This window comes from Parambassis ranga, chromosome 13 (assembly GCF_900634625.1).
Source record: "Parambassis ranga chromosome 13, fParRan2.1, whole genome shotgun sequence".
Classification (NCBI taxonomy): Eukaryota; Metazoa; Chordata; class Actinopteri; family Ambassidae; genus Parambassis; species Parambassis ranga.
The window spans coordinates 1-526,691 of NC_041033.1; the positions used below are offsets into that span (position 1 = coordinate 1).

Genomic DNA, 526,691 nt, shown 5'->3' on the forward strand with positions numbered 1-526,691 from the left:
AGCCTTTGTAGCCAATCAATAACTTTTGTAGCCTGTCTTCTGTAGTTTTTGTCACCTGCTTTGGTGTCAGTCATGGTGTATTTTATGCATGTCTTGCCTTCGTTGTCCATCAAAGACCAAAAACTGAAGGTGCATGTGCCCAGGTAATGGTGGTAACCGCGCCTAACTGTTTGTTAGCCGCGGTTACCATGGTTACCAAACGTCAGAATTCTGGGATCAAAGGCAGGAAGGCACATAAAGTCCTCAATTGTCCAAAGATAGAAAAGCTCACAGCACCTGGTATTCCCAGGCGGTCTCCCATCCAAGTACTAACCAGGCCCGACTCTGCTTAGCTTCCGAGATCAGACGAGATCGGGCGTTTCTAGAGTAGTGTGGCCGTGAGCTGCTTTCGCCTCAGCTATGATGTGCTTTTATGCATGTCATGCTGGCGTAGTCGTGCTGTGACTCTGACATGTCGTTGTTTTGCTGTGATGAGCAGATGTAGAGACGCTCTCTGTCAGCTTTGCCCTGCGAGCTGCCTTCCAACAATGCCCACACTCTCCTGCTCACCCACTAACCCCACCGCCACAACCTGTTCACCCACCCTTAATCACCCCTCCCCGGGCTAAACCAAGCAAAACGCGCCGGGGAAATCCTCGTGCCCCTGGTACCGTAAAGGCCCCGGCGCGTCATCGTGTTGCAGTGAAGAGCAGATGTTTAAAGAAAAAAGGAAAGAAAAAAACGCTCTCTGTCAGCTTTGCTTCTCTTCTTGCACGTGTGTGTGTGTCCAATAAACATCTGTTGTAGCCTTTGTAGCCAATAAACAACCTTTGTAGCTTTTGTAGCCTGTCTTCTGTAGTTTTTGTCACCTGCTTTGGTATCAGCTATGGTGTATTTTATGCACGTCTTGCTTTCTTTGTCCATCAAAGAGCAAAAAGCGGAAGGTGCATGTGCCCAGGTAATTGTGGTAACCGCGCCTAGCTGTTTGTTAGCCGCGGTTACCGTGGTTACCAGACGTCAGAATTCTCAGATCCAAGGCAGGAAGGAACATAAAGTCCTCAATTATGGTGGATTTTATGCACGTCTCGCTTTCTTTGTCCATCAAAGACCAAAAAACGGAAGGTGCATGTGCCCAGGTAATTGTGGTAACCGCGCCTAACTGTTTGCTAGCCGCGGTTGCCGTGGTTACCAGACGTCAGAATTCTCAGATCAAAGGCAGGAAGGAACATAAAGTCCTCAATTGTCCAAAGACAGAAAAGCTCACAGCACCCGGTGCTCCCAGGCGCTCTCCCATCCAAGTACTAACCAACCAGGCCCGACTCTGCTTAGCTTCCGAGATCGGGCGCTTCTGGAGTAGTGTGGCCGTGAGCTGCTTTCTCGTCAGCTGCGGCGTGTCTTGACGCGTGTCATGCTTGCGTAGTCACGCTGTGACTCTGACATGTGGTTGTGTTGCTGTGATGAGCAGATGTAGAGACGCTCTCTGTCAGCTCTGCCCTGCGCGCTGCCGTCCAACAATGCCCACGCTCTCCTGCTCACCCACGCATCCTCCCGCTGACCTTACCGCCACCTTGCGCACCGCTACAACCTGTTCACCCACTCTTAATCACCCCTCCCCGGGCTAAACCAAGCAAACCGCGCCGGGGAAATCCTCGTGCCCCTGGTACCGTAAAGGCGTTGCGCTGCAGTGCTGAGCAGATGTTTAGTGGGCACACACACGTGCAAGAAAAGAAGCAACGCTGACAGAGAGCGTCTTTCCTTTTTGTAAACATCTGTTGTAGCCTTTGTAGCCAATAAATAACTTTTGTAGCCTGTCTTCTGTAGTTTTTGTCACCTGCTTTGGTATCAGTTATGGTGTACTTTATGCATGTCTTGCTTTCTTTGTCCATCAAAGACCAAAAACTGAAGGTGCATGTGCCCAGGTAATGGTGGTAACCGCGGCTAACAAACAGTTAGGCGCGGTTACCACCATTACCTGGGCACATGCATGGTTACCAAACGTCAGAATTCTGGGATCAAAGGCAGGAAGGCACATAAAGTCCTCAATTGTCCAAAGACAGAAAAGCTCACAGCACCTGGTGCTCCCAGGCGCTCTCCCATCCAAGTACTTTTTGTAAACATCTGTTGTAGCCTTTGTAGCCAATAGATAACTTTTGTAGCCTGTCTTCTGTAGTTTTTGTCACCTGCTTTGGTGTCAGTCATGGTGTATTTTATGCATGTCTTGCCTTCGTTGTCCATCAAAGACCAAAAACTGAAGGTGCATGTGCCCAGGTAATGGTGGTAACCGCGCCTTAGCCGCGGTTACCATGGTTACCAAACGTCAGAATTCTGGGATCAAAGGCAGGAAGGCACATAAAGTCCTCAATTGTCCAAAGATAGAAAAGCTCACAGCACCTGGTATTCCCAGGCGGTCTCCCATCCAAGTACGAACCAGGCCCGACTCTGCTTAGCTTCCGAGATCAGACGAGATCGGGCGTTTCTAGAGTAGTGTGGCCGTGAGCTGCTTTTGCCTCAGCTATGATGTGCTTTTATGCATGTCATGCTGGCGTAGTCGTGCTGTGACTCTGACATGTCGTTGTTTTGCTGTGATGAGCAGATGTAGAGACGCTCTCTGTCAGCTTTGCCCTGCGAGCTGCCTTCCAACAATGCCCACACTCTCCTGCTCACCCACTAACCCCACCGCCACAACCTGTTCACCCACCCTTAATCACCCCTCCCCGGGCTAAACCAAGCAAAACGCGCCGGGGAAATCCTCGTGCCCCTGGTACCGTAAAGGCCCCGGCGCGTCATCGTGTTGCAGTGAAGAGCAGATGTTTAAAGAAAAAAGGAAAGAAAAAAAACGCTCTCTGTCAGCTTTGCTTCTCTTCTTGCACGTGTGTGTGTGTCCAATAAACATCTGTTGTAGCCTTTGTAGCCAATAAACAACCTTTGTAGCTTTTGTAGCCTGTCTTCTGTAGTTTTTGTCACCTGCTTTGGTATCAGCTATGGTGTATTTTATGCACGTCTTGCTTTCTTTGTCCATCAAAGAGCAAAAAGCGGAAGGTGCATGTGCCCAGGTAATTGTGGTAACCGCGCCTAGCTGTTTGTTAGCCGCGGTTACCGTGGTTACCAGACGTCAGAATTCTCAGATCGAAGGCAGGAAGGAACATAAAGTCCTCAATTATGGTGGATTTTATGCACGTCTCGCTTTCTTTGTCCATCAAAGACCAAAAAACGGAAGGTGCATGTGCCCAGGTAATTGTGGTAACCGCGCCTAACTGTTTGCTAGCCGCGGTTGCCGTGGTTACCAGACGTCAGAATTCTCAGATCAAAGGCAGGAAGGAACATAAAGTCCTCAATTGTCCAAAGACAGAAAAGCTCACAGCACCCGGTGCTCCCAGGCGCTCTCCCATCCAAGTACTAACCAACCAGGCCCGACTCTGCTTAGCTTCCGAGATCGGGCGCTTCTGGAGTAGTGTGGCCGTGAGCTGCTTTCTCGTCAGCTGCGGCGTGTCTTGACGCGTGTCATGCTTGCGTAGTCACACTGTGACTCTGACATGTGGTTGTGTTGCTGTGATGAGCAGATGTAGAGACGCTCTCTGTCAGCTCTGCCCTGCGCGCTGCCGTCCAACAATGCCCACGCTCTCCTGCTCACCCACGCATCCTCCCGCTGACCTTACCGCCACCTTGCGCACCGCTACAACCTGTTCACCCACTCTTAATCACCCCTCCCCGGGCTAAACCAAGCAAACCGCGCCGGGGAAATCCTCGTGCCCCTGGTACCGTAAAGGCGTTGCGCTGCAGTGCTGAGCAGATGTTTAGTGGGCACACACACGTGCAAGAAAAGAAGCAACGCTGACAGAGAGCGTCTTTCCTTTTTGTAAACATCTGTTGTAGCCTTTGTAGCCAATAAATAACTTTTGTAGCCTGTCTTCTGTAGTTTTTGTCACCTGCTTTGGTATCAGTTATGGTGTACTTTATGCATGTCTTGCTTTCTTTGTCCATCAAAGACCAAAAACTGAAGGTGCATGTGCCCAGGTAATGGTGGTAACCGCGGCTAACAAACAGTTAGGCGCGGTTACCACCATTACCTGGGCACATGCATGGTTACCAAACGTCAGAATTCTGGGATCAAAGGCAGGAAGGCACATAAAGTCCTCAATTGTCCAAAGACAGAAAAGCTCACAGCACCTGGTGCTCCCAGGCGCTCTCCCATCCAAGTACTTTTTGTAAACATCTGTTGTAGCCTTTGTAGCCAATAGATAACTTTTGTAGCCTGTCTTCTGTAGTTTTTGTCACCTGCTTTGGTGTCAGTCATGGTGTATTTTATGCATGTCTTGCCTTCGTTGTCCATCAAAGACCAAAAACTGAAGGTGCATGTGCCCAGGTAATGGTGGTAACCGCGCCTTAGCCGCGGTTACCATGGTTACCAAACGTCAGAATTCTGGGATCAAAGGCAGGAAGGCACATAAAGTCCTCAATTGTCCAAAGATAGAAAAGCTCACAGCACCTGGTATTCCCAGGCGGTCTCCCATCCAAGTACGAACCAGGCCCGACTCTGCTTAGCTTCCGAGATCAGACGAGATCGGGCGTTTCTAGAGTAGTGTGGCCGTGAGCTGCTTTCGCCTCAGCTATGATGTGCTTTTATGCATGTCATGCTGGCGTAGTCGTGCTGTGACTCTGACATGTCGTTGTTTTGCTGTGATGAGCAGATGTAGAGACGCTCTCTGTCAGCTTTGCCCTGCGAGCTGCCTTCCAACAATGCCCACACTCTCCTGCTCACCCACTAACCCCACCGCCACAACCTGTTCACCCACCCTTAATCACCCCTCCCCGGGCTAAACCAAGCAAAACGCGCCGGGGAAATCCTCGTGCCCCTGGTACCGTAAAGGCCCCGGCGCGTCATCGTGTTGCAGTGAAGAGCAGATGTTTAAAGAAAAAAGGAAAGAAAAAAACGCTCTCTGTCAGCTTTGCTTCTCTTCTTGCACGTGTGTGTGTGTCCAATAAACATCTGTTGTAGCCTTTGTAGCCAATAAACAACCTTTGTAGCTTTTGTAGCCTGTCTTCTGTAGTTTTTGTCACCTGCTTTGGTATCAGCTATGGTGTATTTTATGCACGTCTTGCTTTCTTTGTCCATCAAAGAGCAAAAAGCGGAAGGTGCATGTGCCCAGGTAATTGTGGTAACCGCGCCTAGCTGTTTGTTAGCCGCGGTTGCCGTGGTTACCAGACGTCAGAATTCTCAGATCGAAGGCAGGAAGGAACATAAAGTCCTCAATTATGGTGGATTTTATGCACGTCTTGCTTTCTTTGTCCATCAAAGACCAAAAAACGGAAGGTGCATGTGCCCAGGTAATTGTGGTAACCGCGCCTAACTGTTTGCTAGCCGCGGTTGCCGTGGTTACCAGACGTCAGAATTCTCAGATCAAAGGCAGGAAGGAACATAAAGTCCTCAATTGTCCAAAGACAGAAAAGCTCACAGCACCCGGTGCTCCCAGGCGCTCTCCCATCCAAGTACTAACCAACCAGGCCCGACTCTGCTTAGCTTCCGAGATCGGGCGCTTCTGGAGTAGTGTGGCCGTGAGCTGCTTTCCTCGTCAGCTGCGGCGTGTCTTGACGCGTGTCATGCTTGCGTAGTCACGCTGTGACTCTGACATGTGGTTGTGTTGCTGTGATGAGCAGATGTAGAGACGCTCTCTGTCAGCTCTGCCCTGCGCGCTGCCGTCCAACAATGCCCACGCTCTCCTGCTCACCCACGCATCCTCCCGCTGACCTTACCGCCACCTTGCGCACCGCTACAACCTGTTCACCCACTCTTAATCACCCCTCCCCGGGCTAAACCAAGCAAACCGCGCCGGGGAAATCCTCGTGCCCCTGGTACCGTAAAGGCGTTGCGCTGCAGTGCTGAGCAGATGTTTAGTGGGCACACACACGTGCAAGAAAAGAAGCAACGCTGACAGAGAGCGTCTTTCCTTTTTGTAAACATCTGTTGTAGCCTTTGTAGCCAATAAATAACTTTTGTAGCCTGTCTTCTGTAGTTTTTGTCACCTGCTTTGGTATCAGTTATGGTGTACTTTATGCATGTCTTGCTTTCTTTGTCCATCAAAGACCAAAAACTGAAGGTGCATGTGCCCAGGTAATGGTGGTAACCGCGGCTAACAAACAGTTAGGCGCGGTTACCACCATTACCTGGGCACATGCATGGTTACCAAACGTCAGAATTCTGGGATCAAAGGCAGGAAGGCACATAAAGTCCTCAATTGTCCAAAGACAGAAAAGCTCACAGCACCTGGTATTCCCAGGCGGTCTCCCATCCAAGTACTTTTTGTAAACATCTGTTGTAGCCTTTGTAGCCAATAGATAACTTTTGTAGCCTGTCTTCTGTAGTTTTTGTCACCTGCTTTGGTGTCAGTCATGGTGTATTTTATGCATGTCTTGCCTTCGTTGTCCATCAAAGACCAAAAACTGAAGGTGCATGTGCCCAGGTAATGGTGGTAACCGCGCCTTAGCCGCGGTTACCATGGTTACCAAACGTCAGAATTCTGGGATCAAAGGCAGGAAGGCACATAAAGTCCTCAATTGTCCAAAGATAGAAAAGCTCACAGCACCTGGTATTCCCAGGCGGTCTCCCATCCAAGTACTAACCAGGCCCGACTCTGCTTAGCTTCCGAGATCAGACGAGATCGGGCGTTTCTAGAGTAGTGTGGCCGTGAGCTGCTTTCGCCTCAGCTATGATGTGCTTTTATGCATGTCATGCTGGCGTAGTCGTGCTGTGACTCTGACATGTCGTTGTTTTGCTGTGATGAGCAGATGTAGAGACGCTCTCTGTCAGCTTTGCCCTGCGAGCTGCCTTCCAACAATGCCCACACTCTCCTGCTCACCCACTAACCCCACCGCCACAACCTGTTCACCCACCCTTAATCACCCCTCCCCGGGCTAAACCAAGCAAAACGCGCCGGGGAAATCCTCGTGCCCCTGGTACCGTAAAGGCCCCGGCGCGTCATTGTGTTGCAGTGATGAGCAGATGTTTAAAGAAAAATGGAAAGAAAAAAACGCTCTCTGTCAGCTTTGCTTCTTTTCTTGCACGTGTGTGTGTGTCCAATAAACATCTGTTGTAGCCTTTGTAGCCAATAAACAACCTTTGTAGCTTTTGTAGCCTGTCTTCTGTAGTTTTTGTCACCTGCTTTGGTATCAGCTATGGTGTATTTTATGCACGTCTTGCTTTCTTTGTCCATCAAAGAGCAAAAAGCGGAAGGTGCATGTGCCCAGGTAATTGTGGTAACCGCGCCTAGCTGTTTGTTAGCCGCGGTTGCCGTGGTTACCAGACGTCAGAATTCTCAGATCGAAGGCAGGAAGGAACATAAAGTCCTCAATTATGGTGTATTTTATGCACGTCTTGCTTTCTTTGTCCATCAAAGACCAAAAAACGGAAGGTGCATGTGCCCAGGTAATTGTGGTAACCGCGCCTAACTGTTTGCTAGCCGCGGTTGCCGTGGTTACCAGACGTCAGAATTCTCAGATCAAAGGCAGGAAGGAACATAAAGTCCTCAATTGTCCAAAGACAGAAAAGCTCACAGCACCCGGTGCTCCCAGGCGCTCTCCCATCCAAGTACTAACCAACCAGGCCCGACTCTGCTTAGCTTCCGAGATCGGGCGCTTCTGGAGTAGTGTGGCCGTGAGCTGCTTTCTCGTCAGCTTGACGTGTCTTGACGTGTCTTGACGCGTGTCATGCTTGCGTAGTCACGCTGTGACTCTGACATGTGGTTGTGTTGCTGTGATGAGCAGATGTAGAGACGCTCTCTGTCAGCTCTGCCCTGCGCGCTGCCGTCCAACAATGCCCACGCTCTCCTGCTCACCCACGCATCCTCCCGCTGACCTTACCGCCACCTTGCGCACCGCTACAACCTGTTCACCCACTCTTAATCACCCCTCCCCGGGCTAAACCAAGCAAACCGCGCCGGGGAAATCCTCGTGCCCCTGGTACCGTAAAGGCGTTGCGCTGCAGTGCTGAGCAGATGTTTAGTGGGCACACACACGTGCAAGAAAAGAAGCAACGCTGACAGAGAGCGTCTTTCCTTTTTGTAAACATCTGTTGTAGCCTTTGTAGCCAATAAATAACTTTTGTAGCCTGTCTTCTGTAGTTTTTGTCACCTGCTTTGGTATCAGTTATGGTGTATTTTATGCATGTCTTGCTTTCTTTGTCCATCAAAGACCAAAAACTGAAGGTGCATGTGCCCAGGTAATGGTGGTAACCGCGGCTAACAAACAGTTAGGCGCGGTTACCACAATTACCTGGGCACATGCATGGTTACCAAACGTCAGAATTCTGGGATCAAAGGCAGGAAGGCACATAAAGTCCTCAATTGTCCAAAGACAGAAAAGCTCACAGCACCTGGTGCTCCCAGGCGCTCTCCCATCCAAGTACTTTTTGTAAACATCTGTTGTAGCCTTTGTAGCCAATAGATAACTTTTGTAGCCTGTCTTCTGTAGTTTTTGTCACCTGCTTTGGTGTCAGTCATGGTGTATTTTATGCATGTCTTGCCTTCGTTGTCCATCAAAGACCAAAAACTGAAGGTGCATGTGCCCAGGTAATGGTGGTAACCGCGCCTAACTGTTGTAGCCGCGGTTACCATGGTTACCAAACGTCAGAATTCTGGGATCAAAGGCAGGAAGGCACATAAAGTCCTCAATTGTCCAAAGATAGAAAAGCTCACAGCACCTGGTATTCCCAGGCGGTCTCCCATCCAAGTACTAACCAGGCCCGACTCTGCTTAGCTTCCGAGATCAGACGAGATCGGGCGTTTCTAGAGTAGTGTGGCCGTGAGCTGCTTTCGCCTCAGCTATGATGTGCTTTTATGCATGTCATGCTGGCGTAGTCGTGCTGTGACTCTGACATGTCGTTGTTTTGCTGTGATGAGCAGATGTAGAGACGCTCTCTGTCAGCTTTGCCCTGCGAGCTGCCTTCCAACAATGCCCACACTCTCCTGCTCACCCCCTAACCCCACCGCCACAACCTGTTCACCCACCCTTAATCACCCCTCCCCGGGCTAAACCAAGCAAAACGCGCCGGGGAAATCCTCGTGCCCCTGGTACCGTAAAGGCCCCGGCGCGTCATCGTGTTGCAGTGATGAGCAGATGTTTAAAGAAAAATGGAAAGAAAAAAACGCTCTCTGTCAGCTTTGCTTCTTTTCTTGCACGTGTGTGTGTGTCCAATAAACATCTGTTGTAGCCTTTGTAGCCAATAAACAACCTTTGTAGCTTTTGTAGCCTGTCTTCTGTAGTTTTTGTCACCTGCTTTGGTATCAGCTATGGTGTATTTTATGCACGTCTTGCTTTCTTTGTCCATCAAAGAGCAAAAAGCGGAAGGTGCATGTGCCCAGGTAATTGTGGTAACCGCGCCTAGCTGTTTGTTAGCCGCGGTTGCCGTGGTTACCAGACGTCAGAATTCTCAGATCGAAGGCAGGAAGGAACATAAAGTCCTCAATTATGGTGTATTTTATGCACGTCTCGCTTTCTTTGTCCATCAAAGACCAAAAAACGGAAGGTGCATGTGCCCAGGTAATTGTGGTAACCGCGCCTAACTGTTTGCTAGCCGCGGTTGCCGTGGTTACCAGACGTCAGAATTCTCAGATCAAAGGCAGGAAGGAACATAAAGTCCTCAATTGTCCAAAGACAGAAAAGCTCACAGCACCCGGTGCTCCCAGGCGCTCTCCCATCCAAGTACTAACCAACCAGGCCCGACTCTGCTTAGCTTCCGAGATCGGGCGCTTCTGGAGTAGTGTGGCCGTGAGCTGCTTTCTCGTCAGCTGCGGCGTGTCTTGACGCGTGTCATGCTTGCGTAGTCACGCTGTGACTCTGACATGTGGTTGTGTTGCTGTGATGAGCAGATGTAGAGACGCTCTCTGTCAGCTCTGCCCTGCGCGCTGCCGTCCAACAATGCCCACGCTCTCCTGCTCACCCACGCATCCTCCCGCTGACCTTACCGCCACCTTGCGCACCGCTACAACCTGTTCACCCACTCTTAATCACCCCTCCCCGGGCTAAACCAAGCAAACCGCGCCGGGGAAATCCTCGTGCCCCTGGTACCGTAAAGGCGTTGCGCTGCAGTGCTGAGCAGATGTTTAGTGGGCACACACACGTGCAAGAAAAGAAGCAACGCTGACAGAGAGCGTCTTTCCTTTTTGTAAACATCTGTTGTAGCCTTTGTAGCCAATAAATAACTTTTGTAGCCTGTCTTCTGTAGTTTTTGTCACCTGCTTTGGTATCAGTTATGGTGTACTTTATGCATGTCTTGCTTTCTTTGTCCATCAAAGACCAAAAACTGAAGGTGCATGTGCCCAGGTAATGGTGGTAACCGCGCCTAACTGTTTGTTAGGCGCGGTTACCATGGTTACCAAACGTCAGAATTCTGGGATCAAAGGCAGGAAGGCACATAAAGTCCTCAATTGTCCAAAGACAGAAAAGCTCACAGCACCTGGTGCTCCCAGGCGCTCTCCCATCCAAGTACTTTTTGTAAACATCTGTTGTAGCCTTTGTAGCCAATAAATAACTTTTGTAGCCTGTCTTCTGTAGTTTTTGTCACCTGCTTTGGTGTCAGTCATGGTGTATTTTATGCATGTCTTGCCTTCGTTGTCCATCAAAGACCAAAAACTGAAGGTGCATGTGCCCAGGTAATGGTGGTAACCGCGCCTAACTGTTTGTTAGCCGCGGTTACCATGGTTACCAAACGTCAGAATTCTGGGATCAAAGGCAGGAAGGCACATAAAGTCCTCAATTGTCCAAAGATAGAAAAGCTCACAGCACCTGGTATTCCCAGGCGGTCTCCCATCCAAGTACTAACCAGGCCCGACTCTGCTTAGCTTCCGAGATCAGACGAGATCGGGCGTTTCTAGAGTAGTGTGGCCGTGAGCTGCTTTCGCCTCAGCTATGATGTGCTTTTATGCATGTCATGCTGGCGTAGTCGTGCTGTGACTCTGACATGTCGTTGTTTTGCTGTGATGAGCAGATGTAGAGACGCTCTCTGTCAGCTTTGCCCTGCGAGCTGCCTTCCAACAATGCCCACACTCTCCTGCTCACCCACTAACCCCACCGCCACAACCTGTTCACCCACCCTTAATCACCCCTCCCCGGGCTAAACCAAGCAAAACGCGCCGGGGAAATCCTCGTGCCCCTGGTACCGTAAAGGCCCCGGCGCGTCATTGTGTTGCAGTGATGAGCAGATGTTTAAAGAAAAATGGAAAGAAAAAAACGCTCTCTGTCAGCTTTGCTTCTTTTCTTGCACGTGTGTGTGTGTCCAATAAACATCTGTTGTAGCCTTTGTAGCCAATAAACAACCTTTGTAGCTTTTGTAGCCTGTCTTCTGTAGTTTTTGTCACCTGCTTTGGTATCAGCTATGGTGTATTTTATGCACGTCTTGCTTTCTTTGTCCATCAAAGAGCAAAAAGCGGAAGGTGCATGTGCCCAGGTAATTGTGGTAACCGCGCCTAGCTGTTTGTTAGCCGCGGTTGCCGTGGTTACCAGACGTCAGAATTCTCAGATCGAAGGCAGGAAGGAACATAAAGTCCTCAATTATGGTGGATTTTATGCACGTGTCGCTTTCTTTGTCCATCAAAGACAAAAAAACGGAAGGTGCATGTGCCCAGGTAATTGTGGTAACCGCGCCTAACTGTTTGCTAGCCGCGGTTGCCGTGGTTACCAGACGTCAGAATTCTCAGATCAAAGGCAGGAAGGAACATAAAGTCCTCAATTGTCCAAAGACAGAAAAGCTCACAGCACCCGGTGCTCCCAGGCGCTCTCCCATCCAAGTACTAACCAACCAGGCCCGACTCTGCTTAGCTTCCAAGATCGGGCGCTTCTGGAGTAGTGTGGCCGTGAGCTGCTTCCTCGTCAGCTGCGGCGTGTCTTGACGCGTGTCATGCTTGCGTAGTCACGCTGTGACTCTGACATGTGGTTGTGTTGCTGTGATGAGCAGATGTAGAGACGCTCTCTGTCAGCTCTGCCCTGCGCGCTGCCGTCCAACAATGCCCACGCTCTCCTGCTCACCCACGCATCCTCCCGCTGACCTTACCGCCACCTTGCGCACCGCTACAACCTGTTCACCCACTCTTAATCACCCCTCCCCGGGCTAAACCAAGCAAACCGCGCCGGGGAAATCCTCGTGCCCCTGGTACCGTAAAGGCGTTGCGCTGCAGTGCTGAGCAGATGTTTAGTGGGCACACACACGTGCAAGAAAAGAAGCAACGCTGACAGAGAGCGTCTTTCCTTTTTGTAAACATCTGTTGTAGCCTTTGTAGCCAATAAATAACTTTTGTAGCCTGTCTTCTGTAGTTTTTGTCACCTGCTTTGGTATCAGTTATGGTGTACTTTATGCATGTCTTGCTTTCTTTGTCCATCAAAGACCAAAAACTGAAGGTGCATGTGCCCAGGTAATGGTGGTAACCGCGGCTAACAAACAGTTAGGCGCGGTTACCACCATTACCTGGGCACATGCATGGTTACCAAACGTCAGAATTCTGGGATCAAAGGCAGGAAGGCACATAAAGTCCTCAATTGTCCAAAGACAGAAAAGCTCACAGCACCTGGTGCTCCCAGGCGCTCTCCCATCCAAGTACTTTTTGTAAACATCTGTTGTAGCCTTTGTAGCCAATAATAACTTTTGTAGCCTGTCTTCTGTAGTTTTTGTCACCTGCTTTGGTGTCAGTCATGGTGTATTTTATGCATGTCTTGCCTTCGTTGTCCATCAAAGACCAAAAACTGAAGGTGCATGTGCCCAGGTAATGGTGGTAACCGCGCCTAACTGTTTGTTAGCCGCGGTTACCATGGTTACCAAACGTCAGAATTCTGGGATCAAAGGCAGGAAGGCACATAAAGTCCTCAATTGTCCAAAGATAGAAAAGCTCACAGCACCTGGTATTCCCAGGCGGTCTCCCATCCAAGTACTAACCAGGCCCGACTCTGCTTAGCTTCCGAGATCAGACGAGATCGGGCGTTTCTAGAGTAGTGTGGCCGTGAGCTGCTTTCGCCTCAGCTATGATGTGCTTTTATGCATGTCATGCTGGCGTAGTCGTGCTGTGACTCTGACATGTCGTTGTTTTGCTGTGATGAGCAGATGTAGAGACGCTCTCTGTCAGCTTTGCCCTGCGAGCTGCCTTCCAACAATGCCCACACTCTCCTGCTCACCCACTAACCCCACCGCCACAACCTGTTCACCCACCCTTAATCACCCCTCCCCGGGCTAAACCAAGCAAAACGCGCCGGGGAAATCCTCGTGCCCCTGGTACCGTAAAGGCCCCGGCGCGTCATCGTGTTGCAGTGAAGAGCAGATGTTTAAAGAAAAAAGGAAAGAAAAAAAACGCTCTCTGTCAGCTTTGCTTCTCTTCTTGCACGTGTGTGTGTGTCCAATAAACATCTGTTGTAGCCTTTGTAGCCAATAAACAACCTTTGTAGCTTTTGTAGCCTGTCTTCTGTAGTTTTTGTCACCTGCTTTGGTATCAGCTATGGTGTATTTTATGCACGTCTTGCTTTCTTTGTCCATCAAAGAGCAAAAAGCGGAAGGTGCATGTGCCCAGGTAATTGTGGTAACCGCGCCTAGCTGTTTGTTAGCCGCGGTTGCCGTGGTTACCAGACGTCAGAATTCTCAGATCGAAGGCAGGAAGGAACATAAAGTCCTCAATTATGGTGGATTTTATGCACGCCTCGCTTTCTTTGTCCATCAAAGACCAAAAAACGGAAGGTGCATGTGCCCAGGTAATTGTGGTAACCGCGCCTAACTGTTTGCTAGCCGCGGTTGCCGTGGTTACCAGACGTCAGAATTCTCAGATCAAAGGCAGGAAGGAACATAAAGTCCTCAATTGTCCAAAGACAGAAAAGCTCACAGCACCCGGTGCTCCCAGGCGCTCTCCCATCCAAGTACTAACCAACCAGGCCCGACTCTGCTTAGCTTCCGAGATCGGGCGCTTCTGGAGTAGTGTGGCCGTGAGCTGCTTTCTCGTCAGCTGCGGCGTGTCTTGACGCGTGTCATGCTTGCGTAGTCACGCTGTGACTCTGACATGTGGTTGTGTTGCTGTGATGAGCAGATGTAGAGACGCTCTCTGTCAGCTCTGCCCTGCGCGCTGCCGTCCAACAATGCCCACGCTCTCCTGCTCACCCACGCATCCTCCCGCTGACCTTACCGCCACCTTGCGCACCGCTACAACCTGTTCACCCACTCTTAATCACCCCTCCCCGGGCTAAACCAAGCAAACCGCGCCGGGGAAATCCTCGTGCCCCTGGTACCGTAAAGGCGTTGCGCTGCAGTGCTGAGCAGATGTTTAGTGGGCACACACACGTGCAAGAAAAGAAGCAACGCTGACAGAGAGCGTCTTTCCTTTTTGTAAACATCTGTTGTAGCCTTTGTAGCCAATAAATAACTTTTGTAGCCTGTCTTCTGTAGTTTTTGTCACCTGCTTTGGTATCAGTTATGGTGTACTTTATGCATGTCTTGCTTTCTTTGTCCATCAAAGACCAAAAACTGAAGGTGCATGTGCCCAGGTAATGGTGGTAACCGCGCCTAACTGTTTGTTAGGCGCGGTTACCATCGGGTACCATGGTTACCAAACGTCAGAATTCTGGGATCAAAGGCAGGAAGGCACATAAAGTCCTCAATTGTCCAAAGACAGAAAAGCTCACAGCACCTGGTGCTCCCAGGCGCTCTCCCATCCAAGTACTTTTTGTAAACATCTGTTGTAGCCTTTGTAGCCAATAAATAACTTTTGTAGCCTGTCTTCTGTAGTTTTTGTCACCTGCTTTGGTGTCAGTCATGGTGTATTTTATGCATGTCTTGCCTTCGTTGTCCATCAAAGACCAAAAACTGAAGGTGCATGTGCCCAGGTAATGGTGGTAACCGCGCCTAACTGTTTGTTAGCCGCGGTTACCATGGTTACCAAACGTCAGAATTCTGGGATCAAAGGCAGGAAGGCACATAAAGTCCTCAATTGTCCAAAGACAGAAAAGCTCACAGCACCTGGTATTCCCAGGCGGTCTCCCATCCAAGTACTAACCAGGCCCGACTCTGCTTAGCTTCCGAGATCAGACGAGATCGGGCGTTTCTAGAGTAGTGTGGCCGTGAGCTGCTTTCGCCTCAGCTATGATGTGCTTTTATGCATGTCATGCTGGCGTAGTCGTGCTGTGACTCTGACATGTCGTTGTTTTGCTGTGATGAGCAGATGTAGAGACGCTCTCTGTCAGCTTTGCCCTGCGAGCTGCCTTCCAACAATGCCCACACTCTCCTGCTCACCCACTAACCCCACCGCCACAACCTGTTCACCCACCCTTAATCACCCCTCCCCGGGCTAAACCAAGCAAACCGCGCCGGGGAAATCCTCGTGCCCCTGGTACCGTCGAGGTCATTGTGTTGCAGTGATGAGCAGATGTTTAAAGAAAAATGGAAAGAAAAAAACGCTCTCTGTCAGCTTTGCTTCTTTTCTTGCACGTGTGTGTGTGTCCAATAAACATCTGTTGTAGCCTTTGTAGCCAATAAACAACCTTTGTAGCTTTTGTAGCCTGTCTTCTGTAGTTTTTGTCACCTGCTTTGGTATCAGCTATGGTGTATTTTATGCACGTCTTGCTTTCTTTGTCCATCAAAGAGCAAAAAGCGGAAGGTGCATGTGCCCAGGTAATTGTGGTAACCGCGCCTAGCTGTTTGTTAGCCGCGGTTGCCGTGGTTACCAGACGTCAGAATTCTCAGATCGAAGGCAGGAAGGAACATAAAGTCCTCAATTATGGTGTATTTTATGCACGTCTCGCTTTCTTTGTCCATCAAAGACCAAAAAACGGAAGGTGCATGTGCCCAGGTAATTGTGGTAACCGCGCCTAACTGTTTGCTAGCCGCGGTTGCCGTGGTTACCAGACGTCAGAATTCTCAGATCAAAGGCAGGAAGGAACATAAAGTCCTCAATTGTCCAAAGACAGAAAAGCTCACAGCACCCGGTGCTCCCAGGCGCTCTCCCATCCAAGTACTAACCAACCAGGCCCGACTCTGCTTAGCTTCCGAGATCGGGCGCTTCTGGAGTAGTGTGGCCGTGAGCTGCTTTCTCGTCAGCTGCGGCGTGTCTTGACGCGTGTCATGCTTGCGTAGTCACGCTGTGACTCTGACATGTGGTTGTGTTGCTGTGATGAGCAGATGTAGAGACGCTCTCTGTCAGCTCTGCCCTGCGCGCTGCCGTCCAACAATGCCCACGCTCTCCTGCTCACCCACGCATCCTCCCGCTGACCTTACCGCCACCTTGCGCACCGCTACAACCTGTTCACCCACTCTTAATCCCCCCTCCCCGGGCTAAACCAAGCAAACCGCGCCGGGGAAATCCTCGTGCCCCTGGTACCGTAAAGGCGTTGCGCTGCAGTGCTGAGCAGATGTTTAGTGGGCACACACACGTGCAAGAAAAGAAGCAACGCTGACAGAGAGCGTCTTTCCTTTTTGTAAACATCTGTTGTAGCCTTTGTAGCCAATAAATAACTTTTGTAGCCTGTCTTCTGTAGTTTTTGTCACCTGCTTTGGTATCAGTTATGGTGTACTTTATGCATGTCTTGCTTTCTTTGTCCATCAAAGACCAAAAACTGAAGGTGCATGTGCCCAGGTAATGGTGGTAACCGCGGCTAACAAACAGTTAGGCGCGGTTACCATGGTTACCAAACGTCAGAATTCTGGGATCAAAGGCAGGAAGGCACATAAAGTCCTCAATTGTCCAAAGACAGAAAAGCTCACAGCACCTGGTGCTCCCAGGCGCTCTCCCATCCAAGTACTTTTTGTAAACATCTGTTGTAGCCTTTGTAGCCAATAAATAACTTTTGTAGCCTGTCTTCTGTAGTTTTTGTCACCTGCTTTGGTGTCAGTCATGGTGTATTTTATGCATGTCTTGCCTTCGTTGTCCATCAAAGACCAAAAACTGAAGGTGCATGTGCCCAGGTAATGGTGGTAACCGCGCCTTAGCCGCGGTTACCATGGTTACCAAACGTCAGAATTCTGGGATCAAAGGCAGGAAGGCACATAAAGTCCTCAATTGTCCAAAGATAGAAAAGCTCACAGCACCTGGTATTCCCAGGCGGTCTCCCATCCAAGTACTAACCAGGCCCGACTCTGCTTAGCTTCCGAGATCAGACGAGATCGGGCGTTTCTTTTTTTTTATCTTTTATTATCAAAATGTTCATTAAAATATATACATAAAAAATCAACACATCACAAATCACAATAGACACAAAATTATTTCTCTTCTAACTTCTAACTCTTCTTTAACCACAACAACAACAAAGATATTTTCCTAAAAATTAAAATACACCCTACCACCCTCTTCATAAAACAAACTATGCCCATCTAACAGTGCATCTCTCTTTTTCCCCTTTAGCCCCTTCACCATCGTGCTTATGTACATCTGGAAGTTGTGAGTGAAAAACCCTTTTAGTTGCAACCCAGTGTTTCCCTTCCTGCGTGCATTTCTGATGGTGTATATGGTGTGTTTTGCAAAAAGTCCGGCTGTGTTTCTTATTTTTTGTCCCTTGTTATTGACGTTGTCTCCAAACAGTGTGAATAGCTTCCAGTCTTCCTCTGTTCTCCACTTCCCGTGTGCCCTCTCCTCCAGAGTTCGTCTGAGCCAGCCCAGGAAGTTGTTGATGGCGGGGCAGTCGAGGAAAAGGTGTTCCAATGTCTCCGCGGCTGCCCCGCATGTGGCGCAGCCCCTCTCCAACGCCCCGTCAATTTGGTGGAGCACGACACCGGGATGTAGTCTTCGGTGCCGTGCTCTGAAGTCCGTCGTCAGGACGTTTCCCGGGGCCGCGCCACTCCTGAGCGTGGCCCAGATCCTGTCCCCTCGCAGGGCGGGGAAGACCTCCCTCCATGCTCGGTCAGCTGCCGGTGGTCTTCTTCTCCTTTTGATGAACGTCTCATACAGCTGCCGAGTTGTTGTTTCCTGTAAGTCCTCCCCGCCCTGCACAGAGGAGAAGGCACACGTTTCGCCAGCCTCGGCTGGCTGTCTCCTGTTCCCCAGCGCCCTTATCCAGCGCCGGGGAACAGCAGCAGCCAGCTTATCAAACACATCAATGATAACGTTTTTGTTGAATCTTACTTTCCTCTCCCTCAAGCTGGCCAGGGTCCCCGCAGCTTCAAAGCCACCGGTTGGGTCGACAACATCCCCGAGCCGGACTACTCCAGCTCGTTCCAGGGCCGCGCAAACCACCTCTTTCCCTCCCCAGGTAACTTCTGGGTTGTTAAAGAGGGGCTGCGCGATCGCCTGTAGGATGCCGTCGACCCTGGCCTCCAGCAGAGGTCTCACCTCGGCCCACGCCGTCATGATCTCCTCCGCCAGAGGGTCCATTCCCGCTCTACTCTTTGGCAGCCTCCTCTGGCAGAGTGCCCAGATCCCCAGGGGCGGCCCGAGACCCAGATCCTGTGTTATTGCTTGTTTCCATGCTGCATTATTGTTTCTGTCTATTAGTTTTTTGACCAATTTTATTCGTAGTGCTTTTTTTCTTGCGTTGATTGAAACGAGTCTCAGACCGCCCCTTTCCTCGGGCTGGATCATGACGTCGTGGGCCACCTGATTCATAGTGGACCTCCACAGGAAGCCACCGATGGCTCTGTTGATGTTGGATTCCTGCTGCGGGGACAGGGGACAGACAGCCAGTGTGTGATTTAGTGTTGACATGATAAGTGAGTTGATTACTGTTATTTTCCCTCTTATTCCCAATTGCCTTTGTTTCCATAAGTTTATGATTTTTTTGATTTTTTCTGTTAAAACGTTCCAGTTTTTTTCGTTCGCCTTCCCCTCATCCCTCCCGCACCACACCCCTAGCACCTTCAGTTCCCCTTCTGCCTCTTTAAACCCCCACGTGTTGTCCGTGCTCTGTGCATCTCCACACCTCATGATCTGTGATTTATTTAGATTCATTTTTGCACCCGATGCTTTACAATAGTTCCTAATAGTGCCCACCACCTCACTAACGCTATCCCTATCCTTAACTGTGATATTTGTGTCGTCCGCGTACTGCACAATTTTGCAGCACGCGGACTCACCTACGCTAATCCCTCTAATATTTACATTGCGAGCGACCGCTGCCGCCAGGGGCTCCGTCACCAGAGTGAAGAGCATGGCAGACAGCGGACAGCCCTGTCGGATAGACCTGCTCAGCGGAAACGCACCGGTGCATGTGCCATTTATCTTGACACAGCTCGTGGCTCCTTTGTACAGAATCTTTATCCAATTGATGTACCGCTCTCCGAAACCCATTCTTTCCATGACTCGCCACAGAAAGGAGTGTTCCACGCGGTCAAACGCCTTCTCAAAATCCACACTAATTACAAACCCAGTTGTTGTGCACATGTGCTTGATCAGGCATCTGACGGCCAGGATCGAGTCCGCAATGTCTCTACCTGGCACGCCATATGCCTGAGTGTCCCCCACCACCTCTTCTATCACTAATCTAAGTCTATTCGCTAACACCCGTGCTACTATTTTATAATCCGTGTTCAACAAACTAATCGGCCTATAATTCTCTAACCTATCCTTATCTCCCTTCTTTTTATACACCAGTGTGATTACCCCCTTCGCAAACCCCTCTGTGACCTCCTGTTTTTGTTCAATGTATTTGAAAACTTGTCCCAGGATGGGAGCAAGGCAACGGCCGAACACTTGATAGAATTCGGCCGTCAACCCGTCCCACCCTGGGCTTTTCCTTTGGTTTAGCGATGTTATTGCGTCTATGATTTGCTGCGTAGTGAGGTCGGAGTCGCAGAGATCCCTATCCGTTTTATCTAATTTTTTTTCCAGGTATTCCATATGTTTTTCCGTTTCTTCTAAGTTCGTTCCTTCACTTTTATATAGTTTGCCATAAAAAGCTTGCGCTGTTTTTAAAATCCCCTCTAAATGTACTTCCTGCCCTCCCTCACTGTTTATTAACGAATAAATGCATGCCCTCCCCTGCTTTTGTTTTTCTAACCCCAGGAAATAACTCGTTGATTTTTCTCCTTCCACTAGATACCGTGCTTTTGCTCTGATTGCCGCTGCTTTGCACTTTTGAATAGTTATGTTGTGAAGTTTCCCTTGCGCCGCTGCTAAAATCCCCGTCCCCCTCCCTGGATCTTTCCCGATTTTTTCCGTTTCTATTTTAATAATTTCGATTAATTCTCTTTCCTCTTCGTTTTCCTCCCATTTTTTCCTCTTACATTCCCTAATGCACATTTTCTTAATTTTATTTTTGACTCCCTCCCACCATGCTAATAAATTTTCTACTCCCTCCATTTCGTTTTTAACACCCTCTAAATAATTATGCATTTTATTTTTAAAATTATCCCTCTCCAATATTTCGTTGTTTAAAACCCATAACCCCCCGTTTCTGAGTCTGCCTGCCCTCCCCAGAGTTACCCGGAGAAGGGAGTGGTCGCTCCATCCGTTTGGCGTGTACCCGACGGCGTCCACGTCCGTGACCACTCCAGGAGACACCAGAGCCAGATCAATACGAGTTTGTTTTAGTTTTCCCTTTACTAGCTGTCTCCTGGAGTAGTCACGGACTCCCGGGTTGAGGATTCTCCAGATGTCTATTAAATTATTTTTAGCCATTATATCATATAATTCGTTTCTACTTATATCGTTGCGTATATTTCCATGCACTATATCACTATTTGTTAATATTGTATTAAAATCTCCTATTACTATACTATACTCTGTTATCCATTTTACTAATTTATTTTTATAAAAATCCTTTCTCTCCATTTCATTATTACTACTATATATATTAATAATACGAACTACTTTTTTATTTAATTTCAGGTCAATCACCACCAGCCGGCCCTCGTCGCCGGCATGTACGCAGGTCACATTGTGAGGGAGGCCCGGTCTTACCAGGACCGCCGTGCCTGCTGTTAGCTGGGGTCCAGGGGCAAAAAAGAAACCCCCTCCCCATGTTTTTCTTGCATGCTCTTCTTTTTGTTGATTCCACCTTACTTCTTGCAAGCACAGTATGTCCGTTTGAATGGTTTGAAGAATCCCGGTTATTTTCTCTATTGCTCTTGCCCCTGCTATGTTTAATGATGTGATATTAAGCATTGCAAGAAGTAAGGTGGAATCTTCCCCTTATTATCATCTTTTTTTGAAATCTTTTTCCTTTTGTGTTTGCCCCGTTTTATTTCTTGCGCTTTTCCTTCTCTGCAATTTTTTCCCCGCTTCTCTTTCCAGGTCAGAGTCAGAGGTAAGATCTTTCCGACCCAGAAAAGCAGAGACAGGGGCAGCCTCCCTTTCTCTGGCTTTTTCAGCCAGCAGGAAGGCGCTGGAGCGACAGGTGGGTTCGACAGACATTGGAGAGGCTTCTATCTGGGAGCCGGTGTCGACGTCTGCGTCATCCAGACTCGAGCCGAGCACCAGCTCCTGCCGTCTCCGCGACAGCCTCCGGGCAGGGAACTTCGCCCCCCCATCCACAGCTGCCGCCGCACTGATCTCTGCACTACCTGGCTCAGGCGTGCACATTATTTCATTTTCCTCGAGATCCAAGGCAGAACCCTTTTTTTGAGCTCCCCTCGCCCTCTCCGGAGCAGAGCCCGCCCTCAGAGCTCCCTCCCTCACAGGGAGTGCCTCTGTCTCTCCACCTGCCTCGCTCACAGCTGGCTCTTCTGTCAGGGCCATTGGCTCCGCCCCAGTCTCCGCTTCCTGGTCCTCGTCCTCCTCTGTGTTAGACTCATCATTCCTTTCATCCATTTCATTTTCTTCCTCGCTTCCCTCCACACATATACACCTTTCCATCCTGTTATAACATACCCTGCATTTTTCAATCTTTTTTGTACATTCCCTCGCATAATGCCCCTGGACCCCACACTTATTGCACAGGAATTCCGGGCAGTCCCTCACAATGTGACCCGGCTGGATACAAATCCGGCAGACTCGGACCTGCCGGTCATGTATTACTCGAAAAAACTCAGCTCCCCCTGCCGTATTAAATTTGGCTGAATATGGCAAAGACTGCACATCCTCGTTAAACCTAACTTTCACGAACCGAGTCCCATCAGCCACCCTTGTCCCCGGCCACATACGGCGCTTTATGGGGGACACCGCCGATACACGCCACGTCTCCAACTTCTCCAGGATCTCCTCGTCAGAAATATACACAGGCAGACCCAGAAACGACACCACCAGTTCATTATTATTTATCTCCTTTCCCTCCACCACTGTGTTTCCTATTTTAAAGCCATCAACCAATTTTGATTTTCCTGCATGACTTCCCATCGTGATTTCGTACTTGTCTTTCCCCGTGCTTCTACATGCACATATATTTCCACACATCAGTCTCACCACTCTGATCAATTCTATTGGCGAGACTATTTCTTCCCCTTTTAGTTCTACTTGTACGGTTAGATCCTTTTCATAGCTAATTATTTTATCCTTCTCTCCCTCTCTCTGCGACTCCGACCCCGTGGCTTTGTGGCTGTCTGCCCCCCTCCCGGCCATTTCTCCCTCTCTTCCATTCATTCTTTCGTTCACCTGTCTTGTGTCTTTTTCAGTACCTACCTGCTCATTCGTTTTTTCCTTCTCTTTCTGTCCGTTTTCCGTTCGGTTTGCCATTCTTCCAGTCCTGTTTTCGTTAACCATGCTGTCCATCCTGCTTTGTCGGGTGATTTTCCTCCCGTCCAAAGCGATGCAAAAATAAAAACGTTTTTAAACACAAAACTACTCCCCAACAGTCAGTTTGACTGCGGGGAGCGAGAAAAACAAATGTCCTTTAACGAAAAAAGTTCAAACAAGAACGAAAAAAACCAAAATAAAGCACAAGAAAATTAATAAGGTTTCCCTCCAAAACTGCGCTCCGCTCCGCCTGCGACCTCCTCCTCTGGGCGTTTCTAGAGTAGTGTGGCCGTGAGCTGCTTTCGCCTCAGCTATGATGTGCTTTTATGCATGTCATGCTGGCGTAGTCGTGCTGTGACTCTGACATGTCGTTGTTTTGCTGTGATGAGCAGATGTAGAGACGCTCTCTGTCAGCTTTGCCCTGCGAGCTGCCTTCCAACAATGCCCACACTCTCCTGCTCACCCACTAACCCCACCGCCACAACCTGTTCACCCACCCTTAATCACCCCTCCCCGGGCTAAACCAAGCAAAACGCGCCGGGGAAATCCTCGTGCCCCTGGTACCGTAAAGGCCCCGGCGCGTCATCGTGTTGCAGTGAAGAGCAGATGTTTAAAGAAAAAAGGAAAGAAAAAAAACGCTCTCTGTCAGCTTTGCTTCTCTTCTTGCACGTGTGTGTGTGTCCAATAAACATCTGTTGTAGCCTTTGTAGCCAATAAACAACCTTTGTAGCTTTTGTAGCCTGTCTTCTGTAGTTTTTGTCACCTGCTTTGGTATCAGCTATGGTGTATTTTATGCACGTCTTGCTTTCTTTGTCCATCAAAGAGCAAAAAGCGGAAGGTGCATGTGCCCAGGTAATTGTGGTAACCGCGCCTAGCTGTTTGTTAGCCGCGGTTGCCGTGGTTACCAGACGTCAGAATTCTCAGATCGAAGGCAGGAAGGAACATAAAGTCCTCAATTATGGTGGATTTTATGCACGTGTCGCTTTCTTTGTCCATCAAAGACCAAAAAACGGAAGGTGCATGTGCCCAGGTAATTGTGGTAACCGCGCCTAACTGTTTGCTAGCCGCGGTTGCCGTGGTTACCAGACGTCAGAATTCTCAGATCAAAGGCAGGAAGGAACATAAAGTCCTCAATTGTCCAAAGACAGAAAAGCTCACAGCACCCGGTGCTCCCAGGCGCTCTCCCATCCAAGTACTAACCAACCAGGCCCGACTCTGCTTAGCTTCCGAGATCGGGCGCTTCTGGAGTAGTGTGGCCGTGAGCTGCTTTCTCGTCAGCTGCGGCGTGTCTTGACGCGTGTCATGCTTGCGTAGTCACGCTGTGACTCTGACATGTGGTTGTGTTGCTGTGATGAGCAGATGTAGAGACGCTCTCTGTCAGCTCTGCCCTGCGCGCTGCCGTCCAACAATGCCCACGCTCTCCTGCTCACCCACGCATCCTCCCGCTGACCTTACCGCCACCTTGCGCACCGCTACAACCTGTTCACCCACTCTTAATCACCCCTCCCCGGGCTAAACCAAGCAAACCGCGCCGGGGAAATCCTCGTGCCCCTGGTACCGTAAAGGCGTTGCGCTGCAGTGCTGAGCAGATGTTTAGTGGGCACACACACGTGCAAGAAAAGAAGCAACGCTGACAGAGAGCGTCTTTCCTTTTTGTAAACATCTGTTGTAGCCTTTGTAGCCAATAAATAACTTTTGTAGCCTGTCTTCTGTAGTTTTTGTCACCTGCTTTGGTGTCAGTCATGGTGTACTTTATGCATGTCTTGCTTTCTTTGTCCATCAAAGACCAAAAACTGAAGGTGCATGTGCCCAGGTAATGGTGGTAACCGCGCCTAACTGTTTGTTAGGCGCGGTTACCATGGTTACCAAACGTCAGAATTCTGGGATCAAAGGCAGGAAGGCACATAAAGTCCTCAATTGTCCAAAGATAGAAAAGCTCACAGCACCTGGTGCTCCCAGGCGCTCTCCCATCCAAGTACTTTTTGTAAACATCTGTTGTAGCCTTTGTAGCCAATAAATAACTTTTGTAGCCTGTCTTCTGTAGTTTTTGTCACCTGCTTTGGTGTCAGTCATGGTGTATTTTATGCATGTCTTGCCTTCGTTGTCCATCAAAGACCAAAAACTGAAGGTGCATGTGCCCAGGTAATGGTGGTAACCGCGCCTAACTGTTTGTTAGCCGCGGTTACCATGGTTACCAAACGTCAGAATTCTGGGATCAAAGGCAGGAAGGCACATAAAGTCCTCAATTGTCCAAAGATAGAAAAGCTCACAGCACCTGGTATTCCCAGGCGGTCTCCCATCCAAGTACTAACCAGGCCCGACTCTGCTTAGCTTCCGAGATCAGACGAGATCGGGCGTTTCTAGAGTAGTGTGGCCGTGAGCTGCTTTCGCCTCAGCTATGATGTGCTTTTATGCATGTCATGCTGGCGTAGTCGTGCTGTGACTCTGACATGTCGTTGTTTTGCTGTGATGAGCAGATGTAGAGACGCTCTCTGTCAGCTTTGCCCTGCGAGCTGCCTTCCAACAATGCCCACACTCTCCTGCTCACCCCCTAACCCCACCGCCACAACCTGTTCACCCACCCTTAATCACCCCTCCCCGGGCTAAACCAAGCAAAACGCGCCGGGGAAATCCTCGTGCCCCTGGTACCGTAAAGGCCCCGGCGCGTCATTGTGTTGCAGTGATGAGCAGATGTTTAAAGAAAAATGGAAAGAAAAAAAACGCTCTCTGTCAGCTTTGCTTCTTTTCTTGCACGTGTGTGTGTGTCCAATAAACATCTGTTGTAGCCTTTGTAGCCAATAAACAACCTTTGTAGCTTTTGTAGCCTGTCTTCTGTAGTTTTTGTCACCTGCTTTGGTATCAGCTATGGTGTATTTTATGCACGTCTTGCTTTCTTTGTCCATCAAAGAGCAAAAAGCGGAAGGTGCATGTGCCCAGGTAATTGTGGTAACCGCGCCTAGCTGTTTGTTAGCCGCGGTTGCCGTGGTTACCAGACGTCAGAATTCTCAGATCGAAGGCAGGAAGGAACATAAAGTCCTCAATTATGGTGGATTTTATGCACGTCTCGCTTTCTTTGTCCATCAAAGACCAAAAAACGGAAGGTGCATGTGCCCAGGTAATTGTGGTAACCGCGCCTAACTGTTTGCTAGCCGCGGTTGCCGTGGTTACCAGACGTCAGAATTCTCAGATCAAAGGCAGGAAGGAACATAAAGTCCTCAATTGTCCAAAGACAGAAAAGCTCACAGCACCCGGTGCTCCCAGGCGCTCTCCCATCCAAGTACTAACCAACCAGGCCCGACTCTGCTTAGCTTCCGAGATCGGGCGCTTCTGGAGTAGTGTGGCCGTGAGCTGCTTTCTCGTCAGCTGCGGCGTGTCTTGACGCGTGTCATGCTTGCGTAGTCACGCTGTGACTCTGACATGTGGTTGTGTTGCTGTGATGAGCAGATGTAGAGACGCTCTCTGTCAGCTCTGCCCTGCGCGCTGCCGTCCAACAATGCCCACGCTCTCCTGCTCACCCACGCATCCTCCCGCTGACCTTACCGCCACCTTGCGCACCGCTACAACCTGTTCACCCACTCTTAATCACCCCTCCCCGGGCTAAACCAAGCAAACCGCGCCGGGGAAATCCTCGTGCCCCTGGTACCGTAAAGGCGTTGCGCTGCAGTGCTGAGCAGATGTTTAGTGGGCACACACACGTGCAAGAAAAGAAGCAACGCTGACAGAGAGCGTCTTTCCTTTTTGTAAACATCTGTTGTAGCCTTTGTAGCCAATAAATAACTTTTGTAGCCTGTCTTCTGTAGTTTTTGTCACCTGCTTTGGTATCAGTTATGGTGTACTTTATGCATGTCTTGCTTCGTTGTCCATCAAAGACCAAAAACTGAAGGTGCATGTGCCCAGGTAATGGTGGTAACCGCGCCTAACTGTTTGTTAGCCGCGGTTACCATGGTTACCAAACGTCAGAATTCTGGGATCAAAGGCAGGAAGGCACATAAAGTCCTCAATTGTCCAAAGATAGAAAAGCTCACAGCACCTGGTATTCCCAGGCGGTCTCCCATCCAAGTACTAACCAGGCCCGACTCTGCTTAGCTTCCGAGATCAGACGAGATCGGGCGTTTCTTTTTTTATCTTTTATTATCAAAATGTTCATTAAAATATATACATAAAAAATCAACACATCACAAATCACAATAGACACAAAATTATTTCTCTTCTAACTTCTAACTCTTCTTTAACCACAACAACAACAACAAACATATTTTCCTAAAAATTAAAATACACCCTACCACCCTCTTCATAAAACAAACTATGCCCATCTAACAGTGCATCTCTCTTTTTCCCCTTTAGCCCCTTCACCATCGTGCTTATGTACATCTGGAAGTTGTGAGTGAAAAACCCTTTTAGTTGCAACCCAGTGTTTCCCTTCCTGCGTGCATTTCTTATGGTGTATATGGTGTGTTTTGCAAAGAGTCCGGCTGTGTTTCTTATTTTTTGTCCCTTGTTATTGACGTTGTCTCCAAACAGTGTGAATAGCTTCCAGTCTTCCTCTGTTCTCCACTTCCCGTGTGCCCTCTCCTCCAGAGTTCGTCTGAGCCAGCCCAGGAAGTTGTTGATGGCGGGGCAGTCGAGGAAAAGGTGTTCCAATGTCTCCGCGGCTGCCCCGCATGTGGCGCAGCCCCTCTCCAACGCCCCGTCAATTTGGTGGAGCACGACACCGGGATGTAGTCTTCGGTGCCGTGCTCTGAAGTCCGTCGTCAGGACGTTTCCCGGGGCCGCGCCACTCCTGAGCGTGGCCCAGATCCTGTCCCCTCGCAGGGCGGGGAAGACCTCCCTCCATGCTCGGTCAGCTGCCGGTGGTCTTCTTCTCCTTTTGATGAACGTCTCATACAGCTGCCGAGTTGTTGTTTCCTGTAAGTCCTCCCCGCCCTGCACAGAGGAGAAGGCACACGTTTCGCCAGCCTCGGCTGGCTGTCTCCTGTTCCCCAGCGCCCTTATCCAGCGCCGGGGAACAGCAGCAGCCAGCTTATCAAACACATCAATGATAACGTTTTTGTTGAATCTTACTTTCCTCTCCCTCAAGCTGGCCAGGGTCCCCGCAGCTTCAAAGCCACCGGTTGGGTCGACAACATCCCCGAGCCGGACTACTCCAGCTCGTTCCAGGGCCGCGCAAACCACCTCTTTCCCTCCCCAGGTAACTTCTGGGTTGTTAAAGAGGGGCTGCGCGATCGCCTGTAGGATGCCGTCGACCCTGGCCTCCAGCAGAGGTCTCACCTCGGCCCACGCCGTCATGATCTCCTCCGCCAGAGGGTCCATTCCCGCTCTACTCTTTGGCAGCCTCCTCTGGCAGAGTGCCCAGATCCCCAGGGGCGGCCCGAGACCCAGATCCTGTGTTATTGCTTGTTTCCATGCTGCATTATTGTTTCTGTCTATTAGTTTTTTGACCAATTTTATTCGTAGTGCTTTTTTTCTTGCGTTGATTGAAACGAGTCTCAGACCGCCCCTTTCCTCGGGCTGGATCATGACGTCGTGGGCCACCTGATTCATAGTGGACCTCCACAGGAAGCCACCGATGGCTCTGTTGATGTTGGATTCCTGCTGCGGGGACAGGGGACAGACAGCCAGTGTGTGATTTAGTGTTGACATGATAAGTGAGTTGATTACTGTTATTTTCCCTCTTATTCCCAATTGCCTTTGTTTCCATAAGTTTATGATTTTTTTGATTTTTTCTGTTAAAACGTTCCAGTTTTTTTCGTTCGCCTTCCCCTCATCCCTCCCGCACCACACCCCTAGCACCTTCAGTTCCCCTTCTGCCTCTTTAAACCCCCACGTGTTGTCCGTGCTCTGTGCATCTCCACACCTCATGATCTGTGATTTATTTAGATTCATTTTTGCACCCGATGCTTTACAATAGTTCCTAATAGTGCCCACCACCTCACTAACGCTATCCCTATCCTTAACTGTGATATTTGTGTCGTCCGCGTACTGCACAATTTTGCAGCACGCGGACTCACCTACGCTAATCCCTCTAATATTTACATTGCGAGCGACCGCTGCCGCCAGGGGCTCCGTCACCAGAGTGAAGAGCATGGCAGACAGCGGACAGCCCTGTCGGATAGACCTGCTCAGCGGAAACGCACCGGTGCATGTGCCATTTATCTTGACACAGCTCGTGGCTCCTTTGTACAGAATCTTTATCCAATTGATGTACCGCTCTCCGAAACCCATTCTTTCCATGACTCGCCACAGAAAGGAGTGTTCCACGCGGTCAAACGCCTTCTCAAAATCCACACTAATTACAAACCCAGTTGTTGTGCACATGTGCTTGATCAGGCATCTGACGGCCAGGATCGAGTCCGCAATGTCTCTACCTGGCACGCCATATGCCTGAGTGTCCCCCACCACCTCTTCTATCACTAATCTAAGTCTATTCGCTAACACCCGTGCTACTATTTTATAATCCGTGTTCAACAAACTAATCGGCCTATAATTCTCTAACCTATCCTTATCTCCCTTCTTTTTATACACCAGTGTGATTACCCCCTTCGCAAACCCCCCCTGTGACCTCCTGTTTTTGTTCAATGTATTTGAAAACTTGTCCCAGGATGGGAGCAAGGCAACGGCCGAACACTTGATAGAATTCGGCCGTCAACCCGTCCCACCCTGGGCTTTTCCTTTGGTTTAGCGATGTTATTGCGTCTATGATTTGCTGCGTAGTGAGGTCGGAGTCGCAGAGATCCCTATCCGTTTTATCTAATTTTTTTTCCAGGTATTCCATATGTTTTTCCGTTTCTTCTAAGTTCGTTCCTTCACTTTTATATAGTTTGCCATAAAAAGCTTGCGCTGTTTTTAAAATCCCCTCTAAATGTACTTCCTGCCCTCCCTCACTGTTTATTAACGAATAAATGCATGCCCTCCCCTGCTTTTGTTTTTCTAACCCCAGGAAATAACTCGTTGATTTTTCTCCTTCCACTAGATACCGTGCTTTTGCTCTGATTGCCGCTGCTTTGCACTTTTGAATAGTTATGTTGTGAAGTTTCCCTTGCGCCGCTGCTAAAATCCCCGTCCCCCTCCCTGGATCTTTCCCGATTTTTTCCGTTTCTATTTTAATAATTTCGATTAATTCTCTTTCCTCTTCGTTTTCCTCCCATTTTTTCCTCTTACATTCCCTAATGCACATTTTCTTAATTTTATTTTTGACTCCCTCCCACCATGCTAATAAATTTTCTACTCCCTCCATTTCGTTTTTAACACCCTCTAAATAATTATGCATTTTATTTTTAAAATTATCCCTCTCCAATATTTCGTTGTTTAAAACCCATAACCCCCCGTTTCTGAGTCTGCCTGCCCTCCCCAGAGTTACCCGGAGAAGGGAGTGGTCGCTCCATCCGTTTGGCGTGTACCCGACGGCGTCCACGTCCGTGACCACTCCAGGAGACACCAGAGCCAGATCAATACGAGTTTGTTTTAGTTTTCCCTTTACTAGCTGTCTCCTGGAGTAGTCACGGACTCCCGGGTTGAGGATTCTCCAGATGTCTATTAAATTATTTTTAGCCATTATATCATATAATTCGTTTCTACTTATATCGTTGCGTATATTTCCATGCACTATATCACTATTTGTTAATATTGTATTAAAATCTCCTATTACTATACTATACTCTGTTATCCATTTTACTAATTTATTTTTATAAAAATCCTTTCTCTCCATTTCATTATTACTACTATATATATTAATAATACGAACTACTTTTTTATTTAATTTCAGGTCAATCACCACCAGCCGGCCCTCGTCGCCGGCATGTACGCAGGTCACATTGTGAGGGAGGCCCGGTCTTACCAGGACCGCCGTGCCTGCTGTTAGCTGGGGTCCAGGGGCAAAAAAGAAACCCCCTCCCCATGTTTTTCTTGCATGCTCTTCTTTTTGTTGATTCCACCTTACTTCTTGCAAGCACAGTATGTCCGTTTGAATGGTTTGAAGAATCCCGGTTATTTTCTCTATTGCTCTTGCCCCTGCTATGTTTAATGATGTGATATTAAGCATTGCAAGAAGTAAGGTGGAATCTTCCCCTTATTATCATCTTTTTTTGAAATCTTTTTCCTTTTGTGTTTGCCCCGTTTTATTTCTTGCGCTTTTCCTTCTCTGCAATTTTTTCCCCGCTTCTCTTTCCAGGTCAGAGTCAGAGGTAAGATCTTTCCGACCCAGAAAAGCAGAGACAGGGGCAGCCTCCCTTTCTCTGGCTTTTTCAGCCAGCAGGAAGGCACTGGAGCGACAGGTGGGTTCGACAGACATTGGAGAGGCTTCTATCTGGGAGCCGGTGTCGACGTCTGCGTCATCCAGACTCGAGCCGAGCACCAGCTCCTGCCGTCTCCGCGACAGCCTCCGGGCAGGGAACTTCGCCCCCCCATCCACAGCTGCCGCCGCACTGATCTCTGCACTACCTGGCTCAGGCGTGCACATTATTTCATTTTCCTCGAGATCCAAGGCAGAACCCTTTTTTTGAGCTCCCCTCGCCCTCTCCGGAGCAGAGCCCGCCCTCAGAGCTCCCTCCCTCACAGGGAGTGCCTCTGTCTCTCCACCTGCCTCGCTCACAGCTGGCTCTTCTGTCAGGGCCATTGGCTCCGCCCCAGTCTCCGCTTCCTGGTCCTCGTCCTCCTCTGTGTTAGACTCATCATTCCTTTCATCCATTTCATTTTCTTCCTCGCTTCCCTCCACACATATACACCTTTCCATCCTGTTATAACATACCCTGCATTTTTCAATCTTTTTTGTACATTCCCTCGCATAATGCCCCTGGACCCCACACTTATTGCACAGGAATTCCGGGCAGTCCCTCACAATGTGACCCGGCTGGATACAAATCCGGCAGACTCGGACCTGCCGGTCATGTATTACTCGAAAAAACTCAGCTCCCCCTGCCGTATTAAATTTGGCTGAATATGGCAAAGACTGCACATCCTCGTTAAACCTAACTTTCACGAACCGAGTCCCATCAGCCACCCTTGTCCCCGGCCACATACGGCGCTTTATGGGGGACACCGCCGATACACGCCACGTCTCCAACTTCTCCAGGATCTCCTCGTCAGAAATATACACAGGCAGACCCAGAAACGACACCACCAGTTCATTATTATTTATCTCCTTTCCCTCCACCACTGTGTTTCCTATTTTAAAGCCATCAACCAATTTTGATTTTCCTGCATGACTTCCCATCGTGATTTCGTACTTGTCTTTCCCCGTGCTTCTACATGCACATATATTTCCACACATCAGTCTCACCACTCTGATCAATTCTATTGGCGAGACTATTTCTTCCCCTTTTAGTTCTACTTGTACGGTTAGATCCTTTTCATAGCTAATTATTTTATCCTTCTCTCCCTCTCTCTGCGACTCCGACCCCGTGGCTTTGTGGCTGTCTGCCCCCCTCCCGGCCATTTCTCCCTCTCTTCCATTCATTCTTTCGTTCACCTGTCTTGTGTCTTTTTCAGTACCTACCTGCTCATTCGTTTTTTCCTTCTCTTTCTGTCCGTTTTCCGTTCGGTTTGCCATTCTTCCAGTCCTGTTTTCGTTAACCATGCTGTCCATCCTGCTTTGTCGGGTGATTTTCCTCCCGTCCAAAGCGATGCAAAAATAAAAACGTTTTTAAACACAAAACTACTCCCCAACAGTCAGTTTGACTGCGGGGAGCGAGAAAAACAAATGTCCTTTAACGAAAAAAGTTCAAACAAGAACGAAAAAAACCAAAATAAAGCACAAGAAAATTAATAAGGTTTCCCTCCAAAACTGCGCTCCGCTCCGCCTGCGACCTCCTCCTCTGGGCGTTTCTAGAGTAGTGTGGCCGTGAGCTGCTTTCGCCTCAGCTATGATGTGCTTTTATGCATGTCATGCTGGCGTAGTCGTGCTGTGACTCTGACATGTCGTTGTTTTGCTGTGATGAGCAGATGTAGAGACGCTCTCTGTCAGCTTTGCCCTGCGAGCTGCCTTCCAACAATGCCCACACTCTCCTGCTCACCCACTAACCCCACCGCCACAACCTGTTCACCCACCCTTAATCACCCCTCCCCGGGCTAAACCAAGCAAAACGCGCCGGGGAAATCCTCGTGCCCCTGGTACCGTAAAGGCCCCGGCGCGTCATCGTGTTGCAGTGAAGAGCAGATGTTTAAAGAAAAAAGGAAAGAAAAAAAACGCTCTCTGTCAGCTTTGCTTCTTTTCTTGCACGTGTGTGTGTGTCCAATAAACATCTGTTGTAGCCTTTGTAGCCAATAAACAACCTTTGTAGCTTTTGTAGCCTGTCTTCTGTAGTTTTTGTCACCTGCTTTGGTATCAGCTATGGTGTATTTTATGCACGTCTTGCTTTCTTTGTCCATCAAAGAGCAAAAAGCGGAAGGTGCATGTGCCCAGGTAATTGTGGTAACCGCGCCTAGCTGTTTGTTAGCCGCGGTTACCGTGGTTACCAGACGTCAGAATTCTCAGATCGAAGGCAGGAAGGAACATAAAGTCCTCAATTATGGTGGATTTTATGCACGTCTCGCTTTCTTTGTCCATCAAAGACCAAAAAACGGAAGGTGCATGTGCCCAGGTAATTGTGGTAACCGCGCCTAACTGTTTGCTAGCCGCGGTTGCCGTGGTTACCAGACGTCAGAATTCTCAGATCAAAGGCAGGAAGGAACATAAAGTCCTCAATTGTCCAAAGACAGAAAAGCTCACAGCACCCGGTGCTCCCAGGCGCTCTCCCATCCAAGTACTAACCAACCAGGCCCGACTCTGCTTAGCTTCCGAGATCGGGCGCTTCTGGAGTAGTGTGGCCGTGAGCTGCTTTCTCGTCAGCTGCGGCGTGTCTTGACGCGTGTCATGCTTGCGTAGTCACGCTGTGACTCTGACATGTGGTTGTGTTGCTGTGATGAGCAGATGCAGAGACGCTCTCTGTCAGCTCTGCCCTGCGCGCTGCCGTCCAACAATGCCCACGCTCTCCTGCTCACCCACGCATCCTCCCGCTGACCTTACCGCCACCTTGCGCACCGCTACAACCTGTTCACCCACTCTTAATCACCCCTCCCCGGGCTAAACCAAGCAAACCGCGCCGGGGAAATCCTCGTGCCCCTGGTACCGTAAAGGCGTTGCGCTGCAGTGCTGAGCAGATGTTTAGTGGGCACACACACGTGCAAGAAAAGAAGCAACGCTGACAGAGAGCGTCTTTCCTTTTTGTAAACATCTGTTGTAGCCTTTGTAGCCAATAAATAACTTTTGTAGCCTGTCTTCTGTAGTTTTTGTCACCTGCTTTGGTATCAGTTATGGTGTACTTTATGCATGTCTTGCTTTCTTTGTCCATCAAAGACCAAAAACTGAAGGTGCATGTGCCCAGGTAATGGTGGTAACCGCGCCTAACTGTTTGTTAGGCGCGGTTACCATGGTTACCAAACGTCAGAATTCTGGGATCAAAGGCAGGAAGGCACATAAAGTCCTCAATTGTCCAAAGACAGAAAAGCTCACAGCACCTGGTGCTCCCAGGCGCTCTCCCATCCAAGTACTTTTTGTAAACATCTGTTGTAGCCTTTGTAGCCAATAAATAACTTTTGTAGCCTGTCTTCTGTAGTTTTTGTCACCTGCTTTGGTGTCAGTCATGGTGTATTTTATGCATGTCTTGCCTTCGTTGTCCATCAAAGACCAAAAACTGAAGGTGCATGTGCCCAGGTAATGGTGGTAACCGCGCCTAACTGTTTGTTAGCCGCGGTTACCATGGTTACCAAACGTCAGAATTCTGGGATCAAAGGCAGGAAGGCACATAAAGTCCTCAATTGTCCAAAGATAGAAAAGCTCACAGCACCTGGTATTCCCAGGCGGTCTCCCATCCAAGTACTAACCAGGCCCGACTCTGCTTAGCTTCCGAGATCAGACGAGATCGGGCGTTTCTAGAGTAGTGTGGCCGTGAGCTGCTTTCGCCTCAGCTATGATGTGCTTTTATGCATGTCATGCTGGCGTAGTCGTGCTGTGACTCTGACATGTCGTTGTTTTGCTGTGATGAGCAGATGTAGAGACGCTCTCTGTCAGCTTTGCCCTGCGAGCTGCCTTCCAACAATGCCCACACTCTCCTGCTCACCCACTAACCCCACCGCCACAACCTGTTCACCCACCCTTAATCACCCCTCCCCGGGCTAAACCAAGCAAAACGCGCCGGGGAAATCCTCGTGCCCCTGGTACCGTAAAGGCGTTGCGCTGCAGTGCTGAGCAGATGTTTAGTGGGCACACACACGTGCAAGAAAAGAAGCAACGCTGACAGAGAGCGTCTTTCCTTTTTGTAAACATCTGTTGTAGCCTTTGTAGCCAATAAATAACTTTTGTAGCCTGTCTTCTGTAGTTTTTGTCACCTGCTTTGGTGTCAGTCATGGTGTATTTTATGCATGTCTTGCCTTCGTTGTCCATCAAAGACCAAAAACTGAAGGTGCATGTGCCCAGGTAATGGTGGTAACCGCGCCTAACTGTTTGTTAGCCGCGGTTACCATGGTTACCAAACGTCAGAATTCTGGGATCAAAGGCAGGAAGGCACATAAAGTCCTCAATTGTCCAAAGATAGAAAAGCTCACAGCACCTGGTATTCCCAGGCGGTCTCCCATCCAAGTACTAACCAGGCCCGACTCTGCTTAGCTTCCGAGATCAGACGAGATCGGGCGTTTCTAGAGTAGTGTGGCCGTGAGCTGCTTTCGCCTCAGCTATGATGTGCTTTTATGCATGTCATGCTGGCGTAGTCGTGCTGTGACTCTGACATGTCGTTGTTTTGCTGTGATGAGCAGATGTAGAGACGCTCTCTGTCAGCTTTGCCCTGCGAGCTGCCTTCCAACAATGCCCACACTCTCCTGCTCACCCACTAACCCCACCGCCACAACCTGTTCACCCACCCTTAATCACCCCTCCCCGGGCTAAACCAAGCAAAACGCGCCGGGGAAATCCTCGTGCCCCTGGTACCGTAAAGGCCCCGGCGCGTCATCGTGTTGCAGTGAAGAGCAGATGTTTAAAGAAAAAAGGAAAGAAAAAAACGCTCTCTGTCAGCTTTGCTTCTCTTCTTGCACGTGTGTGTGTGTCCAATAAACATCTGTTGTAGCCTTTGTAGCCAATAAACAACCTTTGTAGCTTTTGTAGCCTGTCTTCTGTAGTTTTTGTCACCTGCTTTGGTATCAGCTATGGTGTATTTTATGCACGTCTTGCTTTCTTTGTCCATCAAAGAGCAAAAAGCGGAAGGTGCATGTGCCCAGGTAATTGTGGTAACCGCGCCTAGCTGTTTGTTAGCCGCGGTTGCCGTGGTTACCAGACGTCAGAATTCTCAGATCGAAGGCAGGAAGGAACATAAAGTCCTCAATTATGGTGTATTTTATGCACGTCTCGCTTTCTTTGTCCATCAAAGACCAAAAAACGGAAGGTGCATGTGCCCAGGTAATTGTGGTAACCGCGCCTAACTGTTTGCTAGCCGCGGTTGCCGTGGTTACCAGACGTCAGAATTCTCAGATCAAAGGCAGGAAGGAACATAAAGTCCTCAATTGTCCAAAGACAGAAAAGCTCACAGCACCCGGTGCTCCCAGGCGCTCTCCCATCCAAGTACTAACCAACCAGGCCCGACTCTGCTTAGCTTCCGAGATCGGGCGCTTCTGGAGTAGTGTGGCCGTGAGCTGCTTTCTCGTCAGCTGCGGCGTGTCTTGACGCGTGTCATGCTTGCGTAGTCACGCTGTGACTCTGACATGTGGTTGTGTTGCTGTGATGAGCAGATGCAGAGACGCTCTCTGTCAGCTCTGCCCTGCGCGCTGCCGTCCAACAATGCCCACGCTCTCCTGCTCACCCACGCATCCTCCCGCTGACCTTACCGCCACCTTGCGCACCGCTACAACCTGTTCACCCACTCTTAATCCCCCCTCCCCGGGCTAAACCAAGCAAACCGCGCCGGGAAAGTCCTCGTGCCCCTGGTGCCGTGAAGGCGCTGCGCTGCAGTGCTGAGCAGATGTTTAGTGGGCACACACACGTGCAAGAAAAGAAGCAACGCTGACAGAGAGCGTCTTTCCTTTTTGTAAACATCTGTTGTAGCCTTTGTAGCCAATAAATAACTTTTGTAGCCTGTCTTCTGTAGTTTTTGTCACCTGCTTTGGTATCAGTTATGGTGTACTTTATGCATGTCTTGCTTTCTTTGTCCATCAAAGACCAAAAACTGAAGGTGCATGTGCCCAGGTAATGGTGGTAACCGCGCCTAACTGTTTGTTAGCCGCGGTTACCATGGTTACCAAACGTCAGAATTCTGGGATCAAAGGCAGGAAGGCACATAAAGTCCTCAATTGTCCAAAGATAGAAAAGCTCACAGCACCTGGTGCTCCCAGGCGCTCTCCCATCCAAGTACTTTTTGTAAACATCTGTTGTAGCCTTTGTAGCCAATAAATAACTTTTGTAGCCTGTCTTCTGTAGTTTTTGTCACCTGCTTTGGTGTCAGTCATGGTGTATTTTATGCATGTCTTGCCTTCGTTGTCCATCAAAGACCAAAAACTGAAGGTGCATGTGCCCAGGTAATGGTGGTAACCGCGCCTAACTGTTTGTTAGCCGCGGTTACCATGGTTACCAAACGTCAGAATTCTGGGATCAAAGGCAGGAAGGCACATAAAGTCCTCAATTGTCCAAAGATAGAAAAGCTCACAGCACCTGGTATTCCCAGGCGGTCTCCCATCCAAGTACTAACCAGGCCCGACTCTGCTTAGCTTCCGAGATCAGACGAGATCGGGCGTTTCTAGAGTAGTGTGGCCGTGAGCTGCTTTCGCCTCAGCTATGATGTGCTTTTATGCATGTCATGCTGGCGTAGTCGTGCTGTGACTCTGACATGTCGTTGTTTTGCTGTGATGAGCAGATGTAGAGACGCTCTCTGTCAGCTTTGCCCTGCGAGCTGCCTTCCAACAATGCCCACACTCTCCTGCTCACCCACTAACCCCACCGCCACAACCTGTTCACCCACCCTTAATCACCCCTCCCCGGGCTAAACCAAGCAAAACGCGCCGGGGAAATCCTCGTGCCCCTGGTACCGTAAAGGCCCCGGCGCGTCATTGTGTTGCAGTGAAGAGCAGATGTTTAAAGAAAAAAGGAAAGAAAAAAAACGCTCTCTGTCAGCTTTGCTTCTTTTCTTGCACGTGTGTGTGTGTCCAATAAACATCTGTTGTAGCCTTTGTAGCCAATAAACAACCTTTGTAGCTTTTGTAGCCTGTCTTCTGTAGTTTTTGTCACCTGCTTTGGTATCAGCTATGGTGTATTTTATGCACGTCTTGCTTTCTTTGTCCATCAAAGAGCAAAAAGCGGAAGGTGCATGTGCCCAGGTAATTGTGGTAACCGCGCCTAGCTGTTTGTTAGCCGCGGTTACCGTGGTTACCAGACGTCAGAATTCTCAGATCGAAGGCAGGAAGGAACATAAAGTCCTCAATTATGGTGGATTTTATGCACGTCTCGCTTTCTTTGTCCATCAAAGACCAAAAAACGGAAGGTGCATGTGCCCAGGTAATTGTGGTAACCGCGCCTAACTGTTTGCTAGCCGCGGTTGCCGTGGTTACCAGACGTCAGAATTCTCAGATCAAAGGCAGGAAGGAACATAAAGTCCTCAATTGTCCAAAGACAGAAAAGCTCACAGCACCCGGTGCTCCCAGGCGCTCTCCCATCCAAGTACTAACCAACCAGGCCCGACTCTGCTTAGCTTCCGAGATCGGGCGCTTCTGGAGTAGTGTGGCCGTGAGCTGCTTTCTCGTCAGCTGCGGCGTGTCTTGACGCGTGTCATGCTTGCGTAGTCACGCTGTGACTCTGACATGTGGTTGTGTTGCTGTGATGAGCAGATGCAGAGACGCTCTCTGTCAGCTCTGCCCTGCGCGCTGCCGTCCAACAATGCCCACGCTCTCCTGCTCACCCACGCATCCTCCCGCTGACCTTACCGCCACCTTGCGCACCGCTACAACCTGTTCACCCACTCTTAATCACCCCTCCCCGGGCTAAACCAAGCAAACCGCGCCGGGGAAATCCTCGTGCCCCTGGTACCGTAAAGGCGTTGCGCTGCAGTGCTGAGCAGATGTTTAGTGGGCACACACACGTGCAAGAAAAGAAGCAACGCTGACAGAGAGCGTCTTTCCTTTTTGTAAACATCTGTTGTAGCCTTTGTAGCCAATAAATAACTTTTGTAGCCTGTCTTCTGTAGTTTTTGTCACCTGCTTTGGTATCAGTTATGGTGTACTTTATGCATGTCTTGCTTTCTTTGTCCATCAAAGACCAAAAACTGAAGGTGCATGTGCCCAGGTAATGGTGGTAACCGCGCCTAACTGTTTGTTAGGCGCGGTTACCATGGTTACCAAACGTCAGAATTCTGGGATCAAAGGCAGGAAGGCACATAAAGTCCTCAATTGTCCAAAGACAGAAAAGCTCACAGCACCTGGTGCTCCCAGGCGCTCTCCCATCCAAGTACTTTTTGTAAACATCTGTTGTAGCCTTTGTAGCCAATAAATAACTTTTGTAGCCTGTCTTCTGTAGTTTTTGTCACCTGCTTTGGTGTCAGTCATGGTGTATTTTATGCATGTCTTGCCTTCGTTGTCCATCAAAGACCAAAAACTGAAGGTGCATGTGCCCAGGTAATGGTGGTAACCGCGCCTAACTGTTTGTTAGCCGCGGTTACCATGGTTACCAAACGTCAGAATTCTGGGATCAAAGGCAGGAAGGCACATAAAGTCCTCAATTGTCCAAAGATAGAAAAGCTCACAGCACCTGGTATTCCCAGGCGGTCTCCCATCCAAGTACTAACCAGGCCCGACTCTGCTTAGCTTCCGAGATCAGACGAGATCGGGCGTTTCTAGAGTAGTGTGGCCGTGAGCTGCTTTCCCCTCAGCTATGATGTGCTTTCATGCATGTCATGCTGGCGTAGTCGTGCTGTGACTCTGACATGTCGTTGTTTTGCTGTGATGAGCAGATGTAGAGACGCTCTCTGTCAGCTTTGCCCTGCGAGCTGCCTTCCAACAATGCCCACACTCTCCTGCTCACCCACTAACCCCCCCGCCACAACCTGTTCACCCACCCTTAATCACCCCTCCCCGGGCTAAACCAAGCAAAACGCGCCGGGGAAATCCTCGTGCCCCTGGTACCGTAAAGGCCCCGGCGCGTCATCGTGTTGCAGTGAAGAGCAGATGTTTAAAGAAAAAAGGAAAGAAAAAAAACGCTCTCTGTCAGCTTTGCTTCTTTTCTTGCACGTGTGTGTGTGTCCAATAAACATCTGTTGTAGCCTTTGTAGCCAATAAACAACCTTTGTAGCTTTTGTAGCCTGTCTTCTGTAGTTTTTGTCACCTGCTTTGGTATCAGCTATGGTGTATTTTATGCACGTCTTGCTTTCTTTGTCCATCAAAGAGCAAAAAGCGGAAGGTGCATGTGCCCAGGTAATTGTGGTAACCGCGCCTAGCTGTTTGTTAGCCGCGGTTGCCGTGGTTACCAGACGTCAGAATTCTCAGATCGAAGGCAGGAAGGAACATAAAGTCCTCAATTATGGTGGATTTTATGCACGTCTCGCTTTCTTTGTCCATCAAAGACCAAAAAACGGAAGGTGCATGTGCCCAGGTAATTGTGGTAACCGCGCCTAACTGTTTGCTAGCCGCGGTTGCCGTGGTTACCAGACGTCAGAATTCTCAGATCAAAGGCAGGAAGGAACATAAAGTCCTCAATTGTCCAAAGACAGAAAAGCTCACAGCACCCGGTGCTCCCAGGCGCTCTCCCATCCAAGTACTAACCAACCAGGCCCGACTCTGCTTAGCTTCCGAGATCGGGCGCTTCTGGAGTAGTGTGGCCGTGAGCTGCTTTCTCGTCAGCTGCGGCGTGTCTTGACGCGTGTCATGCTTGCGTAGTCACGCTGTGACTCTGACATGTGGTTGTGTTGCTGTGATGAGCAGATGCAGAGACGCTCTCTGTCAGCTCTGCCCTGCGCGCTGCCGTCCAACAATGCCCACGCTCTCCTGCTCACCCACGCATCCTCCCGCTGACCTTACCGCCACCTTGCGCACCGCTACAACCTGTTCACCCACTCTTAATCCCCCCTCCCCGGGCTAAACCAAGCAAACCGCGCCGGGGAAATCCTCGTGCCCCTGGTACCGTAAAGGCGTTGCGCTGCAGTGCTGAGCAGATGTTTAGTGGGCACACACACGTGCAAGAAAAGAAGCAACGCTGACAGAGAGCGTCTTTCCTTTTTGTAAACATCTGTTGTAGCCTTTGTAGCCAATAAATAACTTTTGTAGCCTGTCTTCTGTAGTTTTTGTCACCTGCTTTGGTATCAGTTATGGTGTACTTTATGCATGTCTTGCTTTCTTTGTCCATCAAAGACCAAAAACTGAAGGTGCATGTGCCCAGGTAATGGTGGTAACCGCGCCTAACTGTTTGTTAGGCGCGGTTACCATGGTTACCAAACGTCAGAATTCTGGGATCAAAGGCAGGAAGGCACATAAAGTCCTCAATTGTCCAAAGACAGAAAAGCTCACAGCACCTGGTGCTCCCAGGCGCTCTCCCATCCAAGTACTTTTTGTAAACATCTGTTGTAGCCTTTGTAGCCAATAAATAACTTTTGTAGCCTGTCTTCTGTAGTTTTTGTCACCTGCTTTGGTGTCAGTCATGGTGTATTTTATGCATGTCTTGCCTTCGTTGTCCATCAAAGACCAAAAACTGAAGGTGCATGTGCCCAGGTAATGGTGGTAACCGCGGCTAACTGTTTGTTAGCCGCGGTTACCATGGTTACCAAACGTCAGAATTCTGGGATCAAAGGCAGGAAGGCACATAAAGTCCTCAATTGTCCAAAGATAGAAAAGCTCACAGCACCTGGTATTCCCAGGCGGTCTCCCATCCAAGTACTAACCAGGCCCGACTCTGCTTAGCTTCCGAGATCAGACGAGATCGGGCGTTTCTAGAGCAGTGTGGCCGTGAGCTGCTTTCGCCTCAGCTATGATGTGCTTTTATGCATGTCATGCTGGCGTAGTCGTGCTGTGACTCTGACATGTCGTTGTTTTGCTGTGATGAGCAGATGTAGAGACGCTCTCTGTCAGCTTTGCCCTGCGAGCTGCCTTCCAACAATGCCCACACTCTCCTGCTCACCCACTAACCCCACCGCCACAACCTGTTCACCCACCCTTAATCACCCCTCCCCGGGCTAAACCAAGCAAAACGCGCCGGGGAAATCCTCGTGCCCCTGGTACCGTAAAGGCCCCGGCGCGTCATCGTGTTGCAGTGAAGAGCAGATGTTTAAAGAAAAAAGGAAAGAAAAAAAACGCTCTCTGTCAGCTTTGCTTCTCTTCTTGCACGTGTGTGTGTGTCCAATAAACATCTGTTGTAGCCTTTGTAGCCAATAAACAACCTTTGTAGCTTTTGTAGCCTGTCTTCTGTAGTTTTTGTCACCTGCTTTGGTATCAGCTATGGTGTATTTTATGCACGTCTTGCTTTCTTTGTCCATCAAAGAGCAAAAAGCGGAAGGTGCATGTGCCCAGGTAATTGTGGTAACCGCGCCTAGCTGTTTGTTAGCCGCGGTTGCCGTGGTTACCAGACGTCAGAATTCTCAGATCGAAGGCAGGAAGGAACATAAAGTCCTCAATTATGGTGGATTTTATGCACGTCTCGCTTTCTTTGTCCATCAAAGACCAAAAAACGGAAGGTGCATGTGCCCAGGTAATTGTGGTAACCGCGCCTAACTGTTTGCTAGCCGCGGTTGCCGTGGTTACCAGACGTCAGAATTCTCAGATCAAAGGCAGGAAGGAACATAAAGTCCTCAATTGTCCAAAGACAGAAAAGCTCACAGCACCCGGTGCTCCCAGGCGCTCTCCCATCCAAGTACTAACCAACCAGGCCCGACTCTGCTTAGCTTCCGAGATCGGGCGCTTCTGGAGTAGTGTGGCCGTGAGCTGCTTTCTCGTCAGCTGCGGCGTGTCTTGACGCGTGTCATGCTTGCGTAGTCACGCTGTGACTCTGACATGTGGTTGTGTTGCTGTGATGAGCAGATGCAGAGACGCTCTCTGTCAGCTCTGCCCTGCGCGCTGCCGTCCAACAATGCCCACGCTCTCCTGCTCACCCACGCATCCTCCCGCTGACCTTACCGCCACCTTGCGCACCGCTACAACCTGTTCACCCACTCTTAATCCCCCCTCCCCGGGCTAAACCAAGCAAACCGCGCCGGGGAAATCCTCGTGCCCCTGGTACCGTAAAGGCGTTGCGCTGCAGTGCTGAGCAGATGTTTAGTGGGCACACACACGTGCAAGAAAAGAAGCAACGCTGACAGAGAGCGTCTTTCCTTTTTGTAAACATCTGTTGTAGCCTTTGTAGCCAATAAATAACTTTTGTAGCCTGTCTTCTGTAGTTTTTGTCACCTGCTTTGGTATCAGTTATGGTGTACTTTATGCATGTCTTGCTTTCTTTGTCCATCAAAGACCAAAAACTGAAGGTGCATGTGCCCAGGTAATGGTGGTAACCGCGCCTAACTGTTTGTTAGGCGCGGTTACCATGGTTACCAAACGTCAGAATTCTGGGATCAAAGGCAGGAAGGCACATAAAGTCCTCAATTGTCCAAAGACAGAAAAGCTCACAGCACCTGGTGCTCCCAGGCGCTCTCCCATCCAAGTACTTTTTGTAAACATCTGTTGTAGCCTTTGTAGCCAATAAATAACTTTTGTAGCCTGTCTTCTGTAGTTTTTGTCACCTGCTTTGGTGTCAGTCATGGTGTATTTTATGCATGTCTTGCCTTCGTTGTCCATCAAAGACCAAAAACTGAAGGTGCATGTGCCCAGGTAATGGTGGTAACCGCGCCTAACTGTTTGTTAGCCGCGGTTACCATGGTTACCAAACGTCAGAATTCTGGGATCAAAGGCAGGAAGGCACATAAAGTCCTCAATTGTCCAAAGATAGAAAAGCTCACAGCACCTGGTATTCCCAGGCGCTCTCCCATCCAAGTACTAACCAGGCCCGACTCTGCTTAGCTTCCGAGATCAGACGAGATCGGGCGTTTCTAGAGTAGTGTGGCCGTGAGCTGCTTTCGCCTCAGCTATGATGTGCTTTTATGCATGTCATGCTGGCGTAGTCGTGCTGTGACTCTGACATGTCGTTGTTTTGCTGTGATGAGCAGATGTAGAGACGCTCTCTGTCAGCTTTGCCCTGCGAGCTGCCTTCCAACAATGCCCACACTCTCCTGCTCACCCACTAACCCCACCGCCACAACCTGTTCACCCACCCTTAATCACCCCTCCCCGGGCTAAACCAAGCAAACCGTGCCGGGGAAATCCTCGTGCCCCTGGTACCGTAAAGGCCCCGGCGCGTCATCGTGTTGCAGTGAAGAGCAGATGTTTAAAGAAAAAAGGAAAGAAAAAAAACGCTCTCTGTCAGCTTTGCTTCTCTTCTTGCACGTGTGTGTGTGTCCAATAAACATCTGTTGTAGCCTTTGTAGCCAATAAACAACCTTTGTAGCTTTTGTAGCCTGTCTTCTGTAGTTTTTGTCACCTGCTTTGGTATCAGCTATGGTGTATTTTATGCACGTCTTGCTTTCTTTGTCCATCAAAGAGCAAAAAGCGGAAGGTGCATGTGCCCAGGTAATTGTGGTAACCGCGCCTAGCTGTTTGTTAGCCGCGGTTACCGTGGTTACCAGACGTCAGAATTCTCAGATCGAAGGCAGGAAGGAACATAAAGTCCTCAATTATGGTGGATTTTATGCACGTCTCGCTTTCTTTGTCCATCAAAGACCAAAAAACGGAAGGTGCATGTGCCCAGGTAATTGTGGTAACCGCGCCTAACTGTTTGCTAGCCGCGGTTGCCGTGGTTACCAGACGTCAGAATTCTCAGATCAAAGGCAGGAAGGAACATAAAGTCCTCAATTGTCCAAAGACAGAAAAGCTCACAGCACCCGGTGCTCCCAGGCGCTCTCCCATCCAAGTACTAACCAACCAGGCCCGACTCTGCTTAGCTTCCGAGATCGGGCGCTTCTGGAGTAGTGTGGCCGTGAGCTGCTTTCTCGTCAGCTGCGGCGTGTCTTGACGCGTGTCATGCTTGCGTAGTCACGCTGTGACTCTGACATGTGGTTGTGTTGCTGTGATGAGCAGATGCAGAGACGCTCTCTGTCAGCTCTGCCCTGCGCGCTGCCGTCCAACAATGCCCACGCTCTCCTGCTCACCCACGCATCCTCCCGCTGACCTTACCGCCACCTTGCGCACCGCTACAACCTGTTCACCCACTCTTAATCCCCCCTCCCCGGGCTAAACCAAGCAAACCGCGCCGGGGAAATCCTCGTGCCCCTGGTACCGTAAAGGCGTTGCGCTGCAGTGCTGAGCAGATGTTTAGTGGGCACACACACGTGCAAGAAAAGAAGCAACGCTGACAGAGAGCGTCTTTCCTTTTTGTAAACATCTGTTGTAGCCTTTGTAGCCAATAAATAACTTTTGTAGCCTGTCTTCTGTAGTTTTTGTCACCTGCTTTGGTATCAGTTATGGTGTACTTTATGCATGTCTTGCTTTCTTTGTCCATCAAAGACCAAAAACTGAAGGTGCATGTGCCCAGGTAATGGTGGTAACCGCGCCTAACTGTTTGTTAGGCGCGGTTACCATGGTTACCAAACGTCAGAATTCTGGGATCAAAGGCAGGAAGGCACATAAAGTCCTCAATTGTCCAAAGATAGAAAAGCTCACAGCACCTGGTGCTCCCAGGCGCTCTCCCATCCAAGTACTTTTTGTAAACATCTGTTGTAGCCTTTGTAGCCAATAAATAACTTTTGTAGCCTGTCTTCTGTAGTTTTTGTCACCTGCTTTGGTGTCAGTCATGGTGTATTTTATGCATGTCTTGCCTTCGTTGTCCATCAAAGACCAAAAACTGAAGGTGCATGTGCCCAGGTAATGGTGGTAACCGCGCCTAACTGTTTGTTAGCCGCGGTTACCATGGTTACCAAACGTCAGAATTCTGGGATCAAAGGCAGGAAGGCACATAAAGTCCTCAATTGTCCAAAGACAGAAAAGCTCACAGCACCTGGTATTCCCAGGCGGTCTCCCATCCAAGTACTAACCAGGCCCGACTCTGCTTAGCTTCCGAGATCAGACGAGATCGGGCGTTTCTAGAGTAGTGTGGCCGTGAGCTGCTTTCGCCTCAGCTATGATGTGCTTTTATGCATGTCATGCTGGCGTAGTCGTGCTGTGACTCTGACATGTCGTTGTTTTGCTGTGATGAGCAGATGTAGAGACGCTCTCTGTCAGCTTTGCCCTGCGAGCTGCCTTCCAACAATGCCCACACTCTCCTGCTCACCCACTAACCCCACCGCCACAACCTGTTCACCCACCCTTAATCACCCCTCCCCGGGCTAAACCAAGCAAAACGCGCCGGGGAAATCCTCGTGCCCCTGGTACCGTAAAGGCCCCGGCGCGTCATCGTGTTGCAGTGAAGAGCAGATGTTTAAAGAAAAATGGAAAGAAAAAAAACGCTCTCTGTCAGCTTTGCTTCTTTTCTTGCACGTGTGTGTGTGTCCAATAAACATCTGTTGTAGCCTTTGTAGCCAATAAACAACCTTTGTAGCTTTTGTAGCCTGTCTTCTGTAGTTTTTGTCACCTGCTTTGGTATCAGCTATGGTGTATTTTATGCACGTCTTGCTTTCTTTGTCCATCAAAGAGCAAAAAGCGGAAGGTGCATGTGCCCAGGTAATTGTGGTAACCGCGCCTAGCTGTTTGTTAGCCGCGGTTACCGTGGTTACCAGACGTCAGAATTCTCAGATCGAAGGCAGGAAGGAACATAAAGTCCTCAATTATGGTGGATTTTATGCACGTCTCGCTTTCTTTGTCCATCAAAGACCAAAAAGCGGAAGGTGCATGTGCCCAGGTAATTGTGGTAACCGCGCCTAACTGTTTGCTAGCCGCGGTTGCCGTGGTTACCAGACGTCAGAATTCTCAGATCAAAGGCAGGAAGGAACATAAAGTCCTCAATTGTCCAAAGACAGAAAAGCTCACAGCACCCGGTGCTCCCAGGCGCTCTCCCATCCAAGTACTAACCAACCAGGCCCGACTCTGCTTAGCTTCCGAGATCGGGCGCTTCTGGAGTAGTGTGGCCGTGAGCTGCTTTCTCGTCAGCTGCGGCGTGTCTTGACGCGTGTCATGCTTGCGTAGTCACACTGTGACTCTGACATGTGGTTGTGTTGCTGTGATGAGCAGATGCAGAGACGCTCTCTGTCAGCTCTGCCCTGCGCGCTGCCGTCCAACAATGCCCACGCTCTCCTGCTCACCCACGCATCCTCCCGCTGACCTTACCGCCACCTTGCGCACCGCTACAACCTGTTCACCCACTCTTAATCACCCCTCCCCGGGCTAAACCAAGCAAACCGCGCCGGGGAAATCCTCGTGCCCCTGGTACCGTAAAGGCGTTGCGCTGCAGTGCTGAGCAGATGTTTAGTGGGCACACACACGTGCAAGAAAAGAAGCAACGCTGACAGAGAGCGTCTTTCCTTTTTGTAAACATCTGTTGTAGCCTTTGTAGCCAATAAATAACTTTTGTAGCCTGTCTTCTGTAGTTTTTGTCACCTGCTTTGGTATCAGTTATGGTGTACTTTATGCATGTCTTGCTTTCTTTGTCCATCAAAGACCAAAAACTGAAGGTGCATGTGCCCAGGTAATGGTGGTAACCGCGCCTAACTGTTTGTTAGGCGCGGTTACCATGGTTACCAAACGTCAGAATTCTGGGATCAAAGGCAGGAAGGCACATAAAGTCCTCAATTGTCCAAAGACAGAAAAGCTCACAGCACCTGGTGCTCCCAGGCGCTCTCCCATCCAAGTACTTTTTGTAAACATCTGTTGTAGCCTTTGTAGCCAATAAATAACTTTTGTAGCCTGTCTTCTGTAGTTTTTGTCACCTGCTTTGGTGTCAGTCATGGTGTATTTTATGCATGTCTTGCCTTCGTTGTCCATCAAAGACCAAAAACTGAAGGTGCATGTGCCCAGGTAATGGTGGTAACCGCGCCTAACTGTTTGTTAGCCGCGGTTACCATGGTTACCAAACGTCAGAATTCTGGGATCAAAGGCAGGAAGGCACATAAAGTCCTCAATTGTCCAAAGATAGAAAAGCTCACAGCACCTGGTATTCCCAGGCGGTCTCCCATCCAAGTACTAACCAGGCCCGACTCTGCTTAGCTTCCGAGATCAGACGAGATCGGGCGTTTCTTTTTTTTTTTATCTTTTATTATCAAAAATTTCCTTAAAATATTTACAGAAAAGTCAAACCATGATATACCATTATTTCAATTTAACAAAAAGAAACATTCAAAATATACTAAACAGAAAACTCTTATTCTTTTATCTCAAGTTCAAAAATTAAACTAAAACAGGAAATAGAAAAAACAAAATCTTCAAAAATTAAAGTATACTACACCCTCTTCCAAATGAAATAAACTATGCCCCTCCAAGAGTGCTTCCTTCACCTTTCCCTTGTCCCACATCACCATGGTGCGTATATACAATTGAAAAGTGCTTTTGAACACCCCCCATGGTGCGACTGGGTTGTTAGATTTCCTGTGTGTGTTTCTGGATGTGTATATTGCATGCCTTGCAAAAAGTCCTGCCGTGTTTCTTATTGTTTGTCCTTTCTTGTTTTTGTTTTTTTCCCCGAACAGCAAGAACAGTCTCCATTCCTCCTCCTGCTCCCAGTAGCCGTTCGCCCTGGCCTCCAGTAGGTCTCTGAGCCTCCTCAGGGTGGCGCCGATGGCGGGGCAGTCAAGGAAGAGGTGTTCCAAAGTCTCCTCGGCTGCCCCGCAGACGGCGCAGCCCCTGCTGAATGCTTCTTTGTTTATTTGGTGTAGCACTATTCCCGGGTGTATCTTTCTGTGCCTTAGTCTGAAATCCATTGTGAGGACATTCCCAGGGGCCACGCCGCCCCTGAGTGTGGCCCAGATCCTGTCCCCCCGGAGGCCAGGGAAAACTCTCCTCCACGCCTGGTCAGCCGCTGGTGGTCTCCTCTTGTTCCGTGTGAAGATGTTGTATAGCCCTTTTGTGGTGATGTCTTGTAGACTTTTCTGGTCCTGTCGAGTATAAAACTCACAAGAGAGTCGGTTAGTTGTTCCTGGCTGCCTCCCCCCCCTCAGCAACCGTAACCAGCGCCGAGGGACAGAGGCAGCCAGTTTATCACACACATCCAGAATTTTTCCTTTTCTAAAAACTATTTTCTCCCTCCTTAGGATGGCCAGGATCCCCGCAGCTTCTATGCCACCGGCCGGGTCGACAATGTCCCCAAGCCGGACTAAACCAGCTCGTTCCATGGCGGCGCAGACCACCTCCCTCCCTCCCCAGGTAACATCTGGGTTGTCAAAGAGGGGCTGCGCCGCTGCCTGGAGGACACCGTCGACCCTTGCTTCCAGCAGAGGCCTCAGCTCAGCCCACGCCGTCATGATCTCCTCCGCCAGAGGGTCCACCACTCCTACACTCCTTGGTGAACGCCTCTGGCAGAGTGCCCACAGGTCCAAGGGCGGTCCGAGACACAGATCCTTTGCAATATAATTTTTCCAGATGAGGTTATTGTTTTCTAAGAGTTTTTTGATTATTTTGATCCTTAAAGCTTTTTTCCTGGATCCGATGTCTATTAGTCTCAGACCGCCCCTGTCCTCGGGCTGGATCATGACGTCATGGGCGACCTGGTTCATGTTAGACCTCCACAGGAAGCTGCCGATGGCTTTGTTAATGTTGCTCTCCTGCTGCGGGGACAGAGGACAGACAGCCAGGACATGGTTTACAGTGGACATCATTAGTGAATTTATTACAGTTATTTTTCCTTTTATCCCCAGCTGTCTCTGCTTCCACAGGTTAATTATGTTCTTGATTTTCCCTGTTAAAATGTCCCAATTTTTTTGATTTGCTCTCCCTTCATCTTTCCCCACCCACACCCCCAATATCTTTATTTCCTCTCCCGCATTTTGAAACCCCCATGTGTTGTGTATGCTTTGTGCTCCCCCACACATCATTATTTGTGTTTTATTAATATTCATTTTTGCACCCGATGCTTTACAAAACGAATCTATCGTGCCCATCACCTCATTAACACTATCTTTATCTACCACCGTGATATTTGTGTCGTCTGCGTACTGCACAATCTTGCAGCACGCAGACTCTCCCACTCTAATCCCTCTAATATTTACATTCCGTCTGACCGCTTCCGCCAGAGGCTCTGTCACCAGGGTGAAGAGCATGGCAGACAGCGGACAGCCCTGTCTGATCGATCTGCTCAGCGGAAACGCACTTGTGCACGTGCCGTTTATTTTGACGCAGCTGGTGGCTCCGCTGTACAGTGTTTTGATCCAGTTAATGTACCGCTCTCCAAAGCCCAGCCTCTCTAGGACTCGCCATAGAAAGGTGTGCTCCACACGGTCAAAAGCTTTTTCAAAATCTACACTCAATAAAAAACCCCCCGTTGTGCACATGTGTTTGACCAGGCATCTGACGGCCAGGACAGAGTCAGAAATGTCTCTGCCCGGCACGCCATATGCCTGTGTCTCACCCACCACCTCCTCAATAACCCTTTTCAGCCTGTTTGCTAAGATTTTCGCAATTATTTTAAAATCCGTATTTAAAAGACTTATTGGTCTGTAGTTTTCTAGTTTGTTTTTATCCCCTTTCTTTTTATACACTAATGTTATTATCCCTTTTGCAAAATTCCCCGTTGTTGTTTTCCTTCTTTCTATTTCGTTGAAAACGCGGCCCAGGATGGGGGCCAAGTTTGGACTGAAAGCTTGGTAAAATTCAGCTGTCAGTCCGTCCCATCCTGGGCTTTTCCCCGTATTTAATGATTTTATGGCTGTTGTGATTTGTTGTATTGTCAGGTCGGAGTCACAGAAGGCCCTGTCTGCTTCGTCTAACTTTTTCTCCAGGTAATTTATGTTTTTTTCCCTTTCGTCCTGATCTGTTTCTTCAGTTTGAAATAATTTGCCATAGAAATTCTGCGCCGTTTCTAAAATCCCTCCCAGATCCGTTATTATTTCTCCCTCACTGTTTACTACCGATTTTATGAAAGAGTTTTCCTGTTTTCGTTTTTCCAACCCCAGAAAGTAACTTGTTGATTTTTCTCCTTCCACTAGATATTTTGCTTTTGCTCTTATTGCTGCTGCTTTGCATTTGTTAGCCGTTAAATTGTGCAATTTTGCCTGCGCTGTTGCAAGTATGATTGTGTTTCGATCCGGATTTTCTTCTATTTTTTTCGTTTCAATTTTTATTATTTCTAATAATTCGTTCTCTTCCTGTTTTTCCTGCCACTTTCTCTTTTTACTTTCGTTTATGCAGAGTTTTTTTATCCTATTTTTTACCCCCTCCCACCATTTCAATAAATCTTCGGTTTCCGTTATTTCATATTTTATTTCGTTTAGAAAAGAATTAATCTTTATTTTAAAATTTTCATTTTCTAAGATTTTATTGTTTAAAACCCACAGACCTCCGTTTCTGGGCCTGCCCGCTCCTCTCATGCGAACCTGAAGCAGGGAATGATCGCTCCACCTATTAGGCATGTAATCAACGGTGTCCACCTCTGTGACTACTCCAGGAGACGCCAGTACCAAATCTATTCGGGATTGTCTCAGCTTCCCCCTCACCAGCTGTCTCCTGGAGTAGTCACGACCTCTCGGGTTTAGCACTCTCCATAAATCTATTAAGTTATATTCCGACATTAATTTTAGTAATTCTTGTCTGCTCATGTCACTCTTTAATTTGTTATTATTTATATTTACCGTATCCTCTGTTGCCATTATTATATTAAAATCCCCAATTATGATGCAATTCCTCAATACCCATTTGCTTAGTTTTTCCCTTATTAAATCTTTCCTTCCCTTTTCATCATTGTTTCCATATATATTAATTAATCTTAAACCCTTACTGCCCTCTTTCAGGTCCACCACGACCAACCGGCCCCCGCCGTCGGTGTGCACGCAGGCCACATCGTGAGGGAGGCCCGGTTTGATCAGCACAGCAGCGCCCGCTGCCAGAGAGGGTCCAGGGGCATAAAATATTTCTCCTCTCCACATTTTCTTTACTTCCTTTAATAGGTCTGCGCTCCACCTTACTTCCTGCATACAGAGAATATCCGTGTGTATGTTGTTTGTTATGTCCTGTATTTTTTCTATTGTCCTTGCTCCAGAAATGTTTAAAGATGTGATAGTGATCATGGCTAGAAGTAAGATGGAGTCAGACCTTAATGTAACAGTATTACTTCTTTTTCCTAGCGTGCCTATTCTGCTTTGCTTCCTGCATCTTTTTCTTATATAATTTTTGCCCTGCCTCTCTCTCCAGGTCAGAGTCGGAGGAGATCACCCTATGTCCCAGAAAGGTGGGCACAGAGACGGCTTCTCTTGCCCTGGCTTTTTCAGCCAGCAGAGACTTACTGGAGCGAAGGGTGGGCTTCACAAAACCATCTTTTATGGTGCTTTGCTCAAGCTCCTGGGAGCCGGCATATAGAGAAACGTCATCCAGGCTGGATCCTAGTGACAGAGCCTCTTCACCACCTGGCAGCCTCCGGGCAGGGCTCTTCGCCTCCCCCCCCATCCACGGCTGCCAACGCACTGATCCCTGCGCCACCCCTTCCGGGCGCGCTCATTTTCCCAAATGCTACAGGATCCAGGGCAGGGCCTGCTTCACTTGCCCCCCCCGCCCTCTCAGGAGCAGAGCCCGTTTTTTGAGCTCCCTCCCTTGCCGGGAGCGCATGTGTGAGCCCACCCGCTTCTTGCTCCGTCGGCCGTGCTGGTAGACAGCCTTGGCCCTTCTCTGTCTCCGCCATACAGGCTGCAGCCTCCTCTGCCCCATCCTCCTGGGCCTCGTCCTCCTCCATACAAGACTCATCATCCCTTTCTATATAAATGTTTATTTCTTCCTCACTGCTATTTTCAGCGCATATGCAACTGTCCATTTTATTAAAACAAATTTGACATTTTTCCAGTCTTTTGGTGCATTCCCTGGCATAATGCCCCTGGACCCCACATTTATTGCAAAAAAATTCTGGGCAATCCCTCACGATGTGGCCGGGCTGTATGCAGATCCTACATACGCGGACCTGCCGGTCGTGAATGACCCGAAAAAATTCCGGCCCTGCTGCTGTACTGAACCTTGCAGAATAAGGTAGTGACTGCACTGTTTCATTGAATTTTACCTTAACAAACCTCGTCCCATCCGCCACCCTCGTCCCCGGCCACATACGACGCTTTATGGGCGACACCGCTGACACACGCCATGATTCTAGTTTTTCTAAAATCTCTTCATCTGGTACATAAGCGGGCAGACCCAGAAAAGACACAACCAATTCGTCGTTGCTTATTTCCTTCCCTTCTACTGTTGTGTTTCCAATCTTAAACCCGTCGATCAATTTATTTTTACCCGCCTGGCTCCCCATTGTTATTTCATACTTATTTGCCGCGGTGCCTCGGCAGGCACAAATATTCCCACACATAAGTCTGATGCACCGTATTAGTTCCACCGGCGAAACAATCTCTTCTCCCTTTAATTCGACCTGAACTGTTAGATCTTTCTCATAACTAATTTCTTTTTCTTTTTTCCCCTCCTTCTGTGACTCCGACCTCTTTTTTTCCTGGCCGTCTGCCCTCTTCCCGACCATCCTTCCTTCATCATTTTCTGTTCTTTCTCTTACCTTATCCTCCTTTGATTGTCCATCCTTTCCTTCTTTTCTCGACATTGTTGCTCTTCTGTTTTGTCCATTATCCAAGGGTTTATCGGGGGCTCCTTTCCGTGGTCCTATTTCCGTGTTGTCCATCATTCCAGTCTTTTTCCCTCCAAATTATGGAGGGCAGAAAAATAAAACGAAAAACGAACAAAAAACTACTCCCCGACAGTCCGCCGACTGCGGGGAGCGAAGGAAAACACTGTTCCTAACGAAAACTTTAATTAGTCCAACGAAAAAACGAAAAAGAGGCACAGATTATCCTCATTCAAACAACGCTCTTTCCCTCCAAAACTCCCTCACTCCGCTCCGCCTGCGACCTCCTCCTCTGGGCGTTTCTAGAGTAGTGTGGCCGTGAGCTGCTTTCGCCTCAGCTATGATGTGCTTTTATGCATGTCATGCTGGCGTAGTCGTGCTGTGACTCTGACATGTCGTTGTTTTGCTGTGATGAGCAGATGTAGAGACGCTCTCTGTCAGCTTTGCCCTGCGAGCTGCCTTCCAACAATGCCCACACTCTCCTGCTCACCCACTAACCCCACCGCCACAACCTGTTCACCCACCCTTAATCACCCCTCCCCGGGCTAAACCAAGCAAAACGCGCCGGGGAAATCCTCGTGCCCCTGGTACCGTAAAGGCCCCGGCGCGTCATTGTGTTGCAGTGATGAGCAGATGTTTAAAGAAAAATGGAAAGAAAAAAAACGCTCTCTGTCAGCTTTGCTTCTTTTCTTGCACGTGTGTGTGTGTCCAATAAACATCTGTTGTAGCCTTTGTAGCCAATAAACAACCTTTGTAGCTTTTGTAGCCTGTCTTCTGTAGTTTTTGTCACCTGCTTTGGTATCAGCTATGGTGTATTTTATGCACGTCTTGCTTTCTTTGTCCATCAAAGAGCAAAAAGCGGAAGGTGCATGTGCCCAGGTAATTGTGGTAACCGCGCCTAGCTGTTTGTTAGCCGCGGTTACCGTGGTTACCAGACGTCAGAATTCTCAGATCGAAGGCAGGAAGGAACATAAAGTCCTCAATTATGGTGGATTTTATGCACGTCTCGCTTTCTTTGTCCATCAAAGACCAAAAAACGGAAGGTGCATGTGCCCAGGTAATTGTGGTAACCGCGCCTAACTGTTTGCTAGCCGCGGTTGCCGTGGTTACCAGACGTCAGAATTCTCAGATCAAAGGCAGGAAGGAACATAAAGTCCTCAATTGTCCAAAGACAGAAAAGCTCACAGCACCCGGTGCTCCCAGGCGCTCTCCCATCCAAGTACTAACCAACCAGGCCCGACTCTGCTTAGCTTCCGAGATCGGGCGCTTCTGGAGTAGTGTGGCCGTGAGCTGCTTTCTCGTCAGCTGCGGCGTGTCTTGACGCGTGTCATGCTTGCGTAGTCACGCTGTGACTCTGACATGTGGTTGTGTTGCTGTGATGAGCAGATGCAGAGACGCTCTCTGTCAGCTCTGCCCTGCGCGCTGCCGTCCAACAATGCCCACGCTCTCCTGCTCACCCACGCATCCTCCCGCTGACCTTACCGCCACCTTGCGCACCGCTACAACCTGTTCACCCACTCTTAATCCCCCCTCCCCGGGCTAAACCAAGCAAACCGCGCCGGGGAAATCCTCGTGCCCCTGGTACCGTAAAGGCGTTGCGCTGCAGTGCTGAGCAGATGTTTAGTGGGCACACACACGTGCAAGAAAAGAAGCAACGCTGACAGAGAGCGTCTTTCCTTTTTGTAAACATCTGTTGTAGCCTTTGTAGCCAATAAATAACTTTTGTAGCCTGTCTTCTGTAGTTTTTGTCACCTGCTTTGGTATCAGTTATGGTGTACTTTATGCATGTCTTGCTTTCTTTGTCCATCAAAGACCAAAAACTGAAGGTGCATGTGCCCAGGTAATGGTGGTAACCGCGCCTAACTGTTTGTTAGGCGCGGTTACCATGGTTACCAAACGTCAGAATTCTGGGATCAAAGGCAGGAAGGCACATAAAGTCCTCAATTGTCCAAAGATAGAAAAGCTCACAGCACCTGGTGCTCCCAGGCGCTCTCCCATCCAAGTACTTTTTGTAAACATCTGTTGTAGCCTTTGTAGCCAATAAATAACTTTTGTAGCCTGTCTTCTGTAGTTTTTGTCACCTGCTTTGGTGTCAGTCATGGTGTATTTTATGCATGTCTTGCCTTCGTTGTCCATCAAAGACCAAAAACTGAAGGTGCATGTGCCCAGGTAATGGTGGTAACCGCGCCTAACTGTTTGTTAGCCGCGGTTACCATGGTTACCAAACGTCAGAATTCTGGGATCAAAGGCAGGAAGGCACATAAAGTCCTCAATTGTCCAAAGATAGAAAAGCTCACAGCACCTGGTATTCCCAGGCGGTCTCCCATCCAAGTACTAACCAGGCCCGACTCTGCTTAGCTTCCGAGATCAGACGAGATCGGGCGTTTCTAGAGTAGTGTGGCCGTGAGCTGCTTTCGCCTCAGCTATGATGTGCTTTTATGCATGTCATGCTGGCGTAGTCGTGCTGTGACTCTGACATGTCGTTGTTTTGCTGTGATGAGCAGATGTAGAGACGCTCTCTGTCAGCTTTGCCCTGCGAGCTGCCTTCCAACAATGCCCACACTCTCCTGCTCACCCACTAACCCCACCGCCACAACCTGTTCACCCACCCTTAATCACCCCTCCCCGGGCTAAACCAAGCAAAACGCGCCGGGGAAATCCTCGTGCCCCTGGTACCGTAAAGGCCCCGGCGCGTCATCGTGTTGCAGTGAAGAGCAGATGTTTAAAGAAAAATGGAAAGAAAAAAAACGCTCTCTGTCAGCTTTGCTTCTTTTCTTGCACGTGTGTGTGTGTCCAATAAACATCTGTTGTAGCCTTTGTAGCCAATAAACAACCTTTGTAGCTTTTGTAGCCTGTCTTCTGTAGTTTTTGTCACCTGCTTTGGTATCAGCTATGGTGTATTTTATGCACGTCTTGCTTTCTTTGTCCATCAAAGAGCAAAAAGCGGAAGGTGCATGTGCCCAGGTAATTGTGGTAACCGCGCCTAGCTGTTTGTTAGCCGCGGTTGCCGTGGTTACCAGACGTCAGAATTCTCAGATCGAAGGCAGGAAGGAACATAAAGTCCTCAATTATGGTGGATTTTATGCACGTCTCGCTTTCTTTGTCCATCAAAGACCAAAAAACGGAAGGTGCATGTGCCCAGGTAATTGTGGTAACCGCGCCTAACTGTTTGCTAGCCGCGGTTGCCGTGGTTACCAGACGTCAGAATTCTCAGATCGAAGGCAGGAAGGAACATAAAGTCCTCAATTGTCCAAAGACAGAAAAGCTCACAGCACCCGGTGCTCCCAGGCGCTCTCCCATCCAAGTACTAACCAACCAGGCCCGACTCTGCTTAGCTTCCGAGATCGGGCGCTTCTGGAGTAGTGTGGCCGTGAGCTGCTTTCTCGTCAGCTGCGGCGTGTCTTGACGCGTGTCATGCTTGCGTAGTCACGCTGTGACTCTGACATGTGGTTGTGTTGCTGTGATGAGCAGATGCAGAGACGCTCTCTGTCAGCTCTGCCCTGCGCGCTGCCGTCCAACAATGCCCACGCTCTCCTGCTCACCCACGCATCCTCCCGCTGACCTTACCGCCACCTTGCGCACCGCTACAACCTGTTCACCCACTCTTAATCCCCCCTCCCCGGGCTAAACCAAGCAAACCGCGCCGGGGAAATCCTCGTGCCCCTGGTACCGTAAAGGCGTTGCGCTGCAGTGCTGAGCAGATGTTTAGTGGGCACACACACGTGCAAGAAAAGAAGCAACGCTGACAGAGAGCGTCTTTCCTTTTTGTAAACATCTGTTGTAGCCTTTGTAGCCAATAAATAACTTTTGTAGCCTGTCTTCTGTAGTTTTTGTCACCTGCTTTGGTATCAGTTATGGTGTACTTTATGCATGTCTTGCTTTCTTTGTCCATCAAAGACCAAAAACTGAAGGTGCATGTGCCCAGGTAATGGTGGTAACCGCGCCTAACTGTTTGTTAGCCGCGGTTACCATGGTTACCAAACGTCAGAATTCTGGGATCAAAGGCAGGAAGGCACATAAAGTCCTCAATTGTCCAAAGATAGAAAAGCTCACAGCACCTGGTGCTCCCAGGCGCTCTCCCATCCAAGTACTTTTTGTAAACATCTGTTGTAGCCTTTGTAGCCAATAAATAACTTTTGTAGCCTGTCTTCTGTAGTTTTTGTCACCTGCTTTGGTGTCAGTCATGGTGTATTTTATGCATGTCTTGCCTTCGTTGTCCATCAAAGACCAAAAACTGAAGGTGCATGTGCCCAGGTAATGGTGGTAACCGCGCCTAACTGTTTGTTAGCCGCGGTTACCATGGTTACCAAACGTCAGAATTCTGGGATCAAAGGCAGGAAGGCACATAAAGTCCTCAATTGTCCAAAGATAGAAAAGCTCACAGCACCTGGTATTCCCAGGCGGTCTCCCATCCAAGTACTAACCAGGCCCGACTCTGCTTAGCTTCCGAGATCAGACGAGATCGGGCGTTTCTAGAGTAGTGTGGCCGTGAGCTGCTTTCCCCTCAGCTATGATGTGCTTTCATGCATGTCATGCTGGCGTAGTCGTGCTGTGACTCTGACATGTCGTTGTTTTGCTGTGATGAGCAGATGTAGAGACGCTCTCTGTCAGCTTTGCCCTGCGAGCTGCCTTCCAACAATGCCCACACTCTCCTGCTCACCCACTAACCCCACCGCCACAACCTGTTCACCCACCCTTAATCACCCCTCCCCGGGCTAAACCAAGCAAAACGCGCCGGGGAAATCCTCGTGCCCCTGGTACCGTAAAGGCCCCGGCGCGTCATCGTGTTGCAGTGAAGAGCAGATGTTTAAAGAAAAATGGAAAGAAAAAAAACGCTCTCTGTCAGCTTTGCTTCTCTTCTTGCACGTGTGTGTGTGTCCAATAAACATCTGTTGTAGCCTTTGTAGCCAATAAACAACCTTTGTAGCTTTTGTAGCCTGTCTTCTGTAGTTTTTGTCACCTGCTTTGGTATCAGCTATGGTGTATTTTATGCACGTCTTGCTTTCTTTGTCCATCAAAGAGCAAAAAGCGGAAGGTGCATGTGCCCAGGTAATTGTGGTAACCGCGCCTAGCTGTTTGTTAGCCGCGGTTACCGTGGTTACCAGACGTCAGAATTCTCAGATCGAAGGCAGGAAGGAACATAAAGTCCTCAATTATGGTGGATTTTATGCACGTCTCGCTTTCTTTGTCCATCAAAGACCAAAAAACGGAAGGTGCATGTGCCCAGGTAATTGTGGTAACCGCGCCTAACTGTTTGCTAGCCGCGGTTGCCGTGGTTACCAGACGTCAGAATTCTCAGATCAAAGGCAGGAAGGAACATAAAGTCCTCAATTGTCCAAAGACAGAAAAGCTCACAGCACCCGGTGCTCCCAGGCGCTCTCCCATCCAAGTACTAACCAACCAGGCCCGACTCTGCTTAGCTTCCGAGATCGGGCGCTTCTGGAGTAGTGTGGCCGTGAGCTGCTTTCTCGTCAGCTGCGGCGTGTCTTGACGCGTGTCATGCTTGCGTAGTCACGCTGTGACTCTGACATGTGGTTGTGTTGCTGTGATGAGCAGATGCAGAGACGCTCTCTGTCAGCTCTGCCCTGCGCGCTGCCGTCCAACAATGCCCACGCTCTCCTGCTCACCCACGCATCCTCCCGCTGACCTTACCGCCACCTTGCGCACCGCTACAACCTGTTCACCCACTCTTAATCACCCCTCCCCGGGCTAAACCAAGCAAACCGCGCCGGGGAAATCCTCGTGCCCCTGGTACCGTAAAGGCGTTGCGCTGCAGTGCTGAGCAGATGTTTAGTGGGCACACACACGTGCAAGAAAAGAAGCAACGCTGACAGAGAGCGTCTTTCCTTTTTGTAAACATCTGTTGTAGCCTTTGTAGCCAATAAATAACTTTTGTAGCCTGTCTTCTGTAGTTTTTGTCACCTGCTTTGGTATCAGTTATGGTGTATTTTATGCATGTCTTGCTTTCTTTGTCCATCAAAGACCAAAAACTGAAGGTGCATGTGCCCAGGTAATGGTGGTAACCGCGCCTAACTGTTTGTTAGGCGCGGTTACCATGGTTACCAAACGTCAGAATTCTGGGATCAAAGGCAGGAAGGCACATAAAGTCCTCAATTGTCCAAAGACAGAAAAGCTCACAGCACCTGGTGCTCCCAGGCGCTCTCCCATCCAAGTACTTTTTGTAAACATCTGTTGTAGCCTTTGTAGCCAATAAATAACTTTTGTAGCCTGTCTTCTGTAGTTTTTGTCACCTGCTTTGGTGTCAGTCATGGTGTATTTTATGCATGTCTTGCCTTCGTTGTCCATCAAAGACCAAAAACTGAAGGTGCATGTGCCCAGGTAATGGTGGTAACCGCGCCTAACTGTTTGTTAGCCGCGGTTACCATGGTTACCAAACGTCAGAATTCTGGGATCAAAGGCAGGAAGGCACATAAAGTCCTCAATTGTCCAAAGATAGAAAAGCTCACAGCACCTGGTATTCCCAGGCGGTCTCCCATCCAAGTACTAACCAGGCCCGACTCTGCTTAGCTTCCGAGATCAGACGAGATCGGGCGTTTCTTTTTTTTTTTTATCTTTTATTATCAAAAATTTCCTTAAAATATTTACAGAAAAGTCAAACCATGATATACCATTATTTCAATTTAACAAAAAGAAACATTCAAAATATACTAAACAGAAAACTCTTATTCTTTTATCTCAAGTTCAAAAATTAAACTAAACAGGAAATAGAAAAACAAAATCTTCAAAAATTAAAGTATACTACACCCTCTTCCAAATGAAATAAACTATGCCCCTCCAAGAGTGCTTCCTTCACCTTTCCCTTGTCCCACATCACCATGGTGCGTATATACAATTGAAAAGTGCTTTTGAACACCCCCCATGGTGCGACTGGGTTGTTAGATTTCCTGTGTGTGTTTCTGGATGTGTATATTGCATGCCTTGCAAAAAGTCCTGCCGTGTTTCTTATTGTTTGTCCTTTCTTGTTTTTGTTTTTTTCCCCGAACAGCAAGAACAGTCTCCATTCCTCCTCCTGCTCCCAGTAGCCGTTCGCCCTGGCCTCCAGTAGGTCTCTGAGCCTCCTCAGGGTGGCGCCGATGGCGGGGCAGTCAAGGAAGAGGTGTTCCAAAGTCTCCTCGGCTGCCCCGCAGACGGCGCAGCCCCTGCTGAATGCTTCTTTGTTTATTTGGTGTAGCACTATTCCCGGGTGTATCTTTCTGTGCCTTAGTCTGAAATCCATTGTGAGGACATTCCCAGGGGCCACGCCGCCCCTGAGTGTGGCCCAGATCCTGTCCCCCCGGAGGCCAGGGAAAACTCTCCTCCACGCCTGGTCAGCCGCTGGTGGTCTCCTCTTGTTCCGTGTGAAGATGTTGTATAGCCCTTTTGTGGTGATGTCTTGTAGACTTTTCTGGTCCTGTCGAGTATAAAACTCACAAGAGAGTCGGTTAGTTGTTCCTGGCTGCCTCCCCCCCCTCAGCAACCGTAACCAGCGCCGAGGGACAGAGGCAGCCAGTTTATCACACACATCCAGAATTTTTCCTTTTCTAAAAACTATTTTCTCCCTCCTTAGGATGGCCAGGATCCCCGCAGCTTCTATGCCACCGGCCGGGTCGACAATGTCCCCAAGCCGGACTAAACCAGCTCGTTCCATGGCGGCGCAGACCACCTCCCTCCCTCCCCAGGTAACATCTGGGTTGTCAAAGAGGGGCTGCGCCGCTGCCTGGAGGACACCGTCGACCCTTGCTTCCAGCAGAGGCCTCAGCTCAGCCCACGCCGTCATGATCTCCTCCGCCAGAGGGTCCACCACTCCTACACTCCTTGGTGAACGCCTCTGGCAGAGTGCCCACAGGTCCAAGGGCGGTCCGAGACACAGATCCTTTGCAATATAATTTTTCCAGATGAGGTTATTGTTTTCTAAGAGTTTTTTGATTATTTTGATCCTTAAAGCTTTTTTCCTGGATCCGATGTCTATTAGTCTCAGACCGCCCCTGTCCTCGGGCTGGATCATGACGTCATGGGCGACCTGGTTCATGTTAGACCTCCACAGGAAGCTGCCGATGGCTTTGTTAATGTTGCTCTCCTGCTGCGGGGACAGAGGACAGACAGCCAGGACATGGTTTACAGTGGACATCATTAGTGAATTTATTACAGTTATTTTTCCTTTTATCCCCAGCTGTCTCTGCTTCCACAGGTTAATTATGTTCTTGATTTTCCCTGTTAAAATGTCCCAATTTTTTTGATTTGCTCTCCCTTCATCTTTCCCCACCCACACCCCCAATATCTTTATTTCCTCTCCCGCATTTTGAAACCCCCATGTGTTGTGTATGCTTTGTGCTCCCCCACACATCATTATTTGTGTTTTATTAATATTCATTTTTGCACCCGATGCTTTACAAAACGAATCTATCGTGCCCATCACCTCATTAACACTATCTTTATCTACCACCGTGATATTTGTGTCGTCTGCGTACTGCACAATCTTGCAGCACGCAGACTCTCCCACTCTAATCCCTCTAATATTTACATTCCGTCTGACCGCTTCCGCCAGAGGCTCTGTCACCAGGGTGAAGAGCATGGCAGACAGCGGACAGCCCTGTCTGATCGATCTGCTCAGCGGAAACGCACTTGTGCACGTGCCGTTTATTTTGACGCAGCTGGTGGCTCCGCTGTACAGTGTTTTGATCCAGTTAATGTACCGCTCTCCAAAGCCCAGCCTCTCTAGGACTCGCCATAGAAAGGTGTGCTCCACACGGTCAAAAGCTTTTTCAAAATCTACACTCAATAAAAAACCCCCCGTTGTGCACATGTGTTTGACCAGGCATCTGACGGCCAGGACAGAGTCAGAAATGTCTCTGCCCGGCACGCCATATGCCTGTGTCTCACCCACCACCTCCTCAATAACCCTTTTCAGCCTGTTTGCTAAGATTTTCGCAATTATTTTAAAATCCGTATTTAAAAGACTTATTGGTCTGTAGTTTTCTAGTTTGTTTTTATCCCCTTTCTTTTTATACACTAATGTTATTATCCCTTTTGCAAAATTCCCCGTTGTTGTTTTCCTTCTTTCTATTTCGTTGAAAACGCGGCCCAGGATGGGGGCCAAGTTTGGACTGAAAGCTTGGTAAAATTCAGCTGTCAGTCCGTCCCATCCTGGGCTTTTCCCCGTATTTAATGATTTTATGGCTGTTGTGATTTGTTGTATTGTCAGGTCGGAGTCACAGAAGGCCCTGTCTGCTTCGTCTAACTTTTTCTCCAGGTAATTTATGTTTTTTTCCCTTTCGTCCTGATCTGTTTCTTCAGTTTGAAATAATTTGCCATAGAAATTCTGCGCCGTTTCTAAAATCCCTCCCAGATCCGTTATTATTTCTCCCTCACTGTTTACTACCGATTTTATGAAAGAGTTTTCCTGTTTTCGTTTTTCCAACCCCAGAAAGTAACTTGTTGATTTTTCTCCTTCCACTAGATATTTTGCTTTTGCTCTTATTGCTGCTGCTTTGCATTTGTTAGCCGTTAAATTGTGCAATTTTGCCTGCGCTGTTGCAAGTATGATTGTGTTTCGATCCGGATTTTCTTCTATTTTTTTCGTTTCAATTTTTATTATTTCTAATAATTCGTTCTCTTCCTGTTTTTCCTGCCACTTTCTCTTTTTACTTTCGTTTATGCAGAGTTTTTTTATCCTATTTTTACCCCCTCCCACCATTTCAATAAATCTTCGGTTTCCGTTATTTCATATTTTATTTCGTTTAGAAAAGAATTAATCTTTATTTTAAAATTTTCATTTTCTAAGATTTTATTGTTTAAAACCCACAGACCTCCGTTTCTGGGCCTGCCCGCTCCTCTCATGCGAACCTGAAGCAGGGAATGATCGCTCCACCTATTAGGCATGTAATCAACGGTGTCCACCTCTGTGACTACTCCAGGAGACGCCAGTACCAAATCTATTCGGGATTGTCTCAGCTTCCCCCTCACCAGCTGTCTCCTGGAGTAGTCACGACCTCTCGGGTTTAGCACTCTCCATAAATCTATTAAGTTATATTCCGACATTAATTTTAGTAATTCTTGTCTGCTCATGTCACTCTTTAATTTGTTATTATTTATATTTACCGTATCCTCTGTTGCCATTATTATATTAAAATCCCCAATTATGATGCAATTCCTCAATACCCATTTGCTTAGTTTTTCCCTTATTAAATCTTTCCTTCCCTTTTCATCATTGTTTCCATATATATTAATTAATCTTAAACCCTTACTGCCCTCTTTCAGGTCCACCACGACCAACCGGCCCCCGCCGTCGGTGTGCACGCAGGCCACATCGTGAGGGAGGCCCGGTTTGATCAGCACAGCAGCGCCCCGCTGCCAGAGAGGGTCCAGGGGCATAAAATATTTCTCCTCTCCACATTTTCTTTACTTCCTTTAATAGGTCTGCGCTCCACCTTACTTCCTGCATACAGAGAATATCCGTGTGTATGTTGTTTGTTATGTCCTGTATTTTTTCTATTGTCCTTGCTCCAGAAATGTTTAAAGATGTGATAGTGATCATGGCTAGAAGTAAGATGGAGTCAGACCTTAATGTAACAGTATTACTTCTTTTTCCTAGCGTGCCTATTCTGCTTTGCTTCCTGCATCTTTTTCTTATATAATTTTTGCCCTGCCTCTCTCTCCAGGTCAGAGTCGGAGGAGATCACCCTATGTCCCAGAAAGGTGGGCACAGAGACGGCTTCTCTTGCCCTGGCTTTTTCAGCCAGCAGAGACTTACTGGAGCGAAGGGTGGGCTTCACAAAACCATCTTTTATGGTGCTTTGCTCAAGCTCCTGGGAGCCGGCATATAGAGAAACGTCATCCAGGCTGGATCCTAGTGACAGAGCCTCTTCACCACCTGGCAGCCTCCGGGCAGGGCTCTTCGCCTCCCCCCCATCCACGGCTGCCAACGCACTGATCCCTGCGCCACCCCTTCCGGGCGCGCTCATTTTCCCAAATGCTACAGGATCCAGGGCAGGGCCTGCTTCACTTGCCCCCCCCGCCCTCTCAGGAGCAGAGCCCGTTTTTTGAGCTCCCTCCCTTGCCGGGAGCGCATGTGTGAGCCCACCCGCTTCTTGCTCCGTCGGCCGTGCTGGTAGACAGCCTTGGCCCTTCTCTGTCTCCGCCATACAGGCTGCAGCCTCCTCTGCCCCATCCTCCTGGGCCTCGTCCTCCTCCATACAAGACTCATCATCCCTTTCTATATAAATGTTTATTTCTTCCTCACTGCTATTTTCAGCGCATATGCAACTGTCCATTTTATTAAAACAAATTTGACATTTTTCCAGTCTTTTGGTGCATTCCCTGGCATAATGCCCCTGGACCCCACATTTATTGCAAAAAAATTCTGGGCAATCCCTCACGATGTGGCCGGGCTGTATGCAGATCCTACATACGCGGACCTGCCGGTCGTGAATGACCCGAAAAAATTCCGGCCCTGCTGCTGTACTGAACCTTGCAGAATAAGGTAGTGACTGCACTGTTTCATTGAATTTTACCTTAACAAACCTCGTCCCATCCGCCACCCTCGTCCCCGGCCACATACGACGCTTTATGGGCGACACCGCTGACACACGCCATGATTCTAGTTTTTCTAAAATCTCTTCATCTGGTACATAAGCGGGCAGACCCAGAAAAGACACAACCAATTCGTCGTTGCTTATTTCCTTCCCTTCTACTGTTGTGTTTCCAATCTTAAACCCGTCGATCAATTTATTTTTACCCGCCTGGCTCCCCATTGTTATTTCATACTTATTTGCCGCGGTGCCTCGGCAGGCACAAATATTCCCACACATAAGTCTGATGCACCGTATTAGTTCCACCGGCGAAACAATCTCTTCTCCCTTTAATTCGACCTGAACTGTTAGATCTTTCTCATAACTAATTTCTTTTTCTTTTTTCCCCTCCTTCTGTGACTCCGACCTCTTTTTTTCCTGGCCGTCTGCCCTCTTCCCGACCATCCTTCCTTCATCATTTTCTGTTCTTTCTCTTACCTTATCCTCCTTTGATTGTCCATCCTTTCCTTCTTTTCTCGACATTGTTGCTCTTCTGTTTTGTCCATTATCCAAGGGTTTATCGGGGGCTCCTTTCCGTGGTCCTATTTCCGTGTTGTCCATCATTCCAGTCTTTTTCCCTCCAAATTATGGAGGGCAGAAAATAAAACGAAAAACGAACAAAAAACTACTCCCCGACAGTCCGCCGACTGCGGGGAGCGAAGGAAAACACTGTTCCTAACGAAAACTTTAATTAGTCCAACGAAAAAAACGAAAAAGAGGCACAGATTATCCTCATTCAAACAACGCTCTTTCCCTCCAAAACTCCCTCACTCCGCTCCGCCTGCGACCTCCTCCTCTGGGCGTTTCTAGAGTAGTGTGGCCGTGAGCTGCTTTCGCCTCAGCTATGATGTGCTTTTATGCATGTCATGCTGGCGTAGTCGTGCTGTGACTCTGACATGTCGTTGTTTTGCTGTGATGAGCAGATGTAGAGACGCTCTCTGTCAGCTTTGCCCTGCGAGCTGCCTTCCAACAATGCCCACACTCTCCTGCTCACCCACTAACCCCACCGCCACAACCTGTTCACCCACCCTTAATCACCCCTCCCCGGGCTAAACCAAGCAAAACGCGCCGGGGAAATCCTCGTGCCCCTGGTACCGTAAAGGCCCTGGCGCGTCATCGTGTTGCAGTGAAGAGCAGATGTTTAAAGAAAAAAGGAAAGAAAAAAAACGCTCTCTGTCAGCTTTGCTTCTCTTCTTGCACGTGTGTGTGTGTCCAATAAACATCTGTTGTAGCCTTTGTAGCCAATAAACAACCTTTGTAGCTTTTGTAGCCTGTCTTCTGTAGTTTTTGTCACCTGCTTTGGTATCAGCTATGGTGTATTTTATGCACGTCTTGCTTTCTTTGTCCATCAAAGAGCAAAAAGCGGAAGGTGCATGTGCCCAGGTAATTGTGGTAACCGCGCCTAGCTGTTTGTTAGCCGCGGTTACCGTGGTTACCAGACGTCAGAATTCTCAGATCGAAGGCAGGAAGGAACATAAAGTCCTCAATTATGGTGGATTTTATGCACGTCTCGCTTTCTTTGTCCATCAAAGACCAAAAAACGGAAGGTGCATGTGCCCAGGTAATTGTGGTAACCGCGCCTAACTGTTTGCTAGCCGCGGTTGCCGTGGTTACCAGACGTCAGAATTCTCAGATCAAAGGCAGGAAGGAACATAAAGTCCTCAATTGTCCAAAGACAGAAAAGCTCACAGCACCCGGTGCTCCCAGGCGCTCTCCCATCCAAGTACTAACCAACCAGGCCCGACTCTGCTTAGCTTCCGAGATCGGGCGCTTCTGGAGTAGTGTGGCCGTGAGCTGCTTTCTCGTCAGCTGCGGCGTGTCTTGACGCGTGTCATGCTTGCGTAGTCACGCTGTGACTCTGACATGTGGTTGTGTTGCTGTGATGAGCAGATGCAGAGACGCTCTCTGTCAGCTCTGCCCTGCGCGCTGCCGTCCAACAATGCCCACGCTCTCCTGCTCACCCACGCATCCTCCCGCTGACCTTACCGCCACCTTGCGCACCGCTACAACCTGTTCACCCACTCTTAATCACCCCTCCCCGGGCTAAACCAAGCAAACCGCGCCGGGGAAATCCTCGTGCCCCTGGTACCGTAAAGGCGTTGCGCTGCAGTGCTGAGCAGATGTTTAGTGGGCACACACACGTGCAAGAAAAGAAGCAACGCTGACAGAGAGCGTCTTTCCTTTTTGTAAACATCTGTTGTAGCCTTTGTAGCCAATAAATAACTTTTGTAGCCTGTCTTCTGTAGTTTTTGTCACCTGCTTTGGTGTCAGTCATGGTGTATTTTATGCATGTCTTGCCTTCGTTGTCCATCAAAGACCAAAAACTGAAGGTGCATGTGCCCAGGTAATGGTGGTAACCGCGCCTAACTGTTTGTTAGCCGCGGTTACCATGGTTACCAAACGTCAGAATTCTGGGATCAAAGGCAGGAAGGCACATAAAGTCCTCAATTGTCCAAAGATAGAAAAGCTCACAGCACCTGGTATTCCCAGGCGGTCTCCCATCCAAGTACTAACCAGGCCCGACTCTGCTTAGCTTCCGAGATCAGACGAGATCGGGCGTTTCTTTTTTTATCTTTTATTATCAAAATGTTCATTAAAATATATACATAAAAAATCAACACATCACAAATCACAATAGACACAAAATTATTTCTCTTCTAACTTCTAACTCTTCTTTAACCACAACAACAACAACAAACATATTTTCCTAAAAATTAAAATACACCCTACCACCCTCTTCATAAAACAAACTATGCCCATCTAACAGTGCATCTCTCTTTTTCCCCTTTAGCCCCTTCACCATCGTGCTTATGTACATCTGGAAGTTGTGAGTGAAAAACCCTTTTAGTTGCAACCCAGTGTTTCCCTTCCTGCGTGCATTTCTGATGGTGTATATGGTGTGTTTTGCAAAAAGTCCGGCTGTGTTTCTTATTTTTTGTCCTTTGTTATTGACGTTGTCTCCAAACAGTGTGAATAGCTTCCAGTCTTCCTCTGTTCTCCACTTCCCGTGTGCCCTCTCCTCCAGAGTTCGTCTGAGCCAGCCCAGGAAGTTGTTGATGGCGGGGCAGTCGAGGAAAAGGTGTTCCAATGTCTCCGCGGCTGCCCCGCATGTGGCGCAGCCCCTCTCCAACGCCCCGTCAATTTGGTGGAGCACGACACCGGGATGTAGTCTTCGGTGCCGTGCTCTGAAGTCCGTCGTCAGGACGTTTCCCGGGGCCGCGCCACTCCTGAGCGTGGCCCAGATCCTGTCCCCTCGCAGGGCGGGGAAGACCTCCCTCCATGCTCGGTCAGCTGCCGGTGGTCTTCTTCTCCTTTTGATGAACGTCTCATACAGCTGCCGAGTTGTTGTTTCCTGTAAGTCCTCCCCGCCCTGCACAGAGGAGAAGGCACACGTTTCGCCAGCCTCGGCTGGCTGTCTCCTGTTCCCCAGCGCCCTTATCCAGCGCCGGGGAACAGCAGCAGCCAGCTTATCAAACACATCAATGATAACGTTTTTGTTGAATCTTACTTTCCTCTCCCTCAAGCTGGCCAGGGTCCCCGCAGCTTCAAAGCCACCGGTTGGGTCGACAACATCCCCGAGCCGGACTACTCCAGCTCGTTCCAGGGCCGCGCAAACCACCTCTTTCCCTCCCCAGGTAACTTCTGGGTTGTTAAAGAGGGGCTGCGCGATCGCCTGTAGGATGCCGTCGACCCTGGCCTCCAGCAGAGGTCTCACCTCGGCCCACGCCGTCATGATCTCCTCCGCCAGAGGGTCCATTCCCGCTCTACTCTTTGGCAGCCTCCTCTGGCAGAGTGCCCAGATCCCCAGGGGCGGCCCGAGACCCAGATCCTGTGTTATTGCTTGTTTCCATGCTGCATTATTGTTTCTGTCTATTAGTTTTTTGACCAATTTTATTCGTAGTGCTTTTTTTCTTGCGTTGATTGAAACGAGTCTCAGACCGCCCCTTTCCTCGGGCTGGATCATGACGTCGTGGGCCACCTGATTCATAGTGGACCTCCACAGGAAGCCACCGATGGCTCTGTTGATGTTGGATTCCTGCTGCGGGGACAGGGGACAGACAGCCAGTGTGTGATTTAGTGTTGACATGATAAGTGAGTTGATTACTGTTATTTTCCCTCTTATTCCCAATTGCCTTTGTTTCCATAAGTTTATGATTTTTTTTGATTTTTTCTGTTAAAACGTTCCAGTTTTTTTCGTTCGCCTTCCCCTCATCCCTCCCGCACCACACCCCTAGCACCTTCAGTTCCCCTTCTGCCTCTTTAAACCCCCACGTGTTGTCCGTGCTCTGTGCATCTCCACACCTCATGATCTGTGATTTATTTAGATTCATTTTTGCACCCGATGCTTTACAATAGTTCCTAATAGTGCCCACCACCTCACTAACGCTATCCCTATCCTTAACTGTGATATTTGTGTCGTCCGCGTACTGCACAATTTTGCAGCACGCGGACTCACCTACGCTAATCCCTCTAATATTTACATTGCGAGCGACCGCTGCCGCCAGGGGCTCCGTCACCAGAGTGAAGAGCATGGCAGACAGCGGACAGCCCTGTCGGATAGACCTGCTCAGCGGAAACGCACCGGTGCATGTGCCATTTATCTTGACACAGCTCGTGGCTCCTTTGTACAGAATCTTTATCCAATTGATGTACCGCTCTCCGAAACCCATTCTTTCCATGACTCGCCACAGAAAGGAGTGTTCCACGCGGTCAAACGCCTTCTCAAAATCCACACTAATTACAAACCCAGTTGTTGTGCACATGTGCTTGATCAGGCATCTGACGGCCAGGATCGAGTCCGCAATGTCTCTACCTGGCACGCCATATGCCTGAGTGTCCCCCACCACCTCTTCTATCACTAATCTAAGTCTATTCGCTAACACCCGTGCTACTATTTTATAATCCGTGTTCAACAAACTAATCGGCCTATAATTCTCTAACCTATCCTTATCTCCCTTCTTTTTATACACCAGTGTGATTACCCCCTTCGCAAACCCCCTGTGACCTCCTGTTTTTGTTCAATGTATTTGAAAACTTGTCCCAGGATGGGAGCAAGGCAACGGCCGAACACTTGATAGAATTCGGCCGTCAACCCGTCCCACCCTGGGCTTTTCCTTTGGTTTAGCGATGTTATTGCGTCTATGATTTGCTGCGTAGTGAGGTCGGAGTCGCAGAGATCCCTATCCGTTTTATCTAATTTTTTTTCCAGGTATTCCATATGTTTTTCCGTTTCTTCTAAGTTCGTTCCTTCACTTTTATATAGTTTGCCATAAAAAGCTTGCGCTGTTTTTAAAATCCCTTCTAAATGTACTTCCTGTCCTCCCTCACTGTTTATTAACGAATAAATGCATGCCCTCCCCTGCTTTTGTTTTTCTAACCCCAGGAAATAACTCGTTGATTTTTCTCCTTCCACTAGATACCGTGCTTTTGCTCTGATTGCCGCTGCTTTGCACTTTTGAATAGTTATGTTGTGAAGTTTCCCTTGCGCCGCTGCTAAAATCCCCGTCCCCCTCCCTGGATCTTTCCCGATTTTTTCCGTTTCTATTTTAATAATTTCGATTAATTCTCTTTCCTCTTCGTTTTCCTCCCATTTTTTCCTCTTACATTCCCTGATGCACATTTTCTTAATTTTATTTTTGACTCCCTCCCACCATGCTAATAAATTTTCTACTCCCTCCATTTCGTTTTTAACACCCTCGAAATAATTATGCATTTTATTTTTAAAATTATCCCTCTCCAATATTTCGTTGTTTAAAACCCATAACCCCCCGTTTCTGAGTCTGCCTGCCCTCCCCAGAGTTACCCGGAGAAGGGAGTGGTCGCTCCATCCGTTTGGCGTGTACACGACGGCGTCCACGTCCGTGACCACTCCAGGAGACACCAGAGCCAGATCAATACGAGTTTGTTTTAGTTTTCCCTTTACTAGCTGTCTCCTGGAGTAGTCACGGACTCCCGGGTTGAGGATTCTCCAGATGTCTATTAAATTATTTTTAGCCATTATATCATATAATTCGTTTCTACTTATATCGTTGCGTATATTTCCATGCACTATATCACTATTTGTTAATATTGTATTAAAATCTCCTATTACTATACTATACTCTGTTATCCATTTTACTAATTTATTTTTATAAAAATCCTTTCTCTCCATTTCATTATTACTACTATATATATTAATAATACGAACTACTTTTTTATTTAATTTCAGGTCAATCACCACCAGCCGGCCCTCGTCGCCGGCATGTACGCAGGTCACATTGTGAGGGAGGCCCGGTCTTACCAGGACCGCCGTGCCTGCTGTTAGCTGGGGTCCAGGGGCAAAAAAGAAACCCCCTCCCCATGTTTTTCTTGCATGCTCTTCTTTTTGTTGATTCCACCTTACTTCTTGCAAGCACAGTATGTCCGTTTGAATGGTTTGAAGAATCCCGGTTATTTTCTCTATTGCTCTTGCCCCTGCTATGTTTAATGATGTGATATTAAGCATTGCAAGAAGTAAGGTGGAATCTTCCCCTTATTATCATCTTTTTTTGAAATCTTTTTCCTTTTGTGTTTGCCCCGTTTTATTTCTTGCGCTTTTCCTTCTCTGCAATTTTTTCCCCGCTTCTCTTTCCAGGTCAGAGTCAGGGTCAGAGGTAAGATCTTTCCGACCCAGAAAAGCAGAGACAGGGGCAGCCTCCCTTTCTCTGGCTTTTTCAGCCAGCAGGAAGGCGCTGGAGCGACAGGTGGGTTCGACAGACATTGGAGAGGCTTCTATCTGGGAGCCGGTGTCGACGTCTGCGTCATCCAGACTCGAGCCGAGCACCAGCTCCTGCCGTCTCCGCGACAGCCTCCGGGCAGGGAACTTCGCCCCCCCATCCACAGCTGCCGCCGCACTGATCTCTGCACTACCTGGCTCAGGCGTGCACATTATTTCATTTTCCTCGAGATCCAAGGCAGAGCCCTTTTTTTGAGCTCCCCTCGCCCTCTCAGGAGCAGAGCCCGCCCTCAGAGCTCCCTCCCTCACAGGGAGTGCCTCTGCTCCTCCACCTGCCTCGCTCACAGCTGGCTCTTCTGTCAGAGCCATTGGCTCCACCCCAGTCTCCGCTTCCTGGTCCTCGTCCTCCTCTGTATTGGACTCATCATTCCTTTCATCCATTTCATTTTCTTCCTCACTTCCCTCCACACATATACACCTTTCCATCCTGTTATAACATACCCTGCATTTTTCAATCTTTTTTGTACATTCCCTCGCATAGTGCCCCTGGACCCCGCACTTATTGCACAGGAATTCCGGGCAGTCCCTCACAATGTGACCCGGCTGGATACAAATCCGGCAGACTCGGACCTGCCGGTGGATTACGCGGAAAAACTCAGCTCCTCCTGCCGTATTGAATTTGGCTGAATATGGCAAAGACTGCACATCCTCGTTAAACCTAACTTTCACGAACCGAGTCCCATCAGCCACCCTTGTCCCCGGCCACATACGGCGCTTTATGGGGGACACCGCCGATACACGCCACGTCTCCAACTTCTCCAGGATCTCCTCGTCAGAGATATACACAGGCAGACCCAGAAACGACACCACCAGTTCATTATTATTTATCTCCTTTCCCTCCACCACTGTGTTTCCTATTTTAAAGCCATCAACCAATTTTGATTTCCCTGCATGACTTCCCATCGTGATTTCGTACTTGTCTTTCCCCGTGCTTCTACATGCACATATATTTCCACACATCAGTCTCACCACTCTGATCAATTCTATTGGCGAGACTATTTCTTCCCCTTTTAGTTCTACTTGAACGGTTAGATCCTTTTCATAGTTAATTATTTTATCCTTCTCTCCCTCTCTCTGCGACTCCGACCCCGTGGCTTTGTGGCTGTCTGCCCCCCTCCCGGCCATTTCTCCCTCTCTTCCATTCATTCTTTCGTTCACTTGTCTTGTGTCTTTTTCAGTACCTACCTGCTCATTCGTTTTTTCCTTCTCTTTCTGTCCGTTTTCCGTTCGGTTTGCCATTCTTCCAGTCCTGTTTTCTTTATCCGTGTTATCCATCCTGCTTTGTTGGGTGATTTCCCTCCCGTCCAAAGCGATACAAAATAAAAATGTTTTTAAACAAAAAACTACTCCCCAACAGTCAGTTTGACTGCGGGGAGCGAGAAAAACAAATGTCCTTTAACGAAAAAAGTTCAAACAAGAACGAAAAAATCCAAAATAAAGCACAAGAAATTTAATAAGTTTTCCCTCCAAAACTCCCTCACTCCGCTCCGCCTGCGACCTCCTCCTCTGGGCGTCTCCAGAGCAGTATGGCCGTGAGCTGCTTTCGCCTCAGCTATGATGTGCTTTTATGCATGTCATGCTGGCGTAGTCGTGCTGTGACTCTGACATGTCGTTGTTTTGCTGTGATGAGCAGATGTAGAGACGCTCTCTGTCAGCTTTGCCCTGCGAGCTGCCTTCCAACAATGCCCACACTCTCCTGCTCACCCACTAACCCCACCGCCACAACCTGTTCACCCACCCTTAATCACCCCTCCCCGGGCTAAACCAAGCAAAACGCGCCGGGGAAATCCTCGTGCCCCTGGTACCGTAAAGGCCCCGGCGCGTCATCGTGTTGCAGTGAAGAGCAGATGTTTAAAGAAAAAAGGAAAGAAAAAAACGCTCTCTGTCAGCTTTGCTTCTCTTCTTGCACGTGTGTGTGTGTCCAATAAACATCTGTTGTAGCCTTTGTAGCCAATAAACAACCTTTGTAGCTTTTGTAGCCTGTCTTCTGTAGTTTTTGTCACCTGCTTTGGTATCAGCTATGGTGTATTTTATGCACGTCTTCCTTTCTTTGTCCATCAAAGAGCAAAAAGCGGAAGGTGCATGTGCCCAGGTAATTGTGGTAACCGCACCTAGCTGTTTGTTAGCCGCGGTTACCGTGGTTACCAGACGTCAGAATTCTCAGATCGAAGGCAGGAAGGAACATAAAGTCCTCAATTATGGTGGATTTTATGCACGTCTCGCTTTCTTTGTCCATCAAAGACCAAATAACGGAAGGTGCATGTGCCCAGGTAATTGTGGTAACCGCGCCTAACTGTTTGCTAGCCGCGGTTGCCATGGTTACCAGACGTCAGAATTCTCAGATCAAAGGCAGGAAGGAACATAAAGTCCTCAATTGTCCAAAGACAGAAAAGCTCACAGCACCCGGTGCTCCCAGGCGCTCTCCCATCCAAGTACTAACCAACCAGGCCCGACTCTGCTTAGCTTCCGAGATCGGGCGCTTCTGGAGTAGTGTGGCCGTGAGCTGCTTTCTCGTCAGCTGCGGCGTGTCTTGACGCGTGTCATGCTTGCGTAGTCACACTGTGACTCTGACATGTGGTTGTGTTGCTGTGATGAGCAGATGTAGAGACGCTCTCTGTCAGCTCTGCCCTGCGCGCTGCCGTCCAACAATGCCCACGCTCTCCTGCTCACCCACGCATCCTCCCGCTGACCTTACCACCACCTTGCGCACCGCTACAACCTGTTCACCCACTCTTAATCACCCCTCCCCGGGCTAAACCAAGCAAACCGCGCCGGGGAAATCCTCGTGCCCCTGGTACCGTAAAGGCGTTGCGCTGCAGTGCTGAGCAGATGTTTAGTGGGCACACACACGTGCAAGAAAAGAAGCAACGCTGACAGAGAGCGTCTTTCCTTTTTGTAAACATCTGTTGTAGCCTTTGTAGCCAATAAATAACTTTTGTAGCCTGTCTTCTGTAGTTTTTGTCACCTGCTTTGGTATCAGTCATGGTGTACTTTATGCACGTCTCGCTTTCTTTGTCCATCAAAGACCAAAAACTGAAGGTGCATGTGCCCAGGTAATGGTGGTAACCGCGCCTAACTGTTTGTTAGCCGCGGTTACCATGGTTACCAAATGTCAGAATTCTGGGATCAAAGGCAGGAAGGCACATAAAGTCCTCAATTGTCCAAAGACAGAAAAGCTCACAGCACCTGGTGCTCCCAGGCGGTCTCCCATCCAAGTACTAACCAGGCCCGACTCTGCTTAGCTTCCGAGATCAGACGAGATCGGGCGTTTCTTTTTTTTTTTTATCTTTTATTATCAAAATGTTCATTAAAATATATACATAAAAAATCAACACATCACAAATCACAATAGACACAAAATTATCTCTCTCCTAACTTCTAACTCTTCTTTAACCACAACAACAACAAAAATATTTTCCTAAAAATTAAAATTAAAATACACCCTACCACCCTCTTCATAAAACAAACTATGCCCATCTAACAGTGCATCTCTCTTTTTCCCCTTTAGCCCCTTCACCATCGTGCTTATGTACATCTGGAAGTTGTGAGTGAAAAACCCTTTTAGTTCCAACCCAGTGTTTCCCTTCCTGCGTGCATTTCTGATGGTGTATATGGTGTGTTTTGCAAAAAGTCCGGCTGTGTTTCTTATTTTTTGTCCTTTGTTATTGACGTTGTCTCCAAACAGTGTGAATAGCTTCCAGTCTTCCTCTGTTCTCCACTTCCCGTGTGCCCTCTCCTCCAGAGTTCGTCTGAGCCAGCCCAGGAAGTTGTTGATGGCGGGGCAGTCGAGGAAAAGGTGTTCCAATGTCTCCGCGGCTGCCTCGCATGTGGCGCAGCCCCTCTCCAACGCCCCGTCTATTTGGTGGAGCACGACACCGGGATGTAGTCTTCGGTGCCGTGCTCTGAAGTCCGTCGTCAGGACGTTTCCCGGGGCCGCGCCACTCCTGAGCGTGGCCCAGATCCTGTCCCCTCGCAGGGCGGGGAAGACCTCCCTCCATGCTCGGTCAGCTGCCGGTGGTCTTCTTCTCCTTTTGATGAACGTCTCATACAGCTGCCGAGTTGTTGTTTCCTGTAGGTCCTCCCCGCCCTGCACAGAGGAGAAGGCACACGTTTCGCCAGCCTCGGCTGGCTGTCTCCTGTTCCCCAGCGCCCTTATCCAGCGCCGGGGAACAGCAGCAGCCAGCTTATCAAACACATCAATGATAACATTTTTGTTGAATCTTACTTTCCTCTCCCTCAAGCTGGCCAGGGTCCCCGCAGCTTCAAAGCCACCGGTTGGGTCGACAACATCCCCGAGCCGGACTACTCCAGCTCGTTCCAGGGCCGCGCAAACCACCTCTTTCCCTCCCCAGGTAACTTCTGGGTTGTTAAAGAGGGGCTGCGCGATCGCCTGTAGGATGCCGTCGACCCTGGCCTCCAGCAGAGGTCTCACCTCGGCCCACGCCGTCATGATCTCCTCCGCCAGAGGGTCCATTCCCGCTCTACTCTTTGGCAGCCTCCTCTGGCAGAGTGCCCAGATCCCCAGGGGCGGCCCGAGACCCAGATCCTGTGTTATTGCTTGTTTCCATGCTGCATTATTGTTTCTGTCTATTAGTTTTTTGACCAATTTTATTCGTAGTGCTTTTTTTCTTGCGTTAATTGAAACGAGTCTCAGACCGCCCCTTTCCTCGGGCTGGATCATGACGTCGTGGGCCACCTGATTCATAGTGGACCTCCACAGGAAGCCACCGATGGCTCTGTTGATGTTGGATTCCTGCTGCGGGGACAGGGGACAGACAGCCAGTGTGTGATTTAGTGTTGACATGATAAGTGAGTTGATTACTGTTATTTTTCCTCTTATTCCCAGTTGCCTTTGTTTCCATGTGTTGATGATGTTTTTTATTTTTTCTGTTAAAATTTTCCAGCTTTTTTCGTTGGCCCTCACCTCATCTTTTCCACACCACACCCCTAACACCTTCAGTTCCCCCTCTGCTTCTTTAAACCCCCACGTGTTACTCGTGCTCTGTGCCTCCCCACACATCATAATCTGTGACTTATTTACATTCATTTTTGCACCCGATGCTTTACAATACTTTCTAATCGTTCCCACCACCTCACTAACGCTATCCCTATCCTTAACTATGATGTTTGTGTCATCCGCGTACTGCACAATTTTGCAGCACGCGGACTCACCTATACTAATCCCTCTAATATTTACATTACGAGCGACCGCTGCCGCCAGGGGCTCAGTCACTAGAGTGAAGAGCATGGCAGACAGCGGACAGCCCTGTCGGATAGACCTGCTCAACGGAAGCGCACCAGTGCATGTGCCATTTATCTTGACACAGCTCGTGGCTCCTTTGTACAGAATCTTTATCCAGTTTATGTACCGCTCTCCGAAACCCATTCTTTCCATGACTTGCCACAGAAAGGAGTGTTCCACGCGGTCAAACGCCTTTTCAAAATCGACACTAATTACATACCCGGTGGTTGTGCTCATGTGCTTAATCAGGCATCTGACGGCCAGGATCGAGTCAGCTATGTCTCTACCTGGCACGCCATACGCCTGAGTGTCCCCCACCACCTCTTCTATCACTAATCTAAGTCTATTCGCTAACACCCGTGCTACTATTTTATAATCCGTGTTCAACAAACTAATCGGCCTATAATTCTCTAACCTATCCTTATCTCCCTTCTTTTTATACACCAGTGTGATTACCCCCTTCGCAAACCCCCCTGTGACCTCCTGTTTTTGTTCAATGTATTTGAAAACTTGTCCCAGGATGGGAGCAAGGCAACGGCCGAACACTTGATAGAATTCGGCCGTCAACCCGTCCCACCCTGGGCTTTTCCTTTGGTTTAGCGATGTTATTGCGTCTATGATTTGCTGCGTAGTGAGGTCGGAGTCGCAGAGATCCCTATCCGTTTTATCTAATTTTTTTCCAGGTATTCCATATGTTTTTCCGTTTCTTCTAAGTTCGTTCCTTCACTTTTATATAGTTTGCCATAAAAAGCTTGCGCTGTTTTTAAAATCCCCTCTCGGTGTATTTCCTGCCCTCCCTCACTGTTTATTAACGAATGGATGTATGCCCTCCCCTGTTTTTGTTTTTCTAGCCCCAGGAAATAACTCGTTGATTTTTCCCCTTCTACTAAATACTTTGTTTTAGCTCTGATTGCCGCTGCTTTGCACTTTTGAATGGTTATATTGTGAAGTTTTCCTTGCGCCGCTGCTAAAATCCCCGTCCCCCTCCCTGAATCTTTTGTAATTTTTTCCGTTTCTGTTTTAATAATTTCTATCAATTCTCTTTTTTCTTCGTTTTCCTCCCATTTTTTTCTTTTACATTCCCTGATGCACATTTTTTTTATTTGACTTTTAACTCCCTCCCACCATTCTAATAGATTTTCCGTCCCCTCCATTTCGTTTTTAACTCCCTCTAAATAATTATGCATTTTATCTTTAAAATTTTCCCTCTCCAATATTTCGTTGTTTAAAACCCATACCCCCCCGTTTCTGAGTCTGCCTGCCCTCCCCAGAGTCACCCGGAGAAGAGAGTGGTCGCTCCATCCGTTTGGCGTGTACCCGACGGCGTCCACGTCCGTGACCACTCCAGGAGACACCAGAGCCAGATCAATACGAGTTTGTTTTAGTTTTCCCTTTACTAGCTGTCTCCTGGAGTAGTCACGGACTCCCGGGTTGAGGATTCTCCAGATGTCTATTAAATTGTTTTTAGCCATTATATCATATAATTCGTTTCTACTTATATCGTTGCGTATGTTTCCATGCGCTATATCATTATTTGTTAATATTGTGTTAAAGTCTCCTATTACTATACTGTACTCTGTTATCCATTTTACTAATTTATTTTTATAAAGATTTTTCCTCTCCATTTCATTATTACTACTATATATATTAATAATACGAATTATTTTTTTATTTAATTCCAAATCAATCACCACCAGCCGGCCCTCGTCGCCGGCATGTACGCAGGTCACATTGTGAGGGAGGCCCGGTCTATGGCAAGCCGCCCATATCACATTTACGCCATACTTTAAACGGCGTTTTTTACGCCGTACGCCGCAGAAAACGCCGTTTTCACGTCATACGCCGTATGGCGTTTTCACAGTTTAACGTCGTACGCCGTACGGCGTTTACCAAACGGCCACTCATAACACCGTACGGCGTTTTCTAATATTCTAATGATCTCCGCCCCATAACTTGCTCAGCCACTGCAGTTTACTCTTTATCAGCCTATCGACAGAGAAGAAGATCAGTCCACACTAATCCATCACCGATCTCCTGTGCCAAAAACGATCGCTTCGGTCTGGATCATAGAAGACTGTATATAAGCCTGGATACTGCACAGCCATCATGTTTCAGGAAAGAAATAAACTGAATTTTGTTTACAATAGCATCTGTTCACCTTTCTCTTACTTCTTCTTCTTGTCTTACACACTTAAACCACAGAGAAAAAAACGTCTATTTACTGACTTTTTAAATCAGATTGGATTGATTTCCATGTTATTTGACACACTATCCTGAAGGACACACACCACGTTTTGCTTTATCTTCGTTCTGATCATAAACGTTGACAATCTTAGTGTCTCAAATGATAAACCATTTAAAATGTCGACGAATAAAGAAACCGTGCTGTTCTCAGATATGGCCAGCAGATGGCACAATACACTAAGAAACCGCTATACAATACAAGGCCGCTGATTGACAGGTGAACAAGGAAGGAATTTACATGAATTATTTGTTCAGAATCAGAAATACCTTCCAGAGGAAAATTGTTTACATTCCAAGTGTTCCATGCATGACCAGAAATATTAACAGAGAAGACATTTAAAATAATGCTAGGTAAATCATAATAAAAAGTAAGTATTGATAAAATAAATACAATTAAGATTAATATTAACAAAATCTTTATTTGTCCCACAAGGGGGAAAATAATTTTTTGCAACGGCAAAAATAGGCTACAGAAGCAAAAAATAAGATCATCTATATACATAGTAAAATGAAAATATTTGTGTCACGTGGGCATAGGTGTTGACAGCTGGAATTTATAAAACGGGCACTCACTCACCTACACGGGGGTTAGGAGGAGCGAAGGAAGCTGGGTGGCCACAGTTTTTGTTGACCACCTTTTCACGTTTCATCCCCGGTCTCATTCTCTCGGTTTACATGTTTTCTCCGAAATGCAGTATTTACTCTCATATAAGCTATGTAAAACATCTTCAAGCCGAAGATCGACTGCGTCTTTTCTACCAGTCACAGCGCGTCAGACAAATAGGCAGGGCCCATATCCTTCTGTTCTAGCGACTTTTTGAGGAAGTCGCAATAATTGTTTTTCTATAGTTTTAAATATATACTAAGTAAAGATAAGACAACATAAAACACACCTATACAGCTGAACAATGTCAATCCACAACCTATAGCCTAACAAACTACTGAGTGCAAATATAACCGAGCACGTCTGCATACAAAAACCAATGATTGAAGACAATACACACATAATTCCATTCACATGTGTTCTGTATTTCTATAGTATCCTTACACAGATATCTGCAAATAATTGTACCCTTTACCCTTTACTATACATCAGTACAGTAGATAACATAGATCATTGATGATATAATACAAAGTCAAAAATGTATTTGTAGTCTTCCAATTAATTCCGATTAAATATTCCCAAATCATCATTTAGAAAAAATAACATTTTTTCTTTAAAAATAAAAAAATGATATAAAAACATTTATGTAAATCTTTAAGTTGGATGAATGAATAAATATATAAAGCATATATAAAATGGTACACTACTTTTATCTTAAATAGATACTAGTCTAAATAAACATAAGAAATTGTTTCTTTAGAAAGCACAAATTTATTATTAGAGATTATTAAAACAAACACTAGGTGGCTGACTGACTCCCTGGCTCCCCTAAATCACTTCCGGAATAATACATTGCAAGCTAGCTAAGAAACACTCAGGGTTTGAAAGGGTTAAAAGAAATCTGGGATGTAGCTAAATTCTATACATTATCTTGTATTAAATATTTTTTCACTTTGCATATAAACTATTAAATACACTCCGAATTATACAGTTTTTCACAAAAAAAGAACACAAAAAAGGACTTTTGAAAAATGTGCGCGTCTTCCTCCCGCGAAAATTTGAATTTTCACTACGTATATGTAGCCTATAGGCCAAGACCTTCCGTGGTTTTTGGAAAGGAGTACCGGTGTCATGGATGAGCGAACGGCAAGATTCCGAAGACGAATTAGCAACTTGCGAGACAGAATAAATGACCAAATAAGTAGGATTTTGACCGAAGAAGACGGTAATTCTATTATTGAAAGGTGGGTTTTTTGTAGATATTTTATATACATTGTCTGTAATTACATATAAGTCTTCAACAATTGATATATTGATATATTTATAGCTATACTAATAACTTAATACCAGATTCCAGATGTTCAGACAGGAGAGCCAGGCAGGGCCTGTGAGACAGCAGAGGCGAGGCACAGCAAGGCCTCGCCAAATCTCATTCAGAGTATCTGTACTGAGGAGCTCTATAATTACTCGCTACACCTCTCACAGGGGTAATCTGCTGTCTCATTTTTCTATATAAAAAATATGTTTTGTAAAATTCATTTATTAACTTGTAATTAGTAATAATTCATCTATCTTAATGGCAAAAATACAAGTAATGTTTCTCTGTTTACCCCTTCACAGATGGAACTCCTGCCTGTCGAGTGGTTGTAGGAGTAGACCTAGATGCAGAGAGTTTTCTGAGAGCACTTAAGGACAATGTCCCTGAGTGCCCAGAACAATTCGAACTGTGTCGGGTCAATGGTCAGCGGGACATAATACCGCAAGGGGGGCATTACTTACTAATGCAGCTGCAGACAGCCTTCTGAGGGAATTAGGGGAATACATTCAAGAGGTCAGACTGTATTGCCAGCCTAGACGAGGTAGGTGCATATAACACATTTGAACATTTGCATTGTGGATAGCTCATACAGAAAATGAAGAGCTTTCTGTGAGCATACATAATTTCCTACACGGGCGATTAATTTATGTTAGAAAGCCCACTGTGACTGTTATTACCTTATTTACAGAGTTTCTTTCAGTATTAGTTTGTTTCCTTGTAAGTTTAAGTTTTACATGTCCGACGTCCATGAACGCACCATAGCATCTCTGACGCTAGTGAACGCATCACACCTATGTCGGGAGAAAAGTCTGTGTTCTGAGTGTTTCTTCAGTGGATGATTATAAGTTCCTAATCACCATGTATCTCCCTGGTTTATTGCTGTGCGTAGATGCCAGAAGGTCAGATAAATGACGTTATAAACGGCCGTTTTGTGCTATTATTGTGTAGTTTTAGTTATGCATTAGTTAATGCTATCTTGTGTTGTTATGTTGGTAAGCTAACTAATAGCTAACAAGCTAATATGAGCAGTACGTGTGAGAGGATTTGTTTACGTTTCATGATTGACGTCTGTGTTACACATTTGAGTGCTTACTTGCAATTTAGTTTATTGAATTATGTTTTTCCTTTGTTGTTATTACAGACCACAGTAAAATAAATCAGCCTTTAACAGGACATGTGCATCCTAGTTCTTTAACTGGAACTCACCTTGCCACTCTAAACCACCACACTCATGGAGACAACCAAATACTCTCCTTTTTAATTTAATTAAATTGATTTGTGAAAAACGTGATGCATTTTAATGCATTCTAATTTGTTTATCTTGTGTATTATTTGTTAATTCATGATTTTTTTGTTCATTTTAGTCTCAGACTTTATACACGCCTATAAACACACAAAGTAGGAAAAGTGTTTTAAATTGAATTGTTTATTTTAAATATGTAAAACAAGCAAATATACAAGTAAACAAATGGAAATAAATATGCAACAAGTTATATATAATTGTCTGATATACATATACGAAAAAGAGTCAATAAACTTTAGTTACTTAGTTTAGTTATTAGTTTTTCTTTTAATTTGAGTTTGTTGCGTATGGGGGTTAAAGTGTATCAGAATGTACACAATGGTAAATAACAAAAGATCTGAAGATCAAGTAAAGCTAGTCCTCATAAACAAAGCATATACGTCACTGTATAAAATATACTTCAAGATCATGTGAACAAGATTTTTGCAATTATAACATGAACTAGAAAATTTCACAAGAAATTTTGAGTGGGCCAATGCGCGCTCGCCCACACTCTGCTGCCGGTCCATCCATCCCACTTGCCAAAACCATAACATTTTGATTCAATAAGATAAAGTTCAACTACTTCTGAGTTGTCTAAAGTTGAAATGGATATTCTGTGTAGAGGCATGCCAGACTGATAGGCTTCCAAAGTTGTCAGGGATCTCACCAGTTTCCCATTATTTCCTATGAGGAGTGTTAGGTCAGCTTAAGCGGCTTGTCTGTGAAAAAGGTAAGTGGCACGGACATGAGGACTCAATATGTCAGAGATCTAATGTTTGTGTGTTTTACTTTCTCTCACCAGATGGAATTCTGCTGTCTTCCCTGCAGTCATGTGACCTCCCTGTTCCCTGGATTTTCTGCCTGGTCCACAGTGTCCCTCATCCTTTTCATCCACTGTTTAAAGAAAGACATAAAAAGCTGTCAGATGTAGATTCAGATTTGAAACTGAGTGTCCACAATAACAAAGCAGTCATAATATCCACAGCAGTGTGCATGTGAGAAAATGTCTGTTTGAACATGGATTGTAACTGGATTTATGTCTTATTGTAATAAAGATTCTGCATGAAGGTATGCCAGACTGCCTTTATTTTCACCAAAGCATTGTTTCCTATGAGGGTTATTGTTTAGGATTAAACTGTGTGTGTGTGTACCTGTGACCTCTGACTGTGCTGGCTGAGCCTCCTGTCTGCTTCTGTGTGCTGCTGCCAAAGAATCCTTCCCAGGGAGACCACCATCTTGCCATGAATCCACTGATGCTGCTTCATGATCTTCCCATGTCTCAGACAGGATTTGCAGGGAACACCAACTGGAGATCTTCTGGGCATCTTCAGCACTGTGTCCCCTCAACAGGCTTCAGTACATTTTTTCATCATTTTGAGGAACTCACCACTTAGACTGACTAAACACGATATTAAAAACCTATGAATAGCTGCTGTGATGTTCAAACCACACACAACATGTCCATTTGTCATGTGTCACCAGGCTTAAGTTGAATGGACATTCCCCTTTAAAGTTAATGGAGTACTGGATGATCACTGGGGGATACAGTCTTAGAAAGTCTATAAAAGGCCAAACAAATATTAACAAACCTATTAAAGGCTACTGTGTTTATGCTAATGTATAACATATGCTTCCAAACACACAAGATGTAACCTGCACCTGATAAATGTCCATTTTTCATGTGTCACCATAATTTGAATGGAGATTCTTTAAACTTCTTAGAATACTGGATGATCAGTGAGAGATAAGGTTTCTGACCAACATCTTACCAAATATATAACTTTATGTTTTAAACCACAACATGTTATGATTACTGGAGACCAAACATTTCCCTGAAACACACACAGACAAGTTCAAAGGTCTAAATCAATTTTATTTCTACACTAAATAGAACTATGATTACAATTGAACTTTAAACATGAGGTCAGTGCTCTTCAGGTTTTTCTAGAAAGACACAAAAAAGACAAATTATCAACCACAATATTATAGCATCACTCCCTTGAACATTTGTCAGAACTGCCAAGACAGTCTGCAAACTTACTGGCTGTTTGTGAGCAACAGCTGCTGATGAGGTCTCCGAGGTGTGGATCATCTTCGTGGACTCCTCCTGAATAAAACATCAAAACTGGAATGAAGTTGACAGGTACAAGGAACGTCATTGTCTGATAACACACAAACATAAAATATCTTCACATTTACCTCACTTTCTTCCCTCATTGTTTCCTTCTCCCCGGAACTGCAGCAACACCCAGAAACCTAAAACATCTGGAACATTCTGAAAACTGGGTTAGTGCTGCACATAAAATACATAAGAACACATTTTAACATATGGAACACAGCAATGAACAAAAACAATTAGCCCCAGACCTGAACACAGCAGGTGTCGACGGGAGAAAAGCCTGATCTGTCGGACCTCATTCAACCGGTCGTGCCCCGTTTATGCAGGCTCCAACCAGCTGTCTAAGGCCAGACCGGGGTTCTCCCGCTCTACCTCGGTGTTTTCTGTGTCCACCTACAATGTTTTGAACATTCTAAAACCTGGTCATGAGGCTACTACATATAACAAATACAGTAAATAAACAGAGCGCAGCCCCAGACCTAAAAAAGAAGTGCAGACTGACGGCAAAACGGGCGTCTGCAGGAGAATAGCCAGATCTGTCGGACCTCATCCAACCGGTCGTGCCCCGTTGATGCAGACTCCAACCGGTGTCAAAGGCCAGACCGGAGTTCCCCTGTTCTACCTCGGCGTTTTGAACGTCCACTTGTTGGAGACCGTTTGAAAAAATGAACCAGAATGGTTGCACTGATTGATGGCAAAACGGGTGTCTGCAGGAGAATAGCCAGATCTGTCGGACCTCATCCAACTGGTTGTGCCCCGTTTATGCAGACTCCAACCAGTGTCAAAGGCCAGACCGGAGTTCCCCTGTTCTTCCTCGGCGTTTTGTATGTCCACTTGTTTGACGTTATTTCAATAATTAAAGGGAAACGGTAGCGCTACTTGACGGCAAAACGGGTGTCTGCAGGAGAATGGCCAGATCTGTCGGACCTCATCCAACCGGTTGTGCCCCGTTGATGCAGACTCCAACCAGTGTCAAAGGCCAGACCGGAGTTCCCCTGTTGTTCCTCGGCGTTTTGAACGTCCACCTGTTGGAGGTTGTTTGAAGATTAACAGCAAACGGTAGCGCTGACTGACGGCAAAACGGGCGTCTGCAGGAGAATGGCCAGATCTGTCGGACCTCATCCAACCGGTTGTGCCCCGTTTATGCAGACTCCAACCAGTGTCAAAGGCCAGACCGGAGTTCACCTGCTCTTCCTCGGCGTTTTGAACGTCCACCTGTTAGAGATGCCTTGAAAATGAACTGAAAACTGAAGCGCTGACTGACGGCAAAACGGGTGTCTGCAGGAGAATGGCCAGATCTGTCGGACCTCATCCAACCGGTTGTGCCCCGTTGATGCAGACTCCAACCGGTGTCCAAGGCCAGACCGGAGTTCCCCTGTTCTTCCTCGGCGTTTTGAACGTCCACTTCCTGGGGATGGCTTGGAAATGACCCGAAAACTGAAGTGCTGACTGACGGCAAAACGGGCGTCTGCAGGAGAATGGCCAGATCTGTAGGACCTCATCCAACCGGTTGTGCCCCGTTGATGCAGACTCCAACCGATGTCCGAGGCCAGACCGGAGTTCCCCCGCTCTTCCTCGGCGTTTTGAACGTCCACCTGTTTGTTTGAAGATAAACTGCAAATGGTAGCGCTTATTGACGGCAAAACGGGCGTCTGCAGGAGAATGGCCAGATCTGTCGGACCTCATCCAACCGGTTGTGCCCCGTTGACCAGTGTCCGAGGCCAGACCGGAGTTCACCTGCTCTACCTCGGCGCTTTGAACGTCCAGTTTTTTGTTTGGAAAATGAAACGAGCCTCAGCCAAGTCTGCCACGTTTACCTTAGTACACAGTACACTGAACTGTGGTAACTATGGTAGCTTTGCAGCACACCAGATTGAAGGCAGACTTGTGGCCGGGAAATATAAATGTGGTCCAGTAATGTGCGCTTGTCGGTAGTCGCAGCCGTTATGAGCTGAGTGTAGCCTTTGGACTTAAACAGCTCCTGGATGACTTTCTTGCCTTCACTAAGAAGGTCTTCGTTGAAGTCCCCACACACGACGACGGTCTCATGGCCCGTGGCGTCTAAGGAGTCGAGCAGTCTCCGCATGTTTGGAAGAAATTTCTCCAAAGCGTAACTCGGTGGTCTGTAAACAGCTGCGATCAACGCAACGAGCGGCTGTTCGACCTTGACGAGTACAAATTCCAGGTCAGCGACGTTCTGCACAAAGTGCCTGACCTCGGCTTGAAGACCGCTTCGACAGTACACCGCAACTCCACCTCCGTCTTTTTCCGCCATGTCGGAATAAGTCGCGTACGACGCGTGCCTGTGGCGCCAGAACACGTCATAGCCGTCTAACTGGAAGCGTGGAGGAACCGAGGAGCCCGACAAATGCGTTTCCGTAACGCACAAGATGTCGGCAAGTCTGAGTTCATGATGGCATTTCATGTCCTCCATGTGTGTCGGCAAACCTTGCGCGTTGTGGTGGATAACGGTCAGTGTCTCGGGGGCTCTGTCTGCTGACATCGCGTAACGTAGCAGCGGTGTTGTGTCGGCGAACGACGCGTGCCTCATGGTTTTGAGCGCGGCCGTGATTTTCGGGTCGGCGTATATTTTCTTCTCGTCAAACTCAACGACGTGGAGACCTTGAAGCGAGGTGGTTCGGCTGAGCGCAACGTACGCCATTCCTGGCTCGAAAATACGCTTCAAACTTACCACTGCCGACTGCATGGTCATGCCTTGCACTTTGTGACAAGTGCAGGCAAAGGCCAGCTTGATGGGGAACTGCCTGCGGACCACCCCCTTCCTGAGAATTTCCTCATTCTGGTCCACGTAGACGAGGTTGTCCGATCGGCCCGAATCTTGCGACGGAACTTCTGTCCAGCTGTCGGGTTGTCCAGTTTGAGGCCAAGGAGCCTGATCTGCGTCGGTCCCAGTCGGGTGCTCTCGACGATGTTTGCGATGGTCCCAAACGTCCCGTTGACAAGCCCGTCCTCCACATCCAGGTTTCTGATGACCATGACGCGTGCTCCGAGAGCAACCTGCAACACGTCGGGTAGATCTCTCTTCTTCCCTTTCTGTTCTTTAGTGCAGAAGGTCATCTCACCTGTACGAAGGTCCTTTCTGTAGTCCTCTGCGTGAATGGTTACGACGTCAGACACCAGGGAAGCTACCGCTCGAGCGTTGTACTCATCGACCTCCTTGTTTGTAGCGTAAATGTGCAGGGCTTCGGCTGGACAGTCTTTGATGTCACGGCAGGCCTTCGCGAGCAAGGCTTTGTCGTCGTCTCTCAGGGAGTCCGTCTTTTCCCTCACTCTTATGCGATTTAAGAGCTCGGCGAAGGGGCGATCGTCCTTCTGGCGCATGATTTCAGTGAGCTCGATCATTTGAAAGTAATCTTTCCACAGATCGAGCTCGCCTTCCTCATAAACGCACAGCGGCTTGGCTCTACCAGCGGGCGGTAGCTGGTAAAAGTCGCCGACGGCAAGGATGGACAGTCCTCCAAATGGCTTCTTGTTTCCCTTGATCTGCTGAAACCGCCAGTGGATGTAGGAAAACAACTCCTTTGAAACCATGGATATCTCGTCGATGATGAGGATCTCCGCGTAGGACAAAGCCGCTCGCATTTCGTCCAGAGCGTTACCGAGTCCTTGGTAAGGGGGCCGCAAATTTCTTGGCAGTTTAAGAAGGCAGTGCAGCGTTTTCCCAGAAATGTTGAACGCTGCAGTGCCAGTGAACGCGGAAAGAAGAACCGCGGGCTGGGACATGTCTGCCTGGTCACGAAACCTGGGGAGCTGTCGCAAAACTGTGGTCGCCTCTTCATAAATGCATTTGATGACGTGCGACTTGCCACAGCCAGCTCCTCCAGAGACAAAGTAAAAGAATTGCTCAGGATTCTGTCCCCACAAACGCCTGAAGCACCATTGACGGACAGCGTAGAAAATGCAAGCCTGCGTTTCGTTTAGGCTACGGTACATTTTCCTCACAAAGTCGGGGCTTAACTTTGGCGCTGCCACCGTCGGAAGGAGGACGCTGACGTCGAAAACTTGGAAGTCAGGAATGTCATCGTGCTCCCCAGCATCGATGGGCTCCCTTTCGTCGAGACATTCCAAGCGATCTACCTCAACCTCGGGCGCGAAGCAGTTCAACGCGTTGAGAGCGGGGCCTTCCCTCCGGACGCGCTCCAGCGCTTCGTCGATCTGCTCGCTGTGACGCTCAAACAATTTCTTGTTTCGATCGACGACCGCGCGAACTTCGTAGCCCCACTTACGACCGCTTTTGTAGAACTGCTCGTAGGTCGGGCATTCTTCTGTCTTCAGGTCCTCGTCGGTCCGGTAGGGGAAATAGAGCTTTACCAACCGGCCGTAAAACTTTTCCGGTTGCTTCTTCTCCGAGAACCGCGCGTACCTAACGACAGCGGGTTTGCCCCTCGTCCTCTTCTGGATGAACCCTTTGTCGTTTAAGAGCGCGATAACGTTCTTCCCTTCCGTCTGGAGACCGTACACGACCCTGTACTCGGACGCAAATCGGGCAAAGCACAGTCCCTCAAATTCGCGCGTTTCAGGGTCGGTTGACGTATTTCTCGGGCAGCCCTGACATCCAAACGTCTTCTTCGTCTGGGTTCATGTTCTGCAGTCTGCTCATCGGGAGACTCATCTTCATGCCTTCGTCGTCTGTCTGGAGGAACAGCACGTCACGCGAACACTTCTTGAGGGGCAGGCTGCAGGTCCTTGCCACGGCCTCTTGCGCGCTGACCTCCCTGTGCTTGACGTACGCTTGCATGATCTGCTTCATCTCATCCTTGGCGTTGACGTCAGTCTTCTTGACTTCGCGAATGACGCCGTCCAGCAACTCCGTCATCTCGTGCTCCGGCTTGGACACGTAGGACATCATGTACATGATGCAGCTGTAGTCGTCCATTACGTACTGGATGTCCATGTTCGCGTTCCATGCTCGGAGCAAGTCTGCGTTGTAGTTGTTGACCCAGCAGTCGTTGGGATGACGCTTCAACAAAATCTGGTGTCCGCCGCTCAGGTCGAAGACGCTGCGCAGATACTGTTGGTAAGTCAACTTACAACGTCGGAGTAGGTCAGCCAAGTCTTTGAATGATGCGTTGGCATCATTGAGCAAAAGTCGGACTGGCTCGAGCTTTGCTTGAGCGTCGCGTTGTTTGCTCCCGAGGGTTTTCTCGATCCGTTTCGGTTTCGCGTGGCCGATGATCAAGTGTTTCCTCTTCTCTTTCTTCTTCTCCTTCTCCTGCTCGTCCTCGGGGTCGCCGTCCGAGCTTGGGAAGGTGATCATGGTGATGTCCACGGGCAACTTGGGAAATCCAAACCTGCAAGAGACGTTGCCTTTCCTGCAGGATTTCGAATGTTTCCTGCTGTGGACTTGAACCTCAGACACAATTTTGTGGAGCTCAGGGTCTGCCTCCGGATCGGGCATCCGGCACGTCACATATTTGTCTATAAATGCGTAGATGCGGTCTTCGATGTCCACACCTAATTTGGGCGCATTTTTGATCCAAACCAGCATGTGTATGTGCGGGCTGCCTCTGGCTTGGAACTCGACGCGGTAGAAGAAATCCTCTACTTCCCCGATGGGCTGCGCAGGCGACAAGATCAAATGAGTCATCAGCGCGTCGACTCTTTTCTCGAACATGCGCATGACGGTGACTGGATTGCTCCGGAGAACGTCGCACTTTGCATTCCAGTCAAGCGCGGAAAAGTCCACCTCTTCGCCTTGTTGCGCTTTGATGGCCTCGACGACCTCAGGCCACCTCATTTCAGCAGCAGAGAAAGTCAAGAAAATGGTTGGCTTTCCCAGCTGCCTCACCATCGCGTGGAGGTCTTTCAGCGCTGCCTCCCAATAGGCCGGCGTGCCTCTAAGAGGTTTCATAAAACGCACCGCCTCTCTATTAGTTATCAGCTGCTCTAGCTCGTTCTTATCTTGCAGCATTTTGTTGCAGACTGGGCGGCCATCTTTGGTTACCGGTTTACCTTTACGCATTTGAATTGACATGCTATTGGTAGCCGTGTGCGTTTCTGTGACGAATTGCGCAAAGAACAAATAGCTTTGATCCACGGCAAAACGGGTGTCGACGGAGAAAAGTCTAACATTGAAATACATGCTAGGTGAAACGCTGATCTGTCGGACCTCATCCAAAGTGTTGTGCCCCGTTGGGAACTGCACAGGAAAAGCCATAGCTTCCAGCTTTGGAATGGCGAAGAAACCAACGGGCTGGTTTCCTTGGGCGGGGGCGACGCTAAATATTCCCTGCCCGTATGACAAAATTTCCTGTGCGATGTCTGCAGGCTGCATGCAGGTGTCTAAGGCCAGACCAGGGTTCTCCTGTCCTTCCTCGGCATTTTCCGTGTCCGCTTCTTCCGGTTTACTTGCGACGTTTGATGGCCCAGCCTGCTCGGCTACTTCGGCGTTGTTCGGCTGTTCGTTTTCAAATGTGTCGTCATCGAAGACGCTGTCAAAATTAGCATCTTCAAGGATGAATACGTCGCTGTATTCCGAGTGCATCTCTTTTAGTTTTGAAAGCGCCGCAAGAACGTTGGTCATGTTTACCGTGTAGAAGTGTTGGTGTCCTTTATATGTTAGGCGACGTTTAAGTTTGACCTGTAGCAATTGCGCTTCGTGACTCGGCCTCGGTAGCGAATTTACTGTTGTCTCCACCTCTGATGGTACGCAGACAACTCCGCCATGTACCGCTCTTTGTTGTCCTTTTGGCAACGTGACTATTTTTGCGAAAGGCAAGACTTTTGCAATCAATTGCCTTTCGAGTACATTCAAATCGCGCAGTTCAGGGGGGATTGGGGTTACGTTTAAACGATTTGCCACTGCGACGGATGGCATATTTCCTCGGTAGAGGTGCCTGTCACAAGTGTGGCAGATCCACTCCAACATTCTATGTTGTGGAGTGCTACAAGGGGCCGAACAGTCACCACCACATGCATGAACATATGTTCCAGTCAAGCAAGCCTCTACCACGCGAAGGTTTTTGACATATTTAGATCTGTTACATGGCTTGACTTGATTTGGAAACAGAGTTCTGTGGCACACGGTACAAACATGCGTGGGTCCATTCTGAATGGCTTCCCGGAACGCTGAAATCGCAGCTTGCATGACCTTGTTGACCACAACCTGGCGCGGGACTTCAGGTTGTGGAGTTTGCCATCGACGGATTGTGGCCTGCCTGTATTTACGTGTAATTCGTAATGCGCACCGAATTTTATGATACACGCGCAGCGTGGGCTGTGACACAAATTTTAGTTTTTTGTTTTGTGTGCACTGTTGTATGTGGTGGCGTCGAAAATGTTCGTCGGTGTGATACTTGGTGCGTAACGTAGGTTTCTTTCTTTCGCTGTAGGTCTTGTCCTGTGCATATTTAGTGGTACAGTATGTTTTTTTATTTTGTCTAAAAAGAAGCTGCTTGTATTTTTGTACCATGCATTGCTTGTGTCTATTCTGAAAATCTGGATCAGACTTGTATTTGTGTACAATGTATTTTTTCTGTCTCGTTTGAAAATCAGAGTCTGTGCTGTATCGCCTGACAATGTACTGTCTCTTTTTGTTTCGTAAACAGACATCAGTGTGATACCTATTGATTTTGTGTGCTCTTATTTTGGTTTGAGCATTAGGATCAGCATAAAAACGTTTTACTGATGCCTGCTTTTGTTTACGGTACGCGTCGTCTTTGGTGTATTTTGTTTTAACAGCCAGCACCTTTTTCATCTGAAACACAGAACAGCTGGCGTATCGCCGTTTTTCATGCTGTGATTTATATTTACGCCTGACTCCACATTTGTCTTTTGGATATATGTTCTTTTGACAATCACGTACTTGGCGCATCATTTTTTTGCGTCGCTCCTTATTTACTTTGAGTACTTTTGCTTTGGTTATGGCGCTAGCAGTTACACTCTCTGGTGGTGCTTCATCCTGAAATGAAATGGCCTGCGTTTGGATGGTGTCCACCTGTGAGATGCTGAGTTTCTCCATGTTGCTGAGAATAACTGCTGGTTCGGCACTTTGTTCACACAATAGTGCAGTTGGAGCGCTTTGGGGTTGAGTTGCCACATTAACAGTTTCAAAAGAAATGGGCACAAACTCATACCCAGCATAAGCACCACGACCTTCAAATAGTTTGTGCGCAAAAGTCAACATAACAGCAGTTCCTCCTGGTTGGGGAAAGCCTGCTGCACTTCTGGAGTGTGGATCGAACACTCCATAGCGTCCCGATCTTTCTCTAAATACCGCAACAAATTCGGGGGACACGACCAGCAAAGCATGGCTGACATCTTGCGACAGACACTGAAGACGCGCGGCAAGCGGCAAATACCAATTCTCACTTCGAGTGCTGTGGGGGTCTCCCTTCAGGTTTCCCAACCTGATCTCAGCCATGCGGATGTTGTAATGATTGGTGTCCGTCTGCACCTGCTGGGGCAACTCCTCTACGGCGAGGTGATCGCTCCGAAACTTACCCTGTGTCAGAAGGTTTGTTTTGACTTCAACGTAGACAGAGTCACCGCGCGCAAGGACTCTGTCAAGGTTCGCTGTGTTGAAGTCCAAACCTTCACTGTGGTAGGCCAGGAACAAAAGGGCATTACAGGCACACTGATGGTTTCGGGAAAACGAACTGTACCTGTAATCTCCCTGACTGTGAGTCGCTCTCACAGAACAAATTTTACCTGGGCCTGTCACAGTCTGTGGTGGCGTGTGTGATTCCTCATGCAGCTTTTGGAAAAAAATGAGGAACTCTCATTACTACTACTGTATGCAAGTTAACGGGTTGATTCAAAAACATTAAATCTAAGTTGAAGGTCCACTTAGAGAATAATGTATAAATTAATACATATGTATGGCCCTACTTGCAGCAGTAATATAGTGGACCTGTGAGGAAAAATGTACATACCTGATGAGATGAGGAATGGGAAGTCACCTTCTTCTGCAGCCAGTAGGTTCTCGACTGTGGCGGTGTCTGCACTTTCGGAACCTGGTGAAACAAAGTTTATATAGTTGTATTTGTAGTTTTTTTCCCCTCAATCACCAAATCATGCCAACTACAGTCAATGCTTCATGTCCTCTTTAATAAAACTCCATTAAAAAGTTCACGTTTCATGTTGTTTTAGGTAGGTTTTCCAGGTGCACTTATTCTTTGTGATAAATATAACTCAATACTGTATACCACACAATATAAAGTAAATGGTGCAAGCTTGCACAATGTTAAGCACAGTTAAGAGCCTACCTTGTAAGCTGGAGAATGTGCTGGGGATGTCCAAAACGGTATGGTGGGTGGAGGTGTTTCAGGCATCTGATAGCAAATAAGACACATCTAACTTTAACTCCTGTGTTGCATATTGTATACATGTAAATAACCAAAAACATGAATTAATGTCTGATAACATAGAAACAATGCAAGCTAAATAAACAATGACTTTAATTGTGGCGTACATGTTCTCTGATTTACTTCAGTCTACTTCAGTCTTCAGTGAATGAGACAAAATGTACTAAGATCTATTAAACTAAAGAGAATTTAATGAATGTAATTGAGTATTTGAAGATGCAAAATACATACATCTGCAGTTGGAGAACGGGAGCAGGAGGGTGCAGCATCCATTCTCTGCAACTGTGCTGGTGGTGGAGGTGTGGGGGCCATCTGAGAACAGAGCATTTCTACTTTATAGTACTGAAAGACCACCTGATAAGCCAAACTTTTGACATAAAAAACAACATATAATCAAAGCAAATGCTGACATATCACTTGTCTGCAACATTACAACAGAAGAAGCATTCATTACTTCTTGACTTTAAATAGGGACACTGACATAAGAACATTTACCTGTGCAGCAGGAGACTCACTGGCTGCGACCTCTCGTGGTCCAGGATCTGCCAGGTCCAGCCGTCTCCAGCGCACCTTTTGGGCCTGGGACCTCTTCCCCTTCCGCGGCATTGTCCTGTAAAAAAAAAATGTGCCTACCTAGACAAAAGTGTGTGTGTGTGTGAGAGAGTGTGTGTGTGTGTGTGAGAGTGTATATATGAGTTTGATGTGTATGTACACTGTGTGTTATTATATAGAATTTGTATGTGTATAGATGGTGTGTCCTGTGTCGATGTCTTCAATGAAAGAGTTTTCCAAAGAGCTGAAAGGGGGAAAAAAAAAAAAAAAAAAAAATCTGTCAAGGTACGGTTACATTTCTACTCCAACAACAATATAAACACTATAATTTTTATTACACTGGAAGGTTTACAAACTATGTACAGAATCACTGTATCACTTAACATACAACAGAACAGTTGTGGCTGTGTTAGTAACTTACTTTGTAGATGACTGGCTCAGAAAATACTGGGGTATCAACACACAGTATCTGCGAAGAGGACACAGAAAATCATCAACACATGCATTGTTTACTGTCACTTCTTGTATATGCTGCTAACACAACCCAATGACTCCATGGGTATTAATAAAGTTAATGTGAATGCACAACACTTTGGTTTGTCATTTGAAACTGAGCAATTTATCAAACAGGCTCTCACACACAAGGAGTTCAGCAGCTCTGGTGCTAAACACATCTTCATTAAACAAACAGCCTGACACAGCCATGATCCAGATACTAGGCCTCTCAGCATAACAGTAAGGATTTAACCTAATCAAATGAACTCGAAATTCATCAGTAAATCCATTAGTAATCCTGTACTCCTGTTAACCTCTCATTGTGATCAACAACCATTACATAATGCAATTAGCAGAAAGTGTCAATATCTTCATTCCAAAGGGCCAGATAATATCTACAGATCTCCTTCAGATATTTGTTAGTGACAACACCCACTGATTTAACAGACAAAATGGCTGACGTGGAAGGACAAGACACTGTACAGTCACACAGCTCAACAACTACATCATTCAACCAGAAAAATCCACACATTGACAGACAAGAACACCAGCAAAGACAATCAAGACACATTTAGATCTTTAACAGTGCAGCCACACTGGAAGGACATGATAAAATGGAGGGCACCAGACTGTGACTGACAGAAGTCAGTCATTGGAACTCTGGACAAACTCAGTTTAATTACCAAAAGTACCAGACAGCAGAAATAAATGACCTTTGAAACTGCTACAAAACACAGCAATAATCATTCAAGTTGACTTAACTAATGACCTGTCTTACAGTGTTGTCAAATCAAACAGCGTAGCACACATTAGCATCACAAATATCCAAGCAGGAGCAACACAGCAAACCACAGACATCCTTTCCCACAATGCAGTCACACAGATCAACAACCACCATATTTCAATGAGCAAAAAACAGACTCACAAGGTGAAGGTGTGCTTTTACAGAGCCTGACCGTTATCCATCATACAGCACACATCAAGTATGATCTGTCTTTATCATATTTTTATCCAGCACAACTCACTGTAACCAAATGTCAAACTCCACAACCATTTAAAACAGATGCTTATATCACACCATCAATACTACCAATATGCAGATACATCTGGTCACCTATAGAACTCTACAGCATGTGTTGTCAGCAACAATACACTGTACTTTACCACAGAGGCAAAATGGCTGACATGGAAATACAAGGCAAAATGGCAGGCAGCAGTCAGTGACTGACAAACGTCAAGGATCATTGGTGGGCAGCATCACAGCTCCATAATTTAGGAGAAAAGCAGAGAAGATGACTAATATTGACCAGGTTGCTTCACATACTATTAAATCACATCAATCAACTGGTGCAGCTGTAGTTGTAATGACAGGATGTGACACAGTAGCTTCATCATGTCATTGAGGGAGAGACAAAGCACATGATACACACAGCCTTACAGAAATGAAGGCTCTCTGTTGCATTGACACTGTTTCATTAAGGTTAATTACAACATAATAATGAAACAGCCATGATCCACACACTGTCACTCAGCCAATTATCAGCCTCAACACCTAACACAGAGACAAAATGGCTGCCATGGAAGAACACAAAATGGATGCCAAGACTAGTCACTAGACTAGACTGACACTGTTAGCCTTTCACATGCAGCAAAATACACTAACTACTTTAATAATTAATTATTTAAATTAATATAATTAATATTAGCAACATGCAGAGAGAAGACAGCATGAAGCTTCAGCAATATTAAGCAATGCTTATATTCTCAGTTCACTGTTAAAATGAATGAGCCCTGCTCCATTTAGCACCTGCTGATTAACATAAGCCACAGTACTTTTCCATTAGCAGGCTAACAGCCCCAGGCTAACAGCCCCAGGCTAACAGCCCCAGGCTAACAGCCCCAGGCTAACAGCCTGTCTGTACAAACCAGCACGACACAGACCGTTTGTAAAACACACCATAACCTCCAAAAAGCAGCCAGCACCATGAGAAGAGCTTTAAGAGACATTTGTTCCAGAACATTCCACCAACAGAGCTCAGCACATGTTCAACAGGCCAACCATTAGACTCACAGCAGAGCAGGTTATTGGACAAATACACACAGCACATCCACATTATCTCCACACTGCACAATAACACCACTGTATGAAACGTTTTTAAACATGTAGCAACATTATCAGCATGAATATGTTAAGCTAGGAAGCTAACAACGAGCAGGAGGAGCAAACCGCGTTTTACCTCTCGTAAGCTGATGAAGGAGGGTCTGACCGTCAATCGCGCCACACGGTTTTTATATCAGGGCCAAGGGTCCAATCAGATGTCCCCTTCAGTGCCCGTGGACCTGGCTGTCATAGGACGGACTGTCTGTCAGTCAGGCAAATGTCGGCCATGTTGGGCTGTGTGCAGCTCACGTAGCAGGTGTAGATACACACACACACACACACAGAGTGCCGACGTTAAATTAAGCTAGCGACGAATAGTAATAATATCATAATATATATAATATGAACCGATCAGTTCTCAGCAGGTTAGACCAAAACGACGGCGGGGGGGAGGGGGGGTGCGCGAGTAGATCACGAACTATTCAGACGATGTTTCCTGACGGAGCTCCAAAGATCTTCAGTAACAGGATGTCCCACTCTGTCCTGGTGGCTCTGTCACTGTGTGTGCATGTAGCAGCAGGAAAGACAGAAGGAGTGAGAGGTCTTACTGTTAGTAGGAGGCCATTAAAACACGCGTGGAATGACGTCAGTTCACGGTCCTGATGCAGGTGGAGAGGAAGGTGCACTCCTCTTCCTCAGTGATGAAGGTGAGCTGTCTGCTTAGTTTCTCTGATGTGGATTAGCCTGCTAGCTACTGTCTGCTAACATAAGTCCATCCATCACAGAGCAGCAGTAAAATAAAGCAGGAGCACTTTGTTGTTATGACGTTAAATACACTGTAAAAATGGAGGGTTATGTTTACTACATTTATCATCATCCATTTAATATTCTCTGTCCTCACTTGGTGCCCACAGCCTGAGCCATGACACAGACAGGACTAGTGTCCATAAGAGCTCATGGAGACATGTGGAAGATGTTTGTACTGTAAAGTTAATGTAACCACACATTGTCATGTTTTCTTGCTGCTTTCTCTCTGGATGATTTCAGCTGTTCATGCACCATGTTCCATTATATAGACACAGCTGCTGTGTGTGTGTAACAGTTAGAGCAGGTGGATCATTCTGACCTGGTTCTCTTTCATAGCATTCGTTTCGTGTCTCACTATGGGAGAACGCCCCCTGCGTGATCCCGACAGAAGCTTTAATTACACTACACCAGCCCTTGGGGCTGGTATCAGTGACGTCTATGTCAGGAGGGACCGCCCTCCTCCTATATAATAGGCTGACATAGCTTCAGTCGCCATTCAAACACCTCTTCTCGCTTCTCACAGAAGCCTGATGACAACTGTGTTACTGGGTGCCTAGCTAAACTGCCCACTGATTCGAGTGAAAAACTCGGTCACCGGGCGCTTGGTCCCACACGACACGGTTGCTTCACAGCTGAAGAATAGTAGAAATACTATTCCACGCTATCGGTGAAAGTAGAAATACTCTTGCCTCAAGTAGCAATACTTGTCACAGCCGAAGTAGCGATACTTCTGCTAACAGCGGGTGCGTTAGCATCGTCTGTAGGTAGCAATACCACTATACAGCTCACGCTAATAATACCCACAGCAGGTAGCGATACCTCATCACACGCTAGCCAGGAAAATAGCCATATTTCCCTGAACACAACCAGTAGCTGCACAAGCTAACGCTAGCGCCCTTGAACCCTATGCTAGTCATGGCCACGGCTAACAACCCCGCTGAAGTCGGGAAAAGCCCAAAGCTTTGCCCCTGCGGCAATAAAATGTCTAGCTGGGACACTCACCCCGTGTGTGCAGCATGTCTGGGCGTACCTCACGCGCAGGCGGCTATGTCCTCCACGGACGATTGTATCCACTGCGCTGCTTTCCCACGCAAGTTGCTCCGCCGACGGCTAGCTCGCCAGGCTAGTTTGTCCGGCGGTGACCCACTGCTGTCGGAGACAGCCTCGCCGCAAGGCGGGGTGGATATGTCGGGTGGGGCGGCTGAAGCGCTGCCGCCCGGGCTGAGTTGGGCAGACGCAGTTCCCCAGACTGCAGACTCCTGTTTCCCGTCAGAGGAGGGATGGGAGAGCCTTATCCATGTCGACCCGAGACGAGACGCTGATGATGAGGAGGGAGAGTCTGCCGACTCCGAGCTCCTGTTATCAGACGGTGACGAAGAAGAAACTAACTTCAGCGTCACCGGCGGGGCTGCAAAGCCGGGCGTCGCGATGGGAGAAATCCCTTCGGCGCTTTCTCCCCTGGATCTCGACATGCAGGACATGTGCAAACGTGCCGCTGTAAGGCTCAACATCCCGTGGCCCACGGTTCAAGCCGAAGAAGTCAGGTCTCGCTTTGATGGCAAGAAGCTGCCCAAAGCAAAGAAGACGGGGAAACAAGTGCTGCCAACTTTCCCAGAGCTGCTTGATGAGATAGCGGCTACGTGGAAAGCTAAACCATACAGCGAGAAACACCCCATCTCGGGGAGCTCCCTGTTGGATTGCGAGGGGATGGAGGCTAACGGCATCCGCCAAATACCTCCCATTGAGCCGCTGGTAGCGACACACCTTCACCCGAAGACGTCCCTGTCCTCCTCGGTTTCATCTTTTCCCTCCAAGACAGACCGCTTTCAGTCCAGCCTCACTGACAAGTGTTATAAGGCGGCGGCTCTGTCGACCAGGGCTCTCAACGCCTCCTCTATCCTGACGGCCTACCAGGCGGAATTAGAGGAGGACATGACGGCTAAACCAGATAACTCCCTGTGGGAAGAAATCTGCGTCATTACGGACCACGTCCTTCGCCTCCACAAGGTGGCTATCCAAGCCACGGGAAGAGCCATGGGTCTTATGGTCCTGCAAGAGAGAGCGCGCTGGCTGGGGCTCACCAACCTCACGACTAAGGAGAAAGAGGAGCTCCTCGACACTCCGGTCGTCCCTCATGGGCTCTTCGGCTCGGCTGTTGCCTCCATGCAGAAGAGATGTGAGGAGAAAAAGAGAGATGATGAGGCGCTGAAACTTTGCCTGCCGAGGAGGGCTCCACCTGTTACTCCCGGCACTTCGCGTCAGTCATATGCTCAGGCTGTCTCTCACCCGGCTCCTGCTTATCGGATCCCCAAGGTGTCCAAGACGCAGGCAGCCCCTCCAGCCCCTAAAAGCGCCGGCAACCCATGGGCTAGGAAGCAGTCTCCCCATGCTCGGCAAGCCGCTCCACCACCTCAACCCGCTACCGCGACGGTGAGGAAGAAGAAGCGGCAGGCCTGACCGCTTCTCCCCAGGTGGAGGGCCGACCCAGGCTGCCCCCCCAACGGGTCGCCCTGCCCTTCTCCAGCTCAGTTCCAGAGCGGGTTCTGCGGGACGTTGCCCGCACAGAGTGCAGCACTTGGGCCGGTGTTCATGTTCGAGTGCCCAACAAACACAGACAGCATTCTCAGTGTTGCACAAGCACTTCTGTCTTGCACTCTGTAATAAAACAGTCCAATGCGCATCCAGGCAGAGAGCCGAGGGCGCTGTTGACTATGACTATGAAAAAAATGCAGAAAAAAGATATGTTAAGACACACAACTATCTTCTCTGCTATAACACAGCCCGCGGGGACCAACATCCCCGCGGCTGTGACGCGGTCCGCCCGGGCACCTCCATGCAGCAGGCAGGAGTCACCGGGGCGGATGGGCGTTGGGTGTTACGCACCTCGACCTCAAGAGGGCGCCAACGTACCACATATGACAGAGTTGCCGGTCAGCCCGCTTTCTCTGCACACAGAGAATTGGGCGGCCTGCACACGGTCAGAATGGGTGTTGAGAACCGTTCTGAAGGGTTACAGACTTCAATTCAGAGCCGTTCCACCTCATTTCAAAGGGATGATTTTTTCTCATGCTCAGGGAGAATCCGCAAACATTCTCCTAGAGGAAATTTCCACTCTGAGGGAGAAAGGAGCAATAAGAGTTGTCCCGCCCGAGGAGGCCCACAGCGGGTTCTACTCGAGGTATTTCCTGGTTCCAAAAAAGGGGGGGCAGGGGATGAGGGCCATCCTGGACCTCAGAGCCCTGAACCACTATTTAAGGAAATACAAATTCAGGATGCTGACACACGCCTCTCTGCTGCGTTTCGTGCGGGCAGGCGATTGGTTCACATCTGTCGACCTGAGGGATGCATATTTCCACATTCCAGTGTATCCTCCACACTGGAAGTTTCTCAGGTTTGCCTTCCGAGGGACAGCATACGAGTTCATGGTGCTGCCGTTCGGCCTGTCATTGAGTCCCAGAGTGTTTGTGAAATGCACAGAGGCAGCTGTAGCCCCACTCAGGGAGAGAGGCATCCGCGTGGCCACTTACATAGACGACTGGCTTGTCGCAGCCTCTACACCCCGAGAGGCGGCCCACCATACAGATGTTCTCAGGGAACATCTGGTGAGTTTGGGGTTTCGCCTGAATATGGAAAAAAGCATGTTGACACCTTCTCAGTGCATCACCTTCATAGGCCTGACTTTGGACTCTCTCCAAGGCAGAGTTTTCCTGTCTCAGGACAGGGTGGTGGCAATGAAAGGATGCCTTGCACTGTTTCACAGGGGCAACACAGTCACACTCAGACAGTGTCAGAGGCTGTTAGGCCTGATGGCCTCGTCTGTGGTGGTGATACCCCTGGGACGCCTGTACATGAGAGAGCCTCAGCGTTGGGTAGCCTCCCTTGGCCTAGATCCTCTCCGAGATGGTCATCGACGGGTGAGGGTTTCTGTGGACTGCTCACTGGCTCTGCGCCAGTGGAAGAGCCCAGGGTTTCTGACCCAGGGGGCTACCATGGGAACTGTTTCGGCCAGGAAGGTGATCTCTACAGATGCCTCTCTCACAGGCTGGGGTGCTACACACGAAGGGAGGACAGTGAACGGGAAGTGGGGCCCTCACATGCGCTTCACCCACATAAACTGTCTGGAGCTGATTGCTGTTCATTTGGCTCTAAAACATTTCCTCCCCTGGCTGCGGGGACACCATGTCCTAGTGAGGACAGACAACTCCACCGTGGTAGCCTACATCAACAGGCAGGGAGGCTTGAGATCTCTGCGGTTGCATGCGCTGGCACACAGACTGATAGTCTGGAGCAATGTGCACTTTCAGTCACTGAGAGCGACTCATGTTCCAGGCGTACTGAATTGCGGGGCGGACCTACTCTCCAGGGGGATCCCTCTATATGCAGACTGGAGACTTCACCCAGAAGTGGTGAAGCAGATTTGGATGCGGTATGGACGGGCGGCAGTGGACCTTTACGCGTCAGCGGAGAATGCCCAGTGTCCGCTGTTCTTCTCCCTGCACGACCGAGTGGCTCCGCTGGGGATCGATGCACTGGCACACGAGTGGCCACGTGCTCTCCTGTATGCTTTTTCCCCAGTGGCTCTCATCCCTCCAACTCTGGCCAGAGTGAGGGAGAAGGGGCTGGTCGTAATCCTGGTGGCTCCGCACTGGCCAGCGAAACACTGGATGGCGGAGATTTACCAGCTTCTGGCGGGCACGCCTTGGCAGCTGCCATTACGCAGGGACCTGCTATCCCAGGCACGAGGGGAAATATTTCACCCTCACCCAGAGAGGCTGGCTCTGTGGGCCTGGCCCGTGAGTGGTTTAACCTGAACTCAACAGGACTCCCAAACAGTGTCATTGAGACTATTCAATGTGTTAGGGCCTCATCGACTAGGAAGTTGTATGGGCTTAAGTGGCAAGTGTTTGAGAGCTGGTGCTCGGAGTCCCAGGCCATTCCTTTTCAGTGTTCTGTGGGGGTGATTTTATCCTTTCTGCAGGACCTCATTGAGAAGGAAAAATCTTTTTCAACCATCAAGGTGTACCTGGCGGCAATCTCTGCTTGCCATGTTGGTTTTGATGGTAAATCTGTGGGTCGACACCCTCTGGTGTGTCAGTTCATGAAAGGTGCACGACGTAAATTGCCGGTATCTAGGTCTCTTACGCCGTCATGGGACCTGCCCACGGTGCTGGATGCTCTTTCTGGTCCACCTTTTGAACCACTGGATCAGGTGGACTTGAAGGTGGTATCTCTTAAGACAGCGCTGCTCCTGGCCTTGGCCTCGGCTAAGCGCGTCGGTGAGGTTCATGCCCTGTCTGTGCACGAGGCTTGTACCCATTTTTCACCAGGGGGCGAGAGGGTCAGTATGCAGCCTAACCCAGCCTTTATCCCAAAGGTGGTTGGGTCTCTCTCCCCAATAGAGCTGGTTGCTTTTTATCCACCGCCTTACTCCTCTGAGGAGCATCGGCGTCTGCATACGCTGTGTCCGGTCCGTGCACTAAGGACCTATCTGGACAGGACTCAGGGTGTTAGGCAGAGTGACCAGTTGTTTGTGTCCTGGGCTAAGCCATGTGTGGGCAAGCCAGTCTCAAAACAGCGGCTTTCCCACTGGATTGTGGAGGCTATTGCTCTGGCTTACACGACCAAAGGTCTTCCGCCTCCTGCTGGTCTGCGTGCGCACTCAACTAGGGGCCTTGCTGCTTCCTGGGCTCTCTTTAAGGGGGTTTCAGCCCAGGAAATTTGTGCAGCTGCAAGTTGGGCTTCACCCCACACTTTTGCTAGGTTTTACAAGTTGGATGTTACGGTTCCAACCCTGGCACATTCAGTTCTTGGGGTAGGGTTTTCACGGGGTACAACCCACTCTTCGTGAGGCCCCTCTGGGACAGTTGTCATTTTTACAGGCATGTCTGGCAATCCGGGAGTCAGTATTTCTCCCATAGTGAGACACGAAATGAATGCTATGAAAGAGAACTGGAGGTTACGGCTATAACCATGGTTCTCTGATTAGCATGAGTGAGTGTCTCACCAGACCACCCTCCTTGCTATGGAAGCGAGGAAGAGGTGAGCTTGTTTGAATGGCGACTGAAGCTATGTCAGCCTATTATATAGGAGGAGGGCGGTCCCTCCTGACATAGACGTCACTGATACCAGCCCCAAGGGCTGGTGTAGTGTAATTAAAGCTTCTGTCGGGATCACGCAGGGGGCGTTCTCCCATAGTGAGACACTCACTCATGCTAATCAGAGAACCATGGTTATAGCCATAACCTCCAGTTATTAAACAGTAGACAGAAAGCAGCTGTAGAGCCATAACAGTGTGGACACTGACATCAACACAATGACACATGTGATGAAGCCGGAGCAGCACCAGCTGTGTACAGGTGGAGTTAATATGTTGTGTGAAGGCCTGTGACACTGGGAGGCCTGCTGGCTGAGTTTACTGCTTCTACAGCCTCACAGTAGGAGTGTATACATCTGTAAAGTCATAACCACACTGACATGAGGACCACACAGACATAGTGTTGGATTATTTATTCACTGACACAGATATGATGTAGAAATGCTGGACAGCTGGATGAAAGCTGAATGTTTACAGCCTCATTCAGTGATGATACTTCCAGAAGCCGCCTCCTCCTCTGAGGAGCAGAGCTGGACGCTGCAGCTGCTGCAGAGCATGTAGCTGTAGCCTGTGGAACATTAGTGATGTTCTGACCCTTTTAGAGCACCTCACTGATGTCACACACAGCACAGATGATACAGTCCACTCTGATGATTGTCCAGGTGTGATAATAATCCATCCATCTTCAACCCACTTATCCAGGGCCAGGTTGTGGAGCAGCAGTCTAAGCAGAGACACCCAGACCTCCCTCTCAGCAGACACTTCTTCCAGCTCTTCTGGGGGACTCCACAGCTGTTCCCTGACCAGCCGGGAAACACAGTCTGTCCACTGCATCCTGTGTCTGCTCCAGGGTCTGCTCCTAGTGGGACATGCCTGGAACACCTACCCAGGGTAAATACAACAAAAGTTACACACAGGATTGACACATGAGTAAAAATCCAAACATTCCAGAGGTCAAACACTACTGTCTGACCTCTGGAACAGTATAGACAACAGCAGCCATTGGTAATGTTAGTGTGGCTTTAAAGAGAATGAAAGACATTTGTAGTTTTGTTGTTGTGTGATTAAATGTGCTGTAATATTGTGACAGTGACAGTGAAAGCAATTGGAAATCTCTGTGTCTGCCACTTCCTGTTATTGTGTAGGGATTTCCTATTGCTTCCTATGAGCACCTTCAGCTGCCATCAGGTCAAGAAAGGTCACAGAGATGAACATGGTGATTCAATGTGACACAGTACAAGTCCTTATGAGATGTTTACACCTGTAATGATTATGTATAAAGGCCTGTCAGACTGCCTGACCTTTGACCATGTCACCACTGTTTCCTATGAGGGTTCATGTGTAGTAATGAACATGGTGAAACACGCCAACATGAAGACTCCATATAAAAACAGCACAAAGCCTGTATTTGAAACATAGACCAACTTTATACCTGACTGCATGTCTGACCAACATCCAGCCTCTGAGCTGCCTGAGCCATCCCTGTGTTTCTGAGCTGCTACCAAATAAACCACATCCTGTAATGTAATCTATACCTGATGTATGCCAGGTGTGTAGCAGACATGTTACCTCAGGTCTCGCTGTCATGCTGCCTCTCAGCTGACTCTGCAGTGGTTCACTGGCTCCTTCAGTGTGGTCTTGCTGTCAGACAGATTGAATTATTATCAGTCATCCAGGTCATTTTCATTCAAAAGGCTGAAGTGAGACAACTGGACTTGTAGAGTTTCCTTAAAGATGTGTTGCTGCTCCTCCAAGCAGCTTCATCACTTCCTGAGCTGCAGTCTGTACATGCAGCTGCCTCACTTCAGCCTTTGGAACATTAGTGATGTTCTGACCCTTTTAGAGGGCCTCAGTGATGTCACACACAGCACAGATGATACAGTCCACTCTGATGATTGTCCAGGTGTCATAATAATCCATCCATCTTCAACCCACTTATCCAGGGCCAGGTTGTGGAGCAGCAGTCTAAGCAGAGACACCCAGACCTCCCTCTCAGCAGACACTTCTTCCAGCTCTTCTGGGGGACTCCACAGCTGTTCCCTGACCAGCCGGGAAACACAGTCTGTCCACTGCATCCTGTGTCTCCTCCAGGGTCTGCTCCTAGTGGGACATGCCTGGAACACCTACCCAGGGTAAATACAACAAAAGTTACACACAGGATTCACAGGTTAGTAAAAATCCAAACATGTAACAGTATAGACAACAGATTAGATTAGACAATAGACTTCCTATGAGCAGGGTTAAGTGGCTTGCCTGTCAAAATGGCAAGTGGCACAGACATGGTGCCTCAACATGTCAGAGGTCTAATGTTTATCTACATTTTACATTTTGAATGAAGGTTCTGTGTGAAAGCATGCCCAAACACCATGCCTTCAAAGTTTTGACAGTGATTTGATGCCTGTGGGGAGGGTTGATCGCAGTTTTTCGGGATTTGTTCAAACACCGTTTGTCCGATCGCTACCAAACCTCAGAGGGTAGTAGTCCCGACCGAGCTGGTCGATTTGATGTATAATTTGTGGGGGTGGCTAGCGCTAGTTAGCTGTGTAATGAATTTGGGGCTTTTATTTTGAAAATCAGTGTGTGTCTGTGTAAGTGTGTGTGTGTGTGTGGGGGTGGGTTGGGGACACTCCCTAATGCATGTTAAAACATGTTTAAGTGTTTTATGTTGAAAATCTGAATGTCAGCCTTTTCCTGTTATTGTGCAGGGTCTTTTATTTTGAAAATCCCTGTTTGTGTGTCTGTGTGTTGGCAGCTGTGTATAGTGTGTGTCTGCATATTTCTGGGTGGCTTGTGTGTAGTTTACCAGGCCTAGCAGGGCTCTAGAGTGCGACCATTTTGGGCGCACATGCGACCTAATTCTTCAAAGGTGCAACTAAAAAATATCAGAGGTCGCACCGGTACGACCAGCTGTAAGAGGGAGATACATTCTCCGCGACTCTCAAAAGTCTCCAGCAACAGACACACATCGGGCCCATATCGTGGTCTCAACCAATCAGAGACGGTGAAGGGCGGGACCTCCGTGTGTGTATCTTTGAAAACGTGTTTGCTGCGGTCAGCAGAGACCGAAAATTCAGAAGAAGAACGCGGACATATGCTGCGCAGAGCTGATGCTGTGTGATAAAGCTTGTTCCATACTGCACGAGAACAGAGATATGTTCGTGTTCCCGAGGTGACGAGAACAAAGTCCGTTTCGGCCCGGACTTTTTAAAACGTGTGTGCAGAACTCATACGGCCCTCTCACTGCACCACGCAGCGCGCACACACACAGACAGGGTTTAAAGACGTTTCGCTGCTGAACAGCAGAAACCGCAGTTTAAGTGAACATGTGTGGAGGAGGAAGAGTTGTTGCTACTATGCGGGTTTTGCTAATTTGCTGTTGACCTGAATGAGTGACGATAACGAGCCGGTAATGAAGGGGCGTGACGTGCTCGTAGCATTGTAACAGACTGAACAACAGGTCTGACGGACAGTATCATCTGACCTGCGTGGTTCCATCCATGAAGGCTGAGTCACTCTGACTGACAGCAGTCAGCTGGTTTTAAGGAGTAGTAGTACATGGTTACATGACGAACGCCCATTTAAAAAGTATTGTTATTATCCTGCTACAGTGGAGCATTGTCTGCCAGTATGATATCTGCATACAGCTAAACTGTAACAGACAGAATGAAGAGTTTGTCAGCTGGAGCTCAGCTTTAGAAAGAGAGGAAGAGAGGTGAGGAAGATGAGAGAAGAGATACTGTAGCTGCATTAGAAAAGTGTTGAAGAAAACAAATATATATCTCAATCACAACTATTAAATAAATAAAGATGTATATAATTTAAATAATTTTTAATTCCCATTGCCAGATAGATAAGTGAGGAGTGACTGCCAGAAAATACAGAGAGAAAGCAAACAGGGAAATGAAGAGTGCTGAAACTTTAAATCTTCATTATGGATTTCTGACAGGCAGACTTGTTGGCTAGTGTGTCCATAATTTGAATGAGTACTATCGGTACATGTATTTAGTATTTTTATTTACCTGTGTTCATTAAACAAGGTCCAAAGTCAGTTTAGGATGATATGTGATTATTAAGCCCGTTCATATTTCCTAGACATCAATTTTTGGACCTCAGTATTTCTAAAACTTTGGCTACAGCCCTGCGAGGCCCGTCAGGTTTAACAGTAGATGTAGCTGCAGATGATGAGAGAAGATGAAAAGAACTTCTGCGTTAGGATAGGTGTCGAGTTAAGGCCTGATCCATAAAATATATGGACAGCATTTAAAAAACAAACTGCTGTGTGATGTGTGATGTGTGATGCGGTGCACCTAACTTTTGTGCCGGTGCACCCAAGAAAAAACGTTTAGGCGCACCGGTGCAACTAGTGCAAAAAGTTAGTCTAGAGCCCTGCCTAGTAAAGCCTGTAATTATTTGGAGGCTTTTATTTTGAAAATCAGTGTGTGTGTGTGTGTCTGTGTGCATGTGTGAGTGTAGTTGTGTATGTTCCTGTATGGTTGTGTATGTATGTGTGTGTCTGCCTCTGTATGGATCAATGCAATGTAGCTACATTGGTTTGAATGAGCCCAATGCATTGTTAATGGGAGCGGCCATCTTTGGTGATGTCATCAGAGAAGCCTCCAAGTCAGTTATAGCATCTGTGTAGGTTACCATGGAAACTGCTGCCTCAACCCCCCCCCCCCCCTTCTGTTGCAGAGGTGTGTGTGTCTGTCTCTGTATGGATCAATACAGTCTAGTTACATTGGTTTGAATGAGCCCAATGCATTGTCAATGGGAGCGGCAGAGCAGAGACTCTGTAGTTGCTTCTGAGAAAACTCAGAGGCAGCTAGAAACAGCCTCCCAAACAACTTCTTTTTATTGGACAACGAAAAAATTCTTTCACCGTGAGCGCCAGACACTTGTCTACTAATGCCATTTTCAAATTCATGTGTTTTGATCGACGTATGTGATTTTTCTGGCAGGTTAGAAATGCCTTGCCCATCAGGATTTTCATCTGAAATCTTGGCCAAGTTTAACATGGGAGCGGATGGGAGGAGGGAGTGGCGCTCCCTTCGCTTGAGGGTCACCTGACCAAAAACCGTGGGTCACATGACAAAAAGGGGCACACCAGCTTGACCGGGACAAAAATTTTTTTTCTGTTTTGGAAAAAACAGGGAAAGTTAGAGTGCGTGACATCATCCCACTCTAGCGGAGAGAGAGAAAAATGTTCCAAAACCACGTCAAAACGTAAACTGCCAAAGCTCCTAAACTAAGCAAAATTCAAGCACATATGAATATAGGAAAGATGTAGGTCTACTTGTGCTGATTCGTTTAATCTGAAAATCATGTCTGTAGGTGACAGTATGCCGGAGCTATGTGGACTCAAAGAGACCCCGATTTTGGGATTTTTTGCCTTTTTTTCTCGCTCTCCCCATTCACCGTCTATGTCGTTCGCCCACTGGTTTTTTGCGAATAACGCGAAAACCGTACATCGGAACGGAAAGAAAAGTCATAGCACACTATTCCCGATATATGGCCGGACGTTCTGTGAAAGTTTCAGGTCGCTGGCGCAAAAGCTGTGGGACTAGTTACGGGACGAAATTTTGTCCGGAAGAAGGAGAATAATAAGCGGAATAAGTATTTACAATAGTAATAGTGGAACAATGCCCTAGGGCAGAGCCCACTAACTAGAAAATTTCACAAGAAATTTTGAGTGGGCCAATGCGCGCTCGCCCACACTCTGCTGCCGGTCCATCCATCCCACTTGCCAAAACCATAACATTTTGATTCAATAAGATAAAGTCCAACTACTACTGAGTTGTACCTGTTGTTTGTTGTACCAGTACCTGTTGTTTGATTCACACCACCCACTGGAACACAAACTTGGAGTCATCAGGACCCTGCAGCACAGAGCACAAACTGTACCCACCAGCTCAGAGGGGAAGAAGAAGGAGCAACACCACATCAGGACATCAAACATGTGGCTACCCGAAGTGGGCACTCATCAACGCCACAAAAACAAGACCCCCCAACAACAAGAAGAAGGACAACACCAGGCGGAGAAAGAACATCTCCATTCCATATGCGTCAGGAGTATCAGAGAAACTCCGCAGGATCTTCAACAACCATGACATCCCGGTCCATTTCAAACCTATGACAACACTGAGACAGAGACTGGTTCACCCGAAGGATAAGATTCCCAGGGAGAAACACAGCAATGTGATATATGCAGTCCAGTGCAGTGAGGAATGCTCTGATCTGTACATTGGAGAAACTAAACAACCACTCCACAGAAGAATGGCTCAGCACAGGAGAGCCACCTCCTCAGGACAAGACTCAGCTGTTCACCTCCACCTCAAAGACAAAGGACACTCCTTTGAGGACAACAACGTTCACATTTTAGACAGGGAGGAAAGGTGGTATGAAAGAGGAGTCAAGGAAGCCATCTATGTTAAGCTGGAAAAACCTTCCCTTAACAGAGGTGGTGGCCTCAGACATCATCTTTCTACCACATACAATGCAGTGATTCCATCCATTCCCAGGAAGTTTACACATACAGTAAGAACAAAGGGCTGTCAACCAGTCCCCCTCCGGCAGTTTCATAGTCGTTAGCCAGCCGTTAGACACACCTGGCCCAGTCAGCCAGAACATCACAGGTAAGTATGGAAACATTTAGTGCTATTGTTTGTAAGTTTTTTAAAGTTTTACCCAGACCCACCCACACAGGTCTGTAACCACATATAAACCATGTTTCCCCACCAAACAGTTAGAACTGATGAAGCTGCTTGGATGAGCAGCGAAACGTCTTCTAGAAAACTCTACAAGTCCAGACGCCTTGCTTCAATCTTCTCTACCCTCGAGTAGAAAGAATTTCAGGTATTCAGCACAAGGTAAAAGCAGGGTTAGAGATTTCTATGGTCAGCCTTTTCACACAGATGGAACACTACAGGAAATAAACCAAAAACTGTATAGTTTTACCTCTTTTACTGCAACACAAAGACAAAGTGTGGTGTGGTAATGAGGGATTAATTATTCACAATGTAAAGAAAGAAAAGGAAAAAACAGCGCAGTGCATGAAATCATTAGTCATTTAACTAATTTGTGCACCAACAAAATTAGAAGCAGAAGTGTCAAACTTAATATAAATCAACCAAAAAAGCCCATCAGCAACATGGAAATCTCTCAATATGTCACAGTATACAAGGGCTTTAACTTGTGTTTGGTAACACTGGTGAAGAGAAAAACACAACGAAAAGTTCAAGAAAAGTTTCTGATCCTCAAAATGAAGAAGTTGTTTAGAGAAAGGAGCAATATATATATATATATATAGGAGGAGCACAATATATATATATATATATATATATATATATATATGTATAAAAAAGAATAGACAGTGAGGAGAAATAACTCCACTACCTCTGAAAAATCTCAGGCTTAAGCTGCAGGGATGATACATACACTCTTGTTGTCTCTTACACACAATATACTTTTGTCAATCACATTTGCTTTCAGGTAAAGACATCTGGCACATGAAACAGCACTCAGAATGTCAGAATGTAATTTCAAAGACGGTTTAATTATTTTATTTTTTTGGCATATTTTTTCTGGTCAACACGTGAAAATAGAATAGACAGGAATATAAGATTTTATAAAAATGTAAAGATACCTGTGTGATAATGAACTGCCATTGTGTTTTTATAACACCGCCTGTATATTGGCAAACAAGTTATTCTGACTAATTAAGCTTTAAAATAACCTGCACTACAATTGATTTTTGATTTTTTTTTTTCCAGCTGCATGTGCTTTGTGTGTCGTTTCACTGAAGTAATTAGTTTTGTTTCGATGTTTACTGTTTTGATTCGAGCCTGTTTATGTTTTGAATTTCTACAAGCTGGGATTTAATGACGGAAGTTAAATTTCTTCTTTACATGATGAACTTCGCACTTATTACAGAGAATGTTCCCCAAAACACCCATAACACTTGATAATTAGAATGTATAGCTATAAAAAGCCAACAAGACGCCCATAGATTGTTCCCAGGAGAGCCAGTACAAGGTGCAGGTTTTATGAATGTTGCTGTTTACTAATAATAAATTATGTCCTGAAGATGTCCTGAAGTCTGCAGCTTTTCATAAATTGCATAAAGGTCTGTGAATTGTAAACGACAGAGGAGGACTCTGACATATTTTATGATACTCTTAAAAAAATACAAATAAAAAACCTGTCCATTATATTTACGAGCATTCACTTATTTATTAATTTAGTCATAGCTCACCACTGGTAGCACTTGGCTGCTTTTTTCTAAAGAGCATGATAGCATACATATAGGTTCAGATTATCTCCGGAGAATATGCACAGTGAGGCTTTACAGCAAAGAAGGTGGTGTGGTGACATGCCATCACAGTTTGCTTTTTAATAAAGCATGGAGCTTAGAAGAAGAAGCACCTCTTGAATGCCTCTGGCTTCTCTATATGTGACACTCCGGCTGATGATCTGTTTCATTTGTTTTGTAGGTGATTCTCATGTTGACAAAGTACTACGACTTCAACTCTGGCAGAGTGACAGAGAGTTCTTTATGGAGGTAAACTCTCCTGTCTGATATCATATCATCTGTATACGGAATATTTCAGCATATGATTAATCCATGTATTCACACCAGATTAATTGATGACCCCGGTAACAGTTGACAGGACAGATTTACAGTTTCAGACTAATCAACATCGTCACAAATCAGTTCCAGGTAGAAAGCAACTTATCCTACACAGAGGAGCAGCAAATAACAGGGTGTTGTTGTACAGTAAATTACATGAACTGCAAAAAAGATGAATAAGGCTGGTGCTTTTAAAACACACAGTGAATAATCCATTGGCCAACGGATTCATTAGCTTCTTGGCTCATCTCACAGTGGCAGGTTTAAAAAAAACGTAAAAAGAAATACCAATGATTGTCACATCTCCCCACTGGTGTCTAGGGGCTGGGGGGGGGGGGATGTGGACAATCAACCTGTTTGCGTTAGGTATGAAAGGAAGCCAGTGGTTTGCGGTACGGTTCTTTACTTGGGTTAAACAAGAAAATTACAAAACAAGAGCGGGGGACAAAAGGTCCAGCCACGCCACAGAACAAACAAAAAAAGACAATTTCAATGCGGGTTTGACACACGGAGGTTAACTGGTCATTTTAAAACAAACACAAATCTACTCGTTATGAGCGGAGGCACGGCAAGGCAGTGCTAACAAGGAAAACTCAGAAAAAAACCCCCCTTCTAGTCAAGCGGACTAACAAATGCTGGCAAACACTCACAGGCCAGTAGGGGTTGTTTTAAAAGGGCAGGAACACAGTAACATAAATCTACTCGTCCGTACGAGCGAGGACAATCCATTCAAAAAGAAACACAGCACAAGTCACTTACTGAGAGCGGCAGCACAAAGTTACACAAACAATCTCAACGTTAAAGCACACGTCGTAACGACCATAGTCAGCGCAACAGACACCTCTGTTGCGCTGGGGAGAAAAACACACGCGCGGCAACCCTCTCTTTAGCAGTCTCCGCCGAGATGTAGTGCTTCGAGGCTTTGTAGCGGCCGCCCAGATTGCAGAACGAACATTGGTGGAGGAGTCTCGTAGCCAGCCAATCGTGAAGAAGAAGAAGAAGATCCAGTTTGCATGGGCCCCGCCTACATTCACTCCCATTCATTGACTCGGGGCCCCACCTCCAACTCTCTCTCTCACACACACACACACACACACACACACACGTCACTCTCATCCAAACGGACTAGGGGTCCGTAACAATGATAAAGGACAGGTGAGATCAGCACAGGTGCCACGATGAAGCCATGAACTGCATTAACCTCTGGGAGATGCATATTTCCCAAATTCTTCTTTGTCATAAATGTAAAACAAAAAAAACTAATTCCACACTTTTTAATCATGCTGTTTTTTTTTAAATAATATGTCGCCAGGCAACTGAGACCAATATCTACTGTATTCTGCAATAACTGACTTCCAAATTAAATCTGCAAAGTGGCATCATTTTATGACCAATGGAATGTATCATCATGCTGTATGTATGGATACAGAAATGTCCTCCAGAATCATAAAATATTAAAGTGTCAATAATAACAGTAATGTTAATAATATCTTATCCTCTAGCTGTGCACGTATTTTCTTGTTTATTTTCATAATTAAAAAAATCTCCATTCATCTAGCAAATTGCTTCATGACTTCTGCTGTTGCAATTTTCTGCTTTGCTGATATGCTTAATGATACCATCAGCATCTTAAGTAGTAGGTGTTGCCCCAATCTCTTTTTACCAAAACCTATTTACTTTATCCTATAATTGAATTTTAGGTCAACTGATTATGGGACCACGTATGAAAAGCTTAATGAGAAAGTCGGAATGAAAACCATACTGAGTTACCTGTACGTGAGTCCGAACAACAAAAGGAAGGTAGGTTTAAGACGTCTTGCCTGTATGTAGAATAAATAAACATATCAGCCATTATCTGTGCAGCAGAGTCGTTTTCACTACACAGTAGCTCAACATGCATTTATTCCAAGCAGCGTGCTGTACAAGCACACTTAAGCCCTGTGGAATGGCTGCTAGTAAGGTGGCCTGCTGAACCCCCCCCCCCTTATCTGTTTTATTTTCATCCCAGATCATGTTACTGACCAACCCAGAGGTGGAGAGCAGCCTGCTCATTAGTCTTGACGAGGGGGCGTCCTATCAGAAACACAGCTTAGCCTTTGATATCCTCAGCCTGCTTTTCCACCCCGAGCAGGAGGACTGGATTCTGGCTTACAGCCACGACCAAAAGGTAATGTGCTGCTGCCACACAGCATGAAGTAAGAACTGAAGATGTGATAGAAAAACAGCTCGGTGTGAGATAAATCTCTGTTGTGTACAGCTTACATACGCTTTTGTTTACTCGGTTTGAGTGTTTTGCTAGATTGTTGCACCTGATTGTTGTATAAAATGGTTTAAAAAATAGGTTGGAAAGCATTCATTTTGATAATAGCTAGCTTTCAGGACCTGCTTTTCATCAGTACAGACGTCTGCCCCTTAGAGTCAAGGCTGAAGTCGCCAAAGCTGATCACCTGCGTGCCTAAGTCATCAGGCCTGGCTGCAGACAGATTTGAATGGATGTGTCCTAGACAGCGCTGTGGAAAGTTAACAAGGGAGACACACCCACACAATCCACAAGCTCTTTCTCACACACACACACACAACACACGCTCACATAGACACCTCCCATTACTCTGTGTGAGAACCCTGCTGTCTGCTTTACTCACCACTACAGACATCAAACTTGGCCTCCCCAGCCTGCTATTGGAAGACTTTATTTTCAGAGAGAAAAACAGTCAAGGTCTGAGAAGTGAGATAAATGGTGCAGGGAGCAAGATGAAAGCTTAGTTGAGAGCCATCGACGGGTCAGAATAAAGATGCTCCAGTGAAGTTTCCCTTTAGGTCATTCTGTATGTTTTTGTGAAGCTGAATTTCTGTAGTTTTTTCCTTTATTTTTTTTATTGCTGCTAGAGTTTAATGAATCTCAGCTCAGATCATTTTTACATTTATTGATTGTCTGTCATGTCTTTTGAAAGTTGTAAGTTGTTAGATGAGTCAAAATGATGCTGCTGTGTGTGTAAAGCTGAGCGCCTGAGATGTAAGACCACCGACTGAACAAGTGAAAAATGGCCTAATTGAAAAAAAAATTACTGAGTGATTTCATAACGTCAGATTAAAATCCTGCAGAGATTCTAAGCATGATAAAATCTGATTAAAACCTAGGTGGGTCCTTTGATCCAATCAAAACAAAACATTAACTATATAACTTAAACAGTTACAGTATCAGCCCACTGCTGCTTAGACTTATATTAAACACAAGTAGCTGCATTTAGTTACAGTTCCAATTTAAATAGATGCAGACAAATATATTGGCTGTAATATAGAGATATAAGGTGCTAAGTAAATACAAATAGAGACCAGTGGAGGGAATGACAGTGGTACATGACATGATGACATGACAGGCTCCTCTCTCTACAGAAAGTTATACAGTCGACCACCTGTGGCATTGTGTGCTGCCATAAACAAAGGCTACAACACAGCAATAAAATACAAATTATTTAGAAAAAAAATCACACAACTTTACACAATAAGACCCTAAAAAGTATTTGTTATTAGGAAAATTACCTGACAGCTTATGCAAATGATCACTTCATCAGGATTTAGTTTATCTGCAGCTATTTTCATAATCATCTGGAGAACCTGTGACAGAATTACTATCTATTTTCACATTTTCATAAACCAAGCAACATAACAGTTTGTTTCCTATACGCAACATCAATACTTTCTCCACCAATGACTGCATGTTTGACTACTTTCTGCCTTACTGCAGACTGTTTTAAATGGGAGATGTAGTTCCTAATGTTTGTACCAAACGTCAACAGATGCTCTCTCCTTCCATATCACAAACAAGCACTATAGTTTACTGTATATGTTGCCATGTGCTTCAGCATCACCAAATGATGCCTTTACCTTAGCAACACAGGGGTATCCATGCAAAGTTAAAAACAAAGGATCTCTCAGTGTTTACAGTTTGAATAAATGTGCTAAATAAAGACTACGGTGTCTGAATTTTTGGCATCATCCTCAAGTGGGAGTGTTACAAAGGGATCAATCAAGTACCACATTTTTTGATGTTCAAATATGTAAACACTTCCTTTTGTCTTCATGGAAATACACAAAAAATACTTTCCTCACAACACCACAGATTCACAATGAAAGACTTACTTTCATCACATCCTGCTCTGCACAACTAATCTAAATAAAAATCTGTCAGACATGGCTCACATAAACATGCTAACAAGGCACCCTGCTTTTGCAGCAGTATGTGTTAGTTCTATAGGCGAACACAGTGTAACATTGCAGGGGTTTATTTAAGAGCAAGGGCTGCTGTTCACTGATAGAATTGGATGAAGTATTTGACAGAAAGTCCATTAAAAGAGATGGAGCTGTGAAGCAATTACAGAGTGCTGAGGGAAGCAGGGTGGGGGGGCCTTTTATATTATAGTTCAGACACAGTATGGAAAATGAGAAGAAACCCATCTTCTGTCACAACAGCCACTATAAATACAACAAGTGGTCACTCCTGTCTTCTCTGCACTTTACAGCTACAGTGAAGAATCTCTGGTCAAAGTGAAATGGCTAAGTACACCTTACACATAATGAGCACCAGGTCAGGCGTCCTTCAGGCCAGTGTTTAGAGACAAGGTCGCTGCATTGCATAGACTGTATGAATATAACCCTGCAAGCTCCAGCTGCACTCAAAAGTTCTAAACTATAATACAAATTTTACCTACAATAGAAATAATGTAAATGGTTTAAGGAATCGCTTGAATAGCAGGGTCCTTTCCTGAGTCCTTATTATTATTATTAGGACCTTAGTGACACTAACCAGCTAAATACAGTGTGGAAAAATTTATTTATTAAACATAGTGAATATGAATTATGATAATCCATGTGAAATACGATGAAATATGCACCATAGATAGTGTTACTGTTACTTTCTGTGGACCCTTGCAGGTCTGATTTTCAAATACTAGTATATTTTATTTTTTTATTTATTTTTTATTTTAGATACTGTATTAATCCCAGAGGGAAATTCGTTACGGCTGCTGCACAAGCAGTGTCATACAATGACTAGCAAGGCGCGCCACAGGCTAGGGTGAAGTGTCTTGCCCAAGAACACACAACACAACTAGGGAGGAGTTGGGATTGAACCACCAACCTTCCGGTTATTGGACAACCCTGCTATCCCACTGCGCCACTGTTGCCCCCAATAGCATAAAGAGAAGATATATGTACACCTACACTTGACCTAGTCGACGCAATAACGTATGCAATTGATGGGATGAAGGCAGGACGGATCTCAAAATGGCGCTCATCTTCTGTAGGTCACCAATATAATCTTCCAGTTGAACGCAAAGGATTAATAATCTAATATTTAAATTTCTACTATTGGTTAACATTCAAAGAATTGACTGATTTTATTTACATTTAAGACATTAAAGATCATAAATGAGAAAATTAGAGAAAAGTTGTTGAAAAGAAAAGATTAGGCATGGCAGCCAGGAAAAACCAAGAGTTGGATAATAATATAGAACATCTGTCTTACTGGTTGTTGATTTGCTTGCTTGTAGATCAGCCTAAAAACAAAACAAAAAAAAAGTTTTTAATATCTACAGAAACATGAAGCACCACAGAAAATCTGGTTTAAGTTAATACAAATCAGAACAAGTAGCCCCAGTTTTCAAAATCAGTGTGTGACACAGCTGCCCCCTTTTACTGTCAGCTCTGCATGTTTGCATAAACCAAACAAGTGTGCTGTTTGAACTGACTGAACATTAGGCTTTTATATTATAAAGCAGGATTTAATCAAATTCTGACATTTCTATAGGTGCAATTATAAAATTAGTGTTAAAAACTCCTTCGTTTGTACAACTTCTGTAATATTTACACATATTAAAGTTAACTGGTGTTTTCACTTGTATTTATCATTTGTTAAGATCATGTTTCACAAATATTTTTTGTCATTTTAACTAAATGCAGGGCCCATCACACTTGGGTGCGACAGGTTAATTTTGCCTTACTCTTTAACATTAAACTTCAAACATTCCAGGGAAAGCACACTTTTATGGGGCTAAGTGAAGAGGAAATCAATACCAAAAATAAACATAGCATTGAAACAGCTGTATTGGAAACAGACTGGCATTGAATCAAGCATTAGCACTGAAAAGTAATTCAAAAACCAGGTGTTTTAATCCTAATTAAATAAATACACAGATGTGGTTTTAAATTAATAAATAAATATGCCATTATAATATAAAACTGGCATGAAATAAATTAATGCTTATTTGTATTATTTATTCATGTATTTATTTGTTTAATTGGGGCTAAATAAGGCTGACAGGTGATGAGCCTCTGAAGAACCAATTCAAAACATTTCAACAAGTTTAGATTCATACCATTATGTGAGTAAATAGAGTATTTAACTAAAATGTTTACACACAAGATCTACAAAAAAATTCAAATCAAACTTCAAAATAAGTAACTAGTTGTCTACCCTGCTCCCTGTGTATATAGTCTACGTCCTCCCTGCACTCGGTGCCAGTTTGTCTCGTCTCCTTGGGTAATGTGGGTGCACATTACCAGCCTTGGCCTCGCAATCCTCTGATTACCTTGCCCTGTCTAGTTGTGTCTTTTGCACTCTCGTTTTGAGTTCCGTTTTGCCTTTTTGCATTTTTGCCACCTGGAGTGTGATTTTGAGTTCGGACTGTTCGCCCTCCTGGCGTTTAAATAAAGACTCAGCTCGAGTACTGCACTGCATACTGCGCCTGTGTCCTCTTTTAAGCTGAGCCTGACACATATATACATATACAATAAAATAAGTAAAATATAAGCCTTAACTTGTTCTATTTTTTGACTCACTTTCGGTCAGACAAGACAGTGGTTCGCCTGTGAGGTATCGTCAGGTCACTTCTGGTTGCATCCACATTGTCCTTTGTGGATTAATATTGCATTTAATAAAATCCTTCAATAAAGGAGGTGCAAAAAAATGTAGTACCTTTTATATCAATCCAATAAAGTCCAAGAGTCTGTACTTTTTTTAAGATGTGACTTTTGGAGCCAGTCCCTATGTATATCTATACAGATGGTCATGTAATTAGAATGTCATGAAAAGGTTGATTTATTTCAGTTATTTCATTCAAAAAGTGAAACTTGTATAATGTATACAATTATTCCACACGGACTGATATTTCAATTGTCTTTTAATTTTGAAACCTGGTACCACACTCTAATCGGCTAATTAACTCAAACTACATGCAAAGGCCGGTAAATGGTCTCTCAGACGTAGAAGAACAAGAGTTTGGTTGCTGGGCAACCAAACTAATAATAATAATAAAGAAAAGAAGAACAAGAGCAACCAAACTCTTGTTCTTCTTTTCTTTATTATGAAATAGGTTGGTGTGTCCAAAAGTGCATTGTCTCAGCGAGAGAAGCTCAATTTGTGCATATGAGCTGAATACAGGTCAGAACACTAAAAAATCAGCAGCAACTGAGTGAATGTACACTAAATATGATGAAAATAGCTCAATTCAGTCTAAATATGATGAAAACAGCTGTTCTTGTTGTAAAAAGACACTTTCTGGTAAAATAAAGGTTAAAATAAATAACGTGATATAACCACATAATTCCATTAATAACATAAATAATATGATTAGATATATGGAACTACTAAAGGCACAACAAGGCAGCCAACTCATAAATAAAACAGCTTTTGGTGTTATGTTCCCAGTTCCCAAGAAGCCAAGGATCACTGGTCTTAATGACTACAGACCTGTGGCACTGATGTCTGTAGTCATGAAGTCCTTTGAGCGCTGGTACTGTCCTACCTCAAGACTATCACAGCCCCCCTCCTGGACCCCCTGCAGTTGGCCTACAGAGCTAACAGATCTGTGGACGATGCTGTCAACCTGGCCCTTCACTACATCCTGCAGCATCTGAACTCCCCGGGAACCTATGCTAGGATCCTGTTTGTGGACTTCAGCTCTGCTTTCAACACAATCTGCCCAGCTCTCCTCCAAGACAAGCTGTCCCTGCTGCATGTTCCAGACTCCATCTGCCGGTGGATCACTGACTTCCTGACAGACAGGAGACAGCATGTGAGGCTGGGGATGAATGTCTCGGAAACAAGGAACCCCCCCAAGGCTGTGTACTTTCCCCTCTGCTGTACACCAACTGCTGCACTTCCAGCCACCAGTCTGTCAAGCTGATTAAGTTTGCTGACGACACCACCCTCATTGGACTCATCTCAGACGGGGATGAGTCTGCCTACAGGAGGGACGTGGACCGTCTGGTGTCCTGGTGTGCTGACAACAACCTGGAGCTGAATGCCCAGAAGACAGTGGAGATGACTGTTGACTTTCGGAAAGAGCCAGCTCCATCACCCCCCCTCACCCTGAGCTCACCATCAGCTCCCTCATCAAAAAGGCCCAGCAGAGGATGTACTTCCTGCGGCAGCTGAGGAAACTCAAGGTGCCAGCCAGGATGATGGTTCAGTTCTACACGGCCATCATTGAGTCCATCCTCACCTCCTCCATCACAGTGTGGTACGCTGGGGCCACTGCCAGGGACAAGCACAGCGTGTTGTGCACTCTGCTAAGAAGGTGATCGGCTGCAGCCTGCCATCTATCCTAGACCTGTACGTCTCCAGGACTCTGAGGCGTGCAGGTCGGATCACAGCTGACCCTTCTCACCCTGGACACGGACTCTTTGAGCCACTCCCCTCAGGCAGGAGGTTACGGTCCATTCAGACCAGAACCTCACGCCACAAGAACAGCTTATTCCCCTCTGCTGTTGGACTGTTAAACTGCACTGCACTGCTCTGCACTGTCACTTCACAAGGTCACTTTAGTATAGTCACTGCACAATGATGACTATTTGCACTGTTTACTTCCATCTTGCACTACTTGCACACTAGTACCACCTCACCGACCCATGTCGGCTACATTATTACACTGTTCCATTCGTTCATATAAGGGTCTATGTTTAACATTACATCCACCATTCATTTTATGTTCTGTTCATTGTATGTCTGTTATGCCATGTCTGTTATGCCATGTCAATTTAGCCTTACTTTAGTTTATTTACTTAATTTTATCTTAGTTTTATCTAATTTCATGTTAATTGTTATATGTTCTTTGTATGCACCAATCACTAAGGCAAATTCCTAGTAATGTGAACCCCCTTCACTTACATGGCAATCAACACGATTCTGATTCTGATTCTGATGTGACATGGGCATATACCATAGTTTATCTCATCAGTAACTGCGTTTTACCTTAAGTCGCCTTGCTGATTTACAAGCTGTGTCTATGCTGATAGGGTGCGCGATGTTCCATTATCAATAACGCTGACCGCCGTTTTGGGTTTTCTTTCAACAGTTTATAGGCGTCAGGCTTTACCTATGGAGAGAAGGAGCGGGCGTATCACCTGTGTGTGTGTGAATGAGAACGGGGGAGAGAGAGAGTTGCGTGGAGTTGAATGAACAGAAGGATAGCTGTATTATAAAATTGCGTTGGCGAAAACAAAACACGGAATCAATTTGTGGGTGGGTATTCATTATGTGGTGGCCCGCCACGAATAAATCTATGTGTGGGAAAACCCTGCATGTCCGTATAACGGGCATGCTGTGTTGAAATACACACAGCAAGTTAACTCACTCAGTTAATATTTAGTTAATATTCTTATAAACGTTTTGTATCTTAAAACAGTTTACTGCAGCCTCTTTAACGTTGGCCTTTCCAATGTCAATTTTAGGACAGGCTCCTTTTTACCGCTCCAGATGCTAGCTAAGCACTTGCTAGCTTAACAGCACAGTTTAAGCCACTGCAATCTGCAATGCAGATTTCCAAAGCAGGTGCCGTGCACACGTCAAGTTAAAAACGATAACTTGGCCTAATATTTAATAAGTTTTACTTACCTTTACTGCGAACAAGAGTGCTGAGGTTTCAGGGCAGCGTGGAAATGCAGGAGAAAATAGCCGAATGTCAAGAAGCAACAGAGCAGTAACTCTTTTTTTTTGTCCTGGAGCCCCTCCCCCCACAGGATTCGATTTTTTTTTTATTTTAGCTGATGCAACATGACTTTTTTTCTTTATTCTTAACATAATTTAAACATGCTGAATTTAAATCACTCGAAATCCCTTTGACACAATTTTTTCTTCTCTTACACTTAAATCACAGAGAAAAGAATGTATGTTTACTGACTTTTTAAATCAGATTGGATTGATTTCCATGTTCTTTGGCACAATATCCTGAAGGACACACACCACGTTTTGCTTCATCTGACAATCTTGTGGCTCAAATGATAAACAATTAAAATGTCGAGGAATAAAGAAACCGCGCTGTGCTCATATGTGGCCAGCAGATGGCACAAGACACTAAGAAACCGCTTATACTGTACTATACCACTTGAGGTCCTGGGTGATGGTGGTACCCAGGAAGCGGAAAGAGTCCACTATGGAGATGGGGGTGTCTGTAAGGGTGAGTCTGGAACATGCAGCAGGGACAGCTTGTCTTGGAGGAGAGCTGGGCAGATTGTGTTAAAAGCAGAGCTGAAGTCCACAAACAGGATCCTAGCATAGGTTCCAGGGGAGTCCAGATGCTGCAGGATGTAGTGAGGGCCAGGTTGACAGCATCGTCCACAGATCTGTTAGCTCTGTAGGCCAACTGCAGGGGGTCCAGGAGGGGGGCTGTGATGGTCTTGAGGTAGGACAGTACCAGTGCTCAAAGGACTTCATGACTACAGACGTCAGTGCCACAGGTCTGTACTCATTAAGACCAGTGATCCTTGGCTTCTTGGGAACTGGAACTATGGTGGAGGATTTGAAGCAGGCTGGCACATGGTATGACTCCAGATGTCTGTGAACACTGGAGTCAGCTTGTCTGCACAGTGTCTTAGGGAGGAGGGGGACACACCATCAGGTCCAGGAGCCTTGCACCCTGGTGCGTGTTGGCACAATACTGTCCTCACAGTACTGAATATATGACGTCACAGTGTCTGTATACATCAAGACTATCAGTGGCAGCCCTGAACACCTCCCAGTCCGTTGTCTCAAAACAGGAGCAAAGCTCCTCCACAGCCTGGCTGGTCCACTTTTTAGATGTCCTCACCACAGGTTTGGAGAGCTTCAGCCTCTGTCTGTATGCAGGAATCAGATGGACCATCACGTGGTCAGATAGTCCAAGAGCAGCACGGGCCACTGCGCGCGATATGCCTCGCTTATTGTGGTGTAACAGTGATCCAGTGTGTTCTCCTCTCTGGTCGGGCATTTGATCAGCTGTTTGTATTTCAGGAGTTCTTTGCTCAGGTTTCCTTTATTAAAGTCACCAAGGACAATAATTAAGGAGTCCGGGACGTCACTAGGGTTGACAGATAGGGGGGGGGCTAATCACCCGGGAGGGGGGGGGGGGGGGGGGGGGGCTTTTGCGACTCGGACTTTAAGTATAACAAAATACATATTTACACATTATGATTACTTCATTGTCATTATATATATATTATTTTTCAGATGGTTCCAGATGCTCCAGGTAATTTCCCACAGATTTGTCCCACAATGGGCAAATTGCGTTTTTGCAACAGTTACAGCAAGCAAAAGATAAGAAAAGCTATATACATAATAAAATAAACTACCGATATTATGCAATACAATCAAAAAAGAGTTTACAGATTACCAATTACTGCACAGATGAGTGGAGGTAGAAGTGGTTTGTAGAAAACTGTACATAGTGCATCAAAAGAAAAAATAAGTAATTTATTGTATAGTGTGGTGTTTATATATTGCACCTATCAACCACCAATCCAGCTGTTTATCTGTGGAAAAGTCTTCTGTCAGTGACTCTGAAACAGCATCTCAGTCTATAATCTTTTCTTATTCTTTCAGAAATAGTCGCGCTGTAAATGTCTCTTTTGTCCCTACAATAGTTGTGTGGCAAAAGTTGAAAAATGAAGCTGCGCTACATGAAAGAAGCGCTGTTTACTGTTTGCTCCAAACAGGATCTGATCCGCGAGTGCACGCTGCACGTCCCCATACACATCCCACCCAACGACTGAGCAATAAGTCTGTACACAGACAGACTGTACTTTTAAACATTAATATGTTACAATACATTCATACTGGTCACTTTTTTACTGCTTTTATTCTTTATTCTATTTTATATTTATTTAGATATACTTTGCCTTTTTTCATTCCATGTGTCTACCTGTGTGCCTTAAGCCAAGAGCTGCTAAACAAAATTTCATTGTGCCTTGCATAATGACAATTAGATTAGAGATTCTTGATTCTTGATATTGAATTGGAAAATGTATTTAATGCTGCTAGTAATAATTACAGTTTTTGTGTGCACACTAATTGAAACCCTGGCCCAGTGTCATCCAGACCAGGTTTTGATGGCGAGCTACTGATAAGGCCTAGAGAGCCTGAACTCAATTAATTCATCTCAACTCAAGATGGGAAAAGACTTTTTCCACCTCAAGCCTGAAGAGTCCCCTTTCCAATAGCCCCCCCCCCCCAATGTTGAAATTGATAACTACCTGAAATGGCCATTCGGATTCTTTGTTTCAAGTCTATGTTGTTTGTTGTTTGTCTGCAAAGTCCATAATATAAGGCACCATCAAAACAGAAATCTCTGTCTCCGTCTCCCTCCAGTAGACAGTTTCCTAACTTCTGATACTAGCCTGGGCTATCAATAATAACTAGCATATTTGCTACACACCAAAAGTCCATGATAAAATATATTTCTTTTCTATTTTAAGAAATAATATTGATTGATGTATTGATTAATACAAATGTGATGATATTACACATTCAGTAGCATGTATTACACACAGTGCAGCCTATACGATAATGAAGCATCTGATGCTGAGGTGAAATTTTGATTAGGGTCCCATAAAGGCTTGGGCCAGCCCTGCGCTTATGCCTTGGGCCAGGCCTGCCAAAGAGTGCAGGAGTGGTGGACCCTCTGGCAGAGGAGATTATGACGGCATGGGCAGAGCTGAGGCCTCTGCTGGAGGCTAGGGATGACCGTGGCCTCCAGGCAGTGGCACAGCCCCTCTTTAACAACCCAGATGTTATCTGGGGAGGGAGAGAGGTGGTCTGCGCTGCTATGGAGCCGGCCTTGTCCGGGGCAGGAGGAGACGTCCAGCGGCCGACCAGGCATGGAGGAGGATTTTCCCTGGCCTCCCGGGGGACAGGATCTGGGCCACACTCAACAACTCACACAACTTGCCATAGTAATACATGTGCATAAAACATTTATTTGCACAGTCAATAACTGTTATGTCCATTGTCCATATCTAAATAAGACATATAACTGTGCATCTAAACAGTTTATTATTCATTTGCTTACAATTTATAAACAATCTTATCAACCACTTACAACTCCTAAATAGCAGGTTTGAAAGTGATGTCATATGATTAGAAATGATAAACAAATCATTAATTATATTACAATTAATAGACACAATAATATATGACACATGATTATATATATATATATATATATATATATATTGTCAGGGCCCCCACCTGGATCCGGCTCCCTTGCCTGGGCCTCTCGGATCTCCCTGGTTATGCTCCATGAGAGGGCACCCAGGACACAGGAGGGGGGCAAGATGGTCGCCGGTTCCTGAGGGTTCTCAGTGGGCTCATACATGCGTGACAGGGCATCAGGCTTAGTATTCTTGGAGCCAGGGCGGTAGGAAATAACAAACTGAAACCGGTCAAAAAACAAGGCCCACCGCGCCTGCCTGGAGTTCAGCCGCTTCGCGGTCCGGATGTAAGACAGGTTCTTATGGTCTGTCCAGACCACGAAGGGCTGCTCCGCCCCCTCCAACCAGTGACGCCACTCCTCGAGTGCCAGCTTAATTGCTAGGAGCTCTTTGTTTCCCACATCATAATTTCTCTCTGCCGGAGTAAGCCGGCGAGAGAAGAAGGCGCAAGGATGCACCTTGTTATCCTGGCTTGACCTCTGTGACAAGACCGCCCCCACCCCATAATCTGACGTGTCAACTTCCACGATAAACTGGTTGGAGGGGTCCGGGTGGGTCAGGACAGGCGCGGAGGCCGCCACCGAACTGTAACCCCTAATGAACCTCCGCAGGAAGTTCGCGAAGCCCAGGAACTTTTGGAGCTGTTTTCGGCTGGTCGGGGTCGGCCACTCCAGCACTGTTTTGACCTTCCCCGGGTCGGGTCTCACCTCTCCCTCTGCCACAACAAAACCTAGAAACGAAACAGAAGGTGAGTGAAACTCGCACTTGCCAGCCTTGACAAACAGCCTGTTCTCCAATAACCTGGAGCACCAACCGAACATGCTGCCTGTGTTCGGTGAAAACACCAGAATGTCATCCAAATAAACAAAAGCAAAACGATACAAAAAATCACGAAGAATGTCATTGATCAGGTTCTGGAAGACAGCTGGTGCATTGGTCAAACCAAAAGGCATAACTAAATACTCAAAATGACCAACATGAGTATTAAAGGCCGTCTTCCATTCGTCCCCCTCCTTGATACGCACCAGGTGGTACGCACGGCGGAGATCCAGCTTGGTGAAGACGCGGGCCTGCTGTAGGGACTCAAAGGCAGAGTTCATTAAAGGCAGAGGGTAAGAGTTCCGGACGGTAATGTGATTCAACTCTCTGAAGTCTATACAGGGTCTCAGTGTTCCGTCCTTCTTACCCACGAAGAAAAACCCCGCCCCCACAGGTGATGAAGATGGACGAATAATGCCAGCTGCTAGTGACTCAGAAATGTACTGCTCCATTGACTCCCTCTCTGGCCTGGCCAGGCTATACAGCCGGGCCTTGGCCAAAGTGGCCCCAGGCAGGAGCTCGATGGAGCAGTCATAAGGACGGTGGGGTGGTAGGGAGAGGGCCCTGTCCTCACAGAATACTGCAGCCAGGTCGTGATATTCAGGAGGCACGGGAGACAGGTCAGGGGAGGGCGGCGTCTCCACTGGGCCAGGGGGGTCGCGAGTCAGGTGGCGGGCTGAGCGGAGACAGGAGGCGTGACAATGATCACTCCAGCCAGTAAGCCGGCTGGTGGGCCAATCTATTACAGGGTTGTGCAAGACCATCCAAGGGTGCCCCAGAACAACAGGATTTTGTGGTGAAGAAAAAACATAAAACCGAATGAGTTCATGGTGGTTTCCTGAAACAATAATGTGAACCGGGTCAGAAATGAATTTAACTGTAGAAACTAAACGACCATTGAGGGAGGTGACAGAAACTGGGCGATCTAGGGGTTCAAGGTGGACTCCCACCCGTCTGGCCAGCTCAATATCAATTAGATTCTGCTCGGAACCAGAATCTACTAACGAAAGGATGGGGATCGATCCCCCTTTAAACAACAATGAAGCTTTGAGGAGACAAGAGCGAGTGCTAGTGGGCCGATTCTCCCCGCTCATCAGGCTGCCCACAGTTACGGATGAGCGGGGGCGTTTGGGAGCTGTGGACATAATGCGACCATGTGACCCCCCTGACCGCAGTAGAAACACTCACCCGACCGTCTCCGGCGCTCCCGTTCTGCCGGGGTAAGCCGGCTACGACCCAGCTGCATGGGCTCCTCTCCCCGAGCAGCAGCCGGTGGTTGACCTGTGGAGGCAGGAGAGGAATGGGTTAAAGGAGTGGGTGAGGGTTTTCCCCCGCTCTTACAGCAGCGCTGAAGTTGATTGATCCTGTCGGGGTTGGTCACGAAGTGGAATGTCTATCCGAGTAACAAGGTTAATTAGTTCATCGAGAGTGTCAGGTAGCTCTAAAGCTAAAATTCTGTCATTCAGTTTATTACTCAAACCATTTAGAAAGGCTCCAATCAGAGCTGTCTGATCCCAGCCGCTGTCCGCGGCTAAAGACCTGAATTCAATTGCATAATCCATGGCGCTCCTTCCTCCTTGTTGGATCCTAAAGAGTGCCCTGGTTGCCTCCCTGCCCGGACGGGCACGCTGAAAGGCCTGGGTGAGAGCTGCGGTAAAGGCCGCGTAGGTGGCGCAGGCGGGTGTGCCACGGCGCCACTCCGTGGTGGCCCACTCGTGGGCTCTTCCCGACAGGCAGGAGATGAGGTAGGAAATCTTGACGTGGTCAGAGGTGAAGTTGGAGGGCTGGAGCTCAAAGAGAAGGCTGCACTGGGTGAGGAAGGGGCGGCAGTCTCCGGATTCGCCAGAGAAGTGTGCGGGCGTAGGCACGGGAATCTGGAACAGAGAGGCTGGCGCAGGAACGGGTGCGGGCGCGGCTGCCTCGGCATGACCAGCGGGGTTGGCAGCAGGAGCTAGTGAGGAGAGGAGCAGCTGAACCTGGTTACTGAGGCGATCGAGTTGCCCCCCCATGTCGGCGAGTTGGCCCCCCATGTCGGCGACTTGTCGCTGGGTGCCACCCGAAACCTCCACGAGGGACTGGTGGAGGCGATCCAGCTGTTCCTCCTGCTGCCGCAACCTTCTGTCCTGGCTAGTCAAAGCCGAGCGGACCGCCTCTGCTTCTGCTGTGTCCATATTGGGCTAGTTCGTACTGTCAGGGTTGCGTGTCAGTGCGGACACAGATGCAGAGAGCAGAGCAGGTATAGCAAAAGCGTCTTTTATTTTACGCCCGCAGGGCAAAAAAACCAAAATCAACAACAAACTAAGGGTCACACTAAGCGTGGCAAAAACGAAGTTCTAGCACAGATTCATAACAGTCAAAAAACCAAAGCAAGGCTTAGTCACCGGGAGATCACTGGAGTCAAGGCTGGCAAGGCACAGGCACAATCCCAAAGCGACGAGACGAACTAGCACTGAGTGCAGGGAGGACAGAGACTAAATACAAAAGGATCAGGGTGGACAATTGGACACAGGTGGGACACATGAGGGAGGAGCAGGTAATCACCGGGAGGAGGAGGGAGAACACAAGGAGGGGGAAGTCAAGACGCCTGCAACGAGAGGAGAGTCAGTGAACAACAAAACAGGAAATGCCAAAATAAAACAGGAAATAACACAAGCAAAACCAAAACACAAAACAAGCCCTGGCTCAAACCTGAAACCCTGACATATATAAAACATACATATATATATATGTTTAAATTATTATTAAATTATGGATAAAGCATTTAATACTACCTGTATAATCTGCTTTCTAGTGGCTAATAATGTAGGAGTGATGCTTTTTAGATGATGAATTTTACATTCATACTGGTATATTCATTTCACTCTCTTTACTATGTAAAGGTTTTTATACAGTAGTAAATATATTCTTTTTAGATACAACTCAGGGATTTTAAGTTAGCCATGTCTGGTCCGTATTCCTCCACACTTGCCCATTTTCTGCCTCCTCTCACAACATCTATTGCGTTTCCACTGTGAGCAAGATGCTTGCGCTGGAGCCAGCGGAGGTGTCGGTTGTTGAAGTAGTCTACAGTGCCATAGCTCATTGGCGTGTGCAAGATAAAAACTCTCAAAAGCTTCTGTTCATGTTAAGTTAGTTAAGTAGCTCATGGCTGTATTTGTGCTTCCTAATGAACAAACACAAGAAAGTATAAAACATAGAGAAGACATAGATTGATATTATAAACAGTACTTTAATATCTTATATATATAAGATTGATAATGAATTCACAATTAAGTAGTAATTGCTATAAAAGATATTTGCAAATCTGTACAAGTCATTTAACAATGCAAATAAAAAACATGTCAATCTGATGTTTATAGTTTTACATTGTTTACAAAGAGATTTTTAATTTATTTAGCACTGAAATGCTTTTATAGGTTTACAGGCAACAGCTTGTTTTTTTTAAAGTGAAGCTCCCAACCTACCCTATATCTATTTATCTATGTGTTTCTCTGTACAAGTGGTCACAGCTGGAATCATGTTGTAACCACTGTAATGCCACGTTGACTCTTGTCCCCTGTTAAATACATAATATAATTGCACATCCAGAAACCTAACCTGCAGGATTTATACAATATATAAACTGATGTCCATCTAAAATCCTTCCTGCCAGTGACCATCAGACTGTATAACTCTTCCTCTTTCTGTAGGGAGAAGAGCTAGATGATCATGTCATGTATCATTGTCATTCCCTCCACTGGTCTCTATTTGTATACATGCAACATATATTGTGCTCATACCGCTTACTGTACTTTTGATTTGGATTTTAGTGATCTTATCTTATCTTAAATAATAGTTGGTTTTAAAGTATTGTTTGTTAGGCTTGGTGTGTTCAAAATGCCATGCCATCATAAGAGTTAATAACAGTGTGGTTTTTGTTTTTTGGTTTGTTATTGTCTTTTTCAGTGTGGCCAGAAGAGTGGGTCAGAAAAGACCAGACCAAAGGGGTCTGATTGATACAGATGCTTTGTGCTAGCTAAAGCCATTTCTACATAGGCAGCATGACATTAAAGATGAATCTTCCTCCTCATGCAGGTCTCTTGCTTCATGCTGTGCCGTCTCCCTTCACTTGATGTAGCCATCCGCTATGGGGTTAGGGTTTGTGTATAAAAATTAGCATTTCTGTCTCATCTGTAGTAGAGTAAAGACAATGTGTCTCCTTTATTATTTAAGTTGTAGTGTTGTTAAAAGTGAAGAGACAGCCCACTGTAGGTTAGTGACCAAGGTAGAGAAGCACACTTTTAAATAAATGTCACTGGCCTAGAACTTGTATTCTGGTGGCTCTTCTTGGGGAACCAGATGCTACACATATTTTCTATAAATGAATTAGGTTGTTTCTTTAAGGTTAGCCCAAAAACACCAAAAATGCTTCTGTTGGGAGTGTAATTCATGACTCACCACTCTGCAGTACAGTATATCAAAATAAAATCAACATGAAAAAATGATTTATACACCTTCAGCACTTATTTTGTATGACACATCACATTGTTCTCACAAGACCATTGATTCAGGCAAGGGAGATGTCATTGTATGGTAATTAATCAACATCTGACATCATATTTTTCTCTTGATGTACATGACTGATTCAATGCTTTATTTCACTGCTGTCCTCTCTTTGATTTGTCCAAGCATTAGAAAAGTTAAACTTTTGGTGTACGCCTTCCTGTCCTTAAACCAGACCTGGATCCAGTTGCTTGGCCAACTCCACCTTCCTGAGTCTGCTGAATCCTAAAGATCTCTCTCAGGTTCTGAGCTCGGATCTCCTTGCTTTGGATTTCTTCTACTATTCGACTAGGGAACCATCCCCTCTCGCCATCATGGAGCCTCTCACCCATCATCCAACCTAGAATACAACAGACTTTTGTTAACATAAAAATAGAAAAAGGAGATTACAGTTCAGAATATTCTATTGGCAGTTTGCAATCTTTTAAAAACAACTGTATTTTTTTTAACAACATACCATCATCTGTTCTTTCTAGAAGGTTCAAAACATCAGCCATCTCAGTGGAAAGTTCATCTGGCTCCTGAGAAGTGTATGACTGAATACACTGCACCTGTGGAGAGTCTGATAAACAACAAAGATGATTTAAGTTTACCTGTCCATTGACTAAGGGTTCATTGTATCTGTGACATTGTATCTCACCTATCTGGTGGGCACCAGTTGACAAAAACCGTGTGCGACGGTTAGGGGTGAGTGCATATATCCATCGAAGCTTCTCACTCCTGTGCACAAGATGCCACTGATGAGTTACCACTTCAGCATTATTAATATGGTGTTAATTTTCAATTGTACTTTTTCATATAAGACTGTAACAAAGTCATCTCAAAGACTTTAGGTTTTTAAAGTGAAGACAATTTAGTGCTATAACTACTCTCTCTAGAAGTGGGGACCCAGCCAAGTTGACACCAAAGACACAATGCACAGTGAGGTAAAAAAAGTAAAAGCTAAAGACTTAAAGAAATCACTGGAACAGGTTAACTCTCTCTTATCTCTTTTTATGAATCTACTATATGCAAAAACTGAATGGGCATGGTGTCCATGGCAGGAGACCACAAGGAAGCAATGGCTTTAAAAAAAATGCAGTGCATGCCTGAAGTGTCCACTCTACAAGGAAGCAAAGGGCCAGAGCAGAAATGGAAAGTAAATTGGTAGGTAGCTCTATGGGTAATAATAATGGGTAGCTCTGATGCATTTTACCAAAAAAATTAAAGCAATGTTTAGTTTTTATTTTCCCCTGACTGAAAACATTTCCTCTTGCAGATTAGTGTTCTGTGGCTTAGAAAACCTAATAATGATTAGATAATAATTAGATAACAATTTGGCTTCATGTTAACCTGCTATATGAATCTGTAGATAGCTTGCATGGGAGTTAGCACCCTGGGGCAGCAGACACGAACAGGCTCAACAAACTCATCAGAAGGGCCAGTGATGTTGTGGGGTGGAGCCGAAGATGCTGCAGCCCAGTTCCTCGGACTACAGACCCGTTGCACTGTTGTCATGCATCATGAAGACCCTGGAGAGACTCATTCTGGAACAGCTCCGGCCTACTGTTAGGCCTCACCTGGACCCTCTCCAGTTCGCCTACTAGCCCCAGCTGGAAGTTGAAGATTCCATCATTTACCTACTTTACTGTGTCTACACCTATCTGGACAAGCAGCAAACACTGTGAGGGTCATGTTTTTTGACTTCTCCAGTGCCTTCAACACAATTAAGCCGGCTCCTCTAGGTGAGAAACTAACAGCGATGCCTGTCCGTTTGTCTCATGGATTGTGGACTATCTGGTAGACCACAGTATGTGTGTCTGTAGCAGTGTGTTTTAGACACCGTAGTCAGCAACACCGGGGCCCCATAAAGGGACATTGGACAATGGACATTGTGGAGGATTATAAATACCTTGGAGTGGTTTTGGACAATAAACTTGACTAGACTAAGAACACTGGCATCTATTTTCTGAGGAGGCTCTGGTCTTTTAACATCTGTCAGACCATGCAGAGGATTATGTGTGTGGTTGCCAGTGCCATTTTGTTTGCTGTCATGTGCTAAAGCAGCAGACTGAAAGCAGTGGACACAAACAGACTCAATGTTGATGTTGTGGGGGTGGAGCTGGACTCCTTGACAGCAGCTTTAGACAGAAGGATGCTGTCTAAGCTGCAGGGGATCCTGGAGAACAGCTTCCATTCTCTCTACAACAGGCTGCTGAGGTGCAGGAGTACTTTCAGTGCCAAACTGATCCCTCCTAAATGCACCACTGAGTGCCGCAGGAGGCCATTCCATCTGATCTAACACATTCCCTTATTAATTACTATATCCATATTGGATGTTATTTTTAATGTTGTTATATTTTACTTGCCGTATTCAAGTTCTATATGACTACCAGTTTGTTAACAAGATGTTTTACTATTTAGAATTGTATTTTATTTTACTTACTTGCTATTGTTTAATTTATATTTTATCTGTTACATAATTCTGATAATGCATGGAGCACCTGGAATAAGAGATAAGTAGATCTAGTTCTACTCTGGATACTCACATACTGGAGGTCTTGAGCATGTAGCTGACCTGACGCTCTTCTTGATTTTCCAGCAGTTTAAGATTAAAGACACTGGCCAGTAGCTGGCCCTGGTCGTCAAGATCTTCTGTCCTCAACATGGCCCTTGCACATGAGTCCATGACCTGAAACTTTTCCCCACTGATAAAAAGTGGACAGAATTATTAAATCATATCATCAGCAGAACAAATACATAATGTGTTTGATAATGTTATGATAGACTTTCATTCTTGTTTATCTGGTACATCTGTTAAATGTTAATGACAGTCTAGCAGTAATTATTACTTTTTAAAGCTAATAATTTAAGTGTATATTGATTTATTCTGTACATTTTGCCCTGTAAGGCAATAGATAGTTACTTTTATCTATGGAGGTTATGATAAAAATCTTTTTGTTGTTGAACCTATATTCTAACAAAAACTTACAAACACTTAATCGTGACCTAACATGTCTTATTTTCATCAATAAACAACTAAACCAACAACATGGCAACTGCTTTTTCAGTAACCCTTGCCGTTTATTAAATTAAACACTGCCAGCACTAGAAAGAGTATCTACTTCTCTGTCTACTGGATGGTTCTACTTCTGTTAATTTCAGATATTAATGAATATGTAAATAAATATTAGGGATGCACGGAATTTTCGGCCGAAAACCGATAATGCACTTTTGGGCCATTTTCGGCCGAAAATTTTCAATCTCGAAACACTTTTTTCAACAACTCGGCCGAAACAGAACGTTGTGATGACGCAACCAGCATGTCTGCGGTGTCTTTTCCTGCTCCATTTGAGCAGCTAACTCCTTATTCCTTTAAACGCAGCACTAAAGCGTCTTTTAAGCAACGAGGTTGAGACGGACCGCGGTGTGAAAACATTAGTACACTCGTAGTCCGTCAGCACGCGATTCACTGAGATCTACTCTCTGCATTTCATCGCGACGGTATTGATCCGCGTTATAAAGATCATACTTGTAGGAATCAAGCAGCATGCACGAAAAAATGATCCAGAAATGATCCAGGCCACGTGGATGCGTAGAAGCGTTTGGAGACGGGGAAGCGCACAGCGTGCCCTCGCTGTCTGATGTGTTCAGTGAAATCCTGCAAGAGAGTGCCTCAAAAATCATAGACAGGCTATTCTGTTCTGATTTATTATATATGTGACATCAGATTTATTTTTCTGCTGGACATTTTTACAAAAAAAAAATAAATAAGATGTACACATAATGTAAGTTTTTATATTGTGCATTGTTTGAATGTGCTAAATAAATATTTTCATAATTTTGTAATTGCTTTATTCTTTGAAACATTAATATTAAGTTTTGCATTTGCAATGCCTTGATTTTAGTGAGGTTAGTACAAAGTTATAGCTACAAATGCAATGGTACTAATAATTGGCATAATACGTTTTTTAAAGCTAGATTACCATCAAGTGAAAGAAATATTTTTGATGAACAAAATGGCTTATTCCTCATCAACATTGTTTACCCAATGAATGAATAAATAAATAAATTATTTCATAAAGGTATTGTTTTTTACTGAATTACTTTACAAATGCTTACCTCCGCTTGGTGACCAGCAATAGATTGTTAAAGAGAAACAGGTACACTGGTTGGTGGAGCTTACGACTCCGCATTGTCCTTGTAGTCTTAGGTCCAGCCATTAGCTGCACTTCACCCTTTTTTAGCAACCAGCGTGAGTGTGAAATGATTGGCACAGACTACATGGGTTAGAAAGATCAAATATTAGCTATATAATAAAAGCATTTTAAAAACAAAATAGGAATATATTCATTTTGCATATTAAAAAAAACAGTTTTTGAGGTTACATTAAAAGTTAATATGTATTTTACTTGTTGTATTGAGAGTCTATAGTCGACTGTGGATGTAATGTGTTAATAGCCCCCTCTAGTGGTAGCTAATTGGAATTTCACCAAACAGAGGTATATGCCCTGCCAAGCAGTCAGTCCTTCTATGATCTACGTTTCCATTCCTCCTTCTTCTACTACGGTCTAGTCCCCGCCAAGCAGTCTAATAATTTAAAAATGACCTGAATGGAAAGATCAGGAATGAAAAATTGCGCTGTTATCTTATTTGACATTTCTTGTAAATGTAATGAAAATCAGGTCACAAAACAAAAAACAGGAAAAAAAGTCAATTTCCGTTTTTTGTTTTTTTACTTCAAAAAAGAAAAAAAAATGCTGTGACGAAATCCCAACCTAGTGAACAAGTACACCATGGTACAAACCTGTACCATGGTTAGGGGATTCCTAAGCCAGGGAAGGAAGGTAACACTGGAGGCTCATCCGGGATTTCTGTCTGCAAGGGACCCGAGCAAGGGCAGAGTGGGTAATTGGGAGAGTCGGGAGGATTCCCGGTGGGTCGCTTGATTTGTGGGCTGGTCGGCAATTAGGAATAGTAGTAATCATGTTAGAATATGAATGAATCTTTTCAGTGCTTAATTGACCTGTCTCTGAGACAGAGGGGAGTTTGGGAGCTACCATTTTGCACTGTTGGTTTAGTCTACTAAAAGTCGAGATGACAGAGAAGTGGGCCAGGAGGCTGAGAAGCGGGTAAAAACGGAAAGGAAGAGACCGGGTGGGGCTGAAAAAGCCAGGGGCTTGGCAGCATTGATTGAGGATGCTGCCAAATGTGCAAAGCTCACTGACATATTTTCAAGAAGACAGAAAGAAGAGGCAAATGGTAAGGGTCATATATCCTTAAGCCTAATTCAGCCATTCTTCTGTGGAATGGTTAGTTTCTCAAATGTATAGATCAGAGCATTCCTAACTGCACTGGACTGTATATATCACATTGCTGTGTTCCTCCCTGGGAATCTTATCCTCCGGGTGAACCAGTTTCTGCCTCAGTGTTGTCATCGGTTTGAAATGGACTGGGATGTCATGGTTGGAAGAATGGCTCAGCACAGGAGAGCCACCTCCTCAGGACAAGACTTAGCTGTTCACCTCCACCTCAAAGAGAAAGGACACTCCTTAGAGCAGCGGTCCCCAACCTTTTTTGCACCACGGACCGGTATTATGTAAAACAATACTTTCACGGACCGGCACAGAAAAAAAAGTGCATAAAGAGACAACTTACTCTTATGCTTAATTAGTGGGAGCCTTTGAGCTTTCTCAGCAATGAGGCGGTCCCATCTGGGGATAATGGGAGACATGACACCCGAAGTGTGTTTCTTATGTCCAGTCCACTCCGTAATTTTGTTTTGGCCGTCATTAATTGCTTCAGTCGTTCTTGTTCATGTTTTCTTCCATGGCTTGTCTTTTAATGCAGGGTGCTCGGTCTCGCAGTTTTGAAGGCTTCGTTGCCTCATTTGTGAGTCTGTCGCCACATCACTCAGAGCGGACTTGGTGTGTGAGAATCACCTGTTGCAATAAATCCGTATTTTAAATAGGACTCCTGATATAGTCTTTTAAATGCGGGTTTCTTTTTCTTTGAAGGGGTAGGCTCCTCTTCTTCTGTCTCCTCGTTAGGCCTTTTCCCCTTTCCGAAGAAGCTCTCCAAAGACGTTTGTTTTTTTATTCATTTTTGCTGTTTGTGGGCTTAATTTTGGGGTGCCGTATCCCGAGACCAGCATCTGGGCAGGTGCTTAAAGGCACAGGCGGATGAATCTGATCGATTTATAAATGAAACAGCTTTCAGACTCAGATAATGAAAAATATATGTTTTGCTCAGTCTTTCTGTGCGGCCCGGTACCAAATGACCCACGGACCGGTACCGGTCCCCGGCCTGGTGGTTGGGGACCACTGCCTTAGAGGACAACAATGTTCACATCTTAAAGAGGAAAGGTGGTTTGAAACGAGGAGTCAAGGAAGCCATATATGTTAAGCTGGAAAAACCTTCCCTTAGCAGATGGTGGCCTCAGACATCATCTTTCTACCACATACAATGCAGTGATTCCATCCATTCCCAGGAAGTTTGCACATACTCACAGCAAGAACAAAGGGCTGTCAACCAGTCCCCCTCCGGCAGTCTCATAGTTGTTAGCCAGTCGTTAGACACACCTGGCCCAGGCAGCTAGCTCATCACTAACTAGTGATTTATGGAAACAGTGCCATTAGACTCCTGGGCTGAAAAGTTGTCCTACTTTCCCGCCTGTGAAACCGAGTTATTACGCAGGGCAATGATAAACTAAGGCAGCACCATGGTAATGACCATGTCTATTTTAGGAGACACTTCAAGGTAACGGAACACAGTCTGAGCACAAACCTGCTTTGGTCAGACATGACAGAGACTGCTTGATTGAATCTGAATTTAGCTAATAGACCTATTGTTCCTCACAGGAATATATCCAACTTGTTTTTGACTAGCATGGAACTAATGCTAGTTAGTTGCTGTCTGCAGCAACCCAGACAGCCATAATCAGGTGTAGGCTAACTTTTTGGAGACAAGTTTTTGGAGTAGTTTGAGAATGTTGGAAGAATTCTGGAAATAACCTAACCTGTGTCAGCAGGATGGCCTACTGGACTTTGTGGAGACAGTCTATCCATATGTCTTACTATGGAAATATATGTGATGTTACACCTATGATCTCATACATATGTTACTGTCATATATGATTATGCTTGTGCCTATTCTAAGATGTGTGTATTCTGAGAAGCTGTCTGTTAGATAACAGAGGGTATAAGAAGGGGGTTGCTCTGAAAAGACCTTGAGCACTCCTACAGAGGCTACTGTCTGTGTATGTGACTGCTCCTTCCTGCAGGAATAAAAGCACTTGAGTGATTTACAGCTGATATTTTGGGTTTTAATACAGAAGGTCATTCTTTCCTGTGGCCATCAAACTGTACAACTGCTCCCTCTGAGATCAAAGAATCTGATCTAACACATTGACTTGGTAATTATATGCATATTGGATGTAATTATAGTATTGTTATATTTTACTGCTTACAGTATTCCAGTTGTATTATATATGACTACCAGTGACTTAAATCGAATTTAACTTGAATGCTTATTATTGTCTATAATTTATTTATATAGAATTTTATTTTATTTTACTACTTGTTATTTTATCTTAGTTTCTATTTCTAACCTGTTCTGAGTATGCATGGAGCACCTGGAATGTAAGCAATTTCCCACTGGGAATAATCAAGTATTTCAGATTCTGATTTGTGGTTAAAAATGCTTTAACGGGATGTGTTTTCAGCATATGAAATGTTGGGTAGGTTTAGATAGCAGCATAATTAGCTTGCCACTTCAATGGCCAAAGCAGGGTGATAGCAGAGGCACATTGGTCAGTGTTGCTGGTTTTCCAGTAGTTGAATTAAATCTTTCCCTGGTGTAATAATGGCAAGTGAGCTATCATACTGGACATGGACAAGACATCTAATCTAGGAATTTATGTCAGCAGGCCCGGCCCAAGGCATAAGCGAACTATGTGGCGGCTTAGGGCCCCCGGTCGCTTATAGGGCCTCAAAGAGCGCCTGTAACCTGGGTAAAAATCAGTAATCTCTCTCCTCTGCTGTATTGCTCATGAAAAATCACTTTCGCTGTATTAAGTACTCTCGCTAGTATAGTATTGTATGTCATGTGGCTGCACTGGGCCAATTACAACATAGTCACGTGACCACGTCAAGCCAATTGACAAGCAATATTAGTCAAACCACCACCGGTAGCCTGGGCTTTTAAGCTTTGTTTCTCAAATAATGCAAACTTAAATGAAGTGTCCATAACTCCAATAATGTTTTGTTAGTCTTTGAATGTTTGCATACAGCTTGACCGAAACTTTATCAATGCAAGTTGATTGAATTTGTTGTTACTATTATTATTGTTATATTAGCACTGAGCATTAGAGTATTGTTTTAGTGCCTTTTGTACAATAATATAGTTCAATATTATAGAATATACATATTATATCAATACATTGATGCATGCTAACAGTTTTGTTAATGTATATTGATTAATATTTTATGTGATTTATTTTGACATTATATATCATATTTATTGATGTACATTGATGGATGTTATATTGATATTGAATTGGAAAATGTATTTAATGCAGCTAGTAATAATTACTGTTATTTGTCTGCACATCAACTGAAACCCTGGCCCTGTGTCTGGCCTAGAGCCTGAACTCAATTAATTTATCTCAACTCAAGATGGGAAAAACTTTTCCACCTCAAGCCTGAGGAGTCCCTTTTCCAAGCTACGCTGGTAGCCTACACAAACTTTTGCCCCCCTGCATTACTTCTGCCACATCCCTCTCCACACAGACAATTTCCACACTGCCCCTTTTGGGCCGCTGTGTGGACATTGGAGAGTTTGGGAAGTTGAATGAATAACATTTAATGCACAATCACATTGATTGTAAGTAATGTTGAAATTACTTGAAATGGCCATTCGGATTCTTTGTTTCATGTCTATGTTTTTTGTTGTTTGTCTGCAAAGTCCATAATATAAGGTAACATCAAAACACAAGTCTTCTGTCTCTGTGTCTCCCTCCATTAGGTTTCCTAACTTCTGATACTAGCCTGGGCTATCAATAATAACATATATTTGCTACACACCAAAAGTCCATGATAAAATATATTTAAATATATATATATCTATTTTAAAAAATAACATTAATACAAATGAGATGATATTACACATTCATATATTACACACAGTGCAGCCTATGAGATAATGAAGCATCTGATGCTGAGGTGGTTGTATGAAATCTTGCTTAGAGCCCCATAAAGGCTTGGGTAAGCCATGTATGTCAGGCAGGCATGCCTTACCCCAACATTGGAACGATCTAATTTGCTGTCAGGGAACTTGAATGCAACATTAACACACCATTCTTGCCCCTTCGTATTTCAAAATAGAGTGATCCAGACTCCTTTTATGCCCCTGCAGTTTGGTACATGTGTCTCGGTTCAGGGCATGTGTTTTGTTCAGTTCAGGACATGCACATCAAGTAATGCAGAAATGCCTTTTAACCACAGCATGGAGACAAGTGTCACCTACTTGGGGACACCCTCGCCAAATTTGGTGGTTTTCCAAATTTTATTTTGTCAGAAGCAACTATTGTGACTTTTCGTTTTGCAGTTTCTCAATAAGCAGTGTAACCATGAGCTCTTCCCCTGCCCCCCAGCACTCACAGGTGGTCAGTCTCACAGTAGCATCACACAGCAGTTTCAAGTGCTGTCAGAGAGGAGATCCACCCCACTCTGTGTCCAATCGTGCGCAAAGCTGCTGCTGGTCCAGCCATAGCTTACGGAGCAGGATGTACGGTAAATAGCATACTTCAATGGCAAAATTAAAAAAAAAAGGTGGCATCAGTACCGTTTGCCATTTATTTAAAGAGAGAGGGAGAGAGTCGTGTGCATTTACGCACATGACAAGTGTGTGTCACTACAACTGCGCTTACTCCGCAATTGCATCATTCATGCATACGTCTAACAGTCATGAACATCTATTACAGTCAAACACAATCTTTAACTTCCCACACCCATATCAGGAAATAAAGTTTTCTACTGGAAAATCCTACACCTCCCACTTGGCTAAATTTAACATCACTTGGTTAGTGATGTTAAATTTCACCCCATGCTTATGCACTCATATTTATATGGAGGTACTACATATTAACAGAACTATCTAAGAAATCAAAGTGGTTTTAACATCCTTTAACAACCCAAATTGTTCTTCTGGACATTCTGGGATCCTTTGCCGATGACTCCACCAGCCTCAAAGATGTCCGGCAGGGGGTCTTGATCCAAAACCGGAACACAACCTGGTGGGGAAGTCTTTTCTTACTCCTCCACTGGTAGCAAAACCACCAGCCTCCTAACATCCCTGTGAAGGATGGTGGAAGGGCAACTCTCGACGTCCTGGCTTCTCCTGGACTGTCCACTGGAAACCGGACAGCTTTGGCATGTCCTCACCTTCACATCTCGTACCACCCCTTTTATGTCGGGGAAGGCTTCCACAACTCGACCCAGCCTGAACTGACCCCTCCGTGCGTTCTGGTCAGCTAACCATACTAGGTCCCCCGCCGTGACGTTCCGGTCGGGTGCATGCCATTTTTGACAGATGAAGAGGCCTGGACCTGCTAGCTGACTCCACCACTTCCAGAATTTATCAACCTCGATCTGGATCGCTCTCAGTCGTAGGTTAGGGTAAGTTGGATACTCAAACCCTTTAGTATCCCCACTAGGCCCTGCACGGCCAAGCAGAAGGGAGTTAGGGGTGATGACTTCCACGGTTTCATCTTGTACTTGGGCCCTGGCACCAATTGGTCTCTCATTTGACAGGTTAGCAGCCAAGTACAGGAGGGTCTGGAACTCCAACACTGTTAGGTTATTTTCTCCACCAACACTGCTCACCGCCCTCTTAAATACACGGACAGCTGCTTCAGCCGCCCCATTTCAGTGGGGAGAGTCCGCTGGATGAAATACCCACGTCCAATCAGTTCCTGTAGCTGCTGCCTTCTTCTGAATCTGATCCCTGTTAATGTCCGTTAGAAACTCATACAGTTCTTGTAACATCGGTCTGGCACCCACAAAGTTGGTGCCCCTATCTGACCAGAGCCTCCGTGGGTGGCCCCTGAGGGCTGTGAAGCGCTGATACGTTTTTCGGAATCCTTCTGTGGACAGATCTTCCACTGTCGGTACTACCTCCCACTTTGACGGTACGGAGGCTCTCCCAATACAGGCCAACCACTTCTTCACAGCTCTGCGGACATAACTTACTACTAAACAAAGTTTAACTAGAGAACTGTACCTCGATGGGTCCACTTGATCTACAAGACCAGCTCCCCACAGCGTCTCTATCTTTTTTATTCTAGCTGAGATTTTTCCATTTCCTGAAATCTCAGAAGCTCCGTTACCACTATCCTTAACTGCCGTAGCCTTGCCACCAGGATCCCAGGTGTCTTTAGTAAGCTTGCCTGCTTCCTGGAAAGCTCTCCTGATGAGAATCACCCCTTTCTGCTTCACGGGTGTGGCAAGACCGAGTGGGTCGTACAGCCCTGCGATTTGGCTCAGTAGGACCCGACGTATCAGGGGATTTGGTGTCTTTACCTCCACCTCTTCTTCGGTAAGATCAATCTCCGTCCTCATTTTTTTCTTCCTTCTGGAGAAATTAATGGATACCATCACAAAGAGTTTATCCTCTTGCACCAGGTAACCAACCCCAAGGGCTTTGTTGTCTTCTTCCTTTATTTGGTTAGGCAACAGCATAGTCACCGGTTTGAATTCAGTCCCATCCTGCCTCCCACTTTGATCAGATCAGACCCAGGGTTTGAGGTAGAAGCCTCCTGTTTTCAGTATGTCCTCCACTCCCTCTAGGATCTTATCAAGGCACAGCAGGTCATTGTGGGACGTGAGGAGGTCATCGACGTAAGGGTCTTCTTCAATGACCCTCCTTTCTTCCTTCATGTGGGAGAACTGGGGTAATTTTGCAGTCTCACACATGGCTACCTGTGCAATGCATCCCGCCGGTTTGTCACCCATGTTCACTCCACAAGAATCGATGCACATGGACCTCTTGCTCCTCCAACCATACCGAGTTATACATTTTTGTCATCCCCAATGGCTGCGTGCACACCCTCGCGGAATCTTAAAAGCACTGCCCTGATGGGATTAAGGATGTCTGGGCCTTTAAGTAAAATGCCGTTCATGCTAACCGCTCCAAACTCCTGACTGCTGTTCCATACGAGACGTACTGGCGTAGTCACTGAGTGTGGATTAGGTGCAATTAGATGGCTCACGCAGGCCCTTTTCAACTATCCATCACGTCCTTGGTGAGCTTAATGGCAGCTCCTCTCGCCACCATCTCGTGGACTTGTCTCTTGTAGGCCTCTTTCCACAGGGGGTCTTTCATGAGCCATTTCTCTGTCCTCAGAAACGTCGCTTCCACAGCCTTCCAGTTGTTGGGAAGAGAAGCTGGGTCTTCCTTCCAAGAATACTTAGCATCCCAGTGAGGTTGGTCGCTGTGGGCTCTCTTTGAAGGTCAGGCCCACCCTTATTATCTCCAGCTCCTTCTCATCAGCTAGGGACCAGTGTTAATTTTGTTGACGACCTTTTTTTGCTGATAAAAATGAGACGATAACTAAATAAAAACTAACACACGGTGCCAAAAACGAAGACGAAATGTATTGACACTTTCGTCAACGAATAAAAACGAGACGAAATTATTGATTGAGACGAGATCCAATCAGAGCAAATTTTGTTTGTGGAAGGGAGGGACGAATCAGGAGACGGCGGCAGAGAGCCAATCAGAAGTGATCTCTCTGCATAAGGACGTTACCCCGCGATGCTGGAAGAAGGCGTACTCATGCATGGTAACACAACACAGGAGAAGAACACACACACGGACACGTTTGATGTCAAGACAAACAAGGCGGTTTGCAAACCGTGCGGGGCGACTATCAGCGGTAAAAACACAACAAACCTGAAGCGACATTTGCAGACGAGTCATCTTAACTTCCGTTCAAAGATACACGTGACAAAATCTATAAATGAAGACACCGCTGCTGATGGTTTTACAGCATGTGCACTGTTTCTAAGTTGTCACTGAAGTATTTTGCTGTAGTTATGGAGTATTCATGAAGAAGGTCATGACTGAACAGTGTATTCAGGGAGAGCAGCTCACTGTTCACTGTTCTTTTGTGAAAAGGTAATAGCAATTAAATAAAGAGGTGTTTGTTTCAAATAACGTTAAAGCTGTGCCTGTTTTATTGCACAATCAAACCTTAAATATTTCATGAAAAAATATATATCATAGAATTTTAGTCGACTAAATCCACAGCAGATTTAGTCGACTAAAATTCTTTGATATTTAGTCGACTAAAACTAGACTAAAAGTTAAAAAATGTTGATGACTAAAATGTGACTAAAATCAAATGACATTTTAGTCACAAGACTAAAATAAAAACTAAATCAGAAATTGCTGCCAAAATTAACACTGCTAGGGACATCTTTCCTCCTGGTGGGCATTTTCCACAACGACATCGATTGGATTGATGGAATGATGGGATCACAGGCAGCTCCGATGCTGTCCCATTTTAACCACTCAAGGACCTCCTTATTGCACGCCGCGGTTCTGCGAACCTCCACTGAGTCTCCTTGCTCCAAGTGGTTTCCCATTTTTCCCACACAGTGTTCCTCCACTTTGACAGCGACTGCCCTCATGGAGTGTGCGAAGTGCGTCTTCGAGCGTTGTGTGGTCACCTCCACTCCTTCAAAGAGGTCAGGATGCGCACCACTCACAGTCTTGCCAAGAGGACCATCCCACAGCACCAGGTCAAGCTTTGTGGAGCTAGGCGGCCTTCTCTTGCACTGATTAGTAGATCAATCTTCTCTGGGCGAGCTAGTTCCCCAGGCTTAACTTCAGGGAAAAACTGCTCCAGTTGTCCAGAGGTCACCACATGATCCACTTTAGCAATGTCTTCCAACCCATAGCAGATCATCCCGTGGAACTTTAAGGTTCTTCGTGGGGTCCACACGTTTATCGTCACAAGATATCTTTTTGTTTTAACCTGCACCTTCATTTTGCCCACACCATACAAAACAAGTGCGATTGTCTCGCCAACCAGTCCGAGCCTTTCTGCAGCATGATGTGTGATATAATTGGTATCAGAGGCGAGATCAACCAAAGCTTTGACGTTGCCTTGTTTGTACAGGCTCTTCGGACAGTTCCAACTGGTGGGGAGTCAGTCCTAACTCAGCAAACACTGCCTCTTGTTCCTCTGTTGGACCACGAGGTCCTCCCTTTTCCTCTATTTTGGTTTCCCTCTCAGTGGTCTCCTTCCTTTTCGATGCTTTAGGACAGAGGAAATAGTGGTGATCTGCCAGAGTGTCACCTGTGTTGCACCGGCAGAGAAACTTGGGAGTGCAGATGTCGTCGCTCTTGTGAACATTCAGGCACCTTACACAAGCTTTTGCCCTTTCCACGTGTGACCTTTTCTCTGACAGATTGGCCTTCCTGAAGGTTTTGCGGTGAAACAGTTTTCCTCCATGTTCCTTATCACCACATACAGAACATGGCACCAGCTTAGGGTTTCTCTTGGTTTCACGTGCTGTTGTCTTAGTGAACGACTTCTTGACTTTCTTTCGTTCATCTAGCTTCTCCCGGTAACTTGGTCTCTCAGGAGCGTTGGTAGACCATGGCTTGCTGGGTAGTAACTGCTCCAGCCTCAACAACTTTTGGTCCCTTAAGAACAGCAAAAGCCTGTTGAAATGGTTCCCTGGGTGAACCTGGTTAACAGGGTTTCCTGCATACATGAGCCACTCTCTTTTCATGGTGTCAGGAAGCTTACTTTCCAAAGAACGAATCACTAAGATCTGCGAGGTCCAGTACTGCCCACTCCACTGCTAGGATTAACTCTAGCGTCTCTCGTGGCTGGTGATTCTTTACAGCCGGGCGGGACTGTAACTCCAACATGATCTCTTCAGCTGTTTGCACTCTGTCACCATAACGGTCTTCCAGCTCTCTGAATATCTCATTTGCATCTCCACAACGCAACAGTCTAAGTTCGTTTTTTACTTCGTCACCCACGCTGTCTAGCAAATGAAGCTTCTTACATTCCACTGACCCTTTAGGTTCTGCTTGTGCCTGGATACTCTCCCACTCAGCTTTCCAACGCCAATAGTCCCTCCTATCCCCGGAGAACTTTGGTAAACTTATAGGTGTTAACCTTATTTTAGGCCGAACCAACTGATAGCTGTTGTCTACCCCAGTGTGTACCCCCGAGCCACTATGAGGAAAGCTACTCCCTTGTCCCATGCTGAAATCGACAGGTGGAGCAGTGTGAACACTCGGGAGTTGTGGCGTGCTAGTGCGGGCTGGAGGCTGGGCTAAACCATTGTTAGGCCCACGGCCAGGCTGCTGCGTCTGCGCGGTGGGTTGTGGGGTCTGTTGTGGGAGACTAAACACGGCAGCTGCAAACCCACCTGGAGGTTGACCGCCAGGGGGCAGGGTTGCAACCATTGACAGTAAAAACTATGGACAGAGCTTCCGTGACGTCACCCGTTTGTTTCTGAAGAGCGGTTTTGAGTCTCAGTGGGAGGTTCCGGGACGTGATGACCGCCGCCATGTTGGCAGCGTCACGTCAACTAAAATTCCGAATATGGACAAAGAGGGGGAGCACGAGCGGGGTTTAGGGGGGGCGGGCGATCGTGGAAGCCGGAAACTCACGCTGTGATACGTCAACTGTCTGTCACTCAAGCGGCAACGCCCATAATTAGGCGTAATTTTAAGTCCGAATACAATTGAAACGAGTGAGTTGTAAAAAAATTCACCCCCCCTACAATTGACACTAGAAGAGAACCTATCATCTGAGACCACAGCGATTTTTTGTACCAGGCTGTAAACATGTTCTTTTCTGCTGTGAAGTCGGCCATTTTAACATGGGAGTCTATGGGAAATTACTCGCTTTTGGAGCCAACCCCCAGCTGTTGCAGCGTGAATTACAAGTTTTGACACTTCCGCATGGGCTTCCACTTTGAGCCCCGAAGGTTGCCGCTTGGTTGCAACAGTAGGACAGGTGGAAATGGGTGGTGTAGTAGTAGCAGGGACTACTGGTTGGGTGAAGGCGGTGTTACCAGCAACTGTGATACTGTCGTTAGCTGGCGCGGCATGCCCACTGGCTACACTGGCACTACTGTTGTCTTCATCATCCCACCGGTCTAACCACTCATCCGTCAGTTGCTCCTTTTCCTCTTTCAAAGATAAAAAGAGTGTCCATTTGTTCCTCCCATGCGGTCGATAATCTTTCCATGTATACACAGCGCTCTTAAGCTCCTGGAGTTTCCTATTCAGTTTATGAACTTCTAGACCTTGCTTCTTCCACGAGACACTCTGATCTCTCCTGAGTGCCTCAGCCCGATCAAAAGCTACCTTGTACTGCGTCACAAGAGCATCTATGTCTGGCTCTGCATACTTAGACCACAGGATTTCCAAGACTGAGCTCTCGGTTTCTGTAAACTTTTGCTCATTGGCATCTCTCGTCGCCAGGGCATCTTGTGACTCACTGTTGTCATCTGCTGGGTCTATTTGCCCCTGTGCTTCAATGTACTCATTACTAGCATCAAGGAGTTTCTCATATTCGTCTCTCAGTTTTGTTAATTCACCTGACAAATCAGCTTCACTTAAATGGCCAGCACTGACGCTGAGGCGGTTTATTTGTCTTGTAAAGCTCCGTTGTGCATTAGCATGCTCTTGCCTTAAGCTCTCTAAATCAGGCGCGTTATCCATCATTTTTCCTCCAGACTACTGACTTGTAGCTGAATGGTCTCACTGTTACTTAGTCCACAGCTTCGTTGTGGGCTGATATCCTTTTGCAGAGTGGAATCACTATGTCACAGTTTATTTTCTGATTAGCTACAGCTCAATAGCAGCCCTTCAGTCTAGCTATCGCCACGTTATGAGCTCCGTAGCTTCCAGTAATCAACACAGCTTTACTCACTACTATGATGGTTACTCCGCCTTCCAACGGTCCCGTTAGCTCTTGCCTTCAGCTCTCCTGTTGTAAGACATAATAGTAGTTTCCTTCCGGGTCTTCGGTCCTGTCTGGTAATGCCCGTCTGTCGCTCTCTGCTCGGGGCTCGTGTCCTCTCTTGCACGGCTCCAACAGCGGTTTACAACTGTCCAGATTTACTCTTCATTAGTCTCCCCTCTGGATGGGTTGTCGGAACAAGCACGGCGGATACAACTCGTAGTTTCCACACTCTTTATTTCACACACACACATACTACATGAACTGTGAGCTGGACGAACTTCCAGCTGAACATTTAGTGACTCTTAGGACCATTAGGAATGTTCAGTGGTCTATTATGAACTTTCAGGAACTTTCAGTAACGTTCCGAAACCTTTAGCTGAACTATTAGGAACTTTCAGGTGAATCATTAGTGGTGTTAGATCTATTAGGTTGTAAACCTGCAATAAACACACAAACAAACTGTTACTAACGGCTAACATTTTGACTGTAACATTTCAAAACTAAAAATGCCCACTCACCGACGCTTCGTGCCGAACCGTTGCTACAGCTGCACTTCAAAGCAACAAGCATTGCTATGGCTACACTACAAACATCATTGCCATAGCTGCACTACAACTGCGCTTACTCCGCAATTGCGTCATTCATGCATACGTCTAACAGTCATGAACACAGTATCTTTAACTTCCCACACCCATATCAGGAAATAAAGTTTTCTACTGGAAACTACATAGGTGTTTGCAGGAAATGGCATCTAGTAAATTAAACATTTTTTGGGGGAGGACCCCAGACCCCCACTCTTCCCATTATAATAATAATAATAATTAGATGCCCCCCTACACACACATTTTTAATGCTTCTGCACTGTCAAACGGCAATCGCCTGTCACTCAATGCATAATTGTAAGTCTGAATACAATTAAAATGAGTTATAAAAAATTTCACCTTATGTTATTTATTTCTGCTGTATTTTAGTTTGCGCTGACCTTAGGTGGCTTAACTCGTTGAATTATATTTTATAGCTATAATCTGCTGCTATGTGTATGTGTAAGAGATTTTTTCCTGTATATATTGTGTTAATTGTTCTTTGATAAATGCTGCTACTACAACTTAATAAAGTAAATCTTAATCTTAATATACAGTATATGACTCCTGACAGACTGTGCCACAGGAGAAACAGACAACAGAAACACATATGAAAATGTTAGACAATAATTTACCTTGGATTTAAACTCCAGTGTTTTCTCAATGCTGATCAGTTCCTCAGTGCGACTCATTTTCCGCACCCCTTCGTTACACTCTCTCACAATCTGAGGAAAACACAATCATAGACCATCGCTTCATTACTTTATAATACATTTTCCTATCCATCTAACCAAGCATCTATCTATTAAACAGGTATACCCACTGACGGATGAAAGATTTTATTTTGTTATGGTGTTATTATGTAGTGTGGGTCCCTAGTGTGTCCCTAACATGAAGTAAACATTTGTGTTTATTACTCAATACATACTATTGTAATGTGTGTTTAATGTGTAATGAGTGTTTATGTGTTAGTAAGTTTTATAGAAGATCAAAATAAGCCAGGTACACTGAAGTATTGAGAAGTGTGGAATTTCCTTCTTCTCATAGACTTTGTAATTCAATCCCTCTGTCAGTTGTTTTCTGCTCTTTAAAGAGACAGATCTGGTTGATATCAAGCAAAGGTTGTAAATTGAGATCTTGACAGAAATAATGTGTTCATCTCCCAGACCCCACTTTACGATGCGCCCCTCCCATGAGTTTCTCTTCCTGGTCACTTTAGATCTGACCCACATTGGTGAATAAAGCGAACCAATAAAAAAAATAGGGTAAGACTTTAGTGCACAAAGGTTTATAATATATATATATATATATATATATATATATGAACATAATATGAGGTACTCTGCCCATATTGAAAGATATGTTTGTCCATACTGATGTGATTTTGCTGAGATCATCCTTACAACAGTCTCCCTGCATGTCTGAAACTAGGCCCAGTCCACTGGTTCTCACCTGCTCCAGTTGCTGATGTGCCTTTATGGCATTTGCTTCCCTCTCTGTATTTTCGTCTGCTTTTTTCAGTACATTCTGTGCAGAGAAAGAATGCTATTAAAATAAAAGAAATGGCTGGAGACCATACTCTCTCTCTCTCACCATACTCACAACTCTTTGTGTTTTGTTGTTTTAGCTCATTTTAGCTTAGTCACCTGTACAAGCAGCTTGAGCCTTGTGATCCTCTGGAATGGAAGGATGAGGAAAGATGTGAACGACAGGCCCTTGACACATGGATGCTTCTCCAGTATAGCCATGGCCTCCCGAAATGCCTGGTTTCCCTCTCTAGACAGAGTGAGAAAACAAAACGTTTGTCTTCAGCCCAGTTGCATTTTATTCTCCACATGCTTTGAAGAAGTTTATTGATCATCCATGTGCTTTCAATGAATGTTGTAAAAGATATTAAGAAAAAATGTTCATATTTTACTTCTTGTCTCATCAGTTTAGAACAGGTCCAGATAAAGAGGAAATTTGCAAGGGTTTAAAATGTAAATACATACTAAATTGTATTGCTTGTTACTAATATTATTCCACATTATCAGGATTTCCAAATAATTCTGTAAAAAGTCATTTATTGAAATTACTGCAGTGAAAGAACTCGTTAATATAGGTTAGCAAAGAAGATCAGATTTGTCATATTCTGATCTATGTTCTCTGGTGGAACCTGCATCTAGTTTGGGTTCAGGAGCCCAAAACTACTTTTGAAGTTGTGCGTGGCCACCTTGTTTGAAAAAACAAATTATCCTTGCGCCCTGTATACTTTGTGACCACATTAAAGCAGTTTAATTAAAACAACCACCACAAACAAGAAAAATACGGTAGGTACCATTAGCCAAAACAGAAGCCTGTATAACTGTGCTAAACTGCTGAACTTGCTTAAAAGGAAAAGCTGCACGTCATCTGAAACTTAATTGTAAAGAAAACACAGTGTGGCCAGATGTCCAACTCTCCACTTTGCTGCTTATGGTACTGCGTGGATGTAGCACACTGATGTGTTCTGCACCTGGTCACTGTGGAGCTTGGTGAGAACCCCAAAGGAAGTGAACATCTCTTTTTTTTCTTTTAGTAAAATAGTAAAATAGTCAACTACTCTTAAATCCCTTTATAAGGATCTTTCCCGAATGTTTTTAGCACTTAAAAATAACACAGGCTTACCTATACCTTGGGTCACTGCTAATCTTAGCCTGGCCCTCCACCAGCTAAAAGCCTGGTTCTGTGCTAGCTTCAGCCTGGTCCTCCACTAACTTAGCCTGGATCTTTGCTAGCCTCAGCCTGGACCTCCATCAGCTGAGTGTGGATAGCTGTTAACTTTGGCCTGGCCTTTCACCAGCTACAGTCTGGATTTCTGCTACCCTCATCATAGCTATCCACCAGCTACAGCCTGGATCTCTCCTAGCCTCAGCCTGGCCTTCCATCAGCTACAGCCTGGATCTCTCCTAGCCTCAGCCTGGCCTCCCACCAGCTACAGCATGGATCTCTCCTAGCCTCAGCCTGGCTTTCCACCAGCTACAGCCTGGATCTCTCTGAGCCTTGGCCTGGCCTTCCACCAGCTACAGCCTGGATCTCTCCTAGCCTCAGCCTGGCCTCCTGTCTACCATCTGTACATTTGCTGCAAATTGGGCCCCTGCTAACGAGCTGGATGGTGCTGCTACCTCAACATTATCTAGTGCCATCCTGCAGGTGACTTTACATCTCTCTCTCAATTGACAATGTTTTTAACAATTGCACTGTCTCTGGTTTTCTTGCTTCTCCCTGGACTACAATTGTTCTCTACAATTGTGGTGATGTACCCAACCAAGTGCCCCACCAACCTTTGAGACTGCCAAATACAATAACAATTACCTGGTCCTCAGAATCTACCAAATTATCAGTGCTGTTACTGATGTCGTCCTGTGGTACAGTTTTAAATAACTTCATCCAACTTCGTTCATGGTGTATATTTGTCTTAAAAAGATGTTTTACTTTTACTGAAATCACACTCACTGATACTGTGAAGCCATTCAATGCTGTTATTGCTTCATCTCATAATTTTAAACGGAGAATTTTAATCCTGCTTTAAATTCTCCTATCAGGAAATGTACAACCTAATCCAGGCCCTGCTTTACATAACATTAGTACTACTGATGAATTCAGAGCCAGGGAAGAACTACGACTATGGTCACTAAACTCCGGGTGAAGCTTGGGTTCTTTTTTTAGAAACAAAAGCTGCTTCTCTCTCAGGGTCAGAAGGAAAATAATCACAACAACATTCTCTCCCATCCTGGATTTTGGGGATGTGCTCTATTCAAATGAGTCAACCAAATGTCTCCAGTGCTTGGACACTGTTTTTCATTCGGCGCTGAGATTCGTCACTGGCTGCAGTCGTCTCACTCATCACTGTGAACTGTATATGAAATCAAACATGCCGTCGTTGAGTTCACGCAGATATGTACATTGGCTGACCCTAATTTATAAAACTCTTTTAGGCTTGAGTCCCCCTTAATTGCATACTCTATTGCAGAAAGCTAGCAGCTGCTGTGCCTTGCGTTCTTGTAATACACTTGTTTTATCTGTTCCACAAGTAAGGACTGAATTTGGTAAAAAAAAGCTTTCAGCTTTGCTGCCCCCGCAGCATGGAACAATTTACAGACTAAACTGAAACTCTCTGGAGATTATACCACTTGGAGTCTTCCGTTCTATTCTCAGGGACAGACAGCAAAACACCATTTAAGCGACACTATTGTTCTTGTAACTGTTCTTTTTGACATGTGCTGCTGACCTCTTTGCCAGGTCACCCTTGTAAAAGAGATCCTGATCTCAATGGGTTTTATCTGGTTAAAATAAAGGTTGAAAAAAAAATCTCTTCTTAAAGCTTCTCTTCAGGTGTGGTGGCACCAGCACCGCATATGCCTCGGGCACTTTGTAAAGTAATCTGTGGCCAGGCTCCAATAATGTTAAACCCAAGGAGGGAGGCCCAAACCCATTATTCCCCCTCCTGTGTCATAGGTAGAGTAACCTTGCAGGTAGAGTAACCCCTAACCCCCCCCACACACACACACATTTTAGCAAGAAAAAAATAGATGTAATGGACCACCAGGACACAGTGGTGCATTATATTAACAGGGAAACACTAATGTAGTAGATAAGAAAGTGTTTCCCAACCATTATTGAGCGACAGCACATATTTTACATGTAAAGAAGCCCACAGCATGTACACACACACACTGGGGTGAGGTAGCAGTCGGCTGTCATCCTGCATCATTATAGGCTACAGTAAACACATCCAAAAGGTTTATTGTGAATTAATTAGTTTTATGAGCAAGTAATTATCTGCATTAAGCAGAGTTTGGTTCATGGTCCAACAACTTTTTTAAATTCCGATGATGAGAAGACCACTGTGTTCAAACAAAATATGTTGTCGTTATTTCATTGATGATATTGCATTTACATGCACATCAAGCAATGCAGGGATTTTTACCACAGCACAGAGATGAGTGTTGCCAACTTGGTGACTCTCGATAAATTTGGCGACTTTTCAAACCTTTTTGCAAACCTCTGACCTGGTACTTTATTTACTTTACTTTATACTTTGTACTATTGTCATTGTCATAATAAATAATGAAATCATCAGAGCATCAAACACGTTTTGTATGGTGTAACAGTGCAAAAGTGGTGCATATGTGGTGGGAGAGGTAATTATGTTAGTACTCACAAAATACGTCTGTAGTTCTTTTCTTGATACACTTGGTTAATGACATATTTGATAAAGACGCTGAAGTGTTCCACTGCGTGGTAGTACACAATGTCACAAACATCAGAAATCAATATAGATTTCTCAATTCGATGTTCAAGATCCATCAGGAATCTGAAAAAAATATATATATATTTGATAAAGCAAATGCTAAAGCATCACAGTTCAGATGTAGACTTAAATTATAGAGTTGTACTGACAATGATGCTGTCCTACCTTTCACTGGCTTTCATGACTTCCTCAATGTTAGAGAACAGAAAATGCATATCAGATTGACTGAGAGTGTTGATTAAAACAGGGTTATGTAGGAAGTGTGTCTCTAAAATTTCCAAACTCTTGTAGTAGGATGCTTCTGATGTAACAAGCTCGAACATGGCCTAGAGAGAAACACAATACTGCATGTTACATTAACAGTGACATGGTTCAATTCAGTTGCTTTTTATTAGGACCTGAGCACGAAAAGTGCAAGAGCCCTATTTTAATGCAAGGAATTATTATTATTTTTCTCCACAAACATACAGCTTTTGACCTCCTAGATGACCTCAAAAAGTAACCAAACTGTACCCAAAGTTGTCCCCCGGCGAAAATTTAAAGTTGACACAGTCACTTTCTATGAGTGGGCATTGCCAAATGGCTCTGCAGGGCCCCCTAGAATGTGAAAATATTCACCGTAACGCCTATGAACATGAAATTCTATCTCCTCGCTCTTGGAGCAAAATTACACGACATACGGAAAATCCGCCATTCTGGAAAAACTGCGCCATTTTGCATTTCGCACTCCTCGCATTTTAACGCCTAGGGAAATTTGTCAGATCGGGCTGAACATTGGTGCACTTACTCTTAAGCCCATAAGGACCAAAAGTTATCAAAAACACTATTAAAGCACTTTGGCATGCGGTCTGGCTGTGGAGCCACCTCCAAGTTGGCCCTTCGCCAACAAACAGGAAATGGATGTATTTGTGGCTGTATCTCCCCCATCCTTCATCCAATGTGGATGAAACTTTACAGTCATGAAGAACATCTGACTCTGCAAAGACTGACGGTGCCACCTACTGGAAGGAGGACCTATCTTTTGTCCATGTCTATTTTTGTGCCCAGTAGACCACAGCTCAGGGGGAGAAAAAACACGTGAGGCTAGAGGTGGTGACGGCTGGGAGTCCACAAGGGCCCACCAATCACTACTTGCAGCTTAAATTTGGTTTTTGTTTTTGCTCCGTTTTTCTTCTTTATCGTTCCCTTTCTCTCTGTCCTTTGTGTGTATGTGCATGAGTGTGTGTAGCTCTAACCCCGGATTTATACCGGTTGCGAAAGCGCAGCATAACTGCAGCTCAGCGTAACTGCAGCGCAGCGCAACTGCAGCAGAAGCGTCCCAAAAGCGTTGCTGCGCGCTGCTTCTCCCTCCTCCACTCCTCCTCCCTGGCTGATTACACACACACACCTGCCTTTAATCAGCCCATCAAGCAGAGTATAAGAGGCCCAGCTTTCCTGCCCTTTCTCACCAGTTTGCTTTGTCATTTCCTGTCATGTCTTGACATGTGCTTTTTCTTGCTTCTACTTTATTTGGTTACACAGTCCTTGATCTCATTCATTTGCTTCTCTGGCTGTGGGTGGTTTGGGTAATGAGATGAAGATTTGAAAAAAAAGTAACAGAGTAATGTCAGACAATGGGGTCAAGTTGCTCACAGAGAGAGGTTTGCATTTCTCCAGAAGAGTGGTAATGTATTAGATGTGTGGTGGCGGGGAGCAAAGCAGCTGCAGCCATATTGGACAAACAGGCGGATGGGACAGTGAGGTTGATGGAGGAAGACCTGAGGGGATGGGATGGTATATTAATGTGTAAGAGCTCAGAAAGGTATAAAAGGGTGAAGTTATGGATGGCCTTAAAGGTCTGTAACAGAATTTTGACTATTCGTCTATATGGTACTTGACCAAGGTGTTAATAAGGATGGAGGTGCTGTTGGGTGTGAGGAACGGACAGAGGCAATTAATATTACACAAATAGAAATATATATGAATAATGCAGATAATGCAATAAATATGCAGACTGAGTGGCAAAAAATGTTTTGACATTTTTGAATTTAGCACAAATAGAAAACTAAGAAATCACATTTACATAAGTATTCACAGCCTTTGCTTAATACTTTGTTGATCTACCTTTGGCAGCAATTACAGCCTCAAGTCTTGAATATGATACCACAAGCTTAGAACACCTATCTTTAGGTAGTTTTGCCCATTCTTCTTTGCAGACGTCTGTGCACAGCCATTTTCAGGTCTCTCCAGAGATGTTCAATCGGATTCAAGTCTGGACTCTGGCTGGGCCACTGCAGGACATTCACAGAGTGGTTCTGAAGCCAATCCTTTGAGATATTGGCTGTGTGCTTCGGGTCATTTTCCTCCTGAAAAAAGAACCTTCACCCCAGGCTGAGGTGAAGAGTGCTCTGGAGCAGGTTTTCATGCAGGATATCTGTGTATATTGCTGAATTCATTTTTCCTTCTATCCTGTCTGCCAGTTCCTGCTGCTGAAAAACATCCCCTTAGCATGATGCTGCCACCACCATGCTTCACTGTAGTGATGGTATTGGCCTGGTGATGAGCGGTGCCTGGTTTCCTCCAGACATGACGCCTGGCATTCACACCAAAGAGTTTAGTATTTGTCTCATCAGACCAGAGAATTTTGTTTCTCATGGTCTGAGAGTCATTCAGGTGACTTTTGGCAAATTCCACATGGGCTGCCATGTTTGTTTTACTAAGGAGTGGCTTTCGTGCCACTCTACCATACAGGCCTGATTGATGGATTGCTGCAGAGATGGTTGTCCTTCTGGAAGGCTGTCCTCTCTCCACAGAAGAACGCTGGAGCTCTGACAGTGACCATCGGGTTCTTGGTCACCGCCCTAACTAAGGCCCTTCTCCCCTGTTCGCTCAGTTTAAATGGCTCTCTTTCATCTTCTTTGTCCTGTCTATGTCTCCTCTTTCACTCAGCCAACTATCAGCAGGAAGGTTCTCCCTATGAGCCTCCCTTCTCCCTTGCCACTGTCTGCTTGCTATGGGGTTCAGGCTCTGGGTTTCTATAAAGCACTTAGAGACAATTTCCCCATTGTGGGACTAATAAAGGTTTCAAATTTAATTTTAATTTAATTGTAAAAAGTGCAAAAAGTGTAAAATAATATTGTATTGAATTGAATTAAAAAGACAGAAAAGAGTTTACAGAAAGCCTTGCTTCACAGCCACATATTCTGGAGCCTTTCTGTATTTTGCTAAATGCTAGCTTCATGCACTTAGCTATATCTTAGCTATGTGCTGACTAAAAAGACTGAATAAAAAGACTAAATAACTATACAAAATGTATAACCTAGCCTCATCACACACAAATAGGCACAAGCCCTGAAATAAAATAACATAGCTTGGTAGATTTTTGTTCTTCGTGAAGCTGCCATTATCTTAAAAAGCATGTAAACTAACAGTTCCTTTGTATGTGGTCAGACAACTGACATCAAGATGTATGGGTCAAAAGAAGGTTTTTTAACATGCCTGTGGTACATGTCACAGAAACAGTGCAACAAAAAGTTGAGATTAAGGGTGTGCGTTTCAGTGCTGATTAGGTGCGCCCTAATAAGAATAGTTTCAGTGACCTGTGTAAAAGCAAAAGAGATTGTTTGCTTAAGGACAGTCCCTGGTTGGTAGAATGCAGGAGTGGAAGAGAGTTAAGATTGTAGATAATAATATGAAGCTTTTCATTTATTAAGAAATGCAATGATGGGGTTGTCAGGTCGATTGGAGCTTTTGAGTAAGGGTAAACCTCAGCTTGTATTGCGAATAAATCTGTTCGCAAGTGAGCCCAATGCTAACATTGAAGATTCAGGATTCAGAAAGTTTATTGTCAAATGCACAGCAGAGGTTACACTGAGCAATTAAATTCTAACTTTGAGCAACAGAGAGAAATCCTCTGGTGGTAGGAAGAGTACACTATACCTGATATCGGATGAGAGGTACCATAACAAGATGGCAGATTGTATACTGTACTATAAGTACTTCCAAAAAAACACCAACGGTTCTCAGCTCATAACTCTTAAAGTGCTCAGACAGACAATAAACTTCTAATGCCTATGCCTTGCCAACAATCCTTAAAAAGTCATACTGTGGATCTGGAAAGCAGAGGGACTCTTCTGCCACAATCCCCATTCATCAGATCCAGCTATTACATTGCACCTGCCCAACAATTCAACAGAAGTCAACAGACACTTCAAAGGAAATGTCTGTCTCAAATGTTCACCAGAATCTTTAACACCTCACCAGAGACATGCCATGTGTCAACCTGTTTATGACCTCTACTATCATCCTTATCCCCAAAAACCAAGTACCACAGGACAGAATGACATCAGACTAAACTAGAACACTTTTCTGAAATTGAAATTGTCCTGATGGACTTAAGACTCATCATCCTGTCAACCTGCAACTGGAAATATGTATTTTGTGTGTGTTCAGCCACAAGTGCATGCACAAGTATATGAGTGGCAGGCTTCATAGTGCTCTGCCTTTTTTGTGCTGAGCGTATCTAAGTGGAAATCTGTCCAGATTTACTCCCGTCTGGATGGGTTGTCGGAACAAGCACGGCGGATACAACTCCTAGTTTCCACATGCAACAAAGGTTGCTATAGCTGCACTACAACATCAGGGCCTGTAAATTAATACTCAATTGGTGCATCTCAATTTCTTTTACCACAGTAACAAATGAAACTGTTTATTCTCTCTTGCAAAAGTGCTTACCTCTTGCATCATGATTTCTTTTTGTTGTAACTGGGAGAGCAGGCCACTAGCCTGCACAGCTTCCAGGTTTTGCCACAAACTCAGTGAATGAGCACTATTCCTCAGTTGTAGATCCAAGACTGGTGGAGACACTACACCCAATCCATCCAACGAAACCCGAGCTTCAAGACCAGGGATAAGGTTCTCTTGCAGCCGCCGATGCTCTATCTCCTGTTGCTTAGATGTGTCTCGATATTCTTGGTACAAGAAAGCTAAAGAGTAAAAGGACAATTAATAGGCATCCATCCATCAATCCATTTATCCAAATTCTTAATCTTAACGTTGTGTATTGCTCGAAGTCCTAATAAGTTAAATTTGGAGTTGAAGAAGTTGGGCTAAAAAAAACTTTTACCACAGCACTTTTCAGAGAGCTGTGAGAAAACAGGAGACATTAACAAGGAGTTACCAAAGAAAGAACTGTACAGATTAAGACAGTGGCATGACAGCTGCCAGACACACAATTCTGTGTGTCAACCCTGTTAAATATTGAATTATAGAAGTTGACTTGTTTTGTGTATACATTTTTGGGTGCAGTCTCTGTATATCTGTATATGTTTTTGCCACTATATATAGTTAGCTTACCTTCCATTTCAGCCAACAATAACATCAGTGTCAATTACCCATGGTGACACAGTAATATTTAGATGTTTGATCTTTAGTACAATCCAAATCCCAGCTATATATTAATTTGTTACACAATCAATTTTCGTAACATATCTGACAGAAATACACTACTTTGCTAATTTTTAATAGTTAAAAGATGTTTGGATTTATTTAAGCAACATGTAAGCAAGCAAAAAGAAGCAAAAAATGATCAACAAAGTTGAAATCAGGAGTACTTGACGGAGTCATCTTGGGTAAGATTTGACCAATTGCATCACATAACCAGACTGCCAACACAACTATTACTATTGTTACTATTAGCCTAAACAGGGACTAAAGCTTGATGAAGAAGCCAGAGAGCTGGAGTTAATTTGATGCATGAAATGCATAATTGTTGTTTAAATACATTATTGTATACTAGTTATCTTAATACAGTATACATTAGGCCTATATACAATATATATGATGTTCAGCAAGTGGATGAAATATATGAAACAATCCCACACCAGCTCACCAATGTTCTTGACAATTTTAAGGCGTTGGGAGAATATCTGGGGATTTTCTTCATTGTTTGGCAAGCTGAAAAAAGGAAAAATAGAGTTAAATGTTTTGTATATTCACGTTTCACAGTGTGCAAATGCAATAATGAATTCTCATGCATCAAACTGGACATAGTTAATAGGTTCGTGTATGTCGTGGCCATTCGATTTCCACTTTGAAGTCAAAAAAAGAAAAACGGAAATGGAATCATTTTAAAACGGAAAACGGACATTGACTCGTTACCTGATTTTTGTTTTAATATTAGAAAACGTGAAATGGCAATTAAGATAACAGTCCATTTTTTATTCCTGATCCTTCTGTAGGTCATTTTAAATGATTAGACTGCTTGGCGGGGGCTCGGCCGTAGAAGAAGAAGGAATGGAAACGTAGACCGCAGAGGAAGAAGGAATCGTGAAGTCACGCTTACCTTCTGAGCCATGGGAGACAGAGATATTTTTTTTTCAGAGGTCCAAAGAGTCTGGCAGTCAGGGAGGACGGCATGAGTGTCGCTAAAATAAGAATTTTCCAAATGCCGTTTTTCTCAATATATTATAGTTTTGTACACAAGCAAGTTCATGCTAGGTTTAGCAGATGGACTGATTTCAGTCAGCCAGCCACGTCATTTAGAGTCTATAGTAGGCTGTAGCTGTTATGTGTTAATAGCCTCCTCTAGTGGCAGCTAATTGGAATTTCACCAAACAGTGTGCCAAGCAGTCAGTCATCCTTCCTATTACTTCTTCTTCTACGGTCTATGTTTCCATTCCTTCTTCTTCTACGGCCGAGCCCCCGCCAAGCAGTCTAATCATTTAAAAATGACCTACAGAAAGATCAGGAATGAAAAATGGACTGTTATCTTAATTGCCATTTCACAACAATTAAAACAAAAATCAGGTAACGAGTCAATGTAACAATGGTCGCAAAATACACGGACCTTAATACTAGGATAATTCATTATTTGTAGGAAAGATCAACCCTCTTCCTCTCTTGTCATTAGTAAATCATAGTAGTATTTTTTCTATTCCACATTTTAATACTGCCCATTAAAATTCAAAAAAAAAATCAACAACAAACCAATGTGGGTTAACAAAAAAGATCTCTATGCTTTACACCTCCGTATTTCAGGTCATTTAGGCTTACCTGGAGTTATTTTTATCCTTGTCTACTCCATCACTGTTGTGCTGGTTTAAGTACATGGTTCTCCCTCCAATACTCTGTACAGTGCAAGCTGCAGCAGTTTGCTCAGAAAGCTTATTTATGGTGTCTCTAGGAAAGCAGTGCGTCCGATATGTGATCGTGTTGGCTGCAAAATTCCTGTGTTGATTGTTCGATGCATCAGATATATCCACACTCCTCCCTCCTCCCACTCCTTCTCTTCTGTTCTCCACAGAATCCTTGGTATACAGAGCATGTCTGCTGTCGGCCTTACTATTGCTTGGCAACACAGCTCTGAAATAATCAAACATTGGTGAACACTGAGATTTGGAAGTAAAAAGGATCTTTGAAACTCACATATGCTTCAGGTATCTAATCTTTGAAAAAACAATGTATTTGTGTTGTCAAGTTGTAAGGTTTCCCTGAAAACCTTACAGCAGTGACATGCATAAATGTAAAAACTTCAAATATTAGGCTAAAAAAATACATCAGAATCAGAATCAGAAATTTCATGAGTTTCTTCACCAATAAATTCACTAATATTAGAAAACAGATCAACCATGATCTCTCTGTGGCCACCGAGGATACACAGCTACTTCTAGAAACAGATCCTAATCTAACTCTGGCTTCGTGCCCATAGACCTCCCTGAGCTGACCACCAGCATCAGTAAGTCTACTACATGTCTTTTAGACCCCATCCCATTGCAGCTCCTCAAGAATGTTATTCTTAGGAGACTCCATATTAGGCCAGATCAACCTCTCTTTTGCAACAGGATATTGTAACATGAAACATGTAACATTGCAATATGCAGGGTTTTGACCTCCTAGATGACCTTCAAAAAGTCATCAATCTTTCCCCAAAATTGTCCCCTATAAAAAATTTAAAGTTGACACTATCACCATGAGCGGGCATGGCCAAATGGTTCTGCAGCACCCCCTAGAATGTGAAAATATTCACCGTAACACTGACACAACATAAAAATCCGCCATTTTGCATTTTGCAATCCCTGCATTTGGACTCCTCCCAGGTGAATCCGATCGGGCTGAACATTGGTGCACTTAAGCCTATAAGGACCAAAAGTTATCAAAAACACAGCACTTTGCATGTGGTATGGCTGTGGCGCCAACACGAATTTGACCCTTCGCCAATGCACAGGAAATTGATGTATTTGTGGCTGTATCTCCCAGATACTTCATTCTATGTGGATGAAACTTTACAGTCATGCAGAACGTCCGATTCTGCACTGTGCCACCTGCTGGAGAGAGGACCGATCTTTTGTCTATGTGTATTTTTGAATTGAAACATTTTTACAGAAACAGAAACATTTTTATGTGCATTTAAACAAAAATAGGCACGTGCATACATTTGGGCACCCCAAAAAAATAATTCCATTAATATTTAGTTTTGCTGCAATAACAGCCTGTAGACACCTCCTATAGCCACAGACAGTTCCTAAAGTCCGGCAGGTGGTATTTTGGCCCATTCCTAAAACACCTCCAGTTCAGGCAGGTTTCTTGGCTTCTCTGCCTAGACATCCTGTTTCAAATCAATCCGTACATTTCCATTTCATGATGTTGAGGTCTGGGGACTGGGATGGCCATTCCAGAACATTGTACTTGTGCTTCTGCATGAATTTCTTGGTGGATTTTGGACAGTGCTTAGGATCATTGTCCTGCTGAAAATCCAACCTCGGCATAGGTAGAGAAGATTGAAGCAAGGCGTCTGGACTTGTAGAGTTTTCTAGAAGCCAGCCGGAAAAAGACGTGTTGGCCAAAGGACTCAACTTTGCCATCTCGCCAGAGCAGATTCCAGTGGTGGACCTCATCACAGCCACAGAGTCAGGCATCAAGAACAACAACCTGACAGACACAGAAGCTGAGCAACTCCGCTTGAAGGTCACAGCCACACTCTCCACTGCTAAAGCACCGCCATCCAACCTCTCCAGTGATGAAAGGAAGGCCCTGATTGCACTACAAATGGACCGGGACATCACCATCTTATCAGCAGACAAAGGAAGATGCACAGTGGTGCTCAACACACAGGACTACCACGCCAAAGTGACAGACCTCCTCAGTGACACAGCCACATATGAGACACTGAAGAGGGACCCCACCGGAAACTACAAGAAGAAACTAGTCAGCTACCTACAAAAACTGGAGAAGGACCAAATCATCAACCGCAAGCTCTACTTTCGACTGTATCCTGGGGAAGCCACTCCACGCCTGTATGGACTCCCCAAGATACACAAGGAAGGAGTCCCCCTCAGACCCATCATCAGCAGCACAAACTCAGTCACATACAACGTGGCTAAGCACTTGGCTGAACTCCTGACACCACTGGTAGGTGACACACCACATCACATCCACAACACTCAGGACTTTGTGAACAAGGTGGAGAAGATCCAAATGGACCCAGATAACACCATGGTCTCATTTGATGTCACCTCCTTGTTCACCTGCATCCCTACATCAGAAGCCACAGAGATGGTAAGGACGTGCCTCACACAAGACAGCACACTCAAGGAGAGAACCAACCTAACGCCAGACCACATCTGTGACCTGCTGGACCTCTGCCTGACCACCACTTATTTCCAGTACAATGGGAACTTTTACAGACAGAAGCACGGCTGTGCGATGGGATCACCTGTGTCTCCTATTGTGGCCAACATCTACATGGAAGAAGTGGAGAGGAGAGCCCTGAGTTCCTATCCTGGAACTACCCCCACCCACTGGTTTAGATATGTGGATGACATCTGGGTCAAAATCAAGACCAACGAAGTGGAACGGTTCACAGAACACATCAACGCAGTGGATAACAACATCAAGTTCACTCGCGAGGACACCAAGGACAACAATCTGGCCTTCTTGGACTGCACAGTACATATTGAGGAGGACAGGAGCCTCAATGTGTCCACCGGACCAGTACCTGTTGTTTGATTCACACCACCCACTGGAACACAAACTGGGAGTCATCAGGACCCTGTAGCACAGAGCACAAACTGTACCCACCAGCTCAGAGGGGAAGAAGAAGGAGCAACACCACATCAGGAAGGCCCTGCAAACATGTGGCTACCCGAAGTGGGCACTCATCAAAGCCACAAAAACAAGACCCCCCAACAACAAAAAGAAGGACAACACCAGGCGGAGAAAGAACATCTCCATTCCATATGTGTCAGGAGTATCAGAGAAACTCCGCAGGATCTTCAACAACCATGACATCCTGGTCCATTTCAAACCTATGACAACACTGAGACAGAGACTGGTTCACCCGAAGGATAAGATTCCCAGGGAGAAACACAGCAATGTGATATATGCAGTCCAGTGCAGTGAGGAATGCTCTGATCTGTACATTGGAGAAACTAAACAACCACTCCACAGAAGAATGGCTCAGCACAGGAGAGCCACCTCCTCAGCACAAGACTCAGCTGTTCACCTCCACCTCAAAGACAAAGGACACTCCTTTGAGGACAACAATGTTCACATTTTAGACAGGGAGGAAAGGTGGTATGAAAGAGGAGTCAAGGAAGCCATCTATGTTAAGCTGGAAAAACCTTCCCTTAACAGAGGTGGTGGCCTCAGACATCATCTTTCTACCACATACAATGCAGTGATTCCATCCATTCCCAGGAAGTTTGCACATACTCACAGTAAGAACAAAGGGCTGTCAACCAGTCCCCCTCCGGCAGTTTCATAGTCGTTAGCCAGTCGTTAGACACACCTGGCCCAGTCAGCCCGAACATCACAGGTAAGTATGGAAACATTTAGTGCTATTGTTTGTAAGTTTTTTAAGTTTTACCCAGACCCACCCACATAGGTCTGTAACCACATATAAACCATGTTTCCCCACCAAACAGTTAGAACTGATGAAGCTGCTTGGATGAGCAGCGAAACGTCTTCTAGAAAACTCTACAAGTCCAGACGCCTTGCTTCAATCTTCTCTACATATGATGACCTGGATGACTGAGAATCTTCATCAACATACAATGTTTGTAGTTACAAATACATTATTAATACAGTTGTGTTAATACAACTGTGCTGGATTGATGTGAGGTCAGACTCTGCATGGAGGTAGTGTCATGCTGCCAGCTGTGTTTCTATAATGAGCCTCAATCATGATGCCGGTGCTCTGACTCAGTTAGCTAACTAGTTAGCTACTGTCTGCTAACACAAATCCATCTATTAATGTCTGGTTAACATTAATCATAACATTAATCTACAGAAGGAATACTTACACAGTAAAAGTGGTGAATGCCTGCTTTTTATTAGCAGCCTCTCTGTTCACTTGATGCCCACAGCCTGCCTCATGAAACACAGACCTGTCCATAGCTGCTACTGTACTGAAAATGTAAATTAACTACACATTGTCCATTTAAATTTTAAGAAGATTTCTTTGATTATTTTAACCTGTTCAGATATCCTTTGCAATGGAAATCAATAATATATTTGGCGCGTTTTAATACCTTAAGTACATTTAAAAGTAAGTACTTTGTTGATTGTTGATGTAGCACTTCTACTTTTACTTGAGTACTGATATATTTTGCTGGTAATTTGTACTTCTACTTAAGTACCAAGCTTCAGTACTTCCTCCACCAATAGGCAGGTACCTTCCCAACACAGGATACAGCTGGAATCCACAGCAGTCAAATAATGCTCAAAAAATAAAGGGTACACTAAAATAACACATCTTAGATCTACATGAATGAAATATTCCAGTTGAAAATCTTCATTCATTACGTAGTGGAATACGTTTAGAACAGAATAACAACAAAAATTATCAATGTAACTCAAAATTATTAACCCATGGAGGTCTGGATTTGGAACTATACTCAAAATGAAAGTGGAAAATCACATTACAGGCTGGTCCAACCTGAGTGCAAATTTCTCAAGACAAGTCAAAATTAGGCTCAGCAGTGTGTGTGGCCTCCACGTGCCTGTATGACCTCCCTACAACACCTGGGCATGCTCCTGATGAGGTGGTGGATGTTGTCCTGAGGGATCTCCTCCCAGACCTGGATTAAAGCATCAGTTAACTCCTGGAGAGTCTGTGGTGCAGCGTGGCGTTGGTGGATGGAACAAGCCATGATGTCCCAAAAGGAACCCAGGGCCTACTGCACCAGCATATGGTCTCACAATGGGTCTGAGGATCTCATCCCAGTACCTAATGGCAGGGTACCACTGGCTAGCACAACGGCCCTCCAAAGAAATGCCTCCCCAGACCCACAACCAAACCGGTTATGCTAGAGGATGTTGAAGGCAGCAGAACTCCAGACTCTGTCACGTCTGTCACGTGCTAAGTGTGAACCTGCTCCCATCCATGAAGAGCACAGGGCGCTAATGGTGAATCTGCCAATCTTGGTGTTCCCTGGCAAATGCCAATCACCCTGCACGGTGTTGGGCTGTAAAAAAAAGCTCCACTTGTGGACATCGGGCCCTCATACCACCCTTATGGAGTCTGTTTCTGACAGTTTGAGCAGAAACATGCATATTAGTGGCCTGCTGGAGGTCATGTTGCAGAGCTCTGGCAGCGCTCCTCCTGTTCCTCCTTGCACAAAGGAGGACGTAGCGGCCCTGCTGCTGGGTTGTTGCCCGCTTACGGCCCCCTCCACGTCTCCTGGTGTCCTGGCATCTCCTCCATGCTCTGGACACTGTGCTGACAGACACAGCAAACCATTTTGCCACAGCTTGCATTAATGTGCCATCCTGGATGTGCCATCCTGGATGAGCTGAACTACCTGAGCAACTTCTTCATCCAGAAAGGATGAGAGCAGAGAAATGGCCTGTGGCCAGCACCTGCAGAACCTCTCCTTTATAGGGGTCTTGATAATTGCCTCTCATTTCCACCTGTTGTCTGTTCCATTTGCACAACAGCAGCTAACACAACACAATCAGTGTTGCTTCCTAACTGGACAGGCTGATTTCACAGAAGTGTGATTGACTTAGAGGTACATTGTGTTCTTTAAATGTTCCCTTTATTTTTTGAGCAGTGCACAACCTGAATCCAAAGTTAGCTAGTCAGGCTAATTTTACCCAGCTGCTAATCTGCTCAACATACGTATCTAAGACAATGGTTGCTAACTCATACTAAAAGTTGGAACACCAAGCACTTCGGGTGAATCAACAACAACACTGCACTGTGTTTAAGACAAGCCCTGTAGCTGGAGAGAATATAAATCAAGTTTGCTGCATTCAGTTAGCTTTAGTTGGTCTGACAAATCATGTAGTCTTTGATCCTTCATTAGGAGCAGTTGTTAAGTGTGAGGCCCATCATCATATCAACAACTGTCTGTTAGTGTGTACTCTTAATCTTTTCAAAATAGCATCTACATCTACCTTCAAGTATGTCATATGATTTTGTTTACAATATTAACCTTTGCAGAACACAAGGACACATGTCAAAGGCAGTCAGGATGAAATGAAACAGACCTATTTCAACAAAAGAATGGTTGAATGATGATGTGGTGATAAGTGGTGCAGGAGCCCCACAGGGCACTGTGCTTTCTCCATTCCTGTTCACCTTATACACCTCAGACTTTCAGTACAGCAGCATTGCAAGAGGAGGACACTGAACAAACTGTTATCTATCATGGATAACCCAGATCACTCCCTTTCCCCCTGTAGACCCCGTTCACACTGGGGAAATCAATCCAGCTAGAGCGGGATTTGGGTCGTATATATCCTGATTTTTTCTGAGTGTGAATACTGAGAATCTGGCTATATCCAGCTGGATTTCAATCCACCTCATGGAGGTGGATCTAGCCAGATTGGCTCAAATGTGGCTCAGGTTTGAACGCAAATGCAGATAACGAATCTAGCTAGCGCCGTCATTGTCATACAGATTGTTACAGGAAATATTTCCTGCCTCGTGCTGACTGTATATTACCTCATCTCTGTGTCATAGATAACACTGACTGAATACCACCTGAATCACAGCCAGTTGAAACACCCATTTGTTTTAACAAAGTGGAACATTGTAACCTTCATGAAGGTAGGAATTTATGTTAATGGGGTCTAAAAAGGTCATTAACAAAACAGCCCAAGCTTATACCTCTGATAATATGGATGTCTGTTCATGTATACTCACATTCTGGCCCTCGGCAGAATTGGTGATTTGTGGGGCAATGGTGAATTTGAAGAGACACCTGCTCTGTTGGATGGACTGTGGTCCAAGACAGAGGTGCTTAAATCTGTAGAGATTAAGTAAAGAGACAGTTATCATACAATAAAACATAAACATATAATAATAGTACAATTCCCAAGTTAAATTAATATGTAACTCATGAGTAATAGCTTATACAGTACACCACACATACATGCATATAAACATATACAGCTAAACATACTCCCTCTTGTGCAGTTGCAATGCAAAATAGTTACATTTCTCATATTTCCTATGTGGCTTATCATTGTTAATAACAATAACTCATCTCATAATCTCATCACAAACCTTTTTAAAGGAACACACCACCATTTTATTCACCATCTCCCTCAGAATAAATAAGTGAGCAAGCTTTTTTGTGTCAGTGCATGTATTATCTTGGTCTTGCAGTGCCACCACCCACTAGCTGTTTACCAGCATCTAGTAATGTATTGATTATTTATTATTATTGATATTTTCATATGATATTGTCTCACTTCATTTCTATGCTTGCTGGTGTTCTGCTTGCTTGTCTCTTTTGAAAAGCAGGCTAGTGTGTTGTTATATGCCATTTTAGTAGAACTGCATTACCCAGAATGCTGAGCAGGCTCAGAAGAAGGTCTAGAATTTGATGTTCAGGTGAATAAGGCAAGTAAAACAGCTGTTGAGAAAACCACCCAGACTGTGTGAGTGTGTCATATAATATGCTACATAACAGCTAGTTACAGTACATAGTATAATACACCAAAAGCCAGACATAGTGTTAAATTCGGCATTGGCCTAAAGACAGTCTAACAACAGCCTCTTTGCAAGACCAGTAAGATTGTCATTCTTTATTAATAAAGGAAAATAAGCACATTTCACCACTGTAGCTAGGCCATGTACTACAGGTCTACAAGAAGTGATAGTTTGAGTTCCTAGATCAATAAATTGTATATAGCTGTTAGAAAGAAAAGAGAAGATAAGATACAACTTTATTTATCCCAGAGGAAATTCTTTCTCCAGACATTACAGGTTAGGTTACACATTAAAATATAAGAGTGTAAATATCAAATTTCAAAATCTAAAATCAAGGCACAATGAGTGGTAAGCAACCATCAGGGCTGAAAAATGAGGCTAATGCAGAAAATGCTGGGGCTGGTTCCTCCCCTGCATGTGCCTGCATGTGTTTTACTTCCCCTGTGTTCCTGCCTTTTGTGATTGTTTGCCCCACCCTTATGTGTTTCACCCTTGTCTTGTTACCTTGTCTATTTATGTCCTGTGCTCCCCTTTGTCTATACCGGATTATCTTGTTATTTTATTATTTTATGTGAGTTACCATGTGTGTTCCTGCCATTTAGTATGTTTTAAGTTTTTCTATGTTTTGAGTTGTGTGTTTGCTCCTGTGTCTGTCCTCATCCATTCTGGGGTCAATGAAAGTTTCTGGGACCCTCACAAAACAGCTCCTGGTGCAGCTCTATCCACTGCCTGAACTTAGAGTTACAGATGGCTCAGATGGCCGCCTTCTCTGGCAGGTCACACACAGTTGTCCTCCCATCATTCTACACATGTTGGGTAACCACTCCCAAATGATCTTTCTTATTAATGACTCAGTTTAACTAGTAATTAGTAAGTAATTCTTGATTATCGTGGCAATGCAAACATGAATTAAAGCAGCGATGACGGGCCCTCGCACTCGTTGCGGTCTGAGAGAATCGTAGCCGTCAGCCCCCCTATTGTCTTGCGGAGTACACCGAAATACATATATGCAATGGACAGGTCCTCCGGCCAGTAGGTGGCGCAGTGACTGTAGCATATCAGCATATCAATCTGTGCAGAGGCATGACTGTAAAGTGTCATCCACATTGGATGAAGTATAAAGGGAGATACAGCCACAAAAACATGTATTTCCTGTGCGTTGGTGAAGGGTGAAGTTCATTGCGGTGCCACGGGCAGAGCATGTAATAAAGCGCAGCAGTTTTGCAAAGTTGTGGTGCTTAAGGGCTTAAGAGTGTGCTCACAAATTTCCAGCCTGATGGGAAAAGTCCTCGAAGTGGAGTTCAGAAAATTATGGCAGGTGCGAAACACAAAATGGCGCAGGGTTTTCAAAATGGCGGACTTCCGGTACGTTATAGAGGGCACCTCCTTAAGGGCAAGTCCACCAATCTTCAGCCATATCAAGCAATTCTACTAGGACGAGTTCGCAAAAGTGCAGGGTGAGTTAAATTGGAACATGGCGTGGTTTTTTTCAAAATGGCGGACTTCCTGTAAGTCGTGGGATTTTTCATCCAAGAGGCTTTTTTTCTTATCACGAGACGATACATCAGTGTACCAAGTTTCAGGTCTGTAGCACTTGCGGTGAATATTTTCACACTTTAGGGGGCGCTCTCTCGCACGTTTTGTGCTCGGGCCCTAATAATAATAATAATAAAAGCTTGCATTTCAATAGGGCTCTCGCACGTTTCGTGCTCGGGCCTAATTATAGACTGACTGGGCAACCGGTCGGGTTACATGCCATGCCACATTTCTATGTTCCCCTCCCTCCTCTGCCTCCTCCCAGACTGATAAGAGTACCAAGGGCTTCTCCAATTTGTAACCTGGCAGGGAGCTTGATCTGTCAGGGTTTCAGCTACTTTTTGGCCATTGCTTGTATTCTTGACCTTGCCTTAGCTCGAGCCCTTTTTGTACCTCAGCCTTGTGTTTTTTGTGTGTGACCCCAGTGTTTCCGACCATTCTTCTGTCTAGCCCTTTTGCACTGTTGCCGAATGTTTGCCTACCCATGTACCGACCACTGCTTGTATTAAAGGACTTGGTTTGGAACTCTACACCTGCCTCTTGTTGCTTTTGCTGATGTCTACAGACACTTCATCAGAAACAATAGCTAGCAAGCAGGCCTGGATAGACAGATATGTGGGTGCCACCTGTGTTTATCTTCTTCATCGCACCTTTTTTTTTACATTATCACATTAGGAAAACATACATTTATTTAAAACTGCATATCCACCTTAAAGACAATTGGGAACCATTTGTGAAAACCAAATAACTCCTGAAGTCATGCACATAGCCGAACAGGTTATTTTTGTGCCATTGGATTCAGAACACTGGCTACAGTTAGGAGGTGTTAGCTTGCTGCAACTAAAAACAGCAACAATAGGATAAAAATGTAAAAGCCTTCTTAGAATTCAAAAAGACCACATTGAAAAAAATCAATCCGGCTAGAGCGGGATTCAGGCCGTATCTGGATATATCCAGGATAGTTTTTTCTGAACAATGCGAATCCTGTATCTGGATTGATTTCAATTCACCTCTCAGAGGTGGATCTAGCCGGATTGGCTTACATTTGGCTCAGGTCAGAACGCAAATGTGGCTAGCGAATTCGGCTAGCGACATGATACTTCTGGGTACATGGGGATACAGTGTCCAGGTTGCGTACAAAAGTTGTGTGTAAACAACCAGCAAACTACAACAGCTTTGCCCTAAGGTTTATTTTCAACAGGGCTACAAAGGAATAAAATTAAGAACGAACAACACGGGGCGCATGCATGCACACGGTACTAAGACGGTACTCTATGTCATGGTTTCAGCCAGGTCTTTTATTTTGTAGTTCATTTTCTGTTTGTATTAGTTCTAGTTTTACTAGTCACTTCCTGTTTTATTTTGAAACTCGATCTTCCCCCTGTGTTTCAGTTCTGTTTTCCTCATGTGTGCTCCCTTTCCCCACCTGTGATTACCTGCTCCGCCCTAATGTGCTTCACCTGTGTCCAATTGTCTTCCCGCCCTCCTGTGTATAAAGCCTGTGTGTTTCCTGCCCCTTGTTGCCAGTTCGTTTTGTGAGTCTTCCATGCGACACAGCCGTCCAAGTAGCCTTTCTGCTCTTGTGATTTTTCCCTACGTGTTCTCGAGTATGTTTTGGATTCTTGTGTTTTTTCCCTACGTGTTTTCGAGTGAGTTTTGGATTCTCTTGTGTGTGACTTGTTTTTTGGATTTGACTACTGCTTTTTTGCCTTTGCCTTTTGGATACCTCTGCCACGTTGACTGATCACCTGTGTACCGAACCCTGGCCTATATTAAAGGAACTGAGTTTGTTTTCACCTCCGGCTAAGTCTGCATTTGTGTCCCCCTGACATTACGAACTGGCCAGTAAAGGACGCAGCAGACATGCAAGAGGTCGGAGCGGCTGTTAAAAGCCGAAGCCTTCAGTGGGCACCGTTTAAAATGGTGTGCCTCTGGAGCCAGGTTTACCGGCTTAGGGAAACTGTCCAGGCCGAGTTAAACCTGTTGCACAACCTGCCCTCACCGCCCACAGAAGAGAAGGAGATGTGGCAGATGGTTAACCGCAGGGTTGTCCTGCTTCAGCAACTGGGGACATTATGGAACTGGAAAGAGCTATTGAAAGCTGGCATGGACCAAGCACTGAACACAGAGCCTTGGCTCCACGTCCATTATATAGGGCCGTTCCAGGAAATGGAGGAGTTCCCAGCGCCTGTGGCCTCCTTTCTGCCCTCCTGGTTTCCCAGTCTCCAGTTGACGCCGTTCTCCCCAGTGCCGCCTGAGGGCGGGCTCCCGATGACGTCGCCACTTCCGGTTCCGCCCGGACGCGGGCTCCCGACGACGTCGCCACTTCCGGTTCCGCCCGGAGGCGGGCTCCAGACGGCGTCGCTAATCCCGTCTCGGCCAGAGGGCGGGCTCCAGACGGCGTCACTCCTCCCGTCTCGGCCAGAGGGCGGGCTCCAGACATCGCCACCTGCCCCTGAAACCTCCAGTGCCCCCCGCAGAGGACTTCCTGCCAAGACTGGAGCGGCAGAGACACTGGAGGCCACCTGTCTGGATGCAGGGGGTGCATCCAGCCTTGATCTTGGAGGGCCATCTGTTCTGGGTCCACGCCCTGACCCAGAGGGACCCTCAGCCCCAGCGACTGATTCTGTCACTGGGGAACCCCCAACTCCAGTTTCTATTCCAAGTCCTGGTGGGGTTCCGTCCCCAAGTTCCAGCCCTCAGCCTGGTGGGGTTCCGTCCCCGGCTTCCTGTCCTGACCTTAGTGGTCCACCGCTCCCGAGTCCCTGTTCCGACCCCGGTGGTCCACCGCTCCCGAGTCCCTGTTCCGACCCCGGTGGTCCACCGTTCCGACCCCGGTGGTCCACCGCTCCCGAGTCCCTGTTCCGACCCCGGTGGTCCACCGCTCCCGAGTCCCTGTTCCGACCCCGGTGGTCCACCGCTCCCGAGTCCCTGTTCCGACCCCGGTGGTCCACCGCTCCCGAGCCCCAGTCCCGACGCCGATGGTCCTTCGCCTCTGGTCTTCAGTCCCGACGCCGGTGGTCCTCCCTCGGCTCTGGTTTCCTGTCCGGACCCCAGAGGGTCCTTGGCTCTGGTTTCCTGTCCGGACCCCGGAGGGTCCTTGGCTCTGGTTTCCTGTCCGGACCCCGGAGGGTTCCCTGCTCTGGTTTCCTGTCGGGACCCTGGTGGGCCCCCTGCTCTGGTTTCCTGTCGGGACCCCGGAGGGTCTTTTGCCTCGTCTTCGGCTCTGGCTTCCAGTCTGGACCCCGGAGGGTCTTCTGCCTCGTCTTCGGTTCTGGCTTCCAGTCTGGACCCCGGAGGGTCTTCTGCCTCGTCTTCGGTTCTGGCTTCCAGTCTGGACCCTGGAGGGTCTTCTGCTCCAGCGCCGGTCTCCAGTCCGGACCCTGGAGAGTCTTCTGTCTCGTCCTCGCCGGCGTTCTGCCCGGACCCTGGAGGGTCCGCAGCCTCGTCTCCGCCGACCTTCTGCCCTGACCCTGGTGGGTCAGCCTCATCGTCTCCGCCGACCTTCTGCCCTGACCCTGGTGGGTCAGCCTCATTGTCTCCGCTGACCGTCTGCCCTGAACCTGGTGGGTCAGCCCCATCGTCTTCGCCGGTCTTCTGCCCGGACCCAGGAGGGTCCGTCTCGCCTTCCTCGCCGGTCTTCTGCCCGGACCCAGGAGGGTCCGTCTCGCCTTCCTCGCCGGTCTTCAGCCCGGACCCAGGAGGGTCCGTCGTCTCATCCTCGCTGGTCTTCAGCCCGAACCCAGGAGGGGCTGTGTCTCTATCTCTGTTGTTCTTCCGCCCAGACCCTGGAGGGTCTGCAACCTCGTCTCTGGTGTTCCCTTGCCGTTTCTCTCGACCCTGGGAAATCTCGGCCTTCTCAGCCTCTGGCCTTGCTCTCTGAGCCCCCCCAGACTTTGTCATGCTGGGTCTCTACCCAGTTTTCTGAGTTTTTGTTTTCTGGACTCTTATTAGACTGATTTTTTTTTTTTGCTCCCTGTATTTTTGTTCAGACTGGTGGTTTCTAGTGGAACGTCTGGGAGCCGTTCCTTGAGGGGGGGGTACTGTCATGGTTTCAGCCAGGTCTTTTATTTTGTAGTTCATTTTCTGTTTGTATTAGTTCTAGTTTTACTAGTCACTTCCTGTTTTATTTTGAAACTCGATCTTCCCCCTGTGTTTCAGTTCTGTTTTCCTCATGTGTGCTCCCTTCCCCCACCTGTGATTACCTGCTCCGCCCTAATGTGCTTCACCTGTGTCCAATTGTCTTCCCGCCCTCCTGTGTATAAAGCCTGTGTGTTTCCTGCCCCTTGTTGCCAGTTCGTTTTGTGAGTCTTCCATGCGACACAGCCGTCCAAGTAGCCTTTCTGCTCTTGTGATTTTTCCCTACGTGTTCTCGAGTAAGTTTTGGATTCTTGTGTTTTTTCCCTACGTGTTTTCGAGTGAGTTTTGGATTCTCTTGTGTGTGACTTGTTTTTTGGATTTGACTACTGCTTTTTTGCCTTTGCCTTTTGGATACCTCTGCCACGTTGACTGATCACCTGTGTACCGAACCCTGGCCTATATTAAAGGAACTGAGTTTGTTTTCACCTCCGGCTAAGTCTGCATTTGTGTCCGCCATCTCACAACCCCTGACACTCTATATATTACGAGGCGCCACCTAGCGGTTTGGAGGACAACAAACAAGCCGGGTTAAGCTGGATTGAGAATGGACACGCGTGTGTGAGATTTGAAAATAGGTCTGAACGTATCCAGCTTAAAGGCTATCCAGATTCAAACCTACTCTAGCTGGATTGACTTTCTCCAGTGTGAATGGGGCCAAAGTATGTAGCAGTGTACAGAGAACACTCATCTAAATAAGACACAATTCAAACATTCTACAAACACAAATTCCATGTCAAAGCTAATCACTCAGTAAAACTCAGTGAATCAGCAAGACAACAAAAAACAACCTACTTTGTACTCCCATAACTATTCAGTGCCTTAACAGATCTATTTTTATTAGTAGTTCTGTAAGAGAGCAGATACAAAAAAAAATGCGCAAACTTCAAATGAAGCATGAGTACTGCATGGAAGCCTCAATTAAGTAGTTTAAGAGACACAAATCTGCATTTGGTAATTTTAGCTTTGTACGCTTGATGAGGACTGAAATACACAACCTGATGCAGGAAACAAAAGTTCTACTATCACCTGATAAGCCTACCAAAGAACAGACCTAAAACACAGGGCTAACACACTGGTGTAAAAGGTAAGTGACAAACAGATGAGAGACAGAAGAATGATGAGGTTGGTACACCAAATCACAAAAATTTGGGAGAGAACAAAAACAGTATGAGGACTCAGGGCTGTATCTGAGAATGTCAAATGATCAAGCACATTATTCTCGTGAACCTGTCAACTGTATTGTTGCACACTTGAAAAGAAATTTTGAAATCTGTTTGTATTAGTGAGATACAGCTTCTTGGATGTTTCTAGTCAATAGGTGCTGTTGTGTGTCACAGTATTTTGACCCCTTATGCACTCACACACTCAAGTGTTTTGGTTACTCACACAGATAAAGTGAGTGATAAGGGTTTATTATTAAGAGATGGGCTCAAAACTCAAAAATCCAACTGTGAGCCATTTTTTAATGTTGTGATGTTTTGTGTTGTGTTGTGTTGTGTTCTTAGCCAAGTCTCATATTACAGGGACCACCATGTTCTGTACTTATTTATTGAAATAAGCAACACTAAAAAAGGTCTTTCTGTGCAAGGAAGAGCAAGAGTAACCTCCAGGGCAGAGACATGAAACCAATACAAAAACTGCGGACTTGGAACTGGATTCCAATGTACAACTTTACAGTAGAAAAAAACAAACAAAAAAACAATTCTGGTCTCCATTGATAAGTCCCATTTCAGTGTCACTTTAGAGCAGGGGTGCCCAAATGTTTTGGCTCAGGGACCACGTTGACATAAAAAAAATGGTCATACAGGCGATCAAAGGATTGCTTTTTTCCTTTTATTTTCCTTTTTTACTATGCTGTCTGCAGGTAGATCTAAAAACAGTCTGACTTGAATAAATGATGTTTAAAAAAAACTAAACTCGAATGCAAATAAATTATTTTATGAAATTGTATTTATTTCTTGTTTTACTCACCAGAATCAACACATAACATGTTTGCATTACAGTGGTCTCTGCTACAATGCGGTTCACCTTTTGTGACCTGCGCAAAATCGCAAATTTTGTTTAAGTGCAATTTTGCATTGTTTGACAGTGCATTGTGTTCTGTGTCTGTATAGTCCATAGACCATTGTCAATTGTTCTCCTCCGTGCCATGTCTCCTGTACAGTGCAGAATGTGTACTGAAAACAGGTTTGATCTTTGGTTTCATTGTATAATACTAGACTTATTTTTTATGAAGGTTTGAACTTAGAGAGTGTTTAAACAAGAGAGAAACGTGTGAGGATGTTATTGCCTGTCTGAGAAAAGTGTATAAAGTGTGTAGGAGGGGTTAACAGCCTTATTTGTTTTTTAGAAAGTAACCCTTGATTGATTAATTAATTAATATATTAAATTTACACATAATAATGGATGTGAGTTAGAGATTCCTGCTTTCGCGACTGCCTGCCCACCTAAGTTCCTATTATACTCCACCTCTTTGTCTGTACTTACATACATGCAAATATTTGCTTAATATTTGAGTGCACGGTCCGCGGGCCGCATTAAAGATGCAAGCAGGCCGGGTCTGGCCCGGGGGCCGTACTTTGCCCAGGTCTGTTCTAAGTATTCAGAGCCTTTGCTGTGACACTCATACCGTAAAACTTCAAATAATAGCCGAGTCCCGAACTAACGCCGGTCCTTTTTACAGGCCCGGTCCGATTATGGATTTGGACATATGAAGGCCAGCCTCAATTATAAGCCGGGTCTGATTTTCTCATAAAGTAAGGAGCAAATATATAACATAAATATAACAAAATAACATAAAAAACAACAACAATTTATGCCAAAGTGTGACATTGTCCAGAAGACACCTGCCTTTGTTTACCGGTACTCTTCACGTGTTCTCAGAGGGCAAGGGCCACCATAGCGACAAAGAGAAAGAAGTACCATATTAAATTTAAACTATCAGTTGTCAAATATGCAGAAGAAAATTCAGGAGAAGCAGCGGCAAGACGTTTTTGATTGATCCAAAGAAAGTGAGAGAATGGAGAAAAATGAAGGCTGAACTTCAAGGTCTGTCTGATGAAGACAGTAAGAGGGCCAGACTGCGTGGTGGAGGGAGAAAAAAGGTTAGGGAAGACCTGGAGGTGAAAATAAGCGAATAGATCCATGGCATGGGTGAAACATCTTTGAGTCACTCTAAAGATGATAAGGATTAAGGCTAAAGAAATGTACGATGACATTAATTGTGGACAACTTTTCAGCTAACTTTTCAGCTATTTTTGGATTGCTTTTTCACCAGAATAATTAAAGGCCTGCCCCAAAGGGCAGGGACAATTTTGCGATTTAGGCAAATAAAGGCCCAGGCTAATATCTGAAGTTTACGGTATATTGAACTCAGGTGTTTGATGATACTAATTGGGCTTGATTAGGAAAGCCACACACCTGTCCATATAAGTCCTTACAGCTCACAATGCATGTTAGAGCAAATGAGAATCATGAGGTCAGAGACAGAATTGTGGCAAGACACACATCTGGCCAAGGTTACAAAAAAATTCTGCTGCACTTAAAGTTCCTAAGAGCACAGTGGCCTCCATAATCTTTAAATGGAATATGTTTGGGATGATCAGAACCCTTCCTAGAGCTGGCCGTCTGGCCAAACTGAGCTATCGGGGGAGAAGAGCCTTGGTGAGAGCTGTAAAGAAGAACCCAAAGATCACTGTGGCTGAGCTCCAGAGATGCAGTCCGGAGATGGAAGAAAGTTGTAGAAAGTCAACTATTACTGCAGCCCTCCACCGGAGGAAAGCCTTAAAGCCTGCATGGAGTTTGCTAAAAAAAACACCTGAAGGACTCCAAGATGGTGAGAAATAAGATTCTCTGGTCTGATGAGACCCAGATAGAATTTTTGACCTTAAGCAAAAGCAGTATGTGTGGAGATAACCAGGCACTGCTCATGACCTGTCCAATACAGTCTCAACAGTGCAGCATGGTGGTGGCAGCATCACGCTGTGGGGGTGTTTTTCAGCTGCAGGGACAGGATGACTGGTTGCGATCGAGGAAAAGATGAATGTGGCCATGTACAGGGATATCCTGGACCAAAACCTTCTCCAGAGTGCCAGGACTTCAGACTGGGCCGAAGGTTTACCTTCCAACAAGACAATGATCCTAAGGACACAGCTAAAATAACGAAGGAGAATATCTGTGGATGCTCTCATTCATCCAGGTCATAGACATTTCCAAGTGTTTAAATCGAGGCAACTGGACTCAAGGATTGTTTTTTGAAGACGTTTCGCCACTCTCCCAAGTGGCTTCTTCAGTTCTGCTGAAATTCGAAGGAGTATGGGATTAGAATCCTGCCATAATCTGAACCCCAAAAAAAAGGTTTTGAAACCTTGAAATTCAATGTTTTAAATTTAAACATTTTTTAACTTAAATTTAAAGCCTGAAAACATTTTTTCTGAAATGTCTGAAAATAAGTTTTGAAACCTTGAATATTTTTTTGAAAGGTTGAAAAAAAGTTTTGAATCTCTGCAAACATAATTTTGTATTTGAATTTTAGTGCAACATGCTTATTACAGAGTATCATCATCACAGCTGCAGAGATTCGAACCTCTCGTTGCGCCCTTCCTGTTTTTTGAATATATACATTTTCAGAGTTTCAAATTTGGCATTGTTCTCCCACCACATTTAGTTTGCAAAAAGTTTTGAAACGTTGCAATATGAGATTTGAAAACTACTGTGCGCATGCTTGCAAAAAAGGTTTGAAACCTTGAAACTTGAGTTTTGCATGTTTTAAATCTCTGCAAACATCATTTTGTATGTGGATTTTGAGTTTAATGTTCAGAGTTTCAAACCTCTCATTGCGCCCGTGCTGTTTTTCACCCTCACATTTTCAGAGTTTCAGATGTGTCGCTGTTCTCCCTTTCCATTACATGTGCAATTCAGGTGCTGAATGCTTGAAACTTGAGGGTTGAAAGGGTGGCATTTTGAAGTCTGGGCGGATGTAATTTTGCGCTGCTGTTTCAGAGCTAACTTTGCAACACTCGCTTTTCAGAGTTTTCAAACATTAAATTTCAAATTTCAAAACCTTTTTTTTGGGCTCAGATTATGGCAGGATTCTAATCCCATAAAGGAGTGGTTTCACAACAACTCCATGACTGTTCTTGAATGGCCAGCCAGAGCCCTGACAAACCCAGTTGATCATCTCTGGAGAGACCTAAAAAAGGCTGTCCACCACTGTTTACCATCCAACCTGACAGAACTGGAGAGAAACTGCAAGCAGGAATGGCAGAGGATCCCCAAATTGTACTGTATTAGATCAAAAGGGTGCTTCTACTAAATACTGAACAAAGGGTCTGAATACTTAGGACAATGTGATATTTCAGTTTTTCTTTTTTAATAAATCTGTAAAAATGTCAACAATTCTGTGTTTTTCTGTCAATATGGGGTGCTGTGTGTACATTAAGATAGATGCATTAGTTGGGGAAAGCCAATATTCTCTTTATGCAGATGTTATGGCCCTTATCTATGCTTATGGAAGAGACTGGTGTGACTTTATTATTGTTTTCATCAGTCTATGATCTATAATTACAGTACAGTTTGACAAGTAAAATGTTTACTGAATGTGGCACGTGGTTGTTGAGTCTGGTATTACAACATAGAAAGTGTATTGTGAGGTCGGAGGTTGACCTGTGAAAAGTAGAGGAATCACTCAGAATGATGTGCTATTCAAACAAACCAGTTTCTCAGGTTATATGTGTGTAGATTTATATGGAAGCACAGCACTACTTAGCCATTGTTCTGTATTAACTGCAGCAAATGTCAACAGGACATGAATGAAATGGTGCAATGTGCAATGTCTACAATGACAGCTGTACCAAGGCACAATCACACCTGAAACCAATCATGTTTCCCTGGAGAGATGTTTCCAAAAATAAAATAAATACATTTGAAATGCAAATGGATTTCACTTGGGGCAGCAGTGGCTCAGTGGTATAGCAGCGTTGTCCAGTAACCAGAAGGTTAATGGTTCAATCCCAACTCCTCCTAGTCACTGTTGTGTGTCTTTGGGCAAGGCACTTTACCTGCATAGCCTCCAGTGTACTCACTGGTGTATGGCACTCTTTGCTGGGCTGCCTTAAGGAATTTCCCCATTGTGGGACTAATAAAGGTTTCTTAATAAATCCTTTACAATTGGAACAATCAACCCAAAATTAACTACACAAAAAATTTATTATTAGTGCATATAAATTGAAAGTAAAGTGGCACAATATTTTCTTACTTTCAGTCTGCTCAGCCTGAACCAGCCTCTTCTTCCTCATGGACCGGTAAAAGCGTGAATTTCTGCGAATAGGTTCCCGACTGAAACCAATGTTGGAGTCATCCTCATCTTCATTCTCCTGACAGCTTGGCTGAACCACAGCTGCTAGATGCTTGTCTGGGGCTTCCTGTGACTTCTGTCCCCATTTGCCACGGAATAGGGCGGTCACAGACATCTTATTAAGCCAGGAAAAAAATGGTTTGTTATATTAGCCAAAATCTAAAAGCAATTCCATGCCTGAGAATAAGAAATAAATCCCAGTAAAATCACAATTGCGTTCTTAGTTGTTCCTGTCAGTATAATGGTGTAGTGACACAAGCCTGTGGAACCAGTAGAGTGTGTAGCTGATTTGTGCCTAAGCTGTAATTATTGCATTTATAACTCTCTCTGCTTTGTCCCTCCTCTGTTTGGTTTACTCCCAGTGTGCCTGTGTTTGCACCACCCTTTTACACGCTGACATTCCTGAGCCCAATCTGGCCTTACCAGCTTTCCTCTCTCTCTGCTCTAAAACTCTGTTGTGGAACCAGAATAGCCACCTGCCAGTGTTTCTCAGAACCTCCGCAATAGCATTTCTGTGTTTTTCTGTTTTGTATTCTTGCTTAAGAAATGTTCAATTAGAAATTAGAAATTTGCAGGTGCAAAGGTGAATTTTATTTCCTTGTACAGACCTGTGATGTGTTTATGGCTCACTGAGCAAGGGCCATATTACCTTTATCTCTAGTCAGCTGACAAGGAGAGTTTAAAGTTCACTTTTTTCTGCACAGCAATAAGACTGCTTACTTTGCCTTCAAACAATGCCTGAAACCAATGTAACAAACAACATTTTGACAAAATAACTTTTTTATTAAAAAGCGTCCTCATTTCCTGTACCAAATCTAACTCCATCATCAACAACAGAAAATGTCATATTGTTGAGATGGCATCAATGCAGATTATTGCAAAGATTAGTCAAAATACAGTTACAAATCAATTAACTTTTTGGAATAGAATAGAATAGAATAGAATAGAATAGAATAGAATAGAATAGAATAGAATAGAATAGAATAGAATTTACATAGCACCTTTTACAATCAACTTTGTTTCTGGGTGCTTATAGTTGCTTTACAGAAACACAGAGCCTGAACCCCAAAGCAAGCAGACAGTGCCAAGAAAAGCTCCCTTTTAACAGAGGGAAACTTTGAAGGACTCGGATCATGAGGAGAACCTTCCAACTGAAGAGAAAGAGAGACATGCAATAACCATCAGGGATGTGCAGAGACCTTTGGACAGGCAGGTGCTCAAAGTGAAAATAAGGCACATGGAGCATGAATTTGAAACAATATTTAGGACGTATAAAGATAATGTGTTAAGTTGAATGAAATATGTAAAAATATTGGGAGGGGGCACCCCCGGGGGAGTGGGGTCTGGGGGTCCTCCCCCCAAAATTTTTAATGACGTAGAAGCCATTTCCTGCATTCTGGTGTATTTCAACACCTATTTTAAAGGCTTAACTCAATAACTATTATGGAGAGAGTCAATAATAACTCAATTCAATTCAGTTTTATTTATATAGCGCATTTTACAATCAGAAATTTACAGAAACAGAAACCCAGATCGTGAAACCCAGAGCCTGAACCCCCTTAAGAGCACTGTGGCAAGGAAAAACTCCCTTTAAGAGAAAGAAACCTTGAGCAGGACCCGTCAACTTAAGGAAGAACCTTCCTGCTGCCAGTCGGCCGGGTAGAGGAGGAGAAGAAGAGGGAGACAGGACAGAGACGATGAAGGAGAGAGAGAGAGAGAGAGAGAGGAGCAAACATGCAGCAAATATGATACAGTACAGAGCAAACATGACAGCAAGATGAAACAGTGATTATATTATAATGGATAACTATATATATCGTCAGTCCATAAGTAGGAATAGTAATTTGATAGTAATCAAAACAAAGATGAGTAGCAGGGGCTGATGAAGTCAATGAGCCTGAGACCTGCAAAGTGAGAGAGAGAGAGAGAGAGAGAGCGAGGCACAAAACTACAAGGAAGACAGTAAACACAGATTATGAGACGATATTACCTATATGAGCCAGACTAAGGAGAGTAGAGGAGAGGTCAGAGGGTGAGAGGGAAACTGCTCATGGATCATGTTTGTGCCCCAGACAACGTAGGCCTAGAGCAGCATAGCTGTGCTAAAAGTTAAGATTTTATCGGCCCTATGATACCGTTATACCTGTGGCTGAGGCGACTATAACTATACCTACCAGCCCTATACACTATGTGTACACACTACACACTAACTATACGCCTTACTAAACAGAAAGGTTTTAAGTCTGGTCTTAAAGGTGGAGGCAGTGTCTGCCTCTCTGACCCAGATTGGTAACTGGTTCCATAATAGCGGTGCCTGATAGCTGAAAGCTCGTCCTCCCATTCTACTTTTATGAATCCTAGGAACTACAAGTAAACCTGCACTCAGAGATCTGAGTGTCCTATTAGGAACATATGGTACAATCAGGTCCTGCAGATATAATGGAGCTAGTCCATGTAGAGACTTAAATGTAAGAGGGACACTTGCCTGTGGTCTGTCCAACGGCTCTGTTAGTTCAGCCTTCATGGATAAATACAGCTGGGTATCATCAGTATAGCAATAAAAGTTTATGCCGTGCTTCTGAATGATATTTCCCAAGGGGATGCTGACTCAGACAGCAATGAGATATTTACCATCGAAGGCTTAACATTGAAGAAGGATTTGAGAAGAAGGATTACAAAAAAAGGATACTGCACAGTGACAGTTATTGACAAGAATCTCAGGAGCAAAGCCAATGTTATTTCATTGGACACATACAAAGATATTGGTGTTTGTAGATATACATCACTGATTCTGTGCTACGAGTTGTATGTTAAGGTCGGCTGCTAAGAAAAATGTTTGGCAAACTACAATGATGGACTGGTTATTATAAGTAGAATCCACAGTTTGTTTGTGACTACTAACATTGTCGGCGGTGATTATTAAAACATAATATTGCAATTCTACAGATTTTGTAATAGCCTAACAATGAAATCATTTGTTTTTAGGGACTGCTCGCCTTGTGCTCACACCAAGTTTTCACATATGTTATAAGATAAGCAGTGTTACTTTTGTTGACGAATCATTTTCGTCATAGTTTTCGTTAACGACCGTTTTTGCTGATAAAAATGAGACGATAACTAAATAAAAACTAACGCACGGTGCCAAAAACGAAGACGAAATGTATTGACACTTTCGTCAACGAATAAAAACGAGACGAAATTATTGATGGAGACCAGATCCAATCAGAGCAAATCTTGTTTGTGGAAGGGAGGGACGAATCAGGAGACGGCGGCAGAGAGCCAATCAGAAGTGATCTCTCTGCGTAAGGACGTTACCCCGTGATGCTGGAAGAAGGCGTCCTCATGCATGGTCACACAAAACAGGAGAAGAACAGACACACGGACACATTTGATGTCAAGACAAACAAGACGGTTTGCAAACCGTGTGGAGCGACTATCAGCGGTAAAAACACAACAAACCTGAAGCGACGTTTGCAGACGAGTCATCTTAACTTCCGTTCAAAGATACACGTGACAAAATCTATAAATGAAGACACCGCTGCTGATGGTTTTACAGCATGTGACTGTTTCTAAGTTGTCACAAAAGTGTTTTGCTGTAGTTATGGAGGATTCATGAAGAAAGTCATGACTGAACAGTGTATTCAGGGAGAGCAGCTCACTGTTCACTGGTTCTTTTATGAAAAGGTCATAGTAATTAAATAAAGAGGTGTTTGATTCAAATAACACAAGTTAAAGCTGTGCCTGTTTTTATTGCACAATCAAACCTTAATTATTTCATGAAAAAATATATATCATAGAATTTTAGTCGACTAAATCCACGGCAGATTTTGTCGACTAAAATTCTTTGATATTTAGTCGACTAAAACTAGACTAAAAGTTAAAAAATGTTGATGACTAAAATGTGACTAAAATCAAATGACATTTTAGTCACAAGACTAAAATAAAAACTAAATCAGAAATTGCTGCCAAAATTAACACTGGCAGTTACCTCTGTCTCTGGTTCGTGTTTGGGGATCTCTCTCTGTTTACTCTGGGGAGTGCAGTTTTTATATGTTTGAGCAAATTAGTTGAGTTGCCACTGCTTTCCTGAACATATCACAAGTAGCAGTTTCTTTTCGTCGTCTGTCGCTGTGAAACAACCTCAAACAGCGCTCTTTCTCCTCTCTGCTGTCCTCTAGGACGCTAGCTGCAGTTTAATAAGGTGCTCGAGTGGAGAAGGAGGGGGAGGGGCGAAGTGTGCCTGAGCTCAGAGAGTATCGAGTAAACACTGATCCCAACTGGTATTGATATTTAAATCGATTCGCCCACCCCTATGATTAATCCAATGTCTCTCAATTTTTTTTTACAACACGCTAAATTACATCCTTTCCAGCTTCTAAAGCCCTGATACCCAGACTATCAAATTACTTATTTTGGTTGGTGCGGTTGGTAAACAACTTAAAGGTGCAGCACCGCCATCTACTTCACTGGAGTGTGTATGAAGCATATTCATACGGTAAAAACATTAATTTAGCTAATAAAAAATAAACAATTAAATAAAAAAAAAAAATAACTGAAATGACGGCAAGCATGACCAAAATGGGACAGTATGAACAATCCCTGTATTAGCCAAGTTTTTATTTTAGCTGTTCACACATCCCGTTCGATAGGTGGCGGTAATGGGCCCGTAAGCTTATTGCAAATCGCCAAGAAGAAAAGCAGCCGGCTCTGGGCTGCAGTTCTACCACCACCAGATTGCATTCACTTCCCCTAGCAATATTCATAGCAATAGTAAGCCTTCAGTTGCTTACACCAAAGACCATGGCTGGCAGCAGGCTGGAGAGATTTGGAACTGTATTCACTCGGTAAGAGAACACCATTTATTTTTGTACGCGTTTGGTAAGTTCGGAACTGACATAACCTTAAGCCATGTCCCTGACAAAAGGGGGCAACGCGTTAACCACGAAGGTTGTTCTAGCGCATCAAAAGCCAGTTTAAATTGCGTTATGTCTCATCGAAATGGTGAAGCTTATCGTGGTGCTGTGTCTCTTGGTCACATTGGGGCAATCACGTAACTTTAGCTAAATAGAAAATATTAGCATGGGTAGTTAGCATTCAGCTGGTCGGAAGAGCCATTTTACTTTTATGGAGTCGTCCCTCTTCTTGTCCGTGGCATAATGCAATACATAGAGAGGGCGCTCGTGATAGTCTTTGTGCATGTGAGTGGAAAAAAGTTTTAAAATTACTTGCAGTTGCCTTGAGATTTTTATCAGATTTTTTTATCAATTATCAATTCAACACGATGCATCTTGAATCAATGCATCTCAAAACTATTTTTAGCCTCACTGAGTTACCACCAATTGCTGGCACTTTCACTGGCTATTTTTCAATTGTGCATTTGTAATTAGGAACAACAATAATGAACAAACAACAGTAATGTAAAAAATGTACACATAGTAGACAAAACTAAAATATTTCACTGTATCAAAATGGGTCAGTAGTTTATAGAAATAATATATAATAGAATGGAAATCAGATTTCAGAAAACAACATGAAAAACGGGTACTTAACAAAAAAACGTGTTTGCAGAACTCACACGGCCCTCCCACTGCAGCGTGCACACACACACAGGTTTTGAAGAAGTTTCACTGCTAAACCTGTGTGGTTCGCATTCATCAAGTTTGATTAACTCTGACAGCAGTCAGGTAGTTTTAAGAGTTCAAATATTTGGTATGACATACGCCCATTTTTAAAGTATTGTTATTATTCTGCTATAACGGAGCATTGTCTGCTAGTATGATATTTTCATACAGCTAAAACTGTAAAAACTGTCTGTCCTCACTGTCTGACAGAATGAAAATGTTCTGTCAGCTGAAGTTCAGCTTTAGAAACAGAGGAGAGAGAGGAGACACAGGAGAAACTGAGGCAAAGAGGAAGAGAGGCGAGGAAGATGAGAGAATAGGCTACATTAAAAATGTGTTGAGCCAAACAAGTGGTAGTGTGGACTTCAGATTCTAACTCTTCCACATTGGCTTCATCTCTCAGCCACGCTTAGTTTTCAATAATGCATGAACATGAATCCAGCAACACAATCTGAAAAATGATGGAGCTTAGATTAAAAAAATAAATAAAATAAAAATAATAATAGTTACCTTTTTTTCGTTCAGAACATAATTTTAATATGAGAATGTTAAATAATTTCCACCAGTAAACCTGACAACAAAATGTCAATTGTGAGAATGCCATTGAGCATCATCAGCTTTGATGTGTAGTTTTAACAATTAGTAGTACTCTGTTTCTGAAATTCCTTTTTACATGTTGATATTTACTTTAATCCTTGTGTGATGGCATTTATTGACAGGGTTCGAGATCTGATGCACTCTGGAGTCATAAGGCCACAAAAGAAACCCATCTGGTATGATGTATACAGTTCTTTCCCCCCCAAGGAGGATCCACTTTATGTGAAGCCACATTGCAGACCTTGTACCAAACAACTGGACACTGTGCTGGAAATCTTCTACAAAGAGGATGAAGTTAGAGCGTAAGTCATTGACTCATCTTGAGGACTATAACATCTACATGCTTATGTGTAAATATTTGATAACATCACATTGATTAAAAATGTATGGTTTATTGGGCATCTTTTTTAACACTGCTGGAAAGCAGATTGATCCCTGTTCTTTTAAAGGTCAAGGCTTTTGTGCACACAAAGATGGTCTTATAAAATCACAAAGCAGACATTTTCAACCAAACAAGAACAGTGTAAGGTTGTCCCTGTATATGCCTTCACATGGCATGCCAACATAAAATTGGAGATCCCAGAGATCATCCCAATGGCATCTGTGCCATGTCCCATTATACCGGTGCCCGCGGTCGGATTTTCTATGGCCCGCGGCTTCTATCTTAAAATGTGTTATTTTTGGCCCGCCAGCCAAACAGAGTAAATCAAACAAAATCAACAGGCAATTCTTATTTTTGTTTTTAACTCATTGTGTAATGTTTGCATCATGATTCTCTGAGCAGAACATTATCCCTCTCTCTCCGCATCGTGGTGCGTCAGGCGGGGCTGCAGGGCTTGGTTGTTGGTTCCAGCTACGCTACGCAGCTAGGGCTCCGAAGGTGCAAAACACCAGTTCAGCACTTCGACACAATTCACTACGAGACTAAACATGCTTCTGCATACAACCTGCTATCAGAGAGCGTCTGTACAAGTCCTCCAAAACTACGGAGCCCCTCTGTGACATGGTAAAAGAAATAAATTGTGGCCACGAATAACGTGCGCACTAAATATTATTATTATTAGTTGTAGTATAGTAGCCCTATTAGAATTCATGGACGGGGCGCATGGGAGCGGGCTGCCCGGCCAGAGAGCAGCCTCCCCGTGCAGCAATGAGCGTCCCTCTCTGGGGAACGTGCCGGAGTACTGGGGGGCTCCAGGAGCGCAGGGGAGAGGAGCGGAGCGTCCCTCTGTCCATCGTGACCCAGGTGTCATCCACATATCTAAACCAGTGGGTGGGGGTGGTTCCCGGAAAGGAACTTAGGGCTCTTCTCTCCACTTCTTCCATGTAGAGGTTGGCCACAATAGGAGACACTCCTTTGAGGACAACAACGTTCACATTTTAGACAGGGAGAAAAGGTGGTATGAAAGAGGAGTCAAGGAAGCCATCTATGTTAAGCTGGAAAAACCTTCCCTTAACAGAGGTGGTGGCCTCAGACATCATCTTTCTACCACATACAATGCAGTGATTCCATCCATTCCCAGGAAGTTTGCACATACTCACAGTAAGAACAAAGGGCTGTCAACCAGTCCCCCTCCGGCAGTTTCATAGTCGTTAGCCAGTCGTTAGACACACCTGGCCCAGTCAGCCAGAACATCACAGGTAAGTATGGAAACATTTAGTGCTATTGTTTTTAAGTTTTTTTTTTTTTTTAAAGTTTTACCCAGACCCACCCACATAGGTCTGTAACCACATATAAACCATGTTTCCCCACCAAACGGTTAGAACTGATGAAGCTACTTGGATGAGCAGCGAAACATCTTCTAGAAAACTCTACAAGTCCAGACGCCTTGCTTCAATCTTCTCTACGTATGATGACCTGGATGACTGAGAATGTTCAAGTTAGCTTAAAACCTGGTGTAGGATGAAGAGGAGAGGACCACAGACATGCTGGAGCGTCCAGACAAACCTGTGTTGCGTCCTCACAACATCCTGTTTTGGCCGAGTTGTTTAGGTGAAAAAAAGTTTCAGTGGCCGAAAATTCGGTGCATCACTAGTCTTAACAGGTCTAACTGCTGCTATAGCTATGTTAGTCAAGGAATTACTTAATGACATGACCTTCATGTCATGTTGTGACCCTCTTGTTGGCAAACTGGGTTTGCCCTTACATACTGTTACATTCTAGCATGAGGCTGCAGTGCTTATTATTATAATAGTTTCTTTAGCACAAAGTCATCCACACAGCTTTGTAAAATACTAAATAGAAAAACACACAACAAAACAAAGTGGTATTATTCATCATTGATCCGCAATTGCACGAAACACAGCACAACACAACAAAACTGAAATGGTGTTAGTAAGCATACATACAATAGAAACATGGCCATAAAATGCATATGCATTGGAATGTACAATTTGCCAATTGTGACAAAATTGAATGCAAATGTCTGTGACATATGAAAGTCTGTACAGATGTAGATATAAACTGTACAAGGTAGATTATGTTATGAGGCTATCCATATTGCTTTGTTCATTTTAAATTAAAAATGTATGTTGTTATAAAGTCAGCTGTAAATCTAATAATATTCCTGTCTGTTTTTTTAGGAGATTCTATGAACAGTTTATGACACATCGGCCCTTTGACCTCTCCAAATCAAACTTTGTTTCTACAAGTCAAAGGTAAAGGTTTTTTCCTTTATCTTATTTATCTTGGAAATGAACCATATTATTCTCCATAATAGAAATGTTGCATGACATGTGATACTCTGTAAACCAAATCCTCGTGGTATGGATCTGTCACTCTTGGGGAAGGACAAAAGGCGAGACAACATACACTGAGGTCTGAGGGGTCAGCAGCAGACCATAAAAGCCAATATTGTGACACCCTGAATTAGATACAGCATCCTAAACCAACAAAGATATTGAATTCACCAGTGACAGAATGCTCACTGCACATGTAAGACATCGCACAGTTCTACAGTTTGCTGCCAATCCCTCAATGTTTTCTCTCTACTTTTTTCTCTGTGAAATACGTACAAAGTCAATGGAAAGTGACAGGTGGTTTTCCCACACCAGTGTGTTGGGTTAAATGTGGTCTGAAATAATTTGTTACTTTGATTGCAGGTTTGTGGACAAGTACACAGAGTTAAAGAGCCACAGCAAGCTGGGTGACTCTGCCCTCTTTGAGGAAACTGGGAAAATTTTACTCACAGAGGGTATAACCCTAAGAAGGAGAGGAAGACCTGCTGTAAGTCTAAAACTAAGTTCTAATTATTGCCACCTAGATGTTTAAAATTCTTGTCTTACTCCACCAATCCTCCAGGATTTTGTTGTGACCCCAGAATGTGCTCCATGACAGAATGCAAGATCCATTTTAAATGGTGTAATAGTTCTTAATGCAATACTATCCCTTATAAATACCGTATTTTCCGGACTATAGGTCGCACCAGAGTATAAGTCGCACCAGCCAAAAAATGCGTAATGAAGGAGAAAAAAAACATATATAAGTCGCACCGGACTATTAGTCACACCAGCGGGCCTATGCTCGGAATGCAAAGTGTGGACAAGCTGGAGGTGGAAGAGAACCGTCAGGAGAGGGACAGAACAGCTACTATTATATTTGTAATGGGACGTCAGGCAAGGCTAACTAATTGTATATTTTTTCATATATAAGTTGCACCTGAGTATAGGTCACATACCCAGATGTAAAACAGTGTGACTTATAGTCCGGAAAATACAGTATACAGTTTTTACATTTTCATCATTGTGAGTTATTTGCTCTGTCTTACTCCTCTCCCAGCCCTGTGCACATCCATATCTATTTCAGCTGCACGTGTGTATGTTGAAGCATCCCCGCAGACACAGTGCAGAGGGGACACAAATGATGCGAAGATCATTCTAATGATGGCAACAAGTGAAAACTTAGTTTTTTTTTTCAAAAAGAACCAAATGAAAATTGTAAATGAAAATTTAAAAATGAAATGTAAAAGCAGCCAGCAGGGAAACAAGTTGGCTGCAATCACAATGGAATACACTGTGGAGTGCCTGCACAGTACTATTTCAGTGTAGTCCCCAAAATGTGGACAACGCGATCTCTCAACTCGATAGCATTACCACTGTTCAGCAGCAGGGGAGAGGCAAGGAGGGAGCGTCACTACAGGACAAAATCTTTACTAGTGAATGCATTTAGGTTTAACAGGTAGTAGTAGTGCAGGATCCACTATATCTACAATATCTACTATATCTATATCTACAATATCTACTAGTTGGACAATTAACCGAGTGGATGGGCAAGAACCTTGAACCGGGGTTCCTTCAGCAACCAACCCCCATTCTGACAAAAATGAACTCTATAAATCCCAGTATGCTTTCATGAAACACCAGCTCCTTGCTTGATTAACAGTGAAACAAATGAACTAAATAGGCCTATATCAGACATCTGTACCTCTGTAGGCCCCTGACTGCTATAAATATGGATTATCTTGACTATTGCCAATGCAATAAAGTTTTTACATGAATACTTTTATACAAAACATCATCTTAATTGTGCTTCTGTTCTGCAGGTGATGGCAGACTCCAGAGATCCAGTCCAAGAGCTGAAACTAACAGACATGTTGGCAAAGCAGCAGCTGTAGTAAAATGGCTTTATTTTATTTTTCCTTAGTACCCAAGTTGTATCCATGTTTGCAATGAACTTTGTTCAGTTCACTATGTAAGAAGATTGAACCTAAATAAATTGTGTATTGACTAAATGTCGATGAAGATTCTCAGTCATCCAGGTCATCATACGTAGAGAAGATTGAAGCAAGGCGTCTGGACTTGTAGAGTTTTCTTAAAGATGTTTCGCTGCTCACCCAAGCAGCTTCATCAGTTCTGTTTGGTGGGGAAACATGGTTTATATGTGCTTGCAGACCTCAGTGGGTGGGTCTGGGTAAAACTTAAAAAACAATAGCACTAAATGTTTCCATAATTACCTGTGAGCAACACCACATCAGGAAGGTCCTGCAAACCTGTGGCTACCCCAAGTGGGCACTCATCAAAGCCACAAAAACAAGACCCCCAACAACAAGAAGAAGGACAACAACTGGCGGAGAAAGAACATCTCCATTACATATGTGTCAGGAGTATCAGAGAAACTCTGCAGGATCTTCAACAACCATGACATCCCGGTCCATTTCAAACCAATGACAACACTGAGACAGAAACTGGTCCACCTGAAGGACAAAACTCACAGGGAGGAACACAGCAATGTGACATATGCAGTCCAGTGCAGTGAAGAATGCTCTGATCTGTACATTGGAGAAACTAAACAACCACTCCACAGAAGAATGGATCAGCACAGGAGAGCCACCTCCTCAGGACAAGACTGAGCTGTTCACCTCCACCTCAGAGACAAAGGACACTCCTTTGAGGACAACAATGTTCACATCTTAGACAGAGAGGAAAGGTGGTTTGAAAGAGGAGTCAAGGAAGCCATCTATGTTAAGCTGGAAAAATCTTCCCTTAACAAAGGTGGTGGCCTCAGACATCATCTTTCTACCACATACAATGCAGTGATTCCATCCATACTCACAGCAAGAACCAAGGGCTGTCAACCAGTCCACCTCCGGCAGTCTCATAGTCTTTAGCCAGTCGTTAGACACACCTGGCCCAGCCAGAGCATCACAGGTAATTATGGAAACATTTAGTGCTATTGTTTTTTAAGTTTTACCCAGACCCAACCACATGAGATCTGCAACCACATATAAACCATGTTTCCCCACCAAACAGAACTGATGAAGCTGCTTGGATGAGCAGCGAAACGTCTTTAAGAAAACTCTAAAAGACACATCTCTCAAAGCCATCAGTTTAAAGCATGCGCGCAGCTGTTAATCCAGGTCTTCAATCTCTTCAATGTAGGTAAATCAGCAGTCAAGGAGCTTGTCCCATTCTTTATTAGTGTGAAAATGACTGGGCCACATTAAAGGAAGTGTGAAGTAACATTATGTCCTCTGTCTAAACATTTAGCTTCACGTGTACATACATTTAATTGTAAAATAAATAAGATAATATGGAGAAAATGATGTTCATTATGATCCTATCAAGGTCTAAATACAAATCCTTACCCAGACAGGTGATCTGTCACACAGACCCCTGCAGCTGCACATATTGCACACATATCCATAACTTGATTAGTAAGCACTCACCATAATTTCATTGGTATGTTTTTATTTTACCATTATTTTTTGTTCTGTTAGTAAAATACCTGGTCTTAAGTACACTCCAGATTTTAGTCCAGTTTAACTCATAGCTTCACGCAGGCCAGACAACATTCACTTTCCTCTCCTGGAGGTAGTTCTTCACTGGAAGAGCCACACACTTCAGGTTGTCATATTGGAAGAGAAAACAACAAACAAGACCTAGTTTTACTGCTGACTGTCCGGGGTTACACCGCATGTGAAAGCGAGTGATACGTGGCAGTCCTATTTTGGAGTTAGTTTCTGTTTGTGTGAAGAAAATCCCTTACTCTGCACAAATTAATTAAGGTTGTGGCATGCAGAAGGGCATACAAGTTAGAGTATGATAATAGGTTTGGGCTAATGAAACTTCTAACAATGCCATCCTGGGTGTAGCACACAGGTTTGTTACACTCAGGAAGCAAGGTTCCTATCCATCAGTATCATCATCATTAATCAAGAAAAATATCTAAGAGAGTTACAATTTTAAACTGTTTTTCTTAGCTAACAGCTAACCAGTGGGAAGGTAATTTAGAGGGAAAAGATAAGGCCCTCCTAGCTTCACTAAGATTAATTTGGGAAGGAGGTGCTCTTTATTAATCATCTGACTAGAGTCGGAGTAGGAGGGAGGAGACTGAGGCAGGGGGAGACACGAGAAAAGAAAATAATTAAAATCAAGTCCTTTTTTACCTCATATTGACAGAAAACCACAGATTTGTTGACATTTTTGCAGATGTATTAAAAAAGGATGAGGAATCATGAGGTCAAAGAAACTGCCTAAAGAGCTCAGAGACAGAATTGTTGCAAGGCAGAGATTTCGCCAAGGTTACAAAACATTCTGCTGCACTTAAGGTTCCATAAGAGCACAGTGGCCTCCATAATTCTGGAATGGAAGACATTTGGGACGACCAGAGCCCTTCCTAGAGTTGGCCGTCCGGCCAAACTGAGCTGTTGGGGAGAAGAGTGTTTGTGAGAGAGGTAAAGAATAACCCAAAGATCACTGTGACTAGCTTTCAGTGGTGTTCTTCTTAATTCCTTTCACAAAAGCTCTGATACAGGTGTGGTATTTTAATGGTTCATAATTAAATACCACACCTGGGAATATTGGGATCTCTCTCTTTAATAGGGCTTAAAGGCATTGCTGCTGTACCAGCAGTGTTATTTCATTTTGTTTTCTGATGGTACAGAACATGATTTTTGGTTTCTAAATCCATTGATGTATTTGTATTGAATTCATGTTGTTCATATGGATACTGTGTATCACCTGGGTCCATACGACTTGTATGTACTGTATATTTTCCATGACCGGTGTGTATTTGATCGTTTTGCTGGATGTCTCTCACCATGATTATTTGTTTCATTCTGTTCAGGTGCTGATGGAATAAATCTGCATTGACACCAAGTGGTTGGTTAGATCTTCTTGCTAAATAAGAGTTTATTCTATCCGAACCCTTTGATGTCCCCTTTCCACCTACTGTATGTTCTGAGAATTTCAAGCTTTGCCATTTCTCCAGCAATTTCAGCATCCAGTTGAAATTGCTGGAGAAACTCGTTCCTCCTCTTCTTCCAGTGCATGTTTTTCCTCCACTGTATTATTTTATGGCTTAAGCTGCCAACTCAGCTTTGGCCTTTAAACGTGCAGAGGAAGTTGAAGAGCAATATGACTGGGATGTTTTGTTGCTTCCGACATTTGAGATACTGTCACATGGATTGACATCATTCTCTCATCATTTCATTTGTAAATTCAATTATTTGATTTAATTTCGCTGAGCAAGGTGCATTCACTTTTGATGAATCCCGTAGCTTCTGTTCTGTAATACATCCTTGTTTTCTTCAGTCTCACTAATTCATTGTTCAGTTTTCTTTTAAAATGTGCTGCTGTTATGCTTGTAAACCATTCTTTTTGTTTAACCATTTCATCTGGAATTAAAGACAACAGTCTGTCATGTATTTGTTCTGGAGTGTTTTGTCAGGTGGTGTGGGGAGAATCACCTGCAGCTGAACGTGGCCAAGACGAAGGAGATGGTGATAGACTACATCAGGGGTAAGCCCCCTGCCCTCCCCAGTCTGTGTCAGTGGGAAAGATGTGGGCATAGTCTCATCTTATAAGTTCCTGGGTGTCCAACTGGACAATAAACTGGAATAGTCAAACACTGAGGTTGTCTACAAGAAAGGCCTGAGCAGACTGTCCTTTCTGAGGAGACTCAGGTCTGTCAATGTTTGCAGCAGGATTCTCCACATGTTTTATCAGTCTGTCATGGCGAGCACCATCTTCTTCACTGTGGTTTGCTGGGAAGCAGGCTGTTGTTGGTTTTAAGCTTGCCAACCTGGAGGAGGTGGCAAGGGACAGGATGCTGGCTAAACTGTAAACAATCCTAAACAATCTCTTCCCCCCTTTCCAGAGCACTGGGGACAGACTGAGAAGCAGCTTTAGCAACAGACTCCTGCTGCCCTGCTGCTCTAAGGAACGGTACAGGAAGTCATTCCTGCCGTCCGCTATCAGACTCAATAACTCATCTGTGACTGTCAGAGCTGTGCTCACAAACTTGGACTAAAGCATCATCACAGGTGCATTTCAAACTCCTCAGTTACATTAACTGTCTTCATTTTGATCTGCTTCTATGTGTGTGTATGTACAGTATATATTCTACTAGGTGTGTGTATGTGTATTTAAGAGTGTTTGCTTGTGTATATTGTGTGTATTGTTCTTTGACATGCTGCTACTACAACTTAATTTCCCCACAGGGATTACTAAAGTAAAATCTTAATTTTAATGATTGACCCGAAATGTAAATTTTCTGAGGCATTTGTCATTGAACCCAGTCTAACTGAATATAAAGAAGGTGCCATATTAGATGTGGCAAATTTACCACTAAACTAATACAATGAAATGGACAATGAAGCATACAGTCTACAAAGTGTTTAAGCTAATGTCTGTCATTGATCCATTCACACACAAACGGTAATATATTTAGAAATCAAACAAGCACCAAAGACAACATTGTTACAACATTTGTTATTTTATGTAATATGATCGTTTTTATATTGTTTTTATATTGACATTGATGAACATTTACGAACATATGAACACACACACACGTACATGTGTTATTTATAAACATACACACAGACACACACCAGGAGTTCGCTCCACTTTTTGCCACATGCAAGATGGCGGCGGCGTTGACGCGAGATTTATCGCTCAATGCGGCGTCTAATGTATATGGATACACACCCTCCAGTCAGCGGCTGTGTCTCATTTCAGGGTCTGCATCCTTCGGAGTGCGCATTTTAAGGCCGCTTACGTCACAAAGCTGCGCGAAGGCTGTCCCAATTCGCCAAAAGTCGAAGGGTCCTTCAAATGCGTCCTCCAAATGCGTCCTCCTTTTGCCTGAATTTGGAGGACGCATCGCTACCATCCTTCGTGGCCTTAAATATCCCACAATGCTTTGCGGACCTACTTTTTGTCCAATAGTACAATGACGGACCAAGCGAGCGGCAGCGGCAGGAGTGCCGAATTCACATTTAAATGTAAGTACAGAGCAGTAGTTCGAGAGTTTTAAAATGCTAGTAGTGACAGTGGCATTAAAAAAATGAGTTTTATATTTACAAACATGACGTCCTGTTGATACGAGGCGCTGTGAAGTAAACGCTTTGATTGAATGTTTCTGGACTGTTTACTGTAGTATAGTATAAAGTATAGTTCACGTGAGGAGCAATATTATCGTTATTATATCAAACGGTCATTCTGCCTGTTGGCATTTTGTTGAAGGAGGAGCAGAGAGAAACAGAAGAAAACCTGACAATTGATAACGGAGGAGATGAGACTGGAGAGAGAGGGAGGGAGAGAGAGAGAGAGAGGGAGAGAGAGAGGAGAGAGGGAGAGAGAGGGAGAGAGGGGGAGAGAGATAGAGAGAGGGAGAGAGAGAGAGAGGGGGAGAGCAGAGAAAGAACGGACAGACCTCAGCTCATTGAGAGGATGTTGGACAGCAGTGATTTTATGTTCTGTGTTATTTAAATGTTACTTATTAAATTAAAGGATGATATTAAATCGTTCTTGTCTCTGTGTTCTTAAACTCTTCTAACCTTGTTACATTATGTGTTTCATCACCTATTTATAATTTAAGTAAACTTTTGAACAACTTCTCAGTGACCACAGTAAATCATTTATTGTGTGTGTGTTGTGTTATGTACAATATTTACAAAGACGCAGTTTGAACATTTCTAACTATTTACCAGTGGGCATTATGAAAATGTACAGTTTATTATTTATAAAGATCAGCAGAAAATACTATTCACAAAGAACATATATATAAATGTTTGGCTGAGCAGGAGTCCTTGGTGCTGCTGGACTGGATGATGCCACGGTGAAGACCTTGGAGTCCTCTGGCTGTGAGTGGGACATCATCTGGGGGAGGGAGTGCCTGTCTCCTCTGTCCACCACATCGTCCATCAGGGTTTGCAGAGCTGACGATCGGCGGCTGCAATGTTACTAAAGATGTTTTTAAAAAGGGCAAAAATAAAAATAATAACTTCAACAGAGCGGCTTCCAACGCAGCTTAAAATATGAAAAGCTATAAAATCTGTATCCTCACCCTCCAAAGGTGATGATGGTCAGTACACCTCCTCCAGGACAGACAGCTGGTCCTGCAGGGAGCCCCACTCTTCTCCACCCAGCAGTAATTCTCTGGTGCAGTGACAGACCTGATGCTTAATGACACATTAAAGCAGTGGTTTCAGGGTTATTTGCAGGGTTCTTACACATTTAGCTATTTATTTAAAGTATTAAAATTACAAACAGACCCTGTATCAAGTCTTACGATTGAATCAAATATAAATTACATTTAATCATATTTGTCTATCTACTGGTTATATATCTAGCGTTTGCTCAGTAACCGGTATATTAATTATGATCAATAATATGGTTAAACAGCAGCTTACCGTCACCTCCCCACTGCACTCTCCCAGCCTGAAGAAAATGAGCCGTCACCGGTTTTGCTGCCGCTGGAGCCGCCTCTCCTCTTCCTCCAACAACAAATAAATATATTAAAATATTCCAAATGTCTAAATCCACACTGTTGTCCCGTTTGTTGTCTAGTCCGTGTTGTGTCGCTGTCGCTGCTTTTGTTTTTCCCGGGGCAAAATTTATGACGTCGCGCCACAATCAGGAAGTGATTTGAAGGCCAGACCGTCCCATTTACCAACGGTGGAGGATCCTCCGGAGGATCCTCAGGAGGACGCGGCCTCCTGAGACCGCGTAGGCTGCGTCCTCCGAAGGATGCAGACCCTGAAATGGGACACAGCCAGCAACAGGCAGCAGGTCTCCATTAAATACAAGAAGAAGAAAACACTGACAACATCCGGTGTCTGCATATGAAAAAAACCTATGAAAGAAAACGGTCGGTTCTCGTCTTTTGTATTTTATTTTTTTGTATTTTATTACGCTAAGTAGAGAACGAAAGTCAAAGTAATTTTTAAATTTCGGGAACTCCCTTTAGACCCACAAAAAACGTAAAATGCCTTGTATTTCCATTTTGATTTTTGTATTTTAAAACGAATATCAAATAACAGTTGTTTTTTTTAATAACAGCTTTTAAAGAATAAAAATCTAAATTCTAATGAGCTAATTTCATATCCAATTGTTCAACTCGAATATGAAATATATTTCACACACTTGCAAAAACACACACATGTAAACATGTAAATACTGATATGTGTGCTCAATTTAATTTTTGAAAGTCAGGACAGAAAATTTTAATATTTCAAAAGTCCAAAAATATTCATTGTATCTGGTCCAGCCCGAGGGAAACAGGAAGTTGTAGATGCCATGTTTAGTTGCTTTGTTGTAGACTCGTTTCCTGCCAATTTTAGCCCCTGTTGCAATGGAACCGAGCTGGAGTACATTTTTATTCCAAGTAAGTGCCACAGTACTATAATTAAATAAACGTTAATGTTTTTCATTCAGGGTAAGGAGTTAAAGACAGATAGGTTTTATGAATAAATAAAACGACTTATACTCGCTAGCAAAACTAACGTATTAGCGATAGCCTGCTTGGTAGCTCCGTTGTCTGGATTCTCGTAGCAAATAGCTAATGTGCTGTACCCAGATTCTTCTGACAATGTCTGCTTAACGAAAGATGCAAAGCCACATTCTTGGTATCGGTTATATTCGTCAAACAGCGGATTACATCATATTGTGTCGTTTATCTCTGTTAGCGTAAACAGTGAAACTAATTTGTTTTAACACTATTGATTATTTTCATCCTATTGCTCCCGCAAATTAGCTAGTTAGTCGTCTGTTACACTGCTAATAATTTACGTACGTAAAGCTAATTGGCTAACGGCTTAGCTAACCGCACACATATTTGTTAGTACCACAGCAATTAGTGCCTATGTACGTACAAGTGTGGTTCATTGCGAACACCAAAGCAGCAGGTAGTTCTTCTGCCAGCCCAGTTAACGTGAAGTTGGGTATCATGAGTAGTGAATAGGTTACTTTTCATGAGCACACCCAGGACTCCACATTGTCCGTTTTACCCCAGATTTGGAATTTGAAGTTCAGTCAATTTGAACCCCTCTCTTCTTTGCGTTATACACTGTGAAGCTTAATGGGTCTTTTATAACACGTAAATAAATCAAAGAAAAGGGAAACGAGTTTTATTTTAAAATATATGCCCCTAACAGATGCTGTGCAAAGGCTGTGTTCAGAATTCCGTTAACAGAAAGGACTATTTATTTAATAAAATACCTTGTACTGCTAATGAGATGTAAAATGAGGTTGCATTTTCAAAATAGAGCACATCTTTATGTTTAGGTCATAATTCTTTTTGGGACATTGATTGACATATGGGTTTATATGGTTGAACCAAGTTAGATCTGCTAGGCTGAGGACTCCACTAACGATGGCATCATAGACATGATGTAGTGGCAGCTATGTGTAGATTGCACCAGAAATTTGATGGTAATGTCTTGGGATGAATGATTTGTGGAAAATATCTGATTGCGGCCTTTGTAATATTGTGGTTGCAATAGTCGAGTTTAGTTGTCACTCACATGACTTGACTGACATGAAGTGCTGGTACGGGGTAAGGGTTGACTGATATGGGTTTTAGGGCTACCAGTATCAGTTATTACTGCGCTAGGAGACTGATAACTGATATTTGAAACCAATATTTGTCTAGTAAAAAGTGGAATTTGGAATTGGACAAACCCTTTGCAGGGCTCTTAACCAGGGGTGCCCACAATTTTTCGGCTCGCGAGCTACTTTTTACAATGACCAAGTCAAAGTGATCTACGTACTCTTATCCACGTATATACACGTGTGTATATAATTGATTTCCATTTTACGATATATGAACAGTATATATAAACAGGTTATAATAATCAACACAGAAATAATAAAATTACACATCTTTATCAAATCAAAAATAACAATGAGTAGTTAAATTACATTTTTCAGTACAAACATATTATAAAAGTGCCCAGTCAACTCTGTGTGTCATGGGGCAGGCTGTGGGCACTAAGTGAAGAGAGAGGCTGCTAAATAGAGGATAATAAAAGGCAAGAAAAAATAACAATCCCTATTTTTACCGTGTTTAAAATTATAAAACTAGCTGACAGCAAGCAAAGTCTTCCTACTTTATTCAATTTCATTTCAATTCAGTTCAGTTTTATTTATATAGCGCATTTTACAATCAGAAGTTGTCTAAAGCGCTTGATCCATCCATCCATCCATTTTCAATCGCTGTTCCTACTTTAGTCTAATGTTAATCAGCCCGTCATTGACGGACAGATTTATGTTAGCAGACGCTAGCTAACAAGTTAGCTAACTAATGAGCCAGAGCACCGGCATCATGATTGAAGAACATTATAAAAACACAGCGCGCAGCATCCAGTCTGAACTGGCATCAGGCTACCGTCCTCTGTCTCTCCGCCTGCAGCACTCAACTGTCTGTCCGGTTTGTTAACCAAAAACCTACCCCAAAGGTCTTGTATTAACGGTAAGAGCTCTCACTCCGGCACACGATCGACCCGCACTAGTGTTGGGAGGTTCAACTCTTTGTATTGACTCAATTCAGTTACTCTCGAACTCTAACGTGAACAAATCTTTGAGTCATTTCGTTCATTTTTACAGCCGGTGGCGCCGTGTCCCTCTGTAGTATAGTGCCGCGCATTGATGTAGGTCAAGCGGCGACGTTCATTAGGTGTGAAGCGTTGTGTGTTGCTATGGTGACTGGAAGTCTTGCCGGGACGTGATTAGAAAGAACTGAACAAGCCGTGGCTGCGGTTCTCAAACACTAAATACTGAAGACAACATGGTTTGCTTCAGCTGACAAAGTATAATACACAACTACCACAAGCTATTCAAAGCATGTGAAAACATAAGAGAGCAAATACACACTGCAATAAAGTGACTTCTGTCCTGCATCCTCCCTGCCAGTGTTGTTTAACAGCGCCACAGAGACTAGGTAGCTGTCAAATGACAATGAACGAGAGTGTACTGCTTCCCACGCATGAGCTGTGAACGTGACAAATGTACGATGTCCGAGAACGGGAACGATGAACAAATCTGTGCAGCCAGAGCAGCCTATCACGTGACAAGTGAACGACAAACAAGAAGGAGAACTGCTTTTTACACACTGGTAAACTTAAAAAATATTTATCATTAAATAAACACAATTATGTGCAGCAGAGTGGATGAAGTACAGGAACTATTAAAGTTTAACATGATTAAAATAATATGATTCAAATTTAAAAGGTTAAAAGAAACAATGATTAAATATGATTTCATGACTGGATAATGTATTATATTTATATTATTTAATGGCGTATAACACAAAAACATACCATTTTCAAAAGCGTTTTACATTATATACACAATAACACTACACATCAACAAGAACCAAAGACCACTAATTAATTATGATTTCAGGGATAAATAACGTGTGCGGAGTGTCACTTGACAAATGAAGGAGTGTCAGATATCAGACATTCATTTCCTTGTTTGTTTTGATTGTTTGCTGCTGGTCAGTTGCCACACAGCCTGAGTGGCCTGGCTGTCACTTGACAAAAGAACGAAGATCCGGGGACGACTCGTGAACGAATCATACCCGTTTCCTGTCCTGCCAACTGAGTTTATGCGGCTGCCTGCCATGTGGCAAGAGAACGAATCACTCACTGAGGGAACTTGTTACTCCTGATTCATATAAAAGATTCGTTCATATCGAACAAATCGGTCGCGAGCAACACATCACTAACCCGCATCCCCTCCGATCGACCGGTCGATTGCGATCGACGTAGTGGGCACCCCTGCTCTAGACTAACTTTTTGCACTGGTGCGCCTAACTTTTTTTCTTAGGTGCACCGGCACAAAAGTTAGGTGCACCGCATCACAGTTTTTAGATCAGACAGATTTTTAATCACTGTCCATATATTTTTGCACAGATCAGGCCTTAACTTGACTTCTGTCTTAACTCGGAAGTTCTTTTCACATTCTCTCATCATGTGCAGCCACATCTACTGTTTACCTGATGGGCCTAGCAGGGCTGTAGCCAAAGTTTTAGAAATACTGAGGTCAAAAAAATCGATCTCCAGGAAATATGAACCGACTTAGTGATCACATATCTTGCTAAACTGAATTTGGACCTTGTATAATGAACACAGTTAAATAAAAAATATTTTAAACGTACTGATAGTACTCATTCATATTATGGACAAACTAGGCAACAAGTCTGCCTGTCAGAAATCCATAATGAAGATTTAAAGATAATACAGCATTCCTTATTTCCCTGTTTGCTTTCTCTCTGTATTTTCTGGCTGTCACACCTCACTTATCTGTCTGCCAGTGTGACTTAAAAATGATTTAAATTTTATATATATATATATATATATATAACACTACAGTATTCTCTTCTCTCATCTTCCTCACCTCTCTGCCTCAGTTTCTCCTGAGTCTCCTCTCTCTCTAAAGCTGAGCTCCAGCTGACAGACTTTTCATTCTATCTGTTACAGGAGGAACACTTTAGCTGTATGCAGATATCATACTGGCAGACAATGCTCCGCTCTAGCAGGATAATAACAATACTTATAAATGGGCGTTCTTCATTTAACCATGTAGAGCAGGGGTCACCAAATGGTGGACCACAGTCCAGGTCTGGACCCAGAAGCCATCCCATACGGACCCGAACTTATAGTCCAAACTGCAAGAATAGCTCTTGCACCATTCGGTGCTCGGGCCCTAATAATCATTCATTAATTGTTGTTGAGCAAATGCTTCAAGTAATTGTGATATTGAGTTTAACTGATATCACCCAGCCCAAGTATGATCTTTATAATGCGGATCAAGTACCGTCGCAATGAAGTGCAGAGAATCTGAGTACATCTCAGCGAAACGCTTGCAAACAGACTCTAGGGGTGTACTTTTCAATGTTTTCACTCAGAGGTCCGTTAAAAGAAGAACGTCTGCTGCAGATACATCAAAGTAGCTGACCTCTTTAGTTAGCTGCTCAAATGGGGCAAGAAAAGACACCGCAGACTACGGATGCACCAAAATGAAAATTCTTGGCCAAAACCGAAAATGAGGAATGCAAGGCCAAAAACCGAAACACTGAAAAAAGACTTATGCCAATTATTAGTACCATTGCATTTATGGCTATAACTGTGTACTAACCTCACTAAAATCAAGGCATTGCAAATGCACAACTTAATATTAATGTTTCAAAGAATAAAGTAATTACAAAATTCTGAAAATATTTATTTAGCACATTCAAACAATGCACAATATAAAATAAAATAACTTAGCTTGACCCCACTCATGTGTACATTATGTGCACATTTTATTTAAATAGGGCCAGTGCATAAATAAACATTCTGTAAAATTAAAAAAAATCATGACATGCTGTTTTGGCTGAGTGTTTTTGGTGGCCAAATATTTGGTGCATCCATAGCGTTAGGCTAACAGTTCTCTGTCTTTCAACCCGCAGCACTCAACTGTCTGTGCAGTTTGTTGTCATGGGCCAAAAATGTTCATGTTGTTTAAAGATTTTGTATTAACGGTACAAGCTCTCACTCCTTCGATTATTCACGCTACTGCATACACACACAGTGACGCTGGTGATCAGGAGAGAGTGGGACATGTGTGTGTGGGCAAAGATCTTTGCAGCACTGTGATGATCGATAATAGAAAGTTTTGAAAGGCACACTTGCTTCTGGCCCTGATGCCGCAAAACTGAACCACTTCCAAACTGCCTTTTTTAGGGGTGAGCTCTTCTCTGCTGGCTGCCATGTTGTTGGATACAGGCGGAGGAGGGCTGAGCCCACTTTGAACTACGAGAGCACAGCAGGGTGAGTCTGTGGTGAAAGTTAAAATCAAAATCAAAATGAATCCATAAAAAACGATTTATCACCCAGCCCTAGGGTTGGGCGATATTGGCAAAAAAAATTAATCACGGTTAATTGTGGCATTTAGCCGATAACGATTAATTTGACGATTAATTGATGACAATTGCACTTACATGTTTTTGACTCTAAATTGGCACAGTGTTCTAGCATGATACGGACAAATCATCAGTCAAGTTAACTACTTCATTCTAACAGGCTAAGCTGGTGATTAGTGACCAGCACCAACCAGCCATGGAAATATGTATTGATAATATTGAGGCACAAACTGCTTCAAAATAATAATGAAGCAAACATTTAAAGTAACTTTGTCCTTCAAATGTTTTTATCTTAAGGTCACAAAGCATGTCAACATTAAAATTAAACAGACAAATAGACAAATAAGTTCAGAAAAGTCACATCAGTGATTATTTCAAGTTAAAAAATGTGTCTGCGCAAATGAACCTGTGACTGGTCACAGACTAGTGCATGTTTTCACTCAGACTGTAGAACAGCAGCAGAAAAAACAAACAAATAAACAAACCAGACAATTTCACATTTAAATGTGTGTCTGTGCAAATCAACCTATGTTACGTTCTTCCAGTGCTTAGTTTGGTCGTAAGCAGCACAATAACTAAACATATCGCGGATTCTCGGCTGAGTGGAATTCTTTCCAATATCTGCTGGAGGAGACTTCGCTGTTGTAATGTTTCCTATCTTGCTGTGGAGTCCGTAAATAAAGATCGGAGTTTATTCATTTGATACGAGCAAAAATTCAGTTACTATGGCAACAACCAATGCTCCACGCTTCACCTAATGCATGTCACGGCACTATATACCGCTGTAGCCAGCGTTGTGTCCTCGTTGCGCTTTCTTCGGCTTTCTTCGTGCTCCGGCTTATGGTGACAGACGTTGAATTTATGTTAGGAACGTGCTGCTCCGCATCATCTAACTGATTACCACTGCCTTCCACCATTATTGTTATTGTGGGCTCACATGTGCGCGGGTGATGGTGAGAGTACGCCGCACACAAAAATGTGTCATCATGACGAGGCACTAATCGCCGGCAAATAAAGTGGCAAATATTAATCGATGACAGTTTTTCTGACGATTAATTGCACACGATACGATTTTGCACAAGCCTACCCAGCCCTCAAAAAAATATTGAGATATACTGTGTATCATGACATGGCCTAAAAATATTGAGATATTAGTAAAAGGCCATATCGCCCAGCCTTTGTTGTTTCGCTGACCAAAACTTTTCGGTGGCCAAAAATTCAGTGCATCCCTACTTTAAACACATCCCAGTCTGTAGCAGTAAAACAGTCCTGTAGTGTGCCCTCAGTCTCAGGTGTCCAGGGCTGAACCTGTTTGGTGATTTTATTGTTTAAGTCATTGTCTGTAGGCCATGGTTGCCTTTCTACAACTTTCTACAACTTTCTCCCATCTCCTGACTGCATCTCTCTTCTTTACCTCTCTCACAAAGGCCCTTCTCCCCCCTCCCCCGATAGCTCAGTTCGGCCAGACAGGGTTCTGGTCATCCCAAATGTCTTCCATTTAAGGATTATGGAGGCCACTGAGCTTTTAGAAACCTTAAGTGCAGCAGAAATGTTTTTGTAACCTTGGCCAGATCTGTGCCACAATTCTGTCTCTGACCTCATGATCCTCATATGCTCTAACATGCATTGTGAGCTGTAAGGTCTTATATAGACAGGTGTGTGGCTTTCCTCATCAAGACCAATCGGTATCATCAAATGCAGCTGGACTCAAATGAAGGTGTAGAACCATCTCAAGGGTGATCAGAAGAAATGGACAGCAACTGAGTTCAGTATATGAGTGTCACAGCAAAGGCTCTGAATACTTAGGACCATGTAATATTTCAGTTTTTCTTTTGTAATACATTTTTGTTTTGACATGTATTGTAAGAATGTTATTACAATTTTAAATAGCTCCATTGTTTTCTTTACAGCAGGCCAATGAGGCTTTGCATCACCAGCACCAAGTAGCTGGAAACAGCCTCTTGCCTTTGCTCAACTGTGGGACAGAACCACCTGATCAGAAACCAGTGCTGCCCATCCCTTTGGACCAGAAACCACCTGTCAGTGCTGCAGAAATTCTTAAAGACAATTTGGCCAGTGGGCCTGTGGGAAGAGGGGGAGGTCCTCCAGCTGCTGTGGTCAAGAAGGAACCTAAATCAAAGACACCATTTATCTGCTGCTACTGCAACAAGGCGTTCCGGGACAGCTACCACCTGCGACGGCATGAGTCTTGCCACACTGGCATTAAGATGGTTTCACGGCCCAAGAAGACACAAACTGCTCCTACCATGGTGCCTCTTATATCCACTGTACAACGTGAGAATAGTGGAAATCCCTCATATATTACTACTATTGCTAGTATTCTGACCACAGCCACTACATCAACAGCTACAAGTGCTAGTGTTATGACACCAATGCAACACCAACAGCAGCAAAGCATTCTTAAGAAGCCCCCCAAGCCAGTAAAAAAAAATCATGGCTGTGACATGTGTGGTAAGGCCTTTAGGGATGTGTACCACCTCAACCGCCACAAACTGTCTCATTCTGACGAGAAGCCATTTGAGTGTCCAATCTGTCATCAGAGGTTTAAGAGGAAGGATCGCATGGCATACCATGTCCGCTCTCATGATGGTGGAGTTCACAAGCCTTACATCTGTTCCGTCTGTGGGAAGGGATTCTCCAGGTATGTGGACATTATTACTGATTACCTAGATTTGTGCGGTCTATATCTTCTCAACATTTCACAGAGGTGCACAATTTGTCATCATTCTCTTCATTAACTATAGCCCTTTCAGCCCCCGTTGAAACAGTGCTACTGAAAAAGGGTTTTGGGTTAGTATTCACTCACACGCTGTAGTTGTCCCTTAGAAGAACACAACTTCTGTGGTTTAGAGGACAAGCCAGAGCTGAGATGGTGTTTAGTTTCTAAATGTTGCCTAAGGTGTCCTGAGTGGACACAATGAATTTCGGATAAATTGGATGTTATAAAAGGTTTTGTAGGAGGGTCACAAATTGCCAAAAATGACCTCTAGTTTTGTAGGATCTAGGATCAGACAGCAGGAAGTCTACAATCTTGAATTTTGTAGTCATTTTTGATGATTTCTGACCGTCAAAAATTTCATCCCATACTTCATCCAATTGATCTGGCCTCGACATGCTCAAAAACTCACCAAAGTTTGTTCGCGTGTTTGTTCACGCGAAATATTTTGTAATTTGCCGGGGGTTTTTTTGTTTTGTTGTTGTTTTGAAAAAATCCCTCCATAGCGCCCTCTAAAGCATAGCCTCTCTGACTGGATTGGCATAGGATTATTTTTATCGGTACGCTTGTCGCCCCTAATGTTGACAAGGCCAGGCTACTGACATACACTTGATCATTGAGTACCTCTTCTTCACATACATAAAAGCGTGAGTATAGAGACATAGCTACCAGTCTGTATCTTGACTGAAACCTGTCATAACTTTTTTTTCTGCAGAATTTACCTCAGTCCTAAACTGCTTTGTCTCTTATTTCACTCTGCAGACCTGATCATCTAAGCTGTCATGTAAAACATGTCCATTCCTCAGAGAGACCATTTAAGTGCCAAGTAACGGTAAGTGTTACATCTGTCTCCTCTGCATCTTGTTTTGTTTTTTATTCTAAATATAGGCTTTGTAATGGTCTAAAAACTAAAACTAAGGACTATATTTCAACACTCTGAATATTTAATAGGTTACATATAAGTGTTACCTTTAGCACTAGAATTGTCAGAATAGCGAGATGCAAATAAGCTGTGTTACAGCTGCTGGTGGAATTCCTAAACCCAGTGTATAGATAAAACATAGGCATGTCTCTTCAAGACCCATTTGTTTGAGAACCAGGAAATTAACATCAGGATTTCTTCTTCCACAAAATTCAGTTTTTAATTGTTCTGTCGGTTTATTCATTTCAGATACAAACACTATATCCTGTTGATTTCTGATTCAACCTGTTTGTAAGAGTAAATAGTATAGTGCTGACATTATCCAATAAACGTAGGCTGTTAGATCAATTCCACAGTTAATTTGTGATAGCCTAACATCCACAAAAGCCTTGTGTGGCTTCTGTGTGGCAATGACAGACAGAAACAGCAATATTAATAAAATAACTTCCAAGATGGGGTTAAGAAACAGACACAATCACTGCAGGACTGTTTTACACAATCAATATATAAACTACCTGACATCTGGAAAATTCTAAATTATGCACTTTATTGATCTGTTTTCAAACCCCCAGTGTTTTAAGTTGTGATCATGTTTTTTTTTTCTTTTCTGCAATTTGGTCTCACAATAAATTAATTTCCCACACAAAAAAGGATGTTTGATGTGCTGTTGCATTTTGGTCAACATCGATGTCACATTTGTAACTCCTGAAACGATTAAAAATGGAATTTTATGAGGGGACAGGGATCTGCTCAGCGGATAAGTTAAGAGTTTATCGGCCCTATTCTGGCTGTAGCTATATCAACAATTGACTGTATCAATACCTAAATTCTCTACACACTACGCCTTGCTAAACGGAAAGGTTTAAGCCTGTTCTCTTAAACCCAAATTGGAAGCTGGTTCTATAGTGGATGTTCTTCTGATACATAGAACAAAGTGTGAGTGTTGGTCAGGTGAGCCACCAGGGCCATGAGGGTCAGAGAGGTGGTGCAGCAGAAAGTCTTTGTTAAAGGCAGAGAGAAGTGGTTGTGGAGAATCTCGAGAAATGTAACACTAGACAATTTTACATTATGTCAGAACTTTGTAGCTGAGTACAGTTATTAAAACTTCCAGGTTTGGTAGTATCCTGTGCTTCCTGAAGTCCATCACCAGTTCTTTTTTTATGACATTGAGCTGCAGGTGGTTTTGTCCACACCACTCCACAAAGCTATCCACCACACTCATATACTCCGCCTCCAAAGCTCTGCTAGTACAGCCTACCATGGCAGAGTCATCTGAGATTCCTTGGAGAGCCATATCTGTGAAATAAAAGAGTCTGGTTCATCAATAAACTAGAAACCATGAAATCCATAAAATTCACATTTCAACTATTCAAAAAAAAAAAGATTGATTCAAAGATATTGTTTCTGCAGGTGTTCCATTTAAACCAACACTTGTACTTGTTAACTTTCTCAGGCTTGCACATCTGCCTTTGCTACCAAAGACCGTCTGCGCTCCCACATGGTCAGGCATGAAGGCAAAGTGACCTGCAACATTTGTGGCAAAATGCTAAGTGCAGCCTACATCACAAGTCACCTCAAGACACATGGCCAGGCCAGCTTCAGCAACCAATGTAACAATAAAGGTAAGCCCCACATCTCTTTGTCATGTCTTCGTACAAGTCTGCTCACTATTTCCCCCTAAAAGCAAAAGTTTGAAAAATTAATTATTGAAAAATAATAATCAAAATGATTTTTGATCAACATTGAGGTCATAGCCATTGATTTTTATTGAGTTTAGTTATTAAAAATACAGTGGAAAGAAAACTTATGTAAACCACTTAAATTACCTAGTTTTCTGAAGACCAGAAATTATTTACTTGTTTGGTACTTGCTGGTACAGTGGGCCAAGATCCCTTTTAGGCTCCGTTTAGGATTGAGCCCTCCTCCAAACCACTAGGTGGCGCCTCGTAATATACAGAGTCCATTCACGCTGCGGTAGGACCGTGTGTGCGCATGCGTCGTGCGTTTTTTTGTCCCGTGTCGCGCCCCGTGAACCGGAAGTAGCACATTGCTAACCGGAAGTAGCATGTTGCTAGCCGGATTCGCTCGCCACATTTGCGTTCACACCTGAGCCACATTTGAGCCAATCATACTTACAGTATGATTGAAATCAAACTGGATACAGCCAGATTCGAGGTGTTCACACTCGGAAAAAAACACATCTGGATTGATCTGGATGCGGCCGAATCCTGCTTAAGGCTTAACCACTAGGCGCCACCTAGTGGTTTGGAGAACAGCAAACACGCTGGATGAAGCCGGATTGAGTGCGGACACAACTGTGTGCTAGCCAGATTTGAAAATAGGTCTGAACGCATCCAGCTTAAAGGCTGTCTGGGCTCAATCCTACTCGCTCTAGCTGGAATGACTTTCTCCAGAACGGGGCCTTAGTGATTCCTGTCAGAACTCTAGCTGCTGCATTCTGGATCAGCTGCAGGCTGTTAATAGAGTAATGTGGTCATCCTGACAATAGTGAGTTGCAGTAGTTCAGTCAGTAACAAGTAACAAAAGCATGGATGAGTTTTTCAGCATCACTCTTGAGCGAGGATGCTCCTGATCTTTGCAATATTACAGAGGTGAAAGAAGGGGGTCTTTAAAGACCTGTTTAGTATGAGTAATTAACGTCATATGGAGGCCAAAGTAATGCCATCCAGAGAGAGAATGTTATCAGATAATATAGTTCTGAGATGTTTTGGGCCAAAAACGATGACCTCAATTTTGTCCAACTTCAACAGATCAATAATATCATAGATGCAGAAAGAAATCCAAAAGTCCTTTATTCAACCTTTAAGGTACAAAACCTGGATGAAAACGCTCTTCACACACTCCTTTTTGAGATTGAAGTCATCATCAATATCTATCCAATCACCAAGGCCTCCATGGATCTATGATCTGGAAGTATTCACACCCACTCCCTGAGCATTATCGGCTCATTAGGCTAGGTAACCACGACTGCGCACATAATTTGCAATACAATTGCATTGTCAACCTTTTGTGTGTGACGTGCACTGCAGTGGGGGGGCTGTATGAGTAGTCCTGCACACACGCTTCTCGGGGAGTGTGAAAACTCTGTGCTGAAACGAACGTTGTTGTTGTTCTTGCCACCTTATGAGCGAGAAGAAAGTTCTTTGTTTTCGTGGAGTGTGGAACAAGCTTTAGCTTCCTCTAACATTTCACACAATAAATGGTCAAATATGCACCGTTAAAAGCATTTTTTTTACCTTAATGACTAAGTCTATCAAACTGTTTATAAATAGTAATACATTTTATTGCATTCTCCAATGATTTTGAGTGCACAGTTGGACGTCCAACGTCTGATGCTCTTATTTTGAATGCAGTAAGACCATGTGTTGAATGGATAAATGCAGAAAATCGTAATTTCCTCAAACGCTGAGCATCTCTGAAGGTGAATGGAAAGTGGGCTTACCGGGGGCAAGACGCTAGGCTTCTACATGATGATTGGTGGAACTTTGAAAAAATGGCAAACAAGCACTGGAATCAGAGAAAAGTAGAATTCAGTCGCTAGCGGATTTCCCAGAGTGAAGTCGTGAGACAACGTATTGTCCCTCAGGCCTGTTCGTTTTCCACACATTGCACATATTACAGCCTGAATAAAACATACTAAGCACTATAAAGTTGTTGAGTTTTGTTGTGTATGTTTTGTTAATAATTTAAACTAAATAATTTAGTTCAAATTAGTAGGGGTGGAACGGTTCGGTTCGTATCATGGTTCTGAGGTCACAGTTTTCAGTTCGGTTTGGTTCACATTGTTGAGGACTTTTAACACTCTGGAAATACCATAGATGAGCACAAAATCACAAGCCATTTAAAATAACCTTTCCCATAGAACAGGTCTACACCTTGTTCTTTTATTAAACAAACTGAACAGCTCATGTTATTTATTTTATTCGCACGGCAGCATGTCATTTCTGTCTGCATGGTTGTGCTTTACAATTCAGCGCTGCTGATCTGTCTGATCAATACTGGGATTAGTTTTTATCGCCACCTTTTGGACAGACACTCTCCTCTGTGCGCCATGTTTCTCCTTCCAGGAGCTGTTTGTCAGCTGCTCATCTGTGCTTCCTCCTTCTGTCAGTGTGTTCTGCATCTGAAGACTCTTGCGCTTCTCCACGTTCATCACGGCCACAATAAATTCCGACCAATCACAGCATGGTTAGATCGGGCGGTCCGAGATAAAAAAAAAAAATGACGTCATTTTGTGGGCGTAACGTCTGCAGGGGGGAGGGAGTTCTCTGTTCTCGCGGAGTATGGATCCAGCTTAAGCCATGACGGGACCTGTGGCAGCTGACAGACTGACCGTCTGTGAGTGCGTTGAGGCGGGGGAGCAGCTCACGGTCGCCGCTTGTCGAGGAGAGTAGCCTGACTGCAGAATATGTGCTTTCACGTCAGTCACCAGAGAGAGTCACTAGTTGCTTTTGACCAAAAAAGAAGGTTTCGAAAGCCGCCAAATGTAACGAGAGAGACGCCAAGTTGTCGACACTTGTCTCCATGCCGTGGTAAAAATGCCTCCCTGCATTACTTGATGCGCATGTCCAGAACCGAAAAGAACACTCGACCCAACCGAAACACGTGTACCGAACGGTTCGGATGTTTTTCCTGAACCGTCCTACCCCTAGTATGTAGTAGCGTGAATGATCAAAGGAGTGAGAGCTCTTACCGGAAATACAAGACCTTTGGGGCAAATTTTACGGGCCCTGTCAACAAACAAAGGCAGAGAGACAGAGGACCCTGATGCCAGTTGAGACTGGATGCTGCGCGCTGTGTTTTAATGTTCTTCGATCATGATGCCTGTGCTCTGGCTCGTTAGTTAGCTAACTTGTTAGCTAGCATCTGCTAACATAAGTCCGTCCGTCAATGACAGGCTGATTAACAATAACCTAAAGTAGGAACAGTGGTTGAAAATGGATGAAGTAGGAAGACTTTGCTTGCTGTCAGCTAGTTTTAAAACACAGTAAAAATAGGGATTGTAATTGTTTTATTGCCTTTATTTATCATCCATTTAGCAGCCTCTCTCTTCACTTATGCCCACAGCCTGCCCCATGACACACAGAGCTGACTGGGTCTTTTATGATGTTTGTACTGAAAAATGTAATTTAACTACACATTTTCATTTTTAATTTGGTCATTGTAAAAAGTAGCTCGCAAGCCGAAAAAGTGTGGCCACCCCTGGGTTAATGAATGAAAATAATGCATTGCATTTGTTGGCACCTTTCTGGACACTTAAGTTCACCTTACATAATTATTCAGTTGAGGCCCAGAGCCTCAGATGAGCCAGATGACACAAAAGAGGTGAAAAACTTAAGCAGACACTCGGCTAGCTTTATGCTTAATTTTCAGCTTTGGCAAATTTGATCATAAACTTTTTTTTACTCTTTATGTATGTCCACATGTTACAAAGGTGAGTCAACTTAAACGTTACCACCATTTCCAAAAGGCACATGACTCTGAGAAGCCCTCAGCCTTCATTGTCATGCTGTCACTCATGTTTCCACAACCCTATCACTTGATATATGGCCCTACGATAGATCAGGGCCAAAAGTCTGACTCAATATGTCTAGATCATTTTTTTATGTCAAACTCAGTTTTCAATTATGGCAAAATCAACTGCAATGAAAACTACTACTGATGTTACATATAAATGTAAGGATTATATCTGTGTTTATGGTATTTTGTTATATAATATGGTATAATATAGGTGTCATCTTTCTTCTGTATTTTTTCTCTTCTATATCCATCTGGTGTGGTAGTAAACATTGAATGAAATGACAACCAAAATCTTACAAACAAAAAATGTGAAAAGTTCCACTACATAGTAGTTGCGTAAGTGTTATTTGGCAAAAATATTCAAAGCAATGAGGAATATGATGATAGCACTGCTACTCCCTGTATAACCACATGTGTCTGTATTTCTAACTAGGCGTAAGTGACTGGCAGTGGAACCGATCAGGGCCACAAAAAGGTAATTAGTAGTTGTCAGTAGTAGCAGAAGCCCAATCATACCCCATGCAAATCTTCAAAACAAAAAAAGTGGCCAGTATTTTCTCACATTATTCCTGTCTTTCTAGTACAGAACCGTTTTCCCTCTTAGGACTCCCTGCAAGGTACCTCAGTTGTGAAGAGTTTTGCTGATTAGGTTAATTTCATGAAGCAGGATCAGTAGATCATTTAAATGTCAAAAAACTTCAAACTGGAGCATGATACTTTAGCTTGATGCACACTACCCATCGTTCACCACAGGTCATCTTGTATTACACTACTGTTATTTCTGGTTTCACTTTGACCAAATTTATTAGGTGTATGTCAAGCTGCTCACTCTTCATAATACCAGTTAAATTTTTTTTTTGTTTTTTGTTTTTTTTGTTTATTTTTACCAGCTTTAGCACAACAAAACATTAACAAACTCTTCAGAATTTTTCAAATTGGAAGTGCTGCACGGTAGTGTGCGTCCATCTTAAGGCATACACAGAAAAAAAAGTGTTTTGTTACTGTGTTACTAATAAAATGAAAGTAGAACAATTAAACTAGCTAGTCTATTGATCCTGCTTTTTGAATTTACCCCTCAGGTGAGTTGACGGTAGGAGAGATTTTAAATAACTCCTTCCAAGTCCTTATTGACTACTCTCACAAAGGTAGGTTTCTTCAACAATATTACCACAGTTGACATCATGTATTAATGATACATTGAACTTTCAGTTACCCAACTAAACGGCCACGGAGGTCAGAGGGCTGTTGGCTCTCCTTGTTTTGGACGGGTAGTATATTTCTACATTTTGACCAGCACTAAATTTGTCTTTCTGTCTTTTTTCTCTCTTCTCTTTTAATACAGATGCCAACAACGCGCACAACAACACCACCACTACAACGCCAGTTACTGAGTCTGCAGCGATTACTTCAGCCTTAAGTTGTGGTAGTAATACCAGCAACCCTGTCACCATTGCCGCTCAAATGAACATTGCCACTAGCACAGTCAACGTTTCATCACCTGTTAACTTACAGCACCCTGTCACCATCACTGGCCCTGTGAACCTGGCCTCTGTCAACATCCCTACAACATCACACATGAATATTGCCCACCCAGTAGCTATTACCACTCCGATGCCCATGAATATAACTGGCCCACTTAATATTCCCATGAGACCTATGGAGAGTATGCCTTTTCTAACACAGGTCCTGCCATCTTCCCCTCCTTGGTAGAGATTGTTTTTGCTCATGTTAGAGCCAATAATGTATAACTGCCTAATAAGAGACATAGCCCTTAAATCCTCATACAAGGCTCTCTATTACATACAAATCACAATAGTATCCATTTGTTGTTATTTTGCAGTACAAGCAGTGAAATTGTTGCCCTAAATCATGATCAGAAATGACTTTCAGAGTCAGTTTGCTCGATTGTACTACTGCCAGTATTGAAGATTGCTTCTATTATTGTATAGTTTTTATAGTAGGATTTTAGGTATTTAGGTATTCTTAGAAAATATATAATTTTATCTTGAACAAGACATTTCATCACATTGATGTCAAAAAGCAATGTCCTTGCTGTTTTAATATAATATTAGTTTTTTTAAGCTAGGTTTGGTCTGGTTTATTCATTCACCTTCATACTCTATGTAAACATTTCTTTATTAATCAGGTAGAGGTTTGCCAAGTCATAGCTGTCACTGGGGTACAATATCTCTTAAGCAGATAATTCCTGCTTACTATTTCATTTTTAGATACCTCGACCTGCTGGTGTGGGGTGGAAATAATAATGATCAAATCAAGCCAAAGAGTTCCTCCCTAAACTGCAATTAACGGTTTAAAAAGTTTCTTTAGAAAGCTGGAGTGATAAAATTGGGTGCCCGGATACATCCTACAGTTGATTTTTATACGTCCTGCAGTCATGGGTAGATTGGTATAATAACTATACTTTTGCAGCATTATAATTTGTGATCATGTGCAATAGTATGTATTAATGTTAATTTACTTACACATAAACAAGATTTTGTTTTCTTTCCCTTGTTAGCTGTTATGGTATTAACCTATTGGGGAGTTATTACATTTCTAGCTGCTACATGTTACACATACATTGTGTGTATGCTTTTCCCCTTAGTAGAAGTATATGCTGCTGGGAGGTGAACCTTTTTTTTCTTAACAAATTTTTGTATGGAAGGACTCTGCAGGTCAAAGTAACAGGTTGAAATTGTTTTCTGTTGACTAAGAATCTGACTTAAACATGGTGGCATGTCAAACCTTATAGTTTAGGCATTTGTGTAAATGGCAGTATGTAGCCAGAGTTGTTTTTAAATACTTACTTAGGGTAAATTGTGTTTGTTCTTTTTGCCTTTTGTTACCTACAGTGGACTAGCAATATTTAACAGTTGATATGTAAAGTAAAAGGGAAGCTTAGATTTTTGGACGAAGGTGAGTTATACTTTAGATGTTACTGATGTTTCATCAGCTATCAACTACACAATGTTGAAATTTTGAAGTTGCTGGATATCAGTCACTTTTTACTGCAAGACATTTTATACAGGTTTTAATACTGTTTGGCATTTTGTTTTTATTTTATTTTTATTTTATTATTTTTGTATTTTTTATTAGGCTGGCCAGTAATTCTTTTTCTATTTTATGCAAGGCCACTGGTCTCTGTGGATTTGATTATGATTTCCAGGGGGCAGTACCAACAGATACAGAATAAACTCCCCCTGATGCATTTAGATAGACAAAGAGAAATGAAGCAAGCAACAAAGGCATCAAAACATAACCAAAACAGTGTGCATTGTAGTAGGTACGCCTGTGAATGACTCTTTTTAGAGAAAACTGTAGAAAAATAATAAAACTAATAAAAATTAGCAATTCTGCAAATATTATTTTACATGCACAGTTATGGTTGGTGCAATAGGGTTTGTACCAAGTGGAACAGACCAATTTCATGGAGAACATTTTTGTAGAGTAAATGGTAACCAGGCTATTGTGGCATGATAGTTGATAATAAAGAAGAGAAAAATGTCATTGGCTGTAAAATGACAGTATTATAATAGATTTAACACTTTTTTTAACTGTAGGTTTTCCGAGGGGATGGAGTGGCTGACTAGAGTCTGCTACAATTAGATTGTTTAAAGGAGAGAGGATCTCATCACTGTCAGTGAAACTCAGAAAGGTTGCGAAGAATTGTCCTTGACAACATTTGTTGTTTAACCATATTTGACCATATTTTAAAGTATGAAACACTGTTACCTGTGGGGCAGGGAACTTTGTCCTGCCAGTTGCAGGCCACCAATGCAAAAACTACAGATGGGTGACAGATTAAAGGCAAAAAACAACATGGCATGTCATCAGCCATTCAGGGTTCTTGTATGCAATGCAGTCAGTATTGCATCTTATCCAGTTTTACTACACTTAGCAACTGTATTATTTGTTATGGTCAGCTGCGTGTTGTACAAAAAACAACTAATGCTTTGCAAGCTCAAGAGAAACAACCTTCCAGTGACTGGGGTTTGTCATCTGGTATATGAAATTATATAAAGTGATACCTCCCTCAAAGCATATAAGATGATTCATACCATGGCATATTGGGCAATAACTAACCAAATTAGTAAAAATTTAAACTCACGTCATCCACATGATAAAACTCAGCAGTCTGAACAATACTATATGTAAGAACTTCTCATGTTGTGATGTATTCTGTCAGTGCTATCACTGTGCCACAGAGTGTATTCTTTCTGTGATACAGTGATAGCAATAATAATTGTAGTTGTCTTTTTTTTGTTTTTTTTGGCTGAACTTTTGCTGTAGGTAAGGTAAAGAGTATTTTCATTGTTTTTTTTATCCTTATTTATTCTTATTGGACTGAGATTAGAAATATAAATGTCATTTTCCCACTCACCACCTGAAAGCAAGAGGTAAACCTACCATTACAGATGTTGCTTAACTACAAAAGATCTAACAAGTGTTTTACCAAAACATTAAAGTTGAGTACAGCATTAAATCCATGTACCTCTGTATATAGGTATTTGCATACATTTTACTGTATAATGAACCCCCTTAAGATCAACAGTGGCAAGAAAAACTCCCTTTTAACAGGAAGAAACTTTGAGCAGTTGCCAGCTCATAAGGGAGAACCTTCCTTATAGCCAGCCAGATAGAGGAGAAGAGGTAACTTGTGGGGGCTGTGACGTTACCACAGCGATGCAAATGTTGCCCCGTTGCATCTTGCTTGCTGACACGCAGATGTTGGTCTTAGTTATTTAACTGAATTATGCCAGCATGGTCCATCAAGCTAGTGTGAAAGGGCATAATTACTTGAAAAATATTATTTACCCTTTTTAGGTGATATAACCTGACTAGAGTAGGGTTAGTTTCAACCAGTAAAGGTTAGAAACTTCTCTTAAAACACTAAAAAATGGATGAAAAAAGTATGTGATGCCATTTGTCATAGTTTTGTAAAAAATAAGCAAGTGTGCCTGCAACACTTTGCAAGACTATTCCACACATTGATGGTTCCCTCTTCTAGATGTGTCATGTGATGGAAGAGTTTTGTGAAGGAAGCTGTTAGATGGGCTACAGGCCCTAAAGGTCTGGCAACCAAATTTTACTGGCTTTGTTTTTTAAAGCTAATGATTATGTTTATTTTTTTATTTTTACTTTTAATTTTTACTTATGAGGCAACCTTGAAAAAGAAATAGTTTTCTTTGTGTTCATGTAAATGTATTCATGACATGTGACCATGATTTGCCTCTGACTTAATGTGAAAAACACCTCAGTGATGATTTGAAAGAGTTATCATTTTTACTTTTTGTGACCTTGGTATGATAGATTTGGCAGATGTGAAGGCAAATGAATGTATATCTTTGTACAAACCATTTAGTTCAGGACATGTTAGCAATTAAAGACACATGCGAGAAGAATAATCTCTTTTGTATTAGAATATTAACAATGGTAATTTTTGTATATACAAATGTTAGGCTTTCTGACAAACAGAAAGGTAAAACATTCCTACATTTTTTGAATGTATGTCCATTGAAAATACTTATGTATTACTTTATATGCCTTTTATTTGGATTTGTCTAAATAAAAGAAAATAACACCTGGGCTGTCTGTGCCAGATGCCGTGGAGAAAAATCTGTAATCTCCATTTCAGCTGAAACTCTATCTCCCTGCATGGGAAACACTTCCATAGGTCTGGAGAAATGTATTCCTTTCTGATTTTAGTTTCTGGAAAGCTGAGAGTTACTGAAGCCCCTGATCTGTGCGGATATGTCCTTGGTGTCCTTTACTGGCTTTCTGGCAGTCAGTGTAAGTGCCTCAATGTCTTTGCTTATAAAGGTAGACTGTGGGGGATGTTTGTGCCAAATCATAGTCTGCATGTGACAACAAAACATTTTATTGTTTTGTTTTGTTTTGTTTTTTCATATTTTGAACATTAAACTTGAAAACTGTGACAGGCTGCATGACAGTGTGTTTGTTAAAATTCTGTATCAAAAGCACATTGTTTCACAGGTCCAAAGTCAAGGCAAGGTCTAGTAGTGTCAGGATTACTTAAGGTTTGAACTCAAAATGCAGATCAGATTTGTGGTGCAAAAACGAAGATTTAATGTACAGGTTATCAGTCCAGAAGGGCAAAGGTGCAAAGGAGTGTTGTGTTGGGTTCAGTCCAAAAGCAAGATCAATTAAAGCTGCAAGCAGTAATGAATAGGCTCTTGCACTCTGCGCAACCCACGGAAGTCGCAGCTGGCCCAAGCTGTGATGATGCAGCCAAGGAAGGGAAAAAGCGTCAAAAACATAAGCAGAGCGATGTCTGTATATAACATCTGTGAATATATGAACAAAATGTGAGAAAGCAGTAACTTCCTGTTTCCAGTAGGTTGTGCTGTCCAGAGAACTGTAAGGATGCACACATGTTCAGGGTTGGGTCTGTATAACGTGGAAAGAAAATGACAATTTTTGGAGCATTCATGATGGAGTTATCTGTGCGTCCACTAGGTGGAGTCAGTTAAAACACGGTGAAAACAGGGATTGTTATTTTTTAATAGCCTTTTATTATCATCCATTTAGCAGTGTCTTCACTTAATGCCCATAGCCTGCCCCATGATACACAGACTTGACTGGGTACGTTTATAATTTGTTTGTACATATTGTTATTTTTTTTTTAAGATGTGTAATTTTAAGATTTCTTCCTTGATTATTTTAACTTGTTTAATATCCTGTTCATATATCCTAAAATGGAAATCAATTATACACATTTTTTTGGATTAGAGTAGGTAGATCATTTTGACTTGGTCATTGTAAAAAGTACCCTCCGAGCAAAAAAAGTGTGGGCCCCGCTGGTGTAGAATTTCTTTTCTTTCAACTTTTTTTTGCCATTCAGGGAACTTCAGGGAAGAATTGATAAGGAATTGGATTGCTAAGAAGAATTGACAATGCCATTGATATTGATAAAAACGTATCAATTCCCACCCCTAGTCAGGGTGTCCACATTACTCCATCAACAGTCAGCTGATCCAGAACGCAGCAGCTAAAGTTCTGACAGGAATCAGCCAAAGGGATCACATCTCTCCTGTTCTAGCGTCTCTTCACTGGCTCCCAGTGAGCTCAAAAATACACTTCAAGATCCTTCTTCTAACCTACAAGGCTCTACGTGGACTAGCTCCATTGTATCTGCAGGACCTGATACCATATGTTCTAATAGGACACTCAGATCTCTGAGTGCAGGTTTACTTGTAGTCCCTAGGATTCATAAAAGTAGAATGGGAGGACGAGCTTTCAGCTATCAGGCATCGCTACTATGGAACCAGTTACCAATCTGGGTCAGAGAGGCAGACACCGCCTCCACCTTTAAGACTAGACTTAAAACTTTTCTGTTTAGTAAAGCATATAGTTTAAACATAGTGTGTAGGGCTGATAGGTACAGTTACAGTACAGTCACTTGTTGACATAGACTCAGCCACAGGTAGAACAGGTATCATAGGGCAGATAAAACTTAACTTTTAGCACAGCTATGCTGCTATAGCCTACGGTGTCAGGGGACACAAACATATTCCACTGAGCAGTTTCCCTCAAACCCTCTGACCTCTCCCTTCTCATTAGTCTGGTTCATACTAGTGATTTATGTCATAACCTGTGTTTGCTGTCTTCCTCGTAGTTTTGGGCCTCTCTCTCTCTCTCTCTCTCTCTCTTTGCAGGTCTCCAGACCTATATTGCTGACCTGCAGTCCGGCCCCTGAATATTCCAGTGCTCATTGACTACACCAGTTCTGTTCAAGGTTTCTTCCTGTTAAAAGGGAGTTTTTCTTGCCACTGTTGCTCTAAAGGGGGTTCAGGCTCTGGGTCTATGTGAAGCACTTTGAGACAATTTCTGATTGTAAAATAATATATAAATAAAAATATAAATATATATAAATAAAACTGAATTGAATTGAATTAAATAAGCAACTGTGGACAAAACAAGGTCAAAAATAGACACACAAGCACACTGGGCACCAAAAAATGTTTAAAGTTACAACAAAATGCCAGGAGTTGTCATAGCTGCCATCTGAGACAGCATCATCTGGGATGAAATACCGTTGCTCCACTCAAAACCAGATCATCTAATTCACTCATACTCCACCCAGGTTCACTACCACACTTTGACAATTAAAAGATTTTAGAGGAACACTGACCTCACTGTGCACAAAGACGTGTATTCAAACCACATTCTCTATTACAAAGACTATATTTAAAAAAACAAATCCACATATTAATCTGATATAATTAGTTTACATGGACGTAACCCCTAAGGCCTTCTCCCTGCTTTCAAACATCACCAAATCCTTAGATTCACTTCCTCCTCCCCTGTACTCCTCTGACTTCTGTAACACTATGGTATTTTTCACATCAAAAATCAAACCTATCTAGCAGCAACGTTTTTTTGCTTTATTCCCACCCAAGATGGCACCGAGTTCGGATGCCCTGGTAAACACCAGGTGTGCTCTGTTTTGTTTGTTTTTGTGCGTGAACTGTGCATCTGCATTACACAAGGAAAGAGCTTCTAAACATCAGATATACCACACCTTGTGGACTTATGTCCAGTTTTTTTAGCATCTGCTGCCGATATACTGCAAGTTTTAGTTAAAAACCTGGGATTTTTCTCTCTAATGTACGCTCACTTAGCAACAAAATGGATGAGCTGACACTGTTGATGAGAAGGAACAGGGACTTCTCTTCATCTTGTGTTTTGTGCTTCACGGAGACCTGGCTTTGTGGACAGATACCGGTGCACTGCAGCTGGAGGGATTCCAACTCCTCCAAGCGGACTGTCACAAGGTTGTAGTCACAGTACAGTTGTAGTGCTCTAGTTTACATGCCTTCTATTAGTTTAATTTAAAAAAATATATAGAAAATGGGGAATTTATTTTTCTACCATTTATCATATTATCCATTTTGCAACCTGTCATGTTTGTTTTCTCTCTCTCCTTCATCCTCTCTGTCCTGTCTCCCTCTTCTTCTCCTCCTCTACCCGGCCGACTGGCAGCAGGAAGGTTCTCCTTATGAGTCATTTACCTTGTTTACTTGACCTTATTTCATCTTATTTATCTTATTGTTATCTTAGTTTTAGCTTATTTTACGTTAATTATTATACGAGCAGCTCCACCCCACTCCCCCTGCTCAGTATTTCTGACAAAGGTTTTTTTCTTGCCACTGTTTATATTTACAAGGGCTTGATTTGGGGTCAGGCCCTGTGTTTTTGTATCATGAAAAATTAAATTAAATTATATCAGCCTGTTGGTGTCTGCGATGGTCACAGTGAGGAGTGATTGTGGTGGGGCACTGATGTCCTCAAGTAGGCTTTTAGGCACTTCAAGGACTTCAGGCAATGAGTTGGAACTATGGGAAGTTCTCTGTGTTTTAGAAACTGTTTTCAAACATGAGTCTCAGACCAGAATTTGTTGTTTGTTAGTATTATGTTGCCTACTAGTGAGTGATGAATTATTGTTGAATGAATACTTTTTTTTCTGTCACAGCTTTACAATTTGAGTGTTGTTATTCTTCTGCACAGCTAGAGGCTAAGAATGGACACAAGAATATGTGTATGTCTGAATGATAGTAATGGGTTAGAGCATCACATGGGACTGTGCAAATATATATATATATATATATAAAATATTACTAACAACCCATTAATATCAGACTTGCTGAAAAATGTTGAGCAACAACTGTTTTATTTGGAGAACTGAAGAAAAAACAAACAAAAAGTTTAAAAAAAAACACTTACTTTATACACTAAGCAGATTGGGACAGAGTTATAAACATTAGAAAGTCAAAACATTCCGGATGAAGGACACAGTTGAAGTTAGACGTAGTAGACGTAGTAGAAGACATAGAAGTCTCCATTATCATAAAAAACATTTTAACAAATCCAAAAAAAACATCTCCTTTTCCATTTAATACTGTGCGAACTGTATCTAGAATATTGAAATGGGATTTGTGTGGAATTAAAAAGCATTGCTCAAAACAGTCAATGGTATGGAAATTGCAATATATTCACATTCATGAAGGCCAAAACAAAATAAACGAAAAATTGGTCAGTTCAGGTTTGCAATTCCATACATTACACTGCAATTCCAATATGATACAAAATCTGCATTTTAACAACCTGGCTATATACACTGTACAAAGATATAAACACAAAAGTCATTTACAGAAGAAAAAGAACTTGCTAGGGTATCAGGCAGAGTATTATAATATCATTAAGCTATTATGAATCTGATTGTGGTTTAAACTTTGTCTGCAGATGTTGTGAAGATACTACAAAGTAACAGGAAACACTGCAATGTGATGTCTGTAAAATGAGTCTGCTCCACATGGCTTTTGGAAATTATGAGACAATATTGGATCAATAATTGGCATCGGGCCTACAATACAATGTAGCTGGGATTACCAAAAGTTGTGTATGCAGTGACACTTATTAACAGAATAAAACTAAATAACTAACTAACATAACCTTGTAGAGATTTAAAATATATAGGACAATTTCATCAATGGCAAGTGAAAGATAAGCTCACTAGTGCAATAAAAATCATTAAAAAACTTTACAAGATAAATGCTGAACAGATGGCAAAAGGCTACACTGTAGGATTTTTGTCTTATTTCATTTTGTAGCTTACGTCACATTGAGTTTTTATATTGTTATTTATTATGATACAATCTGATGCTGATAACTATTTCCTTGTATGGCTTCATTCAGACAAAGCAGTGATGTCACAGTAGCAATAATTGGTGGGAATAAGCTACTTTATTCATGCTTCATTACTCTTGTCTATCAGCTTGCTTGACTTACATGGTTGACCTAATTTGACCTTGACCAAAGTCTGGACCTAAACAGGTCAGATGTATAGCTGTGGCTGTATCATACCTGACACAGTCAGCTATTTAGGTCATGCATATCTGTGTGATATGCATGACCTTCATGTGACTTTCATTTCAATAAATACCTTTAGTATCACAGAAAAAATTCTGCTTGCCATTTTCATGCAAAATGTACTTTTACAAATAATAAACTTTAGTATGACACTTAGTATGAGATTTGCAAAAATCACAGATGCAGGACAGTGTTGTACTCACTGAAACGAAAAAAAACAAACACCTCAAAACAGAACCCTGGTGTTAGTGTCAAAAATGTCTAGATAAAATATATTTATAATTAAATATTTAATTTTCAATATGTTCCTTTAATAGGTGAACATAAATCATAAATAATTTGAGACATTGCATTTTCGGGAATGAAATTCATGGTCAATACTTATTTTCTTGTGTGTGGGCCTGTGTGTGTGTGATTTAAACAAAGTTTAAAAGTCTTAATATTGTTTATAGCTCATAGTCTGTTTTGCATTTAATTCAACAACATCTGAAGTATCAGTCACTTCTACATTAATCCTTAATTTTCACATTCTCCCCCCTATTCTTTTCACATTGTGTATATTCATCCTTTATTAGTCCCCCACAGGAGAAATTCAGAGTGTTACAGCAGGTAACACTGAATTTCTCCTCTTCTCATCTTATATTATCTAAGTACTTCCCTTGTAGAAGAACTCTTCTGTTTGTGCATCTTCAATCTTCACCTATGCTTACTCTGTACTATGCTTCATCGGGCCCTTATACAACTCCACAGCATTCATACATTTGTAAATAATCACACCTCAGTCTGTTGTTGTGAATCAGTGATGATGGTCACCCCTCGGCGAAGCTCATCCATACTATTAAAGTCAATGCTGTGTTCAGAATCATCCAGCCCACATTGGCCTGACATGTCCAAGGGGGATGATGCAACAGACAATCGCATATTTAATGACACAGAGTCAGTGGTGCCCTGGGATGCCTCTCCGACAGGTGGCTGGTGGGGAGGCAAATACTGGCTGGGGTGAAAGTGTGGCCTGTGTGACCCATGTTGATGACTGTTGTTGCCATAGTTTGGCGTGCTCTCCTTGCAGACACGCAGATTAATAGGCATTGGTGTGTAGGGTTCAGGATAGTCTTCACCTGTTGGCAATGGTGGTGGGAGCTGGCCTTGGCTCAAGAACTCTTCCTTGTGAGAGGTGGGATAGTCGCTGTCTATGTCATATCCCCCTAAGAAGTAGTCTGACTCCAATTCAGTGCTGCTTCCTCCAAGACCATGGGCTACACTTGTTACATCACTGCCAGGGCCTGGCACATAGTCTGACACTTCTTCAGTGTTTGACAGCCTAGTGTTTGGCATCCAATCTGATGTGTCCCAGTGATATGCTGGAGAGTAGAATGGAAAGTTGTTTAATAAAAACAGGTATTCACAATGTGGATTTGTGCAGTAGACATTTAGTTAGCACAAGGGACAAAGGGAATTAGCAGCAGCATAAATTCACAAAAATGATAAACTTCAAATACATGACAAGGCACAACCTGTACAGAAAACAGTCTTTGGGAGTGACATGCACAATAGGAATCTTCAGAGGCAGGTGTCACAACTGCAACAGCATGCAGAGTTTAATTAGCAACACTCAAGCAAATTTGAAGGGCTCATAAACACAGCAACAATGAATTCAGTTTACTTTGTGGGACATATAAATCTTTCTATTTTATGTATCAGCATTGAAGAGTGATAAAACCCTCTATTCTAGTTATCAGGAAAAGTAAGTACACACATTTAACTGGACATTTCAGTGCCCATATCACAAATGACATACTTTATTCATAAAAAATATATTTAAATTAATGAGTCATATGCAAATGTAGGTACACATTTACCACTCTTTCAGTCAAAAAATCTCCCCAAATAATTTGTGAGCAGAGCATTCCTAGAAACTGTAGTTTATGTTGAAACAGTGAAATAGCGCACCAATGTTCTCATGTCAAAAAGTTACAGCCATCTTCACGGCTACTGTATAGATAGATAGATAGATAGATAGATAGATAGATAGATAGATAGATAGATAGATAGATAGATAGATAGATAGATAGATAGATAGGCTGTAGTTAGTGTTTATGGAAACTTAGCTTAATGTGCAAGAGTTCAGAGAGGTATGGAGGCGTGAGATTATGGATGGCCTTAAAAGGGAGAATTTTGAAATCTATATGATATTTGACCAGTAACCAATAAAGGTGCTCAAGAACAGGTGTGTTGTGATAAAAGGAAGGGCATGATGCAGTTTATGCAGGAAAGAGAAGTGAAATTACAATAGTCTATACAGGATGTGGATGTGGTGCTGTTGGGTGGGCAGTGGCAATTAGTATTGCATAAGTGGAGATATGCAGACCAAGTGACATTATTGATGTGAGGTTGGAGTAATCAATATCAACTGAAAAGCTGTTAACCTTTGTTAATGTAGATTTGGTGCCAATCTGTGTGCCTGAGAAGCAAGAGATTTTTTAAGAATCTTATATAGAAAGGTAAGGTTAGAAATGGACTGAAGGTTATTGAAGTTACTCAGGTCACTAGGTCTTGTTGGTGTGGGGGTTATTATGGCTGGTTTGAATGGTGAGGGAACAACACCAGAGGTGAAAGAAAAATGTGTTTCAGTATTTATGGAGGACAGAAGGTAGGCATGCTTTAACTAGGACAGTAGCTAGTGGTTCCAGCTGACAGGTAGATGTCTTGGATTTCTGAATAATGTTTGTTTTTTCAGCTACAGAAGGAAGATTAAAGCTTGGGAAAGAACAGGTAATGGGGCAGACAGAACTAGAAAAGTCAGACATTGAAAATTGCTTTACATACAGTCAGTGATTTGATCAATACAGTAACACAGAGAGTCAACAGCTCCATATTCACTTGCTGTAAGTGATATGTATATTTGTGTGTGATCTGGACAACTATGGTAGGATACTTTCAGTTTTGGAATATTTGGCCTATAGAAACAACTGAGCTAATCATGCCGTTTCTTACTATGTTTCACCTCCCATAACATTTTATGCTCTTTCTAGGGTGCCACTGTACAACAGGCCTACAGGACAACAGATGAAAACTAGCCTTTGGCTAATTCTGGCATGTTACAGATGTTCTGTTTTTAATATGCACTGTCCTGCTAAATAAATAAATCAAATAAATCAAAAATCAAATCAAGATAGGACCTGAACCACTTAAGGGTTATTCCAGAGATTCCAACCCCAATTCTTTAGTCTTTGTAAGAGGATTGTGTAGTGCACTGTTAAGAGCAGCACTGAGCTGCTTTCCTGAAACAAAGACTTTGCCTGAGTTGTTCACTAAAATGTCATTGGTCACCTTGATGACTGCTGTCTCAGTGTTGTGTTGTGAAAAGAGGGTCGAAATCATGACTGAAAATTGTCAAAGCAGTTGTTCAGTGTTTAAAAGTTGCTTGGCTGTTGGTGAACAACTTTTTAAATGACTCTACCTAAGAATGGCAGATTTGATATTGGCCGATGGTTGTTCAGGACTGTAGCATTAAGACTGCTCATCTTTAGGAGAGTCTTGATGAGAGCAGTTTTCAAGGCCTTTGGAAACATTTTATATTGTAGGGAGCAGTGGTGGAATGTAACTAAGTATTACTACTACTACTATAGAACTTCGTTACTGTACTTAAGTAAATTTTTATGTATTTATACTTTAAAGTAAAAAGTAATTTTTTTTTTTTAAGTAAAAATAATAGTACATACTTTATACTTTCACTCCATTACATTATTATATTATATTATCTGTACATTCTACTCCACTACAAATTTTAAATACATTTATGAATAAGGACCGTACTGCTGGACTGATGTGAGGTTAGACATGAAGATCGTGTCATGCTGCAAGCCTCAATCGTGATGCTGGTGCACTGGCTTGATTATAACTAGTTAGCTACTGTCTGCTAACACAAATCCATCCATTAATGTCTGATTAACATGAATCATAACATTAATCTAAAGCAGGAATACTTACACAGTAAAAATAAGAATGCTTATTTTTTTATAACCAGCCTCTCTTTTCACTTGATGCCCACAGCCTGCCTCATGACACACAGACCTGTCCATAGCTACATTTCAAAGATTTCTGTACTGAAAATGTAAATTAACTACACATTGTCAATTTTAATTTTAAAGGTAGTGTAGGAGATTTCAATCTGATGCACATTTTGTTAAATTAGTGTAACTTCGCTTTACAATCCAATAGCAACCCATTACTTCGGCAGTTAAAACATTAAAACGAAGAATATGAATCATCTGTGGAAGCTATAAAATGCTAAAAACATCAGCCAATCCTCCGGGTGGACCCTGCATGGTTGTCACTCTGTTCCTGCTCTGGGCTCACCAGAGAGGTACGTGCATGATGGCAAAAGTCAAAGACCGCAGCTCGTCTTCAGGTAATGCGCATCCATGTGATTGGGAGGCGTGGCTTCGGGGTGAGCTCCAAGAGAACTTACTTTCGAAATCTGGCTGACCCTCACTCAGTTTTCAAACCCTCAAAGTTTCCTACCCTACCTTTAAAATTATTTCTTTGATTATTAAACCTGTTCAGAGCCTTTGCAATGGAAATCAATAATATATATTCGATGCGTGAGTACTTTTACTTTTAATACTTTAAGTACATTTAAAAGTAAGTACTTAAGACTTTTACTTAAGTAGGATTGTTGATTTAGCACTTCTACTTTTACTTAAGTATATTTTTTGCTGGGTATTTGTACTTTTACCTAAGTGCCAAGCCTCAGTATTTACTCCACCGCTGGTAGGGAGTTATGGACTATTTGAGTGAGTTGTGTTGTGACAGGCTGCTCAGGAATTATTTTAAAATTGAACTTAATAAAACATAAAAATAACAAGTGGATAAATTCAAACTGGAAACAATCTCTTCTAGTGATTTGTCATGTGTCATAACTAAGAAGTGCAGAGGTTACTGTCCTAATGTAGAAGAAATACCAACTGCTGTACAAGGGTGTGATAAATATGTATCTAGCTTTTTTTTCCACATCTAATGGGTGTAGTCTATTTTCAGATGACCATACAGTTTTAGTAACTGTACTAACAAATTAATTAATCCAAGCAAATCAGCATTAGATTTCTTGGGTTCTTAACCCACTGAAACACATACTGCCTTTATTGCAGTGGGAATCTAAAATCCGATCTGCTAAAGTGTTAACCATTTAGTGGTCAGCATGAAGGCTAATGATCATTTTCAAAGATTATGGGAACAAACACACTAAGATTTCTTTGACTAAAGCTAGATTTCATTCTAGACAGTAGGTTACATGAAAACAAAAGGAATGGCACAACAAAAATATTTCCATGCAGTAAAGCAGAAAACAAGTCAGGAAAAACTGAGGCTACAAATATTTTGTCACGCAAAAACTGGCAGCGTATGTGGTGGTAGATGCCCTGGACTGCTAAATCAGCACAGCACAAAACAAGTTGTGGAATAACAGAGAATAATAATGAGGAAAGTAATTAAGCAGTGACACAGTATGGGGTATTACAGTACATGAAATCACACAAGGGTAGCGAGTTACAGCGGGTAGACAAAATAACTTCAGTCAAAACAGACTATCTTGGGGATAATGTGCCAACTATAGGCCTCTCAGTTGGTAAAATCCTTATGGCCATTTTATAAAATAAAAATAATTTCTTTCGTGCAGAAAGATGTTAAAGTAGGTGCTTGTTTCCACCAACAGACCAATGGATCATCTGCATATACATACATTTTTATTTATACATGCAGAATAACAGCAGAATACTGGGGCCACAACTCGAAATTTTCTTGTAAATAAGATAATTCAGGTTTTAAATTCGTAATTAATTTCTAAAAAAAATGCAATAAAAAAGTTTTCTTTCTTTTTTTTAAATCACATACATATATTTGGAAGGGGACAAAGATTTTTTTTTCTTGATGACTGTTATTCGGCCTACTCGCTGCGTACAGATTCATAAAAGATGAGTGGGGTGGGGGCTGGTAGTCACCTCTGTTGTAGCTTTGACCTTGGTCCATAACTGACACTGTCAGATGGAAGAACAACAAAACACAGAAGTCTTATTGGACTATTCATGAGCCTACCCTTTTGAATTTTTAATCGATTTATCTTTTTTTAAGCAATATGATTTCAAGTTCTTGATGTCTTTGTTTGGTGTCCTAAAAAAGACCAAACTTCAAACAGACACATTTTTTCACCCAAGTTAAATCTATTACTGGCCTGTACTCATGTACATGTACACGTACTCATCTGTCCAACCCTATTCCTGGTTCGGTCTGCTCCATTAGCAAATCTCAGCATACAGCTGGATATAAAATTATCAGGCCGCAGATTTTCCTCTACCCTGGAAGCTAACAGAAAAAGCCTAACCTGGAATTGGGTTAGACTTAGAATGTGTAAGGTAACTGAACTGCGAACTGTGTGAGAGCTGACTTACTAAGAGATGGTATTTAACACACATATTCAGCTCCCAGACACAGCAGATAACTTTGCTTTTAGTAAAGATACTGCAAAGACAAGGCTGAGGTGAGGAAGGAATGAAAAAGTGAGAGTACAGACACATAGGGGAGGAGACATGGTACCTTCATTTTCGATTGTGTCGACTGCATCATTGACCAGTCGTATGACAGTCACTATGGAGGCTTGGAGGGGGAAAAAGGAGCAGATAAGTTTTGAAATACAGGCATAAATATGAAAAATGTTCATCGTGGTGATGGGCAGGGGTGTACGTTGACACCCATGGCATTGCTATTGGATGCCCGCTACTGCCAGTGCTGCCTGCAAACTGGGTACTACAATAAAAGGAGCAAAAAAAAAAACAAACAAAAAACAAACACTGCTGGACAATGAAAACTGAATATTACAAATGCCTAAAAGCATGCGGAAACAAAGCACTGTAAAGCAAAAACAGCAAAAACTATTACATTTCGACAGATGAATGACATTTTAATGTCATGTGGTCAGCTTCAACAAGGGCAACAGAAGTAATAGACTGAAATAAAATGAATTAAAATTCACAGAAACATTTGTGACTAATCTGTAAAGTAAAACAAATAATTTGCAATTTCATTGCAATGAAAATAAGACACCAAACCAAATATAAAACACCTGCTTAAGAACCATAACCACCAAAACACTGGGAAATCTGCAAATTGTTTTATGAGTCTGTGGTTGCCAGTGCCATTTTGTTTGCTGTTGTGTGCTGGGGCAGCAGACAGAAAGCAGCGGACACAAACAGACTCAATAAACTCATCAGAAGGGCCAGTGATGTTGTGGGGGTGCAGCTGGACTCCTTGACAGAAGTGTCAGACAGAAAGAAGCTGTCCAAGCTGCGGGGGATCCTGGAGAACAGCTTCCATCCTCTCCACAACATGCTGCTGAGGTGCAGGAGTACTTTCAGTGCTAGTGATCCCTCCTAAATGCACCACTGAGCACCACAGGAGGTCATTCCTTCCTGTGGCCATCAAACTGTACAACTCCTCCCTCTGAGATCACACAAGTCTGATCTACTGTTCACAGTATTCCAGTTGTATTATATATGACTACCAATTGTGACTTGGATTTCTGAGTTAATTTTTATTATTGTTTAGAATTTTATTTTATTGTATTTACTTGTTATAGGTTTTTTAAACTACAATTCTACAGTTGTAAATTTATTACACGTATGATAGACTTAGAACTCGACAATCACAGAAGAACCATTTAAAAAAAAATCACAGCTATGGACATTTGCCGTACATTGGTGCTTGTCTTCTAGGAACAATGAATATCTGCACTAAGGTTTATAAGGATTATTGACGTTTAAATCAGCTTTCATGTTTTACATTAAAAAATGGTGGAGAGTGGGGAAAAGTTGTAGGTAGCTGACCTGAACTTATCCTGTGTACATTTGTCATAAAGAGGAAATTTAGCAATTTACAGCTACATGGGCTGGAGGTCCATGAGGACTCAGCACAATGTAATTAATTCACATTGTAAATAATGGACACAAGGTAAACCAGTTTTGGCAGGTCCAAACTCCACATTCCTTGAACGACAAATGCCTGATGAAATTATTTTCAGCTAATCATAAAGCTGTGATGGATGTTTTCTTACCATTGTCATCACAGGAGCCAGACTGGAAGGAGCTAAGGGACTGGACCTCTGAGTTACTGCTTTTGTTGCTCCCCGAGAAACATGTCACTTCTTCTGCCGTGTCAATCATCTTACCTGTGAGTAAGATGATTGATGTACAGGTCAGTGGGTCAAACATAAAAAAATAAAATGTATTTACAGAATAACCACATAGACCGCATGACTACTTTTTTCTTTTACAGCAATTTTTTTCAGATTCTTACTTCACAATACTCGAACTATAGAGGTCACCCTAGGCTCAAATCATCCTAATCATGAAGCCAGGAAAATCCTTTGCCATCCTTGTGTGTGTGTGTTATTCTAGCTGGCACTGCAAGCAATCTTTTGCCATGCGTTTGTGGAGTAGTGTACATTACTGAGTGTGTTGTCCTTGGGGTGGAGGAGTTTCTTAATTTTGTAATACAGTCATATCATTGTGATACTGGGCTTCATTTTTGGAAATTACAAACCTCGTGTCTGAGTCTGTTGTCTTCTACCAAGCTTGAGAACCTGACAGGGAACTCACACAACTGATTGGGGAGTTTGTGATCTCCGCAATCCAGGTGGTGTGCAAGAAATGTAAATGTTTTAGGTGCATGCAAATCTAGTGGTAGCCTGACCAGTTTATCAATAGAGGTATGAACAATGTTCTCTCCTTCCATGCAGTCTGATTTCAGAGCTTTCTGTTCATTATATTACAAGTTCATTACAGTAAAGATGTGGTGGTGTTAAGGACTGCTGTGGTACAATGGACTGCTATGGTACAATGCAGTCCTTGTTGCACTTTTTTGCCATGGATGTTTTAATTTCATAGGTTAATACCAAAATCAGACTCTTATATTCAATGCTTAACTTTAGAATACACTCACCCTCATCATTGTGCCCTGGGCTTTTGTGTATGGAGTCACAGTCTGAACGACAGGGAGACACTGATGGCAGATTGGGTGCTACGCTGCACACCACTACCCCCCTCCTGGTGGTCCCTGATAGAATCCTGGGAGACTCTGGATGAAAGGTGCTCATCTCGGTATGTTCTACACCATGTCCATCCGCCATCTTTTCCAGTGTGGACCGAGGGTCTCCCTGGAAACAGGGCGTATATGCCATCGGCCTCACAGGGACCTGAGGAGGTCCCATCATCTCTCCCCCTCCCATTATGGCACGCCCCATTCCTGGCTCAGAATAAAGGTTAAGAGGATCACCTGGTGTGCAATGTAAAGTCTTAAACTGAACACCATTGGCCTTGTTAAGGAGGGCAGCAGTGGCTGGATCCTGGACCAGAGACAAGTTGTTCCGTGAGTAGTTCTTCTGGAAAACTTTCTTGCGGAAGGCGATGAACAGGATAATGAGGGTGATAATGACAAAAAGCACTACAGCAATGCCAATTAGCTCCTCCTTTCCGACCACTGCATGGCCGGCTTGCATGTCAGGGACAACAACAGGCCGCTGGCTGCAGCGCTGGCCAACAAATCCTGCGGTGCAGTTACAGTAGAAGGAGCCATGCGTGTTGACACAGGTACCACCATTCTCACACTCACCCTCTGGATTGCTGTGGTCACATTCATTCACATCTTCTTCACAACTACAAGATGGTGGGAAGAGGAGAGGAAACTGCTGTGAGATTTTCCAGTGTTCTCAAAGACCTTATTCTGGTAAATGCTGTTAGTTGTTATTATGACTCAGTCTGTTTCCAAGCATTACGTTGAAAACAAATACTGCTATTACTACAGTGGTGTGAAAAAGCGTTTGCTCTCTTCATGATTTCTTATTAAAGAAAAATGTTTCAGATCATCAAATAATTTTGAATTTTAGACAAAAATAACACAGGTAAACACAAAATGATGGTGTTTATTATTAAGGGGAAAAATCCAAACCTGTATGGCCCTGTGTAAAAAGTGATTGTTCCCCTGTTAAACGTAAAGGTGTATCACATCTTTGGAAAGCTGAGCTTAATTTCTCAATCAAGTGTTCTAAATCAAGAGATCACTTAAACAGCACCTGCCTGACAAAGCAGAGCAGACCAAAAGATCCTCAAAACCAGACATCATGCTGCAAAAATATGGCGGTGGTAGTAGGAAGACTTGCTGTGGTAAATGGAAGCATATATTCTGCTGTCTACCAAAACATCCTGAAGGAGAACACCCATGATCTCAAGCTGAAGCACACTTGGATTCTGCAGCAGGACAATGATCCGAAACACACTAACAAGTCCACCTCTTGGCTTAAGAATGGCTTAAGAAAAACAAAATGAAGACTTTTAACTTCCCAACCTGAATCTGATTAAGCTGCTGTGGCATGACCTTAAAAAGGCGACTCATGCTTGTAAAGCCTCCAATGTGGCTGAATTACAACAATTCTGCAAAGATGAGTGGGCCACAGTTCTTCCACAGTGCTGTAAGACTGTTATCACAAATGCTTGATTGCAGTTGTCGCTGCTAGAGTGGTCCAACCAGTTATTAGGTTTAGGGGGCAATCACCTTTTCACACAGGGCCATGTTTGGAGTTTTTTACTTTGACAAAGTTAAAAGTCTTCATTTAAAACTGCATTTTGTGTTTACCTGTGTTATTTTTGTCTAATAAGCTGGGATAGGCTCCAGCCCCCCGTGACTCTGCACTGAAGGACAAAGCGGGTTCAGTAATGGATGGATTTTTGTCTAATATTTAACTTTGTTTGATCTGAAACATTTAAGTGTGACAAACACACACAAAAAATAAACTGTAGAGGCTTTTTCACACCACTAATACACTGATATTAAGTCCCTTAAAAGGGGTTTGGCTGAAGTAAACAAAATAAATAGCAGCATTGAAGTAAATAAATAACTGAACTGCATGAGTAATCCATGCACATAAAAAGCTTTACAATTTTCCTTCTTTCAAATTTTCTCTAATATTTTCTCTAATATGAAATCGTTTTCATTGTGGTATTACAAGTATTTTAACTTGGCTTGCACAGTACTTTATGGAAATATGCTGCTAAAGGTAGACCAGATGGTATTTTCAGAGGGACCAGTACACAATATTATCAGCAAGACAGTGGTGATAAGCCTTAAAATAAAATAACAATATTGGCTTGACATTGTAAGTGGCGTCAAGAACCGATAGCAAAGTCAATGTTTGGTCTTTATAGGTCAGAATTGGTTCTGTGAGGCCAAGACCACATTTGGACAGAGCAAATACTTAACAACTTCAATATGTTAGTATGATCAATTGATGGTATCAGCATCAAAAATCAGCCAAAGGAGATTGAACGTGAATGTCACTGAAACAAACTGAAAAATTAGGTATCATGCATCTATGCATGCAACTTGGACTGGAACTTACATCAAGCCCCTGAAGCCTCTCCTGCAGCTGCATAGGAATGCGTTGCCAATTGGCTTACACACTCCACCGTTTTGACAAGGGTTTGGAACACATGCTGTTTTTTCCATCTCACAGCGGCCTCCAGTGTACTGAGGGTTACAACTGCATAAGAATCCTGGCAAACAAAAGAAAAGTAGCATGAGTAGAACTCTCTCAACCCCTAATCCAAAGTCTTAGCAATGACTGCCTAGCATCAGGTTGATCAGTCACACCTGCAACTCAAAGTCTTCTCTTCATTTGAAACTGAGACTTGCTTACTATTACCATTAAGCCGTTGACTGTCAGAAACTTGTCTCCTGATTCTGTTGTGGCTTTGTGTCTGCCAGACCTGTTCCTGTCAGAGTTTGCCCCAGTTTCTGAGTGTCTTTTAATGGTGACTACCAAGACTACTGTAATGCAGACACAGAAGTTTGTAAGTAACGGAGAAAAGTTTAAACACCTGTAGCACAAACTTTCAAGGCTTGATCAACCTCTATTTCTACAGAACAGCTTTAAGTTGCTGACCAATTTCCTGTTCCCTGAAAAAGGCCTTCTGCAATGTACATCACCTTTTCTCAAGCATTCCACCACTGTGTACCATTTCACGCTATATATTGGACTTGACCTGCTTGAATTTTAATAAAAAGCTGGAATCACTGTTGTAAAATTTTTGACCTGTAGTCTATATCATGCAACTGTGGCTCATTACAATCAGTGCACTGTGAGCCTGTAACAAGCCATGACTTGCTTTGTGTAAATAATTGGGTGAATTAACCACCTGTCATGTCTAGATGAAAGTCTGGATTTTATATAGTATGGTATTGGATTTACCTCATATGACATTTTTGAACTCATATACCATGTGGTAACATGAGGAAGACATCTTTGTGCAATGGCTGTGCCATTTGTTTTTTGGTTTTTCTTACCACCAGAGGGCAGACTGGTGCAGGTGGCTCCATTGAGGCATGGCTGATGAAGGCAAGCATTGGGGTAGAGGAAGCAGCCTAGCTTCAGCTCTGTTAGTCCCACCACCTCTGCATAGTGCGAGCGCTTGTTCTGCAGCGGCAGCTCATTGTTGTTTAGCATGACAGAATCCAGGCACCCTTGGAAACCGTCCTGCACTTGCAGGTCCTTCTGGGAGTCCATGAGACTGCGAGAGTTAGGGGGCTGCACCTGACAAAAAAGGGTGAGGGTGAGTTGATGCATGATGTGAATACAAGATATGAAACATGATTTCAATCTGTTGGTTATATGCAGCAAAACTTAGTATCATTATAAATTATTATTAAATATATGGAAAATTGAATATTTTTAGCCAACTAATATACACTGCTCAAAAAATAAAGGGAACACATAAACAGCACATCCTAGATCTCAATGAATGGAATATTCCAGGAAAATATTCATTCATTACATAGTTGAGAACAAAACAATATAAAATGATTAATGTTAATCAAAATTATTAACACATTGAGGTCTGGATTTGGAACATACTTAAAATAAAAGTGGAAAATCACATTACAGGCTGATCCAACTTGATTGGAAATGCCTCAAGACAAGTCCAAATGAGGCTCAGTAGTGCGTGTGGCCTCCACGTGCCTGTATGACCTCCCTACAACACCTGGGCATGCTCCTGATGAGGCGGTGAATGTTGTCCTGAGGGATCTCCTACCGGACCTGGATTAAAGCATTAGTCAACTCCTGTACAGTTTGTGGTGCAACGTTGGTGGGTGGAATGAGACATGAATCTGCCAATCTTGGTGTTTTCTGGCAAATGCCAATCACCCTGCATGGTGTTGGGCTAAGCACAAGCCCCAATTGTGGACGTCAGGCCCTCATACCACCCTCATGAAGTCTATTTCTGATACTTTGAACAGAAACGTGCATATTAGTGGCCTGCTGGAGGTCATTTTGCAGGGCTCTGGCAGTGCTCCTCTTTCTGTTTTTTTTCACTATGTTTACTTTCTTTCTCCAAATTTCTCTTGTATATACTTTTTTAAGGGTAAATCACTGTACCTCTGTAGGTTTATTTTATCAGGACAACATTCAAACTATCTAGCACAAAGCAGCCCGCATGTGCTTTGTCTACAGTAGGGAACAGCTGGTTGCGCAGCGCTTTAGTGTTCACCAAGGACAGGCACTAAGTCCCGGTTCACACTGGGGAAATCAATCCAGCTAGAGCGGGATTTGGGCCGTATCTGGATATATCCTGATAGTTTTCCTATCTATCCTGATAGATAGAGTGTGAACACTGTGAATCCGGCTATATCCAGCTTGATTTCAATACACCTCATGGAGGTGGATCTAGCCGGATTGGCTCAAATGTGGCTCAGGTCTGAACGCAAATGCAGATAGCAAATCCGGCTAGCGACATGATACTTCCGCAAACAAGCTGGATTGAGTGTGTGAATTGAAAATAGGTCTGAACGTATCCAGCTTAAAGACTATCCAGATACAATCCTACTCTAGCTGGAATTACTTTCTCCAGTGTGAACGGGGCCTAAATCACCCTGGAGCTGCTTTGGAAGACCTGTGGTGTGTTACAGGGTTCCCCCCCTTCAGCGTTACACTAATGGTACAATCCAGAGATACCGGATATACACTGTATTGCTGCTACAAGGCATGTCTTTAATACATTAATGCATTAGTTTGACAAGGGTCTGCTGTGTCTTCATTTACTATAACTGTTGCACCACAAGACTGCACAGACATTTCTTCCTTTCTTTTCTTCTTTTAGGTCAAGTGCATTTTTCAATACAATTGGTCTGCCCCTTAGTGGTGAAACTGAACCCCGAAACGACAGAGTACCAACCCAAGAGAACAAACCATTCACACAGATGTCGCTGTAGGCTCTGCAACACATATTTTTCATATATATATAGTTGTAGGATTACGCCCATGCGATACAAAACTTTTGCAGTTACACCCATTTTCGTCTTTATGTGGACAGGGCCTAAATCTACACTTCAATAGGTTTGATGAAGCACCCACTCCTCCCCCATGCAGCCACACCTCCACTCCACTCTGACAGTTGGCTTTTGTCCCACTCCCACAGCCCCTCACAACTTTGACTCACCAAACCATACAATCTCTTCACACCTACACATATACACTCGTCCTCCACAACCACCACTGTCCCTTACAGCAGCCCAGGTGAGAACAGAACTCAGGAGGACAAAGACAAGGGAAGCAGCTGGACATGACAGTATTAGCTCCAGGCTTCTTAAGTCCTGTGCAGACAAACTGTGTGGAGTTATGGAGCATGTCTTCAGTCTGAGCCTCAAGCTGGGGGTGGTACTGCAGCTCTGAAAGACCTCCTGTGTGGGACCAGTGCCTAAAATACCGCACCATAAAGACCTCAGCAGCTACAGACTGGTGGCATTGACATCCCACCTGATGAAGACTCTGGAGAGACTGGTTCTGAGACCTCCCCTCCACAGTGGGCTCCATGGACCCGCTACACTTTGACTACAGGCTTAATGTTGGAGTAGAGGATGCTGTCATCTTCCTGCTCTTTCTCACCTGGAGAGGCCAATACTGTGAGAATCATGTTCTATGATTTTTCAACGCTTTCAACACCATCCAGCCGGCGATCCTGAAGAACAAACTGGAGAACACATGGGTGGACAACCAGCTGTCAGAGTGGATCCGGGACTACCTTGCAAATCGACCCCAGGTTGACAGCCTGAAACTGTGTGTCTGACCTGCTCACCAGCAGTATGGGTGCCCCTCAAAAGACTGTCCTGGCCCCTGAGCATCACTAAAGCATCTAGTCTGATGAACAAAAAGCTTGTTTTGGTCTCCCTTCTTCTAGCTAACAATAGATCAGGAAAACATCCAAGGTGGTGAATGCTTGAAGTAGAAGTATAGCTTGAATTTGGGTTAGATGTGTTAATGTGTGTAAGTGAAATGGCTGCTCATGGACTAACCAGTGCTCCAAAATAAATATCTCTGTCCAGACCCAGTGGTTGGATATATAATGGTCCTCTGCGGCGTTCCACATAGCTGTCATCTACTGCCAGGCTGCTGAAGTTGCGATTGAGCTCCAGTACCACAGTGTGCCAGCTGCCATCATCGATACGGCGTCCAGAGATGCCCAACATGTCAGTACTTTTACCACCTCCATTGAGGCCACAGGCCAGCAGAAACCACAGCTTCCCTTCTTCCATCTGCTCAAACAAACACACACTTGAATGTTTCATCAAATTAGGAAAGATGTTTATTGCATTGCTGCTATCAAACACACTGAAACTGTTGGTTGCCTGCTGATTACTTTATCCAAGATGCTAATGTTTCAAAACAATATTCTATAAAAACAACAATCAAATCAATATGTTTTAATAGTTTTTCTGGTTTAGAACTCGTTGTGTGACTTATCATGACAACTTAAACATAAACATGACACATTGTTTTAGTGTTCCACTATCTAGGAACATCCACTAGTGATTTTGTATGGACTCAGTACACACCCCCTACATTTATTTAACCATATAATCATGGACAACTGACCCATTGTTGTTTTATGTTTATGTGTACACATATATTTATGCACACATGCACACACAGTAGGGGCATGCACCTGTATATGTTTGTGTTCATGCATGCATGTGCAAGTGTATATGTTACCTTTAGCATTATGCAGGGCTCAGTGTGTGTGTACATGATGATTCCTCGGCTCTGGAGTGTTCTAATTCTTAAGCTGAGTTTTAGCTCCATCTGCAGCCAGTCAGACACTCTGTACTTGATGTAGCTGTTACCTGAGAAACTCAGAGACGAATGGCCTGTACCCACAACATTGCACAGTGTTATACATTACAGTATGTAATCAGCTGTTATTAAATATGCTGATACAGTTCAGTTCAGCTGTGATGGAATCAAAGTTTTAAGAAGCAATGTTCCCAAAGCAGTCTTGCTTGATTTTTTTAAATAAACATACCTGCACACACTCCTAGTTTGCCTGGTGGACACTGGCATGCATATCGCCCTCTAGTGGTCTCCACTGTAACACACTGCATGTCTGCTGGACATGGGTGGTCTTCACACTGTTCTGTCAGTACAGCACAGCTTGCATCTGTACACACACACACACACACACACACACATTTCATGTTTGCTGGGCATGAATATTTGTTTCAGTTTTTCCACTGATTTGTCCTGAGTAAAGTGGATGCCTTGTAAATTATAACATTATTTAAAAGAAGTAAAATAATATTTGAAAAACACTTTGTGTTCAAATTTTATAATAGTCGAACATTACTACATTATATTTTAATAGACTTAGTCTGTTTAATTATATTAAGACGTACAAATTTCACCTAAATATGCACATTACACATCGCTGTGACTCTCTGTCCCTCAGCTTCACCTGCACCCCACCCCTTTGCTTGCATTTGGATTAACTTGAAGTTTAGTTGGACTATGATGCTGCCACCATGGTATCAGGTGGCTCTTTTGAAATCTAGGTAGTGATAAAGATGGTTCGTCACAGACGGTTTCATCATATCTCATCATATGATACTTTATGTGTTAGTTTTGCACTCCACGGTTGTATCATTTCCCCTATTTGGAAGAAAACGCCATTGACCAAAGAGCCATTCTGTGGGCTTCAATCTGGCAAATCAAGTGTCATCAATCCATTAATAATGTACAGTCTAATAGAAAGAGTAGGAACATTCACCAGATTCTCTCACTTACCATTACATGTACAGCGTGAGGTCCGGTGGAAGCGGGGTGATACAAAGCTCACCCGTGGAGTGCTGTATGTAGCCAAATTGTGTGAATCCAGAGTAATGCTCTGTTCACACTGCACTCCACGACACTCCAGCCCAGAGCAGTTCTTATCCAAGATAGCAGACACTTTAAGGACCTCCTCCAGCTGCCGCCGTGATGCACTGAGTTTCTGGGTGAGATAAGCTGCCTTGTAGTACCCACCATCTGAAGTTTCCATGGTGATAAGCATGTCCAATTGTTGCGTCCCCCCAACTGGCTGTAGACTGAGCATGTGCAGCATGTCCTGCTGTTGTGATGCAGCGGCCTGCTGCAGCAACTGCAGCATGCTCTTCAGGTGCAATGCCACAAAGTCTTGTGGTGCCACACTCTCAAAGCGTACCGTCACAACCTCACGCAACATCTCCGGTGTTGCTTGCTTTACATGCACGCTTACAGGCAATGGCACACTGAAGCGGCCATCACTAACGCTGGCATTGAGAGAGTACCTGCCTGCATCCAGCCCACCTAGGGCGATGATCTTACCATCATGCGGACTGATTTTAAATAGACTGCGCTGGGCTGGGGGGGAATGGCCAAAGGTAAGCACATCATAAGGGTCAGCATCTGTGGCATGCAACTGACCAATCACACCACCAGGAAACTCGTCCTCCATAGTAACAATATGAATTTCTAATGGCAGAGCCACTGGGCGATGGAGGCTCTCCTCAATCACCCTGATGGTGAGCATAGAGGAGGAAGACAGACGAGGTTTGCCTGAGTCTGTCACCTGGGGAGAGAAGAAGATTGACAAAAAGACAAATGAGGAAAATTAAAAAAAAAACAGTTCACAGCAGATTCAGCACTCACTGATATGGGTAATTATAGGTTAAATGTACTGTTTAAAAAAATACTTTTTAGCTTTCTGTGGTGCTTCAATGGCATTTGAAATGTCATTTTTATTTCAAAATATGTATTCAATTTGACTCTTGACTCTTTTTTTTAAAGACTGAGGAGCATACTGTAATTATTAACAGCAGCCGTAAAGGTTTCTAGTTGTCAGGAGCAACATGTGGGAGCCTGTGATACAAACAGGAAGTCCTCCATAAACCATAATATTTCATTCTCATGCTCTACAAAGGACTGCTTTCATAGGCTTCTCTAAAGGACAAACCTCCTGGAAGTGACACTGTTAATTAGAGTGACTGACAGTACTGTTTTGAAGTTCTGCAGGTGTGAACAAACATTTGCAGGTGTGAACAAACGTTTGATTTTACCTGTATCTGAATATTATATTCCGTGGTCAGGTCTCGTCTAAACACTTGATTGGCTACCAGTGTTCCATCTTTTTCAAGCACAAACTCCCCACCTTCATTTCCTGAGAGGACACGGAATTCAAAGGGTGGGCCATTGTGGGAGGAGTCCTGATCATGGACTGACAGTTGCAGGATGCGGGTGCCAATTGGCTTGTTTTCCTGTAGAAAGGAGATGATTCAGAATTTTGAACCTGGCAATAAACTGGTCAAAATAATCCTAGTCAATTAAGACTTAGAGATTGCAATAGTTTGGCATTAGCAGCGCTCTCCTGCTCACAGCCATGTGACTTATCTGAAAAGGACCTCATCAGCTGAACAAATTCAGATGCAGATATGGCTTCCGGTCTAGAATATTCACTGGCACAACACAGTCAATAGTAGATTGGAGTAACAGGAGAAACTCACTGAAAGTAATAGTGGGAAAGGGCTTTGAAATGGTATGTTGTAGTCTGTGTAGTTTTGCAATTATTAGGGCCTGAGAACCGAATGGTGCGAGGTGGATGTCACCTGCTGGTCAAAAGTTGTCAAAGCATTTTCTCTGAGCCTCTGTGGCTCGCCAAAGTCTGTCGATGAGTTGTGATTTCACCATGAAATTTCAAACGGCTCTCACGCCTGCATACTTTATCCAAATGTTTCAAACTTATGAGGATGATGGGGGCTCTGCCCTGAACGCCTCCATATGTCGAAATTATGTTTTGGGTTTGTTTTGGGACCACACAGGAACTCGGCCATTTTTATTTTGGCAGTCAAATTTTGGCGATTTCCACCTTTGGTATGCGGACGCACTCCTCCTAGGGATTTCGCCCGATTGGCTTCATATCTGGTGGATGTCACCAGACGTGCTGAGGACCACAAGGAGTGGGAGTGCCTGCCATCGCTGCATGCAGGTTTAATTGTTATTATTATTATTATTATTTGGCAGCCTGTTTCAAAGTCAGAGAAACATTGTTTCTGCCACAATGCTTCCTGTTTTCCCCAAGGGCCATCATTACAGAATGTGCTTGCACTCATCGAAATTAGAAAGAAACAACAAGAAACAAAAATGTCACCGTTAAGTTAGTTATTTCTATAGATCTGACCTGCTATTAAAAAGCTTACCTGTATGACACTAGTGAGGTTGGCAGGGGAGAAGGTAGGGGGATTATCATTGATATCGGCGATGTCTATGTTCACCATCACAGTTGAGGACATGGGTGGGGAACCACCATCCAGGGCTCTGATGGCCAGTGAATACGTGGAAACCTGAAAGGACAGACACAAAAGAACTCAAAACCATGAGCAAAAACACCAAATGATATATATACTCTTTTTTGTTAGAAAGCAGCAACACTGAATGACAACATCAATGCAATACTCTAAAGGGTATTATGTATAACAATTTTAATTGATGTTTAATTGGTTTTTTTAAGCATTTTATTTTTTAACGTTTTCTGATAACATAAGGCACAAAACAAACCACACACAACACTTGATTTGCACTTGTCACAGGTACTTGAGAAAGAGGGGAAGATCTTATTAAGTTTAGTTTTAGAATAACATAAGCAATGGATTATTTTATAATGGATAAGCTGAAGTCTAGCATTGATAGAACATGTTTTAACTCTTTTTAGCCCCATTGTCCACAGCTCTTCTGAAATCTCCTCAAAATGATTGTTTATATAGAGATCAAAGTCAAGTTTAAGCTTTTTAAGTTGGTTTGAAGACAGGTTCGATTCAGAGAACAGGACAGCAGGTAAGGATTCCTCAGTTAGTGATGTTGCCTTATAAGATTCTATCACAGGCCAGCTGGGGTGGAGATTACACTCTTGTGTCATCAGTTGCAGCATGCCAGAAAACCCATGCTCTGGCATTACAAGCCCAGTAATAATGGCGCAGAATGGAGAGTCCAAGGCCACCGTCAGTTCTGGGTTTCTGTAGATGTACCTTATTTATGCGGGGGGGCTTATTGGCCCAAATAAAGAGCATGATGATAGAGTTTACTGTCTTAGAAAAAGAGGACGTAAGAAAGATAGGTACATTGTGAAACAGGTATATAAATTTGGGCAGCACAATCATTTTTAATGATATTAACGTGCCCTATTATTATTAAAAGAAGAAGTTTCCATTTTTCTATCATAGCTCTGAGTTTGACTGTAAATTCTTTAAAATTACGTTTAAAAAGGAGTTTGGGATTTCTGGTGATGTTAATCCCCAGGTATTTACCTAGCATGCTCAAAAAGCTCATAGACTCATAGAGGTACAGCTCACATCTGCGTTATTTGTATAGTGGATATGTTCGTCAAATGTAAGGGCCCGCAGGCTAAATCTTTCCAAAACCTATATAACATTAATAATCCTGTCACGTCCGTAACGTTTTCCATTTTTCATATATATTAGAACTACCCACATCATTCAAGTGAATAACTTCAACTGGAAAAAATGATTTGTGCAGAAAAATACTTGTTGTTGATTAGAGAGCATAGCCCTGAGCTTTATTTGTTGTATGTGTTAGGACTCTGTCCCACGAGTACAGACTGGAAGTGGAAGGAGCGTATGATTTTGTGCATGTTTGTTCCTCTCACTCTCCTTCATCCTCTCTGTCCTGTCTACTTCTTCTTCTCCTCCTCTACCCGGCCGACTGTCTGCAGGAAGATTCTCCTTATGAGTCGGGTCCTGTTCAAGGTTTCTTACCGTTACAGGGAGTTTTTCTTGCCACTGTTGCTCTTAAGAGGGTTCAGGCCCTGGGTCTCTGTAAAGAGCTTTGAGACAATTCTTATTGTAAAATACGCTATATTAGGGCTGGGCAATAAAAATGATAACGATAATTATCGCAATATAACTTTTTTCAATAAAAATATGACAAAAGTTTGATAATGCTTAATAAATGTGTACACGTTGTGTGATGCTGCGCATGCGCATTGCATGCCGGGCTCTCAAGTGCTACATGAGGAGCTGTACCGTCACTGTAAGGAGCTGTGACTTGGTTGGAGGAGTGGTGAGAGAAAAAAGAACGGACAGAAGTAATGAAGAAAATGCTGCGGCAGCGACCCAGAGAAGGGCACAGACATCATGGAGAAGAAAGGCCTGGATCGCTGATCACCTGACAGACAGGCCACAGTTCATCCGGCTGGGTGGTGTCCTGTCTGATACGGTGATGAGTGGTGTAGGAGCCCCACAGGGCACTGTGCTTTCTCCATTCCTGTTCACCTTATACACCTCAGACTTTCAGTACCACTCAGACTCATGTCACTTACAGAAGTTTTCTGATGACTCTGCAGTTGTGGGGTGTATAAGTGGTGGACGGGAGGAGGAGTACAGGAGGCTGGTGGACAGATTTGTGGAGTGGGCCTGAGGGAATCACCTGCTGCATAATGTAGACAAGACCAGAGAGATGGTGATTGACTTCAGAAAGAAGGGAACAGCATCGCAGCTCCTTTTCATCCTGGGTAAGGATGTGGAGATGGTAGAGGAGTACAAGTACCTGGGAGTGACCATCGACAGCAGACTGAGCTGGAGGACCAACAGCACAGCTGTGTACAAGAAGCAGTGGTGGAGAGGAGAACCCTGAACAAACTGCTATCCATCATGGATAACCCCGACCACCCTCTCCTCCCTGTACTGGACAGACAACGGAGCACCTTTTCCAAAAGGCTCAGACAGCTTCGTTGTCACACAGAATGCTACAGGAAATCTTTCCTGCCTCATGCTGTAAGACTGTACAACACCTCATCTCTGTGCCAGAGATAACTAAATTGCACAATCTGTTTCAGACTTATATTTATACCTGCATTACAAATTGCACATTTTTGCTTCTGCACCTGTGTTTATATTTATCTTGCTGTAAATAATGTTTATACTGTTTAATTTTTACCGTTTACCATTATTATTTTGGTATGCTTGAGTGACTGTATTTGGCTGCTGCAACAGTGAAATTTCCCAGCTTGGGATGAATAAAGTATTTCTATTCTATTCTATTCTATTCTCCTCCCTTACACAAACATAAAGCAGCTCTGCTTAGTTGTGTTGCCACAGTGGCAGGTCGCTTTCCTGCACACCTCACAAGTAGCAGTTGCTTCTTCTCGTCTGTCGCTGTGAAATAACTCCAAACAGCACTCTTCTTCTCTCTGCTGTCTCAGAGCAGAGAGACAGCCAATCAGGAGCTCCGTCTGCTCTGGCAGAGTGGAGAAGGAGGGGGAGAGGCGGAGTGTGCCTGCGCACTGAGCAGAGGAGCGCTGTTTGCATCGCGAGTAAATACGAGTAAACTTGCTGAAGGTATAGAAGAGAAACTTCCACAGAAATATCGATCTCATCACGCTAGTATCGAGTAATTACTGATCCTAACGTTGGTATCGATACTATCGATATTTAGATCGATTCTCCTACCCCTAGCACGTACCTCTCTGGTGCGTGCAGAGCAGGAAGAGAGTGACAACCAGCCAATACTCTGCGCAGGGTCCAGGGATTGGCTGAAGTTTTTAGCGTTTTATAGCTTCCACAGATGTGTAGTTAATTTTCATTTAATTTTCAGTACAGAAATCTTTGAAATGTACCCAGAACCAGCTATAGACAGGTCTGTGTGTCATGAGGCAGGCTGTGGGCATCAAGTGAACAGAGAGGTTGGTAATAAAAAACAGGCATTCAAATGTGTAAGTATTCCTGCTTTAGATTAATGTTATGATTAATGGATGGATCTGTGTTAGCAGACAGTAGCTAACTAGTTAGCTAACTGAGCCAGTGCACCGGCATCATGATTAAGGCACATTATAGAAACACAGCTCGCAGCATGACACCATCTTCATGTCTGACCTCACATCAGTCCAGCAGTACAGTCCAGCACAGCTGTATGAACACAACTGTATTCATAAATGTACTTCTAACTACAGACATTTTAAAATACGTAGTGGAGTAGAAAGTACATACATACATAACAGCTGCAAAATATAATGGAGTAAAAGTGAAAGTTTGCACTATTATTTTTACTTAAGTACAAATACTTAGTTACATTCCACCACTGAGAATTGGTCATGTCATATTTTGACAAATAAAGAGAAGCTTAAGACCACAATTAACTGTCTGGTTTCTACAAACTGTACTCCGCTAAATGTGAAATATATATTTTACATATCGTGTTAATTATCGATATCGACTGATATGGAAAGAAATTATCGTGATACATTTTTTGGCCATATCACCCAGCCCTACCCTATATAAATTAAATTGAATTGAATTAATAGAGAGAAAGATCTCTTTACAGTGGTCAGTGAAAGGCACACCACTTTGTCAGTGACCCACTGAATAGGCAGCACTGATTTGCTTGCGTAATTATTGTCCTGGTTTGCGTTTCACATATTTGGTGAAGGAAGCAGTCTCTGCTTATTCCTGTATGTTGATGTGTTGGTAATAAGTGGCTGCTTGCTTACACATGTCCCAGTCTGTTTTATATCAAAGCAATCCTGGAGTGCTGCCACAGCTCCCTCACACACAGACTTGCTGTTTAGTGACTTTCACTCTGGGTCTGTATACCACCATTGATTTCCTCTACTACAATGAGAAACCCAACTAGATGACTACCAATGGAATTTCCATCATGCTTTCCCCCAGCAGGTACAAGGTCGGGCACTTCTACCTGCCTTCCTAACTCACCTAGAGAAAACAGTAAGTTCAGATCTTGGCATTTTATATTGTCCAGGGAGCATACATTGGCCATTACTAACCTTATTAACTGTGTCAACCTTACTATGTGATTGATGTTCTCTAAAAGCATACTTCTTTATAATCACTTCTAAACTTAACTATTTGAATTTTATCTTACTGTTTCACGGTCCAGTTGCTTATTGACTTTGATGACCCCATTGAGTGGGTCAATGAAGAACTGGTTGTCTCGGTCTCCACTGACAATGGAGTAGAGGATGGCTCCATTTTGGTGACTGTCCACATCCTCTGCTACCAGCTGTATATGTGCACACATACACACAAACACACACATAATTCAGACGTGATTGACATAATATACATATTAAATGCTATAACTAAGGACTATGAAATTATTTTCTAAATAAAATACAGCAAATAAGATGCGCACATAGACATACATAGTAGGTAATTCTAGCTGCAGGGGCACAGATTTGTTCCTGTCCTCAAACTTAAGAAAACACTCCAAATAAGCTGTCCATTATGTCCTGTGCTACATAGTTTTTTAACCTACCTGGACAACAGTCTCTCCAACAGTGGCATCTTCTGACACCATTGCAGAGTATAGGTCACTGCTAAACATTGGTGTGTTGTCATTGACATCTGTTAGGTTTATGTTCACTTTAGTAATGGCACTCAGAGTTGGCGTTCCTCCATCACGAGCCTCCACTATCAGGAAGTAGTCCTTGCACGTTTCATAGTCCAGAGGCTGGGCCACTAAAATGGCACCTGATAAAGGAAGGAAAGAGAAAGTAGAATTTCAAAACAGGCTGTCAAATGAAGCTCAGGTGATCAATTGTTTTTTATTACACTCAACACAGATGCAAACCAACAGTGAATTATATGCATGAACTAAAGTGTTATGTTATTATAACAATAGCAAAGCAAGAACAAGTCCGATTTAGTTTTGGTTATAGGACAAAGATTTATCCAGAGGTAAGAAAAATATTTAAAAAAAATAAATAATAATAAATAAGTGAATAGAGCTGCAAATGGAGCTGGACTTGTTCCTTGTTTGATGCCACATTTGACATTTGTCTGCATTTGGCTCCTTTCTACATAAACATAATATCACTGAACTCTCATCTGATGAACTGATGACGCTGCTTAAAATCTGCTTCTACAAGTCCAGTTTTTCTGCTTCAAGCTAGTCATTGAAAAATGATCTGGATGACTGAGAATCTTAACGAATTGGCTTCAGATTTGCATTTAGCTAAAAACTGTGAGGTGGGCCCAGTTGTACTGGATGCCAGAGATAGCATACAAGTGTCATGTAAATACACTGCCTGCCTGTAATGCTTTTTGTTGTATTGTATTGTATGTGTAAATAAAAACTGAGGATGTGTACATGGTTTGCTCACTTACCAGTTAGTGGGTGGATGTGGAATTTTCCATGCTCATTGCCGGATCGGATACTATAAGTGATCTCAGCATTGGTCCCAATGTCCTTGCTGGCAGCATAAACTCTCAGAACCTCAGTGCCCACACCCACATCCTCCGGTACAGTGGCCAGATGATCGCGGCGCTCAAACACAGGCGGGTTATCATTTATATCTAGCACAGTGACTGTGACATTGACCAATGAGTACAGAGGTTGTGGCGAACCCTGATCAGATGCACGGACAGTGATCTGGAAAGCTGGTTGTATTTCACGATCCAATGTACGCTCTAGGACCACAATGCCTGAGGATTTATCAATGGAGAAAACCCCTCCTGCAGAGTCATCCAGGGAAAAGACTATAAAACGACCTGGACCTGTTGCAGAGAAAAAGTGGAGCTAGTTCAAAGGCCTCATTATACCTGACTGACTGTCTAAAAAAATAAATGTGTTATTTGAAAAACAACTTCTTGTAGCAGTAAGACGCAGTAGTGGTTGTGTCACCTTCATCTGGGTCTATGGCTTGGATGCGGGTCAGCAGGGCTTTTGTAGTTGTATCTTCATAGACGCTGATGATGTACTGTGACAGAGTGAAAACTGGTGGGCTGTCATTCACATCAATGACTGACAGGTGTACCTCAGCACGGCACCACCGTCCACCACCATCAGTTGCTTGGGCAATTAGACGGTAATTAGGTTTGAACTCATGGTCCAAAATCACAGATGATTTGATTTCACCTGTACAGTGGGATAGATGGTAGTGAAAGTGAGTCAAAAATAAGCTGCATGTTGCTTTAAACTAGGTAACTAGAATTGTAATTTATGTCATTTATAGGCTGCACTATGATCATACCAGTGTCTGGGTCCATGCTGAAGTCCTGGGATCCAGGACCATTTAAGGAGTACTGGATCCACGCATTTATGTCCACATCTGCATCTGTAGCTCCAACTTTTAGTAGTACACTATTTACTGGGAGGTCCTCTGCAATGTAGGCGGTGTACAAAGCCTGCAGAATGAAAGAGACACCATAAAATACTGGTGGCACCGTTCCCTGCCTCTTCGGTGTTGCATCTGTCATTTAAAGGGAGCATCACATACCTGGTCACAGATTGGACTATTGTCATTGGTGTCTGTCACAGTAACCTCCACCATAGCCTGGGACACAAAGAGTCCATCACTAGCAGTGATGTTGATGACGTAGTGGTTGCGTTCCTCCCTGTCCAGCGGCCCCTTCACATACATCTTCCATTCACCCTGAACTAGGCCCAGGGCAAATACACCACGATAGTTCCCACCTGGACAACAAGAGACAATGTAACTGTGTAAAAACAGATTGTGTAAGAGCACATGCATGATCAGAAATAATAACAGGTTATAAATGATAAATAAGGTAGGCAAAATAGCATGAAGTAAATAAATATAAAATAGAATCATTTAAATCAATTTTACCGTACTTGCTTGTAGTCTTTTTTGACTTGATGTTAAGTGAAAAAAGTGGTATATACAATGTAACTTATAATACTGCAAGCAAGTAAAATATAACAACATTAAATATAACATCGAATATTGATATAATTAATAAGACAGTGTGTCAGATCAGACACAGCCTGATCTCAGAGGGAGAAGTTGTAAAGTTTTATGGCCCAGGAGGGAATAGTCTCCTGTGGCACTCAGCAGTGGTGCATTTAGGAGGGATCACTAGCACTGAAAGTACTCCTGCACTTTAGCAGCATGTTGCGGAGAGGATGGAAGCTGTTCTCCAGGATCCCCCCCCCCCCCCCCCCCCCCCCCCCCCCCCCCCCGCAGTTTAGACAGCATTCTTCTGTCTGACACTGCTGTCAAGGAGTCCAGCTCCACCCCCACAACATCACTGGCCCTTCTGACGAGTTTGTTGAGCCTGTCACAAGTCCACTGCTCTCAGACTGCTGCCCCAGCATACACAGGCTTTTTCACAGGCATGTGCTGTCTTGTCATAAACTGCACTATGGGTAATATCAAATGTTTCATCAAATGCTCAGTACAGTAGAGCTATGTTACTTCAATGCAATGTAACAAAAATACTACCGGGTCACAACTGCCATTTTAGTCCAGTTACCTGACTGATACTCATTACACATTCTCTTCATGATGAACATTTTTCATTCCATTTACATCTTCTCTGTGATTGTGGTCCTAAATCTTATTCTCCACGCAGTTCCAATTTTATTACATTCTTGTTGGTCAGTTGTGTAAGAGCAGAACATTAGAATTTGTACAGAGACTAATGTAGAAGCGCACATATTTATAGTCACTGACCTGTGATGTGATAGCCGACTTGCCGGTTAACAGCAGAGCTGTCATCGTCTTTTGTGTTCAGCACAGCCACAACCTCACCTGGGGGGACACTCTCCTGAACAGTACTGAAGTGGTGGCTTTCCATGAATTTGGGTGGGTTATCGTTGATGTCTGACACTGCCACTGTCACAGTGGTGGTACTGGAAAGAGACAGGGTCTCTCCGAGGTCCGAAGCCACCACTGTGAATATGTAGGATGGATTGGTCTCATGGTCAAGGTCTTTGCGGGTAGAGATCCAGCCTGTGTTACTGTCAATGTTAAAGGTGCCAACTAATGCGTCTTTATCTCCTTCTGCCTGGATTAATGTCCCAAGTCTGTATGTTACTTGGCCATTGGCCCCAGAGTCTGGGTCTAGTGCTTGGACTTGAATGATTTTAGTTCCAGCTGCCATCCCTTCCATAACAGTGGTATCATATGAGTTGGCATCAAAGCCTGGTTTGTTGTCATTAAGATCCAAAACTTTGACTTCAACATCAACAGAAGACACAGAGTCTAACCTAGCTTGTTTTGCTGTGGCAGTCACTTTGAAGTGGTATCCTTTGATCACCTCATGATCCAGAGGCTTATCAAGTTTTATTACTCCTGTATCCTTTTCAATCACAAAAACACCATCTTGGTTGTTTTCACCAGTCTCTCCATTGACCAGAGAAAATGTAGCAGAGAATGACACATATCCAAGAGGAGTTTCGAGGTGCACAGCTCCTAAAGTTGAACCTATGGAGGTGTTCTCTGGAATGCTAAATAAATAATAATGCTGACTGAACAAAGGAATAAAGGCTTCTGGAGAAAGAACATAGATGTAGACAGACACTAGAGAGTGCCGGACTGGATTTCCTCTATCAACAGCTTTTACAAAAAAAGATAATACAGAGTTCTTCAAGTGGCTGAAGCTTCCTTTTGTCACCATCCAGCCATTGTCTGGGTCTATCTCCAAAATGTCTACTACAGGTACATGTGCCTCACTATACAGTGAATATGTTACTTTAGCATTAGAGCCATCATCAGGATCATGAGCCTGAATTTGTGTCACCAAGTAACCTTTAGTCACATCGGATTTGACTGAAGCTCGGTATTCTGTGGCACAGAAGAGTGGTGCATTGTCATTATCATCCAAGAGAGTAACTCGTACTGTACAGTAAGAGACGTGTCCACCAGAATCCCTTGCTGCCACTGTGAGAACAATGTCCTTATTGGCAGGGTCCTCACGATCAAGCTTTTCAACAGTGCTGATCTGGCCACTTGCATCAATCTTAAATTGATCCTTACCCACATCATTTACAAAAGAATAAGTGATGTGACCAAACAGTCCAGGGTCTGCATCCATTGCCTTGACCTGGATTTAAAAGTATCTTATTTAGTCAACAAAGACAAATATTTAATGAAAAAAAAACTTTTATGAAGGAAGCACTTACCTGTATAACTTTTGTTCCCACAGCAGCGTTCTCTCTTAACTCAGCCTCATAGATGTTCTGCTGAAACACTGGACTATGCAGGTTGGCTCTCAACACCTTAACATGAACCTGTGCAGTGCTGGTGAACACCCCATCAGAAACTGAGACATTAAGGCTGTAGAGGGGTTCCATTCTTTGCTTGCGGTGGGTGGACAATATGACAATTCCTGTCTTTTTGTCCATTTCAAAATTCATTCTTTCATTTCCTGACAAAATGCTGTACTCCAATTTGTCATAATCTGAGCTGTCAGCATCTGAGGCCTGGACACAGGTTATAAAGTGATCCCTAGGTGCCAACTCACTTACATATGCTTCATAGAGTAGCTGGTTAAAAACTGGAGGATTGTCATTCATATCTTTTAACACAACAGTCACTGATACTTCACTACTCAGTGATGGGAAACCATTATCCGTTGCTCTCACAATAAATTTATACTTATTAATTGTTTCGTGGTCAAGCATACGTGCCGTCAAGATTAATCCACTGCTACTGTCAATGTGAAAATAGTCTGTGCTGTTATGCTCATCTGAGAAGATCTGGTACCGGACAACATTGTTTTTTTCTGAGTCTTTGTCTGTAGCAATAACTTGAAGAGCTGGAGTCCCAATCATGGCTGTTTCTGACAAAGCTACCCTATAGGCCATTTTCTGGAAGATCGGTGGATTATCATTTATATCCTGGACAAACACATCCACATCAACCTCAGCACGGGCTCCAGTGAGGTAGTCTGTAGCTCTCACGGTCAGGCGGTAAGATGATGCTGTTTCATAGTCCAGAGAATGAATTACACTTATGACTCCAGTATCAAAACCTATATCAAACTGAAGAGATGGATCTCCATCAACAATGGTGTATATTATGTTCTGACCTTCAGGACTAGTGGCATTTAAGCCGAGGATAGGTGTGTGCACAGCCACATCCTCACTCACAGACACAGAATAAAAAGACTTGTCAAAGACAGGCATAGCTTTGTTGACTACAATGATAGGAAACTCTATGGTAGATGAGAGTTGTGGATAACCATGATCTCTGGCATATATCACTATGTGGTACTCCATATTGGACAAATCAGACCCAAAAGACTTTTTTAGGATGATACTACCTGTTTGCTCATTGATCTCAAAGTGACCCTGGTCATTCTTGAGATAGTAAGACACTTCTCCATTAATTCCTTTGTCACCATCTACTGCCATCACCCTAAAGATAGGTAAACCTGGGTCAGCCTCTACTTGAACAGCTGCATAATAAGGAAGTCCAACAAATATTGGGGCATTATCATTAATATCCTCAATTTGGACTGTAACCATAACTCTGGCCACATGCAGACGGTCATGTTCTCTTCTTGCTTCAACAACTAGTTCATAGAACTCTTGCTCTTCACGGTCAAAAGCTACACCTGTGGTTTGAATAACACCAGATGTTGGACGAATTCTGAACTGGGAACCGGCATTCAGCAGGGTGTACTTCAATGGTTCATTGAGACGGTTTCCCACAGCATTGACCACAGCCACTTTGGTAATATTTGATAGATTCTCTTTAATAGATGAGAAGTAAATGTTTTGGGAGAAGCTTAGCCCAGAGTCCAGAGCTTCTCGGACAAGTATAGTCACCAAAGCTGTGCTGGAGAATTTTCCATCTGAAACTTTGATGCTAAAACGGAAACGTTCTTTAGAGAAGTTGTTGTTTTTCACTATAATAATTCCACTGGTTGGATGGATGGCAAAGTGCTCTAGCACTCCATCAGTCAGAGAGTATGTGAGTTCTGTTGGGACTTTTGTATCAGGGTCTACAGCTGAAACTTGCAAAGCCTCTACTCCAACATAGGTGGGGACTAGCAGGACTGTTTCATAGGCATTCTGAGTAAAACGAGGTGGTGAATCATTTGTGTCAATAACTTGTATTGTGACTTCAGTTGGACTGTCTGCTGTCAGTTGTGGCCTACCATTGTCCTTCACTTGAACATGGAAGTGGAAGGTGGAAAATGCTTCATGGTCTAGACTAGCAATAGTACGAATGGAGCCAGTCCCTGCGTCCACTGTAAAAAACATTTTTGCAGTGTCCTCAACAATATCATAGACCAAAAGAGCATTTTGGTTGCGGTCAGCATCAGTGGCCCTGATTACTAGAGGTGAGTAGTCTGAGTTTAAGACCACACTGTTGACTGGCGCAACCTCACTGATGCTGCCATAATAGTGAAGCATCTGGAATACGGGTGGGTTGTCATTTTCATCAACTATCTGGATTAGTAGAGTAGCATTGGAAGACATGCCTGCCATGTTTGTAGCCTGGACTATTAGGGTGTAAGATGTTGTAGTCTCATAATCAAGAGGCTTTTGAGTAGTGATCACACCACTATATTGATTTATCTGAAAAATATGATCATTGTTGCCCTGCTTTATGTCATACATGAGGGTGGACTGGCTAACTGCAATAACTGTGCTGACAGATGTCCCAATCATTGCATTCTCTGTGATCTCAGTTTGGTACTCAGGCTGGGGGAACTTGGGACTTGAATTGTCAGAGAGAGTGACAGCAATACGCACTACTGTTGTAGTGGACAGTGGGGGGGTGCCACTGTCAGTGACTCTGACAGTGAGGACATAGTGGCCTAGGTTGGAGATGTCCAGGTCACATGCAACAGTGATGATACCCAAAACTGGTTCAATATGGAAAGCATTTCCAGTGTTTCCTGTTGGAGAATTATAAAAAAATATAAAATATTAGTGATATTGTGTATAAACATTAAAAAATAGTAGAGAAAGTATACTGCAGTTTGTCTACCTGCTTCAATGAAGTAGTGCAGCTCTGCGTTCTCGCCTTTGTCCTTGTCCAGGGCAGTAACCTGTACTACAGCTGATCCCACTGTTGCTGACTCATAGACTGACCCTTCATACAGAGCACTTGTAAAAATTGGCACATGGTCATTTATGTCTTCCACTTCTATAAGGACACGAGCCAAATTCTTTCTATATGGAAATTCCTGGTCCTTTACCTGTGGAACAAGAAAACAAATAAAATAGGTCAGTCTGCATGTATATGACCACAAACATCAGCCATTTTTGACACAACCCCATTAAACAAATGAAACAGAAACATTTCACTGTTATTTATCAATTTAGGAAAATGAATCATTACTTGTGAGAGTATATGAACCTCAAGGATAAGGAGTTTATTTAATCTATTTGTTCCGAGGTGTCCATATCCATTTGTTTCAATAAATGAAAATGTCACTGTTGTTTGAATAAACAACAGCAACAAAGTAAAGGATATTTCTAAGGACCTTAAGGAAAGAGAATTGTACAAAAAGAGACAATTTGAGTCAATTGTTACACTCACAAGGAGTGATGTATCAAGTCTCCAAAAAAAGGCAACAAGAAAACCCAGGGTAACCTCTGAGCAGCTAAAGGCTTTTCTCACATTGGTTGATGTTAATGTTGATGAATTCACCATCAGAAAAACACTTAACTGCAGAGCAGCAAGGAGAAAGTCACTGCTCTCCAAAAAGAACACTGCTGTCTGTCTGTGATCATTATCAAGATCATTATGGACAAACCAGAGGGCTGCTGGGTAAATATTTTGTGAAAAGAGGAGACCTAAATACAATTATGTGGTTTAAATTAAAAGTCATTGGCAGAGTAATGATATAGATTTTCAAGACCAAAGATATCTTACAAGCACAGTTAGAATGTGCTGGGCACAAGCCTCGTGGTCCAGCCTCTGAGTGGTGTAGATGGTGCCCAGGGTTGGATGGATGCCAAAGAGATGCATACTGTTGGGGTCTATAGAGCTCTGTAGAGAGAAGGTTAATCTGTGATGCACATCACGGTCAGATGCCAGAATCTGGACCACCTCAGTATCAGGAGGAGTGTCTTCAGAAACAGTAACATCATAGGCTGGTTGAGAGAAGATAGGAACGTTGTCATTGTTGTCCATGACAGCGATGTGAACCTATACCAACACAAGAGAGGGCAAGGATGAATAAAATGCGTGAGGTGTTTTATTAGTGAATATATGAATATCTTGGCAATATGTTAAACATGAGGTTGACAATCTACATTTTTTAATAATGTTAAAACAAAACATTGTTTTCACAGCATCACATTACATATACATCTGTATCAGTTGTGTGAAGAGATATTGGGGCTTTTTTTTGTTCACTCAATAAAAAAAACGAATGAACTGTTCAACTGAAATTGTGGGCAGGATTTCCATCCAATGTGTATGTGTAGTCCAACTCTTAAAAATAATATACTCATTTAGAATTTATATGAAAAGGAAAATAATGGTGCCACCTTCTGGTTGAGATGATTTCACTTTTAATGAAATTTTTTAACATTAACTGCCTCTGTTCCTCCTTTACACCCCTATACCACTGCAATACTTGCCCATAGCCTCATCACCTCCTGTCTTGATTACTGTAATTCCCTCTTTTTTGGCCTTACTCACAAATGTCTTAAAAGCTTCAACTGGTTTATAATTCTGCAGCTCGGATCATCACAAAAACCCTCTCCACTTACCACATTATTCCTGTGTTGATGTAGCTTCAATGGCAGTTAAGGTTTACATCATCTACAAAATATTACTGTACACATTTAAGGCAATCCATAACCTCACCCCTCCATACCTATTCAAGCTTAGCTACATTGCCACCCATTCAGTTTTTATTCTGGCCCACATACCGCATGGAATAACACTCGCATAAGCCACATCTGAGCCAGGAGCAGACAAAACTGTAGCCACATGTCGACCAAAAATGAATGAAATAAACCTCAACCATTTATTTTTATTCTTGTCCATATCTGGCCCACACAAAGCTCCTTCATCTAGCCCAAATACTGTGTAGAATGATGGCACCTGAGTGGTCTACTTATGTTTGACAAACATACGCCAAATTTAGGTCAGACCATAGCCAAATCTTAACCAAGAAAAAACAAAAACCCCAGTGTTGGCCCAGATCTGAACCACAGTAACTTTTTCATCTGGCCCATACTCCACATCTGCTTCTGGCCCAATACTGCATGGAATCATGGCACAACTGTTTTTCCTGTCTGGTCAGGTAAGTAATTTATAATTGTTAAGTCATTATCTTGTCTGGACAAGAAAATGTTAACTGTAAGTAAATTCAAGATCAGCAATACGTAACATACATTGAAATTCAACATCTACAATCACTAAAAAAGAAAGACACATTGGGAAAAATGCATCTAAAGACCCTAGAACAATTGCTAAGATAATAGTGAATGATTAAGCCAAGACTGGAATTGAAGTCTTAGTGAATAGTCCTGCATAGGAATGAACTGTGATGAGAAAGATTACACATACTAGAAGTGTCTCATTTGGTCTAATAAAACAAAACTAGAGCTTTGGTCAAAGTTATGTTGCCTTCATTTGCAATTAAGAAATACACAAAGCCCTGACTGTTCTGCCTGAAAATCTGTGGATCTGACATCAAATGTAAAATGTCAGATGTCAGATCCTCCTCATCATAAACGTTTTTAAATTACCCTGTGATTTGTGAGAAAAAAGATCTTTGTTTCAGTTAATTTTATAAAACTACTATCCTCCTATCTAATGGTTTTCCCAGCTCATATTGTTAAGATGTTTTTGTATGGCTTCTACAAAGGAGCACTCATTTTGAATGTAATCCACACCTCAGCTCAGGTGTTAGTATGTTTGCAAATCTACCGAACTGCTCTCTTGCTGATTGTCCCAGTTGTGACAGATATCAGTATTTTGCATTGTTCCAAAATCAACTGAAATGTTACAAATTGTGGACCAAAAAAAACATAAAGGCTTAGTAAAATAAAGAAAGGGGTACCTGTGTGTATGCAGTGTTGCTTCCATCTGTGACTTGCACTGTCAGGTTGTAGAATGAGCACTGTTCAGCATCCAAAGGCTTGGCAATGATGATGGTGCCCACAGCCTTCTCTACATCAAACACACTGTCGCTGTTCCCACCTGATCCACAGGATGAGGAAGGGAGTGTTAATTGAACAGACAAACTCTGAATGTGCAATGTTATGATGAATATGCTGATACACAAACACATAAACCAGACAATTTGTTTTCAGTGATATGCTTAAATGAGCTGGCATTACAATCCATGTTTTGAATATAGGCTGTACCGTCTCCTTTTGCTGCCTACCATGATCAGGATCTATAATAGAAGTGATAATCTATCTTAATGAATACTGACTGAATAATGAGCCCTGTATTTATCAGTCAGGGGAGGACATATGGTGAAGATCACTGTTGCACACATACTGTTCATTGATCTGCTTTACAGAGTTTGACGGTGAGGAGGAAGGGATAGCTGCAGGCAGGGTTAAATATGCACATGGGTGCGCACACACACACAGTGAGTGACAAATTGCTGAAAAAGCTGAAGTGTGAGCTTAATTTGTGGATAAGGTTGAAGAATTGTTAAAATTCTAACAGAATGCTGTTGTTGATGTTGTATCATAATCTAAAAAAAGTTGAATAATTAATTATAATATTTTCTTGTTAAAATGTTGACAAAAATTAATATTTGGAAAATATGAAGACTGAATGAAGATTGGCAGCCTCCACCGCCTCACCCTTAAACAGCACACAGGCCCGCCCATGACGCTGATCATCACAATCAGTGATGCTGACTCAAAAACCTCAAACAGTGTGCCCATAACTGAGTCTGGGTCAGTCACCAGCGCTGGAGGGAAAGCTTAAGTAAAAAACACACATGGGACTTGTTTTGAAAGTCCATGTTACTGTGTTGTCAGTATGTCCAGTAAATAATTTAGACTTGTCTATTAAATCACAGCAATCGCTTTGACTCAACAGTTTGCCTGCCAGATCAATTTTGTAGAGATCCCTTAAAGTATCAGATCGGGACACGGTATCGGCAGATGCTCAAAGTTTAAATGTTTAAATGTTCAAAGCGTTTGTCTGCTTAAAAGTAGAGGGGTTCTTTTAGTATTTCCTATGACCAAGTAATGATTCAGATTCAGAAAACCTTATTTGATTCCAAGGGGCAATTTAAGGCACAAGTGAGCAGCTTTACAAATAAAATACAATAAAATAGAAAATAGATACAAATAAAATATAAAATATTAAGTATGTACAGGTTATCATGTCATAAATGTTATATTCTATTAAACTAAACTATTCAAATGTCCATGAACAATGTAAACCGATTGTATAGTGGCTGAACTGCTGTAGAGCAGCCACCACCATTATCCTCGGAGAGCCAGTGGAGCTCAGGTCACGTCCCTCTGTTTTTTGGAATAAGTCACGACTAGCTCCTTGGTCTTACTGACATTCAGTTCCAAGTGTGAGCTGTCACACCATTCAATGAACTCCTAAAGAGCTGGACCATGGTGATGTGAGGGTCCTGACAGAAGAGACAGGAGAACGGTGTCATCAGCATTCTGATCAGATGACAGTTGGGCTGTGTGCATCTACAGTCATCAGTGTATAGGATGAAGAGTGAGGTGATAGCACACAGCCCTGGGGAGAGCCGGTCGAGGTAGAACGGATGTCTGAGAAGGTGTTGTTGGGACCTGTTAGTGAGAAAGTCCAGTATCCACAGAATTAACTGGTCATCTAGGTGGAAGCGGAAGGAGAGTTTAGTGGCCAGGATATGGGACTGCAGGGTGTTGAATGCTGAGGAGAAATCAGCAAACAATAGTCTGGCAGAGGAGTCAGGATGCTCCAGGTGTTTGTGGATGCTGTCTATATTGAATGTCTTTGCATCATCGACGCCTCTGCATGCACAATATGCAAACTGAAATAGGTCAATCATGGAGTCCGTTGCTCTGCTGATGTAGTGTTTAATGATCTTCTCCATGGCTTTTTTCACTAAGGATGTGAGAGCTATGGGTCAAAGGTCATTTAGAGTTTTTGTTTTAATTTTTAGTGGAATGGGAATGACAGTGGAGTGTTTCCAAGTATGGGGGATGGTGCTACTGTCTATGGAGCTCTGGAATAGGGTCCGGAACACATCCCCTAGTTGCTGAGTCAATTCTAACTGGTTGGAAAACAAGTTTTATATGTGGTAGAGGACGTCAGTGAGTGGATCATTGTGAAACTCACATGACTATGGCTGTATGGCCCATTACTTAACCATGTTGGTTATTCTGGCTGTCTGTTAGAGTTCAGGTTTGTCTGGCTAATGACTGTGAGACTGCAGGGAAGCTGTTGTGGTGAACCATGTTTTTACTGGACAAGTGTGACTTAACTTCCTCAGAATGGCTGGATGCTGCATTCTACTGTATGCGGTAGAAAGATGATGTTTGAGTCCTCCACCACTGTTAATTAAGGTAAGGTTTTTCCAGCTTAACATAGATGGCTTCATTGACTGCTCTTTCAAACCACCTGTCATCTTTCCAATGTGCCTACACACCAACAGCACAGATGCCAAGACAATGGATTTGTATAAAAGAAGAAAAGAAACAAAAGAAAAGCAAAGAGTGGTAGTGGAAGATGCAAGTGAGATACCTTCTGAGGAACAGTTCTTGCCACAAGCACTTTGCAGAATATAGAACATCTCACGGAAAGACCTGGGACCTTCCAGGTATGAAGCATTGAAGAAAGAGAGGAAAGAGATGGTGAGGCAGGAAGCACATGTTCAAGGTAACAGCACAGGAGAGAGGAAAATAAAGTGTTGAGACAGGGCAGAAAGCAACTGCTTCAAATGCAAGTATGTACAGGTAGAAATATTTAAATAAATGTTAAAATTTAAAATTTGTTTAGCATAGCTATGCTGACGGGTGAGTTTCAACTGTAATGATATAAAATGAATGAAATATTTATGGAAAACCCCAACCAGATATCAAAAATATTTCTCAAGTTCTATATACTGTTCTGTTTTTTTTGCCCTATGTTTCTTATTGACGAGAATGTAAAGTGGCAGTCTTTCAAAGAAGTTACTTATTTTTGTACTTATTTACTGCCCTGACTTTCCTAGTAGTGGGTTTTATTGAGAGAAAGCATTTAGTCTTCACACAAGCAGCAGTCCAAAAAGAAAAGAATTACATGTAAAACTGTTTTTAGAAAACTTGGCCTTTATACTTAAAATTCCTGAATTACTAAAATTAAAATCTGTTGTGTTGGTTCTGTGATGTTATTCATATAGCTGTTTCTCATGCACCACAAGGAGTATGATATCTTTAACTGAAAATACAAACTAATTAGGCACTCCTAATACATTGTATTTGTTTGTATATATCAGATACAGTACTAGATTTACATTATACTGTAAATGACATGTAAAAACTGCCTAGAATCTTCTACTAAATGTGCTTATTGTTACAAAGATTATTTCAGAAAATGACTCTAGAAAGAAAAGCTGTATTCACACTAAAATATAATGAAGTGAAAAAAAAATGTACACAGAGAGAGCAAGAGAGAGGGAGAGAAAAGAGTATGGACAATTATGGGTAGCCAGAAGCATGAGCCAAAAGGTATCTCCAGCTGGTTACAGAGTAAATAAAACTAACTACTTAGGCAGATGAATGGTTAATCCTGGTACCATGGTCATCATGTTTGCGCTTTGGGGCTGATAGCAGCCCCAGCGTATGCCTCAAAGCTGGGGGACTGTCAGGATGCATATACTGTAGTACTGAGTGAAGTAAATAAAACTAATAGAATTAGAATCCTGAAAACAGAGTATTAAAATGTCAAATTACTTTTACCACACCAGAAACATCACCATACAAGATGTGTAAAAATTTAAATCCCTTTGACTGGTCAACTGGATTTAAGTCTGCCATGTTAGGCATCATCCAACTACAGGGGAACTTAATACTGGCTCTGTAGGACTAACACTAATTCTCTCAAAGGGACAGTCCACTTGTTTACTGAGCTTATAATAAATACATGGAGATATTCATTTAGGTTACATCCTTAATTTAAGCAATATCAGTACACTACAGCCAACTTTGCACCTGGAGGAGCAGAGAATAACATAAAGTGTGCCACACTTTCTTAAGTTATGCCTTATAAACACCAGGGGCCGTAATTACAAAGATTCTTAGCGCTAGGAGTTTCCCTTAGTGGTGAAATTCTAAGAAAATTCTTTGAATTATGACGTTTTCTAAGAATGTCCCCTTATTCTTAAGACTAAATCCTAGTAAAGATAAAAGAGGTCTTAAGGTAAAAAAAACTGTTAAGAGTGAAGAGGATGACTTTTAAGAAGCTTAATCGTTCATTGAACAGGGAGAACATGACGGAGTGACAGAGAGGAGAATCCTTCTCCAAACTATGAATGACGCTGAACTCATAAAATGCTACAGATTAGAACGAGCGGGAATAATGTTTGTGGTTATATGAAGACTACAAATCTTAGTAAGGACTCTTTTCTTAAAAGTGATTTAAAAACATTCACAGAGCGACGAGGATGGAGCAGGTAGATCTTAGTGAGGAGGCGTTTGACCCCATTGCTAAGTGTGACGCATTGTTTAGGAGATGTGGTTGGTTGACAGAACAACATGAGAACGCGTTCCTAACAATATACATTCCTATATTCCTAACAGTATAGAATGGACGGTGACATGAAGTCTTGTAGTCTCAGATGATGATGTGATCATAAACACAAATTTTTTGGATGGAATTCAGCCTGTAGGATATCAATGCAGGACGACTTGCTCAGCTGTCACCAACTTTCTGTGATTGTGCGTTACATGTGAGGCGCTTGTTGGCACAGATTTACCTGCAAACAAAATGGAAACAGGTGAAAGAATGCAGAGACCAAACTGGGTAGAGGAGCAAAGCTCAGTCTGAGCACAGTCAGTTGACGAGAGAGAAAAAAAGACACGAGGTGCGAGAGGACAGAGCACACATCAATGATTCCTTTTGCGCACGGTGTTGTGAGGAAAAGTGGTGGTATGTCTGCAATGTAAGACGAGGGGAGATCGCTCCACATAAATGTGGATCTGCTCATACAGGTGATGTTTGTATGCACATAATTTGAACAAATTTTACATGAAGCATTAACGACATAGTCCATAAAGCCTAATGGATTATTTTCAGGAGGTGCGCCACCCCCTAAACAGCTGTCCCAAATGGCAGAGACAGTTTAATGTCCTTGAGCAGTCTGCATTAAGCATATAGGTCAATGGTACATGTTTTCTATATAAACATATTACTGATGTTGTATAATGTAAATAAACAAAGAACTACAAAAAGTCACAATGCATCTGTAGTGTTTTAATTTCTCACTCATTCTTAGTTTGGAGAAGGTTTCTCCTCTCTGTCCTCTCTGTTTACAGAACTCTTAAGCCTAAAAGTCCTCCTCTCTACTCCTAATAGTTTCTCACCTTCAGACCTCATTGAAGGGCTTGTGAATCCCTTTTATCTTTACTAAGATTTAGGCTTAAATATAAGAGTAAATTCTTAGAAATGTCATAATTCTAAGAATGTTCTTAGAATTTCACTCCTAACGGAAATAAATAATCTTTGTGCATACGGCCCCTGTCACTGTCCAATCATGCTGCTTATATATTAGGAACGTATTCTCATGTTGTTCTGTCAACCAATCACATCTCATAAAACAATGTGCCATGCTTAGCAATGGGGTCAAACACGTCTCCTCACTAAGATCATACTTTTAGTCTGCTCCTTTCTCACTTTTAGAATATTCTTAATATAAGAGGGAATTCTAAAAATCTTTGTGAACTGAGCCTTGGAGTGCCCTAACTCGCACACCAATAAAGTTTCACTGTCTGAAAGCATCCTGCTCACCTACAAGAAGATTTTACCTGTGATGTCGAACCACAATGGGGTGGAGCTCTGCTGCAAGGACACAACACCCACAATCTCAGCCACCTTGTCATTTTCCATGACAGTAAAATTGTAGAATGGCTCATCAAACAGTAGTGGGAGAGTTGAGGGAGGTGGGCGTCGGATCCATTCAATGTGCAGGCGGGCTGTGGAGGACTTCTGAGGACGACCATTGTCTGTTGCTTTTATCTAAAAATAAAAGCATAAAGGTACATCTGGCAAGTCAGAATAAAATATTGTCTAAATCATCAGAGCAGTTTTTTACATGTTCTCTGTCTCTGAGTCTTAGCTGAACATTTGTTGTTCTTAAGGGAACCTGTAATATTGTTGCCTAATGGAATGACAATGACTACCCTTCCCCTTGAAAAATTAATAGAGTGCGTACAGTCAGTATGTCGTAGCTTCCTGCAGTAAAAGCTTTGCGTGATGATACCACTGCTGTCTTGGGGTCAATGAAGAACTTTCCGTCCTCATTGCCATCAACAATGCTGTAGGAAAGGTCACTGTTGGGTCCATCATCATGGTCGTAGGCAAACACCCGATAGATGGGCTCCCCCTTCTTTCTACGCTCTCTCTCTGGAAGTTTGACCTGGAAGACCTTCTCAGGAAATGTCGGCTTGTTGTCATTTTCATCCAGGACCTGGACCATCACCCACACTGTACTTTGCCTGGGACTAGACCCACCATCTGACACCAGTACCTGCAGGAGAAAAATAGATTAGAACAGATACATAGATATGTGTGTGCATGTATATGTGTGTGAGTATTCAACTTAATACCCCTGGATTAGAACATAAGTGTGTGTCAAATTATCTAACATTACAGGGACCAGCTAATAACTAAGACCATAACCTTAATAAATAAAATAATAATTAAATGATGCATTTACTCTGAAGTGTTACAACATTAAAACAGAAAGCTTGGTGGTATTACTTTTATTCTTACATCCAGCAGCCAGCTGTCTGTGTTTTCTCTATTGTCACTGTCAATCTCTTCAAAATAAAAAAGAGAGAAAACTTACAGACACACAGAGAAAGAATGTGTGATAAGACAACCACTCTTTCCAAGATGGGCATTTTACGTTTTGAAGACTAAATCCTCTCATGTATAAATGTTTGCATGATTTAAGTTTTGATTGTTTGTAAAGTAAATACGGGTAAACTTGACCATCGATTACATTTAAAAATGACCACTTTATGGTAAAAATGAAGTGTAATCTTCTGGACTTCTGGTTATCGAGAGCAGCTGTCGCAGTAAACTTGGCTCTAGGCTAGCTTTCTAACAAACAAACAACATCTGATGCCTCGTCTGACTCCTTCTTTATGTTTGGAGAAAAAACCTGGGCAACAACATTCACTTCCACATACTTTGCTGATGACCTGCAGGTTTTTTTGCCACATAACCAATGTTAATAACACCTTTTTTTGTTCTTTATGTGTGCTTTGTTTTAGGGAATGCATGAGGGGTTCTTGGGATGTTGTTGTATACACCTTTATTAGGGCCCGAGCACGAAACGTACGAGAGCCCTATTGAAATGCAAGTGTTTTTTATTATTAGGGCCCGAGCACAAAACGTGTGAAACTGTCGCCGCAACAGTGACTGTCCAAATGGCTCTTCAGTGCCCCCTAGAATTTGAAAATATTCAGCGTAGTAGCTACGGCCATGAAAATTGGTACACTGACGTATCGCCTTATGCCAGGAAAAATGCCTTTGGAAAAAAAAATTCCACCCCTACAGGGCGTCGGCCATCTTGGAAAAACTTTGCCATGTTCCAATTTGCTCACCCCGCACTTTGCAAACTCCTTCTAGGGGAATTGCTTGATACGGCTAAAAATTGGTGCCCTTGCCCTTGAGGGGTTAGGGACCAAAAGTTATCAAAAATGCAGCACTTTGTCATATGGTCTGGCTGTGGCGCCACCACGAAGTTGACCCTTCGCCAACGCACAGGAAATGGATGTATTTGTGGCTGTATCTCCCACATGTGGATGAAAATAATCAGGAATGCTGAGCCTGTCAACAGATTGATATGCTAATGTGGAAAGGAGGGGAGTCGCGCTCTTTGTCAACAACAGGTGGTGCAGCCCTGGACACACTACTGTAAAGGAGAGTGCAGCAACTGTTAAATATCTTACTGTGTCATCTATCACCTGTTGCTATGCTAATTGTCTGGAAACTGGATCACAAACAATAACCTGTCATCGTTGTGGGAAGGACATGTGGAGCTAAGATATTTTTTTTTATCTAAACTAAACATCAACTAAACTAAACTACTAAACTATTAAACTAAACTACTAAAGAACTAAACTAAACTAAACTAAACATCAACTAAACATATGAACTGCTTTTCCACATATTCCATGTTAACTGTTTCTGCTTTAACTTCCTGACAGTACAGAGGAGCCATGCACAGCTGCAGGGCAAAGGGTGAATAGGTGAACAGCAGAAGTTCAGTGCAGACTCTCGTTCTTTTTATTTATGCACTGTACATTTAATTCCTGCCGCTATCAAACAACTTGCCACTACGACCTTGCTCACTCAGTCTCATACACACACACACTGTCGTACACTTATGCACGCTCACCCCCTCACAGGTATGCGCACACACTTACTCACTGCCCAGTTACTTAAAGGAGACATGCCACTCTTATAACATCTGTTTATATGCAATTTGTGTAGGTTTTGTCTAGTGTACAGTAATGGATGGGAAAGCAATTGTGTTAAGGTCAGGCTAACCTAAATATATGTAAAGCCTAACCGTAATAATTTGAAACTCAATTGAATTAGACCTCACAACTATAATGCAATCTATAGCCTAATGACATGACAAGACATGCAATCTATTTTCCTTTTCATTTCTGTTCTTTTATTTCAAATGCACAGTACAAACCTGAAATGAAGTGGACTGAACTTCTTCTTCTTATCATGCTATCTGTTCTGACCCTCCAGCTCCCTCAGTTACATGAAATTCACCAGCTATTTTCTTTCTAAAACTAATTTTAATGGCATTCCCCACTCAAAGAAAACACTGTATCGAACCAAATGTTTGCAGTTACCTCAGAGAAAAGAAAAAAAAAACACATGTAGACGTAGTCCACAGAAGAGGTTACCGGTTCCTCACCCTTGTCTTGGAAAAAAAACAACAGCACACACGAAGAGTGATGATATCCCAAGGTTATTCGATGTGGCCAGAGGAACTCCTAGGGATTTCGCCCGATTGACTTCATATTAGGTGGAGGTCACCTAGAGACTGAGCTGATCAAAGTTATCAAAGGCTTTTCTCTAAGTTAAAGACAGTGGCCGCTGCGGTGCCACTTCACCATACATACACGAACAGCTCTCTCTCCTACATACTTGCTCCAAACGGCTTCAAACTTTCTGCACGTCATCAGAGACCCGCCCTGAACGTCTCTATGTCATCATGATCTGTGTCACTCATGGCACTCCCTTGTGGTGGAGACAGGAAGTACCATGTTCTACACTTATCTCTCACTGTTTAATCCTTGCCTGTCATTACACAGCCAAATGAGGATCATAGACTTGAAGTCCCACAGAGACACTGGCTCCACATAGACACATAGGGTACTACAGCTGGTATAACTCCACCATGGATAATCCTAAAATCCTCAAATTTATTACATGTAAAAAACCCTGACCATGTGTGGACATCTGTGGACAGCACCACCTGTAAACAGGAGGTTACTGCATACTAACTATGTTTACATATATTGCCAGATTTGTAGCACTGACATGTCTCTGCTTCTGTCTGCCGCATATTTTCCCACCGCTGCCAAAATCGCCACAGCTCGTGGGAGGAGTGGGGGAGAGAAGGGAAGGGCCCGATCATTGCTCCTCGCAGGTTTAATATTTACTTATTATTTAAGGCATTCCTTTACTTTATGAACTTTGGCCATTGTACATATTTTAATCATGTGTCTAACAAACCTTTTTTTAAAACATCTATTTATTATTAGGGCCCGAGCCCCCCCCCCCTTTGATTGCATTTTTGGAGGCCTTAACATGCCCCAAAACTCACCAAACTTGGTAGAAAAATTCATTCGCCCGAAAGTTGCTGACTTTTGAAACGCACATGGGAAAATGGCTCTATAGCGCCCCCTAACATGTAGCCCCTCTGGCCGGTTTGACACAGGATCATGAAAATTGACACACAAATGTATCAATTTTGTATGACGCAAAAAAAGTCTCTTGGACCCCCCCCCCCCCCCCAAACCCAACAGGAAGGCCGCCATTTTGAAATTTCTGTTCATTTTTGGCGATTTGTGACCCTCCTACAAAACTTTTCACGCCTCGCATACTTCATCCAATTGAGCTGAAACACCATAGGGAATAGACGCATTCCAAAACTCTTACAAAAGTCTTACGGTGTGGCTGGGGCGTGGCCTCAAAGTTGACCATTCGCCATTACAAAGGAACTCCCTGTATCTCGCAACGCGTGCGAGGGCCCGCAATGCTGCTTGCAGCTTTAATTTATTTATCTATTATTAAGGAACAATGTTATTAATTGTAATACTTTTTTACTGTAATATGTCTACAGGACAAAGCAGGTTCAGAAGATAGATGGATGGATGTTACTTTTGTAATGCGTTACTGCCAATCCTGTTGGCACACATGTTCACAGGACACTTTTTTTAACAACCAAAACTTGCAGCCATAACTTTTGCAGGCATAAGAAAAATATGAGGGGCAAAAGTGCCTACTAAAGGGTACATTTGTGAGCAGCTTAGGGTTAAAGTGTGAACATCTTCGAAATTTAACCTTAAAGTCAGACCATGCAATGCTCAGAGAAACACAGAAATTGCATTTCAGCAGAAACACCCTACACCAGCAGCCACAGGAACTGGACACCTTGCAGTCATTGACTGTGGACCATGAACCTTACACATGTTTGAACTTGCTAGGCAAGCAAGCCCTTTTGATCATAGAAGGACCAATACTTCAACATAATTATCCTTACCTCTAAAACATGCTCTGCTTGTTGTTCGCGGTCCAGTTTCCGGGAGGTAGTAGTGATCAGACCTGAGACAGCAACAGAGAAAACAATTAAACTAGAAGGAACACACACAAATGCAATTGCTGTATACTAAATGACTTGCTCTGAATTACAGAAAAAGCTGAAACCTTGCTGCATTTGCTGAAAAACGCTGAAGAAATTGAGTAAGTGCAGAACTTGCACTTGAGGGAACAATGAGGAAAGGGACCAGAAAAAGGTTCAACAAATGAAAATGACTTGGATGACTAAGAATCTTCATCAACATATGACAAGAGGAACCCCAGTGAGACTAGCTCACTTGCACATTATACACACATACATAACCACAGGCTAATTACTTTACCTAACCTAATTCTATGGAATTAGTCCATGGGCCTTAGAGAGGATGGACAGCATGGGATGACCCAATCCAAAAATTACTAATCAGATATTGTAAAATAAAAGTAAAACAGTAAATAGGTAATTAAATTTTCAGTGACATCCCAAAGAACAAGGTGGTTGTGAGCAGGTTGCAACATTTGTATTTATATATAATTATTGTCATTAGGTGTCATTAGGTATAACTAATAATTATTATCATATTATTATATAAATATTATTTATTATGTAGGCAGTTTAACCAAATGCATCTATACAAATGTGTTGTCAACACTTCCTTAAGAGAGGAGAAAAGATTTGACTGAAGGTTGTGGTATCAGATATGAAAAATTGGTATCAAGCTATCCATAGTGTTTTTGTCTACACTAAAGATTTCTGAATGTTATACTGATCTGCTTTTAATATACATCTAATAATTTTTGGTACTTTTATCACTGCCTTAGTTTTTAGCAGTGACCTGTAACCATTAACCTGCTGTGCACTCAATAAACTAGTAAAAATACAGTCTTTATGATTAGTAAAGGCTCTGTCCTACGCCTGTTGCAGCAGCTCCCGTCGTGTTATTTTATTAAATTCAGTTTTATTACTTTTCTAGCTCTTGTTCTTAAAGCTTTTTTTAAACTATCAACAGCACAAACAGAGCAGCTATGGTTTTTGTGAAAACCGAGTTCTTTCTTTCACTTTTACTATTACTTTTGTTACTTTTCATAACCGAGAGTAACGCACACGGCGGCAGGCCCATTGTTTATTCTCATGAACAGCTGTTAGCGCTGAGTAAGCCTGTACTGCTGCTGGCATGATATCCCGAAGGAACTACGGAGGAGACGCCGGGGATGCAGGGCTGTAGTAAAGGTGAAGGCAAAGAAGAGGAGATACAAGCCTGTCGTTGCATCAATCATCATAGGTATTGTACGCTCTCTGGCAAACAAGACGGACGAGCTAATGATGCTGATCAACACACAGAGGGAGTTCCGTGAGTGCAGCTTATTGTGTTTTCCAGAGACCTGAGCCTCAGCCCGGAGAGGGTGCCACTCCTCTGGAAGGCCTCCTGCCTGGTTCCTGTACCTAAGAAGTATTCTCCATCTGGCCTCAGTGATTACCGCCCAGTTGCTCCTCACATCTCATGTGATGAAGGTGCTGGAGAGGTTGGTGTTGGCTAACCTTAGGCTGCAGGTGAGATCTTCTCTGGACCCTCTGCAGTTTGCCTACCAGCCGCGTCTGGGGGTGGATGATGCCGTCATCTATCTGCTGCAGTGAGCTCACTCACACCTGGATGGTGGATGGCATCACAGCCCCTTTGCATCCTGGGTAAGGATGTGGAGATGGTAGAGGAATACAAGTACCTGGGAGTGACCATCGACAGCAGACTGAGCTGGAGGACCAACAGCACAGCTGTGTATAAGAAGGCCTGCAGCAGACTCTACTTCCTGAGGAAGCTGAGGTCCTTTGAAGCAGTGGTGGAGGACACTTAACAAACTGTTATCCATCATGGATAACCCTGACCACCCTCTCCTCCCTGTACTGGACAGACAAAGGAGCGCCTTTTCCAAAAGACTCAGACAGCTTCGTTGTCACAGAAAGCTACAGGAAGATGGTACAACACCTCATCTCTGTGCCAGAGATAACACACACTCACTGCTGTAAGGGACAGATTTTGCACAAGGTTTTGGTTTTTAAATTTCAAATTGCTTATATATCATATCATTTTATATCTTCATACCAAATTGCACAATCCGATTTAGACTTATATACATATACCTGCATTACAAATTGCTAATTTTTGCTTCTGCACTTATGTTTATACTGTTCAAATTTTTACCATTAGAGGTATATTTTTTGAGTATGCTTGAGTGCCTATGTTTTGCTGCTGCAATAGTGAAATTTCCCAGCTTGGGATGAATATGAATGAATAAGTATTTTCTATTCTATTTATATTTAAAAGGTTTTGAATTATTTGCTTGCCTTTGTTGACACCATTAGCTGCTCTGGACAATCACACTACTGTCTGTCCACACCTGATGACTTGCTGTTTACATTTAGTTTTTTTTCTTTCTGACTTAAACATTATGGGTACTCACCAGTGTGGGTGTTGATGGTGAAGAAATTCTGTGGGTTTCCACTGATAATGCGATAGCTAAGTCTGTCAGCAGAGTTGGCGTCAGGGTCCTGGACCTGGACTTGAATTACTGACACATCACGTGGAGAATTTTCAGGCACTGAGGGCCGGTACAGTGGCTCTGAGGTCAATGGGGCGTTGTCATTTACATCCTCCACCTGGACAAATACTTCAATGGTGGTGAACTGAGGAACCACTCCATGGTCACTGGCATACACTGTCAGCCAATAGGACTCCTTTGTTTCCCGGTCCAACATATCAGTTGTGTAGATCAACCCTGGTGCAGGCCAGAAAAAAAGAAGAAAATGCTTACTATTTTATACCATTACTTAATATTATCAGCAAGGATAAAAAAGATTAGACTCTTTTTCCCTTTCTTATATAGAAATATCCAATATAAGGGGTGGAAAAAGTGGACAGATTGGTACACAAATCAAGTAAAAACACAGTCCTACTAAGGGCATGGCCTCTGTGGCTCGCCAAAATCTGTCGGTCATTCATGATTTTGCCATGAATTTTCGAACGCCCGTATACTTTATCCAAACGTCTTCAAACATTATGAGCATGAGGAGGGCTCTGCCCTGAACGCCTTCATATGTCGAAATCCTGTCTTACTCGTGGCGCCCCCTGCTGGTAACTTTTTACTCTGATGTGTATTGCTCCTACATAGTTGACAGCATCAACTTTGTTTCTGCTCTATAGCCTTTCCAACTAGGGTGTGAAGCTACGCAATGTTGGCTGTGAAGCTACAGGCAATGGCGTCTGTATGGTGGTGCTGCGACTGTCAATCTCTCGCCGTGACAATAAGTTTAGGTTTTTAATAACCTTATCAACCTTCTATCATCATAAAAATTCATACACACATTCACAGGAATGTGTCCTAGCAGCTGATGGGGTTTTTGCAAGTAGGCGGGGCAAAATAGCTCAAGGGTGCCCCCTTGAATTATTTAAATACCCCTCTCCATAGGGGTTTTTTTGAAGTAGGAAGATAAAAATTGGCACACATACAGAACACGTCCAGACGCCTGTATCAGGCTGCCCATGGTGGTGGCGACTGTCGAGTCTTTGCCAGGAAACTTCGTCGTCCTCATTTTTTTTTCATGTCATAACGGTCCGTCCCCGGACACATCTGCGTGCTCATGAGTTACCTGCACAGCGCCAACTACTGGTAACAGTAAAAGATGCATATTTACTGCTCATTAAATATATAATAATTGCACAGATCTTTAGTGCGCTATATATATTTTTTTGTATTTAAAATAACCTGTCGTGTTTCTGACAGGACTCCAGACATGCAGCATGCTTACCTGCATCTGGCCATCTGACAAATCCAGTGTCTGTCAACACTTGCCTATGTCGTTCATATATGTAGTGCTAGTATAATTAACTTTAACAACATATCAGCTAAAAACCAAATACAACATATAGTTTTTCCAGCATTCCAATTAAAATAACCTGTCATGTTTGTCCTTGTAATGTATTAAGTTTATTATATGTAAAGTTTATATTAAATAAACTTTAAAGAAAAAAAATAAACCTAACCTGCAAGATCTGAAAAACTATAAAAATTGGAAACACAAATGTATTTGTTTTCGGAAAATTAAGCTCTATGCCTTGTGACCCATTTAAACTTCAAATAATGTTTCTGTGTAAAGTACGGCACAGCTAGAGGGCTCTCTCTCTCTCTCCTCATACAAAGCTTATGTCATTTTAGCACACTATTCCTGATATGGGAGCATGCTTGGTAAAAGCTTTGTGACATTCACATCAAAGATGTGGGACAAACTAATGGACAGAAAAGCATCAACAAACGGCATAGTAAGCCAATGCATCACATTGGCCCACTAATACCATTTTGCCTTAACACTTATTGGGGAAGCTGAAAGAAATAAATTTAGACTTGATAAAAAGGATTGAATGACATAATGAATGAAACAAGCCGTTGCTTTATTGCAGGGACCTAAACAATAACTGATGGCCGTAACCACACAATAATACAACAAAACAGCAAAAATGAACTAACTGTTCCTAACTCAGGCTCCACTCTCCTCATCCGTGCTCTCTCCCCCTTACCCAGACACACGCACATACACACACAGGGCTCCCCACTCTCACACAGTCACTTGGCCCCCTTCTCAGCCAATTGTATGCCTGAACTGAACAGACAGTAATCACATAACTACAGCATCATCTACAGTAACCATTACAACCTTGCCTGAGGATGGACTGTTTTGAAAACACTAATTGGGACTTGTTTACACAGGATATAGTGGAACCTATGGCTATATGACCTAGTGGAATACACAGAGACAGTTTTACAACTGTGCATCTGTGCTGCACAGAGAATGTTTTCCGACCAGAAAGCCTGAATGATAGGAGAGGTACGCATACTCCTAAACAATAACTGTAAAAAACACTCTATTCTGGCCACACTTGACGCTGATTCAGGTAGAGAATAGTTTTGGTGAACAGGAAGCCACGGTTAGATGGCTGGTACAAAGGAGACGCTTGCTTGTAAGGTGATGAAAATTTAATCGGAAGGTTTACCTATTTGCCGCAACAAGAGGAAAATAAAATCACACACAAAAAATAAAAACTAGTCCCACTTGTCCACAAAATTACATCTAATATTAAATCTCTCTGTATTAATTAAACACTCAAATGTATCCAAAATAACCATTATAAACAACTGAAACAAATTCCATTATCTTTCTACACACAACTTAAACATAAACATGTGGCTACTTAATATGCAGAATGTGCATAATCTTCATCATCATGTCATCATCATCGGGACAGTTGATCCAGTCCTGTTGTTCAGTCATGCACATTGGGTAATTTTGTGTGCACCTAGTTCAGCATTTAATACAAAAATCTCACACATTCTGGTTGGCAAACTACTGGATTTAGGTCTACCACCGTCTATGTGCAGTCTCTGTACACACATGACTGCACACAGGCTCACTCGTCCAATACCATCATCAAATTTGCAGATGACACAACCATCATCGGGCTCAACTCAGAGGGAGATGAGTCAGCACACAGGGACGAGGTATAGAGAGTCGAAGTGACACTCTGTACACCAAGACAAAAGAGATTATTCTGGAGGATCCATGGATTCTGCATAAATGATGTCTGTGGGGAAAGACTCAAAACCTTCAAATTTCTATGTCTATCTAAGGACCTCTTATGGTCACCTAACACAACAGAAACTGTAAAAAGAGCACAGCAAAAAACATCATGGACAGGAAGCTGCTGGCATTCTGTTGGGTGACTATTCAAAGTCCTCACCTACTGCATTACGATGTGGTTTTCGGGCTATTCAAAGTCACTGGCTGCCCTCTGCCCTCCCTGGAAGAACTGGCAACATTGCACTACCTCAGCAGAACTAAGAACATCACTAAGGACTCATCTTACATGGGCTACCACCTTTTTGAACTTTTGCCCACAGGCAGACGACAGAGCTGCTAAAATACACACCGCCAGAGTCAAACGGCAGTCGGCTGTTTTTATCCTACAGCCAAACACATACTCTAATGTTTACATCTTCACAAACATTGCAACAATCAAAGAATACTTCATACTTTTGTAGGGGGAAGAGAGAGAAAGTGGGGCACAGCAGGGAGAGTTCAGCTTTCCCACAGCCTGGTGGATGAAGCTATCCCTCAGTCTAACCCGGAGGCTACACAGTCTCTTTCCTGATGCAGTGTGAAGGGTTAATGAGGTCTCCTGTGATGCTCCACAGCAGCACCGTCGATGGTCAGAGGTGTGTGCTGACTGTGTGCTCTCCTGAAATCCATAACATTTCCTTCATCTTCGTTCAGGGAGAGGTTGTGGTCTCTGCACCATGTGGCCAGAAGGTGCACCTCATTTCTGTAGTTTGTTACATCTCCACATCTCCCACCACAGTTGTGTCGTTCGCAAACTTCACAAAGTCATGGGTCAGCAGTGTGAAGAGGAGGGGGCTCAGCACACATCCTTGGGGAGCCCATTGTGATGGTGCTGGATGTGTTTCTGCCGACCCGCACTGTCTGAGGTCTCCCGGTGAGGAAGTCCAGCAGCCAGTTGCACAGCAAGGTGTTCAGCCCTAGCTGGTCCAGTTTGTTGATGAGCTGCTGTGGGATGATGGTGTTGAATGCTGAGCTGAAGTCTATGAACAGCATTTGAACGTATGAGTATAAGAAGGCCCTTCGTAAAGCCAGGACAGCCTACTATTCATCACTAATAGAAGAAAACAAGAACAACCCGCGCTTTCTCTTTAACGCCGTGGCCAGGCTGACAAAGAGCCACAGCTCTGTGGAGCCTCGCATTCCTGCAGCTCTTAGTAGTGAAGACTTCATGAGCTTCTTCACTGATAAAATCACCACTATTAGAGGACAAATCAACCACAATCTCTCTGTGACCGCTGAGGATACACCGCCACTTCTGGAAATGGATCCTGATCTAACTCTGGACTGCTTCGCGCCCATCGGCCTCCCTGAGCTGACCACCAGCATCAGCAAGTCTAAACCTACTACCTGTCTTCTGGATCCGATCCCTTCACAGCTCCTCAAGGATGCTATTCCTCTGATCGGAGACTCTATATTAGGACAGATCAACTTGTCTCTGGAAACAGGATATGTACCACAGGCTTTTAAAACTGCTGTGATCATTCCGATACTTAAAAAACCTTCACTGGACCCGGACGTCCTAGGAAACTACAGACCGATCTCCAACCTCACCTTTATCTCCAAACTACTCGAAAGAGCTGTTGTAAGTCAGCTAAACGACCACCTGTGTAGAAACAGTCTGTTTGATGCTTTCCAGTCTGGTTTCAGAGCCCATCACAGCACAGAAACAGCACTGCTTAAAGTCACCAATGACCTCCTCATGGCATCGGACCGGGGTCTCGTCTCTGTACTCGTTCTACTGGATCTCAGTGCTGCCTTCGACACCGTAGACCATCGCATCCTGCTACACAGATTGGAACACGAGATCAGGATTACAGGAACAGCACTGCGCTGGTTTAAATCATATTTATCTGACAGATTTCATTTTGTTCACACTAACGATGTGTCTTCCACAGGTACAAGGGTTAACCACGGTGTTCCACAGGGTTCTGTGCTCGGACCGATCCTGTTCACCCTCTACATGCTCCCTCTAGGATACATCATCCAGAAGCACGGCATAAACTTTCATTGTTATGCTGATGATACCCAGCTGTATTTATCCATGAAGCCTGAAGAAACGGAGCCGCTAGTCAGACTACAGGCGTGTCTAAAGGACATAAAGGACTGGATGTCCTCCAACTTTTTACTATTAAACTCGGACAAGACTGAGGTCATTGTTTTTGGACCGAAACATCTCAGAACTAGTTTATCAGATAATACTTTCTCCCTGGATGGAATTACTCTGGCCTCCAGTACGACTGTGAGGAACCTTGGAGTTATCTTTGATCAAGACATGTCGTTTGTCTCTCATATTAAGCAGGTCTCCAGGACCGCTTTCTTTCACCTGCGTAATATTACTAAGATCAGGAGCATCCTCTCTCAGAGTGATGCTGAAAAGCTCATCCATGCTTTTGTCACTTCAAGACTGGACTACTGCAACTCTTTATTGTCAGGATGTCCACATTACTCCATCAACAGTCTGCAGCTGATCCAGAACGCAGCAGCTAGAGTTCTGACAGGAAGCAGCCAAAGGGATCATATCTCTCCTGTCCTAGCGTCTCTTCACTGGCTCCCAGTGGACTCAAGAATACACTTCAAGATCCTTCTTCTAACCTACAAGGCTCTTCATGGACTTGCTCCATTGTATCTGCAGGACCTGATTGTACCATATGTTCCTAATAGGACACTCAGATCTCTGAGTGCAGGTTTACTAGTAGTTCCTAGGATTCATAGAAGTAGAATGGGAGGACGAGCTTTCAGCTATCAGGCACCGCTATTATGGAACCAGTTACCAATCTGGGTCCGAGAGGCAGACACTGCCTCCACCTTTAAGACTAGACTTAAAACTTTTCTGTTTAGTAAGGCGTACAGTTAGCCTTAGACCTAGTGTGTAGCACAGCTATGCTGCTCTAGGCCTACGTTGTCGGGGGGCACAAACATGATCCACTGAGCAGTTTCCCTCTCACCCTCTAACCTCTCCTTTTCTCTCCTTAGTCTGGCTCACACTGGTCTCAAGACCTGGATGATGACCTGCAGTCCGGCCCGTGAAGTCTCTCTTGCTCTACGTTGTCGGGGGGCACAAACACGATCCTCTGAACACCCTCTGACCTCTCCTCCACTCTCCTTAGTCTGGATCATACTGGGTAATATCGTCTCATAATCTGTGTTAACTGTCTTCCTTGTAGTTCTGTGCCTCGCTCTCGCTCTCTCTCTTTGCAGGTCTCAAGACCTGCATACTGACCTGCAGTCTCTCCTGTGCTCATCGACTTCACTAGCCCCTGCTGCTCATCTTTACTATCAAATTACTATTCCTACTTATGGACCGACGATATATATAGATATCTATTACAATATAATCACTGTTTCATCTTGCTGTCATGTTTGCTCTGTACTGTATCATGTTTGTATCATGTTTGCTCCTCTCTCCCTCTCTCTCTTTCTCCTTCATCCTCTCTCTCTCTCTCTCTCTCTCTCTCTCCCTCATCCTCTCTGACTAGCAGCAGGACTGGTTCCCCCTTAAGCTGACGGGTCCTGCTCAAGGTTTCTTCCTCTTAAAGGGAGTTTTTCCTTGCCACAGTGCTCTTAGGGGGGTTCCTGTGAAGCGCTTTGAGACAATGTCTGATTGTAATATGCGCTATATAAATAAAACTGAATTGAATTGAATTGAATTGAGTCTTTATTTTCCAGGTGGGTGAGAGCTGTGTGGAGTGCTGTAGAAACTGCATCATCGGTTGACCTGTTGGGCCGATATGCAAACTGGAATGGGTGCAGGGAGGGAGGGAGGGCCGTCTTGATGTATTTCATGACTAACCGTTCAAAGCACTGCATGATGATGGGTCTGAGTGCTACTGGACGGTAGTCATTGAAGCAGGTTGGGGTGGACTTCTTTGGCACGGGGATGATCATGGTGGCTTTGAAGCCGGTTGGGACAACAGCCTGGCTTAGTGAGATGTCTGAACAACTCAGCGAGCTCCTCAGCACAGTCTCTGAGCACACGGCCAGGTATGTTGTCAGGACCAGGAGCTTTGCGTGCATTGATCTGGCTGAGAGATGTCTTCACGCTGGCTCGGGACAGGGAAAATACCTGGTCAGTGGGAGAGGATGTGATCTTTTGTGTTGTGGGTTGCAGCCTGCTTAAAAACACATCCCAGTCTGTTGTGTCAGTCCTGTAGAGCTCCTGTGGCTCCCTCCGGCCACACTGTCACTTCTTTTCGGACCGGTTTGGCAGCTTTTACCAGTGGTCTGTATGCTGGCAGGGGGAGGGGGAGGGCTTTGTATGCGCCTCTGGGTGGTGTAAACATTGTCCAGTGTGTTGTTGCCACAAGTTGGAAAGTCTATGTGTTTGTGAAGTTTTGGAAACGCAGTCTTGGGGTCTGCATGGGTGAAATCACCTGCCAGGATGAGAAAAGCATCCGGGTGGGCTGTCTGCTGCTCACTGACCTGCAGGTAGACCTCATGCAACGCGTTACTCCTGGTGTTGTTGTTGGAGCACGGTAGGATGTATGCAGCTACAATCAGTATAGCTGTAAACTCCCGTGGCAGGTAAAACGGCCGGCACTTTATAATCATAAGCTCCACAAGTGGTGAGCAGTGTTTGGAGACCTCTACAGCGTCCTGCCACCAAGAGTCATTGATGTAAACACAGAGCCCGCCGCCGCGGGTCTTATCTCCTTCAACCAAGGCTCTGTCCGCTCTGAAACACGCTAGCCGGTTGAGCTGAATGGTGGAGTCCGGGATGCTGTCATTAAGCCATGTTTCCGTGAACACAAACACACAACACTCCCTTACAGTCATCTTTGTAGCGCGAAGTAGCAAGTATTATACATGCACAACACTGACTGCAAATATGCACCTACTGTTTTTATCTATTTTATGGTATTTTAAATTATTGTGTTATGTCTTAAACATTTTTTTTGCTACAGGTGATGCATCACTGGCAAAAGAGCTCATTTGGAGGTCTTGGTCTAGTTGTTTTGGTCCAAGTGGGATTATTGTATTAACACTAGACAAAACAAATTATATAACGTCCACTAACATCTCTCTTCTATTTTTCTTTTACTGTGAACCTGATTTTATTCCTAGTTGAAATAAATCACAAAGTGCACCACCAGCACAGAAACAGAAATTATTTTTAGGATACTCTCTTTCGATATTTACCATGCCCACCACATCATTATTTCACACTGGAAGAAACACCTACACCCACCTACACACACAAACTGCTTAATGATTGTAGCTTTTTCAGCTAAATCAGCTGGTGCTACAAGAAAGCATCAATGTTGTTACCTGATGCTTACCTTAGTCAGTTTATACCAGTCACATATAAGCTGCTAATAAGTTAAACCATTCCCTGGACTGTTTACATTATGTCACTATTACATCTTTTGCACTCTCACGGCATTGTGCCTTCATTTTGTGCCTTGTATTTTGTGTGTGCCTCATTGTAGGTACATTTTTTACACTATATTTATCTTAAGTTCTTAGTTATATGTTGTGGAGTTGAGAGTAATGCAATTTCGATTCTCTGTATTTCCAGCACATTATAGCAGATTTGACAACAAAGCTGACTTTGACTTTGATTTTCATGCTGCACATCATTGTGAAGTTGAAGGACACAGTGGGCATTTATATCCATCCATCCATCATCTTATCCCACTTTGTCCTGCAATGCAGTCAGGGGGGCTGGAGCCTATCCCAGCTATCTACAGATGTGAAGCGGGGTACACCCTGGACAGGTCACCAGTCCATCACAGGGCAATATACAGACAAACAACCATTCACACACACACCTACGGGCACTTTAGAGTCACCAATTGACCACCAAGCACATCTTTAGAATGTGGGAGGAGGATTTTTACTTAAATTCTATTTTATTTGTATAGCGTCTTTTACAAACAAAATTGTCTCTAGGTGCTTTGCAGAGACCCTGAGCCTGACCTCGAACAATCACTGGAAGGCAAAGAGTGGCAAGAAAACCCCCTTTTAACAGGAAGAAACCTTGAGAAAGACTCAGAGGACAAGAACACATAGAAAGGAAAGAGAGGGTGAAAAAGAGAGAGGGGAGAAGAAACATGCAGCATATCCTGAACTCATCTTTTAACTTTCTCCCCCAAGGTTATAAGCTAGTCACACCACTTTAAAACTTGTCTATTGCCATAAAATCTTCCTTCAAGACACCAGAGATGCACCAATGAATGGACACCAGACTGTCAGGCTCATGCATTTTCGATCTCATTCTGTTTTACATATGTGCCAAAACTTTCACGCATGCAGCATTGTTTTTGCCTTGTATTCTGCCAAGCCCCAACTGTGCTGTCTGAGAGTAAAAATAATTCATCTATATATAGGTGTGTATATAAATTAATTATTTTTACTCTGTTCCCAAACTCAATAAACCCCTTTTGTTTTAACAAATAAGCATTTGTTGTTTAAATACTATAAAACACTGCATTAGTCACATAAGCATGTCAAACAAACGTGTAATTCTGAACTATTTTGACTATATTCATTCCAATTACCAAGTTAAGTTTACTTGTGTTTTAAAGGAAGCAAATGGACTTCACTTTACACACAAATTAAGTGGACTAATGTTTTTAACTGTTATCCTTTATCTTAATGTAGCGATGCGCTTTGCTGCAGTGAAGGTGGGTCTGTTTTGTTGCTCTGGCGGCTTATCCAATTAGCATCTGGGGAGTATAAATAAAAGGAGGCCTGTTTCCTCTGTTGGCCTCTCACTTCCTGGCATGAAGGCCCGCTTCCTGGTGGCTGCATCTAATTTCCCTTCTGAGTGCAGGTAGGCGCATGGTAGCATTGTGGCATTTTTATGTTTTGTAAAGAAAAACTAATCCTGTTATCTGTCAGCTCGGCTCCATTGATTAGAGCTGGCTCCCTCGCTCATCTGGAAAAAGAGCATTACTCGTTCTGGTTGTCAGACACCTGGCCTGAGGTGATGCAGATATGTGATGAGCTGTGTGTATGTGTAAGGAGGTAATATCTCCTTTATTTATTTTTGATCCCACATGCCAGCGAGTTATTATTTTTCATATACTATATTGGTTGTATAGTTTTTCCACGGGACGTGGTTTTGGCACCCTCTAGAGAGCCCCTGCAGACTTGGCAAACAATACCCCACCCTTGTCACCAGTCTCGGCAGAGTCTAATAAGCTCTGCCAAAATTAGTAACTTACATTGTTTTTCTGTGAAAAGTCCACATTCTGATTGATAGATGTTATTAGGAATAATAACGATAAGTTTCTTTTTAATTTAGGGCTGTTAAGCTTTGTAAATCGAGTGCTCCATCTTGCAAGCTGCTAGCTTAAATGCAGTAGCAGAGCTGCCCCATAGTGCTGTGCTACATGCTAATTTTAGTTTTATTTTTCAGTGTGCTTTTCACTGTGGAGCTTGTTAGCACTCTGGATAAAAGACGTTGTCTTCCTGTACATAATAACTTGTTAATGTGGGATACCCCACCCTTCTCACCAGTCTTGTATGTGCTGTCCATGTGTGGGCTTTTCACTGTGGAGCTTGTTAACACTTTGGATGTGAGACATCTTCCTGTGTTCCAGTGTTCCAGCCTGACACTAATAAATGATGTATTGAACCAAGAAAGAAGTTGTCTTTGATGGGTCTATATCACAATGCAATTGAAGACCAAAAGTGCATCACTGAGTAGGGCTACGAGTCTTCCGGTTAGCAATTTACAATGGCGGAGAGCAATAGATTTTGTTGTCTCTCCAAAACCTTCCTGAAGTCACCTACGAGGATGTGGTTCGTAAACACTCGCAAGTAAAAACTTTGAAACTGAGGAAGGGATGTAAGTTCTTCTGGGAAAAATGTGTTTTTAATTACAGAGGTAAGTGTTTGAATTCCGTTGACATGGTTTTGCTAATGCTAATTAGATTAAATGTGTTGGAAAAGTGTAAAATGTCAGTCAGATAAAACATCCTTTTTATTTAAGCAAAAAGGGTCAGATTTAGTTAATATAGGGCGAACTGCTATTGTTCAATGAGGAAAAACGAGGAGCCTAAAACCCTGCAGGTTACAGTTCTATGGAGTCTGAAATCATGCCCTATCCATGCACAACAACACGCTTAACTCACTATTTTACATCAATTGGGACTGTTACACTTACCTTTCTGACCACATTAACCAGACAGCCCCCCCCCCACCCCCCACCCCACTCCTCACCGGGGAGCATCCAGGAAATGGACATTGAGCAGGTGGGCTCTTACAAATACCTGGGTGTTCACCTCAACAACAAACTGGACTGGACTCACAACACAGGGGCACTGTACATGATGGGCCAGAGCAGGCTCCACCTGCTGAGGAGTCTGCGGTCTTTTGAAGTGAAAGGGGCACTCCTGAAGACCTTTTATGACTCTGTGGTGGCATCAGTTATCCTGTACGGTGTGGTCTGCTGGAACAGCAGCATCACTGAGAGGGAAAGGAAGAAGCTGGACAGAGTCATCAGGAAGTCCAGCTCTGTCCTGGGCTGCTCTCTGGACTCAGTGCAGGAGGTGGGTGACAGGAGGGTCCTGACAAAACTGACATCCATACTGGACAATGAGTCCCACCCTCTGCAGGACGCCCTGTCAGCACTGCAGAGCAGCTTCAGTGGGAGACTGCTCCACCCTCGGTGTGTGAAGGAGAGATACATTAGGTCTTTCCTTCCTGCTGCTGTCAGACTGTAGAATAAACACTTCTGGTAGGTGCAATATTCACACACCACAGTGTACAATAAATTATTTATTTAGTTTTTGATGCAATCTGTACAGTTTCCTTACAGACCACTTCTACCTCCACTCACCTGTGCAATAACTGTTAATATGTATACTGTTTTTTTGATTCTGTTCTATATTTTATTGGTAGTTTATTTTATCATGTATATATCTTTTTTAACTTATCGTTTGCTGTCTGTATCTGCTGTTGCAAAAACACAATTTCCCCATTGTGGGACTAATAAAGGTATTCTTAATCTTAATCAAGTTTAAAACTGAGGGGCCAAATCATGTCTTCATTTATGTTGATGAAGCCAGCTTCAAGGGCTGCCAACAAAACCATGTGTGCTGCCATCTCCAATGATGGTGTCCTATGCCATAGCCCCACTATTTGCCAATACAACTCTGAACACCTCATAACATCCCTGAATCCACTTCATGAGAGGCTGATCCTACCTGAGGAAAGAAGGCTGTTGAGGGAGGTAAAAGGGGGGGGGGGGTAAAAGTCTCTAATGTGAGGCCATGGTAAGCCATGGGGAACCACTACATAAAAAAAAAGTTTGGAACAACCACCCTACTAGAAGAATTCAAGTATGCTAAAGAAACTCAATTTATCACAAATATGATTTTTTTTGCACAAATATATACACACACAATACATACGACAAGGTTTTAATGAAAACTAACCTGTCTCTTCGTCTATGGCAAATAGTCCAAGCCCAGTCCCGTCACGAATGGAATACTGGATATCTCCATCTCTACCAGAATCGTCATCATGAGCAGTCACTTGTAGTACAGTAGTTCCAATGCGGGCATTCTCTTTAACTACTCCAGTCAAAGCAAAGTGGGAGAAGTATGGAGCATAGAGATTTTCGTTTACATCCACCACCTCCACTTCCACAGAGGTGACAGAGAGAAGAGAAACAGGCCTTCCCTTGTCTTTGGCCTTGACTGTCAGGTTGTAAAACTGCTGGGTCTCATAATCCAGTTCCCTTGTGAGACGAATAGCTCCACTGATTTTGTCTACCTCAAACCATCCATTGTAGTCATTGGCAAGCGAGTACCGCACCTGACCTCCCAACCCCACATCTGGGTCCTGGGTTTCTAACCATGCTACAACGGTTCCAACTGGAAGATCCTCCAGAACCCTGGCTTTGTACACACTGGGAATAAATAGTGGGGGACAGTCATTTACATCCTCCAATGTGACTTTTAAAGTGGTCACAGAAAACTTCTGGTTCCCTTTCTCTGCTTTGTCCCGAGCCTCAATCTTTAGGTTAAAAGTTGAAACAAACTCTCTGTCTAGTTGGCCGGCAATGTACACTATTCCATTTGTGGAATTTATACCAAACTGGGTGGTGCTTGTTAAAAGAGAGTACACAACCTCCCCATTGGGACCAAGATCTTTGTCAGTGGCCTCGACCTGGATAATATCTGTACCTATGGCCATGTTTTCAGGAATAACAATTCTGTAGCCTCCTTCTTGCAAAAACTGAGGTGCATTATCATTTGCATCCTCTATGTAGACAGTAAGTAATCGCCAGTTATTTTTTTGAGGGAGGCCAAGGTCATAGACAGTCAGGTTAAGGAGGTAGCGGTCTCTCCTTTCTCTGTCAATAGGCAGGAAGACACAAATAAGGCCAGTCTGCATGTCTATAGTAAAACAGTTGTCACTGTTTCCATCTGAAATAGAGTATAGAATCTGACCATTGAAACCTGTGTCCCCATCATAGGCATTCACCTTGAAAACACTGGAGCCAACTTTTAAGTCTTCCTGCACAACGATGTCTGTGGGAAACACTTTATCAAACTGGGGTGTTTGTCGATTGACAGAGAAAAGGTCTATGAAAGCTCCCTCAATTTTAGGTTTTATGCTAGCTTTGGACTTTTTCAGCAACTTTTCAGCCAATTTTTGGGCCACCCCTGTTTCTTTACAGGTGAAATATTTGGCAATAGATTTCCCATTTACAACTGAGATGTTAACAAACATAGCGTCAGAAAAGTTCTCACCATCTGTGGCAGTTATTTTCAAACTAAAAACACTATTATTTACATTGGCTATGGGAAGAGACTGTCGCAGTGCAAGGACCCCTGAATCTGGGTTGAGGTCAAAGTACCCCTGCTCGTTCCCTGAAATAATCTTATATTTCACTAGATCTAACTCATCTATATCGATTGCAGACAATGTGGTAATCACATCATTTACTGGAAAATCCCCAGAAATCACACCCTGACATGCTACTTTCTCAAACAATGGCTGGTTATCATTTACATTTTTCAAGTGAATTGTTACATTGACTTCACTCTCTCGCCTGTAAGGAGATCCCCAGTCAGATGCTCTGACAACAAACACAAAGCTCTCTGGTGATGATTCAAAGTCCAACTCTTTACTGTTGCTGATAGCACCAGAAAACTGATTGATTTCAAAAGGTAGTAGCTGAAGGCTGGAAATACTGTAGGTTATGTATCCATTTTCACCTTTATCTTTGTCTACTGCAGAAATTGTTAATACAGTGGTCCGAACTGGTATACTTTCATTGACAAAAACCTCATAAGAGGACTGGGCAAATGTTGGGGCATTATCATTGGCATCTTCAATTGTTACCTGCACTTTTACTTTTAGATCACTGTCTATTTCCATTACCTCAAGATTAAAGACATCCTGGGACATTTGAGTGAACCACTGTGTGGTGGATATAACACCTGTTAGAGTATTCATTTTAAAAAAAGCTGAATCTGCAGAAGGCACCAGAATATATTCTGAATCATCAGGCTCTGGCTTGATTTTAACAGCCTCTACAATTGTGCCTGGGGGTGAAATTTCATTCAGAATAACATCATAGAACTCCCTCTCAAACTTAGCTTCTGTAGTTTGTTGCTTATTGATGACAATGTGGGCAACCCTTACAGCAGAAAACTTCTGGGGGCTCCCCCTGTCCTTAGCCTGCAAAGTGAGGTTACAGCCATAAGGGTAACTTTGCCAATTTAGATTTTCAGATGATTTTATGGCAAACTCAGCCTCCTCAGTTCTTTCTAAATAAAAATGCCCTGAGGGGTCGCCGCCTACAATGACCACTGAATCTATTTCTCCATTTAAGCCTTCATCTAGGTCCACCACAGTGACCATGGCAAATACTGGATTTTTATCCAGCCATGTGGGGCTGTGGGTAACCACATATATAACTGGAACGTGCTCATTTACACGCTCTACATGGACAAAAAGCTTGGCTGTGCTACTGACCCCATTATTTCCATAGAGTTTCATCCCACGGTCTACTGCCAGAATTTCTAAGTCATATCGGTTCTGCTCATCAACATTAAGTTTTCCACTGAGAGAAACCACCCCGCTGGTGGGGTGTACTGCAAACACTTCCATTTTATCCTTAAAAAAATAGTAAAACTCCCCGTTAGAACCAACATCTGCATCTGTGGCAGTAACTTGTGCTATGCTAGTCCTGAGAGGAGTGCTCTCAGCAATGGTAAGAGAATATGTGGTGGGGGAGAACAAGGGACGGAGATCATTCATATCTAAGACCTTAATGCTGACTTTAGTCCAGGTCTCAAGGAGGGAATCTCCTTTGACAGAAGCTTTGACAGTCAATACATAATTGTCCTGAATCTCTCGGTTCAAGATGGCTGCATTACCACCCTTAGTCCTTATGCGCAAGAAGCAAAAATCACCCAGCACATACTCCTCTGCCTTGAAAAACCCTTCATCATCACCCAAGGTGATTCTGTAGCGGATATCCCAGGAGTGCTGGGTCAAGTGGATGCCCATTTTAATTTGACTGTTGGCATAGGTCCGTGCTGGTGAGTTTTCATAAACGGTGGCATGATAGACAGACTGGGTGAAAGTGAAGTGTAATCCATCCTGAGGTGCCCAATGGGTGTTCTGTCCATAGCAGGGCAGTGGCTTTAAAAACAGCAACGGCAACAGCAGGGGCAGGCTGAAAAGGAAGGCCCGCATACATGCCCACTGGCCCATATTTACATCCATTCCATCATAACTGCATCCTGAAACACAAAAAAGAGAAAAGGATGAGAGATGTTAGAAAGAGGGTTTTTATAGCAGCAAGATATCCCATATCTACAATTGATGTTTCAGGCAACAATATGTCACAGTTATTCATTGGAAGAAGAGTAGGGCTGTAATCTCCCAGTCGACTGGTTGATTTATTAGTCGATACATTCTGGCGTGACCAAAATTCTGATTGGTCGACTTTTTGTAGCACATAGTTTTATCAGGAGGAATGTAGTAATGTAAGTAAAGTGCTAATGTGGGTGTTTCACAGGTAACAGTCTATCTTTGAACACCCCCCTTGTTTTCAATACTTTGGTTTAGCCCGACTCACTAGAGACAGATGGAGTGAAGCGTACCAGGCCAGAATTTAGTTTTGACCATCAGTAGTAATCATTAATTAATAAATTGTTTTATAACTGTAGGCGCACCCGCTCGCAACGGCGGCAGCATCTTTCATGTATACCCAGACCACGCTGGATGTTAAAGCCCGTCATCCAAAAGTCACTCCGTGAAGCTGAGCTCCTATGTTCAGTGTTGCTCTGTGCGTAGGACATGTGCAGAGTGAAATGATGATGTCTGTAAATATTATAACATGACAAAACAATTGACAAAATTGTATTCCTTAACAGGTTTTGTGATGATATCACTAGATGAGGGTGTATGTTTTGGAAATCCAGAGCTGTGATATTGCGCAGATGCACGTGATGCAAAACGCTGTGAGAGCCGACAGACTCTAGTGTATAATTAATTTCAGCTCAAAGTAATCAGGTCAAAACGATGTAATGATAATAAGCAAATAAAACTTATAATTACTTATAATTTGTTAACCTTTCCTGCTTCACCCTCCCTACCGTAGTCAGGAAGCACAGAGGAGCGATACAGCTCCAGGGACGAGCAGCTTTATTCTCTTATTCTTTGTGCTGTACATAAACTTCTTGTTAATAAATCACTTCTCACCAGCTAACAACTTTGTCTTTGTCTCCCACTCCTACACACATACACACACCGTCACAGTTACGTGCACACACGTACACACGCATGTCTCTTAATGAGAGATATGCTACTGTCCACCCAACCCCTTGTGGGAGAAGGACAGTCAATTGCAGAAAAATTAAAGATGGTTTAAGAAGGAACTAAATAATTGTATGGTCGGAAAGAAGAGTATAACATCACCAGCGCAAACACTGAGAGAAAATAACTGCAGAGGACAAAATGATGGGGTGCTACACCATGACCCTATTTTAACCGTTTTCCTTAAATGAAAACTACTGCCTAGTATTTCAAAACCATGTAATATCTCTAAAATCAAGCCAGATACGGTTTCAACACCACAACCCCAAGAATAGCCTCTCTTTCTCTCTGTCTGTCTGTCTCTCTGTTTTTTCATGTATTCTGAAGGAAGCAGCCACAAATATGTGTCAATTTGGACTACGGGAATAAAGGCTGGTCTTGGAAATCTTGTGGCCATAGAGTGCCACAGTGGTGTGCATTATGATAACTCTGCACTTTTCAGCCACATATTATACACAAACAATTATGATCACGCCTGACGAAGGACAAACGAAAACCTTCCAGAGCCCGAAGGATGCCATTGCATACATCAAGAAAAAACTGAGTCATGGAAGATGCCTATGGACTGGTTTGATTTTGGCTAAGTTGCAATACATAAATGTTTACATTGCAGAAAGGGGAGAATTATTATAGGCAGGATAATTAGAGGGCAGACTTTGTTTAACTGGGAATGATTTTATATAATACCCATTTCTATAGGACTTACTGCAGCCCTCCCTCATATTATTGTTTTTGTTATATTTAAGGTATACTCCCTTACCGATTCTGTTATCACACATTTGATGAACAAGGACGACCTCAAGCTCTGCAGAGGGTGATTTAATCAGATCTATCATTCAAATTTTAATAGTTAGAGTCGGGGGTGGCCATTCTTATACACAGGAATGTGCAATTTATAGAATCAACTACTATAAAAGATAAACATGGTCGGTACATCATTGTCATAGGAAATGTAATTTAATATGCCAGTAGTGTTGGCAAATGTATATGCATGCACCCAATTGGGACAATGTTAAATTCTTTAAGGATCTATTTATATTATTGCCTAATCTAGACACATAATTTAATCCTTGGAGGTAGGGGTGGGCGATATGGCAAAAATTTTATATCACGATTCTTTAATGATAAAATCACGATCTTGATTTTATCACGATTTGTTTTTACTTTGACACTAATTTGCATGTTTCTGTGTAAATGACGTCAGGTAGCCTACTCTGTCACCTCTCAAAAACTGTCAGTAGATTTTAAAGGCAAACAACAACTCATAACGTGCACTCAGTATTAGTTTTCAATAAACATGAAAATTTAAATAACAATTACAGAACAAAATAAAGTTTTATTTCAAATAGGTTAAAAAGACTAATGTAGTTCTGTAAAGTATTATTCAACAGTCATTTAAACAGACTGAAGTGTGCCTCCTAAGGTTAAACAATAAATACAGTATTGAGACTTAAGTAACTCCTAAAGTTCAATGTGATTTAGAACAAATGATCAAACTTTAATGGGAATCATGTCTAAGGACAAACGGAGCTGCTGCTGTCACCTCTGTCCACCGTTTACTAGAGTCCTCATATGGAGCCTCGTCATCAAATGCCTGCGTTACTGTTTTGGTGACGTCATTAGCTGTTGCCTCTGTCTGCATCTGATGTACACACGCGGCCCTCCCACTACACACACACACACTCACAGGTGTAGAAGAGCTGCTGACGGCACAACAGCAGCGAACCTGAATATAACGAGCTGGTAATGTTCAGAGAGGTGGGCGCGTACGCGCTCGTGGCATTATAATGCATTCGTATACACTGCGACACACATCGCGCGCACACACACAGGCTTAGAAGACGCGCCGCTGCTGCCGGCAGAAACGGCACCGAACATAAAGGTGGAGTACGTTTTTAGGGTCCAGTTCTCTTTTTCCGTTCTCTTTTCGTTTTCAGCCGTAGCTTCCTAACAGGGAGGCTGCCATTGGTTGGTCGTGTTCACGTTAAGCGCACTGAGAGTTGGACGAGTGAAAAAAAACTCATGCTTTTGCACGAACATAGAACTGCAATTAATAGAACGATAAAACGATCTCTCCGTTCTGGTAGATCGCCGATACGTTCAAATCCTTCATGATCATTTATCGTCAAAATCGCACAGCCCTACTTGGAGGAGACTTTAACTGTGTAGTGGATTCAGCTTTGGATCGCTCTAGCTCAGTATCAGGTTTATTGAGTAAATCAGCGCAGTGCATGAATTCTTTTTGCAAAACATGTGGTATATTTGATCCATGGAGATTTATGTACCCGACCTCCAGGCAATATTCTTTTTACTCCCCGCCGCATCAGTCATATACTAGAATTGACTACTTTTTATTAGATAAAAAATTGATCCCTACAGTAACTGACAGAATACTCTGGTATAGTAATATCTGAACAAAGGCCATATTGAAGCTACACTTTCCTGAAAATTTGGCATCACAGCGAATGTGGCGTCTAACTACCAGGCTATCAGTGGATGGTAATTTTATACATTTTGTAAATTCTCAAATAGACTTTGTCTTAGAGCTCAATGATACTCCCGGGATAAGTAGTGGCATCTTGTGGGAATCCCTAAAAGCTTATATTCGAGGACAAATAATTTCATATAATGCTGGGTAAAGGAAACGAACAATGAAACGTACCACAGAATAATAATAAAGGCAATAAAGGAAGTAGATATGGCACACTCCATGACTCCCTCTGAGGAGCTGCATAAAAAAACGGATTTCGCTCCAAACAGAATATGACGTTTTGAGGAGTCGACGTGAGGAGGCGCTCTATCTTAGGCTGAAACAGGATTTTTATGAACATGGTGAACACGCAGCTCCTGAGCCATCAGCTGAAACAGTTAGCAGTTACAGGTATGATAACAGAGATAGAGGATAATGAGGGAAGCAAAATTATAGATCAGAAGGGCATTAATAATCAATTTAAATCTTTTTATAGGGACCATTATACTTTAGAAATACATGACAGGGAGCGAGTTGAGACAGTTTTCAAAAATCTAGTAATGCCATCGTTGGAGGGGACAGATAGAGAGATGGAGAATGCGATTCAGAAGATGCAGTCAGGTAAAGCACCAGGCCCTGGTGGGTTCCCCAGTGAGTTTTAGAAAACATTTGCTCCCAAATTAGTACCCCTGCTCTGCAGAATATTTGAGAAGGTCTTTAATAAAAAAGTTTTGCCTCAAACAATGTCAGAGGCTATGATCTCTGTACTTCTTCAGAAAAACAAAGATCCACTTAAATGTGAATCATACCGCCCAGTGAGCTTATTTGGCTGTGATAAGATACTGACCTAAGTATTGGCTGTTAGGATCGAACCTATTTTAACTAAGATAATACATCCTGATCAGACAGGGTTTGTTGCTGGTAGACAACTCTCAGGTAACCTTCGTCGTCTATTCAACGTCATGTATAATGCTGAGGATAATGAGCCTGAACTTGTGATCTCCCTGGATGTCCACAAAGCCTTTGTTAGAATAGAGTATTTCTATCTGTTCACTGCCCTTGAGAAATTTGGATTTGTTTCTAAATTTTGTTCGTGGATTAAGATAATCTATGAGTGCCCCCAGGTTATGGTAAAGACAAACAATATATATGTGGGCAGCAGTGGCTCAGTGGTATAGCAGGGTTGTCCAATAACTCCTCCCTAGTCACTGTTGTGTGTCCTGGGGCAAGGCACTTTACCTGCATAGCCTCCAGTGTACTCACTGGTGTATGGTGCTCTTTGCTGGGCTGCCTTAAGCAATTTCCCCATTGTGGGACTAAAAGTTTTTTTAATGACTTAATAATATCTAAGGGTTTTCCCCTGTTTCGGGGAACGAGGCAAGGATGCTCTCTGTCACCCATGCTCTTTGATATCGCCATCGAGCCCCTTGCTATAACGCTGAGGAATGCTGCTGGATTGAGGGGGATACATAGAGGGGCACACAACCATAAGCTTTCTTTATATGCTGATGACCTCCTTTTCGTGTCAAATCCTGTCATGAGCATCCCGGTGACCCTTGATATTATTGATGTTTTTGGGAGAGTGTCTGGGTATAAATCAACCTGGAGAAAAGTGTTCTTTTCCCAATTAATAAGCAGGCGAGGAAATGTTCATTCCAGGCTTACCCTTTTACAATATGTAAATTCACCTATTTGGGGGTTAATGTAACAAGTAGGTATAAAGACCTATTTACTCATGACTCCAAAGAAACGTTAGATAAGGCAAAAGTGGATTTAGGAAGTTGGTTTTCTCTCCCTCTATCGTTGGCTGGGAGGATAAATTCTGTTAAAATGACTATAATGCCACAGTTCCTCTTTTTGTTTCAGACAATACCAATTTTTATTCCTAAATCATTCTTTAAAGAATTAAACAAATGTACATCCACCTTTATCTGGAATAAAACAGTGCCCCGGATAAGAAGGGAATTCCTGGAGAGACAGGAAGGGGAAGGAGGCTTGGCCTTACCAATTTTTTTGCATTATTGGGCTGCAAAAATACATGAACTGTTGTTATTGGATGGATATGGGTACATATGGAAATATATGCAATATATGCATCTCTGGTCTGTGCCCCTCTACCCTTAAGCAAACAACCCTGTTGTGCAACACTATCAAAATCTAGGTCCAATTTAGAACACATTTTAGAAATAGAGATGCTCTCCTATCTGCTCCTGTTTATGGCAATCACCTGTTTTCCCCAACCCTTGGAGTAGCATTTAGGGACTGGTTTAGAGCTGGGGTTGCATGTGTGAAAAATCTTTTTAAAGATAGGATATTCATGATCCCTCCACTCTAAGTCGCTCTTAGTTAATGATTTAATTATTGATCATCACACTGACATATTTTGTCTCACTGAGACTTGGTTACAGGATGAAGAATATGTTGCTTTAAATGAATCAACTCCATCTTGTTATATTAACTGTCATGTTCCTAGAGTTACAGGTCACGGAGGAGGAGTGGCAGTACCGCTCCAGTCTTCAGATGAATCCTAAACCTAAGTCTACTCATACTTCTTTTGAGAGTCTCACTCTCAGCCTATCTCACAGAAGCTGGAAGAAGTCAGAATTTGTTTTACTCGTCGTTGTGTATCGTCCACCTGCTGCTGCTTATTCAGAGTTCCTGCTGGAGTTTTCAGACTTCTTATCAAGTTTAGTGCTTAGCACAGATAAAGTCATTAAAGTGGGTGACTAACATTCATATGGACGTCGACTGCAACAGTCTGAAGACTGCCTTCAACTCACTCTTGGATTCAGTTGGGTTCTCTCAGTTAGTAAATGAACCCACACACTGTCACAGTCACACCCTCGAACTGGTTCTCACCTACGGCCTGGAAGCTGAGAACCTGCTAGTGTGGTCTCAAAATCCTGTTCTCTCAGATCACTCATTAATAACCTTTGACTTCTCTCTTTCAGACCTACCAGCACCTGAGGAAAAGGTCTACTACAGCAGATGTCTGTCTGAAGACGGCGTAAAGCAGTTTAGGACAGCAATCCTACCAGTACTCCCCACAGTCCCAAGTACTGATGGGGGTACCAACTTAAATATTAGTCCTGCAGAACTGGACTGCTTTGTCAACAACACTGCAGACACACTACACTCAGTCTTAAACAGGATTGCTCCACTGAAGAAGAAGAAAACTACAAATCAGAAGAGACTAGCTCCGTGGTACAACTCAAATATCCGATCACTGAAACGGACTACACGAAGGATGGAGAGGAAGTGGCAGTCCTCTAAATCAGATGACTCCCAGAGGGCCTGGAGAGACAGCTTGCTGATGTATAAGAAGGCCCTTCGCAAAGCTAGGACAGCCTACTATTCATCACTAATAGAAGAAAACAAGAACAACCCGCACTTTGTCTTCAACGCTGTAGCCAGCCTGACAAAAAGCCACAGCTCTGTGGAGCCTCGCATTCCTGCAGCTCTTAGTAGTGAAGACTTCATGAGCTTCTTCACCGATAAAATCACCACTATTAGAGGACAAATCAACCACAATCTCTCTGTGACCGCTGAGGATACACCGTCACTTCTGGAAACGGATCCTGATCTAACTCTGGACTGCTTCGTGCCCATCGGCCTCCCTGAGCTGACCACCAGCATCAGCAAGTCTACTACCTGTCTTGGATCCGATCCCATCACGGCTCCTCAAGGATGCTATTCCTCTGATCGCAGACTCTATATTAGGACAGATCAACCTGTCTCAGGATATGTACCGCAGGCTTTTAAAACTGCTGTGATCATTCCGATTAAAAAACCTTCACTGGACCCGGACGTCTTAGGAAACTACAGACCAATCTCCAACCTCACCTTCATTTCTAAAATACTTGAAAGAGCTGTTGTAAGTCAGCTAAATGACCACCTGCATAGGAACAGTCTGCTGATGCTTTCCAGTCTGGATTCAGAGCCCATCACAGCACAGAAACAGCACTGCTCAAAGTCACTAATGACCTCCTCGTGGCATCGGACCGTGGACTCGTCTCTGTACTCGTTCTACTGGATCTCAGTGCTGCCTTAGACACAGTAGATCATCGCATCCTGCTACACAGATTAGAACACGAGATCAGGATTACAGGAACAGCACTGCGCTGGTTTAAATGCTAACGATGTTTCTTCCACAGGTACAAGGGTTAATCACGGTGTTCCACAGGGTTCTGTGCTCGGACCGATCCTGTTCACCCTCTACATGCTCCCTCTAGGAAAAACATTCAGAAGCAAGGCATAAACTTTCATTGTTATGCTGATGATACCCAGCTGTATTTATCCATGAAGCCTGAAGAAACGGAGCCGCTAGTGAGACTACAGGTGTGTCTAAAGGACATAAGGGACTGGATGTCCTCCAACCTTTTACAATTAAAAACTCGGACAAGACTGAGGTCATTGCTTTTGGACCTAAACATCTCAGAACTACTTTATCAGATAATACTTTCTCTCTGGATGGAATCACTCTGGCCTCCAGTACGACTGTGAGGAACCTTGGAGTCATTTTTGATCAAGACATGTCGTTTGTCTCTCATATTAAGCAGGTCTCCAAGACCGCTTTCTTTCACCTGCGTAATATTACTAAGATCAGGAGCATCCTCTCTCAGAGTGATGCTGAAAAGCTCATCCATGCTTTTGTCACTTCAAGACTGGACTACTGCAACTCTTTATTGTCAGGATGTCCACATTACTCCATCAACAGTCTGCAGCTGATCCAGAATGTAGCAACTAGAGTTCTGACAGAAAGCAGCAAAAGGGATAATATCTCTCCTGTTCTAGCGTCTCTTCACTCTCCACGCTCAAAAATACACTTCAAGATCCTTCTTCTAACCTACAAGGCTCTTCATGGACTAGCTCCATTGTATCTGCAGGACCTGATTGTACCATATGTTTCTAATAGGACACTCAGATCTCTGAGTGCAGGTTTACTTGTAGTTCCTAGGATTTATAAAAGTAGAATGGGAGGACGAGCTTTCAGCTATCAGGCACCACTACTATGGAACCAGTTACTAATCTGGGTCCGAGAGGCAGACACTGCCTCCACCTTTAAGACTAGACTTAAAAATTTTCTGTTTAGTAAGGCGTACAGTTAGCCTTAGACCTAGTGTGTAGCACAGCTATGCTGCTCTAGGCCTACATTGTCGGGGGGCACAAACATGATCCACTGAGCAGCTTCCCTCTCACCCTCTGACCTCTCCTTTACTCTCCTTAGTCTGGCTCACACTGGTCTCAAGACCTGCATGCTGACCTGTAGTCCGGCCCGTGAAGTCTGTCTTGCCCTATGTTGTCGGGGGGCACAAACATGATCCTCTGAGCAGTTTCCCCCTCACCCTCTGACCTCTACTCTCCTTAGTCTGGCTCATACTGGGCAATATCGTCTCATACTCTGTGTTTACTGTCTTCCTCGTAGTTTTGTGCCTCGCGCTCGCTCTCTCTCTTTGCAGGTCCCAAGACCTGCATACTGACCTGCAGTCCGGTTGAATGTTGAATGTTTGCGGCTCAGCTGGAGGAGTATGGAATTTCCTCAAAGCTCAGTTATTTCAGATATTTCCAGGTGCGAGATTTTGTAAAAAAGACATTCTCCCCATCTCTTCTACTGGGTGGTTAGATGAGCTGCTGGACATAGATCCATCTCTTAAAGGGACAGTTTCTTTGCTATATGGGAATATCAGGAGGTTGGCTTCCCCATCTCTTGATTGTATAAAAAGGAAATGGGGGGAGGATTTTGCCTAAGGAAGTGCAATCTGTACTTATGGTTATCTAGGAACTGAATTAACAGCTCACATTCACCCAGGTGAGATCCATATATCACCAGCATCTGAGGGTCTGGCTTAATCATAAATGTTCAAGCCTGTGCTACTGTATGTGTGATGATTTTGTTGCAAAACACTGACTGCGACTCAGAATTACTTCAGTGGTAGGAAACACAGCAAAAGCTGATGGACAGTCTCAGAGTGTGTGTTGCATTTGCATGTTTGCATATAGGCGCACATGAAAGCCCTGCATCCCCTAACATGATAGGAAACTGAGTCAAATCCATTGGGCCAATGTTAGAACCTCTCAAACTACACTCAACAAAAATATAAACGCAACACTTTTGTTTTTGCTCCCATGTTTCATGAGATGGACTTGAAGATCTAAACTTCATTCCAGATACACAATATTACCATTCCTCTCAAACATTGTTCACAAATCTGTCTAAATGTGTGATAGTGAGCACTTCTGCTTTGCTGAGATAATCCATCCCACCTCACAGGTGTGCCACATCAAGATGCTGATCTGACATCATGATTAGTGCACAGGTGTACCTCAAACTGCCCACAATAAAAGGCCACCCTGAAATGTGCAGTTTTGTCTCACAGCAAAATGCCACAGATGCCACAAGCATTGAGGGAGTGTGCAATTGGCATGCTGACAGCAGGAATGTCAACCAGATCTGTTGCTCGTGCATTGAATGTTCATTTCTCCACCATAAGCCGTCTCCAAAGGCGTTTCAGAGAATATGGCAGTACATCCAACCGGCCTCACAACCGCAGACCACGAGTAACCACACCAGCCCAGGACCTCCACATCCAGCAGGTTCACCTCCGAGATCGTCTGAGACCAGCCACTCAGACAGCTGCTGAAACAATTGGTTTGCATAACCAAACAATTTCTGCACAAACTGTCAGAAACCGTCTCAGGGAAGCTCAACTGCATGCTCGTCGTCCTCATCGGGGTCTTAACCTGACTCCAGATCGTCGCCGTAACAGACTTGAGTGGGCAAATGCTCACATTCGATGGCGTCTAGCACGTTGGAGAGGTGTTCTCTTCACGGATGAATCTCGGTTTACATTGTTCAGGGCAGATGGCAGACAGCATGTGTGGCGTCATGTGGGTGAGCGCTTTGCTGATGTCAATGTTGTGGATCGAGTGGCCCATGGTGGTGGTGGGGTCATGGTATGGGCAGGCATCTGTTATGGACGAAGAACACAGGTGCATTTTATTGATGGCATTTTGAATGCACAGAGATACCGTGATGAGATCCTGAGGCCCATTGTTGTGCCATACATCCATGAACATCACCTCATGTTTCAGCAAGATAATGCACGGCCCCATGTTGCAAGGATCTGTACACAATTCTTGGAAGCTGAAAATGTCCCAGTTCTTGCATGGCCAGCATACTCACCGGACATGTCACCCATTGAACATGTTTAGGATGTGCTTGACCGGCGTATACGACAGCGTGCACCAGTTCCCACTAATATCCAGCAACTTCGCACAGCCATTGAAGAGGAGTGGACCAACATTCCACAGGCCACAATAGACAATCTGATAAACTCTATGCGAAGAAGATGTGTTGCACTGCATGAGGCAAATGGTGGTCACACCAGATACTGACTGGTTCTGAGTCCCCAGACCGCCAATAAAGCAGAAACAAAATGCACATTTCAGGGTGGCCTTTTATTGTGGGCAGTTTGAGGTACACCTGTGCACTAATCATGATGTCAGATCAGCATCTTGATGTGGCACACCTGTGAGGTGGGATGGATTATCTCAGCAAAGCAGAAGTGCTCACTATCACACATTTAGACAGATTTGTGAACAATGTTTGAGAGGAATGGTAATATTGTGTATCTGGAATGAAGTTTAGATCTTCAAGTCCATCTCATGAAACATGGGAGCAAAAACAAAAGTGTTGCGTTTATATTTTTGTTGAGTGTATAAGCATAAGAGGTCCAGCCTTATCCAGGCCATTCCTTGCCTCTGCTTCTGTCCCTATCTGGCCCATTAGTTCTGCTCTGAAAGTCATGATCCATTTAAGGGCTTACATGGCTTACGTGTGTGTGTGTGTGTGTGTGTGTATGTGGCAGTTGCTGCTCATTCTCTAGTTTTGGCCTTCCCATGTAACGCACCATATTCCACTAAGCATCCCTATGGGGCTCCAGTGAGTTAAGTGTTTGTCAGCATGTTTACTCAGAACAAAAGTATTCATTAAGATATCACAAATGTGGGCTGACAAGCAATTTCCCCATTGTGGGACTAATAAAGTTTTCTTAATTTAATTCAATGTTGAGATTCCAAAGTTCATGACTCCAAAAGTTGAAGAAATGTGAAGTTTGGAGCCAATATCCAAAAGTGATGTGACTAGTAACAAAACTAAGTGATAAACAATCAGTGTTTGTTTTCTAAAGTGATATAATTAGTGGCCAGCAGCTGGAATACTACATCTGATCTGAAGGACATGCAGCAACAAACAACAATGGCACACAAAGGCCTTCTTTCACCTCTGTAATATTGCTAATATCAGGAGTATTGTCCCTCAGAGTGTTTTCGGACTTTCTTCGTGGTCTTCATGGCTTTTGGAGCACTTTTATCATGCCGCGTCTCAGCCGTGGCGGAAACACGCCAGGGCTCCGTTGATTACACCAGGGATCAGCTGATGAATCTCCAGCACAGCGGGATGTATGGCCAGCGACACGAAATCCCCAAAGAGCTAAGAAGGAAACAATGTGGAAGCAGAGGGGGCAAAAGAAGACAGCTGAGGAAAAGAAGACACAAGCCCTATCTTCCTTCTATTGTCATGGGTAATGTTAGATCACTGGGTAATAAGATGGAAGAGTTTACATCTCTCACAAAGAGCGAGTGTGTGTTTCGTGAGGCATCTTTAATGTGCTTTACAGAGACGTGGCTGCACGAAAACATACCAGACTCTACCGTGAGTTTAGCCGGCTTTCAGTTGGTACGGGCGGACAGGAACTGCACCGAGAGCGGCAGGAAGAAAGGAGGGGGACTTGCACTCTACGTGAACAACCGGTGGTGCAGCCCTGGACACATTACGGTAAAGGAGCGTGTGCAGCCCGGACATTGAACTGCTAGCGGTAAGTCTACGTCCGTATTATTTGCCCAGAGAGTTCTCTCACGCCATTGTACTCGTTGTTTACATTGCTCCCTCGACTGAGGCGTCACGGGCTACTGACGTCATCAGCTCTGTGACCGCGAGGCTTCAGACCCAGCACACTAATGCCTTCATAGTGATCTCTGGCGATTTTAACCATGTTAATCTGAAATCAACTCTGCCCACTTTCAAGCAGTTTGTGGACTGTAAAACAAGAGAAAATACAACTCTAGATTTACTGTATGCTAATGTTAAAGAGGCATACAGCTCCATAGCTCTCCCTCCCTTGGGCAGATCAGACCATAACCTAGTCCACCTCAAACCCCAGTATATACCGGCAGTACAGCGGCAGCCGGTGACCACCAAAACTGTACGGAGGTGGACACCGGAAGCCCTGGTGACCCTGCAGGGATGTTTTGAGGTGACTGACTGGGATGTGTTCTGTGACACTCACGGTGAGGATGTAGACACACAGACTGTATCACAGAATATGTTCATTTTTGTACAGATTCTCTAATCCCCACCAGGTCAATCTGCTGCTTTCCAAACAATAAACCATGAGTGACAAAGGACATCAAGGGATCACTCAACAGAAAGAAGACAGCCTTCATGAGTGGAGACAGAGGAGATGAGAAGGGCCGAGGCAGAGGTGAAGGAGAAGATTGGAGAGGGCAAGGAGAGCTACAGGAGGAAGCTGGAGAGCCAACATGCCCGGAACAACTTGAGGGAGGTATGGAGTGGCATGCGAACCATCACCGGCCACAATAGGATCTCTGACCATGGTCTGCCAGACCATGCTGCAGATGTTTTACCACTCGGTGGTCTCCAGCATCATCTTCTACGCTGTAGTGTGCTGGGGCAGCAGGATAAAGACGGCCGACACCAACAGACTCAACAAGCTCATTAGGAAGGCTGGCTCGGTACTGGGAGTGGAGCTGGAGTCTGTGGTGGAGGTGACGGAGAGGAGGAACTCCTCACAACACGTCTCACCCCCTGCATGACACACTGCCCTACAGGAGCACATTCAGCGGTAGACTGAAGCTGGATCCATACTCCGCGAGACAAAGACATTTTCCCCCCCTGCAGACGTTACGCCCACAAAATGACGTCATTTTTTGTCTCTGACCGCCCGCTGATCCGCACTCCTGTGCACAGGGTCCGGGCCGAACTTTGTCTTTCAAGGCTGTGCGGCAACCATGCTGTGATTGGTCGGAATTTATTGTGGGCGTGATGAAAGTGGAGAAGCGCAAGAGCCTCTCCAGGTATATAGGTAGGTGTATAAACAGCACTGATTCAACAGATTTAGATAAGACCATACCGGTTTGCATGATGAGCAATAAAAGAAAGAAAGAAAGGCAAGTCAGGGTGATTTGTCACCAATAACTCCAGACAGCCATTCACACATACCAGATGGTGACTGTTATTACCATTCTATATACTCCTACATACCTGGGCATAATAGGCTCGTTAACAATGTCTGTATATCTTTGCTATTGTTACTTTTAATGTCGCATCTTCACAGCTCATCACCGGACAGTTTGAAGTATTGCAGGCACATTGGAACACAGTAGATGTGCAAATGTGGTCATAAAGGCTAGCACAAACACTGAATCTTTGCTATTGTTACTTTTAATGTCGCATTTTCATCTCACACGCACACACGCGTCTCGCGGAGTATGGTACCTCAGTGCGGAAAAGACCTTTTTTTTGTATCTCTTACCACCCGTGGAGTGCGTTCTCCGCTCTTTGTCTCGCGGAGTATGGAACAGCCTTCAGACTACCAAGGAGCAGCACAGAACGCCACAGGAGGTCCTTCCTGCCAGTGGCCATCAGACTGTATAACTCCTCCCCTTTCTGTAGGGAGAGGAGCTAGATAATCATGTCAGGCATCACTGTCATTCCCTCCACTGGTCTATATTTATGTTTACTTAGCACCTTATATCTCCATATTTGTATCCATGTATCATATATTGTGCTCATACTGCGTACTGTACTCCTATTATAGTGATTATAGTGATTATAGTGACACTTATACTCTGTACTTAACTGCATTTAATGTAACTTGATACCTCTGGCACAAGAATTTCCTTTGGGATTAATAAAGTTTTATCTTATCTTATCTTATCTTATCTTATCTTATCTTATCTTATCTTATCTTATCTTCACTGGCTTCCAGTAAAACCAAGAGAACCAATAGAATCTCTATTCTACTCCTTACTTACAAGGTTCTTATTGGGCTAGCTCCACTATATCTGCAGGACCCAATAGTCTCATATTCAGATATCAGATCCCAGAGTGCAGGGTTACTTGTAGTTCCTAGAACCATCCAAATGTGAGTGTGCTCACTGCATCAGATAAATAACGACATCATCCACACCCAGACACTGATAGGCAAACTGTAGGAGGTCCAGAGAAGATCTCACCTGCGGCCTCAGGTGGGCCAACACCGACACCAAGCATAGCATTGCATAGCTATGCTGTTGGAGTCTTAAAACCTGGTCTTATTAGAAGAGACTGCATTCATCCCACCTATGGTGGTGCAGCTCATATTTCTAGCAACATAGCTAAATTTATTAGACAAACAACCGCCTGACAACCCAGGATCGAGGCCAGGAGGCAGTCACTGTCCTACGCACCTCTCTGCTGCTGGAGGACTGCCGCCCTCCATTAAAAACCCATTAAATATAAATGTAAATACACACAGTAACATTAAGCTTTGTAAGCTCATGGAAATATCAAGCTCAAAAGTGAACATATGCTAATCAAAATAACCTTATAAAAAAAGCTGCATATTAGCATATCAGTCTGTTCAGACTCTGATCCATGTCAGTACTGTAAGATTTTGTCCACATTACATGAAGGCGTTTTCTGCCTTTGTGTCATGACTGCGTGGTTGGGTAATGTATTGCGTCACTTCCTGTTTCGACACTGTCCTGATTGTTTGTTCACTTGGTGTGCACTGTTGGTGCTTTCTGCAGACTTTCTGCATTAGACATAATTGTGTTTGCTTTTATTGTGGTAATACACGAGCACCTTAGTGTTAGAGTTAAGTGCACCAGTCTCTGGGGTCCCTTCTCGTTTACCACTGTAGCGAAGCTTACCGTGACTTAGCGATTAGCATTAGCAATTAGCGTGGCTTCTTCCACTCGCTCTCGCTCTGCATCTCCCTCTCCTGCCCACTGCACGGTGTGTGACATGTTTAGCTATTCCTCTGCCTCCTTTAGTGAGCGTGAGGTGTGCACAAAGTGTAGCTTATTCACAGTCTTGGAGGCGAGGCTAAGCGAGTTAGAGGGTCGGCTCCGCACGTTAGATAATAGACCTGTAGCCGCAGCAGCTAGCCAGCAACAGTTAGCCTGTGCGGACCGGCCTGCCTTAGCTGATGTTAGCCGCCCCCCGGCAGCCCCCGAGCAGCCGGAAAGTCAGAGAGGTTGGGTGGCGGTTCGAAGGAAGCATAGCCCGAAACAAAGGCCCGTGGTTCACCACCAGCCGCTTGATATCGAACCATTTTTCCCCACTCAGCAACACACCCGCTGAGAAGCCGACCCTGGTTATTGGCGACTCTGTTTTGCGGCATGTAAAGCCGACACCAGCGGCTATAGTTAAGTGCATCCCGGGGGCCAGAGCGGGCGACATAGAGGGTAGCCTGAAGCTGCTGGCGATAGATAAGCATAAATACAGTAGGATTATAATTCACATCCGTAGCGTTCTCTGGTCCCCTCCCGAATCTGACCAGTGATGACATGTTTAGCCGCATGTCCTCGCTCCGTCGCTGGCTGTCATGGTGGTGTCCAGAAAACAACGTGGCCTTTATAGATAACTGGGAAACTTTCTGGGGGAAACCTGGCCTTATTAGGAGAGACGGCATCCATCCCACCCAGGGTGGTGCAGCTCTGATTTCTAGCAACATAGCCAAGTTTATTAGACCAACCTGACAACCCAGGGTGGAGGCCAGGAGGCAGAGTCGCTGTCCTACACACACACTACACACACAGAACACTCAGGTGTGGATTGTTTAACATACGATCCCTCCACTCTAAGTCGCTCTTAGTTAATGATTTAATTATTGATCATCACACTGACATATTTTGTCTCACAGACTTGGTTACAGGATGAAGAATATGTTGCTTTAAATGAATCAACTCCATCTTGTTATATTAACTGTCATGTTCCTAGAGTTACAGGTCGCGGAGGAGGAGTGGCAGCAATCTACCGCTCAGGTCTTCAGATGAATCCTAAACCTAAGTCTACTCATACTTCTTTTGAGAGTCTCACTCTCAGCCTGTCTCACGGAAGCTGGAAGAAGTCAGAATTTGTTTTACTCGTAGTGTATCGTCCACCTGCTGCTGCTTATTCAGAGTTCCTGCTGGAGTTTTCAGACTTCTTATCAAGTTTAGTGCTCAGCACAGATAAAGTCATTATAGTGGGTGACTTTAACATTCATATGGACGTCGACTCCAACGTCTGAGGACTGCCTTCAACTCACTCTTGGATTCAGTTGGGTTCTCTCAGTTAGTAAATGAACCCACACACTGTCACAGTCACACCCTCGAACTGGTTCTCACCTACGGCCTGGAAGCTGAGAACCTGCTAGTGTGGTCTCAAAATCCTGTTCTTTCAGATCACTCAATAACCTTTGACTTCTCTCTTTCAGACCTACCAGCACCTGAGGAAAAGGTCTACTACAGCAGATGTCTGTCTGGAGACGGCATAAAGCAGTTTAGGACAGCAATCCTACCAGTACTCCCCACAGTCCCAAGTACTGATGGGGGTACCAACTTAAATATTAGTCCTGCAGAACTGGACTGCTTTGTCAACAACACTGCAGACACACTACACTCACAGGATTGCTCCACTGAAGAAGAAGAAAGGCAGAAGAGGCTAGCTCCATGGTACAACTCAAATATCCGCTCACTGAAACGGACTACACGAAGGATGGAGAGGAAGTGCCAGTCTTCTAAATCAGATGACTCCCAGAGGGCCTGGAGAGACAGCTTGCTGACGTATAAGAAGGCCCCTTTGCAAAGCTAGGACAGCCTACTATTCATCACTAATAGAAGACCACAATCTCTCTGTGACCGCTGAGGATACACCGCCACTTCTGGAAACGGATCCTGATCTAACTCTGGACTGCTTCGTGCCCACCGGCCTCCCTGAGCTGACCACCAGCATCAGCAAGTCTAAACCTACTACCTGTCTTTTGGATCCGATCCCATTACGGCTCCTCAAGGATGCTATTCCTCTGATCGGAGACTCTATATTAGGACAGATCAACCTGTCTCTGGAAACAGGATATGTACCGCAAGCTAAAACTGCTGTGATCATTCCGATACTATATTCTGATAAAAAACCTTCACTGGACCCGGACGTCTTAGGAAACTACAAACCAATCTCCTACCTCACCTTTATCTCCAAAATACTCGAAAGAGCTGTTGTAAGTCAGCTAAATGACCACCTGCATAGGAACAGTCTGCTCGATGCTTTCCAGTCTGGATTCAGAGCCCATCACAGCACAGAAACAGCACTGCTCAAAGTCACTAATGACCTCCTCGTGGCATCGGACCTTGGACTCGTCTCTGTACTCGTTCTACTGTATCTCAGTGCTGCCTTCGACACAGTAGATCATCGCATCCTGCTACACAGATTAGAACACGAGATCAGGATTACAGGAACAGCACTGCGCTGGTTTAAATCATATTTATCTGACAGATTTCACTTTGTTCATGCTAACGATGTTTCTTCCACAGGTACAAGGGTTAATCACGGTGTTCCACAGGGTTCTGTGCTCGGACCGATCCTGTTCACCCTCTACATGCTCCCTCTAGGAAAAATCATTCAGAAGCAAGGCATAAACTTTCATTGTTATGCTGATGATACCCAGCTGTATTTATCCATGAAGCCTGAAGAAACGGAGCCGCTAGTGAGACTACAGGTGTGTCTAAAGGACATAAGGGACTGGATGTCCTCCAACTTTTTACAATTAAAAACTCGGACAAGACTGAGGTCATTGCTTTTGGACTTAAACATCTCAGAACTACTTTATCAGATAATACTTTCTCTCTGGATGGAATCACTCTGGCCTCCAGTACGACTGTGAGGAACCTTGGAGTCATCTTTGACCAAGACTCTCCTTTACTCTCCTTAGTCTGGATCATACTGGGTAATATCGTCTCATAATCTGTGTTTACTGTCTTCCTCGTAGTTTTGTGCCTCGCTCTCACTCTCTCTCTTTGCAGGTCTCAAGACCTGCATACTGACCTGCAGTCCGGCCCCTGATCTCTCCTGTGCTCATCGACTTCACTAGCCCCTGCTGCTCATCTTTGCTTTGATTACTATCAAATTACTATTACTTATGGACTGACGATATATATAGATATCCATTACAATATAATCACTGTTTCATCTTGCTGCATGTTTGCTCTGTACTGTATCATGTTTGTATCATGTTTGCTCCTCTCTCTCTCTCTCTCTCTCCTTCATCCTCTCTGTCAAAGAGAGACTTTTTTGTCGAACACTGAATATTGTGTTATAGATGTGTTTAAAGTCAGTCAATACTGTACATGTAAATACATATAAATGGGAACTGCCCTGAGAGGGAGAAAAAGAAGTTTACCACAGTCTTTCCAAGACTAATTACACAAACAGGCAGGCAGGCAGCTGTTACCATGGTGACAGACTGACACACAAAGGCATGCAGAGGAGCCATATTCTGTGTATTTATCAGACTTTAAATAGCTCTCATTCTGATCATCATTCAGCTGTGTATTACTTTTCCACATTAAAATCATACAGCCTGTCCTTATAAGCTTAAGATATGATTCCAGCCTCACACCTTTCTTATGGTGACTAACACCTTAAGAAGAGAAAAGGGCTGCAGTTAGGGGAAGCTGGGTATTCAAAACACATGTATGTGTTGCCACACATGCATGCTTTCATATGGTATATTTCCAGTCTATTCTTAAAGGTCAATGACTTCATATCATTCTTTTCTTAAGCAGTTACTGTTTCATATATCTTCCTAATATTCAAGTATTCAAAGTAAAAGAGATTCATCTTTTTAGACTCTTAACAATGTTTCAACAAATTAAATTCAGATTGCAGATTCTCCAGCAATTCAGAGCAATCCTTCACATCAGCGTTCAAAGCAGCTGCAGCAATCAAAAATCGCGACTTGACACTGTTGCCATTGCTGGGCGTGGCCGCATGGCTCTGCAGCGCCCCCTAAAGTGTGAAAATATTTACCTATTTAACTGCTACAGACTTGACACTCGCTACACTGATGTATCGCCTCGTGACAAGAAAAAAAAAGCCTCTTGGATGAAAATACGATGTACAGGAAGTCTGCCATTTTGAAAACACCACGCCATCTTCCATTTTACACTCCCTGCACTTTTGCGAACTTCTAGGGGAACTTGCCCATAAAGGGTTAGGGACCAAAAGTTATCAAAAACACAGCACGTCGTCATACGGTCTGGCTGTGGCACCGCCATGAAGTTGACCCTTCGCCAACACACAGGAAATTGATGCAGTTGTGGCTGTATCTCCCACATGCTTCATCCATGGTGAGCCTGTCATTCTGAACAGATTGATATGCTAAAGAGCTGATACACTCATAGCGCCACTTACTAGCGGTATGAATTGTGTTCAGGCTGATTTCCATGTTCCACACCTCATATTTGAACAAACTCCCCTTAAGGAAATACTCTGATAGACCATAGATTTTGTCACATGGTTCTGAAGACATAGATCAGTAAAAGTTATCAAAAACGCAGCTCAATATTACACCGCAGCACTTCGTCACACGGTCTGGCTATGGGGCCGCCACAAAGTTGACCCTTCGCCAACGCACTGGCAATAGATTTTTTTGGGGCTGTATCTCCCACATACTTTATCCTATGTAGATGAAACTTTACAGTCATGCTGAACATCTGACTCTGCACACATTGATATGCTCATAAGCTACAGTCACTGCGCCACCTACTGGCTGGAGGACCTGTCTTTTGTATATGTGTGTTTTGGTTTACTCTTCTGGCCTGCAGACCACAGCTCTTGCCAGTAGCGGGGGAGAGAGGACGTGGGATGGTAGGGGAGGTGGCTGCTGCTGAAAATGTCACCGTGACAGTGCCATGCAAAATGGCTCTACAGCGCCCCCTAGAAATTGAAAATATTCAGCGTAACAGCTACGGCCATGATCATTTGTACGCAGATGTATCACCTCACTACAGGAAACAAGCCATCTTGGAAAAACTTCCAAACCAAAAACCAAACTTGGTGGAAAAATTCATTTGGATCATTGAATTCATTCAGGATCATGAAAATGGAGAAGAGAGAGCGAGAGCGAGGCACAAAACTACGAGGAAGACAGTAAACACAGATTATGAGACGATATTACCAGTATGAGCCAGACTAAGGAGAGTAGAGGAGAGGTCAGAGGGTGAGAGGGAAACTGCTCAGAGGATCATGTTTATGCCCTCCGACAACGTAGGGCAAGAGAGACTTCACGGGCCGGACTGCAGGTCAGCATGTAGGTCTTGAGACCAGTGTGAGCCAGACTAAGGAGAGTAAAGGAGAGGTCAGAGGAGAGAGAACAGGAGAGACGCACAACAAGTCTCTTGGACCGCCCCTCCAAACCCAACAGGAAGTCAACCATTTTGCGGCCATTTTTGGCGATTTCTGACCTTCCTACACAATTTTTCACTCCTTGCATACATCATCCAATTAAGCTGAAATTCACTGTGTCCACTCAGGACACCATAGGGAATAGACGCATTCCAAAACTCTTTCAAAAGTCTTACGGTGTGCCCGGAAAATGTTTGGCAATTTCACAGACAACAGGAAGTCGCTATAACTTCTGTGTTTACTGTCACATGTATGATCAGAGTCTGACCCTGAACACATCTATACACCAATATTGACATAGCGCCACCTACTGGCTACACAAAATGTTGTGTTTTCATAGGTTTTCTGCCTGCCCCCCTGGCCTGTTTTGAGTAGGATCATGAAACTTGGCACACATGTATCACCACAAGATGCACAAAAAGTCACTCAGGACACCATATATGCTAATAGGATGATACGGTCATAGTGCCACCTACTGGTAGCAGAAAAGTTCTGTTGTAAACATGTGTTTGTTGTACATCTCTGGAAATGAGAGGAGAGGAGAGCATAGGAGAGGGGACAGTGATGGCTCTGCGGTTCGCAAGGTGTGCGAGGGCCTGCAATGCTGCTTGCAGCTTTATTTAACATGTATTTTTTTATTGATTCAACAATAAAAATATAATAATAAAGCCAAAAATTTAGAAAAATTAAGCCTCCCATGATTCAGTAGCAAAAAGGTCTTGTAATTGCTTTCTGTATGTCTTAGAGTCTCTCCAAAATAGTCTCATACCATTATCTGAAATAGTCACACCATTTCCCTAAGTGCATATGACACACATCATTGTAGTCACTGTGACCAATCTTTTGCACACTCACTCATGTTTCAACATGATTAAAACCAATAAGCGTCTGTTACTGCCACAGTGCATAGAGTGTAATCCTTTTTAGTCAAGCTTGTGCTGGCTCTTCAGGGGGCCCCATCAGGTGGAAATGTTGCTTGTGCTATGTCTATGGTGATCCTGTGTGAATGTTTGCAACCAAACCTAGCACTGGCCTGACATTCCTCCACTGATCTGTTCTGTAGTGCAGTCACACCAGTTGCTATACACCAACACCACTGTGTGTTTTGCCTTTCACTTTAGGGTGGTCACATCGCAATAGCCCAGGCTTCAGCTCAGGCTTAGGTCTAAAATTTTAGTGGTGTCTCAAAATCTGTTACAATGACAGGCAAATAGATAAATGGTCTTTTTTTGGCTAAAAGATATGTCTTTGTTATGTAATGCTGCCACACATACTAGCACACACTTCCTGAGGACACACCTGTGTGTGCCTCTGTGCAAGTGTGGGAAGGAGTACAAACTGGCAGTTATTGTACCTATGTCTCCATCAGCTGTTCAGCTTGTCAGTTAGCCTTTTGTTTGTTCTTTCTTTCTTTTCTTCAGTCACTTGCTATAAATGGAGGCCTAGTGGTTGGGCCAGGAAAGGATGGATGGATGGGGGGGTTACTGGGGTAGTCATGGCACCAGATGCCAAGGCCTCTTCTGTCCAACGTCCACATACTAGCCCTCTTGCAAACTGCATTAACAGTCAGTAACAGACACAGGCTGAGAGAATTTTCCCAGTTTATGGTTTGGCAATTACATCATCAGTGAAATTGAAAATTAGAAAAAAACAAGTGTATTGAAATTTTGACCACAGTTTTATACTGGGTGGTCCAGTTAGGTAGCATGAAAGTAGAGCTTTCTAGCCAGGCTAGGCTGCAAAATAATCTTATATAAACTTGCTGTTTGTTGCTGATCACCTTGGCTGTATCATCATAGTGAGAGGCAATAGCAAAAATCTAAAATACCACCACAATATAACAACTATAGTAACTACCCATCAAAATGACTCCAACCTCGGTATTGCACTTACTTAGGCCTCTTTAAGTAGCAGATCTATTATGTAGGGAAATTGTTTATGGAGACATGTATTCAAAGCACATCTCGCTACACATTTCACTGAACCTATGGGTAGTTTACAAGGACAACTGTTTGTGTTTTTGAGTGCTGACAAGACTAGACTAATATGCACTGCTTATGTAACTTTGCTGTTGCAACCCTGCATGCTATGTTGTCTGTTCTAATGCTGCTAGTGGAAAAATGAATTCCTACCTTTCAGTGTGACAGAAAATATTCACTCAATTTAACTGGGAATTTAAAACAATCTATTTCTACAAACACTACTGGCCATCGCCGGCTAAATCGCAGGCCTCCTGTCTATACAGGAGCACATAACAGCCACATTATTACCAGGTACTTATATATTTTGTAGAAAAAAACAGTGAACCGTTTTGTTCTGTAAACACCACTACTAACTGTAGCCTGCCAGGTTGTGAAGAAAAGCTGACCTATGCTTGGAACTTGGCAGACAGCAGTGGATGATAAAGGTGAATTGGGATAAAGAGCTGTTCTCTGCTCATGGTTAGTATGCACATCCACACTCCTGACTGTGGCAGCTGAGTGTTGATTTAGATCTAAGCTCACTGTTAAAGCTTAATTCAGTCACTCACAACTATACAACTGCCATCATAATTTGTCTCTGGTGAAAGAAGAACACTTCTTCAGTTTCAGTCCATTGTCTGCAGTGATGTGAACCTAAAGCCACATTTTTTTAGTTTTTGCTGTTGGCATGCTGTAAGTTAAGAAGTTAATTAGTGGTTATGTGGATACATCCTACATCCTTGACTTCAGTCTGAAAGACAGAAAAAAGCTGCATTTAATGTAAAACTGAGGATTATTCCATCGAGAAACAATCGAGAAACTAAAACCAGACAAAGTGTTTTTTACAAGTTTACAGCAAATCAACCAGATCTATCCAATTTATCTGTATTGAATCATGATAATTGTCCTTGGCACATTATGGAATAACAGAGCCTGACCCCCAAGCAAGCTGTTAACACAATTTAGTGTTGCAGGTATTTATATTACAGATGGAACGGCATTAGTTAAGTGACTCATTCCAGCAGCTTCTTTGACGTATTTTAATCACGTCATGTAGTCTTATTCCATATGCACAGACATATGGAACATGCTGGTTAGGCGTCTTGCAATATGGTGTGTTAACATAATAACTTTTTTTGGAAATGAAAAGTTGGTCCTGTGCAGTACTTCACCTCATAGGACTCATCCCATACAGCCTACACTAATTTAACTTTTTTAACAGAACTGAGGGGGAGGGCAGCTGGATTTATCAGATTTATCCGTATAACCAGCTGAAAATACTTGAGTCTGCAAGTCATATTGTATTAAAGAAACAAAGGATAACAAAGGCTCTATCTGAGTTCCATGGACATTTCTCACTGATCTCTAAAGCACAGATCTTGATAGCATTATATTTGTGAGTTAATTAAACAAAACAAATGTCCCTATTTGGAAGATTCTAGGTCATCCAGGTCATTTTCATTCAAGAGGTTGAAGTAAGGCATCTCTACAAGTCCAGGTGCCTCGCTTCAACCTATTGTTAAACTATTGTAGATCTCTCACTGGCAGTTTCAAAAGTACTGCACATAAAAACAAAATGCAATATTCTTTTACATTTTCTTCCTTCTATAGAAACTATAATCATATAGAAGTGTTTCTGCCAGTCTCAATAAAGCCTCACCACATGTAAATTATAAGTGGTGAGGCTTTTACTACAGCAAGCCAGTTCAATAATTGTTGCTTTTTATTCTGCCGAGCTCAGTAAACCACTGTGACTTGGTGCAGGATATGAGGATGACTGAGTGTGGATCGTTCACTACAGAAGCCTACAGAAACCTCTGACTGTGGATGGTTCATGCTAAAATAAGAATAAGACACTGAAACCTCAGCCCTTGCATCACACTGCCTTGCATCATGAGCCAGGCAATACTTTGCTTGAAAGCAGAGTCCCCAACTTAGAAAAAAAATCCCTTTTCCCAAAGCCACTTGGCCTCAGTGTCTAATCTGCATAATTCATGACCCTGATTCTTATACATTCAAGTTTGGTAGCTTTGTAGAGCTTTGTGGAGACTCTCAGTTGCCAAGAGGCTTTTTTGACATCATTGACAAGCTAAAAGCTGGGACACTGCAGGACCATTTACGATGTGATGAAACATAAAAGCATTGCAATGGGATGCCTGAACTCTGGGCTGCATGCACATTCATATTCAGCAGAGTAACAATGCACTTACAATTTTTTAAACTTTATTTTCTTTAAATGCATATAGCTAGAGCCCTAGTAAGACAGGCCTATGTCTAATATATGGAGGGGCCTGAGGTGGTGGGCACTTATCACTGCCACTGGTGCTTCTTTTGCCACACCATGAGCCTCCATTATTGATGGAATGGAAATTGTTTCTATTAGGTTAGTTAAGGGCCCACAGTAGCTTCATGCTAGAATTTGCAGACATTTTTTATGTTTTTTTAAATATCTCCTTTGCATGCTCAGCCATACTGACTCAAGCTGCCCCTATATTTCACCAACAGCCAGGGAGCCACAAGTTTTGTTCTCTTAGTCATCATCCTCCTACTGGCCAGTTAGACTTGATTTTCCCTGTGCACTCTCTCTGCTGACAGTTCTATAGGATAGCAAGGCATCACACCAGGCATGCACAATAACAGAATGAGGAGAGTCTAAAGGATGGAAGGAGTGTTAGGGAGACTGCCCGAGGGAGTGGAATTGGGTGCTAATATGAGAGGCAGAGGTCAAAAGCAGGGTTTTCTCCTGCCTATAAAGCATAAGTGTTTATTTTTAAGTTCTAAACATACTAAGCAAAAGTAGCAACAGTTAAAATTATAAGAAGAAGAAGAGAAGATCAAACTGATCTATACTTACATTACAGAACAAGCTACAGCCACAGAAATACGTACTGACTACAGATATCAATGATCTTTTGGGAACCACTGGACGTTTTATTTTGTCTGGATTTGTTGCAAGCCAGACTTCAGTCCAGCACCAAATTCATGCAAGATGCCCATGCAACATTGTCATGAGGACACATGAATAATCGCATGCACATGCACACACAAGCACACACATACACAGCTGTAATTGTCTGGGCCTGTCATAAAAATAATGTGGCATTAAAAAGAACAGTGTCACTTTCCCAATTAACTGTATTGCCTCGAAGTAAAATGGCATCATCTCCAGTCGGGTGTGTGGGGGTTACTGAATTCTGTACTGAATTCCATCAGCATTGCCAGCGACTGACATTAAACCAGTGGCGTAGGAAGCATTAAAAATGTGGGGGGGACACCTTCTGTGGGTGGGTGGTGAAAAAAAGTACATCAGTATATTATGAAATATAATATAATAATATGAAGTAGTTGCGATTTCCTGTGGATTTTAACAGGTTGTTATACTATACTAAGTAAACACTTAATGACTATTTCAGAGACAGATTCAACAAAAACTCGGTGACAAACAGAAACTAATTTCAAGTGAAACAACAGTTTTGTCAAACATACTGGTGCTACTACACTAACAGCCTCCATATCTGAGGCCTTCTCTCATTTACAGAGACAAAAAACTGGCAAATCCCATAGAAAAATGAACCAAACTGCTTAATGCAGATAATACTGAAACACTAAAAATACTAACTTACAAAAAGATGCATGTCTTTATTTTTATTTGCTTATAAAACTGCTCAATTCACAACAAACCTTGTGGATGTGTTTATAATGATGTGCTGCCTCATCTGCTACATCAGTGTGTCCCTGTTCATATAATGCTCCACTGTGTCCTGACGGTCCATCACATGTGTTTTATTCTTGCTGATAAGAATAGGAGCAGGTGGCTGTGTGCACTGGCTAGGCGAGGCTGAAGCTAGCAGGCTAACAGGGGCTAACCTGGCCTCATTACAATATGGGTTAATGCTGAAAACAACTCTAACTCTCTGTGTCTTTGTTAGGAATCTCCTTATGTCCATTGTGTGTGGGGAGGCAGCAGAAAAGGCAAAGTCGTCAGACAAATAAAACCGTCTACTGTAACTGAAAGTAAACAGCAGCTTCCTCCCAACTTTTCTAAGTTGATTTAACATCAACCTAATGTCACCTGGGGCCATGTAACAAAGCAGTAAGGCTTCAGCATGAGCTGGACTTTGTGGGATGACACTGACGTTACCTCCTCCAGCTTCGAGCAGCACTGACGGTTCTCTTTACAGTGTTTTACACTCGCTCGCAAAAAAGCCACTGGCTTTGTTAGGACCGTTACTATAGTAACGGTATTGCAGCGCTGTGGTAACCAGGAAAACATGGGGTGGATTTCAGCGGTGAGGTTATTCTCTTATGAACCAAGTGGAACGGAGTTTTTCACGAGCAATCGAAACAGCGTTAGGTGGAGTTTCCTACTCACTAAATGTGGGGGGGGGTCCAAACGGGCCGTTTTAAAATGTGGGGGGGACACGTCCCCCTCTGATATAATGGTAGCGACGCCTATGCATTAAACCAAAAACATTGGTAAATTTCAGTAACTGAGAGTAGTTCTGGGTGAGAGAGTAAGAAAGATAGAAAAAGATTCCTCATTCACAAACTGAATGAAACATCTGTGCTTAAACTCTGCCTTCGCTCGACACACAAACCAAAGATTCATCAATTTTTTTACCAGAATTTGTTCTTACTCTGCGACCACATTTAGAACTGCCTCAGACCATGGATACGCACAAATGACGAAGGCCGAACAACTAAAACTAAACTAAAAACAACTAGACTAAAAATGCAAACATACATTTACTAATACATTAGCTAAGGAATAGATTGGTTAGGAATAAAACCACTCAGGTGCTTTTATTCTTGCAAGGAGAAGCAGTTACATACACAGTAGGGCTGTGTTTCGATTTAATTTCGATTTCGGCTTCCCACAATTCTGAAAACAAGATAATTGACATAAAACAATCATTGTGTCATACGCCTTGTTCACGTATTGCTCTCATTCTGTTCTGTGACATAAACGTAGCAGCGTACACTAGCTTAACGGCGGTATCAGTTTAGCTGTAATTAAACATTAGTCATTGTGTGAAAAACAAAAACCTGTTTTAAGTTCAATAAAATCTAATTCTCCTTGTGGAGCTGTTACTTCTGAAAACTGTGAAATTTACTACTGAAATGCCACATCACTGTGGATGTAATGCTCATACGATACAAAACTTGCTAGTCTTCGTATAGAGGGGCCTACTTCTCTCCTCGTGTAACTGCTTCCTTCATACATGAATCAAATCTAGGCAAGCGGCTTCCTTAGATGGAGAAATGTGTGTGAGTATGTGTATGCTAATCACAAATTGTGAGCACGCGTCTGTCAATGTAGAATGGTTCAGATTCACACACATGCGCAAGGTGGTGAGACCAAACTTGGCTGGTGCATTAAAGTTTCATGAATCCCACAGTGGTTGTGCACAAATCAACAACATTTTCATGCACATATTAGTAAATGAGGCCCATTGTCACTGGTGTTTTCCTGTGTGCAGGCTTTTCAGTACCTCAAATGTGGCTGTGTCACCAAAATTGACTGCCCATTTTGGAGTGGTGATGCCCTGGTCTCTTTTCTGCTTTTAGTGCCTTCCTTTTCTTAACAGTGGTGCTTTGGCACTGACACCTTGAGGCTATGTTTGGTCTGGAGGTGGCAACTTCTCCTCCCTATGTCTTAAGCTAGGTGTGTTATGTAATCAGCAAGTTTCTTCTGATAATCGCTTACCAATAAATAAAAAATGACTTAGATTAGACCTGGGTGGACCATGCACACAATATTAAACAAAGGCAGCAAAACGGCATTACCGGTAACATCTTACCAACCCTCCTTGTCTCTTCCACGCTGCTGTACTGCGTCATCCCATCTACTCTCTGGAGAGACACGGTCGCGCTGTCTACACTTTAAAAATGCTGCGCGACTATGCTGAAATGTACGGTAAAGCACACAGAAACTCTATGGCACATTCAGATGTTACCGCGGTGCTGCAGCCGACATATTTCATCATCATCTGCCCTTAAAAAGCACAGATCTTGCCCGACTTTCAGAACTCTGGGATTTGCTTTAACTTTGACTTTAACTCTAATGGTTTTCTTCTGTAAAAATATCTTCACATCATCTGTGCTGCTCTGCACTGTGTGTGTGTTTCAACATACAACCAGCACACACTCTGAGTAGACATGGACACACACACACAGAGGACAGAGGAGTAACAGGTAAATGACAGCAAAAGATTCTTACGATGAAAATGTAACAGGAGCATATTTATAAAGGTAGATACTGTGCCAGTGATCTCTGATTTATAGTATTATTTATGAAAAATGTGCTTTTCTTATGGAAGTCCAAGTGGCCCTCGCAAAAAAATAATTGCCCACCCCTGACTTAGATGATTAAGAATCTTCATCAACATATTACTAAATACTTTTGGATGAACACCCTATGATTGGTGATGTACATATAGTCTGCCTTTCATGGGGTCAGGTAGGGCTGAACGATCTATCGTTTTAGACCGAAAATCGCGATCTCAGATGATGCGATTTTGAGATCGTCAAAGCCGCGATTTTTTGCACTGCTCCTAACTGAATCAGGTTTTGTTTTGTCAAATGCTACGGCTGAAAACAAAAAGAAAACGGAGGAACTGGTCCCTAAAACGAACTCCACCTTTATGTTCGGTGCTGTTTCTGCCGGCAGCAGCGGTGCGTCTTCTAAGCCTGTGTCTGTGTGCGCGCGCGACGTGAGTCGCAGTGGAAGGGCCGCGTGTAAATGCTACGAGCACGTACGCGCCCACCTCTCTGAACATTACCAGCTCCTTATATTCAGGTTCGCTGCTGTTGTGCCGTCAGCAGCTCTTCTACACCTGTGTGTGTGTGTGTCGCGCGTGTGTGTGTAGTGTGTGTCGTGTGTGTGTGTGTGTGTCGCATGGGTGTGTGTCGCGTGTGTGTGTGTCTGTGTCGCGTGTGTGTCTGTGTCGCATATGTGTGTGTGTACATCAGATGCAGACAGAGGCAGCAGCTAATGACGTCACCAAAACAATAACGCAGGCATTTGATGACGAGGCTCCATATGAGGACTCTAGTAAACGGTGGACAGAGGTGACAGCAGCAGCTCCGTTTGTCCTTAGACATGATTCCCATTAAAGTTTGATCATTTGTTCTAAATCACATTGAACTTTAGGAGTTACTTAAGTCTCAATACTGTATTTATTGTTTAACCTTAGGAGGCACACTTCAGTCTGTTTAAATGACTGTTGAATAATACTTTACAGAACTACATTAGTCTTCTTTTTAACCTATTTGAAATAAAACTTTATTTTGTTCTGTAATTGTTATTTAAATTTTCATGTTTATTAAAACTAATACTGAGTGCACGTTATCAGAGTTTACTTTTAGATCTACTGATAGTTTTTGAGAAGTGACAGAGTAGCCACAGAAACATGTTTGACATGATTTGAAAAAAATCGTGGATGAAATCGAAATCGCAATATTTGCCAGAAAAAATCGCAATTCAATTTATTCTTAAAATCGTTCAGCCCTAGGGTCAGGGGTTGCTGTGACAGATGCATTATGCTTCCAAAATGTAGGGAGGGCCTGAGAGCAATTTTCCCATTATACTCTATTGTTCTGCAATAATCACTACTGTACATTACTGCAAAGCTAGCTCACACAGACTCTATACTGATGCCTGCTGAAACTGCTGAATAATCCATCCAGAGATCATTTGCTTATTATTTGGGGTGAGGACAGTAGGGATGGTGGAGTACTGCATGGCACATTTTATACTGCCAGAAGTTGCCGTGGTAACATACACCTAAGGCAGGTCTTGAGATTATTTGATAGCAAATACATGCACAAACATAAATGAATCTGAAGGTTTTCTGAAACAACTGAATGCAGGGTTTCTGGTAGGCTTGGGTACTGCGGTTCAAATTATAAGGCAATAGGAATTCTCTTATTTTTCTATAGGCAGGATGTAGCTTAGTCAGTTTTTTAAATTGTTTCCCTCCAGTGCCACATTTTGGCAATTCTGCTGTTAGGAAAGAGAAACCTGCTTGTTTGCGTAGTTTTTATGTGCATAGCTATTTATTTTTGTGTAGTTTATTTCATAGCTAACTTTCTCAATTACACTCCCGTCAATTGTCACAAAATGTTTAAAACTACTATCATCATGTGACCATAGACACCAGAGCAGACAACACACAAGCAAATTTGAGGCTGCTGCAAAAACAAAAACAAAACAAACAACAAATTGAACCTTTTCGCAATATTCTAACATTTTTAAGATACTGAATTGAGGTTTTCATTACATTACATTAAGCTATAATAATCAGCTGTAAGGCCAGTCATAATAGTACTGTAGCCACTTTTCAGTTGAAGATTTCATAAATTCCTTTACCAGTAAAATGATTAATATCAGAGAAAACAAACAATCGAACAAGCTCTCTCTCTAAATGAATGTTGAGGCAGCTTTTGAAACTTCTCCTGGTCCTGATTTACCATTGCAAAGCTTGTCTTCTATAGATTCTCTCTTAAGTGACCTTAACTTTAGCTAAATCTAAACCATTCTCATCTTTTCTTGATGAATGCTGCATGTTTGTTCTCCTTCTCTTTCTCTCTATTTCATCCCCTCTGTCCTATCTATCACCTCCTCTTCTACTCCATTAGAGTATGTGACTGGTGAGAAAAAAAGACATTACATTACACGCAGGTATGTCCTACTTATATTTTTATATTTTCCTAAAAGAATTACAGTTATTCACTTGTAATGATTTGTGTCAGCTATCAGCTATCACTGCTGGCAACGGAATCTTTAATTTATGTTTTCTGCACACACTGACAAAAACTTTGTCTCTCCTTCTATTCATGTGGACTCCTGGTCCTGTCAGCAAAATCTGACAAGGTAAATAAAAAGCAGTGGATTTTGATTTAGCAATTAACAATATAACTAAATGCTCTCTGTGAATTGTTCTGCAGGCTGATTAGATAGCAGCCACAGACCACTGGCTTCTTTGGCCACACTGTGATTCATGAGAACCTATTTGATTCAGAGCTTCATTTTAGGTTAGACGGGAGACATACTAATGACTGTCTACATCTCTAGTTGGGAATGAGCAAAAATGTTTCACATTTTCAACCTCCACTGAAAAGCCAAGGAACAATGAACAATTTACAGCAGGGGGACAATGCTATGACCCAAGAAATAAATGTAAATCCTGTATATTTTTCAGTCTTGACCAAACCATGGGTAGTATGCATCCCAAAAGACACACAAAAGTGTTTTGGATGCATACCCACATTTTGAATCAACTGTGAAATTTTGCTGCCATTTTAGCCCGTTTCCAAACATCGTACATTACAACCTGTGAACCATGACTCATCTGACCTACTTTAAATCAGGCAACTTTTAAGACCTTGAAGTTAAAGGGTATCTAATCCTTTTGGATCTGTCAAATGGCATGGTTTTTGTGAATGTCTCACTGCACTGTAAAAAGCCCTTCAATGAAGTTGTCTATAGGACTTTATTTTATAAAGTATATTTCTTCCAGTAAATTATTCCCTTTTCTTTCTGAATTTATTTAAGTTGCACATAAGTAAAACGTGTGAATGTTTTGGAAACTTAATATTATCTATCATAAAATTGATTTGACTGAATTGCTTCTACAGAACTCAATTTAATTGTCTATATCCAAAGTAAAAGGTCACGACCCGCCCACACGCAGCAGCAGAACAACTACACCGTTCCTCACTGTCACCTACACCGGAGCAGCGCCATGTGTTCGGGTCTGTGTGGAGTGTTTGAGGGCTACATACAACACGCAATGTAAGTAACTGTTTACCTGGCTTCAAGTTAGGATTCATCTAGTAACGGTAAGGACTAAAAACAACAACAGACGTCGTCCTCTTGTTGGTCTGAAGAGTCCGACGTTAATTAATCAGCTGTTGTTGCTGTGTCGGTTATAGCTGCACTTTGAAGGCAGAGTAATGTCAAAGTAGAGCTAACAGAACATTTACACTGACCGTGGAAGCAGAGATGTTCGGGCTGCTGGAACTCCTTTGAAATGTTAGCCTCTGTCCAGCTAGCAGACGCTAGCAGCGCAGCCGCTCGTCCTGGTTCACATGTCGGTTAAAAGTGACGCTAACTGCTGGGCTTGTAGTCACCGTCGTCCCTGCATGTTCGCAAAAGATGAGGACATCATATATTTCAGCGTGTCTCTCGCTGTGCAGCGTGGTGTCATAAAAATGCGAAACATGTTAGGGCTACGTGTGTGTGTGTGTGTGTGTGTGAACATTGTTCTCTGTTGCTGGTTATTTTTCTGTTTGTCACACAGGGAAAAATGGAGACCAGTGTCTAGGAGGAAAATGCAGGTCTGTCTGTGGAGAGCACCGGCACTGATCATGGATCTGTTGTATGTACTATATGGAAACTTTTAGTAAATACAGTAATAAACTTTGGAAACTATTACCTCTCTTTCCTCTTTTGTTAAAGTTATAGCCATGCTAACTAATGTTTTGAATTGGATTGCAAAAAATAATTTCTCTAAATTAATGGGAGTACATGAATTACCCTAATTCAAGCAGCGCAGAGAGAAATGACATGCTGCCGTGCAAATAAGATAAATAACATGAGCTGTTCAGTTTGGTTAATAAAGGAACAAGGTGTAGACCTGTTCTATAGGAAAGGTTATCTTAAATGGCTTCTGTTATGATCTGGTGCTATATAGAAATTAAAAAGAAATTAAATTGACTTGACCTGATATAATAATGGGGAAACACTGAACTGATTTGAACTGACTTAAATATGTTGAATGTTGGATAATTAGGATATATTTTGTGCTCATCTGGTATTTCCAGAGTGTTAACAGTAGGAAAAATCCTCAACAATGTGAACCGAACGAAAACTGTGACCTCAGAACCATGATACGAACCGAACCGTAGTTTTAGTGAACCGTTCCCCCCCAAGAAAATTACATATCATCTTAATATGAATTTGCACCTTGTATAATGAAAACAGTTAAAATAAAAAGTATTTTAAATACTGATAAAGTACTGATAGTACTCATTCAAATTATGGACAAACTAGCTAACCAGTCTGCATGTCAGAAATCTATAATGAAGATTCAAAGTTAGTACAGCACTCTTCATATTCCTGTTTGCTTTCTCTCTGTATTTTCTGGCTGTTGCTCCTCACTTACACCATTATTTATTTAATAGTTGTGATTGAGATATATATTTTGTTTTCTTTAACACGTTTCTAATGTAGCTACAGTATTCTCTTCTCTCATCTTCCTCACCTCTCTTCCTCAGTTTCTCCTGTGTCTCCTCTCTTTCTAAAGCTGAGCTCCAGCTGACAGACTTTTGAGAGAGTCCGTACTCAGAGCAGCCCTGAGGAAGTGTGACATCCACCACAGTGACTCTCAGTTATGGTTTTACCCCGACCTGTCTGTGGAGGTCCTGCGGAAGCGCCAAGAGTTCGCCGCCGCGGGGAAAGAGCTGGCCCGTCACAACATGTACCGTGGCTTCGCCTATTCAGCTCGCCTGCGGTGTCTTCATGAAGGGCGAATTCGCCTTTTTGATACTCCTGAGTCTGCTGCTGCTTTCTTGGACACTCTTAAATGAGATAAACTTCCCATCTCTACTGTATCTAGTGGAGGAAGAAAGACTTAATGCACACTGAGCCCCCATCGAACTTTGTTGTTATTTACAGCTGTATTTACTCATTTATCTTTTTCCATTTGCTACTCCTTATTTTGGGGTGACTCGGTTTGTGGTTGTGTTCCGAGCATCTTAGTTGTTGCTGTGATCTGTGATCTAACTGTTATACCTGTATGTGTCTTTGCTTGAAATGTTCCGTGACTTCTTCTGGGGTGATCTTTTCCTGTCAGTTGGGGACAGGATTGGGGAGGGCGATCCCTTCCCTAACACGCTTTTTTGTAGTTTTTATGTCTGGGTCACTTAAACTCACTACCTGGAACGTTCAGGGGTTGGGCCATGTAATTAAGAGGAAAAAGATTTTAACGTATCTGAAAAAACAAAAATGTGATATAGTGCTTCTTCAGGAAACTAGGCTCTCTGTTATAGAGCACTTAAAACTTAAGAAGGATTGGGTGGGCAAGGTTTACTTCTCTTCCTATTCACAAAACACTAGAGGCACAGCCATTCTTATAAAAAAGAATATCCCATTCATCCTGGATTATGAAGAAAAGGACCCAGAGGGAAGATTTATCCTAATCAAGGGTTCAATCTCTGAACGTAAAATTACTATTCTCAATGTTTATGCCCTGAATTCCGATTCACCCCAATTCTTCCCAGATGATTTTTAACCAACATTGCAATGGCTTGGGCTTCCTAGCTGGTGATTTTAATTGTATTATGAATGCCTCTCTGGACAAATCCTCCTCTGCAAACATATCTAACCCAAGATCATCCACAATCCTTAAACATCTATGCACTGACACAGGATTGATAGATGTATAGCGTCATCTAAATCCCAAAGTGAGGGATTATTCATTCTATTCACACCCTCATGATTCATACTCCAGGTTTATCCCCAAAACCTGTTTACACTCTGTCCATGATTGCCGTATAGACTCTATTGTCTTATCAGATCATGCCCCGGCACACCTGCATATTAATCCAGACTTTAACATTTCAAGAACCCCTATTTCGAGACTTAACTCATCACTTTTGAATAGTGATTCTTTCTGCTCCATTATCTGGACCAGTTTATCACAATTTTGGCTTGATAACAAACATTCCCCCGTATCTTCTGCTATTATTTGGGATGCTGCTAAAGCCACTCTTCGTGGACATCTAATTTCATACAGCAACTACATACAGCAACTACCCACATCGGCTAACTTAAAGGCACAAGTGGCTGCCAGGACCAAACTCAACATGGACTATACGCATCATGTTCAAAAATTGTTGCTCTATAGCAAACAGAAATATTATGAATTTGGCAATAAATCTAGTTGCCTGCTTGCTTATCAGTTGAAAAACCAAAATAATGATTGATCTATTACTATGATAAGGACAGAGACTGGGAATGTTACTTGTGATCCAGTGGTTGTTAATAATATATTTAGGGATTTTTACATGTCACTATATGGGGTGGAGAAGACAGATGCCGATATCACCTCATCTTTAACCAATATTCCTTTACCCACCATTGCAGAGGAGGATCACCTTAGCTTAGACGGTACACTGACACCGGAGGAGTAATTGTGGCAAAAGTACTGGCTTGGAGGCTTGAAAACATCCTTCCCAAAATCATCAGCCCAGATCAGGCAGGATTTGTGAAATCTAGATATGGCTCAGATAATGTACGCCGTGCATTGAATGTTGTTCAGCATCTTAATACTCATAAGAAACCAGCTATTATACTCTCCCTAGATGCTGAAAAGGCCTTTGACTGAGTGGATTGGTCCTTTTTGTTTCTGGTATTAAAGAAATTCGGTCTAGGCCCTAACTTTACTAATATAATTAAAACTTTATACTCCGACTCTTTGGCTATGGTTAGTACAAATGGTCTGATCTCTGACGCTTTTCCAGTATGCAGGGGCTGTAGACAGGGGTGTCCCCTGTCACCCCTGCTATTCATACTGTTTATTGAACCTCTCGCTGAAGCCATTAGAACTAATCCTGATATATCTGGAATTGTAAATGAGGTAAACCATGTTATTTCCCTATTCGCAGATGATGTTCTTTTATATTTGACGGACCCACAGAAATCAGTCCCAGCAGTTCTGTCCTCTACAGCAGCATTTAGCGCTCTGTCGGGTTACAAGATTAATTTGGAGAAACCAGTTGCCACACCCTTTAATATGCCTCAAGATATGTCGTCACAATCCTTTTTTCAACTATCTAAGAAAGGTTTCAAATACGTAGGTATATTTGTTCCCCCTAACTTAAATGATGTTTGAATCTAATTACTCCCCTTTAGTCAGAAAAATTAAGAATGATTTATTAAAATGGGCTGCTCTGCAAACTTCTTTCCTTGGAAGAATCAACTCTATAAAAATGAATATCTTACCTTGACTAAACTATCTATTTCAAAACCTCCCTTGCTATTTGACCACTGCATTCTTCAAGTCATTGAATTCACATATATCTCGTTACATTTGGAATAACAAACACCAAAGGGTTAAGCTTTCTAGACTTTTAAACCTAGAGATCTGGGAAGGTTTTATCCTTGCCTAACCTACAATTATATTGGTCAGCACAAATTAAAATAATGTCAAATTGGTTCATGAATAGGAAAGATTCTGTATGGCTTCCTTATAGTGCTACCCAAGAAGGCTTAACTCCTTGCCTTTTATAAATAACATAGACCAGCTAACTCATCTAAAAAACAATACACTTGTCCACAATACATTATTGGCCTGGAGAGATGTTAAGAGATATTTAAATATTCCCCCGTTTATTTCGATTCGATCCCCTCTGGCCCTGAATCCAGATCTACTGACACAATTTAGGAATATTGGCTTATTGGATTGGACCTCTAAGGGTCTGTCAGTCTTTGCGGACTTGATGGTCTTAGGCTCTCTTAAATCATTTGAGCAGATTAGGGCTGATTTCAGCATTCCCCATGCTGACTTCTTTAAATATCTCCAAATACACTGTTTCACCAGGTCTCTCCTGGGGACTGACAGGTTTCATTTGAACCTGTCAGAGCTGGAAAACTTTGTGGTCTCTGCCAAATCTTAAAGGACTGATTTCTAAGTTGATTGTCTAGCGTGATCTGGAGGTGACTTTCAGCCCGGCTGACTGGAACAAGATTTGTAAAAAGGTTTTCATCTCTATCTCTATGCATGAACAAAACTTTAAATTATTATTATTATTATTATAAATTATTTAAATTTTTACCGGATTTATTACACACCTGTCCACCTCCAGAGAATGTTCCCCAACAGTTCTGTCTGTTTAAGTGTAAACTTCACAAAGGTACATTTATCCATTTGTTTTGGTCATGTGATCTTGTTCAGACCTTCTGGAGAGGGATCCATTCTGTGTTACAGGAGGTCACTGGTACAGTTTTCACTGACTCCTTCACTGTGTCTCCTAAATCATGCGTCAGATAACCTCTTTGATTCTGATACCAAATATCTGCTAACATGTGATGGTCTACTCCCCATGGCCCTACAGTTAATATGTGGTTATCACAAATATCTGCTATTATTCCTCGAGAAGCTGACCTATGAGCTTAATCACAAATCTGATATATTTTGGAGGATTTGGGAAACATTGCACTCCTCCCTGCAGAGGCATTAATCCTTGGCTCATCCATATAAAATGATGGCATTCCTCTCCTTTATTTGTATTTGGTTTGTGTTCTTTTGCTTTAAAGGTGCTGTTTATTATTTCTCCATGTACGTAACTTTATTTGTGTATGTGCACATATATATTGTATGTGTATATATATATAATCTGGTACTACATCTCTTTTTTTGTATTTTTTCTTCTGTTTTTTTTTTATGATTTTTTTATGAATTACATGTAGGGTTGGGCGGTATTAAGGTATACTGGCGGGGCACACAGGTAGGTAGTTTCTTAATGGTGTAGGCACAAGCCAACAGTTTGTTGCCGTCTGAGCCTACGTTTATAATTTTAATTGTTTCCATTAGAAAAACTTGGCAGTGGAAAACATGACTAGCAGGTTTTCAGTTTACCGGACGAGTGATTTATTACCATGCGTAACTTCTAACATAAATACTGCACAAGGCTCTTAACATGATAAAATTACAAAAACAAATTGAAATTAAGAAAAAAAAGTCAGTTCGCTATATGCGTTTTTAAATAGCCTCAATAAAAACTATATTAACTGAAAAAGATCACTTGACATGTGTCAGGCAGTTTATAATGCACTTTACCTTGCTGTGAATTGTAGGCTACAGCAGCTGAATTAAAATTAAACTAGCGCGGTGTCTCTGCAACTTGCAATGCGTATATGCACTGTTTGATGGGGATCTGCACACCCTTCTCTCTCTCTCTGCAGGCAATTAAAGATGGCACCACGCAACCTGTCTTCGCCTGTAATGTATTTGACCGTCGGGGTAAAATGTGGATCAAAATTTGGATACCGCCCAACCCTAATTACATGCAGATTTCATATTCTCAAAGAGTTCAAAGCAACCGTTCAAATAAGCATCCAAAGCAATGCTTCAGCTGCTGCAATCAAACTTGCATTTTCTACAGGAAATGCTTTTTCTAGTTTGAGTGGTTCTTGCCATAATATAGATTTGAACAGTAGTTGAATAGAGCTATTCACTACAGCAACAACCCTGACGGTGTCAAAAACATCAAGAAGGCAAGAAATTCCACAGATTAACCAAGGACAAAGCACACCTTATTTATGAAAAAAAAATCATTTGAGATGACCAAATCAGGGCTCTAGAGTGCAACCATTTTGGTCACAAATGCGACCTAATTTCTCAATGGTCCAACCAAAAAGTATCAGAGGTCGGTGCAACCAGCTGTTAGAGGGAGATACATTCTCCGCGACTCTTAAGCTCAGCCGAGACCATCTGGCGAAAATCCAGAAGAGGAAGAACACAGACATGTGCTGCGCAGAGCTGATGCTGTGTGCTAAAGTTTGTTCCATACTTCCCGAGGTGACAGGAACAACAACAAAGTTTGTCTCGTCCTGGACGAGTGCCAGGTGCACCGATGGACAACCTTGTGCTCGAACATGGTGTTCGTTATGGACAAACCATGCCCAGCACAGAAGTCCAATAACAAAACACCACTCGGGTTCAGATCGGGGAGGCCGTTCCTCCCAATCACGCCTCACCAGGTGTTACCGTCACTGCCCACGTGGGCGTTGAAGTCTCCCAGCAAGATGACAGAGTCCCCGGTTGGGGTGCCATCCAGCACCCCTCCCAGAGACTGTAAGAAGGTCAAGTACTCTACACTGCTGTTCGGCGCATACGCCGAAACCACAGTGAGAGACCTCTCCCCAACCCGAAGGCGCAGGGAGGCGACCCTCTCACATACTGGGGAAAACTCCAACACATGGCAGCTAAGCTGTGGGGCTATAAGCAAGCCCACACCAGCCCGCCGCCTCTCACCATGGGCAACTCCAGAATAGAAGAGAGTCCAACCCCTCTCAAGGAGTTGGGTTCCAGAACCCGAGCTGTGCGTGGAGGCGAGCCCGACTATATCTAGTCGGTACCGCTCGGCCTCCCGCACAAGCTCAGGCTCCTTCCCCCCCAGCGAGGTGACATTCCATGTCCCCAGAGCCAGTTTCTGTGTCCAGTGATCAGGTCGCCGAGGCCCCCGCCTTCGACTGCCACCCAAGGACGGAACGCTGGACCAGCTCTATACCCTCCGCAGGGTGCTGGAGGGTTCATGGGAGTTCGCCCAACCAGTCCACATGTGTTTTGTGGACTTGGAGAAGGCGTTCGACCGTGTCCCTCGCGGCATCTTGTGGGAGGTGCTCTGGGAGTATGGGGTCCGTGGCCCTCTGCTGAGGGCTGTTAGGTCCCTGTATGGCCGGAGCAGGAGTTTGGTTCGCATTGCCGGCAGTAAGTCAGACCTGTTCCCAGTGCATGTTGGACTCCGGCAGGGCTGCCCTTTGTCACCGGTTCTGTTCATAATTTTTATGGACAGAATTTCTAGGCGCAGCGAGGGACCGGAGGGGATCTGGTTCGGGAACCATAGGATTTCATCTCTGCTTTTTGCAGATGATGTTGTCCTGTTGGCTTCATCGAGCCGGGACCTCCAGTGTGCACTGGGACGGTTTGCAGCCGAGTGTGAAGCGGCTGGGATGAGAATCAGCACCTCCAAGTCTGAGGCCATGGTTCTCGACCGGAAAAAGGTAGTTTGTCCTCTCTGGGTGGGAGGAGAGCTCCTGCCCCAAGTGGAGGAGTTTGTGTATCTCGGGGTCTCGTTCACGAGTGAGGGAAAAATGGAGCGGGAGATTGACAGACGGATCGGTGCATCCGGTTCGGATGCCTCCTGGACGCCTCCCTGGGGAGGTGTTCCGGGCATGTCCCACTGGGAGGAGGCCCCGGGGAAGACCCAGGACGCGGTGGAGAGACTATGTCTCTCGGCTGGCCTGGGAACGCCTCGGGATTCCCCCAGAGGAGCTGGAGGAAGTGTCTGGTGAGAGGGAAGTCTGGGTGTCCCTGCTTAGACTGCTGCCCCCGCGACCCGGCCCCGGATAAGCGGTGGAAGATGGATGGATGGATGGATAATTGTAATCATTTTTAATTCCCATTGGCAGATAGACAAGTGAGGAGCAACAGCCAGAAAATACAGAGAGAAAGCAAACAGGGAACTGAAGAGTGCTGTACTAACTTTAAACCTTCATTATGGATTCCTGACATGCAGACTTGTTAGCTAGTTTGTCCATAATTTGAATGAGTACTATCAGTACTTTATCAGTATTTAAACTACTTTTTATTTAACTGTGTTCATTATACAAGGTCCAAATTCATATTAAGATGATATGTGATTATTAAGCCCATTCATACGTACAAAATGTACTGATGAGTACAAAAATATATGGATTAAGTGTGATGTGGTGCACCTAATTTTTGTGCCGATGCACCTAAGAAAAAAAGTTAGGCGCACCAGTGCAACCAGTGCAAAAGGTTAGTCTAGAGCCCTGCAAATGCCAGCAAGCATGCAAAGCTATAATCTAAGTAAATCTAAAATATAAGACAATCTGGTTTATGTGACAATTTAAATAATATTATTATTTTTCTATCGAAGAACTGTTTTAAGATGGTTGAAGGCAGAGAGATAAGTGCAGATGAGGGAGCAGATTTTACTTTGTTTTAGCATGATTTTGATCCTGCCGGATTTAAAAATAACCAACTGATGAAAAAACTATAACCCTTTAAACCCTATTTGGTAGAAAAAAAAAAACATTTACATTACAACATGACATGGGAGGGGAAATATCCCTGGCTTAGGTATTCAGTATATTCAGACTTGTACATTTCAAACATGTTTTTAATTTAATTGTGTACATGGTCCAAATTTATTGTAAGATGATGTGTGATTGTTTTAGCCAGTTCATATTTCTTGTAATGGAGATCTATTTTTTTACCTCAGTATTTCTAAAATTCTGCCTACAGTCCTGGTTGTACAAATAATTCTGCCCTGATGCTGGACAATGCAGTATGGAGGCCATTGCGAAGGTCATATCCAAGCTAATGTCTTTCCGCCACGCATGCAGCCAGTGTGTGTTCACTCACAGCAATGAGCAGAAACAGGATGATACTAAAACCAGACAGTTGCAAACATTAGAACAATAATTGGACCATACCCTGATGAAAAGCAGACAGAGCTGGGCATCTGGGCTGACAACTACTATTCAACAGCATTCCAGCAGTAGCTGAGAACAATAGCTAGCTTTTTACACACATTGCCAATTGCACAAACAGAGAAGATGAAGGCAAACCCCCAGCACAGCCATGATGAAGAAGGGTGTCTAAAGAAATCCCCCAACTCTCTTCCTCCCTCTCTTTCTCTCATACACAAAGCAAGAGAGTGTAGGAGGGAGGGGCCTGCAGAGTTCTGGCATTTGGCATGAACAGACGCACACAAAGCCCTCAGGACTCCATACTGGTGGTGGTGGAGGTGGTTGGGGGGGGGTGTTCTGGGGCTCAGGGAACAGAACTAAATGCCACCCCGCCCTCCCCCTCCATGTGGAGGTCAGTGTGCTCAGCAGGGAGGTCAGTAGAGGAGCAGCTACTCAAAATCTCATGCACTGCTATGTGCAATGATGCAGGCAGGGGCCCATATACAGTTTGGCACTGCAGAAAGTCTGCGAAAAAAGCTGCAAAACAGACACATCTATCAGAGTACATCTAGCTTCTTCAACAGCGGGTGCTTACCAAGCCAGATAAGAAGAAAACATGTTAGCCTTATATCAATACTAGACTACACAAACTCAGCATTGAAATCAACTCCAAACAACTCTTTTAATTAAAAGATTTCCGTTCTTTATTAGCCTGAGGTGATGAAGATCTAGCACAAGCAAAGATGCATTTCCTGTGACATTTCCAATAAAGATATAAGCTCTGCAGCCACCTTGCCTCTTGGGTGATGCTTCTACTCTTCAACTGAAAATCCTTATGTAACCACTTCGAGTTACAACCAGCAAGCTTACATGAACCTGAATCCCTTGCTGCTAAATTTGGTGGGAAGCAGTATACCATTTGTTCGTTGGGTGGACTTTCAATTATGGTATTCAGATATCTAATATATATCTAATATATCTAATATTTTTCTCTAGTTTTATATATTTCAGCTACAAAGAGCAGTATTTCATATTGATTACACTGATACAGCAACAGTACATTTTAACTACAGACAAGTACACTTCTACACATCAGCTGTGCATGTCGTAACCAGTACGGTATCCTCCTTATCCTTATCCCCTGCCTGGCCAACAAAACATATTCTGTATGCCATACTGGGCAGCCATAGTGCTAGGAGATAAAGATGTATGATGAACTCTGACAGAGGTGTGTTATTTTGTGTTTCTTGTGTGTAATGGACACACACACATTAGACACATCTATATCACATTATGCATACTCCTTCATCAGAAGACAAATCTCAGTTATTGCTCAATCTGTCCGCAGCAACACTGATACGCACGCCTGCACGTCAGTGAGCCCGCACACACACATTGTCTGCTTTGCCACCACAGCTCACTGTCACAAAAAAGATCCAAATGCGTCCAGGCCGCTGGGCGTTTAATGAAGATTTCTTGATTGCAGTGCGAGGCCCGACATGCTCTGTAGGCTGCAGAAGTACAGGCACGGAAAGGCCTGAGCTGTGGGGTTTTCCTTTATTAGCGGATACTCAAGTTGCTGTATCTAATCCATAATTAATATGCACCTGCCCCCGCATTAAACCTATGACTCGGACAAAGCAAATTGTTCTCTAATGCAGGACTAAACGGGCTGAAGAGTCATCCGTAAGACTGGTTCAAATGCAAGGAGAGAGCAATGACACCTAGGAAAAGGCTGCAGTAGTATTTCCATGAAGCCAAATGTGCAGCCAGACAGCCAGCTTATCATCAGCGGTGCCCGCTCAACTGTGTCCCCCCACACTGCTACACTATGTGGAACCGCGGCAGCACCGCGCACACGGTAGTCCAAAAGCAGATGTTACGTGGTTCATGGTCACACTTTCATATTTCCACACGGAGTTGCAGATAAAGACAATGAAAAGGGAAAAGAAAACGCAACCCATCGTCGCAGTCCCACTGTACGTTTGTCTGTACTCATCTCATTTTACCGTCGTGTCGCAGCTGCTTCTGCGGCTGTGAGCGAAACTTACCCGGTCATACTGCCGAATACCCCGGTGAAAAAGTCCGACAAATTCAGAACCATCCACACGACTTGTGCTGTTCAGAGACCAGTAGCTGACTGAACATCCGCGCCACCGCGGGTTCTCTGCCTTGGCTTTGCTGCGCGCTCACGGCGGGCCAGGCATGCGCGACTGCAGCACAGCCTGTCGGTTTCCTGGCGGATTCTTCTCCTGCCCTGCATTTGTAAGTACCATAATTAAATGAAATACTATTCTTTCACAGATTCTAACAAAATAAAACCGACACGAAATATACCCAGAGCCCTTAAACACAGAAAAATACATTTCTAAATTTGATGGTTATTGTGAATCTTCTCTCCTGTTTAGCTTCTTTCTATTGGCTCTCGGTAAAATCAAGAATGCTCCATTATACCATCAGGATTCCATACAATTCAGAGTCATGTCACAGAGGTTTTCTGATGACTGCAGTTGTTGGGTGTACAGGAGGAGGAGTACAGGAGGCTGGTGGACATATATGTGGAGTGGGCTGGAGGGAATCACCTGCTACTTAATGTGGACAAGACCAAGGAGGAAGGGAACAGCATCGCAGCCCCTTTGCATCCTGGGTAAGGATGTGGAGGTGGTGGAGTACAAGTACCTGGGAGTGACCATCGACAGCAGACTGAGCTGGAGGACCAACAGCACAGCTGTGTACAAGAAGGCCTGCAGCAGACTGGACTTCCTGAGGAAGCTGAGGTCCTTCAACGTGTGTAGCAAGATGCTGGAGATCTTTTACCAGTCTGTTGTGGCCTGCACTCTGTTCAGCATTGCAGCCAGTGACACCAACAGACTGAACAAACTGATCAGGAAGGCTGGCTCTGTCATTGGCTGCAAACAGGAGACATTTGAAGCTGTGGTGGAGAGGAGGAAGCTGCTATCTATCATGGATAACCCCGATCACCCTTTCCAACCTGTACTGGACAACGGAGCGCCTTTTCCAAAAGCCTCAGACAGCTTGATTGTCATACAGATTGTTACAGGAAATATTTCCTGCCTCATGCCATAAGACCTCATCTCTGTGCCATAGATAACACTGACTGCTGTAACAGACAGATTTTGCACAACTCCTGTTAGGGCCCGAGCACTGAGTGGTACAATATATATATATATATATATATATATATATATATATATATATATATATATATATATATATATATATATATTAGATTTAAAACCTTTCTGTTTAGTAATGTATAGCTAGTCTAATGTGGGTTAATAGTAGTTATAGTCACTTGTTATTTTGGCTCCACTTGTGGACGTCAGGCCCTCATACCACCCTCATGGAGTCTGTTTCTGAGAGTTTGAGCAGAAACCTGCATATTAGTGTCCTGCTGGAGGTCATGTTGCAGGGCTTTGGCAGTGCTCCTCCTGCTCCTCCTTGCACAAAGGAGGAGGTAGCGGCCCTGCTGCTGGGTTGTTGCCCTCCTACGGCCCCCTCCACATCTCCCGGTGTACTGGCCTGTCTCCTGGTATCTCCTCCATGCTCTGGACACTGTGCTGACAGACACAGCAAACCTTCTTGACACAGCTCTCATTGATGTGCCATCCTGGATGAGCTGGACTACCTGAGCAACTTGTGTGGGTTGTAGACACCGCCTCATGCTACCTCTAGGGGTGAGAGCACTGACAAAATGCAAAAGTGATTAAACATCAGGCAGAAAGGATGAGAACAGAGAAATGGTCTGTGGTCAGCACCTGCAGAGCCTCTCCTTTATAGGCTTGTCTTGATAATTTCCTCTCATTTCCACCTGTTGTCTGTTCCATTTGCACAACAGCAGCTGAAACTGATTCACAGTCAGTGTTGATCCTGGAACTGGATAGGTTGATTTCACATAAGCATGATTGACTTGGAGTTACATTTTGTGTTGTTTAAGTGTTCCCTTTATTTCATTGAGCAGCGTACTTTGTATGCACATTAATGCAAGCTGTGCACATGCAGAGGCATCTAATCCCCCTCTGTTGCTGCTTCAGCAGCACCGAGTCTGTAGGCATTTCACCATCATCATCAGGATGCACAAGCTATGACCCAGTATATTAACATCAACATGATGTTAATATACATTTATGCTACATTTATGCTGTTTTGCTATTCCTGTAACACAAGTGTTGACACTCTGAAAGATGACATGTTTCCTTTATTTGATTTAATTTAAAAGTATTTATATCTATTTTATCTATCTTGAGATCTGCCAGCTATCACTATGCGCCCACCATTAACAATGTATGTATTACACGTGAATTATTATGAGCTGTGCATTTTTAATCCAACTCCAAATTGCTGTTTAATTTTACCCACACCTGTTTGCCAAATGATTGATTAGTAGCACACCTTCCATTGTGAAAAAACAAAAAATCCTGTTTTTCGTTTTCTGATTTAAAACGGAAAACAGACACTGATTTTTATTTTATTTTCAAAAAATGAGTTGAGTTTGACAGATAAATATATGAAATGCTGCAACACAGGACCATGAAATAATTAATGAAAGTAACCAAAACCTCTCCCTCAATGTGAAAAAGTGGATCGTCATGTTTATTCTGTTCCCTCATTTGTTGTTATGATTTTCTGTTATTAGTCTTCCTCCTCCTCTGATCCTTCTTTCCTCCCTCTTGTCCTATTCTGTAGTCCTGTCTTCCCTGTATGTCTCCCTGCCAGTTTTTACGTCCTCCCAGTTCCCTCCTCCTGATTACCAGCTCCTCCCTAATTGTGTTCACCTGTGCTGTCTCTTCTTTATTTAAGCCCTGTGCTTCCCCTTTGTCCCCTTTGTCTGTTCTTACCATGTGAATCCCGTGTGAATCCCTGCTCGTCTCCCCTTGTGATTACCTGCCTTCCACCGTCTCGTCGTCCTCCTTTTTCCCTCCATGTTTTCCTGTCCTCCTCAGGTTTGGTTTGGTTTTTGACCTCCTTTCTTTTGTGTTTATTTGTACTTTTGTCTTTTGAATTTTTGACCTGCACTGTTTTTCAGTAGCCCTCCTTTGTTCTCCCACTCCTCTGGTCATTGTTGTAGTTTAGCTTTAAATAAAGCTCCCTTTTGTTGAACTTTATTTTTGTCTGCACCTGGGTCCTGTTAAAAACCTACACCTCACATAACAAAAAGACGAAGAATGAACGATTGTTTTGGACTTCAGGAGAGCACACAATCAGCACACCCCTCTGACTATTGACAGTGCTGCTGTGGAGCAGGTGAGCAGCACCAAATTCCTGTGTGTGCACATCACTGAGGACCTTTCCTGGAGTAACAACACTGCATCCTTGACAAAAAAGGCACAGCAGTCCACCTTCTACAGCTGTTGAGATCCTGTCCAGCTGCATCACTGTGTGGTTCAGAGCCTGCACCACCACCTGGAAGACGCTTCATCGCATAGTGAGAGCAGCTGAGAGGATCGTTGGTGTCCCCTCCCTCCAAGACCTCTACACCCGAAAGGCCATCCGCATTGCTGAAGACCCCACTCACCTGTAGTGGAAAATACTGAATCACTAATTTTTGTATCCATTGTTGTCCATGTATAACCTGGGTTGTGCTTAGAAATGTATGTGACAGAGGAACTGCATCTGCATTGTATTTATAGAAGGACACCTACTGTAGCCAAAATGATGCAGTGTTTGCTTTACAAATTTGAAGGTTTGCTAGCAGAGACCAAGGTTAAATTTCTCTTCTGGAAAGGTTTTAAAAGATGTAACCTCCTGCTAGGCGAAGAACCACAGTAAACTGTCAAACCTGTTCTTTGTACTTCTGCCCATGCATGTAATAAAACATAACATTTCAATAAACATTTCAGAATCTCCTCAGAATCTTTAATTGCCACGACAGACTTGGTGTCAGAAGTGGGATTCCAGGCTGGTTGTCGCCTGCCTCACCCTGATAGATGGATGAAGAGGGCTGCCTGGTGGATGACAGCTATCACCTCAGAATCCAACAAATGAGTACAATGAGTAGTCTTGCCAATGTGAAGGCATTAAAAAAATATGGTGTTGATTGTCTGAAATAAATGAAAGAATGAAATGCAAAAATAGCTTTTGCCAGACAAAGAACAAAACTGGTACACAAGTTAAGGAGCAGCATGAGAGTTACTAAACTAGGTAGAATATCCAGCGCCTAAGTAGTGTCATGCTCTCTCAACCAGCTGGAAGCCATGCCCAGCACTCCTGAACAAAGAAACGCCTCCAAAACGAGGGAGGTAGAAGAAAACAAAACGCAAGCATTCCCAAACCAAACTACCCCATAACATAACAGGACCAATTGATAAAAGAATCTAAACTAATATAGTAAGTTAAAGTATTAAAAATAAAAGTACTTACGCACTGAATATGTTAGGTTTTTGAGAATGAGGAGATCCAAACGCAGGCTCAAAAAGATAATTTATTTTACAAAAGTAAAAGAAAAAAAAACGAAGGAGAAAAAACTATTGAGGAGCAGGTGCTCTGGAGGGCGCAGGCTGAGCTGGACGGGACCAGGCAGAACAGCATCTAAAAAATGAACAGGTTTTAGTACGACGAGGAATCAAAAGGTAAGTTAGAGAGCATGGTGTTGTTACCATGAGGCAAGCTGAAGAACTGACGACAAGGAGTGGTGAGGCAGGTCCTTAAGAAGGCAGCAGGCAGCCAGCACTGCCACCTCACCAGGCACCTGAAAAGAAAAGAGAGAGCGAGAACCAGGACAAGCGAGGAAAACAAACCAAAACAAGTGGCCAACAGATGGCGATGATACGGCTCACCACAAAATATATAATATTGTTGATGAAGATTCTCAGTCATCCAGGTCATAATAATACGTAGAGAAGATTGAAGCAAGGCATCTGGACGTTTTCTTGAAGACGTTTCGCTGCTCATCCAAGCAGCTTCATCAGTTCAAACTGGTGGGGACACATGGTTTATATGTGGTTGCAGACCTCAGTGGGTGGGTCTGGGTAAAACCTAGCTCTAAATGTGTCCATACTTACCTTGGCTGACCGGGTAAAAAAGACGCTGAGTACGTCTTCATCTTGATGATGTTTTATATAGATGAACATGAAATTAAGCACTGCATTGCGGAAATGAAAACTTGTAAACCAAAAGAATGAGACTGGGGATGAACGTGCAAAGGTGTATGGTGTGCGATGTATGCTACGCTACGTTATGGTCAACAAAAACTGTGGCCACCCAGCTTCCTTCTCTCCTCCTAACCTGCCCGTTTCATAAATTCTAGTGGTCACCACCTACGCCCACGCGGAGCAAATATTCCCATCACTCCACAACCAGACTAACAAAACGACTCACTAGTACACGATCACATATGGCTCCTACAAGCCGAAATATAATAGGAGTAATGAGTCTATTTTTAAAATGTAAGTAGTAGAAAATACAGATAATTGCGTGAAAATGTAAGTAGAAGTAAAAAGAGTAGAAGTAAAAAGTCAGCTGAAAAATAATTACTCCAGTAAAGTATAGATACCCAAAATTTCTACTTAAGTAAGGTAACGAAGTATTTGTACTTTGTTACTTGACAACTCTGATTGATGCACATTATAGAAACACAGCCCGCAGAGTGACACCACCTCCATGCAGAGTCTGACCTCACATCAGTACAGCACTGTAACTACAAACATTGTAGCAATGTAGTGGAGTAAAAAGTACAGAAAATAGCTGCAAAATGTAATAGAGTAAAAGTATAAAGTATGCACTATTATTTTTACTTAAGTAAAGTAGAAATACATAAAAAATTGCTTTACTACAGTAACAAAGTACAAATACTTAGTTACTTTCCACCACTGATCACCAGTGGCAGGGACCATTCTAGTAGCTGCTGACAACCTGCACCGCAGTAAAGGTTGATGAGGCTGCTAGTATACTACTAGTTAGGGCCCGAGCACCGAAAGGTGCAAGAGCCCTATTGAAATGCAAGTGCATATTTGTTATTTTTCTTTCGCGTCATTCGATGCCAATTTGACCCCCTGAACATGCGAAAAATGGCGATCTGAAACTGTCGCCGCAACAGTGAGGCTGTGCAGCGCCCCCTAGAACTTGAAAATATTCAGTGTAACAGCTACGACCATGAAAATTGGATCGCTGATGTATCGCCTTATGCCAGGAAACATGCCTTAAAAAAAAAAATTCCACCCCATACAGGACGTTGGCCATCTTGGAATAACCTCGCCATGTTCCAATTTGCTCACCCCACACATTCGTGAATTCCTCCAGGGACAATTGCTGCATCGGGCTGAAAATTGGTGCACTTGCCCTTAAGGGGTTAGGTTTGGTAATGGTTAAACCTAAGAGTCAGGAGAAAAACAGGAAGGAAATAGCAGGGGGTCCTACTCTGTTGATAATAAGCTTAAGTTGAACATAATTTCCCCCACAGGAATGATCACTTTCCCATAGTCCTCAAATCTCATAAGCTGTGGGTCAGATCTAAAGTGACCCGGAAGAGAAACTCACGGGAGGGGAATAAATACATGATCTAATGTTTATTTATGTATGTATGTGGCATGAGGATCACTGCGATTTGGGGAATCTGCTTTGGGTCTGAAGTGTGAAAAGAATATGCGGATTGACAGAGGAGCTACGGCCCGCGATGGCCCGTGAGGGGAACTGTGTCCATCCTCAGCAATACCCAACTAAGGGACATACGAGGTGGAGGGCACTGTCCTGGACTGACAAGATAAGAAGCTCAGACTGTGCCAGGGGATAGCGCAATGGTTAGCATGGTAGGCTACTATGGGGTAAGCCCGGGTTCGATTCCTCATCAAGATGGTCAGGAACTGGTCAGCTTGATCTTTTTGGTTTCCTTTTTCATTCATTTTTATGGTATACCAGTGAGTGAGCGATCACTCTTTTTGTTGCATTTTTACCTATTTTGTGGATTATATGTTTTGGGTTGACCGGCGAGGGACCCAAACTAACAAACTGAATTAAGACTGCACAGACAGTATTCTTTTCTTTGGACAATATATCGGGGTGGTGGTTGTTGTACAGAATTGTAAATATGTGTGGTGGTAATTTGTGTTAATATATGGAATTCATGAAGCTCATTGTGGCTGTGTTTTGTATTTGAATTAAGTGATAGAGCAATAGAAAAACCCCCTTGGTAATTAACATCAGCTAGTAGCCCTAGCCGATCATTACAACTTTTGAAATAGTTACGTACTGTTCACCTGAAACATCCCTTGTGGCCTCCTCAAAGAGGCTTCTATCATTTGGCTTACCTGTGACCATTCTTCCTCAGTCAAGCACAATGTGTGTGTTCATACAGTCTTTCTAGCATATAGAAGACTGAATTCCATCTTGTCTCTACTGCTTGGATTAGCCTGTGTTTGGGCAACTGCAGCTGACATGTATTTCTTTCAGCTTGTCAGATGCTTTTGTGCTTTGGTGGAAGAACTTAACAATTGCATCACATTTCTCCAGGATAGCATCCAGACCTGTGTCAGCCTTATTGGCATCCTTAACAACCAAGTTGAGGGTGTGTGAAAAACACGGAATATGCTTCCAGTGGCTTTTCCTCACAGCTGAGACCATATTGGCTCCATTATCTGTAACAACAGCATGGATCTTGGCAATGTCCCAGTCATCAGACAATTTTGTGAGAAGTTCAGATATATTATCTGCTATGTGCTGTACAGCCACATGAGTTATCTCCAGATTGCAAGCCTGCGTCTGTTTTGATCAATGAAATGTCGTGGCACAGTCAAATATGCTTCAATTTTTCTTCATGTCCATATATCTGTGTTTAAAACCACACTGTTGGCAGAGTCTAAAGAGTCTTTCAGAGCTGTTTTGACTTGTTTGTATAGCTTGGGAATTTCACCCATCCTCAAGGCTTTCTACCAGGAATGTGGTATCTGGCAGGGTTGTCCAATAACCAAAAGGTTGGTGGTTCAATCCCAACTCCTCCCTAGTCATTGTTGTGTGTCCTTGGGCAAGGCACTTCACCTGCATTGCCTCCAGTGCACTCTGGTGTGTGACTCTCCTCTTCTTGGGTCCAATCCGCTGACTCAGCGCAGCCAGTGCATGGTGAGGCCTCTTAGCAGGGCTGGGTGAAAAAGCTAAGAGTCAAGATAAATTTTTTGGCTAATACAGCAGCGGTGGACAATGACTCAGCTTTTTGCTCATTGATAAACTTTTTGAACTCCTCTAGCAACAATAGCTCTCTCTAAGAACCAAAATTAAAAACCTTGCATGCAGCAGGCCATTTATTGAAAAGAATGAAAGAATGTTGGAACTAAAGCAATATTTTTACTTACAGCGAAAGAAAGTAGGAGCCATAGTTGGTGTGACATCGGACAGGCCGGCTGCTGTTTGAGCCTCAAGCTCCAGCTGGCGCAGTCTTACAGCCTTGTCAGTCTCAATCTCCAGTTGCTTAATTTCCAACTGCAGTTGTAGCTGCCTTTTCTCTGCTTTCTCATGCGCTTCTATCTGTAGATGAGTGAGGCGGACTTTTAGTTGGGCCTCCTTAATAGGACTAGAGAAGATTGAAGCAAGGCGTCAGGACTTGTAGAGTTTTCTTGAAGACGTTTCGCTGCTCATCCAAGCAGCTTCATCAGTTCTAACTGTTTGGTGGGGAAACAGTATATGTGGTTACAGACCTATGTGGGTGGGTCTGGGTAAAAAAAACTTAAAAAACAATAGCACTAAATGTTTCCATACTTACCTGTGATGTTCTGGCTGACTGGGCCAGGTGTGTCTAACGACTGGCTAACGGCTATGAAACTGCCGGAGGTGGACTGGTTGACAGCCCTTTGTTCTTGCTGTGAGTATGTGCAAACTTCCTGGGAATGGATGGAATCACTGCATTGTATGTGGTAGAAAGATGATGTCTGAGGCCACCACCTCTGTTAAGGGAAGGTTTTTCCAGCTTAACATAGATGGCTTCCTTGACTCCTCTTTCAAACCACCTTTCCTCCCTGTCTAAAATGTGAACGTTGTTGTCCTCAAAGGAGTGTCCTTTGTCTTTGAGGTGGAGGTGAACAGCTGAGTCTTGTCCTGAGGAGTCTTCTGTGGAGTGGTTGTTTAGTTTCTCCAATGTACAGATCAGAGCATTCTTCACTGCACTGGACTGCATATATCACATTGCTGTGTTTCTCCCTGGGAATCTTGTCCTTTGGGTGAACCAGTCTCTGTCTCAGTGTTGTCATAGGTTTGAAATGGACCGGGATGTCATGGTTGTTGAAGATCCTGCAGAGTTTCTCTGATACTCCTGACACATATGGAATGGAGATGTTCTTTCTCCACCGGTTGTTGTCCTTCTTCTTGTTGTTGGGGGGTCTTGTTTTTGTGGCTTTGATGAGTGCCCACTTCGGGTAGCCACAGGTTTGCAGGGCCTTCCTGATGTGGTGTTGCTCCTTCTTCTTCCCCTCTGAGCTGGCTGGTACAGTTTGTGCTCTGTGCTGCAGGGTCCTGATGACTCCCAGTTTGTGTTCCAGTGGGTGGTGTGAATCAAACAACAGGTACTGGTCCGTGTGTGTTATAAACCTTTTCTCTGTAACAATGAGCCCGTTCGGCTGGGGCAGATAGCAAGTGAAACACATGAGCTGCCCCGAGCTAAGTCAGCATCCACTAACCCCTTTTGCTAATGCTATTGGGGCCAGTTATAGTTTCCATGGAAGTGTACTGAACAGCAGCCCCTGTTCTGATGTGTATAATCATGAATCCTGCCCAATCATTAAACTACCAATACACAACTGTTGCAACCCCCCCTCCCCCATTCCAACCCTTTTTTCTCAATGGCAACGTCCATATGAGAGAACCACTCAAAGAGAGGTTATGTTAAGTCCCACCAAGGGCTTTGTGTTGAAAAACACAAATTGCTGGTTGCCCCGATAGTAGTGAACGCTCAGCCTCTAAAGGACTGTGCCTCTCCGCATCTTTAACCCAGGTAACGCTACTGTAACAATCAAGGAAGAAGCCGGTAGCAGGGAGCCCCTTGACTGTCCCCCAGCACCTGACAGAGCTTTACATTTAAAGCTCTGTGGGGCTTGGGGAAGAGGATTGGCGCCAGCTAGCATAATTACAGCACACCTATGGCAGCGTGTTCTCCACTGGGCCCAATGACCTTGGCTACACTAAACTGCTGCAACATGACATTATCACCAGGCCAGGTGCCCCAGTGAAACAACCACCATGCTGGATGGTAGCGGAGAAGCAGCACAGCGCTGACCAACAGGTGCAACAGAAATTGAAAGTTGGACTGGCCTGCAGAAGCCACAGCAGCTAGGCATCACTAATAGTCATAGTACGCCAAAAGGAAAGGGGGCATTCGCCTTTTTATCAACTATAGAGCACTAAATGACTGCAAGACAAAATACCTGCTGCCCCGGATTCACGACACACTTGACACCCTCTCTACTGCCAAGTGGTTCAACAAGTTGAACCGACTTGGAAATGGGCTGTTTGAATGGAATGTCATGCCGTTTGGGCTGTGCAATGCTCTGAACTACCTGAATGTAAACTCTAAATCAATACACATCTGATATCATAACACATCAAGTAAGGGCTCTCACAAATAATATCTTAACAGCCCCACTCGGTCTTAGCAAAACAATAACAAATGTAATGTTTTCCCCTTTACCCAATTAATCTGAGCACACCTTTTGTGTACTTTTATGTGCCAAACAAGCACTGTGCAAATGAGTCAGTTTTAGCTACTGGCTGGTATTGCCATCACATCAGCAACCATTTTCTCAGTAGGACAGTACTCCAGAATACCTTTCCATTATTCATTATTTCTCTTATAATGTGATATTTAATGTCAGTGTGTTTGCACCTTTGCCCTGCTTACAGGGTTTTTGGCGGTGGAATGCTACATTGGTTGTCCTCATACACTTTTGTCTGTGCATAATGACATTTGTCTAAACCTGCAAGTAACTGCACCAAATAAATACATTCCTGCATAGCTGATGCTAAGGATATGTATTCTGCCTCACAAGTAGATAGTCTATACCGTTGGTTGTTTTCTTGTCTTCCATGAGATCAGGGAGCTTCTCTCACTTAGATTGACACAATAACCTGTTGTACTACATCTGTCTGTTACATCTGATGCCCAATCAACATCACTGTACACTTTTAAGCCTATAGTTCTCCTGTGTTGTCTTTATTGAAGTGTAAACCTTTTCTATTGTTTCCTTTAGGTATCCATGTTCCAATGTTCTTCTGTTCAGTGAAATGCTGAGACAGCTTACTGACTACAAAACGTATATCTGGTCTCATATCTGATTTTATTTTTTTTTTTTTAACCACGCACATTAAGATGCAGAAAAGGCAGCAGAACATTGACACCCTTTTCAAGACATTACTTGTAAGTGATTTCTTAATGTTTTGTAGGTGGGCATTAATTAAGGCTAATTTTGAGGCTCAAAAAGAAGTCTTATTCTTAACCAATGCACCCTGCTTTTGTAGGATAGGATAGTGCCTCAGACCTCTGTTGTTTCAGAGACTGAAGAAGGTTCACAAGGTGAGAAATGAATACATTTAGGTTTAAAATGCCTCACTGTTTTTGTGGAGTTACAGTTTTTGAAAGAGATTTGTTTTGGAATAGAGGCAAAATATGTGTTTGAACATATTTTTGGTGAATGGAAATAAACAATTTCACTTTAAATATTTTAATAGGGTGAAATTGAGACAAAAATGATGAAAAAGCAAAAGGCAGAGGTGAGGGGAGGACAAAGCAGCTATGAAGAATGCAGACATTCTGTAAAAAATGCTTTAAACATTAAACTTCATCCATTTATTGTTTAAATACAAATATTTAGTCATATTTACACAAGAGTTTCAATTTGTAGCTGGCCTTTTTCTTCTGAAAACTTAATACAGATAATTTATTTCTTTAATTTAAGAATCAGGGGTGTGCTGAAAAAAGATGGTAAATTGTATGAGTGGCATATAATGGCTCTTTTAGTGTTGTAGTGTTTAGGGTTGGAAATGTAGATAATGCAATGCAATTTACAAACACTAAGCTAATAGTCTAACTGTGTTGCGCTGATAATGATAGCAAGGAGAATGCTGGATATCCTGGTTGAATTGGTGCATAAATAAGAGGTGTGTAAAACACATTTAGTGGCGTTCAGCTTCGGTCTTGCTCAGACACCCCCACCCCAGACAAACAAGTCAGACCTGATACACACTCTACAGCAGCTGTAAGCGTCCCCCGTTTCTTCCTCTTCTTCTTCTTCTAATTTCCGGCAGACTAGATGCCTTGGAGCATATTGCTGCCTCTCACAGGTCAGGCTCGATAGTGACTTGAAGTATGCGCATCCATTCCAAAGAGAGAGAACTCCTGTTACCGTGATAAAATCCGGGACTGCTTTCACAGCCTGTGGCAGGTTTCCAGGTGGATGACTCACTTTCGGAGCCCACCCCTAGCGGCTGCGGTGTGAGCTGCAAGGTTTAACACTTCCGCACTGGCTTCAAGTCTGAGCCCCGGATGTTACCGCTTAGTTTTTAACCATGTACTGGATACCGCCATTACTTCGTGACGTCATTTCTCCCTAAAGTCCGTGAACGCCACCTCACTTGGGTGTCTTTTCTTTCCTCGTAGGTCAGGAAATCTCCTACGTTCTGCGGCACAGTGGGAAATATGAAGATAAAACACACTAATGAATAAAAGTAAATTCACGTCTATGAACGCGGCAGACTGAAGGACATAAGTGGTATGTAAAGGTTTTTATTTCATGTCATTGCGTTTCTCGTGCATAGCTGACTTACAGTCACACATCTATTTACAGCTCCTGGCAGCTGTTTCTCTATTACTTAAACGATCGCCCGTGCTTTATTTGAAGAAGGTCACGAAAAGCTAAGAACGAGTCGTTACAAACCTCCGGACTCAGCTCCGTTTTCTATCAAGATAAGAGACAAGATAAGATAAAACTTCATTCATCGCCAGAGGTTCCAAGTTACATTAAATACAATTAGTATTACAGTACAGTACAGTACAGTAGTTTAAGTGTCAATATAAATCCAAATCAGAAGTACAGTATCACTGAGCACAATATATGCTGCATCGCTGTAATATAGAGATGAAAGGTGCTAAATAAATACAAATGGAGACTAGTCAGCAGTGCAGGGAAGACCACTGATACATGACATGATCGTCTGGCTCCTCTCCCTACAGAAAGGGGAGGAGTTATACACATAGGTTCAATTCAATTGTTGGTGGGTGTTTCTGTTTCATCTGCCAAAAAGCATAAACGTAGAGATACAAGACTAATATGTTAATTAGTTGAGTTCAATAAGGGGTTCATTCCCACATGAGATGGAAGACCTCACAAGAATGCTTAACGTTTTGATTTGATTTGAAGAGAGAGAGGGAGGAACAAACCTGCAGCAAACATACAGAGAACAAACATGACAGGTTGTTGATGTTGTCAAGCTGAAGCTATGGTGTTTATATTATAGTGGAGGAATATATATATCATCATTTAATAAATAATAATAATTAAAACAAGGATGAACAACAGAGACTGATCATTCCAAGCATTGGAATGATCAGGGTCCGGACTGCAGGTCAGCGTGCAGGTGGAGGCAGAGAGAGAGAGAGAGAGAGAGAGAGAGGCACAAAACTACAAGGAAGACAGCAAACACAGTTTATGACATGAATCACTAGTATGAACCAGACTAATGAGAATAGAGGAGAGATAAGAGGGGGGAGGGTTTGAGGGAAACTGCTCAGTGGATCATGTTTGTGCCCCCGACAGCGTAGGCCTATAGCAGCATAGCTGTGCTAAAAGTTAACTAAAAGTTTTATCTGCCCTTTGACACCTGTTCTACCTGTGTTATACCTGTGTCACTTGTTGACATGGCCTCAGTGGCCAAGTGACTGTAACTATACCTATCAGCCCTACACACTATGTTTAAACTATATGCTTTACTAAACAGAAAAGTTTTAAGTCTAGTCTTAAAGGTGGAGGCAGTGTCTGCCTCTCTGACCCAGATTGGTAACTGGTTCCATAGTAGCGGTGCCTGATAGCTGAAAGCTCGTCCTCCCATTCTACTTTTATAAATTCTAGGAACTACAAGTAAACCTGCACTCAGAGATCTGAGTGTCCTATTAGGAACATACGGTACTATCAGGTCCTGCAGATACAATGGAGCAAGTCCATGTAGAGCCTTGTAGGTTAGAAGAAGGATCTTGAAGTGTATTCTTGAGTCCACTGGGAGCCAGTGAAGAGACGCTAGAACAGGAGAGACAGATTAGTGTAGTGTAGCTACATTGCAGCTGCTGTGTCATTGTAAATTGCAAAAAAACCTAAAAACTGCTGAGTAAATAACATTGAATCATCCTCTGTGTATGGGTAGTAAATTACTTGTTTGCAAATTACTTACTAAGCTAATGTTATTTGCATTAAATAACGGCAAACCTACAGAGTGTAGCTACATTACAAGTAAGCAAAGCTTGCTAATATTTGCAAAACTAATTGCCAAATCCAATTGGATATGATAGTTGGCTAGCTTGCCATACAAACCATATAAACTGAATTATTGCATATTAGATTTTACTTTAAGTTATGTAACTTACAACACAATTTGCCAATCCGTTTACCAGATCAACTGAATTGCCATTAGAGTGCAACATACAATAGGGAAAGTGCAAGTGTGAGGTAAAATCAGGATCCTGTTATAATATTGTCCACAGCCCAATCAGTGGTCGAAAACCTCACATGGTATCCTTAAGTTCCTTTATACATGAGTTAACTTTCTGTTATCACTGTTCACAGAACACTCCATGGAACAAAGAAGCAGCTGAACAGAGGGATGACTTTATTACATAGGTTAGTGACTAATGCATCTGTTATCTCCTGTGTGTCTTGAACCATACTTTTTTAAAAGCAGCACATCAACCATTTTGTGAATGTGGGCAGACATTTTCAGCTCTGATTAATCTCATTTGGGTTTTTAAAAATAAACATTGGCACTGAAATACAAAATTTGCACTGAGGAAAGAAACACTGGGATTGAGAAATGTATATTACAAACATTATATTTGCTCTGAAACAAAATCATTGAAAAATAAAACACAGGCATCAACTATAATCTTATAATCTTGATTTTATTTAGATGTTTTATTGCATAATAATGTATTTTTCAGTCACAAGCTTCACATTTTTTTTCTTTATATCTGTCTCTTCTCAGTGACAGTTTGTTTTAACAATGTCTGTATTTTTTGATGTGACTGCTTTTCAGTTTTAACTTCCTGTCACTGTTTTAGCACAGATGGGAAGTGGCAAACAGAGAGGGGGAGGAGGGTACTGAGGTTAAAAATTACACTTATAAATCAGAATTCACTGTTCCATCAATGTTGGCAAGTCATCCTGGTCCTGTCGTCTGCACACATTTCATTTCACTGTTTTTGAGATATGAGGGAAAGTTTTAAAACAAACCATAATGTTGCAGTTTAAAATCCAAAAGCAGACAGCTTACAGTGACAGCGTTCATCCGACTAGATGTCCTTTCCCTAAAGCACTTTCACCTATGCACTAAAACAGTGGCAGAAAAACAAAATTAAATACCACAATGTAAAAATATAGACTTAAATAAATGTGACAGAAGACACACAAAAAGAAGATTTTCTTTAAAAATTGCATAATGCAAAAAACATGTGACTAACATTTTTTTAACACATAGTACCAAAGTTTCCTTTTTCAGTAGAAATGTTTGTTTTCAATGCCAATGTTTATTTTCATTACCGTTAGAGGTGTTTAGTATGCTGAGTACCTGTATATTGTATATATTAGCAATAATAAAGTATTTCTATTCTATTCTATTCTCAACTCTACTGTCACTGTTTTAGCCCTGTATTACTCCAGCTGCTCTGTATGCAATACTGCTGAGCAGTGATTCACTCTGGGTTAGTTTGTCAAATGGCTTCGTATTTCACCACACTCATTCCCAGTAGTTCTCAGCAGCTTTCCAGAGAAGCTGAGTTAAGAACTGCTTTTTTGTGTAAATATCATTGCCTTGGAGGTATGTTAGTATACCTGCTATAACCTGCAAAGAGCCTAATAGCAACTCCTCTCAGTATGTTAATCCTTAAAGTAAGGCAGGTCCTACCTGTTTACACAAAGAACAAAGTGAGTTGATGACTGTGAACTGAGTAGAAACGTGAACCAATCAATGTTATGCATGTTTTTCAGACAACCAAGTCAGCTGCTTGCAGTATGGAGGCTAAAGAGGAGGGTGGAGGATCTTCTGTGCCCAGCCACTGGCTGTCAATCCAGGAGGTCCTGCTCCACCCTTTCAGAACAAGGTGCACAATAGTTTGAGATTGGTCCTTTACACAGGACCTCTTCATGCTGTTTCACTAAGCCAAAGTTTTCTCCTCACTCTTGATCAATGACCAGAAAATGCATGTTAAGAGACAGGAACTGAGAACTGTGTTTTAACTGCAATAAGGAAACACAGCAGACATGGAAATAGAGTAATAATAATAATAATGTTAAAAAATAATGCTTAGAAGAATACAGTTAAAAAGATTAACATAAATTAATGTTCCGTTAATGTTTCAATTACTTGCAATGATGGCTGAATGCTGTTTTCTGTTCAGCAGACCCCATAGAGATCCACAAGAGGAAGCTGTTCTTGTGGTTCAGCCACCTTCCTCAGGAAGAGAAACAGTTTGGAGGCTACTTTAGTCCAGAGTCCATGCACGTGGATCCACTGATTCTGGAAAGAAAGGCAGAGGAGAGAACAGGAATGCTCAGCTCCCTTCAGCAAATCCAGACCCTCTCTTGCCCCTCTCTGACTATAGAGCAGCTGTTTGACCCCACTGACTCCTGGACTGATGGTCGTGGGCTCAATGTGCTGCTGTACGGAGCTGTTGGAACAGGGAAAAGCACAGTAGTCCGGAAGCTGGTGCTGGATTGGTGTAGCGGGACCACTCTGACCCAGTTTAAGCTTCTGGTTCCTTTCTCCTGTGAGGACCTCGGCCACCTGTCAAGGCAAAATGTTTACCTCCTACCAAAGGCACATTTTGTTTGGAAACATGTGTTATATTAACCATATATTATCCAAACAGCAAAACCTGAATTATTAGCTTAGGTTTTGTGGCTCAAGTTTTATTTTATGTAGCTGATTTTATACCAGTAATATATATAATATATAATATATAAGTTTAAATATATCTGTGTGTTCTACTAGTACTAAAGTTACACCTCTCATGCAGGGTGTCTTCCTTAAGAGACCTTGTGAGCAGAAAGTACCTTCACCTGAGAAAACACCCCCTTCTAAGTGGGGAAGGAAACCAGGCAAAGGATGTGCTCTTTCTCTTTAATGGGATAGAGAAGATGAAACTGGACTTCAGCATAGGATCCACAGAGCTTTGCAGTGATCCTAATGAGGCACTGTCCCCAGGTATATTGGTGGTGAACCTGCTGCGGAAATATCTCCTGCCTGAGGTAAGGGGCACTGCCATCCATGCAGTGTTTTATCCTATAGCTCTTTTTATTGTGGTTTGAACTGCTTTGTTAGGTTAAATGCAAAATGTAGTCACCAAAGATCTTAAGTAGATATTGTGCTTATAAAGAGCATGGCAAGACATGAACATTTCTTTTTTTGCCAGTCTCTGGATATTTAATATTACACCATCATCATCTGAATCAAGCCTAGAAACTTTCAGTGGCACAGATAAAGAAATAATGTTATCCACATGCACACAATTTAAAAATAACATGCTTATTTTAATGCAAATTGTTGCTCTTGTAACAGAAAATGTAAAAAGAGCAAATTAAGAATAAAGAATGTTTATGGAATTCTCTGTTGTGTGTTTCCCAGGCCAGTATCATGGTTACTACCAGACTGTCAGCCCTGGACCGTATCCCTCAGAAGTACGTGAGTCGTTACGCACAGATTTGTGGCTTCAATGACCCTGACCGGCAGCGGGCATATTTCGCCAGCCGCCTGCTGCAGCAGAATGGGGAGGCTCCTTTTATCCAGGAAGCCCAGGCTCTCATAGAACTACTTTACCTCAACCTCCAGAGAGAAAGTCAGCTGGCTGCAGCCTGCTTTCTCCCCTCGTACTGCTGGCTCACATGTGCTACCTTACACTTCCTCCATTTAACAGATGCCAAGGCTCCCATCCGCACTTTGACTGGTATATACACCAGTTTCCTCAGGCTCAACTTTGGGGGTGAGGTGCTGAGCACAGGAGCAGGGTCGACTGTTCAGGAGCACAACAATTCTCTGATGTTGTATGTTGTCCGTACAGTGGGTAAGCTTGCATTTGATGGTGTGAGATACAAGCGCACCTCTTTCTCAGAAACAGAACTGGAGCAGTGGATAGGAGGGAAGACCAAGACCGACGAGGAGTTACATCAGCTTGCCATGTTCCGGACTGATGTGGTAGACTTCTTTTTGGCCCCATGTGTAGAAAGTGGTAAGCATGTACAACAACTTGGGGAGAATGATGAGAGACGATATGTGTTTGCAGTTCCAGCCATGCAAGAGTACCTGGCAGCTCTTTACGTCGTTCTAGGAGAGAACAAATCAGCCCTAGAAAAGCTGACCAAACAGGTGTCTGCAGTTATCGGACCGGCAAGTGAGGATGTTAGTGCCCTTTTCAACATTATTTCTAAGTTCATCCCAATCCGAATCTTTGCTGTATTCAACCTCCTCAAGCTCTTTCCAAAGTTCTACGAGAAGATCAGCAGTCTCAACAAAAGCAGTATTGCCAAAACCATGGCAGCAGAGATGTTCCGCACTGAGGACAGCCACAATGAGGATGTCCTGGATCAGGTGGAGCAAAGCCTTCTGGGAGTCCACGGCCCACAGCCAAAGCAGTACAGTGATGGCCAGCCTTTTGAACTGTACCCCATCTTTATGGGAGGGCTGTTGCATTATAGTAACCGCATGCTTCTCCATCAACTGGGCTGCAGTATTCAGAGCACCACTGTGGCCCAGATCACAAGTGCTCTAAGGAAGTACCTTGTCAGAGGTATGTGTTGCTTCCACTATTTATCATTCAGTGTACTTTGAATTCATGTTTGAATATATTTCATATATATTTCACATTTAATGTGATCCATTCATGTGACTTGTTTTGCCATCAAGTTATCAGCACACCTGTTCATGTGTGGCCCAAACCTTGCTGTAAAAGGTTTGCTGCTAAGTTGGTAGCCACTCTGCTAGCAAAAATAAGTTTTTTAGGCCAGTTCTTTTTTTAAAAAAACAGGTGCAGTGCCTTTTTTGCCTGAGCAACCTCAATGCAACACTACTACATTCTGCTTTGTGTCCTCTCATACATGGCATTTTTGTATAATATCCTGCAGTTTCTGCAAAAAAGAATCAGCCCATACACACCCAAAAGCATTGAGCTACTAATCAATGACCACTTGATTAGTCAGGATGTTAGAATTAGGACTTTGTCAGGATGTTAAAATTGATTAGCAAGCTTCTTTTCTGAGCCCTTTTCTGAGCTGAGGCATCTTCTCTCTTATGTGATGCTAGAGCTCAGCAAACCCCAGCCACCAGAGGAGCTAATGGATCTGCTGGTCCTTCTGTATGAATTTCAAAACCCCAGACTGGCTGCAGAGGTTCTGGCTTCAATCAGAACCATCCGTCTCACCAACATTCGTATGACATCACTCAAATGCTTTGTGCTGAGCTTTGTGCTTTCCTGCACCCCTGCAAGGTAAACTGAGCTTAAATCATGGTTCAAGCTTCAGTTCCTAACAAAGCTGGTGTGGCCTTTAGAGGTCAGCTCATTGACAGCAGTAAGGGATAGGAACATTTTACAGATTGTCTTAACTATGGTTACAGCAGTGTTCTAGTGCTGTAGAAAGGTAATGGAAGTACTGGCATGCTGAAAGATTATCTGTTTATGTCAGTCCCAGAATGTAATGTAATGAAAATTGTGTTGCAGTTATCACCTTGAAGAGCTAGACCTCTCTTCCTGTCTCCTTACTGATGGGATGCTTCAGATGCTACGGCCTGCTTTCAGACACACACACAAACTCAAGTGAGACAGCTGTTCCTGTTGTGGTTTACACAATAACAAGCAAGTTCAAAAAAGATCTAGTGTTGTTTGTTTTGTGGTTTAAAACATTTTGTTGGTTATGTTACAACTTTATCACTGCACCAGTGTGTGCATAGTGAAGCAGGCTAGACCTTAGAACACAATCGGTTGTGACACAAAGGTCCTACAGCCCGCATATCCTTGTTTCATCTTACTTTGTGCCCTTGAAAAGGTTAGACAAAATTAAAGGAAATGGTCAAAAACACAGTACAATACAAACAACATCCTCCAAAATGACCACAGAGTTAACCACCTGCATTAGTTTAAGCAGCACATGCTACCATGCACCTCGTTCACTCATTCACAATTTCGAATAAATTGAACAAAATTGTGAAAGACATTGTTGTTCAAAAATAATGCACAGGATGTTTGAATAGTGTTTTTTTATTGACTGAATGACCCTATGCATGTCCAGCATGCGCATGCTGAGTGTATTTTGTTTGTTGTAGGGTTGGGTGATATGTCAAATTTTGTATAATTTGATTTTATATAATTTATATTATTTTTATAATTTTGCAGTCTGTCAGTTTACAATTACAGAAATGTTTCTGCATGCTGACTAAAGACTCCTTTTGCATAGGAAAGATTACACTATTTAAAAAAACTTGAAAAATGTAAAAAGTATAAATAATAAAGGTGCACAACATCACTGTTTTAGTGTACCTATTCAGGTCAATTTATGAAAGCTTTTCAGGATCAATCAATTAAACAGTTACCACTGAAAACAGCCCAATTGTCATAAATCGGCTATGCTGTCCCATCACCCAGCCCTGGATTGTTGTGTTTGCCTGTTTGTTTTCAGTCTGCAGTTTAACAGCCTGGGTCCTGATTCCTGCATTCTGCTAAGAGATCTGCTGCTTGACACCAAGATTTCTATTAGATCGCTACAGTAAGAACACTCTTTAATTCCTTTTTATTGCTATTACGATTTATTGCTATTGGCCATCAGTGCTAGGCTCTTTTATCACCTGTACCTTGTCTTGTGTTCTTATTAGAAGACAAGAAATGTCTCAGTATGTCCATGTGTCCTCCAGATTGTGTGACAACCCTCTGCTGGAATCTGGAGCCTGCAGTCTGCTGGAAGCCCTTCCAGAGAACCAGTCTCTTACACACCTGTCCCTGATGCACACTGGGTTGGGGGACAAGGGAGCCATGAAGCTGGCTGAGAGGATCAAGCAGCACACAGGCCTTCAGGAGCTCAATGTGGCCTATAACAACATCGGAGACAATGCTGCCCTGGCTCTGGTAGATGCCTGCAGAGAGCATCCCAGCATTCACACTGTGCAGTAAGCAGCTTCTTCTACATTCAGATTCTTTACAGATAATGTAATTCAGTTTCTCTTAAACAGTGGTTTATTCCTTCTAACATTGTAATTTTATTGTATGCACTTCTACATTAAGTTATTACAATGTAACACTTTTGCAATTCATAAATGATTCATCATTGATTTCTACCTTCTAGCTGTTACACATGCAATCCAAAGAAGTCAGTGTGTTTACAACTGTGGCTTTGTGTAGCTTGTATCTGAACCCTCTCAGTGACGTGGGAAAGCAGTCTCTGTATGCTCGAGGCGTTCCCCGGAGCGACGGTGGCAGTGGCCGTCGGGTAAGGGTCCTGGCCTCTGTCACTGAGGGATCCGACATTTCTGAAGACTGGCATCCCATCCTGAGCGTGATAAGAGATAATGCCTCATCCTGGGAAAGGGAGCGTGTAAAGCAGCAGTTACAGGTAGAAACTTAGCTCTGTGGTTTTCTTTTGTTTAAATTGAATCTGTAGATCTACTGAAATATTAAATGGGTAATACACTCCTGAAGTCTTAGGACCAGGGAACAATTCCAAGTACTCAAATTTTGCTCTGGTGGATGGGATGAGGAGACCAAATATGCAGCAGATATCAAACATTGCAAGCAAGCAAACTCAAAACTATGTATTTATTTGTTTTTTAGCTGATGTGTCGTTAAAGATAGTTATACTAGCACTACATAGACAAATGACATAGGCAGTAGACACTGGATTTGTCAGAGGGCTGGATGCAAGTCAGTATGCTGATCTGGAGGGAGATAGACCTGCAGAAAGATACAGAGAGATTATGTAAATTAATTAAGAATCTGTGTACATACATTGAAATTTAATAAAGTGGTGAGAAGTCTGTAAGCAGAAACCTAACAGAAGAATACAAAAAAGCTTTAATTTGAAGTCCTCTGTCAGTCATCATGTCCTCTGTTACTCTGTTCAGGTCTTTCTCAAGGACCTGGAGTGGGGGCGGCAGCAGCAGCAGAACTTATGGAAGAGGCTGCACTACCGCAGGGTAGAGAAAGGAGTCCGGCAGACTCTACGGTTGCTGGAGAAGGACACTTCAGCATAACTCAAATCTGCAACCAGTCTGGAAGTGTCAGTGGTAGGCTAGTGGTAAAAGACAAACTTGAAATAGAAATGTTATATATATGTTCAAATGTTTAAAATAATTATTCATAAAAAATGTTTGACTTTTTCTCAGACTGCAGAACCTTACATGAGATTATAGAACTTTTATTATTTCACAGGGCTACTGGTTTGATCCAGTGCTTTTGTATTATGTAATGACCACCCATGCTGCCTTTAAGTGATGAGTCATTTGTCATGAGGAGAAAATTAAACTGTTTAAAAGATAAACTATAAAGTCAGAGGCACTTTTGACTGCAGCTAGTCTTTCTGTGACTGTCAGCCTGCATGTCTTTATGAGCAGAACTACTCAGTCATTACCGGCTTGTTTGCCTTGCAGGTAGTCTAAAAGTTATATTCTCTCCAGCAGGCGATGCTGCCACAATAAAGACTGGAATATTTTTTATTAGGGTTGAGTGCCTTTCATGTACTGCCCCACAGATGCCTGCACTTTGATCCACAGACTTTTCCATTGTTAGTCAAACTAAGTAGTTGATAGGGGAACAGGCAGTTACTAACCTTTGTAAGTAACCTTCACCACCACTGACTGGGTTTAATTATGTGCAATTAGGCAGTGCCTTTGCTATTTTGTTTATTTACATTTATTGGGGATTGCTTATCTAAAGAGGAAAAGTGGTGGAAGAAGTACTCATGGGAAAAATAGTATTTATGTGGGATCTGTATTGATAGTATCTGAAATGCTATCAGTGTTGTCTGATAACATGGCAGTGTGATATCAGTTTGCTATCAGACCAACATGCAGTGACATCTATGTAAAGTTAATTTTTAACCAGCCATATTATCTCTAATACCATGCAGCTGCCATGTTGTTGTTTATGTTTGTTTATGTTTTCAGCCGTAATGCTGTTTCTGAACCACGCCCTGTGAATCCATTTGGTAGGTTAGACTGTAACCTACCAAAACATTAAAACAGAGTTTTATGTATTTATTTTTGTTCAAAGTTTCGAATTAAAAGAAAGAAACATATTCTTTATTATTAAGAATAAAATGATAAAAAAATTGATAGCCATTATGACTGGCTGGTGATGGAATGTTATCTGACCATTTGAACACCAACAAATGAAAATGAAGTAAGGAGTATAAAATTAAGTATAAAAATATTGGGGGCAACAGTGGCGCAGTGGTATAGCAGGGTTGCAGGTTGGTGGTTCAATCCCAACTCCTCCCTAGTCACTGTTGTGTGTTCTTGGGCAAGACACTTCACCCTAGCCTGTGGCGCGCCTTGCTAGTCATTGTATGACACTGCTTGGCAGCAGCTGTAAAGAATTTCCCTCTGGGATTAATACAGTATCTAAAATAAAATAAAAAAAAAAAATAAAATATATAATATATATAAAATATAAATATTTCTCCCCATAGAGAATATGAGTACAGAATGCATTGTATTGCATTGCATTAATCACGATAATAATCACATTGCTGTCCCATGGCGTTAAATGTAAAAGTCTTATTCTGTTTCAAAGAAAAGTTTCTCTCAGACGCGGAGGCTATTAGCATTGTGGTGATGACCCACGTCCTGAGGTCCTGAGCACTCTGGAGAAGGTTTTCAGGATATCAAGAACCATCTTTCCCTCGATTGCAACCAGTCGTCCTGTCCCTGCAGCTGAAAAACACCCCCACAGCATGATGCTGCCACCACCATGCTTCACTGTTGGGACTGTATTGGACAGGTGATAGCAGTGCCTGTTTTTCTCCACACATACTGCTTAGAATTAAGGCCAAAAGTTCTCTTGGTCTCATCAGACCACCAGAGAATCTCATTTCTCACCATCCTTCCTTCAGGTGTTTTTTTAGCAAACTCTTTCATGTGTCTTGCACTGAGAAGAGGCTTCTGTCGAGCCATGATAAAGCCCTGACTGGTGGAGGGCTGCAGTGATGGTTGACTTCCTACAACTTTCTCCAATCTCATGACTGCATCTCTGGAGCTCAGCCACAGTGATCTTTGGGTTCTTCTTTACCTCTCTCACCAAGGCTCTTCTCCCTCGATAACTCAGTTGGGCCTGATGGCCAGCTCTAGGAAGGGTTCTGGTTGCACCAAACGTCTTCCATTTAAGGATTATGGAGGCCACTGTGCTCTTAGGAACCTTAAGTGCAGCAGAGATGTTTTTGTAACCTTGGCCAGATCTGTGCCACAATTCTGTCTCTGACCTCATGATCCTCATATGCTCTAACATGCATTGTGAGCTGTAAGGTCTTGTATAGACAGGTGTGTGGCTTTCCTCATCAAGTCCAATCAGTATCATCAAAGACAGCTGGACTCAAATGAAGGTGTAGAACCATCTCAAGGGTGATCAGAAGAAATGGACGCACCTGAGTTCAATATATGAGTCACAGCAAAGGCTCTGAATACTTAGGACCATGTGATATATGAACTACATCAATGCAGTGTGGCATGGAGGCAATCAGCCTGTAGCACTGGAGAGGAGATATAGAAACCCATGTTGCTTTGGTAGTGGACTTCAGCTCATCTGTGTTTTGTGGCTGGTGTCTCTCATTTTCCTCTCAATACCCTAAAGATTCTTTATACAGTTTAGATACAGTAATAATAATAATAATTGAAACCTTTATTAGTCCCACAATGGGGAAATTGCTTAAGGCAGCCCAGCAAAGAGCGCCATACACCAGTGAGTACACTGGAGGCTATGCAGGTAAAGTGTCTTTCCCAAGGACACACAACAGTGACTAGGGAGGAATTCCGGTTACGGGACAACCCTGCTATACCACTGCGCCACTGCTGCCCACAATAATAATACACTACAGTAACACAATACAGTAATATTGTATAAGTATATAATTAGATTGTATATAACGGACTGATAGGAAAGGTGAGCTTTTATTAACAAAAAGCCAAAGACCAAAACTGAAAACCAAGTCCAAAAAGGACTACTGCAACTCACTATTATCAGGATGTCCACATTACTCCATCAACAGCCTGCAGCTGAACGCAGCAGCTAGAGTTCTGACAGGAAGCAGCCAAAGGGATCATATCTCTCCTGTTCTAGCGTCTCTTCACTGGCTCCCAGTGGACTCAAGAATACACTTCAAGATCCTTCTTCTAACCTACAAGGCTCTTCACGGACTTGCTCCATTGTATCTGCAGGACCTGATTGTACCATATGTTCCTAATAGGACACTCAGATCTCTGAGTGCAGGTTTACTTGTAGTTCCTAGGATTCATAAAAGTAGAATGGGAGGACGAGCTTTCAGCTATCAGGCACCACTACTATGGAACCAGTTACCAATCTGGGTCTGAGAGGCAGACACCGCCTCCACCTTTAAGACTAGACTTAAAACTTTTCTGTTTAGTAAGGTGTACAGTTAGCCTTAAACATAGTGTGTAGGGCTGATAGGTATAGTTACAGTCACTTGTTGACATGGCCTCAGCCACAGGTAGAACAGGTGTCATAGGGCAGATAAAACATTTAGTTAACTTTTAGCACAGCTATGCTGCTATAGGCCTACGGTGTCGGGGGCACAAACATGATCCACTGAGCAGTTTCCCTCAAACCCTCCCCATCTTACCTTTCCTCTAATCTCATTATTCTGGTTCTGGCAGCTTGGGCTGTGTGCCTCTTCTCTCTTCCTCTAGACAATTTCCTGACCGTTTACGAGAGTGTAAATACTTATTTTGTACTTGGCAGTCTTAGAAAGAAGCATTGTGCCAGAGAGTTCCCCCTTGCAACTTCTGCAGGTATAACTAAGTAATCATGAGCAGGTTTAGCGAGCTTTACAGATTAATTTTCACCTACCCATTTGAGAAATGAGTTGTTTTTGTGTCTACTTTGGGATAAATAAAATCTTCCTGTTGAGCATACACTCTCAGCTTCCGCACAAAAATGTGACATATTAGCATAACAACACTGTAAACTGTTGCTATGTGCTTTGAAGCTTTGAGGTGTTTTGTCTTGATCAAGCTATAAACAGACTAATGTAAATTTACAAAATATATGAATATGAACAAATAGAGCTAACGACTGCCCTTTGTTGTAAAGCCCATTAGATGGTTATGTGGCAGTTATAACATTATATTTGAATGTGAATCTGTGAAAGAAGTTGTTTCAAAGCACACCGGCTTCTTTATGTGACACAGCTCTTAAAATTACAATAACCACATGTCCAATCTAAAATTGTTCAAACCCTGCACATTATACAGGTTTATATATTATTTTTTTCATCATATTCCAGCACCAGATTAAGTTGTGCCAAAAACTCTAGCTTTTTATGCGACAGATAAATGTGCATCTTTATTAAAATACACTCAACAAAAATATAAACGCAACACTTTTGTTTTTGCTCCCATGTTTCATGAGATGGACTTGAAGATCTAAACTTCATTCCAGATACACAATATTACCATTCCTCTCAAACATTGTTCACAAATCTGTCTAAATGTGTGATAGTGAGCACTTCTGCTTTGCTGAGATAATCCATCCCACCTCACAGGTGTGCCACATCAAGATGCTGATCTGACATCACTGCCCACAATAAAAGGCCACCCTGAAATGTGCAGTTTTGTCTCACAGCAAAATGCCACAGATGCCACAAGCATTGAGGGAGCGTGCAATTGGCATGCTGACAGCAGGAATGTCAACCACATCTGTTGCTCGTGCATTGAATGTTCATTTCTCCACCATAAGCCGTCTCCAAAGGCGTTTCAGAGAATATGGCAGTACATCCAACCGGCCTCACAACCGCAGACCACGAGTAACCACACCAGCCCAGGACCTCCACATCCAGCAGGTTCACCTCCGAGATCGTCTGAGACCAGCCACTCAGACAGCTGCTGAAACAATTGGTTTGCATAACCAAACAATTTCTGCACAAACTGTCAGAAACCGTCTCAGGGAAGCTCAACTGCATGCTCGTCGTCCTCATCGGGGTCTTAACCTGACTCCAGATCGTCGCCGTAACAGACTTGAGTGGGCAAATGCTCACATTCGATGGCGTCTAGCACGTTGGAGAGGTGTTCTCTTCACGGATGAATCTCGGTTTACATTGTTCAGGGCAGATGGCAGACAGCGTGTGTGGATCGAGTGGCCCATGGTGGTGGTGGGGTCATGGTATGGGCAGGCATCTGTTATGGACGAAGAACACAGGTGCATTTTATTGATGGCATTTTGAATGCACAGAGATACCGTGATGAGATCCTGAGGCCCATTGTTGTGCCATACATCCATGAACATCACCTCATGTTTCAGCAAGATAATGCACGGCCCCATGTTGCAAGGATCTGTACACAATTCTTGGAAGCTGAAAATGTCCCAGTTCTTGCATGGCCAGCATACTCACCGGACATGTCACCCATTGAACATGTTTGGGATGTGCTTGACCGGCGTATACGACAGCGTGCACCAGTTCCCACTAATATCCAGCAACTTCGCACAGCCATTGAAGAGGAGTGGACCAACATTCCACAGGCCACAATAGACAATCTGATAAACTCTATGCGAAGAAGATGTGTTGCACTGCATGAGGCAAATGGTGGTCACACCAGATACTGACTGGTTCTGAGTCCCCAGACCGCCAATAAAGCAGAAACAAAATGCACATTTCAGGGTGGCCTTTTATTGTGGGCAGTTTAAGGTACACCTGTGCACTAATCATGATGTCAGATCAGCATCTTGATGTGGCACACCTGTGAGGTGGGATGGATTATCTCAGCAAAGCAGAAGTGCTCACTATCACACATTTAGACAGATTTGTGAACAATGTTTGAGAGGAATGGTTATATTGTGTATCTGGAATGAAGTTTAGATCTTCAAGTCCATCTCATGAAACATGGGAGCAAAAACAAAAGTGTTGCGTTTATATTTTTGTTGAGTGTATATTTATTTAGAATAAAATAAATCTTTTTTTTTGTTTCTGAGTTTATGTCTGACAGTATGACCTCAACCCTTGCATTTGACTTGGATTGTCCACTCAGCCAGCTGTCAGAGCAGTTCGAATGTGTCCACAGGGGGCTTAATACTGAAAATTGGGATGACTTGAACATTTATGCCTGAAGAAACACCCCCCAAGGTATGCCTCACACCTTTTTGCCTGCTGACAGTATTAGCATTGACTTCCTGAGATGTTAATTTACACCTGGAATGTCCTGCAGGGTTTTCCGGGCGGGAGGTTTTGAGAGACAAAAGGTTCTGGTATCTTGGTGTCTCAGGAAGTTGAACAAAAAGAGGCTGAAATACACAAATAGACTAGTCAGAGAGGTCACACAGGAAAAACATTGTGTCTGGAGAAGAAGTCTATCTGCACCCTAAAGACAAAATGTATTGGACAGTGGGGACAGGGGACAGAGGAAGGCTGAGACATCAGCTCACCTGTCTTGGCATCTCCTCCTAGAAGACTTCCTTCCCATTCACATGCTGATAACAGTAGGTTATTATCTAGTACTAGTTCCACACATTGCATGGCCCTGTTGCAGTTTTGGGTCATTAGCTGCCTTAGTAGGTTTCACTAGATATCTACCCACAGAGGTCAGCAGAACTGAGGAAGCCACTCAGGGGAGTGGCAAAACATCTTCAGCTGCCTCCATTTAGACATAACATGACCTGAATTAATTAATAAGCTGTGAATTGGATGGTACTTTAGTTAGGGTTAGGTGCTTAGTGAAAGAGCAGCACCTTTTATGACCAATTTAAGCTGAAACTCACAATCTGCTCCTGTCCAAGTTAGCAGCGTAAGAAGTGGTAACTCACTGATGTGTTTTATTATAGTTTGGTTACAAAATGTAGGTATTTCGTTCTTTTTGACATTTTACTTGCTGACCTAGCTGTTTATCAACATTTTAGAAGCTACATTGTAACTGTTATCTGTTCCATCCAAATGTGTGACACAGCACAAAGTGAAGTCTCACAGTGAGTAAATGTTTAACCTGCACAACTAGAGAGAAAGGAGTGTCCATCTCTACAGACGGATTTTTACTGCCTGTTCACCTTGCCTGCTGACAGTGTCAGGACACCATGAGGTCCTCTACAGGTAGGTTGATCTGTTTCTGCTTCTCAAACACATTACCTGACAGGATTTGACTATCAAAATGTAAGTCCTATGCTGCTGAGTGTTCACCTATGATGTCTGAGAATTCTCCTATGATCCTCTAGCTGTGGTAGTAGGTCAGCATTACCTCTGCACCATATTTTAAGGTTAAGTCAGTGTACCTGCTTGATCATCTAGCCCTACTGGTGAATGTTTTAATCATACAGAGTATTTGTTCCATTGCTGAATTTATCCATGGTCAGCGTTTGAGCATGAGTTGTTTTCTTCCTGGTTAAACATTGGCCATTAACAGCCTTTTTTACAAATTGATCATTATCCACCAAGAGCTAAAGTAGGTTTGTCTGGCCTGCTGCTTCATAGCCCTGTCCTCCTTCTTACCCTCTTTCTCTCTCTTTATCACATGCAGATGCAAATGCACACCTCAGTGTTCCCCAGTGTTGCTTGTGAGGTTATTGTGCAAACACGTGAGCTGTACCAAGACACTACATTAATAGACCAGGGGTTACAGTAGTTAGCACACTAAATATTCAGATCCAGAAACATCTGTTTCTTTCTCCTTTTTGTGCATGTTTAGTGGAATACTGATGTATTGTCATCTGTTATCTGTAGGAAAACATCAGTATTACTACATAAGTGTTGGACTGATAATGTGTCAGGACCTGCCTGAAACCAAACCTGACTGACTGGCAGCTGTTAAAGCCAGTGGTGGAAAATAATGCCTTGTAGTTAGGATAATAGCTTCATTGATTGTGTTGCAGTGAGAATAGGATTGGTCCTCAGAGATTTCAAATCCTTTTTCTGGGTATGAGAAGAACCCTGCTGTCCAACTCTTCTGCTGAAATTCTGTGCTGTGTATTTTTTCAGGGTTTGTACAGGTTGGTTTGTTGACTTCAAATGTGTCTTTTCCACAGCCCAACAAGATGCAACGGATTTTCCAAGGTAATTTCTGCTTTAACATGCACATTTTAACCCTTACTACTTCAGAAGGGTTGAAAAATATGCGCATTTGGGAAGACAAATAATGACAGAGATTGGGCTCTAATAAAAGCCCTGGCTCAATGCTGAAACCCTTACAGTAACCATGGGTTAGTGCAACACAATGCAATGCAAGTACAGTCATGGACCGATGGTGTGTGTGTTTAAACCTAGACAGAATACAGCCTCGTGCCTCTATGTTTATATTCTTCAGACTACTTCTGCAGTTTACACAGGTTATTTAGCAAGAATAAAGAGGGTTCCCTTTTCCCTTGCAAAGTCCTGAAAGTCTGGGTCGGGGCCTTTCTGTGATTCCTAAATCTTTGACGATACGCTTCGGGCACCAGCTCAAATGCTCTCAAAACAGCAGCTTTCACAGTGGCATAATCTAGACTATCCCCCACGGGAAGAGCGGAAACCGCCTCCTGAGCCTTGCCATGAAGTTTACACTGCAGTAGTAGTGGCCAGAAATCACAGGGCCACCGTAGAGCAGAAGCAACACGTTCAAATTCACAAAAGTATGAATCAACTTCTGCCTCACGAAATGCATGGACTAAAGCAATGTTTTTACTTATGTCAAAAGTACGGGGTGAAGATCCAGTGTGATTATACATACTCACATTCAGAGAAACATTAAGGGTACTAGCTGCTCTCTGAGCCTCCAGCTCAAGCTGGCTCAGTCGCACAGCCGTGTTGGCTTTAACCTCCAGCCGTCTCATTTCCAGCTGGAACTGCCGGTTCTCCACCCTCTCCTGAGCTGAGATGACCTACAGGTGGATCCATAACTCTCTGAAATTACTGTCTGGATTTTTGAAATGGTGCTGATTCAGCTGAAAATTAAGCAGAATCTGAGTGCTTAAATGACTATCACTATGTGATAAATACTCCTGAGAGGAAACGCAAAAGGCAAGTATGTCATGTAAATATGCTGAAGCATTACTATTCCCGTGACGAAGCGACACTGAAGAGAGTTGTCCTTGCTGCTACCTCTGTGGTGAACAGCTCTGCATTGATTACGTTAGGCAGTTTTATAGCGTCTCTAGAGGCTGACAGGCTCTCAAATTCTGAGATGCTGAAACTGTTGCCATCTGAGCTTGATCATCTGACTGAAGAACAGAGAAGTCAGCTTGTCGAGCTAGTCTAAGAGTTGATGGTGATGTTCCGAGTTGTACTACTGTGTTGAAACATGATATTGATGTCAAACAGCATGCATGTAGAGCTAACCCTGTGAAACTTCAGTTTTCGAGAAAAGAGACTGAATATTTGCTGCAACATGGTCTGGCAGTTCCCAGCTATAGTCCATGGAGCTTGCCATGCCTGCTGGAGGTGAAATGCGATCCAATGGAACAACCTCGATTTGTTACAGACTACTGCTAAGTAAATGCTGTTACTGTGATTGACTCCTATTTGTTTCCTCAAATGGAGGATTGTGTAGATAGCATTGGTGCTGCTAAAGTCATGACTAAGCTAGACCTACTGAAGGGCTACTGGCAGGTGCCCCTCACTGACCGTGCCTCTGATATTTCTGCCTTTGTTACCCAGGACCAATTCTTGCAGTATAAGGCTATGGCTTTTGGCATGTGCAATGCACCAGCTACGTTCCAGAGGCTGGTGAATCTAGTGTTGGCTCACCTACCCAACTGCAGTGCATATCTAGATGACCTGGTAGTTTACACAGCTAGTTGGGAAGAACACTTAGATGTGCTGAGACAGGGGTTCACTTGGCTAGCAGAGGCTTCTCTCACCCTCAATTTGGCCAAATGTGAGTTTGGGAAGGCCACGGTCACGTACCTGGGAAAGCGGGAGGGACAGGGACAGGTGCAGCCGATAGAGGCAAAAGTCTCTGCCATTCTGAATTCCCCTATGCCTGCCACTAGGAGAGCCCTCCATAGGTTCATAGGAATGGCGGGTTACTACAGGGGATTCTGTAGAAATGTCAACACTGTTGTGCACCCGCTGACCAGTCTCCTTAGTCTCGCAGCAGAGTTCTGGTGGAGTCAAGACTGTCAGCTTGCCTTTGAAAAAGTCAAGTCTCTCCTTTGCCACTCCCCAGTACTAGCCGCCCCTGACTTGCGGAGGCCATTCAAGTTGGAGGTGGAGTAGTCCAGTGGGTGCTTGCGTGGTGCGTGCTGGCATGGTCCTATTGCAGGATGATGAGAATGGCATCGATCACCCTGTGTGTTATTTCTCCAAGAAATTAGAAATTATCAGCTCTCATACTCAATGGTCGAAAAGGAAGCTTTAGCTCTGCTGTTAGCCCTCCAGCACTTGTTCAGGTGTATTTAAGGTCTAGCCTGTCACCTGTACTGGTTTACACTGATCATAATCCGCTCATGTAGAGAATGCGAAATCGTAACCAGTGTCTCGTGCAATGGGCGCTACTTGTACAAGATTACAACCTCAAAATACAACACAAGAAAGGGTCTGATAATGTGTTGACAGACACTTTGTCTCGTATGCACTGTTTTTAAACAAATCTGATGTGTGACTTGCTGAACACCACTGCTGGCATTTTAAGGCAGGGGGTGTTACGGCCCGTGGCCTTTGTGTGTTTCCTCCCTGCTTTGCTCCTCTCTCTTTCTCACTCACTCAGTGCCGCTGCGAACCCAGCATCACAGCACTGGAGCGTCACAATGAACGGGATTGTTGTGACCAATTGGCAGGAGGCGTGGATATTTTAAAAGAGGAGCTTGGTGGTGTTGGTGTGCTGTCCGTCAATGCTTTAGACTGTTTTCTAACTGTGGTTTAGAGTCCTGCTGTTTGTTTTCAGTGTAATTTGTGCTAGTCCGAGTGGACTGTGATTGTGACCTTTTTGTTTAATTTATTTTATTACTCTCAATTGGTGGGGCAAGTGTTGCCCTGCAGTGTTTTATGACTTGCTTGCAGCAAACCGGGGAGCTGCATGTTTTAAGTTTGGGTACCCGGCTTCATTTATTTGTTTGGGTACTCGGCACTGGTGCTAGGTTTTGGCCCTAGTCGTTTATGTGCATTTTACTCCAGGAAACTGTGTGCCCTGAGGTTATTTTTTTCCTTCCTTGTTTTTTTTTTTACTTCTAAACAAGTAAATAACTTACGTTTTACCAATTCTATCTGGTTGTGTTACTTCCCCTTTCCCTTGTCGAGTCAGTCAATACATTTCTTTCCACGAGGAAACACAACTAGGGGTTGTTTTTCCACTACAACAGGGATCCAGCTCACAAGCAGATGATGTTGATATCAGACTGTTCTGCTAAAAGTGCTTAGTGATTAAGGGTTATAGAAAGGTATATAGATTTGTATGGACTGGATTTTTCTATCTCTATCCACTCCACTATGTTACAGTTAGCAAAAGTTAGGGAACAATATCATTGAAGATTCTCTGGCATCCATGCTCAGGTTTACAAAGACTTGCTTACATTCTTGGTGTTATGCCAGTAATATATAAATTACAGTAACCATTATTTGGGTGTTACATACAGTAAAGCATGAATGTCATCACTGATAATAGTTGTATCAGTTTACTAAAAAAAATGTTGTTCAATTATCCAGAACAAAATAATTTAAATATATGCATAAACCATTTCTCTTACAGTGATATGATTAATAATGTTCTGTGCTGTTGTGTCACAGGCCCACACTTATTCATTTATCCTTCCTGCAGTTTCACCTTTAATCCAAAGCAAGGGATTGATAATCCTGCTCTGGTCATCAGTGATGATCCAGGTGAGCTCTTGGTACACACACACTATTACAGCACCAATATCTTAGCAAAACCACCCAAATCGTGATGATTTCTGCTAAATCTATGTGCAGAACCTAATCCAGTAGTGGTGCCCAGACTGTTACAGCTGAAGCGTTTAGAGGGAGAGAGCTTTGGCTTTTACTTGTGTATGGACCAGCGCAGCCATGGCTTTGAAATCGGAGGTGTGGAGCCATGGAGTCCTGCAGATCACAGCGGCCTCAGGAAAGGAGATCGGGTGCTGGAGGTGAATGAGCAGTACGTGGACAACATGAACTTCAACAGGGTCAGTGTCCAGACAGAATGTCTATGGAGCACAGATTTATATGTATAGTGATATTGTGTTACTTTTGGTGAACTTGATGTTTGCTTTGGGCTTTATTGTCTGTTATGTGTTTTTAAAACTGCTGTGCACTATACTTAAAAAACCTTCACTGGACCCAGACATCTTGGGAAACTACAGACGTATCTCACCTTTATTTCTAAGATACTTGAACACGTGGTTGTAAGTCAGTGAAATGACCACCTGCATAGGAACAGTCTGTTTGATGTGTTCCAGTCTGGAACATTCAGAGCCCATCACAGCACAGAAACAGCACTGGTTAAAGTTACTAATGACCTCCCCATGGCATCAGACCATGGACTGGTCTTTGTACTCATTCTGCCTTTGAAACTGTAGATCACTGCAGATTAAAACATGAGATTAGGATTACAGGAACAGCACTGCGCTGGTTTAAATCATATTTATCCAACAGATTCCACTTTGTTTATGATAACAATGTCTCATCCTCATGTACAAGGGTTAATCACGGTGTTCTACAGGGTTCTGTGCTTGGACCGATCCTGTTCACCCTCTACATGCTCCCTCTAGGAAATATTATTCAGAAGCACGGCATAAACTTTCACTGTTATGCTGATGATACCCAGCTGTATTTATCCATGAAGCCTGAAGAAACAGAGCCGTTTCCATGACTACAGGCATGTCTAAAGGACATAAAGAATTGGATTACCTCCAATTTTTTACTGTTAAACTCAGACAAAACTGAGGTAATTGTTTTTGGCCCCAAACATCTCAGAACTAGCTTCACTAATAACATTATCTCTCTGGATGGCATTACTTTGGCCTCCAGTACTGTGAGGAACCTCGGAGTTTGGCTCCCCTCTCTGCGTTTAACAGTAACAACACCAACATTGTCATTGTGTCATTTGATAGAGACTGAATCAGAACCTAGCTCCTGGTGCAGTTTTCAGGCACTGTGTCTTTCCAGTCAGTGCTTTCAGGTCACTGGTTGCAGGACAAAGACAACATTCATTCATCATTGGGCCAAATTTAACTCAGCCTGAATACCTAAGTGAATTGTTTTTCTGTTATCACCTGACAGGTTGTAAGGAAGATCCAGTGGTGTGGCTTACACCTGTTTCTGCTGGTGTTAAGGAAAGAAGAGTATGAACAGGTACTGTATGAGGATCAGAAATCCTGTCATCTAAAACCAATGATGATGCAAATCAATTACATTTACAGAGCAGAACATAATGAATGTAACAAAAGCTAAACTAATACTGTTTTGATTTTTATTTATTTTATGTTTTTACGTAACCTTTATTTACCAGATAAAAATCCATTGAGATCAGGATCTCTTTCACAAGGGCGACCTGGCCAAGAGGTCAGCAGCACATGTCAACAGAACAGTTATATAGAAGTGACATTGTAGATTAAAATATACAATTTTACAAGTGTTAATGGTGCCACGCTGTCTGTCCCTCAGGATAGAAGAGAAGGCTCCAAGTAGAATAACTTTAGAGAGTTTCAGTTTAGTCTGTAGAGTATTCCATGGTGAGGGGGGCAGCAAAGCCAAAAGCTCTTTTTCCAAATTCAGTCCTTACCTGAGAAACAGATAGTGTAGTGCAAGACTGCAAGGCACAGCAGCTGATTGTTGTCTGCAATAAATGTACAAAAAAGGAGGACTCAAGCCCCCCCCCCCCCAAAAAAAAAAAGAAAAGAAAAAAGAAAAAAAAAAGCGGAGGTCATTAAATAAGGGGGAAGGCAGAAATTCAATTCAGTTTTATTAATATAGCGCGTTTTACAATCAGAAATTGTCTCAAAGCGCTTCACAGAGACCCAGAGCCTGAACCCCCTTAAGAGCCACAGTGTCAGGAAAACCTTGAGCAGGATCCGGCTCATAAGGAAGAACCTTCCTGCTGACAGTCGGCCAGGATGAAGGAGAGAGAGGAGAAGAAGAGGGAGACAGGACAGAGTGGATGAAGGAGAGAGAGGAGAAGAAGAGGGAGACAGAACAGAGAGGATGAAGGAGAGAGAGGAGAAGAAGAGGGAGACAGGACAGAGAGGATGAAGGAGAGAGAGGAGAAGAAGAGGGAGACAGGACAGAGAGGATGAAGGAGAGAGAGAGGAACAAACATGCACAAACATTACAGAAAACAAACATGACGGGTTGCAAAATGGATAATATGATGATAAATGGTATGAAAAATAAAATCCCCATTGTCTATATTTTTTTAATTAAACTAACATAAGGCATGTAAACTAGAGCACTACAACTGGACTGGATCAAACATATGTCCTTGATTATTCAGACAAAACAAAATGTTTCATTTTATACAGAAATATAATTCTTTGTTAGCAATGATAGTGCTTTCAGATTTAATAAGCAGCATAAAGGTTGTAATGTGTAACAGTTTGGGCAACTAGTGATTTTGATACCTGGTCCAGGCTATCAGGACAGAGTGAGACCTCCCTCCTTCACTCCCTGTCGTTCTGCTTGGAGACCCAGAGGTGAGCTGTCCCGCGCCCCCTCCCCTCCTCTCACAGCTTCTGTACGGCAGCTTCTCAGCAAGCAGGGGCGCCTGCAGCTGCAGGGGGCGCTAATTTGCCAATTCTCCACACAGTGATCTATAATATACATAGAAAACCGCCGCACAGATGATATTTCTGCTCGTGCCGCCCCCTGTGTGACGCCGCCCCGGGCGACCGCCCGAATCTGCCCGTGCCCAAAACCGCCACTGGTTACAGATGATGATGCAGTAACCTCAGTCAGTGACCTTCAAGCTTTGTGCAGCACTGGAGGGTTCACTTTAACAAAGTGGATGAGCAACAGCAGAAAGGTGTTACTGTCAATCCCAGAAGAGCACAGAGCCAGTGAAGTGAAAGACCTGGATTTACAACATGACACTGCCAGTAGAGAGGACACTTGGTGTACAGTGGGACACAGAAACTGATACTTTCACTTACAGTATGAAGCTGCAAGACAACCCAAATGTGGCGACACGCTGGTGGGATGACCAGCTTAATTACATGTAAAACTACCAACAACGCCACGTCGGGAGAGTGCCCGAGGACACACCAGTAATGATTATATGGTCTCAAAGAAGGCACTCATGTTCGGTACCCAGGGAGGCAAGACACAAGGTTCCAAGGCAAAGAATACAATTTTATTATAAACAATAAGCAGTAAAATCAATAGACTGAACAGGCTAAAAGTTTCTCCACTTAAAAAGACTAAGAGCAGTTGGGGGCTTTCTGGCTGCGGGTTGAAGTGGTGAAAGGGGGGACGGAAAGAGTCCAATTACAGCAAAGATAAATAAATGAATTTAAAATTGAAAATTGAAAATGCCACTCACTCCAAAGTAATGTGCAAAACCTTAAGCCCAAATCAAACAGCACACCAAGAGGACACCACCGCCCAGGACACTACTGCCACCACTGTCGGCTGCCAACACTATTAAAACAAAGGAAGACAGAGAGCCAACCATCAGGAGGGTCAGGAAGAACACAAAAAACAAAAGAAAACAACAAATTATCAATAAGGAAAATGTAAAAAACAAGAAAGCAAAATAATAAACCAAAATCAACTCATAAGCTCCTGTTAGCAGCGACACCAACGGCAAACCTGCCGCTAACCAAATTATGATTGATTAAAAATCAAATCAACTGAAATAAAAATACTGAAATAGCAACAAAATAAGAAAACACAGCAAAGTTGCCACCTTGATCTTGAGAGATATACATCAAAGAACAGGCCATTGTGGACGCAACTATGTGTTGGTGCAACTGAGATGCAGATATTGGATTCCACAAGCCAATTCTACAATCAGAAAGATCATCAATAGGTGCACAGTGTGCCGTAGGATGTCAGGAAAGGTTGGTGAGCAAAAAATGGCAAGTGTACCTGAAGATCACCTCCTCCCAGACCAACCTCCTTTGACAAGCGGTGTTGATTTCTTTGGCCCGTTTGAGGTTAAACGGGGCCGGGGTACCATTAAACGATATGGGGTAATGTTCACTTGCCTCACTCTCCGAGCTGTGCACATTGAAGTGGCCAACAGCCTTGATACGGACTCCTGCATCAACGCAATTCGCGCTTTATATGTAGGAGAGGTCAGGTCACCATCATGAGGTCTGACAGTGGTACAAATTTTGTGGCAGCTGAAAGAGAGTTAACAGTTGGACAATGACAAGATTGAAAGAGCTTTGCAGCCAAAGGGAATAACATGGATAATCAACATAACTCTTAACCCTTAACTCCCAACCACCTATTGCTTCTGAGATCCCAGCCAATCATGCCCCCAGGCATCTTCTGCAAGGATAACATATACGCAAGAAGAGGATGGAAGCAAGTCTTGCAGATTTATTCTCGACTAGATGGACGCGAGAATATCTTTCACTTCTTCAGGAGTGTCAGAAATGGCTGAAACCCAGAAAAAACTTCATGACAGGAGATGTGGTACTGTTAGTGGAATTTTTTGAAGAGAAGATTCGGTTCGCGTTTCTTCAAAATACTGGTTGTTAAGAAGCTGCAAAAGTGGTACAGAAAGGTTTGCACAGGAGTGCCACTACAGAGGTCATCCAGTCCCTTATGTCCTTTAGACATGCCTGTAGTCTGACTAACGGTTCTGTTTCTTCAGGCTTCATGGATAAATACAGCTGGGTTCATCATCAGCATAACAATAAAGGTTTATTCCATGCTTCTGGATGATGTTTTCTAGAGGGAGCATGTAGTGGGTGAACAGGATCGGTCCGAGTACTGAACCCTGTGGAACACCGTGATTAACCCTTGTACGCAAGGAGGAAACATCGTTAACATGAATGAAATCAAATCTGTCTGGTAATATGATTTAAACCAGCACAGTGCTGTCCCAGTTATCCTAATCTTGTGTTCTAATCTGTGTAGTAGGATGCGGTGATCCCGTGTCGTAGGCTGCACTGAGATCCAGTACAGCGTTTTCAGTGTTTTACGTCGTACAGCGTTTTCCAGACGACAACTCATAACACCGTATGGCGTTTTCTAATATTCTATTGATCTCCGCCCCAGAACTTGCTGAGCCACTATAGTCTTTATCAACCTATCAGCAGAGAAGAAAAACAGACCGCACATTATTACCGATCATTGGAAGGCCAGGCTAAGGCTAGCAGAGATCCAGGCTGTGGCTTGTGGAAGTTGATTTTAAATCGATAAAAGCATTTGAGAAAGATCCTTATGAAAGGATTTGAGAGAAGCCTTCCTTAGTCTACAATTTAATTACAAAAATGAGTAAAATAGATGTGAATTCAGAGCACACTGACAAGCAGACAAACAAAGAGTGCTGGCAGCCATCTTGGATTTGAGGTGTGTTGTCTGTGTTTTCTGAGGTGCTACTGTCACTGGATGCAGTAATTATTCCTAACCTTCTTTAAGCAGTATCAATGGTTATATTTGTCCCGCAGGCCAGAGTCATCACAGTCATTAAGTTAAATCTAAAGGGCTAATGCTGTGTACCAGCTTACAATTATGGTAGGCACTTAGCATTAGCATAAGCTACTTTACAGTACATGACATTTTAGTACTTTAGTACTTTTTAGGCACACTATAATATGTAACTGAGCTACTTCATATTACACAAAACAATCCTTGAGTCCAGTTGCCTCGATTTAAACTCTTGGAAATGACTATGACCTGGATGAATGAGAGCATCCACAGATATATTACAGAAAATGTTTTGCTAAAATTAAAGTTAATTAAGAAGGCTTTTGAGTAGAGACTGACATTCTGCTGATATTATCAGTCAATATCATCCTCTCAGTATACTGATACTGATTCTTCAGCCAGTGTTTTTAATAAACAATGCATGAAAGGTTTGTGTAGGTTTTTGTCACTCCACTGTTTCTAACCCTCTCAGCACTGTTTGCAGCAAATGAAGCAGTGTTAGCAGATGGTTGTGCAGTCACATTATATCCTCATGGTAAGATGCTTGTAGTAGTTAAATATTTGTGGTTAGTTAAACAATTGCCCACACAGTGGGTGTCTTTTTCTTTTTTGTCTCCGATAGGTCTGTCCCTGACACATACCGAGCAAGGTAGCCAGCCAGCTACTCTTTGTCAGTTTTGTGCACATATACACTGTACATTTAGTAAGATTACTGGATGATATTTATGTTTTGATCATTTTTTACCTTAATATTAGTATTAGTTACAGAGGTCTAATATCAGTCAGGCTCTTTTATAGAACCAAAGTAACTGGAAACAGCTGTGTGAGTGGTACAATTGTAACAATTGTTGGTGCTTACTGTGCTGTGCATTCATTAAGTTCATCAGTCAGTTGAATACTTAAGGTATGTGTGGCTAAAGACAGCTGTTTTTAATGTGTCCTGCAGGCAGTGCATATGGGTGTAGACCTGCAGACTTTGGTCAAAGTCAGCAAGAGGGATTGCTGGTCCAGACCCAGATTGTGTCACATCAGCAGACACCCGGAGCAAGGCATAGGGATGACTGTCACATCACTGAAGGGTATGTTCCACACCTGTCTTTATTTGCCACAGTGCTATTTGCTGTACTTGTATATCTTAAAGGGTGGCACCGCTCTGAGTTATCACCCAGTGGTTGTCACTCAGTCAATACAGCGTGTCATCCTACGTGTCATCATTTTCTTCAACATGGATATGTTCTATGGCATGGTCAGTTTTTGTGCTTCAACTGAGCGAGTTAGTTACGGAATTGTAAAATGCTTTGTTTACACTAATTTACCAGACAAGCCCCAGTGGGGCTTTCTTGGCACTGTGACTACACAACATCCTTCCCAGCTTGAATTAAGGACGATTTAGTAGTGTAGAACAGGCAGAGGGAGGGGTACTGTGTCAGCTGATACACTTACATTAGCCTGCTTAGCTAGCTGTGGATAGCGATGGTAGTATATGGCCACAGCTAATACTGCAGACAACAAAAGAGAAGGGCAAAAAAAAATGCAGACACAAAAGCAAATGTTCAACTTAAGGTGAGCTTTTATTAATAAAAGCCAAAGTTCAAACAAAACTACAAAATAAAGACAAAGGGAGTAAACAACAAACCTAACTCAACAAAGGAGAGCCAAAGGAAGGACGGGAACACACGGGAGGAACATGGAGGAACACGGAGGTAAAACAGACGAACTGACAAGAACAAAGGGGAGCACAGGACTTAAATGAGCAAGGGTAACAAGACACAGGTGAGACACAATAGGGCAGGGCATGCAATCCTAAAGGGGGTGTAAAATATTGTGTTCAGAAGCACCAGTGTCTGTATCTGCGCCTGCTGTAACTACCTAACGCCATGATGTAGCTGTCACATAGCTGGTACGAATGTGCATTTCAGCTCAACACATGTCTGATTCATGCGAGCGATACATTACAGGGGGAAAACACAAGGAAGTAAAACACAGGAGAATACAAAGGGCTTTCAAAATAAAACAGGAAACACAAGACTACGAACACCTGAGGGAGGTCAGGAGACAACAACAAACAAACAAGGGAGGACAGGGCAGGAAGGAAACCTAACACTGAGAACCACGATGTCAAAATAAACAGAGAACAAGAAAAACAGAATACTAGATAACAAGCCACAACAGACAGCCTTTACAGTTTTCAATCTTGGATCATGTATTTTTTTGGCTGTGGTTTCTGAGCTGTGGGGGAGAGCAGTCACTTACCAAATCATTGTGCTGCTTTCGCATCCATAGCATTGAGCACAGACTGTGACAGCTGCCTTCCCTCTCACTTCTTCTCTGCTTTTTGTCGTGTTAGCTTGAAAGCAGACCACACTGATGATGCCATCTAGCATTACTAAGTGAGATTACACCAGGGCGCCACTGCTAGTTGTTTAATAGCAGTTTTCTCAGAATATCTGAAACACAATGCAACTTCTTTGACAGAATGTTAATGGTATCTACAGTAATGGCAATGTTTAATTTTTATGTTAGTGAATTAGATTTTTCTAAGTATTAACATTCAAATGACACCTGCACCTTCTGGTTGGCCTACCTACACATATTCTACATTTTCACATACACGTGTTAGGGTCAGCTCCTGGAAATGTTAAACTACTACTTTGGGTAGCTGAACAGCAGAATCATTAGCTACATCCCATCAGCTTAGAACAGTTTGATTTGATACCACACTGTTAACTCTAATAACATGTCTCATCAGGTCAGATGGGCCAGTACACGGTAAGCACATTGGCTGACGGACCTGCAGAGAAAGCTGGTGTCCACACAGGGGACAAACTGATCTGGATCAATGGGGTCACGGTGTCTATGCTCACACAGTCCACTCTGAAGAGAACTGTATGCAGCCACTCTCATGTCACATTTAGCTCTTTTACAGACTTGTGTGATGGTGTGCTGTCTTTGCTCCTCAGTTAAAGAAGAGCAGGGATTCTGTTACGGTGTTAGTGATTGACAGAGACAGTGAGTCCTGCTATGTCAGAAGAAAGGCACCCATCCTGCCTGCAATAGCAGAAAACTGCAACCTCCCCCACACTGCCAAGACCATGCACCTGGTGAAAGGTCCCGACGGGTACGGCTTCCTGCTGAGGCAAGAGAAGCTGGCAGGCTCACAACGGATAGGTGAGAGACAAACTCCCTTATTAGGGAAAATCTGCGTGGACTTTTGCTGAAAAAGAACTTTGGGGAAGAATTTTTTATGTTATCATTAGATCCCATGAACCATTGTCAGGGATTTCTCATAATGAATCTATACATTTTTCAGTTGAACATTGAGTTATGTCCACAGTGACCTTTGACCGCCATATACTCATTAGCTCATTCACAAAAGAACCTCATTTTCAGAGTGCTTATTATTGCTAGGTTACAACAAGTCAAAACTCATTGAATGTGTCAGGTCAAGTACAACAAAGTGGTCTAAATCCTACACTTAGCAACAGTGTGTATTAAAGTCTGCCCAAAACCTTGGGCCAACCAACTGCCAATGATTAAAAGTAAACTGTTCTTTCCTATCCAAGTCCATGTGTTTAGGGAGGTGGATGATGGGAGCCCAGCTTTGGGTGTAGGAATGAAGGATGGAGACCTGCTGCTGGCTGTCAATGGGGAACCTGTTGAGTCCATGGAACATGATGATATTGTCAAGAGGATTAGACGTAGTGGTGATGAAGTCAGCCTCACTTCAATATCCATAACTGGAAGAGACTACTACAGACAGGCACATATCGTCACATTGCATGTAATCTCAGCTTCGCTCTGTATGAGGATGTTAATTGTCATCTGTTCTCCTGCAGTTAAGCATCTCTCCCCTGCTGTTCCATGAGGATTGCTCACTACAATGCACAGATACCCAGAGGGAAACTACACTGAGTAAGAGCACCATATACAAAGAAAAAAAACACTCTGCTTTCAACTCGCACAGTGTCCCAGGAACATTCACCACACAGGTAGGATCCTGTCACATGTATCCTATTGTGGTCCTAACACGAAAACTGTGCCTATAAAACATGTTTTATAGGCACAGTTTTCCTGTTGGTTAGACTAGACAAGAACAGAATAAAACTGAATATGATATCTTTCTTTATCACTCACACACTCACAGGTGTGCAGTGCAAAAAATTGTGCACCATGTACCAGTGATCAAGGTCAAATGTTAATCCTGCAGTGAGCTTTATCGCACCAGATTTTGCACCTCTGCTCTGTAGTCTGTTTAATCAATGTTGGAAATCAGTCCAGTCTCTTGTGTCATCTGTAAATTTTATGATGATGTCGGCAGTAAAAGTAGGCACACAGCTGTAGGCGAAGCGGGCCCGGCCACTTAGGGCACTTAGGATCCAGTTGGTGTACTTACGTATTTACGTGGTGGCGGTTTTTGGATGAGCTGGGCAGAGCTGCGGCCAACAAATAGCTTCCTTATATGTGCTGTGTCCCTTCAAATTGAATAGATTGGTGTAATCTCAAAGTGGCACCCAAACCTAACCCTACAGGCCTTAAATATAAAAATATGTGATAATGTTATGGACATGTCAGAAACTGTAATGTTCTTTATTTCATGTGGTTATTATGTGGTTTATTATATGTAAACTGCATTTGCTACTTGTTTTACAGCTGTCAGAAAGAAGAGAGAGTATAAGTGAAGCTTTCCTGTGATGGAGATGAACACAGTGACCACAGCTGTCAGTGAGCTCAGCCAGTGATGACTTCACAGAAAGACCATACTTCATGTGTTAGTCACTCTTTGCTAATAAAATTATTTACCAGAATCATAACTGTGGAAAGATCTTCTGGGTCTCACCATGTATTCATACTGGACAGTCCCTACCACATGACCTAATCACCTGTACATTGTGATTGTTAATTTTGTCACTTCTAAACAGTGGCTATAATCGTGAAAAGGAGCTCACCTGATACATCACTCTGCCAAGATTATCCGGTGATATCAACCAATCTGAATGACATTCTCATGTGGGGACTAATCATCGTTTTTCTCACTATGCCAATCTGTTGCTATTGTCATCCTATGATCACTCAGTATTGGTGTATATTGTCCTACTGAACATAATAGAAAACATGCTATAGGTATGCATCATCGCTAACACTTTATACTTTCCTGTATGTACACAATATATACAGAAGATCGAAGCTGTATTCGTCCCAGTGGAGGAATTCAGTTTCTGTTAGCTTAAGGTATCAACAAAAAAAAATGTACAAATTAGCTATATTGGTTTAGCTCTAGAGTGAAATTCATGTAATATACAGTATGATGTAAGCTGTAAAAGCACAAAAATACTGAGTTGTAATGTAACATGGTAACACTTCATACATTCAACATAAATAAAACATCTGTCTTTGTGTTTTCTTACACAGTTTTGGTGGTAATGGGGAGTGTTTGTGGTGTTGGTGTTTTCCAACTTCTGATTTTTTAAAGGTCAAAGGGATGGCGAGATTTGCACTCATTAAGTCTGGTAAAAATACCCCCCAAAAAGACATACAGACTCTTAATGCACCCACATTAGTTTCTCTTACACTGCTTTGTCTGACTACACATTTTTATCTTGACAAATGTTTGTAAACAGGTATTTCTACTGAGGATGAGATTATCTCAGCCTATTCTAGGTTTTGGAGCTTCTTATTCATCTACATGTTTTTACCAGACAGGACAGGCATCCAGACCTGCATCAACATTTGTATCAGCCAGGACAAAATGCATAAAACAATCAGAAGCATCCCATTTATAAATGTAATCTAAGTTTGCGATATTAGAAAGTGCTGCAGATGTGGTCATGTGTGTTATGTCTTTTAGAGAGCATTAAGAGATATGGACAACATGGTGTGGCATTTTAAACATCACATTTAATGTTTTTTATCATTATTTTCCAGATGGAACCTTCCTGGCAAACCTCACACTTTTCAAAAAGACAACCCAGAGCTAGCCGTTAACGTTGACATACAGTGCCTGAACGCAGAGTTTAATAGATACATCTATGTACTGTATATACTGCAGGTCTTATTCAAATTAAAATGCATCTAATTAAAACAATATACAAACATCATTTAGGACATCAAATTATATGTATTTAAACAGTCCAGTAGTTACTGAGTCCTGGTCAGTCTCACAAAATATTCGTCAGATTACTCTACAATTTTTCCAAAATGAGCAATGTTTGATTCAAGTACTATATTCCAACACAAAGAAGAAATAGGAAAATAAAAGTAAGAAAATATTCTATATCTATAATTCATACAGAATGGGGAGGGAGAGTGACCACTTGTACCACTGCCACCACACATAACATCTGGTTATGTATGACCATGTGATATGCTAGAGTGAAACTCCTGTGAATTTTACATTCACCACTATAAAAAATACCAACCAGTGTGAAGTTGCATTAGTGGCAACTTACTGTATCCATCCAGGTGAAAGACATTTCAGGGGGACATTAACACCTGATGACACACCAGTGCTAAGCAGAGGTAGAAGAAGAGTAAAAATACCAATGAAAAATGTTAGTTTACAGGTACTGTAGATGTGGCTAAAATAACAGTACTGGTTTGGTCCCTCTGACTGATATCATTACATTGACAGTGCAGGACAGGCCTGTTTTGGTTCTACTTAATGATGAGTTTACACCACATGTGGAGTGGGAAGTAACAGTAGAGTATTTAGAGTAAGGACAAGTACTTTATAACTTGGTAACTGGCTGCAACTCTAAATTGCTCACAAGTGCTTTGAGTACCTTTAGGGAGGAAAAAAGTACTATATAAATATACAACTTAACCAACTAAATGTCTTCAGATTACAGATTCATCTGCATAAGAAATGAGTGTGGTAAATGTGTCTTTTTGGTGTGACTGTGTTGCTGCAATGCTCAATAATACATCTTCTACCTTTGGCTCAAACTGGCGCTCATTAACTCAGGGCAGATCTGTGCATCAATGTAAATGCCGCATATTGGTGTTTAGTGTCCCCTTGAATCTTCAAATGTGTTTATTCACAGCAGTTTTTATGAGCCACTGATGGAACATTTCTAACCAATGCATTCACACAGGTGAAGACACAGCTCAAGTGTCATTGTGCTCGTCTTTTATGCCTAATTTGTTCTAAGGTGTGTGTTGTCCCCTAAACACAGAACTTAGCCTAAATACCAGTCAATTTAAATATCTCTAAATAGTGAGTGCAAATAAAGATTTCAATGGTTTTGTTACACAAGTCGGACAGTCACCCATGTTGGAGTTGTCATATGGACAGTATTTTTTAAACATTAACTCTACGAGATCTGTTTTGTTACCCAATATATGGCTTAAATAATAATAATAATAACTCTCAGTAGCCTGAAAATGAGTCAAGGGAAGAGAGTTTGTTAAGTAAATCGTCTTTGTATCATATCAAGTCCTTTAAGAAGTGACTTTCCCTCCCCATAAGTTTAGAATGATGATTGACTAACAGTCTGGGAACCCTTGGCTTTTGGTTACACAACCCAAGAACAGCTGTGCTGATAATTATATTTTCCATGCCATTATCTCAAGATTGTGAGTTAATTATTCCATTATTACACAAGAAACTAAGCTTTGATATCTTGAGACAATCATAAACTGTTATCAAAACAAACAAACCTCATGGCAATGGGATAAATCATACTGTTATCACAAGACTTTACACTTCGTTTTCTCATGTTAGCAAGATTAACATAAGCAATGTAGGATAGTCATCATGAGGAAATGAATGCTGTTATTTATTAATATTCTAAATGACATTAAAACTACTTGTAATTATTGTTATTGAATAACAAGATACATTTTTTTGTTTTCATGAAGAAAGGAGCTTTGTTATGTAATAATGAGGCAACGCCGTTATTACAAGAAAATCACATTGGCAAATGTTGTTTCTAATGTATTGCAATAATTGACTTTAGATCTCAGGGTAATGCATGAAATAAATAATTGCCAGGCTTCTGTAATAGTTTGGGCTTTTTCATACAAACATCTGATGGACTGAAAAATTTCGATGAATGCTCTGCACTTGGTGCAGGAAGCTGCAGGGAAGTGCACAGGGACTTCATTATCTCTGTATAAAAGCTTGAATAGACATTCAAGTGTTCTGAATTCATCCCCACAGGAATCAGAAATGTGTGGAGGTAAACAAAGCCTGGTTATTGAGATCAAGAGGTAGAGACCAACACGGTGAATCCTTTATATACACATATTCACACTGTGTTGTTGTGATGAAATAATTAACAACAATAACAAAAAGGCTTCTCCTTAGAAATATCTACAACTCTGCTGTACACACAAGTTACAGTTAACATGACTGTGCATTTTGTGAGTCGTTACAAGATCTGTCATCCTCTACACATCCTAGCTGCAGGGTAAAAATCAAGGAAATATATACATTTGTATGCAAGTTTTTAAAAATAAAATAAAACTTAACAGCCTTCAAAATGTGCAGGCTAATACAATTTCTATACAGTGGTTTGTTTTACGTTGGTGTGTAGATTAGCCTCTCTATTTAACATATGTACATAAATCACTCATTACTTTGAGGTGTGATAAGAATGCATGCCATAGGACATAAGAACAGGAATAGAAAACAATTCTAAAAATATATTAAATAATTTACTTCAAAGCTCTTTTTGTGGAGACAGTGTTCATGTATGAGGAGGAGTAGGGGCGTTTAAAGTGGATGAGACCATGCTATCATTCAAATGCTACTTGTTTTCCTTCCATGGCGAGCTGCTGAATGCATTCCATGAAGAAAGAGTTGGTCTATAGTACATATGTGGTGATATATTCAAGTAGACAAAAGAAAGAATTAATATTGCTGGTTTGACTGCTTCTTCGCCTTGTTTGTGTTTTGATGGTTTGGTTTCAGACTTATACTGGAGTACAACAGACCTGCAGGTTTTGCAGAGGCAGGCTCTGAGGGAAGACAGAAAACTACCACAGCCACTCTTTACAATCTGGGTCTGGAACTGATGACAACCTATATCATGTACTAAAATCATTGCTTCAGAATGTATGTATTACTGTTGCTGATATGCTCTAGTATGCATCTATTAAAGATTAGATATATGCCGTACAAGAAAACCCTGACTTTACACTGTGAACCAGTCTGGCAGCATTAATGGCCATTTCCAATCAGGAGGTGTAAATGCAGGTCATTATGCTAATGCTCAATTCACTTTTTTGAAACATTTTTCCTTCTATAAGCTCTCACTCCTTACAATAGATCATCTTCTAGGACATTTTCAGTAACATAAAGCTGGATCCATACTCCGCGAGACAAAGAGCGGAGAACGCGCTCCACGGGTGGTAAGAGATACAAAAAAAGGTCTTTTCCGCACTGAGGTACCATACTCCGCGAGACGCGTGTGTGCAGAACTCCTCATACGGCCCGCCCACTAAACTATAAGGAAAGACTTTACTGAGTTTTTTAACACACCACAAGGACGTGTGCCATGGCAAGAGGGCATTATACAGAGAGGGTTCCTGCAACAGCGTGAGATGTCCGGCGATGAGTTGTGAAAATGCGACATTAAAAGTAACAATAGCAAAGATTCAGTGTTTGTGCCTTTATGACCACATTTGCACATCTACTGTGTTCCAATGTGCCTGCGATACTTCAAACTGTCCGGTGATGAGCTGTGAAGATGCGACGTTAAAAGTAACAATAGCAAAGATATACAGACATTGTTAACGAGCCTATTATGCCCGGGTATGTAGGAGTATATAGAATGGTAATAACATCTGGTATGTGTGAATGGCTGTCTGGAGTTATTGGTGACAAATCACCCTGACTTGCCTTTCTTTCTTTCTTTTATTGCTCATCATGCAAACCAGTATGGTCTTATCTAAATCTGTTGAATCAGCGCTGTTTATACACCTACCTATATACCTGGAGAGGCTCTTGCGCTTCTCCACTTTCATCACGCCCACAATAAATTCCGACCAATCACAGCATGGTTGCCGCACAGCCTTGAAAGACAAAGTTCGGCCCGGGCCCTGTGCACAGGAGTGCGGATCAGCGGGCGGTCAGAGACAAAAAATGACGTCATTTTGTGGGCGTAACGTCTGCAGGGGGGGAAAATGTCTTTGTCTCGCGGAGTATGGATCCAGCTTAATGCTGGAGAAACCAGTCCGGGAAGATGAGGAAAAAACCAAACAAAAAACAGGTTTTGTATTACCCATTAGAACCCTGTGTTACTTTTGTTTTTTTAAATATGTGAGAAAAAATACATCCAATTACACAGCAATTAATGTATATAATGTTAATTTAAACAAACTAACTAGATTTGTTTAGCAGACTGGGTGTTTTCCTCCTGGCAGTAGTCAGTTCTACATTCTTCAGAAACGGCTGACAAGGACCAATCAGAATTCAGTATTCAACGCAGCAGTTATACATTTATTTAGTATTTGTGTTCTTGTAGGAGAGTCAAAAATAGAAAGGCCTGACGTAAATCACTGCTAAATCCACTTAACCGTGAAACCAATGCAAGGGTTCCAATACAGAGGTCAAAGAATGGGGATACCTGTAGCAGTCTAAGCTGATGCCAATTCATTTAACTGTAGAGTTGTAGGAAGAGATGCATGACTTGGTGCTCTGTGTAACTTAAAGCAGATGCCACTGAGAGTAAAATGTCCTCATTATATAGGAACAATAGCTGCCTGAATAAAACTAAGACCCAGATTGTGAAGAAGGGAGAACACCAAGAGGCTGTAAAGATGGTCATTCAGCTCCATTTCTGGGTTATTAACAGAGAGGAATACTGGAAAGCTGACATGTCTCAGCTCAGTGCAGCTGCGTTTCAGGAGTCTGTCTCTTCATACTCTTTGGGGTGATTTGGGCTAAATTTGCTGGCTGAGTGTTACCTTACCATCCAAGCAAGGAGGCACACAAATAGACAACACACATTCCTTCATAAAAACAATGAGGCTGACAGTGCTTTCATTAGTATGTGAGCTGCAGCCGATTTTTCCCTTCATTTTCCATTCACATAGCATGCAAGGAAGTATTTCAACCTTCGAATGATCTCAACACCAAAACACTATTCATCTAAAAAAAAACCAAGCAGTTTCAACACTGTTCTAACCTACTGAAGACTGAGGGTAGAGGTAATGCAGACCACACAGGCTGAGGGCAGGCTTGTCTTCATTGCTGTTAGAAAGGACTTTAGTTTGTCACTTTGCCCGCTTGCTCGGGGTCGGGCTCTGGGTTTCTGTTGAGCACCTTGAAATAAATCTGATTGTAAAAGACGCTATACAAATAACTTGAATTTGGAAACATTAGAGTCATTATAAAGGGGGCGTTTATAAGGAAAAAACTACTTAGATTTATGAAAAACAAACTAATATAGAATAACAAATTTCCAAGTAAGAACAGACCATATTCCTAGCCCTGGTTCCAAAAATGGGCTACAGCTGGACAGGTTTCAGGTCTATCATCATCACCTTCAACTTCAACATCAACTTGGAATTAGTGACAGGTCTGTCAGCTAACAGAGAGGCATTCACACAGTCACACTCACACCTATGCCAAATTTAGAGCTAATCAATTGGTTCACCTGCATCTTGCAAAATGAGATGAAGTAAGAAACTGGATTTTATCATCTCATGGAATTATTAGATTATCCCTTTATTAGATTTTTTTCTTATAAATTGCCAAGTTGAATTTTAGTGTTTTTTCTACCTCCCCTCCCCCCATTTTTTAATATATTCTTGATATGTTGTCACTGGTGGTGAATGTGTCCATTTTGCCCTTTATTAGCAGTAGGGGTATTTGGAATACTTACAGTATTAAGTGTGGCTCGGTCAGGAAGATGGCCAATAATAATAATAATGTCCAGAAAGGATTTGTTTCTGGACATTATTTTTGGAACTAGTTGGTTACAAAGAAAAACTGACAAAAGTATAAATGCTGCTTGGATTGATTGGGCATGTAGAGTAGATAAAAACTGTAAAAGAAATCAAGCACCTCTTCACCTGATCAAAATATTTAGTACCGTAATTCATTTCAAAAATGTATATGCATAATTTATACATGAGGCTCTTGATCTTTGGGTTCTTTCATGTGGCGCCTTCCTGCACGCTTCCACTAAATAGATCTTAAGGACAGTTGCAGAGTGCATTTGCAGTGAAGGTGGGCATAATAATGCAGGGAGGCCTGATTGGATATATTAACCAGTTGTAACTGGAGAAATTTTAAAATACACATATTTTAAAAAATGTTTTCATATATACATGTAAAGTGAAACAAATGTACTTCATTCGATATTTTTCCTGCTAGTCGGGTTTGTTTGACACGGTTACACTTGGTCAACAGATGTGTCTCATCTGTTTGCATACCAAACCCTCTAATACTCCCACAAAGCAATTATCAGTGGATTTCTCTTCATTTGTTCAGCATAAACACAGCTGACCTGTGAGTCCGCCTCTCCAGTGAAATGCTACACAGACGACAGAAGACATTGAGACGCTCTCTTGTTCCCAGTTTAGCAGCTTCTTAGTTGGGAAGGATGATGATGACACACCGCACCATCTATTCCCACACCAGCGGAGATGGAGGCATTTCAGAGGGCTGAGCCACTGTGGAGCTGTGTGCACAGTAGGGTATGTTAGCAGTGTCATATCTACAAACATCACTTTATTTTACGATGTCACTACTACCTAATTAGTGCTTTTATAATACTTTGCAAAAATGCTAAATTCTTCTAAGGAAGCAATGGGCTGAACTAAGACCCAAGGCACCCTCATGCTGGAGTTGGTATATCGATGCTCGGGTTGCAGAGCTCAAGGGGAAATATCATCACTTTGGTATACAAACCATGCTTAGCTCCAGTCCAAAATCAAGAAAAAAAACAAAGTAAAGTTTTACCCAGATGTCATACTTTCATTGGAATAAGTACAAGTAATACATAGTAACCCTAACCCTAACCCAGTTTTAAATAGAGTTGTCGACTCATTCATCTCAACGCTGCCTGTTAAAAGTGCCTTTTCTGTGCCTGTGTATAATGGTACCAACTGCTGTATGATAGGGCAAGTCAGCACATCTCACACCATGGGGGCTTTATGTGGGCTTAAATTTCAAAATTCATGGATGAGATAAAGGTAATCAACATTACTCAACATTAACCCTCAAAACCCCCAAAGTTCACCAAACAGGCTTTGAGCTTTCCAATGCTACTTAAATATACCAGGGAATCGATTATTTTTTTGATGTCTAAAAATATTTTTTATTTATTTATAGTATTTATGTCTTTATAACTGTGTTGTACTGTAAAGAACATCTATCAGTTCTCTTTACTTATGGCCATGATTGTACTGTTTTCATAGAGGTGCAAGACATTAGTATGCAATTAAAGGCTGTTCCATACTCCACGAGAACAGAGAACTCGCTCCTTGCTCCACGGGTGGTAAGAGTTTCCGCACGGAGGTACCATACTCCGTGAGACGTGTGTGTGCCCAAACACACAAAAGGTTGACAATGCAATTTCTTTGATTATTTTAACCTGTTCAGATCCTTTGCAATGGAAATCAATAATAGATATTGTACTTTTAAATTTTTAATACTTTAAGTACATTTAAAAGTACTTTTACTTAAGTAGGACTGTTGATGTAGCACTTCTACTTTTACTTGTGTATATATTTTGCTGGGTAATTGTACTTTTACTTAAGTACCAAGCTTCAGTACTTCCTCCACCACTGCTTAGCTCTATCTCATTGTTAGCCGCCAGCCGATTCCACCTTCAAGCGACTACTGTATAGTAATTTAAGCCTGACATAGGCTGTGACAGTTCCTGTGTAGTAGGGCTGCTCGATTATGGCAAAAATCACAATTATTATGATTCAAAGTTAAATCACGATTATTCAAAACGATTATTCATAGATTTGAGAATTTGCTTTGCTCGTCCATGCACCAACACCCGAGCAAGGCGTATGGCACAATGATCGTTTTATGTGTATGTCTTGTTTTCATAATCGTAGGCAGCCAAAATCAAAATTGAAAACGAATTTCAATTAATCGCCCAGCCCTACTGTGTAGTTCCCCGTTTGTTCCTATACCAAACACAGTTACAGCACTTCGGTCCTGCTCAGACTATTGAGGACTATTCACACAGTTATGAATTGATAAGATGAAATACCTTTGTTAGTATTATTTTAGAAAAAAAAAGAAACAGTATCATTTCACATTTCCTGCTGCTGTGAAGTTAAGAGCCTCCTACCTGATAAAGCTTTTGAAAGCAGCTGATTGTGGGTTAATGCAGAGCGGTACTCGACTACTCTTTTGCTGTTCCAAAATGAACTGATGGATGATCTCTGTGGGGAAAAAAACACTGCAGCATTTCATGCTAAGCCTATGTATTGATGTAAAATGTCTTTCCATCCTGCCAACAGAGACAGACATACCTTTAACCTGTCTCACAGAGCTTAGGTTCTTCTCAAAGCCATCATCAAACTTGGGATTAGTGACAGGCTCGAAGTCGCTGGTGTAAACACGGCCAGAGGATGTGGTGTAGCAGCATTTGCACATGCATGTGTGGTAGCGTAGTCGACCCTCATCCAGGTAAGGGTGAGCCAGTGCGTCCTTAGCTGAAATCCTCTTTGACTGGAGACCACAGAAATGTGTAGAACAACATTACATAATTCACCTTAGCCATCCATTTATTGGAGGCTTTTCATTACACTGTACATCTAATTGTTACTGTGATGCCAGTTACATTATATGTCAAGAAGCCAATGCCAGGTGTGGCTATACTGTGTAACTATGTTACAGCTAGCTGGGTAAGCGAAGCTAAGTTTTTTTTCACATAGTTTTCATTAACAAAAACGTGCTCTTGCTTGTCATTTGCACATTGCTCTATCAACGACAATTGCAATTGCAAAACTCAAGGGCCTTGTTGTTGTAGTCCTTCACAACATGTACTGCTGGGAAGAATCCAGACTTTGTTACTGCTAACATTAGCAAGTAAACTGTGACGTAGTTACGGCACAATGATTTGCCAGTGATTATAATAACCAAATTATTTGCAAGCTGCAAGTTAGATGAATCACAGTCACTGAGTGAGCTAAGCTCAGCTCAACCAGCTAGCAGTAACTGACCAAAGTAAGTTTGGTCTGTACAAACGTAAACTGTGAGTACACTGTGGCCAAACCAGTTTGAACTTTGTATGTCTTTTAATTCAGTTGTTGCTGACCTACCCATAAAAAGGTTTCCTTCATTAACAGACATAAAACAATGTAGAGTCACTCACTGGATCAAACACCAGCATCCTGCAGAGGAGGTGAACAGCTTCATGGGTTGCTTGGCTAGACAGTGTATACAGAACAGGAAGGGATGGCTGCAGACAAAACAAATATCACATGAATGACCATGCATTCCTTTCAGCATCTCTTTCATTTTCTGTAACTTAACATTTATTATCTTGATAATGTAAATTCACACTGTATTGTTGAAACAGATGTACTAAAAGTTTAGTATGTTTGTGAAGTGCAGGTATTACCAAAGTAAGCCGTCAGAGTGAAACCGAAAATGAAAAAGATTATTCTCACATAAGGCTTAATGTGGATTTTTCTTATTAAAAAATACACACACCCACTTTCATGCTAGGAAGGTTTAAATTTGCTGTTTGGCTGATGCTTTGTTGAGCCAGCTCACACTAGCAATGCCTTTCTCTCTAACTTGTAGTAAAGCCCTCTGATTTTACATGGCAGGTGTTGTGGACAGGAGTTGGGGTGTCACAGGAAATACAACACAAAGAGATGGGAGGAGGTCAGAATACACAAAGAAAACGAAATTACCATTACACAGGTTCTATACACAGTTAACAACATATTTAAAATGTCAGGCACGAAGTCATCCACAGGTAAACAAGCAAGCTTATAGTCATAGTGCCAGACACTGGCAACAGGAAGTCAGACTAATGTCTTAAAAAGTGTGGGCTTTGTAGTTGTTGTTGTCATTGTTGTGGTTTTGGTACAGAATCTTGTTTAGGAGAGTTTTTAACTGAGGCATGTTGAATGAAGTTGCTTTTGACTCAGACTCATTTGTTTCAGTGGTGGTGTAATTCAAACTCACTTGTAGGTTAAGAGGGTTAATATCATACGATACTTTGGCCCTATTCAAAATACTATACAACTATGTATTGGTTTACCCAGTGTGTCATACATAAAAATCAAAAGATGGATTTGTGTTCCAGCTAGCAGCAGTCCACAGAGTTGTTGTAATAACTTCTGACTTGCAGCAGATCATTTCATACTTTTGTCTAAAACGTGTGTGGTTCTTGTCAGGAGTTGTGGTGGATGAGGACACAGATGCAGAGGCACAGAGCGGTGTAAAATCAAAAGGCGGTCCTTTATTCAAGGCCAGGAGGGCAAAAATACAAAAATACAAACAAAGGAAAATACGTAGCGTGGAAAAAACTCAGAGGAGCAAAACGAGGTTCTTAGCATAGACTCTATAGTTCAAGGCTCAAAACATGACGAAGCATAATCACCAAGAGATTCACGAGGTCAAGGCTGGCGAGGCACAAACACATTCCCACAAGGACGAGACACACTAACTCCACGAATGACAAAACGAACTAGCACCAAGTGCAGGGAGGACAAAGACTATATACACAAGACGAGACACAGGTGGCACACATTAGGGCAGGGCAGGTAATCACACAAGGAGGGAAAACACAGGAAGCAAAACTCAAGACAATACACAAGGAGGACAGGACTACCAAAGTAAACCTTAACATAAATAAACACCAGGTCGTGACAGTTCTTGTTTTACAAATATAAAAAACAGACCGATTACCTGTTTATGAGGTCCTCTGAGAATGTGTGCACGGGCTCCTTCACACGCTGTCCTCATGGCCTCCATAGATGGAGTCCCCAACAGGTCAGTAATTAAATCCAGCTACACACAAGCACACACAGACTCAAAGGACTGTCTTTAAGGCATTTATTTTACTTCTGGTAGTCTACTACATCCTCTTTCATGGATATGTATCAACATTTACAAAATGTGTATATAAATATAGAGCCCAGTTGCCTGGATTTAAACTGTTGGAACACTATAGTGCAGTGTATAAATTTCCCTGTATGTATGTAATGTGATATTCTAACTTGTCACCATATGTAAATAGAGTTGGAGTAGGAGTTACCTGCTGAATTGGGCTCTGGGCTTGGAAGAGGATGCGTCGGCCCAGAAGCTCAGCAAAGATGCAGCCCACAGACCAGATATCAATGGAGTTGGAGTAGTGGCGGCTTCCCATGAGGATCTCTGGAGCCCGATAGTACTGTGTCACTACTTCTTGAGTCATGTGCCGTGACTCATCGGACTCCTCCACTCGGGCCAGACCAAAATCACAGATCTGGAAGACAATAATTCACAGATTACTGCAGCCATTTTGTCTTTTTTTGTCCCTGCAGCTCTCTCCTCAAATAAACCCATCTATCCATTGTGTAGTATGCTGGCACATGTTATGCACTTAAAGAAATGAATATTTGTCTACTGAAAAACATACACAGGCAAAGAAAATGTTGATTTTGTATTAAGAGTGTATGTATGTCATTTTGACAAGCTGATGTAGTATCAGCTACACACAGAGACACTATAATCAATCTTGTATCATTTCTTATCTTATTTTTTTTTCATCTTAACCTGTACAGTACTTGATGAAGTTTGTTTAATTTAAAGTGTACAGATATATATTTATCCTTTATAAGGATAACTCCTTTAAGAAGACTACAACATTTTAAGATTAAAGGACCATTATGCCTACTTTACCAATGTTTCTGTATTAGTGGCAAGTTGGATGTGGTTTTTGATTATTTTTCTGACGAAATAAACCAGCTGATCCCACACACCTTAAGTACACAGTTGCTGTTGACCAGGAGGTTGCCAGGTTTGATGTCTCGGTGGAGGATCCCAGCAGAATGAAGGTATTTTAGTCCTAGTGGAGCGAGGACACAACAGGATGGAATTTACAGGAGTCGTAGTATTACTTAAGTAAACAACACAGGAGCACCAACAGTTGTCTGATAGCCATCTATATTGTATTGTATTGTGAGTGTACTTCACTGCCAGGCAGTTAGTGCACAGAACATTTATCACCACTACATTCATGTCATTTTACCACATGTGTGAGCCTGATGGTCAAGATATTTCAGCATGGCTCATTATGCAGGACTATTAATGTGATGAGGGATTTAAAAATGCATTTGTCCTTTTAATGCTGTGTAAAACCTATGAACCACTCTGAAAAAGGGGCCTGCGGTGTAACTACTTTCTATCAAACTACACCTAAGACTGATCTCCAAATTATCCTGAGTAACCAATTAGGATCCATCTGCTGCGGGGTTCTTAAACTGTTGTGTTGTCAATTGTTTGAGCTCCATGTGTTGAGTGCCATGTAGTCAACTCAAACAAAAGCTAACAACACTAACACCACAAAAATGTACATTAATGAGTCTAGATGACACAGAAGGGTTGAGACCACCATTAGGTGACTGTGGTTGGTCCTGCCACAGCCCAAAGCACAACCAGTATGTAGTGAACACCTGTCACTACAGCTGGGCTCGGCATGGCTCAGCTAATGCAGGCTGGGCTGTAGTATTGGAAGAACCCTGCATCTAAAAGCACACAATGTGGCTGTCATTTCTCTTCTGTTTTTGTTCTGTCTTACTTTACCAAGAGTTGCAATGGGCTGCTGTACTAAGACATATCTGCCTGCTTCATCTATAAACCAGAATGAATGGAAGAATAAAGAGAAGAACTCACCTCGTAGAATCTGATAAAGAAAAACTTTGGCGTGGTCTGAGCTCAGAGGCTGTGGTGATACAATGATCTTATGGAGGTCACTTTGCATTAGTTCAGTAACCACATAGCTGAGCAATAAAATTAAGGATAAAAGGCTGAGAAACACTGGAGGAGCGAGCTGTTTATTGAAGCAAATCCCAGAGAATTAGCTTTATTTTTCCCTCATGTAATTGTGTGTCTGATTGGTTGTGCTTCAGCACAAGTAAATCAACTAGACTTCCTAGTTGTGTTAAGAAGTGCAACATTTTTTGTTTTTTTACACAATATCATAATCTTGTAAGGCACTGATGACATGTTCTGATCCTGTATGAACAAACACCCTTTGCTTTAAGACTCTCACTGTTGTGATTTACCAAGCACACAGCTAGGGATTGTAATCATGTCAATATGCTGAAGCTTTCACCTGCAGATGCATGAAATAGTCTGCCCTGCAGACCTCAAATCTGCCTACTGTGGGACATCACTCCTTGTATGAATAATAAAGCAAACCAATAAAACTAATTGGAAGATAATATTTTAAAGGGTCTTAATGGACACAGAAAGCCCTCTCAGCAGAATATTTTGGCTGGAAGGGTGGACTAATGGTCTAGAGAGATTAATATAGCTACAGCTAAAAACTGAAGCCTACGTGGCATATCAACAAGCTGCTTAATGTGCTCCACAAACTACTGTTGGCATTCAACCATACTTTGTGAGGTGCACAGAGCTCTAATCTGTCCAATCAGAGTGGATGGCATGCATATATAGTTCTGACATTCTCTCATTTGACATTCTCCTCAACAGTTAGAACTTATCAGCCCTATAGTTTTCAACCTATTACAATATATATATGCCTAAGTGTTGAGAAAGTTTAGGTATGTATGCTATATAAATAGATCCAAGTTGTTTACTGACCTGTTAACATGTTGAGAAGAACACTTCTTTATAGTCACATGCTTGTCTTTGTGTGGAAGTCTGTAGCGTGTTTACCTAGAGCTCAAGGCTCAAAGCCTAAAAGAGGATCTTACCAGCCAGAGAGCAAGCAGGATTTCACTACGAGTAGTGAGGCTGCTTCCATGTCATCAGTATATATATATATATATATATATATATATATATATATATATATATATATATATATATATATATATATATATATATATATTAGATTGTTTTTTGTATTACATGTTAATACATGTTATAATGTCAATGTAACTAATGCATAGAGACACAATCATAGTAAAAATCTGAATATGAATATATTGAATATAATTTTCAGTATTTTATTAGTTCCATGATACTCACACTTCAATTTGGTAGACCTTATTTGTCACATGCAATTACACACTGTTTGATTTTAGGTCTTCCGAAGGCCCAAAAGTAAAATACCAGAGGTTTTTGTACCGTAAACAACAGCTTCTACCGGACTCCCTGAACCAGTCAGTGGTAAAGGATACATTTCCTCAAAGTAGTCAATGTGTGGAGGTTGTAGTATGTCCAGAGCAGAAAGCACCTGAAGAAAAAGCAAAGTATTTAGTCACCTTGTGAAGTAGGCCAATGTTGCTGGAATGGAGTAAAGCCTAACTGATGTATTGGCCTGTCACAGTTGTATCAGCATACTCTATACGTTGGCAGATATTTCATGAAAAAACCATAACGCAAAGAAGGTGCTTTGAATATTGAGATTTGATTAATGATATTTAATTTTTGCCGTTATCAGTATGTTCAAAGATTCTATAGATACAAAAACTACTAGCCTCTATTTATGCTTCTGCATTGAATCAACACCATAGTTACATGGTAGCTCAGCACACAGCTACACAGAACCTAAACTTGAGCATTACTAGCACTTGCTCTGTTATAGTTGTATAGTTGGTGTCAGTCCATTTATTCTCCCTTTTCACCACACAACCACAGAAACCACTTGTGTGTTTGTATCTGAAGATGATACACTGTAATATTAACATGCACTTAACTTACATTTTCATGTTTGAAAAAGCACAGCATCTTCAGCTCCCGAAAAACCCTCTTGCAAGAAACAAGATTTTGGAAGACATTGGGCATCTTTTTAAGAGCAACTCGCTTTCCGTCTCTGGGGTCTGTCACTGACCTGGGGAGAATAACAAACATAAGATTTAGCAGGTCTCATGTGAAGTTAGTAGTTTTACAATGTTCATGTTTGTCTGAAATAATAAATCATACCAACAGATTTAGACAGTAAAGTAACATTTTTTTGTCACACAGAATAGGTGCACAATAGGCACATTTTAGACAGAGAAGACTGTATGATACGGTTACTGAGTGAAGAACGAGGAAAAGAAAAGCGTCACTATCCTTCAGTGTTTGTTGGCTGAGTGCCTTTCTTAGTGATTAGTCAAAGAAGCCAGAGATCAGAGCCTCGTGAGCAACACAGCAGGTGTAAGATCATTCCAGCCTTACAAACTGCAGCCTTCGCCACTGCAACCTTCACTGAACCTTTTAAAATAGGATCAATCAAAGCAAACAGATGGTAGAGGACTAAAATCCCCGGTTTCCCCAAGACCATACTCCGAACATAACTAATGAGTTCACAGTACCAATCCACACTGCTGTGGAATAGTAATGGCTACTGTACAGTAGGTGTATTGTGTATATCTGAGTGACACCTGTTTATTTTTACTGCTTTATATCTTTATCATGATAAAATGGTGCTGTTGGAGTCTTGGGGATAATGAACCAGAAAAAATAACCCTGAAATACTTTATTTATTCGGGAAAATTATCCAAAAACAACAGCATTAAATCCATTTTTACCCTCCAGTATCAGGAGTGGTCTATCAACAAAGATTACTCCAAAACAAATCATGTACCTGTCCTGATGAATCCACCATCAAGAGAACACTGAATAACCACAGCATGCATGACAGAGCTGCAAGAAAAGTCTGCTCTCCAAAAAGAAAACTGCTGTCTGTCTGCAGTTTGATTAAGATCACATGGACAAACCAGAGGGCTGCTGGGTAAATATTTAGAGGACAGATCAGAGCAGAATAGAATTATCTGGCTTCAGTGAGATGCCTTATGTGGGAAAAAAGAATGACACAGCAGTCCAGTATATTAGACCTAACAACTACACTGCTCAAAAAATAAAGGGAACACTTAAAGAACACAATGTAACTCCAAGTCAATCACACTTGTCCAGTTAGGATCAACACTGATTGTGAATCAGTTTCAGCTGCTGTTGTGCAAATGGAACAGACAACAGGTGGAAATGAGAGGCAGTGATCAAGACAAGCCCTATAAAGGAGAGGCTCTGTAGGTGTTGACCTCTGTTCTCATCCTTTCTGCCTGATGTTTGATCACTTTTGCATTTTGTCAGTGCTCTCACCCCTAGAGGTAGCATGAGGCGTGTCTACAACCCACACAAGCTGCTCAGGTAGTCCAGCTCATCCAGGATGGCACATCAATGAGAGCTGTGGCATGAAGGTTTGCTGTGTCTGTCAGCACAGTGTCCAGAGCATGGAGGAGATACCAGGAGACAGGCCAGTACACCAGGAGATGTGGAGGGGGCCGTAGGAGGGCAACAACCCAGCAGCAGGACTGCTACCTCCTCCTTTGTGCAAGGAGGAACAGGAGGAGCACTGCCAGAGCCCTGCAACATGACCTCCAGCAGGACACTAATATGCATGTTTACTGCTCAAAACTGTCAGAAACAGACTCCAAGGGGGTGGTATGAGGGCCCAACATTCACAAGTGGGGCTTGTTCTTACAGCCCAACACCTTGCAGGGTGACTGGCATTTGCCAGAGAACACAAGATTGGCAGATTCACTATTGCCGCCCTGTGCTCTTCATGGATGGGAGCAGGTTCAGACAGAGCACACGGTGCAACATCCTCCAGCATGACCGGTTTGGTGGTGGGTCAGTAATGGTGTGGGGAAGCATTTCTTTAAAGAGCCGCACAGCTCTCCATGTGCAGGCCAAAGGTGCCTTGACTGCCACTAGGTACCAGCATGAGATCCTCAAGACCCACTCAACCTAAACTCTTAGAAACAAAGACAACCCATTTAGTTTTTAGGTGATTTCTAAAAGTAGCTGCTAACTCACTTAGATTTGAACAGATGTTACTCACAAAGGAAGAAACAGTACCTTTTGTTATTTTCATTAAGGAATAATCCACATTTGGTGCTCGAGTAATTATGTGGGACAACATCAGTGTGTGGCCATTCATGTAGTACTACATCAGGCCATGATATGTACACTAGACTTGAATTTCTAGAAGACTCCTCTGATCAGGCTGGCTTCTTTGGAGCGGGAAACATATTCAATAATTCCTGTTGTAAAGGTTTGTGTGCTATACGCTTTAGAATTTTCTATATTTCTGCATGAATATGAATAACAGCAAATTTTCATACAATTGCTAAAAGTGGCAAGAGAACCAAATCAAACAATTAAAACAGAAATATTTCATTTGTCGTAAATGAGAATCCTAATGTTGGGAGAATGTCTAGGCTGTCCTAATTCGCCAAAATTCAAAGGGTCCTCCAAATGCGTCCTCCTTTTGCCTGAATTCGGAGGATGCATCGCTACCATCATCGCTACCTTCGTGGCCTTACATATCCCAAGATGCTTTGCGGGCCTATTTTTTTCAACAGTAAAATGATGGACCAAGCGAGCGGCAGCGGCAGTAGAGCCAAATTCACATTTAAATGTAAGTAGAGGGCAGTAATTCGAGGGATTTTTAAAATGCTAGTAGTGACAGCGGCATTAAAAAATGAGTTTTATATTTAAAAACATGACGTCCTGTTGATACGAGGCGCTGTAAACAAAACGTTTTGATTGAATGTTGTTTCTTGACTGTTTACTGTAGTATAGTATAAAGTATAGTTCACTTGGGGAGCAATATTATCGTTATTATATCAAACGGTCATTCTGCCTGTTGTCATTTTGTTGTAGGAGGAGCAGAGAGAGACAGAAGAAACCTGACAATTGATAACGGAGGAGATGAGACTGGAGAGAGAGGGAGAGGGAGAGAGAGAGAGAGAGAGGGAGAGAGAGAGGAGAGAGGGAGAGAGAGGGAGAGAGGGAGGGAGAGAGAGAGGAGAGAGGGAGAGAGAGAGGAGAGAGGGAGAGAGAGGGAGAGAGGGAGGGAGAGAGAGAGGGAGAGGGAGAGAGAGAGGAGAGAGAGAGGGAGAGAGGGAGGGAGAGAGAGAGGGAGAGGGAGAGAGAGAGGAGGAGAGAGGGAGGGAGAGAGAGAGAGGAGAGGGAGAGAGAGAGGAGAGAGGGAGGGAGAGAGAGAGAGGAGAGAGGAGAGAGGAGAGAGGGGAGAGAGAGAGAGGGAGAGAGGAGAGAGAGAGAGAGGGAGAGAGAGAGAGGAGAGAGAGAGAGGAGAGAGAGGGAGAACGGACAGACTTCAGCTCATTGAGAGGATGGTGGACAGCAGTGATTTTTCTTTGATGTTCTGTGTTGTTATTTAAATGGTTACTTATTATTGTCATTACCTATTTATAATTGAAGTAAACTTTTGAACAACTTCTCAGTGACACAGTAAATCATTTATTGTTCTGTTATGTACAATATTTACAAAGACACAGTTTGAACATTTCTAACTATTTACCAGTGGACATTATGAAAATGTACAGTTTATTATTTATAAAGATCAGCAGAAAATACTATTCACAAAGAACATATATATAAATGTTTGGCTGAGCAGGAGTCCTTGGTGCTGCTGGACTGGATGATGCCACGGTGAAGACCTTGGAGTCCTCTGGCTGTGAGTGGGACATCATCTGGGGGAGGGGGGTGTCTGTCTCCTCTGTCCACCACATCGTCCATCAGGGTTTGCAGAGCTGACGATCGGCGGCTGCCATGTTACTAAAGATGTTTTTAAAAAGGGCAAAAATAATAAGAATTACTTAATTACTTAAAATATGAATAGCTATAAAATATGTATACTCAAAGGTGATGATGGTCAGTACACCTCCTCCAGGACAGACAGCTGGTCCTGCAGGGAGCCCCACTCTCCTCCACCCAGCAGTAATTCTCTGGTGCAGTGACAGACCTGATGCTTAATGACACATTAAAGCAGTGCTTTCAGGGTTATTTGCAGGGTTCTTACACATGTAGCTATTTAATTTAAAGTATTAAAATTACAAACAGACCCTGTATCAAGTCTTACAATTGAATAAAATATAAATTACATTTAATCATATTTGTCTATCTACTGGTTATATATCTAGCGTTTGCTCAGTAACTGGTATATTAATTATGATCAATAATATGGTTAAACAGCAGCTTACCGTCACCTCCCCACTGCGCTCTCCCAGCCTGAAGAAAATGAGCCGTCGCCAGTTTTGCCAGTTTTGGTCTCCTCTGTGTCGTTTGTGGTGTAGTCCTTTTGTTTTTTCCCGGGCTTGGGGGGCCAAAGTTATGACGTCGCGCCACAATCAGGAAGTGCTTTGAAGGCTAGACCGTCCCATTTACCAACGGTTGAGGATCCTCAGGAGGACGCGGCCTCCTAAGACCGCGTAGGCTGCGTCCTCCGAAGGATGCAGACCCTGAATTTGAACACAGCTTATAACTCATCTGTGACTGTCAGAGCTGTGCTCACAAACTTGGACTAAAGCATCACCACAGGTGCATTTCAAACTTATCAGTTACATTAACTGTGTTTTTATCTTTTTATCTTTTCTTTGATCTGCTTTGTGTGTATGTACATTTTCTTCTTTTTTTGTTGCTGCCATGTGCGTGTATGTGTATGTAAGAGTTTTTTGCTTGTGTTTATTGTATTTATTGTTTTTTTGATATGCTGCTGCTGCTACAACTTAATTTCCCCACAGGGATTAATGAAGTAAATCTAATCTAATCTAATCTAATCTAATATGACCCTAACCCATTTGTTAAAGATGGGGGTGGTAGTATCATGGTTTGGGCCTTTTTGCTGTTCCTGAGCCAGAACAACTTGTCCGCATTGATGGAACGATGGATGCTGAATTATACCTGTAATAATGACAAGGAAAGGTCAGACATCTGCCTGTGAGCTCAACACACCAATACACCACGAATACAGCAACAAGCACACAAGTCCTTTTACAAAAGACTGACATGTTGTGAAGCACTAGAAACAAGCAGTTCTTGAGTCAACTCAGATTGAAGCTCTTCTGTACTGAACAATGGACTAAACTCCTCTAAGCTCTAAGCCATTGTGGATGTCTGATCAGTATTTAAGGAAACCTTTAGTTGTTATTGTTGGACAAGGAGTTCACAGATGATACTATAGGCAAAGGTTTTATATACATGCTTTTGCCACTCGCATATGTAATATTGGATCATTTTCTTAAATAAATAAATGAGTAAGTGAAATATTTCTGTATGATTTGTTTGATTACGTTCTCCTGTTTGTCAAAATCAGCTGATTTATGCAGGAATATAGAACATTCTACAGGGTTCACAAGCTTTCAAGCAGCACCGGACATATACCTGGTGATTGTCAGGGGGACTTGTTAGTATGATACATTCAGTTGGCATTTATGTAACTGCATTATGGGGTGGCCAACTAGTCTAAAAAGAGAGACACATACAGCCAGATACTGAGAGTGAGCAACAGAGAGAAAGTAGGAGTGAAAGTGAGACTGGATTCAAAATTCTTCTCTTTATATTTTTGTATGTAATTCCCCGAGTGTGATGAGGGTGTGACTAGAGCTCCATTTATGAGTGTATGTACGAATATCTGTTCATGACCTGCTTCAAGCCAGAGGTCAATCTGGCTGGAGATACCACTGAGCAGTGGAAAGAGCACTTCAAACCTTTTGGACTAGAGGTGGTGGCTGCTGGTCACCACTGTTAAAAAAAAACTGCGGACTAGACATCCCAGCATTGCTGACCCCCAGAAATGTACAACACAAGGCCCAGAATTAAGTTTTTACCCAAATGGCCGACCTACAGGGAAAAATGCAAGCCATACCTTTTTATTGGCCTATATGTAAAAATGCATTTTCTGTCACATATTATGTGGTTTATGTACATTTCAATAGTATGATGAGGTGCTTTGTTGGATGCAAACTTAAAGAATAGAGCAGAGCATGGTTTGACACCGACACACTAGGGCTGAACGATCTATCGTTTTAGACCGAGAATTGCGATCTCAGACAACGTTTTGGAGATTGTCAAAGCCACGTTTTTTTGCACTGCTCCTAACTGAATCAGGTTTTGTTTTGTCAAATGCTACGGCTGAAAACGAAAAGAAAACGGAGGAACTGGTCCCTAAAACTAACTCTACCTTTATGTTCGTTTTTGCCGGCAGCAGCGGCGTGTCTTCTAAGCCTGTGTGTGTGTGTGTGCGCGACGTGTGTCGCAGTGGAAGGCCCGCGTGTATACAAATGTATTAAATGCTACGAGCACGTACGCGCCCACGTCTCTGAACATTACCAGCTTGCTATATTAAGGTTCGCTGCTGTTGTGCCGTCAGCAGCAGTGTTAATTTTGTTGACGAATCATTTTCGTCATAGTTTTCGTTAACAACCTTTTTTTGCTGATAAAAACGAGACGATAACTAAATAAAAACTAACGCACGGTGCCAAAAACGAAGACGAAATGTATTGACACTTTCGTCAACGAATAAAAACGAGACGAAATTATTGATGGAGACGAGATCCAATCAGAGCAAATTTTGCTTGTGGAAGGGAGGGACGAATCAGGAGACGGCGGCAGAGAGCCAATCAGAAGTGATCTCTCTGCGTAAGGACGTTACCCCGCGATGCTGGAAGAAGGCGTCCTCATGCATGGTAACACAACACAGGAGAAGAACAGACACACGGACACGTTTGATGTCAAGACAAACAAGACGGTTCAAACCGTGTGGAGCGACTATCAGCGGTAAAAACACAACAAACCTGAAGCGACGTTTGCAGACGAGTCATCTTAACTTCCGTTCAAAGATACACGTGACAAAATCTATAAATGAAGACACCGCTGCTGATGGTTTTACAGCATGCGCACTGTTTCTAAGTTGTCACAAAAGTGTTTTGCTGTAGTTATGGAGGATTCATGAAGAAGGTCATGACTGAACAGTGTGTTCAGGGAGAGCAGCTCACTGGTTCACTGGTTCTTTTATGAAAAGGTCATAGCAATTAAATAAAGAGATGTTTGATTCAAATAACACAAGTTAAAGCTGTGCCTGTTTTTATTGCACAATCAAACCTTAATTATTTCATTAAAAATATATATCATAGAATTTTAGTCGACTAAATCCACGGCAGATTTTGTCGACTAAAATTCTTTGATATTTAGTCGAGTAAAACTTAAAAAATGTTGATGACTAAAATGTGACTAAAATCAAATGACATTTTAGTCACAAGACTAAAATAAAAACTAAATCAGAAATTGCTGCCAAAATTAACACTGGTCAGCAGCTCTTCTACACCTGTGTGTGTGTGTGTGTGTGTGTGTGTGTGTGTGTGTGTGTTTGTGTGTGTACATCAGATGCAGACAGAGGTAACAGCTAATGACATCACGTCTCAATACTGTATTTATTGTTTAACCTTAGGAGGCACACTTCAGTCTGTTTAAATGACTGTTGAATAATACTTTACAGAATTACATTAGTCTACTTTTTAACCTATTTGAAATAAAACTTTCCTTTGTTCTGTAATTGTTATTTAAATTTTCAGGTTTATTGAAAACGAATACTGAGTGCACGTTATCAGATTTTACTTTTAGATCTACTGATTTTTTTTTTTGAGAAGTGACAGAGTAGGCTACCTGAAGTCATTTACACAGAAACATGCAAAATCGTGATTTTATTATTAAAGAATCGTGATATAAAATTTTTGCCATATTGCCCACCCCTAGGTATGATGTAAGTTTCTGTGATCTTTGCAAATTCTCATGTGCACTAAAACTTGATTTGAAAAAAATCGTGGATGAAATCGAAATCGCAATATTTGCCAGAAAAATCGCAATTTATTCTTAAAATCGTTCAGCCCTACGACACACCTATCTGTCCATTTTTCTTTCCTTCTTCTCGAGTTAAACATTCACTCCACCTGGTCAGGTTGCTGTCTGTATGACTAAATGAGAGGATACAGATCAACATGACATCTAAAAGCCATGCAGAACATCAGCATAGTTTTTCTTATTTAGTCAAAACCTTGTTGACACTGCACCTTATGGTGCTAAATAAACTTAAACCCCCTCCTCATTCTGTCACAGTCAGCCTGTTCCTCACAGTCAATGCTTAGCAGAGTACAGGTGCTTTTGTCAAACTCAGAGTCATGGCTCTCATCTCCCCTCTCACACTCAGCACCTGCTCACCCCAAGGCTGTGTGCTGGATCTACTCCTTTACGCCGCACGTATGATTGTGCCTCCACCCACCCCACAAAAACAATCATAAAGTTCTTGGATTACACAGTGATTGGACTCAGGAGGGAACACGCAGAAACAAGGTGCAGCATCTCACAGCTTGGTGTTTAGCAGATTATCTTCTGCTAAACACCATAAAACCAAGAAACAGGGTGGACCATGCCCCCTCTACATAAATAGAGACTGTATAGAGGGGACTTAATTCAAGTTCCTTGGTGTACACATTTCTGCGAATCTTTCCTGGACCACAAACACCACAGCACTGATAAATAAGGCCCAGCAGCATCTTCAGGAAAAACAGACTGAAGCAATGAGTTCACCTACTCCATCACAGTGTGGTATGCTGGGATCTCAGCTGGAGATAACAAGTCACTACAGGGGTCATTACCACAGCCCAAAAGATCGTCGGCTGTCCTGTGCACCTCCCTAGAGATCTCCAGCTCCTGGTGCCTCAGGAGGATTCCTACCACCCAGTCCATCACCTATTTATTCTGCTTTCCTCAGAAAGGTGCTATAGATTAATAAAGACATGAGACTCCAGAGTCAAGGATAGTTTCTTCCCATGGGTCATAAGAACACTAAATATATAACTATGGTCATATTGCTACTTTACTCTTTACCTAATATTTTAATATTGATCTTTAATCAAAATCATGCCATTTTATTTTATATTCACATGCTGCTTTTTAATTATTGTTTTAATGTCATACTGCACCAACAGGAGCCGCACCGTTTGCATTGTATTCTATTACAAGGACAATAAAGCTTTCCATTTCTAAGACAGCAGAAAGAGAAACACCTTTTCCATATGAACATGTGCCCTCCAATGTGGTGTGCAGACTTTCAAAAATCTACCTGCATTTAGTGCTTGGTAAAGGTAAACTGGCACATAGGCAGCTCACAGAAAGAACCTGGAAACAACACCTCAGAGTGAAACCACCTGCTACTTTACAACACAAAAATCTGAGAGGGGCAAGTGACTGTTAGATTTCAACTCAACATACTGATTAGGGATCAGTTGGTTTTAGAATTACAGCTATGCGGTTGTGTGGTGAGTCATATGATGTCTTTATGGTATAGTTGCTTCTAGTAGGTTGTGACATACACTGCTGGAAAGTTAATAAATCAGAACCTACATATTTTCAACATAATTCTATTATAACACTTGTCCCTGAAAATGACATAGCAAGGAAGCTAGATACCTATATTTTGTCACAACGCTGTACAGATATATCAAAAATCAATTATCTGCATATTTTTCTACCAAACATATTGGTCACACATTTGCTTGGACTCCAATTTATATTTACTTTCTACACATATTTCTTATTATAGCTACCAGCTTTACTACATGACAATGTCAGTGCTCATTAACTTTATTCGTTCATATACCATATTTTCCGGACTATAAGTCACACTTTTTTTCACCCTTTGGCTGGGTATGTGACTTATACTCAGGTGCGACTTATATATGAAAAAATATACAATTAGTTAGCCTTGTGTCCTGATGTACCATTACAGATATAATGGCTGCTGTTCTGTCCCTCTCCTGACGGTTCTCTTCCACCTCCAGCTTGTCCACACAGCATTCCAAGCATAGGTGATGCACACATTAATGGAACATGTGCTTGCAGCTGAGCTGATTCCAGACAGCTATATGAGCGCACAGTAGCCTGCCTTTTACTCATTTACAGGATATTTATAGGAATTTCTGTGCGGTGAAGCTAATCATTTCTCTGCGTGAGGACTTGTTGAAATGCGTGTGTTCAATGCCCTGCAGCCGCACCACTTCAGTTAAGAGGAATTCAAGAGGCAACGTTCCACTAAAAACGTAGTGATTTACGCTGGCCCACTGGTGCGACTAGATGCTAAAATCACAGCATACATGCATGATCTCTGACAAATGATAGAATAATTCCTAATGAACAGGCCTGTCACAATAACAAATTTTGGTGGGCGATTAATTGCCAAGAGAAATTATTGCGATAAGCGATAATATTGTCGTTTTGAGACCATGTTCAACTAATATAATGATAACCACATATAATGCAAGTACACCCTTTCAAAGAACATTTAACTCTGGAAAGGCCCCCAATCATCAACATTATTATTATTATTATTAATATTAATTGATATTAATATTATTATTATGAGTAGTAGTGGTAGGCCTATTAACATAGCTTATCTGAGCATAGTCAATGGAGTTAAGTCAAACCAACTATAGCACGTCATGAGCAACAGAGAGCCAAACAACACGCACTCTGGTGGGAGTGGGCTCGCCTGTATGTGCGCACATGTGTCTGCGCATCGGGCCGCTGTGCACAGACAGCTGCAGTGAATTTTAAAGAGAACTAATGGGTGGTGCTGCCGCGAGTGCCGCCAGTAGAAAGACAGAGAACTTCACTTGTACAACCTGGACTCTCTCTGATAGCACGTTGTACATGTAAGCATGTGTAGTCTCGCGGTGAATTGTGTCAAAGTGCTGACGGTGCTGTGCACCTTCAGAGCCCTCAGCGTTGCTGTAACCAGCCTCCAAGCCCTACAACACTGTGACACACTGGCGACACAGACAGCAAGCTGACAGTCTGCTCAGAACATCACGTAAACGTTTCACAATGAGTTGAAACAAAAAGTCTCAAAGTCTCAGTGGGGGCTAATATCATGTGGGTTCATCACTAGCACAACACCAAATTCCTGCCATCATACAATTATATCAAGAGTGCTCCCCATTTATTTACTGGCCTCCTTCATTTCCATCTTTGCTTCTCTGCCTCTATTCTCCCTTTGTGGCAAATGTCTGTTCCCTTCCCATTCCACATTTCACAGAGCCACACACCAAAGTCCAATGCCAGGTTCCCCAGTAGATGTTGAGAACAACAAGCAGAAACCATGGAGAACAGATGTACGAATACAGTTTAAAACCATTGACAGTAAAAACTATGGACTAGGCTTCTGTAACATCACCCGTCTGCCAAAACTCCACAGATGGACAAAGAGGGGGGCACGAGCCGAGTTTAGGGGGCGGGGAAACTCATGCAGTGGTACGCAACAGTCTGTTACCCATAATTATGCGTAATTTTAAGTTAATAAAATTAGGAGTTAGTTATTTAAAAAAAGAAATGACTTGCTTCTGGAGCCAGCCCCCAGCGGTTGTGGCGTGAACTACAAGTTCTGACACTTCCGCATGGGCTTCCAGTCTGAGCCCCGGAGATTGCCGCTTGTTTAAAACACACTCACAATACTACACAACCCATAATGCAACTGGGTAGCACCCTTTAATTGATCAAGCTACAAAGTTGTTGTCAAATTACTTAAATAATGTGAGCTGTTATGGGTAGTGTTTGTATCACTGTTACTTTACACACTGGTGCACGTCTTCAAACGTTTCTTTAAGATTATTTGTACATACAGCTGATGTCTGCGAGCAACAGGCTATACGCAAATGTGTAAACAAATGCTTAACGCACAGCAACACACACTAAGAGACAAAACTATTTGCACAGTTTTCTTGTATTGCACTTGATTTGAGGTTTCACAGTGAATGCATAAAGTCACATTGGTAAAGACATTTCATCAATGCCAGAACCCCAAAGCCTCTTGGTGCCTTAGAGTCTACTAATGACCAAGATTTGCTGTTGTTATAGGTGCAGAACTATCATAATACAGTGAACACCATACCAAACTGACACCAGAAACGCTTTTGGGTCACAGAGTTTTTGCTGAGATTTTGCTCAGATTCCAAAAAAAGATTTAAAAGTTGAGTTTTAAAAATAAAAGTAATCAAAGAACACAACTTCTTTTATATTATTTTACCACACAAAAACACTCACAGGTTCATCTAAGTTCATGTTCCTATTTTACTAAACCACTACACAGCATCATAGGATTTGTGTACTAACCAGACAACCCCAAACGCTCCATAGCCGATGGGCCTGTCAGGCTCTATGTCCAGCTGCTGCTGCAGGTGATGCGTGTGTTGCTGCTGATGCTGCTGATGGTGGTGGTGGTGATGGTGGTGAGCTTTGACAGCAGCGGCGGCAGCGGCTTGCACCTGTGCGGGAGCCGCTGCCGCCGCTGGACCAGGAGCTTGTCCGGGAGCCGGAGAAGGGAAGTAGGGCTGCTGCTGGCCGGGGTTGAGCATCACCGCCGCAGCGGCAGCCGTGGATGTGTGTTGCTGGACTGTGTGCACGGCGGCGGCGGAGCCCGGGTGCTGCAAGTGATGCTGGCCCGCGTGGTGGTGGTGGTGCTGCATATGGGGTGGAGGGAGGTGTTGGAGCTGGTGGTGGTGATGTGGGTGATGGGTAGCCACTGCTGAGGAGCCACCGTTGTAAGCAGCCATCATTTTTGTAACATTTGTAGCAGTTGTGCCGCAAAGAGCCATTCAACGGTGCAGAATCTAATGCTAAGGACTACCAATCTGAAACTCTAACGGAACTCATTGAAAACATACAGAAACAGAGTTGAACTGGTCCAACGGCAGTTACTTATCCACGAGGACAGAAATCATCCTGATGTGCCTCTTCATCCTCACGTCTTTACATTCATTTGCACGCCATTAAGTATCTACCGTTTCCTTGGAATAATGACAGAAAACATATGATCAGCATTAGACCACCTAAGTCCAAAATCTCTCCCACAGTGCTAAATCAAGAGGCTCCAATAGAAAAGAAACCGCTCCCCCCTCAATAAATAAAGTGGTGGCGCTAGAAGTCCCTCATGACGGAGGTGGCGCCCCCTCTCTCCTGCTGCAATTCAGCTTGATGGAACAGTGTGATCTAAAGCATGTCACATGGGAAGCATGGCGTTTATCTTTTAAAAGTGTCCAAGTTTGCCACACGCTCTGGTCCAGCGCCACCGGGGCTCCGCACGGCTTGGAGAAATCGCATCTATTATTCCTCCTTTAGATGTGTGCGCAATCCAGGGCTACTCCGTAAACAGGGGTAATCTCTGAGTCGTAATTAACGCTGCTGATCCGGTGCAGAGGAAGTGTTTCCCAGCCCAGGCCACAATACAACAGCGCAGACAGGCAGGCCCAGGCCTCGGCCCTCCGCTACGCTCACATATTACACGGATCCACCGAGCTGCGCGCCTGAAGAGAAACCCCCATCATTTTGACAGAGTGACGAAGCTCCGACCACGACTCAAAACACAAGTCCTCACAGGCGGCTGCCAGCCAACTTAATTCCCCCATCGACAGCTTCCGTTCAATGTACTCTGCTGCTAAAGCTCATAAACACACGTCCAGAGTCCAAATAACAAGGCGAAGGAGCGTTTAATCCTTTTAGGGAAATCAAACCTCCTGGAAAGAAAACAGTAGTACGATGTTCAACCTGACAGTTCGGAGCTAGCTGAGAGGTTCCCGTGTCTCCACATCAAAACAGTCGTCCTTCCGCCCGTGTAGATGGGCTGTGCAGCTGTCAGCTGAAGGGGGAAAGCCGCCCGGTTGAACGTCTACACTCTGGGCTCACGACGCTTCCATGTCACGGACATGATAAAAGTGCTGCTTATAAGGCAACTGAAATGAGCAGTTGATCCAACATGGTGAACAAAATCTTAGCTGCTCGGCGGTGAGATTATGCAGGACAGCCGGCCAATGGCCTGCGGCATCACAGTGACGTCATGTAATCTCCTTGATTGTCACCGAGCGCAGCCAGTAGGGTGTGCAGGCGGCGGTGACAGCAGCTCTGGGGTCCAATGATGTGCACACTGAATAACAGACTGAAAATCTGTCCACAGCGGAGATCAGAACAAGTGCAAAGCAACACATACACCCTAATACAAGAAAGTACGGTAACAATGAGTTTTGATTTAATACTGCTGGCCTTGTATTTCTTTAAGCAGCTATGACTAAGGAAATAACCACATCCAAGCAGCCATAAGCAAACGGCATAACATCAAATAATTTCATATGAAATTATTAACATATGAAATTATGAAATTATTAACATCAAATAATTTCATATGAAATTATTTGATGTTATGCCGTTTGCTTATGGCTGCTTGGATGTGGTTATTTCTATATATATATATATATATGAAGTGTGTTTCACAGCTTGGTTAGAAAAGTGCTGTTTTGCCTCTCAGAGGTGGTTTTGTAGCCATACCCCTATTTCACACAATTACTTTGTTTGGATTGCTTGTCTTTAATGTTTGCAGCAGACAATTATTTGTGTTCAGTTATTACATATTACATTGAATATGTGTTGTTTTCAAAAGGCAAATGAAACACTGGCTGTGTGCCAGAAACAAAATCCAAGTGCATAGACTTTAGAGTTTAGTTTTATTATGTTGACATTATATGTTCAGCTGTGTCAGACAAGGGCAGAAATGTTGACCTGACAAAATGTAGTTTTTCTAATTATAATATTGTAATTAAAGGTATGATTTTTTTAGTTTCTTACCTCAGTTAAAGATGTTCCACTTAGTGGAGGTCTTGATAAACAAGACAGTAGCAGTGGTGCCACAAAACTGGTGCAGTGATAGTGTCATGTATTGGCCCAACTACAAAATGATGAAATGGTAGAAGAGCTGTCCTAGCTGACTTTGGCTTTTACCAGGATTACCAAGAGGGGTTTGTAGTCAGTAATAAGAGTAAACTTCCTTTCATTGAGATATTTGTGAAACTTTTTCACTCAAAAAATTGACAGAGCTTCCTTCTATTTGTGCATATTTGCTTTCTGCCTCGGTTAATGTACGGATGCAAATGCTATGGGCTTTTGTTCGCCATTCTCCATCACTTGTGAGATGCCAGCACTGACACCATAAGGCGAAGCATCACAGGCTATTTTCAATGGCTTTCTAGTGTCATAACGAAATACACCGGTGCTCTGTAGTAGTTGCTCTTTTACACTTATGAACACAACCTCACACTCGGATGTCCACCTCCAAACACTGTCCTGTTTCAGTAACTCATGCAAAGGTTGCAACTGCATGGACAGATTTTTATAAACCTGCCATAATACGTCAGTAGTCCCAGAAAGGAACGTAACTCTTTGACAGTGGTGGGACTCGGTGTGTTTACAATAGCTTTCACTTTCTCTTCTGTGGGAAATTCCAGATATTCCACAGCGTCTGTCATTATCATACATTTTGATTGCTTGACTGTCACATCGTATTTTTCCAGACGACTCAACACTTACACAGAAGTTCTTTTCTTGAACTTGCTTGAACTTCCTGTACAGATTTGTGTTCGTTTATTTAGACGACATTCTGGTGTTTTCCAAGGACTTACAAGAGCACAGAGTGCATGTCAGAGCGGTGTTACAACAACTTCTAGAGAACAAACTGTTCGTTAAAGCTGAGAATGAATGAGTTTCACTCCGACTTCACGTCCTTCCTAGGGTCTGTGATTTCTGGGGCTTGCCAATTTTCTTTCGCAGGTTCATTCGTAACTTTAGCTCGTTGGCCCTTTCTCTCACTAAACTTACCTCTCCTTTGGTTCCTTTCAATTGGTCCCCTGCAGCAGAGAAGGCCTACTCGGAACTTAAGTGCCGCTTCACCGCGGCCCCGGTTCTAGCCCAGCCTGATCCAGCTACAGTTCATAGTGGAGGTGGATGCTTCTGATTCCGGTGTTGGGGCCGTGCTATCACAAAGGTCTGGCAAACCCGAGAGACTTTGTCCGTGCGCCTTTTTCTCTCGGCGATTAACTCCAGCAGAACACAATTATGACATCGGTAATCATGAGTTATTGGCGATTAAACTGGCGCTGGAGGAGTGGCAACATTGGCTAGAAGGGGCAGAGCATCCCTTCACACTGTGGACTGACCATAAGACCTTAGCATACATTCAGTCAGCTAAGAGGTTTAAGACAGGCCCGGTAGGCGCTGTTTTTTGGGCGCTTCAATTTTGTGATTTCATAACGGCCTGGCTCTAAGAATGCTAAACCTGATGCTCTGTCCCGGCAGTTTGAGGACGAATTGGTTCAGAAGGAGCCGGTTCCGATTTTACCTCCAGGATGTGTGGTTGGCAGGCTAGTTTTGCAGGTCGAGGCAGATGTTAGAGCAGCTCAGCCTTTGGAGCCAGACCCGGGAGGGGGGCCTCCTAAACGTTTGTTTGTACCCCAGCCCACCTGCCCCCAGGTTTTGCAGTGGGCATACTCCTCTCGTCTCACCTGTCATCCCGGAGTAGGCAGGACAGTCTCCTTTCTTCAGCGGAGGTCTTGGTGGCCTTCCATGATAGCTGATGTTCGGGAGTTCGTGGCTGCGTGTCTGGTGTGCTCCTGCAATAAGACTGGCAATCAACCCGCTGCTGGGCTACTGCAACCCCTGCCTGTTCCCAGTCATTACTTCATCACCGGGTTGCCTCCATCCAAGGGTTCGCTTCTCTAAGGCTGCACACTTTATTGCTCTGAAAAAATTGCCATTTGCAGCCGAGACAGCTCAGCTGATCATTGCTCATGTGTTCCGTTTGCATGGCATTCCGGTGGATATGGAGTCGGATCAAGGCCCGCAATTCATCTCGCAGGTGTGGCGGGCATTCTGCAAGGCGTTTGGGTCTGTTGCCAGTTTGTCGTCTGGCTTCCACCCTCAATCTAATGGTCAGACTGAGGGCGAATCAGGACCTGGAAGCTGCACTACGCTGCATCTGCTCACGCAACCAGTCCTCCTGGAGTACGGAGCTGCCCTGGGTGGAATACGCTCACACACAATTCCTCTTACCTCCTTGGCGTCTGGGCTGTCCCCGTTTGAGGTCTCCCTGGGCTACCAACCTCCCCTTCTTCCTGCTGAGGAACGCAAAGTGGGAGTCCCTTCGGTGCAACATCAGTGTTGCCGCTGCTGTCGCATCTGGCAGGAGGCCCGAGCTGCCCTGCTGCGGCCGACCGTCATCGTACTCCTGCACCCCGGTACACTGTGGGTGAGCGGGTCTACCTCTCCACCGCTAATATCAACCTACGAAAGGAGTCTAAGAAGCTGACACCCAGATTCATCGGCCCATTCGAGATCTCCAGAATCATTAACCCGGCGGCATTGAGACTACACCTTCCTCATACTCTTCCTCGTATTCACCCGGTATTTCACGTCTTACAGATCAACTTCCAGCCCCCTGCAACCCCCTCCCACTCCTCCTCTTCTACCTCGGGTCATCAATGGACAGCCAGCCTTCTCAGTCCAGCGCCTGATGGACGTCAGGAGGTACAGCCGGGGTCTTCAATTCTTGCCAATTTCTACCCAGTAGCACTGGCTGGTCACCCTTCACGATATTCAGTTCAGAAAAAAACTGAACAAAATAAATCCCAAACCAAAAAATAAAAAAACTTAGGAACAATCCAAATAACTTACAAAAACCTAGAGGAGAATGGAAGGTAACAAGTACAAAAAAGAGAATAAACTCACAACAACAAGAGTTTAGTACAGACCAACGGGAACACAACTTAAATAGACAAAGGAAAAAGACACAGGTGAAAGGGCCAGGGATTAGAGCTGGGCGGTATGACCAAAATTCTATATCAGAGTATTTTTATATTATTATAACGGTTTCCGGTATTTGACGGGTTTTTTCCTCTCATGCATGACGTGTTAACTGCACTGATTGTGAGAAGAATTACTGCAGTATAGAGTGGTTACTCTATTCCAGGTCATGAGAATTGTACAAAAAAAATCCACATTAGTGTTACATGTAATACAGCAGGGCTGTGGGTTATTACTTAATATCCAGTAGTATCTTGATTACTTGAGGCTTTTTCCTCAATTACGATTAAAGAACGATCATTTTTATTGTTTTAAAAATAATTACAAATAATTTGGGGGGGTTACACTCGGCTTCACGCGTGGCTTCGAGTGATTGCAGACTAGATGAAGGAGGCGGAGTGAAGCAGAGATATTTGGGAAAACAGGCAAAGCTGTGCAATACCAAACAGTAGCAGCGTCTCTGTGTAACCGCGATGTGCGCTGAGAGCCGTGTGAAGAGTTTTACACACGTTCCTGCTTCAGAACGTCCCCTGTCCATTCTCACCAACAACTCCACTAATACCTGTGCTCTGCTCCATGCGTGAGCAGCGGTGCAGCAATGAAAAACGTCCCCCGTGAAACAATTTACTACTGCGCTGAGTTCCGGACATTTTAGGTCATTTAAAATTCACATCATAACACAAATTCATATAATTCATTGCAGGCCGCCATACATTTTTCTGCGGGCCTCCATTGGCCCGCGGGCCGCACATTGAGAACCTATGCTCTAGAATGCCGGCTTTTTTACTTTTTTGTGTGTTTTTTGTTTTTACTACACTGCACAGATGCCATGCAGTGTTTACATATAAACAGACAGGCATTACTGGACGTCGCAAAACTGCACAGTTTCGAGTTTAGTGGATTTATACCACCGGATCTACAACTCATTGTGTAGCTAATGTGCGGTCTCTGGATAACAAACTGGAAGAACTTAGAGTCAGAATAACAACACAGCGGGAAATAAGAGAATGCTGTGCTCTGGGTTTCACAGAAAACCTGGCTCTCAGAGAACGTCCCAGATTCCGTTGTTCAGCTACAGACACACTCCATCCAACAACACGTGGTGTGAAGATGTACAGACTGTTCATAAGCACTGCCTGATGTGGAGTTTTTAATACTGAAGTGCCATGGGCTAGACTAAGAGCGATTCACTTGGTTTGTAACTGTACTGTTTGGCACAATTTATTTTATTATTCTAATATTGTACCTGGTCATTTGCTTGTTTATTTGTACTTTTTTTGTTACTTTGTAATTGTTTTCTTTAACAGTTTCCCTAGTCATTTTTGTTATTTCTCTTTTGTTTTTTGTTTTTTTTCATGATTAATTTTTCATGTCTTCCATGGCAAATTTGGTCCTAGGTGACGAGCTAGACTAAGAGCGATTCAAACTAGCCCTATGGACATGATCATTTTAATTCACATGTTCTCATTGATTGACAGGCCAAATCTTTTTGTAAGTCCATGTTCCCTTTTTGTAGAATCCAAGACTGCATGGTGAGGGTGGAGGGCCTAAGTGAGTCACATGTTCCTCATTCTTTCATGCTGTTTCTCCTCTGTGTGTGTGTGTGTTAGCTCCTCCTCCTGTTTCCTCCTCACCTGGGTGAGTGGACACACCTGCTCCTCCTCAGTTCATCAGCAGCATAAATCAAGTGTTTTCTTCAATTCAGGTTTTCTTCAGGCTCTCTACATGTTCACATTAAAGTGCCCGTTTGATGCTTCCTTTGATTTTTTTTTACTATTTAGTGCACAATGTCTTTTAGAGTTGTGTAAACATTAAAGTCAAAAACTGACAGACTGAATATTAGTCTGTAATAATATACTGTATTGCTCACTGATCTTTACTTTTTAAATGTGATTTTAACTTTTAAAATACAATCTGATGCTCTATGGGATATTTCAATATTGTCCGTCTGACCCTTAGGCTATATGAAAACATAGATTTTCTATCAGTGTCTCACTGATGGCTGGTTGCTGTAGACAGTGCTGTTTAAAAGTTTAGGATCACTTGGACATTTCTTTGTTTTCCATTAAAACATGTGAAATGAGCCTGAATAGAAATGCATCAATTGAACAGCACATTGTCACATAGTGATGCTGCTGAACAGAAAGCTCTTTATGGCGCCTCTGTAGAAGCACATGATAGAGGGAGGGGCTCTGTTCTGTGCTGCAGAGGAAGTAGAGGTGCTGCTGCGTCTTCTTGGTCAGTGATGCAGTATGGCTCCAAGAGAGGTCCTTGGTGACATCTGTGGCTTCATTTTCCTTGCAGCTCTGTTATGCACAACAGTGTTCTTCTGATGGTGTTTTCATCCACATTAACATTTCCTCTCATTTCCTCCTCTGTGACCTTTCCTTATTTTTGGAGTAGTCTTTGTTGATAGAGCACTGCTGGGGAGCTTAATGATGGACTTAAATTCCCTCCAGTTGTACACAGTCTGTCTGTCTGTGGATTTGTGGAGTGCAGCTTCTTTAGAGATGGTTGTGTAACCTTTTCCAGCCTGATGAGCAGCAACAACTGTTTGTATGAGGTCCTCAGAAATGTCTTTTGATTATGTCATTATCAGTGGTGGAGGAAGTTCTGAAGCTTGGTACTTAAGTAAAAGTACAATTACCAAGCACAATATTCACTCAAATAAAAGTAGAAGGGCTACATCAACAATCCTACTTCAGTAAAAGTCTGAAGTACTTAAAGTATTGAAAGTAAAAGTACCCACTCACCAAATATATATTATTGATTTCCATTGCAAAGCATATATAACCTGGTTAAAATAATCAAAGAAATCATCTTAAAATTAAAATTGACAATGTGGAGTTAATTTACATTTTCAGTAAAGAAATCTCTGAACTGTACCCAGAAATATGGACATGTCTGTTAGTGTTGGTAAGTTCGACTCTTTTTACTGACTCAGTTCAGTTACTCTCAAACCCTAAGTTGAACGAATCTTTTTGTGAGTCATTTCGTTCATTTTTACAGCCAGTGATGCTGTGTCCCTCTGTAGTATAGTGCCACGCATTGATATAGGTCAAGCGGCGACATGCATTAGGTGTGAAGCGCTGAAACTGAAGAAGCCTTGGCCGTGGTTCTCAAACACTAAATACTAAAGACAACATGGTTTGCTTCAGCTGACAAAGTATAATACACAACTACCACAAGCAATTCAAACCATTTAAAACCTAGGAGAGCAAATACACACAGCAATAAAGTGACTTCTGTCCTGCATCCTCCCTGCCATTGTTGTCAGCTGTCACGTGAAAAATGATCGAGAGAGTGTACTGCTCCCCACGCAGCCTGATCTGTGAACGAGAATGAATCTGCAGTCTGTGGAGCCTGTCATGTGACAAATGAACGAGACTGTATTGCTCCCCACACAGCCTGAGCTGTGAATGAGAACGATGAACGAATCTGTGCAGCCTGTCACGTGACATTTCCTTGTTTGTTTCCCAGTTCACAGCCCCGTAGCTGAGCTACAGCTGTCACGTGAAAAATGAACGAAAGAACGATCTGTGAACGAACTGTAGTGTTTGCTGCTCGCCAGTCGCAACACCCGCCTGAGTGGCCTGGCCACCACGTGACAAAAGAACGAAGACCCGGGGGCGAACGACTCATAAACAAATCATTTCTCTTTCCTGTCCTGCCAAACAAAGCCTGTAAAAGTACAGATAATAGCTGCAAACTCTAATGGAGTAAAAGTATTTGTATGCACATTATTTTTACTTAAGTAAAGTAGAAATACATAAAAAAATAGTACAAATACTTCGTTACTTTCCACCACCGGTCATTCTTCCACAAACACGTGTTGTGAAGATCAGACTTTGATAGATCACTGGTGTTGAAGTCAAACAGGGCACTCACTGACATCTTCTATTGATTGAAACACCTCAGAACACAGATGGATTCTAATGTGGCCCTCAAATGAACTGATCATCTTTGAGCTTCACATAATATAAGGTGCAGTGGTCATACAGAGTAATGTACTGCATTGAATCAGGTGACAACAAGTGACATTGATGACTGATTAGCTCGAACACAAGTGGGAATGACCTGGAAAACGTTTGTGGTCAGAAGTCACAGCACTGCGGTTCAACGTGAATGAAATGTCAGAAAAGTCCAGGAGAAATAAGGAGCTTTTATTTGCAACATTATTCCAATGTGTGCTTGTACACCAAGCTAACTTTGCTAGAGGCTAGCTGGAAGTAGCTACCATGAAAAAAAAATGGCGGACTAGAAGGAAACAGATGAACAAACTGTTCAAAAATTGACTTATTCCTGGGAGGTAGTATGGGAGGACGCCATGTTGAACTAGAAGAGGCCTTTCCTGAAGAAAATGCAAGTTTGATTGCTGCAGCTGAAGCATTGCTTTGAACGCTGATGTGAAGGATTGCTCTGAATTGCTGGAGAATCAGAGCAATTACCATTTATGCTGCTGTGCAAGTTTGTAGATAATTCCTTTACTTTTACTGCACTATATTACATTACCATCTATGCTGTTGTGCAATGTTTGTAAATAATTCCTCGTATCTTTTATTTTTTACTGTACTATGTTCTATTTTATTCTAACTCTGACTGTCGGTGTTGTATTGCTGCTGGTACCCAAATTTCCCTGAGGGACCTTCCCAAAGGGATTAATAAAGTATATTCTATTCTAATCTATTCTATTCTATTCAGAGCTTTGTATGCCTCTGTGTATGCCTCTGTGTGTCAGCCTGTCACTATGGTAACAGCAGAGACCTCAAAAACCACTCCAACTTTGAGAACCGTGCGGTGGCGTGCGGAAACGATTCGGAATTAGAAAATTCTGAATACAAGTTTGATAGAGCAGCATCTAATGAACGTTTTAAGACTAAAAAGGAGTCTGTAGCGTGAAATTTGTAGGAGGAGATACATTTGGCAGATGACCCTCGTTGAAGGGCTCTCTCATAGACTCCCATGTTAAAAATGACACCGAAATTGCTTTATATTTGAATTTGAATAACTTAAAATGGGCTTGGTAAGTTTTTCGGCCATGATAAATTACATTTGCATGCTTGTTTGTTTTCCTCTCTCTCTCTCTCTCCCCCCCTCTATGCCGACTGGATTACAAAAGGCGTCAATCCGGTGCGTCATAGCGTATAGATGTGCAAAGTCCGGCCGTAGGATTTTATACAACAAGTAGTTGTTATATTTTAACTCATTGTGTAACGTTTACGTGATGTTCTGAGCAGACCACTGTCAGCTCACTGTCTGCGTCGTCATGGATGCTGGTTACAGTAACTCAGAGGGCTCTGAAGGTGCACAACGCCAATTCAGCACTTCGACACAATTCACCTTATGTTGTTATCATTATATTATTTGAAAATGGAAATAACGCTTGTAATGACTTGATTTACCTTAACCCAACAACAAAAAATAAATCAGAGTCACTGCGTGCTGTTGTGCCAGTGGTTTCTTTCTGATGCGTCTCCTGTCCAGCGTGTCATAAATTATAGTCCAAACTTCCACATTATTAAAGGTAGGATAGGAGATTTTGAAAACTCAGTGAGAGTCAGCCAGATTTCGAAAGTAAACACACGCTCACCCGGAAGCCACGCCTCCCAATAACATGGACCTACCTGAAGATGATCTGTGACTTCGGCCATCATGCACGTGCCTCTCTGGTGCTGCAGAGCAGGAAGAGAGTGACAACCAGCCAATACTCTGCGCAGGGGCGCCTCGTAGGATTGGCTGATGTTTTTAGTGTTTTATAGTTACACAGATGATTAATATTCTTCATTTTAATGCGAAACTGCCAATCTAATGGGTTGCTATTGGATTGTAAAGAGAAGTTACACTAATTTAACAAAAAGTGCATCCGAATGAAATCTCTTACCCTACCTTTAATAAGTGTATTTTTACTCTGACACTGTCATGTCCACTCAAGATATTTAATCATTGATCCACATATAATTAACAAGAACAACTGGTCAACTTACAAGTTGAATAAAATCAAATTCATCATGACACGCTACCTGACGGTCAAAAAACTGTGTGCTTCCTTCAGCCAACAACCCTGAAGTGATTACTTCCTGCCCACTTTATACCTCCACAACACCACATGCCAAACCACCTTCTGGTCAAAGAGGAAATTGACACATGTCAACCCAGAGAGAGGTCATCCACAGTGGCCGTAAACAAAGGCAGGTTGTAGCTGACACAAGTGTGTTTATGTCTCCATGACAATGTCACACATTGGCATAATTAGTTTGATTGCCATTGCTAGGCAATCAAACTCTTGTTATTCACCCTCTTTCTTTCTTTCTTTCTTTCTTTCTTTCTTCATCTTTCTTATTCTTTCATATGTTTTTTGGTGCAGTGTATCTTCAGCATACATTGACCGATTTCAGCCATTCAACTATCAAAATACGGAGGACATTCCGGGTCAACTTCACGTTTTTTTCAAAAAATTATAGTTTTTCAAATATTAAGCAATTTCAGTGTCATTTTTAACATGGGAGTCTATGAGAGAGCCCTTCAACGAGGGTCATCTGCCAAATGTATCTCCTCCTACAAATTTCAAGCTACAGACTCCAGTTTAGTCTTAGCATTCAAAGCAATGCTTCAGCTGCAGCAAACAAACTTGCATTTTCTTCAGGAAATGCCCTTCCAACCTTTATATGTCCAAATCCATAATCAGACCAGGCCTGTAAACGGGACGGGCATCAGTTCGGGACTCGGCTATTATTTAAAGTTTTTATTGATCGGTTTATTGATCATTTTTATGTTATTTTGTTTTGAACATATTCCACTATATAATGAGATAAGATTTTCAACTGGAATATTTCATTCATTAAGAACACCGGAGGTGTTATTTTAGTGTTCCCTTTTTTTTGTCCCTGTTTTTTTGAGCAGTGTATTTTGTCTCACTGAGACTTGGTTACAGAATGAAGAATATGTTGCTTTAAATAAATCAACTCTGTCTTGTTATATTAACTATCATGTTCCTGGAGGCACAGGCCAAGGAGGAGGAGTGGCAGCAATCTACCGCTCCAGTCCTTCGATGAATCCTAAACCTAAATCTACTCATAGTTCTTTTGAGAGTGTCCAGCCTGTCTCACCAAAGCTGGAAGTCAGAAAAGCCAGTTTTACTCATTGTAGTGTATCGTCCACCTGCTGCTGCTTATTCAGAGTTCCTGCTGGAGTTTTCAGACTTCTTATCAAGTTTAGTGCTCAGCACAGATAAAGTCATTATAATGGGAGGCTTTAACATTCAACTCACTCTTGGATTCAGTTGGGTTCTATCACTAAATGAACTCACACATTTTCACAATCACACCCTCGACCTGGTTCTCACCTATGGCCTGGAAACTGAGAACCTGCCAGTGTGGTCTCAAAATCCTGTTCTTTCAGATCACTCATTTATAACGTTCAACTTCATTGATGAGGAAAAAAAAACGAATTTGCTTTGGGATTAATAAAGTTCTATCTTATCTTATCTTCTCTTATAAATCAGAAGAGGCTAGCTCTGTGGTACAACTTGAATATCTGATCATTGAAACAGACTACACAAAGGATGGAGAGGAAGTGGCAGTCCTCTGAATCAGATGAATCCCAGAGGGTCTGGAGAGACAGCTTGCTGACGTATAAGAAGGCCCTTCGTAAAGCCAGGACAGCTTACTATAGTAAGCTATAGTAAGCTGTGATGAGTATGTTATTACTATTACATATAATTACCATTACCATATGTTATTACTATTACATATAATTACTATTACATATAATTACACCCTATTAATGATGATACTCATCATCACTTAGTGAATTAGTGATGATACTCATCACTAATAGAAGAAAACAAGAACAAAGAGCCACAGCTCTGTGGAGCCTTGTATTCCTGCAGCTCTTAGTAGTGAAGACTTGAGCTTCTTCATCGCTAAAATCACCACTATTAGAGGAAAAATCAACCACGATCTCTCTGTGACCGCTGAGGATACACCGCCACTTCTAGAAACAGATCCTAATCTAACTCTGGACTGCTTCGTGCCCATAGACCTCCCTGAGCTGACCACCAGCATCAGCAAGTCTAAACCAACTACATGTCTGTTGTTCCTCTGATCGGAGAATTAGGACAGATCAATCTGTCCCTGGCAACAGGATATGTACCACAGGCTTTTAAAACTGCTGTGATCATTCCTATACCTAAAAAACTATGGAACCAGTTACCAATCTGGGTCAGAGAGGCAGACTTAAAACAATAACTAATCTAAACTATAGTGTGTAGAGAAGTTAGGTATAGATACAGTCACATGTTGATATGACCTCCACAGGTATCCTAGGGCCGATAAAACTTTTATCACAGCTATGCTATAGGTCTACGCTGTCAGGGGACACAACATGATCACTGTCATGTTTGTTCTCTGTAATGTATGATGATTGTGCATGTTTGTTCCTCTCTCTCTCTCTCTCTCTCCTTCATCCTCTCTGTCCTGTCTCTTCTTCTCCTCCTCTACCCGGCCGACTGTCAGCAGGAAGGTTCTGCTTATGAGTCGGGTCCTGTTCAAGGTTTCTTCCTGTTAAAGGGAGTTTTTCTTGCCACTGTTGCTCTTAAGGGGGTTCAGGCTCTGGGTTTCGACGAACGAAGCGCTTTAAGAAAATTCTGATTGTAAAATGTGCTATATAAATACATGTGGAATTCTTGAACAAAATTGAATTGAATTTAATTTCATTGAAAGTCTATCATAAGAGTGTTTATACGCGTAACACTTATGTTTTAAATTTCCTCACGGGTTCAACGCAGCCTTCATTTGATATTTTATTTTGGAGGCTAAAGCCGGAAGTGGCCATGTTTCGCTGCGTGTTACTGTGACAGCAGTGTTCCACGCGCTTTCCACAAACTGCCACGTCGAGCGCCGTGAAGACTTGGAGGTGTGCAACTATTATCACTGTAATTTGTGTTGTAACAAAGCTAACGACTCTGGCAGAAACATTGGAGGAGCGGCCCAACAGAAATTGTCCCAAGTCAACCTGTAAGATCACTTCTGAATTCAGCTGAACAGTCAGCAGTGTTAGTGTCGCGTTAGAGCTCAGCTCTTCTGAAGTTAGTTCATGCGCTCTAGCACTATTTATAGACACTGAATACGGGACCGTAATGCTCACCAACTTCTTTAAGAGCGTATTTTAATTCACGGAATAGTAAAAATGAGCAGACGTGTGGCTAACAGACTAACTTTACACCGACTGCGTCATAGTATGTAGCTAGCTAACCCGCACCTCTCCTGGGCGCTGGGAACAGCTCTACCTGTGTGTTCTGACTAATGTTAGGCCACGCTGGTCTTCACGAACTATTTTATGACTCAGAATTGGGTATTTCGTACACATGTAATGTGTAATTCTGGTATCACAAGTGAGGAACCGATATACACTTTTATGCTGGAATAATTTAACTACCAATATTCAGCTCGCGGATAGTTAGAGGTGTGTTCCTGCCCCTCATGTTGCTACTCTTTCCCATTTATGGTTAGTTAAACACATTTAAAACTCAATATGTGATTGTTGGTGCAGTACGGATCTAGTTAAGGGTCTGGAAAGAATGAATACTGCAATTATTGTACTTTGAACATATCTTCTCGTGTTCTCAGATTTGTTCAGTATGTTTGGTACTTTTTACTCACACTCATCAGGTTTAAGAAACAATCACATTAACTCATATAAAGGAAAGTGTGGTGTGCAACAACGTGCAGCATGCTTGTATGTAGTCCTAGTGTGTATTCCAGTCTCAGTCCAGACAGAGCATCCATCAGCACACCAAGTGTCCAATGAGATTGCCTGGTCTATGGAGGACTTCATGTTTAAAGCAGCTGTTTGTGTTTATGAGACCACTAGATGGTGTTTTAACACCACCATTTATTTCGCTGATATCAGATTCAGCTTTGCTTTGCTGGGCATAATAGTGCTTTGCTTTCTGTAAACTGCCTACCAGTGTCTAAATATTTGCTATTTTACTCTCACAATAATTTCCTTGGCCCTTTATCTTGTGTATCTTCAGAATCAGAATCAGAATTAATTTATTTATCCCCGAGGGGAAATTCTTGTTTGTTACAGACAAATAGAAGTCAAACATAAATTGAAATATGAAATAGAAATATATAATAAATATCTAAATACCTGGATAGCATTAAAATCCCTGAGTTGTTTCTAAAGAAGGGTTAGGGTCCAGGTCCTCTCCCACAACATGGCCGCCTTCCTGATGATTCTGTTGAGTCTGTTAATGTCCCTCACCCTCAGACTGCTGCCCCAGCAGACAACAGCATACATGATGGCACTGGCCACCACAGACTCATAGAACATCCTCAGCATCGTCCTGCAGATGTTGAAGGACCTCAGCTGCCTCAGAAAGTCCCTTCTTGTGTCTATTAACAGCTCTACAGGTGTGAATACACCTAGACATTGACATTGACATAAAACCATATCTTAGACCCTAGATCAGCAGTGAGCAGCATAGGTGTTTAAATCAGGGTTAATTAGATTTGATAGGCTTTTAAAGAGCTGTTTAAATTCTTTTAGAGTTTGTAAATCAACCTTTGTAAATCTGAAAAAGTGCATGTTTGATCCTTCATGCCTGTATAAAGACCAAATTCAATTGCAGTTTTCTGTTTATTGTATAGCCTATAGTGTGTTTAGTTACACGTTTGGTTTTTAGCAAACCTCTGCTACAAAACTGTCCCAAGTGACACCAATCACACAGTAGTTCTTAGTGCTAAATATTCTGTTGACTACCACAGAATGTTCTATTCTATCTATTTTACTATCTGTCCTACTAAAACAAGACTTTCCTGATGAATGAAGCAAAAAATACATTTGTGTATTTTTGTTGTATTTACTCTTATTTGCTTGCCAGTTGTACAAAATGTGAATTAATGGGACTTTATTTTGACATAAAGACGAAATGCATAACAAAAAGCTATTTTTTTAACGAGAAACATGCAGCACTCCTGAACTTTAAATTATACATAGGTACTACGTAAATCCACACAGCATACACACCCAGTACATAAACATGTAATATTTAATTATTACAGCATTCTCAGATTGAATTTAATGCTAAAAATCTTTGGGGCAAACTGTAAGAGCAGTAAGGGTTTAGTAGAAGAATGCATACATGTTCTTTCAATGAACTCTGATGTTTATTTAAAGTCTGTTGACTAATGTTTTTCTTCTGTCAGGTTCCTGTGAGCACTGCACAGAAGGAGAGCAAGTGGCCTCTGAGACATCATGAGACAGCTCAAAGGCAAACCCAAGAAAGAAACATCTAAGGACAAGAAGGAGCGGAAGCAGGCCATGCAGGAAGCACGGCAGCAGGTGGCCACTGTAGTGCTGCCTACACTGGCTCTTGTGGTGCTGCTTATTGTTGTCTTTGTCTATGTTGCCACCAGGCCCGGAGCTCTTGAGTAGATATACTACTTGAAACTCTCAAACTGACTGGAGTCTTAACAGACCGACAGTGGCTATATCCAAAGGATTACCCCATCATGAGACAGCAGTCTCTTCTATAGGGCAAAGACTGCTCTACTCATTGTTAAGGAAAGTCTGTACCCATTTACCTCTCGCTACACAAGTAAGCCTTTGCCACATGGTGCCTTTAATGGGATGGTGACAACATCCATCTAGTCCTCTAGTCATTTTAGAGCAGCAGATGGGATTCATGTTGATGTCTTACAAAATGATGCAATAGCTTGTATGCCAAAGGACTCCACTGCCAAGCTTGATCAGAGGTGTTGAAAATGTCAAATCTGTTTTCTGATTTAGTGTGCTACAGTTGGAGGCCACATGATACAGGTCACATACCCATCACACTGCAGTATATGTACAATATATATGAAGAATGCGTTAGGTTGCTTCTGCTGTGTGTGAAGAGCTGGAAAGTAATGAATGTAACTGTAGATGTGTTATAGAAGAGCGGACACACATTTCCTCATCTTCAATGTGAATGTTTGATGCAATTAAGTTATTACAATTATACTGTAGTGTCATTAGGGATATATGTGCACTTGTAAAAAGGTGCCTTAACATTTGTATTATTTCTGATCAATAAATCTTTTTAGGTACCTTTGTGTTTGCTCAGAAATTTAGAATCTTAAATAATGCACTCATATGTCTCATATGGTTTTTGTGTCAGCTGACCTTTGAGCTGGTTCTAGTGGCCCACATTTAGTCACCTTTCACCCCAGAGTTTTACATACAGCTCATGTGGTTTTATTTTTAAAAAATGTCCTTACTGCTGTATAAAACAGATGGACTGTCAAGAACTACGTTCAGTGGCAGGTTAGCCATAAGTTGGTGCACCACTGTATTGTTCCCTCTTTTATACATTTGACAATCATAGAGTCCTTTTATCAGTGTTATTGAAGACTTGCTAAAAGCAGGCACTACAGACAGCAACAAACAGATGTTCCAGATGTTTTCCATCCTGATTTTCTTTTACTAAATTCCAGTAATGTAGAGTTTTTGTAATGTTTTCAGTGTGGTTTTCTCATAAATAATATAGATTTTGCTTTTAAAAATTCAACATTGTGATAATACTTTAAATTAATATTTCTTTTCAGCAATTTCTTTCACTTTATTTATTGGAACAGGTTTAGGTCCATGTTTCATATTTAATTCAGTTCAATAATTAAAAAAAAAAAAAAACAGAATTGCCTCCAGGCACTTTACAAAATCCCAAGGCCTGAACCCAAAGCACATGAAGGCAAACCGTGACAAGCAAAACTTCCCTTCCCTGCTCAAGGTTTCAAGGGGACCCTCCTGCTGATGGCCTGCCTGTAGTGGAGAGGAGAGATGACAGAGAGAGAGAGAAACATGCAGTAAACACCATATAATACATGGCAGGATTAACATGGCAGGTTTTTGTTGTCACAAGGCAAGCTGAAAAAGTATATGTATATATATATATATACATATGTATATGTATGTATATATTTGTATTACAGCTGTTATATTGTTAAGTATACTAAAGATGACCAACATGGGCAGGTATAGAAAATAATCATTGTGTGGGTTACAGGGACCAGACAGACAATATTATAATATTATCAGCTAATATCATTTTGAGAAGTTTGAAAGCCAAAAAATGACCTCGAACAATAAAATCTATAGTAAACACCGAAAACATTTTTTGATAGGCCTGACCGCACTCCACGCATGCGCTCCACACCAGCTGTAATTCTACCCGTTTTCGACTTTGAAAGCGGAAGTAAGTAAAATCATATTTCAAAATAAAATAAAATAAAATAATGTCACATTAAAAACCTCTACAGGTATTCGTCCATATGATCTAAACACAAATTTGCGGTATCCAGCTGTTTTGTTTTGTTTTGTTTAAATCATTATTCAGTGGGGACTAAACGTCACAAAAATATTTTCTTTATGTGGTTATGTTTTATTTATTATTTTTAAGTTTTTACATTTTCTTTCCACATCTCAAGGTTGAGAAACTGTTTTAAAATGGCATATTCCTGTAGAGATGATTGTGGTTATTGTATAGCCCCAGAATAAACTAAATAAAAGGCTAGAGGCAAAACAGATCCTTAAAAAACGGCACATCTGATGTATATTTACATTTTATCGCGGCATTTATATAAACATTATATTTATTTGAAAACAAATGTGGCCAAATGTGTTATTTCAGTTGGTGTACCTGGAAGTGGTCTTCTTCATCCCCGCTAACTTGACGCATGTCTCCACCACCTCCCATCAATTTCTCTGAAGAAGACTTCCGGTGGTGTGTCATGGCGGTGGCATGGTGAATCCTACAGAAAGGGAAAAATACTCGCCCTTTTCGTCCTTTCCCATCGATTCAGGGCATATTTTAATGTATAAATAAGCCTGTCAGCTTCGGCCTCAAACCTTGGATTTAGCAGCTCAGCGTTGCGGTGTCCCTCCGCCCGGCCATGGCGGCTCACAAACCAGTGGAATGGGTCCAGGCCGTGATTACTAGATTTGATGAGCAGGTAAGATGGGCTGATTCAGGGGATGGGTGTAGCAGTTTTTCATAAACTTAAAGCTTCGATTCTCGGTGTAACGTTATATGTAGAAGCGCGGTTTGAGGAGCGTTTTACGCCAGGCAGAGTTTCTCGGGTGAAATGGGTTGTGTGCTGCTTAAATCAGCTGTAAAACACTAAAGATAAGGTCTTTACTGCTAGCGCCGTCTCCAAGATCAATTAGCATATTTATGCGACATTTGACCCGGGCCTTGTTCACACTTACCCACTTAACTACCCAATAAACTACAATATACAAATTTGTCCGAGATAGTTGAACTTACGCATCTTTTCCCTCAAACAATGTTTGCCTATCGGGTCCTTTCATGCCAGCTAAGTAGCTAACGTTAGCAGGCCTGGCTATCTAATGTAAACAAATAAGATGTGAGCAGGTTAGCACGCTGCGCCTCAGCCGAGATAAGAAAACGTCAGTATAACCCTGCGCTCACTGCTTGCTACATTTCTACACTGTCGGGTTGTGTACTTCCTAAGACAACAAGAGTAAAGGTGCACCTTATTATTAACATGAATCTATGCAAGTGTGTTCTTGTGATTTGCATTTCTCTCATTAAACTAATATGAGCGAGCTTTGCATCCTCTGTTGTTAAAGGAAACATCGCCTCAGACACTTTGCACAGTGATGTAAAGCAGATTGATTGAGATTACTGAAAAAGTTACTTTTTCTTAATGTAAGCTGTCTAATTAAGTGGAAACGTGCTGAAAACAGAGTTTGTCATTTAAAAGTGATTCAGTAAGGGTTAAGCTGCCAGGAGGTGTTAGCTGCCACAGATCGTGGCTTGGAGCTGAGGTTTAGCAGCTCAGCTTGGATTACCATGGGAAGAAAATGGCTTTAGCTTTTAGATCTGCTACTTTGTTATTGCTACCCTAAACCCCAAATGAAACCTTCCACACAGTTCAGTTTGGTTTATCTTTCTATAAACCAGAATTGTAATCATTGTAAAGTTTTAACACAGTCTATGACTTTTCAATGTGTAGCTGCTGGGGACATGCCATCAAAAATGCATCATCTGTTTATAGAAGCCTCTGTAGAGCTACTTTATTTGTCTGCCAAATGCCAATATTACTTGCTTATCACAAATATAACAGCAGGATCAGCAATTATAATTATGTTTTGAAAACATTATTTTTGTAGAAGATGCTTGGGGTCATTTAATGATATCTGTGGTGTGGAGGCTTTTAAAGTGTCACAAATGGCTAGAATGGTTGCTTTTTGCTTGTGATAGCTCTGCATTGACATTTATTCTCTACTGCAAGTTTAATTACCTAATTTAAGACGTTAAATTTTCCATAGAAATGACTTGATGTTCTCTACAAATAAATAAAAAACTTGAATGTACAGGTATCGGCATTATATATCATTTTGAATGTGATATCCACAATTAGTTTAAATAAAATTAGGGCAGATAAAGATAGAACCTGGAAAGGGTTGGGCGGTATTAAGGCATACCGGCGGGGCATACAGGTAGCGACGGTATCATTTTTAATACCGTCAATAAAAAAAAATGCAATCCGCTTATATAGAAGATAAGGATAAGACATTAAACAGAGAGAGAGAGAGAGAGAGATGCTGCCAGCATGTCCTTTTAGGAACCAACATCTCCATATACATTATTGTGCAAAGAAGTATGAACTTTCTAGAAAAGGTCCATCAAGGTTGAAACTGTTTCAGATGTTGCCCATTGCCACACATCCAGGTCAAGTAGAATTTGGCTGCAGGAGCAAAATATCCAGGTCTTACAGTGGCAATCTCAACTCCTGGACATGAGGCCAATTGAAAATCTGTAGTGGATTATCTGCACCCCATGTTTAATCATCCTCTCTGTCTTTTCTTCCAGCTCCCCATTAAAGTTTTACACCAAAACACCCACACCAAAATCAGCACAGAGCATAACAAGGAGTGTCTGATCAACATCTCCAAGTACAAGTTCTCCCTTGTCATCAGTGGCCTCACCAACATCCTCAAAAATGTCAACAACATGGTGAGTGGGCTTGTCTACTTTTCACTTTCAGGAGATGGCAGTGGACAGACTTTGCAACTCTGTTGGTTGCTGTGGTTGCTTGTGCATTTGTAGTAGTAGTAGTATAAAGCGGTTCAATACCATCGCGATCAAGTGCAGAGAATCCGAGCAGATCTCAGTGAGACCGTTGTGTTCAAAGACTGTATGCTGAGAATCCAAAACCAGATAAAAAAATATCATACCACTGCTTAGCATGTCGCTGAAATGGAGCAGCCATAGACTTTGCAACTCTGTTGGTTGCTGTGGTTGCTTGTGCAGTATTTGACATGTTTTGACCACCAGATGATCCAGAGGGTGGTTGAACAGGAGAGGGCCCTGTCACAGGTACTGAGAGAAAATAGAAAAACCAGACACCTGGTACCCAGACAGGATACAGATGTCTTGGAATCTATAAGCAAGACCCTTGGCCCACTCCTGGAATTTACAGAAACGCTGTTTGGAGAAAAGTATATAGTAGTCATTGTATCGTACATCAAACCTTTAAACACTGTTCTTGCTGCAGCTGACGATGACACGGAGCTGACCAAGTAAATGGGAAAAAAAACATGTATAGCAGCTGGTGACTGCCAGGTATTCACCAAACCAGAGTGGTAGCTCCACTGATGGAGGTGCCAGCTGCAACAGTTACAGAGCCACACACAAACACTGAAGCTGCAGCAGCAGCTAAAGTAGCTGAGAAAAGCCAAGAAGGTGAAACAGACAAACCTGGAAGGGGCTGCATCAACCTAAATTTACAAGGGTGGCAAACAACCTTTAGGGCCTAAGAGATGACAGACCAATGGTGTAAACACAAAATCTCAGTGTTTGCTTAATTTTTAAGATCCGTTGCTGTTTACTTTTTAACCGAGAAGACAGCAGTTCTGTTCTTTGCATCTTTTATGAGATAATTAAGATTGAACTGAATCAATTAAAAATGCTGCTTGTAGCTTTAAAATTGTCATTAGATAAGCGTACAGGTGTATATTTAACCTGTGTAAACCCCTATGACCGACTCCACCAACCAATGTGACAGCGGAACCAAGATGTCACCACAAATTGCTAACTAAGTATTTATTTGTTTATTTTTACCTAATTTTTTTTTTTACCTAATTTGGGCTCCCAGCTCATAAAACCCACGAAAACAGGAATTCAAAAAAATTAGACTACTTTAAGGAAATCACCATTTACTTCTCGGTTTTTGCACAAATAAAAAGAAGAAAGAAATTAGGATCAAATCAATCAAAATATGGTACTGTCTAAGTGATATGTCAATACTTGGTTGGGAATCCCTTTGCCTTAATCACTGCCTTGATGCGCCGAGGCATTGAGGCAATGAGCTTCCGCGTTGTGTGGGCGTTATGGAAGCCCAAATGTCGTTAATGCTTGCTGTTAGCTGCTCTTTGTTTTTGGGTCTGGTGTCCCTCATTTTCCTCTTGAGAACACCCCAGAGATTTTCAATGGGGTTTAGGTCTGGCAAGTTGGCTAGCCAGTCAAGCACTGTGATGGCATGGTCATTAAACCAGGTTTTGGTGCTCCTGGCAGTATGGGCAGGGGCCAGGTCCTGCTGGAAGATGAAATCTGCATCTCCATACAGATCCTCAGCAGAAGGAATCATGAAGTCCTCCAAAACATTCCGGGAGACTTGATTAGTGTGTGACTTTCAGTTTAAAACATTCATGGCCTGCATAATTTGGGCTGATTTCTTCACAGTATTCTAATTTATTGAATTCCTGTTTTCGTGGGCTGGGAGCCCAAATTATGTAAAAATAAACAAGTAAATACTACTACTAAAAATAAATAATATATATATATATATATATATATATATATATATATATATATATATATATATATATATATATATTTTTTATGTGTGTGTGTGTGTATGTATATGTATATATAACAGGAAGGATTTCCTGTTATGATCAGTATGACAAATCGGCCATTTTACACTTGGCTGCGCATTGTCCCAGTGCACACTGGAGATCTCGATGAAACCAACAGGACAACATCCAGAGATGAAATCATGTGTTTCCCAAACCAGACCCCTTCTGCCCCTTGCTGCACCTAGAAATTCTAAAGATTGTGAACAGAACCAGTGACAAAGGGTAGCCCTGCCAGAGTCCAACATGCACTGGGAAAAGGTCTGACTAATTGACAGGAATGCGAACCAATCTCCTGCTTCAATGGACTGGACAGCCCCTAACAGAGGGCCTCGGACCCCATATTCGGCAACTTCAGCCCAGGTGATAAATGAGTCCACCACTGAGTCCCCCTGATTGCAGCCTTTTCCCACACTTTCTTGAAAGACTAGCCTCTATTGGATTCATCAACGCATTAAATCTTATGTCTCTGGAACAGCAACTCTTCAAGCTTCCCATTGGTCATGTGAGGAAGAGCCAAAGTGTATTCTTATAATTATGCAACTTTAATTATGTATCTTATATGTCACCTGGAGTCAGGTGAACCATCTCCAGCTTAACACCTCAAACACTAAAGGCTGTTCCATACTCCGCGAGACAAAGAGCGGAGAACGCGCTCCACGGGTGGTAAGAGATACAAAAAAAAGGTCTTTTCCGCACTGAGGTACCATACTCCGCGAGACGCGTGTGTGCAGAACTCCTCATACGGCCCGCCCACTAAACTATAAGGAAAGACTTTACTGAGTTTTTTAACACACCACAAGGACGTGTGCCATGGCAAGAGGGCATTATACAGAGAGGGTGCCTGCAACAGCGTGAGATGTCCGGCGATGAGCTGTGAAAATGCGACATTAAAAGTAACAATAGCAAAGATTCAGTGTTTGTGCCTTTATGACCACATCTGCACATCTACTGTGTTCCAATGTGCCTGCGATACTTCAAACTGTCCGGTGATGAGCTGTGAAGATGCGACATTAAAAGTAACAATAGCAAAGATATACAGACATTGTTAACGAGCCTGTTATGCCCGGGTATGTAGGAGTATATAGAATGGTAATAACAGTCACCATCTGGTATGTGTGAATGGCTGTCTGGAGTTATTGGTGACAAATCACCCTGACTTGCCTTTCTTTCTTTCTTTTATTGCTCATCATGCAAAACCGGTATGGTCTTATCTAAATCTGCTGAATCAGTGCTGTTTATACACCTACCTATATACCTGGAGAGGCTCTTGCGCTTCTCCACTTTCATCACGCCCACAATAAATTCCGACCAATCACAGCATGGTTGCCGCACAGCCTTGAAAGACAAAGTTCGGCCCGGACCCTGTGCACAAAAGTGCGGATCAGCGGGCGGTCAGAGACAAAAAATGACGTCATTTTGTGGGCGTAACGTCTGCAGGGGGGAAAAATGTCTTTGTCTCGCGGAGTATGGATCCAGCTTTAGGAGCTGGTCATTGACTTCAGGAAGTCCAGCCCACAGCCACGTCCAATGACCATCAGGGACGACAAGGTGGAGTTTGTAACTACAAGTACCTCGGGTTGTGGCGTTACAACAACTGGACATGCTGTACAGATCACCTGTACAAGAAGGGCCAGAGCCGTCTGTACTTCCTGAAGACTGGGAGCCTTCAACATCTGCAGGAGCTCCTGTGGATGTTCTACCAGTCTGTGGTGGCCAGTACACTTTTTATGCTGTTGTCTGCTGGGGGGGTAACATAAACAAGCCAACAGGCTGGACAGACTTATCAGGCGGGCCGGCTCTGTGGTCGGCATGAAGCTGGACTCCCTGGTGACAGTGGCAGAGAGGAGAACACTAAGAGAACTTCTGGCTATTGTGGACGATGCCAGTCATCCTCTGCACAGTCATCAGCACTCAGAGGAGCCTGAACAGTCACAGGCTGCTCCTCCCCAAGAGCAGGACCAACAGACTCAGAGACTCCTTTGTCCCCCCCATCCAATAGATTGAAGAGTACCCGGCCCTGTGGTTTGCTGAATATTTATATAGTTTTGACCGTGTCATTTAAGTCAGTCCTCCTCTATCACGTCAGAGACAACTGCAGGGTGGCAGCGTTTCATGAAAATAGACAACAGAAAAAAGTTTGCATCCTGAATTTCCCCTCGCAGATCAATAAAGTGTCTGTCTGTCACAGCTCGACTACGTCATTCAGCAAAGCAGTGCTCCTATGTTCAGTGTCGCTCTGTGCGCACTGCGCACAGAGCGACATGTGCAGAGCGAATTGATAGTGGACATGTGCAGAGCGAATTGATAGTGTCTGTAAATATTGTAACATGACAAAACTGGTAAACTTTCCTGATACAACCACCCCACTGTAGTCAGGAGGAAGCACAGAGGAGTGATGCAGCTCCAGGGACGAGCAGCTTTATTCTCTTATTCCTCGCGCTGTACATAAACTTAATAAATTATTAAATCACTCCTCTCTTAAGCCAACAGCTTTCTCTTCTTCTTCTCTCACTCTACACACATAGCTACACATGTCTCTTAATGAGACATATGCCACTCTCACAATACCCCCCAGCTCAGTTGATTTTTAGTCGAAATTTTAAGGGGTTTCAGTCGACCAAGACTTTCTTTGGTTGATTATAGCCCTAGAGAGTTGAAAATAGTTTAAGATCCAGTGTGACAGTCATGTTTTTAATCTGAATGTCTTTACAGCGGATATTCGGAGAAGTTTCTGAGAAGAACCTCTACCTCTCCCAGCTCATCATCCTGGACACATTGGAGAAGTGCCTGGCTGGGGTGAGTCTGACTATTTAATCCACAAAGTAGTTTTAAATCAGTGACCCACACCTTTATATCAAGCCATGAATGGAAACTCCCAACGAGATGGAGTCAGTGCGGCTGTTTAACTGCTTTAGACTTTCTTTCAAGATATCCAGATAAACTTTTGTCACTACTCTTTTCACCCTGACAATCACAATTCCAGGCTCCAGAGCCATTTTTTGTTTTATCTGACCAAATGACACACTTGCAGTATGTGCAAACGTTCTCAATATTGTCTTTGGCATACTTCAGTCTGGCTTAGAGATGTCTTAAGGGGTTTTCTGGGTCTGCAAACTGGTAATCCATTCCTGTGCAGGACTGTCCTCTCTGATACTTTTCCAGAATTGGTTAAATCCTTCACTATTGTCTTGTCAGTTGTTCTCGGCTCTTTATAAACATCTCTCACTAGTCTTTTTTTTTTCAGAGCCTTTTAAAAGTTTTTACTTCTTACCTCTGCCAGTCTTGTTCTGCAGTGTGTGACTCTCTATGAACTTTTTGTCAACAACTTTCATGCCAGTTCTTAAAACTGAAAAACATTTAGATAAACTGCTTTGTAGACATTTACATGTTTTCACAAGTGTTAAGGCATGTTACTACCAAGATACCAATTCTTTCTTTTTTAAGTGGAAATCAAAAGCTTACAGGGCTTCTCAGTTAAGGCATAGACTGCATAGTATTATTGTATAACAGTGGGTTATACAATTGGTAAAGTGATTATTTTCATGGCAGCTAATATTATTATATATTATATAAAATATAATATTGAACGTGGTGGTTCAATCTGTTACTCAGTTAATGCAGGCTTTTTTATTATAGCATATGACCAATGATTAGTCTCACATTATAAAGTATTTTTTGTTTTTTGCAAAAAAATAAAATTATGTGAATTCTTGTCTAATTTGAGTAATAAAAATCTGATTGGACTCTCTAGATTTGAAGCCCTGTAGCCAAGATCTTTTGAGATAGTTGTCATCATGATGACTTGTTTAATTGTGTGTTAATCAATTGCCCTTTCTCAGGTTCAACATGGCAAGTAAATGCAAAATGAAACCATCCATTTTGCTGAAAGTCTCTGCTCTTCTTCCATAGCAATCCAAAGACTGCTTGCGTCTGGATGAAACCATGCTGGTCAAACAACTGCTGCCGGAGATCTGTCATTTCATCCACACCTACCGCGAGGGCCACCAGCATGCTGCTGAGCTCCGGGCCTCGGCCTCAGCTGTGCTCTTCTCATTGAGTTGCAACAATTTCAATGCCGTCTTCAGTCGCATTTCCACCAGGTAGCTTATTTTATCAGAGTAAAGGCTGCTGCTACATGTCGGGTCCACAATTCTGATCTGATCATCTAAATAGAATAGTATGAATAGAATAGTAAAAATATAAACTTACTTTTTCCCCAGGCTGCAGGAGCTGACTGTGTGCTCAGAGGACAATGTGGATGTTCACGACATAGAGCTGATGCAGTACATCAATGTAGACTGTTCCAAGCTGAAGAGGCTGCTACAAGGTGAACTTCTAGTGTTCCTAAACGCACCCATGACCGCTTCATATTCTGATTTCATTTCAACCACTTAATTACACAAATTTAAATTAGAAGTTTCAGCAATTTTGGTATGGCTAAGCAAATGTTTGCCTGAAATGTTAACATATATTCTGTCTCAATTAAAAAACCAATATAGAGTAATATAAATAACAAAAAAAGTACCCACTTCTCGGCTCTTTATAAACATCTCTCACTAGTCTTTTTTTTTCAGAGCCTTTTAAAAGTTTTTACTTCTTACCTCTGCCAGTCTTGTTCTGCAGTGTGTGACTCTCTATGAACTTTTTGTCAACAACTTTCATGCCAGTTCTTAAAACTGAAAAACATTGTTACAAGTGTTACAAATGTTAACATATATTCTGTCTCAATTAAAAAACCAATATAGAGTAATATAAATAACAAAAAAGCTTACAGAGCAATGCTTGGTTCTAGATGGTTATGTTTTAGAAATAATGAAACGGAATGAAAGACTGAACAGATTTTGATGTCTGTGTTAAATGTTTTCTGTCCTTTCAGAGACTGTGCTGAAGTTCAGAGCTCTGAAGAAGCCTGCTCAGCTGGCAGTCATCAACAGCTTAGAGAAGGTACTTCTGTCCCAAATGAACATTTCATTTCATTTGAAAATAAAAACCCCAATGCCTTTGTTACAACCCAGCTCTGCTAAGGACGGGGGAAGTAACATAACACCAGGTGGATTTGGGTAAGCAAGGTGTTTAATGGGAAAAAGTAGAGCAATTAATCACAGAACAACAAAATTAACCTAATACTAATAAGAATGAATCGGAGCTGGAAAATAAACAAATGAAACAAAAGATAAAACAGCTCCAACCATTATCAAAACAAAAAGGGTGCATGGGGTTAACAGAAACCAAAATGAGTGCCTCAGCTAGCACTAAGCTAAACAATATCGAGAGGCAGAAACACAAAATAAACGAAGCCTCAGCATAAGGCTAGCCCACACACAAATCTGACTGCTTACACAAACGAAGCACAAGGCACACAAAAAAAAAGTAAACAGATGGCAAAAAACGAGATGCCCTCGGGCGAACTGCATACACCAATACAGCCGCCTGGAAGGAACGCCGGTGTCTTCCTTAAAAGGTCCCGTGGATTGGTCCAGTAATCTTTAGTGTAGGTGTTGTTCAGTCAGTCAGCGGGCACTGGGGATGCTCGTCATCATGAAGGGGGACGGGTTCACACAAACAACAGAGGGGTGAAAACCAAACCAAACCCTCAAAAATAACTAAAAGGCCTTAACAGCCTTGGTATACTGTCACCAGTAAGTGGCTAAAATGTTGCTGTTTTCTCTTTACAGGCATTTTGGAACTGGGTGGAGAATTACCCAGATGAGTTCACTATGCTGTACCAACGACCGCAGGCAGATATGGCAGGTATGAGACACATTGACTGACTTTTGCTATTTAGTTTTTTGTTTCAGTATGAAGTCATATTCGAGATGAGAGCCCAGTTTGCCTAGTTGGGCAAATTCTGAAAAAGCATGAGCACACATGAAAACAAATGGCAACAAATCGAAGGCCCTAGGCCATCATACTGCAGATAGGGCACATGTGCAGGTGTCCCTAGTATACTACTAAAGTCAGTTCATGTTTCATACATGCACTGTGGAAAGTATAAATTTGGTGTCTAAACTAACGCCTCTTGTCTGTTGCATATCTGTGGAAGTATTCATTATGGTGAGGTGGCTCAAAATCATATAAAACTATGTGACCTGTCCTCTCCTAAAATGTCAGCTGCTCATCTGTGTGACAAAGTACTGGCAAAAAAGAAATTGAATAAATTGTGCCCATTAGCATTCATAAGTCCAATTGGCCGGCCAAACTAATTGTAAAAATGTGTTTATTGCCAGGTTCTATTAGCATAACTAACTCATATATACACATCAGCTATAATATAAACACATTAGTTTCAGATTGCTTGACAGCAACAACAACCTGTCATGTTTCTCCTCTCCGATGGGCATATTTGTTCTCTCTGTCTTTCATCCCCTCTGCTCAATGTGTCTTCCTGTTAAAATGGAGTTTTTCTTGCCACTCTCTGCTCCTATATGCTAGCTCAGGGTGGGTTCAGACTCTGGGTTTCTGTAAAGCGCCTTGAGACAATTCTGATTGTAGAATGTAGATGCTATACAAATGCAATTTCTTCAATTGAATTGAAAGAGCACAACCAGGACTTTCTAATAATGGCTGTTGCATATTACATGTTCTCACGTTATGATGATTGATCAAATTTTAGAAAGAAATGTAAATATATACAGTCCACTGTTCCTTTTAGATAATACTAACTTATTTAATAAGCATTCTAACATGCAGTTATTTTAACAAAAACCTAGTCTTTCCATGTCTACTATATTTACTATGTAAAATGTACATGTCAAACGTAAGGCCCCAGGACCAAATTCGGTTTGCTGCCCAGTTATGCCTGGCCCACACCCTGATGTCCAAAAATACACTGCTCAAAAAATAAAGGGAACACCTAAACAACACAATGACTGATGCTTTAATCCAGGTCTGGGAGGAGATCCCTCAGGACAACATCCAACGCCTCAACAGGAGCATGCCCAGGTGTTGTAGGGAGGTCATACAGGCAGTAGGAATTTGGATCAGTCTGTGATTTTCCATTTTTATGTTGAGTATGGTTCCAAATCCAGACCTCTATGGGATAATCATTTTGATTTACATTGATCATTTTTATGGTTTTTGTTCTCAGCATATTCCACTATGTAATGAAGGAATTAATTTTCTACTGGAATATTTCATTTATGATTTATTTACTGATTGGGAAGACAGCAACTGGTCCCAACAAATGGGGAAACAACCAGCAAATGGTTTGGGAACGGAACATGACTGCGCAGCAGTGCACAAAGCAAGTCCATAAAGACATGGCTGAGTGAGTTAGATGTGGATGAACTTGACTGGCCTGCACAGAGTCCTGACCTCAACCCGACAGGACACACTTGGGATGAATAAGAGTGTAGGTTGCGAACCAGGTTCAATCAGCTGAATTAAACCACTTTCGAACTAACAAAAGTAATTCATTTTTGGGCGGTAGATATGCAGACAAAGGTCAAAGGTAGGCGCTCATACTCAGGCCTTTGTTGGTAAGAGGGCACAGCTCTGCGCTTTATTTGTTGTATGGCTGTGAACAATAAAGGTGTTTTAAGCCAAGTCCAGACACTGTTGTTAAATATGGACAGAGCAGTTTAAGGAGTTTGGTGGAATCAGGCAGTGATGTCAAAGGAAAAGTCACCGCCCTAAAGGAAAATAATCTCAAGCATGATTACTCAAACAGAGAACCGAAGGGTCAGAGAGACGAGAGGAAAAACCAGGCACACAGCTACAGAGAAGGCTAATAGCTCAGTGAAGTGTTTTCAATATAGCCAACAAGATGCTGATGCAGCAGTTGAAGATTTGTGGGGAGTTAATCTCAAAACATGACTGTAAAACAAGACGGGGACACCCACACTAATATCCAGGAACCCCTGTGTACTAATAATGAGTGATAGATGCTCATTCACTCTGCATGTGTGTGTTTTGTGTACACAGAGGCTGCAGAGAAACTGTTTGACCTGGTGGACAGCTTTGCAGAAAGTGCCAAGAGGAAAGCAGCTGTGTGGCCACTGCAAATCATCCTCCTCATTCTCTGTCCAGAGATCACACACACAATCTCCAAAGACACAGTGGAGGACAGCAGCAAAGCCAACAAGGTGGGAGGAAAGAAAATACACAAGCACACACACATACACATGTAGAGCACAGACTGGCTGCAGCTCTTATATGCACTTTTTCTGTTTTCAGAAACTGTTTTTGGACAGTTTGCGGAAAGCTTTAGCGGGGCAGGGTGGCAGCAAACAGCTGATGGAGAGCGCTGCTATTGCCTGTGTCAAGCTGTGTAAAGCATCCACATACATCAACTGGGAAGATCACTCCACCATTTTCCTCCTAGTCCAGTCCATTGTCATGGATCTCAAGGTCTGAAAACGAACTCTTCCCTTTGTGTTTTTTTCTTTCTTTGCATCATTTTGTAGCAACTTAATTGACAGAGAAAATCTTTAGTTAGTCCAGTTTATTCTTTAATGAAAAACTCGCTAGAAGAAATGCTTACTTTACATTTCCTCAAAATGTAACCATTCGAAATGGACAGACAACACAGTGGTCCTTAAAATGCATCATGTGTATCACTTGCTTCCTTTGGAATATCCAACCAAATCTAGCTTACAATGTAACAAAAATAAAGCTTCTGTAAAAAACATGAGCCACATGAGAAACAAGCAGATTTTCCACTAATCTGCTTTCTACAGCTGTATGAATCTTGAGGAGCTATATGCATTTTATGCACACATGATTTACTGCTGCTGCCAGTTCTTAACACATTGATTATGAGACTTCCTTTCTGGTAAAATTTGTGGAGTTACTGTCATCAGAAATGAGCTTGTGAATGACCTCATGTGGTCCCTCGTTCCATCAGACACTGTTGTTCAACCCAGCCAAGCCCTTTTGGAGGGGGACGGGCAGTCAGAATGCTGACGTGGAGCTTATGATGGACTGTTTTGTCTCCTGTTTCCGTATAAATCCTCACAACAACCAGCACTTTAAGGTAGACTGAAATGAAGTGACTTGTTTTCTGTGATGTTAGCCGTAGTGTGGAGAATATTCATTACAGCAGTGGCTTTCTATAATTCTCGTTTGTCTTGTAGGTCTGTTTGGCCTCATCCTCCCCCTCTACCTTTCACTTTGTCTTGGTAAACTCTTTGCACAGGATAATCACAAATGTAAGTCTGCAGAGCTTCTTCACACACATACAGCTTTATGTGCTACATGGTTTTTAATCATTTGTTGTTTACTTTCAGTCACATCTGGACTGGTGGCCTAAGATTGATGCAGTATACACCTACTCTGAAGAGCTTCGCTTCATGTTTGCAGACACTCTCAACCGGGTGATGCAAGGCTCTGGGACACATGCTTCAGTGCGCATTACACCTGTGAGCAGACGGCAACATGTTATATCACGTTCTTTATTTATTATTAATGTTTTTAATAGTGTTTTCATTATTCCATACCCAGAAAATGTTCACCTGAATTAATTTTCTGTATGAGTAACCCTCTGAACCCCACATATTGACAAAAATATGCCGTTAGGTAACATTACTCTCATGAATCTGACAACTGTCCTTCATGCTGTCTACTGCCTCCCAGAGCCTGACATTCATAGGCAAGAAGACCACCAGCCTTAAATTTAAAGAGAAAGCCACAGACTTGGACACTCGAAGCTACAAGTGTCTCCTTCTTGCTCTGGTCAAACTCATCCACGCAGACCCCAAACTCATGTTGCATGTAAGTTCACTTGAATGGCTCAGTGTACAGAGCAATTTTTATTTCTTAGTTTTCTTCCCATTTAAAATACTTTTCTACATTGTATACTACAGGCGATTTAGTGGTTTTCTTGTTTAATGTCATTTTCTAAATTGCTTAGTCCTTCAAGGTTAGGAGACTTTCCCAGGCCTAAAAGCTATCCTAAGCCTGGCCCACATTTTAATCTTGATTACATTACATTTGACTCCTAATTATTTTTGTGTTCTTAGAACCCAGTGAAGCAAGCTCCAGAGATGCAGAGCAGCACAGCAGAGCTCATCACTGGCTTGGTGCAGCTGGTGCCTCTAACCAACAGCACCCAGCTCTCACAAGAAGCCATGGAGGTCAGAAACCAAGCCCACTGCTCTGCTGAGTGAATTTCATATTCATGGCTCGGCACCAATTACATAGAAGATTTCTCATTACCCACAAGACACCTTTGTGCTTGTACACAGGAAACGGTATTAAAAATTAGAGCAGAGGTCACTAACAGACAGACCCGGTCCAGGTCTGGACCTAGAAGCCGTCCCATATGGACCCGGACTCACAGTCAAAACAGCAGGTTATTCTTTAAAACCTGACGGGGCACTGTTTTAACCATGCAAGTTTATCCATTCCACATGATAACTCTCAGCCAATCATGTCTGGGCATTCCAGGTAGTAAAATGAAATGTGCAACTCTACAGAGAGGCAAGTTTCACACAAGTTCACACATATCGTCTTTGTTAATGTTTCAAATTAAAAGCCAACCACATCTTAAATCAGGTTTTGTTGAAAATGGTTAAATGAACAAAACAGTAAAAAAGAATGTGAGTTTTTGTCTTGTGAAGAGGATTCTAAGTATGACGTGATAGCATATTTACAAGACCACTGGTTTGTGCTCACGCATCTATCTATCATATAAGCATGCATTTTCCTTCTGAAGGTTATGGTATATATGTAATTTATGATTGTATGGTCTTTGTCTGTTGCCTCTCCTCTTCTCTCTCCTGTCCTGTGGGTTTTCAGGCTCTGTTAGTTCTGCACCAACCAGAGACTATAGAGCTGTGGAATCCTGATGCTCCCATAGAGACCTTCTGGGATATCAGGTACACCCTGATTGAAACTGGATTTTTGGGGCTGATTGTAGCTATCTAACTTACATAGTAGAGGCTCTGCATATCTGCAGCAAGACCTATACAGTATGTGTATTCATTTACATGCAACTTGCTGTTATGTATTGAAGGAGAACCCTACCACATATTCTGTTTTCTTAAACATAAAATCTGGAAAAAATCATGATGTGTCACTTGTGCATACACTGTGATAGTGGGTGGTGTTGTGACAATAAGCAGGTGTAAGTCAGTGTAGGCAACACAAGTTTACAGTGGTTGGCCGTACACTGTGATAACTTGAATTGTGGAAGAGAAATGTTTAACAACCTTACTTAAGATTTGAATACTGTCAATTTTAGGGACCTAATTTTGTTTACTGTAATGTAAAAGTTCAAAGTAATATGACACTGTTTTCTAAAGGTTTAAATTTAAGTAATGTACTGAACATTGACAAAACATTTGATTCCCTTTTCAGCTCACAGGTGCTCTTCCTAATCTGCAAAAAACTGATTAACCAGCAAATGGTTAATGGGACAGAAGTTCTAAAGTGGCTGAGGGAGATCCTCATCTACAGGAACAAATTTCTGCTCAAGAACAAGGTCAGTTCTTTTCTTCGCTGTAGCCACAGCCCACAAAGACAGAGGTCATGGCATTAATAAGATGCTACTTGGAGCAGTCTAGTTCTTGTGAAGCATGTTAAGATGGCTGTACATGATGCTTAGAAAGTAGATTTGTTTTAAAACACTGTCTGTGTTTTAGCATTGTTTTTGGCCCATTATTGTTCCAGGAGTGTGCCACTCTGGGTGGAGGCATCCCTATCTGCCGACAGGCACAGACCAAGCTGGAGGTATGTCTCTACAAGTTCCTGTGGAGCCCGGACACTGAGGCAGTTCTGGTGGCCATGTCCTGTTTCCGGCACCTCTGCGAGGAGGCTGACATCCGCGGTACTGCTGACGATTTGCCTGTCCAGACAATCCTACCCAACTACGCCACCTTCAGTGAACTGGCCTCCGTGAGCAACATGATGGGAACAGGTCAGTGCTGCCACTCCCTACCTCTTCAATGTGAGGTAGTACAGGCTCCATCTACTTTTAACCCAGAAAGATACAACTTCTGAGAAAGAACAAAAAGGATTACTTATGGCTTAACTTTTAGACCAAACTGCATTGATATGTGTAATTAGGCAGCTTTACCACCAAATCACATGAAATTCTCGTAATAGCTTTTCTTCTGTAAATATATGTACATATGTTTTCATGGAAATGTCTCTCTTCCACAGTACTGTCAAATAACTTCTTTAAGCTGCTAAGCTAACTAGCAAATGTTTCGTTATATTCTCTGTTGAAAACCTTTAGCCAAGGTAAAGCTTAGTTACTCTGAAATAAAAATAAACTTTCTCTCTTTCTGACTATCTTAAGCTGTTAGCTGTGTATGTTGGAAAGAGATTCTCAGTCATTCAGAGCATGAAGCAGGTGACTGGACTTGTTAGAGGAGCAGTGAAACATCTTTCAAGCTCTTGAATGTTAGCTATATACTTAACTTTAGCTGTTCAGTAAAGAAGAATAAATATTTTTGAATTTTACGCCTGTTTTCAGCACATTTTCTATATACTCTTTCTCTCTGTCCTTCTGTCTCTAACTAGCAGGAGGTTTGCTTTTTTTGCTACTAGCTTTTATCTATTTCCACATGGCTCCCTCAGCAGCTAGCTTTCCTGCGATAATCTGACTTTTGCTTTGCTGTTAGTAAAGCAGTGTAGTTAGATTTAGCTGTTTAATTAGCTGTAGCTCTACCAGTGGCGGTTCTACATTGAATTACATTGAATATACCCCCCCCCATACCCTGTATTTAACTCATAAACCAGCTGACAGTAGCAGTATTCTTACGTTACTTTACCGTTAATCAGCCTGTCATTGATGGATGGACTTATTTATGGACTTAACTTGGAGACCCAGTGATGAGCTACCCCCCGCGCCCCCTCCTCTTATCTCACAGCTTCTATGTACGGCAGCTTCTCAGCATCAGGGGCACCTGCAGCTGCAGGGGGCGCTAATTTTCTACACAGTGATCTATAATATACGTAAAAAACAGCAGCGCAGATGATATTTCTGCTCGTGCCGCTCCGGGCTACCGCCCGGTCTGCCCATACCCAAAACTGCCCCTGAGCTCTACAGTCGTCAGTATATCCATCTTTCATTTTCCTGGTTTGTGTAAACACATTATATTGTAACTCCTATCTCTTTTTTCTTATCTATTTGAAAGGGCTTTTATTTATATTGTGGTTTTTGTTTTATTTTCCTGTTAAGTTGATCTCTGTAGAGAAGCAGAGCCTTAAGCTCAGTGATACTGAATAACATTTGCAGCGTAGTAGAAAGTAGAACAAAAAAGTAGTTTGGTTCTTGTTTCCACAGGTCGCTCCACACTGCAGAAAAGGGTAATGGCTTTATTAAGGAGAATAGAGCACCCCACGCCAGGAAACATCGAGGTAACATTTATCATTTTACAGACCTCCACCTTTAAATGTATTTGTCCTACAATGTAATTCAAAGCCACACACATACCTGTATCTGCTGTCGGTTTGGTCAAGTTAAGGAATTCTGATTCTTGTTAAAACACATTTTGTTCCCTTCAGGCTTGGGAGGACACATATGCTAAGTGGGACCAGGCCACAAAACAGATTCTTAATTTCCCAAAAAACAAGGCAGATGATGGGCAGGTAAGCATCTTACAGGACTTATTTATTCTTTTTGTGTATCCTCTGACTACTGAAGTTGTGGAGTGGACTTTACCTTTCTGAAACAGAAGATTATTGGATGTCTTTTGTGTATGAATGTTGTAAGATGCACAAACCACCATGGTCTTATTATCTAGTGGACCACATTATAAAAGCTACAAAGACAGTGTGACAGAGAGCACTCATGAATAGGCAATAGGTGGGATTACCATGTGTTTGTATTTTTCTTTATATACATAAGCATATATGCACTACATTTGAGGGCATGGCCACCAGATTCCTGATAGACCAGTGTATCTATTGGGCTCTAGTGGACACAGTGACAGCATAATTAGTCTTTGTTGGTTGTTGTTTACAGTCAGTGTGTTGTAAGCAGCGAAACAGGTATACATGTGTGTATATGCGCAAACCTTTTTACCAATGCCTATATTTCTATCTTTCCACAGCAGGAGTGGATCAACATGACTGGCTTTCTCTGTGCTCTGGGTGGTGTGTGTCTCCAGCAGCGCAGCACCCCTGGCCTAGCCACCTACAGCCCACCTATGGGACCCCTGAGTGAGCGCAAACACTCCATGATCTCCATGGGCCCTTGTGAGGTGTCTAACCCCGTGGCCTCATCCTGCTCCTCATCGGCCTCCAGTGAGACGCCTGTAAGCCGCTTTCTTGACCGACTGCTGGCTCTGCTGGTGTGTGGGCATGATAGGGTCGGCCACCACATTCGGACTAATGTTAAAGATCTGCTGGGGCTGGAGCTCAGCCCTGCCCTCTACCCGATGCTCTTCAACAAGCTGAAGAATAGCATCGGCAAGTTTTTTGATACTCAGGGACCGGTGAGTGCAGCTGCAACAACTTTTTAAAGTTCGGCTTGTACTTGTATAGAAATATTTAAGTGTAAAATAACTTGAAGGAAAAAAACACATAAAAGTTGTACTGTATGCTGCTTGAGATGCACTTAGTGTTTGTTTTTCCTAGGTTCCCATTAACGACACTAACACCCAGTTTGTGGAGCAGACCATAGCAATCATGAAGAACCTGCTGGATAACCACACAGAGGGCAGCTCTGAACACCTGGGACAGGCCAGCATTGAGACTATGATGCTCAACCTGGTCAGGTAAAACATGGAAACATGGAAACAAAAACAAAAACAAAAACAAAAACAAAAACACTTATTGTGGACTGATGGAAAAAAGACATTCACAGTCCTCGTGCAGCCCTGTATAAAGGATGTGTTCTTAGATTTTACTAACCCGTCCTCCATGCCTCAGGTACGTGCGTATCTTGGGTAATGTGGTCCATGCAATCCAGATCAAAACCAAACTGTGCCAGCTGGTGGAGGTGATGATGGAGAGACGAGATGACCTGTCTTTCTGCCAGGAGATGAAATTCAGGTCAGTGGCAGGACTATGGTTTTTAGCCAGTCGTTGAGCTGCTTGCACCACATTCGTCTTTTTTTGTTGTTTGTAGGAACAAGATGGTGGAGTACTTGACAGACTGGGTGATGGGAACCTCGAACCAAGCTGCTGATGACGACATTAAGTGCTTAACAAGGTGCAGTTCTGTTGCGTGTTTCTCCTCAACCACTGAGTGAGTTCCCCCTCAACATCTTCTTTGTGTGCTGTGCAGGGACCTGGACCAGGCCAGTATGGAGGCTGTTGTCTCTCTGTTAGCAGGCCTGCCTCTACAACCAGAGGAGGGAGATGGAGTAGAACTGATGGAGGCTAAATCTCAGCTGTTCCTCAAGTAAGAACACTCTTGGCCTCCTCTGTGGCATTTAAGATAATTTAAGATAATTAATTTATCTCAGCAGTAGTTCACAGTTGTATAAAGATATGTGGGTATGCTAAGCATGCCTTCATTTGTTAGCTGTAGAATCCTGTACTACTTAGACAGGAAAGTTTATACTCACTGTGAAGCAGCTAGTTCAGAATTTTTTTATGAAATGGCTACATCTGCTGGCCAAACATTTGTTACTACATTTGTATGAATTAAATCTGTATGCATCAAGAGTGTGTCAACCTGCACACCAGTAACCTGCAGCTTGCAGCTTCACATGCAGTGGATTTTAGGTCCATATTTGTATTGACTTCTCTCCACCTTTGTATAGCAGTGAGAAAAAGGACAAAATGTAAGGTGTAAATCACTTCTCTGACTCATTTCACGTTGTGCAGGTACTTCACCCTTTTCATGAACCTCCTAAATGACTGCAGTGAGGTTGAGGATGAGGGCCAGGCAGTGGGGGGACGAAAGAGAGGAATGTCCCGACGCCTGGCATCCCTTCGTCACTGCACTGTACTTGCCATGTCCAACCTGCTAAATGCCAACGTAGACAGCGGCCTCATGCACTCCATAGGTGAGTCATTGCCTGGAGGACAGTTTCCAAACCTCATGCCGGATGAATACCAGTGTCATTATATTTGTTTTCCTTAGGTCTGGGTTACCACAAGGACCTTCAGACTCGAGCCACCTTCATGGAGGTGCTGACCAAAATCTTGCAGCAGGGAACAGAGTTCGACACACTGGCAGAGACTGTGTTGGCTGATCGCTTTGAGAGGCTGGTCGAGCTGGTCACAATGATGGGAGACCAGGGAGAGCTACCTATTGCCATGGCTCTGGCTAATGTGGTTCCTGGGTCCCAGTGGGTGTGTAGCTCCTCTTTACTTTACAGTTTTAAATATTATTTTGGCAGTTGGTGTAAAAGTTTTATTATCCTGGTGTCTTTGAACTCTGTGAACCCTCAGCCATTTCCATGTTTACCCTGTTTTTGTTATTCAGTGAGTATGTGCTTTTGAGCTAGTGGGGAAACTCAAACATGTTGTATCACACAGTTATACCACAGGTACTATCAATCTTAAAACAAAATATGCAGTTATATATATACATTTGTTTTTTATTTCCAGGATGAGCTTGCCCGTGTCCTGGTGACGCTGTTTGACTCTCGCCACCTTCTCTACCAGCTGCTGTGGAACATGTTTTCTAAAGAGGTGGAGCTGGCTGACTCCATGCAGACTCTCTTCAGAGGAAACAGCCTGGCCAGCAAGATCATGACTTTCTGTTTCAAGGTAGAATGACTCCTGTCGGGAATTGTTTAGAAGTTATGCAACATGTTGAAAGTGGGTATTTTACTGTATTATCTTTTGTCAGGTGTATGGGGCAGCATACCTGCAGAAGTTGCTTGAGCCTTTATTAAGAGGGGTCATCACAACTCCTGAACACATCAGTTTTGAGGTGGACCCCACTAGGTACGTACCTGTGACACTGTTGTTTTCTAGGCAGTTGTAAGCCACCTGTACTTACTTTAGTGAAACAAATACCCATAACACATAGAAACTTGCTTAGTTGTCTGTTGACTGAGATTGAAAAGCTTCCATGACTCACTGAGCTGCTGGTTTATCATGTCAGGCTTGAGCAAGGTGAGAACCTGGAGGAGAACCAAAGGAACCTGCTGCAGATCACTGAGCGCTTCTTCCAGGCCATCATTGGCTCATCCAGCGAGTTCCCCCCACAGCTTCGCAGCGTTTGCCACTGTCTTTACCAGGTAGACCCACCTCTCACTTCTCACAGGGCCACCAGCTGCTCACTCCAGTCTCTCTGCTCTCATCTGTATGTACACAGCCTCACTTTAACATTTTAAGCTCCACCTCCCTGAGGCTTCCTTATATCACTCAGCTCACTGCTGTCTGATATGTACATTATTGCACAGGTCTACACACTTTTAACTATCTGCTGCTGGATCTTTCGCTTTATTTTCATTTCCTAACATTTTTACTAACTCAGTGTTCTCTCCGTTGATTTAACGGGATCATGCAACATGCAGTTTTTCAGGGTTTTACCATCATGACAGTTAATTGCTTAGTGTGGCCCAGTTTAGAATGTTCATAACATTGAAAACATCAAAACCAACAATTATTAAAGAAAAAATAAAAAGAGAATAAATAAAGTTCAGATGGTGTAAGACAGGTTTCCAATGTTTGTGCTTCACAGATTTGATGTTGAAAAAATGTAAAACTGTGATCACACCTAATTTTTGCATTATGCGAGCCAAGTCTCTCAGTCGGATTAAAACAGAGAGCAGAAAATCTGCACGATTTAATTATTTTTTGAGGGGAAAATTTGTGATGTAAAGACAACATTCATCAAAGTCAGGTATAAACTAGCTATTTTGCAAATCATAACCTTAACCCCAGAGCTAACGTTTGCAAATGTTTTTTTTTCTCAATGGTCAATCTACTTTACTTTGCTGGTGCTATACTTGAAAAGGTTATACCTGAATTGTTTATTTTAATACTGTCAAAGCTATTAGCTCCTTTTACCTTTGGACCTGTTGTAACAGACAGTGTGATAACTGATATGATGCACAACACATAACACTAGATGTCAGTCCTGATACACACAGGGCAAATGCAGGGGTCCTTGTGGGGGCACAGATTCAGTGATACAGGCTACTGTGAAACAGACTTACCGGTAGCTCTGTTACTATGTCCTACAAGAAGGTTGCAAAATTAGTGAAACTAATAGCTTAGCTTGACCACACTCTACTAAGAAAGTTAAGAAGGTTTTAACCACAGACCAGTATTCAGTTGTATAGCTCTATACTACAAAACAAAATGTCTTCTTTTTGCGAGATCCCAAAAAACGTTTGTTAGGTCTCGCAACAAATCGGTGCCTTACTTACCAGGAAGTAAAACTCTTGTCTTTTGCGCGATCTCTCAAAAGCTTCTCTAGGCTGTCAATGTTATTGTAAATTCAAATAATGAAGTTAACTTTGTCAGCGAGAAGTGAATAATAAATAACACTTGTGCTCTTTTGATTTTACATTTTGTGTCTTCGGGCTCTTTATGAGATTGCAAACTATGACTACTGACTAGGATCAGCCCCTCCAAACAGCAATCCTGCCTTCAGTACATGCTGCTGTTTCATGAGTGTGATTTGATCTCTACTGTTGAATATTAGCAAATTGCCAATTTAATTTCTGGCTAATACTTCACAGGAAATAAGCAGAGGGAGTTCTGCTTTGCTCCCATGGTGGCGGTTGTTTTAGGCTGACATTAAGCATTATTGTACAACTGGAAAGCATCCTTGAACAAAGGACAGCCTGTGTTGCACTGGATTGTCATTTAAAATTACAGATCGTGTCAGAATTTGAGAGTTACTATTTCACTACACTTTAACGACATATCCCTACTGCTTATGCCCAAACTTGGCAGTGCATTAGGTGTGATCACAGCATAGGGAGATGACAACTGTCTCATCGATTTCTTCTCTTAAATCATAGCATAGCCTAGCTTGTGTCCAAGAGTTTAAGACGTTTCGCCACTCCCCCCAGCATTTCCAGCAGAATTTCCAGAAGAACTGAGGAAGCCACTCAGGAGTGGTCTTCAGAAAAAACAAAAAAAAATGGATGAATGAGACCATCCACAGACATAACCTAGCTTCTGTACGTACTGAGCATTTTCACTCAACACTTATTTTGCTTTCCTGTCTTTTCCACCTGAACATCCAAATAGGTCACGCTGCTGCTACTGTGGTGACTGTAGCCGCAGCAGCCACTCCCTCAATACAGTGCAAGAGCTAGCTCTGTGGCGCAGGCTACTCACAAACAGGATTGTATTGCTTGTTCAGACTAATTCATATGCACACCTATATGAGGTCATAGGATAAGAATTTGTTCTTTTAAAATGTGTTGGCATTCAACAACTTCTTGGATTTTCTTTTGCCACTGTGTAGGGACATAGAAAACATGCATACACACTGTTGGCTCCAGTTAATGCACGCTAGTGCATGCATAGACACGCTTCCCTGAGCAGTGCTGAAGTTTATTTTTCTGTGTTTATTTACACCTCCACTAGTTAGGGCTGTGCTACGTGTGTGTCTATAGCTGGTGCTGTGACCATGATTGTGCTCATCTCTGTTCTGTAGGCTACTTGCCACTCTCTACTGAATAAAGCAACAGTAAAAGAAAAAAAGGAAAACAAAAAAGCAGTAAGTTTGGAGAATCTATTTTCCCTCAGACACTTTTCCCTCTAAAGCAAAAAAGCTTTTTTTTGCATTTTATTCATTTGATTGTTTTGTTTCTTCATTTTTAAAAAAAATTGGTTTTGATTTGGTGTTTTTCTGAAAATGTTTTATTCTTTTCTCCATTTTCAACTTTGTCTGCAACCCTTTCTTAAATCCATTGTACTAATATAGACACCATTTGATGTTGTTTTTGAATTAACTGTACCCAGGAAACGGCAGCATTCTTTCTTTTCTTTATGGATTCTCTGTTTGCACTGCAGGAGACCTTTTCATCAGAACATTTAATCTGCACTAAAGTCATGTCTCTCCATCTTATGCCTAATTTTTACACACACAGCTGCAGCATGCATGTTTAAATGCATTTTAGATCAAATGTTCTGATAAATATGCCTCCTCTGTCATGGGTCGGGTTCTTCGCTTGTACAGTGCTCTTTTCCCACAATTTGACTGTGAGAGTGTGTTTTTTTCATTTACCCATTCTTGTATTAGTATCTACGTATTCTGAAAATCAGGGTAAAGCATACTTAATAGCAGACAGCATGCTATCTACAGCAGACAGGTTACACACGTGAAAAGACGAGAGAAAAGAAAAGAAAGACAGCGATACACCGGGGTTAAAGCGGACCAGAACGGTCCAGTACAGCATTCCGGCAGCTTCTATAAATAGATATGCATTCTGAAAGCGATTAAATAGTCTTATAGTAGCCTAATGTTGTAATTTTTCGCAGGTTGCAGTCTGGTTGTTCCTGTCACGCAGATATTCAATAAATCAACCAATTAAATCCCCTCTCCCTCTCACGCACTTTGCTCTGCTGAACCTGTGCGTGCAAAGAAAGCTGCATTCACAGGTTCTGTGACCTGGAATGGTTCATTCATTTAGTACAGGGTAGAGGATGAGGGAGGAGATTACAGATTATTTGCAAGCATACTAAATGGAAATAAGATTTGAACATTTTAGCTGGCATAAGTTATGTTATCTAGAGGTGGATATGTAGCAAAGTATTGTTCAAGTGAAGTAAATGAAAGAAAAACTTTGTCTGAAGTGATAGTGTTTCCAGCATTGCGATGAACATACAGGAAAATGAACACACCCCCTCCTTTCCCTTTATTTTAAAATGCAACCCTACTTTTATGTAATGATTGAAAATTTAACTTATTGAAATTTAAATTGTACTGTATTGTACTGCCGTTTTGGTTCCATGCACCCATCCAACCATACATATAGGCTATATATATAAACATCTCCTAGAAAATTTCTCAAAGCAAAGGTTAGCTTTTTTAGGTTTTAAAAAAGGTTTACATTTTTGTTCATCGGTAAGGCATCATTTTGTATCTAAGTATTCAATCCATTGTCAGTTTAATAGAACAATCTGGTCTGTGCAACACTTCCTGTTCATCACAATGTGCTGTTTACGTGTCGCTTCGCAAGCAGGTAATATTTAAACACAACAAGTCCACCATTAGCATTTAGTTTGTGTTGTCCACTGGCAATGAATCTTATAAATACCAGCACTGAGATATGCTGAGTCACAAAGAATGCACTTGATTCTTTTTCAGGAAAAAGGGCCATTTAGCCTTGTTATGCTGCTTCAATCAGAATTCCCTTTTTTAATTGTTTCTGTTGCTGACAACACCACAAATTAATTCCAAAAAGTGAAACAATACGCAGAAAATGGGTAGAATCAGCTGCAGAACAGAAACAGATGCACATTGTGGTTTCTTCTCTGTTAATTGTGCGAAAGTGAGACCAAAAAACGTATCTCACTTGGAGGAGCTGCTGTCTTGGAACCAGAGTCTGCATAGTAGAGCTTAAGATGTGAAACTGCATCGTCACTGCATCGTAAAATGGAGTTAGGTTCTAGTGTTCAGATTTACTATAATTGTGCACATTTGTTTTGGTTTTTATATGCATTAGGCATATAAGTGAGATATGTAAATAATCATTTTGATAATATATGCATTTGTACATTTATAAGAGCAAAAGACTTGACTAGCAGGTCTGAATGTGCTGCTGCACGCTTGTGTTGACCTGTATTGCTCCATAAAGCATCTGTACAGAATCCCACTGACGAGTTGTCTGGTATGGAATGCAAGTCTTGCACTTACATTCAGTTGCAGCAGAAACAACACTGTCTCAAATAGTCATCTTTTTTCATTTTTTCATTAATCACTTGAAATCACTGAAATATGTAGCTACACACAGGATGAGTCCTGAAGACGCCAGTGATCCAGAGAGTTTTCATTCAGTGCAGCCATCAGGTCAACATCAAATGAGTCCAGTACTTCTTTATGTACAGCCAAAAAGCTTTATTCTTTAAGGAAAAAGTGTGTATTTCTATCTTAATCCTTTTCACTGCATTTGTTGTGATTGTCAGAACAAATACTAAACTTTTAGGGTGACTTCTATATACAAAGGCAGTGCAGAAGAACTAGGCATTTGTAGGGGAAAGAGGCCAAGAATCAAGAATCCAATGCTCTTGCAGTAGTCGTAATCTGACTTAATAAGTTAAATTCCTTCCTTTGGACCAGCTAGTTTAAAAAAATCAAGCATTCTAATGATATCTGTAATGTCCACTGCTACTAATAGTTCATAGTTGAAAAGAGAACTCAAACTGTGGTTTGCTGGATAGTGAATGTGTGTCATGCATGGAGATTCGGTCTGTGTTGTGTGGTCAGTGTTCCCTTTAATTGACATGACTGCTTCCCTTTCTTTTTTGCGACACCATATCCTTACTTTCCAAGTCAACATTACAATATTTACCCTTAAAATTCTTCCTCTCTGGGCTTGTAATGACCCATCAGGTGAAACTAAAAGCTAAGATTCAAAGGCAGTGCCCCTTACTGAGATAAGATATTGATGATAGATTCAGTTTTTTGTTACCTCAGTTGACAGCTTTTTGAACAGTGTTTTAAAGTCAATTCTTGTTTGAATATTTCTGAAATATTTCCACAGTTTCTGACAGATTTGATGCAGCACTGTACTGTTCACTCACAGCCGACTAAGCTACATTTGTGCATGAATGAACACGTAAGCATTATTGTCATGAGAGCTTGTAAGCTTTTCCCAGTTTACTTTTGTTAGCTTTGTTAGCTGTTAACTTTGGTACCTGCACAACTGACAGTCGGCTTGTCTTGTTTGGTGCAGACAAGCCGACCTTGTTTGTTTGCAAGCAACTAAGTCAGATCTTGTTTGCTAGAGAGCAACACAGTCAGACTTCTTTCTTGACAGCAACTACCGTAAGTCAGCCTCATCTTTTTTAAAGCGATAGAGTCGAGCCTGTGAACAGAGTCAATCAGTTGATAGTCAACCACATGTTTATGAGAGAGAGAGTCAACCATTAGTGTTTGTGAGGCACAGCAAAACCGCATATCTTTGTGAACAATTGAGTTTGTCTGCAGGTAAGGCTACCTTGATCATTTGTGAGAAATTAAGTGACATTTGTGCATGTGTAACAAGTCAAACCCTGTGCACTCAAATTCAGCTGCAAGCAACCTGTTTACATCCGTTCCTCCACAGTCATTCGGCTGGCTTGCTGAGTCAGCTTAGCTGTTGTTATGGAAGTTTCTCTAATTTAATGTATGAATGATGAGATGAACAAAGTTTCAAGAGAAGAGTTGTCTTAAAACTTATTATCTTGCTCAAGAGGGAGATCAATCATTCAGAGTCCAGTCTCTGGCTGAGGATGTCCAAAGGGACAAGTAATAGAAAGTGATTATATACCAGACCACTGCGTGTTGCTGAGCCGAATAGTCTTCAATATTGTGATACAGCCTTTCTGCACAGCGTAGGCTGGGTCATATGAAGTTACACAAAGTACAGTGTATTTCTCTAACAAGCTTACAATTTTTAATAATCATCTTCTTGCTAGGGAGTGTCTTAGTGTCTTTGAGGACAGGAGTGAACTCACACACCGTGGAAAAATACAGAGCAAGCAGTAATAAATATCATTTTTACCGTCACACTGTCGCTGGGGCTCAGATGGTAAACAGGTTGACCAGTGGTCGTTATTGTCGCCCAGTTAACCCAAAGTTGCTCCCGTTGGTGTTTCCTTGCGTGTGCAACAGTGTAAATGAGAAGTAATGTAAAGTGCTTTGAGTACCTTTGAGTGGGTAGAACTGTATTATGTAAGACTATTAACAGTATTGCTTGATTGTGAACCCCTTTCGATATTTTCTACATTTTTGGATAAATATCACCCACTAAAATAAGCCAATTTTCACAGGTCCTTAAAGTAGACAAAGAAACCCCAATCAAACAAATAAAACGGTCATAATAATTGTTTAAGTGTCTCTCACTCTCTGCCTTCCTTTTCCTCTCTTACCTTTGCATGCGCAGTAACTGGGGTTAGAACATCGCTCGTGTTACAGTCCAAAATGAACTGGAAGTGTCACATTTGTCGCTTTCACTATTCCTCCTCCTGATCCTGGTGTTTTTTCACTGGTCTGACCATGACTTGGTTCACTCTGCTTAGTACACACATAAAGATACATGTATGTTTTGTTATTCTCATCATCTCCCCTAATGTACTGAGATCCATTACCAGTATAATCTCCCCTCCTCTCACACCTCTCTCCTCTGTTCCATCTGCTCTACATTCCCCCTTCCTTCTTCATATAGGTGGTGAGTCAGCGGTTCCCACAGAACAGTATAGGTGCAGTTGGCAGTGCCATGTTTCTGCGCTTTATCAACCCAGCCATTGTTTCTCCCTACGAGGCCGGCATCTTGGACAAGAAACCCCTGCCCAGGATAGAACGAGGTTTAAAGCTCATGTCCAAGGTAAGCTGGAGGAGAAGATGGTCTATGTGCTGGCTCCTGGATCCACCATTCCAATCCACCGTTTTAATCATTCAACTTATAGATTGATTAAGACTGATGATTAAGAAATGCTCCAATTTTCATGACAACCTGTAACTGTTGCAATCTGTGCAGAAAATTAGCAACAGAAAGAAGTTCTCTTCTTTTGGCCTAAATATTGTTTAAACATAAAATCTGACCATCTCTGTTTACTTATCGATTATTAGGTTAGGAGCAGGGATCAGACTCATTACTAACAGCAGACACAGCATAGTCATTCAGCTTTAATGTGCTACTTGTGTTCCTCCTGTCCTTTCCTTCAGATTCTACAGAGCATTGCAAACCATGTGCTGTTTACAAAAGAAGAACACATGAGGCCTTTCAATGACTTTGTAAAGAGCAACTTTGATTCAGCCAGAAGGTAAGATACTAAGAGCCCTTATTTACTGCCAACTCACAGTCCTATCTGTCAGCTACCTAAATAACAGCTGAGAAGTTATGAATACATCTATTTGGTTTAAATATATTAAAAAAGGTGTTTGGTGTGGAGTGTCATCTATCCTCATGCTGACTGTGTGCGCCCCCATGTTTCTGCCTAAGGTTTTTCTTGGACATAGCATCTGACTCTCCACCCAGTGATTCTGTCAATCACAGCCTATCCTTCATCAGTGATGGTAACGTTCTGGCCCTCCACCGTCTGCTGTGGAACAACCAGGAGAGGATTGGCCAGTACCTCTCCAGTAACAGGTCAGGACCTTTCCTGTTACCTATCACGTTTGTGAAATCATTTTTTAATCAAATGGTAAATTATGATTTTTTTTTTCAGGGACCACAAGGCTGTGGGCAGGCGGCCTTTTGACAAGATGGCGACCTTGCTGGCCTACCTGGGACCTCCAGAACACAAACCTGTGGCTGACACACATTGGTCCAGTCTGAACCTGACAAGTTCCAAGTTTGAGGAATTCATGACGAGGTAGGACTGATGTAACATTACATGCACACAAGGATGCTAACCTCCTTTAGATCCGCATAGATCGATCAGGTGACTTGTGTATCGCTCTTATCTGTAATGTTATTACTTTTGTTGATTAAAGCGTAATTATGCACTGGAACATTCAGTAGGAATCAAGCTAAGAAGCAACTAAGAAGTTGTAATTGACTCATTTGCAACCAGCAGTCGCATGACCATTCAGCTTTCGGCTGTAAAATACAATAGTTAAATATTTAAATCAATAGTTTTAGTTCCCAGTATTTGTTGAGCTATGATTTCTTTTTTTAATATCCTGCTGAATTCTTGCACAAGCTCACATCTTATTCAGGTCTCAAAAATCCAAGGTCTTATGCTGGTCTTAATAACATATCCTGTAAATGATCTAAACCAGGACAAGATACCACATCACATGCAAACCTACTGACTCTGACTAACACAACAACATTACCCCTCCCAGTGATGCTGCAGTTTTTGTTCTCAGTGATGACGAGATCTGTGTTGATGTGCTGTCACTAGTCCTATAAGACTTTCTGTAAAAATGTCTTTCTGACTTTAAGTCTGTTTTCTCTACCTCCTCTGTGCAGCTGCCACAGTGAGTCATGCTGGGTTTTTTTATACTAGTGTTTTTGTAGTAGTGGTGCTAAATACCAGAAATGAATCAGTACCGGCACAGTTATAACTGCACAGTAATTATATAAGCCTATACTAAGACTAGCGCTGCCCTTGTTGAACCCATTCTGTATGTTGTTATCGTTCAGTTCGTTCGTTCCGCATGGATAAAATCTCTGGACTCAGACATCACAGATGTCAGTGTGCATAGAGAAGAGGGACTAACAGACAACTTGTTTGGAGATCTATAGTGGTAAAAAAATACATGCTGATGGATTTTTTTTTGTATATTATATAGCTAAATGCAGGTTAATTTAGAGTATGACAGCCACATCTATGTAATTACTGGTAAATCATTCAGATCATATTTATTTTACAGCATACACAATACCATGAATGTGCATAAATGGAATTGGAATTTAACTAGAAATAAATTGTGATTTCTCCGTATGCCCTTGTTCATATAAACTTAGGTAAATTTGCCAAAAACACATTTGTATAGAGTTCTCTCTACATTCCTGTAGCTCCCATTTCTTATAAATGGTTCACTACTTTAGTCTTTGTCTCGGGTATCTGAATGTGTGACTAAGCTTTGCTTTGCCCTGCAGGCACCAGGTCCATGAGAAGGAAGAGTTCAAAGCCTTAAAGACCCTCAACATTTTTTACCAGGCAGGAACCTCCAAAACCGGAAACCCAGTGTTCTACTACGTGGCCCGCAGGTAGGACCTGGAGGCTCATCCTACTTCTGTGTGTAAAACGGATACAGATTCTATTGTTTGGTACTTTGAGGTGCAAAAAGTGCAACATTATATAATTGAGAGGTGTTATTCAAAGAGAAAAGAGAGGGGGCCCACTTGTTTGCACTGCTGGACTTGTTTCATTTCTCTCAGAATCAGAAGTCTGTGTCATTCCACACATCACGATGTGTGAGCAAAAATAAAACACATGCACAATGTGTTTTTCCATGTACCTGGTCTTCCTATTCAGACTCTTTCAGTGGTGAGAGCAAAGGGAAACATGTGACATGAGATGACTGAGGTGGGGAAAAATTCCATAGGATTGATATTTGACTAGTTTTGTTTTGCCCAGAATCTGATCTTCAGGGCTGCCATGTGACGTCTCCAATTTCAGCCAAATAAGCAGACCTGAATCAGACATTTGAGTTTTTACACGTGTAGCCCTACCAGTAGATGGCGTAGAATAAGTCGACTGAATATGTGAAAGGGGTCAACAGACCCTCTGTTTGGTTGTGGGTCTAAGCACATTTGGAGGATGTATATTCTTCAGCTGACATGTGGTTAATGTGGATTTTGAGCTACAATTTTCTGTTTCTGTAACATATTAACAGTTGCTGTAGTTACCTTCTGAGAGTTTTCGACAGCTGCTACTTTCAACTAGGCTACATCCCATAAAACTGACTGCCTGCTTTGATGAACCTTTAATCCTCCCTAACAAGGCAAGGTATATGATATTAGCAGACTGATGATAGTTTGATGATAGTTTGACGGTCAGGCTGTATTTGCTGATATTTGATGACCCTCTGCCTTTACTTGTGCTTTGTTTGTCTTTTGTTGCATGCTCTAGGGCAATCAATTGTATTATTGTAGGATTGAAGTTCTGGGATTCACATCTGACTCTCTTTCCTAAATAGCCCTTTTTTGGTACCTATTCTGCATTTTCTGTAACGCAATGAGCAAAGAGTGCCCTTAGGGAACTATGCCATGCTATGCAATGTATGTTCTCTAGTTCTGTTCTAAATTGCTTGGCATAGCCAAATGTAGTGCAAGTTTCATAAATAAAGCAACAAACACAGCAGTCTGTCAGTGTGCAAGCATTATACTGAGCTATGGGTAGATGTTAGAACATGACTTTTTTTTGGTCTGTTCTTTCTTGTATTCATTTGTGTGAACAGAACCTGAAAGACATATTGTGAGTTTTGAAATGATGACAGAAGGTAGTAACAGTCACATCAGTTTTTAGACAGGAAATGAGAAATGGAAGGAGCTAAGTATAGTCATACAATCACTGTGCAAAATATCCACAAGTCTAAGACAAAGTGCTTTAGTAGGTAGTGAATGCTGTTGTCATGACTATAACCACCAGGATGAATGTTTGTTGCAGTGCGAGTCTACAACCTTTATTTTGTGAGTTAGCTACTTTGGGCTTCTTGCTTGAAGACTGCATGTGTTCTGTTGTGCTGGTATGCATAGAGAAACTTGTGGAAGACGTCCAGACATACGCCACGGTGTCCCCTGATTCATTCACACCTCTTCTGTCCTGAAAAACACCAGTGTCAAAGAAAGCAGACTTTGCTTGGTAGCTAGACGTGACCTCTGCAGTCCTAGCAGGGGTGTGTGCATCATGTTCTTCACCCCTGTTAACCCAGAGTGGTGGCTCTGTGAACAGAGCAGAGTGCCACTCCCTCCTTGGTGTTGCAAGATGGGTCTGCCCACAGATGGGTCTTGTATAACAGGGACAGCCTAGGACGGTTGCACGGGATTGCTCAGCCCATCTGAGGAGCTTGGTCATGTTTTCTTCTTCCTCACAAGCCCAGGGGTTATCCCCAAGAGTTATGACCTCGAGCACTGTCAGTTTATCAAAGATTCCCTCAGGCAACCAGGAGAAGCGGTTAGCATGCAGGTAGAATTTAGACAGCCTGGCCAGCCGATCCAGTGATCCAGGGAGGATCTGTACCAGATAGTTATGTGACAAATTAATGCTTTCTAGGTTGTGCGGCATATTTGTGGGGACAGTCCAGAACCTGTTATGGCTGAGGTTGAGATCTTGGAGACTCAGCAGTGTGTTGTTAATGAACACCACCTTTTCCAGTTCATTGTCTGACAGATCCAGAACTTTCAGGTTCCAGTGATATGCTGTGTCATTTTTTTCCAGCAAGCGCAAATGGTTGCCTGCTGCTCTGATGTCCCACAGAGACCGTGGCAAGGCAGGAGGCAGAGTCTCTAGGCGGTTGTAGGACAGGTCCAGGGTTCGCAGGTGGGCATAGTGGCTAAGTTGGTTGTCCAGACCCTGCAGACTGTCACAGTGTGTGCAATTGTAAAAAATATAAGTGAGAAAGCTTGTTAGTCCTTGATCTAATCTTAGAAGCCCATACTGATTATCTGGGGCAGCTATATATTTTTAACTGTCAAGTTCTGTTTGCAGCAACCTTCAGAACACTTTAGTATTGTTGTAGCATTAATAAAAAAAGCACTGAAGGACTACTACTTCACGCTTCACTTTCCAACAACAATCATTGTTAACCTCTTATTTATAGAGAAATCCAGTTATTCTTAGCTGCTTACCTGTTAAAAGACAGGTTCAGAAAACGGATATTGTGTTGCAGTCCAGGTGGAAGTTTGGTTAGGCCTCGTGAGGAGCAGTCCACGATGCGGTGGCCTCCACTGCAGGAGCACATGGAGGGGCAGATAGACAGCACCCAGCCTCCCAGCAGCCCTCCAAGCAGCAGGAAGAGCAGGCAGACCACAGAGGCAGTGCATTCAGGCATTGTCAGTGCTCTGCACAGTAACACCGGAGCTGGGTTAGTATCTGAGCTGAATATACTGAAATTTAAAAGATTCAACATCTGTATAATTGATAATGCTTTGGTGCGCTAAGGTCTTGTTTCAGCTAGATAATGAAGATTCCCTCACATCTTTTATTAGCTGACCAGGTCAAACACAATAACCCATAACAATGTTTTGGTAGTAAAATATTCCACTATTGATTAACTGGCAGGAACAGAGTTCTGTAAAAGGTATACTGAAAGGCACATTTATGTGGGTCATTATTAGTTTACCTTTACAGCTTTGTATTTCACAAACTACTACAAGCTACTTACATGAAGTCATTTGACTCGCTGTACCACCTGACACTTACTACACTTCTACATGCAGACAGTGCTGAGAGCATGTGTAAAGGATAGAATTGAAGCAGTTCAAACTATGTTTATGACACAGTGTAATATAGTTATAACATATTTATAACATATTTTCAGTTTATTACATAAAGTATATTAGCTGGTGAATCAGGATTGCCCCCAAAAATCAAATATCTGTGTGGTTCATGTTCTTAAAATCTTAGATGTTTAACCTAATAATGAAATACAGCCTCAGTAAACATCACCTTCTCAGAGCCAGTTGATGTTGCCATTTTCACTCTACTTGATCTTGTTGCAGTTATATCCTGTGAGTGCATGTGTGAGGATTTGCACCATGTTGTTAGGTTTCATATTGTGACTCCTAGCTAGGTGTTTTTTTGTTTTGTTTTTTTATAATTAGATTCTTCACCAAACCTCCCCTCCCCCTGAGATCACCTACAGTGTCAGTCATTAGTTTTAGAGTTCCATTCTTACTCAAACTGAGGTTACAGCCCTGCAGTAGCAGTGTTCTTTACTATTGACTTAGCAGTTTTAGACCATTTTGCCTTTCTTGCATGCGTTTGACATGGCAGCATATATTTTAAATATGTACTACTCTGTCAGGACAGTCCCATTTTTAATTATGAGTTCTAATGCATTTATAAGTAAAGTGTGCCAACCAGCTTGAAGTTCTGCCAGTGGGTCTAATGCCCCTTGCTGCAGTGACAGTTCATTCAGGACTTACTATATTTCTGCCACTGCGGGCATTCTGATCTAAAGATGCCCCCCAAACAGACAACTGTATTACATGTGGACAGCCTTCAAATGTGTTCAAGATTCTGCTGTTGAACTGTCTGCTTAATTGTTGCAGTTGAGCTATGCTGTGTTGTTATATTATGAGAATTCTCTGTAAAATTGTAGATGCTATGTTACTTTTTTCAGTGTCTCCTTGGAATACTGGGAATCTGCATAGCAACAGAACAGCAAATAGCTTCCTCCTCAGTCAGCATTTATTGCATTTATTTCTTTTGGATTAAAAAGACCTGCTCACCGTGTGTGGCTCTCCTATATCAAATTACTCACCTCATCTTTTCTACTGTTCTGCCATCTTTCCTTTCCCCCTGTTGTCTCCTCCTTCGGCTCCAGCTGCTCTTCTCTTTGTATTTTTCCGGAGGATAATTGTTTCAGCCTTTGTTTTTCAATCTGTTGTGAATGTCATGGTGCAGCACTAAGCATGCTGTCTGCTAGTGCTGGTTCCCGCACTGCTTACTGCTCTGCAGCCTACTGATGCAGCTAGTGCTCCAGGTCGGAGAGATGCATAGAAGGGAGGGAGGGAGAGAGAGAGAGGGAGGATTGCAGCAGCAAGCCAGCCCACTCTGCTGCTGATGAAACAAGCAAAACCTGCGTGTGTGCACACACGTGTGCATTTTCTTCTTATACGTTCAGCTGTTCCCGTCAGGGGTCGCCACAGCGAATCATCTCTTTCACCCTAACTGTATCCTCTGCATCTTCTTCTTTCACATCAACTAACTTCAGTTATTTTTTTTAGCACATCCATATATTTCCATTTCCAGCATCCTTCTACTAGGAATGGGCGATACTGCAAGTGATAATACCACAAGAATAAATCCATGCGGTGAGAAATTACTAACTTCGTGCTAATGGCGATAAACATCACTTGGTAATGTATTTTTGTGTGCAACCCATGTGTGGAGCTCACATCAACAATAGCAATAGCAGTGAAACGTAGCTCCTCCCAAAAGTTTCCGTATACTTATATCTTAAGTGTTTTAAATAAATGCTGGATGCTTAATGGGGCAACACCTGGTCATTTCCCCATTAAGGGAAGAGGGGAGCAGAGCAAACTTACTTTCTAGTGAAAATACATGTAAGTACATAGGAACTGCCCTGAGAGGGAGAAAAAAAGAGTTTACCACAGTCTTTCCAAGACTAATTACACAGACAGACATATTCTGAGTATTTATCGGACTTTAAATAGCTCTCATTCTGATCATCATTCAGCTGTGTATTACTTTTCCACATTAAAATCATACAGCCTGTCCTTATAAGCTTAAGATATGATTCCAGCCTCACACCTTTCTTAAGGGGAATAATACCTTAAGAAGAGAGAAGGGCTGCAGTTAGGGGCAGCTGGGCATTCAAAACACACGCATGTGCACACAGCGGAGCATACAGTGGAACTATATCCGTTTACTAATCAGACTTTAAACATATCTGCTGTATTGACCATCATTTAGCTGTTCCACATTAAATCATACAGCCTGTCCTTGTAAGCCTAAGATATACACAGTCAGACCTTTAATTTGCTACATTCACAGGCTATTCCTTAAGGTCATTACCTTCATAATTTTGTTGGCCTTAGGACAAGAAGAATATTACATGTTGAAAACATAATTTAACATCTTGTCATTATCTCTGTATCTGTAATGTATAGTATTTGTTAAAAGGCTAATTGTCTATTTAGAAAACAGGCACTGCACTTTTTATTCCAGCCTTAGTCCTTTCATATTGTATATTTCCAGGCTATTCTTTAAGGTCACTAACTTCATATTGTTCTTGTCTTTAGTAGTTTCTCTTTCACATCTTCCTAATATTTAAAGATGTTCTACTTTTTTAAAATAAGAGCTTCAACTTTTCAAATTCTTAACCATGTTGCAACAAATTAAATTCAGATTGCTGATTCTCCAGCAATTCAGAGCAATCCTTCACATCAGCATTCAAAGCAGCTGCAGCAGTTCTTTCTAATCTTTGCTACTTCCTGCTCTACAATGTTCACCTCTTCCCCCTTTTCCCCCTTTTCCCCCTTTATCTTCCGCCTTCATCAGCTCCACAAAATATTCCTACCATCTTCTCTGCACATGTTCCTCACTTGTTAGTACCTTTACATCTATATCTTTATTCACCCTCACCTGTTGCACATCCTTCCCATCTCTATCTCTCTTTCTCACTAGTCTGTACAATTCAATGTTATTTATATAGCACCTTTTACAATCAACATTTTCTCTAGAAGCTTTACAAAAACCCAGTGCCTGAACCCCCTTAGGAGCACCAATGGCAAGAAAAACTCCCTTTTAACAGGAAGGAACCTTGAGCAGGATAATAATATTCTCATAAGGAGAACGTTCCTGCTGACAGTCGCCGGGTAGAGGAAGAGAAGAAGAGGTAGACAGAGAGGATGAAGGAGAGAGAGAGGAACAAACATCTTTAATATCTGCATGAGTCAATGTAACATCAATCCATAACCTACTGTAAATAACCCCATATTCACTTCTTTTTCATTTTCACTGAATTACAAATAAACTAAGATAGCAAGTATTAATAAGCAAAGTTTTTGAAAATTGCACAACAAATTTGAGGCGATAGCTGTGTGCCCATATTTGGACTCATCGTGCAAACTGAAATTTATACGTTTTACCAGTTTATGTATGCAGAGATGTTCGACTTTCTTCTGTACAAAAAGCATGATTACTTGTTCTTCTCTGACTCGTTTCCTTCTGCTTTTCTGTACACTGCAAGCTGAATATAAATACCACTCATCATGGCTCTCTGAACCAGTTGTCAGATAATCTGGTCTCTCTTCTACACAACAGTAGAATTTATTAATGAAATTAAGGGTTAAAAAGTTCCTCTCAGTTTCTAAATATGAAGGTGATGGTCTGCTTAATCCATAGTGCTGTGTTGTGGCTTTTGCTGTTATGTTGCAGTGGTTGTTATTGTATGAAACCTGTGTAAGTTGGGAGGATCAAAGTTGCTTAAGGCTGTCCAAGGCCTTTGTTATTTTGCGTTGAAGCGTTTTCTACAGTTTCAGAATTGTCTTGATTAAGATTTGAAACCTCACCACTGTTCTTTGTGGACAGAGAGTTGTTAATTTGAGTCTCTGAGTTTTCCAAAGTGCCCACACCATCTTCTGTGTTTGTCTTTTCTGCATCTACTGCAGCAGTGCCATTGCTTCCTGTTCCATCTACCTCTTGACAAAATGTGCTGCTTTCCTGATGTTTGCCTCCAAATGTAGTTCCTGGGGTCAGGTCCTCTAACTCCTCATCTGTCTCTGGCAGCCGGGACAGTCTTTTGGACAGCCTCTGTGGCAGAAAACTTGACAGGGAAATTCGATTGGATGACCTCAATGATACCTGACCACTGTCACCTCCATGCTCTAGAAACGGTGATGGTCCAGCCCAATCAGTTGTTGTTACTTGCTGCTTCTGCATCTTCTGTTTCTTTATGTAGATAAGGAGGAATCCTACCATCATAACCACCAGGGCTCCACCTATCAGCGCTGCCACTACTTTACCATGGTTTGTTACCTTGTTCTCTGAAGGCTTATTGCTTTTCTGTGCCGAGGTGGTCAGTGAGGTTTTGTCCAGACTTGTAGAATGCGTCACCACACCGCCACCTGTCACCTGGCTTGTGCATGTGACCTTTGTAGTCTTGGTAGATGTGGTTGAAATGGAAACGAGAGTTGTAGACTGAAGTGAATTTGTGAGTGGAAATTGGGAGGATGAGACATTTCCTGTACCTTGGCTTTGGGTAGAGCTGCTCAGCGCTGAGGTTGGAGGTTTGGTTGGGTTGCTGGTTTGTCTGCTTCTAACCACTGTTGTAGATGTAATGACTGTTAATGGGACTTCTGTTGTGGATGCCATAGAAGATGTGGGATTGGTTGGAGTTGCTGCTGTTTCAGTAATTTGCAGTGAGGTTGTCCTGCTAGTTTTGTTTGTTGCTAGGTTTTCCAGAGCCATGGTAGCTGCAGTGTCATTAAGGCTTGAGACAGCTGTCACCGGTGCACTTGCTGTGATTGGCAGCAGGCATATGAAGACAAGACTTGTAAAAGTGATGGCCATGGTTTTCACTTTGTTTTCTGTCGTATCTAAGGAGCTGGAACAGAGAAGTTGTTTTTAGCAAAGAAGGTGAAGCAATGCTGTTTGATGAGGAAGTGGTTGAAATCCATTTCAGTAAAAAGCAGAGTGCGTTGAGAAATAATTTCCTCAAAACGTATTTCTTGCCATATGACTGAAGGTGACATATTTAGACAACAGTTGTGTCTTATTAAACTGATTTCTTTTCTGATCTGTGGTTATATTTTAACTAAGGTCAGACTGGTAAGATATTTGCCCAAGTATGTTTTGTATCAATGGATCTAGAGTAAAAAAAAATAGGTACCTGCTAATGCCTTACAGATATACATTCTAGAATTTACTGTAAGAGATTCCCATCCCCACAAGGTTAAACCCAAGAGGTTTTTTAAAACAGTTTTATTTAGTTTTATCATTTTAATTTCAAATATATATATATATATATATATATATATATATATATATATATATATATAATATAAGTTTTCTGCAGAGCTGATACTCGGAGCATTTAAGAAAGTAGTTAACAATAAGACCACATCAGTAATTTAGAAAAAAGATGTACTTACCAATGATTAGACACAAATAACCTCTGTCTGTTGAGGATTTGTTAACCGTTGTTATGCCGTTATCTGACTGCTAAGATGTTCCACAGTCAAAAGCAGGAAACCGGGGCCGAGACGCCTCCTCTCTGCTCAAATACTGAGACTTGCCTCACAAACAGGAAGAATGACTTGTGAACTGATGATGTCTTGAGCCTGCTTAACATGCTGCTGTGTGGTTCTTTACAAAAACTGCATATAACATTTTACATGTTTAAACTGAACGTTGCTTTGGAACACAAGACACTGTGTTGACACAGAAATTTATTGAAAACCTGAGAGCGGTAACACCAGTTATCGAAGATAAGATAAGTTACATCATATAAAGCTGAAATGACAGAAGCACATTTCAAAAGGCATGGGTTAATAGAGCAGAGGCTGTTTGTTTACAGCTTTCTGACCATTTCAGCCATGTCAAGCAGGAGTAACAAATATGAAGTTCACTGAATGAAACATCGCAGTCTTGGGTTGGACTGTGGATCGGACAGGAAGATTTAGTGCTTTTTGCAGTGAGCAGTCTTATTTTCTTTGCACAAACACTGAAAGATTATTTTATTCAAAGACTTTCTTACTCTCCATAGGAATCCTAGAGCATACATCAGAATATATACACACTAGTCCACATTGATAAACCTCCTTTATACTTGCATTAGTCAGATACTGTAATTTTTCAATTTGAATTACATTTTTGTGTGCTCACATAAAAGAATGTTAATAACTGAAGTTAAAGAACTTGTGTGTGCTACTGTACGTGACTGAGGTTTACCCCTTCACACAACAAGAGGCATGTTCTCTAAATCCCTGGGAACCTCCACACTGGAGTCCCTGTAATTGTAGCTCTGCATCTGACTGGCCTTCTCTTCAACCATTGCTGCAGCCTCTTCCTTGTGGCCCGTCTGGCCCTCCTCCATTGCGTCCTTTATTTCAGCCTGCCTGTCTTCCTCCATCATGTTGTCTCCTCTCACCTCCTCTAACATGACGCTGGCATCACACGGCCCAATCAGTCCTCCAATCTCTGCTTGGTCTGTGCTCCAGTAGTCTGTACCACTCACCAAATCCATGTTCTGTCTGGATCTGCTTCGGGTGACATACATACGGCGTTGGAGGTGGCAGACCTGGCAAGCCAACACTGCTGTGGTCAGCAGTAAGCAGATAATCAGTCCCCCTGCTGAGCCTATAGCAATCAGTCCCATTTCAGTGTCAATCAGGCAGTCGGCACGTGTGCCATTGATGATGTCGGTGTGGTCAGTTGTAGTGAGGCTGGGCTCCACAGTGTAGGTAGGGCTACCACTTGGGATTTTAAATGAATCTGTTGGGGCGGGTGAAAGTTGTTGGTCTGCATCAGTGTAACAGAACAGCAGCAGGCTGATCGAGAGGAACAGCCAGAGAGTTCTTGTCCCTTCCATTGTGCTCTGAAATAATAAAAAATGAATTAGAGCTTGTTGTTTAGAACACTAAAATCTCTAAATAAAATGTCTGTTGTGATAGAGATAGAGAATGTGATAGAGAAATCTGCATGCTTTAGTAATACATACCAGTATTATCTTATAGCGGTCGGGACACTGGCTGCCTAGAGACACTTGAGATGCTCTGACGCCACTTCCTGACTCGTTCTCTGGGTCCTTTTCTGGTCTGGTTGTTTCAGGTCCTCTGGTTTGCCTCCACAGAGACTAAAGAGCTGTTATTAAAAAAAAGAGACAAAGAAGAATGGTTTCTCAGAAATAACACATTTTATATTTACACTACCGTTCAAAAGTTTGGGGTCACCAGGCCAGTTTTACAGCTTCTCTGATCAGCATGACAGTTCAGCTGTGCTAACATCATTTCACAGGAGTTTTCTAATCATCAATGAGCCTCTTTAACACAATTAGCTAACACAATGTACCATTAGAACACAGGAGTGATGGCCTCTGTATACCTTTGTGTATATTCCATTAAAAATCAGCCTTTTCTAACTAGAATACTCATTTACCACATTAACAATGCCTGGACTGTCTGTCTGATTACTTTAATGTTGTCTTCATTAAATATATATATATATATTTTGAGCTGAAGTGATATAAAAGTCCCCTCACTTGACACATGAATTTGTTTGACCCTATCTGAATTTCTTCATCTCTCTCTTTAGGTTCAAAACAGGCCAGATCAACGGTGACCTGCTCATCTACCACGTCCTCCTCACCCTCAAACCATACTACGCCAAGCCTTATGAGATTGTTGTAGACTTAACGCACGTTGGACCCAGCAATCGCTTTAAGACTGACTTCCTCTCCAAGTGGTTTGTGGTCTTTCCGGGCTTTGCCTATGAGAATGTAGCAGCTGTTTATGTATACAACTGCAACACTTGGGTGAGGGAGTATACCAAGTACCATGAGCGACTTCTTACAGGCCTGAAGGGCAGCAAGCGGCTCCAGTTCATTGATTCTCCAGCCAAGCTGGCTGAGCACATTGACCCGGACCAACAGAAGCTGCCTGCAGCCACGCTGACACTGGAGGAAGACCTCAAAGTGTTCCACAATGCCCTCAAGCTTGCTCACAAAGACACTAAGGTCTCAATAAAGGTGAGGTTACACTAAAGCGTGCTACACACTCTGCTCAACAAAGAAGAAGAGCATCACTGACTAAAACATGTTTTCTTGATGATCTCAGGTGGGATCAACAGCAGTTCAGGTGACCTCAGCTGAGCGGACCCGTGTCCTCGGCCAGCCCGTCTTCCTCAACGATGTCTACTATGCCTCCGAGATTGAGGAGATTTGCCTGGTGGATGAGAGTCAGTTCACCCTCACCATGGCTAATCAGGGCACACCACTCACTTTCATGCATCAAGAGTGTGATGCCATTGTTCAGTCCATCATTCATATTCGCACACGCTGGGAGTTGTCGCAGCCTGACTCAATCCCACAGCACACCAAGATCCGACCAAAAGACGTCCCTGGCACTTTGCTCAACATTGCTCTGCTGAACCTGGGCAGCTCTGATCCCAGCCTCAGGTCAGTATGCAGACCAGCTATTTGAAATGGCACATCAAAGTACAGTAAAGAAATTTAGACCAGGCACGTATTGTCAGTGTAACAACACCCGCTGTTGATACACTTCCATTTTAGTCAATGAGAGGATACACACCAGCCGCGTAACAGCGTGTATCAAAAAACGTAGCTCTGTACTGCTCCACGAGAGATACGCACCAGTTCTGTTTTTGAGTGTCGTGCCCCAGACGTGTCAATTTAGACCAACCACATCGAGCAGGCGGGAAGTCAGCCACCAAACCACTGAGAGTCTCTTTGAGACAAAATAAAACGCTGTGAGACTGAATTCTTGCTGATGTAACATCGCAACCAGCAGAGAAACAAAGCCACAGCCACGTGGAGAGATTGATTTTAGAAGTAGAGAAACAGCTTTTTATATGATATAACATACTTTACAAGGAAAAGGCAGGGAGAGAAGCAGCAACTGTTTTCAGAGCGGAAGGTGAGAAGCTGTGGTGATGGAGTAAACAGAGGTGTCAGTAACATGCTCTGTAACCCAGCCTGATACATGTAGAGAGGACAGTAACCATCAGCTTGTTGTTTCACGGCTGGTGTAAATCCGGAGCAACACCCATGTTGCACTTTTTTATTTAGCAAACTGAAACAGACTAAAGTGAATGTTTTAGGATGTAAAAACACATGAAATAATTTGACAGCAAGTCTGTTAAGGAACAGATGGTCTAAGCAGCAGTCATTTTCTGTCCTCTCCATCTGTGTCTTATGGTCTACTTCTCTGCCCCACCCATTTACGAGACTAGGGATGGAAGAAGTCAACACGATCTTATATTCTGGGCACTTTGGTTTTAATTACAAAACTAAATATTAGTTAGCATAAGGAAATATTATCTTATTATTATATTATCTATCTTGGATATATATACTATAAAATACATATGTCCAGAAAACACTAAGATATTTTTGAGACATTCTATGCCCTTTTTTCAATCTTCAATTAAGCTTTACTTCATTTTAAAGGAGCTACAATTTCCAAATCTATTAAGTGAATATGACAACTGGTAATGAAAAATCTGCCAGAGCCTTACACCTCTGATTTATTATTCATTCTACATCAAGGTCTGCAGCTTACAATCTGCTCTGCGCTCTGACCTGCACCTTCAACCTAAAGATAGAAGGCCAGCTACTTGAGACGTCCGGCCTCTGCATCCCAGCCAACAACACCCTCTTTATAGTCTCCATCAGCAAAACCCTGGCGGCCAACGAGCCCCATCTGACTCTAGAGTTCTTGGAGGAGTGCATCTCGGGCTTCAGCAAGTCGAGTAAGTCAGCTCAACACAGCTGCCAAATCCATACAGATCACTGTAAAATGTGAATACAAATATTGCAGTTATGTAACTTTTGATGTTGAGGTTGTTGATCAGGTTCCATAGTAGGTACAAAATGTGATTGTTGTCATGTTGTAGGTATTGAGCTGAAGCATCTCTGCCTGGAGTATATGACGCCCTGGCTGCTCAACCTGGTTCGCTTCTGTAAACACAATGACGATGCCAAGCGGCAGCGTGTCACTGCCATTCTGGATAAACTCATCACCATGACAATCAATGAAAAACAGATGTATCCTTCTATCCAGGCTAAGATCTGGGGCAGCCTGGGCCAGGTGAGTGGACCTCCCCAGCACATGGATAAGAGCACATGTGTAGAGAAACTGTGGCCACTGACATTCTCCCTGTGTCCTCAGATAACAGACCTGCTGGATGTAGTACTGGACAGTTTTATAAAGACCAGTGCTACAGGAGGCCTGGGCTCTATCAAAGCAGAGGTCATGGCTGATACTGCAGTAGCTCTGGCTTCAGGGAATGTTAAACTGGTCTCCAACAAGGTGAGACTTCCCACATCCTCAGAGCAATGCAGGACATATGTGACCTTGTGTTTTTTTCCCCCATTATTTTGGTCACTAAGTGGGCGGTGAGCAAACCTACTGATAATGTCAACATCTCAAAGCTTTTTGGAATGATGAATATATATATATATATATATGAAATCTTTTAACACTGTGCATCTCCCTACACACTCAACAGGAACACATCATACACACACCAGTAAGCCTGTTAACTACAGCTACACTGTCATTCACTATGACTGTATTATGTACAATTGTGTATGTGACTGATGTGATGTGATTTGAGCCAGCAAAGGTTCTGCCAGTGTTGTTGAATCACCGTAGGTGTCAGAATATTTCCATGGAAAGGCTAGAAGTTTGTTATTGAGGTGTCCAGAAAAGATCTGACAAAATATACCTGACTTAAAGCAGTTTTGTGGGGAAAACTGTGAAGAAGTTTGACAGGCTTGCATGACTACAGACAAAAAGCTATGTATTATAGCAATTTGTAATTATAATGTTGGAGTTGGTGGACTGTTTTTTAGCATGTTAGTTTGTGGCCTCCCAAATGTCTGAGGCTGCATTTTCATGGGCGGAGGGTTAGTAACTTTAACAACAGTGTAAGTTGTAGGTTGCAAAAACACGTTAACTGTAAATGTTGTCTTTTCTTGTTTTATTTCAGACAGGGATGTCAACAGACATGACTGACATAAGCAGGTTGTACAAGTGTGAGGGTGTAAAGGCAGTTTAACTTTACGGTGCACCCAAATTTGTTTTAGTTTTCCTTTTTAATTTTCTACTTTAAATTCCAAACAGGTTTTCAAGGCTTTACACAACAATCTAACAACATGCTTTTAATCTTGAAAGCCTTTTTCTAGTTACTTACTTTGAAGACAAAGCTGATATTATCACAGCGATATTATTGCCATTAGTTTTTCAGGCACCACAGAGAATTACTGTATGGAACTTAGTCTGGTACAGATGTAAGAAATGGACATATGTAATAATTACTTACATAGCAATGGAAGAAATAACTCCAGAATCACTTGTGACTTAGAGAGGCCAAAAAGACAAACCCATCCACTCACTATCCATCATCTGTGTGCTCTGGATCCAAATTCAGCCTGCTACTCAGATAAACAAACACAACATACACAGGCAGATACAATAGAAAAGCCAGGCCCTGGCTCCTATTATGGCAGACACCAGTACTGCACTGAATGGGGCCTTTGTGAGGACTGTGGACTAAGAAAGGCCAGTTAGTGTTTAAGTTGTAGTGCTGATCCCTTCAGAGATGTAGAGTTGCTTTACCAAGTGTTGTGGTGGATTTAAAAATATCACATTAACAGGTGTGCTTGGCTATGGGAGTGTACATAACTGTTTATACTGGCGTTATCCTCAGGGTGACTGTCTGATGTCATGGCAGGACAGCCTACCGAGCACAATAGAGCCTTGTCTGTTGCTCTTGACCTTTCTGTCACCCACGAGTTGAATACATTCTGTTTTCTAACTGGCTACATCCACAGCCATATTGTCATATGTATCAGCTCCCTATCCTAGAGATGTGTGTAACATGTACACCATGGTGACTGCATAGTGGAGTTTCCAGCAGCTATTTACCAGCTCAGTGGTAGATACAAATTCCAACCATGTTTGTATGGTTTGGAAGGAGAAGGCTGCCAATTGATTGTGTGTCATATGTGAGGTAAAGGTCATTTGATGTAACTTCATTTTCAAATAGTAAACACGAAATCTGCATCCCACAATAATTGAAACAATACCACTACAACACCTGTTAACTGTGAGGCTAACACAGGCTGGGCTTAGATTACCCAGTGAATTTCATCCACTGGAAATAGTAACAACAGCAAAAAATGTAGGGAACACTACACTGATCAGCACAGCTTACCATGTATTTGTGACCTGTCTCTCAGCCTGTTAAGAGGGAGAGGAGCAGATATCAAGCCATATAATATAATTTTCTCACTGGGTTAAGATCCTGTTATGCATCTAACAAAGTAAACACCCACCAACATTAGATTCTTAGGGACAATGTTTTGGTAGAAAATATGCTGATATCAGTACGTCATCCAATAGTCTAATTATATAATGTCAAACAATACTGACATTTTATACCTGGCTAACTAAGTGAAACTATATTTGATTTTTGTTTAGTATAAACTGTAAAAGATGTGAAATGTAATTTTACTCCCCAGCTGCTGTTAGCGCTGCCCTAAAAACAGACATTTGTTTGTTGTTAACTGTGTGCTAATGCCAATATCTTGTTAATATAGTTCACCCTTACTGCCAAAGTAAGCCATAAGTTATGGTTACTTTACATTATTGTGGCACAAGTGTGAATAGATCAGGATCATCACTTTGAGACCTCTACTTCTTGTTTTTCAGGTTATTGGTCGGATGTGTAAGATTATCGACAAGACATGCTTGTCACCCACGCCCACACTGGAGCAGCATCTAATGTGGGACGACATTGCCATCTTGGCACGCTACATGCTCATGCTGTCTTTCAATAACTCTCTGGATGTGGCGGCGCACCTGCCGTACCTGTTTCATGTGGTAACCCTGCTGGTAGCCACTGGGCCGCTGTCCCTGAGGGCCTCCACCCACGGTTTGGTTATCAACATTATCCACTCCCTCTGCACATGCTCGCAGCTCAACTTTAGTGGTGGGGATTTATATTGAGTTCACATACCGAACATAAATACGCATCTTGTGTCTTGTGTAAGCTGCTGACTGTTGTTGTGTTGTATGATTTCAGAGGAGACAAAGCAGGTCCTGAGACTGAGCCTCACTGAGTTTTCCCTGCCTAAGTTCTACCTGCTTTTCGGCATCAGTAAGGTCAAGTCAGCTGCTGTCATCGCTTTCCGCTCCAGCTACAGAGACCGCTCCTTCTCACCAGGCTCCTACGAGAGGGAGACTTTTGCCCTGTCATCCCTTGAGACTGTCACTGAGGCCTTGCTGGAAATAATGGAGGTCAGCAGAGAAATTCAGGATAAATAAATGTCTCTGTCCTGCAAAGAAAAAGCTGTGGCATGACGCTTCTTATTAATGCTAGAACCAACACTTGATGTGCTGTTCTGTCTGTTTTCTAGGCTTGTATGAGGGACATCCCATCCTGCAAGTGGTTAGACCAGTGGACAGAGCTTGCACAGAAGTATGATGTCCTCAGTCCTGTTTTAATGTATTAATGACAATAATAATGCTGTGCATTCCTTGAACATGTTTGTCTCTGTAAATTCCAGGTTTGCATTCCAGTACAACCCATCTCTGCAGCCCAGAGCACTCGTGGTCTTTGGCTGTATTAGTAAGAGGGTGACCCACGGCCAGATCAAGCAGATCATCCGAATCCTCAGCAAGGCCAGCCCTTTGCTCAGCATAGACAGGGTATGAGCACACAGCCACTCTTTGCTGAATGTTGCACCAAAGCTGATGTAGCACACATGCACATTTATGTATGTAGCTTTACTTATTCATAGTTAACATTTCACGTTTCCTTTTTTTGCATGCACTTCTCAAATTGCCTATTTTGTTAAAATATTTTATTTTTAATATACCGTAACATTTTCATGGCATTCAGAACAGCCTAGTGAGTTTCATTGTACAGGGAAACCTGTTTCTTTACTGTGCAAATGATGTGCATACATGCTTTGAATCTCTTGACTCTACACACAGATTTTAGCCAAGTGTTTGAAATCTGGACAGTTTTTTTTCACCAACATTATTTTGAAATAAAATTTGGAATTAACCTGCACAAAAACTGATTGAATACATTCTCTTCCTGACTTTGTCTCCTTATTTCTTTCTCCCATCGTCACAGGGTCTGGAGAGCTGCTTAAAGGGGCCAGACAACTACAACAGCCAAGTATTAATAGAGGCCACAGTCATCGCTCTGACCAAGCTGCAGCCTCTGCTTAGCAAGGTATAAAACCACTGAAGAGTCACATCCAGCTGCAGCTGGTTTAGTTTTATTACTGCTCAGTATTGTCTAATGCTATCAGATTTTTTTTAGCTTTGGGATAGAAGAACAATCTGTGTCTGACAAATATTGTATTGCTTAAGTTTCCAAGTACTTTTGCAACTTCGTTAGTCAGAGTTGCGTACACAGGCACTCTGTGGTTTGGACGTGTCATATTCAGTTAGCACAAACCTTCCTTCATGTCCTGACTCAAGACTTATCCCTCCTGTGTGTGTTTGCAGGAGTCTCCCATGCACAAAGCTCTGTTCTGGGTGGCAGTGGCTGTGCTGCAGCTGGACGAAGTAAACCTGTACTCTGCTGGAACTGCTCTGCTAGAGCAAAACCTCCACACTCTGGACTCCATGCGCATCTTCAATGACAAGGTAACCTCATTGCCATGTCTATGAACAAAACTTTTTGTGATGCGTGAGTCCAGTTGAAATATCTTAAAAAAACCATTTCAGAGAACTTGATTTAGAACCAGACAAGCACCTGGATCAAGTTGTATAGCTTTAAGGACGGCAAGTATGCATTACAGAAACACTGACTCGATTAATAATGTCCCTGCAGAGTCCAGAGGAAGTGTTCATGGAGATCAGGCGTCCTTTAGAATGGCATTGTAAGCAGATGGATCACTTTGTAGGCCTTAACTTCAGCGCTAACTTCAACTTTGCACTCGTGGGCCACCTACTCAAAGGTAAGGCAATGTGTGTGCATTTTAAAGGTTTTAAATGACCACTACAGGGTTTGAAGTGCAGTCCCAAAACATTACTGTTCAGATATGACCAAATATCTGAACCAAAAATAAAAACCACCAAATTTTACATGTCTCAATTAACAAATCTTCAAAAAGAAAGCATTTACATGAACAGAAAAGTCTTCATCGTGTAGTAACAGCAGTCACATGACAACAAATCATAGGTTAACTGTAGAATCTGCAGATCAAAGCAGAGTACAGTAAACGTTTGTTAAGGCTGTATGAATGCATAGTAGTTTGCAAAATAGTCTACAGCATATGGGGCTCCCCATCTTCCATATAGGTGCAGGACTAACGGAAAATGTGAGAGCAGGTTTTTGAGGATTACAGTGAAAGGAAGGTCTTGTGTTTCCTGGCTTTTTGTTTCCGCTTTAGTGCGGACTGTGACAGTCTCTGGATCAGTGTCTATCTTTGTGGCTGCAGGATACAGACACCCGTCACCCACCACAGTAGCCCGGACAGTGAGAATCCTGCACACGCTGCTGGCACTCATCAGCAAGCATCTGAAATGTGACAAGTTTGAGGTCAATACTCAAAGCGTAGCATATCTGGCTGGTATGTATCACAGGATTACACCACACATGAAATCTGTGTAATTGACAGAGATTCCCTTCATTATATAAATATTATACTGCTGGAATTGACTGACATATAACCACATCTCAGCCTTGCTCATTATGATCTTTGCTACCTTCCTGCACTGCACAGCTCTGCTCACAGTTTCTGAGGAGGTACGAAGTCGTTGCAGCCTCAAACACAGGAAGTCGCTACTGATTTCTGACCTGTCCATGGACCCTGTTCCCATGGACACCTACTCAAGTCACACCACTGACCCCACATGCAGGTAAGTGAACAGGGGAACATGGCCACAGCAGGCGGATTGATCAGACTTTTTAACACAAAATTTGTTACTTGAATTTGTAAGAATAGTGTAAATGAAGAGTCCTGTGACGGTCATGTGTCTCTTCCTCTGTGAGGTGCATGGACCAGAGTTCAGACATTTTCCTGTGTGGATTATTGGTTTCTTTTTTGAGTGTGTTTGATTTGTCCTCTTTAGTAAGTGAGATGAGTCTGAGTGAGTCAGATAGGCACTGTAACTGGCATAAGTTTGCCTTGGTTGCTTTCTTGCCCACATGTGTTCCTCTGTTGCTTGTGCAAACACATTAATATGAATTGGTCTTTTATCGTGGTCAGCTAAAACACAGACAACCAACCAAACTCAAACAACAACCAACAGACTCGTTTTTGAATCAGTTGCTGTCGGCTACACGTTAATCTCAGTTGCTCTTACAATTAATTGCAGAAGTATACACAAAGGCATACACATGCATAAGTGTCACATGTTCAGTCAAGCACAAGGGAGTTTGCCAGGAAAGCATGGTTGTGTATCCGAAAGATACCATTAGTGTGTCTAAGTTTGAGTGATATAGATGGACAAATTCCCATGTTATGTCATGGTGCAGTGTATGTTGAGGTTTGGGGTTTGAAGCCAACGTTTGCCTGTTGTCTCAGAACTCTGCAAGAGACCCAGCCTTGGACGTCCCCTCAGGTTTCAGAGCGCTACCTTTCAGCCCATCCCTACCCCACCATGGGCCAAATCAGCCCACGAACACGCAAGTCCATGAGCCTGGACATGGGCCAACCCTCACAGGCCAACACCAAGAAGCTCCTGGGTATGACTTCATACCAGTTCTGTACATTAGAACCCTGATCTGGGCTGTGAAATCTGCAGATGTGAATGTGTGTGTTTTGTGTGTGTTGGCCAGGCACCAGGAAGAGCTTTGACTATCTTCTATCAGACTCCAAAGCACCAAAGAGACCAGAGATGGAGTCGGGTATGACCACCCCTCCTAAAATGAGACGTGTAGCAGAGAATGACTACGAGATAGGTGAGATGAAGGAACAACACTGACACGCCCTTTTCCTGTGGTTTGTTTGTCGAGATATTGAGTCCCTCCATGTTTTCAATGCAGAAACGCAGAGAATCGGAAACTCCCACCTCCGTAAGGTGTCTGTGTCAGAATCCAACGTTCTCCTGGATGAGGAGGTGTTGACTGACCCAAAGATCCAGGCTTTGCTGCTCACTGTGCTGGTGAGAGAACATGCCATGGCACACAGCTGTAAATGCTGACTTACAGTACTGTTATTCCATGGCTTGATCACTTATTTCTGTTTACACCTGATTTTCAGGCCACTCAGGTCAAGTATAGCACGGATGACTTTGACCAGCGGATTCTGTACGAGTACTTGGCTGAAGCTAGTGTTGTCTTCCCAAAGGTTTTTCCAGTTGTGTAAGTAATGCCACTTATGTTTTCTTACAATGTTTGAAGACCTCTAGTTTAATGCTAAGGTTGTTAAACACAAAGAGACATGTTGACAATTGGTTTGATTGTCACTGTCAAATTAAAAAATATGGTGCAAAATCCTATTAAAGTAATGAGATGTCATTTCTTGAAAAAAGCCACAGTACAAAACATCAGCCTGTGCTCATACGAATCAACAGTACATGTTACTTGATGTCTCCTCCTCTTCAGCCACAACCTGCTGGACTCCAAGATCAACACTGTCCTGTCCATGTGTCAGGACACCAACCTCCTAAACCCCGTTCATGGCATCGTCCAGAGTGTGGTTTACCATGAGGAGTCACCTCCCCAGTACCAGCCCTCCTACTTACAGAGTAATGCACCCTGACATTTTCCAGTTTATTTTCAGATTTATTTTCAGAATTGTAAGGCACACGTAGTGGTTCAACAGCCTGGTTTCTATCAAAATGTAAAGTGAATGTTTTTAAAAGTTTGTTAAAAAAATAAGGCACTTCTCTCTCAACAGGTTGGAGCATAAAAGTAGGTCTTATTTAAAAGACAGTGGTATAGGCAACATATCAGAAGAGAAGATAAGATTAAACTTTAGCAATCCCGAAGGAAATTCTTGTGCCAGAGGTATCAAGTTACAAGTAAAAGAGTATAAGTGTCACTAAAATCACAGCACAATATGTTGCATGGATACAAATATAGACCAGTGGAGGGAATGACAGTGATGCCTGACATGATTATCTAGCTCCTCTCCTACAGAAAGGGGAGGAGTTATACAGTCTGATGGCCTCTGGCAGGAAGGAGCTCCTGTGGCGTTCTGTGCTGCTCCTCAGTAGTCTCAGTCTACCGCTGAATGTGCTCCTGTAGATGACTGTAATGAAAAGCAGAAGTTGAGGTTACAAAACGGATACAAACCAAGTCAGCTTGTCAGAGAAATAGAATAGATATTAGCTTCAACGAAGTAGCCACCCCACTAGGTCAATCTTCTACTTCTAATACGTGACTGAATGTTTTCAGTCTTCCCATTTTGTCACCAATATCCTTGTATAAATCAAAAAAGACCTCAGCTGAGCATAAACACTTTTTTTGGCAATTTTTTGAATCTCACTTTTTGTTGGAATATTTCAAAATCCACGTAAAACCTGGGTGATGGAAACCCAGCAGATGAAGAATGTTTTTAAAGGGGTTCATCGGGCTAAAGCTGGATGTCCTCTGAGTCGGTGACAGTTAAATGAACTGAACAGGAATGCAGTTGTGAGCTTCTGTCTTCCAGGTCTTCACCGCTCCTCTCCTCTTCCTCATTTCACAGGTTTTGGCTTTAATGGACTGTGGAGATTTGCTGGACCCTTCTCTAAGGTATGAATTATGTTTCCTCCTGTCATTTTCATTTTCTCCTCGCCAGCCTTGGCTGCCACCTTGCAGGAGGAATTCAGCTTGCTAAGCAATTATTTGACACTTCTGCAACCACCCTGCCAATTAATGCGGTGATATATGATGCATTGGACCTTTATGAACACACACAAACACATATTTATTTATATACACATGTACAGCAGTAGTGTTATTTTTAGTGAAGTTTTCAGTTAGTACTTTATCACGCAGCTCTGGAGATTGTTTTCTCTTGGTCCAAGGACATAGGTATATGTGCAGTCTTCAAGTTAAACCCACATTAAGTTTCTCCACATATTCACTGTATGCAGGCACCCCCTTAGGATCAGCTGTGGGTATTAAATGTCATACATAAAAGTGTCACAAAGCATTTAACTACGAGCATGTCCGAGTACCACACACATATTATCAGTATTAAATAAGTAGAATAGGAGGATAAGTAAACATAAAATGTTTGCAGTGGTTTTAAAAGTAAAGGCAATCGTTAAACAATTCTCTAACCATTTTCATTGACCTGCTTACCCTGCAGCAAACCCAGATCCCAGACTATGCAGAGCTGATCGTCAAGTTCTTGGAGGCGTTGATTGATAGCTATCTGCCAGCAGCTGATGAGGAACGAGGGGAGGAGCAGCTGAGGACGCCCACCTCCCCATACCCACCCACCAGCCAGAGCCAGCTGAGCATCACTGCCAACCTCAACCTGTCCAACTCCATGACCTCACTGGCAACCTCCCAGCACTCACCAGGTCTCTGTCACACACAGTCACTCTGGGTCCACTGTCCTTCTCCTCCATTTAACCTGTCAAAGTCTGCAGAAGGGCCGCACTAGAACAAAGTGCCATGGAGCCCTCTGCTGAAATGTATTGTTAAGTATCAGATGTCTTGAACAAGTTTGCCCATCAGCCAAACACTTGCTGCATTTTTGTCACATGACTGCTGCAAGTGTCATCATGGCTTTGTAGTTATGCTGAGAAAACAGAACAAAGCTGTTTTGTGCAAATAAGTAGCAGTGGTGCTATTTTCCAGCTGAACCATATTATATTCAGTACATCATATGTGATGCATTCAAGGACTGTTGGTTAGTTCAAATGTGCCATAGAATAACATCTGAGTCAACTGGTGTGTGGACCGCTAGCCTTACCTTCAGCTTCCTGGTGGACATATAAGACATGGTCATGTGACATGTCATGTGAACTTGTACACATGTAAGTGCCGTTGACTGTAATGTCACTGTGTAAGGATGGTGTTGACCTCTGCACTTATGATTGTGCCCTCACTCTTGTCTGACAATTTGATGCAGGACAAACTGGATGGTTTACAGCAGTGTGTTGTCCTCCCTGTGGTCCTCCAGGTGTGGATAAGGAGAACGTCCAGCTGTCTCCCAGCTCTGCTCTGTCCAGCGGAGGGCGCACTCGCCACGGTTCAGCCAGTCAGGTCCAGAAGCAGCGCAGTGCCGGCAGCTTCAAGAGGCCCAGCATAAAGAAGATTGTCTGATTGGCTGGAGAACACGGCCCCCACACCCACCCTCCACCTCCTTATCTCATCCCCTTTCCTGGCCTGCCAGGCCTCATGCTGTGCTCCACATTTTCACCTTATTTCTTCCTGGTTCTTCACGGTTGTTGTTATGGCAGAACTGGGGTTTTTGAGTTTCACGCCGAAGAGGAGTCTTTGCAAAGGCAAACTTGAATTCTGCTGCTTGAGATTAAATTCATTTCAGATGGTGTGGGAGAACCTTCTGTGAATGTGTGTTTCACAGATGGGCACTGTTCAGCAGCAGTGAGGGAGGTCACACTTCAAACTGCAAAGTACCTCTGGGTGCAGACTGTGACATATTAACACAGGGAGCATCCAGACCTCTGCAGCACATCTCTAGTGACTACACTCCGGTGTTAGTGAGATGGACTAAATGAGTGCGGCAGAAGGGGTGAGACAGGACCATCACTCTGGACCTGTTTGGACATCTCCCAGTCCTGTACATATTTTACATACACCGGCTATGTAAACCTAGTCCTTAGTGCTGATTTAGATGTTGACGTTTTCTCCATGGTGTGCCTTTGTCAGAATTTTTCAATGTGTAAAATTTGTCAAACCTTGCTGGGGACAAAAACAGGTACTAATTATGGAGGCAAGCCGTCCATATCACCATGTCACGACCTGCCTCCAGTAATCGTCAAATATACAATCATCTATATACTCTGTTGCCTGGAAGTATTTATCCTGTTCAACTATAGTGCTACACAAACCTTTTTTTCTCTTCACACATGACTCCTTTTCAAATACTTTCACATGAAGATTGCAAAACACTAGGGGAAATGCAACCGTGTAAATAACTTCAGGCTCTTTTTTCTGTGTGTGTCTGTTATTTTTAGTATGAACTGTGTTTTAAACAGCAGAGCATTTTAATTTGTTTACACAGTGACAAGGAAATTTGTGTAATAGGCAATAATCCTCAACTCTCCAACTCCTTTGTCAACCACTGATTTTATTTACACCCACAGGGATAAGCTCAGTGCAATATATTATAACAAAGAGGTCTAACTCTGTATGTGGACATGAGTGATGGATGATCATCTGGATAAAAAAAGAGGCAGCAGACAGATTCATCCACACAGTTGTTTGTCCGAGTTGAAGTTTTGAAGCAGACTGTTAGGGCTTCATGTTATTCTGTATGTAAATTTGGTACATAAGGTAATCCAGAGAATCACACAAACATGTGCTGCCATAGTGTTGCTACTCCAGGCCAGCCTGCTGGGGACCTGTATTGGCATCACATGTTGAACTTTTTTCTGGCTTCACCATTGCTATACATCAGTCATTATCTGGTAATTGCTATCGTGCCAGCTGGCTACATATTGATTGCTTAGCTTGGTGTGAAGGCCCAGCATAAAATAAGACCTTGATAGTACATCTTCCAGAGAATTTCTATACAAAGAAACTTTCTGAAGATGGTACAAAATAAATGAAGTTATGTTTTCCAAATAAGAGGGATATAGTTCAATTTTTATTTCTGGCCATACCGCTTTTCAGAATCAGAACTACTTTCTTATGTTTATTATTAATTAAACCCAGCAGGAAGTTGCTTGGCCGGAGTCGAACCTGAGCTGGCAGATGTGTGTTTGTTTAAATGCAGTTGTGAATCATTATTTTAACATTTGTCACTCCTGTTTATTATGGACTATGTTGTGAGTGCAATTTCAGTAGTCTAGCATTTAGAGAAAAATGTTTTATAGGCCAAACCCAGGCAGTGTCAGTGGGGACTTGATGATAATTATAATTCAGTTTATTACTGATGCAGCTGTGTGGCTTCAGACCATCAGAACACATGTGGGAGCTTTGTTGTCGTTTCTGCTCTTTGACTGCACATCATATGGAGTCAGGGCTTCTATAGCATTCTGCAGTCTCTGATACATCTGTCTATAAATATATAAGATAGGCCATTATCAGCTGATCATTTAGGCAAGCCAATGTATTGTTGGCCATGCTCTTATCTGCACTGCTTCTCAACACATACATATGAATATGTAACTCAATGATAAAGGTACATGTGTGTTTGTCAGTCTAAAACAGTGTCTGTACGTTTTGACACCAAAGAACACTAGGTCTAATGTTACACTGCTCATTACATGTGGTCACTCTACTTGTACTAATAAGTGTCAAAATAATTCCATTGTTATTAGATTTTTTTATTATTATTATTGGAAGTGCAGGGTAGACCCTGTTTTGTTTTGGAGGTGGTCACCTGGTTTGTAGTGAAGGTGTAGGATGAGGCTGCCTCCGTCCACAGCTCAGCTTAGGCTGCTCCCTCCAAATGCTTCAACCTTGCCTTAACATCTATGCATGAGAAGAGTTGAGTATTGTTGTATACCTTGTCTAAGCAGCATCTCCACACGTCTGCTACTCAGTCTAGCATCTTTGGCATCACTGTATGGCTACATGAATCAGTACAGCTTTGTGTTTCTTGTGTTGTGTCTGAGGGGACATGTTGTTTTCTATTGTATCTGCTTTAGAAGATGAACAATTCCACCACTGACTGCTGGAACAGATTTGCTCAAATTTAGTTTATCATTGCCAAACAGTCACTAAATTGTTCTGTGCAGCAGAAAGTTGTATGACAAAAAGTATTGTGTGAATATACATGAAGGCCTGATGCTGACAGTGTTTCCATTGGAGGTTATTATAGTTTGAGAGGAATCAATAGAGCAAGACAGGTTTGGGCTGTACACCCCCGACCATACCATGCATATGGTCAAAAACTCCTGTGTCACCTCAAAAGTGTGTTTTTCTACGGTTCAATAGTATACCTACGGATTTTACCTGGAAAAAACATGTAATGTGTCATTCTTTCTTTTTATTCCCATCACATGCTCCAAAGTCTCTTACAGTCTGGGCTTAACTGGTTCATGAAACATTAGCCCTCCATGTAAATAAGTCTTATCCCCTCACATGTTGTAACAAACAGCAGCCATGTGATGGGAAGGTGTTTAAGTCTCTGCTCACACCTCTAAAAGCTACACTCCCTGATTTAAACACGTCCACATACTTAGTGAGGGTAACGAGAAACAACCAGAAACTATCTGAAGGTGAGCTTTATTTCAGCAGGTTGCCGTGGTTTCCAGGTTTAGTTTGTGTAAATGAAATTAAGTATCCATAACCTCCAACAAGTGGTTGACTTGCACTAATTTAAAACAGTCATGGGTTTGTATGATGAAAAACCTCCAAATGTGGCATGTTTTTTTGTTTGTTTGTTTTTTTGTTATGCAAAATCTAATGTCTGTAGAGTATTAGTCTGAGTTTTGTTTTTAAAGCATTATGTGTGACAATTGTAAATACTTTGTGTACAATTTGAGATGGTATATTTACTACACTGTATATACATGTGATATTGTATCATTTTGTTTTTGTAAAGCAGTTAGTTTCTGTATAATAACATACAAATTGAACTATTCCAGTGTTAGTAATAAAATGTTTTGCTCTCCACAGAGTCGAAGTCTATGTGTGAGTGTTGAATTGTTGGATGTCGTTCTGGTGGCCATGCAATAGATTATTGACCTGTCCCGGTGGTACACTGCACCCACTGACAGCAGAAGTAGCCTCCGGGGGAGACCCCGGGGAAGACCCAGGATACGGTGGAGAGACTATGGAGGAAGTGGCCGGTGAGATGGAGGTCTGGGCGTCCCTGCTTAGATTGCTGCCTCCTGCAACCCGGCCCCAGATAAGCGGTTGAAAATGGATGGATGGATGGAAAATCCTGAAAACATTTTTTCTTTAACTAGAATGGCAGTTCCTGAAAAAATTGCTAGTGTGATTGCGAAAAGCTGCTTGCCACTCACCACTGCAGCACATTAAATGCACTGCATATAAAGCATTAAACCGCTACAGCACACTAAGCAACTGAATACCAGAAGCACAAGCATATCACAAAGCATGAGGCAGTACAGAAACTGTAACGCTGTTATATAATATTGTGGCACTACAGCACCAAAGTTTTACTAGGCGAAGCCTAGGAACTAGGAATTATAGGAGAAGCATGTCACCAAGGCTGCCTGCCATGTCTCACTTCTGAAGCCTGTTCAATTCAAGAGATTTCATTTAAAAGTGAATAACACATAACAAGTGACACACCAACAGTATGTTAACATACTTATCTCCTTTTAATGCCTCACATTTTGACAGCAGAATCATGTTTCCAGCCTGTAGCATATGTGAGTATCTTGTGTTGTACATATTTGTCACTATAGTGCCCCCTAGAGGCAAAACCCCATGAAAATTGACACATGTAATCCTGTTCTATCCTTACATAAATGACCCAAATTTGGAGGGAATCATTTAATTATTCATGAAAACAAAGAGCATAAACTCAGTCAGGGATGCCGTCAAGCTGAAGAAGGAGTGTGTTGTGGAGGCAAAAACTCGGGTGTGGAAGGAGTTTGGAGAGGCCATGGAGAAGGACTATTGGCAGGCTCAAAGAGATTCTGGCAAACTGTTCAAAGCCTCAGAAAGTTATTCACCCAAATAACTGGAAATATGGATTTGCCATCCTAAATGTAGCTCATTATGCTCAATTATTCTAATACACACCCAGTTGAAGATGACGGGGTACCTGATTGAGCTAGGCTTAAGGCTAAAAACTGTAGAATATAATAGCTACAGTGATGGCTTATGGTGCAATACAAGGAACGGTCGTAGCAAGAACGGACAAAAGGTCGAAGTCTGGTAAATTGTGGTAGAGATACTGTAACTTTAGGCCTGTTCATATTAAATTTATTGAGCTGTTTTGTACTGTAGCCTAATGTCTAAACATATGACAAGCTACAAAATTTGTATCATTTTTATCCCTTTATTCTTTTCAGGTTCACAGCATAGTTTATACAAGCGACTCTGTCCCCTCTTGTACACTGCATCAGTGTTTGTGGACCAGTCCAGCTTGTTATCGATGTGGACACCCAGATACCTGTAGCTGTCCACAATGTCCATGTTGGTACCTTTGATGCTGACTGGGTTTGGGAGTGTCCGGTGCTTTCTGAAGTCCACCACCAGCTCTTTTGTCTTTGTGACACTGAGCTGCAGGTGTTTTTGTCTGCACCACCTGTCCACCACACTCCGCCTCCTAACCTCTGCTAGTACAGCCCACAATGGCAGAGTCGTCTGAGAACTTCTGCAAGTGGCAGGACTGTGAGCAGTGTCTGAAGTCTGATGTAGATCCGCGTGTGAACAGGAATGAAGACAGTACTGTGCCCTGGGTGCCCCCGTGCTGCGCAGTGCGCACAATAGTGTCCAAGACAGTGTTCCTCAGCCTCACAAATGTGGTCGACCTGTGAGATAGTTAGGGATCCAGATGACCAGTGGGGTCTCCACCTGTATGTCCAGGAGCTTCCTCTTCAAGAAGGCAGGTTGTCTGGTGTTAAACGAAAAATCAAAGAACCTGATTCTAACAGTGTTGCCTGCCTCCTCCAAGTAGGTTGGTAGGTACCTACCAGTAGGTATGCTCTGTGCAGCAGGTGGATGATGGCGTCCTCCACTCCAATATGAGGCTGGTAAGCAAAGTGCAGGGGGTGTTTCAGGACCAGCTCTTCTCTTTTACCTCTGCCTGGGCCCTCTTCATCTCCTCTTTGTCTCCTGGAGGCTGTCTTCTTCCTGTTGAGTGATGCCTTGATGTCTTTTGTTACCCATGGTTTATTGTTTGGGAAGCAGCATACTGACCTGGTGGGGATAAATGTATCTGTAATGCAGTCTGTGAATGTGTCTACATCCTCTTCACATGCTGCATTTTGTAATATATTCATACTGGTCACCTTAAAAACTCAGTTTTACTCTTTTTATTCTTTATTCTCTTTTATATTTATTTAGCATGTCTCTTTTTTATTTCATGTGTCCAACTGTGTGCCTAAGCCAAGAGCTGCTGAACAAAATGTCATTGTGCTTTGCATAGTGACAATAAAGATTCTTGATTCTTGATTCTTGATCCTCACCGTGAGCGTCACAGAACACGTCCCAGTCAGTCACATCCAAACATCCCTGCAGGGTCTCCTGACCCATACGTTTTCCTTGTTTTGTCATGATCCTGTTTCTGGTCATATGTTTTTGTCCTTGCTTTCTGTGCAACCCCTTAGTTCTTGGTTGTTTTTGTGCTCTGGTCATTTTTGGTTTTGTTCAGTTTTATTTGTATTTTCTTGGGTTGTTTTGTTATTTCCTGTTTTAGTTTGGAGGACTCTGTTCCCTCATGTATCTGTGTGTGTTGTGTATTTGGTCTTTGTGTTTCCCTGCACTCCCTGCCAGAATGTCTTCCTGTTGTTTTTGAATACATGTTACGTGTGTTTAGTGTTTTTCTTTTCTTGTCGTCAAACCTTGTTTCAAAAAAGTAGCATTTTGGGCGTCCACACGGAGACAGCGTTTTCAAACATACCCACCTTGGGACCCATTTTCAAAGGTTGCAGTCACACCTCTGAAACGCCGGCTCTGTGTTGACGAAACGCCTAAATGATACAAAACTTTAGTGGATACAGCCATTTTGGTCTCCATGTGGACAGGGCCACAGAATGGTTGACCATGCTCAGTGTGAAAACACTTCTGAAGGCTGCAAGTTTAAAGAGATGTCACCTGCTTTATGCAGTCAAATAAGTCTGTAATCATAAACACAGGTCAACAGGATTACTGCCTCACATTTTGACAACAGAATCATGTGTCCACCCTTTGACTTCAGCTTTATGTACAGTTTCATTGAGCCACACAGTGAAAATAGTTCAAATATTTAAAGACTGTATACTCAGACTATTAATCAATCTATTCTATCTATTCATTAAGCAGTAATTAAGATAAGATAAGATAAGATAAGATAAGATAAGATAAGATAAGATAAGATAAGATAAGATAAGATAAGATAAGATAAAACTTTATTAATCCCGAAGGAAATTCTTGTGCCAGAGGTATCAAGTTACATTAAATGCAGTTAAGTACAGAGTATAAGAGTATAAGTGTCACTATAATCCAAAATAAGAGTACAGTACGCAGTATGAGCACAATATATGATACATGGATACAAATATGGAGATATAAGGTGCTAAGTGGAATTGATCTCACAGCTCATGGCACGCCAGCACTGCAAACTCTGTACTACAACACACTTGTAGTACAGAGTAGTACATTCAAATGTTGCTCTATATATATATATATATATATATATATATATAAATATATAAATATATAAATATATAAATATATAAATATATAAATATATAAATATATATGGATCATAGTGTACAATAACAATACATACATACATATGTACACAAACATAAACTGCAGCAGGTAGGAAGGACCTGCGATAGCGCTCCTTCACACAGCGTGGATGGAGCAGCCTGTCACTGAAGGAGCTGCTCAGTGCTGTGACAGTGCTGTGCATGGGATCAGAGGTGTTCTCCATCAGGGAGGATATCTTTGCCAGCATCCTCCGATAAACCACCTCCTCCCCAGGAAAGAGCTGGCTTCCTTATCAGTCTGTTCGGTCTCTTCCTGTCTGGTAACATGGGGACATGGTGAGGTTATAAGACTATATTGTCATGGTTTGAGGTATTTTACCATGCCTGAGTTGTCTGGAAATTCTCACACCTGAAACCTGTGCTGTTAAAGTCATATCACATAACTCTTTAAAGGTTTTTATGATGAAAATGGGTGTGGCGTTTATCACGTTTTTCCTCATCATCCACTGAATCCCAGACACCAGGCATGTTGCTGTAGCCCTCAGTGTTGCTGAGTTATTACTAAAAACGTTTTTCAGTTTTTGACACTTTACATTTCACCACAAGGTGGCACTATGACAAAGCTATTGAGACTATTTAAGAACTCACATCCATAAAATATTTTGACTGTTAGCTGTAAAGCATGAACACTTTTTGAATAACTGACAAATTTACAAAAGAAATTAAAAATAAAGTTAAAAAAATCATACAGAATCAGTATTTACAGTTCTTGACTGAGTTACCTTTGTCACTTATCTAGACACACTAAAGTCTAAAAAGTCTAAAAACATACTTTCAACTAAGAAAGTATGTTTTTAGACTTTTTAGACTTTAAACTGTAGGGGGAGTCGGGACAAAAAGTAGGGTCAAAAATATAATAATACATTTTCAATTTTATTTATATAGCACTTTCTACAATCAGAATTGTCTCATGGAATTGTCTCCCTTTTAACAGGAAGAAACCTTGAACAGGACCCGACTCATAAGGAGAACCTTCCTGCTGACAGTCGGCCGGGTAGAGGAGGAGAAGAAGAGACAGGACAGAGAGGATGAAGGACAGAGAGGATGAAGGAGAGAGAGAGACAAACATGCACAAACATCATACATTACAGAGAACAAACATACATAATAATACACACTAATGATTGATTTTACTAAGATATAAATAAAATGCAGCCTCTATTGTTTTTCACTCTATTCTGCACATCGGCTATGGAAGGTCTGCAGATCAGTACATTTTTTGTCAGGTGACTTTTGTTGAGGAGTGCAATGTCTTTGTGTGTTTCCTGTGCCGTATACTGTAAGGACTTTCACCCTCTCCACAACGTACTGACCAGCTACAGGAGCCCGTTTAGCAACAGACTCCAACTCCCACAATGCACCACTGAGAGACACAGGAAGTCATTCCTGCCTGTTGCATTCAAACTATTGAACTCTCTGAACTCTGAACTATAACAGTCACTCAGACACATACACCACCGTTCAAAAGTTTGGGGTCACCAGGCCAGTTCTACAGCTTCTCTGCTCAGCATGACAGTTCAGCTGTGCTAACATCATTTCACAGGAGTTTTCTAATCATCAATGAGCCTTTTTAACATGATTAGCTAACACAATGTAGAACACAGGAGTGATGGCCTCTGTATACCTTTGTATATATTCCATTAAAATCAGCCTTTTCTAACTAGAACAGTCATTTACCACATTAACAATGCCTGGACTGTCTGTCTGATTACTTTAAAGTTATCTTCATTAAAAAAAAAAAGACATTTCCAAGTGACCCCAAACTTTTGAACGGTGGTGTACATTCATGCTGGTATATTCTTGTCATGCTCTTTACTATGTAAAGGTTTATAAAGCAGTACGTGTTCTCAGGGATTTAAATGCTATCTAGTTATTTAGGTATTTATTAGGCTATATATTTCAATTCCATGCCATCGTTGATTTTTTATTCTTTGTTGGATCTGTCTGTAACAAAAAGAGTTTCCCCTTGAGATTACCGTAATAAAGGAATTCTGATTCTGAAGATTAGTACTCAACAACAACAAGAAAACTGCACAGATTTCAAACCCACCAGCAGGCTTTGTGGTTCCAAGGCTTAATTGGATGTCTTCAGTCGTTCATTCAGTTGTCAGAGCTACATGAGTTTCGATGAGAGCATGGTGTTCTGCATGCAGGGCACTGGGAGAATGATGTGCAGATTAGAATAAAAAACTAGGGTGTGTGCGTGTTCTTTCCATGTCATCCTGAACACCATGAACAGCAACGGTGTATAGTTCAACACTCTGTGAGCCAGCTGCTCGTGTTGAATGAAAGGTGCTGTACAGCAGGCTGATGCAGTTCAAAGTGTAACATGGCTGATAAGCAGACAATATAACTAAGCAGGTGTGCACTATAGGGTGTCTGATCAGATATAAAATGGATTTTAGGGGTTTAATAATGATGATAGTTATAAGATATGCAGCAGTTAGATATACACAGCCCTGTAACAGAAGGTAAACAGCATGCCTTCCTCACAAGTCAGGCAGGATCCACTTTTCATGAAAGCTCAAAGCCGCTTCATCGAGGTTTTAGTCCTGCACTTTGGAACCACAAATAGACTCAAGCCAGAGGACCTGAGGGGGCGTCCACGTGACCGTGTAAGATATACTGTATATACCTGTACACAACCATCATGTGCGACTGACCAGCTGTCAAAACTCAGTGAGTATTTGGCTGATCTGCAGCTTCCACTGTTAATGTGTAGAGTAGAATGAAATGCTGGCATCTCTATAAGTACTTGAGTTATTTATGTTTTAATAGAAATTAATAAAAAGTCAACCTTTAGAATATGTCTTTCTTACTGTGTTACACAGACATGTTTGAGTTCTCTGTACTTCTAGTACTGAATAGGTTTCATATATGACATGCAGGGAACAAGCCCACAGCTTGTTTTAAGTTCTCTCTATGCACAATAAATGCCTGTATTTTTACATGAAGTGCTAGACTTGTATGATTAATTAGCCACCTTTCAATTAGGCTAATAAAATGACTGAATGATGATGAATGATGGGAAAAGGGGGCAGCAGTGGCTCGGTGGTATAGCAGGGAATATTAATATATATAATATATAATATAGCTCCCTAGTCACTGTTGTGTGTCCTTGGGCAAGGCACTTTACCCGCATAGCCTCCAGTGTACTCACTGGTGTATTGGTCCATTGTGGGACTAACAAAGGTTTCTTAATTTAATTTCATTTAAAGAGGTGTTTTCTCTTACTCAGTATCTGGTTTGACTGGAATTCTGTACATTGTATTCTGTGTGTTTATTATTTGTAGTTGGCAAATAATTGGGCTGAGAGCCAGATCTGACTTTCTTCAAGCTTTACATGTGTTTCTGTGCCTGAAATACAACCGCTGAAGGAAAAACATCGTATATCGCGAGATTGCAGCAGGACTGGCTTAGTATCGCGAGACTTTACCAGCTGTTTAGTCTGTGTTTTTTTAGACTGGTGCTAGTCGGTCAACACGTGGGGTTGGAGAGCCTTACTTTCCACAGGGACACGCGTGAAAAGCTCACATTAATTACTATTTTTTCACATCGTGGCAGGACCGAGGACCCTGAAATACTGTAAGTAACAAGAAGTGTGTGAAGACGGAATGGTGCATTTGTTGGAAACTGACAGCTGCTAGCCTGTAGCCTCCTGCATCATGTACACACAGCGTGACTTGGTTGAAATCCACTCGGACGAGTGCAGCACTGGTATATTGTTAAAGACCCAGTCGTTGACATTTGCACACTTCTGTGCAGGCTCTGTGTGGTTTACTGTCCGTCCGACGGAGGGCGGTCATCTCATGTCATTGAGCACTTAGCCAACATCTCCCCCAACTTAGAACCAGGCAGTTCGGATAACCCTCGTCTCTCCTGTGTAACTTAAACTGCCCCTGCTGGTTCTTTTCTGCGGCCTGTGCACAGTCTAACGACAGGCCCCGGTGTTTTATATTAAAGACGCCTTTTTGCTGCCAGCAGTTGAAAGCAGTTGGCTCACTTTCGGCCGGTCGGCTAGCAAGCTAGCGTGAAGGTCTGAGGCCCAGGACAGGAGCAGTCCGTGGTTAAAACGTCCTTTAACCTGCGGCGCTCCGACACGAGACCTGTGTGGTGCATTGGCAGTGTTTAGGTCCGTGTGCTGCATTGCCTTCATATCGTAACCTGATGCAATGACATAATGAGAAATAAAGTGGGTTTAAACACGAGGCTGTAATGATGTAACCAGCCTATGGTCATGCTCCAGAAATAATAATGCAGCAGGGGCAACGTGCGACCAGCTGCTGGACGTTTGGTTTGGTGCCTGTTCGCAGACCGTGTAGGATGTTGAGGACCGGGCCGGTCTAAGTTCACACTGCCCTGCACCGCGGCCTCCAGACAGCCACGCTTCATCCCAGCAGCGTTAGGTCACAGCCACCTCTGCTGCCGGGTTTCGGCTCAGGCCACGTTACGCCGGAGTCTGTTTTTGTATCTGTCATTTAACATTTCCTATCTTTCTAATCGATGTGGGGGATTTAGTCCCTAATGTTTGTTTTCTGGTGAATATTCCGTCCTTTCTGATAAATTCGGCGTTCTCCTGAGTGACCTAGACACAGATATTAAGTTTAATTCACTGTAACCTGCTCTAACCTATCCCCTAGTTCTGTTATTTGTATTGTGGTTAATTCGCTGCAGTGTGTATTGAGGTATGATTGTGATTTGAGAGGATAAATACTCTCGTTACATTTGGATACACAAGCTCTCCTACTGCAAGTCAGCATGAAGCGTCTGAACGTCCACGCTGTGGCCTTCACGGTCGCTAGCTTGTCCGTTACTTTAACCGGTTTTCGCGGCGATTGGAAGAACTGGGTGACGCGACGCCTTCTTTCTTGCTAGCACTGAGCTATACAAGCTACACACGGCACGGGGCAGCAGTGGGATTAGTCTGTGACCAGCTGTAGTTATTATTAGCATTTAGCTAGCTGAAACTGTGGGGTTATCTAAGTCGTCGCAGAAAGTTGACATCATGACCCTCGTTTCCAGTAGAATACTCGGTGAGTCAAGGTGTCACCAGGTTGTACCTGGCAAAAAATAAGTTTGTTTCGACTGCATGTCTTCGCTAAATAAGTGATTAGTCAGCGGCGGTAGCCGCCGTGAGCATACATTAAAGCGTGAATGTTTGCTAGTAGCGTAAGCTAACGACGCTCCGTGGTCATTGGTCAGACTGGAGTCGGAGCGGCCGCAGACTCGGTCACTGTGGCTCCATACGTTTTAATAAAGGCAACAGTTTACACACAAGGGTGTCACGATGGAGTTACTGTTTAGGTTCGTACGTTTGCTCACTCGTTAATCTAATATTGATAATATCGTTTAGAAAATACATGCCTTGTATTATTTCACACAAGTACAGAGTTGGTCGCTTGTCAAAACTGCACTTCAGCGTGCTCTCTACCCGACGTGCACACCGCTTGTGTTGCCTGTGCTCAGCACATTGTCAGGCTTGTAACATGTAAATAGAGCCTGACCACTCCCTCATCTGAAACACCAAGGTCACTAACCCAGTCCTGACGTAAAGGTCAAGAAAAGCACGAACGACAAGCTGTCTGCCCTGAGCAGACTGTCTCCTGATTAGTTTGATTTCGTGTAACTTGTACTGTAACCTTGGCCAAGGTGAAAAGATTGTGGGTCACATTTTTATTGGCTGATCAGCTCCTTCTGTGCCCAGGAGATCAGTTGGTTTCATTGGATGTTTATAGCTCATAATATTATTTCTTTATGTAGCCCAAATATGCTGTAGTAGCTGTAGATTTCCTTCTAAACACTTTCCAAAAATGTGTAGGATTATTTTCTGGCCTTTACATTTATTTGTGAAATGTGTTTAATGACGTGTGATGTTGGGAGATGTCAAGTTTGTGTCATCTTAGTTGAAAGCAGCTAATTGTTGGTTTGTTCCTCTAACAGGTGAATATACACGGTTTCTTTCTATTGTTAAAATATATCTCAGAGGGCTGCTCCAGGCCTGCAGAGGGCCAGCAGCTGGTTACATAGAGCAGGAGACAGTGCCAGCAGCGAGAGAGGTCAAAAGTCCACCCTGGTTCTTCCTCTCTGACACACTCTAGTAAGGGCTGTGTCTGCTACGTCAAGGTAGGATGTGGCTAAGTCACATACACTGCATGTGATGCATTCCTCCAGGTGGAGGCAGGCTTGCCTAGGCCATTTAAGGAAAGGCATGTGCACATAGCCTTTTTTTAACATGGACAAGGAGTTGCCTCCTTTGAGCTGGCCATGTGGACTATGCAGGGGGTTGTTCTGTCTGCGCCTGCAGTTGGGACTGCTTAGTTCCTAAGCACACACATAGGGGTTCATAGGGTTTTGTACTGTATGCACACTGTATGGTCAGAGTTTTAGGTTGTTAATTGTTATGTGCTAGTTTATTTCCCCCCAAAGTATTACAAAATTGGTTGTAATGTTACTCATAAAATGTACTAAAAAGTCTGTTGTCTATTTAGTATGCCAGTATTGTTCAATTTTCTTTGGTCAGATCGTGATGCCAAAACATGCATCTTTCATACTGTAGAATTAGCTTATTAGGATGGATAAATACATATGTCGAATTGAAGAAATGTTTTTTGCCCTTCATCACATGACCAGTGCGGCGCTATCATAAGTAAACAGCAACTCATCTATCAGTTTCTTTGGTAAAGAGCGGTTGTAAATGTTACAGTAAGGCACAGATCAAGAGGAAAAATTATTATCCTGAATGAGGTTTAAGAATGAGGGTAATCACAAAGCATGTGTTGACTGCTACATGATGAGTGAAGCTTGTAAAGAGGCCCTGCTGCTTTTGCTTGGATAGCAATGCCTTTGACATGCCCTGATTGTTTGGTCTTCTTAAACACAGCGGTCTGGGCTGCACAAACTGCCCACAGGTTTGACCTTTTACTTAAGTAAATGAATGACTATATCCATTCCTGCATCATGTCTGTTTCAAACATGACGGCCTACTGCTAAAATAGCAATTAGACGTAGCTAAAATCTCAAAATTTCATTCAACAAAAAGTTGATAAATATTTAATATGTGCGTTACAGACACTTGTTTGGTAGAATAAAGTTTAATCTTTTAAACTTGTATGTTCTTGTAACTTTCAGGTGTAGCTGCTAGTGCCCTGAGGAAATGCCACTGAGGTTTCGTTCTGTTGTGCCCTACACACTGCCTGGAGCCCTTGCACTGATTGGTTTGTGGTGGTACATCTCGCGGAAGAAAGAGCGACCCATCAGCCATGACAGCCCTGAGGAGGCTTCAACTGCGGTTGGCCTTAGAACATCTCCAGCAGAGGGTAGCAACGGTTTGGTGGAGAAAGGCACTGTATCCCCCACAAATGATGGAGAAAGTCCCACCCACAGATCTGCAAAGGACCAGACACAACAGATCCATGTTCAGGACAATAAAATAGCACCTTCATTGGAACTAAGTTCTGAAGAAGCTGCCCCGCACCTGGGCAGAATAACACCAGTAGGAGTGCATAAACCCTCAGACTCAACTCTATCTTCATTTGGTAAAGAAGACTGCCTACAGATATTATTGAAGGATCCACATGGAAGCCTGTCTCCTGCCTTGGTAAAAGCACCGGAGGAGCACCAAGTAAAAGATCCGGCATCAGCTCTAGAAGTTGCAGTAGAGGATGACATCTTATCCTACCAGGCTACCAAACTCACCAGCTCTTCCCCGACCACAGCACATCTCTCTGACGCAGAGAGGCCAGAACCAGAGGGGGAAGTTGCAAAGCACCACAGCATTATTAATATACAAGATGACACGGTTGTTTGTGCACTCACCCCAGCTAAAGTACAGACAGCGATTGTATCAGAGGCCAACTCCCTAGACACACCGTCATCAATGCAGGATTTACACCAACACATTCTGACTAGCACACCTAATGACCCGGCTGTGACCCCCTCAGCTCTGTCCACAGTCCAAGATTGTACCACCACAGCAGTGACAACAGTAGATGTCCAGGTACACGGTGCCATTGGAGAGGAGCAGGATCTGGAGCTTTTGGCAGCTGGACTCATATCTGAGGTTATCTCGGCCGCCACCCAGGAAGTCCTTGGTGTCACCAGCTATCAGGTCATAGACAACAGCCATCCCAGCTGCAGTGACAGCACAGCATTTGCAAACAGCAGGCTATGCTCACAACAGGAACTAATCACATCGCAGCACCTCTGCCACCTGACAAGCCACACTTATGAAGGTGAGTGTAGAGAAGAATCAGAGAAAGAAGACCAAGGTATGCCTAATGGATGTGCCTCTGTTCCAAGATGGGAACGTGTTGGGGATTGTCACAAGGTTCATCAGACAAAAAGTGAACAAAGTGGCCACTGTACAACACCTCCACACCAAGTGGCACAGTGTACTGTGAAAGGTGACGAAGCAGCCAGACTGGCTGAGGACTCTGCCTGCAGCACATGCCACTCTGAAGATGGCATCAGTAGTGATGACCTCCATAATAGCCTGCTGGACAACCAGACTGATGTGATGCAGGTGACAGACTTGTCTACAACAGAAGCTACACAGCATCAGTCAATGGCCGAAACCAACGAGGCAACGGTTTTGGCCTTACCTGAAGATGACTCAATGGAAACTGTGTGTGATATAAAGAAGCTCAATGGGATGGGCTTGAGAAACGAGGCTCATGTGACTTGTGAGGTGGAGACAGACCAGTCTGGAGGTGAGAACTTCATTCGTTTATTAACAGTGTTACTCCAAAAATGTATTTTTACGGCTATTACTGTTATGAATGATTAATTGAACCACATAAGATGAGACAACAATCTTGATAGCAGGGTCTTTTTTAAATCGCTACTGTACACTTTGTGTACATTCCCCAAATTTTACTTGCTAGTGATTATGGGACATTAGAGCAATGGGTAAGTGCCGTACCCATAGCATATAGAATGCCCAAATGGAGGCAGTTTTATCCAGCATTATTTTAACTGAGCTCTGTGCTTAATCCTTCAGCCCCATGAGCCATGCATGGGTCACATAAAATTACATTACTTGAAAGTATTACTATAGAAATTATGTTATGTAAATCAGTCATGATTTAATACTAGAGATATTTGCATTAGCGTTCAACTGACATGGAAGGTGTTATCTTTATTTGCATTTTGTGTTTGACTGATATCATTAGTCAGCTTCAGACAGAACTATATTACAGCTATTTATCATTTTCAATCTGGGAAACGGCAGAAATCTACTTTATCTCACTTCACACATAAACAATACGAAGTAACAGTTTGAAGTCAGTCTGAAAATTGCTGTGATTGCAACTGTAGGTAGTGTGATACAAAACATTGTAACAACTTGTTTCAGAGGGTGTTTCAGACATATCGATGCCAAATTATCTGCTAAAATACTAACCAACCAATGATGCTGTACAGTATGAATAACTTTGGCTGACATAGTCCAGTGAGTCCAAGAGACATGGGTTTTTGAACATTAAGCAGTATAGACACTGGTTCGCCAGTGAAAGAGTCTCCTATCACTATTGCAAAGTTTCAGTTGAAGCACTTTGAAGCGGCAGGAAAGTCTGACAGGGCTGCTTGTCACTTGGAGAGTGACAGTGCATGAGGCTATGTTGATGTGCAGGAGTTTAGAGGTGTATGGAATGAATTTATTTTGATGAATTTTGATGCTAGTATGGTATTTGTGTGGTGCCAGTGGAGCTACTGAAGGACCAGTGTGATGTGATCAACACAGGCAGTTCAGATAATGATGCAGGCGACAGAGTTTTTAAGACTCATTGTAGCTTATGGATGGAGTTGAGGTAGACTAGAGGAAAGGAAGTTGCAGAAATCAGTGATCCCACATTGGTTACTGCAACTCATGATGATATCTGTAAGGGATGGATTCTTTTCTGATATACTCATAATGACTACTAGAAACTGATACAACTGCGTGTTGCTGTAACTGCTGTTAAGGTGGTGACTGTGTATCCTGTGTGTCCAGGTTCTGATGTGAACAGCATGGACTCAGTGGACAGTGGCTGCACTATGGGTGTTGGAGAGAGCCAGAGCAACCACACTGCCTCCTCAAGCTCTGAGCTCATAATATGGGAGATTGAAGTACCAAAGGTAAGTAGGTCCCCTTTATGTCACAGGTCATTTCACAGCCTTTATGACCAGTGTCATCAGAGGGGTTTGTCCTTTTTGCATCCTAAAAAAAGTATGAGCATGTGCTCTCAACAAGGTGATATTTGAGGTCATAAAACGACAGGTAATTAAATTTAAAGTTAAGCAAACAATTAGTTCAATTCTAATTATAATCAAATATGTGTAAGTTTGAGTGGTTCAGTGCTTTCAGTATGAATCCTGATTCTGATGACACCTAGTGGTAGTTCACAGGAACTGGCATTTAAATCAGGTAAACGTTTCTTTACTGTTGTAGTATTACACACACCAGTTAATAATTTAGAGTACAGTGTGGCCAACAGGTCCAACTCCAAGAGCTGAGAGTAAAAAATTAGCACCTTGACAATATTGTCCAATTTACTTTTAAGTACAACGCTTTCAGTCTGAAGGTGATATAATCATCAGCTAGCAATGGATAGTGAGCAAATACAGATGGGATGTTGAGGAGCCTTGTTGTAGCATGTTGTGTTTATGGTTAACAGCTCTACAAATGAAGCTGTACCTGAAGCTTCTGGATGCTAGAGATCTATGAGGCGTTTATGTCTCTTCTATTTGGAAAAGAACTGGGTTAACGATCTGGCCTGTTCATTCATCAACATTTACCTTTATCTTCTTGTACCAGCATCTTGTGGGACGTCTGATTGGGAAGCAGGGGAGGTATGTGAGTTTCCTGAAGCAGGCCTCTGGTGCAAAAATCTATATCTCCACCCTGCCTTATACACAGGAGTTCCAGATCTGTCACATAGAGGGTAGGACAAATGTAAACAGGAACAAGCCACCATAAACTCCATAATCATAGCAGATTTGATTGAAGTAACGGTAAAACGTTTTGACCCTTCTTAAGGTACACAGCATCAGGTTGATAAAGCCCTGTCACTCATTGGAAAGAAGTTCAAAGATCTGGACCTGACCAATCTATATGCACCACCACCACCACCCCTTACATTGCCCTCTCTTCCCATGACATCATGGGTAAGTATGAGCCCAGTTAGCTGTACAGATGTACACTGTTTATGACTAGGATGTCAAAATCAAAATATAAATATTTGTGTATGAATGATCTGTGGAAAGAATTATTTTAAAGTGTTATAGAAATGTTTAAGTGTTGTTTTGTGCTGTTTGTCTTAGCTCCTGCTCCCCAGTGGAGTGACAGTTGAAGTGATAGTGGTTAACATCGTGTCAGCGGGCCACGTCTTTGTCCAGCAGCACACCCACCCGACCTACCATGCTCTGCGAAGCCTTGACCAACAGATGTTCCTGTGCTACTCCCAGCCGGGCACTCCTGCCCTGCCCTCACCTGCTGAAGGTAAAATGTCACACAGCAAACCCTTTGATGGAATGAATCAAATCTTAGGTCACAGTTAGGCAGCTTAAGTGAGAACATATAAGACGGACTGTATTTAGCTTGATTTCCTTACATCTGTAGCTTCATCGTGTACTAGTGGAGAGTTTGTTGGTGTGAAGGTCCAACAGTCACAGTTTTGACAATAACTACCAGACTACAAGTGATACAAGGACAGTTACATTTGTACTGCCACTGTGTGCTGTAATATTTTTATTTTTTTAGATGATTTTTGGACAACAGTGTTCTCATGTGTCATACAGCTAGAATAGGATCTTACAGTCTCTCTGTCTGTTGTGTGTTGTCCAGTTGGTGTTATCTGTGCAGCTCCAGCAGGGGAAGGAGCGTGGTGGAGAGCTCAGGTCATCACATTCTATAAAGAAACAAATGAAGTGGAGATAAGATATGTCGATTATGGCGGATATGACAGAGTTAAAATTGACTTGCTTCGGCAAATTAGGTAAGTGTCAGCTTTCTTTGTCGATCATCTCTTCTTAATGAAGCTCCTGCTTAGATAGTCAAAAGTAGCTTTGTTCCTTTTTAATGGACAGCTAAAATTACATGTTATTATTTTACCACTTTTGCACAGGGTTTGGTGGTTGCTTGAGTTTGGTTTGTCCCATTTGGGTTTATTATGCTATATCTCTTGAGTCAAAAGTGCCAGATTAGGACGTTCGAAATCAGCTGTAATTTAATCCTTGAATAAAGAATATTTCATTTCTTTTGATTTTAAAGTGTGATCTTTGCAACATTTCTCCTAATGTTTTCTCTTGTATTGTGAACATTTAACCAGTTTAACATTTTCTCTGTAAAGTCACTTTATGCTTCACGTTATGTGCTGGAGGTTGAACCATGGGTTGTTTGCACTGTGCAAACTGTTAGCACACATGCAGTGACACTGACTGTAATAAATGCTCTCTGTATTTTCCAGGTCTGATTTTGTAACACTACCATTTCAAGGAGCTGAAGTATTGCTTGACAACATTGCGCCACTTCCAGGTACAACAATTTTATATAAATATTGTTTGAAGTGTACCCTTTCATATCTCTTTGGATATGGTTGTGACAGGAAGACAACCACACACATTAAAGAACAAGAACAGGCACCTGCTGAAGCCTTGTGCTGCAAATGGATGGTACCATCATGGTGTGCATCCATGTTGGCATTTATACAATTAAGACTAGGTAGAAACCCCATACCAAAGCACGTTTTCTCATTAAAATCCAGTCTTAAGAGCAGAATGCCTTGCTGCAATAGAAGTCGTTGAAGTGCATTTGTGTATCCCTGCTGCTGCTGCTAAAGATGGTGCAGATGCTGATGGTGGGTCCTTTTTGCCTGTCAAGGCGTGACAAACTTTCATGCCATAAGATCTTCAATATTAGAATGTGTTTGACTAGAAATAACATTTCTAGTCAGGCTGTCTCATTGAGTATTAGCCTATTCAGCAGCAGAAACATGAGCACTATGCAAAAACACCAACTGAACATTCAGCTATCAGGATCAAATGACAGATCTTCACCTCAGACAGGTGAGCTGTCACACATACAGTGTAACGGCTGCAGTTAAGACATGTAATATACACTGCCTTCATATGATCAGAATCACAGCTGTCACCGTGTTCTTATTTTATTGTTAGTAAAGATGTGTTTACTGTAAAGTAGCTTTCTGTCCTGTTAAGAATTTTATTCTGGAGAGTTCTTTGCTAAAGCAGCAAGGCAATGGCAAAGTACATTTGTATGTATCTTCAATAGTGTGTATTCATTTGCATAAAGAGACAAGATGGAGTACACAGACACAAGTTCTTAAATTCTAAAATGTCGATGAAGATTCTCAGTCATCCAGGTCATAATACGTAGAGAAGATTGAAGCAAGGCGTCTGGACTTGTAGAGTTTTCTTGAAGACGTTTCTCTGCTCATCCAAGCAGCTTCATCAGTTCTGTTTGGTGGGGATGATGTCTGAGGCCACCACCTCTGTTAAGGGAAGGTTTTTCCAGCTTAACATAGATGCTTCCTTGACTCCTCTTTCATACCACCTTTCCTCCCTGTCTAAAATGTGAACGTTGTTGTCCTCAAAGGAGTGTCCTTTGTCTTTGAGGTGGAGGTGAACAGCTGAGTCTTGTCCTGAGGAGGTGGCTCTCCTGTGCTGAGCCATTCTTCTGTGGAGTGGTTGTTTAGTTTCTCCAATGTACAGATCAGAGCATTCTTCACTGCACTGGACTGCATATATCACATTGCTGTGTTTCTCCCTGGGAATCTTATCCTTCGGGTGAACCAGTCTCTGTCTCAGTGTTGTCATAGGTTTGAAATGGACCGGGATGTCATGGTTGTTGAAGATCCTGCAGAGTTTCTCTGATACTCCTGACACATATGGAATGGAGATGTTCTTTCTCCGCCTGGTGTTGTCCTTCTTCTTGTTGTTGGGGGGTCTTGTTTTTGTGGCTTTGATGAGTGCCCACTTCGGGTAGCCACAGGTTTGCAGGGCCTTCCTGATGTGGTGTTGCTCCTTCTTCTTCCCCTCTGAGCTGGTGGGTACAGTTTGTGCTCTGTGCTGCAGGGTCCTGATGACTCCCAGTTTGTGTTCCAGTGGGTGGTGTGAATCAAACAACAAGTACTGGTCCGTGTGTGTGGGTTTCCTGTACACTTCCACGTTGAGGCTCCTGTCCTCCTCAATGTGTACTGTGCAGTCCAAGAAGTCCAGATTGTTGTCCCTGGTGTCCTCCTGAGTGAACTTGATGTTGTTGTCCACTGCGTTGATGTGTTCTGTGAACCGCTCTATCCTAAAAAGCACTCGGAGATAAATATAGGCCTGTGTGTACTACACTTCTGAAGCTGCATAGCATATGGTAGAGGGGAAGCATCATGGCTGATGGCTTGTGTTCCAGTTGACCACCCCTTTAGGGCTGTAGCCCTCAGGTACCCTTGTCTAACTCTTCTGAATGTGTATAGACTGTGCAAAAACAGTAAGAAAGCCTTAGAAGTATTCAGTTTAATTAATTATATGTGTTGTTCCAGTTGTGACTTTCATTATTAAACATTAATTTGACATTGTCAGGGGCACTGAATAATATTTGCGGCTGTTCTGACATGTTTAAAATACCTTTCATCAGGAGAGGATCGGTTTTCAGCTGAGGCCACATCAGCGCTGGAGGAGATGACCAGAGGAGTGGCACTGCTAGCACAGGTGAGCCTACCTCTCTCATTGAACCTCTCCACATGGGCAAGGTCATCTGTAACTAACTGGTCATTGTATTTTTCTTCTGTAAAGGTCTCAAACTATGACAACAATACAGGCCTCCCACTGGTCCGACTGTGGAACATGGTTGGAGATGAGGTATGATGGTTTCACACCCCTGTTTTGCCAATGACTTTGACAGCAGTATGTATTTGTAGTTTAAATAGTATGTGCTTGTATAGTGCAGGGGTAGTTGCGGAACCAGCAGTCAGTGGTGCTGAGACGGAGTACAGGAGGGCAAAGTGTGGTTTTTGTCACTGTGCAAAGTTTTGGAAGCTGACAGTTGTGAGGTGGGGGTCTGCTGGAGAGAACCGTCAGTACTTAGTTAGGTGGGGGAAAAGAGGTCATAGTTATGAATGAAACTTACAACCTTAGGAATAGTAGCACAAGAGATCAGCGTGAGGTGGTCTGTGGTGCTGTGGTAGAACTTCCACACAATATAAGGGAACAGATTCTTGATGGGCTTGTGAGCCTTATTTACCCAGAACTGAAGTATTGCCACCTTAGGAGATAAAGCACCTACTGTGTAAGAAAGTTTTATTGATGCCTGAGAGAAAATTTAAAATGATCAATGACGGAATGGAACTATTGGGCCACAGTTCTCTGCACTGTGCTTGCGGTCACACCTCATGAATACTGTCTTTCCTCAGTGTGGTGCAGAGATGAAACCCTGTGTTTAACATTTGTCTATCTTCTCGTAGGTGATTTCAGTGAATCGTACACTGGCAGAAAGAGGCCTGGGTGTTTGGGTGGAGGGATTTTGAAGCCACTCACCCTGTCGTAAGCAGTCTGGGACCTGGGTCATCCTGGCTGTCCCAACATTGCCAGACAAATCACTGGATCTAAGATGATTGTTTTTCCTTTCTTTTTTGTTTCAGTTTTGCTGTCCCTTCCCCATTCCTTTGAAAAGAAATTGTTTGCAGGCATAATTTATGAGACACACAGCACTGCTTCAGAATTAGACAAGCTTCCCCCGTTTTTTTTTTACATAAAAAAGAACAAAACAAGGAAAGAAGGAGTACTAGTCATTTTTAAAAAAGAAAATCTATATTGTTACTAAATAAAGTTTGAGAGTTTTTTTTCGTCCCCCACCCTACATTCATTTTTGCTTTGGCCTTTGTGAGTTGACGGGGAGGGCCAGACACCTCCATACTGTTGGGTTTCAGTGGCCTGTAGGTCAGTCCATTTCAAAGATAACCGTCTGGCCAGAATGTGGGCACAGGAAGGCGGTGGTCCCTGGTGGAGTACTGAGCACCCAGCCCCCTAATCACACATGGACTTCTTTAACAAGGACAGAGGAGTTGGCTGGCTGCCCTCTCACTGCATCACAGAGGAGCCATGAATTACAGCAGCTGGACAGTTTTTTTTAATTGGAACTCTGATAGTTGGGCAAGATCCCTTAACTTTACTGAGGAGGCAGATCAATGCAATGTAATTCTCAATATTCACTTTTTAAAGAGTCACTCAGATTTTGTTAACACTTCCAGCTTTTAGCCCAAAAAGCAGATGCACACAGAAGTATCTGCTGCTCCCAGGTCAAATGAAACAAAATACTTCTGGACTCTGGGGAAAATGATTTCATCTACAACAAACTGTCAAAACACTAGATATGAAAACTTCTTCACCTGAAGGGAATGAGAGCTGCTACACGTCTGGGTTGACTCCTGATGTACCATTGCTCTGTTTGACAATATGTCTTGTTAGTCAGATGATTGTGTGTGATGCATGTCCTCTTGTGTACTCGTTATTCCAAAAATGTCTATTTTTCTAATTTGGATGTATCTAACTTAGAATTTAGATGAATCCAACTGTGATAGATTTAATCAGCAGTGCTCTGCAAAGACTCGAAGTAATAGACACTACACCAGAACCAGTGTGCGGTGCTCTGCAGCCCTAATGTTAGCCGTCATAGTTTGCATTACAACCCAAAAGGAGTGCCTCCACTCTTCAGTCTTCACTGTGTGTCTCTGTTAAAGTGCACTGTGACAGAGTGGGGCTTTGCTCTTCATGTTTGGATGCTGTTAAAGATGAATGGACACAGTCTGGACTCGTCACCAATTCAAAGATTGCTTTATGTTTATTTTAATCTGTCCATGAACCCAAGATATTGATAGGATGCTAATCAGGAGCCTTTATACTGTTAGCTCTGGGTGAACTATCTCGCTATGAGCATGCATTTACAACAGTATTGTCAATGAGTGGATGAGATAATTGAAGTAGCAGGAGAAAGTTTGCTGTTTTTACAACAGAAGATGAAATGGTAGAAACTTGTAGTTGAATATTTCAAGTTAAACTGCACCATGTTGTGTAGATTACATATATTTGCTCATTCAGATGCAAGATAAAATTAGAACTTACAAAGTAAAAGCTGAACTACAGCCAAAGAAAGTGAAAGACAGGTCAGGATTGGGATGATTGAATTTGGGCTTTGACCACCTGATGGTTCATCGTGTCTGGATCACACAGTCGATTAAACTGACAAACAGATTTCAGACCATATCAGTTCACTGTGGAAAACACAGGAGGAAACTGAGGGACTTGAGGCCTTAAAGAGAAGAAATTACTTTAACCAACTTTAAAATAGTTGATTTTTCAGTAATGAACTGGTTCTGCCTCTTAACTATCCTTCATCTACTGCACCACATCTGGGGGGATCCATGGTTCACATACTGATTGTTGTTGAAGTCGGATCTGTGTTTGCACTTATGGCATTGTTAGATTCAGCCCTTAAGGCTGACGTGAAGCTGTAAGGGACTGATATCCCACTGACTGTAACTCTAAATGAATTGACCATGTACTTTTTTAATGAGTCTTTCTATGGAAATGAAATCACTGTTACTCTAGCAATAAGGCAGCTTAACTTGGAAAAACTGAAGGACAGAAGGAGGAAGGGGGGTTTTGAGTGTAACATTTGACGCAACTAAGAACAGGGAAAGCTAATTTAACATTTCAGAAAATCCTCAATAACACGCAATGTTAATTTATCTCAGGAATGGTTGATTAGGTGGGTGATTAGTAAATCAACGAGCCTGAAGGCAGCTGATGGAGAAAAATGAAATGGCTACATTAAAAAAAAATGTGTTTCCAAAGAGATATTGGGACAAAATAATCTATTAGTTGTGTCTGTGTCCTTTAAGAAAGTATCCACATGTTGGTGCTGGAATTGGAGCAGTAGCCATATTGTCTGTTGTTGGCTTGTGTGCACCCTTTCTGTCTGCTCCTGTCTTTACCTTTAAAGCCCAGATGAAAAATGCCATGCTGGTATATTTCCCCCTCTCTAACAAGGACCTCTACTGCCCAGAAACCTTCACCACACCTTAAACCACACCTTATTAACCTAGAGTTTGTTCATTTCTCTGTAAATAAGATATTTGACTGTACTTTTCTATAACACTGGAGAGAAAGAGATATAAAGGGAATATTATTATTATTTTGTTTCTGTTTGGTTTGTTTCAGATTGTCCTGCCTCTCCTCTGTTATTCACTCAATGTTCTGGAGATATGGGACTGAGTGTTAAGTGTTTGCATAGTTAGACAAGTCATCATTTGATTATTTAAATGGGTGTTAAGCTATTGTGCCCAAAAGCATTTAACATGTACAGATCAGTTTTGCTAGGCTCATCTTAAGTTTGATTTGTTGATTGTACAGATCTATTAGGGACAAAATAAACGTCATTGAAAGTGTTCCTAGTACTTTCTTCATTGGTGGAAGGAATGACTGATTTCATACTCATGTTGTTGGTCAAATTAAAATTCTGCACATTGGTTCAAAAGTCAAAGGCCATTAATACAAGATGTTTCATTGCAGAATATCTCGATTACAGTGCAAACCAGAGGGCGTGACTTTTCTCTGAGGATTGGCGTGCACTGACCAATCAGTTTAAATATTGTTTTTAATCGGTAATAAATTGGGTTTGCAGACAAAATGTCACGGTTAGCTGTCAAAGGTGTGTTGTTGACATTGGTGATCATCTCAGACTGCTTTACATAAATTGCAGCTGTTGAAGAAGATGAAGTATTTATGTCAGAAAACACAAGACTGTGCCCACGACACTCAAAGCTATCGATGTGGATGGTACTCCAGTCCTTCTCCATGACATGACCCATATGTGCACATCTCTCTGCAGATCAGCAAACAGTTTAAGATGAGCGAGAAATAGCATCTGTGGATCATGAAGCAACACATTAAACATCGATCTGTGACTGAAACACATGACCTCACGTCTTCCTCTTTGTAGACTATGAAACCTCTGGGAAAACACCACAGACCTCTGATGTTTAAATGCATCAACATGAGGCCCACGTCTACAGAAGGACCCACTCAGACCAGCAGGGTAGAGGCCTGTTCTGACTTTAGAAGTATCCGATCTTCAGGCTTGTGTTAATGAACACTACCAAACGTATTTTTTGGAAACATCTGCAGTATTCTATAATTATATGTATAATTGCAGTAACCCTATAAGATAATAACATTTGTGTTGTACAGTTGAAAAGACCCACTGTCGAGGATTTCAGAGGCTTTTTTAATTTTTGTGGCAGCTTTTTCAAGAAAATTGCAATGAAAGCTGACACAGGATCATTACACAAAGCAATACCACAGGTATAAACTGACACTGTGTAGGTGCTGGGTAATACACCGACTATACATGAGCAGGTTTATAGACTTGTAGACCTGACAGGCGTGTCAGCAGGCCCCTTCATGCTGAAATCCATGTCAGGTCTTTTAAAACCTGTGAGGTTGTCGGCGCAGCGTTCATCCATGTTCTGTGTTTAAAGAACCAGAGGCCCTGACGCGGTGAGACAGGAAGGGACCAGAACCAGAGGCCCTGACACTGTGAGACAGGAAGGGACCAGAACCAGAGGCCCTGACGCGGTGAGACAGGAAGGGACCAGAACCAGAGGCCCTGACGCGGTGAGACAGGAAGGGACCAGAACCAGAGGCCCTGACGCTGTGAGACAGGAAGGGACCAGAACCAGAGGCCCTGACGCTGTGAGACAGGAAGGGACCAGAACCAGAGGCCCTGTGAGACAGGAAGGGACCAGAACCAGAGGCCCTGACGCGGTGAGACAGGAAGGGACCAGAACCAGAGGCCCTGACGCTGTGAGACAGGAAGGGACCAGAACCAGAGGCCCTGACGCTGTGAGACAGGAAGGGACCAGAACCAGAGGCCCTGTGAGACAGGAAGGGACCAGAACCAGAGGCCCTGACACTGTGAGACAGGAAGGGACCAGAACCAGAGGCCCTGACGCTGTGAGACAGGAAGGGACCAGAACCAGAGGCCCTGACGCTGTGAGACAGGAAGGGACCAGAACCAGAGGCCCTGTGAGACAGGAAGGGACCAGAACCAGAGGCCCTGACGCTGTGAGACAGGAAGGGACCAGAACCAGAGGCCCTGACGCTGTGAGACAGGAAGGGACCAGAACCAGAGGCCCTGTGAGACAGGAAGGGACCAGAACCAGAGGCCCTGACGCTGTGAGACAGGAAGGGACCAGAACCAGAGGCCCTGACGCTGTGAGACAGGAAGGGACCAGAACCAGAGGCCCTGTGAGACAGGAAAGGACCAGAACCAGAGGCCCTGACGCTGTGAGACAGGAAGGGACCAGAACCAGAGGCCCTGATGCTGTGAGACAGGAAGGGACCAGAACCAGAGGCCCTGTGAGACAGGAAGGGACCAGAACCAGAGGCCCTGACGCGGTGAGACAGGAAGGGACCAGAACCAGAGGCCCTGACGCTGTGAGAAGGGACACATTGGCTTTTTGAAATAAATGACATGAAATGGTTGTGAACTAGGGAAATGAACAAATCTGTGCATCAGGTATTTCAGCCTCTTTCTGAATCAACATGTTAATCCTAAAGTTATTTCAAGGTTTTCAGATGGAAATTACAGATGTTAATATAACTTCAGGTATATAACTTGACTTGTATAATAACTTTCACATTGCACACTTTTGTTTTGTACTTATATTTTATATTTGCTGTAAATCATGTCTACATATGTTTGTCATGATCCTGGGCTTTGTTGTTATTTTGTACCCTGTTCTTATTAACCTGGTTATTTTCACGTTTAGGCTTCCTAGGTGTGTTCTGTTTCCTACTTGTCCTGTGTTCTGGCTCTTTTCTGTTCCTTGGGTCTGGTCTTGTTTCCTGTTTTACTTTGAAGTCCTGTTTGTTGGTGGGTGGAGGTGAACAGCTGAGTCTTGTCCTGAGGTGGCTCTCCTGAGCCCTTCCTCTGTGGAGTGGTTGTTCAGTTTCTCCAGTGCACTGGACTGCATATATGACTGCTTCTCCCTGGGAGTGTTATCCTTGGGGTGAACCAGTCTCTGTCTCAGTGTTGTCATCGGTTTGAAATGGACCGGGATGTCATGGTTGTTGAAGATCCTGTGGAGACTCTTGTCCTCCTCAATGTGAACTGTGAAGTCCAACAAGGCCAGATTATTGTGCCTGGGGTCCTCCCGAGTGAACTTGATGTTCACTGCGTGTGTTCTGTTAATAAACAGCAAAGTAAGAATTTCACTGCACAGGGAACCTGCTTCCTTTCTGTGCACATGACATTAAACACTTTGAATCTTGAATAACTGACATGAATTCTGCCTGTTGTATATGTATATGTTTGATGTGCTTTTTAAGAAATGTTTGATTACGTGTTTGCTCCATCTGGTATTCATGAGGGCTCTCATGATCCAAGCCTTCCCCATGACTGCATACTCTCAGTGGCTATTACCTGAATGATTCCTTTCCAAATGTAAGCTTACAGAAAAAATACCGAGCCACGAGAACAGTTTTTAATCTGATGTGACTTTATGTATGAGTGTACATGGTATTTGCCTTTCCTATGATTTTTATTCTGAAACTCGGTGACGGTGTGAAGCCGGACGCTTCCGGCCGCGGGCAGAATCTCAGGGCAGCCGTGCTGGTGCGTGGAGCGGCAGTGTCCTCCTGGTTCCTATCGCTCGGCTGGGCTCTGTCGACCCTGGCGCAGTCTGTGGCTACTGTCTGCACACCTGGACCCCGGCAGCCTCTGGCAGTGAGTACCGTTAGCATTGCTCTTGTTCTTTCAGGGTTGAAGGACGAGCTTGACGCTGCCAGGCTTTACCTGCCTTTGGACTGCTCTGTGATCAGCAGCACGGTGCTAGAAGATGTTGTTGAAGCTGTGTGATTTCTGGCAGTGAAACAGGTTCAGTCCACACCAGCTGTGTCTTAAGTTCGATATCATGCTGTAACAAAGCTAAGTCTGGCTGGATGCTGCTACCGAGAACCACCGAGGCCTTGTCATGAAAAGCCCCAGCCCGGAGGAGCGTGTGTCTGCTTGTGATTAGTTAGCTAACATAGCTAACACAGCTAACATGGCTAACATGTCCATACTTGACCGAGCTGGACTAAAGACCATTGCTAATACCAGCTAACATTGCATATTCTGCGTGCTACTGTAAAACATTATGTTCTCACAGTCGCTGAGGTAACTAATCATGACATTTAGAGCTTTGAGCAGTTCGGAGATTCTGTTTTGCTGGAGAGTACCGTTAGCAGCGATCCTACCGACAGGAGCACATGTACAGTGGACCTTCTGCGGTACCGAGTGTAACTATGATATAAAACACGTAATTAAATGTGGTCTAGGTGGTCTTATCCCCCCATCCTTCCCTTTTTACTTAAACTCAGATTACTATGGCTGGTAGCTGGTAGAAGTGGATGGATGCTTGTTATTGATGACTGTGACTTAACAATGTATGACACTTTATCTACATCACCCCAGGCATCCTTCTCTGCACAGAAACATATTGTGTGCTGATCCCACATATGCTCCCAGCCACTGGCTGGGTTTAATTTACTGGTCCTGGGTTGGACCCCCTTTTCTTTCCTTCAGAACTACCTTTATTCTTAATGGCTTAGAGTTCACAAGCTACTGGAAAAAGGTTATTGAGACTTTTAACTTTGAACTTTTAACATGTCTATATGTTTAAGTGCAGGGAGTTCCTGCCATGTGATTGGCAACAACAAACAGTTGAACAGGTGTATCTGTACATGCGATCGCCCAAAATGAGACTAGACTATCAGCAGATACATCTTGGGCTTTACTATGCAGCTTGAACACAGTGAATTCCATTGTGCTTTATGTAGAGTATGCACAGATATATTTAAGTTCATAAGAATGACTTGACCTCTTGTGTGTTCAGTGGTAGGATTTGCAGTCACTCTGCACAAGGACTGTTTAGTCAGTTGCATGTGTACAAGTGTCATGAGGTCACTTGCATCTGTACACAGTTAACTGTCACTCGCACACAGTGTGTTGGCGATCGGTGTGAAAAGGAAGTGTAGAGATTATTACTGCGCCTGCTGTGTGATTCTGGTTGGCTAGCATGGACATGATCAAGGACCAGATTATTTTACAAACAGCGTGTTATTTATATGACATAACCCTGACGTTAATGAAGCCACTTGATATGCTTTATGTACACATGAGTGTTTGTCAGTGGACAAGGAGGAACAATCACAGTGTGGCGCACACATTATCTCACTCTGAAAACAAAGGGGAAACCCTGCAGATGGACAACACAAGCTGCTGCTTGCAGCATTGGAATCATTCATTCATCAGTGTCTGCCAGCCTCATGTTGATATTCTGCTGTCTGACACGTATACCAAAATGTTATTAGAGCCATCACACAGTGTGACTTGGTGTAAAGGCACCTTTGTGAGAAACTTGGGGGAATTTGTTACACTTACTCAGCTGTTCATGTACTACCTTTTCCTCATGCAGTTTGCAGAGATGAAATTGATTGATTGATGATGACAGTGTCAGTGTCAGTGATATTCATTGAGACTGGCAAACAGTCGAGAGGAAGTCTGTGCTGGACAAATGCACTGCACCCATGTTGGGACACACAGTGTAGTTTAGAATTGTCAGAAAAATACTGCTTATAAATGCAACTTCTTAACTTCTGTGTTTTATCTGAGCATTACCATGTGTTGTGCAGTTTCCAGCTTCTGTGTCTGCACACACGTTTTTAATGTGCAGGTATATCTGTGACAAAGTCTGCAAATAGGGATTAAATAGGGGTTAAAGTAGCTGGAAGATAGCTATCGGTAGTGTATGAATAAAAATGTTTAGGTATAATAACAGATTAGCTTCACACAGTAAAACACAAGTTTGAAAAATGCTGCCATATAAATAGCATTTAGTAGCATTTATGTTTTGAAAACTTAGAATACGAGTTATTAGATAAAATCTAAACTAAATCAATAATGATACCATTCAGAAAAAAATGTCTTAGAAGCACATACCTAGAACACTATACCAATTTAACTGGGTTCATATCTCTAAGTTCTTTCTCCAAATCTGAGATTAAAACAGTGGTTACAGGATAATCAAACATGCTGTCATCAAATATAGTGGTGGCTATGCTTAAAAACCTAACGTCAACCCATGCTACAGACAAGATAGGCAGGAGATGGTGACAGTAATGTTTCACCACGGAAGTGGCTTCTTGGGTAAATAAAACATCAGGCACCTGCGCAAAATACAAAGACCTGGAGGTGCTGTTTTAGGTTGTATATTTCCGTTCCTCAGATATTGAGATCTAAAGAGCAGAGTCACTGAATGCAGTATGCTGTATTATTAGAACAAAAATGATGCCATCATATTTTTTTTACCACATCTTATTCCAGGGCTGGAACATCTGGCTGCCCTGCAGCCGGATATGATCCCTTTTTTAAATCACATCTTCTGCATCTGTACACTCTGAGGCTTAAGTCTGCATTGGTCTGTCTAAATCCAGCTGTTCATGTCTGTATGTGTGAGAGATATCGCTCTGTATCACGAAGACTTTAAAGGCGCTGCTTAATGGACCAGATGGCTTATGTGGCTATGTCAAAGGTGAATGTGATGCCCCTTTGTTCCTGGTTTGAACAAAAGAGGGGACACCTCTGTTCCCAGCAAGCCATTGATCAGCTGTTGAATGCATACACTTGGCACAGGGCATATTACTATTACATGCATAAATGCACAGTAAAGACTGCTAAACTACCGTAACTTCAGACAGAAGCTTTCCCAGACAGCTTTGCTGTCACACAGAACGCTACAGGAAATCTTTCCTGCCTTATGTCATAAGACTGTACAACACCTCATCTCTGTGCCAGAGAGGACACGGACTCACTGCTGTAAGGGACAGATATTGCACAAGGTTTAGGTTTAGTATGTTCTATTCTTCTCTATTCTATTCTGTCTTTCTTGTAGACAATTAAACAGATCGACCTCAGTGTCTTGTCTCATAGTACCTCAGTCATTTGAATCATGAAAGAGTACAGAATGCCACTAGTACGCTGACTCATTGTAAAGTAGAAATCCGGTTTTATTAGGTATAGTTAGACCATTATGAAACAATGGAGGCTGTCTGTAATTAATGAGAAAAACTAATGACTAATAACCTTTGCATATACTAAAATACTAGAGGCATCATTGTTCTGCCCGATATTTAAATAATAAGATTCTGGCCAACATGCCAATATAATCACACTAGTATATCAATATTTGCAAGGACGAGCAACACAAAGGGGATATTCCGGTTTTAATTTTTCTGTTTACATGCAGAGGTTTTTTTATATCTAATATTTTCTACTGGCCCACACCTTTGACACTTTTACTCTTTTAATTACACAGCTTACTGTATACTGACAATAATCACTCTGAGTTCCAGTGAAAAAGCATTGATGTAATTAAATTATTGCTAATTTTCTGTCTCTCTTCTCTTTGTAGGTAACTACTATGATGCTGCTATGCATGCTCCCTGGTGGGTTTTGAGCCCTATCTTCACCCTGTGACAGGACATTGCACATTTTAATTTCTGTCACCATCTGACTAGTCCAGTCCCTTTGCATTTTGTAATATATTTAGCCATGCCAGATGTGAATCAATAATGACCAATATAGGGAGGAAAAACTCCAGTATAAAAACAAACTCAGAACATTGCCACGTTTGTGTTACTATCAGAAACTGTGCAAGGAAGCAGTAAAAGTTAGTAAGATTGAAGGGCCTGAAGTGCTTGCATTGCTGATAAAAGGGGCACCATCCTATCAGCAGGTTGGCAGCACCTGAGGCAGGCCCAGCTCTGAGGATGACTAGCCTGTTCAGACGCAGCAGCAGCAGCAATGGAGGCTCCAGAAGCAGTGGAAGCGGAGGTGGGGGTGGCAGTGGACAGGGGCAGCTCAATAACAGTAGACCCAACCGGCAGGTCCGACGCCTGGAGTTCAACCAGGCCATGGAGGACTTCAAGACCATGTTCCCCTCTATGGATTATGAGGTGATAGAGTGTGTGCTGCGCTCCAACAACGGAGCTGTGGATGCCACCATCGACCAGCTGCTCCAGATGAGCATTGATGGACAGGGCTCTGACAGCTCAGACTCAGATGACAGCATTCCACCAGAGGTCAGTGCAGAGGCTCCAATGAATGATGAGAAGCACTTGCTCCTCATCATTCATTGGACTGTGAGCTAAATCTCTAACTTACTCTTACTTGGAATAAAACAGAACTGTGGCAGAAATACATGTGCCTGTGTCTCTCTAGATTCTGGAGCGAACTCTAGAACCTGACAGTTCAGACGAAGAGCCACCTCCAGTGTACTCTCCACCAACATATGACATGCACATTTATGACAGAAAATACCCAGACGCTCCACCGACACCCCCGCCACGGTAAGAAGTCTGTTATTTTATGAATGTGAGGCCTTCATTTCACATTTATCCGATTAAAGGAGAACTTAACCGTTTAGTTTTAAGTTTATAACCTTATTGGCCTAAGGGGTATCATATGATTGTAATAAGTGATTCTGTTAAATAAGATGCTACTATCCACCAAAAACATTTCCTGACATGACTGGCTGTGTGGGGATGGAAGGCTTTTATACCCCGTTCACACTGGGGAAAAAAATGTGGCTTAAGCAGGATTCGGCCGCATCCAGATCAATCCAGATGTGTTTTTTTCTGAGTGTGAACACCTCGAATCCAGCTGTATCCAGTTTCATTTCAATTGGCTCAAATGTGGCTCAGGTGCGAACGCAAATGTGGCGAGCTTAAAATCAGTTTTATTTTTTCCTCAAATTCCGTTTTTTCCGTTTTAATTTTGGGGAAATCTGTTTTTCACAGTATAGTTTCTGGGAATCCCATGTTTTGACCGTATTTTACTACCAGAAGCGCTGTGTTTCTAATGTAAATGACTAAAATTGAATAGAAACAAACTTAAATTTATTGAGGTGACAACATGTTTCCTTAATACAGAGTATTATTAATACAGAGTGCATCAAAAACAAGCAGCAAGTGATGAAACTTTAGTTGACTTATTATAAAACAACCAAACATTTGAAACTTCTTCAAAGGGAATATGTTATATGTTCTTATTTTAATTCTCTTGTATCTTAATTGGTAGTTTGACTTTATACTGTGTATTATTATTATTATTTTTGTCCTACTTTTAATTCTACTGTGTCTGTGCTGTTGCAGTAACGTAATTTTCCCACTGTGGGACAAATCTTAATCTTAAATAATTTCCCCTCAGGGATAAATAAAGGAATCTGATTCTGACCAGAGACATCACCACTGAAATACATGATTGACAGCCTCTGTGTGCTGAGCTCAGTGAGTGTCTGTCTGTGAGGAGCTCTGCACTCAGGCCTCTCCAGTAGTTAGTATCTTTAAGTTTCCAGTCGCCAGAGTGTTGTCAGAATCTGTAAAACAACAGTTCACATGGTGCACAGAGGTCGTTCGGGAACTGCTCGGCTCCGTATTGAGGGGCGCAGAGTTTGGCAGTTTTTTTCGGTGAGGAAGGCAGAGCTGTATGCGGCCGCTTCGCCATGTCTTAAAGTGTTTTGAAAGGGGATCAGTCTGTGGACGGGGCTTCTTGTGCCCAGATTAGCTTCCCTCCGTGCAGTTTTCCCCGGACATATGTTCCTCTTACACACGAAAACGGCACTACAGTCAAATTATGTCAAATTCTGCGTTAAAATGTAAATTCCGTTTTAATCGGCCAATTCCGCAATTCTGCCGGCAATTCCGTGACCGTGGGAATCATAGGGCCCTGATTATCCCCGGTATAATCAAAGACAGCTGGACTCAAATGAAGGTGTAGAACCATCTCAAGGATGATCAGAAGAAATGGAAAACAAAATAGATGTTTGTCTCTGGCTCTTCCTTTTTGGGACTTTGAGTGCACAATATGAGGGATGTAAATAATTAATAGTATTAGTAATAGGTTTAAAAGGCTTAAAAGCTATGGATTGGTTGATAATGCAGTTGCTAGATTTTCTAAATCTCTCTGTGTCTACATGGGCTGTGCTAGATTTGAAGCGGAGGCACCTCTAGGTCATCAGCAGGTCAGAGGCTACCGGAACTGGAACCCTCCTCTGCTTGGAAACCTCCCAGATGATTTTCTGCGAATACTGCCTCAACAGTTGGACAGCATTAAGGTAAACATTTAATATGTATTCTGCAGAGGGCTTTTGAATGGCTGATTTTGCTGTAAAAATTAGTTAAACCATGCCAGTGTGCATATTTTAGCCAAAATTAGCATATGAATATATTTAATGTTATTGCCCACCATGCAGATAAAGATAAAATAGTTGAACACAGCCACAAAGAAATATATTCAAATGTATGTTACACTTTGGACTGTTGTAGAAGATCAGTTTTTTATCACATGGGACAGAGGTAAGTGTAGAGAATAGGTGGGTGTAATCTGGGAGAGCTCTTTAAAAGCTCTTGTCAGACTCCTTGGCATCCAAAAACTTGTTTTGTCTGAATGATTCTCAAACATGTTTACCGATATTGTGAACAGGTTAGTATTAATAATCATTATTTTTCCATTATTGTAATGCAGGTTGAGTGCATATTGATCTGGGTCAATATGCTACAGTAATGTGCTTTGGTACATCCTAGACATGATGTTAAGTGATTATGCAACTTAAGCAAGTACTAAGAGTTAAGTAGACCCAGAAATAAGGGTTAGAGTTTCACATGCATGAAATGTATGTTCATGTTAGGGCTGGGCGGTATTACGGTATTAAGGTATACCGGCGGGGCATACAGGTATCATTTTTAATACCGTCAATAAAAAAATGCAATCCGCTTATATAGAAGATAAGGATCAAATATTAAACATATTTTATTTGATGCCTTGTGTGGTTGAATCTTCAGTTTTACTTCAGTAGTATAATATATTTTACTTTTGGAGACGTTTGATAAAGTTTATGAACATGACGTGACAGCGAAGAGGAGAGAGAGAGCTGTAGTCGCATCTGTGACCTGGTCCCTTATAGAACACTGCTGTGGTTTAGAGGACGAGCCAGAGCTGAGATGGTGTTTAGTTTCTGAACGGTGTAGGCACAAGCCAACAGTTTGGTGCCGTTTGAGCCTACGTTTATAACTTTAATTGTTTCCATTACAAAAACCTGGCAGCAGAAAACATGACCGGCAGGTTTTCAGTTTACCGGACAAGTGTTTTATTACCATGCATAACAAAAACAGACAGAAACACATCAGGACGGGCTCATACCAGTTTAATTAATGCAGCGTGCTGCCAGCATGAAGTTTTAAAAAAGTCAGTTGGCTATATGTGTTTTCAATAAAAACAATATTAACTGAAAAAGATCACTTGACATGTTTCAGGGAGTCTATAATGCGTTTTACCTGCCGTGCTGGGGGGGCACTGCGCAGCACGCTACTTACGTATACTGGGGTAAAATGTGGAGGGTGTTTGGCGGTATCAAAATTTGGATACCGCCAAACCCTAGTTCATGTTATTGTCTATCTCTGCTTCTAGGTCTTTACAGTTCACACAAAAATACAAAAGGTGTATGATGCATGATATCTTGTAATCGTTTCTTTTTCTCAGCAGAGCTCTCAGAGCAGTCTCTCTCAGCCTTCATCCTCCTCCTCCTCTTCAGTTTCTTCCATAAGTCAGTGGGCAGCTCAGTCTGTCTCGGGTTCTGGGTCTGGAGCTGCATGTGTCACTAGAGGTTCAGGTTTGACAGCAGGAGCTACAGACCAAGATAAGAAACTGAAGCAGTACTTGGAAGATGAGCGCATCGCCCTTTTTCTGCAGAATGAGGAGTTCATGAGAGAGCTGCAGCGTAACCGCGAGTTCCTCGTTGCCTTAGAGAGAGGTAGGACTATACACACACTGTAGTGAATGTTCATACATAGAAGCAAAAATACTTGTATTGAGAGGGTTACAGAAATAATGACAGAGGCTGTCATCAGATCCTTGTCATTAAAGGTTCCTGTGGAGTTTTTTTTACCTCTAATAGTTCTCTCAAAAGTAAACGACAACCTAAGAAGACTACAATCTCAGATGGTGTGCTGTCTTAGCTGCACTCTGTGTGGACAGGAGTTCTTTGCAAAAGAAACAAAACTTGAGTGGTCTCCAAACTGTCATGACTGGATGGAAGCAGTAAACTAGTTAACACAATAGAGTTGTTACTTACACAGTGCTGTTGGAAAGTTTGTGATTTTCAAGTCCTTAAAGTAGAGTAGTAAGAACCCATATCAAATGAATAAAACTAAAATATTTCACTTTGTCATAGAGGTATTTAAAGAAAAAGAAAAAAAAAAAATTGCTACACATGTGTAAGTGGCAAAGGTATGTGACCCTGAAGGTCTAGCAGTTTATTTAAAAGGCCAAACTGGAATCCTTCAGTTCAGAAGTGGTGTGCCACGGTGTGTATGGCAGAGCTGCAAGGGGACAGTGGCTACTCTTCAAAAATAACACCGCTGTCTGTCTGCAGTTTAATAAAGCTCTATCCAGAGGACCACGTGGAAAAGATGAGAGCAGAATAGAATTATTTTGTCATAAATGAGAAGCCTAATGTTGGGAGAATGACACAGCATTCCAGTATATGACCCTAACCCATTTGTTAAAGATGGGGGTGGTAGTATCATGGTTTGGGCCTTTTTGCTGTTCCTGAGCCAGAACGACTTGTCCGCATTGATGGAACGATGGATGCTGAATTATACCTGTAATAATGACAAGGAAAGGTCAGACATCTGCCTGTGAGCTCAACACACCAATACACCACGAATACAGCAACAAGCACACAAGTCCTTTTACAAAAGACTGACATGTTGTGAAGCACTAGAAACAAGCAGTTCTTGAGTCAACTCAGATTGAAGCTCTTCTGTACTGAACAATGGACTAAACTCCTCTAAGCTCTAAGCCATTGTGGATGTCTGAGCATTTAAGGAAACCTTTAGTTGTTATTGTTGCCACATATATATATATATAATATTGGATAATTCCTAAATAAATAAATTTAGTAAGTGAAATATTTCTGTATCATTTGTTTGATTATGTTCTTGTTTGTCAAAATCAGCTGATCAATGCAGGAATATAGAACATTCTACAGGGTTCACAAGCTTTTACGCATAATAAAACTCCACAGGCTTGTGTTTGTGCTGTTATTACCATGATTTGCCTTGATACTCAGTGGCTTGGTCTTTGGAATTAATTTTGTCCAAGTAATTAAATATTAACCTTTCAAAGACACTAACACCAAGACTGCTGGCACTACAATATGACAGTTGAAGAAATGGTGCAGCAGTTATAACTCACTGATGCCCACAGCAGAAGTTTATCATTTTCTTTGCAGCACTGCTGACTAAGCCTTTATGATACTGTTGATAATTGTATCGGTGATGGAGCCGTGGGTTTGGTGGGTCATCTTATCACTAAAGGCCAGTTTTCAGGACTAAGAGGTTGAGGTCAGTGGTTGGAGAAGGCATTATGTTACCATGTGTCCTCATAGCTATAGAAAGACCACAGTGTGTCTGTGATCTTAAAATGGAGCCATGACGTCCTTAAGACTTGTAAACCGTGGAAAGGAAAACCTCAGAATACAAGATTTGAATACTTGATTCTGATTAGTCACAGTATTTTGTAGTCTCTGTCTAGAAGGACCTGCTGCCATACAGCACAGGCTGTTGTTCCAAAAACCCAAACCTATATAACCACAGCAATCCGGGGCTTTGTCTTTCTTTGCTGGACAAAATGAATTCCATAAGTGTCCATTTGTCATAGTCTTACATCCCTCAGCTTATGATCAAGGCACTTGCTTCTAGTGTATGGTTAGAGTTTTATGTTTAGCAAATAGGTTTTGTCAGTAAAGAAGAATGATAAAATTAAAGAAAGTATATGTCTTGGATGTAAATGACAGAATAAGAGACAGTGACCTAATCCTAAGATTGTCCTAACACTAAAACATAAAATGGAGTGCTTGAGATGAGTTGGCTAAAAGTAATGACTGCCTGCCTTGTCTGCAGCTTTGGTGTGTTCTTGTCCCACAACAAATGTTTTCCCCTCAGCAAAGACTGTTTGAGAAGACATGGAGGTGTAAAAGTTGTCATTAAACCATTGTACCAGCTCATCACATCTTGGTTTCACACATTAGTGGTCATAACATTTGCTCTCTGTTTTTAGATCGCTTGAAGTATGAATCAAAGAAATCAAAGTCCAATCATTCATCTAGCATGGAGGGTTCCTCAGGTAGATATCACTCATCATGCTTCCTCTGCAGAGCTATTGCCTACTGTGTCTACTGTGCACTCTGAATTCTACTGAGTACTGGTCTGTGTGTGTGTGTCTATGCATTCACTGTGATATTTGTTCGCCATTTCAGAAATTCGTATTCCAGACTATTAATAGTAGTGATCAGTTTGTTTGACATGTGCATGAGTGTACAGTGTGGCAGTGCTGTTGTGTCTGTGTGCAGGAGAACAGTACTCGGCAGCCTCAATGGAGGCCGTCTCAGATGATGCCATGTTCAGAGACAAACTAAAACACATGGGCAAATGTAAGTCTGCTGGTTTACGGTTCTGCTGGTATTTCACCGATAAAGGACATTTTTAAGTGGTTAACAACATTGTCACCCTTAGCAACAAGAAAGAAGCTGTTTGAAATTGCCAGAACCTTCTCTGAAAAGACAAAGAGGAGAAAGTCAAAAAGAAGGGCCCTCATGAAGCATCATTCGTATCCTTTACGTAACTGGGGCACTGTTTTTGTTGTTTAATCTTTTCCAATTAGCAACAGGTATGCCGCTCTGAGGTCAAAATAGCACTCAGGGACATTAATGTATATATACCTGACATTTTAAGACGTGCTGAAGCTGTGTTACTGCGTCCATTCTTGGCATTTAACTTACTAAAACTTTAATGCATCAGTTCTAGTATTGAGGACTGATTTGACTTTGACTTGGTGTTAGTTGTTCTTAACTGAGCTCCTTTCCAGACTGAGCACGGGCAACTCCACAGCCAACCTCTTGGACGATGTAGAAGGAAACCCTTGTGGTAAGAACTGCCACACACCCAATGTGAAAGATGATAGTGTATTAGAGAGCAGAGCTTCCTGACTGGTCTAACTTTAGAGTCCAGCTGCTCCCTCACATCAGGTGACACCTCACATGGCCTCACGCTCCTTTTGCACATTTCTGTCTGTTCCTGCCAGAGTGCAGCTTTTTGTGGTGCTTATGTAAACCAGCCACATCTTGGTGTTTACTGACATTTAACAATGTTGCTGTGCTTTGTCTGTATGTAGATGAAGACGGTCGGCCTAGAAGAGCGAACACTCAGGAAGAGACTGAACAACATAATGAGCCAGTATTATGGTAAGCTCCTCCTTAGCCTTTTGAAAGATGAGACTATGTTGAATGTTGTGCACGGGAAAACAATCCTACATAAGTTCTACAGCTTAAATCAAATCAGGTCTCATCAAATTCAGACGACTACTTTAGAGCAGCCAGTGATGCACAGCTGTGTCTGTCCTCAGTAACTTGATGCCACAGGCACACACTCACTCCTTTCTATATAACCCTGCTCCCAACCAGCTGCACTTTGTCAGTGTACTATATACATTTTAAGAATATTGGCTGATAGTTTTCTCCCCAAAAATCTCACAACGATCCAGTACTGGCCAGGCTTTGTGCTGATACAGTAACCTGTTGTGATGTGTCAGCTCTGTGTATTTAAACAAATCCTCTGTTAGGGAAGTCTGTATTGTCAGGGCAGTAGTTATCCACACAACAGACATGCAAAGTTTCACAGAGGTCACATGCAAAACTGTGTCAAACATTGGATGTCTGCTGCCTCTGTGATTCTCTGGGCCAGCTTTAGGCTCTAAATGAAGCGTTTTATTCTGGGATTAAAACCGCAGTAACCCAGAATCTCTTCTGTATTTCAGATCCTCCCAGGTTAACTGTACCATATCAGGGTTATCACAGCAACCGCAGCGCAACCCATGGGTGGTATCTCTGCAGCCCCCCCCACTCTTATTCAAACCTTGTGTAAAAGCTCAGCAATGAGTTGGGACCTCCACTCCCATGGACAGGAAGTGGACTGTTCCCTGCACTGGGCTAACTTTTTGTAAATTCTTTATCTGTGTATTATAACATTTTGTTGATAGTTTTAAATGTAAAGGAAATGCGTTAGCCCTTCCTACGTATTTGTTACCCGCTCTGACAGGAACTCTAGTATAGGATTTCCAGTGTGTTACAGTAGCAGACTGTATGATGGGCCCCCTCAGGTTGGGAGTTTCAAATCCAAAGTGTGCACATGCCCCTTTTATATACACTAAACCATGTAGAGCTTTTTTTTACCATGTCTTTGTAATATTTAGCTGTTTCTGAATTCCGGGGCTTCTGTATGAGTTTCACACGTCTTTATACTGTGGCTGTGAGTGTCAACACCTCTCCATCATCATGTTAACCATTTATTTGGAGTGTTGGAAGTGGTTCACTAGTTTGCCAAGACATTGAAGTTCATACAGAGTATAAAGGCAGGCATGTTCATAGCCACACCCTCAAACGTAATTTGAAAAGGCTGATGTCATAGTTTCTCTGCATTATTATTATGCTAATAGTTTTATTTGGGTTGTGTGTGATGGTCAGGACAGGTCATCAGTTCATCACAGGGCTACCCTAGACAGACAAACCACCATTCACATCTACACTCACATCTACGGCCCATGTAGAGGCCAAACAAGCACATCTGTGGGATGGAAACCGATGTACCCAGAGAAAACCCACTCAGGCACAGGGAGAACATGCAAACTCCACGATGAAAGGCCCCAACCCTCTTGCTGTAAGGCGACAGTGCTATAACCACTGCCCCACCATGCCATCCTTTACAATATCCACCTTTTCAATCTAGTAAGCAAGGGCTCTTGGGAAATGTGGACCACAAAAATAGCAACAAACCCATACATGAGATGAAATGAAATGGACAGACCAATTAAATGCAACCATTTAATTGGGACAGCAATATGTAACCCACCTAGGGCAGTCAGCAGAGATGTGTGGATAGAGCTAGGGTTAAACTAAACGGAGGAAGGACATTTGATGTGTGTCTGCAGAGACATGCCTGCACTCCTGCTGGCTGGTCAGGCACCATGGAGAGTGAATTATGAAAACTGCCCGGCAGTCTATCTGCAGTGAAAGTGTAACATCTACCCCCTACCTATAAACAACTGCAACCTCTAAATTTCTGCAGTATTTCCAGGTAGTCAATTTATAGAACCTAGAAATTTCATGTAGTGTATCATGTGCCATATCATTGAGTAGAAGCCATATCCTTCTCCAAATGCTGGTGTTAGTGTGAACAGTGGCATTCTGTGTAGACATAATAGAAGTAATAGGTGTGATTTCCACATTAGACTGCTCCCTTTCTGTTGATCGTTTAGATGTAGTATAAAGACTGATGTAGTTTGTGTTGTGTATACAAGAAAGTTTATAGTAAAAGACTAAGAAATTGCCTGATTTGAATCTCTAGAAGAAGAATATAAAATTGTTTCCAGAATATCTCCCTGAAGTGACCTTTCTAGATATGTGAGTAATATTGTGTTCTCTAATCTCATTGATAAAAACGCTCGTGCTCTGCTGCCATTATATGCAGTTTGTTGAGACTAAAACAAAGCTAAAACAATGACTATTTTTGACATATATTTAGCATGAAAAGGGCTTTATGTATATGACAGGTCTGTGATGATTGGAACATGTTTGCAAAATGCTGTTGTGGTCCTTTAAAAGTAGAAGTTATGGTAAAGCCAGCTCCATAAGTGATGAATGATAAGTGGAATTTAACCTGATTTTAAAAGTAATGCTTCAGCTATGATGATTTATTTCAAATATAGCAGTCAGTATGATATAGGATGGCAGATGGGTGAATTTTGTGTTTGGTCCATTACCTTTAAATCCAGAGCCACAGTATCACCTTAGCACCCTGCTGTCATTTGAAATGTGACGGCTTCCAGAGCTGTGTGGAGCCGCACATGGCCGCCTGGTTTTGATCTGTGAGATCCTCGATTCTTCTTTTAGAAAACTGCTTGCCTCTCAGGGAAACCACCAGTTATTCTCTTCAATTTAGAGTTTAGACATATTTTAAAAGCACAAAGGATACCCTACAGGTTATTTCTCTTTGGTAGTGTATACCACGCAGAGAGGACCGACATAGCAGAGACTAGACTTGTGTTTTTGTACACAGACAGTGCTTTTTTGGGTTTGATTCTGCATTAAAGACTGTTTTTCATATTGCAGTAGACAACACTGAGTAGGTTTGTTTGTTTCAGAGCACTAAAAGTCAGCTCTAAACTCTGAAGGCTGTAAATATTGGCCCAGACTGAACATTGTCATGGAAATAAGTTGACTGACAAGCCACCTTGTCCCCAACGACTACATCCAAAGCGCTGACAGGTATGTAGGCAGTGTGGAGGCTGTTCAGTTTAGAAACTGATTTAATTATCTTAATATGGTGTCAAACAACTAAAATGAGCTGGACAATTGAGACATATCAAATGGTATTGGTGGAGGAATCCTGTACAAAAAGTAGTGCTCTGTGATGTTGGTCTGGGTTTGTCCAGGATTAGCATACATGCGTCATGAATTCACATGAACTGACATCAGGCCTTTAGGCAGCGGTGAGTTGTTTCCAGTGCATATGGTTGTGGCACAGTTTGCTGATACTGTGAGAATGTATTTACACACTTCCCAGCTGTTTGACATGTGTGTGCTGCCATCAGTCATACTAAACACAGTGTGATTCTTCTTTAGGCTCAGCAGGTTAGATTTGATCCACAAGTAGTTCTTGTTAAACTTTCCCTCACAAGTTTTTTGTATGCAAGAATATTTCTTAATCACTAAAATTGTCTTGTACCTCGTCTGATTTGTTTGTGAATTATATTTGTAAATATATTAATATGACTATTAAAGTTTTTTCTATGAAGGAACATGTTGGCTTTGAGTGGTCACCCCGAAAGGTGAGTGTGACGGAGCGGCTCCGTCAGTGATCGTGGCAGCGTGCGCACACACAAAGCTGTGACATCCTGACGAGGCAGTGGGCAAGCAAAACCACTGTCCACTTAAATACCAGAGAGAGTCGCGCCACTATCAGCTGACATCCGTTTTTCAAAACTAATGGTGAACTGAATAAATGTGGGGGTGACAGTTTCTGTGGAAAGGAATATTGTTTTAATGGTTTCTCTGTGTGTTTGGGAGGTATAAAACACTTACCTGTGTAAAATATTTATGATTTACCTGAAGTGGAAATAATCCCGCCCAGTGGGAGGGGCAGGAGGGTTAAAGAGGCTGCTGTGGCTCCTCTAGGGGAGTCTGACGGTGTTACAAGGCACAGCTCCTGGATGTAAATGAGCTTGTCATCATTTTGTGAGTTACTGAAGAACTCGAATTACAACTTTAAGTATTATTATTATTATTATTTTTATTGTTTTTCATCACTTTATACTGCACTTGGGAGACTGGTAAAATAAAAGGGAAAAAACATCTATTTCTGACTACGCCTGTGATTTTTGAGGAGAGAACCCACGACAGTGAACCATCAGGGAGTCCTAAACATGATGCTACTGTGCTATACAGGGTCAATATCAGCAGGAGGTAGACTGCTGTTCACCACACAGTCACAGCTAAATCTGCACACAAGAACCACAGAAGAAAACTGCAGTTTGCAATGGTGTATTTAGCACCACCTGCTGGCGACCTTCTGGCAATATGGTGTAATTTCAGCTGTGACTGGAAGCTAAAGAAAAAACCACAGAATTTGTGGTGAAAAAAGTTATCTTTGACTTATGTTATATTTGGTAATTTACTACATGCTGATAAAGTCATGGTCCTTTTCCTGATGTTACAGGTAAAACACTTCTGATGACAGACTAACATCAGCATGGCACAGTGAACACACACAGAGGGGACTTGCTTTCACTATGCAGTGTTATGTCATAAATGTGATTAGGGTTGCTGTGCAGTCATCACTTCATGGCCCCAGACCCTCTGCAGTCTATCACCTGATTCTGGGGATGGATGATGCCGCCATCTATCTGCTGCAGCGAGCTCACTCACACCTGGATGGTGGTGGTGGCACAGTGAGAATCACATTCGTTGATTTCTCCAGTGCCTTCAACACCATCCAGCCTCAAGTCCTGGGTGAGAAGCTGCAACAAAGTGGGTGCTGCGGCACACCCACTGGCTCATGGATTACTGGCTGCTTGACAGACAGTGTTATCATGGAGAAACCTGGCCACCCTCTCCACCCTGTACTGGGCAGACAACGAAGTGCCTTTTCTAAAAGGCTCAGACAGCTTCGTTGTGTAAGTGAGAATGTAGATGAAAGCTGCCAAGACATGAGCATAGTAACATTGTTTTTGGTGCTGTTCTATGTGGTAGTCTACTGGGGAATGAAACATGATATAGTGTGCAGGGATTAAATACATTTCAATTAGATATGTTTATTATAATTAAATGAATTGTCATATCAAAGATTGCTTATGTCAAACAATTACCGTCCAGCTGTGGCCTCTCTCATTACCACGTATTTATTATCACTTCATGCATTAGTAGTCTGTCTGTCCGAAGTATTTTGACAACACAGGGCAATCACGAGTCCTGTAAATACCACTACCATGGTTTTCCACCTGCAGTGGACCTGTATCCAACCAAAACAAAACAAATCTGTTTTACAGCAGCTGGTGTCTTTTAGGAACAGTTACTACACTCTGCTCTGCTGTAAAATAATCCATGCATGAGCTGGAAGACAATCAATTTGTTGTACATCTTACATGTTACATGAGAAATAAGAAACAATGAGAAATGCCAAAATAAAAGCCCAAAACAAAAGCCTGTTGAAGTACAAAGGGGCCTTTAATTTGCTCTTTATTTGCTCAACATAAACGCTAAACAGATCAGTTTGGTCAACTTGGCTACATATGCAAACACACACACACAACTTTGAGGTCACTTCAATGAAACAATAAAAATAACAAACTGTAAAAAGTAAAGGTAATTAGGAAATCTTCCAGAGTGGAACGTAAGTATTCTCATTTCTGCTCCAACACTAAGACAAAGTAACAGACAATATAACAACACTGCACTAAACAACAGGCCTCATACAGCTTATCTGAAGCTTCAACTTAAAATAATAATACATGAATTTTAACACAAGTATATGAAAATACATTACAAATACATTTTACCCTCATATTATTCCCCACAGCCCACAGCAGCTTGCCCCTGAGTTCATGAACAGGCCTGATATGACCTGTAGTCTTTCTGTATGCTGTAGTGTACACTGGTTTAAAAGCACAGCATGCTCT

The 526,691-nt window shown here is 43.0% G+C and overlaps 12 protein-coding genes, 1 long non-coding RNA gene, 18 other non-coding genes and 1 pseudogene across 50 annotated transcripts; 7 read left to right on the top strand and 25 right to left on the bottom strand.

Annotated features, from left to right (window-relative positions):
- Positions 1-264: 264 nt before the first annotated feature.
- Positions 265-383, bottom strand: LOC114445550 (5S ribosomal RNA). Its single transcript, XR_003671661.1, has one exon. It is a non-coding gene; the product is annotated as a 5S ribosomal RNA (ribosomal RNA).
- Positions 384-2,358: 1,975 nt separating this feature from the next.
- On the bottom strand, positions 2,359-2,477 carry LOC114445575 (5S ribosomal RNA). Its single transcript, XR_003671683.1, has one exon. It is a non-coding gene; the product is annotated as a 5S ribosomal RNA (ribosomal RNA).
- Positions 2,478-4,453: 1,976 nt separating this feature from the next.
- On the bottom strand, positions 4,454-4,572 carry LOC114445576 (5S ribosomal RNA). The gene has a single exon (XR_003671684.1). It is a non-coding gene; the product is annotated as a 5S ribosomal RNA (ribosomal RNA).
- Positions 4,573-6,548: 1,976 nt separating this feature from the next.
- On the bottom strand, positions 6,549-6,667 carry LOC114445574 (5S ribosomal RNA). Its single transcript, XR_003671682.1, has one exon. It is a non-coding gene; the product is annotated as a 5S ribosomal RNA (ribosomal RNA).
- A 1,992-nt stretch (positions 6,668-8,659) lies between these two features.
- LOC114445578 (5S ribosomal RNA) lies at positions 8,660-8,778 on the bottom strand. Its single transcript, XR_003671686.1, has one exon. It is a non-coding gene; the product is annotated as a 5S ribosomal RNA (ribosomal RNA).
- A 1,965-nt stretch (positions 8,779-10,743) lies between these two features.
- LOC114445579 (5S ribosomal RNA) lies at positions 10,744-10,862 on the bottom strand. The gene has a single exon (XR_003671687.1). It is a non-coding gene; the product is annotated as a 5S ribosomal RNA (ribosomal RNA).
- Positions 10,863-12,846: 1,984 nt separating this feature from the next.
- Positions 12,847-12,965, bottom strand: LOC114445580 (5S ribosomal RNA). The gene has a single exon (XR_003671688.1). It is a non-coding gene; the product is annotated as a 5S ribosomal RNA (ribosomal RNA).
- Positions 12,966-14,941: 1,976 nt separating this feature from the next.
- On the bottom strand, positions 14,942-15,060 carry LOC114445557 (5S ribosomal RNA). Its single transcript, XR_003671667.1, has one exon. It is a non-coding gene; the product is annotated as a 5S ribosomal RNA (ribosomal RNA).
- A 9,732-nt stretch (positions 15,061-24,792) lies between these two features.
- Positions 24,793-24,911, bottom strand: LOC114445564 (5S ribosomal RNA). The gene has a single exon (XR_003671673.1). It is a non-coding gene; the product is annotated as a 5S ribosomal RNA (ribosomal RNA).
- A 9,425-nt stretch (positions 24,912-34,336) lies between these two features.
- On the bottom strand, positions 34,337-34,455 carry LOC114445565 (5S ribosomal RNA). Its single transcript, XR_003671674.1, has one exon. It is a non-coding gene; the product is annotated as a 5S ribosomal RNA (ribosomal RNA).
- Positions 34,456-35,098: 643 nt separating this feature from the next.
- LOC114445566 (5S ribosomal RNA) lies at positions 35,099-35,217 on the bottom strand. The gene has a single exon (XR_003671675.1). It is a non-coding gene; the product is annotated as a 5S ribosomal RNA (ribosomal RNA).
- A 1,965-nt stretch (positions 35,218-37,182) lies between these two features.
- Positions 37,183-37,301, bottom strand: LOC114445567 (5S ribosomal RNA). The gene has a single exon (XR_003671676.1). It is a non-coding gene; the product is annotated as a 5S ribosomal RNA (ribosomal RNA).
- A 1,966-nt stretch (positions 37,302-39,267) lies between these two features.
- Positions 39,268-39,386, bottom strand: LOC114445568 (5S ribosomal RNA). The gene has a single exon (XR_003671677.1). It is a non-coding gene; the product is annotated as a 5S ribosomal RNA (ribosomal RNA).
- Positions 39,387-41,352: 1,966 nt separating this feature from the next.
- On the bottom strand, positions 41,353-41,471 carry LOC114445573 (5S ribosomal RNA). Its single transcript, XR_003671681.1, has one exon. It is a non-coding gene; the product is annotated as a 5S ribosomal RNA (ribosomal RNA).
- A 1,966-nt stretch (positions 41,472-43,437) lies between these two features.
- Positions 43,438-43,556, bottom strand: LOC114445577 (5S ribosomal RNA). The gene has a single exon (XR_003671685.1). It is a non-coding gene; the product is annotated as a 5S ribosomal RNA (ribosomal RNA).
- A 1,966-nt stretch (positions 43,557-45,522) lies between these two features.
- LOC114445569 (5S ribosomal RNA) lies at positions 45,523-45,641 on the bottom strand. The gene has a single exon (XR_003671678.1). It is a non-coding gene; the product is annotated as a 5S ribosomal RNA (ribosomal RNA).
- Positions 45,642-55,510: 9,869 nt separating this feature from the next.
- On the bottom strand, positions 55,511-55,629 carry LOC114445570 (5S ribosomal RNA). The gene has a single exon (XR_003671679.1). It is a non-coding gene; the product is annotated as a 5S ribosomal RNA (ribosomal RNA).
- Positions 55,630-57,595: 1,966 nt separating this feature from the next.
- LOC114445572 (5S ribosomal RNA) lies at positions 57,596-57,714 on the bottom strand. The gene has a single exon (XR_003671680.1). It is a non-coding gene; the product is annotated as a 5S ribosomal RNA (ribosomal RNA).
- Positions 57,715-84,158: 26,444 nt separating this feature from the next.
- On the bottom strand, positions 84,159-90,897 carry LOC114445011 (uncharacterized; annotated as a pseudogene).
- A 38,946-nt stretch (positions 90,898-129,843) lies between these two features.
- On the bottom strand, positions 129,844-181,264 carry ngef (neuronal guanine nucleotide exchange factor). Of its 2 annotated transcripts, none has more exons than XM_028418734.1 (15): positions 180,860-181,264; positions 168,136-168,238; positions 161,040-161,348; positions 159,877-159,941; positions 158,721-158,971; positions 154,173-154,333; positions 153,918-154,070; positions 150,382-150,511; positions 150,188-150,262; positions 149,371-149,460; positions 135,278-135,393; positions 133,705-133,863; positions 131,817-131,896; positions 131,634-131,738; positions 129,844-131,516 (listed from the first exon to the last, which is right to left on the bottom strand). In XM_028418734.1, the coding sequence occupies exons 1-15, from the start codon at positions 181,071-181,073 to the stop codon at positions 131,314-131,316; spliced, it is 2,214 nt and encodes a 737-aa protein (XP_028274535.1). In that variant the 5' UTR covers positions 181,074-181,264; the 3' UTR covers positions 129,844-131,313. The 2 variants fall into 2 exon arrangements, with proteins under 2 accessions (XP_028274535.1, XP_028274534.1); XM_028418733.1 differs by having other exon boundaries at positions 135,278-135,435; positions 180,860-181,263.
- A 4,385-nt stretch (positions 181,265-185,649) lies between these two features.
- On the top strand, positions 185,650-191,909 carry mrps23 (mitochondrial ribosomal protein S23). Its single transcript, XM_028418735.1, has 5 exons — positions 185,650-185,802; positions 187,299-187,478; positions 189,760-189,834; positions 190,279-190,402; positions 191,718-191,909. The coding sequence occupies exons 1-5, from the start codon at positions 185,759-185,761 to the stop codon at positions 191,787-191,789; spliced, it is 495 nt and encodes a 164-aa protein (XP_028274536.1). The 5' UTR covers positions 185,650-185,758; the 3' UTR covers positions 191,790-191,909.
- Positions 191,910-199,179: 7,270 nt separating this feature from the next.
- Positions 199,180-217,365, top strand: LOC114444671 (vascular endothelial zinc finger 1-like). Of its 4 annotated transcripts, XM_028419391.1 has the most exons (7): positions 199,180-199,285; positions 206,716-207,467; positions 208,305-208,374; positions 209,918-210,086; positions 214,439-214,480; positions 215,085-215,150; positions 215,348-217,365. In XM_028419391.1, the coding sequence occupies exons 1-7, from the start codon at positions 199,253-199,255 to the stop codon at positions 215,713-215,715; spliced, it is 1,500 nt and encodes a 499-aa protein (XP_028275192.1). In that variant the 5' UTR covers positions 199,180-199,252; the 3' UTR covers positions 215,716-217,365. The 4 variants fall into 4 exon arrangements, with proteins under 4 accessions (XP_028275192.1, XP_028275194.1, XP_028275193.1 ...); XM_028419393.1 differs by lacking the exon at positions 215,085-215,150; XM_028419392.1 differs by lacking the exon at positions 214,439-214,480.
- Positions 217,366-223,790: 6,425 nt separating this feature from the next.
- On the bottom strand, positions 223,791-333,765 carry fat3a (FAT atypical cadherin 3a). Its single transcript, XM_028419390.1, has 30 exons — positions 333,647-333,765; positions 286,026-289,352; positions 273,435-273,749; positions 270,943-271,004; positions 266,356-266,670; positions 265,949-266,159; positions 260,032-260,171; positions 257,886-258,161; positions 256,995-257,205; positions 254,174-256,902; positions 252,723-254,094; positions 251,526-251,722; positions 251,280-251,433; positions 250,931-251,164; positions 250,414-250,803; positions 249,563-249,777; positions 249,170-249,307; positions 244,477-244,620; positions 243,340-243,537; positions 242,051-242,852; positions 241,293-241,427; positions 240,983-241,137; positions 240,286-240,525; positions 237,283-237,529; positions 236,339-236,492; positions 233,887-234,599; positions 233,000-233,113; positions 231,487-231,546; positions 230,895-230,930; positions 223,791-226,256 (listed from the first exon to the last, which is right to left on the bottom strand). The coding sequence occupies exons 2-30, from the start codon at positions 289,333-289,335 to the stop codon at positions 225,667-225,669; spliced, it is 13,857 nt and encodes a 4,618-aa protein (XP_028275191.1). The 5' UTR covers positions 289,336-289,352; positions 333,647-333,765; the 3' UTR covers positions 223,791-225,666.
- A 12,315-nt stretch (positions 333,766-346,080) lies between these two features.
- Positions 346,081-357,095, top strand: nlrx1 (NLR family member X1). Of its 3 annotated transcripts, none has more exons than XM_028420021.1 (12): positions 346,081-346,297; positions 348,362-348,415; positions 349,778-349,890; positions 350,188-350,581; positions 350,806-351,037; positions 351,414-352,572; positions 353,085-353,268; positions 353,500-353,595; positions 354,455-354,541; positions 354,687-354,938; positions 355,171-355,381; positions 355,890-357,095. In XM_028420021.1, exons 2-12 carry the CDS (start codon positions 348,399-348,401, stop codon positions 356,016-356,018), a joined length of 2,874 nt encoding a protein of 957 aa, XP_028275822.1. In that variant the 5' UTR covers positions 346,081-346,297; positions 348,362-348,398; the 3' UTR covers positions 356,019-357,095. The 3 variants fall into 3 exon arrangements, with proteins under 3 accessions (XP_028275822.1, XP_028275823.1, XP_028275824.1); XM_028420022.1 differs by having other exon boundaries at positions 350,191-350,581; XM_028420023.1 differs by lacking the exon at positions 354,455-354,541.
- Positions 357,096-363,026: 5,931 nt separating this feature from the next.
- Positions 363,027-378,765, top strand: LOC114444881 (Na(+)/H(+) exchange regulatory cofactor NHE-RF3-like). Its single transcript, XM_028419762.1, has 11 exons — positions 363,027-363,070; positions 364,000-364,027; positions 367,704-367,765; positions 367,856-368,067; positions 369,164-369,235; positions 374,427-374,559; positions 376,230-376,366; positions 376,441-376,648; positions 377,044-377,240; positions 377,317-377,469; positions 378,131-378,765. Exons 1-11 carry the CDS (start codon positions 363,055-363,057, stop codon positions 378,170-378,172), a joined length of 1,260 nt encoding a protein of 419 aa, XP_028275563.1. The 5' UTR covers positions 363,027-363,054; the 3' UTR covers positions 378,173-378,765.
- A 4,753-nt stretch (positions 378,766-383,518) lies between these two features.
- nlk2 (nemo-like kinase, type 2) lies at positions 383,519-408,209 on the bottom strand. Of its 2 annotated transcripts, none has more exons than XM_028418868.1 (11): positions 406,536-408,209; positions 394,284-394,413; positions 393,761-393,816; positions 392,286-392,392; positions 391,373-391,458; positions 390,667-390,876; positions 390,318-390,419; positions 388,768-388,854; positions 387,923-388,121; positions 387,739-387,849; positions 383,519-386,109 (listed from the first exon to the last, which is right to left on the bottom strand). In XM_028418868.1, the coding sequence occupies exons 1-11, from the start codon at positions 407,015-407,017 to the stop codon at positions 385,916-385,918; spliced, it is 1,764 nt and encodes a 587-aa protein (XP_028274669.1). In that variant the 5' UTR covers positions 407,018-408,209; the 3' UTR covers positions 383,519-385,915. The 2 variants fall into 2 exon arrangements, with proteins under 2 accessions (XP_028274669.1, XP_028274670.1); XM_028418869.1 differs by having other exon boundaries at positions 385,939-386,109; positions 387,739-387,832.
- Positions 408,210-425,781: 17,572 nt separating this feature from the next.
- On the top strand, positions 425,782-483,543 carry nf1a (neurofibromin 1a). 6 transcript variants are annotated; one of them, XM_028420610.1, is made up of 57 exons: positions 425,782-426,037; positions 427,924-428,067; positions 432,684-432,767; positions 433,881-434,071; positions 434,192-434,298; positions 434,848-434,915; positions 435,647-435,722; positions 437,895-438,055; positions 438,147-438,320; positions 438,817-438,945; positions 439,046-439,120; positions 439,199-439,330; positions 439,545-439,682; positions 439,931-440,044; positions 440,709-440,788; positions 441,270-441,393; positions 441,582-441,828; positions 443,203-443,276; positions 443,424-443,507; positions 443,972-444,355; positions 444,498-444,637; positions 444,792-444,914; positions 444,991-445,074; positions 445,150-445,266; positions 445,695-445,876; positions 445,954-446,165; positions 446,424-446,585; positions 446,668-446,765; positions 446,926-447,061; positions 449,443-449,505; positions 454,160-454,318; positions 454,660-454,757; positions 454,937-455,083; positions 455,163-455,309; positions 456,545-456,655; positions 467,394-467,826; positions 467,915-468,255; positions 469,366-469,568; positions 469,713-469,906; positions 469,988-470,128; positions 472,535-472,814; positions 472,908-473,122; positions 473,242-473,303; positions 473,392-473,533; positions 473,967-474,068; positions 474,347-474,487; positions 474,675-474,801; positions 475,285-475,416; positions 475,570-475,705; positions 476,374-476,534; positions 476,628-476,750; positions 476,835-476,953; positions 477,052-477,152; positions 477,396-477,538; positions 478,483-478,529; positions 479,092-479,308; positions 479,863-483,543. In XM_028420610.1, the coding sequence occupies exons 1-57, from the start codon at positions 425,978-425,980 to the stop codon at positions 480,054-480,056; spliced, it is 8,379 nt and encodes a 2,792-aa protein (XP_028276411.1). In that variant the 5' UTR covers positions 425,782-425,977; the 3' UTR covers positions 480,057-483,543. The 6 variants fall into 6 exon arrangements, with proteins under 6 accessions (XP_028276411.1, XP_028276413.1, XP_028276414.1 ...); XM_028420612.1 differs by having other exon boundaries at positions 443,975-444,355; XM_028420613.1 differs by having other exon boundaries at positions 479,914-480,056.
- Positions 457,876-461,145, bottom strand: omgb (oligodendrocyte myelin glycoprotein b). Of its 2 annotated transcripts, XM_028420618.1 has the most exons (3): positions 460,876-461,145; positions 459,239-459,451; positions 457,876-458,970 (listed from the first exon to the last, which is right to left on the bottom strand). In XM_028420618.1, exons 1-3 carry the CDS (start codon positions 460,878-460,880, stop codon positions 457,998-458,000), a joined length of 1,191 nt encoding a protein of 396 aa, XP_028276419.1. In that variant the 5' UTR covers positions 460,881-461,145; the 3' UTR covers positions 457,876-457,997. The 2 variants fall into 2 exon arrangements, with proteins under 2 accessions (XP_028276419.1, XP_028276418.1); XM_028420617.1 differs by lacking the exon at positions 460,876-461,145 and having other exon boundaries at positions 459,239-459,538.
- LOC114445514 (mucin-3A-like) lies at positions 462,993-465,379 on the bottom strand. Its single transcript, XM_028420619.1, has 2 exons — positions 465,233-465,379; positions 462,993-464,685 (listed from the first exon to the last, which is right to left on the bottom strand). The coding sequence occupies exon 2, from the start codon at positions 464,649-464,651 to the stop codon at positions 463,566-463,568; it is 1,086 nt and encodes a 361-aa protein (XP_028276420.1). The 5' UTR covers positions 464,652-464,685; positions 465,233-465,379; the 3' UTR covers positions 462,993-463,565.
- LOC114445515 (uncharacterized) lies at positions 465,633-471,278 on the bottom strand. Its single transcript, XR_003671658.1, has 3 exons — positions 471,144-471,278; positions 466,801-466,943; positions 465,633-466,677 (listed from the first exon to the last, which is right to left on the bottom strand). It is a non-coding gene; the product is annotated as an uncharacterized LOC114445515 (long non-coding RNA).
- Positions 483,544-490,775: 7,232 nt separating the features above from the next.
- Positions 490,776-505,746, top strand: akap1b (A kinase (PRKA) anchor protein 1b). Of its 4 annotated transcripts, none has more exons than XM_028419691.1 (12): positions 490,782-490,903; positions 493,259-493,441; positions 494,447-496,026; positions 497,307-497,431; positions 498,111-498,237; positions 498,333-498,460; positions 498,617-498,794; positions 499,140-499,290; positions 499,762-499,829; positions 501,939-502,012; positions 502,097-502,162; positions 502,765-505,746. In XM_028419691.1, exons 3-12 carry the CDS (start codon positions 494,472-494,474, stop codon positions 502,825-502,827), a joined length of 2,535 nt encoding a protein of 844 aa, XP_028275492.1. In that variant the 5' UTR covers positions 490,782-490,903; positions 493,259-493,441; positions 494,447-494,471; the 3' UTR covers positions 502,828-505,746. The 4 variants fall into 4 exon arrangements, with proteins under 4 accessions (XP_028275491.1, XP_028275492.1, XP_028275493.1 ...); XM_028419692.1 differs by lacking the exon at positions 490,782-490,903 and adding an exon at positions 492,101-492,351; XM_028419690.1 differs by lacking the exon at positions 493,259-493,441 and having other exon boundaries at positions 490,776-490,903.
- A 3,180-nt stretch (positions 505,747-508,926) lies between these two features.
- On the top strand, positions 508,927-524,246 carry cuedc1b (CUE domain containing 1b). 4 transcript variants are annotated; one of them, XM_028419743.1, is made up of 12 exons: positions 508,927-509,087; positions 512,815-512,848; positions 513,136-513,484; positions 513,624-513,751; positions 515,391-515,517; positions 516,942-517,212; positions 519,522-519,587; positions 519,814-519,894; positions 519,977-520,070; positions 520,329-520,387; positions 520,635-520,704; positions 521,277-524,246. In XM_028419743.1, coding segments are annotated over exons 2-12 (1,260 nt in total). In that variant the 5' UTR covers positions 508,927-509,087; positions 512,815-512,834; the 3' UTR covers positions 521,278-524,246. The 4 variants fall into 4 exon arrangements, with proteins under 4 accessions (XP_028275544.1, XP_028275545.1, XP_028275546.1 ...); XM_028419744.1 differs by having other exon boundaries at positions 516,945-517,212; XM_028419745.1 differs by having other exon boundaries at positions 513,139-513,484.
- The last annotated feature ends 2,445 nt before the right edge of the window (positions 524,247-526,691 follow it).

What these genes read in the sequence shown, in the direction of transcription:
- ngef (XM_028418733.1), bottom strand. Translation starts at nt 181,073, where the DNA reads ATGTCTGTGACCGCCCTATTCCGTGGCAAATGGGGACAGAAGTCACAG. An exon ending in GGCTCAAGCTGCTTGTACAG is followed by an intron (nt 150,263 to 150,381) that starts GTGACTAAGCTA and finishes TTCTCTGCACAG; the next exon opens with AATGTACTGAAAAAAGCAGA. An exon ending in CACTGGAGTTTAAATCCAAG is followed by an intron (nt 135,436 to 149,370) that starts GTAAATTATTGT and finishes TAACCCATGTAG; the next exon opens with TCTGTGCCAATCATTTCACA.
- mrps23 (XM_028418735.1), top strand. Translation starts at nt 185,759, where the DNA reads ATGGCTGGCAGCAGGCTGGAGAGATTTGGAACTGTATTCACTCG. An exon ending in TTTGGAACTGTATTCACTCG is followed by an intron (nt 185,803 to 187,298) that starts GTAAGAGAACAC and finishes ATTTATTGACAG; the next exon opens with GGTTCGAGATCTGATGCACT. An exon ending in GAAGGAGAGGAAGACCTGCT is followed by an intron (nt 190,403 to 191,717) that starts GTAAGTCTAAAA and finishes TCTGTTCTGCAG; the next exon opens with GTGATGGCAGACTCCAGAGA.
- LOC114444671 (XM_028419391.1), top strand. Translation starts at nt 199,253, where the DNA reads ATGGAACCGAGCTGGAGTACATTTTTATTCCAA. An exon ending in GGAGTACATTTTTATTCCAA is followed by an intron (nt 199,286 to 206,715) that starts GTAAGTGCCACA and finishes TTTTCTTTACAG; the next exon opens with CAGGCCAATGAGGCTTTGCA. An exon ending in TATTGACTACTCTCACAAAG is followed by an intron (nt 215,151 to 215,347) that starts GTAGGTTTCTTC and finishes CTTTTAATACAG; the next exon opens with ATGCCAACAACGCGCACAAC.
- fat3a (XM_028419390.1), bottom strand. Translation starts at nt 289,335, where the DNA reads ATGGATGTAAATATGGGCCAGTGGGCATGTATGCGGGCCTTCCTTTTC. An exon ending in CTCACGCTGTACATGTAATG is followed by an intron (nt 241,428 to 242,050) that starts GTAAGTGAGAGA and finishes GTGTGTGTACAG; the next exon opens with ATGCAAGCTGTGCTGTACTG. An exon ending in AGAGGCTTCAGGGGCTTGAT is followed by an intron (nt 234,600 to 236,338) that starts GTAAGTTCCAGT and finishes ACCATCTTGTAG; the next exon opens with TTGTGAAGAAGATGTGAATG.
- nlrx1 (XM_028420021.1), top strand. An exon ending in CTCCACCCTTTCAGAACAAG is followed by an intron (nt 349,891 to 350,187) that starts GTGCACAATAGT and finishes TTTTCTGTTCAG; the next exon opens with CAGACCCCATAGAGATCCAC. An exon ending in GACCTCGGCCACCTGTCAAG is followed by an intron (nt 350,582 to 350,805) that starts GCAAAATGTTTA and finishes CCTCTCATGCAG; the next exon opens with GGTGTCTTCCTTAAGAGACC.
- LOC114444881 (XM_028419762.1), top strand. An exon ending in GGTCATCAGTGATGATCCAG is followed by an intron (nt 367,766 to 367,855) that starts GTGAGCTCTTGG and finishes ATCTATGTGCAG; the next exon opens with AACCTAATCCAGTAGTGGTG. An exon ending in ACAACATGAACTTCAACAGG is followed by an intron (nt 368,068 to 369,163) that starts GTCAGTGTCCAG and finishes ATCACCTGACAG; the next exon opens with GTTGTAAGGAAGATCCAGTG.
- nlk2 (XM_028418868.1), bottom strand. Translation starts at nt 407,017, where the DNA reads ATGGCTCTTTGCGGCACAACTGCTACAAATGTTACAAAAATGATGGCT. An exon ending in GGAGCGTTTGGGGTTGTCTG is followed by an intron (nt 394,414 to 406,535) that starts GTTAGTACACAA and finishes TATTCTCCCCAG; the next exon opens with GTCAGTGACAGACCCCAGAG. An exon ending in CTCTGTGAGACAGGTTAAAG is followed by an intron (nt 387,850 to 387,922) that starts GTATGTCTGTCT and finishes GAAATGCTGCAG; the next exon opens with TGTTTTTTTCCCCACAGAGA.
- nf1a (XM_028420610.1), top strand. Translation starts at nt 425,978, where the DNA reads ATGGCGGCTCACAAACCAGTGGAATGGGTCCAGGCCGTGATTACTAGA. An exon ending in TTACTAGATTTGATGAGCAG is followed by an intron (nt 426,038 to 427,923) that starts GTAAGATGGGCT and finishes CTTTTCTTCCAG; the next exon opens with CTCCCCATTAAAGTTTTACA. An exon ending in CTTTGCTCAGCATAGACAGG is followed by an intron (nt 473,534 to 473,966) that starts GTATGAGCACAC and finishes CCATCGTCACAG; the next exon opens with GGTCTGGAGAGCTGCTTAAA.
- omgb (XM_028420617.1), bottom strand. Translation starts at nt 459,519, where the DNA reads ATGTTGAATCTTTTAAATTTCAGTATATTCAGCTCAGATACTAACCCA. An exon ending in CTGAACCTGTCTTTTAACAG is followed by an intron (nt 458,971 to 459,238) that starts GTAAGCAGCTAA and finishes ACACTGTGACAG; the next exon opens with TCTGCAGGGTCTGGACAACC.
- LOC114445514 (XM_028420619.1), bottom strand. Translation starts at nt 464,651, where the DNA reads ATGGCCATCACTTTTACAAGTCTTGTCTTCATATGCCTGCTGCCAATC.
- akap1b (XM_028419690.1), top strand. Translation starts at nt 494,472, where the DNA reads ATGCCACTGAGGTTTCGTTCTGTTGTGCCCTACACACTGCCTGGAGCC. An exon ending in CCAGATCTGTCACATAGAGG is followed by an intron (nt 498,238 to 498,332) that starts GTAGGACAAATG and finishes ACCCTTCTTAAG; the next exon opens with GTACACAGCATCAGGTTGAT. An exon ending in CCTGCCCTCACCTGCTGAAG is followed by an intron (nt 498,795 to 499,139) that starts GTAAAATGTCAC and finishes TGTGTTGTCCAG; the next exon opens with TTGGTGTTATCTGTGCAGCT.
- cuedc1b (XM_028419743.1), top strand. An exon ending in CCTCGTTGCCTTAGAGAGAG is followed by an intron (nt 517,213 to 519,521) that starts GTAGGACTATAC and finishes CTCTGTTTTTAG; the next exon opens with ATCGCTTGAAGTATGAATCA. An exon ending in ACTAAAACACATGGGCAAAT is followed by an intron (nt 519,895 to 519,976) that starts GTAAGTCTGCTG and finishes TGTCACCCTTAG; the next exon opens with CAACAAGAAAGAAGCTGTTT.